The sequence below is a fragment of the Daphnia pulicaria genome, chromosome 3 (genome assembly GCF_021234035.1).
Source record: "Daphnia pulicaria isolate SC F1-1A chromosome 3, SC_F0-13Bv2, whole genome shotgun sequence".
In the NCBI taxonomy this organism is placed as follows: domain Eukaryota; kingdom Metazoa; phylum Arthropoda; class Branchiopoda; order Diplostraca; family Daphniidae; genus Daphnia; species Daphnia pulicaria.
In genome coordinates this window covers 10,076,069-10,574,801 of record NC_060915.1, presented here as the reverse complement: position 1 = coordinate 10,574,801, position 498,733 = coordinate 10,076,069, and the positions used below count along the sequence as shown (strand labels likewise).

At 41.6% G+C, this 498,733-nt stretch overlaps 67 protein-coding genes and 11 long non-coding RNA genes across 127 annotated transcripts; 43 read left to right on the top strand and 35 right to left on the bottom strand.

Annotated features, from left to right (window-relative positions):
* Nucleotides 1–13,359: 13,359 nt before the first annotated feature.
* Nucleotides 13,360–18,184, bottom strand: LOC124329504 (proclotting enzyme-like). 2 transcript variants are annotated; one of them, XM_046788580.1, is made up of 11 exons: nt 17,773–18,181; nt 16,552–16,869; nt 15,735–15,890; nt 15,445–15,563; nt 15,231–15,367; nt 14,873–15,057; nt 14,640–14,808; nt 14,325–14,566; nt 14,099–14,259; nt 13,968–14,040; nt 13,360–13,896 (listed from the first exon to the last, which is right to left on the bottom strand). In XM_046788580.1, exons 1-11 carry the CDS (start codon nt 17,912–17,914, stop codon nt 13,808–13,810), a joined length of 1,791 nt encoding a protein of 596 aa, XP_046644536.1. In that variant the 5' UTR covers nt 17,915–18,181; the 3' UTR covers nt 13,360–13,807. The 2 variants fall into 2 exon arrangements, with proteins under 2 accessions (XP_046644536.1, XP_046644535.1); XM_046788579.1 differs by lacking the exon at nt 15,735–15,890 and having other exon boundaries at nt 16,375–16,869; nt 17,773–18,184.
* Nucleotides 18,185–20,247: 2,063 nt separating this feature from the next.
* LOC124329505 (alpha-amylase-like) lies at nt 20,248–22,934 on the top strand. Its single transcript, XM_046788581.1, has 5 exons — nt 20,248–20,406; nt 20,526–20,876; nt 20,935–21,127; nt 21,193–22,529; nt 22,624–22,934. Exons 2-5 carry the CDS (start codon nt 20,527–20,529, stop codon nt 22,799–22,801), a joined length of 2,058 nt encoding a protein of 685 aa, XP_046644537.1. The 5' UTR covers nt 20,248–20,406; nt 20,526; the 3' UTR covers nt 22,802–22,934.
* LOC124329507 (plasma kallikrein-like) lies at nt 22,854–33,677 on the bottom strand. Of its 2 annotated transcripts, none has more exons than XM_046788583.1 (8): nt 33,430–33,677; nt 32,657–33,286; nt 32,407–32,560; nt 32,193–32,307; nt 31,978–32,122; nt 31,721–31,893; nt 31,576–31,651; nt 22,854–23,172 (listed from the first exon to the last, which is right to left on the bottom strand). In XM_046788583.1, exons 1-8 carry the CDS (start codon nt 33,545–33,547, stop codon nt 23,075–23,077), a joined length of 1,509 nt encoding a protein of 502 aa, XP_046644539.1. In that variant the 5' UTR covers nt 33,548–33,677; the 3' UTR covers nt 22,854–23,074. The 2 variants fall into 2 exon arrangements, with proteins under 2 accessions (XP_046644539.1, XP_046644540.1); XM_046788584.1 differs by lacking the exon at nt 22,854–23,172 and adding an exon at nt 31,204–31,502 and having other exon boundaries at nt 31,579–31,651; nt 33,430–33,674.
* LOC124329506 (alpha-amylase-like) lies at nt 26,537–29,220 on the top strand. Its single transcript, XM_046788582.1, has 5 exons — nt 26,537–26,671; nt 26,826–27,176; nt 27,245–27,437; nt 27,503–28,839; nt 28,942–29,220. The coding sequence occupies exons 2-5, from the start codon at nt 26,827–26,829 to the stop codon at nt 29,117–29,119; spliced, it is 2,058 nt and encodes a 685-aa protein (XP_046644538.1). The 5' UTR covers nt 26,537–26,671; nt 26,826; the 3' UTR covers nt 29,120–29,220.
* A 222-nt stretch (nt 33,678–33,899) lies between the features above and the next one.
* Nucleotides 33,900–34,509, top strand: LOC124329520. Its single transcript, XR_006916803.1, has 2 exons — nt 33,900–34,134; nt 34,193–34,509. It is a non-coding gene; the product is annotated as an uncharacterized LOC124329520 (long non-coding RNA).
* A 1,010-nt stretch (nt 34,510–35,519) lies between these two features.
* On the top strand, nt 35,520–37,723 carry LOC124329516 (trypsin-1-like). Its single transcript, XM_046788597.1, has 8 exons — nt 35,520–36,176; nt 36,294–36,463; nt 36,533–36,603; nt 36,666–36,813; nt 36,899–37,021; nt 37,104–37,230; nt 37,348–37,467; nt 37,555–37,723. The coding sequence occupies exons 1-8, from the start codon at nt 36,131–36,133 to the stop codon at nt 37,608–37,610; spliced, it is 861 nt and encodes a 286-aa protein (XP_046644553.1). The 5' UTR covers nt 35,520–36,130; the 3' UTR covers nt 37,611–37,723.
* Nucleotides 37,724–38,496: 773 nt separating this feature from the next.
* On the top strand, nt 38,497–41,853 carry LOC124329438 (transmembrane protease serine 9-like). The gene is made up of 14 exons (XM_046788499.1): nt 38,497–38,555; nt 38,688–38,922; nt 39,013–39,160; nt 39,241–39,363; nt 39,457–39,601; nt 39,671–39,790; nt 39,869–39,917; nt 40,324–40,406; nt 40,459–40,696; nt 40,790–40,940; nt 41,066–41,188; nt 41,253–41,394; nt 41,465–41,584; nt 41,742–41,853. Exons 1-14 carry the CDS (start codon nt 38,513–38,515, stop codon nt 41,795–41,797), a joined length of 1,776 nt encoding a protein of 591 aa, XP_046644455.1. The 5' UTR covers nt 38,497–38,512; the 3' UTR covers nt 41,798–41,853.
* A 1,109-nt stretch (nt 41,854–42,962) lies between these two features.
* Nucleotides 42,963–44,716, top strand: LOC124329509 (trypsin-1-like). Of its 2 annotated transcripts, XM_046788586.1 has the most exons (8): nt 42,963–43,104; nt 43,229–43,460; nt 43,548–43,695; nt 43,810–43,932; nt 44,005–44,086; nt 44,159–44,218; nt 44,316–44,435; nt 44,523–44,716. In XM_046788586.1, exons 1-8 carry the CDS (start codon nt 43,062–43,064, stop codon nt 44,576–44,578), a joined length of 864 nt encoding a protein of 287 aa, XP_046644542.1. In that variant the 5' UTR covers nt 42,963–43,061; the 3' UTR covers nt 44,579–44,716. The 2 variants fall into 2 exon arrangements, with proteins under 2 accessions (XP_046644542.1, XP_046644541.1); XM_046788585.1 differs by having other exon boundaries at nt 44,005–44,218.
* Nucleotides 44,717–45,639: 923 nt separating this feature from the next.
* LOC124329513 (trypsin-1-like) lies at nt 45,640–56,611 on the top strand. Of its 6 annotated transcripts, XM_046788591.1 has the most exons (10): nt 46,486–46,490; nt 52,523–52,524; nt 55,020–55,077; nt 55,166–55,397; nt 55,477–55,590; nt 55,684–55,717; nt 55,815–55,937; nt 56,036–56,177; nt 56,290–56,409; nt 56,480–56,611. In XM_046788591.1, the coding sequence occupies exons 3-10, from the start codon at nt 55,035–55,037 to the stop codon at nt 56,533–56,535; spliced, it is 864 nt and encodes a 287-aa protein (XP_046644547.1). In that variant the 5' UTR covers nt 46,486–46,490; nt 52,523–52,524; nt 55,020–55,034; the 3' UTR covers nt 56,536–56,611. The 6 variants fall into 6 exon arrangements, with proteins under 6 accessions (XP_046644546.1, XP_046644550.1, XP_046644551.1 ...); XM_046788590.1 differs by lacking the exons at nt 46,486–46,490; nt 52,523–52,524; nt 55,020–55,077; ... (5 more) ...; nt 56,290–56,409; nt 56,480–56,611 and adding exons at nt 45,640–45,749; nt 45,882–46,113; nt 46,211–46,324; ... (4 more) ...; nt 47,022–47,141; nt 47,237–47,447; XM_046788594.1 differs by lacking the exons at nt 46,486–46,490; nt 52,523–52,524; nt 55,020–55,077; ... (1 more) ...; nt 55,477–55,590; nt 55,684–55,717 and adding exons at nt 45,652–45,749; nt 48,312–48,543; nt 48,649–48,762; nt 48,845–48,878.
* LOC124329517 (trypsin-1-like) lies at nt 53,154–54,367 on the bottom strand. Its single transcript, XM_046788598.1, has 6 exons — nt 54,153–54,367; nt 53,961–54,080; nt 53,837–53,867; nt 53,636–53,761; nt 53,433–53,571; nt 53,154–53,339 (listed from the first exon to the last, which is right to left on the bottom strand). The coding sequence occupies exons 1-6, from the start codon at nt 54,365–54,367 to the stop codon at nt 53,167–53,169; spliced, it is 804 nt and encodes a 267-aa protein (XP_046644554.1). The 3' UTR covers nt 53,154–53,166.
* A 718-nt stretch (nt 56,612–57,329) lies between the features above and the next one.
* LOC124329511 (trypsin eta-like) lies at nt 57,330–58,822 on the top strand. The gene is made up of 7 exons (XM_046788588.1): nt 57,330–57,437; nt 57,551–57,785; nt 57,860–58,007; nt 58,072–58,194; nt 58,293–58,434; nt 58,519–58,650; nt 58,724–58,822. Exons 1-7 carry the CDS (start codon nt 57,395–57,397, stop codon nt 58,777–58,779), a joined length of 879 nt encoding a protein of 292 aa, XP_046644544.1. The 5' UTR covers nt 57,330–57,394; the 3' UTR covers nt 58,780–58,822.
* A 726-nt stretch (nt 58,823–59,548) lies between these two features.
* LOC124329510 (trypsin-1-like) lies at nt 59,549–61,160 on the top strand. The gene is made up of 7 exons (XM_046788587.1): nt 59,549–59,644; nt 59,721–59,949; nt 60,061–60,208; nt 60,285–60,410; nt 60,505–60,643; nt 60,715–60,846; nt 60,930–61,160. Exons 1-7 carry the CDS (start codon nt 59,602–59,604, stop codon nt 60,992–60,994), a joined length of 882 nt encoding a protein of 293 aa, XP_046644543.1. The 5' UTR covers nt 59,549–59,601; the 3' UTR covers nt 60,995–61,160.
* A 544-nt stretch (nt 61,161–61,704) lies between these two features.
* On the top strand, nt 61,705–63,229 carry LOC124329512 (trypsin-1-like). Its single transcript, XM_046788589.1, has 7 exons — nt 61,705–61,778; nt 61,862–62,093; nt 62,184–62,334; nt 62,415–62,537; nt 62,635–62,779; nt 62,853–62,972; nt 63,102–63,229. Exons 1-7 carry the CDS (start codon nt 61,730–61,732, stop codon nt 63,155–63,157), a joined length of 876 nt encoding a protein of 291 aa, XP_046644545.1. The 5' UTR covers nt 61,705–61,729; the 3' UTR covers nt 63,158–63,229.
* A 581-nt stretch (nt 63,230–63,810) lies between these two features.
* LOC124329515 (trypsin-1-like) lies at nt 63,811–65,393 on the top strand. Its single transcript, XM_046788596.1, has 7 exons — nt 63,811–63,912; nt 64,065–64,293; nt 64,366–64,485; nt 64,579–64,609; nt 64,685–64,807; nt 64,872–65,010; nt 65,104–65,393. Exons 1-7 carry the CDS (start codon nt 63,867–63,869, stop codon nt 65,277–65,279), a joined length of 864 nt encoding a protein of 287 aa, XP_046644552.1. The 5' UTR covers nt 63,811–63,866; the 3' UTR covers nt 65,280–65,393.
* A 1,831-nt stretch (nt 65,394–67,224) lies between these two features.
* Nucleotides 67,225–69,281, top strand: LOC124329437 (trypsin-1-like). The gene is made up of 8 exons (XM_046788498.1): nt 67,225–67,304; nt 67,476–67,696; nt 67,779–67,849; nt 68,050–68,197; nt 68,319–68,438; nt 68,544–68,679; nt 68,820–68,939; nt 69,104–69,281. Exons 1-8 carry the CDS (start codon nt 67,262–67,264, stop codon nt 69,157–69,159), a joined length of 915 nt encoding a protein of 304 aa, XP_046644454.1. The 5' UTR covers nt 67,225–67,261; the 3' UTR covers nt 69,160–69,281.
* A 405-nt stretch (nt 69,282–69,686) lies between these two features.
* On the top strand, nt 69,687–73,368 carry LOC124329503 (BTB/POZ domain-containing protein KCTD3-like). 2 transcript variants are annotated; one of them, XM_046788578.1, is made up of 13 exons: nt 69,687–69,853; nt 69,927–70,243; nt 70,303–70,471; nt 70,533–70,648; nt 70,717–70,810; nt 70,875–71,086; nt 71,166–71,375; nt 71,487–71,603; nt 71,663–71,811; nt 71,880–72,072; nt 72,137–72,233; nt 72,297–72,756; nt 72,979–73,368. In XM_046788578.1, exons 1-12 carry the CDS (start codon nt 69,801–69,803, stop codon nt 72,727–72,729), a joined length of 2,160 nt encoding a protein of 719 aa, XP_046644534.1. In that variant the 5' UTR covers nt 69,687–69,800; the 3' UTR covers nt 72,730–72,756; nt 72,979–73,368. The 2 variants fall into 2 exon arrangements, with proteins under 2 accessions (XP_046644534.1, XP_046644533.1); XM_046788577.1 differs by having other exon boundaries at nt 72,297–73,368.
* Nucleotides 73,369–74,410: 1,042 nt separating this feature from the next.
* Nucleotides 74,411–75,620, bottom strand: LOC124329518 (parapinopsin-like). Its single transcript, XM_046788599.1, has 4 exons — nt 75,474–75,620; nt 75,273–75,405; nt 74,932–75,207; nt 74,411–74,860 (listed from the first exon to the last, which is right to left on the bottom strand). Exons 1-4 carry the CDS (start codon nt 75,545–75,547, stop codon nt 74,657–74,659), a joined length of 687 nt encoding a protein of 228 aa, XP_046644555.1. The 5' UTR covers nt 75,548–75,620; the 3' UTR covers nt 74,411–74,656.
* Nucleotides 75,621–77,651: 2,031 nt separating this feature from the next.
* Nucleotides 77,652–82,191, top strand: LOC124328971 (symplekin-like). The gene is made up of 15 exons (XM_046787816.1): nt 77,652–77,831; nt 77,916–78,112; nt 78,186–78,419; nt 78,481–78,949; nt 79,031–79,249; nt 79,323–79,490; nt 79,554–79,875; nt 79,939–80,152; nt 80,255–80,692; nt 80,765–80,943; nt 81,003–81,190; nt 81,268–81,561; nt 81,617–81,793; nt 81,890–81,994; nt 82,058–82,191. Exons 1-15 carry the CDS (start codon nt 77,787–77,789, stop codon nt 82,124–82,126), a joined length of 3,318 nt encoding a protein of 1,105 aa, XP_046643772.1. The 5' UTR covers nt 77,652–77,786; the 3' UTR covers nt 82,127–82,191.
* On the bottom strand, nt 81,867–82,929 carry LOC124328974. The gene is made up of 2 exons (XR_006916566.1): nt 82,500–82,929; nt 81,867–82,425 (listed from the first exon to the last, which is right to left on the bottom strand). It is a non-coding gene; the product is annotated as an uncharacterized LOC124328974 (long non-coding RNA).
* On the top strand, nt 82,848–85,081 carry LOC124328972 (phytanoyl-CoA dioxygenase, peroxisomal-like). Of its 2 annotated transcripts, XM_046787818.1 has the most exons (8): nt 82,848–83,128; nt 83,197–83,385; nt 83,479–83,623; nt 83,735–83,754; nt 83,845–83,890; nt 83,970–84,055; nt 84,123–84,207; nt 85,003–85,081. In XM_046787818.1, exons 1-8 carry the CDS (start codon nt 82,946–82,948, stop codon nt 85,017–85,019), a joined length of 771 nt encoding a protein of 256 aa, XP_046643774.1. In that variant the 5' UTR covers nt 82,848–82,945; the 3' UTR covers nt 85,020–85,081. The 2 variants fall into 2 exon arrangements, with proteins under 2 accessions (XP_046643774.1, XP_046643773.1); XM_046787817.1 differs by lacking the exon at nt 85,003–85,081 and having other exon boundaries at nt 82,856–83,128; nt 84,123–84,270.
* On the bottom strand, nt 84,123–93,090 carry LOC124328970 (thyroid adenoma-associated protein homolog). Of its 2 annotated transcripts, XM_046787815.1 has the most exons (18): nt 92,924–93,090; nt 92,750–92,859; nt 91,934–92,688; nt 91,641–91,876; nt 91,408–91,583; nt 90,988–91,338; nt 90,781–90,930; nt 90,382–90,723; nt 90,168–90,322; nt 87,872–88,045; nt 87,690–87,814; nt 87,541–87,614; nt 87,286–87,473; nt 87,093–87,225; nt 86,666–86,893; nt 86,132–86,596; nt 85,003–86,020; nt 84,123–84,207 (listed from the first exon to the last, which is right to left on the bottom strand). In XM_046787815.1, exons 1-18 carry the CDS (start codon nt 93,009–93,011, stop codon nt 84,203–84,205), a joined length of 4,773 nt encoding a protein of 1,590 aa, XP_046643771.1. In that variant the 5' UTR covers nt 93,012–93,090; the 3' UTR covers nt 84,123–84,202. The 2 variants fall into 2 exon arrangements, with proteins under 2 accessions (XP_046643771.1, XP_046643770.1); XM_046787814.1 differs by lacking the exon at nt 84,123–84,207 and having other exon boundaries at nt 84,326–86,020; nt 92,924–93,089.
* Nucleotides 93,091–99,065: 5,975 nt separating this feature from the next.
* LOC124329379 (mRNA decay activator protein ZFP36L2-A-like) lies at nt 99,066–101,864 on the bottom strand. 2 transcript variants are annotated; one of them, XM_046788446.1, is made up of 2 exons: nt 101,627–101,864; nt 99,066–100,486 (listed from the first exon to the last, which is right to left on the bottom strand). In XM_046788446.1, exons 1-2 carry the CDS (start codon nt 101,660–101,662, stop codon nt 99,350–99,352), a joined length of 1,173 nt encoding a protein of 390 aa, XP_046644402.1. In that variant the 5' UTR covers nt 101,663–101,864; the 3' UTR covers nt 99,066–99,349. The 2 variants fall into 2 exon arrangements, with proteins under 2 accessions (XP_046644402.1, XP_046644401.1); XM_046788445.1 differs by lacking the exon at nt 101,627–101,864 and adding an exon at nt 100,676–101,599.
* A 413-nt stretch (nt 101,865–102,277) lies between these two features.
* On the top strand, nt 102,278–104,480 carry LOC124329380. Of its 2 annotated transcripts, none has more exons than XR_006916764.1 (3): nt 102,278–102,589; nt 102,654–103,881; nt 103,951–104,480. It is a non-coding gene; the product is annotated as an uncharacterized LOC124329380 (long non-coding RNA). The 2 variants fall into 2 exon arrangements; XR_006916765.1 differs by having other exon boundaries at nt 102,536–102,585; nt 102,652–103,881.
* A 617-nt stretch (nt 104,481–105,097) lies between these two features.
* On the bottom strand, nt 105,098–109,211 carry LOC124328267. 2 transcript variants are annotated; one of them, XM_046786979.1, is made up of 7 exons: nt 109,062–109,211; nt 107,972–108,085; nt 107,602–107,893; nt 106,731–107,541; nt 106,230–106,665; nt 105,950–106,108; nt 105,098–105,868 (listed from the first exon to the last, which is right to left on the bottom strand). In XM_046786979.1, exons 2-7 carry the CDS (start codon nt 108,018–108,020, stop codon nt 105,489–105,491), a joined length of 2,127 nt encoding a protein of 708 aa, XP_046642935.1. In that variant the 5' UTR covers nt 108,021–108,085; nt 109,062–109,211; the 3' UTR covers nt 105,098–105,488. The 2 variants fall into 2 exon arrangements, with proteins under 2 accessions (XP_046642935.1, XP_046642934.1); XM_046786978.1 differs by lacking the exon at nt 109,062–109,211 and adding an exon at nt 108,241–109,045.
* Nucleotides 109,212–109,904: 693 nt separating this feature from the next.
* On the bottom strand, nt 109,905–113,008 carry LOC124328302. Of its 2 annotated transcripts, none has more exons than XM_046787027.1 (8): nt 112,484–113,008; nt 112,239–112,423; nt 112,056–112,168; nt 111,261–111,984; nt 110,826–111,186; nt 110,681–110,761; nt 110,455–110,607; nt 109,905–110,364 (listed from the first exon to the last, which is right to left on the bottom strand). In XM_046787027.1, exons 1-8 carry the CDS (start codon nt 112,518–112,520, stop codon nt 110,015–110,017), a joined length of 2,004 nt encoding a protein of 667 aa, XP_046642983.1. In that variant the 5' UTR covers nt 112,521–113,008; the 3' UTR covers nt 109,905–110,014. The 2 variants fall into 2 exon arrangements, with proteins under 2 accessions (XP_046642983.1, XP_046642984.1); XM_046787028.1 differs by having other exon boundaries at nt 109,905–110,374; nt 110,465–110,607.
* Nucleotides 113,009–114,441: 1,433 nt separating this feature from the next.
* On the top strand, nt 114,442–116,002 carry LOC124328338 (60S ribosomal protein L15-like). Its single transcript, XM_046787082.1, has 5 exons — nt 114,442–114,548; nt 114,864–115,054; nt 115,263–115,399; nt 115,458–115,568; nt 115,734–116,002. Exons 2-5 carry the CDS (start codon nt 114,883–114,885, stop codon nt 115,926–115,928), a joined length of 615 nt encoding a protein of 204 aa, XP_046643038.1. The 5' UTR covers nt 114,442–114,548; nt 114,864–114,882; the 3' UTR covers nt 115,929–116,002.
* A 352-nt stretch (nt 116,003–116,354) lies between these two features.
* On the bottom strand, nt 116,355–118,029 carry LOC124328339 (PHD finger protein 23-like). Its single transcript, XM_046787084.1, has 5 exons — nt 117,830–118,029; nt 117,657–117,697; nt 117,436–117,543; nt 117,246–117,363; nt 116,355–117,182 (listed from the first exon to the last, which is right to left on the bottom strand). Exons 1-5 carry the CDS (start codon nt 117,849–117,851, stop codon nt 116,977–116,979), a joined length of 495 nt encoding a protein of 164 aa, XP_046643040.1. The 5' UTR covers nt 117,852–118,029; the 3' UTR covers nt 116,355–116,976.
* Nucleotides 118,030–118,227: 198 nt separating this feature from the next.
* LOC124328334 (GRIP1-associated protein 1-like) lies at nt 118,228–120,799 on the top strand. The gene is made up of 9 exons (XM_046787078.1): nt 118,228–118,473; nt 118,544–118,740; nt 118,808–119,074; nt 119,137–119,314; nt 119,375–119,742; nt 119,802–120,048; nt 120,107–120,273; nt 120,334–120,475; nt 120,572–120,799. The coding sequence occupies exons 1-8, from the start codon at nt 118,365–118,367 to the stop codon at nt 120,442–120,444; spliced, it is 1,644 nt and encodes a 547-aa protein (XP_046643034.1). The 5' UTR covers nt 118,228–118,364; the 3' UTR covers nt 120,445–120,475; nt 120,572–120,799.
* Nucleotides 120,510–130,379, bottom strand: LOC124328332 (FYVE, RhoGEF and PH domain-containing protein 1-like). Of its 10 annotated transcripts, none has more exons than XM_046787069.1 (16): nt 129,752–130,379; nt 129,389–129,470; nt 129,260–129,316; nt 128,669–128,894; nt 128,524–128,595; nt 126,873–126,963; nt 125,970–126,664; nt 123,192–123,753; nt 122,809–123,126; nt 122,600–122,738; nt 122,320–122,525; nt 121,767–122,225; nt 121,521–121,709; nt 121,305–121,451; nt 121,005–121,234; nt 120,510–120,945 (listed from the first exon to the last, which is right to left on the bottom strand). In XM_046787069.1, exons 6-16 carry the CDS (start codon nt 126,945–126,947, stop codon nt 120,891–120,893), a joined length of 3,075 nt encoding a protein of 1,024 aa, XP_046643025.1. In that variant the 5' UTR covers nt 126,948–126,963; nt 128,524–128,595; nt 128,669–128,894; nt 129,260–129,316; nt 129,389–129,470; nt 129,752–130,379; the 3' UTR covers nt 120,510–120,890. The 10 variants fall into 10 exon arrangements, with proteins under 10 accessions (XP_046643025.1, XP_046643024.1, XP_046643028.1 ...); XM_046787068.1 differs by having other exon boundaries at nt 128,669–128,820; XM_046787072.1 differs by lacking the exon at nt 126,873–126,963 and having other exon boundaries at nt 128,669–128,820; nt 129,752–130,370.
* A 367-nt stretch (nt 130,380–130,746) lies between these two features.
* Nucleotides 130,747–133,586, top strand: LOC124328335 (P2R1A-PPP2R2A-interacting phosphatase regulator 1-like). Of its 2 annotated transcripts, none has more exons than XM_046787080.1 (9): nt 130,747–131,271; nt 131,343–131,430; nt 131,495–131,641; nt 131,706–131,839; nt 131,916–132,023; nt 132,081–132,263; nt 132,331–132,460; nt 132,524–132,875; nt 132,935–133,586. In XM_046787080.1, exons 1-9 carry the CDS (start codon nt 131,123–131,125, stop codon nt 133,045–133,047), a joined length of 1,404 nt encoding a protein of 467 aa, XP_046643036.1. In that variant the 5' UTR covers nt 130,747–131,122; the 3' UTR covers nt 133,048–133,586. The 2 variants fall into 2 exon arrangements, with proteins under 2 accessions (XP_046643036.1, XP_046643035.1); XM_046787079.1 differs by having other exon boundaries at nt 131,340–131,430.
* LOC124328333 (run domain Beclin-1-interacting and cysteine-rich domain-containing protein-like) lies at nt 133,498–136,657 on the bottom strand. 2 transcript variants are annotated; one of them, XM_046787077.1, is made up of 12 exons: nt 136,571–136,657; nt 136,071–136,502; nt 135,923–136,010; nt 135,723–135,849; nt 135,522–135,663; nt 135,315–135,461; nt 134,860–135,254; nt 134,638–134,798; nt 134,384–134,566; nt 134,148–134,330; nt 133,935–134,088; nt 133,498–133,863 (listed from the first exon to the last, which is right to left on the bottom strand). In XM_046787077.1, the coding sequence occupies exons 2-12, from the start codon at nt 136,450–136,452 to the stop codon at nt 133,666–133,668; spliced, it is 2,160 nt and encodes a 719-aa protein (XP_046643033.1). In that variant the 5' UTR covers nt 136,453–136,502; nt 136,571–136,657; the 3' UTR covers nt 133,498–133,665. The 2 variants fall into 2 exon arrangements, with proteins under 2 accessions (XP_046643033.1, XP_046643032.1); XM_046787076.1 differs by having other exon boundaries at nt 136,071–136,654.
* Nucleotides 136,658–136,767: 110 nt separating this feature from the next.
* On the bottom strand, nt 136,768–138,556 carry LOC124328337. Its single transcript, XM_046787081.1, has 7 exons — nt 138,426–138,556; nt 138,253–138,357; nt 137,924–138,196; nt 137,677–137,859; nt 137,445–137,612; nt 137,262–137,381; nt 136,768–137,192 (listed from the first exon to the last, which is right to left on the bottom strand). Exons 2-7 carry the CDS (start codon nt 138,355–138,357, stop codon nt 136,917–136,919), a joined length of 1,125 nt encoding a protein of 374 aa, XP_046643037.1. The 5' UTR covers nt 138,426–138,556; the 3' UTR covers nt 136,768–136,916.
* Nucleotides 138,557–139,573: 1,017 nt separating this feature from the next.
* LOC124329331 (cactin-like) lies at nt 139,574–142,400 on the top strand. The gene is made up of 7 exons (XM_046788372.1): nt 139,574–139,707; nt 139,787–139,939; nt 140,004–140,172; nt 140,334–140,523; nt 140,580–140,824; nt 140,891–141,034; nt 141,096–142,400. The coding sequence occupies exons 1-7, from the start codon at nt 139,688–139,690 to the stop codon at nt 142,326–142,328; spliced, it is 2,154 nt and encodes a 717-aa protein (XP_046644328.1). The 5' UTR covers nt 139,574–139,687; the 3' UTR covers nt 142,329–142,400.
* LOC124329332 (inositol-3-phosphate synthase 1-A-like) lies at nt 142,389–146,711 on the bottom strand. 2 transcript variants are annotated; one of them, XM_046788373.1, is made up of 10 exons: nt 146,570–146,711; nt 145,952–146,162; nt 144,714–144,865; nt 144,260–144,625; nt 144,019–144,179; nt 143,784–143,955; nt 143,426–143,668; nt 143,259–143,367; nt 142,970–143,196; nt 142,389–142,906 (listed from the first exon to the last, which is right to left on the bottom strand). In XM_046788373.1, exons 3-10 carry the CDS (start codon nt 144,825–144,827, stop codon nt 142,649–142,651), a joined length of 1,650 nt encoding a protein of 549 aa, XP_046644329.1. In that variant the 5' UTR covers nt 144,828–144,865; nt 145,952–146,162; nt 146,570–146,711; the 3' UTR covers nt 142,389–142,648. The 2 variants fall into 2 exon arrangements, with proteins under 2 accessions (XP_046644329.1, XP_046644330.1); XM_046788374.1 differs by lacking the exons at nt 145,952–146,162; nt 146,570–146,711 and adding an exon at nt 145,121–145,312.
* Nucleotides 146,712–147,559: 848 nt separating this feature from the next.
* Nucleotides 147,560–162,022, bottom strand: LOC124328368 (tachykinin-like peptides receptor 86C). Of its 3 annotated transcripts, XR_006916268.1 has the most exons (12): nt 161,485–162,022; nt 156,301–156,858; nt 155,792–155,829; nt 155,649–155,722; nt 155,201–155,302; nt 152,964–153,098; nt 152,804–152,884; nt 152,567–152,717; nt 152,264–152,460; nt 151,948–152,096; nt 148,093–149,848; nt 147,560–148,013 (listed from the first exon to the last, which is right to left on the bottom strand). XR_006916268.1 is itself a non-coding variant. In XM_046787127.1 (11 exons), exons 2-11 carry the CDS (start codon nt 156,827–156,829, stop codon nt 149,364–149,366), a joined length of 1,941 nt encoding a protein of 646 aa, XP_046643083.1. In that variant the 5' UTR covers nt 156,830–156,858; nt 161,485–162,022; the 3' UTR covers nt 147,560–149,363. The 3 variants fall into 3 exon arrangements, 2 of the variants coding, with proteins under 2 accessions (XP_046643083.1, XP_046643084.1); XM_046787127.1 differs by having other exon boundaries at nt 147,560–149,848; XM_046787128.1 differs by having other exon boundaries at nt 147,560–149,848; nt 161,555–162,022.
* A 4,617-nt stretch (nt 162,023–166,639) lies between these two features.
* LOC124328322 (tachykinin-like peptides receptor 86C) lies at nt 166,640–184,037 on the bottom strand. Of its 2 annotated transcripts, none has more exons than XM_046787053.1 (11): nt 183,545–184,037; nt 177,930–178,477; nt 177,479–177,516; nt 177,324–177,397; nt 177,141–177,242; nt 174,468–174,602; nt 173,429–173,509; nt 173,196–173,346; nt 172,813–173,009; nt 172,451–172,593; nt 166,640–167,766 (listed from the first exon to the last, which is right to left on the bottom strand). In XM_046787053.1, the coding sequence occupies exons 2-11, from the start codon at nt 178,423–178,425 to the stop codon at nt 167,336–167,338; spliced, it is 1,848 nt and encodes a 615-aa protein (XP_046643009.1). In that variant the 5' UTR covers nt 178,426–178,477; nt 183,545–184,037; the 3' UTR covers nt 166,640–167,335. The 2 variants fall into 2 exon arrangements, with proteins under 2 accessions (XP_046643009.1, XP_046643008.1); XM_046787052.1 differs by lacking the exon at nt 166,640–167,766 and adding an exon at nt 168,561–169,506.
* A 5,344-nt stretch (nt 184,038–189,381) lies between these two features.
* LOC124328324 (zinc metalloproteinase nas-13-like) lies at nt 189,382–197,253 on the top strand. Of its 2 annotated transcripts, none has more exons than XM_046787054.1 (16): nt 189,382–189,757; nt 190,678–190,738; nt 190,996–191,135; nt 191,285–191,366; nt 191,739–191,856; nt 192,808–192,856; nt 193,005–193,067; nt 193,250–193,313; nt 193,770–193,838; nt 194,152–194,261; nt 194,389–194,491; nt 194,954–195,030; nt 195,117–195,150; nt 195,536–195,575; nt 195,756–195,835; nt 196,671–197,253. In XM_046787054.1, the coding sequence occupies exons 1-16, from the start codon at nt 189,599–189,601 to the stop codon at nt 196,793–196,795; spliced, it is 1,374 nt and encodes a 457-aa protein (XP_046643010.1). In that variant the 5' UTR covers nt 189,382–189,598; the 3' UTR covers nt 196,796–197,253. The 2 variants fall into 2 exon arrangements, with proteins under 2 accessions (XP_046643010.1, XP_046643011.1); XM_046787055.1 differs by having other exon boundaries at nt 189,383–189,757; nt 196,674–197,253.
* A 520-nt stretch (nt 197,254–197,773) lies between these two features.
* Nucleotides 197,774–199,064, top strand: LOC124328366 (J domain-containing protein-like). The gene is made up of 4 exons (XM_046787125.1): nt 197,774–197,997; nt 198,074–198,172; nt 198,243–198,362; nt 198,467–199,064. Exons 1-4 carry the CDS (start codon nt 197,920–197,922, stop codon nt 198,623–198,625), a joined length of 456 nt encoding a protein of 151 aa, XP_046643081.1. The 5' UTR covers nt 197,774–197,919; the 3' UTR covers nt 198,626–199,064.
* LOC124328364 (voltage-dependent anion-selective channel protein 2-like) lies at nt 198,759–200,725 on the bottom strand. 2 transcript variants are annotated; one of them, XM_046787123.1, is made up of 6 exons: nt 200,576–200,725; nt 200,002–200,216; nt 199,822–199,942; nt 199,528–199,752; nt 199,251–199,459; nt 198,759–199,181 (listed from the first exon to the last, which is right to left on the bottom strand). In XM_046787123.1, exons 2-6 carry the CDS (start codon nt 200,198–200,200, stop codon nt 199,090–199,092), a joined length of 846 nt encoding a protein of 281 aa, XP_046643079.1. In that variant the 5' UTR covers nt 200,201–200,216; nt 200,576–200,725; the 3' UTR covers nt 198,759–199,089. The 2 variants fall into 2 exon arrangements, with proteins under 2 accessions (XP_046643079.1, XP_046643078.1); XM_046787122.1 differs by having other exon boundaries at nt 200,544–200,652.
* Nucleotides 200,726–201,039: 314 nt separating this feature from the next.
* On the bottom strand, nt 201,040–208,606 carry LOC124328362 (clathrin heavy chain 1). The gene is made up of 16 exons (XM_046787119.1): nt 208,433–208,606; nt 207,753–207,960; nt 207,254–207,684; nt 207,081–207,194; nt 206,782–206,955; nt 206,528–206,704; nt 205,829–206,464; nt 205,418–205,753; nt 205,179–205,352; nt 204,143–205,099; nt 203,622–204,078; nt 203,205–203,560; nt 202,983–203,137; nt 202,696–202,912; nt 202,268–202,636; nt 201,040–202,198 (listed from the first exon to the last, which is right to left on the bottom strand). Exons 1-16 carry the CDS (start codon nt 208,472–208,474, stop codon nt 202,010–202,012), a joined length of 4,992 nt encoding a protein of 1,663 aa, XP_046643075.1. The 5' UTR covers nt 208,475–208,606; the 3' UTR covers nt 201,040–202,009.
* A 373-nt stretch (nt 208,607–208,979) lies between these two features.
* Nucleotides 208,980–213,949, bottom strand: LOC124328363 (TWiK family of potassium channels protein 9-like). The gene is made up of 8 exons (XM_046787121.1): nt 213,286–213,949; nt 211,226–211,265; nt 211,083–211,152; nt 210,879–211,003; nt 210,645–210,791; nt 210,225–210,564; nt 210,013–210,139; nt 208,980–209,710 (listed from the first exon to the last, which is right to left on the bottom strand). The coding sequence occupies exons 1-8, from the start codon at nt 213,713–213,715 to the stop codon at nt 209,226–209,228; spliced, it is 1,764 nt and encodes a 587-aa protein (XP_046643077.1). The 5' UTR covers nt 213,716–213,949; the 3' UTR covers nt 208,980–209,225.
* LOC124328365 (superoxide dismutase [Cu-Zn]-like) lies at nt 211,540–212,824 on the top strand. Its single transcript, XM_046787124.1, has 4 exons — nt 211,540–211,773; nt 211,846–211,957; nt 212,035–212,253; nt 212,342–212,824. The coding sequence occupies exons 1-4, from the start codon at nt 211,760–211,762 to the stop codon at nt 212,627–212,629; spliced, it is 633 nt and encodes a 210-aa protein (XP_046643080.1). The 5' UTR covers nt 211,540–211,759; the 3' UTR covers nt 212,630–212,824.
* Nucleotides 213,950–219,492: 5,543 nt separating the features above from the next.
* Nucleotides 219,493–232,668, top strand: LOC124328820. Its single transcript, XM_046787635.1, has 16 exons — nt 219,493–220,614; nt 224,006–224,255; nt 224,320–224,393; nt 224,955–225,404; nt 225,485–225,611; nt 225,698–225,804; nt 226,202–226,322; nt 226,419–226,577; nt 226,650–227,214; nt 227,798–227,935; nt 228,167–228,303; nt 228,376–228,543; nt 228,635–228,905; nt 229,419–229,540; nt 229,625–229,885; nt 230,543–232,668. Exons 1-16 carry the CDS (start codon nt 220,454–220,456, stop codon nt 231,395–231,397), a joined length of 3,966 nt encoding a protein of 1,321 aa, XP_046643591.1. The 5' UTR covers nt 219,493–220,453; the 3' UTR covers nt 231,398–232,668.
* Nucleotides 232,669–233,917: 1,249 nt separating this feature from the next.
* LOC124329436 (histone-binding protein N1/N2-like) lies at nt 233,918–234,283 on the top strand. Its single transcript, XM_046788497.1, has one exon. The coding sequence runs from the start codon at nt 233,918–233,920 to the stop codon at nt 234,281–234,283; it is 366 nt and encodes a 121-aa protein (XP_046644453.1).
* A 4,112-nt stretch (nt 234,284–238,395) lies between these two features.
* Nucleotides 238,396–239,591, bottom strand: LOC124328826. 2 transcript variants are annotated; one of them, XR_006916503.1, is made up of 2 exons: nt 239,476–239,591; nt 238,396–238,501 (listed from the first exon to the last, which is right to left on the bottom strand). It is a non-coding gene; the product is annotated as an uncharacterized LOC124328826 (long non-coding RNA). The 2 variants fall into 2 exon arrangements; XR_006916502.1 differs by lacking the exon at nt 239,476–239,591 and adding an exon at nt 238,567–239,361.
* LOC124328827 lies at nt 239,226–240,139 on the top strand. The gene is made up of 2 exons (XR_006916504.1): nt 239,226–239,311; nt 240,083–240,139. It is a non-coding gene; the product is annotated as an uncharacterized LOC124328827 (long non-coding RNA).
* A 158-nt stretch (nt 240,140–240,297) lies between these two features.
* On the bottom strand, nt 240,298–241,048 carry LOC124328823. Of its 3 annotated transcripts, none has more exons than XR_006916498.1 (4): nt 240,913–241,048; nt 240,705–240,788; nt 240,422–240,514; nt 240,298–240,356 (listed from the first exon to the last, which is right to left on the bottom strand). It is a non-coding gene; the product is annotated as an uncharacterized LOC124328823 (long non-coding RNA). The 3 variants fall into 3 exon arrangements; XR_006916499.1 differs by having other exon boundaries at nt 240,705–240,748; XR_006916497.1 differs by lacking the exons at nt 240,705–240,788; nt 240,913–241,048 and adding an exon at nt 240,579–240,656.
* A 5,222-nt stretch (nt 241,049–246,270) lies between these two features.
* LOC124328824 lies at nt 246,271–248,414 on the top strand. The gene is made up of 5 exons (XR_006916500.1): nt 246,271–246,653; nt 246,716–247,836; nt 247,904–248,078; nt 248,140–248,285; nt 248,342–248,414. It is a non-coding gene; the product is annotated as an uncharacterized LOC124328824 (long non-coding RNA).
* Nucleotides 248,415–248,431: 17 nt separating this feature from the next.
* On the top strand, nt 248,432–249,574 carry LOC124328825. Its single transcript, XR_006916501.1, has 4 exons — nt 248,432–248,825; nt 248,893–249,067; nt 249,129–249,274; nt 249,331–249,574. It is a non-coding gene; the product is annotated as an uncharacterized LOC124328825 (long non-coding RNA).
* A 42-nt stretch (nt 249,575–249,616) lies between these two features.
* Nucleotides 249,617–254,698, top strand: LOC124328822. 2 transcript variants are annotated; one of them, XM_046787639.1, is made up of 4 exons: nt 249,617–249,628; nt 254,105–254,287; nt 254,350–254,468; nt 254,533–254,698. In XM_046787639.1, the coding sequence occupies exons 2-4, from the start codon at nt 254,146–254,148 to the stop codon at nt 254,638–254,640; spliced, it is 369 nt and encodes a 122-aa protein (XP_046643595.1). In that variant the 5' UTR covers nt 249,617–249,628; nt 254,105–254,145; the 3' UTR covers nt 254,641–254,698. The 2 variants fall into 2 exon arrangements, with proteins under 2 accessions (XP_046643595.1, XP_046643594.1); XM_046787638.1 differs by lacking the exon at nt 249,617–249,628 and having other exon boundaries at nt 254,046–254,287.
* On the top strand, nt 251,209–253,422 carry LOC124328821 (histone-binding protein N1/N2-like). Its single transcript, XM_046787636.1, has 6 exons — nt 251,209–251,463; nt 251,534–251,760; nt 251,821–252,367; nt 252,433–252,588; nt 252,650–252,772; nt 252,837–253,422. The coding sequence occupies exons 1-6, from the start codon at nt 251,378–251,380 to the stop codon at nt 253,228–253,230; spliced, it is 1,533 nt and encodes a 510-aa protein (XP_046643592.1). The 5' UTR covers nt 251,209–251,377; the 3' UTR covers nt 253,231–253,422.
* LOC124328829 lies at nt 253,274–253,987 on the bottom strand. The gene is made up of 2 exons (XR_006916505.1): nt 253,843–253,987; nt 253,274–253,647 (listed from the first exon to the last, which is right to left on the bottom strand). It is a non-coding gene; the product is annotated as an uncharacterized LOC124328829 (long non-coding RNA).
* Nucleotides 254,699–255,503: 805 nt separating the features above from the next.
* Nucleotides 255,504–257,576, top strand: LOC124329501 (dehydrogenase/reductase SDR family member 12-like). Its single transcript, XM_046788574.1, has 10 exons — nt 255,504–255,605; nt 255,670–255,785; nt 255,895–256,117; nt 256,192–256,287; nt 256,377–256,501; nt 256,579–256,714; nt 256,775–256,849; nt 256,968–257,063; nt 257,162–257,210; nt 257,323–257,576. Exons 1-10 carry the CDS (start codon nt 255,519–255,521, stop codon nt 257,436–257,438), a joined length of 1,119 nt encoding a protein of 372 aa, XP_046644530.1. The 5' UTR covers nt 255,504–255,518; the 3' UTR covers nt 257,439–257,576.
* Nucleotides 257,475–261,389, bottom strand: LOC124329500 (putative pre-mRNA-splicing factor ATP-dependent RNA helicase PRP1). Its single transcript, XM_046788573.1, has 15 exons — nt 261,218–261,389; nt 260,995–261,036; nt 260,774–260,881; nt 260,570–260,710; nt 260,432–260,506; nt 260,268–260,372; nt 259,826–260,204; nt 259,491–259,745; nt 259,168–259,426; nt 258,917–259,108; nt 258,422–258,561; nt 258,187–258,360; nt 257,963–258,125; nt 257,778–257,904; nt 257,475–257,719 (listed from the first exon to the last, which is right to left on the bottom strand). Exons 1-14 carry the CDS (start codon nt 261,262–261,264, stop codon nt 257,783–257,785), a joined length of 2,202 nt encoding a protein of 733 aa, XP_046644529.1. The 5' UTR covers nt 261,265–261,389; the 3' UTR covers nt 257,475–257,719; nt 257,778–257,782.
* Nucleotides 261,390–262,075: 686 nt separating this feature from the next.
* On the top strand, nt 262,076–264,989 carry LOC124328316 (quinone oxidoreductase-like). 3 transcript variants are annotated; one of them, XM_046787044.1, is made up of 9 exons: nt 262,076–262,230; nt 262,833–262,931; nt 262,991–263,143; nt 263,263–263,423; nt 263,514–263,602; nt 263,803–263,887; nt 264,062–264,191; nt 264,270–264,365; nt 264,475–264,989. In XM_046787044.1, the coding sequence occupies exons 2-9, from the start codon at nt 262,842–262,844 to the stop codon at nt 264,640–264,642; spliced, it is 972 nt and encodes a 323-aa protein (XP_046643000.1). In that variant the 5' UTR covers nt 262,076–262,230; nt 262,833–262,841; the 3' UTR covers nt 264,643–264,989. The 3 variants fall into 3 exon arrangements, with proteins under 3 accessions (XP_046643000.1, XP_046643001.1, XP_046642999.1); XM_046787045.1 differs by lacking the exon at nt 262,076–262,230 and adding an exon at nt 262,551–262,655; XM_046787043.1 differs by lacking the exon at nt 262,076–262,230 and adding an exon at nt 262,595–262,750.
* A 577-nt stretch (nt 264,990–265,566) lies between these two features.
* LOC124329327 (laminin subunit gamma-1-like) lies at nt 265,567–281,585 on the top strand. 2 transcript variants are annotated; one of them, XM_046788365.1, is made up of 14 exons: nt 265,567–265,925; nt 268,600–268,876; nt 271,575–271,692; nt 271,762–271,945; nt 272,017–272,147; nt 272,304–272,485; nt 276,275–276,460; nt 276,611–278,748; nt 278,828–279,638; nt 279,704–279,903; nt 279,963–280,121; nt 280,191–280,308; nt 280,371–280,483; nt 280,547–281,585. In XM_046788365.1, the coding sequence occupies exons 1-14, from the start codon at nt 265,782–265,784 to the stop codon at nt 280,667–280,669; spliced, it is 4,884 nt and encodes a 1,627-aa protein (XP_046644321.1). In that variant the 5' UTR covers nt 265,567–265,781; the 3' UTR covers nt 280,670–281,585. The 2 variants fall into 2 exon arrangements, with proteins under 2 accessions (XP_046644321.1, XP_046644322.1); XM_046788366.1 differs by lacking the exons at nt 265,567–265,925; nt 268,600–268,876; nt 271,575–271,692; ... (1 more) ...; nt 272,017–272,147; nt 272,304–272,485 and adding an exon at nt 274,841–275,145.
* LOC124329435 (patched domain-containing protein 3-like) lies at nt 281,226–283,063 on the bottom strand. The gene is made up of 3 exons (XM_046788495.1): nt 282,989–283,063; nt 282,352–282,916; nt 281,226–281,230 (listed from the first exon to the last, which is right to left on the bottom strand). Exons 1-3 carry the CDS (start codon nt 283,004–283,006, stop codon nt 281,226–281,228), a joined length of 588 nt encoding a protein of 195 aa, XP_046644451.1. The 5' UTR covers nt 283,007–283,063.
* A 962-nt stretch (nt 283,064–284,025) lies between these two features.
* Nucleotides 284,026–302,332, top strand: LOC124328812 (uridine phosphorylase 1-like). Of its 3 annotated transcripts, none has more exons than XM_046787627.1 (12): nt 284,026–284,124; nt 292,666–292,758; nt 292,842–293,166; nt 293,220–293,443; nt 293,530–293,823; nt 298,626–298,716; nt 298,792–298,824; nt 298,976–299,137; nt 299,210–299,395; nt 299,463–299,601; nt 299,691–299,884; nt 299,967–302,332. In XM_046787627.1, exons 2-12 carry the CDS (start codon nt 292,670–292,672, stop codon nt 300,150–300,152), a joined length of 1,923 nt encoding a protein of 640 aa, XP_046643583.1. In that variant the 5' UTR covers nt 284,026–284,124; nt 292,666–292,669; the 3' UTR covers nt 300,153–302,332. The 3 variants fall into 3 exon arrangements, with proteins under 3 accessions (XP_046643583.1, XP_046643582.1, XP_046643584.1); XM_046787626.1 differs by lacking the exon at nt 284,026–284,124 and adding an exon at nt 292,522–292,582; XM_046787628.1 differs by lacking the exons at nt 284,026–284,124; nt 292,666–292,758; nt 292,842–293,166; nt 293,220–293,443; nt 293,530–293,823 and adding an exon at nt 297,621–298,539.
* On the bottom strand, nt 285,962–286,273 carry LOC124329434 (histone H4-like). Its single transcript, XM_046788494.1, has one exon. It carries the CDS (start codon nt 286,271–286,273, stop codon nt 285,962–285,964), a length of 312 nt encoding a protein of 103 aa, XP_046644450.1.
* On the top strand, nt 286,480–287,238 carry LOC124329433 (histone H3-like). Its single transcript, XM_046788493.1, has one exon. The coding sequence runs from the start codon at nt 286,579–286,581 to the stop codon at nt 287,236–287,238; it is 660 nt and encodes a 219-aa protein (XP_046644449.1). The 5' UTR covers nt 286,480–286,578.
* On the bottom strand, nt 287,316–288,890 carry LOC124328815. Its single transcript, XR_006916496.1, has 3 exons — nt 288,833–288,890; nt 288,669–288,766; nt 287,316–287,636 (listed from the first exon to the last, which is right to left on the bottom strand). It is a non-coding gene; the product is annotated as an uncharacterized LOC124328815 (long non-coding RNA).
* Nucleotides 289,233–314,418, top strand: LOC124329431 (5'-3' exoribonuclease 2-like). The gene is made up of 9 exons (XM_046788492.1): nt 289,233–289,432; nt 290,051–290,354; nt 290,420–290,532; nt 290,590–290,668; nt 290,732–290,852; nt 291,173–291,351; nt 291,436–291,483; nt 303,413–303,416; nt 314,408–314,418. The coding sequence occupies exons 1-6, from the start codon at nt 289,233–289,235 to the stop codon at nt 291,346–291,348; spliced, it is 993 nt and encodes a 330-aa protein (XP_046644448.1). The 3' UTR covers nt 291,349–291,351; nt 291,436–291,483; nt 303,413–303,416; nt 314,408–314,418.
* Nucleotides 293,936–294,944, bottom strand: LOC124328813. Its single transcript, XM_046787630.1, has 5 exons — nt 294,712–294,944; nt 294,365–294,627; nt 294,256–294,269; nt 294,095–294,175; nt 293,936–294,025 (listed from the first exon to the last, which is right to left on the bottom strand). Exons 1-5 carry the CDS (start codon nt 294,752–294,754, stop codon nt 293,947–293,949), a joined length of 480 nt encoding a protein of 159 aa, XP_046643586.1. The 5' UTR covers nt 294,755–294,944; the 3' UTR covers nt 293,936–293,946.
* Nucleotides 301,701–304,825, bottom strand: LOC124328814 (U-scoloptoxin(01)-Er1a-like). Its single transcript, XM_046787631.1, has 5 exons — nt 304,602–304,825; nt 303,177–303,253; nt 302,976–303,013; nt 302,625–302,848; nt 301,701–302,535 (listed from the first exon to the last, which is right to left on the bottom strand). Exons 2-5 carry the CDS (start codon nt 303,214–303,216, stop codon nt 302,478–302,480), a joined length of 360 nt encoding a protein of 119 aa, XP_046643587.1. The 5' UTR covers nt 303,217–303,253; nt 304,602–304,825; the 3' UTR covers nt 301,701–302,477.
* A 10,956-nt stretch (nt 314,419–325,374) lies between the features above and the next one.
* On the bottom strand, nt 325,375–333,120 carry LOC124329296 (eukaryotic translation initiation factor 4 gamma-like). Of its 6 annotated transcripts, none has more exons than XM_046788312.1 (9): nt 332,705–333,120; nt 332,564–332,629; nt 329,918–330,159; nt 328,167–328,468; nt 327,946–328,079; nt 327,577–327,871; nt 326,347–327,117; nt 325,960–326,283; nt 325,375–325,880 (listed from the first exon to the last, which is right to left on the bottom strand). In XM_046788312.1, the coding sequence occupies exons 3-9, from the start codon at nt 329,955–329,957 to the stop codon at nt 325,671–325,673; spliced, it is 2,076 nt and encodes a 691-aa protein (XP_046644268.1). In that variant the 5' UTR covers nt 329,958–330,159; nt 332,564–332,629; nt 332,705–333,120; the 3' UTR covers nt 325,375–325,670. The 6 variants fall into 6 exon arrangements, with proteins under 6 accessions (XP_046644268.1, XP_046644270.1, XP_046644269.1 ...); XM_046788314.1 differs by having other exon boundaries at nt 329,918–330,156; XM_046788313.1 differs by having other exon boundaries at nt 332,569–332,629.
* Nucleotides 333,121–333,223: 103 nt separating this feature from the next.
* Nucleotides 333,224–336,179, bottom strand: LOC124329295 (mucin-2-like). The gene is made up of 2 exons (XM_046788311.1): nt 335,872–336,179; nt 333,224–335,725 (listed from the first exon to the last, which is right to left on the bottom strand). The coding sequence occupies exons 1-2, from the start codon at nt 335,896–335,898 to the stop codon at nt 334,412–334,414; spliced, it is 1,341 nt and encodes a 446-aa protein (XP_046644267.1). The 5' UTR covers nt 335,899–336,179; the 3' UTR covers nt 333,224–334,411.
* Nucleotides 336,180–339,594: 3,415 nt separating this feature from the next.
* On the top strand, nt 339,595–345,822 carry LOC124328386 (putative fatty acyl-CoA reductase CG5065). Of its 2 annotated transcripts, XR_006916279.1 has the most exons (11): nt 339,595–339,945; nt 340,352–340,669; nt 341,514–341,833; nt 342,979–343,227; nt 343,294–343,439; nt 343,884–344,053; nt 344,131–344,263; nt 344,333–344,576; nt 344,645–344,895; nt 344,971–345,368; nt 345,439–345,822. XR_006916279.1 is itself a non-coding variant. In XM_046787151.1 (10 exons), the coding sequence occupies exons 3-10, from the start codon at nt 341,633–341,635 to the stop codon at nt 345,077–345,079; spliced, it is 1,503 nt and encodes a 500-aa protein (XP_046643107.1). In that variant the 5' UTR covers nt 339,595–339,945; nt 340,352–340,669; nt 341,514–341,632; the 3' UTR covers nt 345,080–345,822. The 2 variants fall into 2 exon arrangements, 1 of the variants encoding a protein (XP_046643107.1); XM_046787151.1 differs by having other exon boundaries at nt 344,971–345,822.
* A 2,234-nt stretch (nt 345,823–348,056) lies between these two features.
* On the top strand, nt 348,057–351,892 carry LOC124328387 (serine/threonine-protein kinase Nek7-like). Its single transcript, XM_046787152.1, has 9 exons — nt 348,057–348,375; nt 348,455–348,577; nt 349,212–349,330; nt 349,590–349,696; nt 349,951–350,032; nt 350,191–350,238; nt 350,344–350,416; nt 350,742–350,855; nt 350,924–351,892. The coding sequence occupies exons 1-9, from the start codon at nt 348,223–348,225 to the stop codon at nt 351,083–351,085; spliced, it is 981 nt and encodes a 326-aa protein (XP_046643108.1). The 5' UTR covers nt 348,057–348,222; the 3' UTR covers nt 351,086–351,892.
* Nucleotides 351,893–352,654: 762 nt separating this feature from the next.
* LOC124328385 (putative fatty acyl-CoA reductase CG5065) lies at nt 352,655–357,624 on the top strand. The gene is made up of 8 exons (XM_046787150.1): nt 352,655–353,279; nt 353,402–353,650; nt 353,747–353,892; nt 354,038–354,207; nt 355,875–356,007; nt 356,114–356,384; nt 356,551–356,804; nt 356,899–357,624. The coding sequence occupies exons 1-8, from the start codon at nt 353,085–353,087 to the stop codon at nt 357,116–357,118; spliced, it is 1,638 nt and encodes a 545-aa protein (XP_046643106.1). The 5' UTR covers nt 352,655–353,084; the 3' UTR covers nt 357,119–357,624.
* A 2,491-nt stretch (nt 357,625–360,115) lies between these two features.
* Nucleotides 360,116–368,402, bottom strand: LOC124328384 (general transcription factor 3C polypeptide 1-like). 3 transcript variants are annotated; one of them, XM_046787147.1, is made up of 26 exons: nt 368,279–368,402; nt 368,023–368,216; nt 367,808–367,950; nt 367,500–367,746; nt 367,303–367,425; nt 367,127–367,243; nt 367,013–367,052; nt 366,574–366,949; nt 366,348–366,510; nt 366,064–366,255; nt 365,880–366,001; nt 365,541–365,822; nt 365,257–365,485; nt 364,867–365,184; nt 364,632–364,783; nt 364,347–364,566; nt 363,960–364,284; nt 363,723–363,886; nt 363,360–363,649; nt 362,915–363,283; nt 362,688–362,854; nt 362,462–362,601; nt 361,114–362,371; nt 360,949–361,052; nt 360,792–360,882; nt 360,116–360,691 (listed from the first exon to the last, which is right to left on the bottom strand). In XM_046787147.1, exons 1-26 carry the CDS (start codon nt 368,355–368,357, stop codon nt 360,543–360,545), a joined length of 6,054 nt encoding a protein of 2,017 aa, XP_046643103.1. In that variant the 5' UTR covers nt 368,358–368,402; the 3' UTR covers nt 360,116–360,542. The 3 variants fall into 3 exon arrangements, with proteins under 3 accessions (XP_046643103.1, XP_046643104.1, XP_046643105.1); XM_046787148.1 differs by having other exon boundaries at nt 362,462–362,598; XM_046787149.1 differs by having other exon boundaries at nt 363,966–364,284.
* A 445-nt stretch (nt 368,403–368,847) lies between these two features.
* Nucleotides 368,848–372,832, bottom strand: LOC124329352 (putative fatty acyl-CoA reductase CG5065). Its single transcript, XM_046788402.1, has 9 exons — nt 372,707–372,832; nt 370,927–371,221; nt 370,470–370,718; nt 370,185–370,330; nt 369,815–370,120; nt 369,606–369,732; nt 369,386–369,502; nt 369,074–369,327; nt 368,848–369,010 (listed from the first exon to the last, which is right to left on the bottom strand). The coding sequence occupies exons 2-9, from the start codon at nt 371,119–371,121 to the stop codon at nt 368,884–368,886; spliced, it is 1,521 nt and encodes a 506-aa protein (XP_046644358.1). The 5' UTR covers nt 371,122–371,221; nt 372,707–372,832; the 3' UTR covers nt 368,848–368,883.
* Nucleotides 372,833–374,956: 2,124 nt separating this feature from the next.
* On the top strand, nt 374,957–379,486 carry LOC124329555 (serine/threonine-protein kinase/endoribonuclease IRE2-like). Its single transcript, XM_046788637.1, has 9 exons — nt 374,957–376,027; nt 376,123–376,394; nt 376,479–376,807; nt 376,864–377,081; nt 377,156–377,309; nt 377,381–377,621; nt 377,711–378,108; nt 378,189–378,374; nt 378,444–379,486. Exons 1-9 carry the CDS (start codon nt 375,087–375,089, stop codon nt 379,014–379,016), a joined length of 3,312 nt encoding a protein of 1,103 aa, XP_046644593.1. The 5' UTR covers nt 374,957–375,086; the 3' UTR covers nt 379,017–379,486.
* Nucleotides 379,487–381,344: 1,858 nt separating this feature from the next.
* LOC124328301 (putative fatty acyl-CoA reductase CG5065) lies at nt 381,345–383,973 on the top strand. Its single transcript, XM_046787026.1, has 8 exons — nt 381,345–381,852; nt 381,914–382,162; nt 382,231–382,376; nt 382,453–382,622; nt 382,691–382,823; nt 382,891–383,134; nt 383,204–383,457; nt 383,553–383,973. The coding sequence occupies exons 1-8, from the start codon at nt 381,658–381,660 to the stop codon at nt 383,653–383,655; spliced, it is 1,494 nt and encodes a 497-aa protein (XP_046642982.1). The 5' UTR covers nt 381,345–381,657; the 3' UTR covers nt 383,656–383,973.
* A 1,940-nt stretch (nt 383,974–385,913) lies between these two features.
* Nucleotides 385,914–387,182, bottom strand: LOC124328321. Its single transcript, XR_006916263.1, has 3 exons — nt 386,641–387,182; nt 386,411–386,585; nt 385,914–386,318 (listed from the first exon to the last, which is right to left on the bottom strand). It is a non-coding gene; the product is annotated as an uncharacterized LOC124328321 (long non-coding RNA).
* A 46-nt stretch (nt 387,183–387,228) lies between these two features.
* On the top strand, nt 387,229–389,824 carry LOC124328320 (putative fatty acyl-CoA reductase CG5065). Its single transcript, XM_046787051.1, has 9 exons — nt 387,229–387,557; nt 387,644–387,892; nt 387,974–388,119; nt 388,207–388,246; nt 388,318–388,453; nt 388,523–388,661; nt 388,734–388,980; nt 389,065–389,318; nt 389,502–389,824. Exons 1-9 carry the CDS (start codon nt 387,360–387,362, stop codon nt 389,578–389,580), a joined length of 1,488 nt encoding a protein of 495 aa, XP_046643007.1. The 5' UTR covers nt 387,229–387,359; the 3' UTR covers nt 389,581–389,824.
* Nucleotides 389,825–390,473: 649 nt separating this feature from the next.
* Nucleotides 390,474–391,427, bottom strand: LOC124328292. Its single transcript, XM_046787009.1, has 2 exons — nt 391,230–391,427; nt 390,474–391,112 (listed from the first exon to the last, which is right to left on the bottom strand). Exons 1-2 carry the CDS (start codon nt 391,315–391,317, stop codon nt 390,688–390,690), a joined length of 513 nt encoding a protein of 170 aa, XP_046642965.1. The 5' UTR covers nt 391,318–391,427; the 3' UTR covers nt 390,474–390,687.
* Nucleotides 391,428–406,700: 15,273 nt separating this feature from the next.
* LOC124329303 lies at nt 406,701–441,098 on the top strand. Its single transcript, XM_046788326.1, has 14 exons — nt 406,701–407,477; nt 413,209–413,284; nt 421,148–421,240; nt 430,560–430,621; nt 431,177–431,248; nt 431,755–431,895; nt 432,179–432,244; nt 432,353–432,544; nt 432,615–432,915; nt 433,058–433,240; nt 433,647–433,755; nt 434,144–434,462; nt 434,593–435,236; nt 439,340–441,098. Exons 1-14 carry the CDS (start codon nt 407,433–407,435, stop codon nt 440,955–440,957), a joined length of 3,921 nt encoding a protein of 1,306 aa, XP_046644282.1. The 5' UTR covers nt 406,701–407,432; the 3' UTR covers nt 440,958–441,098.
* A 699-nt stretch (nt 441,099–441,797) lies between these two features.
* LOC124329304 (acetylcholine receptor subunit alpha-type acr-16-like) lies at nt 441,798–475,953 on the bottom strand. Its single transcript, XM_046788327.1, has 10 exons — nt 475,679–475,953; nt 460,489–460,628; nt 459,974–460,018; nt 459,543–459,652; nt 457,402–457,582; nt 456,995–457,265; nt 454,173–454,259; nt 452,328–452,437; nt 451,677–452,237; nt 441,798–445,689 (listed from the first exon to the last, which is right to left on the bottom strand). The coding sequence occupies exons 1-10, from the start codon at nt 475,728–475,730 to the stop codon at nt 445,483–445,485; spliced, it is 1,764 nt and encodes a 587-aa protein (XP_046644283.1). The 5' UTR covers nt 475,731–475,953; the 3' UTR covers nt 441,798–445,482.
* Nucleotides 475,954–498,733: the final 22,780 nt, after the last annotated feature.

Sequence of the window (498,733 nt, the reverse complement as noted above, 5' to 3'; positions counted from 1 at the left end):
GTTGGTTGGGTTAAAAACGAAAAGAAGACGATGAAAAAGTGGAAAATACCGTGTTACCTTCTACACAACATTCTCTCTCTCTCCGGACTACAGAGTTGAGTAACTTTTGATTCTTCCTTTAACGGGTTTTTTTCGGTTGAACGGAGAGAGATAGAGGTAAGAGCGAGAGAGAAAGAGAGAGAGGGAGAGGGAGGAAGGGGGGAAGAGAAAAATCCCGGGATAAAAATGTTTGGGCATCCGTCAGTTTTGTCCCACTGCTTTCGGCTTTTAACCAACAACATCAACAACAACACGCAGCCACGGCAAGATTGTAACCAGGTATATATACGTCTAGATATAATAATATGTGCATTATACAATCCTTAAAAACCTTAACCTCCCCTTCTAAATATTTTCTTAAAGATAAAGGGAGAAAAGAACCCCGTAAATTCATTTTCTTATATAATCCGACTAGCTACAAGATTTTGAGTGCCATTGGTGGATTGGGTTTCGGCGTCTAGAAAAATCAAATAACATTTCGAATCTTTCGAACGGCGTGTTTGGAATTGAATAAGTCCCGACTGTGTGTTTGTCTAAGTCCCTTCCATCACATCATCTGGGCTCAGAATAATGCGCGCGCCGTGCTCATTTCCCGTTTTGATTTCGGGCCTCTGCCAGGCAATCAAGCGCTTATGTATTAACCAGTTGGTGATTTCGTCTTTCCCCCCCCCCTGACCATTTTTCAATTTTCTCTTTTCAAAGTGGAGGAGAGCGCCAAGAATATAATAAAAGAATAGCCATGTGTGTATTTCTTGTTGGTTTTCTTTTGGCGGGAAAGAAAGAAAATTACAAATCAGTTCCATGTGTGAGTTTTTTTTTCCCATCCGGTATATATAGCTGTATACTATCTTTTTGTTATTCCGCCCGGCACTTGAAGAAGTGAAAGAGCAGAATACAAGAGTACTACAGGGCCGGCAGCAGTGAGAAGGGGAGGGGTAGAGAGAGAACATCTAATTGGAATGGATGCGGTTAATTCTAAATTCTATTCTCTCATCCATTTCGTTCCGAGCTATGGAGCAGCAGCAACTGCATCCAGATGCGCATCCAGCGCGCGTTGATTCTAATAAAAAGGGGGAAAAACGAGCGGCGCACCAACAAGTGGCCGGCTGTGCTGGCCCGTCCTGCTTGATATGAATAGATATGGCGGAGGGAAAGAATGAAATGAAATGAAATGCCGTAGCGCCTGCAACACCAACAAAGTTGACAGGACACAGCGGAGAGAGCGATGGCTATGGGGCTATATAATGCAAGCCAGTTTCTATACTACAACAGTACAACGGTCTATATCTGTAGACGTGTGTTACTGTATATGCGCCAGCAGTTGTCCGGCACTTGTGCACTAGTATAACTCCCACCCTTCGTTTTTATGACAGACTTTTGCTGATCGTATCAAATTTCCCAGCAGCCAACGGAGAACAAGAAAGTCAAAGTCCGGTCAAGTGTTTTCATTTGAGAATTTCTCTCTCTTGTGAGGGGAAGATGCCGGAATGGAAAGTGAGGGGGTCCTCCTCCTTCATTCCCGCGACTGCTGGTCCACTTGAAATGAGCTGTGTGAGTCGGGTGACAAAATCCGTGGGCAGTATAATGCCTTATACAGCCGCCTGTGTGTGCGGATATTTATATCTCTACACGCTTTACATTTCTTTTATGGTAGCGACCAGCAGAGTTTTTTGGGAACAATTTCACCAGAAAAGAAAAGAAAAAAAAAAGTCAAAACAGGAAAAATTCAAATTTTGACAAAAAAAAATAAATAACTTGTGTAGAAATATGGACATGAGTTTTGATGACTCGACACTACGTGTCTGTTTTGTTTCGCCTTATTCTTTCTCTTGTTTGCGTTTTCAAGCGAAGGTTGAATAGGAATAAATAGTAGAAAATTCAATCCAGGTGCCTAGATGAGACCAAGAAGAGAAACAATCGAAAAGAAAATGAAAAAACAAGCTTTATTTCTTTTTATATCCAACAGTTGAGGAATGAATAGTTGTTTTAATCCTCGGGTCCGACTTGGAACCCCCCTTCCCCTTGGGTACTCCCGCCCCCCACAAAGTGGTGTGTGTGGTAAGGTTCAACAATAACAAGGCGAAAGATTCCACAAGTTACACAAGGGATATGTTTTTAAAAGAGCATCAGCACCCTTGTTTTGTTCTTGTGGCTGGTTCCATTCAATGGGAGAGATATATGCTGCTGGACGGAACTATTATTTGTAGGCTCAGTCGGCCATGTCAACCAACCCCTGCTGCTCTCCTCTGTACAGTTCTATGGTTGTAGGAGAAAAACGGCGTGGTGGTCCATTATCTTTCTTCTGTCCGGTTCCTCCTCCTCCTCGGCCAGCAGAGCACAAAAATTCGGAAGAAAAGAAGAAGAAGAAGAAGAGAGAAACTATAGAAAAATAAGACAGGGTTTTTGTCAAACAAATTTTAACTCAAAAAGAAGGAAACGAAAAAAAGAACTTTACGACTTTGAAGAAAACCCCTCAGATTCGTCTTCTTCTTCTTCTTCTCTATTGGAATTGACGCGTCTCCGGTGTCGGAGGGAGAAGAAGAAGAAGAAGAAGAAGAATAAGTCAAGTTCTGGTAAAGACTCACGTTTGTGTCTGTTTGACGAGAGGCCCGCAACATCAACTTGTGTTACTCGGAAACACGGAGAAAGAAGAAGAAGAAGAAGAAGAAGAAGAGAAGTTCTTCAGCCTTTTGGATCGTAAATTACACAAGGACTCCGGTCTCAACGAGCAACACTTATTGCAGCGCCTGGCAGACAGACAGACAGCAGCAACCAAGAAAAAGGCCATTGAAATGTTCAATGCGCACACAAAAGAGGCGAGCGCGGACACGCATCTTTTCTTCTTCTTCTTCTTCTTCTTCTTCCTGTTGTACAGAAAAGAAGAAGAAGAAAAACCAACCCTCCCGCGAGCCGTAGAAAAACTTTTTATTTGATTCCTCCGTCCTTCTCAATATTATTGTTGGCGGGTCGTGAAAAAGAAAAAGAAAAAAAAGAAAAAAAAAGTAAAAATCTCCGGACCGACACGGAAATATTTCCAACCCCCTTTTGGGCGGGTGAAAAAAAGGAAAGAAAAGACCCGGCCAACGTGAATTGACGGGAACGTATAAATATTGATACTTGTTTTTTTCTCCTTTGCCTAGGAAGGGGGGATCTTTTTTACGTGAGTTAAGGTGCGTGTATTTATAAATACAAACACCACCGTACAGAACAAAAAAGAAGAAGAAAAAAAAAGCTTGTTTTGGGTCGTGAGCTGGACGGCCTGACTGTATACCCAGGAAACGAGCAGTCGATTCTCTATAGCCATTTATCCATGGGGCCGCTCTCTCCATCTTGTTCGTTTTTCTTTGCCTCCACGGTCTTTTCCGCGGCTTTCCCGGCCGTGGTCTATCGGGTTAGAGGGGAAGAAGGAGCTTATGGCTCGGCATCGACTGGAACAAACAAACGACGTCTGGGCGCATAGATATTTTACACCACGTAACGCAACGACTTGTTTATTTCATGACTCTTCCCGTCTTCCCGTCTTCCCCTCTGGCCGTCTCGTGAAAGAAAAGAAAAAGGGGAAGAAAGAAAGAAAAGGGCCATCACAATCGATGGGGGCGCTAACACGTCTATATCCACACAGAGCAGACTATGCAGACTACGTATAAAGAGTCAAATAAAGAGAGAGAACGGGAGGGATTGTGGGCATATAAATCGAACCAAAGACAAGCTACCACCAGCAGCTAAAGACGCCACGGGCAGAAAGAAGAGACGTGTGTGCAAACGCCCCGTTTCTGGCTCTTTAATAAGACGTTATAAGTTACAAGCCGCAGAGGGAATGGGCTATGTATAATACATCAGACTATGGCCAAACAATACATAAAAGACTCAACTGGAGGACATTCGCAGATGGCACACAAAACATCTCACAAGGACGAAATATTCGCCATGATAACCGAAAAAAAAGAGACTTTCTCTTATTCACATTCTCCGTTCCATATTGATCGACGTAATGGGCACCGGGGGACATGTCAGGATTGGCATTCCAGGCCAAAACAATAAAACAAACAAACAAACAAACAAACAAACGTTAATCTTTCTTTTTGTTTTTTTTTGGCAATTTCGCCAATTTATACAAGTGGCATTCCACTGGTGGCCTCTCTCTCTCTCGCTCTCCAAAGTGGAATATTCAAAAAAAATCGACACTAAATTAAAAAAACAAAAAACAAAGATTACTAGAAAGTATTAGTCATTGCGGTTAACACGAACGTGACTGAGTTGGCCCGAGAGAAGACAAATCCACTCAGAGTTATGAATTATATTTGACCCTCTATCATCTATATACACTATTCCAGATGGGATGAGTTGTAATATAGCTAATGGCAGAGTCGGCACATCACAAAACGTAACATATATAATACGTCTGGCTGTATTATATCCATTTGAATATACTCCCAGCGTTTTGTCTGACTTGGTATCATTCGGTCGGCCTATTTGTAGCCCCGGCAAAGAGAATAATAATATTTGATCGAGCTGAATTGGGATAGGTTACCATATGATGTGTGTGTCTAGTCTCTTTCTTTCTCTCTCCCCTCAGAGCCCGAATGATGGATCGACACGTATACGTACATACACCGGCGACTGGGAAAATCAAAATAAATGTAAAATCAAAATAAAAAAAGGAACAACAGCAGCAACCCAACAAAAAAGGGACAAGAAAAAGAGAGAGCGTATGAAAGATTGACGAAGAAAGGTGACTGAAAGCATATTATATATGGTGGCATCATTTGGCATCTGATGGATCGATTTGTACTTCAACTTACTTCTAAAAGAGTCGTGTCGTCTACAATCTGGGAACTGCAGCCGATGGTGAACAACAACAACGCATAGCCTGCGAGGATCCCGTTTCTTTTCGGCTTCTCCTTCCCGTGTGTGTGAGTGTCCATCACTTTCGGTATTATTCTACATCAACTGAAATCGAAAAAGTTCCCCCCCCCCCCCCATCCAGCGATTCCCATTCTTATACGTATATTCGTCCGTTTCTGATTTCCCATCAGCTAGATAACAAAGCGCAGTCTCTCTCTCTCAGAGCTGCTCGTGGCACGGCCAAGATGATAATATGGAAGGGCGAAAACTTATAGCGGGATAGAGCCGGTGATGGGACGGATGGATGGATGGATGGACTGTTTTGTCGTCGGAGAAAGCGGGAGAGAAGTGGACAAAACCGACAGCGGTTGCCTCACTATCGGACAGGTCCAGGAGAAGAAGAAGTATACAACAACAAGGAGAGCAGCAGCCAAAAAAGAAGAAGAAGAAGAAGAAGAAGAAAACGAAAAAAAACAGCTAAAGATAAATTGTGGGGCCGGACAGCAGAGAGACGGACGACAAAGGCTCTTTAGATACAGAGCCTTCGACTATTCTGGCTATAGGAGTAGTAGTATAGTAGTGGTGGAGAAGTGGAGAGAGAGAGTCAGCACTGTGTGACACAAGATCGTGTCAATATTTGTCACTCACTCAGTATACTATATCCTAAAAGTAGAAGTAGAAGAAGAAGACGAAGACGAAAGGAGAAGCCAATATCTCTTAAGAGCGTTGTGGAGTCGCAGTCTCTCCGATATTTTGACTTGTGTGCTGTTGTCGTGGCCCTGCTGGCTGGCTGGACAATGTATATAAGAGCGAAACGTCTCCGCGCCGAGACGTCTGCCAGCCAGGCCAGGCGCCTTCTTGACCGTTTTTGAATCCCCCTTTAGTCCTTCCTTCCTTCCTTCTCTCTTATTTTCTCTCGCTCATTTTTCTCTGCCGATGCATTCATCGACTCTGCTGGCCTCCATCATGAGAACCAAATCGCAGGGAGGTTCGACCCCTCTCTCTCTCTCTCTCTCTCTTGTGTGGCTGAGCTCTTATCTCTCCCGCGTCGCCCTTTTTCACCTGAACCAGCCAGTTTTCTTATTTTTCTTCCCCCCTTGTAGTATTTGGACTAGATTTTCCAGGCAGAAGAGGAAAATATAAACATGAATATGCTGGATTGCTGTATGCATATATATACTATACAACACACAACAAAAGAAAGGAGAAGAAGTTAAAGTAGCTGCTGGAGAAGAATAGTGTTGGGACGAGATGTTGATAGACATCTGCTGCCCTTTAATAAATGAAGCCACATGAGTCTCCTCCGTCGCTTGGAAATCATAAAAGACTCTTTTTTTATTTTTATTTTTCTCTCTTGTAATATTAATGTTCTTTTTCTCGCCAGTTATTTCCTCCGGTGCTGTATAGTGTTGTTGTTGTTTCCTTCCACGCCAAGTTGTATTTAAGTAATTGAATCCGTTTCTATACTCTACTCCGTCAAGTCATCTTTTTTTTTTCTTTATCTCCCCTACATATTTTTTCCCCCCTCCGTCCAAAAGAAAAGGCCTTAACGGTATACAGACGTGTTATCTGAATTATGATTTGTCTACACATTTTCAGTCTGGCGCTGTGTGGCGCTCGCCCGCTTCTTCGACGAATTTCATAAATCATTTATTCATTTATTATAACGGAGGGTGTTTGTATGTACACATACAATGACACTCATTCAATGAATTGCTGTAAAGTGGGACACATATGGAAGTGACGATATTCCTTTATTTATTGTGTGTGTGCAGAGCGACGAAAAGAGCAGCGGATGAATAAATTAGCCAGGCCAAACCTGACAAAAAGCTCAAAGGGAATATAACAACTTTTGTCTGCGACTTTGTCCGTTTTCGATTGGAAGGGGCTCGTCACTACATTGTGAATTCTTGGCAACTTTATGCTGGGTTTGGCAACTACTATCGTATGCCAGCCAAACAAATGGGCTTGGCAATTCCCAGCGTTTAAGTGTAGTATAAGATTCCTCTACGGCAAGGTCGCCCTTTGGCAGCTACGCTTCTCGTAATCATTCGGACTGATCAAAAAAGGGGGAAAAAATGAAAACAAATCACAGAGTCGACCAGAGGAATAATCATTTTCAAAAAATCCAATCGAATGCAAATGAACCGCCCGATCAGAGGATGGAAAAAAAAATAAGAAGAAATAAGCACAAACATCATCAAGGTGTGCGTGTGCACGTATAATCTTGACGAAATGCACGTCTGGATGGGTTCATCATCATCCGGAATTTCAGATGTGATTGGTCTACAAACAGGGGCAACCAATACGATCGCGCGCGCGCGGTGATGTCCGCCACAGATTGGTATAATGCGACCGTTACCGACTGCGTTCGGTTCCGACGGCCAGCCGCTCTCTGTGGCCGGCCGCCGATGAGATAAGAAGCTAAAGTGAACAGGGAAAAATGGGCGTTCACAAAATGAATATGCAAATTTTAATCATTGGAAAATTAGCCATCCGCGCTGACTGGAGGAATAAGAGACGACCTTGTTTCGTTTCTCCTCGATGAGCCGCCACCGTAACGTTATTCTCTTCCGCTGGGTTTTTCTTTTTGAGTAACAACGAAATTTGTTCCAAGTATTTACGCAAATTTGACCGTAAGGGATATTTTTCTTATTTAAAAAAAAAATGCAGTTTTGATTTCGCGGTTGATGTTTGTTGCTGGCCAGTGAGTATGGGTTGAGCACGGGAGATAAATATCAACCGGCCGCTAATGAGAAATCGCTCTGCCTCCAGGCTTTTTATACTCCGGCGCAACCTGTCGATCGCACCAGGTTGCAATAAACTTTTTTACGATCTCCAACTGCACGTCCATTTTTTGTTTTTGTTTTTGCCTTCTCTTATTCCGTTTTCTTTTCATGTTATCTTGTGTACTTGTTTTTTTAAATTTCCTTTTTTTCTCCCCTCGAAAAAAAAGAGTCGATTCAATGCAAACACCCTACGCCCCAACCCGGGAAAAGAGAAATGGAAGGGAGAAAAAATCGAAGGGGAACGAAAAAGAAAAGAACTTCACTTTGTTTAGCAGAACATTGACATTTCCTCCCATTTCTTGGCCGTCAAGATATTCTCAAGAGCTGTATAGTGTATACCATAGGCTCGTCGTTCTTTACCCCATTCTCCATGTACCCCGCTGGGAGAAACTTGCCTGCCGATAGCACACCTCCGCAAGAAGAAGAAGAAGAAGAAGAAGAAGAAGAAAAGGGAGGAGTTGCCAAGGTGGGGTGGACTATTGGAGAGATGGTTGTGACTTGACATGACAACTTATAAAGAAAAGATGGAACAAATGTATAAGTAAGGTCTATATAGCTGAAAGAGGATAACTCTTAACATATTTCCCCTTTTCTTCTTTCTTTCTTTTTTCTTGTGGTTCCTGCATATGATTTTATCCCCCCCAAAGCTGAACTGCGACGTAGGAGAAACAAGAAAAAAGTGGAAGAAGAAAACACATGGGACTTAATGAACAATTCCACGGATTTGATTCGATATTGGTGCTGGAGGGAATGCACTTCCAGACACGAGACGACGAGATATATAAATTCGGAAAAGTGACGGTGAATAATTTTATCAAGTCTGCCAATCAGGTGGATGAAGGTCAGCGCTCAAAGTGCAGAAACGCACACGGACAAGGATTTTGGCAGATTTTTCAATCTGTCCTGACCAATTCAAACAAGGAAGGGGTCCATCATTAATTGTTCATTTCATCCTCTTTGAATTATTCAAATGAGCTTGGACTTTTAAAAGTTCCCATCGATCTCGTCGTCGATTTCCAGTTTATTGGGAAATCCCGAGCGCCACAACGCGTTCTCGATTGATCTTCCACTTTCAATCTGTTGCTGAAATCAAATGCATCGTCGACCGGAGAGGTGACACTCATCTGGGAAATGATTTGAACATGTGCCAAAGAATCGCCGATTTCCCTCATCAATTGCGTAACGCGGTTGCTAAGGGGGGCGTATGACCACAGCACACTCGAGTCGGAATTATTTTTCAAGGGAAAAACCCATGGCGTGGATAGTGTTTGCACAGTTATTGTTGTCGTTGACTATATACTAAACTCCCAGCAGTCGAGGGATTTTTGGGCGCTGACGAATGTAGCCAACCAAACACGATAGAGAATTCGGGCGGGGACCGGACGCATCGGGGAATTGAGTCATTGTGTTGGAAAGAAAGGAGCAAGAAAGGGAGGTTTGTCTGATGTTATTATTATGGCAAAAGACGAGTGATAAGAATCGGTCAAATGACGACTAGACGAGATGACCATCTCGACTGGCTTTTTGTTTCCCTTTTTCTTTTACCACCAACAAATAGTGACAGATCACTCACTTTTTCTTCCTTTAAAATCTTATTGTCTTTTTCTTGACATAACAATAACAGCAAAAATCATACGCAAGGAGACGTCAAAGTTTTATCGACTTTTTGGGATTTTTCATCCGAAACGTTGGAGGCGTCCGTCACCCGCCCAGATGAATGAGCCGGTTATGTTGCACGATTTTTTCTGTCTAGTATTTATAACCTAATACACCTGAGCGGGTCCATCAGCGTGTATTTTCGGTCAAGAAGACGGGTTATGATAATTTTTTCCTTTTTGTTTTTTTTTTCCCTTAAAAGGTCCAGCCAGGTCCGTGTTGTCTGATAATCGAAAGAAAAACAGCTCAACAGTCGCCTCTTGTACATTTTCGAGTTGCCAGGAGGAGAGTGTGCAGCAGCAGCACAGAGCCTTGGTCCGCGTCCTTATTTCCCTCTACCGAATACACACATTCAAGCTGGAAAGGACTAACTCTTCCAAGTGTTAATTAGACATTAATCACTGGCGCTCGGGCCGCGGCGCCGCCAGTTAACAGTCGAGTTGAGTGAGTAAGTGTTATTCCCCCTCCTACCTCTTTAGAGCCTTTATGTATTGGCCGCTTTGGCTGTCGGGACCGCTCCGTTATCCGCCTCCGCCTATCTCGGCGTTGTACGTACGCACGGGACGACTACTACTACTCCTTCTTCTTCTTCTTCTTTTCCCGACTACTTTATAACATCTTCCGCACCTTTGATGGGAAATTTGATTCCCTGACTACTCCTCCTCCCTATATATCTTCCCGGATTGATACGTACATGCGCCGGAAGGATGGTTGTGTATAATCGAACGAACTCTACCGCCGCCGGTTGCCATGCTGGAGCGTTTTGGCGCGTCGTGATTATTGCTGTTGGACGGGCGTCAACCTCCAACTGGTTGATGGATTGACACCATCAACGCCAACGCGGAGAGCTCTTCACGATTTCGCGCCGCCACCGCAGACTCCCAGTCTCCGTCCCCCCATTTAGTGTTATGACGTATTATCCGAACCAACGGCTACTATCATCTGCCACTCACGAGATGTTGAGACGAAAGCTGCGATCCCAGTCATGGAGCTGTACAAGTTGATAGATAGCAGTTTGATATGGTAGAAACTTTTGGGTTATTCTTCTCGCCATTTTAGTTGAGTCGTCGAGCAGAAAACAGTCAGGCGAACGCCAAAGAGAAAAAGCCACCGACCAGGGGAACCGGATCGGCGGATTTGATTGTCAGTCAGTCGATTGACGCGCTCTTCATCTTCTCTCATGAAATTGTCACTTCGTATATTTCACGATCGGTTAGTCCTTTTGAATCCGTAAAGCCGTCAGCAGAGACTATTTTGGAGATGACGTTCTTACTAATAATCTCTCTCCTAAAAGTTGAAAAGCTTTTAAGTTCACGTTCACGACGTGGCGATCATAAAAGGCGTCAATAGAGTTCAAACGATAATTCTGTCGCACTGTTACGCTCCACTTTATCGTACGTGGGTATAACTGAAACTCTTGTTTGTACAATTGAATCGCAAGTCACTCGACTGGCCAATTGTGTGTCCAAATGCATTTGCCAATCTACCGAGAAAGATAGGGAAAATAAATGTCGCCTCTGTTTGAAATTGAAATGCGCGTTGGCCGAATAATAATCGCGCTCCTTTAGAGATAAAGTTGCCACCACCACGCCAAGGATTTGCATGGGGGCGATGATAGATAGTATCGCCAAGCAGCAGCCAGCAGGTGAACCTGATTAGCAGTATTGTTTGTCCAGGACCCATGATCCACTGAACAATGAAGAAACATCTGACACGTCCGATCAAATCGCGATAAGAGATCATTAAGGTGAGATCGCCTCGGTGATTAAAGCTTTGGCGAGGGCCATCATAAAAATTCAAACTAGAAAACGGGATGATGATAAAGAAAACGGTCAAGACGTGACTTGTAAAAAACACACACACACACAAGGCAAGGCAGCAGCCAGGGGAGGAGGAGAGTAATAGTCGACAATTTAATGAGCAAGAGGTAGTCGAGAAGAGACTGTTATACAACATGCAAAGGGGGGCCATAATAAGGAGAGATTCGAATCGCAAAATAGACACGAGGATAACAACAATTTTCGCCTTCTTTTTTTCCCCCTTTCGAGATGTGGCCGTTTTTTTCATTGCGACTCATAATTTTTAACGACTCTCGGCTGCCGCTGATATTGCTGACGAGATGGACGCAGCTTGCTAAGACCCAACAATAGGGTGATCCCGGTGTTTAACTGCCCAACGGTTGGCCTAGTTGGAGCATACTGAAATGCTGGGCAGCGGATAACAGTCTCGGAGAGCAGCTTAGATTCCTTGTTTCCAATTCAGTCGAGCTGCGTAAAAGCAATAAACGTTGAAATCGCCCACTCTACGAGGAGTGATTGTTGTTCTTCTCGTTGCATTTGTTGGATGGACGTTATTTCGTTTTGACCGCTCTTGCTCATTGCACCTTGGCCATCTGCTGTGCTTACCTTGTACTAGCAATCGATCTCCCGTTTGAAAAAATAATAATAATAATAAATCAAATAAATGATTCGGTACTTTGAATCAAAGCAAATAAAATAATTTAACAAAGTTTGTTTCTCTGTACGTCGATTTTGAGTCGAGATATATGGCTTAATTGAAGCCCAGCGCCAGACGGACATGAAAAGTTTTTGTGCGGCGGAGATATCGAACTAAACGATGGCGAGTCTATAAGCGCGAGTTGAGCGGCTGATTGGGGGGAGGGGGGAGGAGGAGGTTATGCGCGGCGAGCGAAGAGGAGGAGAAGGGCGTATTTTGGTTTTTTATCAAAAATTCCTCGGCGAGGACACGTTAACTGCATCACAATCAAAAGACCTCGTTTTCCAAGAAATAAGATCTGGCGATGGCGACTCGGGCCGAAGGGCCATGATGAGGCTGCTGGACGGCTAGGCAGTAGAGCGGCTGGACTAGTCGTCGTCGAGGAACCTATACAGTACCGAGAAAGAGAATCATGGCTTTTGCCCCACAGCGGCCGGCCCATAGCCGACTGGCCCCCATCGAGTAGCTCTCTTCTTCTTCTTCTTCTTCTTTTTCTCAGATCGATTAAGATTAGGCGAAAGTTTCTTTTCTTTTTGTTTTTTTACTATGCTCACAGCAAAGTTGCTGTTCTGTAGGATAACATGGGTGATTCCTTGTATGGCAAACAGCCCAGCAATGTCTCCGCCGCGTTGTCGTCTCCTAAAACATTCAATAAACAAGGCGGACTCGGGACATGCAACCGAGCTATTTAGCAGCCGTTCCCCTTGCTTGCTTACGCAACATGGCCAAGGATAAAAAACTACGCAACATTTGCATATACGGCGTATCGGCTAGCGTATCGTCACCTCGTCTTTCGCAAGCGCGCACTTTCCGCCCTCGACAAAACTGTACACCGTGACGTCTCTCCCAGCTACTGTGGGTGTACAATGCATAATGGTGGCTAACTAATTTCCTCATCTCCGTTCAACTTCAATAAAGATAACTGAAATCCGACTAGTACGACAAGGCTAATTTTCAATGGTTCATTTAATCTACGCCGAGCAGGAAGTGATGGATTGAAAGGTTTGCACTTTTATTTTATGATTTTCTTTCTTTGTGGGAGTTGGGAGGGTCGGTTGCATAACAAGGCCAGCCCTTCTCTAGAATCAGGTTACGTGAAAACGTAATCAACTGCATTGGCATCCAGCTGTTTTAAATTCAAAAGTCCCGTTCGGTCGTTTTATTGGCCGTAGAAAGTCGTTCCACCAGCAAGCGGCCGTTGCGAGAAGACCCGAGTTTCCTATATTTATTACAAGCATTGATTAGCGATAAGCGAATCCAGCTGGATCGGCAAACGAATTGAATTAAACGTCCATAAAAGGCCGAACGTGTCCTTCGTGATAGATCGTATCATATAATCGGAATCAAACGTAATACCCACAATTCAATTCCCCATTGATTCTCCATTTGAATTGACCCGGATGGAATAGGAAATTCAACTTCCCGTCACGCAATCATCCGTGAATGGGTCCATTCAGCTTCATATCTTTCACAACAAAATACGCTGCCGATCTCTTTGGCGTCATCTGTTATCAAATTCAATCAAATGGCAAAGTATATCGTAGTTGTTTGGCAACAACAAAACGTGTAATTTCACGAGTAATGCAACCCTTTCTCATATAAACTGGTTTGACACAATGCAATAAATTTACGGATTTTTCGAACGGATTTCATTGAATATATATATAGAGGGTGGAAAAAAAAAGAAAGGTGTTGGCAGAAGAGTGTGGAAAGGCGTAGCCGGCTGACGTTTTCCTTCGCGGGTGACCAAAAAGTTTAAATGCAACGGAAGAAGAAGTCAACGACTGCGCTATGGAAAGAAGGACAGATGAAAGAAAAGAGTGAAGTTCCCGTGATTGGCGACTTGAAATGAAGTAGAAGCCAGAATAATAATAATAATAATAATTAAAAAAACCGTCGATGGTTGGCGCTAAATGCGTAGTCCGGTTTGAAGCAGCAAGCGGAAGAGTTTAGTAATGTATTGTGACTGCCGGAATTCTTCTTTAAGACAAAACTTTGGCCTTTATCCAGTCTGAATAGGAAGTCACTCGAGTGTACACGCCCGGCTTGTCTTTCTCTGCGCAGCGGATGCCTGTCCGAGCGAAGAATAGCGTGTGAAAAAAAGCTCATTCAAAATAACAAACAAATGAAGATGTTCCTTACCCCAAGAGACTACGCCCACTACCGCCCATCGGCCAGTAGACATTTGATACATCAACGGACCGCCAGAGTCACCCTGCAGATGTCAAATATTAGCGGCAATCAATACGGATGCCAACACTCTTTTTTCTTACCTGACAAGAGTCCTTGCCACCTGCTTTGTATCCGGCACATAGCTGTTGCTCACTGATTGGCTGAGTGTAAGCCTTTTGGCAATCAGCCAGGGCCCAAATGGGTAGGATTACTTCCAACAGGACTTCGCTAGCTTGTCCACTGTATGACGTCGTTCCCCATCCTAAAGAAATCAGAGTTCATACGATGATTAACAACAACTGATTTAGCGTTAGACAAAAGCCAAACCTGTGACAAATGCGCTCTGTCCCTCGAGAACAACATTTGACGGAGGCAAACAGATGGGCCAAATGTCGCTGTTGAACGTGGCCTTAGTCTTGAGTTTGATGAGAGCAATATCGTTCTTGTAGGTTCGCCGGTCGTACGATTCGTGCATGTAGATGGCTTCCGCACCGAAATCCCGGCGAGCCTCGCTCACCTGACTGAAATCGTATTCGCCCAGTCGAACAGTCAACTCCTCCGGCTTGAAACTAGATGGCGGATTTGAAAATTCTTGTTAAGCATTTCCACCTTCTACTTGATGGATATTGAGGGAAGTTTTACTTGTCAACGCAGTGGGAGGCAGTTAGAATGTGTTGGTCTGTGATGAGGACTCCACCGCAATACTGATCTGTCTTGTCACGGAGGAGAGCAGCCATCCAAGGCCATTCACCCTTATCGGCCGGAACTCCGCCCACGATCCTTGTCGTCTGTTTCATGAGCTCGCCGCAACCTAGAGTGTCAATGAGGTCCATAAAGTCGATATGAGAAACCATCAAATGTAAGACAATGTCTACCTTTCTTGGGTGTGGCAGCAGTCGGCACTGCTGCGACTGTGGTTGCAATAGGGGCTTTCGTAGTTGGAGCTGCGGTCGTAATGGGCGCTAGGGTAGTAGGAGCGGGTGTAGGGGGAGGTGGAGGTGGAGGCCGAGTTACTGGAACGGTTGGCTGGGTATTGTCTGGACAGCACACTCCCATATAACTGTCGTCAAAACAAAAAGAGAGTTAAACCATACGTCACTTTCTTCTTTCAAAAGGCAATTCTGTCCCGATCCTTGATGTCAAGTGACATGAGAGATTGGGGAAAAATTGACCTGGAATTCTTCAACGTAAAAAAATAAAAAATAAACATGACACGTAATGACAAACACTCACTCGCTGCCGATGGGACAAGCGTAACTGACGAAGGCATTCAACGTAGCTATAATTTCTTGTCGGGCACAGTGCTGGACGAAGCGGCACCGACCAGACTGACTCAGAGGAGTCGAACATGTTTGATAGGCGAAATCCGGCTGTATATGAATATAAATAATAGGTAATGAATTAAGTATAATAATCATCAAATAGGATGGATATTAGATATAGTTACGTTGCCAAATCCAAGATAATATGCCCGGCCGGGAATGAATCCTGGGACGTTGGTGCCCGATGGCAGCCACAGCGTCGATGTGCTGTCGATGTACTGGGCCCAGGTGAGACCTTTGAGTTCTGCAAGGAAACAAAAAACGATTAGAGTAATTCTATCACTAAAGGCGAACCATTTAAAATCAAAGGGTAACTACAGAACATGAGCTAGCTACGTCTACGTGCAAATTCAATCAAAAATTCAATCATAATTCTTGGAAGAGCATTTTCTTTTTTCGCTGTTGAATTAAATACCATTGGGCAAGTTGGCAATAGGAGAGTGAGTTGAAAAAATTTCGCCGTGTCCATGCCCATGATCAATTTCGGGACTCGGCCGACATCTCCGACTATTCGGTCGTTGACGGCAAAATTCCGGACTGCCAGGGAAGAAATTGTTGTTTGGTCTGTTTCCTTTATATCCAAATCGATCGTTGAAGGAAAAAGGCACAAAAATACATGACGCATTAAAACAAATAGACACTTTGATTCATCAGTTGCGTCCGTCTAGCAGTTAATCCATCACCTTGTCGTAATGCTCTTCCTGCCGAAGCCAAATATGCCAACACCGTTCAGTTCCACAATCGCACAACAAAAAGAATCAATGACATTGCTCAGATGTTACCAGTAAAGTGTCAAAAATGAAACCTGTAGACCTGACTCCAAGAAAATTAATGGAACGTGCTCTACAAGTGCTAGGCATTTTTTTTTTAGGAATGGTTCTTTTTTAGTTTAAGAGTTAGTTGCCAAAGCAAAATAGTGGAAAACTTTTTAGTAGATAAAAAAGGAATGTGTCAATTGTGTCATAAGCATATGTGCTAAATCTTGGATCGTGTTTCAGCTAAACTAACTACATGAAATCAGATGAATAGGCCAACAACCGGAAACCTTCACCAACCTGGCACATCAGCGAGATTAACTATGGTTATTTCTGTTGGCGGATTTTTAGTGATTGTTGTAAGTTTGCTGTTCGTAGCTTTAGCAGTCGTTGTCGCTATAGCTTTAGAAGTCGTTGTCGCTTTAGTTTTAGAATTCTTTGTAGCTTTAGTAGTTGTTGTCGTTGTGGTAACTTTACCAGGAAAACTGACGTCTCCACCTCCCCCTCCTGGCTGCTGCTGAAACGGAACGCCTTGTGGATTAGCACCGAAGTTGGCCCAGGCCTGCGGATTTCCGAAGATACCCAAACCTGAATTTACTCCGCCACCGTTGTTTGCAGGACGGGCCAAATTGCTCAACGCTTGGTTGAAGATTCCGCCAATTAGACCTCCGAATGCGTTGTTATTCAAATCTAATTGCTTCCCAGTAGCAGCACCATTCGAAGCCTGAGTGGCGGGAGTCCCGCCAGCCGGTCGGCTCAATGACGAAAGCAGACTGAACGCGTCATTTTGATCAACTGTGTGTAAAAAATATATATATATAAATTCAAAGAAATAAAGGTGAATTTCATTAGTGAAGATCAAAGATTAGTTCATTTTGCCCTTCGATACACTCGATTTAATCCATGAAAAAATTCCTACGCCACTAATTACTTGTTGCGAGCAGAGTAAACAAATCATTTAAAACTCATTAATAACAAGTTAGAGGTTATTCCAGAGAAACAAAAATATTTCATTAAGAGGAACTAAAGGAATTGTGGGTAAATTTTTATCTAATGTTTGAAATAAATGGAAAAAATCGAATTAATGGATATATTAATCTACAAAATCGAAAGACGACACGCAAGGATATCTACTTTTCCCATTTGCGTTCTTAAAATAAACGAGATATTTCAAATGCTCCGGCAGTTGGCATCCGAGACGAGCAAGGTCGTTCGACTAAAATCGTTTCGTGCGACTAACTTCCAGGTTTTCATTTCCTTCCTCATTCAATCCCATATTTGGAAATATTACCATGGACAAATGAAACAAATAACCGACATATGTGAATAGAACTAAACAATTTTAAGAAATTGGGCAACAGTGACTGATGATTCACGAATCGAGTAGAAAAAGCCGAAAGAATTGAAAAGAAGCGGCTGAATGAAAATCAACAAAGAGGAAATGGATAGAAAAAAGAAAAAAAAAATTGTCCGCCGGCTATTTTGTACGTTGCGCCATACACTCTTTATCCCCAAGGTTCAGACTGTGAGCCGACTCGTCTTCGCCTTGCCTTAATATTCTCTCGCGGCTTCGTTCGCCATCCCATAAAGAATATTTGCACGAACTGAACAATTCCGTTATTCGCTTACCGATGTAACATTTTACAATATTTCACGATTTCAATAGACTAGCACTAGTAAAAAAGAATGACATTCTACCTTGACGTTTCCTTCGCTCTTTAGGCCCGAACGATGATGGATAGTCGATGTGGCCACGGCCGCTGACCGTCACTAATTCAGCCATTACGATGAGGCCGACGGTCAAATATACCCAACGTGATGTGGCTGAATTCCCCATCATTTTAACACTGAAATCATCCGGGGTCGAAATCACGTCACGATGCGACCAACACGCACTCTCACAAAATACAAATGAAGAGGGGAATAGAAATGTGAGAATGGTATAAGTTGACCAATTGTTAAGGTGATTACGATGCGTTGGGGCCAGAGAGCAGAGACGGTGAAATCCACCTGTGACACCGTGCGCAGCTGACGGGAGACTGAGGCTGCGAGTATGTAATGGCCGCTTCAACCACGAACCTTGGTTCTCTCCTGTTCTCTTCAATGTTTCTTTTTTTTTTCCCATACACCCACACATTTACGGCTTACCTGGGCCATTTTTCTTCTTCTTTTCTATTTTTCCAAGGCCTCTACAGTCGGCTTAGATTGAAAAATGCGCAATCGAAGACAAAGGACAATAATAAAAAGAAGGAAGAGAGGGAAAAAAAGAGCACCGAGTACAACGAAAGTGAATACCGTACCATACGTTAGGAGAGGATAGGTTTAAACTGTAAACAGATAAAATCATTCTGTCGTGTTTAATGGAGCCGAGATTACGACTAGAAGATTTTAGTTTTTCTTGTTTTTTGTGCTCACCTTTCCTTGCATTTACCTGCTTTTTTTTATTATTTTTATTTCTCAAGACGAAACATGTAGCACTCAATGCCAATGTCGTCTTTTTTAAATTTGGGTTTCCCCCATGTTGGTAGATGCTCTACCTGTGCCGGATCTGAGTGAGACGAACATCATGACCATAGTGAAAGTTCTCCTCGCTACACACACGTCTTCACAGTCTTGGCATCGTGTAATAAATGTCGGGCTTTTCCCCATTCTCACAAAAGAAAAGTATACCAGGAACCCGAATGGGAAAGGCCAAACAGAATTGCCTTGGTGACGTCATTTTCTCTATGAACTGCATGTTTCCGGTTACGCATTTTAATATCCCTGTAAAAAAAAAACAAGAACATGTAAGGACACATTGTTGACGTCGGATATTTTGCGTGAATCCAACTGGAACAGTAGCGCACTGAAGAGACAACATGGGGGCCATTTTAATCAGTGGTGACTTGAACGAAGGAGCGGTAAGCTATATGTTTACACGACAGGGCACTAATTTGGCGATCGCCTTGGACTGAGATTGACGATTGGTTTTTTAGCTAGCTTCATTAATATATATTTGGCTTTACATTAGTAAATTGATTTGGTCAATGTCGGTCAAAAGCCGATAACCAAACGTATATTGCAAGGTAGCATGCATTATTTAACCGCTAAGAGTAAATTTGTTTACTTTCAGATGAGATCGCCACACGACGGTAACGTAGAACAATCACATACTTTGCAAATTATTTCTCAGGAAGGCTTAAGCAATGATAAAAAAATTGGGTGAATGTCGAATTCTCGCAGACGTTCTGGCGTAATATTCACGCTATTCGCCGGGATTTACTGGGATTTACTTGACGGAGAATGCCTAAACTACGCGTGAAATTACATGAACACCATAATAAAGATTCAGGGTCATTTATTTATGCAAGACACAAGAATATGAGATGTGATTTACAGTGTGTCGCTTTCATATATGGATTTTTTGTCTTATTCCATCCGATTCCTTCTTGACAATAAAAGCAAGGTGTCCAATGTACTAATGCGTTTCGACGGTTCTTTCACGGCCGCAGCTATACATACATGTATGATTTCAGAAAACCTTGTCCAATGAGTATTATTATTATTATTTTTTTTTAAGCGACAATGTGAATATTGCACTGCTCGAATGTTTTTTAAAACAAAAAGTTTGTTTCTTTTGAACATGGGATGCAACCGTCTTGTTTTGCGTCTTCATTTGGCTTCATACCACGAAACGATTCCATCAAAAGGAAGCAATTTCCTTCCGGTATTTGGACAGCTACAATTTTACCACACCCAACAGCCAACAAATAGCACCACACGCAACTTGACATCGATTCAAATCGCGCATAACAACTAAGGGCCAAAACGTTACAGGAGCGTGACTCCATCTTACGATAAAAAGCAATATCACTTTCAATGTTGTCATGTTTAATTTTGTTCGTTTTAGATTTGAAAAAAAAAATCTAGAACTTTTGAAGTAAAACGACACGGCAACTCTAAATTCAAACAGGATGTGAATTTAAACGTGTATCAAGATAATGTATGATACGAGAAAAAGAGACTTTGAAACAGGTCACCCCTTGAAATTGTTAGTGATTTCGTAATGGTTAGCACCTGATTGGCATTGGCGCTTGTACGTCAGAGCAAACAAATATTGATTCCTTTGAGCCAAGCAGAAAAAACAAAAAAATAACCTTTGGCATACAGTCAACAAACTGCAATGAAAAACAACATTTGATGCATGCAGAGCAATTATCAGATGCGGCGTTAAATGTCATTAGAAACTATAAAATTAACAAGACCACATCACCTAGCCAATCAGTTAACGGTGATTCTGCATGAAAAGCACAACTAGATTCTAGCCAAGCGTGTTCAACTTGAATTTTTAAGGTAAATTTTTAATGCAAGAAAATCAGAATCTATTCAATATCAATTAATTAAAATAAGAGCGTTCTAAGAATTGAAGATTGGATTAACTAACTACAAGCTGATTAACTTTTTGGTAATAGAATGAAGTTGTTCTTGCTGGTGATTGGGTTGCTGTTTTTGGGTGTTGGACAAAGTAAAGTGTTGCTACAAGGCTTTTGGTGGGAGTTTAAGAACGATAACTACCCGAATGCATGGGCCGACTATTTGGCCGAACTGTCACCCAGACTGGCCGAAATAGGCGTCGATTCCGTCTGGGTACCACCGACTATAAAAAATCAAGGCTATGGGGTAGGTTATGCGCCATTCGACCACTACGATCTTGGAGACAAGTATCAAAAGGGTTTCACTGGAACGCGCGTCGGGACTAAAGATGAGCTACTCCGTATGGTGGCCATTATGCATGCCAATGGAATTGATGTCGTTCAAGATGGGTATAAACGCTTATCTGCTATTTAAATGTTACCCTCCTGAACTTGTTATCACATTCAGAGTACTTAACCATTTAATTGGAGCCGGTTCGAGCGACGGTTCCGGAGGGATTGATCCGGCTGCCTGGAACGATAAATACACGAACTTCCGTTATGTCAGTTTCGCCACTCCTGCCACGACAGAAAACGAAGCCGATTATCTTTCCCGAGCTGGAAGATTTCCAAAGAACTGGGAAAATTTCCACAACAATCCAGTATTATTTTATACCGTTAATTTCAGAATGTTGACATGTGCAATACATATTTTCTTACTTATTAGGGGCACGATTGTAAGTCAGGAGATATTTGCGCTGGATATTGGGGACCTGACGTCTGTTACTATCCAGGTGCTTACGGACAGAGCTCGAATGCCATATACAATCCTCCGCAGTCGTCCGATTACATGCGAAACGAAGTGCGCAAATGGATCATCTGGTACAAAAAGCAAATGGGAATCGACGGATGGAGATTTGACGCTGTCAAACACTTTTTGCCGTCCGCCATGGAGGACTTCCTTTACAATCTGCAATTTAACGCCGGATGGGCTAGCGGTGGAGATGAAATGTTCGCCGTGGGAGAGTACGTCGGAGGAGGCGCAGAGCTTGACAACTGGTGTAACAGCGTTCAAAATCGAGCGGGAACTTTTGACTTTGGTCTTCGAGGATCCATTTATGGACTCGTCACTGGTAATGGCAACTTTGACATGGGATCCATCCCAGGGGCACAGCAAGGAAACCGATTGCGAACCGTGCCATTCGTTAACAATCACGACACATTCCGGCCCATCTTGACCGCCGAAGGCAATTACAATGGCTGGGACACTTCAAACGAACTGGCGACCCATATAGATCCTTACGATGGACGCCTATCAGCTGCTTATGCTGTCGCATTCGCCGTCGATGGAACTCCCGCTGTTTTCATCGAGGACCTTTTTGATTTGGGAAAACTTGGAAATCGGTTCACTCACGATCCTAAAGACGCTGCCCAGTTGCCTATGCGGTCGAACATTGCCAACATTATCTGGTGCCACCAACATCTTCGTTTCAAAGAGGGCGCTTACAAAGTACCTCACAGATCCGGCGATCTGTTGGTCATTGAACGAAGCGCCAAGGCTATTATAGGCGTCACAGACAGCTGGACCGTATGGCAAACCGTCACTATAGGAACCGATTTCCCGGCCGGCACAGTCCTGAAGGATTACTCTGGGGCCACTGTCGAAACTGCAACTGTTGGAGGAGACAAGAAGGTCACTATTAAAGTTCCACCTTGCAATGGCGAAGCCCTCAATGGAAGAAGGTGTTACGCCATCTGGGGTCCGCTTACTCCGCCTGGTTACACTGCTAACGTGCGCGAAACAACCCAAGAGTGGGAAATGGCCGATGATTTGGGCGACAGTCATCCGCTTTCGTTGCAGCAAGGCGGCCAGCTGCCAGCTTATTCCGTCGAGACCCGAACAGTTGGAAAGATTTTCGTCGCGGCTTCTTCGCCCGTTACCTTCTATCTTTTCTTAGCCGATTCTTTGAATGGAGTAACCGTCGAGCTCTACAACGACCAAACGCTCGTCCACAGTGAATCACCCAGCGCCACAGGAAGCTACACTCCTAATTTCACTGGATGGTAAGAACATAATTGGCTTACGCCCTACAGGCATAACTTGTTGAATGACTCTTTGATATTACTCATTGATTCGATTTTATTTTGTCGGTTCAAGGCTTACCATCAAAATTAGAAATACGGAGGCCACATCACCTGGGCAAATAGTTTGGGTGGTCATGACATACAAACCGCCTGCCCAAGTCACCACGGATCTTTTCGACTCGAAATTGAACGCCACCGGTGACTGGGATCTTTATCATCGAATGGTCAATTGGCCGCGATCTAAACTCTGAAATTGAATAGGGTTTTTTAATACTTTACCTTTTTTGTTTTGTTTTGTTTTGCTTGTTTGTTTTTTTTGCTTTAGTAAACCGTGCTTCATTATAAATATTCACGGGACACAGAATAAACTTGAATTAGCCTAAATATTCTGTCCAGGTAGTAGTACATTCTACTGAATTCTAACGTGAACAATTTTACACAAGGCAGAATATATATATCACAACTATAGCTTGATTTTTCAAGGTTTTTTAAAAATTGGATTTATAAGGGGTATCTCACTTGTCTCAACGATCAAATCGATGATATTTTGTCAATCCAATCGGAGATTGTCGATACTCTTGTATAAATACTGGTTGTCCAGCTACTGCACATTTGCCGTCAAATGAGTCAATGCCTGTGAAAATTTTTGTGACACATTAATTACGTTCACGTACTTATAATGTCTGAATATCTTTTTATTGATGAATACTTGAATAGCGTACCCCATGAAACGATTCCAACCACAGCCCATCGACCGGATTCCATTTTGTACACGAGTGGTCCACCCGAGTCGCCCTAGACGTACAATCAATTTTTAGTTTTGTAAAAACCCCGCCTTCGACTTGATGAAGGTTGGAATAACGGAAGTTATACTTGTCGACGCAGTGGGAGGCAGTTAGAATGTGTTGGTCTGTGATGAGGACTCCACCGCAATACTGATCTGTCTTGTCACGGAGGAGAGCAGCCATCCAAGGCCATTCGCCCGTATCGGCCGGAACTCCGCCCACGATCCTTGTCATCTGTTTCCTGAGCTCGCCGCAACCTAGAGTGTCAATGAGGTCCATAAAGTCGATCTGAGAAACCATCAAATGTAAGACAATGTCTACCTTTCTTGGGGGTGGCAGCAGTCGGCACTGCTGCGACTGTGGTTGCAATAGGGGCTTTAGTAGATTGAGCTGCGGTCGTAATGGGCGCTAGGGTAGTAGGAGCGGGTGTAGGGGGAGGTGGAGGCCGAGGCCGAGTTGCTGGAACAGTTTGCTGGGTATTGTCTGGACAGCACACTCCTATATAACTGTCGTCAAAACAAAAAGAGAGTTAAACCATACGTCACTTTCTTCTTTCAAAAGGCAATTCTGTCCCGATTCTTGATGTCAAGTGTATGACAGTTACATGAGAGATTGGGGAAAAATTGACCTGGAATTCTTCAACGTAAAAAAAATACACGAAATGACAAACACATACTCGCTATTGATGGGACAAGCGTAAATGACGAAGGTATTCAAAGTGGCTATAATTTCTGGTCGGACGAAGCGGCACCGGCAACATTGACTCAGAGGAGTCAAACAAGATTGATGGGCGAAATCCGGCTGTAAATGAATAAAAATGTTGGTTGATAAATTACGTATAAAAAATAATTATCATCTTGTAGGGTGGATTATAGATATGGTTACGTTGGCAAATCCAAAATAATATGCCAGGCCGGAAATTAATCCTGGGACGTTGGAACGATGGCAGCCACAGCAATCGATGTACTGTCAATGCACTGGGCCCAGGTGAGACCTTTGAGTTCTGCAAAGAAACAAAAAACGACGCACTCGCATTTGAATATCCCTGTAAGAATTAACATGTAAGGACATATTGTTGACGTCAGATATTTTGCGTGAATCTAACTGGAACAGTAGCGCACTGAAGAGACAACGTGGGGGGCCATCGTCGGGAAAATTGAAATAAAATGAGGAATCGTTCTTTTCTTTCTTCTTCTTCTCAAAAGAAAAAAAAAATTCTATCGAATAATCAAAAGAAAAATAGCGAAAAATAGTCGGGAGACAAGAGAGATACAAGATAACACGACTGGTATAGTAGGTACAGTAGGTACAGCACTGATAGAGTAGGTAGTACTGGTAGAGTAGGTACAGTAACACGGCTGGTATAGTTATGTGGAATCTTTTGAGCCGATCTCTTATTGGCGCTTGGTGGCATCAACCTGCGAGCAGAGGTTCACCAGCAGAGACACACCGGTATATTATATAGCGTGTGTGGGGGGTCTGAACGTGCGCGAGCCGCCCGCTCGCCCGCCTCTTATTCTCTTGTGCTGTGCGGTTGTTTATACAAGCCGTGAAGGTATGGGCCGCAGCGGTGTATCTCTATCTTATTGTACACGAACGGAAAATTTCATTCATTCGCCCAGTAGAAAGAACCCTCAATCATCGTGAAGCCACAGTCGAGAAGGATGCTGCGTGAAAATACAATAGCTTTTCGAGCTTTTCTTTTTCTGCTGACGTAATGTTAAAATTGTTTTTGTATGAACTGGGGTTGTTGACAGTATGAAAAAATAAATTTCCATTTTTTTCTTCTTAGATTTCCTTTTTCTTTTTAAATCCTGAGAGTCTCTAATGATTCGGCTACATTCAAATGACCTCTGATTGTTGTGGGTGGGTTGCATTTTTTTTTTTTTGGTCTCGGTAGAGGACCAGCACTTCTCACACACGGTAATTAGACACCACAGGCCACTTGGGCGGCCACTTGCCGGCCACACGACGTAGTTCGGTACAGTATAAAAATCACATACTTTGCAAATTATTTCTAAGAAAGCTTCAAAGGCAATGATAGGAAATTGGGTGAATGTCGAATTCTCGCAGACGTTCTGACGTAATATTCACGCTATTCGCCGGGATTTACCAGACTGCGCATTTCTAAACAATACGCGTGAAATGACATGAACACCATCAAGATTCAGGGTCATTTGTTGATGTAAAACAAGAATAGGAGATGTGATTTACAGTGTGTCGCTTTCATATGTGGATTTTGTTTGTCCTATTCCCTTTTGACACCAAGAGCAGAGTGTCCAATGTGTTATGCGTTTCAACGGTCCTTTCACGGCCGCCGCTATACATTATTTCTACATGCGTGCACAGTATGATTTCAGAAAACCTTGGCCTATGAGTATTTATTAAAACTGCTATTTTCAAAGTAGCATTTGTGATTTTTGCACTGCTTGAATTATTGATACAAATTTGTTTCTTTTGAACACGAGATGCAACCTTTTTATTTGATGTCCTCATTTGGCTTCATACCATGAAACGATCCATCGAAAGGAAGCGATTTTCTTCCGGTCTTTACTCTTCAGGCTACTCAAATTTTACCACACCCAACCGCTTACAATTAGAACCACACGCAACTCGACGTCGATTCAAATTGCGCATAACAACCATGGACCGAAACGTTACAGGAACGTGACTCCATCTTACGATAAAAAGCAATATCATGTTCGATGTTGTTATGTTCAAATTTGTTTGTTTTCGATTGGAACGATCTAGAACTTTTTAGAGGTAAAACGACACGTCAATTCTAAACAGGATGTGAATTTAAACGTGCATCAAGATAATGTATGATACGAGAAAAAGAGACTTTGAAATAGGTCACTCCTTGAAATGGTTCTGATTTCGTAATGGTCAGCACCTGATGGGCATTGGCGCAGGATTTAACCACCGTGATAGATTTTCCTGTCGCTTTTTAGACGAGCGTACCAGGGGCGGGCATTGAGTGGATTTGTACTGGTGATCAGTAGACATACTACTTTATCAGGTTTGCGAGGATAAGGGACATGAAGCAACAGAAAAACAAGGAGGCGCGGTACGCTTGTACGTCAGAGCAAAGTAATAAACAAATATTGATTCTTTTAGGTTAAGCAGAACAACAAGAAATAACCTTTGGCATATAGTCAACAAACCGCATGAAAAACAACATTTGATGCAAGCAGAGCAAATTATCAGATGCGGCGTTATGTCATTATTAACCATTACATTAACAAAACCACATAACCTAGCCAATCAGTTAACGGTGATTCTGCATGAAAAGCACAACTAGATTCTAGCCAAGCGTGTTCAACTTGAATTTTCAAGGTAAATTCTTGTTACAAGAAAATCAGATTCTATTCAATTTTAAATCATGACAGGAACTATAAAGTGTATTAGCAAAGGAATTGAGCTATGAGCTTTATAAAATCTAGAGATTGGATTAACTAATAACTATAAGCTGTTAACTTTTTGGTAATAGAATGAAGTTGTTCTTGCTGGTGATTGGGTTGCTGTTTTTGGGTGTTGGACAAAGTAAAGTGTTGCTACAAGGCTTTTGGTGGGATTTTTGGAACGATAACTACCCGAATGCATGGGCCGACTATTTGGCCGAGCTGTCACCCAGGCTGGCCGAAATAGGCGTCGATTCCGTCTGGATACCACCGACAATAAAAAATCCTGGCTATTGGGTAGGTTATGCACCATTCGACCACTACGATCTAGGAGACAAGTATCAAAAGGGTTTCACTGGAACGCGCATCGGGACTAAAGATGAGCTACTCCGTATGGTGGCCATTATGCATGCAAATGGAATCGATGTCGTACAAGATGGGTAAACGCTTGTCTGCTATTTAGATGTTACTTCGGCAGAGTCTCCTAGACTTTTTGTGACACATTTAGAGTACTCAACCATGTAACGGGAGCCGGAGCGAGTGACGGTTCCGGAGGGTCTGATCCGGCTGCCTGGAACGATAAATACACAAACTTCCGTTATGTCAGTTTTTCCACTCCCGTCACGACAGATAACGAAGCTGATTACCTTTCCCGAGCTGGAAGATTTCCAAAGAACTGGGAAAATTTCCACAACAATCCAGTATTATTTTATACCGTTAATTTCAGAATGTTGACATGTGCAATACATATTTTCTTACTTATTAGGGGCACGATTGTAAGTCAGGAGATATTTGCGCTGGATATTGGGGACCTGACGTCTGTTACTATCCAGGTGCTTACGGACAGAGCTCGAATGCCATATACAATCCTCCCCAGTCGTCCGATTACATGCGAAACGAAATGCGCAGCTGGCTTATCTGGTACAAAAAGCAAATGGGAATCGACGGATGGAGATTTGACGCTGTCAAACACTTTTTGCCGTCCGCTATGGAGGACTTCCTTTACAATCTGCAATTTAGCGCCGGATGGGCTAGCGGTGGAGATGAAATGTTTGCCGTGGGAGAGTACGTCGGAGGAGGCGCAGAGCTTGACAACTGGTGTAACAGCGTTCAAAATCGAGCGGGAACTTTTGACTTTGGTCTTCGAGGATCCATTTATGGAATCATCACTGGTAATGGCAACTTTGACATGGGATCCATTCCAGGGGCACAGCAAGGAAACCGAATGCGAACCGTGCCATTCGTTAACAATCACGACACATTCCGGCCCATCTTGACCGCCGAAGGCAATTACAATGGCTGGGACACTTCACAAGAACTGGCGGCCCATATAGATCCTTACGATGGACGCCTATCAGCTGCTTATGCTGTGGCATTCGCCGTCGATGGAACTCCCGCTGTTTTCATCGAGGACCTTTTCGATTTGGGAAAACTTGGAAATCGGTTCACTCACGATCCTAAAGTCGCTGCCCAGTTGCCTATGCGGTCGGATATTGCCAATATTATCTGGTGCCACCAACATCTTCGTTTTAAGGAGGGCGCATACAAAGTAACTCACGGATCCGGCGATCTTTTGGTCATCGAACGAAGCGCCAAGGCTATTATAGGCGTCACAGACAGTTGGACCGTATGGCAAACCGTCACTATAGGAACCGATTTCCCGGCTGGCACAGTCCTGAAGGATCACTCTGGGGCCACTGTCGAAACTGCAACTGTTGGAGGAGACAAGAAGGTCACAATTAAAGTTCCACCTTGCAACGGCGAAGCCCTCAATGGAAGAAGGTGTTACGCCATCTGGGGTCCGCTTACTCCGCCTGGTTACACTGCTAACGTGCGCGAAACAACCCAAGAGTGGGAAATGGCCGATGATTTGGGCGACAGTCATCCGCTTTCGTTGCAGCAAGGCGGCCAGCTGCCAGCTTATTCCGTCGAGACCCGAACAGTTGGAAAGATTTTCGTCGCGGCTTCTTCGCCCGTTACCTTTTATCTTTTCTTAGCCGATTCTTTGAATGGAGTAACCGTCGAGCTCTACAACGACCAAACGCTCGTCCACAGTGAATCACCCAGCGTCACTGGAAGCTTTACTCCTAATTTCACTGGATGGTAATTAGATAATGGGCTTACGCCCTACAGGCATAACTTGTCGAATGACTCTTTGATGATATTACGTAATGATTCGTTTTTGTTATTTTTTTTTCTTTTAAGGCTAACCATCAAGGTTAGAAATACGGAGGCCACATCACCTGGGCAAATAGTTTGGGTGGTCATGACATACAAACCGCCTGCCCAAGTCACCACGGATCTTTTTGACTCGAAATTGAACGCTACCGGTGATTGGGACCTCTATCATCGAATGATCAATTGGCCGCGATCTAAACTCTGAAATTGAATAAGGTTTCAATGCTTCGCTTTTTTTTTACTTTAGCAAACCGTGCTTCATTACAAATATTCACGGGACACAGAATAAACTTGAATTAAATATTATTTGTCCAATCTTAAAAGTAAAATAAACTTTACCCAGGATTGATCAATAATTAGAATTGATATAATAATGCAAGTAGACGATTAAATTTGTTTGGCTCCTCAATCCTCATGGGAAATTGGAGAAACAAATTAATTGGCAAAGCGATCAACACCAAACAATGTACAGTACTATAGCGGCTTTTATAGTCAATAGTTCCCCAAGGTAGGTTATGGGTGTGGGATAAAAAGGAAGGTAACCTTTTTTCTTTCCTTTATGAAGAATGAAGTATACTTGGGACAACAAGATGAAAAACAAATAATAATTTAAAAAAACCAAACACATTTTTAGCAATAGTGTTTCTTTATCGACATTTAAAAACACACTGCATGCTTGTAAATAACACTTCATTACTAAGCTATAGCTGGAATGAAATACTGTATATAACTACAAATTTCCACCACGTCGATTTCAAAACGCAGAAAATAATAGACCTTTCACTCGCTGAAAGATTTAGGGGCTTGCCAGCTTGCCTGTTACGCCAACAGGCTACACTTCAGTAAATTGTGGTTCGACCGAAGAGTTGCCATAAATGCTAGAAACAATTTGGAGGACATCCATCGACTTTCTATCCGACGATGTAGAAAATTACCGACAAATGCAAGTAGGGGATTCAAGCGGTTAGGAAAACCTTTGTTAAGGGTTTTCGCCAACCATTTTGAATTGTTCAGATAAATTCAGTTACGCATAATGTCTTGTTGTACCCGCGCGGCACTCAGGTATAGTGCGCTTGGTAATATATATGTGTGCACTCTAGATTTCACCGGATGGTAATAATAAATGGGGCTGACCTCTTTTATTAGGCATGTGCTTGTCCAAGGATTGTTTGGTATTATGTAATAGTTTGTGTTTATTTAGGCTGACCACCAAGGTTATAGAAATACGGAGGCCACTTCAGCTTGGACAAACGGCTGCTGTCTGGATTGTCATGACCTATAAAAAAATAGCATTACATTGGGTTCCAATAATATCCAGAATTTTATGTTACACTTTGGTTGGAGAACTTTACCGAAATTTAAAATAATATGTATATATGAATCTCCTTATTTCCAAAACAGGAATAATATTGCTTCCCACTCTATTTTTTTTTACTACCAGTAACAAATGTTTTTATGTTCAGGTCCAGAAAACTGTTCTGTAATGCATGTTGAACTGTTGATTTTCCTTTGACCTTGCAGAGTACTCGTGTATGCTTGGTAATAATACGTTTCCAAACCGGTCTGAATCCCTCACTCTAACAAAAGATATTTTACGATAGCATTGTCAGGCATGAAGGACGAATTCATAGGTAAACAAAATGAAACCACGTGCTAAAACTGATGTTGGACCGTATAAGTCAATAACGGATTTCCATATACAAACTCGGAGCCTAGAGCAACGGTGAAGTAGCGCTTACATATAAATGGTCAATGACGTCGAGAAAATTTTGGAGGCTGCTGAGCCAACAAGTTGATTCGTTTCCAAGGGCGTCAACTACAAATAATATTAAAATGCATTCTTCCTTCTTCCCGTAAATAAAATGTAGGTCAGTTTCTAGTAGACAAGCGTGGACTAAGTATTCTTGTAACGGCTATAAAAAAAATCAATTCATTCGATCCTTTGCTGCTCGAAAGTTATGCAATAAAGCAATTTTATTCATTATTGCTTGAATACCCGTTGCATAATAATAACTTCCAAATTTTCAATCAACTTTCCAATATTCTCCGATTGCGCAATATCAAGTAAATATACGTCGTGACCGTCAAAGGAAGCAGGAAGGTCATGATCAAGGTGATGCGCACCAACATCGGATTAGTTTCTAAGAGATCAACAACTTGGACCACCTCGAGTTTCAAAATAATCAGTCCGCGTAGCTCATTCTGCTGAATCCTATCGCAAACAATTTTGCACAAGGCAGAAAAGTGAAAGCTAAACTTCTGCTACACAAAAAAAAAAATTTACTAAAGTTTGACTTTTCATGGGGATTTTTATTGGATTTATTGGGGTACACCAAGTACAACATGTTTTAAAAGAGATACGTATTTATATTGCTGATGATGAGTTTGTATTCTATAAATAACATAACAGAGAGCTCATGGCCGTGGCAGATTCTAACACTTAAATAACGCAGCTTCCTCACGAGGATGACGTTGTTTTTGCCTCGACGATCAAGTCGATGATATTTTGTGATAAATCCAATCGGAGAACGCCGATACTCTTGTATAAACACCTGGTTGTCCTGCTACTGCACATTTGCCGTCAATACCTGTAGAGATTTGGCAGCCATTAATTATGCTCACGTACTTAATGTCTGAATCTCTTTTTATTGTTGAATAGCGTACCCCATGAAACGATTCCAACCACAGCCCATCGACCGGATTCCATTTTGTACATGAGCGGTCCTCCAGAGTCGCCCTAGACGTACAGCCAAATTTTAGTTTTATTGTAAAAGAAAAGAAAATTCTTTTTTGTGTTTTGACTTACATCGCACGCATCTTCTTCGCCGTCTTTTGGTCCGGCGCAGAACTGGTATCGATAGTCGATAGGATCACTTCTGATGTGAAACACTTGTTCGCATTCGTTGCGTCGCCAGATAGGTAGATTGGCGTCGAGTAAAACTTCACTGGGGAAACCGCCATGTGACGTCTTACCCCATCCTTAAGTAATGGTAGGACACAATACAAATGGCTCAACAATGAAAAAGTAACCATTGACTTATCGGTTTGCATCCAGTGACATACCAGCAACAAAGGCGTTCTTGCTCTCTAGTTGAACTCCCGGTGGTGGCAAGCAGATGGGCCAGATGTTTCCGCTATTTCCAGCTTTATCCCGCATGTCGGCTTTCTCCGAAAGTTTAATGATGGCGATATCGTAATCAAAAGTTTTCTAATTAAAAAAAAAGTGATGTCATTCGGAGGTATTTTTACCGCCACGGGAACTTCGGATAGACGTGTACCGGATTGAATTTTTCGTGGATATCGATCCTTTCTACCTCGTGATCGCGTCGCGAGAGGCTTGGCCATCGAAAGTGGAATTCTCCGAGCCTGACTGTCACCTCTTCGGTCCGTTTGCTGTCGCGTATACACAACGACAAATAGGAATATAGAGAAAACAAGGCAAAAGCGCACGTCATCAAGGTAACAATATGATAAATATTGCGGAAATCTCACTCGTTCAAACAATGGGCGGCTGTCAGAACAAACCATTCGTTGATAAGTACTCCGCCGCAAAAGAGACGGTTGTTTTGATGCGATGCCAACAAGGCGACCATCCATGGCCAGTCATTTTGACCTCGCTTGCCTTCATCGCGATTCTCGCCGCATCCTGCAAATCATTTTTCAAAGCGGAAATCGGTCCGTTGGGAGGAATATATTTGCAATTCAAGGATGAAAGAATATAGTGACTAGCTTCAGCACCAACCTTTGAATGGCAATTTCAGACCATTGGCTTGACTCAGCTTCACAGAAAAATCGACTGCCAGTCTTTGTTGATCGATGAGGTTTCCGCCAGCTTCTCTGGCGCCCACGGTCGACGAAAGCATTTTGAACACATCACCGCCGCTGGATAGAACAAAGAAGAGGGCTGTCAGTTCACGCAAACAATCATCTTCTTCTTCGGCCGTCAGCTGGGCCTCCGAAGGCTTCGTATCCGGCAGCCGGACGAAGCCAGAATTTTGGCTGAAGAGAACGAAGCAGGCGGCCATGAAATCAAGGAGACGGTCGTCATCACTGTTCCCTTTCAATCTTCTCCCGGCTTGCGGCGGTTTGAAGCCGTTGTCTTTGAGTAAATAGTAAGTGGCGACCAGGTGGGTGGCCAGGCGGATGTCTTGAGCTTTCCACGTAGGATCCCGATCACCAGCCGAATCACTGAATCCTCCGTCCTTGCGGAGCATGCCGATGAGCGTCACCAAGTGGGAGCGGAGAGTGTTGGATCGCTCCACCGACGCTTCCACCGCATCCGTGCGATCCTTCAACGCCGCTGAAGATGTTTTCGTCACGATCCTCTTCACCCTCCAAAGGGGTTGTGTCGGCGACAAAGATGGATCTTCATCTGTAGAAAACACAAGCGAAATTTCATTGTCAAATCAATTCAGTGAGGGGGTAGTAACAACACTCAAAAGCAAAAGATAATGCAAGAAGAATGCAAGATAACTTGTTTTTATTCTAAAAGGTGAATAATCGTGAAAACAGGACCTGCTGGCTGCTCGGATGTTGATTCTGGCTGTAGCCAGTGTGTCATCCTGTTGCCCGTGGTGGCCACGATGAACAACAGCACCAAACACACGCAAGACCTGGAGCCTTCCAGTAACATTGATTGTTTTGTTTTTTTCGGCTAACAAAAAGTCTCGAAACGGTACACAAATCCACTCGACACGACGGAAAAATGACAAGCGCAACGGTGCTGGCGACTCGGCCGGAGCAAAGGCTCACGAGCGACTGACTGGAGGTGGTGGACCGAGAATACCCGAATGGAAAGTGAACTGGTGGGCCAGTTGATTTTATCAAGGACTTGCTTGTTGTGGATTTATAGCGTGTAGATGAACACTGGTGTAGTGCAGCAAGGTGGATGTCCTTGACTGCTTATGCTTGTTGCCGTCCCATCCAACTGACGCCGCCGGCTCACCGACGGTTCAGCAACTAGCGAAAAAAAAAACCACACCAGCAGAGAAACTATTGACTCATTCCACTGAGTATAACTAACTACGTAATGCAATTTAGTTCTATTATTTCTAGTGTTTCCCATGAGTAAGTAAACAACTGCCGCTGGTTCGTTACTTCTGAATGGCGAAACGTCGTCCCTTTTGTGGTTATTGTCATCACATATTCAACTATTTGTATCGACACAAACGCAAGTAGAATATTGCAAACCGCATTATCGCTATATCTACAAAAGTTAAGGTAGGGTTTGCGTATGCTCCATCATTGAGCAAAACCTCATCAGAACTCGATTTGGCAGGTATATCCTGAATATGCGCCTTCATCCGTCTTTCCCTTTTTTTCCGTCGTAGCGCTTCCAGCGGATTGGGCTGTGCGGACTACAAGGTGAATTTTCATCACGAAACATTTTCTTGTTATACTTGCAGATGTTCACTTGATATTCCGGCGACGCTGTTATAGCCATCCATCTCCAACCGAGACTTGATGCACAGATTCGGTGCGCTCCCTCACGAAAATGACTTTCTGTTTTGATGTACTGACTGCAAGTTGTTTGTGTTATTATGTATATAGTGGTTTTCTGTGGGTTATGGCAAATGTATGGGCATAACATATAAATTGCAGAGTGCTCATTTCGAGAAGAAGAAGAAGAAGAGTCTGTAAAAGAAAAAATTGCCAAAAAATTGGATGCTGACAGTGGATTCCTTTTTTGGCGCACCTGCATCCCTTTTAGTTTTTGACGTTTTCCGGGGAAAGAGAGAGGGGGGGGGGGCTCTAGCTCCAGCACTATATACCTACAGCACGACGAACAATTCTCTCACTAATTATAGCGATGCGCACAGATTGTTTTGCTGGAAATTACGCATCAGTATAATTGGGCGACGGTGTCGGACGCGCAAATTCCAGTCATTAGGTGCCGAATTTGCGGACGAGGAGTCACGCTGGAGCGATTCACTTTTACTCTTCACTTCGATGTAATTTGCTTTAATTGACTCGAGAGTTGAGATGATGTCAAAACCAGCCGGAAGGTATTTTGGCCATTCACTATTTTCCCAAGCAAGAAGTGAGATTTTTACCCGGTGACTCTGCAGATCGTCATCACACTGGAAGAGAGTTGAATGGACGGTTAGTACCTTGGCCTTTATTTTTGCATAAACTGCGTTTTCTGTAGCGATGCTGTGGACCAGTTGCACTATAGCTACCATGAAATTGGCAAACTGCATAGCGTGAAACTAGAATATAACAATGCTGGTAGTTTCTCGCTGGCGTCCCATTGGAAAACGCATTCAAAGCACAACAGATGGAACGTAAAAATGCAGCAAAAAAAAAAATAAAGAAAAAGAAAAAGGAAGGTTTTGTTTTCGGAAAGCGAAAGGGCGAAAAACCGGTTTTTCAATCTTTTCAGTTGCTCAGCACTGTTGTGTGTGTAAATTTTTTGAGTCGCGACAGACGTTCCCTTTCGAGCGAAACATGTTTTTTTTTTTCTTCTTGACACTCATCGCATGTGATGCGTTGATGCGTAGTACACGGTATATCTTTTTTCTGTTGCTTTCGTTAAAAAGACATTGACTTCCAAGCTTCTTTTTACAATTTCTTCGAGTTTCATCCGCGAAATTTACATTCATAGTCGTGTTGAGGGAGAGAGGACATGCTGACGTGGATACAGTGATGTGGCATTTATGTGACAGAGTTGTTGTGTTCCGTCAACAATTCGTGACGAAATAACAGCCCACTAACTAGAAAGTACGAGAAAGTATACGTACAACAGAGGCGCAAAAGGCCTAACCATCTTTTATCAAAATTGTTTGCCCAACGGTTGTGGAATCCGATAAGAAAACCAAAACTTAACGAATTGAAGTAAAATTTTTTTAAAAAGATTATTACAAGATGTTTTGAGCAGAAAAAATGCTAAAGCTGCAGGGCGATCGTAGAGTATAACACAGCCAATCGGTATCGTCTAAAATTAGAAAATAAACAAACGTGTCGCCATGGAAAGGAGTTCGTGTGTATAGCCGTGTTACAATTAGTCATAAATCAACAAACGCACACGGACCTGGATTTGTGAGTCTTCACAGATTTCCAAACAATATGCCTACATGTCGTGTGGCGCAACAGGAAACTCCAAATGCTGAAAAACAAATCGATAAGCTTCGAGAATTAAGATTATGAAAATTCCAGTCGTTATAAAAGACGGTGGTTATTCCCTTCGACCACAGAGCAGACCAAATTGTTCACCAAAATGAAATTCGTCATCCTAGCAGCAACTATTTTGGCTTGCGCCATCGGTAAGCCAAATCCCAAAACCCAATAATGCAATAATAGTACGTTTCTGCAATGACGTGTTGAATTTGACTGTTTGTTATAATTTAATTCTTACCTTTTATGGCTCAAAAAAATAACAGCAAATCCAAGCACCCGATCGGTGTTGCCCCGCCTGCCACTCAAGGTGTTGCTGAGTGGGAAATTCCAGATGATTCCGGAAGACAAGATTGTAGGCGGAACTGAAGTTGCACCGAATTCTCTTCCCTTCCAAGTTTCTCTACAGAGACGCGGTCTTTTGGCCAACAGCGCCGTAATGATACTAGCTACTTAAATTGCTGTCTTAAATTGTATTCAACATTTTTTTTTACCAATTCAAAAGTATTCGCACATCTGCGGTGGATCCCTCCTGGATGCAACCACTATTCTTGATGCTGCTCATTGCGTCGACGGGTAATTAAAATTAAATTTTCATTTTAGAATTTACTGTACGATTAAATTTCAACTTTCAACAGTGCCAACGTAGCCAGACTTCGCATTGTTGTTGGTGAGCATAGCCTGTCACAAGCAAGCGGCCTCGAACAGATCTCTGCCGTTTCAAGCTTCACCATGCATGAAACTTACAGCTCATCGACCTACGAGAACGACATCTCCTTGATTTTTGTAATTATATTTTTATTAATGTAGTAACTTAACGACGAAGTTTTAAGACGAAGGCAAAAAATAAGAAAAATTTCGCATCTATCAGGTGGCCACACCATTTGACCTGAGTGTTGCCTCTGCCCAGCCCGTTAACTTGCCAGCTCCTACTTCCGAGTTCGATCCTCCTGCTGGAACCATCATCACCGTTTCCGGATGGGGAACCACTAGCGTAAGGATTGAGAAAACACAATTTGTGTTGATAATGATTGATAATTATTTAACTAAATGCGTTGATATTGTTCAATATACAGGAAGGGGGAAGCATCTCTGACACACTCCTCAGTGTCGACATCCCAGTCATCTCTGATGCCGATTGCAATACTGCCTACGGAGGAAATGCCGTTGTTTCTTCCATGATGTGCGCTGGAGGACCCAACGGTAAGTTCCTTAATGCCCAAACCGTGTCGTGATCATCGTTCGTGTTTAACAGGGTTTCTTTGTCAGCCTTCATTATATACCTTATAATTATTGTCATCAATTTGTTTCATTTTACAGGAGGCATCGATTCTTGCCAAGGAGATTCTGGTGGCCCCCTCTTCACTGGAACTGGTGCCAGCGCCGTCCAACACGGAATCGTGTCCTGGGGCCAGGGATGCGCTCAGGCCGCTTATCCGGGTATACATAATACATTCAAATAAATTATATATCCTTTACAAATATTAACTCCCAATTTTTCATCATCATCTGTTATTATATCAACAGGTGTCTACACTCAGGTATCTTATTTCCTCGACTGGATCGCTGCCAACAAAATTTAAAAAGTACAATCCCTGATATGTTCGTATGCAATACATAATAAAATTATATTGCCGCAATATAGTTCTTGTTGGAAAAATGAATATAAAATATGGATGCATAGAATTATAGAAAATTCCTGTTTTATTATTGGTTGAAATGAAAGATGAATACTTTTCAGTAAAATCATTTGAATTTCGTGTCGATACAAAATTGATAAGTACAAATATAAACTGTCTAGATACAACTGACGCACAGTGAATTTTTTAACGATATCGAATGGGTCACTCGTGAACACCACACTTCACTGATAAATATCAGATTGTATTGTTTATTTGTAAAAATCAATAAAAAAAATGTGGTGTTTTGGTATTAATTTGGTGATTGACGTTCAGCTTTGCTGGTCACTTCTATCCTCAGCACAAAGGTTTTTCTAAAACAGCTCAAGGACTGATATAAGCCTGATAACCTTTTATCATTTGTTTTTTTTTAACGATGGTACGCTAAAGTCAAAGTCTCTGGCAAAACCTGAAAAAATATACTATAACCAAACCCCAAAATCAAAACGAAAAACTGTTGCGATTATCCATACTGTATCACCAAATTTAAATGATTTTGATTTGACATTAGAATTAACTATGTAGGATGCCACAATTTGACATTTGTCTTGATCAAGCAATATTGAAAGCAGTGCTCATTTTTACGCGGACAATAACGGATTTTTTTACTCTGAAAAATAACAGGATTGTTTGCTTTAATACGTAACTGTTTGAACAAAAAAGTACATGAGAACTAAGGACTAAGGAGGATCTATCTATTAGGCCCTGATAAGAGCATATGGAAATTCAGGTCGGATATACAATAAAATAATGAAAGTACGTTGCGACTAACAAACTTTCGTCAGTTATTGCTGAATTCAGACAAGATGAAGTTCGTCGTTCTTGCCACTTTGCTTACCTATTCCTGGGGTAGGACCCACATGTATTACTAAATCGATAAATAAACATTTTAAATCAATTAATCGACAAATCATAGCAGTTCAGCAACTGCCCTATAAATAAAATTTTATGTACACGTTCTTTTTTAATATAATTATACAGCTGCCCAAGCTGCCCCCCATCCACCGATTTTGCCTCGTCTGCCAATAAAAGACATCGTGAGCGGTCATCAACTGAAGTTGTCCGAAAAGATCATCGGGGGAGTGGAGGTTGTTCCTAATTCGCTACCTTTTCAGGTCTCGATACAGAGAGGAAGCGCCGGCGTTTATACGCAATCATGCGGTGGGTCCATTCTAAACGAAACCACAGTTCTCACCGCCGCTCACTGCGTGGATGGGTAAATTAAAAAATACAAAACATATGCACAGGTGTGAAAAACTAGATAGTCTTATCGCTGGCAAACATATTTGTCGAACATAATATTCAGAGCCATCGTAAGAGCCCTACGAGTTGTGGCCGGCGAGCACAGTTTGAACAATGTAAGCGGCCTGGAACAAAACAGGGATGTTGCCTTCTATTCGATGCATCCTCGCTACACGCCTAGTACATGGGAAGACGATATCGCTCTCATTGTGGTACGTCTTAGAAGCTTAACTGAATTCTGTCTGTATTTCTCTAAATGGAATCTGTGATTTGGTTTCTTTTTACTCAAAAGTTGACAGAACCATTTGACCTGAGCGTACCTTCTGCCAAGACAATTAACCTACCACCGCCTACTTCCGAATACGATGCTCCTGCGGGAACCGTCTTCACTGTTTCCGGATGGGGAACCACAAGAGTAATTTTTCGTTCCCTATTTAGGAATTTGTTTTCAAATTTGAAAAAAGTTTTAAAAGTTTTTGAATATGCTTTTATTTGACCATACATGCAGTACAGTGGCATTTTGGTCTCTGACGTTCTCCTGAGTGTAGATGTCCCGGTAGTTGCTGATGTGGACTGCGACATTTATTATGGAGGAACTAACGAAAAGCCAAAAGTTTATTCGTCCATGCTTTGCGCTGGAAACACCACCGACGGTATGATATACTTTATTTATTTTTTCACGAACAAAATTTCGAATAACATTTATTATTCGGTTCCTTTAGGTGGCATCGATGCATGCCAAGGTGACTCTGGAGGTCCGTTGTTCTCGGGCAGTGGTGAAACAGCTGTCCAGCACGGCATCGTTTCATGGGGAAAGAGTTGCGCTGAACCACAGTGGCCGGGTATGACATCATTATAAAAAAAAATAATAATAATCAGTTTACAATTTTGTTAAATTGTGTTTCGTATTCCGTTTGCAGGCGTGTACACCCAGGTCTCGTACTTTGTCGAATGGATCGCCCTTGCCATGCAATAATTTCTTCTCTAATAGTTATTTTCTAGCAGACTGGACTCTGTATTAAGACAAAGTTTAGCTACGCAAGCATTATAACGGTCCATAAGATGATTCATGTAGCGTACTTACATAACAATAAAAAACTATGCAACTATATAGCAACGTATTTGGCTTGAAATCCTATCAGCACACCAATATGACAAAACATTTTGTAGCCTAGCTATCGTTATTATTTGATTTTGAGGGTAAAATTTAATCAAAATGTTAGGTAATGAATTTCTTTTTTCAAAAAAGTGCCGAGGATGAGCCAATCATGCAAAGTCGTCTATACATCGCTCTCTGACCGATAACAACGCCGAGAGGATTTAGAAGCTTTGACGTTTGCTTGAATAAACAACTCTCGTTAGTTGCTGTCACTAGCCAAGATGAAGTGCTTACTTTTAGCCACTCTGTTAGTCTATGCTTGGGGTATGTTAAATTACTACCGTCGTTACTAGAAAAATGTAATAAGTTTAATCATTTACAAATGTTTATTGATCCCATCAAATATTACAGCCGCCCCTCAGCAGCGCGCGGTTTTGCCCCGCTTGCCCTTAAACATCATTTTAAATAAGCGGTTCCAAAATGCAATCTCGTCCGATAGGATTCTCAGCGGAAGTGAGGTTGTCCCGAACTCGTTGCCCTTCCAGGTCTCGCTGCAACGACGAGGACTGAATGGTGCCTATGTGCAAGTAGGTGGTGGATCCATCCTCGACGATTCTACTATTCTGCATGCTGCTCACGGTGTTGTCGGGTAATAAGAAATTCAATAAAAACACAAATAACAAATCAGATCAAACTTCGAATTGATTGTTGTGTCTTGTCTCTGTACTGCTGTGTTGTGCAGAATAATGAGCTTGGTTGAATACCGCATTGTCGCTGGCGAGCATAGTCTGTCCGTTGATAGCGGTCTCGAACAAATCCGTGCGGTTTCATCCATTGTCACACATCCAAATTTCGATGACATCACCTATGAGGATGACATTTCTCTTATTTTCGTGAGTACCTCCCTTGTCTCCTTCGACATTCGTGCCTTTTGTTACGCGCCACATATCTCTTCTAGTCGGTGAGCAAAAAAAACAGCCTCGAACTGATCAAATCGTTTTGTTATTCCGTTTTTTAGCTAACAGAGCCGCTGGACCTGAGCGTTCCCTCTGCCAAACCGATCGCTTTGCCAGGCCCAACGGCCGAGTTTGACCCTCCTGCTGGATTTCGAGTCAACGTTTCTGGATGGGGAACCACAACCGTACGAGGTTTTCTTAAGACACACGTTCTGATTAGTTATTCATTTAAACTCGCCGCGTATACAGTCGGACGGAGATATTTCAGACGTCCTCCGCAGCGTGGAAGTTCCTGTTATCCCCGATTTTGATTGTGATGCCGCATATGGAGGTGACGGTATATACATAGCCGTTTTTCCGTCCATGGTGTGCGCCGGAGATACCGTCACGAGTAATTCTTGCCAGTTTAAAGACTTGATAATCATAAGGGAATCGATCAATTCTATTTTTTCTTCAACCAGGTCGCATTCCGTATTGCCAAGGAGATTCTGGAGGGCCACTCTTCACCGGAACCGGTGAGACGGCTGTCCAACACGGAATCGTTTCATGGGGACAGTCTTGTACTTACTCACAATTCCCTGGTAAATAACCATTTCTTAAATGCTTCACTGAATTTCCGTTTGATATTTTACGTTCAGTCCTACTAAAACATGCAGTGCAGCTTTCAGATGACTTTTAGTATCCCTTTGCCCCTCTAAAAATCTCATTTAATGATACTAATCTTAACAATATGTTTAGGTGTGTACACCCAAGTGTCATACTACCTGGACTGGATCGCCGCTAACAGACGCTAAAGAATAGAGAGCTTTTCAATTTAAAATCTCTTCTGAATACAATGTCTTATGAATAAGAAAATGATGGCATAGAGATTTTTTTTTTTTCGCAGCACTGTACAGTTCACAAGAGGAAGTTACTCTCTGCAAATAATGCCAGCTAAAAACATTATGTACGTGGCATGATTGTAGATAGAAATCGAAATTTGGATACATAAACTCATAGTGCTAGTAAACCAGTATTTGGGTTTTTCACTAGCAAACGAACTTCATGATAAGCCTGTGAACTGAACAACCTAACAACATAGGGATTGAAACATAAAGTTTACCAACGCATTTCGGTCATTACATTTGATAGTCGCTATTTGAACCAAACGACCACATGTCACTCGATGCTGTCAGTCTTAGGTACTCAGTGACGGCCGCTAATACGTCACATCTGATTTTCCAGCTTCGATTGTTTACAAAAGGACTAAACGACTTATGGCGGATCCAATGCTCTGCGCAAAGGTTTTTTCAAGTCCTGTCTAAGTCAGATCACTAACTGATAGCTTATCACTTTTCTATCTGCTCCGTCTCTGAAATGGGAGCACTCACGCAAACGGATGTAAAATAAAAAACATATAACGCTAAAAACCTGAACGTCAATAACAAAACGACGAAAGACCATAGCTTAATTGAATCAATGCCTGCGTTTGACGTATTTTACTTGATCAACAACACCACACATTTTATTTTGGTGCTGTCTACCGGTAGTAGTAACGATGACAAGATGAAAAGTTGGTAAATATGGACTCTTTGTGATTAATTGCTGATTACCGAGGGAGATTAACGCGTGTAAATGCTTCTATTAAGTATTTTTACGCTATCTGAAATATAAGTTTTGAAAATTGATAGTCCCCAGAGAAACCAAACAAAAAATTCTGTGTTTCCGAAGTAAAAAAATAAAATAAAACTGAAAACAGGATTGAAATCCAGCCAGGATGCAGATAGCTTCACGGATATGACGAGTCATATTACACACGCTTCAATAATCAATATAATCCAGTTAAAAATAGCGATGAAATATTAAGTGTGCTAAGAAAGAATAACTGCCCACTGCAAATATAGCCCCTATTTGTAAACAAATGAACGTACAGAAGAACCAATCACAAGGCGAAGACGTGGTCAAATAATAACAATCCGGATTGTCCTGATAACGACCAACCAAATCCCCTTTCGGAAGGTATAAATATTGATTTCTTATTTCAGCAGCAACACTTGTCAGTAGCACTTTCTGGTCAAGATGAAATTCCTCGTTCTAGCCGCTTTGTTCGCTTGTGCCTGCGGTAAGTCTTTTTGGGCTCATTTTTGTTAGTTAATTTGTAAACTTATTGGTTTACTCCAAAACTGCAATGTACAGCATCGCACTACGATTCTATATTAATAAATGAATAAACGCCGACTTTGCAGCTCTTCCTCAGCGCATGGTTTTGCCCCGCCTTCCGGCTTCGGTCATTTCCAAGGGAAAATTCCAGTTGATCCCGTCCAACAAGATTGTCGGTGGAACTGAAGTTGAGCCCAACTCGTTGCCCTTCCAGGTTTCCCTCCAGCGCAAAGGCCTCACTGGTCTCTACTCGCAATCGTGCGGTGGATCCATCCTCGATGAAAACACCATCCTTGATGCTGCCCACTGCGTTGACGGGTACGACAACACCTTTCGTTTTGATTCTAGTGTTCTTGTATACCCGCTGACAGAATAGATGGTAATTGAATTGCTTCAACATTACAGAGCAAATATCCCAAATTTGCGCATCGTCGCTGGTGAGCACAGCCTTTCCGTTGAGAGCGGCCTCGAACAGAACCGTCTGGTCACCCGTGTTGCCACTCACCCCAGATACAACAGCGCCACCTACGAGGATGACATCTCCTTGATTTTCGTGAGTATTTAGTTTCGTTTACAATTTTTTTTCATAAAAGTGAGAAGAACACAGTTTATGCTGTTCGAAAACTATTTCTGTATTCAGCTAAGTTTTATGGTGTCGTTTTTTTAGTTGGACGCTCCATTGGACCTCAGCGTTCCCTCTGCCAAGGCTATTTCTCTGCCACCCCCTACTTCTGAATTGGATCCTCCCGCTGGAACCGTTGTCACCTGCTCCGGATGGGGAACCACCAGCGTGAGTGATTGTATTCAATGAAAAATCCGAGCTTCGCTAGTCTTCAATGTTTTCTCTTTTTGAATGTTCCAGTCAGGCGGAAGCATTTCTGACGTCCTTCGCAGTGTTGACATCCCAGTTGTTTCCGATGCTGATTGCGATTCTGCTTACGGAGGTTTGCGAACCAATAAAAACGAAATTAAAAGAAACTGTTTGTTAAGATTTAAGTTTTTGTTTTTGTCTTCAGGTACCGCCTCATCCCCATCCGTTTTTCCTTCCATGATGTGCGCTGGTGACACCGCCAACGGTAATATTACTTTATTAATTAAAATTAATCTTTTAAAAAGAAAATACTTGCAAGGCAAGAAATTTTAAAAGAAATTTTCAAATTGTGTTGCTTATAGGTGGCATCGACTCTTGCCAAGGAGATTCTGGTGGTCCCCTCTTCACCGGCACTGGTGAAACAGCCGTCCAACACGGAATCGTCTCCTGGGGTCAGGGCTGCGCTCTTGCCCGATTCCCCGGTAAATTATTGAATTCACCTAGTTCTCTATTTTGGAGTTTAATTACTTATTCCTAATTTCATGTATATATATTGTTTGATTTGCCAGGTGTCTACACCCAGGTGTCGTACTTCCTTGACTGGATCGCCGCTGCCAGGGGTTAAAGAAAAAAGCTCTGTCATTTTTAAAGCTGTAACAAAATCACGGGCTTTAATATCCAGTTCGTATTGACGCATTTTCTTGCAAAAAAAGTATTTGATGGAAATTTTGGTTACAAAAACGAAATAAATCTGCAAAAGTTATGTTTTGGTTTTTTTTTTCAATTCCAATAAAAAGCTTTACGAAACTCTTAAAAAAATGCAATGTATCATTAAAAAAAAACATGTGTTTGTTATACGCTTCATTTTTTTATACAAGAAAAGTCATTGACTTCCGTTGCTTTGCGTTGGGCCTAAAATAGTGGTTTAAGTAGGAGAAACGGAAATAATTTTGATTGTGACTTATTGGGTCGCGTATAAATTTGATGAAAAATCCTGTTTTTTTTCATGCACACAACTACATATTTATCAATAATCTACATTTGCCCTTTATCTTCTTAACTGTGTCGAAATATTAAATGCATATAATACAGGTCACGTGTTGATGGCCTTTTGTAAATAGATTTTGAAATTGTTTACCTGTCGAACATTCGGGATGGCAAACTATATGAACTATCGTATGATGAAAAATTCAGAAAGAACAAACAGTCAGTCAGAAACAGATGATTGGCAGCCAATATCAAATAATACGGGATGAACTGATAAAAAACATATCTTATGTGTAATAATAAACTATTATGGGCTGGAAATTTATCAGCTTACAGCCTTACAGTAGGACTTTTAATGTTACAAATAAAAAAACAAATTAGAGTGGGAAAAACACTCAAGAAATCAAACTAGCGGTCTTTATAAAAATTTATGCAAAACGATATGTTGAAATGTTAATAAGCAACCCAAAATTTACAATTTTTTGTATCGCGTCAAGCAATATTAAAATTTAATTTTATAAAATCAACTGTAACCATCTTTCTGTAACCGGATTCTACATGTTTGTCCGAAAAATGGACATACGGACTATGAAATCTGAATAAGTTAGGTAAGAAAACAACATCAGTAACCAATGATAAAATCATATACGATTTTTTCCCACGTCACCAGATTTGATTGATAAGAACAGGATACCCTAAGGGTATAAAAGAGAACAGAGCCGACAATTAAGTTTCATCAGTCCTAATACAGCTGTTTCAAGCCAAAATGAAGATTGTCATTCTTGCCGCCCTTTTCGCCTGCGCTATGGGTAACCAATTGATTCTCAAAACATTTTTTCTAAATCAAAAACTTCTACTGTAATTCAGCAGTTATTTGCTTTATATATTGAGTCTAAATATACCGGTAATGAACTGTTCCTATCATTGGTAAATCCTTTTAGCTATGCCCAAGCGCATGGTTTTGCCCCGCCTTCCGGCTTCGGTCATCATGAAGGGCAAATACCAGCTCATCCCCGAGAACAAAATCGTTGGAGGAGCTGTTGTGGAGCCTAACTCACTCCCCTTCCAGGTTTCTCTGCAACGTCGCAGTGGCGTTGGCTCCTATTCCCAGTCGTGCGGTGGTTCCATCCTCGATGAAAACGTTATCATCGATGCTGCCCATTGCGTCCGCGGGTATAATAGTTGTCACTTGACTTTTAAATTTCAAAATCATTTTTCAAAATGCGCAGAGCTAAACTAAAAGCCTCGGTTGGTAACGTTCCATTCACAGAGTCACTGATTTGACCATTTTCCGTGTCGTCGCCGGTGAGCACAGCCTGAGGACCGACAGCGGTCTCGAACAGAACCGTGCTGTTACTCGCTTCGTCATGCACGAGGACTACAAGTAACGCCCTATTCGAAATTTCAATGAAACAATTCTGTTGCAAATGACTAAATACTTAAAGTGTTGTCGTTATTTCATTTCGTTTATAAAATAGGCCATTGACTTTTGAGAATGACATCGCTCTGCTCTTCGTAAGTAACAACAATTTCTTCTTTCTCTTCCCATCGTTTCCTATATCTTACTCATTTCCTTGTTGATTTTGCGTAGTTGGATGCTCCATTGGACTTGAGCGTAGCCGAGGCCAAGGCCGTCCTTCTGCCACCCCCCACTTCCGAATTGGACCCTCCCGCAGGAACCATCGTCACCGTTTCCGGATGGGGAACCACCAGCGTAAGATGTCTTTCCTTGCATATGTTAAACTTGGTTCTCGCATTTACATTTTCGTTGGTGTGATTTAGTCTGGTGGTGTCATCTCCGACCAACTGCGCAGCGTCGATGTCCCAGGTAAGCCAATTAATAAAATTTTCTTTCATTGAACGCAAATACAAATTGTGTTTTTAAAAACAGTCGTCGATGATGATACTTGCAACCGCGCCTATGGTGGTACCGCTGCCAGCCCCGAGGTTTACCCATCCATGTTGTGCGCCGGAGATATCTCCAACGGTAAACGAAAGAAATTTTTGAAGAAAAATTTTTTTTTTTTGCGATAACTGGGCCACATTTTTGAACTGTTCTGACTGGTACTCGTTTCCTTTAGGTGGAATCGACTCTTGCCAAGGAGATTCTGGTGGTCCCCTCTTCACCGGCACTGGTGCCAGCGCCGTCCAACACGGAATCGTCTCCTGGGGTCAGGGATGCGCTCTTGCTAACTACCCTGGTACGTAGTAGAAATAGCGTAGTTGCCTGTTTAATCTGCCTATTACTCATATTTTATTTCTGATATAATCATACTTTCCGTTTACCTTTACACAGGTGTCTACACTCAGGTGTCTTTCTTCTTGGACTGGATCGCTACTAACCGAGTTTAAACTTAGTTGATCAACCAATATGTCCGAATTTACCTTCCCTTTTAAAGCATTCCCACTGCGTTGGTTCCAATTTATATTCTAATAACACCTTTGCTCTGAATGTACACTGTTACCAACCATGTACCAAAAGACAAATAAATTTATGGACACACGCAGAATCTGTTTTTTTTTTATCATGCTGAATCTGATCTGATCTGAAAATTAGCCAAAAAAAAAGTTCTTTATAATAAAATTTTCATTCTTATGCCCTTTTAACCCATACCGTATTTTACTGATATTACTCATACACTAGTGAAGCCATAAAATTTTAAACAAAATTGAAAGTGGGTGGTATTTTGAAGAGCGGTGTCTGCTGAACGGGGCACACGTTCGCTTATAATTGCGCTGCATTCTTGGCCTTTATATTGAATTGAATACCCTATAAAGGAGATTCACGAAGAGGGAGCAGAAATGCAAAAGCAAATTGGGATGAATAAAATTACAATTTATACACAGTTGGAGGAGCAAAGAACCGAACACTGGTCTTTTTATGGATAAGCTGAATTGCTAATGGCTTGATGCCTTGATCCGATGACAATGTAAATGAAATTTCGATCTGAATTCAGTCAAACCAGGATGTTTTTATTAGTACTATTGTTTAATAATTCTTTTATCTTTTTCAGAATTATTTATAAACGTTATGTATGCACCTACAGAAAGAAAACACGTCAATCAAACCTGAACGTACTTGAAGTTTTTAACTACCCAAATAAAGAACAGTGATAAATCATGACAGCAATACGTACTTTAATTCAGTTGATAAGATCGCGACAACGCAAGTATAAATGCGAACGGTGTCGTAGGTCCCATTTTCATCAGTTCCTCATCGTCATTTTTACGAAAGCATGAAGATCATCGTTCTTGCGGCTCTCTTCGCCTGCGCTCTGGGTAAGAAACTCATTTTTACTAGAAACAAAACACTCCCATGACAATTGTGTGTGTGACTCTAAATAATTTATTGATGCGCCCTGCGTAAAAAGCTATGCCAAAGCGCATGGTGCTGCCTCGCCTTCCGGCTTCGGTCATCCTGAGCGGCAAGTACCAGCTCATCCCCGAAGACAAAATCGTTGGAGGAACAGTTGTGGCACCCAACTCACTCCCTTTTCAGGTTTCTCTGCAACGTCGCAGTGGCACCGGCTCCTATTCCCAGTCGTGCGGTGGCTCCATCCTCGATGCCAACGTCATCATTGACGCTGCCCATTGCGTTAGAAAGTAAACGCTTATTATTAGTAAAAGATGCGCTAAGGCAATATAAACATTCGCTAATTTTTTGCTTTTATTTTATTTTATTTTATTTTCTATTCTTCTTTTCAAAAGTGCGAATGTTGACGTTTTGCGCGTCGTTGCTGGTGAACACAGTTTGTCCCAAGACAGTGGCCTGGAACAGAACAGAAACGTCGTTAGCTACACCATCCATGAGAATTATGATGCGTAATTTTTTATCAATTTTAATATCTTTTACCTAAGACATTAGACTTTGCTAATAGAAACACATTTCCTATCTCTTATCAAGCCAAACATTTGAGAACGACATAGCCCTGATTTTTGTAAGTCATTCAAGACACATTTTTCCGTTGTAAAAAGCGGATGGCTTTTGAGATTAATTTTTGCACGTGATCTGTATCGTCTTGGCGCAGATGGACGCTCCATTGGACTTGAGCGTACCCGAGGCCAAGCCCGTCCTTCTGCCGCCTCCCACTTCCGAATTGGACCCTCCCGCAGGAACCATCGTCACCGTTTCCGGATGGGGAACCACTAGCGTAAGAAATAACATTGTCGGTTCATTCGATAAATTTACTGATGCTTATGTGTTTTGGTTTGTTCTCGTTTGCTGTGCGACACAGTCCGGCGGCAGCATTTCTGACCTGCTCCGTAGTGTAGACGTTCCAGTCGTGTCCGACGCTGATTGTGATGCTGCTTATGGTGGCACCGCCCAAAGGCCAGCAGTTTTGCCTTCGATGCTCTGTGCTGGTGACATTTCTGACGGTAATCTGATTGATATTTTCACTTATGGGCCTAAGATATTTCAACGACTTAACTTGTGTCATTCTATCAATATTTTTAGGTGGAATCGACTCTTGCCAAGGAGATTCTGGCGGCCCGCTCTTCACCGGCTCTGGCTCAACTGCCGTCCAACACGGAATCGTGTCTTGGGGCCAGGGATGCGCTCTTGCTGGCTACCCTGGTATGTTTGTTTTCATCTAGCAAAAACTAGTTTATGTCTTTATTTGCAACATGAGACACAAGCCATGCATGTCAGGTCAATTGGATTGTATAGTACTTCAGCATGTTAAAAAAATGTTTTTGTGTTTTTCTCCCTACGTGCAGGTGTCTACACTCAGGTGTCTTTCTTCTTGGACTGGATTTCCGCAAACAGAGTTTAAACCTAATGAAGTCAATACGAAAATTTCCAAAAAAAAACCTTCCTCTTAAAGCATTGAAATTTTTTCGCGCCCACATCAGCATCTTGTAACTTGTAACTAACAACGGGAAATAAAACGCATTTGGGCTAAAAAAAAACAGTTTGCATTGTTGATTTAACGATCCCTGGGTGTCTTAGTGTTTTGTTTTGTTTGTTTGTTTTTGGTTTGTTTCATGAATTTACACAATAATATGGGTTTTATTAAATAACGACAAGCGTCTGTATAGTCTAAAGGGTGAGGCGAACAAGAATACATAATTTTTTTTTTTACTTTATTACAAACGAATATTATTTAGACTGATTTCTTATGTTGCCCTATTGAAAATCCCAACGCAGAAATAAATCAAATCATGTATACTGCTGTGATGTCTTAACTTATGTCTAATTGCATGGTCATGTATAGCTGCATTGACGCACTTATTGTTTTCAGTATAAGTTAGGAAATAGCAAAGAGTTCCTAAACGCTTTTTTGTACTAAATAACAGTGACAGGTTTATCAAAGCAAGTACGAGTTAAGTACAGCAATTGGTGCTGGAAACTAAAGACCTTTCGATCAAAACAAACAGATAGTCTTTGCCACGATAAGCAGTATCTATTATGGCTCGTCAATCATTGTACTGATCTTCCCTACTAAGACATGGACGTCCATGGTATATCCATGGGATGTAAATTTTGGGATCTGGTACATCCCATTTTACATACAATGGATGTACGGGGAATATCCTAATTACCTTCCCCTCGACGTACTGTGGGGTATATCCGAAGTACGTCCAAAATTGTTTGCAGTTGGGATGATCATTCCAATTGCAATAAATAAATTAGGGATATTCCAGCTGTTATTCTTTCCATACTTTTCTCTCCGATTTACCATTCTGAACTCATTTTTCTAGGAAAGAAGCTTTGACTATATCGGGATTCGAACCCGGATCGTTGGAGTGGAAGGCTAGTGCTGTACAGCTACGCCACAATAGTTATATGAAATCTAGCATAGTTTTATTAAGGTATTTTGTTACTTAATCGACTGTTTAGAAAGGGCATAGCATAACACACATTAGTAAGGTTTTATCTTAACGTACATATAAAAGTTCTTCTTCTACTTTTATGGGGTGATTTACGCCTTTACAGTTGGATTTTTATATAAGATATTAGGGGACCATTTTAAAATATATATTTATTTAAACTAATAACTGTCATACACATTAACAGTTGTAGCACATTTTTTTTTATTTACGTACAGAAGTCCGTAGCGTGTTTACTAATAAATAAACTTAGGAATAAGTAAATTATAATAATAAAAATAAGTTTATTTTTTCATTTATCATGTTTATTTAGAAAGTTAAGTTCTTAACGGATAAATAATGCTGCTTGTAAAAGAAGAAAAGTAAAAAAATTTATATTTAATCGAAGATACGTTAAGGTGCGTCTACACTAGCAGTTTTTACAGACATACAAACACCGAATTACGACCGTAACTTGTCTGTATAAACGGCTAGTGTAGACGCAGCATTAGATAGATATTAATACACAAGCTTTCATCTTTTTTGGATGAGAACTGTACGTACACCAAACATACTTCCGGTACATTCAGTGAATGTACTTGATGGTATGTCCATTGTATATGTTTTTCATATACTGTTGGGATCAAAGAATTTCTTAATTTTTTATCCATTTATATACATACTGGTAGCGTACCCTGAACATCCACATGGGATGAGGGACGCCAACATCCCGTTGTACATACCTGGGATATCGCTTGGATGGCGCGTCTTAGTAGGGTTACGTCTGGCACGCACACCCAAAAATCGATGAAGGAGCTATATCATTCTCAAGGCCGTGACGAAATTCTACCTCAAATGCTCCACATTCATTTTAAGACTTGTAAATATTTCTCGACCTGAGAATCACAAAACAATTACTCTTTTTATTAAATCAGTTTGACTAAATCCCAATATGAATTAAGTTAATACGAAATAAGGAGTACCATTGGTTATTCTTTATTCAGTAAATGACATTATCCGTTCTTGACAAAACTGACCTTCATTAGATTGTTAATTTATCTCAATAAAAAACTTTGGTTTCTTTATTAGTACAATTCAACCCTAGAAACAAACTCATAGAAAAGCGATGAGCACTAATAGAAATTGTGTCTGTTGACGAGTCAATCATAAATCACTCAATCGATCTCAATGATCTTAAACTGATGGAATTAAAAAGTAGGACAACGATGACACAGATTTAAATTAAACAATTTTGTTGCGAATGACTAAATACTTTTAAAAGTGCTGCCTTATTTTATTTCGTTTTTTAAATAGGCCATTGACTTTGGAAAACGACATCTCCCTTACTTTCGGAAGTTTTTTTTTAACTTTACGTAGCCTAATGCTATAATTGAGGTCGCAGATGTCGACCCTTTTGCCATGATTTAAAAGAAAAGTGTTTACTAATTTCGTGTTATTTTGTGCAGTTGGACGCTCCATTGGACTTGAGCGTTCCCGAAGACAAACCCGTCGTCTAGTCTCCTTCTAAGTTCCAACACCTGCAGGTAATTTCCACAGGAGCCATCGTTACCGTTTCCGGATGGGGAACCACTAGCGTAAGATTCTGTTGCCTTTAACTGAAAGTCTAATTACATCCTCGGATTAATTTTTCGAACGCTTATTTAAATTATACTGTTATGTATTTCTAATGTGCTTACGACTGTGTCTATCCCCATCTATACCCACCCGGCAATAGTTACGTCGAGTCCGGCTGGTGATCCAATTCCGAAAGTGGTGGTGGGAGAACGATAAGTGCCACTTTGGATGTGTAGACCAAAGGAGTGGACAGCTGCATTCATGTATCCATTACGTTATGTAATAAAGAAATTGCAATTAATTATTTTGATTACCTAGACTATACCTTATACAACAACAATAAAAAAATAAACTACTTAGCGACGCAACCAGCTGAGTTCAAGATGGTCGATTCATCGAGGATAGAATCAGTACAAAGATGCATAAATATGACGTAAACTAAAATGGGAATTGCGCAATTACATTTCAACGCCCTAACTGAGATTCTGTACATTTCCGTGTTATTACCGTGTTACCAGTTTTGGTCTGGATTGTTACCACGAACGGCAAAGAATAAGGATTTAAGGAACAACTTCACCACCCACCATTGACGATTTTGTTGTCGCCACTATTCACAATGAAAAAATTGATGGAAAAATTGTTTTTTGTCCGTATTAGTTTATACATTGAGCTACACACAATTTTCAAAACCACTAGAGAATTTAAGTATAAGAATTTCGATATTCTTGAAACGAATTTATTTTCTTCTAATCGTGATGTAATATAATAATGGCAGAAAAGAACATAACACCAAAAATTGCGCGGGATTATAATATTGGTCAAAAATCAGTGGTCTTTTTACTACTTGTTGGCAGCGATCCAGTCAAGGAAGTATGACACCTGGGTGTAGACACCGGGGTAATCAGCCAAAGCGCAGCCGCGTCCCCATGAAACAACTCCGTGCTGGACAGCATCAGCTCCAGTACCAGTGAAAAGTGGGCCACCAGAGTCACCTTGGCAAGAATCGACACCACCTGTGGAACACAACAAAAAATGTCCGTGTTATACTGATTTGTTGTTTGTAAACAGTCAAAAAGTCTTAATGATGTGCGTTTGTGTTAACTGACCTGGAGGACCACCAGCGCACAACATGGAGGGGAAGATTGGGTTAGGGTCAAAAACTCCGGCATATGCGGCATTGCAGTCGGAATCGGAAACGATGGGGACATCAACGCTCAAGAGCACGTTGGAAATGCTGCCTCCAGACTGTGCATATAATATTTAATATTAATTTCGGTCTATGCGGTATATAATGGGAGTGAATTATTACGGAATAAGTAGTTCCCCATCCGGAAACAGTGGTAATGGTGCCAGCGGGTGGGTCGAATTCTGAGGTCGGTGGTGGCATGTTGACAGCCTTTGCCGATGGAACGCTCAAGTCCAAAGGTGAAGCCAACTAAATTGACAATCAGAACGAATCATGATGAGTACGTGATTGGACCCATGTAATCAATTCAATAATGGTTATTACGTAGATAAGGGCGATGTCGTTGGACGAGGTGCTGTTTCAACCATGAAGTGATTCCAAATCAAAGAATAGATGTATCAAATAAGGTTTAAATAAATCTCATGGCTAACGAAAAATCCAATTATACCTTGTATCGTAGTCGGGGTGCATCAAGTATCCACTAACGTCACGATTCTGTTCCAAACCACTGACGACGGACAAGCTGTGTTCGCCGGCAACTACCCGGAAAACGGTCAGATCAGTGACTCTGTAAAGGCGGGAAGGAAATTTTTGAATCTGTCGCGGTTACCAAAAGAAAATTGAATCAAAGGCAATTTACCCGTCAACGCAATGGGCAGCGTCGAGGATGGTGTTTTCGTTGAGAATGGAGCCACCGCATGATTGCGAGAAGCCACCGAAGCTGCGGCGTTGCAGCCAAATCTGGAAAGGCAAAGAGTTGGGAGCGACTTCGCTACCTCCGACGATTTTATCCTCGGGGATGAGCTGGTATTTGCCGTTCAGGATGACCTTAGCGGGCAGACGGGGAAGCACCATCAAGACATTTCACTCGTTAATAATTAAAGTGTAATATAAACATACATACACCTAGCTGAAATGCAGTAGAACTAGCTATATAGTTTGAACAAGAATGGTGTGTGAAATGAGAGGGTTAAGCAGAAAGAGGTTCTTACCATAAGCGCAGGCAAAGAGAGCGGCTAGAAGGATGATCTTATTCATCTCAGTTGTGAATTTCTCCGAGAAACTGGACGCAAGTGATTCCTTCATCGAAACGACTTTCATTTATACCTCATCAATATCCGTCTTTTATCAATTAAATTAACATTGTTGCTTATTATATGCTTACAAATAAAAAAAAGAAACAGCAAACTTTATTGCAACTAGTTGACACCAGTTGGACTTTTTTCATACACTTTTCAATAAACAAAAATTTAACTGAGCACAACTCGGATTTAGTTGAAAGCAATTAACTACTGTAACCGGATTCTAATATATTTGTCAGAAATGTGGACACATGGACTATGAAATCTGAATAAGTTAGGTAAGAAAAAGACAACACTAACCAATGATAAAAAATTATAAATGATTTTTTTCCAACGTCACCAGATTTGATCGATAAGAACAGGATACTCTATGGGTATAAAATAGAACAGAGCCGCCAATTAAGATTTATCAGTCCTAATACTAGCTGTTTCAAGCCAAAATGAAGATTGTCATTCTTGCCGCCCTTTTCGCCTGCGCTATGGGTAAGAAACTTATTTTCATTAGAAATAGAACTTCCCAATGAAAACTGTATTTGACTATAATTCATTGTTGCGCCCTGCGTTCAAAAAGCAATGCCAAAGCGCATGGTATTGCCACGTCTTCCGGCTTCGGTCATCCTGAGCGGCAAATACCAGCTCATCCCCGAAGACAAAATCGTCGGAGGAACAGTTGTGGCTCCTAACTCACTCCCCTTTCAGGTTTCCCTGCAACGTCGCAGTGGCACCGGCTCCTATTCCCAGTCGTGCGGTGGCTCCATCCTCGATGCCAACGTCATCATCAATGCTGCCCATTGCGTTATGTAGTGAGTTTTCATCAAAAGATCCGCTCATGCGACATAGTATTCAATAACATTATTTTTTTTCTATTTTTCTTTTCAAAAGTGCGAATGTTGATGTTTTGCGCGTCGTTGCTGGTGAACACAGTTTGTCCCAGAGCAGTGGCCTCGAACAGAACAGAAACGTCGTTAGCTATACGATGCATGAGAATTATATTGAGTAAGTATATATAAAAAAAAAACTGTGCTCCATTAACTACGACTTTACACTTCACTAATGGAAACAACTTTTGTCCTATCGTCTCTTATCAAGACAAACATTTGAGAACGACATAGCCCTGATTTTCGTAAGTCATTCACGACAAATGTTTTCGTTAAGAATTATTTAACTAATTTGGCTTTTGTTATTTATTTGTGCACATTTTTTGTTTTGTCTTGGCGCAGATGGACGCTCCTTTGGACCTGAGTGTTGCCTCTGCCCAGCCTGTCACCCTGCCGCCTCCCACTTCCGAATTAGACCCTCCCGCAGGAACCATTGTCACCGTTTCCGGATGGGGAACCACTAGCGTAAGAAATAATATTGTCGGTTCATTCGATAAATTTAGTAAATTTAATTTACTGATACTTATATGTTTTTGTTTGTTCTCGTTTGCTGTGCGACACAGGCCGGCGGCAGCATATCTGACCTGCTCCGTAGTGTCGACGTTCCAGTCGTGTCCGACGCTGATTGTGATGCTGCTTATGGTGGCACCACCCAAAGGCCGGCAGTTGTCCCTTCAATGATCTGTGCTGGTGACATTTCCAACGGTAATTACATTTTCTTCCAACTTTCAATATATATTTTTCAGATCACTTTTTTTTTTTTAACACTCACATAATGCCAATGACCTAACTTACTCCATTCTGTTAATATTTTTAGGTGGAATCGACTCCTGCCAAGGTGACTCTGGTGGCCCGCTCTTCACTGGCTCTGGCTCAACTGCCGTCCAACACGGAATTGTTTCCTGGGGCCAGGGCTGCGCTCTAGCTGGTTACCCTGGTAACTTCACTTGCAGCGTTTACCTTAATGAAGAATTATGTATGCTCATCTCATTTCCGTGTTCTCACAGGTGTCTACACCCAGGTTTCTTATTTCTTGGACTGGATCGCAACCAACAGAGTTTAATAATCAGAACGAATTAGACATTAAAGTTTAACAAGCCTGACATTTTCTTTCTAACAATACAACTAAATTGCCTGGGGATGATTTTTCTAGATCTTTCTTGCAATATCTTAGATATATAGTACCAGAGGCAGTTATAAAATACAAAAAAAAAACGTTAAGAATTATTTTATTTTCTCTTATTGATTATTTACGCTTATCTGCTGTACGTAAATAGAGGCCGGAGACAACAAGGATCCAATTTTTGTGTGCAGGATGTATACACAGACAGATCCTCGGACATATCGTTTTTTTCTGTTTTCCTGTCGTTTTATTTGAGCTTGTTATCAAGCGCTCAAGTTTCATTTATAACAGCAAACTAGATTTTCGATCAAAACAAATGGAGAAACCAAAATCTAGATAAGCTAACGGCGCTTAGCGGTGTGTCCAATATTGAATCAAGTAAATCAATAAAATGACTTGGGGTCTACGTTTACTAAGGTATAATCTCAACTTAAACTAACCGATACAAACAGTGTTGCTCAGTGCCTTAGTAGTTAGTAGTATAAAAAGTAGTCCATAAAAAACAGCTTTGGGTTTTTACACGCACATTTAATAATATGCGATAACGTGAAAATTTCGTCTGAATCTTTCAAATTACGTTCTCAAAATATTATTTCACGTTTTATGACACACAACTGGCATTTATTTGTTGTTCATTATTGCTGCAATTTTAAATAATCATTAAATGTAACTCCCAAGTGCTCTAAGTTGACAAAAAGCAACCGACCAATGGTGGAAACACAGCTTTAAACTTGATAAGAACGAGTGCGAATCAAACGTTGGGTGCGATATTTGTCAGTCCCAAGTGTTTGAAGCCAAGATGAAGATTATAGTTCTTGCCGCCTTTTTCGCCTTCGCTTTGGGTAAATAAAAACAGAAAGTCGAATTGAATGATAAATTTGCGCTGTTTTCAATTTTTCAGTTTGCTTCTTTTGTTATTATCTTAACTGATTTCAATACTGTAATACTGTAATAGCCATGCCGAAGCGCATGGTATTGCCACGTCTTCCGGCTTCGGTCATCCTGAGCGGCAAATACCAGCTCATCCCTGAAGACAAAATCGTCGGTGGAGCAGTTGTGGCACCCAACTATCTTCCCTTCCAGGTTTCCCTGCAACGTTTGAGCGGAACTACTGGCCAGTATTCGCAGTCTTGCGGTGGTTCCATCCTCGACGACAGCACCATCCTCAATGCTGCCCACTGTGTCCGAGGGTAATTTGCTTTTTGTATTGTGAATTGTTTGCTATTCATTGGGAAAAGTATGTTGACGTTCATTTTATATCTAGAGTTGACCCTGCTTCAATGCTCATTGTTGCCGGCGAGCACAGCTTATCCCAGGAAAGTGGCCTCGAACAGAACCGCTTTGTGATCAATACAACAGTTCACGAAAGATACGATTTCTTAACTTACGAGAACGACATCTCCCTTATCTTCGTAAGACAACTCCGCATAAATTTATTAATTTTTTCAATCAAATCCGCAAATATTTGTGTTATAGTTGGAGTCCCCTTTAGATCTGAGCGTCCCTTCTGCTCGGCCAATTTTGTTACCTCCGCCCACGGAAGAATTTGACCCTCCGTCTGGACTCTTGCTCACCGTTTCAGGATGGGGTACCACTAGCGTGAGATTCTTACACTTACTAATGTATTTTGCAGTATTCTAGTTACCGTATATAGTTACTCCCGGTTATACCTCTATTTTTACAATTGTGATGCACAGCTTGGCGGAGTCATTTCCGACCAACTGCGCAGTGTCGATGTACCAGTTGTAGACGATGCCACTTGCAATTATGCCTATGGCGGCTCTACCCAAAATCCAGACGTCTTTCCTTCCATGATCTGCGCTGGCGACATGTCGCCGGGTGATTATTTTCACATCAACAATATTATTGCCTGTAAATTAAAAAAATCATCCAACAACTCCTTTGATCGTTCAAACATTTCAGGCGGGATTGATTCTTGTCAAGGTGATTCTGGCGGACCTCTCTTCCTACTCCCTCTGGATGGCAATGTTACTGAAGCACGACAGATTGGTGTCGTCTCGTGGGGAAGAGGCTGCGCTATCTCTGCCTTTCCTGGTAAGTTTTCACATCTATGTGTCTTATGTCAAACGTTACATGTAATTTTACCCAATTCTATGTTTACATATAGGTGTGTACACTCAGGTGTCCTACTTTTTGGACTGGATAGCCGACAACAGAGTTTGAACTCTGCTTGCCGACCAATACAAGACGACCAATCATCTTTATTTAATTAAAAAAAAATATATTAATAAAACCTATATTATGCGTAATATCGTCTTATTTGTAATTTTTAGTAATTGAATTAAAAGACAAAATACACAAATACAATCAAAAATAGGCTTGCAAAACTTTTGATTGATTGATGCGTTACCAGCTATGTCTAGCTGACATTTAGGCTACTATTGGTGATAATAATACTATATAGAAGAGTTTTATCCAGATCACATTAGACACACGAAAACTTATAATGTTATTATCCGGGCTACCCGGCTCCATATGACCATATAAGGTATCGTGAAAATCAACCAAACGAAAATATAAACAAACGACGAGATCTATATTTGTGCAAGATAGCGCTCAATGATAGTCTCGCGCTACACGAAAACAAATGAGGACAGCAACAATCAAAACATAACTGCTATTAAATAAAACTGGGAGAAATAAAGAAGACATAAAGTTTTTTTTTTTAATTATTATTTTTTGACCGCTGCGGCTTTGCTAGATCTGGACATCCTAGATCGCAACAGTAATAAATAATGCATTATTTTGAGCAGCGTAGGCATTCTATTAAAGCATACAATTTAATCGGACTGTAGGGTCGCGTTATGGCTGAACAACCAATCAAATTCGAGTGTTTTTCAAGTTTCGCTCAAGCCTCTCAAGGGTCTGGCCAGGTTCTGGCCGATAACAATAGTTGATTAATGATAGGTGATAAACGAAACTGGCCTTATAGATGATAGGACTTTATTGTGATCGCTTCGTCCTCTCGAGAAACACAGTGTCGAAATGAAGTTGATTATTCTGGCCACCTTCGTCGCTTGCGCCTTTGGTAAGATGAATTTTTCTGATTCTGCATCCAATGATTTGACGCTTCATATCATACGCAAAACATCTTCAAATAAAAGGCGCTCCTCACCGGATGGTTTTACCCCGTTTGCCGGTTTCGGTGATCCTCACGGGCAAATTCCAGTTTGTCCCGGAGGACAAAATCGTCGGCGGTGTGGAAGTCGTTCCCAACTCACTTCCGTTTGTGGTCTCGTTGCAGCGCAAGTTTTTGACTTTGTCTACGCATGTGTGCGCTGGCACAATTCTCGACGAAAAAACTATTCTCACCGCTGCTCATTGCCTTGACTAGTAGGTCGTCTTTTTTGTTTGACTACTAGGTCACAATGTCGGTGAAAAATTCTCTGCTATTCGTTTACGAGACAATGAATAAATATATTCTGCCATTTGATTCTATTTTAGCGAAAATGCAACTATATTTCAAGTGGTGGCTGGAGCACATAACTTGTCAAATGTGAGTGAATTGGAACAAATTTCAAGTGTGGATACGTATTTAATGCATCCCGATTACTCCCCGATAACACTTGAAAATGACATCGCTCTCATTTACGTAAGTACCATTTGAAAATGTCACTTATTGTCTTGATCTTCATCGTCGTTTTTTTTTCTTTGTTTAATTTTTTTAGTTGAGCGGACCACGCGACGTATTAACCTTCAACGAAACAGTTCAACCGATTAACCTGGCACTCACTGGAACTGATGATCCTGAACCTGGATTGAGTGTGACCGTTGCTGGATGGGGAACAACCAGTGTAATGATTACGACGATTTACCATGTGTCCATGTTTCGTTGCTTTATCGTTATTGCTTATTTTTTGAACTCCGTTTTTGATTGGATGATAAAAGGCTAGCGGTGATGGTTCTGACGTTCTGTTGAGCGTTAACATTCCCGTCGTCTCCGACGAAGAATGCAATGCCGCATATGCCGGCGAATACAACACCGATCCCGTTAAACCATCCATGATGTGCGCCGGTGGGGCTCCAGGTAACTATAGACTCCTCCACACGTATGTAATAAGCAAATGAGACCCAATCGACAATTTTTGTTTTAAACAGGTGGACTAGACGCGTGCCAGGGAGATTCTGGTGGTCCTCTTTTCGTTCTCCCTGTCGACGGTAATGTTACTAACGCCCAGCAACTTGGGATTGTTTCATGGGGGCGCGGCTGTGGTCTAGCTGATTATCCTGGTATTAAATTGTTATTATCACCGCACTTAAATGTTTTATGAAAACTTTTCATTTTACGTGCAATCATTCTATTCGTCATCTAGGTGTCTACACTCAATTGTCTTACTACATTGAGTGGATCAACCAAAATATGGTACCGCCAGCATAGGAATCCAGGAGAGTGAAACCAGAAATTTAAGCATGTTAGCCTACGTCAAATCCGCTTTTAATTTTTGAATCCAAAAGTTTAATGCTGTTTCTTTTCAGTTTTGAAATGTCATATTCTGGTGCTCCGTATCCTCTCTGACAATATAAAACCGATCTAGGCTACTAAGTGGTTGTTGTCATTGTTTATGTATCCAGTAGATGAAATCGTTGATGTAATCAGGAGGATTTTGGAAATTGGTTATATCTACACGAATTGAAAAATATAGAAATCGTACTGTACAAAACGAGAGATAGATTTACGCTTTTAATGTTTTCTGTCAGATTTCCCAAGCAAGCTACAATGAATAAGTAGCATGTATCTATTAAGGGAAGTCACACTCACATTCAGGCATATTTACAACACGTTTAGCCTGTTTAAGAGCAATTGTGTCTTGCACGCATGAAACCTATAATTATTTTGTTTGTCCTAAAAAGGGGGCTTTGTGCTGGTTTAATAATTCATCTCGTGCATATTAATTTTATAACTATATATGTACTCGTCATCGCTTAGCTACGTACTGGCTACGTAGCCTATATTGCGTTGCATAACTGTGTTCTAATTTTGTAATGAGGTTGTCTCTTATTGACAAGAACATGTGAAATTTGGATGAAGTACGTAGCCTATAAAAGAAAGTGAATTTGGCAAGGAAAAACACTTCGTCTCGTCTCGTCAAGACGTTCGCACCTAAATTCCAAAATGAACAAAATTGTCATTCTAGCCTTATTATATTTCGCTTGCATCAACGGTAAGAACACCAATTAATCCAAAAGTTTTTTGTTTAATGCATCGTGTTCTAAAATAATAAGAATATGTTTAAAATTTTAACAGCCGCTCCTCAGCGTATGGTGCTGCCCCGTCTGCCCGCTTCGGTCATCCTGAGTGGCAAATATCAGCTGATCCCGGAGGATAAGATTGTCGGTGGTAAGGAAGTCGTCCCCAACTCGCTACCCTTTCAGATTTCGTTGCAGCGTAAAAGTTCCAGCGGCATTTTTTCTCAATCATGTGGCGGTTCTATTCTCAACGAGAACACCATCCTTGACGCTGCTCATTGTGTTGACGGGTAGATTGATCTTTTGACACTTTTTGCCTTTTTGCAACATTCAACTATATACCTAATATATTAGCTAACAATATTTGTGTGGTTTTCTAGAGTCGCTGATGTGTCCATATTTCGCGTAGTTGCCGGAGAACATGATTTGTTCCAAGTTAGCAGTCTGGAACAAAATATGGACGTGAATAATATCCTGATGCACCCAGATTACAACAAAAAGACTTCGGAAAACGACATTGCTCTTATCTACGTAAAGATGACGAATCTAATCAATTTCTAATTTGCTGGCGTCTACAAATAATTGATTTTCGATTATTTCTCAATGTAAAGTTGGCTGCGCCTTTGGATCTCAGCGTTCCGTCGGCCAAGCCTATCAATATGCCACCAGCCACTTGGGAGTTTGATCCTCCTGCTGGAATAGTTGCTACTGTTTCGGGATGGGGAACAACAAGCGTGAGATTTCATTTGTTTAACTGCAATTTTCCATTACGATAAATCAAGTGACATTCATCCAATACTACTATAAAATTGTTTCTTTTTTTCCAAAAAGTCTGGGGGTAGTACTTCCAATGTGCTCTTGAGTGTTGACATTCCCATTATTTCCGACGATGCATGCAATGCTATCTACACCGATGAGTCAGAGCCAAAACCCAAAGCCATCTACGAATCAATGCTATGCGCCGGCGGTCCAAATGGTCTGATTTTATTCAATATTTATGTGTTCTCCATATAACACCAAATATTCATCTTACTCGTGATCCACAAAAGGAAACGTAGATTCCTGCCAGGGGGATTCCGGAGGACCTTTTTTCATCGGAACGAGCACTAACGCGATTCAGCTCGGTGTTGTGTCATGGGGCCGCGGCTGTGCGACAGGACACTATCCGGGTATGTACATGATTATCTCTATCGAGATATCATTCGTGTTTTACAGCTCGTCCACTTGAGACGTACAGGCTGGTGTAGCGGTTATTTAATCTAAATTGAAATGTACTGACTACCCGTGTTGATCTGTAGGTGTCTACACCCAAATATCTTACTTCCTAGACTGGATCAATGAAAACCTGCATTAAACGACGCGCATATTATACGAGTGTTTTATCATTTCAAATCACATTATTACACTTATTGACAATAAACGTAGCTGTTAGTATTTTAAACAGTCGTCTTGTTTTTCGTTCCTTTATATTCATTTTAAGGTGTCAACTTATTACAGTAGCCTATAAATACTATTATTCGCTTTGTATTTGCTTAACCATTAATTAAATCTATTCATGCCTGTGTAGTGATTTTGCTAAACTGTATAAACTAATAGGGGGGGGGGGCTATAAATGCACTGCTATAAGTACAAGCGAAGAAAAAAATTTGGATCCCTTATCCGCTTGATAATTGGTGGTTAAAGTAATACATGATTATAGATATGATAATAGCCTGTTGCCAACGAACACTGTACATTTCAAATATGCAAGCAGGACAGGTGTCTCTAACACCTTGACATGTATCCGTGTCGAGATGAGAGCCCTTTCATCTGTGTCAGCCGGTAAAAACCAGAGATACCAATTTGACCTTTAACACATCCCCCTTGTGCCATTAGCTGCTGATTAAAAGGGATAATGTTGATTGGATGGGTGATGTTGTAAGACAGTAACTTGACGTCACAGGAGAATAAGCAACAATGCTCATTTAATCGATAAGAAACGGATATTGATGAGGTATAAATGAAAGTCGTTTCGATGAAGGAAGACACTTGCGTCCAGTCTCTCAGAGAAATTCACAACCGAGATGAATAAGATCATCCTTCTAGCCGCTCTCTTCGCCTGCGCTTATGGTAAGAATCTCTTTCTGCTTAACTCTCTCATTTCACGCGCCATTCTCGTCCAAACTATGTATAATAGTTCTACTGCATTTAAGTTATAGGTGTATGTATTGTATACATATTACACTTTAATTATAACGAGTGAAATGTCTTGATTTTAACAGCCGCTCCCCAGCGCATGGTGCTTCCCCGTCTGCCCGCTAAGGTCATCTTGAACGGCAAATACCAGCTCATCCCCGAGGATAAAATCGTCGGAGGTAGCGAAGTCGTTCCCAACTCTTTGCCTTTCCAGATTTCGTTGCAACGTCGCAGCTTCGGTGGCTTCTCGCAATCATGCGGTGGCTCCATTCTCAACGAAAACACCATCCTCGATGCTGCCCATTGCGTCGACGGGTAAGTTGTCTTTTATTCGGTTTTCTTTTGGTAACCGCGACATATTCAAAAATTTCTTTCCCGCCTTTATAGAATCACTGATCTGACCGTTTTCCGGGTAGTTGCCGGCGAACACAGCTTGTCCGTCGTCAGTGGTTTGGAACAGAATCGTGACGTTAGTGGATACTTGATGCACCCCGACTACGATACAAGGTATAATTGGATTTTTCGTTAGCCAAGAGATTTATTTAAACCTTATTTGATACATGTATTCTTTGATTTGGAATCATTTTATGATTGAAACAGCACCTCGTCCAACGACATCGCCCTTATCTACGTAATAACCATTATTGAAATTGATTACATGGGTCCGATCCGTACTCATCATGATTCGTTCTGATTGTCAATTTAGTTGGCTTCACCTTTGGACTTGAGCGTTCCATCGGCAAAGGCAGTCAACATGCCACCACCCACCTCGGAATTCGACCCACCCGCTGGCACCATTACCACTGTTTCCGGATGGGGAACTACTTCCGTAATAATTCACTCCCATAATATGCTGCATACTGAAATTAATTTTTTTAATATTATATGCACAGTCTGGAGGCAGCATTTCCAACGTGCTCTTGAGCGTTGATGTCCCCATCGTTTCCGATTCCGACTGCAATGCTGCCTATGCCGGAGCTTTCGACCCTAACCCAATCTTCCCTTCCATGATGTGCGCTGGCGGTCCTCCAGGTCAGTTAACACAAACGCACATCATTAAGATTTTTTGACTGTTTACAAACAACAAATCAGTATAACACGGATATTTTTCGTTGTGTTCTACAGGTGGTGTCGATTCTTGCCAAGGAGACTCTGGTGGCCCACTTTTCACTGGTACTGGAGCTGATGCTGTCCAACACGGAGTTGTTTCATGGGGACGCGGCTGCGCTTTGGCTGATTACCCCGGTGTCTACACCCAGGTGTCATACTTCCTTGACTGGATCGCTGCCAACAAGCAGTAAAAAGACTATTGATTTTAGGCCAATATTATAATCCCGCATAATTATTGGTGATATTTTCTTATCTCCCATTATATTGCGTGACGGTTATACTCAAATAAATTTGTTTCAAGAATATCGAAATTCTTATAGTTCATTTCTCTAGTGGTTTTGAAAACTGTATGCAGCTCAATTTATTAATTAATATGGACAAGAAACCATTTTTCGATCAAATTTCGTTTATTTTGAATCGACAGAAACATACAGACAAAATCGAGGACAAAATCATAAATCGAATTTTCTCAGCTTTCGAGAACAGGTGAGCGTCGCCAAAAGTTTGGTGGTTCCATCGCGGATGTCTTAGGCTTACGGTATAACTGGAGTATCAACATCACCAGTGACATGGACCTCGTCGTTATCTAACTTTTCATTTTCTTGCTCATCGAAAATTTCTGACTCTTCGGTGGGTTCTGGCTCCTCAGAATATTCCGGGTTCTCGCCCGTCTCTGATTCCTCAACATTTGGTTGCTGTACTTGATCATCATCCTCTTCAAATACCAGATTTTCGTCCTCCGCCATTATCGGGAACTCGTCACTCTCAACACCGCCCGGCTGATTTTCTGGCTCTAGTTCATTACCGCCTTCATCATCAATCGTAATCTCCTCATCGAGTTTATCACGAATCTTTCTCTCTGGCATCCGGTCGATCACTGGGTGTTGTTCCGCGGTTGCGTCATTAACATCATATCGTGACTCCAATATCAACGGTGTGTTCTTGATGGCAATTATTTTAACTGGCTGACGGTCCTTTGACAATACCGGCCGGAAGGGTTTGAAGGTACTGGCAGGTAAAAGTTTTGCCCGGAAATGTTCCGGTTTGAAATCGTCTGCGGTATTTTGTTTAGCGCTCATTTCTTTCTTGGCCAATTCTTGGAGGACTTTCTTGCTTCTCCTGTCTATGACTGATGTGCGATCCTTGGACAAAACAGGACGAAAAGGCTCATAGGTACTGCCAGGTAGAGGTTTAGCTCGGAAAGGTTGTCTCTTTTCCCAACTCATTTTGGTACCGGGAAGCTCCACTGTCACAGTTGGTTTCATCGTGAATTTGGTGGCTTGAATCTTGGATTCATTCTTTGAATCATGCCGAGTGGTTTGAGCTTTCGGGTTATTCACGGGCTTGACGGAGGAGGAGCGAAATCCCTGAAACCTGAAGCACACTTCCGAAGGGGATCGACCCGCGGAGCAACAGCATCCTGTAGCGCATTTGGTCGAACACTTGGTATTCATTTCTGATTTGTATTTTCCAATTTTCAAGAATGACTTCAGATTAGACTGTGAGAAGTCTGTCTCTCTTAAATAGCACCTGAATTCGGAAATGTCATTAGCACTCCCAAACTCCTACCTTTATTTCAAATTTAGTACAACATTCTCTCAAAAATGTTTTAAAAAATGGTCAATTACATGCTTAGAAATATTTAACAAACATTGTTCAAGCACATTGGAAATAGATTTCAATAGATGTTTTCCCCCATAATTCTTTTATATTATTGATGCGTCCGGTTTCTTATCATATTCGCTAAAGCAGCCGCAGTGTGAGTTAATGCAAACTATAAAGCAACTCGTTCACACCAGTTGGACTTATTTTCACACACTTTTCAATGAACACAAACTCAGCTGAGCGCGGTGAAAAGTGTAGTTTCCGCCAACTTGATTTGGATGCGCTATCTGCTTACTAGATCTAAGCGTAGCAGCAGGTCCATAACATGATAAGAGTAACTCATATTACCGTATGTCATTCTCTACAGTCGACTGATGAAATTTAAACAAACCAATAAGAATGCGACGTCATCAATTCAAAAAGGCTATGCAGTACAGATCTTTAGTTTCGGATCGAATGATAAGAAATCTCGGTTAGTTGTCACTTATATGTTCATCAGTTGAAGTGGCTATATAAACACTTGATCGGGCCCACGAGTAAAGTTTCGTCGACACCAAGATTCAGCACAATGAAGTTCATTCTTTTGGCCGCGTTTTTGGCATGTGTTTCCGGTAAGTCGGGTCTTTACTTGTTAGTGATGAGGTTTACCTCTTCTTAATTCATTTTTGTGATTCTTTTTTTTTTTCATTTGTTGTTACGCCAATATTACATAACATTTTGTACGAACACTCCTGCCCATGCTCCTGCCTTTATATGTCAACTGTATAATTTGCATATTGCAGCCGCCCCTAGACGAGCGGTGTTTCCTCGTCTGCCGCTGTCGGTCATCACAAGCGGCAATTTCGACACGATCCCGGAGAACAAGATCGTCGGTGGTTCGGAGGTCGTTCCTAACTCGCTGCCTTTCCAGATCTCTCTCCAACGCAAAAGTGGCAACATTTTTTCGCACATGTGCGGCGGTTCGATCCTCGATGAAACAACCATTCTGAACGCTGCTCATTGCGTCGATGGGTACTAAAATGGGACAGAAATGTACAGAATCTTAGTTAGGACGTTGAAATTTAATTGCGCAATTCTCTTTTCAGTTTACGCATCTTTGTGCTGGTTCTATCCTCGATGAATCGACCATCTTGACCTCTGCTGGTTGCGTCGCTAAGTAGGTTATTTTTTGTTTAATTATTGTATGCTATGGTGTAATCAAAATAATTGATTGTTGGCGGATTGTTGGTTAAGGTTGCGCAATTCAAGTTTATTTTCAAAACTAAGTTTTTGGGGATAATGTGAAAACAAAAATGTTTGATGGTTTCTGATGTAATTCATTGTGCGTCTTGTTTTTTTATTGAAACTCTCGTGTAGTCAAGCCACAAGAAACTTGCAAGTCGTCGCTTCCGAACACAGCCTCGGTACCATTAGCGGTGAGGAAGAGATTCGCTTGGTTGCCTCAATTCTTCCCAACGCTGCTTACGACGCAAACACTAACGAGAGAGACATCGCAATTGTCAAGGTATGGTCTATTTTTATAATTGATTTCTTAATTAACAAGCCCGAACAACCCTACCTTTCATCATATTCATTAATTAATTGCAATTTCTTTATTTCATAACGCAATGGATATGTGAATGCAGCTATCCACTCCTTTGGTCTACACATCCAAAGTGGCGCCTGTCGTTCTCCCACCACCACTTTCGGAATTGGATCCACCAGCCGGACTCGACGTAACTATTGCCGGTTGGGGAGACACAGTCGTAAGCACATTATAAATACATAACAGTATAATACATGACAACCTATACTTCCGTGAACGTGAACGCTGCATCGGCACTAAATATTTTCTATTGTGTTGTATGCAGGAAGTAAATGGAACCGGTTCGGATGTACTTATCAGCGCAACCGTACCAATCGTCGCTGATGACGTTTGCAACCTTGCTTATGGAGGCAACGAGAACAGCACTATTGTATTCCCAGACATGATGTGTACTGGAAATAGTACGTATAGGATTTCGTTTTATATCTCTTATAAATAGTAAATAGTCCAATGAGTTCTGGTTTGCTTTGAGAACTTTTGAAAACAGAATTTTACTACATTGTCTACATCTTGTCAATATATTTTAACTTTTCTTAATCAGGTAACGCTGACGCATGCAACCGTGACTTAGGTGGTCCACTCTTCACTGGAACTGGAGCTGAGGCTGTGATTCACGGGATCATTTCTTTCGGTATTGGATGTGGAGCGTCCAGCTATCCGGGTAAATACTATAAGCTATAATACTATAGCTCTTTTTTAAAATAATAAACAATTTTTAAATGCCATGGTCGTGAACAATTTCATCTGCATTTTTGTTTGCTTAATTAACTAATCAATCTACGTTTAATATTCAATCTTGCTTACATTTATTTGTCATTTTCACAGACGTTTACACTCAAGTATCCTATTTTCTGGATTGGATCGCTGCCAACCGGGGTTAAGCTGAAAAAGATAACTGTTTGAGCATATCCCTAATTTTCAGTGCTTTTTTGTCCTTTGACTACTGTTTGAAATTGCCCTGTGTATTGATAACCTACTTCAGGTTAATAAAGCATCAAACCCTTCACACTTTATTGTTATTTTTTGTAATACTCAATGGGACTTTTAAAAAGTAATGCAGTAATCTGTAAAATTTTTAGCTTTCAAAACAATTTGATACAAATTTTTAACAGTGGATTTAGATAAAATACTTCGATAGTTTCATAGGGTACTAGGAAATCATCAATGAATGCCGGTGAATGCTCGGTATTGCTCGTGAGATATGAAGCTGCAAGTGCAACTATAACTTTAAGCTTTAAGGAGTTAACATTAACTAACACAGTAAAATGCTCAGACAGGCATAAAATTTTACTTTCGTGGCACAAGATTTACATGGAGAAATCAGAAATCGCTGATGATTCGCTGATGATTAGACTTGTAGATTTTCAAAACATTAGTTTCATCACGGCCACTAGATGGCTTCATACTCTAAAATAAAATAAAAAAACAAGTTTTGACAGTTGGTGTTTTGCTTTTTTTATTTGATTACCATTTTCTAAAAGTATATACGTTTCTACGTTCAAAATCCACTTGCATTCGCAGAATGAATGATAATCAGTTTGGCGAGATCATCAATCTAAACGTTGGTGGAAAGCGGTAGGTCTGGTTGTACATATACCGCTTAATCCAACGTTGTATTTGAAAATCGTGCCGAATTATTTGGTTTCAGATTTAGTACTTCCCGACAAACGTTAACATGGATTCCAGACACTTTCTTTACCTCACTTTTGAGTGGCAGGATAAGCACCCTTGTGGATGACAGGGGATCCATTTTCATTGATAGAGACCCCACTCTGTTCACTCATGTCCTGAATTACCTTCGTACAAAAGAAATTCATCTTCCTGAAACAGTTGGAATGAGGGGTCTTGTACATGAAGCTGAGTTCTATGGAATCACTCCCCTCACTCAACAGTTGAAATTAGTCCAAGAGTTAGAGCATTCCTCTTGTGGCAATGTACTTTATTATGGATGCTTAAATCCACCAAGTAAGTTTTTTTTTTTAAATCCATGTTAGTTTAAATAAATGTACCATATTTTCTTATAGGTGTTCCATTTCCAGACGTAAGAAGTAGTAAAGATGTAGAAGCAAGTGTTGCAGGTGAAGGATTGCAACACAACTGTAATACACCAAGACAGTCTGCTGTAGATCTCAGAACGTTAGTGCCACCAAGAGGCAGCAGTAGTTCAAGAAATGGCCATGTTGTGATGAACAGGTTTAATTAGCTTAACATTTTCACAAACATTTTCTCTCATATTTTTTTTTCGCATTTCTAGGACGCATTCCCGTTCATCGTCTCTTGATTTGCGATGGAACTCACTACGGAGACAAGAGGGAGGATTAGGAGTCGGTTCCCACAATCATTTGGCGGCGTGGTTTGGAGGCTTACATGGTAAGTTTTAAAAAAAATTATTCTTTTTTGTATTGCCTTGTAAATTTATAGTAATCTCTGAAATTTAGTTCGATCTTCCATCGATCCACTACGAGTAAATCTGATTAAAGCCCACCATAACTGGATCTTGATTGCCTACGCCCATATGATCACCTGTCACAAGTAACATAAGAAATTCGAGTTTTGTTTTGTGTTCTCAGAGGTTATCACTCGTTGAATAATTCAGATTTAAAGACGCTGGTGGTTGGCACCTTGTCTTCACCAGTCCTTGGATGGATAATCATATTGACCGGGTGGCTTTAAATGCGAGGATGACAAGTAGTGGGGGTCAAAATCAGAATCCTAATTCTTCGTCGGAAACAAAAATGGTTGCTTTGGCTTCGGGGACCACAATTCGACTATGGGCAATCACCGATGATGGCCAGCGCAATGATATAGGTAGCCATATAATATAAAAAATTAACTTTAATTTGAGTGCATTTTGAATTTGAATGCATGATTCATGTTTCAATTTCAGGAACCTTCAACATGCATGTCTCGGTAGAATCTCTGTTTTTCATTGGTAGCCAATTGGTGGCTCTTTCTCGTCCACCCGTCGGCAAAATTGGAGTCTGGCACTCTATGACTCAGCATTGGCAAATCCAAGACGTCACACCAGTTTCTTCATTCGATACAGCTGGATCTTTACTTCTTCTAGGATGCAGCAACGGGTCCATCTGTTACATAGGTAAAACAGCTCCGTTATCATCGGAACAATCATCGTTATCAAAAGTTATTACGATTATGAAGTCAGCGATATTTAGCAGTCTAATACTTTTCAAACCGATCTACTTTATAGACATGCAGAAATTCCCGCTGAGAATGAAGGATAATGATCTGCTTGTAACTGAATTGTATCGCAATCCAACGCCAGAGGCCATCACTTCCATTTCAGTTTATCTGACTCCTAAAACGAGTAACATACTTACGACTTGTTTTGTCGAACGAGCTATAACACGTTGCAATGACTTACAGATCACACGGGCATGTGCGGCAATTGGATTGAAATTGCCTACGGGACTAGTTCAGGAGCCGTGAGAGTAATAGTACAGCATCCCGAAACGGTGGGTCATGGACCCCAACTGTTTCAGACATTCACCGTACATCGTTCGCCTGTCAATAAAGTAAAATTCCTCTATTACTTGACTGCATAATTAAAAGCTTTTACAGTTACGTAAATTTGTACAATCAGGTCAGGCTTTCTGAAAAATATTTAGTCTCCGTCTGTAGTGAGTATAATCACGTCCGGACATGGAGCGTCACACGCTTCAGAGGGATGATTTCTACTCAACCCGGATCCACGCCGGTTTCTTCTTTTAAAGTTCTCTCGCTGGACGAGTACGACGGTTACTCAAGTGGGCTCAATCCGTCACGGAGCGACTGCGGTTGGAATAGATTTTGAAAGTAATCCAAAGCTATTTAATTGTGTTTAAATTTGACACTTACTAGGGCCGTATGGAGAGCAAGACGACGAGCAGTTATTCGTTCAACAGATTGTACCGGACAGCGACGAACTCTACGTTCGTTTAGCATCAACTGGGAAACGGTAACTATATAATGTATTTTTAAAAACTTTTTAGGCCTAAAATTCTTATTGTGATTTCAATAGGGTTTGTGTCATAAAATCCGTTGACGGGACGATTATCACATCCTTTTGTGTTCACGAGTGCGAAGGATCTAGCCGAATGGGATCACGTCCCCGCCGAGTTCTTTTTACCGGCCACTCGAACGGTGTCGTCCAGATTTGGGATCTAAGTACGGCGCTCGATCTGTCGAATCGTGGAGAGCCACCGCAAGTGGGCGGTCCGACTCCGATTGAATTGGTTCGTGCTTTGGAACAATGTGAAGTGGTGGCGTCTCGTGGATCTACTCCAGCTCCCACTCCCGGCCTATCTTCAGCTTTCTTCCACGGCCACTCCAGAGTAAAGGCAGCCAACGTCCCTCTTCTTCTGCAGTTACAACGTCCCAATAACGATGCTCACAATGAAGTGAATGAATCAGAGGGTCACCCGGTCCCCACTGGGTGTGATGGCGACAATTAATGCTAAATTTTCAACACCTTCCACTCGGTAATTGATTTACGACTTAGAATCTCTAACTTGAATTCACTCATTAATTTGGCACGTAGCTCCAACAGTCACTTCTGTCAGAATTTAGGTTAGAAAATAGTATGCAAATTTCGGATCAATTTTCTTCCCTCCTTGTTGCAGTACTCAGAAAAGTCCTTTGGTCCCGAGCTTTCTGACTGATATTGTCCTTTTGCTTCCATCTCCATCTTTCGATTAATTTAGCCTCCACAGACGCCATCAGAACGCGCATGGTGGTTAAATATGGAAAACTTATTACGTGAAGGGCTGTCTGTCTATCCCACCGCATTCTTGATGTGTGTCTCAACGTTCCAGGGTTGAACAATTCATTTCATTAAAGCGATCCTACTGTAAGAAAGGAGCATATAGGGTTTCTAAGTCCCCCACTGTCGAATGCACTTTTTGTCTTCCAAGTGAAAGTTACGATTGTTTCTCTTAAGCCTGTCTTTCATGATATTGTTATGAGACAGTTTAATGAACGCTCTTAGTCGTTATTTTTGTAATCCTTCATCTGCTTTTATTTTAGTCATTTGTATTTGAAATGACTGTTTGAAATTTGCCTCAAAAATGAAAATCATTAAAGATTAGATACCGATACCGGATATAACATCTAAAAAAAGTTACCGTTTAGTACTTGGCTGATAGCCTTTGGCAAATGGTTGCTAGAATTTCAAAAGTAGTTAAGCTCGTCATTAAAATATTGTGTCTCGAGCCATGAAGAGTATATTCCAGTTATACAAAGGCGTACTGTAAGCTGTTGTAACTTACTAAGTACTAACCCACCAAGTTACGGTATCTCACTGCCCACGTATTTTAGAATTAGTCCTAGTCCTTATTCCGCCTTATTCGAAATCCCTGCAGTAATTCCTTCTACATAATTTATTCGTATAGATAGTTAATAATTCACGAAAGAAAGTAAGGGAGAGGAAGGGTAACTTTTTTGTAAATTAAGCTTCTGTATTCAAACCAGGCTACTGAACATAAGAGCTGAAGCAGCACATTTTATACTGTAATAATGTTGTCGCGTGGAAAGCAACGCAGAAACAGAAAAAATTGCATACTTTTTCCTTTGGTATTGCTTGAAATGTTTGGGCAACAACCTTTCTATTTTGTTTGTCTTCGCTCCCCCTGGATTTTTCGTAACGTCCGGAATTTTGGGCAATATATTGCTCGGTAAGCAATGTATTTCGCCTTGTAAGCATGAAGATATGTCAATCTGATTCTATTTTTTTTTCTCCGTCTGGTTTCGAAGAAAGATAGACCGCATCCCTTATCGATTCTAACATAGCTGCTACAGCGTGCAGTCTGTAATTGCAGTGGGTTTCTGGCGACGAGTATTGACGCAAGGCATTTGGCGATCGCAATCGGCAACGTTCATTTATCTATTTATTAGCTATTCATAGTACAATAACAAGGAAATGTAAATTGCATTGGATGCCTTTAGACATGCTGCTGCTGCATACAAGATGCAATGCACAAGTTTTATATTTTTTATAAACGCTACGCCAATGGATCGTCGTTGTACATACAGGAATAATCTAAAAGGAAAACTGAGCAGTTCTTTTTTTCTAAGGAGGTTTTACAGCAGCGCACTCTGTGTCGGTGGTTGAAGTTCAAGTAATTTAAGCCTATCTGCTAGAATATTTGTGTTTCCAACGCTGAAACTCGATTATTTTAATATTCAAATCCTCTTTGATACGATGATGATCAATATAAGACACATTATGTTACGTAACTCAGAAAACAAAATGAATTATTTTACATTATGTATGCATCGTGACTTTCAAACGGCCAATATTTGTGCTCCGTAAAATAACGAAATTCTTGACCAAGATTATGAATCATGAATATTAGTGAAATTTGGGCGGTTGAAAATTTAGCATTAGTGTTGCACTGTCGGAGATTTTATTTTTTTTTCTGTCGAAACAGCATCCATCTGCAAGGTTACCGATTGACTGCCAGGGTTGCTTAGTAAGTCAATATTCGTCTGTTGGACGGTGACTTGGTGATTCTTTCCAGCACCCGTCTTATTAGGCTCGCCGACGTTTACCTGGTTAGATGAGTAATTGGCTCCTTTTCGACAGATCTGATATTGACCCTCTCATTAGTTGGCTTCTATTAATCTTCATTTAGGAAATATAATTGCGATTATCTTACTTGAGTGTTAAACAGGACATAGATGACTGGATTGTAGGTTATGGACGATTTTGCCAGCAAAGCAGGGAGGTAGCCATATACATTATTCAAATTCAACAACATATCCGAGTTTCCCAGCAGTGCTTCCCACACTTTGGCCATCGAAACGACGGTGTATGGTAACCATGCAAACAGGTAACAAATCACCATGAGCGTTAGCATGCAAGCTACTCGGCTCTCGGCTTTGCCGGCTACTGTAAATCGCCGTCGGTCGCGTCGGTCTTCTATTGACGTGATCTGCTGTGTCAAACAAGTAAGAATTAGCGTGGTAATCAAAGGTGCCGTTGAGCAAAATGACAGACCTGGTGAATAGCGAAGTAGATGCACATGTATGAGATCAACATGACGGAAATTTGGACGAAGAAACCCGTAATAAACAGGAAAAGGATATACGACAACGAGTTCCAGGATGTTGACTGCCAGTTAACAGAGCAACTGTTGATGAGTGTAAAACTTTCAATAGTAAGGCGTCTTGCAAACCACTAAACGGTACTTATTTTTACCTAATGCCCGGACCCTCTTGAACGAATTCGCCCCAGCCAAACATAGGTGGACTTGAAACGACGAAAGAGTACATCCAAAGAATGAAAATAAGGAATCCGGTTCCTGGAATTTTCAAACTCCATGTTGACTGACATATCTTCAGTGCTCTGTCTAGCGCTAAAAAGGCTAGAGTTGTTTCGGAAACGATTCCTGATACAGAAAGCGCTAGCATCATTTACTATTTATGTAAGCCTTTGTCTTAAGCCAATTTAACCAGGAATGAGATCGTAAATTTTTAATAAGGTTATTAATACATTATAAATTAGCATCGCATACCTACGAGAGTCGTTATAAAAGCGTAGATAATGCAAGCCAAGTCACCGAAGATCCATTTCCGCTGGACTGACGAAACCAAAGGCATAAAAATTCCAAATGTGGCCAGGATAAAATCAGCGCAAGCTACATTCACAACTAATATGCACTGCCTGTTCCATAACTGTACAAGAACAACCCTACTTAGAGCTTATTGCATGGAAAACACTTAAAATTTAATTGCTTTAACTTCGGCATTGAAATGACAACGTTACCTTTCTGTTTCTGGCTATAACAAAGATGACTGCTATGTTCGCAATACTACCAACTACCGCAATTGCTGTCAAGGCAGCAGTAATTATGTCATACCAGTGTTCTTCCATCGCGAAGCTTTCGACAGAAGAGCCTTGCTCATTCTGTAAGAAAACTCGCCTTTTTACAGTCTATATTCTTCGTGTTTCTCATGCGCACGTGCAGTACAAGCAACAAGCTGCGCACATACACTTAGATGCAAATATCCGAGCAATATCGGTAATAGCGGCAATATGCAAAGACATATCAAACTAATCAGAATCTGATTGGGCTGTCCGTGTGTTCCGTAAACCATAGAAACAAATAAGTCTTGGTATTTTCTTGTTAATGAGGAAAAATTAAAAATCTCATAATTAGATGATATTACTGTATGGGCCACGTTGATTTACCCCACAAAAATCAGTTTCCACTAAAAATGAACTATTTTGACGTGATTTATTACTTGTCGTTAAGTAATAAGTCAGCAGCGTAGCTTTATTGCGACAGCTATGTATATACACTTCCTTTATTTCTGCCGTTCGAAACTCCGATACCCTTTCCTCTGGTCCGTCATTCCCCAACCTACGGAAAACTTTGGACGTATGGAATTATTTTGATAAGTAACTCTAGTAGATACCAAATCAGTTATGAGTCTGTGATTTATTGCAAAGTTCCAAGAAACAAAACAATATATCCTGATGATGTTCAGTAGTAATATTCGGATATTTTGTTGATTTAGCCCTTTATAGTAGGGACGCTATATTATATTTGCTGGCGACATTTTGTTGTTTAAACTGTTGTTCTTTCCAGATTAAAGTTGAAGGGAAAATATTATCTTTGATGTGGTCCAATCAGCCATCCGAAAATTATTCCAATTATGCGTCGGAGGGGAATGCTTGCGTGACCTCTCATTAAAGGAAATTTTAAGGTTATTATCAAGGTTATTATCATAATCTATTGAAAGAACTGGTTTTGACCGAAATTTGTCGGTCGACCAATATTGCAGCCAGCAATGGTCATCATACAATTCTCAGTTTGCCAATAACTTGTACTCGAAGAGCGTTGACTTGAACAAAGACGACCGACCCGATGGCGCAGTCTACCTCTTAGTCGTAGTCCCCGGTATTGTGCAATAACTACTATTGCCGGCTTCCCGTGCCGTCCCAGCCGTTTTCTAGAAATTACTTTGCACGAATAAAGTAAGCCTACATAATAACATAATGTGTCAGCATTCAGCAAGGCAGTCAGTGTTAAGCAGCGAGCCAGCGACTCAGCCAGACTCGCACCATTTAAGTAATTGTTTCTTCTTAGATGATGGTGTAGCCTAGCTATGTGGATTGGGGAGCCGGAGCCGGAACCCTCCCATTGCCTCTTAAAGTGTTCCCGCCTCTTAGCGGGAGCTGGGCTACAACACCATTATCCCTCCTCAAACTCATCAGCCGTCACAGCATGACAGCAGAGTAATAGATAGTTATCTAATAGATAACATTATTTATTACTGGTTAGTGCCTTATGGTGACAGCGTCTACACTACACTCTACAGTTTATTCTTATCTTTTTGCTGTTTGATGAGAGGCAGCGTGGCATGGTTGGTTTGGCAGCCTTGCAGAGCAGACGACGAACGCTTTATTTCATTCAGTTTCTGTTGTGTCGTGTCTTTGGTGTTTTTTCATTTCATTTTTAATTACAAATGAAAACATTTCGCCTCGTGATAAACTAGAAACTATAAAATGGATAAAATTAAAATTGAAAAAGGAACCAGTACTGAAGAACAGGTTAATTGACATTTATTTACATTTGTCTTATTTTTTGTTAATTTGTTTATTTTGAATCAAATATTGTTTTCCTAAATAATCTAGATCGTAGAGCTTTTGAACTCGGCAGCTACAGAAAGCGACGATCAATCAAAAGTCGACTGTTTGATCAAAATTCAAGAGTTGATTATTCACAAGGAACCAGGCCTGCTGGATAATTTTGTTGATGAAATAACAGCTTTTCAACATGATCGCTCTGCTGATGTCAGAAAAACAGTTGTTGGTTTCATTGAGGAAGCCTGGTAAAAAAACTGTGCAAAATATTAAAAGATCATAGTTGTACTAATTCCACTTATTCCAACCAAATTTTTACAGCAAAGTAGACCAAGAACTCTTAGGAAAAGTCATGCACAGTCTACAGCTTCTTTTAAATGACACTTCTATAGCTGTATTAAAACGAGTGATCCAAGCTTTGACTCAACTACACAAAGTTACCCTTCAATGGCTTGCAAAAGCAAAATCTGTTACTGGGTTAATGGAGAGCACATGGAACATGTTGAATCAGATGAAGTCCCAAATTGCCAAGATGATAGACCATGACAATGATGGGTATACCAATTGAAATACTTTCCTCTGCTTGTTCATTTATTCTACTTTTGTTTCTCAATAGAGTGCGAACTATAGCTGTAAAATTCTATGAAATGATCATCATATCTCAAACTTACCCCGAACCGGATAGTGTGCGGAAAGAAAATGAGTTTAGTTTAGAGGAAGTTCCATTAACTCTGAAAATAGCCAGACCTAGAAAACTGGAAGAAGAAGCCCAACTCATGATTGAAGACTTGATGAAATATCATGGATCTGCACATATCAGCAGTGCAAACTTAATGGCTTGTATGGGTTCACTCACTCACATAGCAAAGAGTCGACCTCAATTTTTGGATCGGATTGTAACTGCCATGGAAATGCTTCATGCTAATTTACCTCCGACTTTGTCAAAATCTCAAGTTAATTCAGTTCGCAAACACTTAAAATTGCAATTGCTAACCATACTCAAACATCCCGCATCTCACGAGCGCAGCGGAAACATAAAAACGCTTCTTGCTGATTTGGGTGCCACACCTCAAGAAATCAACAAGGTCATTTTCTAACATATACATACGTAGTATCATAGTACATATTATTTATCATGCCTTTTATCATGTTTTTCATACTTCTAGGCACTGCCAAGTCCTGAAGAAATTGCAAAGTATCCTAGGCGATCAGAACGTGCTGAAGATTCTAAAAGCGGCCCAGCTGCTAAGCGCAGGAAAATAGAGGTTGATGCCGTCCCTCTAGACCGAGAAAATACTAAAGAAAAAGCTCTAAGCATTACCGAGGAATTTATCGTCCAGCATCTTTCCACGAAAAAAGCCACCGATCTTGTGATTGACGCGCTAGTAAAAATATTTTCTTCATTTTCTCTCTAAAGGGATTTCGGTTAAAAGTTTTTGTTTTCATTATTGATAATAGCCTCGCATTACCAATAATATGCCTCCACATTTTTCTTCCACTTACACTCCCGTCTCTGAGGCTGGAACGCCAAAACAAATTCGTCACGTGGCTCGGCTTTTGGCTTCTCAAATGACGAATGTCGGAATAGGACCTGGAGTTGATCAAGTCGGATATGCTCCAAAAATGGTGGGTTTGGAATTAAAATCTCAATATTGTTTTGTCTTTGTAATATCAATTTCGAGTGTACAGGGAAATGACTTTGAAGACGATGACGAAGAAATGGATGACGGTGTAGCTGCAGTGTCGCCAAGATTTCGTGATGGTGATGATCCAGCTAAACCAGGAATAGCGCAAATTCAACCTCAAGTGCAAATCCGTGCTAGGCAAAGAGCGTTGAAATTGGCGGAAATCGTCAAGCCCCTGACACCGCAAATGAACGAGTCGATGGCTCGATCAGCTCTTCAACGCGTCTTGAAAGCCGAGCGAACTGCCATGCTTGGAGGTGTTGCCGCCAATAGGCAAAAGATTTTAGCCTCTCTTGCTACTCTCTTTTCTGGAGATTTTAAAGATCGTAAGTTACCAGTCCTTTTTGTTACGCCAAAATTTAATATTACTTTTGGGTTTTGAATCTTAGTCGTGGTAGAGTACATTATGTCGGACCCGCGCTCGAGAATCGAACTGGCTTTCTCGTGGCTCTATGAGGAATATTCGATGATCATGGGCTTTTGTCATCAGTCGACAATTGTCAAAGACGAGTACCGCCAGTCAGCTTTCGACAGTTACTCCAGCGTATTTTGTTCGTTGGTAAATGAATTAAAAAAACAAACTGATCTGAAAGAGCGAGAGATGTGAGTTTTTTTTTTTTTTTTTTAGTTTTTTAGTATAACTTTTTATTCCGATCATGCCTATGTATTTATTATCACTCGAATTGCTTAATTTTGATGATTCAGGTTGCTGAGCCGATTATTTCACGAATCGCCTCACATACCGGAGGAGGGTGTTTCGATTTTGCGATCAATGTTGTGTGAGGACGCTAAACTGGTGGATATTTCCATTCAGATTGTTCGCCAACTAGTTCACCGTCCCACTAAGCAACTAGTTTACTTAAATGTGTTGTTGGAAATCAGTAGCCACGAAGTCGAAGAAGTCCGTTCAGCTGTCCTTTCCTGTCTGACTGATTTATATGACCGTGGAGCTCATCGTCGCGTCATTGAGGATTACGCTTTAATGTATCTAAAATTTTTGCTGTTGGAAGAACCACCTGCTCTTCTCTGTGGACCCGAAAAAGGCAGAAGCGAAATTATAACAACATGGACCGAAGAGATTACTAAAGCGTGCCTTTATCTATTCCTTGCGATTCTTCACTCAAATGAGAAATTGATCCACGAGTGAGTAAAGTTAATCGAAACAAAAGAAGTGGTCCGTGAATTATACATATTTTTGTTTATGTTTTGGGGCAGATTGGCACTTGTTTACGTCCAAGCGAATGCAGACATCAAGAGAAGAATTTTGCGAATGGTTGAGGGTCCTGTTGAAGGCATGGGAATGGAATCCCCCGAATTACTAAAATTAGTCGAAACATGTCCTAAAGGAGCTGAGACATTGCTTATCAGAATCATACATATTCTCACCGATAAATGCAAGTTGATATTGATTTCGAAAAAATTGTTTAATTATTTACTTAATCATATTCTTTAGATCCGCCAACCCCTGCGTTAGTCGATCGTGTGCGCAATATCTACCAACAGCGTGTTCCTGATGTCCGCTTTCTCATTCCGGTCCTTTCCGGTCTTGGTAAAAAAGAAGTTCTCTCCGTGCTCCCAAAATTGATCAAGCTAAACCCCGACGTCGTGAAAAAAGTATTTGGTCGTCTATTGGGAACTGTGGTAAGATTTACCACGCATGACATAGATGGAAATAAGAGATTTTATTTTATTTCATCTTTAAATTATATTTTATGTAGGGAGATTCATCTGCCACTTATCCCAGTCCGTTGTCTCCTACTGAACTATTGATTGCGCTGCATAATATTGATAGTGCACAATGTGACATGAAAACAATCATGAAGGCAACATCAATTTGCTTCATGGAACGAGGGGTCTACACACAGGAGGTGCTAGCAGTTGTCATGCAACAGTTAATGGATCAAAATCCACTACCAACACTACTGATGCGGACCGTTCTGCAATCATTATCTCTTTACCCAAGATTATCAGGATTTGTAATGAATATATTACAAAGACTCATAGTCAAACAGGTACACTTTTCACTCGTTGTTCAAATGTAATAGTAATTCATTTTTTAATTAATAGGTTTGGAAGCAGAAAAAGGTTTGGGAAGGATTCATCAAATGCTGCCAAAGAACAAAACCACAAAGTTTTGCTGTTATTCTCCAGCTACCTCCGCAGTTCCTACAGGAATTACTGAATACATCTCCTGATCTGAAGACACCTCTTTTGGAACATGTTATGGCTTTCACAGATAATCAAGTATTTAATTTTTTTGTTTGTTTGTTTCTTTTTTTTTTACAACATATAGTTTGTTTTTACCTTTTTCTAAATAATGATGCAAATTTATATTCATAGCGAATGCACATTCCTAAGCTTACGATGGATGTCCTCAACGGAATTGCTCAATTTCAAGCCGAAGCCGAAGACCTAAATAACGAGGATTCAAAAGATAAAGAAATGGTTAGTGATCTCTTAAAAAAATTGGAAATTTAACATCAGGATTCAGATTGAATTAATTTGTAGGGATCTCCTGAGCCCATGGAATCAGCGTTTCATGGCGACATCGAACCACCCGCACCGGGGGAAACCTAATATTTCTTTAATTTTGTTATGATTTTGGTTTAATAAGGAAACATGATTAAACTATTGATTCACAAGCTATTTTCAAATTTTTGTTTTTATCAACATTTGTATCAAACATCATACAAACATCCGCGCAAGCCTGCTGTTAACTTTCCCACATTTTAAGAGACATTTTGTTCTTGTCGCTTATTTTCGAATTAGTAGCTTACCCTGTTTACAAAAATTTTTAATTCTACAAGTTGACAGCGCACAGTTGCGCAGAGCTCGATAATCGACTAGTAGCAGGCAGCTAGCATGACAATCGAGACCTAAAAAAACACATACACCATCAAAACGAAAACTGAATCGAATGAACGTGAGCGGACAAACTTATTATTTTTACTCGAAGCTTTGACAGAGAAACTTAAAAAACAGTTCACTTTGTAAACCATTAATTATATTTTGGAAGTAAATGATGAGAAGAAGTAGTGCTTTGGCAGAGTAATAGATAATTATCTATTACTCCATGATGGCTTTGGCCAATCACTTTGAGTTTGATATTTGCATTGCTAAAAAAAGCTGCCAATTAGTGAAATAAGAATGAGTTTTCCATGCAATGCATACCATTCCACAACAGCTAGAAACCGCTATATACCAACCGTCGAACAAAACCTACACTAAAAAAAAAAAAAGACATTCACCGCATTCACTTTGCACATTCACATTCTCCCACATTTTAGGTGAAATTTTTTTCTTCCCATTGAAATTTCCACAATTAAGCAGCCAATCATTTCGATGTTTACAAATATCTGTAATTCTTGACAGTCGAGACAGTTCCAGTTCAAAATAATGTTGTCAGAATCTCAACTAAAATTTTATTCTGAAAACGGATACTTAGTGCTAGACGAAGTATATTCCTCAGGAGAAATTTATGAATGTTCATCCGAATATGATAAGGTTTTTGAATTGAAACAAAATTCGGATCTTGAGGCTACATGGAAAGGAAACTGGACTACTGCAGATGCTGCATCCGTATACTTTGTTTCTTCATTTCTTTAAATGCAACAATTATCATACCTAACTTATCGTAAAATTTTTAGTCACCGTCAACTCAGGTTTTATCCATTCATAGTTTACAAAATCACGCTGCAATTTTTACGAAAATGCTTCTGAAAGACACTCTACTTGAGATAGTTGCTGATCTTATTGGAACTAAAGATATTTTATTACATCATACAAAAGCTCATTTAAAACCACCTGGCAAAGGTTCACCTTTCCCAATGCACCAGGTTAAAATTTAAATGGGAAATTTTTCCTTGATTTCCCCTTATAAAATTATTAGTGCAACAATAATATACATATATTTTATTACATTTGAACAGGATTACCAATACTTTCCTTACAAGAATGATTCTTTAGTAGCTGTGTTTATACATTTGGATGATACTAACATGGAAAATGGTGGATTAGCTGTTTATCCTGGGTCACATAAACTTGGCCCGTTAGAAGATAAGGGGGATATTTCGGGTAGGTTTCACGTGTAAATTTACTAAATTTTTTTTGCAGCAAGTACAACAGCAAAACCTTTAATTAACCCATATTCATATACAAAACTATGGTGCAAAAACAACATCTTAGGCTGGCACTATGTCGACCAAGTAAGTAAAATGTGTTTTCCTTATTGCCGATTTATTAAAACTTAACATTTTATGCAACAATATTTTGTTCTCTTCCCTACTTCCGTTTAGGATAAGTTTCCAATTGATAAAGCAACGCCCGTGAACGCTAGACGAGGTAAATAAACTTTTTCGTTAAAGTTATAAATAAATTATGATATTTTGGTATTATCAAAATAAATTTTTAAAAACCAAAGGGCAAGTCGTAATATTTTCATACCTGCTCGTGCACGGAAGCTTCCCTAATACTTCAGATCGCGTGCGACGGATGCTGCTCTTTCAGGTAAATAAGACGTTTAAATAATGGAATTTGAAAATAATTCAATATTTGAAATCCTAAATATTTGAAGATGATGTCTGCGCACGACGAGAAACTCCGAGAAACCCATCGTTCTCCTTGCCAAGGAATGGTCCTAAGCGGTCGAAATCCTCACGCAGAAGCCAGCATTAAAAAACGGCATGAAACAAGTTAAATACATTTCGCATTGAATGCATTAATTCACTCGAAGATTTAAAATATACATAGATATTATTATGTTTTTTTTTTTGGAAGGGGGGGAGGTTGGGTATTAATATTCTTTTAATTGCGAATTCTCCTGCATTCGACAAGAAAACAAAGTTATCTTTTAACGAATACAACAAGAAAAAGTTAGTAAAAATAACTTGTGTGAGCGAGTATGGTGTATGTGACTTGAAAAAATGGAAGTCTGAATGGAGATTTAAGATCACAGTGTGTATATGAAACAATGGTAGAAGTCTGGGGGATGAGAAGGATTGCTGGGGTGGGCCAGGAGAGGGAGTATCTCAAAAACTTATGTAAGAGACAACGCGTCACCGCACATGCGGGAGGCAATCTTTAGGCCTACACTGAAACTTGACAAACAAGTTGCTGAATAGAATAAGTAGACCAATGTGAGTTTAACTGTTCAAGGCAATGATGGATGCCTCGATGAAGGACGGCGATGTTTGCATGGACTGATTGTAACGATTTTGTCAACAGGAAAAGTTTCACTACACTGATTATGTAAAAACTGACGGACCGTCGTTTAGAAATGAGTGAATCTACGGATAAAGTATTGCATTTTCCCAAAATTTTCCATCGATTTTCTAGTTGTTCAGCCAATATTGTCGAGTCTGAGGAAGAAAGGGCGTTCTGTCTGACGCAACGCTCAATGTAACGACAAAAGAGCTCGGAAAGAATTAATGGCTCCCGAAATGCATCACTGTCACCTGTTTCAAAGGACTGACTGTCTCCCTCCGGTTGCTCATCCTCTTCCAGAACTATGTCGGTTAGTAACATAATCACCTCCATTGAATAATGGAAGCCAACGTATTCCACTAAATATTCCAAAGCTTTTTCAATGGCCACGGCTGGTTGTGCTTGCTTCCAATATCCAATGTAGACATCGCAGACGACCGCAGCTGCAGCCGAACGTATCGATTCTTCGTCGTCGATGATGCAATTGACGAGACACGCCCACATATTGGATAAAATGACACCTTGTTCTTTGGAGGCGGTTAAACTTTTGTTAAATTGCAACACTCTAGGGCATTTAGCGATGGTTTCGACGACCATGTGGCGGAAGAGAGACGTTGATTGCACACATTCTACCAAATAAGCACTCCACTCTAGTAGAAGCAGAATATTGCTGGAATCGTTGGAGCTGATTACGCCTCCAGCAACTGCCAACGCTTCACAACGGAAGGTGTCATCCGTTTCATCTCGATAGAGTTTGAGTAACCATTTCAGAAGATTATCGTCGGATTTGAAACGACTAATAAGACTCAAAGCTTTGGTTCGGCATTCAAAAGATTCGTTTTCATCGGAAATGATCGTTTTCAGCGTTGGCAGCATACTTAAATCGATGAAGTCTAATTTTTGAAGAACCTCCAGCCGCACTTCGCCTAACGGATGATTTAGTAGCTCAAATGCGTCGGTTGAATTTCTGCCAGACACTGCCAGAGCTGTTAGCTTTTGACAGGAAAGTGGATAAAAAGGTTCACTGTGAAATATCGGATTGCGACACTGAAGTTCACTTAGACACGTCTGCAATATAATGTCCTTGATAGAGGAATCCCGAAATATACCAGAATTCAGAAGAAGTTTGAGGATTTCAGAACTTTCGTAACGGATGAGATGGCAACAGCTGCTTAGCAAAACAACAATCTTTCCAGTGCCGTCAATTAAAGATTGAAACACACGATGTGCTTCAACCCACTGCTGCACGTCTTTCACAAAATAATGAATCTGCATCAATAAACAAAAAAGAGAAAAGAAAAATAAATAAAAGGAATGCAATGTACAACGTACCCAGGATCCTTCTACACAAATAGGGCGGTTTTACCGCATGACATTTACCTGAAGCAGAGTCCCGTGCAGTGCATTATGATAAGTGCATTTTGGAATCGAATCCAAGAGTTTTGGCAAAAAAGAAGCTAAGGTGGTGGGCGTCAACAAAGGCGTAAGAGCTTGTGCAGCTAGCTGCCTTGTTTTTAGAACGGGCGAAGATCCACAGGCGTGAACTAGAGAAATGAATGGCTCCAACTGAAATGCTGAATCGGAAAATTCGCAAGTTGAGGGATGGAGTCTTCCCAGTAACACCAGCATTGGAAACAATGAAGGATGAAGATGAATTCCATCATTTTCTATATCAGTGACACACGAGCGAAGTCGCTCGAGCAAGAATGGATATAGTGATGGATACAGCTGAAAGAAAACACGACCTGTCAAACTGTTTTTCTTTTGAAAGTCATTTTTGGATTTTGGGACCCCAAATATGCGCGTCATCAGGGCGCTGAACAGCAGTGTAGACGAATTACGTTCCTTCAATGGAAGAATAACTTGTTTGATTTCGAAGAAAACTAAACAAGAAAAACGCATTAAAAATCTTACCGGCCAATCTGGAGCCTCGAAACCAGTTATAGATAAAATTAATCCTCGCGCAACATAAGGTCCAATCACTTGATTGAGGCGAGATTCTCGGTAGAGATTGCGTAGAATATTTAGTGCATGAATCCGACATTCACTTGCTTTCTCACTGGCTGCTATCTCCAGCAGAGATTCCATTGTCGTTGCGAACAATTTCCCATTTCCTATTTCTACCTCTGGCGAAAGAATGGCCTATATAGAATTCGAGAATTAAATAGATTAACAGGAAACAACCCATGAACTCATGTGCTACACACGTACTATCCTGAGTGTTTCGTTTGAAATCGCAACTTTTGCATTGAGCTACAATAATTTAAATTCTTTGAATAGGGCCTAACTTTCCCACAACATCACAAAATAAAACTAGCTAGTTCACGGAATGAGCATTTACCTGAAAAACAAACGGAAGGCCGGCCGAACGTCGGGTAGCACACAACTTGGCAGCAGACTCGTTATCTTTTAAATCACGAACAATATTCAGTAGCCAGACTGCAGGAAGTTTATGAAACTCCAGCCGGGAACTCCTACACAAAACATACATTCAAAATTGAAACAATTCTAATATTTATGTCTACAATCATTACTTCGCAAGGGCGTAAGAGAGTTGTGAAAAACCGCAATAAACTTGTTCGAAAGCGCCTCGATGTTTGGTTTCCAGCAATAGCATTTTTAGATGCAATCCCATTTTGAGAATCACGTCGCCATTATCTTTCATGCCTCGAAAATCCGTTCCAAGCATCAAAGAAGAAATTTGGCCAAACAAAAGAGCCACCTATTTGAAGAAGTAAAAAATATTTCGTCGATTTATTCATTGATTTGATTACATTTAAATGTATTACCTCCTTCACGGAACGCCAACTAGATACTAGTAGTGTTTGTGCATTCAATTGTTGTGAAGGAAAATCGGAAGCATCTGTAAAAAAAAAACTATGTGTCAATTCGATCAGGATAGTAAAACAAGATTAAATAAAATAATAATGAACACAACCAGGAAGAAATCCTTCGGGGGAGTCACAAGTGACGACTGGCGATGCAATAGCGCTGGCTTCGAAACAAACGTCTATCACGTCCAAAAGAATGGATTCCCATACCTCATCTTTCAGACCATCATCCCTGAAATTCACCACTTTATTAATTGCAAGCAGAATTTTTAAATTTCTAATGGCCTACCGAAGCTGTTGATCATTTAACAAGAGTCGGACCGACGAGAGCAATCCATATATAGGGGCGTCAATGGCCAAACGGCCCAGACTTCCCCGTGCAGCGTCCAGTTGACCTTTCAACATCCGCATTAGTTGGTTCATCAAAACAAAAGTGTTCCTCGTCTGAAACGACCAGATATTTCTGAAATCGATAAAAGCTAAAAATATTAGACGAACTCCAAATATTTTGGCTGTCAAATTTTTAGACAACAACAAGAAATTATCTGACGTTTTCCGGTTTCAAAATCGCCTCCATTACATTTCTTTTATAATGAGAAACCAAAAATCTTGTTTGACGACAGATAAGTTTCAAAAAGAAAACGTTTTCATTTTCTTGTATTCAGGAGGGGAAACCCCTCCAAGTTTCATCCTTCAAAAGCTAAAATATTTCGTTATTCTGAGCAAAAGTTTATGGCATTTCGTTCAACGCTTAAAATATAAAATAAGAGCAGTTTCTTGGTAACCAACATAAAAACCAAAATAGATCCAAACAACTGTGAAATTTGTTTTCTTAAACTTTTAGGGCTATCTCAATTTAGAGCCTCCCTCAGGTATTCTTATCCGCGAATCCGTCAGAAGGCTACCTGGTGCGCGATAAAAATAAAATCAGTCTGGAAAATGTCAATGAATACTAACCGAAAGTGAACACGAAAAACTGCTTCTGTTTAATCAACAAGCGTTTGCTCTGCTCGAAGCTCAACATAAAAATCCCCGGCAGACACTCCAATGACCCTTCGTCGCTACATACGAGCGGCCACTGATGTGCAACCCAAATCATTTGACAGACCAACAAAAAACCAACAGTAAATCACTAAGTCTCGTCCTGTTCAGACGTTGTTAGTGTGGATTGGTATAAAAGTATTTTTTTTTTCATTTAAAAACTATAACCAATTGTTCATCAAGTTCAATTAGGTTTAGCTTCAATGACTGTCCCACACTAAATCGTTTGTAGGTACATAAAACTCGGTATTTTAGAGTGTTGCGACTTCCGGGCTCAGTTAAACTTTCGGAAAACCTGGTACAGACTCAAGACAGGCAAATAGGCACTAGCTTACTTGACAAAATCCAAATTAATTTGGAAATTAGTTAGATAGAAAGATAAATAGCGCTAACACAACCATAAAGCGATGAGCGCGGCAGAGATTGGGTTCATTCTCGGTTCAAGCCTATAAATTTTTCGGGGAAAAAGTCTAGAGGAACGGGGAAATCAGAAGCCAATTTATAATTTAAAAAGAAAAAGAAAGAAAAGTGGAAAAAGGTGAATTCGCCTTGGATATTATACGTCGCGTAGGAGTGACAAATTGAAAGTGATCCTGCGCAATATACACGTGGAGCGAAAAAAGGGAGTTGGGCGGATACTTGGTACGAACCCACGAAAAGTAGTGGAAACAAGTGAATCAAGTCTTGAAGTCGTCCTATAAAAGTAGCAGCGAGTAGCAGATGTATCGTCATTCAGATACCAACCGGCTTCCACATACCCGAAGTATCAACATTTCTCTCGATGGACCAATTTTTCCCCAAGAAACGACTTTTGGCGTTCATCTTGCTGGGGATCGCTATGGCCACCCACGACGGTCTGTCAGCCACTACATTCGAATCCGCATCGTCACCAACGGGACAACATCCAGCTATCAACCCATTATCGTCCGGAGGGATCCACCTAAATCCTAAGAACCATTCCAGTCTGTGGGCCACGCAGCGAACCAACAAGCGTTCGCTGAGATCGGTTGAAGTCGACGGATCTCGTCGATCCTGCAACACTCTAGCCTACCACGTGGAGAGCCAAATAGGACACCAAGCCTCCTGCCCGTTTGAATGGTTGGAGAACTACGAAGCCCGGCGGATACCTAGACGCATCGTCGAACAGGTGTGCCGCAGTTGCAGATCGTGCGGCTACAGTCGCCAATGCGTCCAGCTCAAAGTACGCACCGAAGTCTTCTTTGGCGACACGGGCGAATACGGACACCAATTTGTACGCGCTGGATGCGCCTGCATGCCATTCGAAATCGGATCTACGGCCAACCCATTCGACATCGAAGTTTGAAAAGCGAAACGCCGACGGCCGACGCAAGATGATGGTAAACATTAAATCTCGTCAACCCAGTGATTCATTACGATTCGAAAAATATTATTTAAACGCATACTGCTTTACTTGTCAAACACTACGCCGTAATACTTTTATATGTGATACACGCAAATCGTTCAATACATTTCCGTTTTACGTGTGCAACTTATTCAAAAAGATATTTTAAAATTAGACTTACCTAGGCTGCAATTGCACGTCAATTTTCGTCATCTTGAGATGAATTAGCCAACGGAAAAAGAAGCCGGCAGCTACGGTATCAGCTGATCGTAGACTTTGACTTAACGCTAGACTCGACTCCCAGTAGAAATCAATCAGCTCTTCACCTTTAGGATCCTAAATAGAGGGAAACCATTTAATATCTAATAACAGACTTACTTTTTTTAATGGTATACTTGACTGATGAGAGTTACGATACGCGGTGACTGCAAAAGATCCAGAGCAAGTTCCTTGTTGACATCATAGGAGTCGAAAAAGCAATCGACAAGCGAGGAAACAGCAGACAGGCCTAGAGTAGGTGTCACATTTAAGCCACTGGGGTTCATTTCCAATCCAATCGTTTCATGAACCAATTTGAGGAATTGCAGTGAAAGGAAACGACGAGAAAAACTAGAAGCAGGCCCTAAATCAGTCAGACATTTACTAATGATCCAGGTCACGAATTCCCGATAATTGGCCACTATCGTTTCATTCCGGTTACTAAGCGGTACACTGCCATTTTTTAATTTCAAAAGAAACTATGAAAAAAAATTGTTACATAACGTTTTGCATTCGAACTACTGATATTGAAAAACCTTTTTCATATAAGCACAGAGTTGTTGGCGAAATGCAGCATTAGAATTAATCATATTTCGTGAGATGAACTGGCGAATCCACTCAATCTCCAAACGTGAATACAAAGTTTTCGGTCCTTCGATGATGATACCAAGAGCGTTTAAACGCAGCTGAATAAAACATGGTTAAAATATCAATTCGAGAAAAACAAAAAAAATTTATTGTACTTTTCCGTCGTAATGGTCCAACGCCTGTTCCAAGACGTCCACTTTAAGTGCATTGTTCCACACTTTTTCTTGTGGAGCGTCGATGTCGGTGGCAAATAAGCCGAGTTTTCTACAGGCCAGCAAAGCCGTTATGTATACAGCGAGACGAGATGGGCGGTCTACTTGGCACCATGTTTCCACGTTGTAAATAATCTCCGGATGCATTTTTAATAATTCTACCAACGAACTTTCAAAACTCTGCCCGTTGGGATGTTTCTCCATGGCGTTGAGAAGAGGGTATAACCAATGCGTCATCCATTCATCAGTGTGTTCCATTTTTTGAAACATCAACAGGTTGAATACCTCTTTGGCCTACAATTGGACACATAACCTTTATAATTTAAAAAATATACAAGCGATTAAATTGAAATTGTATAATACCTGACTAGAGAGATCAACATCTTTGGCCACGTTAAGAAGTTCCTCGGCCAGATTGTGTTCAGCGCGCAAGAGAACTGGAACGAGTTCAGTTTTGGCAAGGCAAGCAAGTGCCATGTATTTGGATTTTTTGAATCGTGGCATATCCAAAATGGTTTTCACAATTCGGTCGACATCACCTATCAAAAGGTAGAAATGATTGCAATTGAAGAAGTGGCGCGAGAGATTTGACATACTTTTGAGAAGAACATAGGTTTTCAGGTTATAGAGAAACGCTTCTTTAGATGTGTGACGAACAACATCTATTTGGTGTTCGAGGCCATTTAGCATGATTTCCAGCAGTCGATCACTTGCTGCATTCCATTCTCCTGCCAGGAAAGGTGAATGATGGGCAACAAAACACTCGTAACATTTGCGTTGCCACTGTTCTACAAAGCGAGCCGTTAACAAAGCCAATTCCGTTTCATTTAATCTGAAATAAAAAATAATTTTAAAAATGTCGTGTTATTTTTAATCTTAAAATAGTTACCCATCACTAAAATTCAGCAGAATTGGAAGAATCACCCCACCAATCAAAGTGCCATAGGGTTGATGAATTTGCAATAATTCGTTCACTTCCAGGCTCGTAAGAAGAGCAATTGAGAGATTAAGTCGAATCGAAACGGTATTTTCAAGCTGTACCAACGTACTGAAGCTGTGTTCTTTTTCCATTTTTATCTTCTCAATTACACATTTCATTCCATTATTCTGTTGCTTTACCAAGAGAAAAAGAATTTTTGAGCAGTTCCCTTGAACCTCCAATGGAATTCCTTTCAGATTTAAGACCAAAGTAATTGAATTTAAAAGTTCTTGACTTTGTTCTGTAACACTGTTGATTTTAATCAGCTTAAAAACAGATAGCAGAGTTCTAGACAATGAATGAATGTTGGAGTGCAGTTTGGCTATTTCAGTTGTTGGTTTCAGGAGTTGAACTTCCATAGATAGTTGATTAAGAAATGATGTGAAAAAGTTTACAACACAATCAATATGGTTGATAATCACTTTACTTCCAAAATCTGACTGAATTAAGGCTGCCACCAGTTCAACCCCATTCATCTCGGCCATTTTTTCTTGAACAATCGATGACACAAGACCAATGTTGCTATCTGGTAAATGTCTAACAAGTCCATTTATGGAAGACTTGACTATGTGATTTGAATGACAATAATAGAGTCCATTAATCACAATTTCCAGAAGTAAAGGCCATAAATTGGATGAGGTATAAGTCACAAGATTTCGTGTTATCTGTCCCAAAGAACACAGAATTAGTAACCGACTTGAAATTTTAAAAACATGTTATTGTCACCTTTTTTAACACATCCAAATGTTTTTTAGAAAGCGGGTCCAGTAATATATTAAGGCAATTTGTTAAATCTCTGTCTTCCAACTTATTATCATCATTTGTAGTAGTTCTTCCTATGATGAAAACGGAAACACATGAGGAGAATTCGTTGATATGTATTTAATGAAATAGACATACTTAATTTTTCGGAGATTTCATGCGTTAAAGGTCCAGGTAACCAAATAATTGATTCCTTTTTTAGGGGTGAAATATTTCCAATTTCCATGGCTATTGATGACAGTCACGACTCACGTGGTAGACCTTGTGTTGTCACTTGTTGATTCGTCTGCTAAAAAACAGTTGGTTAAAATATTTCTGCCTAGATGTCGTGTTGATCGCTCCGCGCTAAAATCAAAGAAAGTAGGTAAAGCCGAAATCCGAAACGTCTGATAAGGGAATAATATAGCCTGTCGTTTCACGAAGAAAAACCCAGCATTTCCAAAAAGAGAAAGTATATTTTCGTCAAAAGGAAGACGAATCGACGGGCTGAAACTTGGCGATAAAATCGCACTCATTTAGGTCGTAAAAAGAATGGATACAGTCAAGAACATTAGAATGTAACTGTAGGATGGAGTGATTGTATTTTGTGATAACCTTAGACTTATAAATGATGGCCCTGGAGACAAGCCGGTTATAGTTCACCTCGACAAACAATTGGCAAGGGGAATTTTTATCCGCAACAAAGTTTTTTCCTTAATAGAATAAGACAGGTTTATTAGTGTGCTGCTGTCTGGCCTCCTCACGGCCGTCCTTCATATTTTTGTTGTTGCGAATATTGTAATCTTTCCCTTCTATTTTTTGCGGAAATGGCACATTATACCCGGAAACAAGTCTACCGTATTATCCATAGCATAGCTTGGCGTACGGTCGGGGAGTTACAATCAAATCCAATGAGACGCTGGTCCAAGGAATACGGATATGAATGTTGTGTGTGTGTGTGTCGTTCCACTTGACTGGCCATTTCAGGCCGGGAAATGGGAAGAGGAAACGAGGTGATGAGGTTACACATGTATACATAAAGAAAGAAAGAATACAGACATCTCTCTCTTGTGCCATAGAGAACTCTCCCCTCGACAGATGACCCCAATCTAATTGCGACTGCCGTTCCCTTTTAAAGGTGTATATATCGTATCTGCTGCTGCTACTAGCTCACGCTTCTGGTGTTGTATTATATAAGGTGACTGGTATCATCATCCTCGTGAAGGGACCATCACCACCTTTTGAATGCTGATGAGTCTCCCTTCACTTTGGCATGTAGCTTGCTTGTATTTTCTCCGACTTTCTAGCGATATACTATACACATACAATAATAATGTCGAATAAAATACGACGAGAGAGAAGAGAGAGAGAGAAAAACGAATCCAAAGAGATATTCTTAGTGGGTCAATCTTTTGGGGGCATACATTCACACACATTTACACGAGGGAGTGAATGAACAAGATTGTACTGGCCCGACGTCCAATCACGTGGGGTTTTTATTTTGTTTTATTTTGTTTTTTTTCGAAAAAAAAAAAATGTGATGGAGCATTAAGACATTTCGGGAAAAAAAGCTTCTTCCAACAACTTTTGGTTTTTTCTTCGAAGCGTTTCCTGGAAATCCTCCAACAAAGTTGGAGAATGGCCGCCAGATGGCGACGTCATCGAATGGCGCAACGGGGTTGTTGTTGTTATCGGGAAAAAAAAGTGGTGGGGGGGGGACTTGTGTAAAATGTGCAGACGCACACACAACATAATAATACACAGAGAATGCGTTGCGTGAATAAAAATGAAAATAAAACGGAAAAATAAAAGAAAAATCGGCGGGTGCCGGTTTGGGAGGATGCAGTGGGCGTTGCGTGCGGGACGTGAAGGTCACGCACAGACTCTCCGACAGCTGCCGGGACTCCCGTGTAGTAACACAACGTGGAAAGAGGATGGGAGGAGTTGTGAACGCTTTTGGACGACGAAAAAACAACAACAAAATCTCCTTCTTCTTCTTCTTCTTCTTCGCTTTTGCTGTTGCTGCTGCTGCTGCTGTGTGACTTGATTTTCAAGGAGAAATCTTCCTGTTTCAACCGAGAAAACGCCCAACAATCCCCCCCTCCCCGATAAAAAGTCTGACATCCGGTTTTTCTTTCTTTTCGTTCGGGAATTATACATATAAATTTGTAAATTCATTTAATGAGCTGCTGCTGCTGCTGCTGGACAATGGCGATAGCGACGACACATATTGCTGCATATTCATTGAACACATTAGCGGAGAATATCTCGAACGAACGCGGAAAGACCTTGAGCAAAGGCTTTTTGAGAGAGAGAGAGAGTGTCTCTGGCTCATTTTGGAGCGTGCCTTGGTCGTGCGGGAGTCCCGATAGATTGTGTAATACCCCACTGCGTGCGATGATGGGAGGGACACTTCATGGTCATCACTTTTTGTTTGATTCTCTCTCGCTAATGCATTCAGTTCCGCGTTTACCCATCTACTACAAGCGAGAGAGAACTTTTAACTGCACACAGGCAGTGAAAGGTGGTACTACGTGCTGCCCCTGTGACGTCACTTGGCAGCGTGATTGTGGCTCGTGAAACAATTTGGTCAATACGCCAAAGAAACCGAAATAGTCAAATCTTTTCTCCCTTTTTAAATTTAGAACAAAGAGAAAAAGAGAGAAAAATCAATTTGATTTCAACTTGTTCCAGTTACAGCAGCTCTTTTTCCCCCCTTTAGAGACCAGCAGCAGAGTCACCCCCCCTCGGAGTTTTCGGTATCGCATTACAAACTGGGCTCGATGGTGGTGGATGGCCCCCTCGAAGTTTGTACCAAGAAAAAGAAAACACTTCTTCTTCTTCTTCTGTTGATGTGTTTTAGAAATAGGGTCAAACTCTGCGTGGGAAGTTCTCCCCCACCCCCACCCTTGGAACAAAATGTCTGTTTTAAATAGATTGCTCTATAGCTGTGTGACTCGAATGTCCTAAACCCCGTATGTTCAACTGGTGATTATCTTATCGGGGTGTTAATACAGAATTAACGAGGATTAACATTAGGTTTCACGTATTTTTATTTCTGTTGGGCTAAACTATAAACAAGATGTCGAAATTGTTAAGGCAGTAGAGTGTCGGATAGCCGTGCAGCGTCAGTTATTTCTTTGCGGGGGGATGGCAGCAGCAGCGGCAGCAGCGGCCTTGGGATTGCGTCTCTAGAAATGCTCGGGAGCGAGAAGATGGCGTTCAAGTCCCGAGGCCATCCGATATTCCCGCTCTCTTGACATACAGACACACACGCCCAGTTTTTCTCTGTATTCTCTCTGCTGTTGCTGCTGCTGCCGCCATTTTTCTTTTCAAGGATCTCCAGTTTGGACAACAATCGCCGACGATTCAAACAAAGTTTCGTCGGCTCGCACATATTATTATTTATTTTCTATGGGGTTTTTTTAAGAACTTCCTGGTGGCAAAAAAAAAAAAGAGTCTGGTCACATTTGATGATTTTATGGAAAACGGGAAAGGACACAAGCCGTGTGTCCCGCCAAGGTTCTTCCGCCCGTGAGAGCCACAGCCCTTCCGCATCATCTTTTTTTATTTTTTGTTTGAATTCATTTCCCGCCCTCACTTGATCAATCAAGGCCAATTGTCGTCCAACTTTTTTCTCTCTTCTCAAACGGCAGCACAATTGATCCACTTTGTCTCTTCTTTTCTCTGCTGCAGATCCAATATCCGGTCTCGTGTGCTGTGCTGTGCATGGGCCCGTATATTCACATCAAAACGACCTTGATTAACTGATTTAGAGCTTTTTGAATGCGGCGCCAACAATCAAAAAATCCACGGTCCGGGCGATTTTATATAAAACGAAAGATAAAAAGACATTACAACATTTCGGCAGATGAAATGGATATGTAACATGTCTGTGTATCATGGCCTAGTTTAAAGTCGTTGCACTCTGCGTCACTCGATTAAAATACTTTTCGACGATAAATAATTATTCCGTCTGCGACTATTACGTGCGCATGGTCTATTTAATGGGATTATAAAAACACAAAACAACGTTTCACCTGCCATTTATTCAGAAAAAAGAGAAATAATTTCTTGTTTGTCAAAAAATCAAAAAATATGTTTTTTATCTATTATTTGGTAAAAGATAACGTGTCCCTCCCTTATTTTTTGAAAAAAAAAAGAAAAAGAAAGAGGAGGGTGCGGAGATAACAAGTGTGTCCGGACTTTTTTGAAATGTACGTGACGCTGGCTTCAACACGTGGTCTCCACCCTCTTTTTTCTCTCTCCCCCCCCCCCCTATCAACAGACACCCTAAAAACTGTTTACCCTCGGCCAATATATACACACACGCACAATCTACATATACAGACAGAGTATATACACAGTTAATATGATTTAAGTTGAAAGCCATATTTTTTTAGCAAATAGAGTAGTCCATTATTAATTCGCCGAGTAGTTTCATAATAATCTAAAAGAAATCGGTCATCCGAAACGGGGCGTCGATATGAAACGTGATCGAGCCGGGAGTCTGGTGTCTCGACGTCGACCTGTAGCAATTTGAATCCCGTGAAAAAGATTCCAATGCAAGTTGTAATATATATATAATATAGTATGGTCCCCCCCCCCCCCAATTGAATGGTGGACGTTCTAATATATGCTGCGCTGGGCCAAACTCGCACAACAAGCGTCTCCAGTGACGTTTAATAGACATATAATGCGATCTCCCTCCTGCAATTCTCGTTAACATCTCGAAAAGAAAAAACGGAACAAAAATCTTTTTCTTTTTTCTGAGAGGCTGAATATCCGTAAAATTGTATCACAAAATGGACGATCGTGTAGTCACATAACAATCGGATCTCATCAAATGCGTACCAACGCGTCCTTCAACGGGTCTGCGTTCCAGATGGCCACGAACACACAGCACACACACGAAATCGAACGAGAGAGAAGAGAGAAAAAAGAGGTTATCTTATTATTGACGTATGTATATCAGATGTAAACGTTTTTAGCTAGTGGTTTTTTTTTTCTCGTTTCTACGTATTTATTTAACGGAGAAAATGGCAGACACGCATCTGTCAATGATCTCAGCTTTTATACATATTTTTTCCGAGTGATAAATTTATTTTGGTTGGCCTTCGCCGGCGACTTCCATGGCCGTTTCAATCTTGACCCTTGACCGAGACGAGAGATAACAACAACCCAACAACTCTGAGCTCTGCTGGGGCGATATAGCTAGACTCTTCTCTCTCAAAAACGAAAATATGATAAGAAAAATGTGTGCGCACTTGAAACCGACTTTTCTATCCACACACAAACAACATTTCAAAAGGCCTTTTTTATTTCGACAAACAATGGCGGGGGCAAACCGGTGCAGACTTGACCGGCCAAACGTACACCTGATGAAAAATAGAAACTTTTTAAAACTTTAAGGGCCATCAAACGGCTTGAGGCAGTGAAAGTCTTATATACACACACACGACGACCCGATTTTTCAGATCCTTTTTCGAAATAGTTTCGGGTCAAAGTTCGGAGAAATAAAAACAAATTTCTTTTTAAAATATTATAAACCCTTGTATTTTTTTTTTAATTATTTTTGTTGTTGCTGCTGTTTTGAAGAGAAAAATAAATTCATCGAGCCGTATCGTTAAACGCGAGACATGCAAAAAAAATGATTGAATTAAAAAAATTAGATGGAAAAAAAAACATTTTCGAGTGGTCCGTTTCCATGGAAACAATCGTACACACATACATGCACACACACACATTAGGCATTTTTTCTCCGATTAATCATTTCATATATTAAAGAGGAGATGATAAAAATGAAGGGAGAGAAAACCGAAAAAATATTGTCGACGATGAAAAACACGTCAGTCCAAAATAAAATGGGGTTGTCAAAACCTTATTATTTTTCAATATATAAAAAAGGAGACAAGAGCAGATCGATGGAAGAAAAACCAATGGGGTGTGAATATTTTGGAAAAAAAGAGAAAATAATTGAAATTAAAAAAAAGAAAAAAAAAAGTCCCGTTAATTATTAACTTACGCTCCCTGACTAAATGAATAAGAATTAAAGAGAAATAATGAAAGTGTAGAAAAAAAAAAGAAAATACCTCATATTATAAATAAACTGCATAAATAACATAACACCTACTACGACGACGGTTTTGGAGGGGGATTACACATTCGCTTTTTGGTCCGGGGTTGGTGTGGGGGGCGGTTTGGAGAAGGACAACATGTTTCTTCTTGGTCAAAAACATTTATAACTTACGACACAGGCCCTTGAATGAAAAAGAAAAAAAAATACATTGGGGTGGGGGAGGGGAAGTCAAAAATCTTTTGCATGTTTTGGTCTGATTTTTTTTTCTCAAAAAAAGAAACAAAAAAATATTTGAATCATTTTCTATCACAGTGGCATCGAAATATATAAAGCCACAAACACCCTTCTCTCTTACGCGCACACCCACACACTTCCGGATTGTTTTTTTTTTTTTCTTTTTCTTTTTTTTTTAGTGTAAATACCTCAAAGTTGATTAGTAAATAGCATGTGGTATGTTGTTGTTGTTGTTGTAGAAATAATCCCCCCTTTTTGCAATTTAGATTTTCTTAATCTTCGTTCAAAGTCTCGGAGATGCGGCTGAAAATGGGGAGCCGGAGAGCGCGTGAAGTATCCATCGGGCTGGAGATGGATGGTGGAGGGCTAGTGCCGCCATTGCTGCTGCTGCTGCAGCTCGTGCTGCCCAGACTCAGCGAATCCAAGTCGGAAGCCAAAGAGCCCACCGGTGAAGGCGAGTCCAATTCCGGAATAAAATTCTTGCCAGTCGAAGTCACCGAACGCTTCAAATTGTTGTTGTTGGTGCTGCTGTTGTTGTTATTGTTGAAGGCCGACGAGTAACTGTTGGCCTTTCCAGAGGAAAAGAGCGGCAAACCGAAATCGGTCGATCCAAACAGGAAGGCGGACGCGTTGCCCAATCCAGACGAAGATGAAGATGATGAGGGTCCCATTGGTGAAAACGGGTTGCCCGGATACATGTCATCCGAGAAGAAAGTGCTCATTGAGGTCGGAGACTCGCTCAATGACGACGGAGGAGACGGAGAATCAGCCGTCGATCCATTGCCACCCATTCCAACCACTCCGGCCGGAAGAGTGAATTTACCACGATGAGCGTGTTGATTGTTGTTGCTATTGTTGTTCTTGGTGGCCGGTGGTGGTGGCGAATTGTTGCGAGCCTCTTCGGCATTGTGGACGAAATGGCAACGTGGGCCGTAGGGGCAAAAGCCGATGGTGTGGAAAGTGCGGCACAATTCCGTCTTGTATTTGGGGTGACGGATGAGACTGCGAAGCTCGTGAAATCCGTGAGCAAATTGGCATTTGTCGCCATATTTGCAGGTTCCATTCTCTTCGTAAGGTCGGCACAGCTCCGTCTTGTAGCGGCTGGAATTGGATTGCTGCTGCTGATTGATTTGCTGTTGCTGCTGGGCCAATTGGGCAGATCGATCGACCACCGGCTCGCTGTGGCTCCTGTCCAGTTTGCGGTGACCGCTTCGATGCAATTGCATCATCAAAGTTGAATGATTATTGTGTTGCTGCAATTGATTCGTCAGCAGAGATGATAACGACGATAGCGAATCAGCTCCAAAGAGGCTGCCCTCGTCCGAATCTGGGCTGCCCGGAGGATTAGAACGGCGACGACTCAACGGCCTGTGAGCACCCACCGCTTTCGGGTCAATCTGATGATTCATCTAATAATAGAATAAATAAATAAATAAAAAATAAGATTTAATCAAAAAATAAATAAAAATCCTTGAATGCGCACAAGGTCTTTCCCAATAATGTTGTTGCAGCCCAAAAAGCTGGCCAATTCGATATCGAGGTCATGTAATGTCGAATTCCGGGTGTGTCCGGGCAAAAAAAAAAAAATAAAAACTTACGGTCGACGCCGCAACATCCTTCGAACGTGTCGGCTGTGTCGGAACAAAGCTCACTGGCACCGAATAACTACGGGACAAAGTTGAAGGCATTTCGTGTTGGTTGTTGGTAGAGATTTGGAGTTATCCAATGAGAGAAAAAAGATGCACGACACGTCCAGCACGGAAGCTGGAAGGCGACTGAAGAATGGAAAGAGCTCTAACGTCCGTCCAATTCTATTTTTCCCAGTTAGAAAGTATCGAGGTGAAAATTGCGCGACTCCTTCCCCCCCCCCTCTGCCATCTCCAAGAGAAAGAGGGCGGAGTGGACGAGAGAGCAACAAGTAGGTCAGTAGGCCTCCCTTCCTCATTTTCCCTTTGTCCAACATTTTCTCTTTTTCTCTCCCTACAGCTAGTAGAAAGTTGACTTAATTGAATCAACGTTCCCAAACGAAACAAGAAGAAGAAGAAAAGATGATCGGCACGCGAAAGTGTCGCAATGGCTTCCCTTTGCACACACACACACGTGCACCTCGTGCCCGGAAGTTTTCCCTCAATCACGTGGACAAGACAGGACACGAAAAATATCCATCGACTGGCCGTTCACAGTTTTTCTTATCGGCCAATGTGGCGCAAGTCTCTCGACAGATAAAAATAATAAGATACTTTTTGGGAAGGAAAGAAAATAGACAAGAGCCGGTTCAAGAGTGGGTCTCGGGTGCAGGTAGGTCACCAGGTTAGTGGTTGAAAAACTGGTGAAAGAATTCCCTCTCTCAACTTTCTCCTAGTCATCTCTTGGCAGCAGCACCACTACGACATTAACTATTCAACACACAGGACTTTTTTAGATAATCATCATCGGGGAGGGAGGAGGGGACAAAAAATCTATCATGGCCGCTGGTCACGAACGACCTTGATTCGTGTTATAAATTACATAAAAAAACACACAGTGACAAATTTTGGTATTTAATTTACCTGATATTCGTTTAATGATCTCGCCAATGCCGACATTTTCTTTTTTTTTCCTTCTGATGAAAATCCACAAACTAGATGATGTCGAAATAATGAAACGGGGCACCGATTGGGAATTATAAAGATAAATCCGATGGAGGACTTGTAGTCGAGATAAGTGTGCACCGCTGCAAAGTGTGTGTGACAAGTGAGAGTGAAGAAGACTGGCGTACGAATGGTCTGCAACGAACCCACTGGCCCACTCTTTATGCCCAATATTCCGCAGCACAGCTGATAGAGAGTGGGGGGTGGGGTGGGGGGGGGAGACTACAGTGCTGCTGCCGCTTCTCTGTGGTTTTTTCTCCCCTGCCTTGGTCGCCCTCCAAAGTCCTTGAAAAACTGGAAAAATTAAAACAAGGAAACGCGACCAATGGGAGAAGGCCCAGGAGGCGGGGCGGATCTGACGTCACGTCATTTCGACTGTGACGAAAGCGAAAGTTAACAGACGGCCACCAGGGCGGCGCTGCCCAACACTTCCCCGTTTCTCCCGCCGCCCCGTAGGGTACCCAAAGGCACGGCACGGTGCTACACGAAACACGAGGAGCCCTCGAAATGCGTACACTGGAAAACCAAGCGACCGAAAACGTGATTCATGAATCACACACGAAACGAGAAAGAAAGAAGCGAATAGAAAATTGAATTTGCCATGAGGAAGTTTCTTCTGCTTCTTCTCTCGGGGCGACTGGCAATCGAATCGACGACTGGAAGAGATTGGCGACGTGTGTCACGTGGACTTTTTTTTTTTTTTATCCGACCAATATCTAGCCGTTTCCGGTGCAGACGAGATATTTTTAATCAACTACTTACTACGTTATTATCTACGTCTTAACAAAATTCCCATTTTTTTTAATTGGAAAAAAGGTTCGTCCATTGGTTGAAACCAACGTCGATTCGCGTCGAGTTTGACCTTGTCCGGTCAAATTGTTGGTACATTTTAATAAAAGATAAAAAAAATGTTTCATATTTTTCCTTGGTGATTGGATTCAGAGAGTTGTCATCGGAGAAGATGTAACGCATTTCACTGCTGGCGCCCGACGGTCAGCGCACTTTGATCTTTTCCCAACTCAACGGCAATTAAATAAAAAGAAGAAAATCAAAAACCATCGGGAGAGAGAAAATGGGTGAGAGTCGTCATGGAGAGAGTTGTGTGGTGGTGGTGCTTCTTTCTCCTCTCTCTGTCGTCGAGAAAGTTTTTTGGGACAATCAATTTCCCCCCCCCCCCCCCCAAATAAATAAAGTAAGAAGAAGATTATGGATGGGCTTTCTCGACTTTTTTGTGGCTTAGTTCATGAAGAAGAATTAAAAAGAAAAAAGTTCTCTCTAATCGACTACTAGGAGCCCATGAATCAGATGACGTCATCCACCTGTTGCTGGCCGCCATAATTCCCTCGGGTGACGTCATACTACAATGTTGTTTACAATCGTTTTTGAATGATTCATGATTCAAATACTAGGCACAACAAAATTCCCCCACGATTTCGCCATTTGAATCACGTCCGGAAACCGAGAGTCGGACACATTCCAAGTCTATCGGCAAGGATACAAATTGCATTCATTAATTAAATGCTGCTTTTTTTATCCCCCAAAAAAGCGCTAAATCAAATCACAAGATAACGCTTTCCCTTTTTTGTTTCGTTCGTTCGGGAAAAAACATGCACAATTTTTCTTGTCGTGTTGTTTTTTCCCGCCCTAAATTCTTCCTGTACTTTCTCCAAGGCTTTTCCCATGAGGAAAAAGATTTCGTGAAACCAGAAAGAAAGAAAAAAGAGCTTTTACTTGTTAATAACGAAGAAGGAGACCCGCATTTATTTATTTTTAATATTATATTTTTTTTTAAATAAGAAAGAGTGTTGGCTGGCGGGGAGAATCGATCCCGGAAGTCTTTTCGATTTTTTTTCATTCGACGCTAAAGTTATTATGACGGCCAGCACAGACGGAAGTTTTTTTTCGCTCACCAGATGGCCTTGAATTTTCACGCAAGTATAGCGATCGTTTGCTGCTGCTGCTACAACCTCGTCTCGTTTTGTTGATTCCTGGGATATGAATCCCCCCCTCTCTTTTATTTTATTTTTTAAATAAACAAAACAACCTTGGCGAACTTTAAAAAAAAAAATCCAAAGTGATTCCTATTTACGAATGTATCAAAAAGTTGCAGCGATTTCCTGTCCGACGAAACGAACGTCCATCAAAAGCTTTCTCCTCCTCTCGAAAAAATCTAGGTTAAAGGGAGAGAGAAGAACTCTATTCGTGTATAATAATATAGACTGACAAGTTGTTTCTTTTTCTAGTGTGGCGCGCACTCGCCCTTTTTCCATTTCCCCGACGAAAGGATACCGTAGGATGAGAGCAGACGACGCAGCGGCTGCTTTTCAAAACTACGCGCCAAGCCCAATTTCTGCACTTTCTCCGACCTCATTTTTTCCGCCTCTAGGCTCTGCGAGCGACCAGCTAGAACTTAACAACCGAAAGAAGAAAGAAAGAAAACAAATCTTTTGAATTGATCTTTTAAAGAAAAATTTGAAAAAATAAAAAAATATATAGAAAAACGGGGGAAAGTTTTATGATCATTGAGTGTGTTGTATAATATCGCCATCAGGCAAAGTCAGAACTATTATATTATATCCTTTCTGGCGTGTATATAGAAAAATAATGAAACATCCGGTTCGTTATTTCATTCACCCTCTCTTGGTAATTTGACGCAATCAAGGAATTACTAACAAGAAACCCAAGAGGAGAGTGATGAACGCACCGCGTGAGTCACGCGGGAGAAAAGAAAGAGAAACAAAAATTTGTGTCGGCCTGCTGCTGGGGAAAATCTTAAAAACAAAAAATTCCGCCTGGAGAGTGAAAATGAAGAAACGGAATTTGCGGTTGGAGGAGACAGTGGTTGTTGTTGTTTCATTTTCTTTCTCTTTTTATTTGCCGAACAACAAAAAACGGGGAAAGTCGAGAAAGTGCTGCTGCCAGGAGAGAGCTGAGCTCTGAGCGCTTTTTCTTCTCTGTTTCTGTTGACCGAATTATATACACTGCGACAAGATTCAATCTGGTTGTGTGTTTATTGTTGGAACTGGTTCCTCCTCCTGTAAATATTCAAATAAGAGCTGATTGTAGGATGGATGGTGATTTTTGATGGGCTAGTTTCTCTCCTTTTGGATTGATGACGGGATTTTTGTAGGTAGCCTCTTCTTTTTCTTCTTGTGTTTCTTACATGGAAAAATAGAAAGTTTTTTTCATGTTTTAATTCGAGACTTATTCCGTCGTTTTTATACATTTCGTTAATGACAACCAACATCCGGTGCTGCTTTTGCAACTGCCGAGAGAGGAATCTATATGCGACGCATATAAATGTGGGCGACGACGCCAAAAGAGAAGCAATTTACCAAACATATTTTCAGTCGCAAAATAGACACAACAATTCTTATTTTTTTCTTTTTCTTTTGGCACTCGTTTATTGTTGATATTGCTTCTTACGTCAGCACCAGTGAAAACAAGTCGACCTTTTTTCCCCACTCTTGCCACCAAATATTCATTTTCAAAGCCATCTAGTGGTAGACTATTCAAATATTTTTAGCATCTAGGATACAACTTGATAACTACAATGGCATAATTTGACATTTTGAAAACAGCTTAGGCCTACATTTTTAAAATAAATGTATTAATTATTAATAATTATTATAACTATAGATAGTTATAAAAATGTATTTATATATATCTGTATACTATCTATCTCTCGAACAGCCAATGATTTTAGGAGATTAGAATAGACTACATTTCCCTCCCTTAATTTTGCCAGTATAATTGAAAAAAATAATCGGAAAAATTAGCATTATTTTTTTTCAAACCTAATAAAATTCATCAAAGTAGAACGCCACTCGATGGTCTGCTTATTACAAGGACGAAAATATATAAGTTTGTTGGTTCCCTTATGGAAATATTTTTTGAATGTTCGATCAATTTTGTTGTGCTTCTTTACATCTTCTTCTGTAACCTGCTCTAAATCCTTTAAATAAATGATTACGCCTATGTTTTTCATAGTTTGAAATTTTTTCTTGTCATCTTCAGTTGCCGGGAAAAATTTTTTTTCTTCACTAATTGATTTCTGAACCATTTTAAGTAAATCTTCTAAATGGCGATTCGATTTTTCACCGTCCTCTTTAAAGAATGTCTCTCGCAGTTGCTTGCAAAGATTTTCTATCAACGTGCTACCTGTTTATAAAATCAGAAATTAGAACTAAAAAAAAAAAAACAAAAAAAAAACTTTTGACATTAAAGAGTTTAAATATTTACCTGTTTCTTCGTAACGATAACTTACGAATCCAGGGACTGTGGCCCTTATATCAAGAATATCCGACACAGCAGGTCGTGGAATATCTTGTGGAATATCTGGGGGTTGTGAAACAATTGGTTGGCATTGAAACGGTGGCTGAATACCATGGCTGACGCTATCTAAATAGATAAACCAATCAAATATGTATTTAGGCATCAGCCCGACAAAATTTACTTTGCACAGCACTGCACTTCACTTTACACAGCAATAATTTCATCACAAGAAATAATAAATTAATACCTGCATTAGGCGAATTCTCCTGATTGGTGGGGTCAGGTGTAGTTATCTTTTGTTCAAGCGGTTTAAGTGGCGGTGTTATTTCTTTCAAATCTTCTTGTTCTAGATTCCCCTGGCAGGCTTGAATGATCCAAATCTTGGGCTTGCCACTTAGGGTGGGGCAATTGAAATTGTTGAATTGTTTCTTGGCATCCTCAATCGATACCTCCGGATTGAGTTTATCTGTGCCACAAACTGTTCCTTCATCACCGTGTGAAAGAATGCAAACAACAAGACAAGCATACTCCTGAAACTCGTCTCTTTCCGCCAATTTGTTGATTTCGTCGCAAAGTTGTTGCGCCTTTAAGTTGTCGTGGGTTTTCACGTCAAAACCGAATTTTTTAAAAACGTCTGTTAAAGCATTTTTGTCTTCTTCGGTGCCGTATCGGTTGTCTGCCTTCTGCAATATGACAAATTTTTTTAAAATATAATTCGATTTAAACCAACTTATAACAACATTTTTACCTTTTCGAAAATTTCTTGATTGAAGATCACGCAGAGTCCCGGTTTTATTTCCGGTAAATCGTACAGTTTGTAGTAATCATCAGGTAAAAAGTAAGCCCGATCAAGAATCGTTTCGAGAGCTGGTCTGTCTTCTGGCTTGAATTTAATCATGTCCTTTATAAGACTGACAGCTTGCTGCAATTCTTTAGCAGTTTCTGTTTGGTCACCAGTTTTAATTTCTGGTGCTGTCCATTCGGGTTTATAGACTTCATAATCCTTATTATTGATGTTTGTTTTTCGGTCAGTATCGTCGAATCGGTCGAATGGATGTATGCCATCGGTCAAAACGTAGTGGAAAAAGCAGCCGAGAATAAACACATCTTCGGAAGGGTGTGTTTTAATTCTATCCGTAACGTTATTGATTTCAGATGTGGTAGGATGCTGTGTGTCGTTATTAGCATCATGCTTGGAAGGATAGGGAGAAGTCCATCCTTCCGATCCTCTTTGCCCAGAATGACCAGTGTCCGTTACTAAATCTTTACTCATTCGAAAGTCCGACACTTTGACCAAGTATTTGAATCTTATCTTATCTTTTGTTTTCTCTAGCTGAATCTGAGCGATCAAAAAATTACTGGGCTTTAAGTTTCGGTGGACAAACCCCATCGCATGTAAAAATGCAACTCCTTTAGTGGCTTGTCGTAATATTTCTTTTTTTTTCAGCGATGCCTTTATTAAATCCGTGGCAATCTCATTTCCTTCCCAATCGTATCCCTTCCTATCACGAACGTAAAGATCCTCCACGGAGCAAATGCACCATTCAATTGCGACGTAGCTATTTCAAATTTTGCACATTATTACTAAAGTAAATGTAGAATCGATAAAAATTCCTTACTAAAAGTTGTCATCCTGTTCACAGCAGAAATAACGAGTGAAGTTTTCGTGCATGTGCGACGTTCTGTCTGGTTGACGAAGGAGTTCCATGTCTCGTATGTACTCTTTATCTTTCTCTTCACCACTTTTTGGTAATCTATCCTTATCAAACCGTCGGATGAAGACTTTTGTTTCATTTTCAAACTTACCACGGAAAATTTGACAATTTGTCTTTGGTGTTTTAGAGAACTTTCCATTTGATTTATAGCATGTTAATTTTCCAATATTAACTTCGATGATTTTTCCGTCCAATTCTTTAAATGAATTCACAAAATTAATAATGATTAATTTAGGATAGCTATAATATGCCGTTTCCTAGAGAAAAAAATTACCATGTTGGTTCTTTAATTTCTTTCCTTTTGGTTCCTCATCATCAGCCATATTTAATTGATGTATATATTTTGAGGTTTATATAGTAATTTAAGAGAGGCGATCACAGGGAAATCCTATATACAGATTTAGTTATATCACCGAAAATTCATCATGAACGAACAAATGTAATGTTCAAACTTCAACTGCATGTGTCACTTAGATACTTAATTAGTACTTATCTATGTCTGATACAATATTCTATAATATTCAAAAGAAAATTTGAATTTACCTAAATTTGTATTCGAGTTCTCAGTTCGAATTCTCGGGACAATTTTCTTGAGTTGTGTTTAATAGGAAAAAGTTCTGGGAAATTTAGAATTGAGGGTCTGCACTTTGTAGCTAGGTTATATAGACTGAATAGGTTGCAACATATGGCAAGCCGTTCGTGCCACTTGTTTTTGTAAATGTGACGACAACGTATATGTTTTGTAGCTAAACTGAATATGAATACGTTGCAACAATCTCAAGTGGACTTTATAGAAGATCCTCTCTCTATGAAGCGTCAATGGGTTGAAACCAAAGCGGCTGTCTCCAATTTTATCAGAATCACACCATTAGATGTTTGTGTCGTGTTACGTTGTCCTTGATGCAACGAAGGAGCGCTTGATTCCTAGTCTCAGACGAATCCTAATATGGCAAACCGATTTTCCAGCTGGAGGCATTTTTTCGCATTAGCATAAATTAATCCGTTTGCGAAGTATACTGTCACCAGTGTCACAGTCATTTTTATGACGCTACATTCTTCAGTCTCCACAACATACTAAACTGTATGAGATAAGGGGAACACAAAGCGAAAGTTCTATGATACTAAGTTAGAATAACTAAAAGCGATGCTTATAAAAGAAATACAGATGACAGTTGGAAAACTTTTTTCGTCAAATAACCACGAAAAGATACTGATATCAGCGCCAATAAGATTCACCGATCAGATTTCTCGTCACCAAATTCAAATTCATAATAAATACGACATCTATTTTCAGTTACGGAGGAAATATTGATCTTATTAGGGATACTTAACATATGATACAAATATTTAAATTTTGAGCATACTTTGACTCCTTTTTTATGCCCTCCGGACGTTAATCTGTGTGCTGCTGACACTGCAGTTGAGCGAAAACTACTTATTAAAAGCAGCTCCCAAATTACAGGAAAAAGATGGCAGTTATCTAAGACCACAATGCCGGTAGTAGACTGAGAAAGTAAATAATTTTTAAAAAATGTTGCGGCTACAGTACTGAATCCATTTCACAATTCAAAGGAAGCATTAGATTAGATGGAATTTTGAACGTAAACCACCGTCTTATCTTATCTGTACACGCAGACTATATGCGAATATACATGTTAAAAAATTTTCCCTTACCAAAAGGCGCTACATAATTTACGCATGTCATGTTACTGAAATAAATAAGAATTAAGAAATAATAGTATTTTATGAATTTTTTTTACCAAATCCAATTCGCATTATCGCCTTCTGGTTATTTTGTTTAAATATTATTATTATTATTATTATTATTTTTTTTTTTTTTATTTTTTTTTTTTGACGTTGTTGACCAAATTTTATCTATTCACACCCATTCCCATTTATCAGATTTGAATATTAATAAGAATTTTCAAGTGCAATTTCCTCACACCCCATCTATCATTAGCAGTTAGAACTATGGCAAAGCTTATTTTCAAAAATTATACCCGATTTTAGTGCTAGTAAGGCATGTAGACAAGAGGAAAAAGAAAATATATAGGCTAATCGCAAAAAATGTCTGTTAACTTCTACTTGACGTTAAACGAAAAAAAAAGGTTTTACACTCTTGAGCAAGAAAGACGTATAGTATATACCTTTGACGATGACCACTTATGCTACCACAAATAACACGAGTTTATAAAGACCAAAAACACCAAAGTAGCAAAAAAATATATATATTTCAATACTTTTTTCAGTATGTCTAAAAACCACATTAACTTTTTAAATGTTCTGGGTGGTACCGCCACCTGTGAATTGGTCAATTTCACTTTGAAAAAAAGTTATTTTTTAGAAATGATTTAATGGGTGTCAATATATTATCCCACGGTTGTGGGGGTTCTGGTGTTGAAATTGAAATATTGGTCACTGTTCCGGGAATATCGGCTTTTTTAAATGTAATCTTGTCACTCAAAGACGCTCTCCATTCGATAGTCTGCTTCACTTCAACCCCTTCTGTATCATTGGGATTTAACAGAAAAAACGTTTCAGCAGTAATGTGGTTTTGCACGATTTTGAGGATATCTTCAAGTGATTTTGGTTCCTGGTTTGAATTACTATTCAGACTCAAATATTCGTTGGTCATTTCTTTGCACAGGTAATAAATCAGGTAAGTTCCTGTAAAATTATATAAAAAGAAACAATCACAGCAGACCTTATAACGTAAAAATTGAAAAAACAATAAAATTGTGCTCTAAAATTATATACCACGGTCTGCTGTGTTGCGAAAAGATTGATAACCAGAAATAGAAGCTCTTATATCGAGAAAATCCATCAAAGGTGGTCGTTTATCCTTGTTCTCTTCTGACGTAGTAGGCTTACTCTTCTCTTTCAAATCAGGTTTTTTTTCTTCCGGTATTACTAATTTAGACAATTCGTTGTTTAAATGATCAGTATTATTATTTTACATTTATTTGGAGCATATTTAGTAAACCTTTTGGCTTCTTGATCGGAACAGGCATTTCACAAAACTCCTGTTGCGGAATGATATGATCTGACTTGGAGGATGCGTAGCCTAGGACAAAAAGTTCTGCATTACTATTTGTTTAATAAGAATTGCTGTATAACTTTTTCTATACCTTTGGCACCCTTTGTTTGTATGGGGTATTGTATGCCTTTACCCTGGCAGGCTTGTATGATCCAAATTTTGGGCTTGCCGTTTAGAGTGGGGCAGTCATTGCTGTTGAATTTATACTTTAGTTTATTGATCTTAATGCTTTCACCATCGACTCCTTCAACGACACCCTCATCTCCATGCGACAGGATACAAACAACGAGACTGGCGTAAGAAGAGAAATCTTGCCTTGCCAAATCTTCGACGCAGTAGCAAAGATTCTTAGCTTTCAAATCCTTGAAAATTCTCACGTCAAATCCCAATTGCATGAATACACATTTCAAAGAATCTTCGTCGAAATTAGTTCCAGTGCGATTATTGCCTTCCTGAAAAAAGTTGACTCCAATAAATGAATGGGCGTTTAAATAAATATTATCTATCAATATAAGAAATTGATTACAGTTTCGAAAATCTCCTGGTTGATTATGACGCACAGCCCCGGTTTGACATCCGGCAGAGGCAGATTGTAGAGCTGGTAAAAATTAACCGGTGAAAAATAACGTGATCTGAAGATCTCGTCTAGAGTGCAGATATCTTTCAGCTGAAATTTAATCATATCCTTTAGAAGAGCGATGGCTTCTTTTCCAATGTTTGGATCTTTTGGATTCCAGTTATCACGATAAACAAAATATTTAGAATTATTGATGTTATTCCTTCGAGTGTCGCTGTTATCGTCGAATGGATGTTTGCCATTGGTTAAAACGTAATGGAAAAAGCAACCCAGAATAAATACATCGCCGCGTTGATAGGTCGAAGAATCTACTTCGGTATTCGGTAGATTCGGGTAGGTCCATCCTTTCGACCCTGTGGTACCGGAAACACTGGGACATTCAACCGGATTTTTGCTCATACGAAAATCCGACAGTTTGATTAGGTATCGAAATCGGTCGCATCGAAACTGTTGAAGCTGGGCGATCATAAAGTTACTGGGCTTGAGGTTGCGGTGGACAAACCCCAGCGCATGTAAAAATGCAACTCCTTCGGTGGCTTGTCGTAATATTTCTTTTTCTCCCAGTGATTCCTTTATTAATTTCCTGTAAATCTTCTCGTTCGCCCAGTTGGTTGCTTTCTCACCTTCGTAGAGGTCTTCCACGGAACAGATGCACCACTCCGTGGCGACATAGCTGGTGGGAAAATTGTTTTTGCATTATATAACCTTTTTATGAAATTTTAAATGAGAAAATGAGGCCGTTACGTAAATTCACCATCTTCTTCGCTGCAAAAATAACGAATAAAATTTTCGTGAAGATGTTTTGGTTCACGAAGGACGTTGATGTCTCTTTCGATTGGATTAATAATCGTTTGACCCTTGTGAAATGGTCGAATAAAAACATAAATCTTTGGATAAAGTGTGCCATCAATACAATGAAAGTCTTACTTCTTCTGAGCCTGGTTCTTTTGTTAACGAATGATTCGAACTGGCTGTTTCATACCGTCGTACACAGACCATCGTTTTGTTTTCAAAAATCCCCTGGAAAATTTGAGTTTTAAATGTAGCGAGATTTTCTCCGGTTTTGTATGGACGACTTAGTGATTTATCAATGCTTAGTTTCCCTATGCGCTCTAAATTAATTGAAATCAACTAAATGTAATGTGTAATACAACAGAAATTTTGTCATTTACCTAAATTTTGATTCGAGTTCCCAGGTTCTTGAGACATTTTTCTAGAGTTCTGTGTAGGAACGCTGAGAAATGTATAATTCGTGGTTTTTACTTTGTGGCTAGACTGCTGAAGATGTTGCAACAATCTCAAGTGGAATAGGAGATTTTCATTCCTTTATAGGACTAGTGGGTTGAAACCATATAGCTCCGCCTTGGACCACACCATTAAATGTTCGTGTCGTGTCGTTGTCCTTGACGTAACGAAGGACTGCACGATTCCTAGTGCAGTAATACCTTCTGATTTTGCCGTTTTAGCATAGACCTTAAATGTACTGTCACAGTGATCTATAAACACCAGTCTCCTTCAAAATAAAACTCCTTAATCCACATAAAGATTCTTGATTTTATACATTTTGTACAGTCTTCACTCTTCAGTCAATTAACCGAATTGTATGGATAAGGGAATCACACAATTTAAAGTTCTTGCAATTGACTTAAAGCGCTGCAAGCAACTGCTTATAAGAACTAGAGAGACCAAGAGTTTGTTGTAAAGTTGATTAGACGTCCGGTCCGCATAGATAAGAGACGTTAAAAAGCGAAGAAGTAACTGTGTAGTATTACATTAGCTTATCTACAACCACTACAACCGTCCGTCATTTCAATACGGTTTCAAATTAAAATTCAGTTGTACGCTAGTTTTATAATGCTGAACCACGAATAATTTATTTGTAAAACAAACTCTAATAACTCCAAGGCTAGATAAGAAATAAAAAATATTTCGCTTATTTTTCAATTTTCTTGAATCGCGATGGTTGTAATTTTCCTAGTTGGCAATGCTGTATTCGTTAAATGTCAACAATAACAAAATAATACATTTAAAATATATCCTTTTTATAAACAAATGTGATTATTACACGGAAATATGGGTGAACACGTTACAATTTTGAAAGAAAATGTAAAAAGGTACTGTATAGAAAAGGAGCTTTCCGGATAATTACACTGATCCTAAATTTTTTGACGAGATCAAACGTAACGTGCATTTCAAGCCGACTTTATTGTTGAAAATTGAAATCGACTCGAATATCCTCACAAATCAGCGTCTCAGTTATATTTTGACCTACTTTCCTCCAAGCTCCAACTCAAGGAAGCTCCAGCTCTCGGAAGGCAATGCAATCTGTAAATTAACTTATGGATTTTTTTCTTTCATAATTGTTACTGCCTATGATGGTCTCTTTCCGCTTTCAACAACATTCTACCAGCCCTGAAATTTTTTTTTATTTTGATAGCTGTGGACTATGGCTGCACACCTGAGCTAAAAATATTGACAGATACTATTAGTACAGATTCCATCTATGCAAAGAGTGTAGTTCCCATTTTGGAGCAGATTGCCTGTCATCAATATGGCATCTGCTTATGTCTCCCTCATCAACACAACCATCGGTGGAGCACCACTACAACTTAATTAAATTTACAGTTATGACTGCTGGGGCATTTTTTTGTATAATTTCTATTTCCATGGTTTCAGTCAGTATGACTGTCCATATTCTGTGTGAGTCTAATTTTACCAGTGTTTTGTTTGGGCTCAACAATATAAAAACGGCCTGAGGGATAAGTCAATGATTTTCAACAGATGAAGCTCTTCATTCAAAAATACCTGTATGTGTTCAATAAATAAATAATACAATGGTTTATCTAATTCATTTTAAATTTTTCAGTTTTTCAAAATTTATACGGTTTTATAAAAATTGCGTCGTTTCGATCATGTTTCATGTTTTACAGGTTTACTTACACGAACCGTAATAAATAAAAGCAGGTAATCGAAGATGAAAATATTATTGTGCATAAAAAAATAAGGGCAAATTTTATTAACTGGAATGAATCAAGTCTTTTAATGATTTGATTTGTATAAAGTAAAGACAAAAATAAAAAATTCCAAAATAAAAAATTCAGTCTGAATTAAATAAATCTGACACACGACATCATTTCCCCGAAGGAAAAGTGGCAACGTTGTGACTAGCAAGAGTTCTTTTCTTCCATTGGAACTCTTCTTTTCTAAGCTTAAGGACAATTGTGGAGCTGCGCCACGGTAAGCAACATTTTATATCAGAAGTCATCCGTGTTCTTCTTTTGATTCTATTTCCATTTACATTATCTTAAAATTTTGTCTGTTCATTTCGTAATTCCAAAGTGGTTTTGTTGGAAATACTTTATGTTAGTCGTTTGTAGTAAAAACTTGAAGATCAATGAGCCAACCGGCCACGATTCTGATGTCAAAACGACTTGTCTTACTTGTTTTATCAATTAAAGGTTGAAATTGCCTTAGTGTCGATTAGTTTCAGTGGTTTTCAACACAAAGTGTTTCATCTAAAAGTAATTTAATGTTTTTATTTTACATTTTCAGGTTGTTTAGCTAGACCAAGATGGGTGCATACAAGTATATGCAAGAGTTGTACCGTAAGAAGCAGAGCGATGTTATGCGATTTTTGCTCCGTATGAGGTGTTGGCAATACCGTCAGCTCCACCGTGTTCACAGAGCTCCCAGACCCACCAGGCCAGACAAGGCTCGTCGCATGGGATACCGTGCTACCCAAGGTAAGCATCTACCTGTCTTAAATTGGTTTCTTCAAGCTTACGAGCAGCTTGAAAGAATGCCATCTAAACTGAATGATGAAACAACCATGCACCACGCTTAGGAAAAGTGCTGAAAAAACGGAATAACCGAATCAAAACCTGACATTTGACTTCACAAATATTAATTTTCTTTGCTAGAATCAGTTATGAAATCATTCTGCATTTGTAGGGTTCGTCATCTACCGTGTCCGAGTTCGTCGTGGTGGTCGCAAGCGCCCAGTTCCCAAGGGTTGCACCTATGGTAAACCCAAGGGCCATGGTGTCAACCACTTGAAGCCCACTCGCAACCTCCAGGCCATTGCTGAAGTAAGCAGTTTACTTATCTGTAAAGAGGAGCTGGTTTTGACGAATAGTTTTCTTACAGGAGCGTGTTGGTCGTCGTTGTGGTGGACTCCGTGTGCTCAACTCATATTGGGTTGGACAGGATTCCACTTTCAAATTCTACGAAGTGATCCTCGTCGATACTGCCCACAAGGTAAGATCATTTCCCAAATTGCTGGATAATTATTACGTGATGATATACCCTTTGAATGGTGAATAAGATGATAAGTATTCTTCCTTGGATGTCTGAAATGTTACAAAATTGAATGTTCTGGTTTTCTGGTTGTGAAATATGCTGACAAGTTTTCTCTTCTTTAAGGCTATCCGTCGCAACCCCAAGACCCAATGGATCGTCAACCCTGTACACAAGCACCGCGAGCTCCGTGGTTTGACTTCAGCATCCAAGAAGTCTCGAGGTCTAGGAAAGGGTCATGGATTTTGCCAGACAAATGGCGGATCTCGCCGTGCCACCTGGAAGAGACGCAACACTCTATCTCTTCTCCGCAAACGTTAAACCGATCCCAATTTTTGGTTGTATCTTGCTCGAGTTGTACGCTTGTTCAATACATCTACTTGGTCAACTCGGAATTTATAATTTGAAAAAGTTTCTTTTTTGTACAATTAGTGGTACCTTTAAAATTGTCTTCTTCAGTTGAGACATACCTAGATCTTAGTCCAAAATTAGTAAATACTTTAAACGTTTGCCTAAAGTAATAACCTCATGGTTTGCCACCAACGAAATAATAAAGAATTAATTAATTACAAAAGATTTTTTCAACTTTTCTTATTTGATAACAAAAATACACGTCGTATTTTCTTATACCGCCACTGGACGAAAACCAACTATAAAAATTATTACGCTTGGTTTTTCATCCCTTACAAGTTATCCCGATAGGGTTTGAAAGTCCAAAAAGCTCTGCAAAAAACTTGGATCACAAAATAAACGAAAAAAGGCTAGTTTCTTTTCCACCAAAATTTGTTGAAAAAAAAAATCTTTTAAAAAACAAAAGGTTATATACCACATCAGTGGAAAACGTACATGAGATGACGGGGCGGAACTTTGTACAATATGGACAGCGCCATTTAGTCAACTTTAGTTATGCGGCTGGGGTCAGATGGGCAACCAAAACAAGAGAATTGAAGATAAGAACCCAAAGCAATTCGCTAGAACAGTTTTGGAAGTTAAGAAAAACTGGAACCATGATAAACGGCATTTGTTTTGTTTCTTTGAAGGAACTGGGCAGTGGGTTCTTTTCTTGTGCGGGCACTTTTCGATGAATTTCACGCTCATTCGATTTTTGTTTCTTTTTTTAATAAAGGGGAAATTCAAACGATCAATCATCAAAATGTTTTACAAGTATGGGAAACAGTGAATATATCCGTTCTTTCTATATGAATAGCTAAATGAATGTGAAATTCACCAAATGTCGCAGGTAGAGAATCGCACATACAATTCACAAAGTTTGGGACTTTTCTTCAAAAGGGGATGAGGGCAAATGTCTGGGAACAACCAACTTCCCATGTAAGACTGAAAGATACACTATCAAATATGAAAGAAAGGGTTAGGACTGGTTAGTCAATTGGGTGACTCCTTTCTCTCGGCACTTGGCGCAGATGAATTCATCAGGGATATTGGTCCTTCGGATCCTGGCACAAGATAGGTGAATCCACGTCAAGCAGTGACTGCACTCAATCATAGGCCGGCCAGCAAAGGGTTTACCACAATAACACGTCACAGTGTTGTAACCATCATCTATGTCACCATCATCTATGTCGACAACATTTAATGAGTAACTGACTTTAAACAAAGGGCACAATGGCATGAACTAACCTGAATCACTGTCTGAAGACACTTTCCTCTCTTCACCACTGTTGGATGATGGAGTTTCTGACTTGGCGCTTTCAGAACCAGTGCTTCCAATTGGGCTATTTGCTTTAGATCTCAGTTCCTTGATGACATCAAGAAGATTTCAGTTAGGAGGGAAACTAAAACATTTTCAAGAGATGATGTCACACAGTACCTCATGTTTCTGCATTTCATAGTTTTCATGCTCCAGTATAAATTTGCAGAAAAGAAGGAAATCTTCTGATGTTCTAGGTCTTTTTCCAGAATGTGATGATGGAGGAGGCTGTGGAAACAATAATAACATTGGTCAAGTAACTGTTTCTTTTGTTGCTAGGACTGAAACCTCATTCTTGGCTTGCCAACAACCCAGCACAACTAAAGTCTGCCCATTGTTACCTCATAGTCATCTTGTCGTGGAGATTTCCTCGTTCTAGGAGCTACGAGATAAATGGAAAGAAGATTAGAATTAGAAACTAGAACGTAAAAGACGATGGCTTCTAGGGCGACATGTTTAGTGTCAACTGTGGAAAACGGCCATATCAGTTCAAAGCGGGGGTCCGGAAGCTTACCTTTAAATAACGTATCAGCCATATTTATCAATTGTAAATCTTCTAATTTAACTATAGAACAGACCACTCAGGATCAGAATCGAAACAAATCAACTAGAATTTGGTTGAAATAATGGCCAAAGCGACTGCTTTAGAGGCATAATAAGCGAATAGTCGAATCTCTTTCTATTTCTTTCTACTGAGAGGAAAGAAAAGCGTTGCCAATTTGGTGTTATGTTGATTCGTGCTTGAATGGAACATCGATAAATTCGTTTCCTTCGGTTTTTCTTAAAAATATGCCAAATAATTTAACCAAAAAGTCATCTCAATTTAATGAATCAATTACAGATTTACACTATTTAATTTTGTTATTAACAATTAATATAAACCATTAGAAAATCTAAGCTGACAACCCCCTAGAGGCCCAAATACTTACAAGGTTTTCTCCTAATGTTGTTTGTATTCCATAGCTCATTCGCAATCGTTTCTCTTTTTTTGTTCTTCTGTTTACTTGTTTCTTTGTTAACTACAAACTAGCCACATACATTTTTCAAAAATGTCATCCTCTATTTCCCACGAAGAATTTCATCGTCTTCAAACACAACTTCTGGATCTCCGAACAGCAAATTATACTTTGATGGAGGAATCGAATCGATACAAAAATGGTTTGCTGCGTTTCTTTGTGACCCCTTTCAACCATAATTGACGTTATTTCCTTAAAAATGTATTTTGCAGAAGCAAAAAATACTATTTTGAAACTTGATAGTTTGGAGAAAGAGTATCAAAAAGCCCAAAGGGCATTGGACAAGAGTAGGAAGGCAAAGGATGTTGAAATGTTATTTGCAGAGAATGATGCTTTACAAAACAAACTAATTTCTCAAGAAGAACAGTTCAGAGAACAAAACCAAGCACTTCTTCAAGAACTTGCTAATGTATGTTAATTAAACTTATTTGCTTCTACTTTTAATCAACTCTTAATGATCTGGTTCTCAATCACAGCTGGTTGCAGCAAATGAAAAACTTGAGGCTGCTGTCAAGTATCAGCAAGGTGATCATGAAGTGTCTGATGCAAACAGTCAGTGTGATTTGTCGACAGAATTTTACGAAAAACTTTTATTCGAAGAAAAGCAGCGTTTTGACCTGCTCAATGAGGAACTGTGTTTAAAGACCAGCCAAATAACTGAATTGACCACTACATTAAACGAAACGAAATCCAACCTTGACGCCGAAGTAAATGGTTTAAAAAGAAATATTTCAATTTTACAGGTACTATCGTACATTTTAAAATATCTGATTGAAAATATCTAAGCACTTGTTTTGATTTACAGATGGAAGCTGATAAAGTAGAACCTTTAACACAACAGCTGGAAAGTAATGTAGAGGAGAAAAATGCTATAAATGATGAATTCAATCAATTAAAAGAAAAAATTGAAGAAATGAAACATTCCTTTCAACAAGAGATATCTCAATTACAAGAAGGTCATAAAATGGAAATAGAAAGACAAAGTAAGATCTCCTTTGAATATTTCATATCAAGACATTTATCCTTACATAATTGTATTGCAGGAGCCATTCACTCCGAAGAAATGAAGCAATATGAAATTCAGATTGAATTGGCAGCCGCCCAACGAGCAGAGTTTGAAGACGAAGCCATACGAGCTCGCCAGGAAGCTCAAGATGCCCAAGAAGACGTTCGTATTTCTGAAAGACGTATTTTGTCCGTCACTGCCGATTTAAGGCGCCAGTTGCGTGGCGAACGCCGAAGAGCTGACAAACTTCAAGAGCGTCTACGTGACGTTGCAAGCGATAATTCCAATACGCTCCCGAAAGCCGACGCTTCCCTTGATCATGACAACTGTTCCGTCTCCTCTTGGAGTTTAATGAGTGGGCAGAATGACGCATCGGCTACTCCTTCCTCTCCTTTTCCACCAACGGTAAAATCAACAAATTCTATCAATTCGTCATCAACTTTTATCGATGACGATCTTTCCAGGATTCGCCTAGTAGTGGATCGGAGAAGAATGGTTCCCGGTCAGAAGGGGAACAACCTCCAGATTTGACAAATGAAAATGCGCGACTAGTTAATCGATTGGCAACAATGCAGCAAGAGAAATGGAGACTTGAGGAACGAGTTTTACATTTAGAAGAAACTAATGCAGCAATGGCTGATGAAATGGTCAAACGAGGCAAATTGATTCAGCATTATTGCATGGAAGGTCGATCTAGTCCAGCAAAACCTGGTATGAATTCCATTTCATTAAATATGATTGTTGTAAAACGATTTTTGTACATTTTCAGAGAGTTCGTCCATTTCGCTCAGTCCTGGTAGCGAAAAACTGAGCGTTCGTCGAATGGTGAGTCTCATCCGTCAGATTGGAGGTGATGCAGAAGGAGATACGGATAGCCAGCAACGTCGGCTCAGACGTATGCTCGAAGAAACTTTGACTAAAAATATGCATCTTCAGGTATTGGTATAAATTAAAATTTTTCCTTTTTTGGAAACTAAAATCCCTTTGGTTTTTTAGGAGGACATTGAGCGACTTTCACAGGAAGTTGTTCGTCTCAGTCAGATCGTCGGGGCCCATCATTTGCCGTCCTGTCACGTTGAAACTGCTGCTGTTATGAATTCAGCTTAGCTGTCACATTAACCATGACTTGCAAACGCTGGTAGATCTGACCCCATAATTTTTAACATATAATATCTTTTACAAAACTTTGTATTATTGCGAAAAATGCGGTTTAACAACGATGTTCGACATCAAGCGGCGAAGGAACTCGCGATTCGTTATATAAATTCAAAATGGAGATATGACAAAAAAGAAACAAGCGGCCCGTACCTTCCTCGTCTAGAATATCGATTATTACACATTTCAACATTTCGGAAGCGTATAGTGAGGGCGTGTGTTGTGTGCAATCCAGACAAGAATTATGTACAGCAAATGTTGCATGTTGAAACATAAAGAAGCTACAATAAACAAAACATACATACAAGGCTTTACAAACGATTCTTGATCAATATTTCTCTGTTTAAGTCGACGGATATGTGCACAATCTTTGGTATTTTCTGTCATTTTTTACAGCGTCATGATGGCGATGGCAAGTCAGCTTTAGCAGCCATTTGTAGAAACTGGACCCACCTGGGAAAATGTCCATCATTAAATACAATCTAGTGAATTAGAAAATAGATTTGAATTACTTCTCAGCTTCTTGTCGAGTCGGCGACTGGAACTGGTAGCTCTTATGGACATGGGCCATTTTAAATGAACGATCCCGTTCGGAAATCATTCCCACTCCGTCGCCGTTAGAAGTGCTGAGTTTACTGGCCTGGTCGACAACGGATTGCAGGTGACTAGGACTGGCACCGTCAGCCAGCAAACTACTTGAACCGCTAACCAGGGTGACAGCGAATCCCGGAACAGGTGTGGCCTATGATAAGACAGGTAAGGTTATTTAAGGTTGAATAATATCAATTTTATCTGGAATGATGCTCAATTACCGTCATGGCCCGGCTTTCGCCTTGATGGCTTCGATAAGAGTAAAGCACAAAATCAGAACGCAGGGCGAACCAGCGCCGCTGCCACGTTTTGCCACGGGTCTTGAGACTAAGGTATCCGCTCAGCACGGAAGGCGTCTCGACATCCACCTGAAATGAAGATTCCGGAACGTTAAACTAGATAAAATAATGCTAAATAAGATATAATTAAAAACAAACCTCCAAAAGACTTGATCGCAGACTGGGCGGTGAAGGAGCCGAGTCAGGCGTATGAACGGGCGAAATATTTGCCATTTCTCTACGTCCAGACGAAACGAGGACTTCGTGACAAGGGTCACAGACTCTCCACGACTTGGTGCTATCGTAAGGTAAGGGAAGTTTATGATTGGAGCACCGATTGCAAGCCACCTATCAAATGAATTTCAATAAATTTTCTCCTTCCAACTTAAATGTTGTCGTATTTACTCGTCCACAGGAGTAGCAGTGATGTTTGCGCTTCATGACGGAAAACTGTCCTTGGCAGTGGAAACATCTTGTAACGGAATCCATTCGAACGAGCGTAGGGGCCGCCTTACCCAGCGATGAGTCACTATTATCGGCATCTAAACTGGGTGGTCTGGCTTGTTGTTGCGACTGCATCGGTGAGATCCTGAGCGAAGATTTACGACGTGTCAATTCGGTCATGGCAGCATAAAGGCCGTCGATCCAAGCTTCCTTCTCCTCCTGAGTGCCCGTATACAGTTCAACCGTTTTGGCTCCTTCACGCAAGTAGAACGTATTGGCCGTTTCCAGGTTGTCACCTTCCAACACTTCCACATTAGAGACGGTGAAACGAGCACGAACGCGGTACGGTGGTAAACCGGCCCCGCCAATGACCCGATTAGGGATAAGTCGTGGTGAGCAGAGCAACAGCAAATCGGTGAACTAAACGCATTGGACGAAGCGAAACATTAAAAAAAAACTTTTATGGTTGGAACATAAAACTGAATGTGAGAAATAATATTTAAAAAAAACGTACCAGAAAGAGATAACGTTCTTGGTGGTCGCCGCTCCTGGCCGATATTTTGACGATTTTGCCCTCCTTCACCAGTTCGCGTGTGGGCGAGACGAGATCAACGGCGCCACCTAAACTCTCCTGAATTTCCAGCAGCTGTTTGAACTGGTCAATCTTCTTCATGGCTTCGTTGGCGTGATTAGCCGCTGTCGAAACCAAATGTAGCGCTTCTATACGTAAATAAAACAGACAGAAATTCGTGTCACGTCGTTATCGCCGCGCTGACATTGGGGGGAATTATTACTTTCGGTTTCCGCCCGGTCGGCCGAATCTTCTGGCAGCCTCCTCAGATAATCACGTAATAACATTTCGTAGCGAGGAACTCGTTGGATCGGCGTCAGCATGTGATGTTGAAGACTCAAATGGCCGCACTGGGGCAATTGCTGCGTGTTCAAAAATACATTTCCCATTAGCTTCTCTGACACTGGGGAGACTGTTTTAGGCTTTTATTACCTGAATTTCGTCGACGATGGCCACAAAACGAGGCGATTTCAGACTCATCGTGCTGATCAGATTCGTTGCGTGATCGAAATTGCGGACATATTCGGCGTACATTTTGAGAAACGGAGCGAAACTCGTCATAATATCACCAATTCTTCGTTCTTGTTGCTCTTGCTCTTCCCACTCTCTGAGACGCTCTTCCAATCTCGGTAGAAAAAAATCGTGGTGCAATTTAAAAAGCGATTTGATGTTGGAAAACATTTGCGGAATCAAATCCTGTGCAAACATTCCGTGCGCTCGGTTTTCCTGGTCGATCCGAAACTGGAACACCTTCAACCGCAATCATCAAATGACATTATTCATTTGTAGCGGCCAAAAAAAAATTAATAATTTACCTGATCGAGCAAGTGTAAAATGTCAACATAAGTCCGTTCAGTGTGTAAAAGTTCAAGAGCGACACGATGCGCTCGATCACGACGTGGATCTCCTTCCACGACCAGGATGCTAGCCCTAGGATCATTAAACGATCCTTCGTCAGAGGGTAGCCTGGAAGACTCTTCCGGATCGTTGGTGGAATCATCCGCTGGCTGCTCCTCGGCAGTGGTATCGTGCACGACGCTGTTGCGAGCGCTGATGCTGTCAATGTACAAGATACTCTGCGATGGACTCAGCGTCGATTCGCCAAACGCCGTAGCCGAAACACGAGGACTGATTCCGTCGATTCCACTGTCGGCATCTGAAGTAGTGGACGATGTGGTGGTCGCTTGGGAGGAAGACAATCCGGATGAGGAAGAAAGTCGAGCGGCTGAAACTCGATGACCGCCGTGAGGTCTCCTGTTGGCTGGTGGTTCTTCCTTACTGGTTTCTTCATCTTCTTCTTCGCTTTCTGTTTCCGACACGGCCTCATAGATTCCGTCGGATGGATAATTGGCCTCGGTCGTCTCCTCCGTCCGGATCCTGTGTGAACAACATTTCCGGAATTTAAATTTTGCACATGAAAACACATTTTTTGTTTCTCTCTTTTTTGATAACTGACAAATCTTCCGGTTGAAAAACATGTTTTCTTTCTTCCTGGGCCGGAATTCCGCCGCTGCTTCCATATATTACAACGAGACAAAAAAGAAATAGGGGGAAAAACGGAGGGGAGATAACACCTTCTTGAGCTTTTCTTCTCTCGTCTGTCTCTCTCTTTCACACCCCTTAAAGACTAAGAGTGTGGGCGCCGGAGTAGCTAGAGTATTTCTGGAACACCCGTTGCTCTCTTTTTTTACTGTGACCAAAAGAATGGGAAGAGAAAAGTGTCAACCTAACGACATCCAGGCCTGTTCCAAACTATGTGTTTCTTTTTCCAGATTAGAGAGAAAAGACGATGCGCTCGATTCATTATAGGACGAACCCCCGTACAAAAATTCCAAAGGTGCTTTCCACTTGTTTTCTTTGTTTCTCGGCAACGCCAGCCAGCGGATTAACCAGAAACATGGGAGGTATAGTACTGTCCATTTGGGTTTGTCCGTCGTATTATTACAGGGGAAAAAACAAAAAATTAGGGGACACACCAGCTGTTGTTCCCCGAGTCACGCACCTCTGATTCTTTCCGACACATCGATCGATGATTGATGGTGTGGGGGTGAGTCTCTTAATTGACTTACCATTACCCTGGCATATTGCCTTTTTCCCCCTGTAACAACAGACACAAAGATATGCCGGTCAATATCGGTGGGGTGCTGTGCACAGCGGGCAACGTAACCACTCTCAGGTTCAGTGGGGGGGACGAAATGAACGAAAAGAATTTCCAAATTTACTAAAAATTCCTGTCTGGACCATCCGACCGACCACATTACACCCGGAGCCTTAAACATTTTCCACTCAGGGTTTTTTTTTTACGCCCGTGTAGTGTAGGGCAGGCAGGCAGGCTGGCAGTAATACAAGAGGAGGAGGAGGAGGAGGAGGATGAGAAAAATCGATTTTGAAACTCACATGCGACGAATAAAGATGCGCTGAGAATGAGTAGATAGGCAGGTTAGCCATGGCCACCAACCGGTATTAGTCCATTTGACAGAGCCCGTCATCATATTCGAACAAATTGGCACATTTCTCAACAACTTAAAACAAATAGCACATCCTTTTTTCTTGTGAAATAGCAACCAAGATTTCTATAGATCCGATGGAAGACTTTGTGGACGATGTGGAATAGCTACCGCTCGCTTGGGAGGCTGGAACAGCAACTGGCCGAGGGGTTTTAGTAGTGAAGGGATCGACGGCGTCGGTGTAGGGGGATAGAATGAGAGAAGAAGAGAAGAGCCCGATGAAAAGAAGGGCAAAGAGGAACGTATAATATATAGTAGTATAGAGAGAAGGAGGGTTAGGGTACAAGGGGGGAGATTTGGTAGAGAAACGGAAATAGCCGAAGAGAGAGAGAGGGAGGTCTTTTGTACAAGAAAATACATAAAGAAGAAGAGGGGAAAGGTCCCATTGACAGATTCCTTCTTGCATTTTCTCGAGGAGGATCCAGCCTATGCATTCTCTCTCCCCCCTCTAGACATCCAATAGAAACATCACGTGACCTTACCACCCAAATCCCCCCCCCCCCAATAAATGGATATAAAATCGAATAAAAGATTGGGTATAAGGGGAGAAAGACTATAGTATACACAATTTACCTTTGGCTAGAGTTTTATAGCTTTCTTTCTAATAGCGGCGCACTTTCGATTTCCTTTTGTTTTTATTGGAGTACACGGAGCTGATTCGGCAAAAAAAAAACGGCGAACATCTGGGGTCCCATTAACCACTAAGGCTGTCGATATTACTTTACAATTGAAAAAAAAGGACACAAAAGAACAAAACACCTTTTCGTGTTAAATGCACCGCTACTTCTTGGCCGTTTTGCGGAAGCGGTTCAGTCGGTCAAAGACCTGGCTATCGATCCCCCCATTCCTAAAAAAAGACGCACAGTAGTAGGTGGTATATATAGATCGAGTCTATACTAAAGGTGATGTGTTTTCCCTTCTTAAAAATGCTCCAGTTTTTTTTTTCTCTCCGCATTCCGGTGAAATGCGTTTTCCTTCATAAAGCGGATGATGGATTTTTTCTTCTCTCTCTTTGGTGGGAAGCGAAGGAACAACAACAAACGCCTGTGAAACCTTGCCAGTTGAAATGGAAAAATAGATTTTTACCTGTATTGATTGACGGAAGCGGATTGGACGACGACGCTCCTGGATGATCGATAATGGACGCGAGCAGCGCCGTCCAATGGGAAACGAAGAAAAAGTGAGTGCGATTTAAGACGTTCCAGCTCTTCGTTAAAAACTTGGCTGGTCGACTCGTTGGGAGCCGGAAGGAGCGGCGTCCAAGCCGGTCGCTCCGCCGTCCAGTACAATTCCGTCCGAGGTCTGTGTCGAATAGCTGGCGGTCGAAACATGGCCGGCGGCTCAAGTATCGTCTCAGTAACACAGCCGCCGGAAACGACCACCGTCGTCAGCAGACTGGTATCCTCTCCACCACTGGATGTTATTTTGCAGCTGTCCGCCAGATGATCTTGAAAATCCTTAGGTGGAGTGATTACAGACTCCTCGGCGCCAGCACCACTGATTGCAATTGGATCACCGTCCAGACTGCAGCATTTCAGCTGCTGCTGGTGGTGACGAAGTTTTTGACGTTCCATTTTAACGTCTCGGGACGTCTTGGATGCAATCACATGGCTCACTTGTCGACCGGTTGAATAGACGGGGACGGACTGATGACGCAAAATGGCGCAACTACGACGGTCACTACGTTTCCCCTTCAACGAAAGAAGCCAGTCCTTTTTGTCGTAATTCAGTCCCCGCCAATCGACTCCATCGCCGTGAATGTCCGGCAGACAAGACGACGCCTACACCACCACGCGAAAGAAAAATAAAATAAATACAAGAGAAATCAAATTACGACACTGGTGCCATCCTGCGTGGAAGTTTCTATATATCTGCACACGCAATCAAGCAGACAAGAGACATCCAGACAAATATTAAATCAATAAAAAGTTATATCAAGGCTTCTGGTTATGACATTCCCGGTGCGGATCACAACAACACGATTCTAACCGTCTCGCATGATGAGGAATCATCGAATTTGACGAAGCGAAGTAGACGAACAGGTTGATGATTTACATCTTCCATGTGACAACTCAACAACCTTTTGAAATAAACAAAAGCGGATAGAAAGAAGAAGAAAAAAGGGGGGGAGGAAATCGTTAGAAGAGCTGCGCGAGTGTTTTCACATGAGCAGGTGAGGCTGCACTCCCTCGACATCTTCCCTCCAGCACGGCAGATCAATAAAAACCCAGGGCACACTATAGGTTATCTTTTTTTATCTGGTAACATGTTCACGTTTGAGCTACGTAGAATCATGGCTTTTGCGAAACGCTTTCCTTGGTAATTTAGTCCTAGACGAGATAAATGTGTTACACATCTAAGAAACAGCTGGCGTAGGGTCCGTCGTTGAATGAAACACGAGCGGATTTGACGTCGGAACGTTCCTACAACTGTTTAATAAATGAACCGACTCTCTCGTCTTGAATGAGCTTATAAAAAATTGCAACTTTTTTATTTTTTGTCTCTGATGGGAAACAACAAGGCGTTCCTAAGTTAATAATCCCGGCTACCGGTGTTGGCTTTTCAAAGCGTTGCTATGGCAATGCCATCAAAAGGAATTTGAAAAATGAGTGTACCCCTTTTTGGCTGGTGCTCCGTGTTCTCCGAAATATCAGACGATAAGAAGGTGACGGCTGTTCATTGTCAATCTGACATGACGGCTAATTCTGGAACACGCGTTTATTTCCATCGATAAATCGCTCACAATGGGAGACGGAGAGACTGGGGGGAAATCAAATGGAAACGACGCAATCCGCCCAGTGAAAAGGAAAAAAAAAGACGAGAAAATTGAGCTCACAGGACTTACTTATTGGCACACCAGGACTTTTCTGACTCTATCCCCAGTCTAAAACGTTGTCGCAATCCACACGTTATCTGAACGACGACTGAGGGCAAGGGGAGGTTGGGTCCGGAAATCGATAAGAAGGAGCAGTCACGGCGGCGTTGCGGCGGCCCAGTGTTACACTAAAGGGCGTTGTTTGTTCAACCCTGAATGAAACACACACGCACACTGGAGGTGTATTACGTGAATCTCTCGGAAGGAAACTGTTTCCCAGTCAACCGCGTTTCGACATCCACCATTTTCTGGGAAATTCAAACGACCCGGATGAGCTGGCCTGTCTCGCAACTTGGAAAACCAAGTAACCCCCGCGTCACTAGGCGTCCCTTTCGCTATTTTTGAAGCAAGCCAGCAATAATAACCGGCCACGGCGGACGGCGGAACCGGACTCTCCACAACGGGAGCGACGACTATGACGAGACGTGGGGAGTAGGAAAACCGAGGGTTGGGAGGGTAGAAACCGAACGCGCAGGAACCGGCGGGACTAACAGAGTAAAAGAAAAAAAAAAAATGGAAAAAGAAAAGGCGGAGATTTGGTTCCCGATGCCGCCTGACTGTCAAAGTTACCCAAACCGAGCCCACCCACTTTGCCGGGACAAGATGAGCCTTTTTTGTTTCTTTTCCCTTCTTGTTTTATCAACAACTTGGCACGACTTCATTGGCCTTTTTCTATCTCTTCAAAAGTCTACTTTGATCTTAAACAGGGCTCAGGGGATTAGAATTTACAAAAAACCACAGCCATTGTGCAATTTGACATTTTACCTGTACTCGACGTTGTCGAGTGAAGCCAATGACGAGGAAGGATTTCTAAGTTAATTTGGGAGATTTCTTTTCCTAGGAGAATACAAATTAAATATTTTACAGTTTAACCTATATTTAAAAAGAAACAAAACAAATATTGACGTACCTTTTCTGTCTCTGGGTATGATTGAAGGAAGTGAGATTTTTAGAACGGATCTTACAAGAAAGCGTTGATGGAGTGTAAACAAAGCAAACTGTAAATAGGATGTTTTGCCAAGAATGGATATTTTTCTTTACTTCTTCGCTGTCGTCAACTTCCTAGAGGTGGGCGAACATAATTATTTACATTCAATGGAGTCCATTACAGTCTGTCGTCACCGAAATAATGATTGCTATAAAAACAAGTACAGGATTTTAAATATTTCTGAAGCCAAAGAAACGAATGGAATAGGAACGTTCGTTAAATGAGTTAAGTTGGAAAACGAAAATTTAGATTATTAACCAAGTTCGAGCCATGGATGTTATTCCATAGCTCTGACTAACTAGACTGACTTTCCGCATTTTGGAGCCACATACTTGGCATTGCCGTAAAAGCAGACGACTTTTTTTTTTTAAAGTTGGCGGGCTAAAAAAAACTAGTTTAACAATCTCGGCTGACTTCTTGCTTTCTATCGTCAAAATAAAAGTATGCTTGTTACTAGGCTGGAATTCGATTTTCCCTCAAATTAATTAATAGTATTTAAGTACTAGAACTTACTCAAAAGTCATGTTATTGGAAAAACAGAAACAGCTCAGCAGATTTGCAGCAAGCACACTATATTTGAATTTTAAAAGTTAATAAAAACAGCATTAAAATGTCAATTTCTTTTAAACACAATACACTTACTCAATAATAGGTCAACAGTGTCTAAGGAGTGCCTACTGTATTTTGAAGTCCTTACTCCATCTGGTTCGCCCATTCAATAATCCTTTGAAATCCATAGAATGATCAGTCTAAGCTATACATTATTGGTACTCATAGAAAAACTTGATGTTCTTGTTGTATAGTAGTATCATTGCTGTAGCATATTTAACATTGCTTCCTAACAACAATATAAACACCAGAAAATAAAGCTACTAACCAAAGGAAAAGAAATCCAAACTGTCTAATTTAATTTCTAGGTTTACTAAAGTTAAATAAATATTGTAATTACATTTTTACAGTAGAAGGATAACAAAGCATTCCTGCTTGAAAAAGAAAATACAATACCAGATATTCAGATAAATTTTTACTGGAGCGAAAAGACGTAAACCCAATTTACATTTCCTTTCGACTGCTAAGTAAAAACTGGCTGAATTAAAAAACAAGTGTCCCATCACATTGTTGCCACATTGATCAACCAGTCCAGCCACAGAGATCAATCAAACGCATGTATGTAATTAACTAGTTAGTTCTAAAGGTAGTAAATTGTAATTAGATTAAATTTATCGTCGTAAGGTGTCCAATTTCTTTGGTTAATGAAATGATGACAAAAGATTCATTGACAAGGAAAGGAAAACAAATAGGAAACTAGCGTAATTTGAATACAAGACCACTCCTCTTAAAAAAAATAAACAAAACATTCCAAACGTAGAAACCAACTTGTTCAGATTGAGGTTGTTGTTTTTTACTGCTTCTGTAATTGGATACTACCCGAGTACGACCGGTACGACATGAAAAGGTTAGCGATTCATAACACGATTTGTTCGAGCAATTCTTTTGTTTGTCTATGCTTTAAAAAAAAAAAAACCTTACGTATCCTGAGGAAACTTGAGTAATTCAGTCAACTACAGCAGGAATCCAATGGCATATTTTGCGAATCCAGTAGTCGGAATTTTTTCAAAAGGAATAGGCTAAACTTAACGGGGGAAAACTACAAAATAGCATCCGTTGAAAATTGAATTGGTATCAATCACGATGCGCTTTTTTTTAATAATAAAAAATATGTAATAGCCTAGTATATAAACTCTTGCGACGCAAATTGTTTTCTTTTTTTTTATTGCGAATTGGCGCCAGCAGCGTCTGGGTTCCGCCGAGCCGACGGAAGGTCCCACACTCCCACGCAGGGCCCATCAAGACAAACAAAAAGAGATAAAATAAACACAATTGTCAAAATTGTTCATTTAAGTTTATATGTGCACTAACTATATGATTCTCACAAGTCACAAACTAAATATAAACTAACCTTGAATCTTGCAAGGACGCCGTGAGAGAAGAGACTCCAAGCGTTAGATTGGGAAGCCAGAGAAAAGCAGAAGACGAAATTCAGAAGAGGTGGCGTTTCGTTTCGCTTGGCTCTTTATTTCGGTTTATATAGTTTACGTCGTTCTATAGTTGCCATTTTGTTGAGATTTATATGGTTTCCCTCAATTGTACATTTCTTGAGATAACTACGATCAGCAAGTGTTTACATTTCATTCCGTCAGTTAGTGCGAGCGTTATTTAAGGGATACAAATTATGCCAAATCTGGAATGATTAGCAGATGTCATGCTCCGTAATCCGGATGCTTTTGACCTCTACTGTATGACGCCAGAAAAGGTTTTCTAGCTTCTTTTGTTTCAATATTGTATTGCTCAGCTATATATTCTGTTGGCTATTCAATGGATGTGGACCCACCTTCTCTTCCACATCCTGTTTTAAAAAGATGCTCTAGTGCCCCAATGATTAATGACTGTGAGACAGAAGCTGGTGCCGTAGCAACATCCCCTGCTACGGCCTCATCAGCCAGCACAGCCCCTTCACTTTCCAGGTTTGATTCATGTTTAATTTTACTACGATTTCCAGTAAAATGAAATCACAATTTTTTTATCTTTTCAGTAGAACATCACCCACATTTATTTTGTGTTCCACATTTGAACCAAGGACCAGAAGATTTAGTGCAAGTTTTAGCCCATTGCATTCCCCTGGGGTGAGTGAAATTTGAATACAGTAAAGTTTGTCAATATTTTACTCATTTTTACTCTGTGTGGTAGACACCCGCAAGCCCAAGAGTCCCTCCCTCCAGAGTTAGCCAACTAAAGAAAGAAGAAGCTTGTGATGCTGTTGGCAGAGAAGTTGCCAGTGAAAAAGAGTTTCAGTCCACTTTACAAATCTCAGCCTCCTGGGAGGATCTGTCTCTGGTGAAAACAATTCCGACAAGATTTTTCTAGACAAGTCATTTGTAACTGTTTCTTATATTTTTAGAGTGATACTGATTCAAAAGAGACTAAAACTGAGCCTCAAAAAAGGCCTTCCTCCGCTTGCACGGAGCCCATTCATGTAACTTTACCTAACGGACTGTCACCCTTTGTTTCGTCTCCTTATCCCTCACCAACAAGGTAAGAAGTCCTTTGACTTGGTGAGCTTGAAAGCAGGAATGTTATGTAAAATGTTATTGTATTATACCTACCGTAGGGTCAGTGGTCGTCAATGTTTTTCGCCATCCATGCAAATTCCTGTTAGGAACTCGTCATTCTCGCCAACTCCCAGCCCCAGTCCTACAAGAAAAACGTTTTATACAAGGTAAACAAAATTTGTTTCATTTTTTTGAAACCCTCTAATAATAATTTCATTGTGTAGTCGAAGAAGTCTCTCTCCGATAGCCATTCGCGCCAGTTCTCTTGGACCGGTTAAGAGAAAATGTGATTTAGAAGAGCGAGGCGATTCTCCTTGGGGTCCTCATAAAAAGTACCAACATTTTTCACCGGCCAGCAGTATTTCTGGTGTGAGTGGTCCACTTTTGGTCACCCAAATTTCATCTAGGTAACTTTTGATTCCATTCATTCGTTTGATTTTTAAGTTAATTTTGTTATTGTTTAAAAAATTACAGTGGAGAAAGCGGTGAAAGCTCTGGCGGAGTTTCCATCGTTAGCCGTAATAATGTGATCCCTACACCCGATTCTCATTCGGCATCGGCCAGCCCGTCGGATTCTGGTTCTAATAATCCTTCACCACTTCAGGTATCATATGTTGTCTGTATTTCCCTTTACTTGTACTCTATAAATTTATATTCGTTTTTTAAGGTATGCAAACTGGTCGATAGTCCATCTAACAGCCCTAGTGGGCGCCGTAGTAGCATTGGAGTTGGAGGTGAAAGCAGTGGTAGTCGTTCTCGTGATCGCACTTCATGCGTCGTCCCATCTCCATTAGCCGCTACCAACACGATTGAAGATATAGAAGGAGAATACAAAAACAATTCAAGCAGTAAAGAGCGAAAAGATTTCTCTAGGCTCTTTGTTCCAATTCAATCGCCTTCACCTGGAGCCATGGACTGCTGTACGGGGGATAGCGAAGAGTCTCTAGCCAATAATCATCTCGATTTCTCAACCAACAAAATTCGTGAACCAGTTTCTAAAGATTATTCCGTTGCTATGGGTAAATCAAACTGAAATTTACTGATAAGTGTTTCGAGAATTAAGTCTTTCTTTTCTCAGGCGCGGATTATGGCACCATGGATGAAAACATGGATGAACCGCTCATGGTTTCATCACAGGAACATACGATGAGCGTCGACTCTAGTCTCTCTCCTATGGATCCTTCCGTTTAATCCGTATTTTTGACAGAAAAATCCATTGTCTTGTCTTTTTTCTCTTTCAAGACAAATGCCCCCTTGCCCTGATTCGCCTTTTCCTTACGCTTTTTTTAGTCAACAAACACGGGATATTTTGTAGGAGCAGAAACCCGACGCAGTTTAGACGTCCGTTGATAAAAACCTGTCGAAGTGAGAAACAATTTGCGCCCACGTTGTCGCACAGCCTTGTTTCTTTACACGAGTTCCAAGTTACTTGTTGCCAACCCCTGCCTATTATTATACATTTTTGTCACTTTGCTTACATATGCGGTCAAACATATGCAGTGATTGGATGTCCCATTTTTATTTTGCCCTCAATTAGTAGTCTGTTCGTTCAAAAATTATTTACCCTTCGAGTGGTTTTCCGCTCGTTGCCATGACACATTAGAAAACTGCGGGGATTCGAAATTGAAAACATTATACTAATGGAATTTGAAGAGTTTCATCTTTAGAATTGGCATGTTGTTACACCAACACTGTCCACCCCCGACCGAAAATATAAATCTCAATGTTAATATTTGTTTGTCTTATACTACAATGACTATGCACAAGAAGAATAATTAATGCCTATTAAGGGAGGTGGGCATTCGCTTTTCAAGTGATTGGGGATTTGTTCACTTGCAATCGCCGAGCAATCCTTTGGCAGCGAGGACATGACGCCGGGTTGCTCCAACATGGACGATGAAAGCAGCTACCGCACTGACTGCAGCGTATTACCGTGTCGACTTGAAATGGAAAGATCACTTCAGAAGAACTGCACTTCTCGCAAAGGAAGCCGCGAGCTTTACACAACTAAGAGTTACATGGAAAATAAAAAGGTTACCGCTGATTAGAAATGAAAATGGCAAACAAGTACGACATACCTCGCAATGGATAATGTGATTCATGCCACTTGAAACGATTTGGCGTAAAAGCTGGAATAGTTCACCCGAATTAACTCTAGTCAAATCATAGAGCGAATAAATCTCGGGATCCTCAAGCCAATCGGCTGATTGTTTTCGGAAATCTTCCCAAATACTAAACAAAAAAGTTAAAATATTAGAAGACCCCAAAATAAATAAATAACAGCGACATACTCTGTGCCGAATCGGCAAATACGTAGGAATTCTGCGACGTTTATAAGCTGCAACCGTAGTTCAAGCACTTTGTTCAATTGTCGGCAACGACGGTACAAAAGGGGATTGATGTAACCCAAACGGAAAAGTGAATCAAACCACATGCGTTCCAGCAGGTCATAGGAAAAGTTTGATACAGGATACCTAAAAAAATCAATTAGATCTTAATTTTTAACCAGAGCGGAAAACGTTTATACTTTCTAAAATCCCATTTCTTGAAAATCCGACTAGGAACGACGAAAGTTTTGTTAGAGTGACAGGCTGTGCAGAAATAACGTCCTAAGTAGTGACAATAACGGAAGTTGTGACTGTGTTCGGGTTCAACTCTCATGCCACACCCTGCACAACGGTAGTTCTGTTTGGCCATAACGACCTTGAGGCTATTGGTAAAATGCACGATAAAATTATCACAAATGCTATCACGTATTGATGATCAGTCGTGGTTTCTTACTTGGGTGATGTGTAGACAGCGAAGACGATTTGAGGGCGTGGCGGTGCCCACTCGTTATTTCCGCGGAGGCTTGTCATCTGTCCTTCGTCAATTTCGTTTTCTTTTAATTGCATGAAGGGATCGTCAGGATTGACGGGCCAACTTTGAGGCATAGGTAACAGCTACATAGAATAAAATTAATTATCAGTGAATATGTGTTGCTGGGATTAGACGGGCTGTTACGTGTTGTGGAGCATCTTTCTCTGAGACGAGCCACTCCATTTCAGATTCGTTTGGTAGCCGGAGTTGACTAAAATGACCTAAAAGACTAAGAGCAATATTTTCGGCAGAGACGGTAGATTCATTTAAAGGAGTTGAAGGCGTAGAAGTGGACACTGGTGAAGGAGGTGATGGACTAAACAGGGCCCGTCGGCTAGTCGATTCACTGCTGATTCGATGTTGGTTGACGGCAATAGGAGCGCTAGGCATTGCCGCGGCAGAATCTGAAGCATTTTCAGTGAGAAAACCCGAACTCATTCGAGACACTAATCGCGAATGGACGCGTTTCAAACGAGCAAGTTTTCGGGATCTACGTCTTTCTTTCTCAATTGCAGAGCAAAAAGAAGTAAATGATATACCTGCATCCAGAAACGATTAATCTTATCAGAAGCTCTCAATTGTAATTTAGATAAAAGTACCAGAATCAATATGTTCCATTGCGCCATTCTTTTTAAAATCCGCAAACAGAATTGCTGAAGCCAACGAACTCGAGGGAGAAAAAGGAGGGGTCATTGTGGAAACACTAGATTCGGGTGAAATGCTACAGTCTGTAGCCGCATTGGAAACTAAAAAAAGAAAGAAAAAATGTAAGCAAAGCAATCGATGAGATTAATGACTGAACTAACCAAAATGTTTATCACTAAATGCTGATTGTAATTCGAATTTCATTTGACGTATTTCTTCGTCACTCTCATCGTTGAGATCACTTTTTATTAACTGGTCGTCTTCTTCTTCTTCTTTACTGTCTGTCCATTTGTAGAATTTTGTCTAAAATGAAATAACAAATGAATGCAATTGTCATTTAAATGCTATTTTACTCATCCTACTTCTTCAATGGCAGCAATCATGGCTTCAGAAACACTGAAATGTGCATTTTCTCTATCAAGCTCTGGACCAATTTTCCTTGATTGATTGGACATCAAATAATCCACTAGTGATTGACCTCTTTGTCTTCTATTGATTAAGAGTAAAAATTATCAGTTTTTGCTGATAGTGGTTTTGTAGGCTGATTTCTGACATTACTTACTTTGGATACTCATGCCCTCCTGCAGCCACAACAATAGAACTTCCACCATCATCCAAGAAACGAGGCCTACCAGGCTTCTGTGAACTGTCTGTAAAACAACAAAAATGGATTATCTATAAATCTTTAGAGATAAAATCTTAAAATATACCTTGTACATTTCCAGAGACATTCCCAACTTGAATGAATGGGGAAATTTTATGTCTATCAGAGGAAGCGGAGCTCAGGCCAGTGCAGTCTGAAAAAGATCTAACATGTTTTGATCTGTGCTGGTGAGTGGGTTGTGCTTTCACTACTTCATTTGCAGGTTTAGAATTTAGGTCATCAGAATTTCCCGTAGCCATCTCTTGTTTGATTTCAATTTGATCTGTTGTACATAGCTTTTCATTTACATTTAATTCAGTAGCTGTATTTCCTAAACAAGATTCTGATGCAGAGATTTCTCTGGTTTTAACTGGAGCTAGGGCAACTTTTGGGATGCATCCGGTGTTCACAGCTGAGATGTTTTCGTTTTCTCTCTCGATCATAGTCATGTTACTCAACCTAAGGGAGATTCCTTAGAGCATTCGTTGAACTGACCAATCTAAAACGTTTTACGATAAAATAACTTATGCTAGAGTAACTTCTAACTTCCAATCTTAAATTATGTACATTTTCTAGTGACTCAAGTGGGAGTATTCCTTTTCACCTTTCTGTATATTATGGCGTCTGCAGACTGAATTGTTGACGGGAGTGCACAGCGCCATTGGGGTGTGGCGAGCAAAAATGAAAATAGGAAACCCGCTTACTCATCGCGGCCGTGATTAAGCAATTTCCTACGGGAAATTTGTATTTTATTTAAAATCCAATGCAAGAAAAAAAAATATTTATTTAAATAAACCAACAATAAACCATACTTTACGAATTAAATATTGAACTGTATCTTTAAAGAAAACATGACCCTTTTTAAACGCACACCACTCAAACAACTGGTAAGTTATCAATAAACATTAAACAATTAAAAAATATCATCAGAAGACTTATTCATGTCAAAACCATAAACCATATTAAATATGCTCTCGATGCTTTCTTCTTTTTCCGATGCACCATATTCTCTCGATTGCTTTGCACGGCCGGAAGACGCACCTGAAAGTAGCGATAGGAATTTTTCACGCATATCTTTCTTCATGCAGGCCTCTATTTTTTTTCCTTTAAAGCATTTAAAAAAAGTGTACGGCTTAACGATGTCCCTCAAAATTGGGATGTCCCCGAATGTCTTGACGGGCATACAGCTCTGTTGAGAATAATCATTAATGTTTTTATATTGCGTTGCTATCGTCATGCTGTACGCTATATTTCTTACCGAAAACTGTTGGCACGTTTCAATACCCTCAATGAGATCGGTTTTAAGTTGGGCAGTGACTGGAAGATCGTCAATGCGCTTCCGAATGTTGTCGTAAAGTGGCTGCATGTCCTCTCCGATCTATAATACAGCTCACACAATTAACGGAACTTATCTTATAGGTGACAAATTATTTGTACTCACAAATCCAATTTCTTTCATGACGCAGGTCATATTGCCTAGGATGGCCTGTTGTTTCGCAAACAAGCTGCTGACATTAGGAAGATTCAAAGCCGGTGCTGGTGGATTCTCTTGCTCAGCCGGTAGATTCTCTTGTTCGTCTTCTGGCATCGTTCGGTGCTCTGCACGTTTCTGTAAAAATATTTCAAGTTACATAAATATGATCAAATACATTAGATATAGTTATTTCAAATACCCAACGGTAGTCTTCTGGGTTGCTTAGCATACTGTAATAGTAACTCTCTTCGTCATAAGGAAATCTTTGTTGAAATTGAGATTTACCGGGCGGGTAGTAGCCTGGTAACCAGTAACGGCGATTACCGTATTGCTCATATCGAGGATAGGGATCATAGAAATTCTGGGGCAGCATATGCGGAGGCTGAACGATATTTAAGTAAAATTTAAAAAAAAAAATAATTTTGTTACTGGGAATTGTTCCTTACCACCTGAGGCGCTACAGGTTTTTGGAAGACGACAAGAGGCACTTCTTTCACTGGACTGTTAGAAGTTGGAGGAGGAGGAGGAGGAGAAGTGGTAGTAGAAATAATTTCCGTCACCATTTCAGGCTCTATTTCTGGTATTTGTTCCGCATTAAAAGTTCCAAGTTGCTCCAAAATGGGCAAGAATGATGGTTTCCCGCGACAACGCGCAAATGCTAGTGCAACTTCACTTAGCATATTGTTTATCGCTGGTTTACCATAACAATCTTCCAAAATCTACAACAGATTATCAGGAACTTCTTCCAACAATATTTTACTCATTTATTTTGTACCTTCATTGTTGCATATTTCTTGAAGATAATGTCAGACACCTCTTCGAACAATGGCTTGACATCAGTCACAAAAACTACGAGGATAAGCGCAAATACGAACTTCATCTGCACAGTATACATTTGAAGTGTTTAGTTATAAGTTTAAGTTATTTATGCTTAATAATGTTCCTCACCTTGACGTGTGAAGATGGTCTCAAGCCACCGACTAGAGACCCAACTTTAGTTTCACTTGTATTTATAGTTGTCTTGACAGGGGTATATAAAAGATTGCCAGCAGCACAACACAAAGGGTTGGAAGGCGGAGTGCAGAACTTTTAAAGATAGTGGTCATTCGAGAATAACCATCATGTATTCTTCGGTTATTTTCCTCGGGCAGTTTTCTTTCTTTCACGCTTTATTATATTTATTCATCTTCATCGTTGAAAGAACCTACCTTGCACGATACGTGTATACGTTCGTTCAACCGCAAGGATGATTGAACTTTGTACTTGCATAGATGGATATTTCTTATTTACAAAGTCGTGGCCTAAAGGAAGAATAAGAAATACTGTACTTGAAGGACTCGAGATGTTGATACATTTTTGGGTTCCTTTTTTAAGTTATTTTCTAATTATTTTTATTACACGGATTAAAATTATAACCAAGATTCAACTAACTCAGTATAGTCGTCTCTTACGTGTTACCTTACGGGAAGTACAAACGGGAAAGATTATAAAAACTGTAAATTATTCTGACCTTCGCTATCCAGTGAAGGACATGAAGAGTAAGATCTTAAAGAATTCTTTAAATAATAAAGGGATTTTCCTCGTTTATGAGGTGCACGTTGGGGTCGGCATGGCGCAATCTGGTTTGTGTCCTTACCGTACACGATGCAATGCCCCCCGACTCTGCTAAAGTATTTCTTTTTTTATTTATCCAGTCATGATTGCAAGAATTCGTGCCTTTAGATGGTTGATCAAATGACTAAACAGATTTTAAAGAGTATCTTTCCTTTTAAATGAACTTCGCCTTTTTATTCAAATATGAATATTTTATTCATTCAATAAATTGACATTCTCTCTTTATACTCATATTGTCATAAAGCAGTTTTACCCTGAAAACGTATTTGAATTCACCCATCGAATAGTTCAACGGCTGCTAAGAAAAGACGCTTTGAATATTCTAAAATCTTATCTATTTTTCCTATTGATTATTTAGAATGATTTCAAGTTTCAAGCGTTTTACGCTAGCAGGCTTCTGTTTTTATTTTTTTTTATTTGGCGCCACGCTCAACGCCACCTATGATTTGAATTTGTGACTTTGTGTGCATTCGAACTTGCAGACGCTTTTTGCGTTAGATCAGATCAGTAGCGTTGCGTACTTGCGTTGAACAGCGCAGCAACAAATTGATTTGACTGTTCAAAATAACAGACGCTGTCTATTTTAAATTTTAAACATGGGAAGACACAATAAAAGGTTAGTCAAATAATTAGTTTAAATCCAAATTCTCAGTTTAAAATAACTATAATAATTACATCGTGTCAACACTCAACAGTAGGTCGCGTTCGAGAGATAAGGACTCTAGAAGTCATCGTGATTCTTCGTTGAGACACAGAGAAGAATCTGCAAGGAAGCCCTCATCCAGTCTAAAAGAAAAAGAGTATGAGGACCAAAGAAGAGACAGCAAATACCAACAAAGGAGGTCAAGGTAGTGACAATTAAAATTTTTTAAATATCAGTTCCCTATTTAGTTTTTTGGTTTGCATATCTAGGTCTCCAAAGAATACAAAAGAAAAACCTAGTAGAAGTAGAAAACAATCCCAAAGTCCTTCTGATTCCAGTGATAGTGATGGAAAACTTGTTATGAACAAGGACCTATTGGAAAAATTAGAAAAGGAACGTCAGAGAGTTTTGGCAGACAAAAAGAAATGGAAGGAACAGGTATTTTAATAACAACAATTTAATTTAAACTGTATGTGATATTTTCTTTTGAGACCAGCTGCCACATTAATTTGATATTATAGTTTCCTTAAGGTTATATGGATGATGTAGCTTGTTTTACTACTTCTCATTGTAATAATTTCCTTTTTTCCCTCCCTTAGATGAAAGCTCTTGAAACTCCAGAAGAGAAACGAAAGAGGAGGCTATTGAAGAAGGAAAGCAAAGAAATGAAACGAAAAGAGCAGATGGGGTGGGACAATGAACTTCTTCAATACACAAATTCAGATAATCCTTTTGGAGATTCTAATTTGCTTGATAAATTTGTATGGAAAAAGAAATTTGAGAAAGAAGGTAAGAAACTTTAAAATAGGTTAAATTAGAAAATGTTAACAACCCTTGTTTTTTAGGGAGAGGTGACATGAGCCAAGAAGAGATTGAGCGGGAGCTTAGAATGAAACAATTGGCCAACAGAGATGAACTTGAAAAGGTTAAAGCCAGAAGGTTAGAAAGAGAAAAAGAAAAAGAAGCCAGAGAAGATGAGACAGCAGATCTGCAACGTACCAAAGAAGCTGAACAATTCAAAGAATGGCAGCAAAGTGAAGATCAATTTCATTTGGAGCAAGCAAAGTTACGTTCAGCTATTCGCATTCAGGTACATACAAGAACATTTTGCCATTAAAATTCGTGACAAGTATTCATAATTTTGTTTTTGATGCAGGATGGAAGAGCAAAGCCTGTTGATGTCTTGGCAAAATATATAAATTCCGAAAATGATCCTGAAGCTGTGGAGATGAACGAACCTTATTTTTATCTCATGGGATTGACATTGACTGATTTAGAAGACTTAGTAGCCGACATTAAGGTAAAGAAAAACTATAATTATTTTTATCTTTATAATTAATCACTAACATTGTTTGAATCAGGTGTACATGGAACTGGAAAAAGAATCTAGTAATTTGGATTACTGGAATGATTTAATGGTTATTGTCGAAGATGAAGTCCGAGCTATGAGAAAAATAGAACGATCCAAGAAGAGTGATTATGAAGCTGCTATGGGTCGACAAGAGGGTATCCACACAGCCGTAGCCCAGGACGTAGCTAGCATATTTAAAAACAAGACAGCTCCTGCACTGTTGGCTCTAAAAAGCAACATCGAAAAGAAGATTGCTGCACGTCAGGAAGGTGTTGACATTTCGTATTGGGAAAGTCTTCTAAGCCAGCTGAAAGCCCATATTGCACGGGCACGACTACGCGATCGCCATGGAGCTAATTTAAAACGAAAACTGGAACTTCTCAAAGCACAGCAAGGTCTCATTGACACCGCTGCTGCAGAGGCATCACGTTCGGGGGTTAAATTGGAGCCCGAAGATGAAGACGCAAGTGCGGAAGCTGTTGCAGAACAACCTAGCACTGCTGAGCAGGACGAAGAAGAGGAAGAAGAACCAGGTGATGCAGATGATGAGCTAGAGATCCGAGGCCAAGCAGAGAGGGACCTCCTAGAACCTTGTTTAGTTGCTTACGAAACGGGTCGATACAGTCCAGTGTACCTGGAACCCAGCCAGATGGAACCAACACAACTCATCTACACTGAAGAAGATGACTTGGAGCGATTAGAGTTTGCCCGTGCCCGTGTACAAGGCCGTGGAGTGGCCAGCGGCGCCACCGAATCGGAAGTATCATTAGAAGAACGAGCAATGCGTGGTGAAGCGTTAAAAGGCATGTCGGCCGATGAAGCAATATTTTCCGTTGAATCGGCTATTGACAAACCAGTTTACCTGTGGTCGGATAAATACCGACCTCGCAAACCTCGGTACTTTAATCGCGTCCATACTGGTTTTGAGTGGAACAAGTACAATCAGACCCATTACGACATGGACAATCCGCCTCCAAAGATTGTTCAGGGTTACAAATTCAACATCTTCTTCCCTGATTTGATCAACAAAAACTCTACACCTCAGTACACCATCACGCCCTGTGCCGACAATAAAGACTTTGGCATCTTGCGATTCCGCGCTGGTCCACCTTATGAAGATATTGCCTTTAAAATCGTCAATCGCGAATGGGAATATTCTTACAAGAAAGGATTTCGTTGTCAGTTTCATAACAACATTATGCAACTTTGGTTCCATTTCAAACGCTACCGATACCGTCGTTAGGCGATTTTACTTTTATCTTTTTTTTTTATATTACTTGAATCCGAATAATACAAAACTTGCTTTTTCAGTTAACTCTGTATTTGATTGTACGCGAGACAACTGGTCGAGGGGTGTAATTTAGTGAAAAATGGTACTCTTCAATTTGGATACTCTCTAGTCTTTTTGTTATGGTTGTTGGCAAATGAATAATTGGCAAATAATGGGTAGTTAATTCGCTAAAGTGATCAAGACTCGATTTGAGACGGGCATAACGCGAACAGCCGCGCTGTGTGATGTGAGTGGTGGTCCATAAACAGTCAAGTCAACTGCTCTGCTGAAATTTAGAGACCGTTAACTCCCTCGGTGATTTGAGAAATGCCATTGACATAAGGCTTGGTTTTGGTTGGGCTGTCGAGCTTCATTTCCCCTTTGGCAGCTCCCGTCGGGCTTGCAACGTGAAGGGGCTTTGCGAAACGATGTTCAAGCATCATGTGATTGACCGGAGGTAAAGCAAGGCAAGCACGGAAAATATTTTCGATGCTAGATCGCTGGCGGTTGAGTGAGTTGATAACGGGTGCTCCTTCTGGAACGAGAGGCGCCTGAAGGAAATATAAAACAATTATTATTTTGTACACAGGTGAAAGAAATATATGTTACTTTACCTTGCACAGATAACTGAGGATTGAGAGAACTGAATGGAAAGGCTGGTAAGTCGTTTGGTTGGGTCCGCGGAATGTAATCCGTTGGCAGATTTCAGTTAAGATGACCAGATCGAGAATAATGGGGCTGGCCAACAAAGAATCTTCACAGGTGTTGTGGATAACCAATGTGTTGTGACCGCCCATCATTATTTCAGAGGTATATTCATCCATTGCTCTTTTGCTGTCACCTAATTAATCGATCGACACTAGTTAACAAATGTTTATTTTAGAATACTAAAAATGAACTTACCAACATAAGGAACGTATTTGATCACAACAGTGTGATCGGGTTTTTCTCCTGGCTTGTAAAGGACTGGATTAGATTCCACCATGTCATCGACAACGTTACTTTTAGAAATCTGAGGAGCAAAATTCAATGAATTACTTGGTAAGAATAAAAAATTAAAAGTAATGAACCTCTTTGGAGCGGAATTGTTGTGGGGCGGAAAGATTCTTGCCATCATTGTTTCCCAAATGATTGTAACTGACAATTGAAACAGGTTTAAGACCGGCACTAACGAGGAAGTCGACCAGCACAGACTTGAGTTTAGTTTGACCCGACTTGAAATCGTCACCACCAATAAATACATTGGCCTTTTCGGCCATTTCAATACAACCGGGGACAAAAGTGTTTTGAGGCGATCCATTGATAAATGCACACTAGAAAACAAGATAGAGATATTGTCAAACATAGTGTCAAAATAAATTAAAAAAACAAGGAATGTCAAACAAAGTCTCAAGTTCATCATTCAACAAAGTCAAAGGATCAACATACCCCTTCCAGGATGCTTGCTACAGCAAATAATGTTGATGGTGCGATTTCGCTGGCATCCTCCTTGATGGAACGCATCAAATGCTCGGCTGTGTCGTTCAGTCCTGGAACAATATCAGCAAAACGCTCTGTATTGGCAGTCCAGAGCAGGATAACTTTGTCTAAAGCATGCTCACTATAAAAGTAATCAAAAATTAATTGGACAACAGTTTCGGATGTTGAATCGAATTGAACTTACGCCCTGAATTCACGAATGTCCTTGCGGATCTGTTCAATTTGCTCTCGCTTCGTGCCACCCATAACGTTATCGGCCCTCTCTGATTGATTAGCTGCAATAAAGTCTGGCGAGTAGATTGACGGCCTGGGTTTCATCTTTTGCATATAGGGACGCAATTGTTCCTTTAAGAAAACAATTCCATTACAGTTAATAAGTAGATCAGCTACAATTTTAAAGAATAAAGCTTCCGAAGATCTCCAACCTGCAGCGAAGGTTCAAGAACCCGAGCTCTATCCATGGCGGAAGCTAAATCCAGCGATGAAATGTCCCATCCATCAAGAACAATATCGTCCGGATGGACCATGGGCAACAGGTCATGGAAAGGGATATAGACGTCCCGGCCATCAGACCCCATGCCCAATGAGACAGTCGATGACATCATCAAGGAGCCGTAGTAGTTGGCCTCCTGGTGTCCGTTGCGCGTTGGCCACGACAAGGCTAGCTTGTTGGCAAGAACGGCGGCTGTCACAGTCGTCCCATTATTCCCGCCCCAGCCAACCAACATAACGCCAAGTTTCGGGACTTGACGTTCCGTCCGGATTCGTAGACGGGAGGTATTTGGAGTAACCTGTTAAAAAATAAAAATACCAAAAATGTAGCACGCATGCTCAGAATGAAGTTCGGCTGGTTAAAATGGCGATCAACTTGCACGTTACCTTGTACCTTCCGTCGGACGCCGGCTCCACGCGCGATGTACAGTAATCATAATCCGCTTCAATGTAACGATCGCCGTACGTTACGTTTGGGCTGTCAACTTGGAATTTGGCCATTTCTCTTTTTGTCGTTGTTATTTTTATAATAATTTAACCTGTAATGTACACGAAGGGGAGAGAGAGGGGCATGAGATGAGTTAGGAAAGCGAAGCAGTCGACTAAAATAAGACGACTGGCAGGAAGACGAGAATCGAACGATCTACTGGATTCTGCGCGTGAAAATCAAGGCCAAGACCAAGACTGCCCCTGGCGTTCACCGACCATTGCATTAACTCGGGGGAATCGCGCCACCCCCACGTGACATGCAAGATAATTTTTTCCTGGCTACCATATTTGCTGCTCACCCATACCGAGTTCAACGCGCTCTGCAATGTTAAAATTGAGCAGCCAGAAGCAAACGTGATTCCGTAGTCTGTGATGATGCCGGGCTGGGTCGAGAGGCCAAGGATGACAGAACAAAATTCACTTATTCACAAGAATCATGCGACCATGTCAAACACCCAGGCTCACTGCTTATTAAGTGAAATGCTTTTGGCAGACGACGAAACGACGTGTATCTTTCTCAGCCCCCATATAAATATCCCGCGCATGCGCTGGATAGCGTTCAGAAATATTAAATTTTCATTGTCCTTTCTTGTTTTATTAATATAAATAGAATATGTTTACTAAACTATAGGTTCAAACTTGAAAAATCAACTGTGAATCATTGATTATAATTTTGAATTTCAAACTAAATATCTTTTTTCAACGTTGCCACAAATATTACTCGCAATTCCCGGTTGGTAAGGGGACCATTTGTTGTACTGTAGCCGGTATTATAACAAACCCGGAAATTAGGAAACGATAAACAGCACTTTATTACTTGTTGGTTGGTTACTATCTGTCTATCTCTGACCATATGGCTGGGGCTAAGAAGTTATGATAAAAAAACGAAACGGAAATTGCGTCAAACGAAACGTGACGTCAGTTACTAGACGGTTCAGGATCGATCAAGAAACCTGTGAAATACAGTCGCCTCTAGTTCCAATTTCACAGAGTCAAAAACTAACACTGACACAGCTGACGTGTTATCTAAAAATGTTAATTTCTTACAGTTAAAGTTGACCAAGACTGACACATCGCCCAATGATTTAAATAACGAAAATCGGGCAAACACAGAATGTATAGGAAAACCATCTTACCTCAGAGTTTGAACTTTGAACAAGGAGTGAGTAGCAGTTTGAAGTTGCAAGCTTCAACAGCTTCAGAGTTTGTCAGCAAAATGAAGAGGAGAGGTTGTGGGTCCCAAGGTTATATATGACTAAGTGTTATTCCTATGGCCAGAGATTTCTTTTCAGATTTGGCCTTCCTGGTGCTGCAGGGGTAAGGTTGTTTTTGCAGCCAGTGCACAAGCTGTGAGGGTCAAGGTTGTAGTGTTATTACTTTCACTCACTTTGTACAGACTTACAGTTACTAAGGAATCATTATTTGTTTAATGTGTTATAATCTCCTCTACCCTACATGGAAATACAAACTAATAACTTTCAAATTGTAGCTTATTTTCAACAAAACTTTTTAAGGAGTAGTGAAAAAATTCAAGATTTTTTCAAAAGGAAGAGAGAGGTCAGTAGCCCTAACGGTGATTCGGAATTCCGAATTGTTGACCGCTTGGCTTTTCATGTTTCAGCCTCCCATATATGCTGATGAGAGGAATAGCATTCTTATGGTGATCGCAGTTTCGCAATTTGACCTTTTCTGACAACAGTAACAAACTCAACAATAAACAACAACATATTCTTAAATATAACTTCATGACTTACCCCACAACTGCTAGCCTTTTCTGAGAAATCAGACTGAACTTTTGACAACTGACAGACGAAATTAATTTCGTCGTTTCTCGTTTGTCAGATCAGAAAAAAACGTTGCCTTTTTTTTAAATAGAACTTAAAAATTTTAAAAGCGGAATCGTTCGCGCGAAATGCAGAGAATAAAATACATGGAAATATGGAATAGTTTTTTTTTTTTTGTAAAACTACTGCCCGTCATTTTAAATCTTACTAGTTACAAATGGTGGTTTCATAAAGTTGACTTTAATATCTAGGGACAGATGGGGAAAGAAGTGGTCTTTATCTGTGATCTAGGGATTTCTTCGTTGACGGATTTAGTCTTAATGCAACATGGAAGATTGGAAGCCCACTTGACCAAAGGAATTTATCTCCCCGGGAGTGGGTTTATGTAGGTGTACAGGATTTTAAAAAAAGATTTACTCTCAGTGGGGCTAAATAGGCTTAAAAGTAAGAAGGGTACCTAACTACGAAATCTGCCAACAGAAGTTAACGAATACGACGTTGATAACCTGATTGATTTAATACGTTGCAATTGTGAAGTAATGATAGTTGAACCAAGCATTTCGTTTTAAAATGAGTGAGTTTCAGTGCAATGTAAGTTAATTAGTTAGTCACTTCTCACGTTGTGCTGTCTGCGTTCAAAATCCGCACGGCTCACGGTGTGATAACTGTTAACGCCCGGCAACGTCCTCAAAAAGAAACACTTTCAAACGGTTTCTGTTGGTTGCTATGCTAAGTTTTATTTTACATGAATAATTCAGCTTTACTTACTTTGCCTGTTGGTGCTCACGTGCAAACTACGCCAACATGAAGATATACTACATAGCAACGTAAATTCAGTCGTTTTTGTTGATATTTGTACGAAGCTGTATATGCACAGTATCTTTATTCATTGCTCAGTGTTCACACGTAATAATAAGTCTATAGGCTTTTCATGTATATTATACAGTTCTTTTTTCATTCTCATTCGTAACTCAAGAACAACAGCACGAAAACACAACTCAACTTACAGTACATGTATCGTTTATTTATATTTTACTGGTGTAAGTTTAAGTATTTTGCGCGTAACGTACGTTTGATGGGGAAAACTATTTTCAATACATTTTATGTTCAGGACCTAATGGAATGATACTCAATTTTGACATACATCCGATTTGCTGACATCAAACAACCGCTTAATTCGATTTCGCATGAAACGGACAACTATTTTAAGTTCAAAGCCAGCAGATTGAGGAATGGAAATTGGGGAACAGCAAATTGAAGAGGAGGAAACAATCTAGCCATGGCTCATTCCCGACATTGTTGGCATTGTTACAACATACAACAACCCCGCAACAAAGATAATAGGTTTCTTCATCTTCGTTAACGTATATGTAGATTTGCGGGGTTATGGTCGTGCCTTTTCGGGGTACTCAAACTAATTAACAATTACGTTACAAAACATTAGCCTGATTGGTGGCGTCCAAAGTTCATTGATGCACAGAAAATCTTCTTACCAACTGACGAGAAGTTCTTATTGAAGTCGGTCATTATTTGGCTTGTGCATTAATGTGTCAATTGTCAAATGAGAACGCAAAGCTCAAAACTAATCTGGATGGTTAACATATCTTCCTTTTGTCTTCAAGTTTACAAGAAATGAATTAAAGAAAATTCGTGTTTGATTTTCGACCCAGTCTCACAACACAACGCAACACAACGAGAGGCAATCAAGCAAACGACTTTCATCTGCAGTCCGCAGAGTCCGCCCACACGAGTTACCCGGAACTTTTTCGTGAAGTGAATACCTAATGGGAGCCAAGACGATTGTTGAAATCGAGGCTTCAGAGTTTCGATACAAACCTGCCCGGCCAACAGTCTGAAAATAATGGAGCGTGGGCTATACAAAAACCTTGGAACAAATCATTATTCCGTAGCTTTGGCCTTATATAACAACCGGCGTGCTTCCCATTCCATTTTCGTTCCCATCGCGCACTCTTTTCTAACCGCGTCTTTATATATACTCCCTCCCAGTAATTGCTCAAAGACGACATCTTTGCCGATCCGACGTGTCAGGTTTCTTAATTTGCCGACAAACGAAAAAAGTGACTACTACCGATAGCAGTAGCTGTTGCTTTGCCGGGTGTGGTACAATAACTTTCTAGATTGGACACATCTCTACTTTCTCCCGGGCTCCTCCATTCAAGCGACGACACGATCTAAAGCTGTGAGGAAGATGAGCCACAAAGGAACAAAGATATTTTCGTGATGTTAGTATGGTGTGAATGTGTACGTACTGCGCACGCTAGATGAGATTTAGTATATAAAGACTACACAGCAACGCTGATGATTTGTATGGTGGCTGTGTCGCACATACACTTTATATACACTGTGGGCCTAAATAGCCCACAGATCAAAGCAAATTTCATCTTCAGCGGCATTTCATCTCTCTTCTATGAGGCAACGTAACTCAAAAGAAAGGCGATCAAAGCAGGTGTTGTCTGAATACGTATTTGAACGTCAGAGTGTCTTCCCGATTTTGGCCGAGTTCGTTGAGTTCAGCGAGAAATAGCGCCGACCGAAACGGCAATTAAACGGTGAACGGCACGTAAATTGAGCAGCCTTTTTTGGTTAATGCTTGCCTAACAGCGTGATGCAGAGCTGATTAGTTCCGTGTAGAGTTCAGTGATAATAATTTAGAGTGCACACGTTTTACCATCACGTTGTCCGTGGGTCGTCGCAGGCACAAATTTTAACCAACCAGTTGGGTCCGTCACCGACGCCCATCTAATTAGGTCTTGGTTTCTGCAACATTTGGGTTGATTTTGGCTTCACCGCATCCGTCAACTGTCGGATTTCGTCTAATGTGCATCCGAGCGTTGAAAAGATTCATCGAGTTCTGTTGCGTCTGGTGGTTATCTTGATCCCGACCGGTCGATAACGGAGCAGACCCCGAAGGTGTCCAAACTGTGACTAGATGTCCCTGGCTGGAGATCCAGGCTGCTGTGCCGTTGCTTATCGATGCGTCACTAGACACCAAAACCCGCTGCTGATGAGAATCCACGAGCAGTTCCGATTTCTCTTCACTGACAACTCTGCTGGGCTTGATGTGGGCAACTTCCAGGTTATTCTGCTGCTGCTGCTGCTGCTGCATCGTCGTCGGCGCCAAGTAGGTTGCATCTTGCGAAGGAAGAATAACGTCAATTCCATTCTGTTGAGTGATGACGGCAGGGCCTCGCGGCCGTTGATTGAGTCCTTGTCGCGGCTGTCGCGGACCTATTGGCGATCAAACACGGAACAATGCACGTCGTCGTACAATATAAGAAAAATGCAGGCACAATCGGACAGTATTATTTAAGAATCCGGCTGTCGCTAATTTGATCAGCCCTCAGAAAAAAAAGGGACAGAGTCTATATAGGGTCGAACGTAATCGAATTGGGCTACGCCAAATACCGGATAATATTGAGAGGCTCTGCTGCCTATACTAGTTATCTTGCACGTACTGAATAAAAGACTATATAGCGTTCGGTCTTACTAGTCAAGAAATTGCGTTCGAGGAAATCCAAAGGGACTATTGAATAGTGAATACATATACTAGACCGCAAGACATCGGCATCGCGGGAGGTATATAGCAAGAGGACGTGACGCGCCGTCAGCTATGAGACAAGATTATTTCCGGTGTGTTAAGTTTGGCCCCCTCATCGCTGCAATAAATATTAAGGCTAGAGTTTTCCCTGCAGCCAACACAACATTTTTTTTCTTTTGGTTCCGCTTCGTCGGGAATATCCGGTCGGTTTTTAGAGTTCACACTCCCAATAGCGATCAAGGGTTGTTCAGCAGCAGTCATCGAATTGAACAGCCATGAACCACTTGCAATGAGCTTGAATTACGTTCTAAATGCTATCGAATTTTTAAATAGATTGATTTTTAAAAATATTATATGAAAATCAATTTTTTAGTCAATAATAAACGCCAACAGCGAACGTGTGCGTAAGGGTCGGGGTGGGGGGGAATAAGCCAATAAGGCGAAGCTTTGTATAGAGAGCAGAATATTATAGAGATCCCCGTTATTTCCTTTGACATCAAAGGCCATATTTTGATTAGTGCACCATACAAATAGTCTCTCTATAGGTTCTAGATTTTTAAAAAATCCAGCCGTCCAAATATGATGCAGGTATTGTATACTTTCTGAAGCCGAGTCGAAATGCGATTCAGTTGTGACTTGTAGCAGGATCACCCAAATCGGATTATATGCAATCTAAATTCACTTTCTGCACGCTCACACACAATGTGCAGCACTGCACCTAGAAGGAGATGACGGTTCGATCCATACACGCATTGTCCTTTCCTCCATCATAGTTTCATACGAATACCAAGAATATGGGAGAAGTTTATAAACTCGACTCGACTTGAAAAAAATAAAGTCTTAACGGACGGGTATATACGAGGGACAGCATTTCCCCTTTTGAAACGGTACAGCAAAGCGCAAAGAAATTGCGTCCTGAATTGCAATTCAATTTGCTTGAAAATGTTCAATAATTGGAATATTTGCCCCGGCGCTTCTTTTCAGCACAGGCACGTACTGCCATGCATGTGTTCAGTATATTTTCTGTTTGATTTGGCGGAAAGACGGCAAATGACTTTAAGCTTCAAGCCTGAGATCCTTAAGCAGGTTAAAAAGAAGATAGAGAACGTCACGCGGGGCATTCAAATTAGCCGACCCGGATCTTAATTGAAGCATCACGTACGGAGATGTAGAGTATATCTCCACATATACAGCACTGCTCTGTATAACTTCGTCTGGGTTTCGTGCGCGTGTATGCTATAACTGTGATAATAGTTGCAAACTTTATTCGATTGCACTTGACCGCACAATATCATATTGGCCATTCTATAATAATACTTTTGTTATTGTACTACGGGACTTGCTGCCTTTACTGGCTGTATAAAAGGATAAATGCTCGTCCATCGGTCGGATTCGAAGGGAGAGCGGATATAGGAGCAATCACAGAAATGGGATTCGGGGACCAATTTTGGATGTGACGTTTGCCCCGGTTTGCCCTCGCTGGGAAAAAGCTTCCAATAGCTAAAACAGCACTCAGAGTCTGTCGTTGGCTGCTGCTGGCTTGTTTGCTTTCGTCCAGGTTATGTCCAAACAAGAAAAGCAACAACGAATAAAAGAGTTTTCCGGAAAAAAAAAAAAAAAAATGTTTTTTCTTGAAATGAACCGCGAGTAATGGGAACTATATATAATGTAGCCAGCCACTGTTATCCCGAAAGCATCACACAATTTTTTCGTTTTTTATTCCTTCCCAACCAAGGTTTTCAGTCACGTTTCAAACAGCAATTTGAAAATGATTGGCTTATTACTGTACCTGTTACGAAGTCGGCTCGATCGTTACGGAGAATCGGAGTCGATCGTTGGCCCGCCCTTGTGATTATAATAGCCGATCCGGCTGTAGACGCTAAGGTCAACGGGGATCTTTTCCTGCAGCACAAAGTTGATCTAAAGTGCTCCCGAAATCTGCACAAACACACACACAAAAAAAATATAATAATAAAATCCCGATCGAATAATAGATTCAGTCTGGAAGAAATGGAAAGCCTTATGGAAGCAGCAAAATGTATTAAAGGATTCTTGGAACTTGTGCGTTTTATAATAGGTTTAATTAGGCACGTCTCGAAATCTACCTGGTGTTCATGTAATAGTAGACGAGTGGGTTGATCATGGTGTTGCTCATGGCCAGCCAGTAGAAGGAGAGGAAAATGTGCTGCGTGTATTTGTAGGAGATGACTTGATCGTCGATAAACTGGTAGACGAAGTAGCCGTGATAGGGCAGCCAACAGACGACGAATAGCGTCACGATCACCATGAACATCCTCACCACCTTTTTTAGATCCCATACCCAGCCATAAATCATTGTGAAGATCTTACACGGTTGATTGGCGGAGGCGAACTCCAGTCTCATCAATTTCAAATGGGTCGGTATATACCTTGTGTTTGGATTGGATGGACTCTGCTTGACGTTGGTTCTGCTCACCGATGCTTTTACCCCGCCACAAAACGTAGCCCATTCGCGAGTAGCAAGCGCCCATCACAATCACCGGAATCAGGTAGGTCGACACCGTGAAAACAATATTGTATCTGGGCAATTGGAAAGGGATCTCAATTATTTTCGGCCACTCCGAATGACGACGCACGACCTAAATAAATAAGAGTCTATGGCTTACATGAAATCCTGGTGGGAAACGGAAGGGACGCCGTCCGGCCAGACGATGATGCACACGACTCGTACTTCGCCGCCCCGGTAACTGTCCAATAAATAATTTTCGTTAGACTACTTACGTACACATAATACATATTTGAAACTATGAGTCCTATGTATACTACCTGTGCGAAAGCGTCTGAGAGTAGAGAAGGCAAGGGACGGCCAGGATGCAGCTGGCCAACCAAATGAGACTGATGGCGATTCGGGCTGTGCTTTTACTCATCCTCGGCCGCAGTGGATAGACAATGGCGATGTAACTATTGAAATAATGAAACAAAGACGAATTATACTGTATGTACCATGCATGTAACATCGTCTAACGTGCACTGCGGCCTTGTTCCAATTATCATTCTCAAGAAGAAATCTCCTGTAATCTCTAAACTTATAGGCAAGGGAAGCTAATAATAGCTAGGCCTAGATGACGGCAATCAAGTTCGCAGCAAGGAAGGACTCAGCATCTTCTAGAATTTATTTGGCTTCATGCGGAGAATAAGGGAAACAGCGTACTGTATGTCCAGTGTAACGAAATCCGAATAAGATCTGGAAATTAGACGATGACGCACACCACTTTCTCGAGTGTCACTATGTGGATGACGTACCAAACCACTCAACCGGAAATGCCATTATCCGAAAATCCGTTCAGCTACGAATAACATGACGTGTTCTGTTATATAGTAGCTGAGTTACCATAGCGCATTTAAGCTGGACGCTGGAAATAAAGGCTTTCAAAACGTATTGTCCAACGCTATAATTTCATCGTTTATTGATGGAATCACTCTCTGACGCTGTAAAAAAAAAACGATAGCTATTGTCGTTACTGAGCGTGTCATTTTATAATTCCACACTGTGGAATATTATGCTTTTCTTTTTAGAATTAGAAATTCTGGAAGGGCAGTAGGCTGTAAGCTAGTGTATCGATTAACCTGAAGTAAAAGTCCTGGCAAAAATTTATTAGTCTAGCTCCGCTCTCGACCGCTAATAAAGTCGAGCGTTTACAAATGATTTTTAAAATTCTACTTTGTGTACCGTAGTATGTATAGTTAAACTTACAAATGAATTTGATATAATGTATTGGGTTAGGGAAAAAAGCTACTCGATATTGGATTTTGATCTTCGTTCGCCTATCCAATCTAATCAAATTAAGCATGTCAGCAGCTCGAATTTAGCACAATCCCATCAAATAATGCACTAATTGAACTCCCAGGGAAAAAAAAGACAAAATCAATACCATAGAAAAACACACTGTTATATGCACAAGATGAATGAATGATGAATTCTCAAATTGCCATAGTTGGGCTTTTATAAGCCCAGACATAAAGCTGATTGAAGAATTTTCTACGGCTGTCGGATTCTTTTGTTCGCTGAAATACGGAGGAATCCTATATACGGATTTGTTTTACAAACTGTCGTTCCTTATTATAGATACGACAAGTCAGGATAAACTTCCACAGATCATTCATCATAGGCATATGGCGTATTATGTTGTTGGTTATACTCCCCTGTCAATTTTTGCTACTGCAATATAAATTATTACGTCTTTTTATTTCCTGCACTAATTAATTTTTCTACGCTACAGAATGTCTCCAGCAAATAAACCGCTGCGTTATCATCGTGTTATTGGTGAAGTAATGAAACCAAAAACATCAGAGTGATATGTGACGTAGGCTACTAGACAAGCGAAGTTGTAGAATCGAAGTTTCCAAATTCTCCGATTTTTTTCCACTTTAATGGATCGCGTAATGGTTAGTCGCCAAGCAAAAAAAAAAAAATTACACATTTCTTCTAAACAATAAAAGTTGTCATTGTATTTTACCCCGTGATTTTTTTTTGGTCGGTCTTTGAGGGAACTGCAACTGAACTGCATCAATAAAAGGTTTTCCTGTACAGAATTTCTGATGATTGTGTAAAAGTGTGAATTTCTCACGGCGGAGTGACGCCGTTATTCTATGAAATCTAAACTTCTTTCTATTGGACACTCGACGTTCCGTGAGAAAGGGGAAAGAGAAGCCAAATGTGTACCCCTCGGCCGTCGAGTCTTCCGCTGTTAAATCAGAGTAAAATAGAGTCTATTTCATATGTCCGGAACTGGTGGGTGCTGTCTTTGGATCGATAGCTTATAGTTAGGTTACATTACATAGAGACCAATATTCTGTATAGGCCTAGCTTTATACCACGTACGTCTATGGAGTTCCGACAAAGATTACTTCGCAGTATCCTATCCCACTGTTATTAACTACAACATGGGTACGGTATCATAAATATGGGCTACTTTCTACTTTGCCGCTAAACTTTTTCTTTCATCCAAACTTTTTTTTGTCTTCTTTTGATTCTTTACACCAATCGATATGTTTGTTCTTACCGATCGAACGAGATGGCCACCAACGTGAAGACACTGGCTGCCACTGAAACGTTTGCCACGAAGTTGTTGACCGTGCAGTAGAAACCACCGAATGGCCAGTGACTGGAAGTAACAGGTATATACATACACTATGTGATAGCACACGTACGATCGCAGGAGCATTTGTACAATTTGTGTTTCTGGAGAACTTTTCAACGCACAGCATCTCTTTGTCTTATTATGACAGACCGAAAAAAAAACTATAACAAAAGTCGAAATTCAACTGTGATTGACTGAAAATTGTCCAATTTTTAGTATCGTAGGTGATATTTGTGTAAAGTTTCCCAGACAACAGTTTAACGATGCAATACGTAAGCTTAGATGCCAGACGACAGAAGTTATTGCCCCAATAAGCCTCCTTTCGTACTGATCAATAACTATTGCTGGAACATATGGGGAAATGTATTACTTGTTGAGCATGAAGGTGAAATTAAAGACGCAATTGAAGACTGACATTGTCAAATCGGCCAGACTCAGGTTCACCTGTTGCAATTCGTGAAAGTCAATCAGAGTAATAAATCAAGACAAGACATAATGGATAAGGGTCAGTACCAGAAAGTAGTTCGTTACGGTTTTCATCCGCTTATGGGCTGCAGGTTTGTGAAACGAAAAGAAAATTTGATTTTAGAACAATCATCCAATTGCCTGCGTCCACGACAAACAGCTCGGGAAAAGTGAAAGAATCCTCATCAAAGTGACTGACGTTGAGTTATGTGCAACACATTTAATATGTTTAATTTAATCAACGTCTCTGTTGGCTACGAGAACCTCTCACGTCTCCAAGCGAGATTGCTGATAGAGATCCAGCGTATCCTTTTATCCCGCAGATAGGTGGGTGGGTGGCACTTTTTTTAATCAAAGTCCATAAATTTCAATCAACAGCGGAAAAGTTGAAAATAATCAGATCAAGTGAGTATTTTTACAAACAGCTAACACGTGCGGGTGTGTGGGCGGATGAAAAATGACGATTGCGGCAGTCGCCGCAGCAATGACGTCGCCTGTATCCTTTATAATAAATGCATGCAATAGCAATATAGTAGAAGTGATTTGAAACAACTGACCGAAGACGATCCAGGCGACGAGGGAGTTGCCCACGGCGGCGACGATCACCAAAACGGCGAATACGACGATCCATGAAGTTCGCTGCGGCCATGGCATCAAGTACGGTGATGAAAAGCTGTCATCGCGAAACGACGTCAAGTTTCCGGGATCAATGGCGCTCGAATTGCCGGCCATGGCGCTGCCGAAACTCTCGTTGAATCCAGCAGCCGTCACGAAGAATAAATCTTCTTCCGGATTGGAATCTCCTCCTGCTAGCCATCCGCCGGAAGACGGTCGCATCACGCTGCTGACTGATGTGGAAAATCCCGGAGCTTCGTCTGCGTAATGCTCGTAGCCGCCTGCTGCTGCTGCTGCATCACTGTGCTGTTGCTGCTGCTGCTCGTTATTGGCGTGATACTGGTTGAGCACGTAACTAGCGATTTCAGTTGCGTTACCGTAATATAAGGAATGGAACTGCCTCGAAATCATGACCGTTGTTTTCCATTGTTCCGTCGAGTCGTGCGATCCTTCTCGCGTGGTGGCAATCATTTTCCCGTCCAACCCCAACCAGCAGCAGCCTGTCGCACGCCATGCAGAAACGTCGCTATTAATACACAGTGCAATAGGGAGGAGACGAAAATCCGGCTTCCGTCTTTAGTTTCGTTAGAGATATAGAACTTATTGTCGCTTCCTTTTTACAAACGGGGAGCGTGTACAGTACACTGCTGTTGCTGCTGTAATATCCTGCGCATCTTTCTAGGAATAATAACAATAGCTAAGACTTTATTCAGACTAGCTATTCATCACTTTCAGACTCTTGTTCGATACATAAGCTCGGTACAATAGTCGCGCTGGTGACAGAATTTGAAGCTATATTCAGATTTATTTTTCTCTTTTTTGCCGTCCGTCCAGACTTCGTGTGACAAGGCGTTCATTTTCTAGTCTGCCATGTATCTGCCAAACTAGTCATTCAGCTGACCGAACAAAAAAGGAGAATTCCTATGGAGACAGTCACGCTCTCTGCGTGAAGGGTCCAAATGAACTTATTCACGTCCTGTTCAAGTTGAAGGCTGCACGGAAGATTGACATTCGGAGCCGGCGAACCTCCAGCCAAGACATTTTTTTTTAAGTGGACACACAACATCAGTATCCGCAGGCGGATTTATTCATGCGCATCAGCAATAATCCGCACATAGCTTTCGCCATTGTTTCCTTTTGCTGCTCGTTCGATCCAACGAGATTATCTATATTGAAACTTATAAGAAGGTTCACGCATTGATATTGACAACGACGACCGGCAGCACTAGCTAACTGTAACGACAACTGCTGACCATCACTTTGTCTGATTGATCTCGACCGAGGGACAAATCAAATTCAGCACCAAGGTCAAGGTTCTTAAATAAATAATCTCTACTTATTAGACTTTATTCGGAACGCAATTCGTCCCTATTTATATACTGCAGCGCGAGACAGACAGAAATCTCTATTATCCTCATAAATGCGGTATAATCAATGATAAACTAAGTCTTTCTTATGTTATTCCGTTCTCTGCTACATACTGCACACCATCCAAAAAAAATCCGACGAGATCCAATCAGGTTGGGAAAATGTCCAGAATGGACATGACCGATGTGCGCACTGCAGCCATTGTACACAAGACCTGAAGAATGCGCTGACAAAAGCCCGTCCGTTCATATACGTATCGAAACTATTGAGCTTGTTTTTTTTTTCCCCTTTGGTCCGCAAAGAATAGAAATGGAGGAAAAAGAAGAAAAAAAGGATGTATAGGCGGCCAAGAGTATTGAACCGTAACATCTGATTAGAGAGAGAGCGTTGGCTCTTGGCTGCCGCGATTGCACAGGGCCAAATAAAAATTGAATCTAATCAAAAGCGCTGATAATGAAAAGTCTGCGTCGCCTGGCTCATCAGCCGAAAAACTTTATCGCATTATCGCCCGTCGTTTGAAGGCTGAGCTCCGTCAAGACTTTATTCGCTATTCAGCGCAACCGGCCCCGCTACGCCTGATGTATAATAAGACTTGAAGTCGTTGAATTGATCACTATAAAGATGGAATCAGCAACCGCCCTTCCCCGCCGGTCCTTAATATTATTCGATCATCTATGCGTATTTCCTCGGAAAAGACTAAGTGCGTCAGAGATTCAACTTTCGTCTCTTTTTTTTTTTTTTTTTTTTTTCCCCATTTGGAAAGTCTTTTGTTGACAATCGAATCGTCCGAAGTACTTTTCGAATCGAACTTTAGGCCCTCGCCAGTCAGGCATTAGGGACCTGTGAACTAATTATCAAAGCTTGTTATTCGCACATCCATCAAACTTGATGTGAATCAATTCGCTTTCGAAATGTACGTTGATAATTAGACAGAGAAGTTCATCAGGGCGGCATCCGTTCTGTCTTGGAAGTATAGGTATCACGGAATCCGTGGGTAAGTTCGTTGAAGCAACGAATCCAAATACTTCTGCTGCTTCTTCTCCGCATCAGATAGCATCAGAGTCCCTGAAGAATGATCAAGCTCAACGCATCTGTTCAGACTGCAGCTTTTGCTCTTGTGCAACGTAAGCCGACGGCATCCGGCATTGTTTGGGCGGGGCAGAAATGTACACAGACGAGCAGATCATTAGTCAGGCCGCTATAAAAGATATCTGTAACGACTTCGGCCATCAACACAATTCCCCCCTTTCATGTACATTTGTATTACGCAACCTAAAAAGTAGGACAGCCTGCCTGCCACATAAACCTCGATTCGATATGTCGAGACTCGAGATGGGAACTTTTGTATATGGCATGCCGTAATCAACAACTATCAAAACATGGACCCTCCCCAGCTATTGTTTCTTTCCCCTAAAAAGTGGTTGTAACGAACATGGAGCAATGTATTCAGTGTTGAATGTTGACGTCTGTCGGAGGCATCGCAGGATCGGTGCATAGGCAATACTTCGAAGGATAGAATAGCAGAGCAGTGTGGGTGCAATTGGTTAATTATACGACGTATGTGGGTGACTGTTGGGCTGAGTGCCTGAGTCTTTCTTATCATGAACTACATACATAAAGTATTGTCTGTATAAGCCTAGCTAAATTAGATTAATATCGGCCAAGACTTCATCAGCTGCACTCACACTTCCCACAACAGTATATAAAACAGTAGCCTCTACTGGAAGGCGGGCAAGACTTGACTTTCCGTCATCATTGTTCATTCACGGAATCTTGAGGTGCTCATACATAGATTAGAAATGTGTACTCGCATCCAGCTTGGTGGTATGGGAATGGAGAGCAGGCTTCGCAATAATTCAAGTGAAATTTATCATTTCATGGTATACACCCGGTGGGAATTCGCTGTAGCACTGCAACACCCAAATGTATACACTGCCGAGTGTGGGCTGCAACCGGCTGCATATGTCAAAGTATATGACGTCAACTTGAAAAAATAATGAGTTGCCATTTGAACTGGTTTGATTGTGATGTAGTAGCCTAACTGAATCAAAGTGGCGCAATCTTCTCCCTGGCACGTACAACTATGATGAAATACTCCACAGACTTTATTAGTTTGTTCTCTACATCCTTGTGCAAACAGAATTCTTCGTTGAATTCGACAAAGAGACGAATTTAATTACGAATGCCTAATACAGAGACATCCATCCCGGAAAAAGGCAAACATCCAGCCTGTGGGTTTTAAAGAATGGTTGCGTTCTATTCATCTTATTCGTGAATACTTCTTTAATAAAGAAATAAGAATGCCAGTTCTCGACAGCTTTCGTCTTCCACTGACGTGCCAGACCAAGATAATACTGCTCGCCCACGAACATATCCTACACTATATAGACTATATATATACGGGTTTCCTATAATGCGATGCCACCAGCAGCAACAGAGAGCTACATCAGCTGCTCAAAAAGACCAATTCCAGTCCTTCTGTTCTCGAAATCTCGCACCAGAGCATCCCAGAAATCTTTTAACGTTTATTTCCCTTTTTACTTTGCCCGACAGTGACTTTTTCTTCCTCCTCTCTTTGGCGTCTGTTTGCCGGCCGACATTTACAACATCACAATCCGCAATGCATTTGAAGCTGCTGCGGTCTCTATAGGGTGGTCCCTTTATTGCATGGTTTGTCTAGTGGCTCAATGTTTGGCTTTCGACTTTCACTGTACTGTTCACCGACGAGGATTATCCCGTCTAAAGATCAAAAGCCGCTACAAGAAGAGGCGACCCTATCAAAGATAAGTTCGACGCTCTGCATATCAGGCCACCTAACAGTGAGAGTATATCTTTGATGAAGGTTTTTGAACACTATAGACGAAGCAGTTTGCAGCCAACGAAAGCCGAAGCGTCGACACACACTTGCAATTTGACGAACTTGTGTGCAACTTAACGCCGCTATAAAACGGAAAATACATTTGCATGCTTCATTTATCCGTGTGTTTGAATAATGAAATATAATACTAGCTACTTGCATTACGGACATCGGACTCGAAGTGCGCTCACAACTCTGAATGTGCTGCTTTGTATTATACAAGAAAATACTGTTTGCAGCTAAATGAATTTGGCATAGTTCCAAGAAATATCGACGCCATCAATCAATGGGATTCTATTCACCTAGTCAAAAGAGCAGAGTTATATATGGAGTATATACACAGAAATTGCTCAGCCTTCTATTCGGTTCTCTTAGTTGGAAGTAAATAATCAACCACCACAGACCTCCAGACCTCCAGACCTATAAACCATTTACCGCAATCCGACGCTTTTCGTTCCCTTCATGCGAGAGCGGCAAATAAGCAATCAACCGAAATATCGTGCTATAGCACTATGGCGTCTATCATATATATATTGACGTCACACCCACGCACACTGTTCGCTTTATATTAAGTATTTCAAGCTGTTAAATAAGTACGGCCGGTGTGTTGGCCTCTGTTTGGCTCTTGGGAGGTTATAGAAAATTTAAAGTCGTTGGTGACTTAAAACGCAACCAGCACTCCTAAGCTCTGATATAGCTCAGAGCAAATGCTCCTGTGGAATTCAAGGTATAAAGAATGTTGGGGTTTTTTTTCTTTTTTAAATTTGATTGTAGATCGTAGATCGCTCCGCTCTCAAAAGGAATTTTCAATTTGTTTGTCAATTTTGCGGGACACACAGATTTCTTTTTCCGACAAAATCTCGATATATCTTTGGTTGGGAATTACAACAACGCGACTCACCTTTTCGCTCAGCTCCACTATATATAGAACACAGTAGGGAAAAAGTATTTCACCATAATTGATCACTCACTATATATTTATAGGGCTGGCCGCGAGACGATATTCAATTTTCCGCGTCAAGCCGAGTCGTCAGTGATTTTGACGATAGCGATCGAAGTAGGAGAAACTGGTGGTCCTATCATTCCCAATCACTGTAGAGTGCATAGGAAATGGAAAGCTAAAGCCATTTGTCCCTGCTATAGCAACGGAAGACGAACCGGTCGGGAGACGACGAGAAGTAAATGCACCAGAAGAAAAAAAAAATAAGTAAGGAAAAATGTCACTTCAACATTCACTTCACGCCTTGTAAAAAGTTTTGCGGTCGTCGTGATGTTCACTGGATGCTGAGTGCCGGAGCGCTCTCCCTGGGCGAAAACTGAGAGCTTTGTCGGGTAGAGAGACGGAAAGACAAGACAAGGAACGAAGAAGAAAACTACGGCATGGACGGTGTACTACATACGGTGTCCACCAGTGCTGCGCAAAGCGGATAGAAGCCGTCTCATTGCTCTGCAGTCAACTATATAGTGCGGAGCATCAGCCGGCTATGTGAGGAGGAGCAGCCAGAATGCCTTCGAGATCGGGAGCAGGCGCCGTCGGTTCATCGAGTTGATGCATGAATGAAGCATGAAACTCACTCGGATGAAATAAAAAAAAAAGTGCTGCTCCTGCTGCTGCTGAGTTTGTTGTGCCGCATCAAGGGTGATTTTTCTTATTGCCAAACCATGTACTACACACATAGTGAGAGAAATAAATAAATGCTCGTTGTCATGTTGTGTATACTACCAACCTTCGTGAGAAACGTAATAACGCGACGTTTCTTTTGTCTGTTTCGCCGGCGTTGTAAAATTTCCCACTATCCGCACAGTCACTCAACAGCTGCTGCATTTCAAAATGGGAAAAAGACTACGTATTCTATTACAAGATGTAGAGCCTATAGGCCTAAACTACACGACGACGACGACGAGTTCTTTAATATCTATGATTACAACAGACTTTACTTTATTATCCGACAGCACGGACCGGCCATATTATAGGGCAATGACTAAATACGTAGGTCTCATATTGGAGCTGGACTCTGGCCATATAGACAGCGGACTCCAACTACCACATGTATTCGATCGATATAGACGAGAGACCTGCATTATTAAACTGCGCTGGCCACTCTAATGTATTCATTGGAGCTTTTATTCAAACTCTCTTATACTTCTCAATATACTTTGTTCCCTGTTTGATGCTGCCGTCCTCGCCCACTCTCCTCTCAATCTTTTCTGTTTATTGCGTCGCCGATCTTCCGTAAAAGCCGCAGACTAAATCATGTACACTTTTAACGGCAACAGTTGCGGCATTTGATTTGATTCGAAATTATTTTCCCCTGCTGCACGATAAGAGAGCGGCTCAAATTTGTTCCTTTTGGAATAAGAGGAATAAGCCCTTTCAAACAACTCGCCGAATGGTTAAAAAACTTCGCTCAAAAAGGCGGTACCTACAGTTCAAGCCCGTCAACTTTCAAGACGCAACTTGGCGTGAACCAAGTTGCTGTGCCCCGGGTATAATGCGTAGCACGGATTGATGACTGGCGAATCTGGCACTGCGAATTTAAATAATTCGATTTGCTGTGTGAATCGGTTGATATAGCTCGTCCGTCCATCTGATTATTTACAGGGAGACTCATAAGAGGGTCGTTGTTTGCGTAGACATGACGAGAACGGTGTAATGACGACACACTACGTAAAATAATGTGAAGCATTGACTACGTGTACAGACGTCAGCATTCTGTCACATGGTGTACGTCCATTTGTTTACATAATTAACAAACGGGCGTATACAGTAGGATGTAATAAAACCTTGGTACCAAGTAATGCGACACCTTGAATATTTCAAACTTGCTCATACACCGAAGCTGCTCAATGTATAACAAAACTTTATATATCCTATATCACCGGTCGATGCCAGCTAAGCATCGATACAGCGAGCCAGCAAACGCCCAGCTTATTCAAAGCGAATAGATGGGCTATAAAAGGTCGAGCCGACATTTGATCCAAGTTCCCGCACAAACATTTCGAAAGATACCCTCGCCCACACCCCCCGGGTGCTGTAAAAGAAGAAAAATGACACGTATTATTCGCTCAAAAATGTATTGTGAACTTTCCTTTTTGAAATATTAAGAATAGGTGACGATAAGGATCGGAGAAGTGCGGGCTTATTGTTGGTCGGGACGTCAAAATATAAGCTTAAATACACATTTGCCAGTCAAGTATTGAGGATCGTCGAGGGGCGACGGGAGTTGTTGAGTGTAGGTTATATACAAGTAGAAATGGAAAAGCAGAGATGGGATCTAGTGAAATGCCGTCGCCGTCGTCGTCGTGGAAGAAGCGCATTCCCTGTAGGCGTCACGAACTATTATAGTGAACAACATTGAAACGCTTGGTTGGATAGAGTACTTATATTCTTAGAGAGGAAACACGTAGCCAAGTAGCCCGAGAGCTTCTTTCCCACTGTCAATAGAACGGTAACGACTCCCTTTATTTCCTTTCAGGACACCAGAAAATCTATAAAAGAAAACCTTGTTTACGGGTGACTTGCCATTCTTTTATTCCTCTCAACATTTTTCTCATTGTGTTTCTTGCTCTCTCAGTTTCTTTTTCTTTTTTTTTTTTTCGTCATTGTTACTTGAGCGCAGAAAGGGGCACCAGTAGTCTAGAAAATGAAACCTCCATTTTGACTTTGACTCTCTCGCCTTTCATCTCCGGCCGGGCTCAAATGTTATTGTACCAGCAGCCGGAGTCGAAATGCGCCGCAGTTGCCTTTGTCAAAATTCCGCGCACGAATTATTTTTTAAAAAAAGTTATTGTGCCCTTAATATATCCATTAGAATCAGACTGTTATAAAAAATTCAAATAATTATTGGCACAGTGTTGCGGTCTGGAGACACACTCGGTCACGGGGGTTCAATTAACAAAGTGAACGAAATGGGAAAGCTGTTGCAGTTGTTCCCTTGGTGCTTTACCGGATTTTGACTACCAGACACAGCTAGAGATTATCAAAAGTTTTCAATCGATGTTGGCGGTATGGCTGGCGCCGTTGACTATATACTAGCTAGTTTGTATTTCCAGTACACCCACGTTTCGTGGCAAAAGTGGAGAAAATTGAAAACATTAATGAAATATGTCCCACAAATTTATGCTCAGTTGGATTTTCAAGAAAATCCCACTCGTCTCTAACCTTATGGAAATACTTTTCTTAACAACAACACAAAATATACCTAACGCGAAGCTGTTGATTCTTCCAGTCCAATATTTCCCCCCCCCCCTCCGTTCGTCTCCCAGAACTTCATCGAAATAGCAGGCCCTAAAAAGATAGGGATAATGCTTCTGCACGAAGATGAAATCCGGCGAGGTGGAATTGGGAAGGGCGGAAAGGAAATAAAAATATCGGGCGTCAAATCGATAAAATAAACCGCCGGTGAGATCCATTCTCGAAGCTCGCGAGGTTGTACAAACGTGACGATATTATTCCAGACAGCGGAAGAACGCTCTTCTCCTACCAACGGATTTGCATAAACACCTTCGTGAATGCAAACGAATTGGTGGCGGGACATGGAAGTCCTTTCATCTCACTTCGTAGACAGATGCGGCGTGCCCAATATGTGTGCTTACGTATGCGCTTTTATAAGGCTCTAAAAAGAGAATCCCCGCTATTAAGGTGGCCAAGTTAAACCATCTCATGAAATCTGAAATTTTAATTTCCATCGGCTTTTTGGCATATGGTTCTTAACAATTTGGGACACATTTTTGTCGCTTAGAAAGATGAATATTGAATACATGGAAGCTAGCTTTGCACATCGCAATCTGAAAACGTGTTGGTTATTGAAACAACTCTGTAGTACGATGATTCGCAGTACGATTTACGTTTAGTTACGAAGATCATGATTTTCTTTAGCTATGTACGAGAATATAAGAATTCTGAGTACGTTCATAGGAAAACCTCTAAGGCTCTAATTAAGCAAATGGGTCACCTGGTTCAAAGTGTGCTCAGTTCGAAGAGTTTAATACAATTTTTTTGTGTCGACTGCTGATTAATGACTGGGAGGATAATACAATAAAAGGTGAACGTTATACGATACATTTAGTATTTTTTTGTAGTATAATTGTGTATACAAGTATGTGCTAACATTTTATCCTACACATCTGAACGGTTCTGGGATTTTTGTTTTTGAAACATTTTGACGACATATGCCAGTCGTTTGCGCCGTCTAGCGAATTTTATTAGAATCTTTCTGTGGACTCCGGCGTTGAACGTCGACATGCAATGCGGACTACTTCATTGCAGGCGATTCCTTAAAAAAAAAATTGCCGGTATTTATTTCCTCTTAAATTTGTGCCATCGCACGGACTTGTACAAGTCGGAAATGACGCAAGCAATCTATAGCGAGAATTCCATTTCCCGACGGGTTGCCAGGCTATTGCGTCTATTGATACTCCACTGGCATTTAGAAAAGACGATTGTGCTGTGAGCTGGTGATTTAATATAACTCAATATTAGATAGCACCCTTGTGTGTGATGCCGTTATACTGGAAACTCTCTGATTGCGCAACATATCCACGAGGTTTTCTTTGGTTATTCTCTCGAAAGTTTTTTTTTACCCAAAACTCGGAGACCGGGAAGAGAAGAAAAGAAAACGACCGAAATAGATGAGGAAATGATGATAAAAGGGAGGAAGAAATGGTTCGCGGTCTTCGTATTTTTTTTTTTTTTTTTATGGAATAAACCTTTAGGAGATGAGAAATAATCCCCGTTATATGGGAAAATGCTGGTCCTATATATGTCGCTGGGATAATCATTGATTAAACGCGGCTCTTCACTCCAGTTTCCATGGGCGACATTTTTTGCCAACTAAACTTTGATATTGAAAGGCGTTTACTTGCCGTTTTCTAGGTAAGCAGCAATAAGCGCTCAGCGGACGGACGACATGACAGACGGAGAAATTGAATATTGTCGGCCGGCCGGTAGGCCAAAATTGGACCTGCAGATGTTTCCATTTCTTCTTGCCACGTGTCTATTACGAATTTCAAAAGTTTTCCAATTGATGCGACACTTTATATGGCGTACAGGAGTGATGCGGAAATGTATTGCAAAAACACTGATATGATAAATACAGCACACAGGGTACAGCAGGACACTTAAAGATGACACCATATTGACAACATAATTCCATTAATGTACTGTATGTTTAGCAAAAAAAGCCAGCAAACACCGACGTTGAACGACGCAAGGAAATCAATTGATGATGACACTTAGACAGCGGCCGTATGGTGGCGGGTAAACACAAGAATTGCGGGCGAAATATCCCGCGCGAACCTCTCGAGATAAAATCAGTCAGTAAAACAACCCCAAAAAGTGCCTGATAAGCACTCTAAAAGATGCGACATGGACATCAATAAACATCTCTGAGCATTACCGTGATGCAGACAATCAGGTTAACCTGACTGGCCAGGCGGAGACTCTCCATCAGCCCTCCATCGCCTCGGTGATGACACGATTCCTTGCAAGACACACACCTATGGTATATGGAAGTACTATTTCCTTGAATTCGTATGATACATCTCATCTCAAATCCTTTTTTGCTCATCTCGTTATTGGGCTGAAGCATTTGTGCACGAACCACTAGAGCCTGAAACCAGATTATAGGTCTCCTAGCGCGGCAGTTGAGTGATGGTTCCCGGTTAGATATAGGCCTATATAAGTCGTCGGTTCCAACTGAATGCGATCAATTTCAAATGAAAAGAGCGAAGCAGATGCGTCGTCTCCCCTCTCACAAATAGCTGATCATGACAGAAGTATTTTTAGTTTGAGAGGTTTCGGAAACGTCTTGATCCAGGCACAGCATCGTCACTGCTGCGCCGTTGCCAACATTTTGCGACTCGGCGGAGTTTGGCGTGTCGGACAAAGTTTTGCGGTGATGGGCTGCTGGCAGGACGGCCGACGCGGGAGCGTGCTGATTGTTGGCAGTCGCCAACAAGTTATCGCGGTGGACCAGCGGGATCTCCGCCGAAGACTGCTGTTGATTGCGGAGATTCTGGTTGGTGATGCGCTGGTGGAAGATGATCAAACGGCGAGTATTGAAGCGAATGATTTGATGGCGATGGTTATTGCGGTGACGCAGGATCGGTGTAGAGGCTGCCGACGACGTCCTACTGCTGTGGGCTGACCTTCCAGGGTGGGCACTCAATGGGTAACTCCTCCCTGTCGATGCGACATATCGATCGACATGGAAGTGAGAGAAAAAGAAAAGAAGAAAAAAGGGCATCAAGAATCTCGTGAGCAGAGGAGACACTGGATAGCGACAAAACTATTTGAATGGGCTATATATGTACCGAGCGAAGGTTTCACGAAGACGGGAATGATTTGTTGCAGGCGGGGTCATCATCTGTTGATGTCTTTTGATTATGAAATTAGGGCCAGCAAAAGGACGACAAGCAGTTGCCACGTTCACAGACCAACATTATTTTGTATTCAAAAACTGTCGGGGGAGGAATGAAAAACAAAATGCAATCACGGCAAGCAAAACGAAAAAAAAAAACATCCAATGAAGACATTAAAGGGGGGAAATAATGAAACCAAATATCAAAGAAAAAAAAATTTTAGTTTGATTGTTAATCTCTCTCCCTCTCTCTATTCGTGAAAAAAATTGAACAAAAAATTCTCGAATGGCCAGCACAAAACTGCCGAAAAAAAAATATCACGACGCTAATAGATTCACGCTGTAAAGGAATATTTTTGGTTATTATCAATTTATTGAGTCACAGTATTGTAGTTAACAATATATGCCAGCGTAGCTCCGTGTCTGTGGTGAGACACGGAGACGGCCAGTGCTGCCAATACTGAACATATTTAACGGTTAAAAATCACAGCATTGACAGAGCGATCTCATGACAATAAGAGATATAAAATACGGAATGTATAACAATAAATAATAATAATTACGTAATTTAAGTTGAGGCTGTACAAACACAAATAACAATTGCTTGTTTTTTTTGGTCCTGAATGCACATAAAGAGTAGGATTGTAGTAGTATAGATGGATTCGCTATTTTGGTCGCCGGAATGAAATGTAGTAGTAGTAGTAGTAGTAGCGACTGTCCATTGAAATTCGCTTTGCCCTTTTATTTCACCGAGGCATTACGCAATATGCGGACACTTTTGAAAAAGACTATAATAATTTAAAAAAAAGCTTGGACTTTGTACAATAGAGATATTATTAGGATGGTGATTTTTAGGTGAATTGTGACTGAGCAAACATATATGAGCGAAAGTTTATTACCACGGAAATTTTTATTTGTTTTTTAGAGAGATCTATTTAATTGGCGATGCACTCTCAGGCCTGCGCCAATGAGTTTGAAACGTCACAGTACGATTTGAATCCCGAAAGCTGTTTGGATTCCGTTCACTCTCATCAGCACTCTCAGTTTTTGTAAACTGGGATTTCCAGAATGGCGGTTCTGTTATATTTTGGTGTCTGCCAGTAAGGTGTTGCTGTTGTTCTTGATGTAGCCGTTGTCGTTGGCGCGTCGGCAATTTTGGCAACGCGAGTCATAAATTTCGAGCGAGGGCGGTGCTGACAGTGTCGTCAACGGGAGCCAAACGGAATTAAAATTTTTGCGGGCGGTAATCCAGCGGATTGCGCCGCCGTTGTGGCCGCCCATCTCCGACGAACAATAGTAGGACGTCTGCTGATGCTGGTGGTGATAGTGGCAGCAGTGCGGCGGCTGATTGTGATGCGACTCGGGTAACTTGCCAAAGACCAAACACCGTTGATGACCCTCGTGCTGGATCGAGTGACGTGAATTGCTATGCGACGAGGATGAGTGTTCCGGCTGGTGTCGGATGAGCGAGGCCACGGCCGTTATTCCGTTGGGCTGCCCAGATTGTCCATTACTGTGGCACTGTCTCGACCGCAGACCGTGATGATGAGACACAATCGGACCTGGATTTAGAACAAGGGGTCGCACACACACTTTTTCATCATTTAGCCACCAAGCAGCACGTCAATGACAAAATCATTTCATCAAGAAAAATGGAAGCGAAAATTCTAAACACGCTAGAAAAGAAAAAGGAAAAAAACTCGCACAGCAGCGGCGCATTGATTCCGTCTCCTGTCTCTCAGTCTCACAGCTCCTTCACCGCAGACGCTTTTCAATTGTGAGGAGACCTTTTTACGGTACGTTTGTCGTACACTTGATTGTGAGTGACTCTATACAAAAGAACGGTGAGTATATGTTCGAAACGACAAGGTCCTAAACCCTATACACATAAGCCTTGTTGTTGAGTATTTGCTTATTGTCTTATTGACGTGCCCTTCTTCATTGACAGCCTACGTGCGTGTCATGAGATACACGACCTGTAATCTTCCTGGATGAAGGGAATTATACTTCAGTTTTACAACCGTTTCATAAATCAATAGCGAAATTTCTCGATCGGCGATAAGATCATCAGTTTTCATTCTTAATGCTTTCGAATGCGTACATTGCGTACATTCGGCTGCGCACCTTAAAATATTTGAGTGTCGACTATCTATGCCAATGCACTAAAGAATTTGAATTGCAAAAATTCACAACGAATTCCTTTATATATTCAGTCAAAATCTGTTTTGCTTCCAGGGCGGATTTCGATTCATTTCCATAAAGGGATATTATTAATATATTTTAATATATAGAGACTAGAGAGTCAAGGGTAGAAAGAAGAAAATGTATAGAAGTTGAACTGTCAAAAATCCACAACTCATCCTTTGAAATGTAAATATATCGACAAATACTGGAGCAAATTCGACAGACTTAATTTATACGGGAGAAAGAACAAAAGAGGTTCGACAAAATCACGATAGAGAGTCAACAGGAACTCCAACACCTTGCGACTGGATTAAAGGATTCTCAAACGTTATCAGTTATAATATAAAGCAACGATACTTCAGTTCCCATCGCCATGGTCCTTTTCTTTCTTGTCATTGTCATTGTCGTCAAACCGTTTCGACTATCACTAAAATGTTAATTTGATGCATTTTACACGAATCGAAAAAGTTACGGCCAATCGTATGCGAAGATTACGTCATCACCGCGCACACACGTGGATAAAATACATTTATTTTGGATAGTGGACGACCCTTTTTATTGTTATAGCGATGGGGGATAGAAAGTTTAGCCACATAAAAAAAAAGTGAAAGGAAAGTTGAGCCCGTTTCACTCTCGTTGGGTCATCGTCGCAAAGGGGCCGTGAGTAGTTTTGTGCGTCCGAGTGTGATGCGGGAATGAGCGTGACTTTTTCTTCGTTTTCCAACGTCCAACTTTTCGTTATGTGTTCAACAGTTAACGGCCATGACATTATAGAAAAACGCTGAAAAAACTACAAAAGCAAGGAAAACCTTCCGCATTTCTCCCGGCAAACGGCCCGCTGGAGGTCGATATTCCCTAAAGATCTTTACACGGCGCGTACAGTTTAAGTCGGAAGATGCTCTAAAATCGAATGTCTGATTTTAGACAGCAGCACAGACTCCCACAATAGATACACTAGGTTCCGTATGGTAGTCAGTTCTATAGACTTATTTTATTAAACGTCGTATACAATGGCGCTCTAACAATAGTCACCTTTTAACCGAGTGAAATCCATTGTCCAGAAATATCCAGAAATAGACGAATGAGCGGAACTAGGCTACATTTCACGCCAGCACGCGATGTTCTTTTAGACACAAAAAAGTAGACTGAGCAGTTGATTTCGTTATGAAAGACTTAATTGGCTCTCGCATTTCAACGGAGTTGCCCAAACCTCTGCTATTTAACTTGTCCGCCATCTTTACGACGTGCACCCGGTTCTTCTCATAACGACATGACGAGCAAAGACGCGGCCTCCATACTAATATATGTGAAACTTGAATTCAAAATTCGCCAAAAATCTGATAAACTTTTTTTTTTTTAAATAATCGATCTGCATTGAATTAGAGATGCTAAGTGAAGCGCAAGATTCGTCGAAAGAACTTAAGCTTTCAATAAACTCGACGTTTTGAATGCGCCAGCGTTCCTTTCAAGTGCCGAGCGACACTTTGGAGATGGGAACTGCCAAGTGCTGCTCATACATTAAAGTATAACAGACAAATCAGCAGCCAATCAGCAGCAACGGAGCGCCCTCCGTTGTTCAGGTTATTTATATCACGAAAATGGAAGATGCTCAGTTGCGAGCCCTGCACAAATCTGATACACAATACACTGCAGGCTATCTAACAGCTTATCTGTTTTACAATTTCTTAAACAAATCAAATACGCAGAGATGATCTCCCATACACGCTTCAAAGCTAGTATAACAATAAGACTCACGTTGTTTTGTTTTTTTAATTCATTAAAGTGAACAGAGAGGTGTTTCAAATCAAGCGACATCAAGCGATCAAAAGAACACTCATTCACGTCTAGACTAGTCTATGCTTGTAATCAACCAACAAACCCAAACCAAACAAAAACATAAAATAGAAGAAAAATCAGCACAAGAAAAACTGAATGCACAATTTTTTTGTTAAGCCTCCTACAGGATGAAAATAAAAATGGAAGAACCGCTGATATGTTTGTTATTAGACTAGTAAGGATAGGTGATCAGTCAAGTGACAAATGATGGAAATCAAGCCTCTTTGCTATACCGAAAACCATTGATCACATGAAAGAGGCACTACTCCGCCAAGATTGAGAGCGAGTATCGAATGTATAGACTCCTGTCTCTTTCAGTATATATCCAGACTAGCAAGAAAACAGTTCTGTATGCAGCATGACCCAGACAGCAACAGCAAGCAAACAAATCTAATGTATAATATATACACCACAGGGCTGGCTACCAGAAGGCACACCGATGGACACGGTAATAACAAACATATGACTGGGCTGTAGCTCTCTAACCTGGAGGAAGCGATCGATCGGGACTGGAACGACGGCCGGGGTGTCCCAAATGAACAGCAGCTCCGGCCAGCTCTGTCATGGTTGACAATCGCCGTCCGCGGCACAGAAAGTGGCACAGCACCGTCTTGAAGTACTGACGAAACCTTTTTGTTCCGTTAATGGTTTCCGGCGACCGACGTAATAAGTGTGTTTGCGTCAGCGTCAGCAGTAGAGAAGAGAAAATCGTTAGATTTCTGCCAACATGATTTATACTAGGCCGACGACGAGTTCAATATTTGTCGCCCACGCCCTTCTCTCTTTTTATTTATTAATTTTTTTTTAGAAATAATTAATGACGATGGAAATAAGTTAAGTTAAAAAACCTGGCATTCATGTAGTAATAGACGAGCGGATTGATCATGGCGTTGCTCATGGCCAGCCAGTAGAACGCAAGGAAGATGTGCTGGACGTACTTATACGAGATGACTTGGTCGTCAATGAACTGGTAAACGAAGTAGCCGTGATAGGGCAGCCAGCAGACGGCGAAGAGCATCACTATCACCATGAACATACGCACCACCTGAGTACATATACGTGTCGCGTCAGCAAACAGTTATTAAGTCAACGACAACTTGTGTCAAAGTTAGTCGGGTTGCCGAGCCAGACAAGGTTGGCACATCATTAAAAGCAGTCACATCAAGCTTATTTAAAGGCAATCGAAACTCAATTAATTTCCCGATAATTAATGATGTTTCTAGGCACTGACTTTTCGCTTGGATTGAATGGATTCAGCTTGGCGTTGGTTGAGTTCTCCGATCGTCTGACTCCGCCAAAGGATGTAGCTCATCCGAGAGTAACACACACCCATCACGCTCACAGGTATCAGGTAGGTAAGCACGGTGAAAACTATGTTATATCTGCACATAATCGTCGTTGATGAACCAATGTTATTACGCTACGTCTTGAACCAAGGATGACCAAATTAATAAAAGAACTTACATGAAATCTTGTTGCGACACTGAGGGAAGCCCATCCGGCCAGACGACGATACAAACAATTCGAATTTCACCGTTTGAATATCTGGGAGAAAACACGGTTGAATGATTTTTATGTTAATTCATGTGAAAAGCTGTTTTTTGTTTTTTTTCCTCATGTCTAAGTCGGTCTAAGTATACATTTATATATATATATATACATATGTGTATGCGGTACATTGGTTGTTTGCCTATACAGCCATGAAATCAGCAATAATCACTCGTTGCGGGTTCCCCCCTCCCCCCCAATCATTCGGCTTTGATCAACGAAGCAACGAAGAACACATACGTACGGCACTCGTCATTAGCGAACGGCAATACAAATTTACTGCGATTATTCAGAAATAAGAGCGCCTTTGACGCCCAAATTCAAACCGGTCGTCGGTTGGCGTGCAATTAATCGCTTCAACAATCCCGCGGCCCAAAACCTTAAAATAAAACAACAAATGGGGCATCATATCTCTAAATCGGAGGGAGCACGAACCTTGATTTGGGAGAGGACGTGTCAACATTATTTTGGAAATCTAAAATTGCGCGCGGTTCCTTTTTGAGTTTTGAGAAGGCAGGGGGCGGTCAAACCGCACTCACGCAATATACAAACAACCCAGCAAAGCCAGACAGACAGTGAGAGAAACATCAAAGTCAAAAGAAAAACAGATTTCGAAGAATATTTACACAATCTCTGATGCACAATCTCCCCGGCTTTCAAGGAAATGACGTTTGCTAGTGGCAAACATTTATTCATGCGTTGGAAGACAACGGCAAATGATATGCGGATTCGTTTCTTCATAGACATCAAGGAATGTATGTAGAACATACATACATCCACCCACTTTATTTGTCTTTCTGTCTAGGCAACAATCTCTCGATGTGCCTATGCAGCAGCAGACTAATAAGCAAGCCAATAATTCTAATGCAAACACAGACAGTAGTGCTCGGCATTCACCATCAGAGATATTGAACGTACGTAGGGCCAAGAGATATTTTGAAATGATTGCGTTTACTTGTGCGAGATGATTTGCGAGTAGAGAAGGCAAGGGACGGCCAGGATGCAGCTGGCCAACCAGATGAGAGTGATGGCGATCCGGGCGATGCATTTGCTCATCCTCGGTCGCAGCGGATGAACAATGGCAATGTACCTGTGGGACAGCGCGTAAATCATATGATTAAGTCATGGCTATTAAGTAATGAATTGCAGTTCACGTTCTGATGCAACCTCACATACATATATATATAATCCGAGATTTCCCCGGATCCCGCAGGCTTTCTAGTTTGTCGATTTAAAAAACAATGTATAGTAAATGTCATGCCCCTTGGCGCATTCTTTTGTTTGCCCTCATTTCTCTTAGTTTGTTTTGTCAAACTTAACATTTCGACAAACTCGGTCGCTCGTGAGTGAAGAGTCTATATTATATAGCTCGGCCGTTATTGCAACATATGCAAGCGCATTGATATAGTATACACAAATGCCACGTGAGTCAAGGTTTATTTTTCCTCCCATGTTTCTGAGCTAAACGCATCTATATATATATATTACGTCAATGTCCCGAGTTCCACGTCGAGTAGCAAACACAAAACTTAGTCAAACAAAAGGTCGACTCACCTTCTTCCTATAGTTTACAGTATACATAATTCCACACGCCCACGCTTTCTCGCTATACTAACGTGTACCGTCTTGCCGTAATCAAAAGTATTTTAAGTGTATAGAAAAAAGTGAAATCGAAAGTTTGTATACGGTGGGAAAAAAAAAACTTTTCTTGCCCGTTGATACCGAGAAACTTCCGCTGACGAACAAAACAAACTTGAATTAGGCACATCTGACGCACTTTAATCATTTAAGAGTTAGTCAGAATTCCCCTTCTTGTACCCAACAGAATAAAATTTGGACTAATAAAGGAAGAAGAAGAAGAAAGCCGTATCTTATTGATGTTTGCCATTGGCTTTTGGTATACTGCGCACGTGACGCTTCCTTCTTGTCAGCCCAGTAAATAAAAAATAAAAATAAATAAGAAAAAGGCTCCCACATGACAATAAATCATTTCTTTATCAATCAGACAAAGGCGGGATATAGAGCTAGGAATCGTCCTTTTCTTCAAGATGATTTTCTCCTTTTTGTCGGTTACGCACACTACAGCTTCTGAGGGGGGGGGGGAGAGAGAGAAAGCCACAGTAAGTATACAATCTTATTTGCTAGATGTGGGAGGCTGCAGTAAATGAAACAATAATAGAAAAGACGCGGAGAAAGCATTTGCGGGGGCTATAGGCAGTCGTGGTGAGAAAAAACGGGAAGAGTCGAAGAGTCATAAAAGCGAAAGCGTTCGTTTATTGTGTAGTACGGTGTAGTATAAGAACGAGGGTAAAGCCCTTTTAGCATTTGTGTGCTAAAAACACGCGCAACCGTATATCTATCGCGGCATCAGCTGTGCATCATCCATCAGCACAAGAAGAAAATACGGGAGTCGGCCGTTGCATTTTAGGGGGCGATTTATGCGCAGAAAATGGCCGGCCGCAAGTATACAGCTGCACATACGTTTCCTCTCTTTTGTTATTCTTTCGGAAATAAAACGTATAAATATACCGACGACGACTGCACAGTAATTTGCAAACACACACACACACACACACACACACACACGTATATAGTAGGCTACACAGCACAAGACCCCATCTCCAACAGGGGGTCTTAATACGTTGCTATGTATAAGTGACACTGGGTGGCGTTTCTCCTTTGAGGCGTCCAGCCAGCACTTCTTTTCCGAAAGGCCGAAAAGTGCCGGGCCGGAGCAGGAAAGAAGATCCTGTAAACGAATCCTATTTCGGCTCCTCCATTTATTGTTGGCGTTTCGCATTTTTCTCTTGGGCGACAACACAGACTCATCTATAAATATACACACGCACGCGACACAATGATGTCCATTTGATATAGCATTATGATTTAGAATTTCGTTTGGTCGAGGAAAGTAAAAGCGGGACATCGAGTTTTTTTCCCGATTCACACGAATCGGACCCACAATTGGTTGAACAACATCACTTCACCGAATTGGGAAAAAAATGCATACGTGCGTTGGCTAAAAAAAAAAATAAAAAAAAGAAACCGAAGTCGACGCGCTGCGTGGGTATAAGAGGGAAAACGAGGAAAACTTACACATACAGCATGGTCTTATTATGAGTATCACTTTCCTCTGTTTCCACTCTTATTGTCGCCAGTTGGCCAGGCGCTTTTGTTTCTCGCTGCACATTTTTTGTTGTTGTGTGTTTCTCATACATATAATATCAGACTTGCTGCTCTCGTCGGGAAAAGCTCTTACAGCAGGCTACTACCCCGAAATGTATATGTTTACTTGACGACCCCCAAAAACAACTCGAGGGGGGAAAGGGAAGACAACAAAAGTCATTGTGATTGCGCAAATGGATCGATTCGCGTTTCAGTTTCCACAGTAGCAACGATACCTTCGTCACAAATCCGCAAGGATCACAGGGAAAAGGTATCGCTTTGAATTGCATTTGTTGCCGTGTTGGGCTTAATCTTGCCAGCCCGAAAAAAAATTTCCCGAGTCGATGCCTTTTCATTGTCTAGCTTGTTTGTCGTTTAGCTTTTACTTAGCGACTGCGACTCAGGACCTTTCCTGTTTGATGTCGCTGCCAAAACGGAAATGGAAAGAATTGTTGTTGCTTACCTGTCGAAGGAAATGGCCACCAGCGTGAATACACTGGCTGCCACAGTGACGTTGGCGATGAAATTGTTGACTGTGCAGTAGAAGCCACCGAACGGCCAGTGACTGAATAGGAAAATGACAAACACAAAAGTATATTTTTTCAATAACAACGTTGGTCACATTTATGACCAGCCCATCCATCACCTGTTGAGCATGAAGGTGAAATTGAAGATGCAATTGAAGAGCGACATGGTCAGGTCGGCCAGACTCAGGTTGACCTATTCATTATTACACGTAACGAACAAAGTACGTTATTTTAACTCTCAATTAAAATTCGTAAAAACATTTTCAGTTGTTACCAAGAAGTAATTGGTGACTGTTTTCATCCTTCGATGGGCTGATTGTTGGGGTTCAGACATGAATATATTACAAGAATAATCTTTTAATGTAATCCATCGCTGGGCAAACAAAAACACCTTGAAAAACACGATGCCTTTAACTCTGGAAACTAAGATAACGAGTTAATAACCACGTATAACGAGTTCATCTTACGTATAATCATTTTTAATGATCCCATAAATACATAGTCATGCCCTGCGATGTGAGGATTTTCGTCATTCTATCCGGTAACATAATAAGCTAAACGGACTCGATACGTGACCAGCTGACGATTGCAATTCGATCCATCGTAATCCTTCCAACAGCTGAATAATCAATATGTTGAATGAGACAAGTAGGCTAACGTGCATGCGGAGTAAATTTGGTTAACTAAATAGGGTACTAAGCTACACGATGTAATGAGGGACTGACCGAGAACAATCCAGGCGACCAGAGTGTTGCCCACGATGGCAACGAAGAGCATCAGCGTGAAAATAGCGATCCACGAAGTCCTTTGCGGCCACGGCATCAGGTAAGGCGACGAGTAGTTGTCCGACAAGTTATTATCACCACTTGCACCGTCATAATCGCTGCCGTTGTACATCACATCACTGGAACTCGACGTGTCGTTGTCGCCCTCACCACCGCCAACAATCACCAATAGAGTAGACAAGGTAGTGTTGAAAATCCGGATTGGTATGGAGGTGGTAACAAGCCCTTCGTCGGCCAGAAGCAACTCATCACTTGGCAATAGACCCGGTAAACTCGAGTGCCGGGTGACGTTGGCGTAATTGTCAAGTTGCCGGTGCTGCTGATTGTGGTCGATGCCGGCCGGTGAATCCCGGAGAAGGTAGAAGAGGAAAATCGGAGGGCGCAGCCAATTGTCGTCCACATCTTCCCGCTGGGATTCGTCGACGTTGGCGATCATGATCCGGTACGCTGATTCAGCTCAGATCGGCCCAACATTCAATTGCCAGTACCTTGTTATAAGAGAACAAGAATTAGCGTACATTGATCAAAGAATTCCATAGACGAACCTTTATTAATGAAACAACGCGCTATTCTTGGTTGGTGGTACGGTCATATACGGTCGTACAACTATACAATAGCATCGTCCACACATTGGAATAATCTTTGACCCTCCACACTGCGATTTCTTTGAAGGAAGCCCCAGAAAGCTTGAGGCATCAATGTCAGCCTATGCAATAATGAGCTCTAATGAGCTTTTCTTCTCATTCTGCAACATTTATGGCAACCTATATACTCTTCCCAGAAAACATATTTCGCAGGAAGTGCAAACGTGAAAGCCAATTGCGCGAATGATTTGCAGTAAAGCAATAAATGCAGTGCCTCCTATAGTAATTGTCTGCTAATACACGAGGCTTTTTGATACATTGTCGTATATATATCTGCCCACACGCCTATGTTTTTGTGCAGCTAGAATAAAGGGGGAAGAAAAAAATAAAAGGTGACACTATAATGCGCCATGTATCGATCGACTTTTTACCTTTGCGTCTTTCATTGACGACGACATTAGCAGCAACTGAAACCCGGCGGGAAACTAAAATTGATGTGCGTACTACTACGACAACACCGATCGTAATGGTTACTGAGGACATGTTCACAATCATGATAGCCTGGATCGACGGCAATTGCTGACTGAAGTGACACCTAAAAAGTATAGCTACGAGCATTTCTGGCTGATGGGTGGCGCATCATCAACGGCCAGCCAAACACTACTAAATTTATTGGCTTTGGGCCCCTTTGTTTCATCTAGAACTCTGCCGTGCCTTTAAACGTGATCCCCAATTCGTATATTGCTGGCCGGAATACTATATTCAGGTTGACATTGTCCAAGACTTATTTGCTTATACAAACGAAGTCCCTTAGATTTCCAACTTGACATAAATCTCCATAGTAACTTTGTGGAGTTTTCCTAGTATGTATATATATACGTAGCTATGAATCATAGTGGCTCAAATGCCAACGATAATAAAGCTACAGATTCTAGATAATTCGTTTTATAATAAGACATTTTCAGCGTCATACATAATCATGTATCAGGTCTTCCCTCGGTTGGTTCAGGTTGGCAATTACTATCTCAGTTACGTTATTACTAGATGGATAGAAAATGTGAAGGTTAAGGCGCAGGTACTGTATTGCAGCTAAGAATGCACCGTGGCCAACGACGTCAAAAATTTACGGTCCCTTCAGTGAATATTGAATCTCTTCCGGTATCAATATCACATGCCTTTCGTTCCGTAAATGATATGTGCTGAAATCGCGATGAGGGCCGCGCAGAGATGCCTTGGCGTTGAAACGAGAACTCAACCACGCATCCCAGCAGTTCGGTGATTGATCGGTCAGACATGCCAGCAGGCGCAGGCAGCATCAAAAGTAGAATTAGCGTTCCGCAATCAGGGCGATGGAGAGTCGCTATATTGAAGTAGCTAGATACTACTAGTATTAGAGAGAGTTCTACTATTTATACTTTGGCGGTGACAACTCGCGGAGCAGCAGTCGAGTTGAATCACAGACTTGATCAGAGATGCAGATACGTCGCCGAGGGAGTTGGCTGTATTATTGAATCGTTTTCGACGGCAAGAAAAAAAAAAAAAAACAGCCGGGGGGAGAGATTCACTTATTGGGACTGCAATGCTCATTGCAGGCGAGCGCCATACGAACTAGAGTTGGCCAAAGCAGCTAGAGCTGATCCACTACAAGGCTATACATTATTCGAAAATTGATATTTTTTTCTTTCATTCGCCGGCCCGCAGGGGGAACTCACGTGCCGCTATTTTCTTATTATTGCCGTTCCATAAGACAACGCAGCCCACGTATACTCCAGTGGATATTCTCCGACTGCTTCTCGAGTTGGAATTCACTTGTCTTTCGTGCACACATTTTTCTCTGCGATGTTGTGTGTGTATACAGTCTGCTTCTATTATTATTCCCGCTGCTGTGTGAGAGGGCGACGACGACAGAGGCGAGCTATACTGCAGCCTGCTGGGCAAACATATTCATACATAAGGAACGCACCATGTCAGCAGTGTGCTGCTATATAGTCCCCTATGCTGTTTTATTAAGTTATCCTAGCACACTTTGCGCGTCGTCATCATTCCATTTATATGTCTAAATAACGGGTCCCTGTATTTATTCACCCGCGCCTTCTTTTTTTAATCTAGGGCTGGCTCCGCTGATTACGCAGTGCAACTGCTGGCCCTCGCGCTCGATAGGATAAACGCCCTCGCAAAATTCCGTCGACACCGGCGATCCCCCGATCCACTTAATCAATGCTCAAATATTCTTTTAGCTATAGTACACAAATTTATTAGACTTTAGGTCCCATCGCAATCGACAGGAATTGCGGTTGGCTCAGACTCAATAATTTCTCAATGTCTAACAACGCGGATGAGGAGATATCGGACGCCAAACTTAGGTTTTTATTATTAGCTCTGATTCACTTCCTTTTTCGAATGTTAACGGGTATTATTAATTCTCAAGGCAAATGCAAGCAACTTGCCAAATAGCTCACTGCTGCTGCTGATACGCTTGTTCCCACTAAATACAAGTTCGGGTCATCCACTCACACACAACCATACACACTGATGGATAGTTTCCGCTCGCCTTCGGACGAATTAGTGTTTCGAGGTGATGTCGCGGGGTGCACATCTAACTCGTCGATACCATCCCGAGCGTCTAGAAAATAGAAAGAGCGATGATATAGATTTCTAAGCTATGTGATGATGATCTCGATCCTTGATTGATGTCACGAAATTCCCGCTCGTCTTTGTGTCTGGCATGTAGCGCTGGGATGTAGGGGGACGACATGTATCGAAACTTTGACCTATTACACATCTTCATGACTTTGGTGGGTTTCAAAAAAAAAAAAAAAAAAGGCAAACTCGTACGCCAGCATTGGTTGTGCTTGGTAACGTCGTCCTTTTTTTGCTCGTATAAGTGGGGGAAAAAGAGACACACGCCGACAACTTGAATGATGGCTGATACTTCAAAAGCATCCCGTGTATATTTTTGTATGCATCTGAACAAGTTTTGAATGCGAGAGCTGAAGTTTGCTGACGATCGCTGACTTTCTTTCTTTCTTTTCTTCCTTTTTTTATATTTTTTAACGCATCGATTTCTTCGATCATTTTAAAATCCGACCGTACATACCTAGATTGTATGCACAAGGCAACCAAATAGAGGCAATAGAGATATTCTCCTTTAGCCTGACGGAGATGCTGCTGCATTGCCGGTCGCATATACGGCGGATGTCGACTGCCGGATCGTTATTACACGCCCCGTCAATTTTCATTGTGGTTTGTTCGCTTCTCCTTCTATACGGTTGTCGTCGTCGTAAACACCGCCCTCCAACTCCTCTCTACATCAGCAGTCAGAGTATTAATTACAAGCTCTTGATATTAGCCGCTGCTCCTTATGCAATACCGGACATGCTTTGTTGATGTCTACACAAATCATCATCCGTGACACTCATTACTCATTAGCATGACATTTGCGAGTCGGAATCAAATTCTGACGTTTCAATTTTTGGGCTGTCAGTCCCCCGTTGCTATTGAGAACGGAAAGCGGCTGGCATAAGTTGAGTGGTTCATTCATCAATGCGAGTGATCTGATTTGCATAGACGTTGCGCTCATTCAAAAAAGAATAAAGGGAAATTCGAAGAAATCGATCCGCTCTGCATATTTTCTACGACTTCCCGATAAAATAAAACCCCCCCTCCCCCAATATCATTTCGCTCTACGTGAAATCGGCATATTATAAATAGCTTAAAGAAATTTTTCATGATCGACTTGATCGACACAATAACGGGTGTGTAGTAGCCTATACAGAATGATTGGGAATATATGGACTATATATATACTGCTGGCCAGGCCTGGCTAGCTGGCTGTGTAGCTAGTAATCCTATTAGGACTTAAGACTTTGACTTATATTTTGAGCCTTTCGACTGCGTTTCTCAGTCTGGCGCCCGGCTTCCGCCAGGCTAATTAAGCTCTGTAATTAAGAGGCCAATCGAAACAGTCAATTTTTTTTCGTTCGCTTCATCACTTTCTCAGCCGTTCTCATTATCTTGAGGGACTTTTCTTTGTTTTTGGCATCACTATTCCACCCCAGAAAAAAAATGGTTGAAAAATCGAATCCTTTTTTCTTTTTTGCGTGTGTCTGTGTTTGGAGTATTTCAGATCCTTTGGCTAAGCTTGCAAAGAGCGAATCATCGCGGCCCACGGATTGGGCATAACAAACACAAAAGACAATGACCTCTGATGATGGTTCATGCTCTTATAATTGCCAATTTCCTGCGCCCCATAGTCTTCTCTGTTTGAGAACCAAGAGATCAACATTCAAAGGATTTTCAACTTGCAAAAAATGAAAAAAAAAAAAATCCAATTTTAAATTGGCAAAAGTTATTTGCTGCTAATCAAGGGAGATTGCTGGCGGTTGGCTGTTTTGTTATAGGTATATTGTTTTGATCTTCCTTCGGAATAAATTTGGGGTCGTTGATGATGAATAGACAATTCCATTTGAAAGCTAATTAGTACTGGAATTAACATGACATTTGCCGCGCGTTATTTCGCAAGAATATAGTGAAATTCATGAAAATTCAGCAAATTTTCAGCAGTTCTAGCTAGCTCCTAATACGATCTGAATCCAAAGAAGAGCCTGGGCGCCCATGTCGTCTCTAATCATAAGCGAGTTAGGCTAGCATGACGACGGCGCACCTAAAAATGACATTATTGCTTAGTCGTCCTTGCTCAATAACTGGAGAGAACTATATCGCGGATTATTGTCATCGCAGTTCAATTGGTTCAGTAGTTCACCATGGAAACTGAAAAATTCCTCTAATGCACCAATACAAAAGTAGCGAGAAAGAAAAGCTAATGTTATGAGGTCCCGCTATGATTACATTTACGTGATGGATAAGTTGTCGCCATGGCCACCAAGACGTCAAAGGATAACTCGATTTATTTTAATTCTATAGCGCTCAGAAAGAGCCACACGTCAAGAATAATAATAAAAAAGAACTTGCCGGTTGTCTTTGCTGCCTGACTTGTCCAGTGACGACGTTGTGCTCCTCCTCCTCCGCTCCTCCAACTGGCTTCGATGGCCGTGACGGGGTCCAAAAAGAAATCGACTCGACTGAAGTTAACGATGACAGAAAACGAGCACATCCGATGCCATCTCATCTCCAGACAGCTACACACACATCTACAAGTTGGCACTGACGAGTCACTCCGCTATCAGGAACAAGTCAAAACTCGTTGGACATGACGTAATAATCAAGCGCCATCAAAATTCCAACAGTATTGTGCGACAGATTTCCATAGCGCGCGTATACGGAAGTAATGAACAATATTCTGCACGGCGGCACAGCACTTGTTTAGAAATTATAAAAACCAAAAGTAAAACTATTTCGGAATTTAGGAAAATAAAGTAGAGACCGATGGGGCTCTCTGTTATAGTCTACGTGAAGATGTCGACATCGACACGCAGGACAGCGCAGCACAGGACCCGTGTGCAGCACTTCTGGCCAGCGACTGAGCGCTCCAACTGGGCCAGCCGCTGCTTTTTCTTGTCTGTATCTATATGTGCTCCTGCTTTAGGGTAGCATTACATGTAGCTCTGTGCGTGATGGGCTATACAGCAGGAGTAGTATATCTTTCCTTCTCCCGGGTTAAGCTGGAACGTTCTGCGTATACTTATACCGGGCTAATATGTACCAATTTAGTAGCTACTATAGGCGAGTGAACACGGCGTGGGTTGCCGACATAAGAGGGAAAATAAAGTTATACACATAATACAATTTAAAGTATTCTTTTCTAAAGTGTCTATAGTGGAGGGGCGGGGGTGATGGTAGACTGCACGGGAGAATAAAAAAATCACGATGAATGCTGCAACACGGACGCACTCTGCGTGAATGTAAGATGATTAGTGGAATATTCAAATCTGTGGATCCTCGCCGTCTACAGTATTTTCTCTTCTATTGATTTCGTCGACACAAAACCACGGGGGCAAACGGGGGCAAACTCACGTATTGAACTTTCCAGCGAACTTGGAATTCTCTACTATCATTAGAAGAAATTAAGTTCCTCTTCTGAAGATTTAATGCTATGGAAAATGCATTACCTATGAGTCTATGACCTACTCTTGTGCTCGGTCACATCCTGATGTTATTTTTAAAATGTCATCACTGATCGACGGATAAATAAGAAAAGGAGTCGCCCACATACTATATTCCCTGGGGGTTGAGGCTGGGTACCGTGTACTTAAGCACCGAAATTCAGCATTAATCGAATTCATAAATGTTATGCAATCTCTACTTATTCTTGACTCTGTTGGCGTTCCGTAAGGACAGCAATCTGGCAAATCTTTTCCTTCGTTCTATACTGCACTCCAAGTTGCAAGTTCTCATCCGACCCTGGAGCAATCTAAGCGCATCAGCAACAGCGTACACGTCGGTATCTACAAAAAGACTATTATGTGTGCGAAAAAAAAAATGAATCATAGAAGTTAAAAAAAAGTGCATAATTGATTTGTTTGCCCTTTGACTCAAGTCCAGCATGCCAACTAACGCGAAGAACTTTTGATGCATTTTAAAATCTTCTACTGATGTAGTTTATACTTGACTGTATCGATACATAACATTTACTGCGTCGGAAATTCCCCTACAGAGTATAGATAATTGAAAAAAAGTTATCTTTTCTCTTCACGAATAATGCCTTCGTATAATAAAACATTCCATTTCCCTCGTTGATGGTACGCATTTATCCGCCTTATTCGTCAGTTCCGATCTTCTGAATAATTTTCACTCACGTTGGGGCGTTTCGGTCGTCGAAAAGGAAATAAATTTTCAATGAGGAGCGTAAAAAAAAACTTTAATGTCGTTCCAGGCTTTGAAAGTTACTCTATGCAAACTGATACAACATGCACTAGTCACCTGTTCTTCTTTTCAATCAAGACTAAAAAAAAAATTTAAAAAATCTGTGCGGAGTGTAGCAACAATTTATTATTCAACGTCCCCAACGCTATTGGTCCATTTCTATCGAACCCTAACTATTTTTTAAAATTTTTGACGATCGATTTTCTTTTATTCTACATCCGAGTCCCCAACTCAAACACATAAGTGTATCCTATGGATGTTATTTAGATGTTTATCTTTGACGTTTCACGGTGTCCCAATAAAGAAAATGCTTGATGGAAAATGGCAGAATAGCTGTATATAGACATATATAGCACACCGCTGTCTATGCGTACTCTTATTCTCTTGCTTTCCCAAAATTGAAAGAATGAGAAATTGAAAGGTGAATCATAAAAATTGCAATCGCTGAATTTTATCAGGATTGCTTTGAATGGTATACAATTCATAGTGAACATTAATATAGCATCACGAATTCACGAATCATTCTCTTCGCCCTGCAAGAGTAGCGCAATGATGCATTTGATATTATTAGCTGCTATAAGTGGATTGTGTGTGAGGTTGACCGTGATTTGATTTGGTCGGACAAACGGATACCGTGCCTACCCGAACAGTAATCGCATCAATTGAAGACATGTATCATTCAGAGTTAAGCACTGATTATTCCATAACTCAAAGGAATGCCCTATTCCGCAGAAAGACTCAAAATAGAGCCAGTAACCTCAAAAATTTATTGAGACTGACCTGAATATGTTTGATCGATAGTTTTGAACGGGCCCGGATGCTGACGTAATCAAGTGCGAAATAAAGATTCTGATTCTGATAATATGCTGAAGAATAATTTCGCATGACATCTGTTCAACCCCTGTGACTTTCCATTCCAGTGTGAAAAGTTGCTGAGTGAAAAAAGTTTTTCAAGAATAGTATCCGCCGTGAACGCGAGAAAACAATCTTTTTGACCTGGAAAGTTCATCAGGTATACACAACCGTGTTGTAAAGTTTATATCGGTGAGTGCCTGATACGCCCCGACGAGGTTCTATGTATATTTACATTTTATGCCCATCAGGCTGCCTGCCGGGCGCTGATGTATAAACCATAGGCTGTATTTACTTCAGGATTACTTAAGTGCCGCTGGGGTTGCTGGAAGGAAAAAAAGTTAACTTATTATTATTTGTTAACCTGCAGGCTGCAGCCCGGAGTTGAATGTGTAAGTATACTAGGCCCTATAAGTCTTTTCGCATTGACATCACGGTTCAATTCGATTGTAGGGTACACACAAAATCTTCGTAAAAAAATGTCCTTTTGCGTGCATGTATGAAGATTGATGGACGTTGATAGACTTTGATACGATATGTCAAATTCCTGTCATTTCCATATTCGATTTTGTTTTCTCTTTTTTTCACGGTCGCGATATTTTATGCACGCCTTATTCCCCGTTACGAGAGACATACGTCGTTTCCCACCGAAACAAATTGAAACGCTCTGGTCAACTTATCAGGAGGCATTTTACAAGCAACACGACAGCATGCAAATTCCCTCCATCCCTTTAAAGACTTGGAGCGTGATGCGCGAAATAGCCTACATTATTGACGACGGGAACCGTTATCGTTTTTGAAATCGGATTCCTCAGCTAAAGGGAACTTGACAATATTTCCCAAAAAAATCAGCTCATCGCCAATAGAATTTTTTAAATTCCAATTCACAAGATTAACTTTAAAGATCAAATTTTTTAAACTTTCCTGTTGAAGAATTTGACGTGCTCAGAAAGATTAGAATACGACAAGAAAAAAAATGACGGCAATCCCATGAAAAAACTAGAGGGAACAATAAAAAATCGAACAGAGCAGGGCGTCTATAGTCTATTTTCAATAATAGGAACAAATCCAAATAGACGCGTTACGATGATGAACTTCAATAAAACATTACAGAATTTTTTAGTCAATATTACCTACGCTGCCATTATTGTCTGATGTCTGTCTATGCAAATCGTTGAAAAAAAATTCTGGCGGAACGAAGTTATAGAATTGGAATTTGTTTCTTTCCTTTTTTTCCCCCGTCAATTCACGATCAGCTGCTGTGTTGTGCCATCGAGGCTCGAAGATGAAACGACGCTACTGAAGAAGTCGAGCTCCTGTCATTAATTAACGAGCTGTAGGTCCACGCCTGATGTTCCGCCGAATGGTGATGTTCCAGGTGGCGTTCAATTCAGTCGAACAAAAGAAAATCAATATGAAAGCCGAGAAAAATGTCAGGAGCTGAAGTGCGAGGGTGTAATCATTTTTGTGAGAGTAAAATAGTGTACACAGGCATCGATTTTCACGGCGTCAGCAGCAACGCTGTCAGCGCAGGAATCCTGGCGGGAGTATGGGACGCGCTTTTGAAACGTGAATCTATAATAGAGATGGATGTTTTTGCGCTTCATCTTTGTCATACTAGCCGAAATATTATTATTGTTGTTGCGCAGTCTGGTGACACGTTCTGCCGATGCAGTTTTAATGATCCTCTCTATATGCGCAACGATAAAAAATAATAAAAAAAAGCGCGCCTATTTTTAAATATACGGGAGTTGAACAGTGAACAACCTTTTTGTCACCTTTTGTATTGACAAAAAAGGGTTTCCATTTTCCAAGAACTGCGTGGGTGTCGACTGTTGAACACACATCCCGGCAAGCGTCGGCATGCATTATAAAATAAATACTGATTTCGAATATGCTTGAACGGCGTCGACGAGCGTGAAAGGAAGTTGACTATTTTGTGTCTAACATGAAACAAGAAGAAATCGATACCTACCGGTATATTTACTGCGAAAAATGAAAATGTTTTATATCCCATTGATTACTGATCCTGTTCCGCGAATAACAGTAGTACGGAGCGTAGGCCTAATTATCACCCACGTCGTGCGACTGTTTTGAGTGTTCTCAAAAATCTCGCATGTTCGCGTATATAATGGCGTCGTTGGCGGTTCATCAAAAGTTCACCCGTCGAGTGGAAATGGGGAAAAAAATCGCTTTAATGTGTAACATAATAGCGACGACAATGGGAAACTCTAATGAAGGGAACTTGTCACTTATGCATAGTTACACTCGTCAGCGTCAGCTCTCAATATGATGATGAGGATCAGCGCTTCGGGGATTCGCATGTGTCGTCAATAATGATTCCATTCGGATCGGATGAAACTCCCGGGGGAAAAAATGTATCACACTTGATCTTGCACGCAGTATAGATATAGGCTAAGTGCTGCAGTAGGTATACGTTCACATCCGGGTTCTATAAATCAAATGTCGAGTATTATTTCGTCATTTGTTAAAAGGAATTCGAAGTAAACGGGCGCCGGTTCGACACAGTTCAACGACACGCGGTTCAATAGCGTCAGCATACACTGAACTTTTGTTTCACTTTCTTCAAACATTTCAATTTTGATCATCACGAAAGAAAATGATGAGTGGCAGGAGTGTTGTTAAATCTATCAAAATTCGAATCATTCATTTTGCGATTAATTGTTATACCTACTTATCGGTCTAGTGTATTTTATTATACGTAGGCCTGATAATGGAGCTGACTTGTGACTTCTTTCCAGAGTATATTGACACGGCTGATGCGGAACCCCCATCATTTTTCTTTTGAAATGAATAAGTGATTATTATACTGTATATGCTGGAGATAAATGACGGAAGGAATATACCTACCTTTTCTGTGTTATTGTTCTTATCTCCCCTCGCATTTCCTATATATTTTGAATAAACACTTGGTTCCGTGTGATGCATAACACCCCCGACCAACCGGGAATGTTTAACGGGAGCTATGGCCTATCCTTTTTTATTCATGTTTAGAAGAGAAAAACCCAGAATGATTTCGTCACCACGCCAGGAAAAAAGGGGCACCTGCCATTGATCAGCGGGCCCAGCACCCATCGTCGATACGAGTCGGTATATAAAGGGGCATCATGAGAGTTTGGAAAAGAGTCTTGCACAAGTTTCGATTGAGTGTAGCTCGTCCTGGGGCAACAGCGATCGCCAGTGTTTAGATCCCTCCCCCCCGTGTTTATTATTAGTTTATTACCCGTCCATTTGATTACCAGCAGGGTGCTTTTTGTTACACCTTTCAGCTTCAATTAGCTATTTAGCGACGTAATTAATTGAGTAGGCCTACGTGACCTTCTACACATAATGATGAAGATCACCGCCATCCTATTCTGCACCTTGTCCGTTCTGGTGGCGAAAAGCGCCGCCGACTCTGATCCGACAACGTTCCGCGAACCAGACGCTCCCATGAGTGACGACGCCGCGGTTGATCTCAGTGGCATCGCCCTCGGTAATGCCGATCCGGTACGTATGATTACTGATAATAAAACGGTTGCGTCAAAATTTTTCGTTCCCGAGAAATTCGATTATTCCTAAGACGATTCTGTCTTCCCTTGTTTCGTTTTAATTGGCGCAATAGTAGAAAAAAAAAATAAAGAGAACGAACTCGAATGAACTGCCGTTTTGGGTTTTTGTTCGTGGTCATGGCCCTCATTCATTTCAAATCAAGGTCGGAGAAAATAGGAAAGCTAGGGAACGTGCACAGGAATACAGTACGGTTATTCAGTTTGACTATCAACTTAAAAGGCCTGGTTAAAACAATGAACCGACTCAGTTCATTGGATTATGCTGTCTCCGGTTAGTATTACCTGGAATTGATGTGCGTCAAAGTTTCTGTTTCAGGTAACATGAATGTTGCAAAGTCTAGCAAACTTTTTTCCCTGGCCAGCTTAAGAGCGAAAAACTAAAAGATATATTTAGTCTACGGGTTTTGTTGGTAAATGATTGAATATTTCTTGCTGGTGGGTTACATGATATTGTGTGCTTACGCACGTCGTGCAGCGTCACGTCACATTTTATAGAGACACTGGAGGATAGAAACCGTGTCCCCTATGTATACAGGGATTGTATACCTTGCAGGTTGTAGCCCACGCAGAAAGCGCTTTCTACTGAAAAGCAAATGACAATGGGGTAGTGAGTACTGCAGCACAGGCCACAATGGCCGCCGAGACTGCCTATGCAGACTGTGAGAGGCGTATACTTACAGTTGAAGTTGTCTTTTTTTATCACGGGAAAGGTCACAGTTATATTGCAGTTGTTGGCTTGTTGCACACTTCAGACGTAATGCAGGAGATGTGTAAGTGTAGAACAGTTTTCAGTTCATAGAATTTTGCAAAGAAATGTTGAATGGGAAAAAAATGTAACTTATATTTGGTTTTTGGCAGGATAACGAAATACCCGGCGAACCTTTGACTCCAGCCGACTTCAATAACGCCAAAAAAGTCTGTAAGTTATTAACGCAATTTGGGTGACCAAAATCCTTATTCCCTTCAAATCGATCTTAAGGCTTATGCAACTATCAAAAGTCGCAGTCGAATCAGTCTTTATTACGTACATACACAAATAACATAGTACGTAGTAAAGAATAAAGATTAGCGGAATCGAGTGTGGGGGGCATACTTAATGTTTGCCCACAACCTTTGTCGATTTTTCCACTTGTCTTGCTCAGTTCTGTTGACATTAATGTCGGTTTCTATCCACAGCCATGGATCCACCTCCCCGTGACAAGTTGGGGGGCGATCCCATCGAGATTGCTGGGCTTTTCGAAGGTGATATTGCTGGCGTCTCGAGTGCGGACATGGCCATTGGCAAGTCTTTTAAGCTGGGAAAATCCGGGGCTAAAGTAAGCATTGTGTATTCTTATACGCACAAAAATAGCATATTTTAACCTACTGCTGAACCTGTCATATTCATATGCAACTCCATTACATCAACATCTTATTTGAATTGATTCAACTTGACCTTTACCGTTTTTGTTTTTTTTTTTTCCAGCCAATGGGCAAAAATGCCATTATTGACATGAATCTCCGCTGGCCATCTAGTATCATTCCCTACGTTATTTCGGCCTCCTTCGGTGAGTTAATCTCTTGACTCTTATCAGACCCAAAGTATAATACTCGAAGTAAGGAATTTAATTTACGAAATGCTGGCATCAATGGCACGCCACTTGTCGCTATAGTTTCGGTCACACATGAATAACGCCATAAAGGTTAATGTGCATTCATCACGCCATTTTGACATTCGCTTTGAAGCTTCGACACAGTATTGCCAGCTAATACAAGATGCTGTGATTATGGAGAAACCTGCCGGAGTTTCTATTTTCCGAACGGAAGCTCTTTTCGATTGAATGACTCATTTTAGTTGCGTGTCTGGCCGCTGTTAATATACGTGCGGCACGTCTATGTCCGTCTAATATTCTTCTTCTTTGCATTATTCAAATGTCAAGCAATGAACGACCGGAGCGTGATCGCCAGAGCCATGCTCGAGTACCATAATAAAACCTGCATCCGATTCGTTCCACGGACCAACCAGCGTGACTACGTCCACATTATGCCCGGATCAGGGTAAATATAATATCAACACTGTTGAATACACACATGCCATATTATGTATGGCTGATCACAGGGGAGTGACGTAATGTGCAGCGTCGAATTTGAGTGACGATACTTCAATACGGTCTATAACTTAAATGCTAATCTGATTATTCCCCATACTAAAGAACCGTAGGCGTGACTCTCGATCAACTGAATGATATTTTATGGGGGGAATGACATTTTACATTCTTCCGCAAAAAAGGAATGTATAAGAAGGAAATCCTTTTCTTTTCTTTCTTTCTCTTCTTCCGGTAGCAGCCTAATGTTGTAAAAAAATGTATAACTGTTCCAGTCGTGTTGCTATAGCGTCTCTTTGACATTTAGGCTGTTACTCGATTAGGAGCGTGGGAGAGAAATATGTTGTCGGGGATTTTGAATCATCTTCGCATTTGTACAGGGCGCTCGTATATATACAGCAGGAAGGATCGGTCCATCATTCAATCAGATTAACCAACCCGTTGCGCCGTGACACAACTTTGTTCATAGGGCACACTCACTATAAGTGACTTCTCGTTGGAGTTGAAGAGATAATCAAATTGTGTGTTTGCCGGATATGGATGGGTTGTGCTCGTCCAGGGTATCCATTTTCTTTGGGTGCTGCCCTCGTCCAGTTGATTTGTATATACAGCCATATTGATCATACGCAATGGTCCTGTTGTATACCTTGTATATCCGCAGTCTCCCTATCTCTAATACAGTACGAGCGTGTCATTTTGACCTTTTCCCACCATTTGCTCTCACTTGTAACTCAATAATAGATACGCTAGACGCTTTCCATAACTAATCGCCTGCTGGTGTATAATCAAATTATTCGCCACCACTTAGTGAGCGGCCGCGGTTCGTTTTTGCGCTTCATTGTAATGGCAAAGTATGTATCGCACTTACATATGTGATCCGTTTCGGTTTGTTGAAAATGAACAGGTGCAGCAGCAATGTCGGACGCACCGGTGGCGCTCAGCCCGTCTCCTTGGTAAGTGCTTCAGTTAGCTAAATTAGGCAGTACTCACGCGTGAGTTTTATCGCGTTTTCTGCTCGTGTGAAATCTCCTTTTGTTGCCATTTGCGCCATTTTGTCATCAATCGCTGCCATCATTCGCTGTTTTGTTGTACCATCAACAGGGGAGCGGTTGCGTCTACGTGGGCATCGTCATTCACGAACTGATGCACGCCGCCGGGTTCTGGGTAAGTAAATACGGCCTCTCTCTCTCTGCAGTGATCAATATCTGCTGAGGGGCGAGTTATAGATATGCGATCTGAAGAAATATTGACCAGTTCCTTTTTTATTGTATACAACGTGACGATCAATTGGATGAATGTCTGTGTTATTTCCTCCGTGACCTTTGGACTCGCGTGACGATGAGCAGCACGAGCAGAGCAGAGGGGATCGTGACGAATTCATCACCATCAATTGGGACAATATTATCGACGGTATGTTACGTCGATTGTTTTATCGATCTTGACTAAGAACTATTAGGGCTTAGCATGAACGGAGGACTCTATGAACTGCAACAGGAGGGAATTGAATAATATGCGTTGCCATAGTTTTCACTAAAAATAGAAGAACAAGAACAGTTAGGTATTTTCCGGGATGAAACCAAATTGATTTTCAGCATTCATTCTTCAATTCAGCGCAGAGCAATACCTTAGTAAAAGATGGTTACTAGCTTTTGGGGTTATAGATGCTCCATTCTCTTATACATCCTCTTAAATTGTTCTGTCGAATTGAACGGAAACAACGTCTCCTTCTTCCTCTTTTGGGGGATTTGTGCCAAGCAACGTTCATTATTTTTTGCTGAAGGGGGGAACAATCATTATACTGTGTATACATATTAAATCTTTTTATATCTGAACGTCAACTCCTCTTTCTACTTCATCTGATGACAGGAATGGCGTACAACTTTCAAAAGTATAACCTGGACCGGATCCAATACCTCGGTGCACCGTACGACACAGGTTTTTACATAACAGCTTTTCTCTTCTCCATAGAGTATATAGATATAAAAAGATTCGTTTCAATTCAATCTCCTTTCTGCCCAAACAGTGTTTTTTTTTTTTTTTTTTTTTTTTTTTTCCTTCCATTTCCATTCTATCTTCTCCTACATAATCAGTTTCTATTATCTTCTTTCTTTTCTGTCATCTTATTGTCATGATCGATGGCGGAAGAAGGCAGAAAAGTTTCCGTCGTCTTTTTCCCTATGAGGATTTCAATCGATAAGGCTAAACAACGCAGCGTTCCTTTTCTGTTCTCGTTTTCCGCACGAAACAGGTTCCGTTATGCACTACGACGCTTTCGCCTTCGCCAAGAACCGCGAACGTCCCACCATCATTACCAAGAAGCAAGGCACCGAGCTGGGACAGAGAAGAGGATTCAGTGACGTATGAAACTAATCAAATTATTATTAATATCCAATACGGTCATATGATATATATTGGTTAAAACCTTTTTTCATCTTGCCCAGCATCTTAAAGAACACCGGGACTCATTTTATAACTTTAATCAAAGGTTGACGTCATGAAGCTGAACAAACTTTACGAGTGCGGCAAAAACGGCGGAGTGTCGACGGTATCCACCACAATGGCCCCACTTGTGTCAACCGAATTGCCAGGTATGTGTAGACAATCCTGACGACGATAAGAGTAAAACGTTATATGCTCAAGATGTCGTGAAAGCGGTTTAAATAGATGGTCGATTAACGGCCGACTGCAAATGAAAGCTTTCATAGAAAGCGCTTCTTTTCTTATATTTCATTATGGAAACTTCACCGCCAAATGGTAGCCTTCACTCAAGAGCGATGATCTGCTGGCGTTAATGGGACGCTATAATGAGAATATTCGACAGGCAGTCGTTGATTTTTTTTTATTCCTGCTTTTGAATTGATTTCTCACTTCGCACCTTCCGTTTAGAGCGAGAAAATATCGCAAAAGGAAAATGAGTTGTTAGTTTCCATCTGCCTCTGATCCAAGTGTCGGATGCAGACTAAATAGAAAGCCCACAATTTTACCTTTAAAAAAATATATATTTCACCTTAGTTAACTTACAATTCTTCAAAATCACCTCCCTTATTTAGGCAAATGTGAAGACAGCCATAAGCATTGCAAAATCTGGTCGGCGACTGGCGAGTGTGACAAGAACAAAGCCTGGATGGTCAGTCACATAATAATTATTATTGCATCATTATTATTGCACCTTAATACATAAGCCGTTTTCTTTTTCTTTTCCAACCCTTTCAGAGCGTGAGCTGCCGAAAATCGTGTAAACTGTGCGGTAAGTTAGCCATCCATTTAATATGACAACGTATATGTCCCCATTTTTGACCTACTTCTTCAACTTTGAGCTGCTGAAGTGCTGTCGACTGTCGTCGTGATATAGAGTTTCTAATATAATCTGGCGAGGTCTCACTGTTATTCAAAGGTTCTCGACGAGACGTCCCATTCAGATTTCAATTGCAGATTCTTTTGGATTCCTATACCATTGTAGTCGATTGTAGTACCAAAATATGAATAGCCCAGCAGTCTGAGTCAATCATATACGATATAGCGATACGGATCGCGTTACGGGTTACAAAGAGTCGCGGTGTTTGTTTGGCCGATACATTTTATGTTAAGCAGACGTGATAAGTAAACACGGTTCGTTTTGTTTGTGTTGACAGGAGTGGATTGCGACAACTTCAACGTCTACTGCGATCAATGGTAAACATCCCAAGTTCATTCCACCACCAGACGGCAAGGTTGCACGAAAAGAACGAGTTAGCTTCAGTCGAGACATGGGAAAACTCATTCGTGTTATTGGCTGTTACACTTCTCGCGTGCAATCGCTGCAGAACACATATACGACTTTCTGCTTTAATATTTACACTTGTTTCGATGCAGGGCCAAAACGGGCGAGTGTGACAAGAATGCTGACTACATGAAGCTTTACTGCAGTAAAAGCTGCAAATTCTGCGGATCAGGTATTGGTCGTCTTTTATTTTTTATTTGTCGTTAAAGTGGAACTGCTTTAAAAAAAAAATCCTTTTAAAAATTCACTTAAATAATGGGTACCAAAGTGAAGTGGAGCTGTAGACACTGTAGAAATAAGGGTTTTTTTTATAACTTGTATAATCAAGGAAAACTTTAAACTCCCAGAGTTCCATCAACACCAAAGTTTTCTATCGTCAATGTAGCCGTACATTTATATCAAGGACTTTCTCTGCGATAGCCTATCCATGGGGATTTTTTCTCAACTGCTAGGACGGAGGAAAAAGTATATGAATGGTAAAGGGGAAGTAAGAAAACTTTAAGAGTTACACTAGTTATAGCTTATATAACTCCTATCAGCTTCGAAGAATCTCAAACTCGGTACTCTAACTTCGAATCTCGCTCAACACGTCAAATCGCCATTGACAATTTTATATAAATTGTGACCCAACCTCCTTTCTTTACTTTGCCTTTATACTAAGGGCGACGTACTTATTATTGTTTAACAAGGAATGCAAATGTCATACTATGTTACCCTAGAAAAAGGCAAACTCTACTAGAAAACTCACTTGAAAGTTTCTTCATTTCCTTTACTGCTACTACCTGCGAAATGACAGTTCATGTTATGTAATTTTCATCTGAACTGGATTAATGATCTGCTTAGACGACTGCTCAATTTCGCTGCCAGCTATCCCCCCATAAAACTAAGTGTTTACGACGCAACGTTTTGCGCACTAATGTAACGGTAACACGTCATGTGACTCTCTCTTTTTTGTTTTGTTTCGTTTGTTTGTTTATTTATCGGCTGTAACTTCCACGTCAATCCAGCAGCTTCCAGCGCGGCATGCGTCGACCATAATCGATACTGCGGAGCTTGGTCGGAGCGCGGCCAGTGCAAGGCCAATGCCGATTACATGAAGTTGAACTGCAAGAAATCTTGTGGACTGTGTTAACTTTTTCCTCCTTGTTTGTATGGCACATACAACTGCTATTATTATATGCGCATAATCGGGTTGGTGTAGGGTACCGGGGCAAATTTTTTGACGGAATTCGTCGGTTTGTTGGATCTGTCTCACACTCCCCCGCTCATGATATCTGGTCTACTGGTGCATTCAAAAGATCGTGATCGATTCATACGTAAAATATCAAAATTCCCTGAAATTCTTAATGGTATATTCATGTCTTCTAGTTCTTGACGTATATGTAGACTGACGATGATACACCGAAATCTATTAAAGATCAACAAACTTGGACGACAGACCTACAAATACTATAAGAAAGATTCGCTGGTCTGATGCTGAGACATATTTGAAACTTTTGATATTTTCGACTGTAGATTCGTTCCATGAATTGGGAATGTGCGGTGATGGGGTTTGATAGATTATATAATACACATACACGAACACATAGATCAAGATCATGAAGTTTCACTGAACTCGAATTAACATATTGAAATTGAATTAAATAATGGAACGAAAATTCAAATAAAGTTACGTATAAAATAAAACATAAAACCGGATAAAAAAATCCTTCAGAATTTGGAATGCATTTGTCTAAACTGTCAGTTATCAAAACTAGTGACCGATCTACCCTTTCAGTTTTTTTTACGGAGTATAACGTTCAATCCCAAGCTTCGGACTAGGAGGCCTTTGCAAGTCTCATTCTTTATTCATATAGGAAAGAGACCCACCAAGCGACTGGAAAATTGTCATAATAAGAACCGTTCAATCCTGAAATTTTCATCCGAGATAACTTTCATTTAAGGAAACCTTTAAGCAGATAAAAAGAAGAGAGCAGATTCAAAATAAAAAAAGTGGAGATTCATTCGAAATTTTTTTTTTTTTAACTTTAAATCGATATTTCTTTTCCTAAAAAGTAAAAATGTCGAACGATTCCAGCAGATGGCGTTTTATTACCATATAAACAATCACACAGTAGGCTACGACAGTCGACAGATACCATGACAAAAAATACCTTTCCACAACTTCACAACTTCGGAGTTTAAATTCAGCAAAGAAAATTTGGTTGATTATTAAATTTCACTAATCGTCTTTATCTACTTATATACAGAAAACACATGAATTCGTTTACGTTTTCAGAGCGCCGTTTAGAAGATGATTATTATTGCGTATTGGGTTGCAATGATTCTTCAAGTGTAAGAAATCAAACTATATTTATCTTCATATGTATTATTTGATTCTAAAATCATAAGCTTAATTTTTGCAACTTAGGCAGAACAAATCTTGATTGAGTACAAGCATAGAATATTACTTTGTCATCCAGATAAAAGTCAAGATGATACATCGACTGCCCAGTTTCAAAAACTTCAGGTGAATCTGATTCCATGAAACTTAATAATGAAGTATAAGTAATGCCATTAGCACTCTTATGTCTTAACAGGAAGCCAAAAAAGTACTGTGTGACCCAGATAAACGAAAAGATTATGACAGATGGAAAGCAAGTGGTATTGCAGTTACATACAAGCAGTGGGTAACAATGCAAAAAGGATTTGGTACTCCAGTAAGTCAATGAAATATATAATAGAGTACTATTATAATACATTTTTGTAAAAAAGAAGAAGAGAATAACTAAAAATATATAGCTTTACCAAAATTATGCTGTAGGTTTTCCATTGGGCCACACCCAAGACTGATGGGAAAATGCTTGAATTCAACAGTGGTTGGCTTCCAACAAATCCTAGATCAAATGAAATATTTCAACCAAGTGGTACAGCATACTCCAACAATTCTATTCTGAAAAAATTCAGAAACTATGAAATATGAATTAACACACGCCTAAAATTGATGTTAGCATTTCTTATAAATATAAATGTACGTGTTGTCCACGAACACGCATTGGCCAATTGGAAAGTTTTTGTTTCTCATACAATGTCAAATACTTGGAATTCAATCTATGATCTATGTGACTATCGTGTATTCTCTTCAGGTAACGACATTTAAAAGATGCTCTTTGCTTCTAAATATGGTGTTTAGTCAAACCCAACAAGGAAACACAGGTGAATTAGGTAGTCAGTTTAATTGCTTCAACAACTTGGCCAGCTTTTAACACCAAGTAAGTAAAAATGGGCAGATGGGCGCAACCGTAAAGAGCTGACACAGTCGAACAGGCAAATTAATCACCTACTGAATACTACTGGAACGGATCTTTATTTTTCTAGGGTTTGCCAATGATTAAAGTTACATGAGAAAAGCTTGCACAATACGCAAAGCTAAACACGATTTCTGAATTAAGCTTCCAGTTCCAACGCCATGCCGATTTTATGTCCTCCCTGGTTGAAATTTTTCAAGTCAACCAACGACGATAGGGTAAGGGTAACACCTGAAAGGGAAAAAAATGCAAAGCGTGAGTAACGTAACTAAGAGCTCCATGATCAGGTTTTTGACATACCTTGGCGAAGTTTCTGTTGGTAACCCAGACCAAGCTGAGAAACATTGTTGATCTTAGCGCGGACTGCACTGTCATTATCTAACTGGTACTTGCAGCCTAAGCCAAATCGGGTGGCATTCGAACCGGCGGTCCAAGAAAGTTGGACACCAGTTTCAAGATTTGGATTGACCTTTTGGTACAAGGCTCCTCCAAATTCTTGTCCATCGTTACTAAAGCAAGCGAGAAATCGTGAAATTATTCCTTATAAATAAGTTCCTCATCCAATAATTTTACTTACACATTGGTGTGGAGTGCAAAATCTTTTGCGGCATAAGCAATGGAGAAATTGTTACGCGTCAATTGAGACTTTGACATGTCGAAGGACATTTGGTAACCAGCTAACCAGCCCAAATATCCGCAAACTGCTGCACCATTGATGGTTGGTCCACCGTTGAGGTCAACATCAGCGTTCAAAGTGGCTGTGTCGTGTTTGTATTCGGCTTTGACGATTCCAGTTTTCTTGCTATTTGGTTGAAAGAAGTAAACATTTTAATTTACTTCCTCATAATAATGTATATATGTTACAAAATACCCAGTTTGGGGAGCAAAGGTAGAGTCAAAAGTAAGCTTCAGACCCTGGGCGATCTTGTCTTGGATGGCAATCTCAGTTCCAAGGGTATTGTCAGTGTTCCACTTCTCAGTGAAGGTCAAGCCTAATAAGCAATTATCCTATATTATAACTAGAACATTATAAATTTTGCTTAACTCATACCATATTCTCCAATCTTGTATTTGGTCTCCAAGTTTCCGACCACTTTGCCACTATCAATGTTTGATGAACCACCCGTGGTGAATTCAACCCCATTTGAGGTCTTAGTTTTGCATTCAAGCTTCAGCAGGCTGAAATGATAGCCTTTGCCAAATACGTCGCGGGATGATTTACCAAGGTCAGCATATACGGGAGGAGCCATGACTGAGTGGAGGTATCTAATGGAATGGATGATAAATTAGACATATCATTAAACACAGAAGCACATCTAACATAGATACTAAACCATAATTACTGTCCACCAACTTATTCCCTTAGCAACAGTATTGTAGGTTTAATATAGTATAGATACATAATACATCAATGTACTAAGTCAGCCATTTTTTCCACGTTCCTCTTAACGAACCGGTTAAATCGAGTACGAGTACAATACGACAGAACCCCACAAACCCAACAAGCGAATTTTCCCAAATTTGCCTTAAAACTACAAGTACATTTTACTGGTAATCTACAACATTAGAATAAAATATTTACACAATCCATACCTAGATACTGAAGAGACAAAAACCGAGCTAACCTGCTTGAGAACTGGGAGACTGGAAGTAAGTTGCGATTTGGGAAAAGTCTGGATCGATTCCTTAAAGCAATACAGACGATAACTAAATCGATATAATCGGGAGTCGATTTATAATCACGAGGGAGCGTGAGTTAACGCCCTTTGAATCGATTGCGCAAGCCGACGAAAAAATCAAAAAATGTACAGCGTGTACATCTCGAAAGTTCTTATCCGCCATATATTGTGCTCGACCCATTACTAGTTTTCACTCGTATTTTATTAAATCGAGCAGATTTGAAGCTCAAATTTAGAAAATTGCAGTCTTATTAACTACTTCGAAAACAAATTCGTATTTCATTTTTCATTCCCTTGTTTTTTAGTAGAATTTCTTACCGTCACGCGGTTCCCACACAAAACGACTGACTATAGCTCATGGATGTAATTTTTTTCCAGTTGATAAAATAAAAGATTTGGACCGATCAAAATAGTTTGGAGTCGTGGTGACAACTGTATTTATTCATAATCATTTAGATGGGCTACAGACAAAGTAGAACATACCACAAGGAATGGGGGAGTGTTTAAGAAACAACCAACTAATAGATAAGAGTAAACAGACAACGTTTTTTTGAATAATAAAACCACCAACGAAGGAGAAGAGTGAATATAAGAGACAGCGAAGAATGTCTTGTGTATGGGCGTGTATACAAGAAGAGGGGCAAACACAAGTGAGGATGAAAAAGGGATGGCCATACGTTCGCAACATCCAGAAAACGACCGCTTAATTCATTCCAGGAGGAAAAATTGTGAAGCCATGAATTTTATCGTCCCGCTCGATAAATAACCCAAACGATTTTCTCTTCCGATGATTCAACTTAAGCCCAAACAAGTGGAATGAAAATGTACAAGTTACTAGAACTCGATCAAACCAGGTATGTGAAAAGTACCAAAAAGGTATGAAATTGCTGGTGGTAGAAAGTGACGTAAGCGGGCAGCGGAGAAGGGTGAAAAATCATCCACAAAACTGGTGGGCATCGCACTACTATGGTTTGGTTTTTTTTTCTCAGGACATGTGGATTCAGGGATTTTATAAGCATCAGAATTACATTCACGAACAAAGAGAATCACCAATCAATCAGCTGAAACAGAAAAAAGAACGAAAAAAAAAAAAAAACACATTTAGCCCTAAATTAAATGTTGGCTCTGATGGTTTCCGCCGACACTGACAGACAGATGAAAGCAGTTGGCTACTGCTACTTCGCTTAACCTGTGACCAACCAGTTGTTCTAAAACTAACGTCGTAAATTTGTTGTCCGCACACTCCACGAAACTCTAACATAGTTTGCTGTTATATATCTTTCCTTGCTTCTAAAAAACACTTCGAAACGAACGTCAAAGAAAAGAACACAAACGCCGCGGACAAATACCGTGAAAAAATGACGCCAGTACTTCTCATCTCTACATGCCGTAACCGTATCCTGGTGTAAAACCGGGGGCGTACGCTGGTGCGAAGCCAGGTGCAGTCAACATGAGCTGTTGTGACGCAATCATCATCGATGGGGGTTGACTCTGAGAGTCGTTTTCTTCAATGCGTTCAGATTCGGCAGCCTCCAGCTTATCGACCTTGGAGACGTATTCACGCATGACCTAGATAAAACAACGGAATGAAACATTGAGAGACCAATCTAACGAAATTAAATATAGAAGCAAAATTACCTGGATGAGGTAAGGCATGGCAAAGTCGATGATTTTGTGACGCCAGGCAAGCTCGAGAATGACATCGGGATGAAGAAGATCATAACACTGGTAGAGGCAGCCAGCAAAACAATCGAAGTTGCGCTGTTCAAGGAACCAAGCTAATAATTCTTCAGCGATCTCGGCGTTCTTCGATTCAGAAGCGTATTCCATCGCATCCTTGAACAATCGATCTTTCTTGCACAACTCAACGGACTGCTTCCAGCGGTTGTTTCCCTTGTAAAGATAGGCGGCGATCCTGCGGAACTCTATCAACTCGTGCTTCTCCAATCGTTGGGCCAATACAATTGTGTCGAAGTTGTCGAACGCATCGATTGACGTGCGCAATCCCTACAAAACAAAAGACATTAGGAAAACTAACTAAAAAAAAAATCGAAAGCCTTTCTTACTTGGTAATCCTCTTCGTCGATAAGCAGACTGTTTAGAGCTTCGTTGATTGCCTTGTTGTTCAAATTTTGAACTGAACGTAGGTAAGGCTTAACCATTTCCAAGTGATTGTACTTAGAAAAGAAGTTGACAGAGCGCGTGTGATCCATACGAGGTGAAAGCACCAGAAGTAGGTCATTCAACATCATTGGTTTATAGTCCAAATAAAACTGGATGCCCCTTTAAGTTAAAGTCAGTGTTAGCAATGTAATTAAAGAAAAAAAAAACAAGAGGAAAAGCTAAAAATTACTTGTAGTAGAGTTCAATATTGGCCACTTTGGTAATAACGTCTTTAAAATGTCCTTCCCTCCACGCTTCAGTTGGGTGTTGCATCATTGTCAAGACAGCATTATCGTATTCTTCGTATTTGTCGTAGAGGAAGACTAATTCAGCCCACAAATGTGCCTTTTTCGCAGAACAACATTGACATTTGATTAAGCTAATTTGACAGAAAAAACTCGTGGTATCTCACCTGTTCAGCAGCGCGTAGAACTTTAGGAATGTTGACACGTGACCAGAAGAGTTCGAGATGCTCGCGCATTTTCTCCGGTTTGTACTTCGAGTAGAGGATACCCAATTCAGTGAACATACCCATGTGAGCGCGTTCCAATCCAAGAGCTGCTTCAAGCAAATTGATCAACTCCTCAAAATATCCACGATCCTGATAGTAGTTAATCAAATCTTCTAATTCATCGGCGTGAACAACAATGTGAAGACCGCACATCTGTGCCAAACGAAATTCTTTGTTATCAACGCATGCAAAGCAGACTTCCTTCCATGTACGTGTGCTGTTGGCTTTACGGGCCGAATCAACAGCTCCCTGGAACTCTGTGAATAAAATATGTCAGAAGATTGCAAATAAACAGCCATCAAAAGATCTGCCAAATACCTTTCAAGTGTACCAAAGTAATGGCCAATCGAGCAAAATTCGAAACATTATTGTACAGTAGTTTAGCTGGCTCATACATTCCGTCATCATAGCAACGGTCACCAATTCGTTGAATGTCGGCATGGTTCGGGCCGGCGATAAACTCTTCCAAGTCAGCAAGCCGGTTGGTGCGGGCATAGGCGTAAATCAATTCAGATTCAATGAACGATTCACGCGCCTTCTTGCGAGCCATCTGCAGGTAGCGAACTAAATCCTCCCAGCTGCCGGTACGATGCGAAGTCGAGACCACGTCCAAATAGGCCGAAGGATCATCGGCTTTAATAAACGAATCAATAGCCTCCTTGACCAAACCTTGCTGAAGTTGCGCTTTGGCCAACTGTGACCATACGGCTGGTTCGTTACAGCGTTCGGCAAACTCGTAAGCACGATCCAAATTGTTGACGTTTTCTATCAATACCTATTTGACCAAAAAAAGGAATGTTTAAAAATAGTAAAAAACATTTATCTTCATCACTACGTACTTGGATAGCGGAAGCATTGACATCAAATTTCTTGAAGATGGCAAAGGCCTCTTCGTAGAGCTGGTTGGAGATGGCAATATTTGCGATGTCTGGCGCGTCGTAGTTGTCCAAACGGTTAATGTATTCCATAACCCGAGTACGATCGGCTTTGATAGCTGTCAAGATGAGGAGATTCTGCAAGTTACGATGATCGCTGAACACAGAGCTGTCCAAAACAATTTTCTCCAATAACTCAATCAACTCGTTGGGCAAATCAGCCGTCATGAAGGCCTTGACCGTGACGGAAATGTCTTCTGGATCCTGTGTTTCTGACAAGGCTGTCTGAACCACTTGGTCAATGAGCTGACGTCTGAATTGGTTGCTTTCGTTTAACACTTCCACCCAAAGATCGGGATCGCGACGTCTAACCAAGTAACGAGCCTCCGACTTGAAGAGCGAATTCTCATTGCAAACTTTAATAAGCTCACGATCACATTGGCCACGTTCGTAGGCAACGCAAGCCAAGTGTGGATCACGCTTCTCACAGTATTTTCCAACGACGCGACTGTCGTAGTATCCATTTTCCTTAAGGAAGCGCTCAGGATTATTATTGCTGTCGATATAAATTTTAGCCAAGGCGTTGTGAGTGGCAGGCTCGACCGATCCTTCATGGATTCGTGACTCCAACCAGGGCAAGAGCAATTTAAGACGATTCCTCTTCTCTACCTCTTCTACAAGCTCATCGGTTGAGAACTGGCCACGCACGACCAAGATTAGGGACTTGATGACATCTTCCGAGCAGTCAACGTCTAGCAGACCGCCGATAACTACGGGCAAACGAGAAGGATTCACCTTCTGCACATAGATTTCAATGTACTTTTGAAGGCTATTTCGGTATAGATAGAGCACCAAATCATGGACGAAATCAAAACGATCGCACACGATAATTAACGGCAACTGATCAGTTAGTTTTGCCTCCTAAAATGAACAAAGAAATGAAGCCCGTTAGGATATCGATCTAATCACTTATCAAGCTATTGTACACAATTACACCCACCTTAAGGAAGTTCTTGACTCTTTCAGCATTATAGCAATTTGACTCCCTACAAATACGCTCCACTTCTTTGATCTGTCCAGTCTTGCAGGCAGCCTGAATGTACTTGAAATGTACTTCTGGATCTTGGCTGAAGTTCACAATAGATCCCAAGAAGTAGAAAAGTCCCTCAAAGCTCTAACATCAGGTAATCAAATTAAGAACCCGCTTTAATTTAAAAAATTATATATTTAATCACGAACCTTGAAGGATTCGAACAACTCGATCAGCGAATTCGTTGAAAGTTGTTCGTGGTACTTGGTGGCGATCTGAACGCCAATCTGGAGGTTCTGACGAATGTTAGCCTGCAGCATAGCACGAAGACACTCCAAAGAATCCTCGACGGACAATGAACCGAAGTAGTTCACCAACCATTCCGGGTTTAGAAGGTGAGTGTGGACCACAGCACGCTTGATATCGTACAAATCGGTGTAATGCTCTAAAGCTCTTTGAAGAAGACCGGCCTTTTCGCATAGCTGCGCAACGTGAGCTCTGTCATAGTGGGTAAACATTTGATTACCCAAAATAGCATCGGCCACCTAAGAAGAAAAATTGAAATGTTTTTAGTAAATTTGAATTTTTAAAAATTATTTTTATCTTTCGTTTTTACTGACCTGAGGAGCAGAAAGGAGATTCATCTCGAGCAATCTGGTCTGTAATGGCCCTTCGGCTGGACGGTTGTTCTTCAATGCATCCAAAAGGAACGCCGTGCACGGTTGGACCATGTTTTGCTCAAGGAAAATGTCAACAATTTGGGCAATGTCGGCTAACGGTTCATCGTCTTGCACCAGCATCTGAGCGAACATTGCTCCTTGATCGGGACTGATGCGCATGACACTACGTAGCAGGAACACATAATCGGGCGTGTAACCCACTTTCTTTGCGTACAGAACAATTTTGGAGAACTGTCCAGTTTCAGCAAAGCACTGAATAACTTTGTTGGGCACGTTCGCTCGCAAGTAAACCGATAGGGCCAAAGTAGGATCGGCCTGTTTCACCAAGTCACCAAGCTCTTCAGAGCATTCAAGTTTATCCTCTTTCAACCACTTTTCTAGCAGCTGCTTGCGACCTTGCTGCAGAACGGGACGACATAGTTCCAAGGACTCAAATTTGTTTAACTGTCCCTGATCCAACAAGATTCCAAAATACTGCAATAGCGGGGAAGTTTGGCCTGGCTGAGCGGCCACTGCTTGGAAGCGCTGGATTGTGGCTGGTGTTCTCAGAATGGCCTTCGGTGCATTGGCGGCAACCTATGCACAAATAAATCTAACATTAAAACCAAACAAAGCATACGTCAAGCAAGATAGATGTACTTTAGCGGCCTCGGCATACTGCCCACCCTGGAAGAGTGTGTTGAATTTTCGGACAAAAAGTTCCTCAGCCCCAGCAAGATTGTTGCGCGTAGCAATCCGCAACGCAAGATCCGGATTTTGCATGGCCGTCGTGATGTATTGGATGATGGTCTCCTCGTCAACGCTGACAGATAGAACCTGATTTTAAAAAGTTAGCATTACATTTCAACACTTTCAAAACACTGGAAAATACGAAAAAGAAAACCAAAACATACTTGGCCTTTGCGATTGACCCCAATGATACCCGAAGAGGGCTCGTGTGGGGCGGTGACGAATACAGTTTCTGCCGAAATTCGGTTCATGTAGATACAGGTACCAGTCTCCATGTCATACAAATGAATGTAGCCGTACTTTGTAATCAAATACAGTACGTCGTGTTTCGGGCTGACCTAAAAACAACAACATTTAACAATAAACACACAATGTCAAAGTACATTCGATCGTTTTTCACAAACGTTTCGATTGCGGCGCACAAAATTATTCATTTTTAAAATGAAAGGAAATAAGAGTTTACCTGCATAGCTACGGGAAAGTCGTTCTGGGCTTCGGGTGGGAAGAAAACATCGACATTTTTCTTCGCAAAAGGCTGATTTCCGGTTGGCGGCGTTCCCACTTCAATGATATGCAACTGCGAGGAAATTTAAAGATTGAAACTAATCGAAATGACGGCAATGGTTAAATGTTTACCTTTCCGCCCTGAGCACTTCTGACTGCGAAGCAAAACAGGGTAGAGAATTCAGGATTTCCCTCCATTTTGAACTGTGAGAAGGCAGCAGCGTGACCTTCGATGGGTTGGCTGACTTTTCTTTCGACAGAGTAAAGTTGCATTGCTCCAACGACGCGATTTTGCTGGGCGGATATGCCAATAAGAAGTAGCCACGTTTGCTTGGCGTCCGTTCTATAGTTGATTATTTGACAGCCTGTCAAACTGGAGTGGCGGTCAAACATTTTCTGCGGAAGCGAATCACCCTCCATGGGCCAATGGTAGACGGCACCCTCGGTGACTAGGGCAATGGTATTTACAGAAATCCATTTCCAAAACACCACGTCTTCCGTCATGGTGTGAGCCTTCATCTTTGACTTCATTTCAATGTTGAAAATCTGGAGGGTTCTTCCAGCTAATAAAAGTCAACATATAAAGACGATCACACACCCATCATGCTATTACATGATCAAGAACACTTACCCTTTAGAGCAATCACTTTGCTGGCTGGATTCATGATGGCTGAATCTGCAGAGATTGGCCTTCTGATGGGGTTTGTTGGATCGTGCAAGTCAATGATGACCACCTGTGCTGTTTCTCCCACCTTCTCTCGGACACAGATGAATTTGTCCGACTCCATGGTGAGAGTGCTGAATCCGATGTTGGCAGCATTGATCCCAATACTTGTGAGCTGTGTAAATTGTGAAAAAAGAAGCACTGATAAATGTGGGATCGGGAAACAAAACACTTCCTTGCAAATAACAAGTATTGATTATGGAAACCTTACATATGCAGACAACCTTAATTACAGCTTTAAAATGCAAGTGGTCAGTTTTCAAGCCACACAAAATAAATTGGAAAAATTTTTGTGAAATCATGTTCTCGTTTATCATGACTGAAAACTATTGATTGCGAAAGGTGTGACTTGGCAAGTATATGTCACTTGATACCCATTGCAACAGTTTTAAACGATATACTTGTTCATACTTGAAACGAAACCAAAAAAGCAGGTGCGTCATTTAAGCCATCTTACAGGACCGGAAAAGCCGTACAATCCGTTAAAAAAATGAATTGCCGGTGTGAGTCATTGGCCGGCCACATTCAGGCTGTCAAACCCATAAAGGTTTTTACTTAAACAATGATCAAAATTAAGGTAAAAATACCTGGAGATGCTCTTGAAACCTGATGGGTAACATCTGCGCCATTATGACGGTCTGATGGTACAATCTAAGGTACAAACTCTTCTAGATCGGGACTTTTTTCCAAATAGCCTCCTGAGAAACCGAACGGATAGAGTGCTGTCACACAAGTTACAGAAATCGGCCCTATCAAACACGGCTTTGCCAACGCAAGTCAGAATTTTATGTATCCATCCGCTAGTCCGCTGCCACCGCCGCCATCTTTTCCAAAAATAATTTTCAAAAGGTGCATTTAAGTACAATTAGATGCTTATAAATATGCGTTAAATGACTAGTTAATTCACGAAATTGTTTCTAATTATGATATTTTCAATAAATTTTTCACGCATTGCGACTTTTATTCTGGATCTATCTTGCGCGTGAATTTGATATTGGAACCGCCCCCTTTCGTGAAGTTACTATATGGCGGGACGTGGACATAAGGAAATTTAAATGTTTTAAAATCATTACGCCCCCCTTTAAAAAAAAAGCCGAATATAATTCTGAGAAAATTAAATGGACAATCGAAATGATAGAACAGATTTTAATATGAGCATGATGATCTATTTCACCGTTACGCAGCAACGAACAGATTATTAATCACTCACCAAAACGAGATAGCAAAAAGAGAAAAGTAAAAATGTAACCAACAAAAGAAATATAGAGAAAAATGAGTGAAACTGATCATATTTAAGAAGTTTGTGTGTGTGTGTGTGGACTGTATTTTTTTTTTTTTTTTTTTTTTTTTTCTTAATATTGTGGTCAGCTTGGCTTTTTCTTATCGGTCATCCTCATCATCGTCATCTTTGATAATTCCCAATCGTTTGGCAACGGATTTAACCGAATTGATAACTTCTTCCTGGACCAGATTAAAGGACATGGCCAGCAGAGCGATACCGAAGAGCAGGTAAAGTGAGCAGAGGGCAATGCTGATCTCGACGTTTTCTTTGACGTTTTGCGCTGGAACAAAGTCGCCAAAACCGATTGTGGTCAGAGTGATGAAACAGAAATAAGCCGAGTCCAGGAAGGACCACTGCTCCCATCCACTGAAGAGGAAGGCCCCGCCAAAGATGTAACCGACCACCAGTAAAATGCTCAACCAGATGGGCACCGGTTTGTTGTGATGGACATCTTCTTCTTCTTCCGAGTCGATGTAGTCGTCCTCGTAGACGTAATCGTCATCGTAGTCGACTTCTTCCTGCTCCGTCAGTCGGCTGAGACGATTACTGCCGCCGCTGCCGCTGCCAGCTCCAGACGTTCCAGCTATACCCCCCGTGTGCGTGCGTCATTGTTACGTCACCAAAATGGGAGGATCGATAAAAACGGATCGAGTCACAGCCCACCCACCCACCGAAGAAAGAAAGAAAGAAAGAAAGAAAGAAAGAAAGAAAGAAAGGAAAAAAAGGAAAAACTAGATTAGATGAAAAACCGTCTTAATTCTTTTCTGGCAGTTCTCGACACTCTAACTAAGATAGAGCCGGCGTCTTGTTTTTTGTTCGCTTCCAAATATCTACTGACTCATCCGACCCATGATAAAAGAAGGTGTATTTACCCAGCCAACTTACGTGATCGGTTGGAATAACGATGAGCCATTGGTCGCATTATTTCCTTGCCTTCAACTCCGTCCAGATCAGATTCCAATTCCAAACGGTCGTGCCGCTTGTCGCTCCCGCCGCGATTTCTATCGACTCCCTTTCAAATTCGTAGACAATGCGGAGAAGGATTTCACAATTTTTGTCGCGTTGGTGATCAATATTGAATTGACTTGAATAAATACCGATTTATTGACGGCATCGGTCGGATGATCGGTTTTGTTCCGGCCGTTGTTGTCCGCTTGATCATCGGCATATTTGTTGTTGAAGAATCCGCTCTCCATGGCGTTGGGATCGTTTGTTTTTGGCGTACTGGGGCTGGTGGGTGTCGACGGCGGGTAATCGATCGCTCCGCCCCCGGGGCCCATTTCCGTTTCCGCGTTATTTCCACGGCCGGGACGAGTGGACCCGGGAGCTGTAGTTATTGGTCGATTGTTCCGGCCGTGATGCTGAGACCGTCGACCTCTCTGGGGTCCGTTCATTTGTTGCATCATGTCGAATTCACGTTCCGCATCGTCGTAAAACCTGCGCCAAAAGTTTCTCTTACTCATGGGTGTAAACATGAGTGGGTCTTTTTAATCAAAACCGGATGGGGGGATATTTACTTTGATTCTTGATCCGTTTCGGAATAAGAAGAACGTGAAACGGCGCTGTCCGACATGGCGGAATCTGCGGAGCGCTGCGAGTAGCGCTGCGAGCGCCGCAATGAATTCACTTTACTGCCAGCAGGTCCAGCCGCCGAAGATTGATACCTGCAGTCAATAAACAAGTTTATTTATTGCAAAGCAGCCTGTTTTTGGCCGGAAACCAATCGCAGATGTTGGTCCGCCTGCTATCACCTGGCCGACTGTCGTCCGCTGTTGGATCGCCTGGTCCGCTGCCGCCTCAGTCGTGACTTTTTCGGCTTTTTCGTGCAGACGTAGCAGCAAACTTTCCAATAGAGGAACCGGAACGAATGGGCCATCTACGTATGACGTGATCACAAACTGACGACTTTCATATCCCTTTTGATTGATTGGGGTTTGAGGTTTAGTTTAGTTTACCGCATCGCCGATATTGGCCAGGCAGAGCAGCATAAGGGGAATACCCAGAATGGCGTAAAAGATGGTCACCCTGTATAGCCAAATAAAAACAAACCATTGAGTCCATTACAAGTACTACACCAGCAAACGATCAATAAACTTACATTTTACCCCATGGCGTTTTGGGAGCGATGTGTCCATATCCTGCAATGACATCAACAGTTTCGGAATATCGTAAAACAATTTAGAAACAAATGCAAATCAGGAAAATTCAAGGATAGCATTTGCTTTCAAAATTAGAAATAGATTTTTAAAAGGTTTTTCCTTGAAAACTCCTTAAAGTAATGTTGATTCAAGAGCTATTGCGTCAATATTGGGAAAGTGGCGAGCCCGTGCCAACAATTTCACTTTCCAATTCATTTTTGGATAGTTTATAGAAAACGGGATGAGGAATAAGGATGGACGGATGAACGAATTCTCATCAGCCCATCCCAGCAGCACAAGAGAAAATATGATCTTCCTGGTATAGAGCGAGACCGCAAGTGAGATCAAGAGTGCCTTGTTTACAATTCAAATTGAGCGCGTTGACAAGAGCACCACACCACACCCGAGTCGACTCGGCATATAAAAAAAGCAACTCGGCGAAAGTGAAAAGCATTCAGTTTTCAACCTCCGAGTCGTCGTCATCTCAATTCAACATGGCTCCAATAAGGTAAATTAAGTTTTATGTTTGAGTTCATTTCTTCCGTAATTAGACTCTTTTTAAATTAATCGATGGATATAGAAGCGGATGTGAATCGTTGGTCAACTGTTATTGCCTTTTAATGATCATGGCCATTTTCACCATCTCTCGAGCCCAGTACGACGGGTTCTTTGGCGGCGGTTACTTTGGTTTCGTAAGACTTTATTATATTAAGCGATTCCATTTGGGGAATATGATTACAACATTTTCCCTGTTCGATTACGTCAACAGCAACGACCAGTTTCGGCCGTGGTGGATATCAAGGGCACTACAAACTTTCCCGGAGTGAGCGGCCAAATTCACTTCACTCAGACGACGACAGGTGGACCCGTCATCGTTCGCGGGACTATCCAAGGCCTGACTCCCGGCCTTCACGGCCTGCACATTCATCAATTTGGCAACTTGTCCGACAATTGCAATGCGGCTGGCCCTCATTTCAATCCCTACAACGTAAAAACAAAAATTCAACTTCCTTTGCCAATCGGCAGTAGAGTTTATTTGGCAATTCCAACGACAATTCCCTTTGTTGTTTCCACAGAAGGATCACGGAGGTCTCGACGATCACGTTCGTCACGTTGGCGATTTGGGCAACGTCGACGCCATGGGTGACTCGTTCGCCGATCTCTTCCTCTTCGACCACCTCATCTCCCTGTCGCCCAAATCGGACCGTAGCGTGCTGCATCGGGCGCTAGTCGTTCACGAGAAGGCCGACGATTTGGGACTGGGCAGTCACGCCGACAGCAAGAAAACGGGCAATTCCGGGAGCCGGGTGGCTTGCGGGATCATCACGTTGACTCCGTCCCGCATCCCGTCTTACTTTAAGTAGCTAGTTGCTGACGTTATTATTGTTTTGAACGATTGAAACTGCAATGCTGGAAGCAAAAAATGACGACGAAAACGGCGCGTGCAATAGCCGAGTGCTGAGTTCAGTGTCAAATAACATTGCAGGTGTATGCGTGTACATAAACAAAACTCTTTCCCGTCTAATGTTTTCTTTAATACACTGTAAATGGATATACGAGCCGTTGCTGTGTGGGTTGTGCAACTTCTGCGACGGGGGAGGGGGGATTTCACCGTTTTTCTTCTTTTCTGTTTGTTGTTGTTTGCCAGGCAATGATGGTGTCTCTTGTATCTGGGATTTATATACACAGGCACCGCCGCCGCCGCCGCACTGTTCCGTGGCTAAAAGTTAACCCAGCGTGAGTCGTCGTCGTATTCGTCGTCGTCCTGGGCGAGGCCAGAAATAGCTCAGCATGCAGTTTGGAGCGTGAAAAAGACTAGACATCTCTTCTATCTTTTATCACCTCCTCTTATTTCTCCCTAAAGGCTTTTTTAAAATCTATAGCCGGTGCTTACAAATAGAAATGCAATCTCTTCATCTCTTAGTGAATATAGCCTACACTCTATGGGCAGGCATACATTACAGTATTATAGAATAGATACGGAATGAATCATTATTAATTATTGATATGGGCATCGTACCGATGGTGGTGATCAAAATGATGGAGTAGAAGAGTGCGCCGGCCAGTGTCCACTGGACTTTATCCGTTTCTTCACTTCCGTCCCATCCTTTCTTCTTCATGGATTCGATGAGGTGCATCTCGAATTTCTTGAGCCGATCGGTGACATTGACGGTCCAGTCGTCCTGGACGAGGACGTCCATCTTGTAGGTGAACCTCCACAAGTCGTCGGTGACGCCTTCCCTGACTTTGATCATTTCCCGCTTGACCTGCAGCTCGTGCTTGGCTTCGAGGGCTTCAAACGTGAAGGCGCCCATGATGCAATAGCCGACGACGAGCGAAACCAGGCCGATGTGCGACACCAGGAACGTCGCGATGTTGCGCAAGTAAAACAAACACTTGCCCTTGGGCTTCTCACCGCCCCCCTCGCCGCCACCGGATGACGACGGCATCGGCGGATTTTTCTCAATTTCTCACTTTGGGGTTTTTCAATCCAATCGAAATATTAATGGAGTATACCGAATGTATACCGCCGCGTCTTCTTAGCCGTTCATCCAGCGGCCGACTGAAATGTTGCTGCCCATACAGCCCGTCGACGTTCGACTACTATCCCAACTTGCAGACGGAAATAAATCGGAATGTCTTGCGTCTCTCTTTGTATTCGACAGCACTGCACACGGCGACGGCAGCTCAGCATTCCCTACCAAAAAGCGCGCGCTGGCAACACTAAAATAAATTCATTTGAAAAAAAAAAAAGGAAAAAACCAAAATATTTCTAAAATGTCTTGGGTATATCAGCAGGTAGCGCCTCCTGGTGTCATTCACGCGAATGCGCAGCAGCACCGCAGCACCGGCCTCTTCGGCGCGTGTACAAAAGAAAAAGCGCCGGCTACATAGACAGTTGACTATATGTACACGTATATAATAAAATAAGTAGATTACAGTTAAATAGCAGCCGGCATTATTCTCGTGATGAACGTGTTTCTTTCGTCCAACATTATTTGCTCACCCAGTGTCTGCTGGCGGGAGGCTTTCTCTCATTTGCTCACATGTAGAGATCGTCACTCCCTGTATGAGACGTGATTTCTATACACACGAAAACAAAAACAAAACAAAAAAGCCAGACAAAACAGAATTTAGAAACCTCTTTAGACGAATAAACAATGAATGAGACCCCCATTGTTTTCCCGTGCCCTCTCGCACGCTTGCCCTCCTGTCGAACACATCATCTCCATATCTTAATCGATTGTGTCAGACGCTGTGGCTGAATTAGCTAGGCGAATCCAAATCCTTAGCCTCGTCCTTAGCTCAAAGTGGCAACCGGTTTCTGGTTGCTGTATATCCCTCTCTATTTTTTCGCCCGATGAGCGCATATGTCTGCACGTATTATAACTATCTGCCAGCCAGCCATCACCGCCGCAAGAAGAAGTCTCGGTGAAACTTTTTTTTTCTCTTCGTTCGTTCGTTTGGCCTTTTAGTTTTTCCAGCCACTTTCTCCGGGTGTAAAAAAAAATAAAAATAAAAAATTGCAGCCGGTGCTCCGCACGTAGATAGGTATTAGCAGCTGACGAGCGCTACTTACTGCACAAACCAGAAGAAGAAATCTCTTCCGCTCAAACTGCTGCTGCTGACGACCGATGATCTACTTGTTTACATCGACCATTAGGTCTACACACCCTCCTCATCGTGATGATTACGTACTGACACTAATATTCTTTCTGTATACTATAGTATACAGAATACCGAGCTATTTCTCAATTCGCTTTCGTGGCCTATTTTCGGTCTCCATATGGAACATGCAATGCCGGAACCAGGATCCATCAAAATGGATATGACCCATGAACCTGGAATAAAGAAAGAAAAGAGAGTTGCTGCCAGCACAGCCAGGTCTCCAGCCATATCGTCATATGACTCAACACAATATATAATGCATATTGCGCCGCGTTATTCCCTATCTATAACTTGCAGCGATAGGATCTGCTGCCAGCTGTAAATACGCACGTGCGTTTATACCTGTTGTCTCCCGATATAGGAAATTTCTGTCGATGTGCGTCAATGATGTGCTGCCCCGTTTGTATACCCCAAGAGAAAGTCAGCGTGTAACGTATGGCGGTGTGGTACGGCAGCAGCAGCAGCAGCAGCAGCAAAACAGCATATAACGCATCCCGGATCTTTTTTCTTTCTTCTTTCATTCTATATTTTTCAACAAAATTCTTCTTCTTCTTTTTTTTTTCGCCGAAAATCCCGAACCGCGACGCCTCATATGACCACCACCAACCACCACCTACCTCTATACAAGGCAGGAGCCTAGGCAAAGAGCCCAGCGCTCATATGCGCGAATTGAGGGCGGAGGCGGAAAAGAAAGTCTCCAGCACACCTGTCGTCGTGAGCCTGTTTTTTTTTCTCTTCTTCTTGTGTATGCTACACTAGTTTTTTTTCTTCTTCTGCTTTTTAGACGCGTGTAAAATATAGCCCATTTAAGTGTGTTTGTGTATGCACAAAGAGAATATTCATTTGTATATATCAGCGCTTTCTATCGGAATTATTATAATGCCAGTCGACATATTTCGGGGTGTTAAATTAATGACGGTCTAACGATAAATACACTTCTCTTGTTTTCCTCTGTATTGTTTGGAGGAGATTATTATACGTTTCCACCCTAAACAGGTTTTGTTATCCATAAACTAGTTTCTGAATGGATCAGAATAATATTTAAAAAAAAAAAAAAAGAGAAATCAATTCAAATGTTTCAACCGAGGGAAGAGCTGTAAATAGCTATAGGCCTAGGCGAAAATGAAGTCCAAAATAAGTGAAAGGTTCGAATAAGTTGGGGGAGAAAAAAAAGTTGAAAGGTGAAGGTGAAAGACCCTGACCTTAAACAAGTGATGGACAGTTGTCAGAGGTCGGGGAATAGTCAAATAGGCCTTGATGGTATGTATCCACCTGTGCGTTATAGGTGGAAGGGCGGAGGAAAGCAAACCAATAAGGCAAATAACAAAAGACGAAGAAAAATGTAGGGCAGCATGGAACAATCCATTTCGACTTGAGTCTTTAAGGATAGGGCACATTCAAATCTTCGTTCCTTTCAACGGGCGACGTCCATCAGACGACAGCACAGCCGAGTTCACTTGTATAGGGCTGGACATAGATATAGGCTATACACAGGCTCGCTTCATTGAATTTGAAAGGAAAAGTGAAACTTGCCATTTATATAGAGGCCCATAACCGTTAGAGTAATCTCCTAGGAAAGAAAAAAAAAGTATAGTCGGCCATTTGGAACTGTTTTTTTTATAAGCCTAGGCTGATGGCGTCCCTATAAAAGAAAGGAAAAGCTTTTGATGGATGGAGTAGCTCTCATCTCTCTTTTTGATTGACGGTTGTAAAATAAGACCTTCAACTTTTGGCCATACTTTCTTCTTCCTATTCTCTTCTCATTGTTCCTGAATAACAAATGACCGCTACTACTACAGTTAACAATCTCGCACTTTCCTTTTCGAAATAATTACTGGAATTAGGCTGCTCTCGAGATTTTTTCATTTTCCGCCAGCGTCAAATTTTTTCTTGTAATTGAAGTTTCAATGTTTCAATTCCTTGAACTGCTGGTCCGATAGTATAGGGAAATAATAGTTAAAGCTTGCCCGGAAAATTATATAATCCGCGATGAAAAAAAAAATCAATTTCATTTCGTTTTCGTTAACTCCGGTCGAAAGAAAGTTCAAGGAAAATGAAAACGAAATAGAACCAATCCCGTAATTGCGTATACCCGCCAATTTGTTAATTATTAGCACAGATTGGCGGATTAATACGGACAAGAAAATTCATTCTTTTCACGTAATCACGCCATATGTTGGCGAACCATATGTTCATCAGCAAGTAGCACTTATTCATTTATACATTCAACATTCGTGTTTTGGACGTGCGTGAGCTGTAACTCGACAGCTGCACAGTTAGATACACACAGAGAGCAAGTCGTCGTCGTCGTGTATTATTATTTGTGTATAGAAAGTGTCGTCACTATATATTATGATACACCCGCGCGTCATTTTTGTAAAAATCGTGACCCACAAACGTTGTCCAAAACGCCGACAACTTGTTACCGCACTCAGTATTTCGGGGACGGTTTTCACGCAGACCCCCCCTACACATCCCGCCCCAAAATGGGACTCGCCCATCGTCTTATTTGTTCTTTTTTTTTCACCTTTCCTTGTTGATTCAAGAGGAGGCGGAAAACCCCCAGCGTAGAACTTTTGGCCATTACCAGAATTACACCACGTCACGCGTTTAATGTGATATTTTGCTATTATCCAATAATATAATAAGCGCCCGCTTTTACTCACTCTTTTTTTTTTCCTCATGCCCATATTGGATGGATCTATGTTTAGTAGACTGTGTTGCATATATCTATCTATCTATACCCCGGAGAGAGGATTACGCTGGAAAACTCCAAAACGTGTTTGGAAAACATCATCATCATCATCATCATCATCATCATCATCCGCGCGCCTTTGCGGAGAAATCGATTGCTCTAATTTTCTCTTTCTGGCTAGTGATTCTTTCCAGATTTTTTTCTTCTTCTTCTTTCTTTGATTCCCTTTTCTTTTTTTGTTTTTTGTTGTTGTTGTACATTACGTACCAAATTTAACTGGTTTCGCATGGGTGGGGATCGTGTAAATAATTGGCTGGGAACACAATTAAAAAAGCCAGCTAGTAGTAGTAGTAGTAGTAGATTGATATAAAAATCTGAATTCGAAAAAGGCCGTTGCCACCTTGTCAAAGATCAGCAGAAAAATATAGGTCTCGAGGGGGGAAAGGTGAATCGAGAGTGTATGCATAACTATAAGGAAGTAGTCTCTGGTGTGTGTGTGTGTGTGTGTGTTGTGTGTAGGGTCTCTCTTTCTCTCCTTTCCGTGTCGGAGGAGAAACGGATTCCAGTTGAAATAGAAAGCCGTAAGACGAGTCCAGGGGAAAAAAATAAAACAAAAACGCTGACGTACACACAGCACTTCTTATTATACATTACGTGTCATGGATTTTTTGTTTTTGGTTCTTTTCTACCAAAAACAAACGTTTTAACCCATTTGATTGAATCAGCATCGAATAAAAAAGGAGAAAAACGGTTGCATCTAATTAAAATAATTTCGCGGGATTTTTCAGGGTCCGTGATCGTTTATTTAAAAAATAAAAGAATTGTCGATATTTCGCTCGTTTTCTTTCATATTCCAATCGCCGAGAAAAGAAAGAAAAAAAAGACGATAGGAGGAGCTTAATAATAAAAAAAAAAGGCAAGAGCCAAGAAAAGAAGAAGAATAAGAAAAAAAAAGGATGACCCACATTTTTGTTTCTCTCTTTCTCCCAAAAGTCTCAGCTGTGAATAAGAAAAGAAAAGAAGGAACCCTCATCTTCCTCCTTCTCCCATTCCGAGAGGTCAGTCTGCTTCTCTTTTCTCCTCTTCTTCTTCTTCTTCTTCGGCAACTCATTCCTGATGTTGCTATAGGAGCGCAGCTATGTGTTATTCTTTCTCTCGTCGTCCCGTTTTTTTTCTTTCTGTGATAACAAACCCGGAACAGCAAGTGAGTCCAGGCTGTTGCGCCTCAAGTTCCTTCGCTCACCCGTCAACTTCTTGTTACGTGCATCCCCCTCAACAAAAATTACCATATGGCTCCTTTTTTCTCTTCTTCTTCTTCTTCTTCTTCTTCTTTCTCGTCTTCCTTGCCCCGTAAGTAATTCAAGGTCGACCGATCTGTGTCACACCGCACATTCCAGCCGAATCCGATGAATGTAGACCTACAAACATTACACCAAATATATAGGCTATATAATACATGTAAGCTAATGGATTATATAGACGTCAATAACGGGGGTTAGTGGCCTACCTGTACATACATGTATACTACTGGAACTTCCCGTACTGTTATCGCTAATCATGTCGGTTGAAAAATGGAAATAAAAATAATAACAAGGAGCAGCTAGACTTTCTTTTGGCTTGTTCATTGAGCAAATAGCCAATGCTCGCATGTGTATAGAGAGAGAGAGACTGCAAAAAGAATAGAGGACTCAAAGGGAAATGAACGATTAGAAAAGAGCCGAGTTTATGCTCGTTCCTCGGCGCAGGGCACTGTTACATACGGGTTATAGTAGCCTAGTAGAGTATAGCGTAGTAGTATAGTAACTATTATATGCTCTCTCTCTTTTTACCCCTGCAGGGGTTCTTTTCGGTCTGCAGGCAAAATAGGAGGAGGATGGATCGAATGAAAGGAGGAGACCACAAGGAGGAGGGTCCGTTGCGAAGAAAACCCACTTGTACATGTTGTACTAATACTACTACCACCCATGCAAGGAGGAATTGTATTTTATCCTTCTTCACCCAAAAAAAAATAAAAGAAAAAGAAAAAAAAAAAAAAGTGTTGGAAAAATAGACATTCGTCCTCCTCCTTCTATTCCGTGGCGGCTGATCATCTCCCGCGCGGACGTGGAACTCGGCGGACCCAGTCGCCGACGACTACTCACACTGGTCGGTTGTTGTTTGATCGGGTGGGCTCGTTATACTTCGTCGTACAAGTGCTTGTGCCCTTGGTGTGTTTTGACAGTTCATTCAGTATAGCATCGTGTGCTCTCCGGTTAGAAACACACACCCCCTACCCACCCATCAGTTGGCTATTTTCTGTTGTCTTTCTAACTGTAATATTCCGCCTATATCATCCATCACCTCCCCTCCTCCCTCAAGGCCTTTTTCACAGGCAAACAATTTTCCGCAATTTGAACTTTTTTGATTCGGATCCAGTGGAATTTTTGACACGCAGAAACACATTTTTTTTTTGTTGTTGTTTCGTATCGCGTCGTGCCAGCGAGAAAACGTGCCAATATTCGTCCGCGCGGATTTGATTTCATTTATTATCGGCGACGATCCACAACGAGCATTCAAATATATGCCTCACGTTATTGTGCAAGCCAAAGAAGACCATGACGACCGGAACTAGTTGACAAACCAGCGGCTCCATTCTCCCTTTTTTTTTTTTTTTATTTATTTATTATTTTTTTTCATCAAGGAGGGCATTTAATTTGTATTAAATTATCCCGTCCGTTTGATTAAAAAAAAAGAAGCAAACAAATTGGGCAATTTGATTTTGCTGGGATTGACGAGTAGAAAGATAATCAAGAGAGTCAACATCATCAGTCATCCATCAATCATCATGTGTTCTTCCGCCAGTGACAGCAGCAAATCGTCGCCTCCGCCTCCGTTGTCGTCGTCGTCGTCGTCCGTTTCGTCGATGGCCTCGTCCGTGCGGAGGTTGCGATGCCTCGAGCCGGCCACTCACCTCGTCAACGGCGGCATGGAAACCTTGTTCTTCAGGTAAATCAGCCAAAGTGAAATAATCACTTTCACTCCTCTATCATATTATTCATAAATTTGAATTAACATGTCATAAATATGGGCGGGAAATTCGAAAGGGAAAGTAGAGCAGATTTCTGTCGTGCAACATCACAAATCGCTGGACATTATTAGCGCCGGTCAGGGGTGTGTGTGCGGCTTGAAAAGACGTGGCCGTCACCAACTTGATGAGAAACGGGTCGTCTGAAGGGAAAGAAAGATCGAAGGAAAAGTGTGGTCCGGAGAAATGAGGAGAAAATGCGACGACGACGACGGACATTTTTTTTTTTTTTTAATTTTCCAACCAGACGGAGGGACGAAAGAAGATGGTGCCCGTTGGGCTGGAGAAGCGAACGAATTTTTTTTTTGTTTTTCTGTTTTGGTTGTATTTTTCTCTCTCTCTCTTTATAACTTGTATATATTTACTATACGTAATATATACTAGCCCGGCTTATTTGTGTGTGTGTGTGTGTCAAAGAGACTCTCCTGCTGCTGTGGTTTGTGTCTGGCTTTTTTATCCGGGCTGGGCGGTTTGGTTCGTTCCATGCAGGCGCTCACATAAGAAGACGACGAGGGGGGGGGGGGGGAAACGGACGGTGAGTCGTAGCATTTGGCTTTTAGGGGAATCTGGGTTAGTAGTTGATGGCTCGCAGGTATTCCATCTTTTCTTTTTCCTCTTCTTCTTCTTTCTCTTTCTCTCTCCACCTCATAGCGCCACACCGTATCAGCTGGTCATTTTCTTATTCGGGCTCTCTCGTTCTATGGGAAATTGCCTTTTCCCATTAGTTTTTTTTTTTTATTTATTTATTTTTACAAACGAGACTGTTTTAACCAATGAATCGTTAAACGAAAAAAATGATGATGGCACAGACTTGCTGGTCAATTGGCCATTCCGTTAGATGCCGGCACCGTTTTTTTCCGTTAGCGCGCGCAAGAGACGAGAGAGAAAAACAAACACGTCGAAAGAAATATAACCGTATACACATACAAATGTAATTGACTGCCGAGAGAGATAGACCTTGCTCTACTCTGACCGTATATACGCGCGGGCGCCAGAAAAATAAAATAAAAAATATTTTAAAAAAATATTTCGTTCAATAACGGGAATTCCTGGTGTGCTGGCGACCTTGTTCTTCTCCTCCTTCTTAACCCATTCTGTTTTTTTTTTCTTTCTTTCTTTTTCGGTTGTGTTGTGCAGCTCGTATAGTAGTTTGTCAAAATATACGCATCACGCCATGTGGCAAGAATTTCATAATCCCCTTATAGCTCCCAATAGCGACTCTGCTCCTAATGTCGGCCAACCTCTTTTTGTGTACCACACAGCAGTCGAATCTAATGTTAAAAGAAAAGAAGAGAAACTATATATATGTGTGTCTGTGTGTGTGTGTGTGGATAAATATATAAAAGAAACTAAAACCAAATGTTTTTGAGAACGAAATTTCGGGGTCATGTTTTAGCCCGCGGGAAACGAACACACACACACACACATCTACACACAACCAGCAGAGAGAACGAAGGAAATCCGTGTTGATTTGATTCCAAATTTTGACCCAACAAGGAATTTCATTTCATTTTATTTCATTTTATTTTCGGTTTTTATACCTATAGTGTAGCGACAACACCGGCCCAACGTTTATCCCATTCAGAATGAGGTGTGACGACGTGAGCGCGCGCGCGCTTTCATCCGCGCAACGGTTGAATTTCCAGCAAAGTTCATTTCCCCCCTATAGTCCCGCGGAAGGATGAGCAGTGTGCCCCTAATGCGCACCTTTTGCGGAAGAAGAGAAATGAACGGCCGAAAAAGTCTGCTGGATCCTTGTGTTGGTCGAGCGGCGGGAGCGCGTTCGAGAGAAAAGAGTAGAGAGCTGGCCCTGAAAGCAGCAGAAAGCTGGGACTGGGAAAGAGAGAGAGAGAGCCTGCCTGCCTGCCTGCCTGCTGTGTGTAGAGCCAGGTCAACAACCTTAAGACTATCGTGACCTCAATTACCCAAAAGTACTGCGGCAAGAATCCAGGAAGGAAAAGAAGAAATACAAAAAAAAAGACAAAAAAAAAAAATTAATTACAAATTACAAATTCATAGTCGTCATTATTTTGTAGGCCTCCGCGTCGATTGGCCTGTAGCTACTTTGATTTTTTTTTTGGGTTTGTTTCACTGAGATGAATGGAAAATCCGTTTGGACGACGACAGGAGCATCGGTCTGCTGCTTTGCGGTGCGGGAGCGAGCAGTCGGCCATCAAAAAAAGGAGGGAGAAGAAAAGGGAAAAGGTTCTATTAGCCTAGAAACACACAAACAAATCGAAACAAGCACAACACAAGAACTTCTTTTTTTTTTTTGTCTTTTTCTTTTTTTGGATTCCGCGCGCTTTCATCGCCCGACTATTTTATTTTATTTCTTTTTTTTTTCCAACTCGAACGATCTCCTCCTCTCCAATAATTCTTCCTGTACGTCAGACGGCGAAAGCGAAAGTGAAATGCCCAGTTGTAAAATCCCGTTTCCTGTTTTATTGTACACTCGACACAATCGGCTCAATTTCGATTGGCGCTCAAACAAGGGCAGCCGTTATTACGACACTCGATCGTCATAATACGAAAGGAGACGCTTCCAATGGCGTCACCAAGGCGCAATGATCCGAAAGATTTCTGAGAGTGAAAGTCTATCTCGTATAAATACGTGCAAGTTGAACTGTTTTATCTGATGCGTGCTGGGCGGCAGACACGCCATATTGCAGCACGGGCCCATCACACGAATGGTTGAGGCCGTCTATCATTTCTCTGCGAAATTTTCAGACAAGTGCCACTTGATGATGATGATGTTCGGGGAGGAGAAAGCGCCGCGTCGCTGTTATTTCATCACCGCGCGCTGTTTGATTTTCGTTTTGTGTTTGTTCAATTCTCTCTCCCTTTCTGTCGAGAGCAGTTTTTGACTTCCTCTCGATCTTTTTTTTCTTTTTTCCCTTTTACCTTTCTTTTTCGATTTCGTGATCGTATAAGAGATGGGCGTCGTCGGAGAGAAGCCAAAAAAGAAAGAACAAACTGACAATGTCGACGCAATCCGTGCGATTTCGCGGAATAAATTGGCCACGTTCTTTGTTGTCTGGCGTAATCACGATGTTGCATGTCAATTACAAAGACGCTTTGAAAGAAAAAAAGAAAAAAAAAACAGGGCGATGGAATGAAAGGAAAGAACTTGAACTGGAGCCATTTTGTGCTCTCTCTTATTTAGCTAGCCTGAATGTCACAATTCACGACCGCGGATAATAACTGGATAGGCTGTCGTAAATCGATAACTTTTACTTTCAATACTTTATGATCGATGCTGAGAGCATCTAGAGGGCAATGGCGTAATCTAAAATTTGGTTCGACAATTGACAGACTGGGCTACGTGGTTGGCCGGCATCCTTGGTTCACCATCGGCCTCTGCCTACTGCTCATCGTGACCCTGGGCGGTGGCCTATTCTTCTGGGTGGAGGAACACGACAGCGTCGCCTTATGGTCCACCTACGACTCGGTGGCCCGGCGCAATTCCGAATGGGTCAATCGACACTTTAGCGACGACGTCCGTTACGAGTCCGTCATCGTCGCTGCCCAAAACAATATCCTCAGACCTGACGTCCTCATCTTGGTAACAATTGAACTCAAATCATTTCGTTCTCAGTTTAATATTAATCATTTTCCGTCGTTTATAGCTGGCCGAAATGGATCTTGCCGTCAGAAATCTCAGCACGGCCGACGGCCACCAATGGAATAACTTGTGCTTCAGGTAAAAATAAACACCTTTTAGCCGATTTCTGAACTTGAACGGAAAATAAAGAAACCGTTCCGGATTTTTTTTTATTCTTCTTCTTTCGTGTGGTTTTTTTTTGGCACCTTTCACTTTCACTTGATGTGAGTAGTTTATTACGTATCAGGGAATTAAACTATTGCGTCAAAAGTGTTCAGCAGCAGCAACAGCAATTGCGTGTAATAAACATGTTTTGCCTGGGTGCGATCTCTCTCTCTCTCTATTCCGAATAGAAACACAGGCCGGAAACACGTGCACTTTGCTGCTGTTACGCTTTTCATTTTTGTGTTTTTTATGTTGTTTGACGAGTTCATTTGTTTGCAACAGCAACAACATTTCTCCATTGTTTTCCGGCACCCCGCGCATCGACGTCATGCGTCGAAAGAGAGTTAGAAAAAAAGGAAACTTGAAAGTTGTAAAGATTGCGAAACATTTGCAAAACAAAAAAAAAACAAAACAAAAGAAAAACCTGTTATGCTAAAGAGACTTTTTCATTTCGGTACATAATAATCAACGGAATTTGAATTATTTGGGTGGCAGGTTTGGAAAGACGCTGAAGAGACACGAACACAACCAGAGCCACAACAGGAGAAGACGCCGGCGACACATTTCCAATAACGATACTTCCGTGGCCGCAAGTTTCAACCACCATCCGCATTATTCGCATTATTCCCAGCACAGCGTCGTTGTCAATCGAACGGATGAGGCGGAAGAAGAAGAAGAAGAGGAAGCCGAATGGGATGTTGGGGATTTGTCAAAATTGGATTTCAGTCAAGTGTTTGCCGATGACGAAGGCGATTACGATTCATCGTCAGTGTCCGGCGGAGGATTTCTGGGGAGACGGGCACAACATTTAGTGAATTTGTTGGCCCAGCCGGACGATTGTTTGGTGCGCAACATCCTCCAGATTTGGGACTCTGATTTGGACCGGATCAAGTCACTGGATCAACGCCAAATTCTGGCCGACGTCAATGCCGCTCTCATTCAAGGGTTAGTGAGAAAAATTTCACCTTTTTCTTCATCGGTTTTTCTTACTTTTTACAATCAATTTCATCATCACCCGCTTGTAGAAACGACCAAGGTGATCCAGTCAACTCGTTGGAATTTCTCGTATCGGATGTCCGGCGAGACGGCAACGGCAGTATCTACCACGTCGGCGCCACAATGATGACCTGGTTACTAGACAACAACCCAAAGGTAAAAAATAAAATGATTGACATCCGTGATTGTCTGGAAATCGATAATCATTTTTTAAAAATGTTTGATGTCATGGATGTCATCAGAATGCCAGCATTTACACGCTGTGGGAAAAGGATTTCATCCATCAAACGCTGCACAGCAACCTGACCATCCCCGAAGACGTCCATTTGTATTCGTTGGCATCGAGCAGGTATATATCTATATACGTCACGTCTATTTAGGCTATGAAAGAGAATGGGTGGGGCCAAGAGAAAAGAGAAAAGAGAGAAAGGGAGGAAGGCCACAGGGGAAAACGGACATGACACAGTCAAGAATCACGTGGGGTGTTTTTTTCTAGGACTCGCTGTCGCGTCCTTGCGGGCGCAAGGAAACCAACCGACGGACTTATATGGGATGAACCAAAAAACCTGCTGGTTCAAATCATGTCGTCATTGGTTGATTCTTTTGTCCGCAGTCAGCATACTACACGATGTTGTAACAGCAAACTGATATCGCATGACCTCCAATTTATACCCACATGCAACAATGTAGCCATTGCGTGGGCAACCCAATTGATTCAACGGATTTTTTCTTATTTCTGAAAATAGTTACGTCGAAGGAATTGCGGAGGCTGTGACGAGCAACTTTACCGTTTTGATGATGGGATTTTCGCTCATCATCTTTTACTTCAGTTTCGCCATGGGCCGTTTCAACTGGATCGAGCAAAGAGTAAACAATCGCAATCTCTTTGATGTTTTATCATCTCTGCAGCTATTGATTTCGATAAGGACTTCCGACATTTGACACATTCACATTTTTGATTAGGTTGTCCTGTCAATCGTCGGCGTTTCGGTCGTTGCCCAGGCCATTCTGGCCTCTTACGGACTATGTTTCTACCTGGGCGTTCAATACGGACCCATCCATCCGATTATTCCGTTTTTGCTCCTCGGAATTGGAGTTGACGACATGTTCGTCATCATCCAGGTGGGTCCATTTATTCAATGTCCAATCTAATGATATCAAGTCAACGTATTGTTTCTATTTTAAAATCGCCAGGCGCTAGATAATTTATCGGTGGAAGAGAAGCAATTGCCGATTCCGGAACGGATGGCTCGAGCCATGAAACACGCCGGAGTGTCAATCACGGTCACGTCCGTCACTGATATCGCCGCATTTGCCATTGGAGCTACGACCAGCATGCCGGCCCTGCGATCCTTTTGTATCAACGCCATGTCGGGCATTTTGATGCTCTTCGTCCTGGAAGTGACTTTCTTCGTCGCGCTGACTGTGCTGGACGAGCGCCGCAAAGAGCGCTACCGGATCGGCTGCTGCTTCCAGCCCAAAACGGAAAACTGGCAGCCGGCCCCGTGCTCCCAGCGCGATTTGCTCAAACTCTTTTTCGAGCGCTTCTACGGCCCGTTTCTGCTGCGGACGCCCGTCAAGGTCTTCGTCATGATCATGACAGCGGTCCTGGTCTCCGTCAACATTTGGGGCATCTTCCAGCTGGAGCAAAACTTTGACCCCAATTGGTACCTGAACGAACACTCTTACCCGTCGGAATACTTCAACGCCATGAGGCTCTACTTTCCCGAAAGCGGCGAACGGGCCTCCGTCTACACCGGTAATCATATTTTGTGTTTTTATTTGGTTATTTTCTCTTTTTAGCTGCATCAACTCCCCTTTATTTCCCCCCATTGTGTTGATCTACATTCTTTAAACTGGAAAACAACAAACAAAATTCGCGAGTTTCTTTATTCCAGTAGCTCGCCATTCTGGTATCGGCATGTAGAACACGGACGGCATTTGTAACACAAGTAGCCATCACACACACGACTACCTGTCGTTTTTCTGCTAGGCATATTCGCTATTACAAGACGAGTATGTGGCAGCTGTTATCGGGGAAATTCTTCTTCTTTTGGCTTTCCTATTTGATTGACAAGTTGACGAAAAATTTTAGAACATTCCAGTTTTTTTTTCCTGGAAATCTTCTAGCGTCTTTTAGACTGTCAAGGCATCAACTGGACTTTCGACTCGATAACGTCGCAGCCGCAAAACTATTAAATCAAACGAAAAATAAAATACCACTAAATTTGTTCTTTTTTTTTGCAAACCGTTCTCTTTGGCAGCATCAATGAGATTTAAAGAATAACAATTATTAAATGTGTTTTTTTTTTTCTGTCTTGGCGCAAACCAAACAATTTTAGGGAAGATTGACTACATAGGTCAGCGCGACCAGCTAAACCGGATGACTGAGCTCTTGAGAACCAACCCGTTCATCCACCCGAACTCGGTCAACTTTTGGTACGACGACTTTCAAAACTGGCTCAACCGAACCAGACAAGGTAATGCACAGCGGCAGCAGCAGCTTCTAACTTTCTTCCAACTCGTCGTCGTTTGTTTGTTTGTCGTTAATATTACGTCCTTATTCGCTTTCTCCACCGTTAGTCGTTACACACGAGCGCTGAAAACCCCAAATTTCAAAGAAATCAGAAAACAAAAAAGTATCACAACATGTTAACAAATAATTAGAATGCCGTTTTTTCTTTCTTCTTGCATCGATGCCGCCCATTTAGTCGAGTTTCCCGATGATGAGCCGACTTTCAAGGAGCTCGTTCAAGAGTACCTCTTCAGCCCCGAGGGCCGCCACCACCTGCAGGACCTCAAAGTGGAGGGCAGCATTCTCGATCTCGAAGGCAACTTCAACATCACCGTAGAGCTTGTTTTTCTTATTTCCAATAGCATTTCGACCCGTCTGACTCTCTTTGATATCATTTGTCGCCAGGGTTCAAGAGCTCGTTTCCACCACCTGTCGCTGAAAAATGCCTCGGCCAAGAACAAGGCCCTGGAGTCGATCGCTGCTCTGTCCAACGACGTTGTCTTTGGTGACGATGTTGACCTGTCTAGTCCCATCATCTTCACTCACAGTTACATCGAATGGGAAGCCAACCGAGTACGTTTCATTTTAGCGATAAAAAAAGAATTTGATTTCATTAAATCCGAGCCAACAAAAATGAAATTGTGAATTTTGGTCGTGTGTGCAGGTGATTAGTAGCGAGCTGATCCGCAATTTGTGCCTGACGATGGCGGCCGTTGTCAGCGTGACGTTGATCCTCATCTCGGACTTGGTGACCGTCTTTTGGGTCTTCACGTGCATCGCTTTCACGCTGATCGACCTGCTGGGTCTCATGTACTATTGGGGCCTGACGGTGGAGATCTCCTCGTCCATCATCGTCATTCAGGCCACCGGATTGGCTATCGACTACTCGGCCCACATCGGGCACACTTTCACCACCATCCGCGGATCCAAATCTAGTACGAAATCCGCTTTCTTCCTCCTTCCAGACGATTCGTGTACTGTTTTGTGGTTTGACTCTCGTTCTCGTCCTCGATTTCCACTCGGTTTCCTATCATACCCACCGCCCGAATGTGGAACGCGCACTCTGTATACGGCATAATTATTACAGAGCCGAGACGAGAGAGATAGAAAAGAGAGAGAAACAAGTTTTTTTTTTTGCCGTTTGTTTTCCGGGCGAAAAGGAAAAAAAAAAATAAATAATAATAATAATTACAAAAAGAAGAAGAAAAGAAAAGAAAAGAAAAAAACTTTCGTTGATATCTGAAATTGACGATCTGTTTAACTTATCCCGTAGTGTGACATAATAGCGGCGCATTCTTTCAGAGCTTAGACACATTCACGGACATAAGGACGCGGACGTGACTGAAAGATTTACGACAATGTTGACTTGTGTTGCCGCCTTATCTCGCGATACTTACGCTGTTTATGCCCCAAAAGTTTATTGACGGTTTGAATCGTATAAATTACAGCTCGTGCCAAAGCGACGTTGACCCGAATGGGACCAGCCGTCTGGAACGGAGGCTTTTCCACTTTCCTGGCCTTTGTCCTACTGGTCAACACCGAATCACACATCTTCACGACTTTCTTCAAGGTGCGGATATACTATACAATAATAACCGAGAGTTTTATGGATGTGTTGCTTATTTAATATTTTCCTGTACGATTTTTCCACCAGCTCTTTTTTGGCGTCGTCGTCTTCGGGTTGTTTCACGGACTCGCCTACCTGCCGGTGGTGTTGAGCTGCTTAGGACCCGACGAGGCTGGCGGTTCGGGTAGCGGAGCGGCCAGCGGTTCCAGCGATTCCATTTCGACAGAGTTCTCCTCTTCTCCATCGTCCAATTCATCCGATTCCTCCGCTTCGACGCCCATACAGAAAAAGCAGTCGTCCATCTCGGCGCTGGCTCTCGACAATCCAATATTCATATCCGACATTCAGGTAAATATTGCAAACTCGATAACCTTTCAACCCATTAAAAACATCGTTAGGATATCATAAAAATGTGCGTTTTATTCCAGAACGTTTAAGCGCATAAAATAACGCTAATAAGGCAAGTAATTAAAAATGCCGCATAGCTACAGAAACTAGTTATAAGTAGTAAAATGAATGCTGAGGTATGAGCCAAGCCCAAGGCTCCTGTTTATCTCGACTAGGATCTTTATCGTTTTGTTGGCCTCGGCCTAAAGCTAACAACAAGATGATCCGTGTTGACTGCTGCGTCACGTTCGTGCGCTCTCATTTATTTGAGCTCGTTATGAGAAAACAAAAATTTCGGACGCTGTCTGCTGTGTAATCTCGCTAGCGGTACCGTTTAGCATTAACAAACGTAGGGTCTCGTAAAGAAATGACGACGTGAGCTGAGCCAGGCGCATTTATCTCATCACTTCCGAATCGTTCGGTCCGTGAGTAAGTTACTCGCGTCACTTTTGTATCACGCAACTAGTTCACTATCCGTTATCGTCAGTTGTAGGCGATTTCCTGAGTCAGGAGATTATTTTGTTGTTGTTCAAGGTTTTCTATAAAACCGAATTGTTGTAATGTGTAAATGTTTAGTCATTCATATCGTGCCGACAGTTAACGTGTTCCTTTCTTCAGATTGTTTGCTACCCGAATTTGCATCCGCTGGACATCATGAACGGGCAGAAAAGTAGCAACGCCTGGAAAACGAACCGCTCGTCGTCGGGGGTATTGGTCGAGCCGCAACAACTGCAGGGACAACAGCCGAATAAAGTACCATACATTCCGCAGCCGGATTACACTCCGTTACCAACCCGTCGGGTGGATGGTCTGCTTACAGCTGTCCAGCAGAAGGGCAAACCTGTCGCCCGAAGCAGCAGCAGTATCGTACGAGCGTCGAGTGGCGTCGGCGGGCCGACAATCGAGCCCTGCAGCCATACGATGCCGCGAACAGCAGAAGAGAAACGATCCAAGACCGCACCGATCACCGTCAGACCGATTTCCATCGAATCCATCGAACCCACTTCAAATGAGGAATCTTCACCGCCCAGCGTGAAGCAGCGAGTGTGGCATCATCCGCAGTGGCAGTCGAGTCAATTTCTGGCCAACGATTGGAGCGCTGCCCTGATGAAGCGGCTTTCGGTCGAAGCCCAAAGCCACCGCGAACAAAAGATCCTTCGAGAGGCTAACAAGGAACTGGAGCGTTTCGAGACTGAGATCGAATCCTACTTGGAAGATGTGGAGGAAGAAGAAGATGTAGAAGAAGACCAAAAGTTACCGAGTGAATTGGTGAACACGAATCACGAATCAGTAGGTGGAGACTCGAGTTTTATTCATACGCCGAGTTCAACAGTAAGCCCGGCAATGCCGATTAGTTCCTTGCCTCAACGAGTCCATCAGCAGCCCAGAAGCACGGCCTCTTCTTCGTCATCACAGTCGGATTCCGGTTCCGAGAGGAAGAAAGAACAGAGAAACCAGACGCTCAGTACGTGATCGCGATCAGATTTTTAAGCCTGAAATCCGGTTACACACAACATTAAAAAACACGCATACGTTTACAATAGATGTCCTGTTTTTTAATCCAGGCGACGCTCAACGCCACAATACGGCGACTTCTTCTGAAATTGTTATACAGTTTTTTTTTCTTAAGGAAATTGATAGCACTGCATATCCATCCATATTATTTGCGCCTTTATTATAATTATTATTAACCACACCTCCCACACACACACAAACGTGTCGCTCGTTTTGAAATTGTTTGATAATATTATATTATACATACAGTACCATTTCTTTTAAAATAATCCGTACAATATTAATAATTTTATGAATAGTTTTTTTTTTCATTTATATCGATCTGTGTTCCATTTGTAATTTTGGCGTGAATGTGTCAAGAGATCTAACCGCAAGTCGGGACGGTCGTTGTCGTTGTTAAACAATTTGAATTGTAGATTAATTCAAAGTAAAATTTTAGAGGTGAAACGAAACATGTACTTGCATTGAAAGTGAACCTTGCCGAGGGTCTATTACTGACTGTACATTTATTTTGGCAGTGTAGTGATTCACCCGATTTTGTTTACTTTTGATGATTCTTGTTATCTAACTACATTCTGAACATTCCCGATGCACCTGTCTGCCAGCCACACAACGACACCGATCATTCCAAAATATTTGATAGGCATAAATGTTGTTGTTGATTGTGCTTCGAATTTCTTTCCCCAATTTTTGTTTCTTTCAATCGTACATTTCCCATGTGTGCCGTAGTCGTGATGTGTTTTGTATATGATTCCCTGAGAGAGAGATAAAATTGCGTGTGTATTTAAGACAAGCAAATAAGCGTTCCACACCATTCCACCACGCTGATGACCCCCTTTTTTTTCTTTCACAATGTGGAACTCGGCTCTTGTTTTCTGATGGATTTTTTGTTTCCACCTTCATTTCTACAAGCGCTGCTGTCATTCCATTTTCTTTATCTGCGTGAGACTTTATCGTCATGCTTTGTTCTCTACACCTGTTCATTTCCCTTGTTTTCGTAATCGAAATACCTGTTTCACTTCATCATCCATTTTCTCTAGCAACTTCCTTCACTTTCTTCGTCTCCAGCTAATGCAGCTCGTCTTATTTTGATTGTGGTCAAATGTGTAGCATTTTATTGGGATCGGCTCTGCTGGCCAGCAAAGTGCTTCTGCTCCAATGATTCGTTCTGTTTGTCTTTTTTTTCAAGCATTTGAGCATTACAAAGTGTTTGCTCCCATAACAATCAAACTCAACGAATTTCATTATTTTTTTTAAATTCACGGAACAAACAATTTGTTTGAATCAGTGGGTTGGTAAGAAATTAGTCGATTGGATTATTATTTAAAATTTTTAGCTGTTATAAAATCACGATTTAAAAATGTTTTTAAAGAATTACATATCACAGTTAAATTTACCCCCAAATTTCAAAATTTTACAATTGCAACGTTGTCAATTGCAACTAGTCAGAAAGATAAAACAGTTCAATCCAAATGGAATTATTGATTACGATTTAGAACACGGAACAAAGGTGTAGAATAGCAAGCATAAAATCCTCACAAGATTTTAACTAATCTCTCTCATTTCAACTTCAATCAAATGTATTTACTTAGTTCAAGACACTAGCGAAAAACATAACTTTTCTTCCCTTGTCCTAAAATTTTGATCTTTTGTATAAAATTAGTTAAGATATCAATTTTTCTAACTCTAAAAGTAGTTTTTAAAAATATTTAATAGCTCTTTAGTTGTTTAATGAGAAAGTTCGCAGAAAAAAATTATTTGCCACTATGGTTCATAAAAAAGCCGCCGCATAAAGGCGGCGTTTCGTTTCGTTTCACGTTTCGTAAAAACGCCATCTGTATGCGGCGGCATTTTTATGAACCAGAGCGGGAAAAAAAAATGTTTCTGCCACCTTTAACAATAAATAACTTAAGAGCTATTAAATATTTTTCGAAATGACTTTTAAATTTAGGAAAATTGATATCTTAACTAATTTTGTAGAAAAGATCAAAATTTTAGGACAACTACATGACTAGATATAATGAGTTTACGGAGGGACTATCTGCCATAAGGTCCCTTGTAAACACCTTTTGGTGATTTTATAAAATTTGAGGCATAGTCCTTCACTGTAAATTTAATTACAAAAAAATCGTTAAAGCTAGAACATTCAAAATTGGAACCCTGATCAATAAAAAGACGGGGAACATTTATTAGCTGTAAAAAAAAATTATTTCTATTTCTTATCACAATTATAATACATTTTCTAATTTTTACATTTTGTTTTATATTTTTTTTTTGGTAAAAATAATTATTTCTGAGAAGGGTTTTTACAAGAAATATAAAATTATAGTAAAAATAAAGTTCATGAAAAAATTCCGTGTTGCAATTTGTTCCCGGTCAAAAATTATCTTGACTCCACTATACTATATTAGCTAACACGTGACGAGAGCTTTTTATGAATTTTTTCCAATTTTATGCAGGCAAGTTACTGAAGAAGCTATGAATCTCTTAGAGCAAGGTCGCCGATACCTTCATGTTTCAGACCTTCCATCTGCTATTGGTGTTTTGAGTGAATCAGTTAAGTTGCTCGTCAAACAGTATGGAGAGAATGCTGATGAGTGTGCAGAGTCTTTCTACTATCTTGGCATGGGCTTTCATGAAAAACATCGAGCTGACTCTTGTGAGCTGGATGAGCCTTTTACTTTTACCATCAGACCATTGTCATTACCATCAGGTGACAAATCTGAAGAGGAAGATGGAGAGTCTGAGGATGAAGAAAATGGTGATGAAGAAGAAAGTGAAGAAGAGGATGTTGGTGAAAAGTCCACCAATGGTGATGTTGAGACGAGTAAGAAAGCTGATTAACCAGATGATTCTGAAGTTAAAGAGAAAACCAAAGTTGGCAATGATGAAAAATCTACCACCAAAATTGCTGAACCTAAACCTAAAACTGTCGAACCTGCTGCTTCTGAAGCAGTTACTGTGGGAAAAGCAGAAGATGTTGAAACGAAGAAAAGTGAACCTTCATCTGAATACACAAATAGAAACAATTCAGAGTCAAAAGCTGAGGTAAAAACTGATGCTGCTCAAAATGAAAAAAAAAATCTGTCGAAGCAAATGACAAATCTTCGAAGGCTGCTTGCAGTTCTTCAGGAGACAAAGTTGATTCTGTGGGCGATGATGATGATGATGTATGTATGTATGTATGTATATTAAAATTTATATACCACACTTTCTCATATAATAACAATACGTTCAAATGACGGTTTAAAAGCGAGCTGTGCTTTAGTGAGGGGCAGTTAAAAAGGGGTATGACAAGGTAAAAAAGGAGTTTCTTGAAATCTTGGCGACTAGAAGTTGACCGGATAGCTGGTGGAAGTTCGTTCCAGTAGTGCGGTGCATAAGAAATAAACGACCGCTTTTGGTAGGCTGGCTTTGGTGGAGCGTTCCTCTTCCTCCGAGTTCTAGTTGAGGCCACAACACGAAGACTCCTCGCCCCCGCGCGTAAACCTGCATGTCCGGGTACGTGGAGAGCAACGCACTCTTGTAGGTAGACTGGTGCAGTTCCTTGCAGACAGTCGAAGACAAGAAGTAGGACCTGAAAGAGAATCCCGTAGTGGAAAGGGAGCCAGTGCAGTCGAAACCTTGACTCTTCAGTGGAAAAAACGCCTCTGTTAATTAGGCGGGCGGGGGCGGAGTCCTGCACCGATTGTCTTAATTTCTCCTTTGGAAGTCCAGCCAGTAAGGAGTTGGCATAGTCAAGATGTGATATGACAATAAGCGAGTGCACAAGAATCTTCGTGGCTTCCGTTGTCAGATGACTTCTTATTTTGCCGAGCCGATATAAATTAAAATTTTCGGCTCTCGATATGGCCAAAATTTGACGGTCCATCGTCAGATCAGAGCTTAGTTGAACACCGAGAACTTTAGATGATGTAGTTAGTGTGACAAGGTTGTCACCAACACGAAATGGCAGTGGAGCTAATTTTACAGCCAGCTCGGAGGGGGCAAAGTAAAGAACCTCACTTTTTGAGGGGTTCAACTTGACCCAGTTGAATGAGAACCAGTCGATTAAGTCACCGGCGCACTCGGACAAGATCCTAAGGGCGTCGAATTGGTCGAGACAGTCACGTGAGAAACCGAACTCGAGGTAGATGGCTGTATCGTCGGAGTACTGCTTGATGCTGATGCCGTACCGCTCAGCCACCAGCCAGAAACAGTTCACATAAATGGTATAGACAGAGCAATAGATCCCTGGTCGGTTCACGGCTGTGTTGGCTTCCCTATCCCGGTTTCAGGGTAAACGTGATCCGATTTGGAAGCCAGCCAATCAGGAAGGGTCTATCAAAAACTCCTTGGCCAATCACAGCTTACTTTTCTACAAGAAGTGAACAATAATAAAAAAGGTAGAAGTATCCAACTGTCAAACCTCTAAGTCTTATCTAAGTGTCCTATCTTTCTAAGTGTCCTCACATTCTTACATTTTATTGTTTGGTTGTGTAAAAAAAATGTAATGACATGTTACGTTTTATTCTTAGTTACTTTGAATTTTATTCTGGTGTAGTTAAAAATGGGTATGTATTTACACGAATCATTTTCTTGCATACAATGTTTCATAAATACAGAGGTACCTACGCAAGTTTTGTCAATTTTTTGTTTTTTTTACATTTGCTGAAGCTTCAGCTAACAAAAGATTTTTTAGTCTTTTTGATTCAAAATAATATCTAACTCCAACATATTCTCTTATGAGGTAAGGTAACTTTTCATCTCGATGAATGTCACAAAAATGGGAACCAAATTACAATTGACATTATCTCCATGCACTCTTGAAATGACTCCTCTACATACATTTGGCTAATTGGCTCAAAATGACCCTCAATTACATTTTCTATCACTCTGAATGTTTGGAACATATTTACAGTGACAAAGATCAAAAACCCCTTATTGCTTATTCGAGTATCTGCAGTGAAGTCTTCTGGCAACTCCAGTTCCTCGCAGCGAAGGGATTTGTAACAGTCAGGACATTTTGACATACTCTTCCTTGTGTGAATCATATATCAAAATATCTTTGACGAAATTAGAATTCGCTGGTTCGTTAATTTTATCAACAAACCGAATTGCTATTTCCTTCAGTAGTTTATCTTCTAATACTGACCTCAGGTCGGAAGCTCGAATGTCACTTTCCTTGGCTTGACGTTGAAGGCATTTTGACATTGTTACTAGGACGTTCATCTGCTCAACATTGTCAACGTTTGCTCCTTGTATAATCGTGGATAATCTTGCTCCAAGAGACACATAGCCAATGATTTGTTGAACAGAAGACACCGTGGGATGAGCATCAACACCACGTATAATGCCGAACAGTCTCTGTATGAATTAGAAAAAAAGTTATTGAGTGATTGCAATTGATATGATAATCACGATTAAAATCGTTTCACCTCAACTGGATCTTGATTCATTTTACTAGTGAGGACTACTGTATAGCCTGCGTTAAACATTTCTTCAGTTAACGCAATAACGCTTCTTATAGTCATTCTCCATCCATGTACGGTTGTCAAGGAACAAAACATTTTTCGGTTTTTGTCCTTTTCATGAATCCTCTCAGTTACTTCTAGAACTGCTAACATGGCTTCAAGTATTTGTTTCCTGCCTTTCAGTTTTTCATCATGTGCATTTATCCACCAGTTATTGGGAGTGATTCCTTCTTTAATATGTCTACCGTTGAGTACATCAAAATTGTCATTCACGGTCTTTGTAAGCCGCTCAATGTTCAGTACCTTACAATATGAAATAGTCAATAGCATTTTTAATTGATTGATTAATTATGGAAAATACCTTCAAAAAACTTTTTCAGCTGTTTTTCATTTGCAGTAAAGGCTGGCATTTCACGGTAGATGTTAAAAGCAAGAGCATTTCGCTCTGAAAATAATTGAGCAGCTAGTCTGACGTTCATTTTTTGAAAATTGTTTGGTTTTACGTGCGCTTCAGTTAATCGGCAGCATAACATCAATTGCAAACCTTTCTGGGCTTCCAGTAGATGTTCATACGAATAAAAATTTATGTTGTGTCCCTGGAACTACAAATAATATTTAGAATTACAAATTAAGTAAAAAAAAAATCAAGAAAAAGTTACCTGAACTACTTTATGTTCAAGCATATGGTTTCTTGTGCATTTCAACAAATGAGGAACATCGTGGAGGCAATTAATTTTCACTGAAGGATCCATAGGGTGTAACATGGAATTAACTCCATCTTCCGTTCCAGAAACACCAAAATGGGAATACAGCGTTTTGTTTGTGGAAAACCCATCACATACGCTTGCTTTCGTTATAGGTCCAGCTTGAAACAGACGCGCAATGCTTTTCATAACTAGTTCTACCAAAACTGTACCAGATGCTCCACCCTTTGTTCCAAACCACGAAAACGGTTGAATCCAGCCTTTATAAAATGGTCTGAAAACAAACACTAGGACATGGTCTGCCAAACCATTTGGGACCATAATGGAAACTTCACCTGCAAAGTCTACTATGCCTTTCCACTTCAGACCTTTACAGTCCCATCTCATGTCCTTGGTTATTGATATTTCGTCCCACATTATAACTCCCCAGCGCTGCCATGCCAGTAATCCTTTGAACGCATCGGATATCTGCTCGAGCGCAAGCGAATTAAATCCAAACTGACACTCGGAAGAACTTAACATCCTTCTCATCGTTGACTGGCTAGGAAGCGGTAGAAGTCCAATTTTCCGTATGTGCACATATGTTGAATAACTTTTCATTCTTAGGATGACGCACTGAATTAGAAAGGAATGGTCATATCTCATAGTCTTTCGGTGTCTGTTACATTCTGGATCAATTTTGGACTTGGCAAAAAACATCTTTACAACCACTTTTTCCCATAAAAAAATATGACAATTCATTGAGAAAAGAATAGTATTTCTGAGTTTCGGTGTAGCATGGGGTTTATATTATAACTTACCGTTTCTGAAAGATGTTTTAGCTGATAATCTAGTCCATTTGTTTTTTCTTTTTGAACCATGATTTGGCATTCTTTGCGTAGATCTTTAATCAGCTTACAGGCAACCTTGAAAGACATAAAATTTTAAATTATCAAACTAATGCGATGGTATTGTTTGAAATCATAAATACCATTTGTTTTCCTTTCAGAACTTTAACTTGTTTCAGACTGTTATCTAGTTTCTTTTGTTTCTCAGCTAACTTAGATTTCTTGTTTTTCTCCTTTGAAATTGGTATTTTTACTTCAATTTTACTTGACCTTTTAGACAGGTATTTCTTCAAAAAAGACATTTAACGCACAGTCTGTTCTTTTCTGAAATGGTTTTGCAATATTTCGATCTTAACACGCCAGCTTTGTCCAATGTAGCAGAAAGACGAGATGAAAAATTAACATTTCTGAACCTTTCTTGAGGAATGCCAGAACAAATTTTTCGATCGTGGAAATCCTTTATCAATTGCGAAATATCTTCAATTGTTGTGAAATGGTTTGACAAAGCAGTAGTGCTTGATGGAATGATCGTTCCGTTGACATAATACATTACTTCCTGTTTGTTTTGAAAATGTACACTTTTCACATTATAATTTCCATTTGGTAGTTGATCCATCGAAAGTCGAAAAATCATTTGTTTGATTTGATCAAAAGACCATATCCAATTCTTTGGTACCATTGATAAAGTCACTAGTGACTGAAATGTCACAAAATTAGACTTGAAATTAGTAGAGCTTGCTTCCATAGAAGGTGATGTAACTGTCGAATCTTCAATGACAACAGCAACGTTTTCGTTCATTACATCAGGAAGTGGATCAAAAATTGCTTCTTCAGCAGCCTGGTGAATGTCCATTGATTCTTGAATAGTAGAGGTAGCTTCCATAGAAGGTGCAACTGTCGAACCTTCGACAGCGACAACAACGTTTTCGTTCATTACATCAGGATTTGGCATTCTTTGCGTAGATCTTTAATCAGCTTACAGGCAACCTTGAAAGACATAAAATTTTAAATTATCAAACTAATGCGATGGCATTGTTTGAAATCATAAATACCATTTGTTTTCCTTTCAGAACTTTAACTTGTTTCAGACTGTTATCTAGTTTCTTTTGTTTCTCAGCTAACTTAGATTTCTTGTTTTTCTCCTTTGAAATTGGTATTTTTACTTCAATTTTACTTGACCTTTTAGACAGGTATTTCTTCAAAAAAGACATTTAACGCACAGTCTGTTCTTTTCTGAAATGGTTTTGCAATATTTCGATCTTAACACGCCAGCTTTGTCCAATGTAGCAGAAAGACGAGATGAAAAATTAACATTTCTGAACCTTTCTTGAGGAATGCCAGAACAAATTTTTCGATCGTTGAAATCCTTTATTAATTGCGAAATATCTTCAATTGTTGTGAAATTGTTTGACAAAGCAGTAGTGCTTGATGGAATGATCGTTCCGTTGACATAATACATTACTTCTTGTTTGTTTTGAAAATGTACACTTTTCACATTATAATTTCCATTTGGTAGTTGATCCATCGAAAGTCGAAAAATCATTTGTTTGATTTGATCAAAAGACCATATCCAATTCTTTGGTACCATTGATAAAGTCACTAGTGACTGAAATGTCACAAAATTAGACTTGAAATTAGTAGAGCTTGCTTCCATAGAAGGTGATGTAACTGTCGAATCTTCAATGACAACAGCAACGTTTTCGTTCATTACATCAGGAAGTGGATCAAAAATTGCTTCTTCAGCAGCCTGGTGAATGTCCATTGATTCTTGAATAGTAGAGGTAGTTTCCATAGAAGGCGATGCAACTGTGGTATCTTCCATGACAACAGCAAGATTTTCTTTGATTGAATCAGGAAGTGGATCAAAAATTGCTTCTTGCCTGGGGAATGTTGATTGATTCTTCAATAGTAGAGGTAACTTCCATGGAGGGTGCTATAAGATTAAATTTAAAGCAATTGCTCTTCAAAATGAAATATAAAGAGAACTATTATCAATACCTGTACTGTCCAATTTTTTTCTCTTTGACGTAGTAGGTATTTTGTCTACTTTTGGTCGTTTCCTTGCTGATGCATTGCTAGCATTTGCTTCCACTGCATTACATATTTAAGAATTGCGTTATTTAATATTAAACAAAATAAAAATATGTTAAAATACCATTAAGGTTATTTCTCCATTTGAAAGCATCAACATTTTGCATTGCTTGTCGAATAGATGTATCTAAAATGAAAACGGTTCAGTTTCTGTGCATTACAGATTATACAGGAAATATAATATCAATACCATTTATCAGAAAATGTTTGGGAATTGCTCCAGCATTAAGAATCCTACGTTTGAAAGGATGGAACACGTTCAAAATTTCAATCCCTGATTTAAAGTCACTTTCGTTAAAATGACGGGAGCAAATACGTGAGGTGCTCGTCAAATTACTACATGGAATTAGTTCTTGCCATTTTGATAATGAAGTTTTAGGAACTGCAAACAAAGTAACATCATTTTCTTTTTGATTTCCTTTGTAATATGTTGTTTTACAACCAGGAACAGCACACCTGCCAACCATTTTTACAGAAATTATGGTTAGGCTTCATTCACGTAAAACACGATGATGGCCGCCGTATTCACATAATACACGAAAATGGCCGCCGAAAGTATTATTTGAAAGTCTTATCACGTCTTATCACTAGATGGCGCTGTTTCCAGTTTCCACTTAACAACTTCTGACAAGCTCCGCCCTAAAATGTCTGAAAATCGGGGATACGTTTACCCTGAAACCGGGATAGGGAAGCCAACACAGCCGTGAACTGACCAAGGATCTATTGCTCTGGTATATAGTTTAGGACCAAGGACAGATCCTTGGGGGACTCCATACTTGACTTGAACCGGGTCCGATTCAGCACCATCCACGATCACCGATTGAGTCCGGTTTCTTAGATATGAAACGATCCAGGCAAGAGGCTTTCCATCAATGCCACAGTGGGAAGAGATTCGATCAAGAAGAATTTCATGATCGATCGTGTCTAAAGCGGCGGTCAGATCGAGAAGGAGAACGACACAGCCATGTCCCTGACTAGCAGCTTGAAGTAAGTCATTCTGAAGTGCCAGTAGCGCAGTCTCGGTTGAGTGATTAGGGCGATAGGCAGACTGAGTCGGTGAAAGGATCTCATGGCTGGCCGGATAGCATCAAGCTGGTGGGCTGCTAGTCGCTCAAGAACTTTAGACAAGAACGAGAGATTAGTTACTGGTCGATAATTGGAGAAAACTTCTTTATCGAGTGTTGGCTTCTTAAGAAGAGGCGTAATGAGACCGTGCTTGAAGTTTTGAGGGAACACGCCGGTCTGGAAAGATAGGTTAACTATGGAAGTGATCGCTGGAACGAGCAGTGGCGCCACCTTCCTAAGGATACCAGTGGGAATAGGATTCAATCCGCAGGATTTTGTGGGGGAGGCAACGATCCCAAGAGGGACTTCCTCGATACTGACGATGGGGAACTCAGTGAGCAGATCAGAGTTTGTTCGAGTGTCCAAAAAGTGGACCGAGCCAATGACACTGGTTGGATCAATCTTAGCTCTCGAACCGATAAGTTCAGCCTTAATTGCGTCTACCTTGTCGCTGTAAAAGTAAGAAAAGGCGTTGGCCAAATTAGCTGGAGACTGATGAGTCGGGAGTGATCGCTCTTTAGAACGACCAAGCCATGAGTCAACAATCTTGTATAGTTTCTTCCGGTCGCCAGAGCAGTTGGCAATAGTAGAACAGAGATAGTCGGCCTTCACCTTAAATAAAAGTCTTCGATACTCAGAGCGAAGGCACTTGTATGATTCAAAATGGCCTTGAAGGTATCCGCCAGATTCTCTCAGCTCTTCGAAGTTTGTGCCGAAAAACAAGAATGTCGAAGTTTATCCACGGGGCAGGGTCACGAAGCACCACCACACTAGTCTTCAGCGGGGCGTGCGACTCCACGACGCCACGAATCTCCTGAAACAGGTCGACAAGCGAATCCAGAGTCGCTACTTGGTCTTGATGAACGAACGCCGGAGCAGTAATTAATGGTAGTTGGGATAGGTCAGCTCGCAGAGAATCCAAGTCGATAGAATTGTAGGTACGGAAAGAAAATGACTTTATCTCTGTCACCGGACGGCGAAGCCCGACGGAACAGATCACGAGGTGGTGGTCGCTGACGAGGCCAGCTACCTGGACGTCGGAGACGAATTTGCTTCCACTGCGAGTGAGAATGAGATCGAGTGTATGAGCAGCACTATGAGTACGTCCCAAGAAAAGCTGATTCCAGCCCAACTCTTTGACTAGCTGTTTAAAGGAACGAGCCTTGTTGCACTTAGAGTCGCCAACATGAATGTTGAAATCGCCCAAGATAACTGGCTCCTCGTTGTTGTTGACCGCAAACTCAAGTAGAGTACGAAACTCTGATAGAAAAGTCGATAATGTTGGAAAACCAGGGCGCTCTGGCGGACGGTAGATGACGAAGGTTAAAAAAGCTAAATCACAGAAAACAGGGAGCTACTGCAATGTGCAGCCTTCTCATGGCGCGACTAGCAGACGAGCGATGATGATGAAAAGCCTATCCTTCTTTTGGCTTGGGAAATGTTTGAACAAGCAAAAACAATTTATGAAAGGTAATTTTTTATTTTCATTACTAAAAATTTTTTACTCATAATTGTTTTATTTTCAAGGAAAGTTGAAAAAGATCCTGCTGTTGAGCCCAAACTTGCCGACGCTCTCTTTCGGTTGGATGAGGTAGAACTTGAATCAGAAGACTTTACCAAAGCGACAGAAGATTTGCAAAAGTATCTCATAATTCAAAAAGCTTCCTTACTACCAGATAGCAGGAATTTAATGGAAAAAAACCCATTTTTTCCACACTTTTCCTTGTAATATTTATTGTTATTCGTTTAGGTCAACACACTATAAACTTGGTGTCGCTTTCTCTTCTACTTCCAAGTTTAAAGATGCAGTTCGTAGCTTTGAATCAGCAGCTTACATTATTCAACATAGAATCGATATTCTCAAGTGAGATAGTTAAATTTGATTTTTTGGAACTGCGTTTTTATTATGAAATGTGACTCCTCAGGAATCCTACTAAAGAGAAACCTTCGATGGAGGAGCCTAAGAGTAAGTTCTACACGGTTAAGGGTGAAATCGAGGATTTGGAAAGTCTGTTACCTGATCTTCATAGAAAAATCGCCGTAAACATCAACTTGGAAAACCAGGAAATGAAAAACGCGACCCGAAAGAAGAGGAATCCAAAAATCCGTGATCTTTTCCTCTTCACAGCCCTAAGGCAGTGTTTTAGTTATGCAACGCTCTCTGCACGAAAAAATGTGTGCTGTCAATAAGCTAGAGTTCAATACATTTCTTTTCGTTTGTAGCTCTGATGGTTGCAAACAGCTATAATCGAATAAGCTGCGTGGAAATGGTTAAAAAAAACTATCAGAATTGCAATTCGTGACTGATTGATGAGGAATTGGTATGCTTGTATCAAAGTGGATCTGCGAATAAATTTAAAGCTTTTTTCAAGTGGTTTGAATGAATTTTCGTTATTTGATTTAGGCTCTTAGGCTCCTGTTACCTAATCTTCGTAAAAAAATCGCCGTAAACACCAACTTGCAAAACGAGGCAATTCACACCGTATGGAAGATGTGGTCATGTATTCTGAAGATTCTCCCAATTCAGAAAATCCAGCCACGGACACCAGCCGAGAAAGACTGTTAAAAATAACCCTTGAAAAGCTTGAGTATGGTTATTTTCCAATCATGGCTAGGATTCAAATAGATTGGTATCTTAAAAAGTAAGAGACCATGACTAATTATGATCGTTACTACGCCCGCCAAGCCAACAGAAGAGTTAATAACTACTCCTTTCTCTTTATCTCTATCTACTGGTGAGGCAACTAAATCTTTCTAATATACTAGTATATTTTTCTCTATTGCCGACGCTGTATACGGAAAAAACGCGACCCGAAAGAAGAGGAATCCAGATAATAACTCCGGAACTGGGCCGGTCTTTAAGTTGCCTAAGAAACTTTAATTTCCCGTAGGGATACATTCATACAAAGATAAACAAATTGACAACTGTAAATTTGAAATTTTTTTGACTGATTAGGAGCAAGCCAAAAATATGGATAACACCTCGGTTGGTGCCAAATCCAGATTGCCATATAAAACCCTAAACCGCGGAGGATTAGAAGAAGGAGGAACATCGCTCCATAAGCCTCTACAGGAAAAAGTGACTACCCCAGTGCCCTTTCTGAAAAGTTGCCAGATTTCGGGAACTGGACCTGAGACCCCACATTGCCAGTTCTAGGAAACGACGTTTTGGTGAAAGTCCCGTAAATTTATGTTTCCATGACGACAGTCGTCAGACAGAGCAATACCCAGCCCTTGATTCCAACTTTGACCACCAGGGACCCAAATCAAAACAACACAATTTGCTGCTGCTTTTTCTTAGAACTGGCAACGTGGGGTCTCAGGTCCAGTTCCCGAAATCTGGCAACTTTTTAGAAAGGGACACTGGGGTTAGGGCTGTGGCCCGGGACGTTTTTAGCGGTTTTTTTTTCAATGGGTTTTTTAGATGGGTTTTTCTTCTTCCGCGGGTCGGAGCGGGTTGGGCCAACTGAGTGAACGGGTTTGGCCCGGGCCAACCCATGGGTCAAAAAATTTTTACCGGTCGGGTAACGGCCCGGGTAAAAAATCGGGTCAAACACACTTTTTTTTTTACAAACTTAAAAAAATTCCCTAAATTTCTTAATTATCTTCTTCTTCCAACAGTGAAACGTCAATTCTGTCTTCTGAACACCCCTGAACGCCCTTTTCTACCACTTATCCTACTTTTCATGCTACGAAATTATCGTAGAGCATTTGGCGGCAATATTTTGAGGCCGCAGGCATAGAGAATAACGAGCTTCTCTATGTGACTACTAGATGGCGCGACCGCTCGGGTTGGCCCGCGGACCCGGGAGTTCAACCCGTCGCCCGCCCCGTTAAAAAAAATGCCTCGGTGGGTCGAGTCGGGTTGGGTTTTTTTTCGTTCAGCCCGGGCGGTGGCCCGGGTTTTCATCGCCCGGGCCACAGCCCTAACTGGGGTAGTCACTTTTGTACTAGTCGATGTTCCTCCTTCATCTCTTCCTCCGTGCCTAAACAAAATCTTGAAGAATACCCATCTCCTTGAACTATCAAAACTTAATGTAGAGAAACTTTCAGCATTGTAATAAATTCATTAAATTGTTACTTCCCAGAGAAATTAATTTATATTTATTTTGAATCCCTTGTCAGAGGCTGCCTACACATAGGCACAGACTGACGTAGGATGTTTATTCTAAAAAAAAATTTAGATTCACAGAAATTGAATTCACTTATAGCTTATTATTTTTATTCGAATCTAGGACATCCAGTCGCAATTTCTTGATAGGAATTACTATGTATTACACCGAGAAGCTGTCGATCCAACCCACCATCCGATAATCTGTCTTATTAGATTGATATAAGAACTTCGGAAATCGAAGGGTCTTTAACTCTTCATTGTTAATTTATACGTTCCAATAACTTTATTATATTAAATAGGATAATTTATATGACGTTAAAGAGGAGATGATCATGATGGCGTATGGCAAAACCCTCTTATTACGGCTATTAACGAGTTATTGAACGGTTGTGCTATTGTGCTATTGTGCTATTTTTATTTTAAAACACGAAAAAAAATTAGGAACAGCCCTATCGCCGTATCGCGTAGCTAGTAAATAAGGCAGGTGGTAGCTCCGTATAGCTGACAATTTAAGCGCGTTCGTTGCGTCTTCAAGTGAATTCTTTCAAGATTCTACCGATAGATGGTAGTCCGCTTGTTTGTTGATATTTTACGTAATCGCATCGAAGACTGTTACGACGCCGTGTTATTTTTAGCATGGTTTCGAGTATGTACTTTTGACTCTTTACTTACACAATTTTCACAATCTAGACTCATTTTTTAGCAATTAGCTTCAACGGATCTTTACATTTTCCGATTAGCAACGAAAAAGAAACGAGCAGTAATGTCGTCCTACAGAAATGTCGTTTGGTTTGCTAGAGGAATGAAGGATTATTCCAAGTAAGTCTGTGCTTACCTAAATGTGTATAATGAGGCTTTATTAGAGCCATGAACGAAGACAAACTGATTTCCGCTTTTTCACAATTACTTCCAAAGTTAGTTTTTATAGGCAAAGAAGAAAATAGCTATGAAATAAGCCAAGTAAGTTGTAACAAAAATTCTGGTTTCAATGTTTGTGCATTAATTAATGGATTTTGTGTCAGGTGGCCTCAAGCAAAATTCAAAAAATGACTCTTCAGCAGCAAAAATGGATTTGCCTGCCTGTGTGGTGATGTGTACTGTAACTCCGGCTTCATCAAATCATAATCCAACAGCTGCAATCACCTTCTGTTGTTCACTTTTCACTCAAGTTCTGAACAAGTTTCAAGACATTTTCCATCTGAGCTCTGGAAATGCTTACCAACGAAATGGAAATTGCAGATAAGGAGAAGGAGTCTGTCTCTGGGAGTAATGAAGAAGCTGATGAAGATGATCTGAGCGACGTGGAGGAGGGAGAAACTAAGTGCGCTAAACTGAGAAATTTATAGGAAAATTTGATCTGGATTATCTGATCAAGAATTTTCAGAGGAAGAGATATTTTTAGAAAGTAACTCTATCAGGATTCTGAAGAAGAAGTTTTATCCTGGTTTTCATTCAGCTGAAGCTAAAAATTGAACTGCTCATAGAAATCCTATCAGAAGCCGTATCTCTGTTTTCCCGATTTTTAAACTCTTAACTGATTGGTTACAAGCCAATGTTCAGGTTGTTCAAGTATCAAGTAGGCCTATCAAGATCCATTCGAAAAATGTGGGCAACACTAGCTACCATCCTCAACGTGTTTAAACGCTGCCAGAAAGAAGATGTTGATCAGTACCAAAAAGTTCCTTTAGAAGAAGAGTGGAAGCTGTATGGACTGGATTCTATGAGCTTATTCCATGCTCCAATCGATTTTGAGTCTGTTCCTGCACCATCCAACGTTTCAATTTTAAATTCTATTCGGATCGAAAGTATTCTCCAATATGGTAATTGGTTGGCAAGTCATGGCAACGAAAAAAGTTTCCGACTGGAAAACGGAATTTACACGTGTCCATCCGAAGCAACTAAAGATGAATCCCAGGAACTGGGAATGAAAGCAGACCTCATATGATTGGCACACTTGTGATTGAAGTCAGAAGTAGCTACAATAGCTTGAACGGAGACTCTCACCTCAATTTAAAAGAAAAAAAGACAAACGGACGTCTCTGCTCTTTCAGACTTCACTCACCTCATAAAGAAAGTGATCAAAAGCCAAAAGCTGATTGTAGTAGTACCTGATATTGTCATCTCGGAAATTGATCCACTTAAAGTATTTTCATTTATTTGATGGTTCATTTCAAAGCATTTTATGATTTTTTTTTTCTCTCGTGATACAGAGAGAAAGCGCTTCTGTTCGGGAATGCATTCGATGGCTAGAAACCTGTTTCCGTACTGGCAATCGCTTTATTAGAGCACAGCGTCAAAACGAACACCAAGTCATCCCATTATATTGACTTATCCTAAACGAAAAGATAAAGCCAACTCTTGAGCACCTGAGCCATCTCTCTTAAAGTACTGTGGATATTGATTAACCTTCTGATTATTTTTTTAAGAACATTATTCCAAATACTAGAGTGCTGCTGACCTGCTGTTACCTGGATACAAACCAGCAGAGAAACGTTTACAAAACTAGCCAGAATTCGCCCTTTGTACTGTTTTTGTCTGGCAACTCAGCTGAAGACACGGATGAACAAACTAGAGTGATTTGTAATTCGATTGGTAAGCTACACATTTCAAGAATTATGTTGGCCGGAAATTAAACATCTTTATTTTAGGTGTTGAACTTAAAACTGCAAATTCGTTGGTGAAGAAAAGTAAGACGAAAAAGCGCTAATACCGTCATGTATAACCAATCCATTCGATTTTGAGTCTGTTCCTGCACCATCCAACGTTTCAATTTTAAATTCTATTCGGATCGAAAGTATTCTCCAATATGGTAATTGGTTGGCAAGTCATGGCAACGAAAAAAGTTTCCGACTGGAAAACGGAATTTACACGTGTCCATCCGAAGCAACTAAAGATGAATCCCAGGAACTGGGAATGAAAGCAGACCTCATATGATTGGCACACTTGTGATTGAAGTCAGAAGTAGCTACAATAGCTTGAACGGAGACTCTCACCTCAATTTAAAAGAAAAAAAGACAAACGGACGTCTCTGCTCTTTCAGACTTCACTCACCTCATAAAGAAAGTGATCAAAAGCCAAAAGCTGATTGTAGTAGTACCTGATATTGTCATCTCGGAAATTGATCCACTTAAAGTATTTTCATTTATTTGATGGTTCATTTCAAAGCATTTTATGATTTTTTTTTTCTCTCGTGATACAGAGAGAAAGCGCTTCTGTTCGGGAATGCATTCGATGGCTAGAAACCTGTTTCCGTACTGGCAATCGCTTTATTAGAGCACAGCGTCAAAACGAACACCAAGTCATCCCATTATATTGACTTATCCTAAACGAAAAGATAAAGCCAACTCTTGAGCACCTGAGCCATCTCTCTTAAAGTACTGTGGATATTGATTAACCTTCTGATTATTTTTTTAAGAACATTATTCCAAATACTAGAGTGCTGCTGACCTGCTGTTACCTGGATACAAACCAGCAGAGAAACGTTTACAAAACTAGCCAGAATTCGCCCTTTGTACTGTTTTTGTCTGGCAACTCAGCTGAAGACACGGATGAACAAACTAGAGTGATTTGTAATTCGATTGGTAAGCTACACATTTCAAGAATTATGTTGGCCGGAAATTAAACATCTTTATTTTAGGTGTTGAACTTAAAACTGCAAATTCGTTGGTGAAGAAAAGTAAGACGAAAAAGCGCTAATACCGTCATGTATAACATTGAATTACGCAGCCGTATGTGTTTTGATTATTTGCTTATTGTATTGTAAGAAAAATATTTTGTTTCTCACTCTTTCCGAGTTTTAAGCATGGATAATACAGAAACATCAAGAAGTAAACCGTAACTAAAATAATGAAGAAACCGCGAGGAAGTAACTTGTGTTAAAACCAACTCAAACAGTGCTGCCTTTCAAATGAAGTAAATACTTTGAAGTTTTTTTAGTATGAGCGTCACGGATTTGACTTTTCGAATAACGGTACGGCAACGACAAAGATGTGTGCATCCACCGTTAAATTTCTTGCGAACAGAAGTTTTCCAAGAAACAACGCTTTATTTTCTTTTTCCAGCAGTAAACTTTGAATCAGCTTGGTTATTACTATTTTCATTGGGGTTTGTAGTTCTGTCCTGGGGATGAATGAGGGAAGGAACAGGATAGGTTGTGACTATTTTGTCGGATGATTGGACTAAACAAATAGTTTCTTCTTTGCAAGATTCGTGTTGTTCTGAGACGATTCATTCTGTGTTCACGACAGTGTGTTCTTCCTTATTAGGGGGCGAAACTTACATGTATCTTAAGAAGTTCATTGACGACCCATTTGTAAATGATGAAGGACTATGCGGACGACGCTAGAAAATCTTGTTGGTTGGTAATTGCAGTGGCTAGATGTCTTGATGGTTGGTAATCAACTAATCACAGTCGCTACATGAAGTGGTCGCTATAATGCCGTTTAGCAGAACTTGGAAAATTCAAAAATCTTTTATATGAATCTATTCTCAATTCTTACTCCAATACGCGGAAATTTTCACCGCTTATTAATCGGTACGTGAATTATAGCTGTGACTAAAAATACTATGTTGTGTAATTTTAGAGGAGAAACGAAACACGTACTTGAATTGAAAGTGAACCTTGCCGAGGATCTATTACTGACTGCACATTTATTTTGGCAGTGCAGTGATTCGCCCGATTTTGTTTACTTTTGATGATTCTTGTTATCTAACTACATTCTGAACATTCCCGATGCACCTGTCTGCCAGCCACACAACGACAAAGATCATTCCAAAATATTTGATCGGCATAAATGTTGTTGTTGATTGTGCTTCGAATTTCTTTCCCCAATTTTTGTTTCGTTCAATCGTACATTTCCCATATGTGTGCCGTAGTCGTGATGTGTTTTGTATATGATTCCCTGAGAGAGAAATAAAAGTGCGGGTGTATTTAAGACAAGCAAATAAGCGTTCCACACCATTCCACCACGCTGTTGATGACCCCCATTTTTTCTTTCACAATGTGGAACTCGGCTCTTGTTTTCTGATGGATTTTTTGTTTCCACCTTCATTTCTACAAGCGCTGCTGTCATTCATTTTCTTTATCTGCGTGAGACTTTATCGTCATGCCTTGTTCTCTACACCTGTTCATTTCCCTTGTTTTCGTAATCGAAATACTTTTTAATTATTATTAAAGAATTTTAAAGAATTACATAGCACAGCTAAATTTACCCCCAAAATAGCACAGCTAAATTTACCCCCAAATTTAAAAGTTTTACAATTGCAACGTTGTCTAGTCAGAAAGATAAAACAGTTCAATCCATATGGAATTATTGATTACGATTTAGAACACGGAACAAAGGTGTAGAATAGCAAGCATAAAATCCTCACAAGATTTTAACTAATCTCTCTCATTTCAACTTCAATCAAATGTATTTACTTAGTTCATGACACTTGCGAAAAACACAATTTTTCTTCCCTAGAGGGTGTTATCGTCCGTTTCCCGCCAATGTGTTGTGCACTGTCGCCCCCTTTAGTCTGATGGAAAATCGAAACTTCTGCTGAATCCACTTCTCATAGACTCATACACCCACAGATTAGTTGTCAGTTCAGTTGTCACGCACCGGCGTGTTCCATTCAACGGTTTTTTCCCCATTTACTCTTTTGTAGCGTTTCATTTCTAAATTCTAATACGTAAAAATAAGATGGCAGAAATTCCAACCACCACGAATGGGACATCTTCTGAAACTGCCAGTGCTAGCAGCCCTGTGGAATCTTCTTCTAAAAAAGAGTATGTAACTACGTCTTTATGTTTGCTAACACGTGACAAGGGAAGATTCATCTTTGCCGATTTTATGCAGGCAAGTTACCGAGATTGCCATGAATCTCTTAGTGCAAGGTCGCCGACATCTTCTCGTGTCAGACATTCCATCTGCCATTGCTGCTTTGGCTGAATCAGTTCAGTTGCTTGCCGAACAGTATGGGGAGTTTGCTGATGAGTGTTCCGAGTCCTACTACTATTATGGCATGGCCCTTCTTGAGATGGCTCGCACTGACTGTGATGTGCTTGGAGATGCTGTTGAAGGAGGTGATTTATTGTATTTCATTTAAATATTTCTTGTACCTATACTAAGTACCCTGTTCATAGGTGACAAAACTGAAGGGGAAGAAGGAGAGTCGGAGGATGAAGAAAATGGTGATGATGAAGAAGAAAGCGAGGAAGAAGAGGATTCTGGTGAGAAGTCCACAAATGGTGATGTTGAGACAAATGGCAAAACCGATAAACCAGATGATTCTGAAGTTAAAGAGAAGACTAAAGTTGCTGATGAAAAATCTACCACTAAAACTGCTGAATCTAAACCTGAAACTGCCAAACCTGCTGCTTCTGAAGCAGCAAATGTGGCTAAAGCACCAGATGTTGAAATGAAGGAAAGCGAACCTTCATCAGAACACACAAATGGACAAAACTCAGAGTCCAAAGCTGAGGAAAAAACTGATGCTGCTCAAAATGGAGAAAAATCTGTCGCCAAACCTAAGAATGAAGCAAAGGGCAAATCTTTGAAAGCTGCTGGCAGTTCTTCAGGAGACAAAGTTGATTCTGTTGCGGATGATGATGTTGATGTCAACACAGATGAAGTACCTAACCTTCAGCTGGCTTGGGAAGTTTTTGAAATAGCAAAAAATATATATCAAAGGTAATTTTTTTTTTTTTTTTTAACTAAAAGCTTTTCACTTATTATCTTATTTTTTATTTATCCAGGAAAGCCGAAACCGATCCTGCGGCCAAACCAAAACTTGCCGACGCTCTTATTCGATTGGCTGAAGTAGCAATTGAATCAGAAAACTATACTTCAGCTATAGAAGATTTACAAAAATGTCTCGAGATTCAAAAAGCTTCGTTCCCAGCAGATAGCAGGTTTTAAATTTTTAAACAATTTGGCAAACTCTCCCTTTACATATTTTTTTTTTTCCTTTAGATCTCTGGCTGAAACGCACTATCAACTTGGTGTTGCGTTCACTTTTACTACCGAATTCAAAGAAGCGGTTCGTAGCTTTGAATCAGCTGCCAGTGTCATTCAGCTGAGAATTGAAAACCTCAAGTAAGTTAGTCTAATTTGATTTTTCATGTAATTGCCTTTTTTAATATAAAGTTTTATATCTCAGGAATCCTGCTGAAAACAAACCTTCTATGGAGGAGCCTAAGAATTTGTTTCACACCATTGAGGGGGAGATTGAGGAGCTGGAAACTCTGCTACCTGATATTCGTGATAAAATTGCCGACACCGTCGATTTAGAAAAGGAGGCAATCCGGAAGTTGGCTGAAAACGGCATCAATGGAGCAGGCACTTCTAGCAGTGCTGATGGGGCGAATGGTTGCATGGAAACTGATGTGGCTATGTTGTCTGGAGAATCTCCCAATTCTGGAAAACCAGCCACGGATATTACACACTTGATCCGAAAGAAGAGGAAGCCAGATGATAACGCAGGAACTGAGGCGTCAGCAGCCAAGAAAATTTGCCCTGATGGTGCAGTCGTTGCCGATGCTACTTCTGTTTGATGGGAGAAAAGACGATTGCGTACATTTTCCCCTGTGCTCTTGTCTCAACTCGGTTTTTTAAACTTTCGCTAATATTCATCGTATTTGATAATACAACTTACATGTTTTCTGTAGTATTTATCACACACAAGGTCCAATGTAAGTCTATGTAAGCTGTAACCATGCGTTCTACAAAGAAATGTATCAAAATTATTCTAATTTCTTACAATTATTTCTTTGCTTGGATACTGATATTTTTCAATCATTTCAATTAGTAATTAGTTTACTATGTGATAAAAAAGCGAGTTTAAATTATTTTGGCTCATTTGGAGAGCCAGGAGAGCCATAGCATTGGCCTAGGCCACGGAGACCAAGTTGGGACCGGATCGGGTGAAATAGGGGCTCCTTATCTCTTGCCAAAATATTTACACTTGGAACCTTAAGAGATAAAATGCCAGAAAACCACAGAAAGAATTTGCGTTATAACGAAACAACAAATAAAAGTAAGAGTTTCTTAACAAATCGCATATTAGTTAAAAATAAGGCTTTATACCACTAACGCAGACTAAAACGTAAACATAAAGTCACTAAGTCAGAATAGTGAACTACGTAAACAACTGACAAATAACGAACCGCGAAGTGAAGAAAATTTCTACCGTAGTATTCAACTCGAATTGCGGCTTACGTCGTGATTTCATTTAGGAGCTCTGCCTCCATGGGCATGGAGAGATAAATGGTATGGCCTAATGGGTTACATAATAAATTAAAAATTTCACGGAAAGAAAATTTGTGGGTGGGAAGGCAACGTTGCAACTCAAAATCTCAAATCAAAATAAATCGTCTGCTAGAAGCCTAGACTGTCCAAATGAAAATCGATTGATCGAAGGTTCGATAGGATCTTGTTCCTTTCTAAAATAATTTAAAAAGTCCCCAGAAATGCCGGCGATGACCCCCCGTTTCACCGTTGGAATCGGCAGGGCGTTTGGTCGAAAGCCTTGCAAAGAACCGGTTCCATTTCAAGAAATTTTACCACTTAAATTGAAAGATTCAGTGTCTGGAAAGGGTGAAAAGACATCAGGTAATCAGACTTAGTTTTAAAAAAAAATTTATAAGTATTTTATTCTTTGAAAAAAACTACAGATGTTGCTTGCCTTCAAGATATGGCTGTGATGTTAGCTTGCTTCAAGAAACACGATTTTAATCAGGCTTTGTGTTCAAAGGAAATTTCTTCCTTTCAGTCGTGCTATTCAAAATTTGAGGTAATTCTCAGTATATTCATACAAAGATAAACAAATTAACAACTATAAATTTGAAATTTTTAAGAATGATCGGGAGCAAGCCAAAAATATGGATAACACCTTGGTTGGTGCCAAATCCAGATTGCCATATAAAACCCTAAACAAAATCTTGAAGAAATACCCATCTTCTTGAACCATTAAAACTTAATGTAGAAGACTTTCAGCATTGTAATAAATTCATTAAATTGTTACTTCTAGCTATATATCTTTAAAATAAGATAATTATATTTTCAGGTGAATTAAGGAAAATTAATTTATCTTTATTTAGATTCTCTTGTTAGAGGCTGCCTGCACTTAGGCACAGACTGATGGATGTTAATTCTAAACAAAAATTTAGATTCACAGAATTGAATTCACTTATAGCTTATTATTTTTGGTAGAATCAGTCGCAATTTCTTGATAGGAATTACTATATATTACATAGCCGAGAAGCTGTCCATATCCAACCCACCATCCTATAAGATGGTGCTGTCTTACCAGAGTGATAGAAGAACTTAGGAAATCGAAGGGTCTTTAACTCTTCATTGTTAATTTATACATTCCAATAATTTTTTTATATTAAAAAGGATAATTTATATCACGGTTAATAGGATGGAGTGTGGCAAAACCGTACTCACACTCAAATGCAATTAATTAAACCATTTAGGAATATACCCCTGGTTTTGCTTTGATTTCGCACTGTGGTCTTTAACTTTATTTGGGCTGCAATAGGAAGTAAGAAAAATCTTGAGGTATTTATTCAACGGTAATTAACAAAATACAGGAAAATGCTTTTGGTTTGCATTATTGGTATTGTGATTAGTCTCGTCGGATTATTCGTTATTATTGTCTTATTATGGCTATTAACTAATTATTGAACTTCACGTGCTATTTTGATTTTTTAAAACGAAACAAAAATTAGGAACAGAATAGCATGCAGCTAGCTCCGTAGCTGACAATTTAAGCGCGTTCGTTCATTCGTTGTGTCTTCTTTGCGTCTTCAAGTGAATTCTTCCAAGATTCTACCGATAGATGGTAGTCCGCTTGTTTGTTGATATTTTACGTAATGGCATCGAAGGCTGTTACGATGACGACGTGTTATCTTTAGCATGTTTTCGAGTATGTACTTTTGACACTTTACTTACACAATGCTCACAATCTAGATTCTAGACTCATTCTTTAGCAATTAGCTTCAACGGATCTTTACATTTTCCGATTAGCAACGAAAAAGAAACGAGCAGCAATGTCGTTCTACAGAAATGTCGTTTGGTTTGCTAGAGGAATGAAGGATTATACCAAGTAAGTCTGTGCTTAACTGCTTACTAAATGTGTATCGTAAATTTAACTAACTTTAGTCTTCGTATAATATCAAACTGAACATATGCTGTGAATCCTTCTTAAATTACAGGGGAGGATATGAGTCTGCTAGTAAACATTTTAACCCAGCTGACCTTGACTTGAATGTTGACTGTTCAGAAAAGTCATACATGATAACAGGCGGCAATAGTGGAATTGGAAAATGTATTGCATTGGACATTGCTAAAAGAGGAGGAACAGTTCACCTTGTATGTCGTAACAAAAAATCAGCCCAAGAAGCTCAAACAGAAATTAAAAAAGCTTCAGGAAACAATGTAAAAATTGACAGTTTCTGATCATAGAAGACCTAATCCTCCTTTATAATATTTTTTTTTTTTTTTTTTTTCAGAATGTCCATGTTCATTCATTGGATCTTTCTGATTCTAAAGGTGTTGTAGAATTTAGTAGAAAGTTTGTTGAAAGTGGAACTCAGCTGAATGTATTGGTAAGTTCAAATCTTTTCCAAAACATTGTGATCTTTCATGAAATGGATTTAAATAATTTTATTTCTGAAAAATTTATCTTAATAAATAGGTCAACAATGCAGGCTGTATGATAAACAACAGGGAAGTTGATGCCAATGGAAATGAAAAAAACTTTGCTACAAATACCTTGGGGACCCATTTGCTTACTACAACTCTTATCCCTGTTTTGTCTAAGTATATAGAATTTCAAAATATTAACAATTCAATTATGAGTACTTTAAGAATATGATTTTTAAATATCTCTAAATTAGGTCAAGTCAACCCAGAGTTATTATAGTTTCCAGTGGGGGCATGTTAGTTCAAAAGCTAAATGTAGATGATTGGCAATTGGAAAAGGAAAAGAAGTTTGATGGAACCATGGCGTATGCACAAAACAAGAGACAGCAGGTTTGATTAATGAGTGCTGATGATGGAATAACATCCATAATAATTATGTCAAATCAATAGGTAGTAATGACGGAGCAGTATGCAAAAAAATATCCAAATATCCATTTTTCGGTTATGCACCCTGGATGGGCCGACGTATGTATTTTCTAAATTATTTTAGACAGACAATAACCCACTCCCATACTAGAAAACTTTATTATTTTAAAGAAAAAATTTAACTTAATTATTTCAAATTAAATTTGTGAACCTGTAGACTCCGGCTGTTCGCTCTTCCATGCCGGAATTTTACGAGAAAATGAAAGACCGCCTTCGCACTGCCGAGCAGGGAGCTGATACAGCTAGTTGGCTGGTAAGCAACAGTTGCTATTTATTTGTTTTAATTTACATATAAACTAAACATTTAAATAACACTTAACATAAATACATAATAAATATATATTTTGCTAGGCTATTTCAGATGCAGCCTTAAAACAATCGTCTGGTTTGTTTTTTGAGGGTACGTCCATTGAGCCCACCAACTAGTTTGTGTTTAAAACTTATAAAACCTTTTATTAGAAACCGTCGGGATTTCTTCAATAGACTACACCTAAACCTTGTCTTTATTTTAGATCGCCGTTCAGTTTCAACCCACTTACCGTTAGCATGGACTCATTCGACTAAAGAGGAAGAAGCCAAATTCATGGCCAAGTTAGAAGCCTTAGCTGACGAATTCATGAAGAACTAATTTTCGATCATTACAAGTGTGCATTGAAATTTCAGCTATCGATGATACTCCATGTATTGTACCATCTCGAAATTTTCAATGTTGGACATTGATGCAACGTGTGCACATTTTGTTAAAGATTACAATTGTAATATTCGACTGCTTGATTTCCGATTAAATGTAATATTTGAATAAGCTTTGATGTTTGCGAAAGAAGTCGGAATGTCTTCGCCTCGAATCAATTCATGGAAACTGATGATCGGTCGACTTTACAAAGTAAGTGTAAGAGGTGTTTTTAAGCCCTAAAAAAACAGTTTGACTCCTGATATCGAATAGAAACAAAGGATAACGTCAACTTACCGTTTTCAATTCCGATATTCTCGACTCTCTAGACGGTTGATTATCTGTTCAAGTTGTCTCTTTGCCGGTCCTTCTGGGAAATTGCTCATATCATAATAAGAAGGAGCAACTTTGATAAGCCATTCCGCTGCAAAACAGAAGTGTGTTAATTTGGGGGATCAGAAAATAAGATTTTCATATTCTACGTTTAACATCGGTGCAAGTTCTGATGTAGTTTTTAGTGGTCAAAACAAATTCGTTGTAAATAACCCATTCCGGTTTGTGATCCAAGCAAGTCGAAGGGTGAAGTTGTACCACTTGGTTATCTTTAATAGTTTGATAGTGACCCGTTCGTTCTAAATGGGCAACCTGGAAGAACAACGCGAAAATGTACTTAAATACAAAGAGAAGAAATTATTTGTCTCTATACCTGCATAAAGAAACCGCTAATGAGTGCTTTACGAATATTAACATAGTAGTCCTTTGAGGTGAATTCGGTGGATGTGCGTTTTAAATTGAAGCGATCCATAATACGGGAAAGCTGTTGTCGCACATTGTCGGCCGATTTCATTGACCGGTAGTTGACAAAATTGTCATAACACCACTGTTAAAAAGAAAAATGTGAGATTACCATCAACGAGCTCGTAGAAAAAGACGGAGCATACCTGAGGATCTTCCATATTTTGTTTAAATGCGTGATAGACGTTCAGCATAGTCAAGTGATCACCGTCAATATGAGCAAAGCGCATCTTGGCCTCGTCAGCAGCCTTTTTGGCTTCCAGTGGACGCATAAAAACTTGTGGGACTGCATTCAGACGTTGCGGAAAAAATGGGAGGAGACAAAAAGAGAAAGAGACGGAAGTGGGGCCCCACATTTTTCAAGGAGACCAAAAAAATGGGAAGCCCGCGCGTCCCGCCTTCATGTTTAGTTCTGTTCACCTATTAACAGGATACAATAGAACAGCCTATCGTTCCTACTATGATCTGTGCTCTCAAAGAAAGCACACCTTTTAAACCAGTTGATTAGCCGTTTTGCAATAACAAGTAAGAACTTTTAGATTAAACTACAAAGGCAAAACGTGGCAAATCACCCTAGCTATTTTTCAGATCCCACACAAAGACAACCAAATCAACCGAAATAGAAGTTAGGTGAAGCTTACCGGAAAGCATAGCCGTAATCGAAAGGATCTCATTGGAGCAGTTGAATTCCGTAGAAGCAATCAACATTTTGGCCAATTGAGGATCAAGGGGAAATTCAGCCATAATTGCTCCCAACTCGGTCATGTTACCATCGTCGTCTAAAGCACCGAGATAATTCAGCAACTCTAGAGCTCTCATCAAAGTCTCGGGAGCTGTAAAATAAAAAAAAAAATCAGCATGCGGTTTATTTATTTAAATGTTGATATGGTACCTGGAGGGTCCATGAAATCAAAATGAACAAGGTCGTCGATGCCTAATTTTTTAAGATTAATGACGACTGATCCCAAGTTGGAGCGAAGAATTTCAGGATATGTGTTGTCTTGCATCTCTTGTTTGTAGGCTTTTTCTGTGTAAAGACGAAAACATTTTCCTGGTCGCGTACGCCCGGCACGCCCAGCACGTTGCTGAGCTGATGCTTTGCTGATAGGAGAAACGAGTAAAGACTCGACGCGAATGCGAGGATTGTAAACCTGAAAACGGCAATTCCACAAATTTGAACCATGTAACTCACATTTGAAAATTCTTAAAGCTTACCTTTTGTTTAGCAAAACCAGGGTCAATAACAAAAACAACACCATCAATAGTAAGCGAGGTCTCGGCGATGTTGGTACTAATAACCACTTTACGACCGATGGCTCCATTTGGTCTAACTGGGGGAGCAGCCTCAAAAATCCTCTGTTGCAAATTTGGTGGCAATGTGGAGTACAAAGGAATACACTTCATTTCTCCCACTTCAGGACCAAGGTTGTCGATTTCACGTTTCAACCTTTTGCAAGCTTCATCGATTTCCTATGTGTAAATGAATAAGATAAACATGTTCAGTGAAATCTGAGAAATTCAATCAAATTTTACAAATATATAAAGCTAACCTCTTGACCAGTGAGGAAGAGAAGAACATCACCGACAATATCTTCACACATGTGAATTTGCATGACTGTGCGTATGGCTGCTTCAAGATAGTCACGCTCGGGTTCTGGGGTGTAAAAGATCTCCACAGGATGCGTCCGACCGGGCACGTTCATCAATGGTGCGTTATCAAAATAAGATTGAAACTTTCCCGCGTCAAGTGTGGCAGACATGATAATTAACTTTAGATCACGCCTTTGCTTAATGACTTCCTTTAAAACACCCATAAGAATGTCAGTAGCAAGTGTACGCTCGTGAGCTTCGTCCAATAAAACTAGCTGATACGAGTCTAACAGTGGATCTGACATGGCTTCACGCAACAACATACCGTCTGTCATGTACCTTTAAAAAATTAAATAGGGAATAGTTTTGATCGAATAAAACGTTTTACTCAAAAGAACATACTTGAGTACGGTTTTGGGGGAAGAACAGTCTTCGAAACGGATACTGTAACCCACTTCTTGACCAAGAACGACGTCCATTTCATCAGCTACACGTTGAGCCACAGACCTTACAAAAAAAACGGTTTTATATTAAGAGAAAATTAACTATTTGACTTAAAATATTACATAGCAGCAACTCGACGTGGTTGAGTACAAGCGACTCCTTTTTTAACTCCTAGTTTTCGCGCAAACTCAGCCGACCTGTCACAATAATAGCAAATTATCAACAAACTGCTCTACGATAAACTAAATATATTTGCTAACCATTGAGGAATTTGAGTAGTTTTTCCCGATCCAGTTTCTCCAACTAAAACTATTGCCTGGTTGTTTTCTAGAAGCTCAAAAAATTTCTCCCTGTATTCCCAAACTGGAAGGCCAATGCGCTTTCGATAAATGTCATAGTATCTAAAACAATATAAATGATCATTATCAACGAGTGTTTAAAAAAAAATAATATTTATGATGTACTTTTGTGTATAGGGCAATCCTGTAAGGGGATTTAATGTCAACCCTGGCTTTGATGGTGTTACTGGAATTGATGCAGATGAACCACCAGGTTTAGAATCAGTTACATTTCTGTAAAGTAATAAGACAAAGCATTATTTTAATCTTAAGACACTAATATGGGAATTTGTAAATCAAAAAGTGAAAATGAATTTAGAAAAATATTTATAACAATAGAAGCTTACTTTTCTTTATCTGCTTCACTCCCTTTGTCACCAGTTGCCCGGCTGTAAAGTAAAACAAATTAATTTTATTGCATAATAATTTAAAAAAAGAATGATGGTTTTTTGAAAAATCATTAACGATCTTATCGACCACGACATGTTTCACTACAGCATGCTCATGTGCATTACAAATGACACAATCGCGGGTTTATTTGTCTAATTTGAATAATTGCATTTTACTTACGATTTCTTGCTGAGCTTGTCATCAACTTCTATGCGTCTTTTCGACATAATAAGAGGTGAAAATATCTATTTTACGATATTTAAAAACGAACAGGACGTGGATACACGTTTTCCAACAGCACAGACAGGAACTTCGGCCACCAATTTCCACACTTGCAGACGCTACTTGTGAAATTCAAAGGAAGCACGCGTTTCATTTCAAATCGCTAGATGGCACATAGCCAATAAGCGGCGAACTGCGGAACTACTGGTTTATTGCCACAATTTAAGTTGACAATAACTCGTCTACAGATGCCGTATTTTTATGCGCGGCGCTGATCTATAAATGTATATGGCTTTGCTTCTAATTCGTTTCAGACCCTAGCTATATGGTATTTGCTAATTGAATAGTATAGTAATTATTTTACTGCTCGATCACAATTTCATGGTTGCCTTGTTTTGGTGGTTAGAAAGTTACAAGTTAGCCTGAATGAAAAAGTTGTTGATTTCTCAATTCGGAATATTTCCTCCGTTCAGTACCGTTATGTTTATATATTCCACGAGAATTCAGCATTGACGACGTCCTTATTATAAAAAACTTTGAATTCATTTCAAATAAATTAGTTTGAATATCCAATACGCATTGAAGGACTCAATTTGTCTTATTTCTATTAATCATGTGTTTGGTCTAATGAAATTAGGCCTAGGAAAAAATAGAAAATAAAAATCTATATGGGGAGAAGCTATTGTTTAAATGCATTGATGCTTCCCGGAATAATTCAATTTAAATTGTTCTTTATTAGTAGGGAAGTTGTAGAGAGAAAGTAGAACGCAGAGAACGGGCATGAAATCGTGAACTGAGCGGAACACATAGCAGTAAAGAAAAAAAGAAAGGCTAGGAAATTTGATGTCCTATTTCTTCTTTCTCGGTGCTCCCGACATTCACATCGCTACCTGCCGCCGAGGAATTAACAGGTCTTCCGTCCTACGTCCGTCCAGTTTACGTTTCCCTGTTACAATTCCCTTTGAAAATCCGTAAGACAATTTTTTGTTACCGTTAATTTTATCGCTATAGCTAAAAATCTGTAATATTACTTAACAAAATAATTGGAAATTTCGTGTGTGCTGTTAAATAACTTGATTTCAATGGCCGAAAAAGTGCCCGTACTTCGGGAGAAAATATTTCCAAAGAAACCCGATTTCCGTTACGCGCTCTCAGTATCTAGAGCATCGCTTTTTGATTAAATATTTTCCTTCGAAATAGACCAAAGACTACTTTTTTTATTTGCATTTCTGTTTATGATTTGCAAAAATTGCGACCGGACATTTTTTTAATTCGGAGCCTTCGCCCTCTATGTCGTCTGAACTTGTTTATGTTATTAACAGATATCTTATTGAATAAAACTAGAGGTGCTGCTTGATTAGATAAGAGAAAGCCAGCAAGCAGTTATCCAGTGAAGGTAAACTGTAAAATGAAAGATGCAACGAACTTTCGACCGAGCCCTTAACTAAATATGTGTCAATGAACTCGAGAAACTTCTTTGTATTAACTAGGGTATATACAGAAAAATGGACAAAATCATGTAGAGATAATGAACATTAAAATAATGATTTTTTAATTGTTGTTTTATTTTCAGGGACTGGCAATGAAGGCTGTACGTGTGCACACATTTGGAGGACCAGAAGTCTTGAAAGTAGAGTCTGATGTTCCGATTCCTGTTCATTCTGAAACCCAGGTTTTTTATTTGTTCACTTGCTTCAATTGACACGACTGTTCTAAAGTTGCTATGTTTAGGTTTTGATTAGGGTTGGTTCAGCTGGTGTTAATCCAGTTGACACTTACATTAGAATGGGATTATTTGCTCAATTGCCAACTCTGCCTTACATCCCTGGACGTGATGGTTCTGGAACTATTGAAAAAGTTGGCTCCAAAGTTGACACACTCAAGGTTAGTCGTCCTTTTTAAAATAATCTTCCAAAGGAACAGGTTCAATGATTTGAAATCATCCAAATACTCAAGAAATAGTTTGAAGAGAAAGTGCTACAATTTCTTCTTTTCTATTGCAGGAAGGTGATCGTGTTTTCTTTTCCGGAGCCAGCGGCTCTTACGCCGAGTACGTTGCTTGTGAATCGCATTCAGTGTTCCATCTGGCTGATCGCCTCTCCTTCGCCCAAGGGGCCGCTCTAGGTGTTCCTTACTTCACGGCTTATCGCGCTATATTTATCAAGTATATAAAAGACACTCTGCTTTCACCTTTCCTTTATTTTCAATTCAATCTAATGGTTTTTGTTCTTCTTCCCCCCCTTGTGTTGTGCAGAGGAAAGGCCAAGGCCGGCGATCGTGTTTTGGTTCATGGAGCCAGTGGAGCTGTTGGTTTAGCCGCTTGTCAAATCGCTAAAGCGCACGGTAATTAGCTATAATAAACCATCTTCTGTCGTAATGCTAGACGAAAAGACCACCTACAGCAATATCACTTGTGAAAACGTACTTTAAACAAAATGGCGTCGTTTTACAGCGATAGCACATTCTTCATGTCTAGCGATTTAAAAGTTACAACTTTTTTGTTTCGTTTGGTAATTTCACCCTTTTTTTCTTTTGTCTGTCAGGAATGACCGTCGTTGGAACAGCAGGTTCTCCCCAGGGGATGGAACTTGTGAAAAACAATGGAGCTCATCTGGTATTCAATCACAGGTATATACATGGACAACACTTAAGCATTTCCCTCCCCTATTCTCGACACTTGAATCGACTCATCTCCTGTCGGAACGCGCACCGATACCACTCCCCAATTTCCGGAATGTGCTCTTCCCTGCCCTGTCCTGAGGACCCAGCTTCCAATTCATCATCTTTTGTTTATATTCACAGGGAGAAGGGATATTTGGAACTAGCTGCCGAAGCGGTGGGCGGTGACGGTTTTGATGTTATTATCGAAAACGCATCAGACATCAATCTCGGCTCGGATTTGACCGTCATTGGTCCGGGCGCTCGTGTTGTGGTATAGACGTCATCTGGGGCGGAATTTCTGTTCACACACTTTATCTTTTCTTTTTTCTCTTTCTCTTTTTTAATCTAGATTGTGGGCAATCGAGGCAACGTCGAAATCAGCCCTCGTTTCCTGATGACAGAGGAGGCCTCTATCGTCGGATGCGCCCTTTTCAGATCCACTCCGGTATGGATAAAGCTTCTCCCCCCCTCATATGAATGATGGGGCTCCTTTTCAATGGACATTTCTTAAATGATGAAATTCAACATTTCTTAAATGTCTGAATCGTGTGCAGGAGGAGTGGCGTCAAACGGCCGCGTCGGTGGTGGCCGGCGTCGAGATGGGCTTCCTGACGCCGTTCATCGACAGAGAATACCCGATGGAGACGGTTCAAGAGGCTCACGCCCATGTTCTCAGTCACGAAGGAGGATCACGTGGCAAACTGGTCCTGACAATGACGTAGATGTCGTCAGCGAATGAAGACGGAAGATACTTTTTTTCCCTCCTATTTTTTGGTTGCAAGCTCTTTCTTGAATGAACGCTGCATTTTATGGACAGTCTGTCTGAGATTGCCACTGTTCTTCTCTCTTATTCTAAGGTGTAATGGATCTTCCTTTTCTCTTTTTATTTTTTTCCAAAATGTATGATTCGGTCATGTGTGTGTGTATGAGCGCGTCTGAAGGCTTCGCCAAAGGAATGTCGCAGCGAAAGGAATTCACTACCGTGAATCGTGCAGCCCTTTCTTCCTCCCCCCTTACTACCCCACCTGCCTTATACGCGCACTCAAAATACATTAGACATTATAAGATATTCATTTTTTTTTTGTCATTTCCAACGAATAAGGAGATGACCAAATGTCTTAACATTGACGCACTTTCCATTGTCAAGCCAAGAGAGATTTTCGGACTGTCGAATCAGACAGTTGAATGAGACTTTGGCGGTTTCAGGCTCCGATGGAGATGATAATGTCACGTGACAACGGGAAAAGAATAAAGAAACATAAACAGCACTCACGACCGGGATTAAAACTTTTGCCAGGTGTTTCACACGGACATTTTTCTTCTTTTTTATTTTTACATTTGCGTGATGTTACGTCTCTTTTCTTCACGAGTGAAAAGACAAATGTTACGCAACATCAAAGAAGACTCGGGTTATAAAATGGCACGAAGTCATTTGTGTGTGTGTGTGTGTGGGAACAATTTTCAAATCCGATCGCGGGTGGGGGGGAGGAGCCCCCCCCCAAAAAAATCCAAGAGGTTGATGGCCCGCGGGTTTTGAAACCAACGTGAACTAAACCCAGCGGATTGTGACTCGCTGCATGGGGGAGGAGGTAACGAAGAATAGAGAAAAGGGACAGGGACCAAATCGTCCAAGTCTTTCACTGGGCCGGCTAGAGGGCGGTTCAGTTGCTCTCCGACTCTCCGCTCCGACAGGTCCTGCCTTTAAAAATATACGTAAAATAAGATTTGCGTTTGACAAGAAGTTTGTTGTGGTTTTTTTTATAATAACTCCGGTCTTCCAGCACCAGCAGTGCGATTTGTTTTTTTATCGCGGGAGGAAGTCGAATCTCTCCGCGGCGCACAGTGTTCTGTCGGCGTGAGGATGATGAGTGTCGTTTCTTTGCTGGCCTCGTTGCTCCTCGTGACCAGCCAGGCTGTGACCGCACAGTCTCAGCTGATTGGCAGCGATGACGGAACCAATCAACAATCTGGCAATCGTTGCATCGACGACGAACAGAATCCGCAGGTAAAAAAACAAATTTAATCTCTCTTCTGTTCATTTTCAACAATTTGTCGATGGCAAACTTTTGTCTCCATGTCTTCTTTGAAGGAGATAACACATTTTCTCTGAACTGTGCTGGTGGGGTAAGAGGGGGGACAAGGGTCTTCATTAGTCGAGTGGCACTTGCACTATCACAGGGTTGGTTTCCCTTTTTTTGGAAAAAAAAAAAGTCTTGTATTTCTTGTCTATCCCCTCTGGTTGTCGCCCTTTTTGGTGGAGGGCATCTCCGCTTTCCTGAAGAAGTCCGCCAAATGCGAAATTGCCTCCCAGCAGCAGCAGCAGTTCAATCCCTCTGTGGGAAACACATGGCACCATTTAAAAGGCTCTCGTATTTTTCTTCGGCGACGTCTCTATGCTCAGGGGGTGAGAAAGACTCTAAATATATCTTATAAGAAAAATTCCCTCCTCAAGTTCAAAGGTCGGAAGTTGTCCCTCTGTTACTACTCCAAATGATTTCCCTCTCCCCCGTCGTTATAGACACGCAAACACAAACCAACCCTCGACTCTCCTATATACTACTATGCCCAGCCAAGACCCTGTGCATCGTTGGGTGTATATCTGAAACTCTGTGATGAGTTATTTACACAGATGTCTTCAATTGCGCCGAGGGACCCTATTTTTATGTCTCTTCTTCTTCTTTTACCCTCGCCGTTTTTGTTGTTGTTATAAAAATCTTGTCGACAGTTTTTTTTTCTTTCTTGAGCTCATCTTCTGCGCCCAGTCCTCACCACCGGGGGTGTCGGTCGTCGTTGTCGTTGCCGGTAAAAATTCTAATCGATTTCCCACATAAATAACTCGGGAGGAAAGCCGCTCTTTTCGTCTATTTTCCACCATTAAAGAAGAAATAGGGGAGAAAGAGAGAAAGGTTGCACAGCACACACAAGAATCCCGAGTCAGAAAAAAAAGCCGCTATTTTATATCCATCGCCGACATGAACTGCGTGTGATCAGAGGAAACCATTTTTATATTTTTCTCTTATTTTTCCACATATAATCTACAAGGAGAAGGAAATATTTGGGGATATCTTTGAGAACTGACCTCTGAACTGGCTGGGTTCTTTTCGTGTTGATGCATCGGCAATCTCTAAAATAACAGCACGAAGACATTCAAGTGTCACTTTGGAGAGTTGAGCAGACGCAGAAAAAAAAAGAGGTTCATGTCTGGTTTTGATGAGAAGATCCAGTTACTCACAGAACGGCCTCACCAACGGAAGGGGGTAAATTATACCACACTAAAGATGAACTCAAGTAATACCCTCCTGTCGACTGCACCAGAAGAGACTGCTGCTTCTTGGGTGGTTCATCACCAACACTTTTTTTATTTCATTCTTTCCCACAGCTATTTTGTAGTTTCCAGGATTTTTCTTTGTGTGTGTGTGTGTAATTCTCATCTTTTTCTTCCCCCGCTGCTGGCAAAATGATAAACCGAAACCTGTCAGAGTTAACGAGACTCAATTTAACAAAAAAGAAAGAAAAAAGAGAGACGGGAGAAAAGAAAAACAAAAACCCACTCAAATAACTATCGAAATCAAGCTTTTATTTCGATTGGAACCCCTAAAAATATTTTACCGGTCTCTTCGGAGATTTCTCTCTATTGTAGCAGCTCCTTTCAATATTTTGTGCGTGAGCGATCACGAAAGTGGTTCCCGATAAATCAAAAGAAAATGAAGGGAGAAAATAAAAACTTGTTTTCGGATATCTGTATTTTTCACGCGCGCAAGAGCAAACAAATGTATAACGAAACACGCCATGTGTAATACATTCCGGGAGAATAGGAAAAAAAAAAGAGATTGTTCCCGAAAAAATTATTCCCCCCCCCCCTTCTTACTTGTTTGTTATTTTTGTTATTTTTTTGATCGTGCAGGAGATTTTCCATGTCACGTTCACCAGCAACTTTTTTCAGTCACGCATTCAGGAAAAAAAAAAAAAAAATTGAAGTCTAGAATTCTTATCAAAAGTCTGGTATACACATGTATAATAAGTACCGTTAGTGTGCGTAATAGCGCTCCAGTGATGTCAAGTTTCATCCGACACGATTTGATTTATAATTCAAATTTGAAAGCGGACGCATTTGGCGAATTGGAAAATGAACGATTGTACAAGCCGTTAAAACCACACGATATTTCACGTCGTGTTGTTTTTTGTGTGTGTGTTATCTAACGAACCTAATAAAAAAAGGTGAAAAAAACAAATTGGCATTTGTGCTGCGGGTTTTTTGCTGGGTCGGGACGATCCATTCCGGAATTATAAAAGGGGACTCGACGAACAATAACCAGCACACTATATGCAAATGAAAGAGGGCCATCAAACCAAGGCGGCCCTTTCACTTTATTGCGGCGGCGCGAGCGCTGCTCACCATTCCGGGATTTTTTACAGAATTTCTTTTGGCCAAATTCAAATTTTTTTTTTTTTTTAATCGGACAATGTCCGCGCTCGACTGCAGTTAGCCATGTAGCTACGCCACAGGGTGATTGCATGTCCATCCTTAGACACACCAGCACTTCCCGGGCAGTTTAGACCCGTGATGATGATGTGATCCTTTCCAATATCCTTTTGTATGGAAAATTCTTTCATTTCTTTTTAATAATTTATGTCTTTTTTGGTTTTGTTTTGTTTTTCTGTCTTGGCGATTGTTGCAGCGATGCATTCCCGATTTCGTGAACGCGGCTTTCAACGGGCGAGTGGAAGCGACCAACACCTGCGGCCTGTACGGGCCGAGCGAGTTCTGCACGCAGACGGGAGCCAAAGGACCGGAGAAATCGTGCGACATTTGCGACGCCCGCGTTTCGCATTTGGCCCATCCGGCCGATTACCTGACCGACTTCAACAACAACGACAACATCACCTGGTGGCAGTCGGACACGATGCTGGAGGGCATCCAGTACCCGACTCAAGTCAACTTGACCCTCAATCTTCGTAAGTTATTATCTCCTATATGGTAATTGATTCGCCAAGACTACCCTCAGCTAATGCGTAATGAGTAACCGTCACTCGTTACGCCGCGGTGGTTCGTGCGTGCCTGTGTGTTTGGCTTTTTCTCGTCGGCTAATGAGTTTTTGGCGCCTCCTGGTAAGGAGCTAGAAAAAGACCGCCGACGTGCACACACACACACACACACGAGTAAAAAATATGAGAAAATCAACATGAGCGCTGCTGGCGACCTCCAAGAGTGAGCGGCTGACTGCTGCCCCGGCCGAATCAAATTTGCATCTACTATATGGAACGCAGAAACTCGGAGCTAACTCTATGGTTAGCTCTACAAACATATCAACGATGCTACACGCTCCATTTCTTTTCCCCCCAAAACTCCTCCCCGATTCCTTCCGGCTTTTGATATCTGGTCCCAGTCATCGGGTTTTGAAATGAGAACCGCACAAAATTCGATCTTTTTTTCTTCTTCTTCTTCTCCTCAGCTTTTTGGTTGCTTTCTACATTCTCAAGAGCCCTGTGAAAATGGAAAACATTCGAACATTTTTTAACGACCCTCTCTCTAGTGGCGATCCTCCGAGAGCGGCGGGGCTCCGTTGATAGTCAGCAGGTCAAAAGTAATACGATCCGAAACACATGTGGCTCCACTCAACAAGCTATGCCATAGACTTTTATCTTTCCAAACTCCCCTACATATTCATTTTAAATCAGAATATAAGAAAGAAACCCCTTTCAAGTTTGAAAAATATGAGGTTAATCAACGAAATTTCCGCTTCTTCACACACAGTAGCCTGGTGCGACTAAAACCTAAAACACTTCCGTATTTTTAATCAACTCGAGTTTTTTAGATCTCTCTCTCTCCTGCAGTGTTGGTTATATAGCCTTAGCACCCAGAAGAGTTCAAGAACTCGGCGAGAAAGTCTTTAAGGACACGGAGAAGGATGTCCAATAAAATATGCCAGTCCTCCCACTTTGTATGCACGGCGCTTCGTTCGTGCCGAGACAACGGCGGCGACTCCCGCGGTCGTCGTCTTGTCAACTGACACGGGAGGAATTTTTTTTTTCCCTTCCCCCCATTCTCCGCCTTCGTAGAGAGCCAGCGAGAGTCATAATTTCCAGCTGCCACCGCTTTTTTTATTTTTCTGAAAGAAAAGAAAATTATTCGTTTTCTTTTTCCTTTATTCTTTTCGGTGAACAACAGAAGTGACAAAGGATTAAAAGAAGCCAAAGGGGAGGGAAAAAGAACTGGAAAAGAATAGATGAAAGAAAAAAAAGAATGTTATTAATTATATACTCGTAACTCTTGTAGGGTCTGCTTGATTAGTGTCGAATCACGACCGTGCACGCTCAAGAATGCGCGGGCATTCGTTTACAGGGCTTTGCGTGTGTCCCCCCTTCTTTGTTTAGCCCCTATATTCAGTTTTACCTTTAACCCTTGTAGTCCTTCATCCTCATCTTGTTTCTCCCAACACAAAAAAAGGAGATAACCATTATGAGATGCCAGACAGCCCAGGTGTCTGTCCGTGTGTTCAACATACAACAAAAAAAAAAGCCGATCGTATAACACTGGAAATTCTTCTTCAACAAATCTCCCTTTTCTCTTTTTTTTTTTTATCTGAAAAAAAAACAAAAAAAAACAAAAGATATACGCCCCATAAAATCGCAAAAAGCAGGTCGTACCGTATAATAACTTCTCTGTTATTATTTTTTCCCCCTTTTTGGGTGGCCAGTTTGATGCCCGGTTCATCTTCTTGAGATTTCTGAGGGCCGTTCATTTTTTTTGTTTCTTTCCGCGTAACACTCGTTGACGAATTAAATGTTGCACGCATGAATTAAATGGCGGTCCCTTCAGCTTTCGAGACAGGAAATCTGCGACCCAGCGATGTGATTAGAACCAAAAGGAAACGATATTCTATATACCAACACATCAAGTGAAAAGGGACCCTGATATTTTTTTCTGTCGACGGATTTATTCAGCAGTATGTTTAGACACGAATAAATGTGTGTAATGCGAAAAAAAAAGAAGGAAAATAACAAGTTTTTGTAAAGAAATGCAGAGCCCTGCGGGAAAAACAGATGCTGTGGACGAGCCATAGCAGCAGCAGCAGAGCAAGAGCTGCTGCTCTCTATATGGGGGGGATTTGTTTATTAGTTTAGTCTACGGCCTTCGCCGTCTACTTCCATTAGAAAAATGTTTAGCTTTAAAACTCACTTCCTTGTCTTATCTACTCCGAAAGTCCGAATGTCTATCCGATGGTCAAACGTCTTCGGCTTGTTTTAAACGGAGCCGTAGAAATCGGTCGAGCGCGAGAAAAACTAGAAAACTTTTACAGTGGGCGATCTGTTGAACATTTCTGAAAGGAGGCCGGCCGAAAACCATAAAATGAACCCATTTTCGTTCGTTCTTTTTTATTTGTTTTTCTTTTCTAGAGTTGTTGGATGTAATCGACTGTTTGTCTCAGATAATGAGAGGCAGACAGAAAAGAAGGGAAATGACAACAAAAATTTATGGGCGGTGATAGCGATTAGTTGGCTCACAGTACTTCCCGTTAATCGCTCGCTGATAAAAGAGCGGGGCTTCCGGTGTCGCTTAATGTCTTATTTAGTCTTCAGTTGTTAACAAATTTTGATTCGATTTTCATGGGACGAAATTAATTTTCTGTGACTTTTCATTCTTTTTCAACAGGAAAGGCATTCGACATCACATACATTCGTGTCAAATTTCAATCTCCCCGCCCAGAGAGTTTCGCCCTCTACAAGCGAACGTCAGAAGATGGACCTTGGTTGCCCTATCAGTTTTACAGGTTTATCGCTAGATGGCTCGTCTGTTTCCAAACAAAAGTTTGAATGTGAACTGTTTTCTCTTTTCTCAGTGCTACATGTCGTGACACTTACGGACTGCCTGACAGCAACTTCGTTCGACGTGATGACGAAAAACGTGCCCTGTGCACGTCTGAATTTTCTGATATCTCACCGTTGACTGGAGGCAACGTGGCCTTCTCTACTTTGGAAGGACGACCATCTGCTTATAACTTTGACGAGAGCAAGGAACTCCAGGTATTTCACGAATTATATTTCCCACAAGTGAGTCGTTTAATGGTTTACATCAATATTTTTGTTTGTGACAGGATTTCGTAACTGCCACTGACATCAGGATCACTTTGGATCGTTTAAACACCTTTGGTGATGAAGTCTTTGGTGATCCCAAAGTGCTCAAGTCTTACTTTTACGCCATTTCTGATTTTGCTGTTGGTGGCAGGTAAGATATTATCACCACCTTCTTTCTTTTCGAATGACTGTGATTACTCTTCATTACCCAATGCATTTTTTGAATTCACAAAGAGAAGCCGTTTGTGATGGCAGTTTAATGGAAGGTTCTTCATCTCTGTAATGTGTTTTCTCATTCGTCCGACAGATGCAAGTGTAACGGCCACGCCTCCGAGTGCGTGTCGAGTTCGTCGGAAGATGGCAGCTACTCGAACTTGGTGTGCCGTTGCGAGCACAGCACGGCCGGTCGAGACTGCCAAGAATGCCTCCCGTTTTATAATGACCGTCCGTGGGCCCGCGCCACCGCCGACGATGCCAATGAATGCCTTCGTAAGTCAAATGTGTTCATTTATCTCCTCGGCATTATGCGTCCGTCGTCGAAACAGTCTGCCCGTTTAGCATACCGCTTCTTTTATACCCTCACAGTTCCTCAGAGTCCTTAGAAACGGAGCTGCTCATTATACATTCAAAAAGGTTACAGGGGAATGTGGGGGGGCCGTCCTTACAAAGGCTGTGATCACGAGACTGATGATACGTCTTCGTCACCCTTCGATGGAGCTGATTGTAACGGACGTAGCCCCGTGCTCGGAATTGAAAAGATGGGTCAACCATCTCGATAAGACGCATATTTTTTTTTCTCTCTCTCTCTCTCTTTCCTCGTAATTTATCCAGGGGAAAGAAACTTAAGTTTCACATCATTAATCCATAAGGCGTTGCCTTTTACAGGGCGTCTTCGCCACAGCCGGTGAAGAACACGAGAAAGAAGAGACAAAAAGAGACAAGAAGTTGAAAGATTACCGCCGCCGCCAACGCCCATTTCATACGATTCCATTTTTTTTTTCAACCCCCTCCAGATAGGAAATTATATTTATATAATTATTTTTTGTTTCGTTTCGTTACACGTTTCTTGCTTTATATACAGTTTTGTTGATATCTCCCCGACTGCGAGCAGCACTGCTGACTTTATCAGAAGCTCCCGAAAGATTTCCCAGGTAGCCAGTGCCGCTGGTTTTTATTTGAACCCTCGTCGAAACAAGTCGAGAGAAAAGGGTCAACATTTTTATGGAAACGATCGATTCTATTTTCCTATACGGTCAGATTCTTTGGAAATCCCAAAGGCAGGCCGACTCTATAAATCCTTCCTATAGGGGCCTCATTAAGTTTATATGATGGCAAACAGCAGCTGCGGTTTGTTTTGAGGGCCAATCTCCTGGACGTCGCTTGTGTGTATATATTTTCCATGCCGCCGCCGCCGCCGACGACGCAATGCGACGGCGAAGAAAAGAAATCCCGTTTTTTTTTTTTCTCCTTTTCACGGTGCTGTTTTTGTCGTCTAGGTGTTGGATATATATGTCCGTGATATTTCCAGCTATGACCAATTTTGGCGTCAATTGATTGGGTAGTGTTTCTTTTTCTTCGGACGTCGACAAAGTCAAACGACTGAGACTGACTGCGTACGCCTTTTTTCTTTCTTTCTTTCTTCCCATTTTTCGTGGCTTTAAAGAAGCCATCAGCAATTGACCAGCAAGAACTTTCGGGAATTCATACGAATTGGAAGAGTAACGCTGAGGTCATCCCATTGTTGACTGAGGAATGGGCGGTTGCGTTTGTTTTGTCGTGCGCCGTCCAATAATCAAGACGCCAACTCACAATCAGTCGAGTCATGGGCCAACCTGCTCTTTTCATTTTTAGATTTAAAAAATCGAGTTTCTGTAAAAAAGAGAGAGAAAACATTCCTGTTTTTTATAAAAAGAAAGGTAGCTGTCAAATGAATTGAAATTTTTGCCTTTGACGGAGCGAGAATCTTCCAGCATGTGATGCGGTGGGGGTCAAGCTGCTTTTCTTACCTGACGTTGAAGAAAAGCTATTACGTAGCAATTTCCCGGTGTGCTTTCACTTGGGCGGACCTTGTCCACACCCCACCCGCTCTATGGAAGTAGGAAAGGTGGAAGATGGGCAGGAGGGGGGTTGTGTTGTTGCTGGATGTTTTACGCGACTTTTTAATGGCCATCCCCCCCCCCCCATACGTCCAACCTCTTGGTACTTGTCAGTGTAAAAAAGAGAAACCTCAAGGAAGAAGAGATAAGGTAACATTTAAATGTCCTCGGCCAAGAAGCAGCAGATTCCTTTCCTTGTTTTGACTTGTGATTTTGATTGATTCGGACCAATTATCTCAACTAGATCGACGGTAGTTGTGAGTTTCTACCTTTCGGTTTTTGATTATCCATCTCTCTTTGGTCCTCATCAGAACGCTGATGGAATGCTTTCCAGATTTCAAAGTTTGAATGACTGGAGACCACCTGGGGAAAGTGATGAATGGTATCCGGCCCTCCTCCTTTTCCCCCCTAAAAAACGAACAAGAGGAAAGAACTTCTCGTCAACAACAACCCCCCTCTCAACCTTTTCTCTCTTTTCTTTCATTTCTTCTTTTTTTGAGCGAAACAAAACACGTTTAATGAACCGACTCGAATGACGCCATTGCAATCTGAACGCGCAACTCGTCGCGCAATTCTTTTCATTTCTCGTCCGTTCATCATTCGAGCCGACACTTGGGCTCTTTTTTTGTTTTGTTTGTTTGGAATAATACCCAGTGATCGGAGTGATCCGTGTGTACCCAAGATTCACCAGGTGGACTTGTACAACGGTTATAAGTGGAAGCGGCCGGCAAGGTAGCGGCTTCAGTCGGGGACGAGACACCGTACGGGACGGACTTGTGACCATTTTCTTCTTCGACATTTCATTTGTTTGTGCGTTTCCCCCATAAATCCTATCGAGAATTGCCAGTTTTTGATGGATTCGTGAGTCGTTCTTGTTTCTGCGGCTGAATTTTTTCACAAAGGCAAATCCCCCAAAAGGAATAAATTATTAATTGACCAACATGGGCAGGCGCTCTTGTTTGATGGTTGCTGTCTGCTTGTCCGTGAGTTTAGTATTGCAAAGCGCTTCGGCGACATCGTGGGATGGCAAAACGCCATGGTTCACCGGTTCCTGTAAGCTATTATCCCGCCGTTCATTTTTAAAAAAGCTATAGCTGTCTGTCGCTATTTTTTGTTGTTGTTGTTTTTGGTTTTGAGTGCAGTAAGGCGCGGGCTCGTCGGGACGATTTTTTCTTGGGAAAGAGGCTCGAAATAAGTTGGCTCCCAATGTTGAATGGAGTCGTTTGTTTTTTCTTTTTTGGAACAGCAGAAGGAGGCTTCCATTTTGCTGTAGATTTTTGAGGCGCATCTTTTTCAAATGTTTGTAGCAGAAAAACCAATCAGAGAACAGTAAAGGGCGACCGTAAAAGCTCGTGTTTTACAGCCTCTTTTACGCCGTGTATACTCTGCAGAAGGGAGGACAGGCCCAAGGGCAGCTTCAATAAACTTTGACTAACCAAAACGACAATCTTCTCTCTCTCCCAAAGAATTTCTAATGGAATTTACACACACACACACACACACAGCCTGGAACAAAAAAAAAAGGAAGAAGAAATGGGCAAAGACAAAGAGAGACCAACTGTTGTTTTCTATTTTCTCCCCTTTTTTCTGCAATTTATTCCGTAGCTAGGGAACAAACAAAGAGTCTCTAAGTAGTTTTTCTATTTAACTTTTTGTAGAAAAAAAGAAGAAGGATTTCCTCCGTTTTTCTTTTTTTCTTTGATTACACGCGCCGATGGAAAACAACAGGACATATTCTTCTTGTTCAGGAAATCGTGCAAGGCGGAGACCAACAACACCCTACTCTCATTACCGATTCCGAAATGGTGTATTGTCTCCATAGAGCTCACGTTTGGAGAAGGAGGATGTTTCTTCTTTGCGTACGCAACATTCGAATTTTTATACGGTCCTAGGGTGTACGTACATGTGCGCGTTGAAACGGGCGGGACCCGCCTTGGCACGTCATTTCTTTTGATGGGAATGGTGCGTGTGTTTCGGCTAATTACTGTACTCTATTTCATGCTCCGTAGCCCCTTTTTTGGGGGGGTTTAGTATACTCGTCGTGTTGTTGTAGAGTCGCTTCAATCAATGACATCATCCAGGTGTTGACCTCCGACTGTTTCGAACGAGGGGAAACTAAAATAAAACAAAATGATGTTTCAAATAGTCTACATGCATTGATTTCTCTGTTTGTTACATTCAGCTTGCAACTGTAACGGATTCTCCAGCCGGTGTTACTTCGATCAGGCCTTGTTCGACGCTACCGGTCACGGCGGCCATTGCCTCGATTGCACGGCCAACCGCGACGGACCCAACTGTGAACGCTGCCGCGAACAGTTTTACCAGCGCGAAGATAATTACTGTGTACCCTGCAATTGTGACGAGACAGGTGAATCAATCATTTTACACTTCATTAGCACACAGTCTTAATCCAATTATAAAACACATTCGGCTTGATCGTTACGAGGTAGCCAAATAAGGAAAAAAAAGGCGGTGTTTAACTTAATTGAGTTTTGGGATGCTTTCTCCTCGATTAAAGGTTCACGGAGCTTGCAGTGTAACCGCGAAGGCAAATGCTCGTGCAAGCCAGGCGTGACTGGTGACAAATGTGACCGATGCGAAGAGAATTTCTACGATTTCGGACCGCAAGGGTGCCGCCCTTGCGGCTGCAATGTGGCCGGCAGTCTGGGTGGGCAACCGCGCTGCGACTCGGAAACGGGCAGTTGCTCGTGCAAAGATCACGTCGAAGGCCAGCGCTGTGACCGCGCCAAGCCCGGCTACTTCAATTTGGACGCTGAAAATCTCTTCGGCGCCACTCCGTGTTTCTGCTACGGTCATTCTTCCGTCTGCAGGTCGGCCACCGGCTACGCCCGTGGATTAATCGAGAGCGTGTTCGCCCGTTCTGATGAGAAATGGTCGGCCCTGGAACAACCTGGAAATCGGCCAATCACGCTGGCCTATAATTCACTGTTGGGAAACATTGGAGTCAGTGCGCCCGGCCGTGACGCCGTCGTCTTCTCAGCCCCCGAACGTTACTTGAACGACCAGCGAACGAGTTACAACCAGCAGTTACATTTCACGCTGCGAACCAACGAAGCTGGAGCCCGCGCTTCCATCGATGACGTCGTATTGGAAGGATCCGGACTGACCATCTCGCAGCCCATCTTCGGCCAAGGCAACCAACTGCCATCGGCATCGAACCAAGTCTATTCGTTCAGACTGCACGAACATCCCGATTACGGCTGGAATCCGCGTCTGTCTTCCCGCGATTTCATCAGCGTTTTGGCCAACTTGACTGCCATCCGAATCCGTGGCACCTACACGCCCCGCGGTGCGGGTTACCTGGATGATGTCAAACTGGAGACGGCCCGTCGAGGCGGCAGCGGTTCACCTGCCAACTGGATTGAACGCTGCAATTGCCCTGAAGGTTACGTCGGCCAATTTTGCGAATCCTGCGCTCCGGGATTCCGTCACGAACCCGCCAACGGCGGTCCGTTTGCCCGCTGCGTCCCTTGCAATTGCAACGGACACGCCGATATTTGCGACGCCGAAAGCGGCCGCTGCATTTGCCAGCACAACACGGCAGGCGACAACTGCGAGCGATGCGCCCGGGGATTTTACGGCAACGCTCTTCAAGGAACGCCCAACGATTGCAATCCTTGCCCGTGTCCCAACGGTGGCGCTTGTATCGAACTGGCCGACGAAACTGTCGTTTGCCTCGAATGTCCGGTCGGTTACGCCGGCCCGAGATGCGAATTGTGCAGCGATGGCTATTTCGGTGATCCCGAGGGCCGTTTCGGTACCCGACGACCTTGCCAGCCTTGCGATTGCAACGGAAACGTCGATCCCAACGCTGTGGGCAATTGCAACCGAACGACGGGCGAATGTCTCAAGTGTATCTACAACACTGCCGGATACCGTTGCGACTCCTGCCTGGCCGGATTCTTTGGTGACGCTCTGGCCCTTAATAAAGGCGATTGCCGGCCTTGTCAGTGCTTCCGCCGCGGAACTCTGCAGCTTCCTTCCGGTACCCTGCAATGTGATCAGGTCAGCGGACAGTGTGAATGCAAACCGAACGTGATGGGCAACAACTGTGACCGCTGCCTGGACGGATTCTTCGACTTGGAGAGCGGAAACGGATGTCAAACTTGCAACTGCGATCCTGTCGGCGCACTCAACAGGACCTGTAACGTTCGAAATGGGCAATGCTTCTGCCGGCCTGGCGTAGTCGGTCTACGATGCGATTCTTGTGCTCCCAACCAATTCGGATTCTCTTACGATGGATGCAAACCTTGCGAATGCGACACCATCGGATCCCTGTCGCTTCAGTGTGACGATCCTGATGGACAGTGTCGATGCCGAGACAACGTCGAAGGCCGTCGCTGCGACCGCTGTAAAGAAAACAAGCACGACCGTGAAGCTGGATGTAAGGATTGCCCGCCTTGTTACAATTTGGTACAGGAGGCCGTCGATCAGCACCGAGCCAAGATGGCCGATCTGGCAACGATTTTGCAACGCATCATCTCCAACCCGACCATCATCGCGGATCTTGATTTTGATAGGAAACTGGCCGAAGTCCAGGACCGTGTCGATCAACTCTGGGTAGACGCCAAGATGCAGAGTGGCGGTGACAAAAGCATAAGCATCCAGCTGGAAGAGTTGAAGAATAGATTAAAGGTTTGTTTGATTTTCTTTAAATAAAGTTGATTTAAAATTTTATTCCTTCGATGGACTAATTCTCAATAAATGGTTACAGCAAGTTCAACAAATGACTGGAGAAATTGAAATGCGGACGCAGAGTTCAAGACGCGCCACTGCAGCCGGAGTTGGCAATTTAACCGTGGCTGAAGCCGCAGTGGAACGGGCCAGAGAATCCCTTAAATCTGCCCAACGTTATTTGGAGACAGAAGGATCGGATGCTCTACAACGGGCGATCCAGCGCTCGGAGAAATTTGGCCAGCAGAGCGAGCGCATGTCGCAAATTGCTCGCGATGCCCGCCAAGCGGCCGACCAACTTGACGACTCTGCGGCGCTGATTGAATCCACAGCGCAGGAAGCCCTCAACACATCCAGCAGTGCTTACCAGTTGGCTCGAGAAGCTGTCGATCAGCAGAAGAACAGTACCGAAGAAATCGGTGGACTCCGCAAAGAGTTGACCATTACCGAACAGACCCTTGCCCGCACTCAGGCTATGGCCAAGGAGGCGCTCACTAATGCCCAATCGGCTTACACCGAAGCTCTTAGTCTTCTGGGTGACGCCTACAGTCTAGTGGTTCCCAATGTTGAGTGGCAATTTATGAAACGCCAAGCTGCCCAGCATTCGGAAGAATCACGTCAAATCAAGACAGAAGCCGATCAGCTGGCGGCGGAAAACGCCAACATGTTGGATGAAGTTAGTGACCAAATCATTGGCGCTGGTGATGTGCTGGCCAAAGGAGTGGCGCAGCAGCAAATCGCGGATGAATTGCTTGCTGACGCCGATGTCGCCTTGGGAAGGTCTCAAGAAGCCGTCTCACTGGGCGAAAAAACACTTGCCGAGGCCCAAAAGACGCTTGAAACACTCGAAGGTATTTTTTTAATGAAACGGCAATGACATTTCGTACATAGGAATTTAAATATGATTGGATCTTAGGTTTCGACTCGCTGGTGCAGGAAAGTAAAGAAAAAGCTCGCGATGCTCTTGGTCAAGCCGTCGAAATCACAAATTTGATTGAGCAAGCTGAAGAAAGAACGCGAGAAGCGCAAAATGCCCTGGCCGGTGCCGAGTCCGATGCCCGAGTGGCTCGTGATTCTGCGAAACAGGCTCAAGAACACGCGGAACAAGCCTCAAAGGTATTAAAATAAACATTCGTTCAAAAAGGATTAGGCAAATCAAACATTTTCATTATAAGGACGCTGTAATGATTCGCCAAGGCGCTTCAGAGACGAGAGATAAAGCCGGTCAATTGAAAGATACGGCCGAAAGTCTCACTGCTAGTGTAGCCGATACGGCTAACCGAATGAGAACTTTGGAAGCTGAAGCTGCTGAAGATCAAGGACTCGCTAAAGAGGTCATTTGAAATTTAAAATGTGTTACTTTTCAGCAATCAAAATGTTTTGTTTTATCAATTCGAAATCAGGCTTTGGAGAAGGCTAATCAAGCCAAGAGCATTTCAGCGGATTCGACTGTTAAAGTCCGTGAAGCCATCAGCTCAGTGAATGAGATTCTCATATCTCTCAATAACATGGGAAATATTGGTATTTATCAAGACATTTCTTCAGCCCATTAACGGTTAACTAAATTCTGTGGTGCTTAACAGATACTGCCGCTTTGGATGAACTGGAGCGAAAATTAATCATTGCCGAACGGGACTTTATCGAGTCTGATATCGAACGGCGCATTGAAGAGATGAGGACGGCTCGAGTCACTCAGGTATGACTGAGAAGGTTATTTTATTATCTGAATGTCGCAATTCAATTTTGTTTGTATATTTAGAACCAATGGGTAAGAGATTACGAAGAAGAATTGGCCCGTCTTCGACTAGAGGTCGATAACGTCGAGGCTATCAAGGAGGCTCTACCTGAGGGTTGTTGGAAGAGGCTGAAGTTGGAACCTTAATAACGGATGATTCCATATGTTTTGGGAGTTCCTTGGAACGCTCTTCCCCGTTAAATGAAAAAAAAAAAATTTCAAAACCGTAAAAGTTTGACAGAAATCAATTTTCGTAAAGAAAAAAGATTTTAATAGGGGGGGGGGGGACAAAACTATCGCCTAGCTCGTTACGTATCTAAATCGACTGGGCACTTAGTCATAAAACATCATACAAACTATGTTGATTGAAGTTAAGAAGTTAGAGAGCTTAACACAAAAGTTCAGTTTGCACTACTCTAGTTTTTCTTAGTTGTTCCGACTCCATCACTTTCTTTACATCGACTCCCCTTTTGGTTGGGGTGTGTTATTCCGTTTATTTGTTTAATTCTTTTTTTTTTTCAATCTTTTCACATCACTGTGCCTTCCTCTCCAGAGTGCCGTTGATGTCGCAAGTGCCTGTTTGATACAATTATTTCGTCATGTGCCAAAATGATTCCTCCCTAACCTTTTTTTTCACCTTCCTTCACTGACAAATCAAATTGTGTTTAGACTTTTTTGTGCCCAGGATTTTAAATCGGAATTCTTAATCTGAGATTTTTTCAAAATGAATTAGTTAAAAATTACATTAAGGGATTCTCTCTGATGAATGCCAAAGACGGACGTGCGTGTGTTTCCCACTCGTCATTTTCTTATAAACGTGACCGTTTTTTGTCGAACGCTGAAACTTCTTGTGGACCGAAAAGAATTCTGAATGGATCGATTATTCTAAATGTTTTTGGAGATAAGAAAAAACTACGTCTTAATTCCCATCTTTTTTTTAAAGCCCTCTCCCGTTCATGCGTTTCCTCTGAAACAAACTTCCTTTTTGTATAATACCTTTTTTGAAAATCCATGTTTGCACTCACTGCCGCTGTTTTGACTCAATACATGACCATTTAAGTGATGTGATCTTCTGAGTCCATTTCTGTACTTCAGCAACAGAAGGCATCGGACAGCATGGTTAATTCGAGCCGCCACGATGTTTCCCGAAGATGATACACATGGGAGAGCACCCAAAGCATATAGAACAATGGAAATGCCATCCATAACGTGAATAAGTTTAAACCCCTAAAAACTGAAAAGCGTTTAGGCTATCAACTATCAAGTCAACAGATATAAATGGTCGAAAATGGCCGAAAATATTTTTGATTTGATTTACCACAATCGAAATTATTACGCTGATAAATCAGAATTATCAGGAGAAACAGCAGTTGGATAAAAGTCTTCAGATTTGAAAGACGCATCGTTAGAAAATTGGACAGTTGAACGAAGGTAGGTAGCTTTAGGGAGGGGGGGGGGGGTTGCCATTCTATTTGCGTGTTTCGTACAAATTCTTACTCGTATCTGGTCCGTCCAGGGTGGGCGTGATGAAACTTGTTGAGAAAAACATTATGATATGGAAACAATCCCGATCTGTCCAGCGGATCTTGAGCACTAGCGATCAAACCGTTTTTATCGCTTATGCGGTTTGGTTTTATAGGGAAGGGGTTCGCCGTCTTATATTTAGCGAATACGTCTAGAAGAAAAACAACGAGAAAAACGACAGGTAGTCGTGTGTGTGATGGCTACTTGTTCAAAGAATGTAGATCAACACAATGGGGGGAAATAAAGGGGAGCTGATGCAGCTAAGAAGAGAAAATAACCAAATAAAAACAAAAAAATATGATTACCGGTGTAGACGGAGGCCCGTTCACCGCTTTCGGGAAAGTAGAGCCTCATGGCATTGAAGTATTCCGACGGGTAAGAGTGTTCGTTCAGGTACCAATTGGGGTCAAAGTTTTGCTCCAGCTGGAAGATGCCCCAAATGTTGACGGAGACCAGGACCGCTGTCATGATCATCACGAAGACCTTGACGGGCGTCCGCAGCAGAAACGGACCGTAGAAGCGCTCGAAAAAGAGTTTGAGCAAATCGCGCTGGGAGCACGGGGCCGGCTGCCAGTTTTCCGTTTTGGGCTGGAAGCAGCAGCCGATCCGGTAGCGCTCTTTGCGGCGCTCGTCCAGCACAGTCAGCGCGACGAAGAAAGTCACTTCCAGGACGAAGAGCATCAAAATGCCCGACATGGCGTTGATGCAAAAGGATCGCAGGGCCGGCATGCTGGTCGTAGCTCCAATGGCGAATGCGGCGATGTCAGTGACGGACGTGACCGTGATTGACACTCCGGCGTGTTTCATGGCTCGAGCCATCCGTTCCGGAATCGGCAATTGCTTCTCTTCCACCGATAAATTATCTAGCGCCTGGCGATTTTAAAATAGAAACAATACGTTAACTTGATATCATTAGATTGGACATTGAATAAATGGACCCACCTGGATGATGACGAACATGTCGTCAACTCCAATTCCGAGGAGCAAAAACGGAATAATCGGATGAATGGGTCCGTATTGAACGCCCTAGGGGTATAGACAATTTTCTCTTTATTGCCACGAAAGATGTCGTGGCAATAGACAGTTTCGACTTTCGCGCCACGACATCATTTCGTGGCAATAGATCTAACCGCTAGAAAATAACACGAGTCGAAAAAACTGATTATCAAGAGAGCAGACGAAAAAAATATCTGCATTGCAGTCGAAACTGTCTGCTGACAGTTTTGACAGATTTTTTGGGAAATAAATTCTGACATGGCGGAATATTCAAACAGTTTGTTAATTTTTTTATTTGTTTTGTGCATCATTGGTACGTCCTAGCGACAAAGTAAGTCCTTAGATCAAGTGAAAAGTCAGTTCCAATAACAAAGGAAGCAATCCTTTTTCCTAGCTAAGCGCAATATGATTTTAAAAAATACCAGTTATTGATTTGAGTATTGAACTTTGTGCGAAAATTAACTTTTTAGTAAAGCAGTAAATTACAATAGAACACTGAAACAATTCATGTTCATTTTAGCAATGGTTGCTTGAATAGAAAAAAAAATGAGAACACGCATCAAAAACATAACCTGATGTGGAGGAGCCAAATACTATTCTGTACTACGCTCTGGTCTAGCTCTTTCTTGTTGGGACAACACCTGATCTTAGTAAACCTGAGGTTCAACTATATTCAGTTACATTGTTCAATCAAGCGGCTTGACTTAATGTCTGACGATACAAACTTCGTCCGAAGACGAGTCGTCAATTCAACCTATGCCTGACTTCTCTGGCGGTACGCTTCGAATTCGGGAACGGAACGCGGATTGGACATTTACGTCGAATTATCGGAATCACAACGAACTCGTAACACATTGGATTCGAAGTCGCGAGTTATCAGACTTCAACCACTTAGACCATCCACATCAACTTACTTTGGTTCGCCACATGGCGGATTTCAGGAATAATATTATTTATCATACGGGGAATCGAACTCGGGTCTCAAGATGGCATGCACATCAAGCGACGACTCATCCAACTCACCTACCCATTCCCTATCACAATAGTTTTAATTGGTCTAAATAACTACCAACATTATGAAGGTAAATATTTATGATATTCCAAAAATATTTATTTTGAGACTAATATCTCATGTTTGAAAGGCCTGCTAAAATCTGATGGATTCCGTCTAAATGGGAAACCCGTTTTCGCCTTACACGGTTGGATAGTAATGCCGGCACATTTGATCATTTGACTCCAATAATGGTTCCAGACAATTTGAGAGTAGTTGCTGTTGATATCCCGGGTCATGGACCTAGTGATCATTTTCCAAGAGATATTATGTATCTCTACATGGATTGCCTTTTAGCTATTGAGAGAATATCACAACAATTGAAATGGGACACATTTTCATTCATTGGACATAGTTTGCGAGGCTGCATGGCTATGTTAAACGCCGGCGTCTTTCCTGAGAAGGTAGTTAAACTTGTCAATGTTGCTAATTGTGAGAGTTACAACTATACTAGGGCGGGAACAATGAATTTGAGATTAAGAATAACCGTCGGTAAGCTTTTGAAATACGAAATTATGCAATCATGCAAGGCCCTGAAAAACCTATTACGTACGATACAGCAATAGAAAAGAGCATCAATGGTTCATTTGGATCCCTTATCGGGAAAGTTTGTCGACTGGCGGCCGGGCGGTTCAAGCGTGACGCGATCCCGAAGTCGGCGGGAAAGGTAAAAAAATGCACTTTGTTTAGCAAGCCCAAATTATATCTAAAAAAATAGAGGGATATCAACTTTATTTAATTTCCGACAGACAGACGTCATAATCTGGGGCCTTGGGGCCATCAGACGTCGGTGTGTAAGAAATTTTACGAAATTTCAGTAAATTGTGAAAATGGCAACGCTGCATCCTAAGCGCCTAATTTTAAATAGAGAGAGTTGGGGAGGATCTGTGAGTTTTTAACTAAGTAAACTGGAACAGAAAATGCATTTTTCGGTTTTTTAAATAAGATTATGCATTTATTTGGTTGAACCGATCATTTTTTTTATTATTTGGTTAGTGTTATTGGCAGCTAAATTTTTGGCGGTTCAAATTTCTTCCCTATGACCTATGTAACCCGCTTTTGCTCTGCTCCTCTTTTGAGAAAGTATACCGAACGTCACGGGAAACCCTTGACTAACAGACGTTATGGTTTTTCCCCTGTATTAGCATGGGTTGTTCCCCGCTTATGTGTATGCGCTTTGATGATATCGGAAACAAACGCCAATCGGAGCTATCGACCAATACTCGTTCTTCTTCTTCATTCTTTTTGACGATATCTTTTAAGTATATTACTTATTTATACTATAGGCTACATATAGGCCTACTTGTGTATAGTTTCCCCGTGCTGTTGAAGAGAGACGGGACTCTCTCTGGTTGTCCCGCGGCCAACCACTTGCCCATCCGCATCGAATAAATCGGGCGCTTCACGCTATTGCAGCTGGAGTTGGCGTCGACCAATTTGATCCGATCGACGACGACGGCCAACGATGTCAACCGTTTGGTTTCTTATTCTCGCTATATTGACGCAACAGAGAGAAACAAATAAAAAAATTAACAAACTGTTTGAATATTCCGCCATGTCAGAATTTATTTCCCCAAAAATCTGTTTTTTTTGTTTGAGTTATTTGGCGTAACACAGTTTCAGATCACAAAATCTTTTAGGACGCATTGCTCCAACACCTGCTATGTCAATTAAATCTTTCACAGATGAAATAAAAGAATGATGGTAATCAATTCAAAATTCAAGGGTTTTGTTCTTGTAGCAGCATAAAGTCGACAAGAATATGGTCTAAAAAGTGGATAAGAAATCTTTTTCTTTAAGTAAATGGTGGGCCTGAAAAGGGCCGATTGGATTGAGCCAGGAGTTAAAATAATAAATCAGAAACAGATTTAACCGCCGAAACCGTGCAGAGTGCGGCCCTGGCGTTTCAATGCGTAGACGACATCCATGGCCGTGACCGTCTTCCTCTTGGCGTGTTCAGTGTAGGTGACGGCGTCACGAATCACGTTCTCAAGGAACACCTTCAACACACCGCGGGTCTCCTCGTAGATGAGACCAGAGATTCGCTTGACACCACCACGACGGGCAAGACGACGAATGGCCGGCTTGGTGATTCCCTGGATGTTGTCACGCAACACTTTGCGATGACGTTTGGCGCCTCCCTTACCGAGTCCTTTTCCTCCTTTGCCGCGACCAGTCATTTTCAAATGAGTTTCAGAGATTTAAAAAATATCGAATGATGTTAAACTCACTATGGTCCCCATATATACCCTACCGGTTCCTCAAGCTGAACTCCTATTGTAGGAACTCAGCTCCAGCCATCACTTGTCAACAAAGAGGATTTCCGTTATAACTTATAAATTTGTCTTTTCCCTCCCATTTTTGAACTAACCAATCCCTAGCCAGTGAACTCGCTTAGCTCCGCAACGTCCGTAGGTTCCCTACATATACCAAGAACTTTTCACTAGTTAGGACATCTGGACATGCGAAATTTCAGTCGCTCGAAATGGCTCGTACTAAGCAGACCGCTCGCAAATCCACCGGTGGCAAGGCGCCCCGCAAACAGTTGGCCACCAAAGCCGCTCGCAAGAGTGCGCCGGCCACTGGAGGAGTCAAGAAACCCCATCGTTATCGTCCCGGCACCGTCGCCCTTCGTGAAATCCGTCGCTACCAAAAGTCGACCGAGCTTCTGATCCGCAAGTTGCCATTCCAGCGCTTGGTCAGAGAAATCGCCCAGGATTTCAAGACCGACTTGCGTTTCCAGAGCTCGGCCGTCATGGCCCTGCAGGAGGCCAGCGAGGCTTACTTGGTGGGTCTTTTCGAAGACACCAACTTGTGCGCCATCCACGCCAAGCGAGTCACCATCGTGACGGCTCTAGAGACTGAAGTGGTCCAAATCAAAGAACAGATCGAGCCCCTCCTCACACTCCCCGCCTCAGTAGAGAAATCTAATCAAGAGATGAAAAAAGGATTCTCTGAAACCCAGGACCAACTAGCACAGCTATCAGCCCTCATACAAAGATCCTTGAGCCCAGCCAACCAGTCCAGGCAAACCGCCCACCTCCCAAGCCAATTTCAAATACCACAACCAACACTAGCGCCTCTACATCAAAGAAATGACCCCCCCACTAAAGATAATCCAATGGAACGCAAGAAGTCTTTATAAATCTAAGTTACAAGAATTTAAGTACAATCTTTTGTTAACCAACCCCCACATTGTCCTCTTATGTGAAACCCATTGGAAAGACCATTATACCGCACAATTTTCTGCCTACCAAACATTCGCACTAAATCGCCCCACACAAGGTGGTGGAGTAGCCATCCTTGTTAAAAAAAATATTCAAACTTCACCACTGCCACTCCCCCAATCTAGTGACATAGAAGCAATAGGAGTCACAATAAAAACTAGAAACAATACGCACCTAGACATTATTTCCCTTTACTGCCCAAACGGGAACTCGTGCAGAAGAGGAAACATAGAAGCCATCCTTAACGCCCCACGTAATACCACTATCATAGGCGGAGACTTGAATGCCCACTCAGGGATGTGGGAAGACGGGAAACCTGAAAATAACAATGGAAAGATAATTAGCAACTATCTATTAAACCAATCTAACCTAATACTCGCCACCCCGAAGAACCTAGGTACAAGGCCGAGTCACAACAACACCCAAAATTCAACAATAGACCTCACCTTTACTTCACCAGCACTAGGACCAACCACAACAATCCATCTCGGCCCTTACTGGAGCAGTGACCGTTTGCCAATAATCATCAATATCAACACTGACCTACCCCCTACGCAACTGATCAACCCTAACTGGAGATTCAATGAAGAGAAATGGGAGGAATGGAACGAAGAAATCTCAAAAACCTTAACCACCAACAAATTGAGCAACGCAACATCCCCCGAGTCAGCCTACTCCATACTATACTTCTCAATTATCGAGGCAAGCCAGATACACTTTACACCCAACCGAAACGCGTTGGCAAGGGAAAAACCGAAACCTTGGTGGACCCCCCAATGTAAAAAGGCAACCAGCATGGTACGAAGAGCTTACAACAAGTGGCGATCTTCCCTCCTACAATCAGACAAAACAGAATTAAATAGACTAGAAGCCATAAAAAAGAAGACTATTATCAAAGCTAAGAACGACGCCTGGGAAAAATTCATTGGTTCACTGGACCAACCGGGAAACACCACCACCTTCTGGAACTTCGCCAAATTCATGCTCAAAGAAAAGAGAACCAAACAATCCTGGCCCACCCTTGTGGACCAAACGAACAGGCAACTCACCGACAACCTAGACAAAGAGAATGCTATGCTAGACCAACTCTGCCCAAACAACAACCACCCAGAAGATGACAGGTCAACCCTATACCTTCAGAAGATCCAAGACGCAATAAACAATGAAATTCCCCACCCGATCAACTCTCAATTTAACATTACAGAACTCAAAATGTGCATTAAAACCCTCCCTAACAAAGCCATGGGCGCTGACAGGCTTCACAACAAGATGCTCTCAAAACTATCCGACCAAAACCTCCACTCATTGCTATTTGTACTCAACTATATGTTCCGTACTGGATACATACCTGAAGCATGGAAGCACGCAGTAGTCACACCGATACTAAAACCAGGGAAACCCCCAGAACGCACAGACTCGTACAGGCCCATATCATTAACCTCTTGTCTAGCAAAAATCCAAGAAAAAATGATTAATAACAGACTGAAATGGTACCTGGATAAAAATGCTCACCTTCCAAAACACCAAACGGGATTTAGGCGAGGATGTACAACAACAGACAACCTAATCCAACTCGAAGAAGCCATCTCAAACGGATTCAACACTAGCCATTCCACCACAGCTGTCTTCCTAGACCTGGCTAAAGCCTACGATGATACCTGGTTAACCGGCCTTCTATACAAAGTCACAAAATTCAATATTAGAGGTGTCATGTTAAACTGGTTAAGCAACTTCCTTACTAATAGAACAGTCAACGTAAAAATCGAAGATTCTCTCTCAACAACACGAACCATAAACAAAGGAGTCCCACAAGGATGCGTTCTCAGCCCCATACTGTTCAACATTATGATGGCAGACTTCCCTCTTCCTGACCCTCGCACCAACTTGGCTTTATTTGCTGACGACATACTCGATGGGAGGGTCGCGCAACACCACATCAACTGCCTACCAGTCCGCGTGGAGTAATTGTGGTGATTGGTGTGTTCGAGAGGAGACCAATCCCATGTCACCTCCTATAGCGAAGGTACTAGATTTTCTTTCGTCGCTGGTTAGTGCCGAAAAAAGCGTACAGAACGATAAACGTCCATCGCTCTATGCTCTCGTCAACTTTAGGCAAGTTGGACGGCTTCGATTTGGGCAAGCACCCACTGGTAGTGAAATTGATGCGAGGGGTGTACAACAGGAAACCCCCCGCCCCTAGATATTCACGTTTCTGGGAGGTGGATTCAGTAATAGAATTCTTGATTTCCCTAGGTCAATTGAATACAAGGTCAACACCGTATAGATCCAGGTCTCACCACTTGTAAAACAATCCTGATTGCTCATCGATCGCTAGTTAGTGACCTCGAGCAATCGTTAAATTATAATTGAACGAAAATTTCTAACTTTATTTTTATAACAGTTTCGAACCGAGCCCTATGAAAAGATCCGAAAGAACAATCAAACATAGGAAAGGTCCATCTACTGTTGTGTATTTGTGTGGTAGCCGTAATGCGAGTGGAGACCGTGCGCCGAAGTTAGCGCGATGAAGGCCGCTAGGGAAGCGGCGAGCAGAGAGGCTGTGGGAGGATTCGGGCTCAAGTTCTCAGACACTGAAGATTAACTTTGTTCATGTCCGTTTCATCTTTGTATTTCCTCATGTTCACTACAGTGCTAATCAGTTAAATACAGTGGCGATCTTCTAATCGCATCCAGACACAACATCTACCAGGGAGGAAAATTTTAATTTAGAACCCTCAAAAAACGACCTCCTGATTCCTCTTTTAGTACTGAACCGACTACTAGAAAAAAACCTCGATTGGATAGTCGCACAGTTACTTTAACGGTTGAACCTCAGGCGGACCCGTCTAACCGCGAGATCTTCGACTATGAACTAGATGAAAGACAAGCTGATTCATCTTCTAGTAACAGATTTGTCTTCAAAAAGCGTTACTACGAGAGTAAGTTTGGGCAGCCACTAACCGATGAGGTACTATCCCACATCATTCAGGAGTACGCCAAAGGACTAGGCTGGATTTTGTCCTATTACTTTCAGGTTGACTGTAGTTAATTTTCGTAGTTATATTTAAAAACTAGCCATGAATGTCGATGTTTTCTTAGGGTGTCCCATCTTGGAATTGGTTTTATCCATATGACTATGCCCCGTTCGCTATCAACTTAACTGAGGTTTCTGCATTTGCTACTCATTTTGATTCTGGGACTCAGCCGGTAATTTAAAAGTTAAAGCGCTTATTAAATTGTTTTCCTCCATATCTAATTTAAAAATGCATTCCGCAATTGATGAGTTTGTTACCTCCGTGGAGTTCAACGCTTGTTCCTTTGTCGTGGGGAAATTTGATGTCTGATTCGGTTTGTAAATTATTCTGTTTTCCATAGTGCATGTATCTTATACCTTGATTATTTAAATCTTAGAATTCAACTATTGCCAAGTTCTATCCATCAGTGTGCAAGGGATCCGCCTTGCCGTTTCTCGACGAGGATTTGATGAAGGATGCCGTTAAGGCTGTTTATGACCAGTTGACCGATGAAGAGAGTAAGTTACTTTAATTCTATTGAAGAATTTTCAAATTTACTTAAGTAGATCTTGTAGGCTCGTTGGTATGACGTCATTGTTAGGTTGTAATCCGGGTAGTTAATTAAGCAAATTAACGGAGTATATTCAGTGAAGCGAAACGAGCTCCTCTCTACAACTCAGCCGAAACCAGACTGCCCTCTTCCTGCTCGCTGCTTCCAAGCTTCAGCGCTTGAGCGCCGCATGACATCTAGCGGTCGCAGGAAGAAGGGCACAATAACACAACAGTCATAATTTCAAATTTGGTATTCAAACATTGATTTTAATCATTTTATTTTCGGAAGAGAGAAATCCAGTCGGAAGTGACAAATTACTTGTTGGGCAATACCATAAGGGCTGCACCTTTTTGCGTCGTTTACTAGATGGGGATCAGACTCTTGCATTGCAGCCCAAACATTTTTCTGGCATATATGCTATATGGAGAAGTATCTGCTTCAAAGAAGTGTGTTCGACCTGATACGTAAGTATATTCTTTTTATTCAATATAAGTTATTTGCATCAAAGTCAGTTCGGTCAGTTCTTTTTTATATTCTTTTTTTTATAGAATGTTTGCATCACCTTTGCAAGAGTGGGAAAACTGCAATGTTCTATGGTATTTCGATCTGTAATAGAGTTGGCTAACGTCCGAAGTTGGCAGTCCGCTGAAATAGTGAAAAAAATTTTGGACGTGAACTAGTGCTAGTAACAGTTCTTGCACAGATAAAGACCACCGGGCCTATATCTCCGGCTTCCCTCAAAAAAACGTAAACAACCCGTTTCATTAATTTATTTAAAAAAAACGTGAATTCAAAAAAAAAAAAAAAAAACATCACAATATTCCCTATTTATTTACCAATTTAATCACTGCTATAGATAACTTATAAGATAAACTTGGAAGAAACTACACTCTATCTTCGTAGAGACCCTCACAAAACCCATAAGAGCTCCTCAAAAACTTTACACAACATGGCCGCCGCGAGGTTGCCATGGCTGGGGTACGCGTTATTGGTTTGCTCTATTGTCCTTGAAAACAAAATGCCTTTTACTTAAAAATTCATATGGCACACCTCACTGAGCCAAGCAGACGATGTTGTGTGAAATGTGTGTGTCCGTTCCGTGCTGGACCTGGGTCGTATCAAGTAGCTAAGATCTCAGCTTGGATCACTGATCTACAGGGAATTTTTACTGCCAAGCAGACGTCGTCGTATAACGTAGTCTTTTATATTGACTTCGTCTGCTTGGCAGTATGAAATATGAAATGCTGCAAAATTGTTTTCAAATAAATACATGGAATGCGACTATAAATATAAATATAAAAGTATAAATAAAGAAGATTACAATTTATTTTTAAAACAATTTATTACGGATAACGGAACGCAAAATATAAATGCGTAATTCAGCTATCGATTAATCGATAGGACTTTTGATTCTTGTAAGATAATGTTTCCTATTAGGAAAAAATAAATACAAGCAAAAAAGAATAAAAGGACATTATTTTTGCCAAACGGAAGGGTTTGGAACGTTTAGGCCCACAAAGAGACTAATAAAGCAAGACGATATATGTATCGATTTAAATCAGTGAGCAGACGAGAGAAAATTTATCAAGTAGTGATCCAAGCTAAGTTGAGCTGAGATCTTAGCTACTTGATACGACCCTGGACTGTACCCTGGTTTATTGTGATTTGTGGTATATCATGAAGGAGGAATAAGCAGTAATGTATAATGTTTTGAGGAGCCGGTCTTTTTGGCTTTTCCAAGCTTTGATCTAGTTTACTATCTAAGTATTTATTCAAAGGAAAATGGCAAATGCATCACTCTGTGTTGGACTAGTATGTATTGATATTGTTGCCGAAAGTGAAAGATTTCCTGTAGAAGACACTGATCATAGGTAACTTAACGAGGTCATTTCAATTCAAATAATCTATTTACACAGTTTTCACATTTAAATATTGTAACTCGAATACCAAATAGGATTCCAAACCTTTCGTACAGAAGAGGAGGAAATGCGTCCAACTCATGCTCTGTTTTGTCTCAACTGGGAATGAAAACAGAGTTTTTAGGAACTCTTTCAAACTCAATACAACTGGATTTCATTCAAAGAGATTTTGCAGAACACTCAGTTTCAATTGAACACTGCCCTATTTTCCCTGATTGTGAGTTTCCAACATCCATTGTGATACTTAATGCCTGCAATAGTACCAGAACCATTATGCATCATCCAACGAATTTACAAGAGCTGGGTGTCCAACATTTCACCAATCTTAATCTAAACAATTATTCATGGATTCATTTTGAAGTAATATGCAAATTATTTAAGTAATGTACTAGATTCATTCTTTTTTTTACTAGGGAAGGAGTGCTAATGTCGATAACATAAAACAAATGATTAAATTTGTGCGGGAAAATTCGAAATCTATAAAAATATCGGTTGAAATCGAAAAGACACGCACAGTTCTCGGTGAACTCCTCCCACTAGGAGATGTTGTTTTTATTTCGAAAGAATTTTCTCAGTTTTCTGGCTTCCCTACCATGAAAGAAGCAGTAAAAGGATTTATCGGTTTGTCAAGACCAGGGTACGTTTGTTTGTTTTTTTACTAAAAAAAAATATTTTTATTTAAGCCTTAAATCAACAAATTGCACTGATTTTTTGTGTTCAAAGGTGCATTGTCGTGTGTGCCTGGGGGTCAGAAGGAGCGGCTGCAGGACAAAATGTTGATGGGACAGATGTGGTGAAGTGTCAAAGTGCTTCTGCGCCTTGTCGTATCATCGATACCCTTGGAGCTGGGGATACATTCAACGCCGCATTCATCTATAGCCAAATTAACCTGTGGGACTGGAAAAAAGGGCTTGAATTCGCTTGCCAAATTGCCGGTTGCAAAATTGGTTTAAAAGGATTTCTAGGACTCGAACAATTCAAGCAGACCTTTTTATTTGAGGCCTCAGACAATGACAGGTAACGCGTGTTGTTACACTGAATTTTTTTTTTTTTTTGTTAAATATGAAGCAGGATCTCACTAACTCAACGTGCTTATTCTCAAAGTATTTATTATGTCCGAATTCCTTCTTCTAGTCCGTGTTAACCGCGAGTACGAAAGGGACGATATCGCTCGTTGACACTGTAGTCTTGAAGAGCTCGCCGGCAGTCGTAGTTGCGTCTATTTTAAAACATCCCGAATTCCCGACCTTTAACAGATTATTTTTTAAAAGTCAACAGTGAATATTACCTATGATCACAGGTTAAATATAGTTGATTAAAAATAGTGTGTTCTCCGCAACGGTAATAGAACTGACGTCCACGAGGTGTGCTATTGATTGTTTTAAAAAAGAAAAAAAAAAGAGTTACAAAAAATGTATACCTTTAAGTGTAGAATAAGAATAAACCCACCAAGTATAGTAGTTCTGAAAAGAAAAGAAAAATGTTGGTTATTTTTAAAACTGTTTCGTTAATAGATTTTTAATTGCTTATTAGCGACCACGATTTGGCCTTAAAGTACCTTGCAGTTTGTGGTGATATCAGCGTAGTATCCAGGTATTCGACCGATGCAAGAAAATGGGGCAAACGACGGTTCCGTCAGTCTAGTGGCAGATAGAACACCTCCAACTATTCCGCCAGCAAGGTTGAGAGCCGACACGATGGGAATTCCAAGGACTTGAATCGTAGGCTGAGATTGAGTAGTTATAAATGGTTGAGGCGGACGACGTGACCCATGATCATCTCGTTGAGGATCGCCTTTAGCAGTACACATTATGGACATCGCTGAACGTTTAGTTAAAGATAGGAAAGAACAAGAAATATAGAAATCAGTGGAAATTTTGATTTTTTATCGTGATTCGAAAATACCAATTAGAAACAAGAAGAAAGCGAATACATTCCGGCCATCCATCTTCTAGCCTTCTGGAATTCGATATGCTTTACAATTTATAGCCGAGTCCATCTATCAGCTATTTATATGATAGTGGTTTCCTGTGCGTAGCTTCTTCACTTTCGCCTTTTATTAGTCAAGGCCATAAATTACAATAAGCAGTTATTGTTGAAATGTTTCCGTAATGCCACAGAGGATATGTTCTGTTTTGTTGCGATTCACAATGTAAGCGTCATTCCCTTTTTTAGAAAAATTTAGAATGTAGAACAGACTGAAAGGCGGGGTTTCTTTTTTGCAGAAAGATGTCATGTCTGACGATTTCTCTTTATTTCGAGTAAAAAAGTAGACAGTCAAAGTAGTCAATTGGAACAAACGGTCAGTTTTCTCACGTGCTGTACAAAACAAAACGCTGATAAAAAACCTTATTGTATCGTCTTTCACGTTAGATTAAACATTTACTTTCTGTCGTCTGAAACTTGATCCCGGCCAACCTAATATTTATAAGCAATATCGTAATAGCTGTTTAGCAGAAACGGTGTTCGACGATTGAACATGATCAGATTTTAATTGTCGTTGGATTTTGAAATTACGAACTCATCTATTCGAGAAGCGTGTGTACACTTCAAACATAGAGTAGGTCCGATTGCCTATCTTATCTAAACCGTCCTTTCTAGGTGTTTTTCCAGAAGATCACGTTTACGCTTGCGCTGCCCGGCATCAGCCTTATTGTGCCAGCACTATCTAGAAAGTCCCAGGCGATCGAGTCTAGTTTGGAAAGTAGCCGCCGTCAGCCGCACGTTAACAATTTCCAGAGCGCACTCGTTTTTCTCAAGTGAATCATCATTTTTTCATCATGTCTTACCACGACGAATCAGATGAGTACGTTTATTTCAATTAATTATTAAGAAAAATATCATTGCGCGCAATCGTCCTTTGCCGTCCTGCTCATTCTTAAAATGGATTTTTTCTTGAAAATGTTTGGTTCAAACCAATATTCGATTTTTGGAACTGAGCCAGAAGAGGAGTGTTTTTATTTTTTCATTGAGTTGAGTTGATATTTGCATGTTTCAATTTCTGTCGGGTTTCAAGCTACAAGCTCACGTGCTGAGGGCTATGAACCGCGATGTTATATTGATTTCCAATAGGAATCCAGCGTTGCCGTACATTGTACATGTGGTATACGTCACCCGTTTTTTTTTTCTATCTCTGCCGTCTTTCCCTTCGCTTCATTTTGACGAGTTCCATAAGGCAATAACGAATCTAAAAAAAAAAAAACGCCATCCGATTCACCCGAGTTGCATTTCTTTCTATTTTCTTATGCTAGGATATTTTTTTATCCCGTGAGGACGACTCCATCTTAAGTTTTTTTTTTACAGACTTATTCAGCCGTGCTGTAAGGCTCTTTGAGAAAAGCCTTTATTTAGGTGGAATGAGTTATTGTCTGCGTCTGTGCGTCATCTAACTGTCGAACCGTATTGCGGGAAAGTAGATGTGGTCTGACGATGACGGCTAATCTGCCCACTCGTCATGTCCTGAGCGTTTTCTTTTAAAATTATTTTTTATTATTCTCAACTCACGATCAATAGGACGTTTTCGGTTAACAGTTCTCTCCGGGAGATGGCATTAGAACGACACGGTGCAATGACGGGAAACCGGATAATGGTTGGGGAAAAAGTATATACGTGTATGTATAAAATACATAAATCCAGAAAGCCGTTTTGAGATCGACGGGCATCCGTTCTCTTTTACTTTTCAGCGAATGCGTCATGTAGAGTAGGCTACTCTCTTGTCACTCCTAATAGGACACTGAGCACTAAAGTTTCTGTCCTAAACTTTTGATATAGAATACCGAGTCCTTTTAATGCTCTTTTTTTTAACTACTCTAACAGGGAAGACAGACGTAGTTCGTTCCCCTTCGCAACTCCGCCGGGAAAACACTATTGTCTTAATATCCTAAACAAGGGATCGATTTTTTAAATCTTTTCCAATCCTTTTGAGTATTCCATTTGAAGCTAGCATGCAAAATGAGTATTACTGCGTGTAACTTATTTAGATTCTACGAACCCGACAACACGATAAGGGCTCACCATCACGAACGAGCAAAGAGTCAGAATCAGAAGACGGATCTGCGATTGGCTATCCTGATACGGGCTTTAAAAAGTACATATTCTCAATAACGGATACCAACGGCGATCGATATTCCGCTGAGCGAGAAAGGAAGATATTCCGCTTTACTAATCAAGGCACTTGCAATCTATTATTAAGTAGGTCCTTGTACTTTGGATTGGGGTCATCTAGCAGCGATGAATATTTCGCTGGAAAATTTCCGGAGTTTAGACACAATGTCGAAACGATCCGACCAAGATTTTGAGACGCATCCGCGAACTTAATCTCGAATTCCAATCGGCTTGTTTCACTTACTGTACAAAGCTGGTTCAGCAAGAGAGTGGCCAGGTTTTTGGTTCAAAATTTAGGTTGGTTGCAAATTGTTCCACCGGTGCGTTCACAATCCCTTGTAGTACGTACAGTTTGGCAATATATAGGAGTTGCATCAACACTCAGCAAAGAGACTAGGAAAATTTTATTTTCTGCTCCGGTAAAACGATAAGAAAGTTGTAAACGGCTGAAAAAACCATTGCGTAATAAATAGACAATATCGTATTACCCCCACATTGCACCGCATCCAGCCCGCTAGATAAAACCGTCGAAATAAGTTGCGTTGGCACTAAAAAGCGGTGGTGCAACAAGACTTGGAAGAATGGGAAAAACCTGATATTACTTTTTTTTTTGTATCAAGTCGCAACAAGTCCTTGTTCACAAGTAATCAAAAATGTAATTACGGTTTTTTTCGAATTATTATTAAAGAATTTATTTTTGTATGCCAGGTGACCCATTTTATATAGATATATTTAAGAAACCTTCGACAAAGCTTATGTTTACATTTTTCCTTTGGTCACGAGTTGCGGTATTCAATAGAACTGGGATCAAAAACGAAACACGTGGCAGTGTCCTAAGGGAAAAGGCGTTGTACTCGTCTTACAACTTATATCTATGATAAGAATTGGATACTGTGAATAATTAATAAGCTGGAGCCGGGTGAAACCCAGTTGCGGTTTTGTTTAGCGTGCTCTGAACTGGTGGGCCAGTTTCGCTAAAATAATGGATGATGACAGATTGACCAACGATTGCGGTGTCAGAACTCAGAAATGGCCAAGCTCTTTTCTTTATTGTTAAGTTCCAAGTAAAGGAAACTGCGTAGTAAACCGAGCCCCCTTTTTTGGGCCAATCACAATGAGCCCCACCTTTTTTGACGTCATTCACGGATCATAGCAATATCAGAACCAGTTCAAAACCGCAAAAAACGCAGAATAAAAGCGGTAGCGGTAAATGATTATCATAGGACCTTGGCTCCCCATAAATTTTTCCTCGTTTCGCCCTGAGAACCGAGTCGTTGTCTGCAAGTTGGTAACATATCGAGGCGTCACTTTACGCTGCGCTCCTGCACCGGACGGACAGATCGTTTTGCATTCCTCGATCGAGTTCTAAAATTCTACCTCGCCAGTAGCTCTTCAGTCAGCGAACCTTTTTAGTAGAAGAACATCGCGTACATCTCGGTTTAGTCTGTCCAAGCGAGTGGTGTCGATCGATCTTCAATCAAAGTATCATTAGACTTGCTGATTGAAAATGCCTTGCAATTCGGAAGATTTTCCCGTCCCCTGCGATCGCTGTATGGATAAATTGCCGGAAGGCGAAACACCGGAAGGCGAAAAGACCAATGCCGAAGTGAAAAGTTGTTGCTATGTCAGGTTGTCATTTTTGTTTGAATTGTGTAAAGTAAAAGTAAATTGGCAAAATCCGTATTCTAACTAAGTGGCATTTATTTTTTGCACAGGTATCCCGATGGGGCTGTTCGCCTTCGTAATCCCAATATTGAGCTGATGGACCAGGACATTCTTTATCATTTGGCATTGGGGAGCGGAAGCGTAAGTTTCTTATTTGGAGGAGAACAAAAGTCTAGACATTCCAATAAGCTTAATTTCGATTATTGTTCTTTGCAGCATGACCTCCAGCAAATGTTTGGCGACGTTAAGGTAAGTCCTCTATTTTCTTGTCTTCCTATACTATCTTTAAGTTTAATCTCGTGCGTCAGTACAGTGATACCTTATAAGCTCCATGAATTCCGGAGAGGAATCCATACCGAAACTTAAATCCTGCCCTTTTGTTTGTGTTGTTGTCTTTCAGTTTGTGTGCATGGGGGGTACTCCGAAGCGCATGGAGCAGTTTGCTAACTTTATTATGGATGAGATCGGTTACAAATTGCCAGCCGGAACAACTCTGCTGGACATTTCCCAATATTCCTACCGATATTCGATGTACAAAGTCGGACCGGTTCTCTCCATCAGCGTAAGACGATCTAGTGAATTCTGATAGCCGCCCTGTATTTTTTATTAACCGTTTTCTGCTCTTTCAATCCAGCATGGAATGGGCATTCCGTCAGTTGGAATTCTACTTCACGAAGTCATTAAACTAATGTACCACGCTCGAGTTAAAGATCCCGTCTTCTTCCGTCTGGGAACATGTGGCGGTATTGGCTTGGATGGCGGACAACTGGTAATCACGGACGAAGCCGTGGATGGCATGATGAGACCATTCCTCGAATTGGTAAATGAGGGAGTCACTTAAGTAATTCAGTTGTAAATTACGCTAATTTTCCTATTACTTTTTCTAGCCAGTTTTAGGGCAATTGGTCCAACGACCATCCAAGCTCGACACAGAACTGGCCAAAGAATTGCAGTCTCTTTCTACTCAAGACGATCCCTTTGAGACGCACGTTGGTCGAACTATGTGCACTTATGATTTCTATGAAGGTATACTAATAGTTTAGTTTTCGACTGCCCATTCAAAAGTGTCCCCTTATCATCTTTACACTGGGTGATTGACAATTGTTTGTTTGCAGGACAGGGACGTCTAGATGGAGCATTCTGTGACTACACTGAAAAGGAAAAGCTGGAATTCTTGCACAAGGTTCATGACAATAACATTCTCAACATGGAAATGGAATCCTTGGCCTTTGCAGCGCTGACCCACCATGCAGGAATCCGTGCGGCAGTCATCTGTGTCACACTGCTCAACCGCCTTAATGGTGACCAGGTAGGATTACAATTATTTTATAAGCCTTGTCCTGCACATACTTTCAGTTTCTAAGGAATCCTTTTGAAACTTGTTGAACCAGGTGGCTTCGAGCAAGGAAGTCTTGAACGAGTGGCAAAACAGACCTCAGGCCATCGTCGCTCGATACATCAAAAAGCACATGGGCATGACAGGCCCAGCTCCGCGTCCTCCTCCACCCGGGCCCAAAACGGTTGTCAACTCAAAGAAACTCAAATTCGTCCGCGAGGAATCTCAAAGCTACGAATAGCATTAGGATTCACAGGGTTCCAAAGAGGAAATTCGACTCCGCAGTGTCCTGGTAAAGAAAAAATTGAAATTTACGTCAAGATTCCACCCGAATATTTTTATCTGACAGCTGCTGTGTGACAGTCGATAGCGTTTGTTTGTTTTTTTTTTTCCTTAAGAGGTAAATACTTGTGTTACGTAGTGAATTCGATCGTCGTTAGAGAGCGTGTTATTTAGTATCACTGGTATTCAACAACAAAAGTTTTCAAACGTGTTTCTTTGTACACAACGAAAGCTCTCTCCCTACTCTGAATGTTGTAGTACTGTAAATTCTCTTTTTCACTGTTTCATTGGGATCCTTTATTTTATTTATTTTTCATTAATTGCGCACTCGTCATTACCGAGTTTAGTTGTTGTTAAAAAGGCAAAATTATTTGAGCAATATTTGTTCCATACATCCATACAGTAACATTCCAACTTGCGGAACGATCCTTCAGACTCTCCCTTCACGACGACGGAAGTCGTTCCGTTAATGTTTCACTGTTTGATTCCAATTGGTCTTTGGCTATATTAAAGTTCTGGGGCATTTGGCGATTTCTTGTAGTTACATATTTACAGAATCTCCTTGTAATTCGTGGCGTTTACTTTCAATTACAAAAGAAAGAAAAAACAAAAACAAATCCTGTAGAGACAGCCTTCGATGCATATGATACGGCCGACCATTTAGTCGTGCATTACCGTCAAGACGGAACGAGAGGTTTTTTCATCATCGTCTGGATGTTCAGTGTGTTACGTATGTGTGTGTGGGTGGGTGTGGGTTTTGGAGATTTCGTCTTTTCTTCTCCCTTTCTCGGCATTGTTAACGTCTCCAGCTACATCAGTTGTTGACTTTGATAAGTGAAAATTTTTTTTTTCTTTTCTTTTTCTTTTTCCCAACAAGAAATTATTTTAAAATAGCTAAAAATTCAACCGGAGGAAGCAAGGAACACAACTAACAAATAACAACAACATACTGGTGGGAATGCGAACGTTTTCTTATCTTTATATAAATATTCTTTGCGTGCTTGACGTTGCACAGTGTGTTTCTCAATGGATGTCGGTAATAATACAATAAAATAGACATTCAAATCTATATCGTGACCCACTTTTATTTTTCCAAAAAAATTTATTTTCTTCTCTTCATTCCCCGAGGTGAGATGATGATATCTCCCTGCGTCGAGAGTTTCTCTCTCTCTTGAATTCCGTACATCATTCACGCTGTATTTTGTGTCGTCCCATCGGCTCGACTCGCCTATACACCCACTCTCTTCCCTTTACTTTTCCCAAAGCCACACGTATACGTTGCACGCTGCCAGGACGTACACAATAATATACTGCGTGTATATAAATGCTTATATTACTTTGACTGGTCGTGACAGGACACCATCGATCAAACAAGCAGCCGGGCAGAAGATCATGAAGAAGGAATGCGCACACCGCGCATTGTGGGTTTTCCCTTTTTTCTTTTCTTTTTCTTTAAATGTTACTTTTCATTGTTATCGCGAGAAGAAGCAAAACAGAGACGAACTAGTTTTCAATCATAAATGTTTGAATGTATTTCGAAAAATTGGGTAATGAGGTGGCTACACTTAATTGTCATGTTTTTATTGGCTGCCTCGTATTTTCTTAATGGTTTTATTATTTTTCTTTTTGTTGTTGTTTTGTGTTGTCGTTTAAGACTTGCTAGAGGTTAGTTGCGCCTGCGCAAGGCAACAATTTAAACGAATTTGATATGAAGGAAATCGAGGAGGAGTATAAGAAAAATGGAGAATTGGAGAGGTGTGAGATAATAGTAGTTGCAGGACGTTGCGGAATGCGGGTGGGAGGAAATTTCGGAAAATATCCGTCGACCGCTCCGTCGAACGTCCAGATTGTTTTTTTTTTTTTTCTTCAATGAAAGGAATAAATGCTCCGCAATCTTCTATCGGAGACGTGGGATGTCACAGACATGTCGATGGTCCTTTGTTTTCTCCGGCCCACCGATCGAACAACCACTCCCAAATGGATAAGTGGGACAAAAGAGAGGACAGATGTGCCATTATTACAAGTTGCCATCAGCAGATCGCAACTCCCTCCCTCTATGTAACGGATATGTACAAAAGCGCGTTTTTTTTTAAATGATGAATAATGAGGGGAGGGACTGGCTCTCACGCACGCTAGAAAGGAAAAGAAAAATAAGACATGAAAAGAAAATATGCTGAAGAAAATAACAGATGAAGAAGAAGAAAAGTGCGAAGAAAAGGGCGGAAGACGAAAAAGGAAAAATCAAAAGATTAGCCCCGTTTTTCTCCAGTCGGCGAAATTTCCCTTAAGCTTTGATTGGCTTGGGAGGATCCGTGACGTAAGTCAACTCGTTCAAGTAAAACCTGCGCAACAAATAATTAAAAATCAATATTTTCACAAGTAATCGATAAGAGAGCAGCGTGAGTCAGCGTGATTGATTTTCCGTTCGTACCACTTGTTAGCTTCCTTGCAGTCGAAGTTGTGGATCCAGTCGCAGATGCGGTACTGCTGGTTGAAGGCGGTTCCAGAGCCGCACATGTAAGGGATACGGCGGCCGTCTTCGTCGCACATGTGGAACAACATGCACTCGAATTCCTGGTCGGCGTAGAATCCAAGTGGTCGGTCGGTGCAGTCGAAAGTGAGTGTCACGTTAGGAAACTCCTCCCAGCGTTTAGCCTGTAAAACAAATTCGAAATTAGTATGTCACTTCACGGTCCGACGTATAATTGTCTGTTCACGGTTGGTGAACACAGACTGTGTGAATGCGCAAAAAAAAATAAAATAAAATGAAAATAAAACTTACGCGGTGAAGGGCCGGCAGGGAGTAGACCAACGAAACGGCTGTGTATGGCGGCGATTGGCAGATAAGTGGACGCACAAGGTGCGAATAAACATAAAAAGAAGAAAAGTCAGAAACGTGTTCAAACTGTATCGCTCTCTTTGATCGATTTCAGATCTGCCGTGTTTTGTTTTTGTTTTTTTTTGTGGCTCATGAATAACTTACCGAATGCCACGCAAAGGAGAACTGCAACTTGACGCATCATTTTTCGATGAATGTTGACTTTGGGTATTCCGCTCTGACTGTTTGAATAATTGGAAAAGGCGTTAGAGGACGTTATCATTGTGATTGTTTACTAGGAAATGAAATCTTTACAAAATTTAAATAGAACTTTGTAAATTAAGATCAGAGATTTTGGAGCTAACGAACAAATGTTTTATTCCCAAATACAACGAAACAAGCTCAGTGGTAAAAGGAGGATGTATGAAGCTGATTCTCTCATCTCTCTCTCTCTTTTTTTTTCTTTCGTGCGCTACTTCAATTTCGGTAGAGAGCGCCGCCTTTTATGTGCCTTAATGCGGACCCCGGAGCTTTGATGAAAGTGGGTTGCATCGTCGCCAAAATGTTACGAAATCACCAACCCAAAAAAGTGTTGTTGTTGTTGTTCCGATTCATTCACATCCCAACCCAATCAGCGGATAAAAACGTTAATGTTCCCGACGACCCGCAACATGAACCCGGCTTGTTCACGCAAAAGTCACGTAAGTGGTTGACATGGGAACGCTAAAGAATGGGATTCGCTAAGCGTAACACATTTGGAAGCCAGCACTGCAGCAACAAGAACCCCCCCTCCTCAAAATAAATACACAAATAGATAAAAGGAGGAAGTATATGAATAGGTGAATCTCGTTTCTCTTTCTCCCGTGTATGTAACTACGCGCTCTCTCACTTTCGGTGCTCCTTGCCAAACGGGTCAACCGCTCTCACCCGGAGCGAGACGGGCCACGCTCACTCTCTCCTCTCTCTCTCTTTTCTTCGCAAACCCCCCCCCCCCCCCCTCTCACTGATAGTACAGAATTGTTGTTTTTTCTCCAGCAAATCTCTTCTATCGTCAATTTCTTTTTTTTTTTCTTCTTCTTCTTTCTTTCTCTCCTTTTCTTCCACAGTGGCGCGGTAGTCGTTCAAATTCTGGAAGACTTGCAAACACACAGACAGACAGGACAGACAGAGCCGCTAGCATGTCTTACGAGCGCTGGTATCGTCTTACCTAACCATCTTTATTCTCTCCTTTGTCGCGCTACTAATTTATTCGTAAAATTTGCAAAGTGGGTCTTTTTTTTTTTTGGTTTGTTTAAGGAGTGGTCAATGTTTTTGGGTGTTTGTTGGCGCTTGTTTGGATTTCCTGTGGGCCCAAGGCAAAACAACAACAGAAATGGCGATAGCGCGGAAGCTGTCTGGAGAAATCTAGTCCAATAATTATTTGCTCGTTTTTTTTTTTAAGTTCCCGATATCAATTGGCCGCGTTGATATCAAAAGATAATTGAATCACGACCATCGGCCGCTCTCAATCAAAACGGATTGCGAGATCAAACGTGTCTAATCGAACGATAAATGAAACTGTAATTGAGTGTCAATTGAAGTCCGACTTACTTGAATAACAGACGTCGAAAACGAACGTGACAAGGATGAGCGAGTGGACGATTTGAACGAGCGGACGGACGGGATTTGGTCGGCGGAGTCGGGTATCCAACGGAGCTAGGACTTCGAGTCGATGCTGTTTGAAGTCTGGACGATGACGAGCTAAGGAGCTGGTACTCAGTTTCGGACGAGTGTTGTCGGCGTGAAAGATGCGATGTGAAAGTTCAAGTTGAACGCCGAAGTCAGCGGCTTTTATAGGATCCCTCCACACACACGGGGCAGCAGGAGACTAAGCCAATGGAATAGCGCCGGAGCGGGAGAGAGAGAGAGAGAGAGAGAGAGAGGGCGAGAGAGAGAGAGTAAAGAAAGAGAGGGTGCTGCTGCAAAAGAGGAAGAAGGAGGTGGAGTTTGAAAGGAGAAGAAGGAAAGAGGTGAGATTGCGGCCGCCCGAGCGCGCCTCACGCTCGCCGGGTCTTTTTTTTCTTCTTCTTCTTCTTCTTTCATATGCCCAGGTAATAGTTGAGTCAGTATAGAGGGAGGCACAATAGCTCATCTGGGTTGGAGCTGTTTGCTTGTTGTTTTGTCCCGTGCTCTTTGCTCGTGTCCCTAACCCCCCTCTCTCTTTTTCCACCTCATCCACCTTCTTTTTCTTTGATTTTCGGGAGGCAGGGTGATTTTCTCCCGGCCGCCACCTCCACCCGGAGAATGAAAATAAGCCAGCAACCTCAACTCCTTCATTCTTTTTTTTTTCAATTTTAATTTTAATTTTTCACCCATTGGGTCTCCCTGGCTACCACATATATTTGATGCCGTGCCGGGGGTCACGTGATCGAATTATCCAAAACGGCCCGATCTCCTAAATCTAAATTGCGACACACACACACACACGGCTCATCGAGAAATAGTTTGTAATAAAACAAGGAGCCAATATGCCAAACATTTTCTCCTGATTCGTTTTTTTTTAATGCCGACATTGTTGTGATTTGGAGAATTTGGGAATTTCCCATTATTATAGATGCGGAAATGCAGCTCCTGCGCACCTGCGTCGGTCAGTGTTTCTCTGAATGTGCTATCTGTCTTCTGCGGTTCTTAAAACTGTTTTTCTTCTTTCTCCTTTTTTTTTTCTTATCGCTTGTATTAAAAAAAGAGGAGAAACAAAAAACTTGGACTGTAGAGTCGAACGGGCGGGTCGATCCGTCTCTTTCTGCTGGCTGGATCGCCAGCCCGGTGTCGTCGATACGAATCTTATTGCTGGTCATTCACAGGTGTTTTTGGCTGTGGTGGTAGTGTTATATACAGCAGTCTTCTGAGCCAACAAGAGACCAGCCAGCAGCAGACACATCCGAATTCCTCGCATCCATCACGAATTTCCAATTCCGAATTCCTCTAAATTCCTCACCCCCCACTTGTCTTTTTTGCCTTTTTTTTTTTTCTTTTTTTCACTGTGACTGTCCCACTTTTAGCGGGCGCATATTGTCACTCATTGGATTTCCAAAATAGGATCTCGGTATTATATTTTCCTTTGGCATTTCCTATCCCTCTTTTCTTTTCGCCCGGCTTTTTCGGTGACCTATTGCGTTGAATTCACTCCGTCAATGTTTCACTTTTTCAGTCTTCTTCTTCTTCTTTTTTGAAAATGGCCGCCATAAAAAGCCGATCGCCCATTCGTCAGATGCGTGAATGCATAAAGGACGGACAGACGAACCAAAAGGTGACTATGGTTGTCAATTCGGTTGTCAATTCCGCGAAAGCGGCGGGACTGCTCGACTCGAATCTGGCGTCGCACGATTCACACATATATATATTATTGCATATAGTGTATATAACGTTTCTTTTTTCTTCTTCTTCTTCTTCTTCTTCTTCTTCTTCTTCTTCTTCTTCTTCTTCTTCTTCTTCTTCTTCTTCTTCTTCTTCTTTCTTAAAATCAAATAATCAGGAAAAAAAAAGAGTTGCCAAGTTTCTTTTCAAAAGATTATTCTCTAATAAAAGATTTCGACTTTTGCCAAGTGACATTCGACGTGTTTTCTCCGACTTTTGCCCACGAGTTTTGCCAGGGAAAAGAGGCGAAAAAAGGACGAGCGAGCGAAAGAAAGGGAGGAAGAAAGAAAGAAAGAATAAATAACGACGAGAAAGTTTAAGGCTATTTAACGCTTCGCATAGAGCGCTGAGGCTGATGGGGGCTATAGCTGCGGCTCTGCCACGGTATATATACTGTACAACAACAAGTTGAGCTATACTCTGTAGACTACGGCACTGATGTGCAGCACTATAGTGCCACCACCGGAGTCTGGGGCGGATGCATTTGATTCGATGCCGTCGAAGGACGAAAGGAGTTTATGTTTCGCTTCACTTATATGCGTCTGACGGTGCTAGCAGCGCTAGCTATAGCTGGGGCCGGGCAGACCCGCTATCAATGGCTGAACCTACTTTGGATGTTTTTGGCTCTCACTCGAGTTGCCTAGGAAAAACGACTATGTACAGGAATTCCTTGTAAATGCAAACTGGTCAACCCAGTCGTTTCATAACAGTCACATAGATTCGCTCGCGCTCGAAATTCAAGAGAAATTCCCCCCCCATTTGATTTATTTTTGTTTGGTTCTTACATATGTGTACCAGAACTGATTTTCGATTCAAACGCCGAGATCAGAATTTTCGTTTTCTATTGTATTTACTTTCGCCATATTCCTGGCGAGCTGGGAACGAGGCAGGTACATACAGGAGAAAGAAAACGAGAGAGAGAGAGAAAACCTGTATTGTCATTGCCACCGGTTTTCCGTGTTCGTGTTGACGAACATTGGGCAACCAGTGCTGGGCTGTGTCGTTAAACATGATATGGGCGGAAAATCTCCGAACAGATTCCCCTCCAAAATTTTTTTACTCTCCTCTTTCTCTTATTCGACTTCCATTTAAATGAGTTCAATATGGTGGATTAAAGTATCCGATTTCGCTAAGTTCATCTACGTACACGCCAGCACATTGTGGCCTAAACTGTGTACAGCCGTACAGCGTAAGTGCTGTGTGTACGGCAGTGAAACGTGTTGAGTTGGAAGAAGAAGAAGAAGAAGATGAAGGAGGAACAAGATTAGAAAGCTCATAATCTCGTTTTCAGTCAGCCGAAAATGGACGAGTTAAATGGTTTCTCTCTCGTCACAGCGCCGTGTGGATCATCTTTTATTTTCTTCTTCAATTTCATTTCCGCTCTTCTGGGCAATTTCGAGTCGCGTGAGACAATGAGAACATTTGTGACAGACGGCAGCGCAGATCGGCAGTCCTTATATGTCTAACTGTTTCGGTTTGAACTCGTTGCAGGTAGAGAGCAGAGAGAGAGAGAGAGAGAGAAAAGTATGTACACATCCTTCACTTGTATACATATTATATAGGTACCTACATAGCTGCTCATTATTCGTTTGGTTCACTCTCTAATAACGCTCCGGACTATTTCTGCGTCGTTGGTCGTCGCTCCTTTTCAAAATCGTGCCAGCGTATATTTGAAAAAAAGAGAAGAAGAAGAGAAGCAACGAGCGCGCCCCCGCCCGTTTTCCCCCCGCGTGTTCTGCTAGGTCGTTACGCCTAATCAAAAGGATATAATCGCCGTTCATTAGAGATGTTCGCTCAACATGTAGTAGATCCACGTAATTTCCGCATCCCCCGCAGAGTTATAGTCTTCGCCTATAACATAACTGCGCCCAACAGTCGTACATGTTGATAACAAGAGATGGAAGAAAAATAAAAAAGGGGGCTGCTTGCTGGCTATATATACTACAAGATTCAACATCCAATCGCAACACACACACACACAGGGGTTTATTATCATTTTATTTTTTTCTTCTGTTCCGTTTAAAACACAAGAACTTGGAATAATTGACAAGAGAAAGGAAAAGCACAGACAGTCGTACAAATAACATTCCAACCTTGCCTTCGGGAATATAGGCGTTCGTCGTGAATCAAACAAAAACAAAAAACTAAATTGAAACCAAGTGGGTAAAAGGAAAGAAAAGAAAAAGAAAAAAAAAAACGGAATCAACCCGAAAAAAGGGCCAAAGGGGAGAAAAGGCGGGAGGAGGAGGACCGTGGCCGAGTTGTTTCCCGCAGCGGCAACAGCAATCGTCGACGTGTGCTGGTTGTATCCACTCAGCGAGTCGCTCGCCGTCCCTGCTGCTGTACACAGAACCAGATGAATGAAAGCAAAAGGGGAAATCTTGTTGATTTCACCGGGTCGTAAAGAAATCATAAATGTAAATAATCATCAAAGACAGCAGCAGAGGAGTTAAGAAAAAAAGGAGCTCGACGAGATGACTAGACGTAGGATTACAAGCCCCTCGAGGAATTGAAAAAGAATTAAAAATCTATTCTTTTTGATTGGGCAGGAAATGGTGGATGGTTCTTCTTATAGACACGTATAAGAAACCAAAAAACAAGGAACGAACGAGAGACCTGCACGCCGGTGTCTATATATTTTGTAGAGCCAACGGAGAGAGAACTCGGAGAGAGAATAAAAAGTCAGGGAGGGGTCAAAACCTTTCGAAAATGAAGTTGCTCACAAAAACGAATACAAGTCGCAGCCAAGAAAAAGAAAAAAGAAAAAAAGAAAAAAAAAATAGAGAAGAAAAGACGTGGAGGGAAATATATATATATATATACCAGCAGGTTCTGGTATGATGCAGCTTTCTCCTGGGTTTCTGGCCGTGCAGCAGCAGCAGCAGCAATAGCAACATACACACACACATCGTCAGTGTGTCAGGGGTGTATTGCGTGTCTTTGTAGGCACTACGCACGCGCTTCTCTCTCTCTCTCTCTCTCCCGCTCTCTTCGTCTATAATATGCCGTGTGTGGATTGAAGCCAATAATAAGAAAAACCCGCAAGACCGAGAAAAATGTTTTGCCTCGTTCCTGATTTTTCCAGACTGGCATGATTAGTGTGATGATGCATCGCTAATGATTCTTATCGGGTTACATACTATATTACTATATCTGCCGATTTCAGTTATATATACACAACCGGGTCGTGTAAAATTCTAATTATAGCGCATACAACAAACATGGCATCAACCAAAGCAGCCGCGTTCAACTTATATCCACAGCAGACGAATTGATAGTTTCTGTGTGTGCTGGAAACGTTCATTGCCTTGATGAGGAGGATGGCAAAGACACGCAGACAGACAAAACACCTTGCGGGAATATTGTGAGCAGGAATGTTGTTGGCATCGGAATCGGTCGCGTCCCGTGGTCCCAATTCGAATGATTACACAATAATATACCCAGGAGAAGAAGAAGAAAAAAAATAAAAATAATAATAAAAAAAAGAAGAAAAGAATTTCGGATGGTGTAGTAGTGGGTGTGGGATAGATAAGAAAAAGAAAGAAAAAAAGAAAGAAAGAATCAACGTGTTTTTTTTTCTTCTTCTTTTCTTCGACTGCCTGGGCCTTGTGCTGAGCAGCTTCAGATCCAGCTGCTGCTGATGATGACGCTGCTGCGGCTGCTGGTCGTTGGTTCGCTGGTTGGCTGTGTATGCATCATGACGAGGCTTTCTCCTCTCCGCCGAGCGCTTCCCACTTCTTCATTTGAATAATCTGATATTTATCGGACGGCAGCGGGATACGTATACATATATATGTGTATAGGAGGGGTCTCCCTCTTCTTCTTCTTCTCCTACCTTCTTGTGCTTGTTACTCGGCGCATCCGCAATCGTATTCAAATGGATCTCTGCCGTCGTCTATACTCGCGGCTGCTGCACTTGGACAATGCGTGTACCTGCGTTCGTTTCTCGGCCACGTCTATTACGTACCTGATAACCGGGGGTGCGCGCCCAGCATGAAAGACGACGACGAGAATACCCCCGGAAGAAAACTCCCAAATAAGAAACGGGAAAAATTAAAAAAGAACCAATGGAATTATAATAGAAAATAGAGATACATGAAATTCAAAAGAAAAAGAAAAAAGGCGAGGAAAAATTTCTCGTTTGGGTGGTGATGGTGGTGGAGGTTCTGTGGCGTGGCGGACGTGTGTACACGTTTTTCAGCATCAACGGCATCGACAGCCAAACTTGGACGATGAACCAAAGTTTCACTATTGCCGCACGCCCGAATCGAAAAAAAGCAAAAACAAAACAAAACAAACAACTAAGTGTCTACTGTCTATCTATCTGCTATATTTACATGCACGCATATGTAATAATGGACCGCGTCAGGTGTTGTGTGTGCTGCGAGTCTGTTGGCTGCTGGGCGCGCGATCCAGCCGCTAAAACCAGGAGCTGACCAAACAGGAAGGGGGGGGAAGAAGAGGACAGGACAAGTCGTCACTGTCTCGAAATATGTTAATAAGCGACGACGACGACGAATCAGATCGTCTGCTGTGTGCAACGGGACGGAATAATGAGATGCAGAGCAGCGGAGAGGCAGCAGCGGGAGCTACCGAGACGTGCTGGGCACCAGGTGATTCGTGAACTGTCATCTCGATTTCGCCGTACCTATAATCCTGCACGAAGGCATCCGTGAAATGTTGTTGTTCGGTTTCTTGTCGCAAAAAAAGAAGAAAGAAACGAAACGAAACGGGACGACACACGACCGCCAGTTTTGTTTCTTCTGGCAGGACGACAATAACAAAATGGGCAAACCTCCGAAAGAGTAATAACTATAGCGCTGGCTGGCTGGCCACGAGCGGAATATAGAATAATGGACCCGGCAAAGGGCAGCAGAAAGCAACGAGGGAGAGAGAGAGAGAGAGAAGCCAACAGGACACTTTTGGGCGCACGTATAAGGAGAGATGGTGACATGAAAGAGAGACAGAGAGAGAGAGAGAAGTTTGGGGTTGAAAATTTGGTCGGGAAAAATCAAAAATGAAGAAGAGGACAGCATCACAGAGAGGGGCTGGGACGCTGTGCTTTGGGAATCTTCTAATACGCAGGGCGCGGGAATACATCAAGATGATGAATAAAAGGAAAGGCTCTCGTAGACATCGCAGCAGTGCAAGAGGAAGACGAGAGAGGTGGAGGTGGCGCTGGAGGCGAACGCAGCAGCCATCCAGCAGGGAACCTATAACCAACCGAACTTTCTCCAACGTATAGAAAACCGATGCTAACACACGGGGACGACTTATTGGAGGGAAGAAAAAGAAGAAAAAAAACCAACGAACGAACAGATAAGAGTTGAAGCAGCAGCAGCAGCAGAGAGAGAGAGAGGTCGGCAGTGGCGGGTCGTCGAGGTCGGCAGCATTCCTCTCCATTAGCGAGACTCATATCCTTCTCATCGGAAAGAAAAAGTCTCTTCTTCTTCTTCTTCTTCTTCTTCTTCCTCCTTTCATAAAATATTCGTCCCTTTTCTTTTTTTTTCTTTTCCTTCCCCCCGTTGGCTTATATATGTTGTTGATGTTCAACGCAAAACAGTTTTTGGGAAGCGATGCCAAAAAACGAAGAAGAACCGCTGCCTATTGTTTGGTCGATTCATCTTTATCGGACCAACATGTCGACTTGACAACCGCGACACGCCCCTAAACGCTCCAGCCTCAATTTTCCTTCGGCGGGAGGAGATGCGCTTTTGCGATTCGGGTCTTAATATTATATAACGAGCGCACAGCTTTTTTCCTTCCCTGACTCTTTTTGGTTTGGGCTGTTTTGTGTTATGTGTGTGTCTTTTAATTTTGCGCTTTCTTGGCGCATCATGCAAGAGCGAGCTGCTGTGATTCAGCCGGCGACCGTGAACGAGCAGACTCGGATTTCTATTTGACAGGTCAACAAGAGATCACGAAGCTGACGTCTTTTGTTTTCTCCGGATGATTCGCGTTCGATTCCTGCTGGCAGCGCGGCACCGCCACCACCGCCGCTGTGGCTTGGCCTATTAGATACTTTACGGTGTATTAGTCTGCTGTTGCAGGATATTGACTGTATAGCCAGAGAGAGACGAGAGAAAGAGACACATATACTGTATACTCTATAGAGTGGAAGTGGTTAGATTATGTATTTATTGTGATTGTTTCCCCGTTTTCCTTCTTAGATTCTCCGGCTGGGGATGTGAAAGTTTTCTTCTCCGAGGCGCATTTTGTTTTTTTGTCTTCTCCTTCGACTCCATTCGCCCATGCCATCCGCATCTCCACACACACACAACGCAGACACAAAGGCTGGGATTTTCCGCTTTTGTAGATGCGCGCGCGCTGGGCTGAGCGTGAATCTCTTGTCTTGGCTGTCCTCACTCTGCGCGCGATAATCGATTGGCCTATCTTATAGCGACGGCTATTATAATCCTTTTTTTTTTCTTTTTTTATCGTTCGTCTGATTCTTTTCTGCTGCTGTGGATAGCTAAAGAAGAAGGGAAGAAGGAATGTTGGGTCTGAATGCCGACGTGTTGTTGTATAGAAGTTCCCAGGCGTCAAAGGAGCATTGGTTTTGTTTAGTGTTTTTTTTTTTTATTTTTGGTTTTGTTTTCTTCTTCTTCTTCCACGATATCGATCAAAATAACATTTCGCCGGCTTCAAAATCGAAAGAGAGGGCCGTTAAAATTGGGCCGATTTCCATCCAGCGTCGGCGCTATCGCCGCCGCCACGATTCTATACAGCGGCTTCGGCACAAAAACTCTTGTATACACAACTATAATACTGTGGAAAAAAAAAAAGAAGTTGTGTGTGTGTGTGTGCGAGTGAAAGTGTTTTCTATATTATAGCTGGTTGCTGCGTTCGGTCGCTAGCAGATTCAACTCGTAGATATTTACGTTTGAGATACAACAACTTCTATCGCGCGCGGCTACTTTGCTTGGAAAAAAAGAAAAAACTTGATTGCCAGCCAGGCGGAATTCAGGAAAAGTTTTTCTTTTTTTCAAAAAGACTCTCTCGTCCTCCTCATAACTGTGTGTATATGTTAAATATATATCTGGTTTGGTTATTATTTTCTATCAGAGCCAAAAGATTTTTCTTTGGCTTTTGATATCGCAGCAGCCATATCTAATGCTGCGATATATCCAGCGCGGGTCCGTTTTCTTTGTGGCGTGGCGTGCTGCAAGCCACTTTAAAGGATGACAATGAAGGATTGCCGGATAATAAGGCTGCTTATATTCTTACCACATAGATTCTGTGTACACAATGTATCATAAACCTGTGCGTATAATGTCAAGCGGGCAACCAGGTCGGCGAGAGATTCGAGATCGAGTGTGTGTGCACTCACTAGCCCAGCGCAGCCCAGCGCCCGCGTGAATATTACTGTGCGGGTGAATAATACGACACTGATGGCGCGTCATGTGCATCAGCATGTATACATTTTTGCATTGCAGAGGTTATACTGCTGGTTGCCCATTTAGACTTTGGTGAAGAAGGTAAAAAAAAAAAAAAAAAATGAAATTCTGTTGTACGTGTAGTATATATACATGCATATTAGAAATATAGCCTCTAGCTCGTAGACATCTTTGGCCAGCCACTCGGAGCCTTTAGGTTTGTGTGTCAGTGGGGCTGCTGTGCTGCCCAATAGACCGGCATCGGAGGCTGTGCTGACTTGCCGTGAAAGAAGAAAATACCAAAACAATTTTTTTTGGGGGGGGGGGACTTTAATTCGCCGTAGCGGATCGATGCCGTGTCAAAACTGAAGTCTACAAACACAAAATAGAAAAAAAAAAAAATAAAGAAAGGAAACGAATCGAATCAAAATATTTCGAAAACCGGACCGTTTGAATAACCAGAAAGGGAGTGGCCCAGCGGCGATTCCACATCATTTCGCTATAGATTTTGAAACTTAAAATATTTATATTCTGGGCCGAATCATCAAGCCCGAAACGACGGTCGCTATTATATTCCATTCGGCTGGTGAATTGTTTTGCAGGAGGAGGAAATAAATTGCAAAGAATTTCAGAAAAATAACGGACACGGATCTGAAGAAGTCTACAAAGCAAGAGAGAAGAAGAGAATAAGATAGATGAAAGCTGCCACAATGAGCCAGCAAAAGTTGGACACAGCAGCGCAGCAAGGCGCAAAAGTTCTTGCCTTTGATAAATCAAGAGAAGCTAACAGAGCTAACAGGAGCTGACACTGATAGTTGCAGGCATCGATTCGCGCACACAGGTATACGAGCGGGCGAGAGAGTGTTGTTGTTGTTGTTGTCGTCGTCGTCGTGGCTATTGTTTGTGGGATCACGCTGGGCGATGGCTCGGCCGAGACATTAATAATAGCAAAGTCAGCGCACACATCCGCTTGTCCTGGTTGCCGTACCACCGTCCGCCCGTGTGTGTGTACAATCAGGCGCCCGCTATATCCACGCGTGTGCACTGGAGAAGCCTCTCGAAGGTTCGTGCTGGGAAAAAAAAAATTTCGTGAATATATCGTGAGCAGGCTGACGCAGGGACGGCCTTGGACAAGGACTTGTCCTATTTTCTCTTTCTCTCTCTCTCTCTCTTTCCATCTTTTCGTTCTCTCCCGTTTACACTTCCTCCTCCTTTTCTCCAACTTTTCCATCAGAGCGGCCAACACGAGAGCTGAAAACGTGAACACAGGCCAACCATCCGAAAGCAGCCCCTTCCAAAGAGCCTTGCCAACCGAGAAGAAGAAGAAGAAGAAGAAGAAGAAGAAGAAGAAGAAGAAGAAGAAGAAGAAGAAAAATCAAATGTAGAACGCCATTTTTTGAAAGTCTCACTTTCGTTTATCATCATAAGCAGCAGCCTAAGCGATACACAAATACGAAGAACACATATAATGTGCACACGCAAGTCTACGTTTTTTTAATGTTGTTCAACAGCAGCAGAAGCAGCTCGAGCGGTCACCGTTTGATACTTAAACAATATCATAAGTCGACCGATTGAGGAGGTTCTGCTCTCAATAGCGCCTTTCTTCTTCTAGCCCATTAGCTCATTACGTGGTGTCCTTATTGGGGGCTTCCTCTTGCTTTGATTAAGGCCAGCGGCCCATCACTGTCGAAAAATCAGCCTAGATATCTACTGAACTACACGTGTAACAAGACGCTTATTTATACCGTAGATGCTACGAATTATATTAACTTGGATTGCTCGTGACGTTTGGAGTGGAAATGACGTGAAATGGGTCCCGACATTTCCTTTTTTGTTTCTTTTTGTACGCGCACAAAACAAGCAGTGAAACAATGATGAGATTTGACGCGTGATATAACACTCCGATAAGGAATAACGTTGTGTGTTGGGTTGAAAGAAGAAAGAAGAAAAACCAGAGGGTGCGGTGTTTTGTTTTGTTTTTTTTTCTGGTTGTGTTCTGTCTGCCGGGATAAGCGCACGCTGCTGTGCGTGAATAATGCTCGTGATATGTTTGTTCATTTCCTTGGAAATCAAAGGGCACTCAGTTATGTGGGCTACCGACGTACCCGCGCGCAAATATATTAGATGAATAGGCAGCTGCTAGTCGAAAGTTTTTTTCACGATTTTTTTTCTTTTAACAGACAACAGAAGGAAAAAGAAAAACGTAAAATGAGTTTGACAGACGACAAAAGGAAACGAAAAAAAGCAAAAAATAAAATACACACGACGGGAATCAATCTAGCGCGATTTTTGACGTCGATGGACGACTAGAAAACGCTCCTTGCGCAATAACGGGCTTTCAACTTGCACGACATTGTTCCGAGAAAAGATTCCCACCATCAACCCTCTTCGTCCTCCACCCGAGAAGACTATTTACATACACATTCTTCGTCGAATTTTTTCTTTGATAAACCCCCGAGCTGTTTTTTTTTTTTTACACAATCGGATATGTTCATCCGCCGGGATTTTTTGACTTGGCGTTTGTATATTGGCCATTATAAATTGTTATAGGCCTGCATAATAAAAAATAAACGCTAAAAGCTTCTTCCCAAACCTTATCTAACAAATGTGCTGGTGTAGCTCGACCCCTTTTGATTGCATTCCATCACATCCAGCAGCTATCGGAGAGCTATAAGATTAATTTGAATAATATTTTTTGATGGCTGTAGAGTAGATCTTGTTGCTATCAAGTTCGACGTTTTCCAATGGTCCCGGCACCCAAGGAAATGTAGAAAAATAAAAACGAAATAAATTCGAAAAAAAAAAAATAATAAATAAATAACCTGCCAGGAATTTCACTTTCACTTCAATCACATGAGGCCACATCAACTCTCGACGCGGTCAGTCGGTCACCGTCAACCTCTCTCCTCAGTTTCTCCTTCATTTCACCTTCTTCCTTGTTTTTGTTTTTCAAAGAAAAAGAAGAAGAAAACAAAAAATCTCTGTCATATTCTCGCGTTCCTTTTGGCCTGTTATTTTTCTTCCTAGTTCTTTTACTTTCGTATTGTTCTTCCTGTTTTATAACCGGCCACAACTGGACCAACTGGTATGACATCAGGATAAGAACGAGAGGGGGCCCTTATATGTCGATCGTATATTGACGCGCGTCACAATCGTTCCAACAACCGGAGAACGCACGGGAAAGTTGCACCCAAAAACGCCAAAAGACTCTTTTTTGTTCTTTGTTTTATTCTATTATTATTATTATTATTTTTATTTTGGTTATTTGGTGATTGTGTTGTTTCTCTTTCGAAATAAATTGCCTCCGTTTAATAACGGTTGACATTTGGACAAGACCGGCTGCAGTGAGACCGCCGTTAAATGGACGCAAATAAACAAAAGCAGTTGCCATACATCTTTCAAACGATTTCAAACGTCTCGAGGCGTTTAGAGTTTGGTGCCACGGCGGCACCGTTTGCGCTATCCTTATATATAATTCCCATATTAAATATATATGTATACGCGTACCGGTAACACACTCTCGGCTGCCCACCCAGAACAACGGGCCAGCAGCAGCAGCAGCATCACAGCGCTGCTGCTATCGCTGAAAATGCAGGCGGTATATATCTAATGCCGCACGCTGGGCACCTGACGTCCACGACTGACATTCATCGCGTTCTAATATAACGAAAATCTCCCCCCCCAAAAAAAGAATTAACCAAGACCAGCTGATGCCGATGCCGCCAAATGCGCCCAATTCCGCTGCCCGGCCGCGCGCTATTGATGATGACTCTATATCGTCGTGATGGGCCATCGTGATTCCTGTCCGATCGTTTGCGTTATACGTGTACGTAATAATAAAAAGAAAACGGAAAGAAGAAAAAAAAAGAGGAAAATGGCACTTTCTTCTCTTCTATCTATTCGACACAATCTGTGTGTCTCTCTCTCTCTCCTTGGGTGGGGTGTATGCATAAATTTATGTCGGCGATTAAGTGCACGTATACATTTGCCAGTTTTGACTGGGTGATGATGTCACGTCGGTGTCGCTTTACCACAAAGGAGCCCCAAACGCAAGCAAACTGAATAAAAAGACATCAAACAGAAAGAGAATCATAATAATAAAGAGAGAGAACCCAGCAACACAAAACGAATAAAAACATTCGACGATTTTTTCGACGTCTATATTTTATCAACTTGTTGGCTATTAGCCGTCCTTTAAAGCGTATAAATACCGATATTACTGAGCGCAGAATATACTGTAATAATATTCAAAAAAAAGAAGGATAATCACCACGGCGTCTCGGTCGTGCGTGCAAAACACTTGGCCAATAGTTTAGAGAGAGAGAGAGAGAGCTGTGACGAGCCGAGAGAGTCTATACGCTAACTATACGACAGACCACCACTTTCATCGAATCAACAGGTTGGCTGTAAAGCGGCATACCAGAATTTTTATTATGCAAAAAGCCTTGGCCACCACCAGGGACCAGGGCAGCGGGCCAACTATAATGCTTACGGTTGACAATAATGCGATAAGACGACGAGAGAGCAGCCGCTTAAAGCTAGAAAGAGAGAAAAGAGACTAACTTTTGTCGTTTTGTTTTATTTTGCCATTTACCGTGTTTCTCATCGGACTCTCTGACCGCTCTTTCTTTTATTGTGTAATACGTTTTTATTATTCAGCTTTTTTTGTTTTTGTTTTGTTTTTAATTTTCAATTATGCAGTTCGTTTATTCCTTTCTAATGGCTCATCCAACCAGCGAGCGCTCATTGTTTTCTCTTATACTGAAGTCAATTGCTGATTGGAGGAGACTGAACTAATTTCCTGTTTGAACGTAGAAGAAGAGGTCGAGATGCTGTAGGCGCCTTCCGGACGGATATACATTATTCAACTCCGAGACCGGCATCACTAGAAGTCTAATTCACACACAGGCTCGATCCATCGACTTCCAACGGGAGTCAAGGTCGGATAGCGGCCGAGAACCGAAAAACCGCTCGTTATGTTCCTCTGATTCGTTTCTCACGAGAAACGGTATACACACGACGGATGACGTGGCTATAATATACAGCTATAGTTTTTTTTACCGCGTTGGTATTATATATACAACCGAAAGAGAAAAGAGCTGATTTGTTGGACGTGTCTAATGGTCTCATCAGGATCAAGACATTGCTGGGAGCCATAAACGGCGGTGGCGACGGCTCGGTTGCGAAGCAGCTAGGCAAAAAGGATGTAACTCCCGATGATGAAACCTTCGCCTTATTTGACTTTTGGAAATGAAGCGGAAAAGAAAAGAAAAAAAAAGTGCGTTGCTGTTCTTCTTCTTTTTCTTCTCCCTTTTTTTTTTCTCGTTCGTCTGTTTTTATTTTTTATGATTTTATTATCACCTGACCGTTGATGGCATTTCGTGAGTTTTCACTCTCTCCCCGTCTTTTCATTTGGCGTCCGTCATTTCGAATTGTCATCGTCCATAAAGAGCGCGCACGCGCATCTTGTGGCGACAGACAGACAGGACCTTGAGGGGAGTCACCACAAACAGAGAGACAGCCGTGTTGTGCACACACACACACAACGCGGTGCTGAATAGCTCTCAACACACAAACGTCCATACGCGTATGTGTGTATATATAGATGATATAAGTTAAGTCGAAACAGGCGTATTGCGTGGGACGGAAGGATTGAAACAAAAGCAAAAGCCCTCGTCAAAGTGCGTGTCGTACTTGGTCGACTCTGTAAGGGTCGTGTTATTACATTATTCGTCTCTAATTGCCGTGCAGGGCGTTTATGACATTGGCTTTTTATACGCTGGGGTTTTTTTTTTTTTCTTAGTTTAGGCTATTTGACGTCGGGCGTCGTCGGCAGCGCAGCCGTGAGAGACGGGCGCCAATGTCTCTTCCTTTTTGATGCAATAAAAATATAAAGAAGACGAAAGAAGAAGAAGAAGAAGAAGAGGGGAGAAACAACCCAAAAATAAGGGAAGAAAAACGACGGCCGTGAAGTGAAAGTTTCCAACATCCCGGGCGTGTGATGGGGTCATCGTTGTTGTTAACTTGCGCGCGGGAGAAGTCTATAGCGTTTCCTCATCATCAGATATAGCAGGTGGCAACACAACACACAAGCATCACTAACTCTTTCTCTCATCTCTCATCTCTCTCTCTCTCTCTCTCTTTGGCTTTCTTGCATGATGCACTCTTGCATCTTTACGCGTAACAATATTCGAGAGAAAAAATGAAGAACTTATTCTCTCCTTTTTCTTCTTATCTTTCTCTCTCCAGTCCTTCTACTTCTCCTTCTTCTTTGCAGTAGGGCAGTAGAGCCACTTTTTGACGCCAAAATCCATAAGACCTTTTTTTATTCCATCCCCTTATTGACTGGCTTTTGTGTCGCAACTTTACAGAGAACGAAGATCAAGCCAACTATAACTGTAAATTTCACGAGAAGAAGAAAAAGAAGAGGAAGAAGAAGCTTGCGCCATTTCGTGCGGAACGACTAAAGAGAGCGCGCGGTTTCTATACATATTGGCGCATAGATCGCGCCGACATGCGCAACATCGCACAACAATAAATTATAATAAAATTTTCTTCTTGTGTAGGTTATTTTTTTTTCTTCTTCTTCTTCAAAAGAAAATAAAAATAAATATTTTTTTTTCTTCTTTTTCATTCCCATCCAACGGCACGCACTATGCTATATACAACAAACGACGACAACTCACCACCTCCGGCCTCGTTTGTGACTGGTTCGGGGCTTTCAGTTTCATAGTCTTCTCTATTTTCTTTGGTGTGTCCACCCAAAGGAATAGAGAGAGAGAGAGAGAGACACGAAAAAGCAGAGAAGAAGAAGAAAAAAAAAAGACACAAACACACAACAGGAAAAGAGAAAAAGAAATCTTTCCAACTTCTTCTTCTTGGCCGGTTCAAAAGGACCAACTTTTACTTTCGCTCTCTACCTTCTTTGATATATAGCTTGAAACTTATTGATGTTGTATTAAAAGGCAAGAAGAAAGAAGAAGAAGAAGAAGATGAAGAGGAGGGATGAAGAAAAAGAAGAAGAAAAAAAAATCTTGACTCGACGTCATCTAGCGATGGATTTCCCCTCGACACTCGTATGATCTCAGCTGATGCGCCTTAACAAAATGTGATGCAAAAGGAAAGCAACAGCAACCAATAGAGTCCGCAGTCGGCCAGTCAAGTTGTAACTAGAGGACTCTCATCGGGAGTATGGCCTGGGAGAGTCACCAGTCAAAGCGACACACACGAGATTATCGTTCTCTCTCTCTCTGCCTGGGATGTCTCTTTATGTAACCTTTCACAGTTGTCAAAAGAAATAAATTCAAGCGGAAAAAAAGAAAGAAACAAAACAAAGCAAGCCAAAATGTTTCCAACAAAAACAAACACAAAAGCGACTTTTCTTTTGGAAAAGGCATCATGAATGTGTTTGTGTGTGTGTGTAGTACTACACGTGCATGTGTAATGTATTTTTCTCTCTCTTTCAAAAAAGGGAGGAGCGCTCTTTGTGGTCATGTTTGGAAAAAGTTAAATATTTGCGTAAAGAGCTCAAGTTGCAGCTGCTAAAATAAAAACGAGTTTCTCTCCCCGGAAAAAATTCTTCAAATATTTCAATAACGTGCAAAACAGCAACCGCAACCGCATATTTATGTATATTTCAGGGGGGGAGGGAGGGGGGGTATCAAGACGCACATATATAAAATACTAATAAGGGACAGAGAACTTCCAGTTTTTCTAACGCGGCGCTTCGCGTTAGCTTATTCTCCAGCTCTTTTTCTTTTCCTTTTATTTCTTTCTTTTTTTGTTTGAAATAAGTCCACGTACGCGGGATTTTCTCTCTCTTCGAAGAGAAAAAGCGCCTTTATTATTTATCGGTCACTAGACAAGTAATTGCGGCTAACGTGTGTCGGCCGTTGTGTGAACTGTTCTCTCAATTTCTGGCCGCGAAATTATATGTTATAGACGTGGCTAATGTTGATTCTTTTTAATTTACTGACACTGTTATTATTTTCTTCGGATGGCTCGCGGCTCGTCATGAATATAGAGTCGGGGAGTCCGTTTTTTTTCGGCACCCATGTCCAGGAGCGAAGTGTGCGTGTCTCGATTATGAGAAGGAAGACAGAAAGAAAACAAAAATAAAAAAAAAAGAAGCTGGAATATCTAGTTGGAAAAGAGAGTGAGAGCAGAGGGGCGAAATAGAATTCTCTCGCTCGCTCGTCTATGCTGTAGTGTGCGCTAATATGCATCTGCTGGACGAGCGTTGCGAGCGCATTCGCTGCTGCCATTGTTTTGTTGCCGCCACCAGCTAGCGCGACGCCGGTTTGGCTACGCACGAGCGAGAGATAGCCAGAGAAAGTGACAGTTTCATCAGTTAATCTCTGAGATGATTGGAATCTTTTCTTCTCCTTCTTCGAAATCATTATTATTATTATTTGAATTTATTTGTTTTTTGTTTGCCTTTCTTGCGTAACATGCCGTTTCTGCGCTGGTTGTTTAGAAAAACAAAAAAACTGTTTTTGCATTTACACCTCTCGCGATTATATGAGGCATTGCCCCATAGGCCTATATGCCCAAATATGAGCTGTTCAATATTCTTGCCATTGCTCTAATAGCCGCGGGACTCCACACATCATTCGTTTTTTTTTTTTTTTTTGCCTTTCTTTTACAACCGATAACAAGAAATGACTGAGCTCTCCAGTCAGGTGTCGGTGATCATTTTAAAATCTTGTTCTACTTCGTCTCCTACGACGTGATACGATGCCACTCCCAAGATTCTTTGGAAAAAGTTATTCCTACTTGTTCCTCCGTCAGATCGGACCGAGTTTTACAGTCTACTAAAAATAACCCAGAGAGCTCAGAGAAAGAGAGAGAGAAAACAGATAACAAAATAAAAAAAAAAATCGAAATGATAATCGTCTGGGTTTGAATAAAAAGAGATGTCGATGACACAAATAGGAAGAATAAAATTCCACAAGCGAGAGGTATCAATAATTTATTTCTATTCTTTGATCCCGGAAACTGGAATCAAAGGAGGCGTGAATGATGAATCGACGCTCAACACAAACACGCAAGTGGTTTCCCTTGCTGGTAAGATTATGTCATCGCCCGTGTTCATTTGGAAGACCAAAAAACAGACAACACAAAGCAACGAACAAAAGTGTTGCATTCACGCTTGATTTAGTGTTTGAATAATTAATTTCCGCGTATCGAATAACAAAAGACGTGTGTGCATAGATGCGCCGTAGCGATCGGTTCGCCATTTATTTCAAGCGAAGACAAAAAAACGACACACTTTCTCTGATGATGATGGGTCGACTGCTGTGAGTGCGGACGTCTCACTGCTTTGACTTTAATAAACGGTTCCGTCTTGTTTTCTAACTTCTTCATCTTCATTTTTTCGCCATTCCCAATAGATTTCATTTTTTTTTTTTTAGAAACTTCTAACTTATATCTGTAGTATGATGTAGCGTTAAAATTAATATGGAAACTTTGTTTGCGGCTTTTGCAGAGGGACATATTCTGACGTGTTGAAATAGTATTTCCATTTGTTAGTCCGTTCTGTCAGTTAACAATTGAATAGAAACGTTAAGGTGCGTATAAATCAGCGGACGGAAGAAGAAACAAACGGCGTGCAAATGTGGCCATCAAGCGCGTGAGGCAAGAGAGAAGAAACAAAGAAGAAGAGAAAGAGTCGCGCGCTCACGACGGCCAAAAAAACCAACAAAGATCACGAACAGACTCGTAAAAAATAAAAATAAAAAAAAAAAAAAGAGCCGAAAGAAAGAAAAGAAACACAAGATATAATGATGAAATTATATAAGAGAAGATCGTGAGGATCAATTCGGTATAACTATATGTGTGGAGAAGAGACTGATATAACAACGGCCGGATCAATCCAGTATGGCGCCTCGTCGTCGTCCAGCAGAGGGCAAGGGCGGACGCGCAACCGGCGGTGGAACAACTTTCTCGACTATATAGCGCCATCGTGTCGCCCTCCGTTTTCACTTTTACTTCTGACGTTACGGCCAAGTCGAAAACGAGAAGGAAGAAGGAAATTAAAATGAAAAGACGCTGAGACTGCCAACAAAGAGAATAAATTACTATTGCCGTGTAGAAACAAAAACAGCAAACACGCGTTTTGATCTTGATTGCTCTTATATATTGTCTCGGTCGCCCGTCCCATTTTTCATAGAAACCCAAAACACTGGCAATTGTGACACAAAGACAAATCGCCATTAAAATGTAGTATAGACTAAAATCGCCCTGTTTTTTGTTTGGCATAGTAGAGTGATGTACGATTGTGATCATCCGATTTGTTTCTTTAAAAAAATTCCTTGATTACTATTTTCTCTTGATTTTTTATTCGGTTGGTACATTACAAACGACGAAGCAACTGGCAGTTTGTTTTTATCTAGTCTTTTTTCGCCCGATTGTTATTGTGCGTTTCAAACTGCTGTGTAATCGGGGAAAAAAACAGCAAATGAACGTGACGTGCCGATTCCGCTCCATGTTCAATTTTTCCCATGTATCGATTGTTGCAATTAGTGGCAAGACAATCGTCATTATTTCTGGGCGAATCGCAAAGGCACAGCACACATCCCAATAATGATGGGAATTATTGCCTTGACTGGCTGTTCTCCAATCAACCGAGGAAGGAGAAACGAAGGCAAAAAGCAATGGAGGGTGAAAGTTTGTTGGTTGGGAATGTGTGTGTGTGTATGTGTGGGACTTTTCTGGCGGAGAGACTCACTGATGGAAAGCAGGTCCTCCTGGAAAAAAACAAAAAAAAACAGGGAGGAGCCATATAGTAGGTACTAAAGTGGTATGGGGAAGTTGCAGAGTTGGGTTTTTCTGCGCTGAAGAAACTTCCAGCCATGTCGGGAGATGGTGTTGAATGCACCTTTGGGTGGTGGGTCATATATTCCCGGTCGGACTCAGCGAAAATAGACGAAGAAGCTAAACGGGAAGAATGTCGCATCATCGTGAATTTGGCTACTTACGCGCACACCTGAACGCTTTCCAAAAGAGTTTTCTTGAGATCGAATGAAATGATCTAACTCACGCTGACTCGTCAACAGCAGTTTGGCGCCCATTTCAATATATTGAATCCAGGAAGTCGATCTCTATTGTTGTACAAGAGGACTTGTGGTATACGTGCGGAATACCCGGAATTGTAATATTATTGGGCTAAATTCATCGTAACGAGCAGTCGGGAGCAGAGAAAGATGCTACGCCGCAATTCGTGGAATTCCCCCCCCCCCCCCACCTTTTTGCGGGGATCATTAATCAATTCATGTAGAAAGTGTTTCATCCGCGATCTGAAACTTTTGTTTGATTCCTATAGTTTATTTTTTCACTTCAGACACTTGAACGAAAAATATACGAAGATGAAAAAGGTAAAGACAGCGAATCAATAGCTATAAAAGTGGTGATTGTAAATATCGAATGCGTGAATCAAATCACGAAAATTTTACCAAAAGAATTTCTTGGCTTGGAAAATGAGAACGACACATTGATACAGTCAAGTCCACGGATGACCCCGCGTTAATCGTAACGCTCTTAGGACACGCTCGTAGGACATGCAGCAGGGGAAAATATAAAATAACGAATCATTTATAATTATATTTAAGTGTATTGTTGCATTATTTAAACATTTGCGCTTTCGTGTTCGTGTTCATGCGTGTGTTTTCAATGTGGCGTTCACGTGAGGGAGATGAGGCACGTGATTCCCCGATTTTTGAACAAAATTTTTAATTTTTCGTTTTTTTTTTTTTCAGTTTTTTTTTTCTTTCAATCCCCAAAAGGATCTCACACTTGTTCAATTGTTTGTTGGTTTTACTTTACGTTACTTTTATCGTTCGTGGCGAATCATGGGTTCAATTTGGGGAGGGGCACATTCAAAATCAAATCACGCGCGCTGTGGGAACACACGCGAAAATAAATGAATTAGGGACCACTGGCTCTCGCCATGATCTTCATCGAAATTCGTTGACTCTTCCAGCATGATTCGGGAAGTTTCAGGCACTTGAGCCAACTCTCTTCCTTGCCGGCTGTTTTCTTCCGGTACAATGGCATCCGTTTGGGCGTCTAGTTCAACTTCGGAAACTGGTTGAGGGCCCTTTCAGTATGAAAAAAAAAAGTTTATTAAATCGATGATTGCCAAAGAAGAACAAACAAATCTATAATGTAATGTTTACTCGTCTTTGAGAGCCTCTCCTGACAACTGGTGCGGCCGTAGAGACACTTTCCTCTTCCGCAGCCGGGGTGGTTTGCGGCCTGGAACGCAATCGTGATCGAACAGCCGGTCGGGCAGTTGGAGCTTCCTCCGACACAGGGGCGGCAGGTTCGACCGCGTCAACGGATGGAGCTGGAGTCACTGGAACTTCTTCTTCGACGGCAGGGGCTTCCGTGGTGGATCGGGTTCGAGACGAAATTGCGGGCCTTGGAGGTCTCGCTTTGGTGGTACGTCTGGTTGGAGCTGGTGTTGTTGTTGTTGTGGTCGTTGCTTTCGCTGTTGTAGTCTAGTTCAAATTGCATTTATAATTTTATAATCGTCAATTGTATAAATCTTAAGAGGCACTTACCTCAACAACGGCTGGAGCTTGATCGACAGCAAGGTCCTCTTCTACCAATTCATCGTATTCGTTAAAAATTTCCTGCGGTGGCGCAGTGGTCGTGGATCCTCCTCGCCTCTTCAGGATGTTGACGACGGCCGTCCTGCGATTGAAAAGGGAAGGACTGGGTCTGGAAGGCAATTCAATGGGTTCTTCCTCAGCAACAGGCACCACTGTGGAGGTCGTCGTTGAAGTGGTGCTTGTGGTGGTGCTGGATCGTGCGGGTCTTGTGCCAGTGGCTCTTAGGGCTGCGTTTGGTCTTCTGGGACGAGGTGCGGCTGTCGTCACCGGTTCAACAACTTCCTCCTCAAACACGGCGTCGTCGAAAAACTCTTCCTCCACGAGTGGGGTAGATGTCGTCGTCGTCGATGTAGTCGACATTTTGGGTCGTCGGAAACGTCTCCTGGGTGGTGGTGGTGGGGTTGTTGTGGTGGTTGTTGTGGTGGCAACAACTTCCTCGCCCAATGGTACTTCGCCATCGACATAGTCGACGTACTCGAATTCCTCCTCGGCCGGCAGAGCGGTTGTTGTCGTCGGGGTTGTAGTTTTCACGGGTTGTTTTTTGTTGCCTTCGCTATTGGGGACGGGAGGACGGATTCTGGGTGGAGGTCGGTTGTTGTTGAAAATGTTGAGCTTGTTTCCTTGTCCGGAACCCGGTTTATTCTGTTGTTGCTGTTGTTGTTGTTGTCTACCGCCACCGCCACCCACTTTGACCGGTCTGGCAGGCGGAGCTGCTCCCTCCTAGAGAATAACGAGACAAAGAGTTATATATGTAGAAGGCCCCGTAATGGTCATTGAAATGTTATCGTCATTATATGGTTGACTCTTCTGAAGATGGGTATTTTTTTTTTCTCTCTCTCGCTCTCATTGTCCTACATGACTCCAAGTAAAATTTCAAACCGGAATGATGAGTTTCTAATTGATGTCGAGTTTCTAATCGAGATTAAAAGACACAATTGCGCATTAAAACATATTTTAGAAAAGAAAACTATTCGGCTATCTGGCCGTTTCAATTCCTAGAAAACCGTGTTAATAAATGGTGTTACGGCGACCGAATTCCGGCCTCCTACTTACCAACTATCAACACCAGTTATTCAACTGCCAACTATTTAGGTGACTCTAGAAATTTTGATTTGATTTCACGCGAAGAATTTTTCTCTTTTCCCCGCTCAATCTCATCCTTGAGACTCGATTCCTCACCTCTTGTTGGGGTTTGGCCGGTTTATTGGCGGTGGTAGTTCCGTTTCCTGCCGACGCCGGATCTTCTTCTTCGTTGGCCGGAGCGTCGTAGTATTCTTGGTAATCGTAATCGTAATAGTCGTCATAGTAGACGGGACGGCGTTTGCCTTGCGGACGGCGGAATCGCCCACCTTGCGAGCGAGGTGGTGCTACCTCGCGCCCTGACTCATCCACGAAACGGGTTCGTACCACAACGACCTGAGGCGCCGGCGTCGGTGCCGGTGTTGTGGATGCCTCTTTGTATAAAGCCTCGTTCCTGTGGCATTAGCAATCAGAGAAATAAATTTGGTTATCAATAGGGTATTTTCTAAATATTATTATTATTAATACCTGTCGTAGAACAAGGGGGAATTATCACAATCGACTTCGTTGGCGAACTGGCAATTGAAAATCTTTTGATCGAAAGCCGTGAAATTTGCGCACATAAAATCGTAGCGTGTGCCAAACAAACATTGATGATAAACCTGGCAATTTGAATGGGCCGAGACCAAAGGATTTGTTACTGATTTCTTTATTTGATTTCACGAATAAATTATCTGATATGAAATTACCTGGCATTTGTGAAGGACGCTGGCGTAAAAGCCGTCGAGACGGTTCTCGCATTCGAAATTCATTTCATCACGGCCGGGCATTTTATAGTAGAAAGGATAGGAGCTCAGATTGTAGCCATTAAGTGCGGGCGGGAGATTAGGGTCCCAGATGTAATCAATTTGCGGGATGCCCGTCAACGGCGGCCGAGTGGATCCCTCGACTCCGTTGACCAAGTTTGAAGCTTCCTCGACTCCATCAGGTTTCACCTCTTCGGCGCCGAGTTTCACCTCTTGGCACGAGACCATCAACGCCAGTCCTAAAACTGTGTAGTTGTTTTTTTTTTTTAAACAAAAATGAGGTTACACGTTTCTGTTTTGTTCTGCAAGAGAGAGAACAGAGATTGCCCACAATTTTGGATTCATTTCGCCTTTTCGAAAGTGTTCCACTAAAAGTCGATGTAATCAGGGACATCAGGCTGCTGCTATGTAATAATACGTGATGTGTCTGATGGAAAGTTGATTTTATTTTCATTTCTGTTTTCTATCTGTGACGTCATGTTATTCTACTTATTCGACGATTTTATGAAATATCTTTTTGCAACAAGTCCCGAAACATGGAAAATACATATATAGGTCAGTGTGATGGGCATTTCTAATCCGCGTTTGTGGCCTTTTTCCACATTTTTCCCATCATTCCCCCTCTTTTTATTCTTTTTATCACGAGCTAGCTTTTTGGGATTTATATGTTGCTGTTGTTGTTGAGTTTAGTGGTAACCTGTCGGGATTCACGAACGAGAACAAAGAGTATTTACGACTGTTCGAGTTGTAGTAGCCGGTCAGTAACTCGCGGCCGATCGAGTCATTTATTTTCTCTTTCTCGACCCGTTTGCCTAAGTTAGCTGCTGACTCATCTGCAGCGAGACCCAATGAACGGCAAAGAACTGGAATATTGACATAAGACGCGCGTGCTATATAAGCTATGTAGCTGGGGCCGACAGACTATAGTCAACACGCAACAACGGTCGGAGAAGATAAGGAAAAGCGGATGGCTCCGTTCCCGGATAACCAATTTTATCGCGGGTCATGGGGAGGGAAACGATACTTTTAGACCCCGGACATTATCGTCTCCAATGAAAAGGCTGATAAAATATTGGCGATTGTGCCACGACCTGTATGGGTCGACAAGCTAATCGAGGTCAGAGTCTCGGGCGCAGGTTCGCTGCTGGGATTTCCAATTCTCACAACAACGAAGCCCGCTTAATTCTGTTGACTAGTACGTGCGTTTGGGTCGGTGACTTTCACTAGCGAACTGGGATGGAAAACGAGTCTTTTCGGGTCTGTCGGTCGATTTCACGTTTCTGGGCTTCGCTCGCCGTCCTTACAGAGCAAAGAGAGAAGGGAGAGATTTTTTTTTGTCTTCAAAGATGGAGTTTCAAAGAAGAGAGAGGGAAGCTTTTTACGGATGCAGCTCGGGTATTTTGAAAGGGTAAATAAAACCCCATGTGTTTGTCGCGCATCGAATGAATTCGTAATAATAATCCGGAAAACGGAATCCCTAGCTGCTTTCGAGAGAGAAAGTCTCTTTGAATTCTCTACATTTCGGCAGGATTTGCGCTTCATCGATGAAGAAGGACGTTGTACACATATTTAGACGTATACTCGTGGTCAACTGTTCGTTTTGTGCCGTTCGGTTGTCGAGGGAAAGCCCAAATTAAAAAAAAAAAAAGCGAAAGAAAGTGCTGTACGCTGCAAATAAATTTAATTGCACTCACCCATGATAACGGCCGGCGTGAAAGAGAAGGTGAACGCCATTTTTCCTTATTTTTTTTTCCTAGACTTCACTGCACACACACGCACACAGCTGCTGTGTTTGTTTTTTTCTTACAGGATACAGCAAAGAGTAGAATTTGTTTTTCTTCAATGAATAGAATTGGCCGAAACCAACTGGATCGGGTTGATCGCGCCTCGGCGGCTGCAGCAAACCAAGAAACACGGCACCACCAATGCGGACCTGCTGTTTGAGGCAGACGGTAAACATAGAAAGAGAGAGAGAGGGAAAAGAAAGAGATATAACACTCGTATAATAAACACAAACACACAATGGGGAAAGTGGTGCCGGGTAAGGTACGTCCCACTCTAAAGAACATACTAGAACTGTGAAAAACCAACACGAACGAATAACCACCGAATGGAACTCGACTAGGAGCAAACTAGAACCGAAAAGCGAAAGAACTACAACGGCGAATGCCTTTGCATTAGTAACAGAGAGAGAAAGAGAGATAGATGGATTGAAAGTTAAAAAAAATGACAACGACTTTAGTGCCAACCATCGCACCTTTCTATTGATTTGATTGTGAGTGTCTCACGAGTTGGGTATGACCCACTTTTCACGACGATGGCGACGATACGATCGACAGCCGTGTAATTGGAATGGTCGTCGATCTTTTGGCGATCGCCCAAAGGAAACCACAACCCGGATGGAAGAGCCCGACGAACGGTTGTCTAATCTCAGATAATGGCATGGAACGCAACCAGCTGAATGAAGCAGAACGTGAGAGTACTAGAACTAGAGGAACAAGTAGTCAAACTACACAAACCGAATGGGGAAACAAAAATTTAAAGGGCACCACGAAGTGACGATAGGAGCGGACTCGTTGCCGAGGATGGACTTACTGGACTAGTCGGGCGCCCTCCTCTCATAAATTGTCTGAGAGAAAGTGAAACGGGTTCTCTCTCGTCGCTCGTTGGTTTTGTCTGTGCTGAGTGTGTTTCTCTCTTTTTTATCTTTACCTTTATCTTCTTCTTCTCACAGATTCAGGCCTCGAAACTAGAGCCACTTGAGGGGGGGAGCACAATAGACTACACCTCCGCTATAGGCGAAACTAGCGACAAGGTTACCCATTTTTTTTTTTCCTTTTTTTAGTGATTGTTCTTTCTCTCTTTCACAATTTCTTTTTTTTTCTTTTTTTTGATCGATCGTTGCCTTTGAATTCTTTTTGTTTCCCAAATAAATGTTATTTCTTATATTCTTTTTTTTTTAAATAACCCGACAAATTGATCTTTTTTTATCATGTTTTTCCTTTGAAAAGATTGAAAAATGAAGTTTTCTGTGGATGTGTACAACATGTGCGCTCCCCGCTGCGCTGGCCTACAGCTAGCAGGAATGAAATTCATCGACACACTTTTTATGATTGTTGTGTGCTTTTCCCCAAGTCTCTCTTTCTTTGTAAAAAGATGGCCGTTAAAAGGTCGGATTGGTAAACACAAAAGAAGTCGACGGGAAAACTAGGTTCCGCTGTCTGACACATTGCCCTTATACGCAAAGTTGCCCCGCCGACAACCCCATCTCATCATCAACGAAACGATCGATTATTTTATTCATTCATTCATCCTATATGTGCGTGTGATTGTATTTTAGTTGTTGTTTTTTGTTTTGTTTTTTCTATTTTTTGTTGTTGAGTTACAACCGAAGAAAGCGGTACGCCCGAAATGCTCACTGCCGGTTGGCCTCACCGTACCCGTATGTATATGCGCCCGTTTGTGTGTGCGCCGGTGCGTGAGTGCGTGCGTGCAGCGAGCAGGGCCGGTAATAGCTCTAAGACTCCACAAGTGAGTGTACAACAACAAGAACGGTGAAATGGAAGAGAAATCCTACCCAATCTTCCTGTCGGTATATAACTTGTGTCTCAACCGTGTTACTCCGTCCCCACCCATATTATAGTCGGCATGAACAACACACTCTCTCTCTAAAAGTCTCCCCGGAAAAAAAGAGAAAAACTGCGCTGTTCATCTCTTATCTCGCATTTCCCCTTGGCGATAATACCGAGAACGACTCACAAAAGAAGCAGGAAATGCCTTGAGTCTCTTTCAAAAGATCTGATTAGGATATGTTTATAGCTATACTCTAAAGGGAAGTCAGGAAAAGACACGACACAAACTTGATGGCCACAAGGACGATTTGATTCTAATAAGGCCCGGCGGAATTGCTCAAATTCCAAAAGTTTGTTAGTCCTCGAGTGTCATGTATGCGAGCAGGTTATTGGGTGGGGTCGAAAGGAGTGCGAGACGACCTCGAAAGTTTTCCCGCTGAATGAATGATTTTTTACTTGGAATGAAACGCGCGTCAAAAGTAAATAGAAAGGCTGTGGACTTGTGGAGCCAGTGCGCTATCTGGACATTGATGGAAGAAAAATGCGCTTTCGCGAATGAGTCACAAGGCCATGCAGTAATATAAGAATGCGACAGGAGAAGAATGATTAGCCTGTACGTACACCCAATTAAACTCGTTGGTTCCTTTCCTATGTAATCAAGTAATCAACTACCAATTTGCTACGCCAAACACGCCAAGAATGAAAACAATTCAAAACACGATTGCATTTTATGAAAGAGGAAAAAACCCAAAATATTTATGGACTTACCTTACACTAATGAAGGGTATGCAGCAGTAGTGCGGGGGCAAATCCAACAGAGTCGAGTGTATAGGTCTGATCAGAAAATCAATCAAAACAGATGAACCAAATAAGTGGATAGATGGACTACTATAGAACGAAGAGACCAACCGATGGAAAAGGTGTAGCCTGGGTGGTATAAAGATTTGTCCTGCCGGGTCGGGACGGCTGACCGATGACTTGTGAGAGCCCCTTTTGGTCAGTACCGCGGGATCGAGTGGCAAGTTGGTGACTGGGGCAACAGGTGAGTGAGATCTACAAAAGAACCCCAAAACTGCTCTGCGATTCCTTTCTCTCTGACTTGCAGCTATTCCCGTCGTACTGTCTTCGTCTAGAACTCACAAGAGTAGCCAGCAGCCAGGTCAGCGATAATGCAATAGAACAAGTCGACTATAGTCACCGCCACACCACCGACAAGTGGCAACAACAAAACAAAATAGAAGGGAGTCCCAGGTTTCCTAAGAAGGGAGAGGTGAACGTAGAACGGCCCTAGTACGGCCGGTTGATGGTGGCGTTTGAAGCCACTGGGTTTTTTCTCTTCAGTATTAAGAAGAAGAAAAACGAAGAAGAAGAAATAGAAAAAGGAAAAAAATAAAAAGGTGGTGGTGGTGGTGGTGGTGGTGGTGGTGGTGGTGGTGGTGGCGGTGGATGGATGGATGGATGGAGAGGGGGAGCGAAGTCGAACGCAGCGGAGATCCCAGCCAATAACCGAACGGTGCCAAAGTGAAAGGCACAACTTCGACATGGCCACCTCCAACGAACAAGGGGGGAAACTCGAAAAAAAAGGACGGCGAAGCAGAAGAAGAAGGAGAAAGAAGAAGAGAAGAAAACGAAATGGAAAAAGAAAAGGAAAACCTAGTGAAGAAAGAAGTAGGAGACGGAGGAGAAGACGGAATCTCTCTCCGAATCGAGTTATATACGTGACTTGCTCACGCACGTATTTACTCATTATAGACACTGGTGGAAAAAAAAAGCAGAAGATGTGTATAGAACGACAAGGGGGAAAAGAAAAGAAGAGCCACAAAAAGCAGGAATGAGAGAGAAAAGTCTAATTTAATTGGTGAAAGAAGAGCTTCCACTATACACAGCGGGAGATGATTTGTACTACTGAAAGAAGAAAGAAAAAAGAGAGACGGCTATTATAAAAACAACCACCTAGAATGACTGGCTTCAAGGGAAAACGGGTCACACACATAGACGCCGGATTTAAGTGGAAAAGCTACACAAAAATGGCAACCCCACCCAGTTTTGAAGAATCTGTGACTCTACACCAGCAGGTGCCAGCTTGAAAGCGATATGCATTTTTATCGTTTTGAGTCATGAACCAGACAGACCGCACGTTAATATTTCGTGAAAATCAACGGTTGACCGGCTTATTGAGTCTTTTTGAGGTTGCGTTACGTCTCAATTAGCCTTCACAGAACCCCTCAGAGATATAAGTCATTCGATTGTTGTTCGCCAGTATTTCAATTTCGTTGATTGATCAATGGATATGGGTAATAAGGCATATCTCTCTTGCTCTATATATTTTTTTTAAGATCAATATCTGTATTTACAGCAACTTAAATACTTTCTTGTTGTAATAAGCCGAATTGGACAAGGAAATTGAAGGCGAATTATAGCTCGAAGGTTATAATAGTACGTCATAATAAAAAAGACTTGAATTTTTTTTCGAAATGAAAGGCCAGCCATTTATTTCTAGTATTTTGTCACGGTCACGAAGAGAGAGAGAGAAAGAGAAAAGTAAATAAATCAGATGTTAAGATATTATAGATAAAAAGATTCGGTTTTATGCACGACGGTGAGATGGTATTGGAATTAGACCGGCGATGCGGTAATAGCTACTGGCGGAGACAGCAGTTGTGGCAAAGATGAAATCGGGAACATTTTAGTGGGAGTTCCATTACCCCCCAGGAAGAAGACGGGTCTCCCGTTGCTGCCAAACAATGGATTGCTGATTAGAGTCATCACGGCGGGTGCTGCTGTCTTTTGAACTCCTGGTTTCGCAGTGCTGGTCGATACTGCTGGCGATACCCTCGCTGGAAACTGAGGACGGTTCTGTAGCATCTGTTGGAATTGTTGTTGCTGGAACACCGGATTCCGCATCATCATTTGCTGCATCACGGCAGGATTTTGCATCATCATTTGCTGCTGCGTGGCGGATTGGGCCGCATTGAGCATCGTCGGCATCATCGGTGGCTGCATCCTAGCCGGATTCTGCATCACCGGCTGCTGCTGCTGTTGAGTGGAGATTGGGACTGCCATTGGAGCGAAATTTGGTTGCTGCTGTTGTTGACGTGGTGCTGTTGCTGCGCTGCTGGCGGCTGTCTGCACCAGATTGGTCGGTTGTTGCTGGATTGAAGCCGCACCGCTGACCGCCATCTGCTGCTGTTGCGGCTGATTAAGTACAGCAACCGGCTGACGCTGAACGGCCGGCACGGCTTGCTGTTTGATTGGGCCTGAAACGCCGGGCTGTGTGGTTGGAATGGCGGGCGATTGTTGCGTCAGAGTTACTGGATCGGGAATCAATTGCTTTTGAGAAACATTTGAAATGGGCGGCATGGCGGTCGTTTGGGTCGCAAATGTCGGCTTTGTTAAAGGCTCGATTTCATTAAACGGGGCCGGTTTGTTTGTCTTTTGTAATTTCTCAACAAAAGGCAGCGGCGTAGCAACAATTGGAGCCAATGTTTCCAGTTTCGGAACCAAGGCTTCAGCAACAGGAGGAGTGGCCGTGGTGGGTTTTCCGGTTGTCATCACAATTGTTGGCGCAACGCTAGGAAAGAACTTGGCAGTGGCCACTTCAAAGGCCTTGGTAACACCAGAAGTAGAACTTGGGCTTTTGGCAGTTGTAGTCTGAGCGATAGTTGTCTTGATCGTCGTCGATGGCGAGAGAGTCGACGGCGTAGTGACTACAGATTTCTTGGTAGATGTCGCCACGGTTGGCGTTGTAGTGCTCAGACGGAGAAAATCGGTCACCGTATCGTGATAGTCGCTGTCGGCAAAGTCGTTCAATTGGCCCAGATCGTTCATTTTTTTCAAAATAGGATTGAGCGCGCCATCGTTCGTATTGTTGTCCTTTTCGGGCACCGGATGGCACCAGAGTCCAACTACGCACACGGCCAAAATTACCATCTGTGGAAAGAGCGAAAAAGAAACAGACGTTTACATAACAGCGCTTTGCACGCACATTTACGAGCACATCAATAATATGGCGTGGTAAAAAAAAATCAACAGATGAGAGACGGTAGAAAAATTTAGAAAACAAAAAAGAAACTTACCAAACGGGAACTGACGAGTGGCGACATGTTGATATGACCAATGAGAGATGGTTAAATGAAATGTTCTATTCACTTGATCAGATATTACCTCTTAAATAATAAAACTCCGGAACGTTCTCGACCTCGTCAAATATGGACTGCCAATAGGAAATGTTTTGGCGAGAAGACCATCCAGTTCTGGGCGGATTGAAGCAGTTGTGTACAAGGTCACATGGTGGTTCATAACCTTTACAGTGATTACATACCCACTTTTAATCCCGCAATTAAGGTAAATTCGTAGTCTCTGTATATTCGCAACAGTAGATCTTCTCTTTATCCTTTAAATTCGTGGTACAAGATCGTCTCAGTTTTGTAATCGGATTAAGGAGGAGTAATAACCAACCAAGGGTAAAGTAGTTGATGTGCGTACCCATAGCGATCACAAGAAACGTTTTTCGGTTTTTCCCCATTCATTAGCGAGCAATGAATGACCATCAACCAGTCTACTAAAACGGGGAAAGCCTTAACTATTTACAACATCAGAAATAAAATCCAATTCTGAAAACACATAAAGGAAATTTCATGTGAATAATGAGAATTTAATTTTCCGTAAACGGAAATCTTTTTTGCACACGTCCCCCATTTGGCTGCGAGAGGTTACTTAACAGTCGCGCAACATCCCGTTTGAGTTCCACCAAATCCAAACTGCTATCGCTTGCTCAATTTCCAAAAGTAGTAGTTTCATCTGCATTTAAATCACTTCCACAACTATCACCAAGATAGTCATGACGAAGGATGCGCTCGCACATTCTCTATATCACTATAGGCTGCTGTTGTTCTCTTTCCTCTGTAGTTATTTCCAAAGCCATCTGGCTGGTACAAACAGTTGTTTCTTTTATATCTTGTCCAATGGTTAGTACTAAGAGGGCTCACGGCTCAAGGCTCAAATGAGCACACAAGTGAAATAACCAAGTTAAGATCCGACCAAATATTTTAGAAACAACTATTTTAATTTGGTTGGCAACCGCGGATGTGGTCAAACCACCCATCGCATTCTATTTACTCTTATTAATAATTTTAACGGGCATTTCGTAGGGGTTCTGGTTGGTTAAAAACCGTACACCATTCGAGCGAATCAAATATATAGTTTATATGTACTTGTGCGGCAGACTACCCACCACCACTGATGTGCGTGTCTGACCTAGTCGACCTAGTAGATAGCGATGTTTCACGGCCGGCTGATGCACGTGTAAAATAGATGAGCGATAATCTCTTTCTTCGTTTCTTCCCTTGTCAATTAGGTTGCCCCGGTTGCCCATAAGTAATAGTTACGTTGTTTGAATTAAATGTTCAATTATTCATTTTTGGGGGTCTATATTGCTATTGTATATGGTTACATTCTTTAGCATTTTTATTTGCACTGCCTTTAGATATCTTACGAATTGTAGACTAGTGTGCAATGCACCAAAGGCGAAACAACTCTGAAAGACTTTAAAGTATTTATATTGGCTCTTTTGTTCTTAGCAGGTGTTATCTGGGCTGACGCAACACTGAAAGGCCTTTGGGGGACAATATTCACGAACCGATTCACCTTGGTCGTCAGACAGTTCTCTGATCAGATAAGAAAAGGAAAAGGAGGAGAAAGAAGTAGAGGAGACAGCGGAGGAGACGCAGTAAGGTGTTAAATGTCTGGCTCCTCCAGCAGCCAGTCCTCGCATTCATCGCGCCTTGATTTCGTGTGCAGTTATATCTATTACATTTTCTATTTACTGTGGAAACAAATAATGTCCCAAGCTTGTAATTGAGATATTTCTCACGTAAATAAACGTAATGGTATTTTTAGTATTTGAACACGGAGAGAGATATTCCGTCCATTTGTTTAGTCAGGTGAGCACGGTTTTCTCGCTCCCACTTGGAGATTCAGAAATTCAGAGAAACACTGCACCCTATAAGATCTCGTTAGAAAATTAGTAGATATTTTCCTTCTTTCTTTATCGTCGACTTGTGGTCCGTTGTTTTGGAAAGAGGGCATGAAAAAGAAAGAAAGTGGAAGGAGAAATGTTGGCGGGGGCACCAACATCGATACGGTGCCACGACAAAAAGCTATCGGCAGGCAATAATTTTCCACAAATGTGATTTATCTTGTCGTGTCATCGTTGTCGATCCTTTTCACGTTGAGATTCTCTTGGCTTTTCTTTTCTCTTATTTTTACCTTCCTTGCGGTTTTAGCGCGTGTGTTATATGTGCCAACCAAATGCGGAAGAAGAAGAAATGAACGACGAAATAGAAAATGGTAAAATTGAAAACATTGTCGTTGGGGGGGAAAAAAAAAGGAAGAAGAATTCGGACGAAGGTAGGAGAGAGAAAGGTGAGAAGCCTCAGGGCTATCTGCCTACTCTAGAGGCGAAGGTAAAAATAATTTTAAAGAGAAGAGAGAAGAGAGAAAAAAAAAGAGAAAACGAACCAATCTCCAACCTGGACTTAAAGAGAAAATATGTTTTGATGAAGAAAAATAAAAAAGAAGAGAAAGGCCGAAAGGAAAGAAGAAGACGCTAAGAAGATAAAAACGAAGGTAAAGAAAGAATTCATATGCCCCCCTTTTCTCTCTCTCTCTCTCTCGCTCTTCCTCTGTCTGTTTCGGGCACAGGTATTTGATTTTCTCTCTTCTTTTTTTCTTATTCTTTCGACGTATAGCGCACAAATTCGGCGCCACTGCACCAGGCACTTTATTATAGGAGATGTACGGTACATTGGGCGTGTGAGGTGATGGGAGCGCGCTAGGCTTCCTCCCTGTGCAGATATATCCGAGAGCGCAATAAGCGCTCGTATAGGATAGGATTTTTTTCTTGAGTTGTTTGGTTCTTTTTTTCCGCTTTTGGTATCTTGAACGATACGTGTGTGTGCCAAACTTTCCTTCTTTCACTTGCTGTCTGACTGTCTATGTATACAATATATCTTTCTTTGCCTTTTTTTTCTTTTTCTTGCCAAGTCCTCTTCGGCTAAAATTGGCTATTCAACGTTCTCCTTTTTAGCTTTTATTCCCCTTTGCTTTGGCATCACGTTTTCTCATTCTTCTCTTTGGTTCCATGTCTTGTTTTTTTTTAATAGCTTTTGTCGATTCTCGGTTGGCGTGAGCCGCTCGGCCACAGCAGTCGAGATCCAGCCCGGACCGTCGACGGTCACGGTTCATTGCCAATTGTTGTTGTGTTGTTGCATAAAAATCAGTAGAAAAAAGAACAAAAATTAACAACAATAAGAAATTCTGTTTTTAGCCAAATCAACAGGTTTTAATCGGTGCTACTGAAGTCAAGTGAAATTTTGCGTCGCTCATCAATCACGATTTTGATCATTCCTGTATGTTAGCAGGCGATTACGTAACAAGGTCGTCCGCTAATTGCAGATTGAGACACGACTGGATTTTCTGGATTTTTTAGTTTTGAGCGTTTGCCCATTCGGCAGTCCCCCGAAGGGAAGTGAAAACCAGACCACAGAACAAAACTAAAAGTAAATAAATACACGGATAGTGGCTTGACGGGACATCGTCTGACCAACGAGCGAGCGAGCCATTCGCCACCCATCTCGTGATGCGGCCCGAGTGTCAGCAAAAGATTCAGGCCCAAGAATCCAGCTGATCGATTCCCCCCATTCGACCCACCAACTTCTCTTTCTCAACCGTAAGAAGAAGAAGAAGAAAAAAACAAAATTATAAAACCTAAAAAAACTTTTCACCCATCCCCTTAAAACCTGGTCCTGCCCCTCCCTGCTTTCTTCCTCCTCCCTTCCCCACTCCTCCTCCTCCCCCCTGGAAAAAGAGGAACTGGGACACGAACCGTGCGCCGCGCATTCAGACGACCGAGCGCTGCTGACCGAATAGCGCGCACACACAGCGTACCCCCATCACGCCCGTTGCTACCGTCACACTACTACTACTACGCCACCTTCATTCAACGTTCGTTCACTTCACCGGATCCATGGCCATTGGATCTCTCGGCGGCATAGGATAGCTTGATTAGATTTTCTCGTGCAGTTGGAAAAGTAGAGACGGCGCACTAGGAAGCGAGTGAAAACAAGCGGCCATCAAACCACCAAGTAAAGGTAGAGACACACAAAAAGTTTTCAAACGAAGAGGAGAAGGAAGAAAACGTAGAAGAAAGAGAGCAATTCCAGGTTCGCTCCGGTTCGGATCGCACCTCCTCCCCCCTATATACCTACCTACCTACCAATTTCCAAGTTATTTTTTTTTCTCTTATATACTCCCATTCCTTATAGTTTCTCCTTCTTTCTCCCCTTTTCTACCTTCTTTTTCTTCTTCTCGAAATTGAAGAAAAACTTACCTTCCGAATAACCTGCCCAGGTGCCTACACACTGCCCACTACTTGGATACTATACCCCCGGACCCTCTTGTCTCATTTCTCTTTCTCTCATTCTCTCTGGTTCTTTCTTCGACTTCACAGATGGTATTAATGGTCTTTCAAAAGCTTCAGTTTATTTCTGTCTGCAGAAAAGAGACTCACGGTGCAGACGCGGCTCTAGTGGTAGACTAGACGCACTCACAGACTCGGCGTACCATCTTGCGACATTCCAGTCCACAGATTTATGACGACAACCAGTCGGGACCAGTAAAAGAAAGAAAGAAGAAGGTTGAAGCTGCTGCTTACATCCGTTTTTGTGTCGTCCAGCCGGCGTAGGACGTGTAGTACGTCTCATTTCTTTCTAAATCCGTGTCCGTCCCGTGTGTATGTGTTCTCGAGTGCTTGGTGTCAGTTTCGTGAGTGCTTCAACTAGCAGTGTTCCTTCGTGTGAGTCACTCCTAATAGTAGTAATTATCATTTCGTTTTCACACCATCATTCCATCAGCCAGTTGATAGTCTCAGATTCGATTCAATGAAGTAAAGAATTGCTTAAAAATAAAACCCAATATCATGAACATTGATATACTTTTACTCTTTTAGTAGTTTTCATTGGCTACACCTGATGAAACGTGCGAGGTTGCCTGTTGCAGACGGCATTGAGACTCGAATACGAACAGAAAACGCCCATCATAGGACATTTTCTTTTGCTCTGAATTCTCCTATTTCGTGTCTTTGTTGTTAATTCAGCTAAAGCAGAAAGGCACAGGCGATAAAATTTAAATTTCGAAAATCGACGAGAAAATAGTTTACTCCCACCGAAAGAGAAAGAATAATTGAAACCCTCTATTTTTAGTTTGTCCTAGTTTGCATCTGGTTTATTCACTCCTTTCTGCCATGTGAAGGCAAATTATTCGCTTTGGTATTCAGCATCTATTCTATTTAAGAACCCTATTTTGTTCGCTGCCATCTTCCTCTATGCTCTTCATCCCCAACTTGTTTCCTACGTGCCTAAATTTTTCAATATTTAGAGATAGAATTTATATAGTTGTAATATCCCGTTAGAAATGACATGACACGGCTACAGAATAAGGTATAACGTAATCGTGATTTTTAATTTCTGACCTGCGTCGACATGTTTCGCTTTCACTGCGGGAACCCCCATGGTTCAGTGAATAGGCTAGATCTATTACTTATTCCACGTATATAATTCCTTCCAATTTGTTTAGCATGGCTTTTGTTTGTTCGATGGTTCATATCACAGAACTTTGCAATTAATTTTCTTTGTTTTTGTTTGCGTCTGATCGTGCATAGGATTCCAAACAAGTGGTGGGCGGTGTCGGCTTTTTGTAAAAGGCGGACATTGTGCGGACAGTGCGTCATCATTACCCATTGCAATATCCAGCCGGCCAGCCAGCCAGCCAGTCGCCGCCATGGACAGCGAGTTATCCAATTTGGTGGAGTTTTACAGAGGCAGGAGCGTGTTCGTTACGGGCGGCACGGGATTCTTGGGCAAAGTGCTAGTGGAGAAATTGCTGCGTTCCTGTCCGGATATCAAGGCCGTTTATTTGCTCATCCGGCCGAAAAAGGGCCAGGAAGTCCGCAGCCGGATTGAGGAATTCAACCAACACATCGTAAGGATTTTATGCTAAATAAGAAATAGTGAAAGGCTTCATTGTGAAACCGAAATTATTTCGGTGGCATAGTGTGTGTGTACTGTACTGTACAGTGTGCACCGGGAATGTAGGACTAGACTGTACATTGCAGACAGACGGATCTGATCACGCAATATCCGCTTGGCATGGGTGCAGAGCAATATTAGGCCAACCGATTTCGGTAAAGGTGGGAACGACTACATGGGAAGCTCAAAGAGAAAGTTTGTTGAAGGGTACAGCACTGGAAAAGAAAGGGAAACACACAAATGTGATGCAACAAATCCACACAACATTTTTACTGGTCGTCTGGGTTTTTGTGGCTCGAACCTGCTTATCCGCTCTGTGTGGTGTGTTGTTACTATTGAGAAAATCAGTCGAGTTATTTGGCTCATCCATTTGCGCGTTCTTTCCCATTCTGTGCGGTGAAACAATGCTGTTGCTATATGCACGTATTTTCACGCTCATGCTTTGTAGTGCACACGAACCCGCGCTGTCGGAAATGAGACGAGATGCCCGATGGCGAAAGGGAAGGTATGGACGGGACCTGTGGAGAGGGGGACACACACGCGTGTACAAGACACGAGCTGGGGGGAGAAGTTTGCCTCAAGTTTCAACTCGACTCAACCGTGGAGCGGAGCCCCCATTCCGAGAGAATGGCGTCATACGTGTCGGGTTGTGCCGCGAACGGCTTCGGTCATGGCCGCATGCAAAGACCGAATTATGGTTTGGTGTTGCTCAGCACCAGGCTCGGTCGATCCCGGTGGCTATATGAACGCGGCCTGCCTGCCGCAATGGTAGGTAGAGAGAGAGAGAGAATTGGCCTAGTGCACGGCACGAGGAGATGGGAGGGGAAGGTGTGTGTATGTGTGTGTAGACGATGGGAAAGGCCAGCCAACCAGATAGAATTCAAAAACTCACGGTGACTCAGCAAAAAAAAAAAAAAATATTTTACGCACTAAATCATGTGGGCGCTAAAATTCACGGTGGAAAATATTTTTCATTCAGAAATCTCCGCATGCTGTAACTTAACTTGATTTACCTGAACTACCGGTTTACTGTTGTTTTTTTGTTTTAGCAAAACAACAACTAATCTACACCCAAACTCTCAATGAATGTACAAACAGGTTTTCGAGAATTTACGGCGTGATCGACCCCAGGCCATGGATAAAGTGATCCCTGTGGCCGGAGATGTGACTCTGGAAGGCTTTGGAATTTCGCCAGAGGATTTGAAACTTCTCTGTGATGAAGTTTCTATCGTCTTTAATTCAGCGGCCACCGTCCGCTTTGACGAGGATTTGCGGACAGCCGTTGACCTCAACGTCAAAGGACCACAAAGGCTCATGAACGTCTGTCATCAAATGAAGCGTCTGGAGGTAGCCACAAGTTTAATGCGTTTTTCTTTCACATTGTCTCAAATCATGTCTCGTTTGTTTTTCCAGGCTCTCGTCCACGTTTCAACGGCTTACAACAATCTGGACAAGGAGAGCATTGAGGAAGTCATTTACCCGACGCCTATTACGCCTCGCAAGCTGCTTGAAATCGTCGACTGTCTGGACGCCGACATGCTGACGAGCATTACTAGCCAGTAAATAAAAACCAAAAACGTCAAAATACTTTACCGACTGAAAGATCCCAAGTTGCGCAATGTAGACGCAAAAATGACCAGAGGCTTTCCTCGCGGTTTTGATCGTCCTTCCTGCTGCTCATCACATGTTTATCTATTTAGCAACTGACGCAAAGCAGCTGTTGTTGCTTTCGCCATGTTACAGTGTATAGCAAAAAGAGCATTGTCATATCATTCACTAGTCGTAGTAGTAGCGACCTAATTGTTGCTACACTGCAGCGAAGGAAAAATGGGTCTTGGCTCTTTTTTTTCCCGTCCTGACGTGTAACTAGCACCAGATGGTGAAATGAGCTTTTTATTTATGTAACTTGACTATTTGCGCACATGGCAAGCTGTTTCATTGGTACCAAGTGGCCGATACTTTTAAGCTAACAGTTATCATTTTGGTTGTTTTTATTTTTAAAGGCTTGTTGGCAAATGTCCTAATACGTACGCTTATACCAAAGCCATCGCCGAACAGTTGCTGCGTGAAGAACACGGTGACATTCCGCTAGCCATTGTCAGACCGTCAACCGTAACGGCCGCTCTGTTTGAGCCCATGCCCGGTTGGATAGATAACATCAATGGCCCAACTGGTTCGTCAACATTTTTCAATTTCTCTCTTTGCATTCATCGCATTTTGATTCATTCGGTCGCGCATTGACATCACCAGGCATCATCGCTGGAGTAGGCAAGGGTTTCCTGCGAGTCGTTCGATCCCAACCGGAACTAGTTGGCGATTTGATCCCCGTGGAATTCCCTATTCACTTGATGCTAGCCGTGGCTTGGTACACAGCCACCCACAAGTATGCCCGACATCTTATAGCTAATTGTTTTACCCAAGTTCTAATTCTTTGCTCAATTCCATCGTGTAGGTCGAAGGAAGTAAAAGTCTACAATTGCTCAACGGGTGACCATAACCCACTGACCTGGGGAGATTTCCGAACAATTGCATTCGAAGCATGGATGAAAGACCCAGGCGGTGATATCATGTGGTATCCTAGTATCAGCTTCATCAGTAACCAGTGGAATTACCTCATCGCAGCCTACATCTTCCACTACATTCCGGCATACATAATCGACTTTCTCGGTCGACTGCTCGGCAAACAGCCGAAACTTGTACGCAATGTTCAACTTGGAGTTCATCGGAGAAAATGATTTTTGAATCTCATTTTCTTTTTGATTAGGTTCGCTTTTACAGCAAAGCCGACAAGGCGATGGCTTGCCTCAATTTTTACACGATCCGACAGTGGCGATTCATCAGCGATAATGCCATCCGCCTGCTGGAGAAGATGTCACCAGCGGATCGTGAGACTTTCTACTTTGACGTGCGTGATATCAACTGGAAACAGTACATCACCAACTACGTTGCAGGCACCAAAAAGTACATTCTAAAGGATTACACACCTACAGACAAGGCGAAAGACATCATCAAAAGGTTGAATCGAAATTGTTTTATTTTCAATCGATAGTTTTAGTGCTTTAAATACCAAGATTTTATTTTGTCACAAAGGTTCTATTGGCTGCAGAAGGCGACTCATGGAATCCTTTTGCTCATCGTGGTCTTTATTGGCTTGCGTTTGTTCAGTTGGATATTTGGCGGCGCACTGCTGGCCACGTAGCCGCTCATCGCAATCATTCAGCGCTTTCCGCAGCTACCATGATCAACTCCGACTATCATTTATATAAATATTTTTTTTTTGTCTTGTCATTTAATCTTTTTGATCTTGTAGAAAGTAGAACCTCTTCACCAATTGATGAAGAAAGTGAAAAAAAAATGAAAAAGAAAAATGAGAAAATTAACAAAAAAATTATTGTAACAATTTAAAAAAAAACAGTAGTGGCAAAGAAGGAAATTTATAGTTCAATGGCGAAAGCAAATTACAGAGCAATGGAAACCAATATGTGCAAGTATATATGTGATGACATTGTATGTGTGTATTTTGTTTCTCGAATGCTTGTTTTCTTTTTATTCTCTCAGTTTTGGCTCGTGTGGATGGAGAAAAATCAAGACAAACAACAAAATATTGTAATGCCGAACGAATTCTATATTTGTTATTCAATTTATTTTATTTTTTTTTTTTTTTTTTAAATATTTGAATTTGAATTTCGGCCGTTTCTGCTAAGTGTCAGGAATCCGTCTAATTGCTTAGCGGTATTCTCCCATGTTCCATATGCACAACAATCTTGTACGATTACATCTTCTACCTTTATTCCTCTTGCAGCTCGTGTCTTAAGAAGGCGGCTGCCATTGCAAAACAAAAACTAACCGCAATAAAATATTCATATTATTCATTAATTGATATGCACCTCCGTCTGCTCATCCACAATAAATAAACGACAAATATTCTTGTCTAGTACTGCAGTACTAATACTCACTCTCATTTTTGTTGTCTCATTTTTGGAACATTTCGTGGTGAGTGCTTCGTGAATGTTTGATTTTTCTTCAGATGCGGTGAACATCCGGAGATGAGCGTGGTTTCTATTCATGTAACTGCTCGGCAAGTCGGCAGATGGCGACGAACGCTTCTAACGTGTGGTAAGTTATGTAACACACGGCAAAACGCAAAATCTTACTGCTCGAAATTTGTTTTGAAGGAGATGAAATAATAAGACGATATATGTATGTTAGTACCAACTTTGAAAATTGATTTATGACTTTCTTTTATTTCTAACTCAATGGCCTTGGTGGTACCATTAATTAAGGTTCGTGTGTTCAGGGTTGTCCATTATACATCAGCCTTAGATGTATTCGCATTTTAAAAATCATATAAGGCACGATGAGATGGCAGAAAAATCGAAAAACACCTTGGATTAACAGCCTTTATGAACGTATAAAAATGCTTGCTAACCGTGGTCATGATTACCAAGGTCTTTAGAAGCAGGACCATCGTTAGTCGACACTATTAACAAAAGCGCAATAGCAGATGACCAAGAAAAAATGTTGCGTTTTCATGGAAAAGACCGCGGATGTGCAGAAATGTCACTGCTATTTAAAATTATTCGAACCACTATCAGATGGCTGGGAATTCAAATCCTGCAACATTATACAATTTCGGTGATTCCCCTAGGTTTTTCCCCGCCGTCCGGTAAAGATCATTAGTCCTTGTCTGCAAGATCGCGTGAGTTTTTTCTCCCGAATCCCAATAAGAAAAAAGTCAGCAAGCCGTTCACCAAGAATATCAGATATTGCTGTAAATATTCTATTTCGGATTGCGCACAGTATAAACGCGTGCCATAACAACTGCATGCAGAGGATTGATCACATGTCGTCACGTGTGAGTCAGACTTGGTTTTTCCTTTAATCCACATTAACAATTCGAATGTGCTGATGGCCAAACCCAACGAGGCGAGGCAACCCGCAATGATATGCAAGCGAAATGGATAGTGAAATTATGTTCGAATAGATCAACAAGAATAGCGTGGCCCAAGAGAGTTTCACGAATAACAACAATAGCATAGTAGCTATAGTTGTGCACGCATTGTACCGCTAGGCAACGCGGTGGTGGCTGTGGTGACGTACCGTAGCGCGTTCGCATGGGTTAGTTCGTACATTTTTAAGCGGCCTTTTCTCCTGGCCGAAAGTGGATGAAAACAGAAGACGAAACTTAAAAAATGTAATTACGTATGAGAACGCCCCGATATTATTCCCAGTGTATATGGGAAAGCCCGAGGGATATTGTAAAGAGTTTCCATTCTCTCTTTTTTGTAATTTTCGTCTTTTCCTTTTTGTTTTGTTTTTTAATAGTTTGACTTTCGTTTTGTTCGGTTCACTTCTTCTTTCGTTGGCCTTGCTGCGCGCTGCCTCCGCATGCGTTCCACCAATCGCCGCAGTTGCAATCGGCAGCATACAGTATAGAGACGGATACGTAACTCGTTTATGGGAGCTAAGCCTCAATTGGACTTGAACGTGAAACAGACTAATAGGCCCATTCTTCTCTCTTTCTTTCTTTTTCAGACTCCGGCTCGTTGCCGTTGCATCAACAAAGGAAAGTGAATTGGAAGAAAAAAAGCGACTCTGAGGAATTGAGGTCATGGCGCACCAAATCCGCGTTTACTATTGCGACACGATGCGGAATCTCCTACGGCGACGTATACAACCACACGCAATGAGATACGCTCTTTTCCGTCATTAATTTTACATCCATAAAAAGAGTTAAGATAAGACAAAGGAAACACTTCTTCTAGTCCGATGAATTCACATGAAGGGCTCAGCCAAATCTGCTGTACTTATTTTTCCATTAGCGAAGAAACGAACAAAAAAGTGATTGATGCGTTAATAATAACAGGTTGGCGAAATTACGGGCGATTTGCGGAAATCCCCGCAGCATAACCTTGATGAAAACGCAATAAAATGAGAGAATTATTATTTCGTTTCATTGAGTTTATCACGATAGTAATTTAAAATTTTTATTGAGATTGTTTTTGGAAAAAAAAACAGCAACAGCTCATTATTTCAAGCAAGCGGCTGAAGGAAGTTCTGCGCCTGTATGTGACGTCACAATAAAATTTTTCCTTGGAGACGTGGGCTTACCTTTAGGGCATATTTGGGCACCTGACGAGTGTCGAGTTGTCAATTTTGTGACGTCACAACCGCAAAAGGTGTCATCAGGGGTAACGAACGAGACGCGTGGGCCAGAAAATTCCAATCGAGGTTGACATCGGTCACCATTTTGACTTTTGTGCCACGTCATTATTCGTTGGCGTTGATTTCTTTGCCAGCCATAAGGAAGTGTTTGTGTTTCTAGAATTTTCGTGTGCAATCATGGAGAAGACATCACATTTGAGCGGCCTGTCTTGTGACGTCACTGAAGCCATTCAAGTCAACGAGATTCACGACGACGCCTTTCTGGGAGACACGCTGTCATTGTCTCAGTTCAATGTGGGTCGCGAAATAGGCAAAGGACAATTTTCTCAGGTATACATCACGACATTCCCTCGTTGCCCCTTGCTCATTCATGTATTCGCCATCTTTGTTTGTTGTTGGAAATAATAAGGTTTACTCGGCTACGTTTCTGCCATGCCCGTCCCGTAGAGTCGCCATAAAACGTGTCGAACTGCTAGAAATGGTGGACTCAAAAGCCCGGGCCGACTGCGTCAAGGAGATCCAGCTGCTCAAGGTGTGCTGCGTTATTAAACACATTTGAACGTCTCTCCATATATATCCGTATGTGTCGACGCCCTGAGTCAGCCTCACTAAGACGTGTTATTTGGCCTAACGGGATATTGACACACACTCGCTACGCATTATAGTCGCAAGCTTAGACGATTGTGCCAGGCCGAGCAAGGGTTTTCAGACGGCGTTACGCAAAGTCTGGCTGGTTTTTTGTTTGTTTTTGTGACCTTCACATTGTTATTGTTATTCATTCTCCATTCCTGTTTTCAAATTTATATTCGAGATCCGGGTGTGTTTCGAAAATCCCACAGGATCAGTTTTTAAAATAGCCGCTGGAAACTTGTCAGGCCAAAAATGATACCTGTTCCGCATATGAATTTGAAACACCTATGGTCAATTTTTTACTTATCTTGTGTAACTATAATGAATCATTTTAAGTATGGATATGAATAATCGTATGATGAGTTAGTTTTCGATTTCATGGGAGGGGGAAAGTGGCTTTGCATTTCACGCACTGATTCGGGTGACAACTCGATTCACTTTTTTGAGTTTCTTCATCATTTTTCCTTTTCATTTTCATTTTTCCCTTGCCTTTCTCTATTTTAAAATTCCCAAAACAACTTTCGGTGGTGTAATAGCAATTGAAACATCCCAATGTGGTGCGCTATCTGGGCTCCTTCGAAGAAAACCAATCCGGCCAACTGTTGATCGTTTTGGAGCTAGCAGGTGCTGGAGATTTAGCGAAATTTCTCTTCAGGTTTGTCTGAGATATTTTTTCCCTTTTTTCACTCCTTCATTACCATGGAAAACCTATGTATCGGGCTATTATTAAATGATGTTATATCTTTTTATGGGATCCGATTTGTGTGTGAAATCAATTTTAAATTGGAACGAGGGCATCGATGGGCCTCCGCGTTATAAGGCACCTTTTTTTTGGTATTTGTCTTTTGTGCTTAGTAATCATTCTTTTTACTTTTTGACGCTGTTTCCCCCTGGCCGCAATTTTCAATCAGCAGCTGTCAACGTAACGCGAGACTTATGACAGAGCAAGCGATTTGGCGGATCTTCGTTCAAATTGCATCGGCACTGGAACACATCCACTCGAGGCGAATTGTACACCGCGGTAAAATTAAAATTAATTGCCGTACTATGGTAGACTATAATCATTCTAAAAATAACGTTGACCAAAACATCTGCAACAATAGAAGACGTACCGTTTGCTAATTTCTAGATAATTTTTTCTCAACTAATTGTACGAGAATATTTTCAAATAGTGCTGCTGCAGCACATGCATATGTATGCGTTATGTAACTTGTTTTACCTTAGGGGGTTTTTTTTGGCCAGCTAAATTACACGTGTGTTTTCCTTGCCTTCCAGACATTAAGCCAGCCAACGTCTTCTTGACATCAGACTTGACCGTGAAACTGGGAGACCTGGGCCTTGGACGTTTCTTCAGCAGGTATGTTATGCAATTATATCCCGCCTCGGTTTTCCCATTTTCCCCTCCTGAGCCGGAATATAGAAGTCCTTCATATCCATACCAATTTTTTTTTTAAGTTTCGGGTTTTTCCTAGCCACGATATTTATCTAAATTCACCACGTTTCATGTTTCAACAGTAAAACATTCGCGGCGCATTCACTCGTTGGAACTCCATACTATATGAGGCAAATAACATTTTTCCGTCCAATATTTTTTAAGAAAAATCATAAAATGTTCTACCCTTGTTGTTGTTTTTGTACGCGCAACACCTGCGAATGAATCAACAACAGCCCTGAGCGACTCAATCAATGCGGTTACGATTTTTCCTCGGATATTTGGTCGCTGGGGTGTCTCCTTTATGAGGTTGTATATAGTTTTATTAAATAATTGCAGTGCACTGTTTACACCTGGGTCAATGATGATCAAGTGTTACCTTTTCATTGAAATGTGCTAAAAAAATGACATTGAGAAATTTTAATGGGAGATTGCTCTTCATGTAGTGGTTGTAAACGGATTATATTGGTTCAGTTTCGCCTTTCTTTTATTTATTGCCAATAATAACTTTCAGCTGAAAATAACATCTAAGGTTACATGTGACGGCGCTCTTGCTTTCGTAGAAAAGTAGACATGAGTTGACTTGGAAAATAAAAAGGTTCCAATGTCGTTGATGACAATGCTATTTCTTTAGATGGCGGCGCTCCAACCTCCTTTCAATTGCTTCAAGTCAAACTGGAACGCGCTCCGCCAAAATATTGAACGCTGCGAATATCCACCACTGCCGTCTGATCGCTACAGCGTTGATGTAAGTCAATAATGAATCGCTGTCGCTTCTTTCCTTTTCGTACTAAAATCAATTTGTGAATTATTAAGATGCGGCACTTGGTGGGATCTTGTTTACAACGCGCTCCGACCCAACGCCCGAATGCCCAGCAAGTTTTCTGCATAGCCAAAACATTGCACGTTCGATCGATGGTGGCCAAATTTCCAGCGACCGATCCTTCGTTATCCCGTCGTCACACATTCACGGATTGAGCGAGAGCGATCCTTCTTTATTATTGGAGATTATATTTTTACCATGAATGTTGTGTCCGTGTATATACTAGGGGCTCTGCGGGGGGAGAAGAAGCTATAGGATTTATGATGTAGAATTTTAAAAGTAGATCATCACATTCAGAACTATAGATCCCTTTTGTGTGAAACAACAACAACAACAGCCGGCGTTATACCGACGCTTTCTTGATGCGGTGACTGGAAATTAGGTGAAAGCTCGGACGATTTGGTCACTGTGAGTAAGTTTCGGTCTGTGTGTCTCTGTATATCTGAATATCTCTCTCGTCGGTGAATGGGTTCCGAACCGCACGATTACTGGATTTACGATCCTTGTCGGTTTTTTTTTTTTCTTTCCTACATAATTTATTTTATTTTTGTGTCTTCCGATGTCATTTTTGTTTTTCTTATTCCTTGTCGTAACGAACTTTTTTGTGTCATTTTACGTGAAGGAAAAATGTAATAATCTTTTGGATGTACAATATAGCAGAGTTTTTGTCTGTAATATTAAATTATATGATCTTCGTGTGTTGGTGATCACGTGGCCATCCAACCAAATGAGAACCGAGCGACTGTTCTACTATGTCGGGTATTTAATGACAACACACATTTCCGGCCGGGGATTGCATCTGCACTTCAAAAGGGGAATTTTGTTGTATTTTTGGTGATGGGACTCACGCACCTGGTCGTGATCCCTCCTCTTTTTCTTGCTCACCCGCAAACGCACGCATGCGCACGAAACTTACATGCGCCGGTATGATGACGGTTGGTCGTGATGATGAAAATTATGGTCAAGAAAAATTAGAAGACTGAAAGCATTTCTCCGGGTGTGGATTACATGTCAATCCAATGCTTCCATAGCTCCTTCTCGATATATTTAGTATAAGCCGTAAATAGTATTTTATATTATTTGGCTGGATTTATTTTTCCTTCTCGATAGAACTTTGCTCCCTGTTTTGGAACAAGAGATACGAGTCAACAAGAAAAAGCCATACGGGAAAAATATAATACTTTCCTCCCTGGGGCCCTGTTAGCCGTTGCGGTGAAATTCCAGAAGAACATGAAGAAGAAGAATAAGAAGAAGAAGAAGAAGAAGAAGAAGAAGAAGAAGAAGAAGAAGAAGAAGAAGAAGAAGAAGAAGAAGAAGAAGAAGAAGAAGAAGAAGAAGAAGAAGAAGAGGAAGAAGAGATGGAAGGTTCCAAGGGGCGGCTCCGGTGGTTAGGGACCTCTCTCTCTTAGTCTCTCTTATTTCGATTTTCTCATATAGGTAGATATATATTGAGTGTGTATATCTATGTGTATGCATGTATACCTTATGTTATCTTTCCTTTCGAATTTCGAGTGACCCTCAGGTTTTCCATTTTTCACTCCCCCCCCCCCCACCCCCCGCGCTGCCTTATAGCCATTTCTCTCTCTCTCCTTACGGTTTTGTGGTACTCACTGGAGGATCAGCCAGCCCTACTGGGTTAGGGCGTGTGTGTGTCGTGTGTGTTGAATGAGAGAGAGAGAGAGAGAGAGACGATGTACCACGGCAACGTTATAAGTAGGTGGGGACGAACTGGTTACTATCCCAGACAAGTCGGGAACTCTCCGCCGATCGCACGCACGCTCCTTAAGCTCTCCCGAAGGAAGAGAATATCCACACACACAACTGTCTGCTCATCGGTATCCATACGCAGTCCTGCATCCACAACGTCTATTTTTGTCAGACGGTGATTGCACACGCAACAGTGAGTTGACCAGTGAGTTACACAAGGCTCGTGATGTGAAGTGTTTCATGTTGATTCTTCTTGTAGAACCAACCATCATTTTTACATTTTAAAAAGGACTTGATTTCAACCGACTGTGCGTTCAAGTGTTGACCGTTAAACAAAGTTAACCCCTTTCCCCATATTTCCCCCCCTGCGCACGTCTTACGTCATCATTTTGTAACGCAGTCAGCTGTCTGCGAGTTAAAAAAAGAACAAACAAAAAATAAAATAAAATGGAAGAGTCGAGTATCGTTGAGTTTTATAACGGTAAAACGGTGTTCATCACCGGTGCGACGGGATTCATGGGCAAAGTGCTCGTCGAGAAGCTGTTGCGCTCGTGTCCCGGTGTTGACCAACTCTACTTGCTCATGAGGCCGTCCAAGGGCAAGGACGTCAGTTCCCGCCTCAAAGAATTCATTGAAAACCAGGTACTGATAGTAGAAAAGAAAACACCCAAAATTCACGCTTTCTCTTTGGTCACTCCCATTGAGCAGAGAGTTCGTGCAGAAAAATGCCTTCATACTGTCTACAATCCCTACTATTTGTACAGGTTTTTGAAAGTCTACGGAACGAACATCCGGAACAGATGAACAAGATCGTTGCCGTGGCCGGTGATGTCACATTTCCTGGTTTCGGTCTTTCACCCGAAGATTTGCAGCTCATTCACGACAACGTATCGGTCGTCTTCAATTCAGCCGCCACCGTCAAATTTGACGAAGAACTTAAAACGGCCGTTCAGCTCAACGTCAAAGGTCCACGTGAATTGCTGGCTATTTGTCGCAAAATGAAAAAGCTACAGGTAAAACAATTTTGAAATCAATTATGGATCTTCTTTTTAAAAACAAAAAAATAACCAACTGAATAATAAATTTATTTGTTTGATATGAATTAACAGGCGGTCGTTCATGTCTCAACGGCGTTCAACAATCTCGACCGCGAGGAACTGGACGAAGTGATTTATCCCGCCCCGATCGACCCGATCAAATTGATTGAACTGATTGACTGTTTGGATGATGGACTCGTCCGAGCGATCACAAAAGAGTAAGAAAATCTCAAGTATGATTTAATTGATTTAGAGGATCTAGTAATCGAAGTCAATTCAGCGTATAAAACTGTTACCACACCATTGAAGAAGGTGATGTAAATGCATAAATAAAAACAACCGGTTGGTTTCGTGTGCGTTTAGGTTGGTCGGCCAGTGTCCCAACACTTATACTTACACTAAAGCACTTGCCGAACAGCTTCTAGAGAGGGAATGCGGTGACATTCCGCTGGCAATCGTCCGTCCATCGATCGTCACAGCAGCCGAGCATGAGCCTCTTCCGGGCTGGGTCGACAATCTGAACGGACCAACAGGTAAGGTTCGTTTCTCTTTGCCAGTAGTGTCAGAGAGTTCACTGTCCCTTAACCCCTAGCACTATACAGTTACAGTTCAACGTGCAGTGCTCAATGGTATCTTCTTTATCCCTCTTGTGCTTCTTCGACTTCTTCTAGAGCCTTCCGTTTCTTTTTCTCTTTGTCTCCATTCCATTCTTTCCCACACCACCGTTTCACCACACATTCAAGAGAGTAGGGGGAACGCGTCATGGTGGTGGGGGGGTTTATCGGTGAAGACCATCTCCCAGTTAAAAAAAAAAGAAAAGCCCCAGGTCCGGGATGCCAATCAAGACCGGAGAGGTTATTGTAACCAACGGAGCCCCTTTTTACTCATCCCCCCTTCAAAAAAACAACAACGGACCAACGGACCTACGGATTGATTCCGTTGTTTGACGGTCCGGCATTCGAAATTGTTGTAAAAAGAAATAGAAAAAAAAAAGTTCACCGTGAGCTGTGCGCTCCATCACAACCCGCAAACTTCACGGAAGCGCGGACCGCCGGAGAACCTGAAATGGGAACGGTGTAAAAGGCCGCCCATCTCGCTTTTTCCACCCGTCAGGCAAAGAGGCCGCATTTGCCCTGAAGGAATTTTCTTGTATTTTTGTTATTTTTCTCCTTCTTCTTCCTTTATTTCTTTCCTTCTTTCTCTTTTTTTCCCATTTGGTGTTGTTTTTAATTCCAACTAGAACTTATTCGGATTCCAAAGTTCGTCTCCCGTGTGAGCATATGCACGTATTGTTTTTTGGGCTGGTTGGAAACTTTCTAGTCTGGAGCTAGTCTAAAATTAAGCAATTCCTGACGTATTCGGTGCGCGACTCACGATTGTTGGTCCCGACCCGCGTGCAACCGCCAATGAATATCGGAGTGATTTGTTTGTATTTTCATATCCCCCCCCCCCCTAACAAAAACAAAAAAACTCTGGGTAGATTATTACAAGTGTACGTACTTAAACTTCTAGAAGAGAAATTTCCATTGGTGGTAGTATCCATTATTGTCGGGATTTCAAGTGTGAAACCGAGTAGTACAAGCCGAAAGGGATTTTGCACTATGGGAAGATTAACGGCGGTCACTACATAAGTGGTAACATCAATCCTCTCTAGGCTATAGCGGAACGACAAACATTACTACGCTGATGATAACCATAATTCTGTCTGTACTTAGAGACAAACAGTTGGGAATAATTTCCGAAACCGACAGTTGAGAAAAGCGAAACTAAAACATTGTATGTATGTATTGTATGCTCAAGTGTTTTTCGAGCTGCTTGACTTTCACTCGTTCCCGTCAATTGATATACGCTCCGGCGCTCCTCTTCGGGAATGCCCGTAGAAATTACGCATAACTAACAAAACAGCTGATTATGGGCTCACTCCAGCAGTAATGTTACAGATAGGAAATGTGTTTCAGACTTTTCCTGCCATAATATTAGAGGCAGTTATTGGCAAGAGAAAAATTGGATCCCAACACGGCACGCCTCTTTCTCGTCCCAGCTATTACGTATTTCAACTTTCTCCTTCTCTATACTATCTTTTCTTATTTTTGTTGTGCCTCCCATCTTTTTTACACTTTCGCTTGTGGTCGTTATGGCCATTTCATCGATCCAAAGCGTTCCGTATGATAATGATTCGGACCTTTCTATTTTTCCATAGGCTTCGTCTCTGGAGTTGGCAAAGGTTTCATCCGCACTTTCAAAATCAACTCACAACTCGTTGGCGACATCGTTCCCGTCGACTACCCCATTAATCTTATGATTGCCGTCGGTTGGCATACGGCCATTCAAAAGTGAGATCCGTCAGTCAGAACGCATATGCACGGAATTCTTTCCGATGAATCGAAATTCTGTATACCAAACTCTCTGTTTCTTTTCGCTTTCGTTTTGTTCCCATAGTCGGCGTATGACTAAGGTCGAAGGGATCCCCAAGAAGATCGAAGTCTACAATTGCTCAACTGGACAGAAAAACCCGCTGACTTGGGAGAGGTTTCGATCCATCGGCTTCAACTATTGGCTGCAGAACCCGACAGTTGAAATGATGTGGTATCCCAACTGCAGTTTCACCAAAAACAAAGCGGTGCACAAGATCGATCAGGCGATATCCCACTATCTGCCCGCCTACGCTTTAGATCTTGTGGCTCGTCTAACCGGCAAGCGCGTCAAATGGGTACGTGACCTTATTTTATTGGATTCCCCTTGGCTATATAGTGTGTGTGTGTGTGTGAGTAGTGGTTTGGTTGGTTTTAAGGGGGCTTTGAACGGCTTGGAATTTGACGACTTTTGACTTGTTTATTTATTTGTGATTTGCGTTCGTTATTTTATTTTCCAATTAGGTGCGGCTGTATGATCGTGCTCATCACGCTATTTCCTGTCTGGATTTCTTCATGACTCACCAGTGGCGATTCGTGAGCGAGAACCCGATCCGTCTCCTCGACTACCTTTCGGAGGCTGACCGAAACATCTTCTATTTCGACGTTCGCCAGATCAATTGGAATACCTACATAGGGACCTATGTTGCCGGGGCTCGGCGTTACATTTTAAAAGACGATCCTAGCACATTGCCAGCCGCCAGGAGAAACCTGAAAAAGTACGTATATAACGCTTGTTTCGATGACCCGTTAGAATAACCAACCAGTTTTACCGCATTTTTTCATTCCATATTTGTATTACCTACTCGACAGGTTGTACATGGCGAAGATGCTGCTCCGTCTGATAATGCTGAGCATCTTCTTTTTAGTCATGTCGTACCTGTGGCAGCAAGTGTCTTCTTGGGGAACCAGCAACCCCAGCGAGTATTTCACCAGCGATAACATCACCTTTCTGCATCTGCAGAGCGAAGTGGAGAAGGAAACGGGCAATCAAGCCATCAATCCTTATCTTACCAGTGGAATGAAGTCCTAGTTATCTATACCCTATTTGATTTATATTTTTTTTGTTTGGGAACATTTTTCTTTTTGAGGCTTGATTTCGTACTACTTTGGCGTCTTTCCATCGAAAGAAATCTCGACAAAAGAGCACATCATTGTTACATACTTTATATCCGAGAGAGTGTCACAGCGGCAGGTTCTTCCCTCTAGCGAATTGAATACGGAAACGGGAAACTTGACGTCAAAAGCGCTGTTTTTATTTTTATTTTTCAAGGACCGTCGACATAGCCAGAGCCAGCTCTAGTATCCCTGTGCAGACCACGTGACTCACCGTGCAAGAATACCAAAATTCATAGAGTCGTAACTCGTAAAAGGGAACAAGAAATACTTTTTGAAAAATAACACTTAACCACGGCTAAAGCTGATATGAACACCCGCTGTATTATTATTATTATTAATCTTTACTATTCATGTAGACTCGCTGATTGTTTCTTTTTTTTCTGTAAGAAGACATCCTACAATACAATAATTTTTTTATTACTTCACAGTTTATTGAATTCGATCTCTATTAATAATAATATAATAAAATTTATAATATCACAAATAATAAAATAATATTAGTAATAATCGTAATAATCTCCCATGTGTCAAATCGTAACTTAAGATTTATCGATCAAGCCTGTATTCTGTGTACAGTGAGGTAGCTGGTAGCTAGTTGGTAGATGAATAAAATTGTTTTGAATAATAGATTCGCTGCAGCGTCGCGTCCGTGTGTGCCCTCACCGTGAAATAACTCAACGTCTGAGCGCCCGCCTTCGTCCTCGTCTGGCCCCCGCCCGTCTCTCAATTCGAGCTGACTTTTCCTTTAAACGCGCAGGTGGTAAATAGAAACAAACGTAATTTAAATGCGGCGAGTAGGAGCTTAAGTTTTGCAATTACTTTCTCCCAGCCGTAGCCCAAACTGGTATGGTGCTTTCGGCGAGAATCGTGAAGCGAATTTCTAATGAGAGTTGGCCCAACGAATCAAGAGAAAGAGAGAGCCCTTTCGCATTGGTACTTTGCCAGACTCTGAATTATTATTCAGTTGGCAGGTGGGTTAACTATAAAAACCCAAATAGAAAATAGAAGAAGCTTATTGGTGAAGCGTGGCTCAGGCTCATCACACCTTTGCCATATCGAGTATGTTTGTCCGGACGTCTCGGATACCACGACCCACTGACCTCCGTTTCTCAGAAGAGAAAAGTTCCTCATACGAATCCCGTTACGTTCCTAGAATAACGACACCAACGGCTGCCACTCAACTTTGAATGGTGGCAAAACTCTTAACATTACAGAGTGACGGAGATATAACCAGAAATGATTCCGGTTCGCCCTAAAAATTGTAGACCCATCAGTCTGGTTAGCCAGAAAATGATAGCATTAGAGATTTTATGATTTCTTTCAATGTGGAGCCATTGAAGAAAATGCCAAGCGAGGAACAATTTTCTTCAAATGATTTATAAATGCGGTGATGAAAAATTCAATTGATAACTAGAAAAATAAAAAAGCAGCTCGTTTAAGCTACATTCTACTGCACGCAAGAGGCACGGAACCTTTGTCTACCGCCCTAAATGGCCAAGAAATAATCAATTATGGATCACTTGTCTGCCTCTGGACGGAGATGGCCAGACAAAATGTCGGAAAAAAGAAGGTGATTAAACGGCCGTGCACGAAACAGTTGAATGCGGCCAAACGTTGACGACACGACTCGCACGAAAGCATATAGATAAGTCGAAATTCTCCTCCCAGTTCAATCCAACCCAAAGTCTCCTTCCTTCCTTTTCAGATTGGGCTTGAGGGTCCGATGTCCAAAGACAGCGACGAATATGTCGGCAGGCACTACGTAAATGGGCTAGACAAGTCTTAAAATCCAAAGAAACGTCACAGATTTGTAAAGCGCTTGAAATTGGGAATGAAAAGCGAAGTCAAATTGTACATTTTTAACGAGCAATTTCGATGTGGCCAAGGATTAGAAATTCATACGACTCAGTCTAAAATTAAAAGCGGTATCTAAGAATTTTCTGCCCATTAATTGACAATGAGAAACAGATAGGAAAAGTAAAGCTTGAAATTTGACTACTTTTCGATAAAAATTTCGTCATTCGGTTCGGACAAGACAATGTGTCGAAAGCGGACATGTCCATAATCATCCATCGAATCCCAGAGGAATGCAACACACGCTCGCATAATATGGGCCGATGGCGCTCCGCTTGCTGCACGGCGCATAAACGCAGCACAATAAATTAGTCGGAATAGGTCAAAGTGAAAGTTGAAGGACACACTTTCTCCTGTTGGTTTTTAACGGCGCAGAAAGGGCTTCACGATAGCGGCCGTTTTCGCTTGCTTTTCCGCGATTCGGGTTAATGGAATTGGCCTACATTTTTTTTCATGTGCGAAGAAGCTGCCTGTGGTTTCTGGCGCCACTTTTTAAACTTTCCATCCGGTTCTACCTCCTACAAAGTTCCTAGTTTTTCCTCTATTTCAGTAAAAGCTACAGTTAGTTGCCAATTTCGTCTTCTAAAATTTTATGACAGTCGAACGCCAGTACAATGCTATCTTTAGCTCATCCCTCAAGACGGTACAAATATTTCAATACAAGAATCCAAAAAAACAAAAGCGGGGATTTACGGGGATTTACATGGACTGCAGGGAATTCTTATTGATAAATAATACGGAATTATACAAATGGATACCCAGTTTGTAGCCAAGTGAAATCGAAGAAGATTTGGTCACATGACTATAGCATGAAATGATGTCTACGAAAATCACGGCCAAAGATTCGCTTTCGCTTTAAACTCATGAGCCATGCATCAAGAAACCGAGAAAGTTTCACGGGCTATTTCATCTTTCCGGTATGTCGGGATCAAGGGCAACTTTACTCAGATGACGCACGTATACAAATCTGCCTGAATACTCTTTACATGCTATTATAAATGCGTTTTTACTATTCAACTATCAAATTATTTTTGATCGCTCAAGCAAATGAAAGTAATGAAATTTCAACGTACTATTTTTGCATCATTTCATACAAGGCTGTACAGGCACAACGGTGGGTCTAGTGACGAAGCATAAACCAAGATAGATAAAAATAAATCCTTCGATGCAAAAAGTGATCACGCAGAAAACATGTAACTCAAGTACTATGTAACTAAGCAAGGTCGAATTACATTAAATTATCTACAAAGATTCCCTTGAATCTACCGAAATTGAGGTCAATTGTGACTCGGGATTAGAAAGCATTTACATAAGGTGATGAGGAACAATGACTTGGCATTTTTAGTTCCGTAAACTAAATTTGTTGTAACAAATCGATGGTTTAACGCGAATAGGTTGAATTTAAGTTGAAATATTTTAATTTCATTTCATGAGTATTTGTAATTTTCAGTGAAACGCATTAATTCGAAAAACAATATCACCTTCTAACTGTCCGCGTTGCTGTGACAACTGCATTTTGGGATGTAATCTTTTTCGTACTTTTTGTCGCCGATGAACTCACCCAGTCGTAGGATGGCTTCCGTTTTAGGGTCGACATAAATGTCTTGATCACGGGCAAATCTATCAAGAGCAACTTCAAAAACAATCAAAAAAGTTATTAACATATTCCCTTGTTGAATTTTTAATAACGGAAACTAACAATCTAAACTTCGATTCAGTCGATTAAAACCTACCAATTTCAAGTGTGGTCCGCGCTGCAAAGGGGCCAGCTTTGCCCGTTTTCTTGATGCCATAAAATTCTACGCATCCAATTTTCTCTAATATCTGAATCATAATTCAAAGTCGAAATGTCACATAAAAATACATGGACGGAATGCTAATTTAATTTACCTCCACCAACTCTCTAGTTTGAAACGGCTGAAGGGCTGGATGAAAACGTTCGGCCAACTGTCCAATATTAGATCCCGGTTTTAAAAGCACATGAGAAAGTAATCCTAAAAGTAAAGATACTTAAATCAGGAAAGTTCTTTGTAAAAATAGAAAAAATATTAAAACCTCCGAGCAAACGATCCAGGACACGACGGTTGAGACCTCCGTCAATTTTGACCCAAGGTTTGACCATTACTAAAAGATCGATCCGATCCTTTGTTCCCAAGTTATCGACGGTATGGGATTTTTTTGAAGGCGGAAAGTAAGTAGAGACCTTTCTTTTACGACGGCCTGAAACTGCCTCGTTTGCAGATTCTGCAACAGTGCCATCAGCAGTACCCGGAGGTGTTTCTTCAATCTGAATGTCTTCCGACTGGTCAACTTCTGTTTCCTCAGTTTGACTCTGTGGTTGTGATTCATCAGGATTTTGTTTGGTTTTAGGAGTTGTCTCTACCATCTGGATTTCTTCTGGTTGAGATTTTTCATCGTTTCTTCTACTTACTATATGATCATCATTAAAGGGCTCTAGTTTTTCCTTTCCACTTCTCAATAATCGGAACGATTTGATGACCCAAGGATCGATATGATAAACTGAAACGAAACGTTGAGCGACCACACCAACCTTTTGCACAATTTGACTCTCCGTCAGCAACGACATGTGTTGTTCCAATGTGAAGGATGGATCATCCAAGTCACCCACTATGTGTGGCAGTTCTGATGCAATGATCCCCATTTCTTTCTTACTAGTGATCAACTGCAATATTGTAGCTGCATCATCTTTAGCACTTTCACTGCATTCCATTCGTTCGTACAGTTGTTCGTAAGCTTGATCCGGAAGAGTGTGAGAAAAGGGTACAGTGGTAGGAATGGTATCAATGATTTCTTGTTTCTTCTTAGGACTGATGAACAGCCAGCCTTCAGACGACGATTTCGGCAAACTCAGGTCGACATACACTTTGCATGAATTGATAACGAAATGCTCCTGCTGAATGTGAGGTGTCGATTGGTTCTTGAGCGATTGGGTATCTTGCGTCATATCTTCTCGCAACATGTGAAGACCGATTCGCGAGGCTGTGCGCATTATTAGTTGATTTTGAGTTCTGTCGTTGCTCGCCCCAGTTATCGTTTCAAAGGCACTGATTGACGTTTCGCGAAGTGTGGGTTGAATGAATTCTTCATGACTTACTGAGGCAGCGACGTCAGTCGTGCTCATCAATTTCGGAATTGCAGTGATTGCACTAGTCGCAGCGGCTGTCGTCATTCCTAGTCGACGTCGCTGTATTTGCGTTCTGTCTTCTTTGTTAACATTTTGGGCTGCCGTATCAACATCTTTGACCCAGTTGTTGTAACGTTTAATCAAGTTGTCAAACTCTTCTGGATGCTCCTACACAATCGATAACCATTTTATTTTTTATTAATTTATTTTGTGTGTGTGTGTGCTTAATATGGTGGTTATTCGGAGAATTTAAGTTACCTTCAATTTTGGATCAAAAATAATAATTTGATCTGGAATGACAAAGCGAAGTCGAGCCATACCGATAGCAAATAGTGAGACTACCATAGCAGCATTACCTCCCTCATGAATTCGGCTAACCTCAACTCCGGGCCAGTCTTCTAAATAAAGAAAAAAAATCAATAACAATAATAATGCATGAATAGAATATCATATCTTCACATTTCAAAGATATAAGAATGCCTACCTTTGCTTGCAGGAGGAATTTTTTGTTTTTCGTCTAAGATTGCTCGTAGACGTTGGTAGGAGCAATGGAAAACTGGATACTGATATCGGGAAAGGAAAAGGTGAATGTACGTAATGGACAATTTGTATGGCACCGCACTTAGTGGCATCTCGGAAAATTTTTTATTCCTGGAACAGACGAATTTGATTAAACTGCAGTTCATTCAACACCAAGAGTTATGTTTTTACCTGATAAGAGAAATTGCGCGTTTTCTCTGCGCGATCATCATGTCGTTTTTCATTCTGGCGAGAGTTGAGCGGACTAAATTATCAGGATACTGTTGGTAAATGTTGAATAGATGGAATCCCCAGGACGCTTTGTCTTCCGTCGTGCACATTGAGCTGTGAATAACATTGTAGACAACGGAAACGTTTACGTCGACTACATTATTGACCTCCGAAATGGGTCGGCGATGTCGCAAGTTTGCCAACGAGTAGGTCAGTTCATACTGCTGGTTGAATTCTTCAATAGTGTTGGGCAGTTTGAGACCGGGAATAGCGCTAGAATTTCCTCCTTGTGAATATCGGGGTTTCAGGTACTCTAACAGCTTCCGAAACCTATACTCCGAATTTGACATACACCATAAGAAACACACTTCAAAGTGAAACTCAATTCAAAGGCCAAAATTTTTACCGAGCAATGATCAGTTCTTCTGTTTTTTCAACTCCGTGATTTTTACGATCTTCTTTAGTGATTGGCCCTCCTCCAGAAACTACCTCAATTTCGGGATCCTGCTCAAGTTCCTGATATGCGTTTACGACTTGATACTCTGTCGTAGGATTTCGCATCATGTAAGCAACTCGTCGTTGGCAAGCCCTTGAGGTCTTATTGCGAGATTCAGGATACGTCTCATGAAGGCAATCTCTCACAATGATGAACGGTACACTATGTCGAAGACTTCCGTGAATGTAAGTACCAGCAACCTGAAATGGTTCAGCAAATTTATATTTACTTGAACTGTTCCGAAAGGAAGGTTAATGATTTTTATCAACATACTTTACACATAAGTAGGAAGCTGTCTTCCATAGCTGACCAGGTTACGCGCAAACGTCGCATCAAAAGCAGAGCTTGTCTGTCCTTATCATCGTAGTATGGACGACGTGGGCCTCGTTTCTTTCGAGGCTTAACCACTCGGACCTTTGATGCAGGTTTTGTTGAAACTGTAAAGGGCATCAACATAAAGGAATGAAGATTAAATTGAAAAATCACACACTGTACAAGACTTGATATGACCTTTGCTTCTTTTGGGACCAACTTTAGACCAACGGACAGTTGGAGTTGAATTCTTGCTATCATTACGCTTCCTCTTTAGATTTCGGGGATTGGTTTCGTTTTCGACAACAGTCACAGGAATGGTTAAATTTGTTCCGTCTTGTGTAGTACATTGAGTAAAACGAACAGCATTGTCTCGCAAACTAGCAAGCCGACCCGGAGCAGTGGATGGATTGGACGTTTTCGTTTGCGGTGACTTGGCTGTTTTACTTCCATTACCCGTTTTCTTAACTTGCATCTCCAATCGGTTGATCATCGTTGTTGACTTGTTGTAAGTCCAATTCCTCTGCAAAAAAAAAATGATCAGGCTAAAACGCAACTGTGAACATTAAACACATTTTTTCATACCTTCAAATGGGCGAAGAAAGCCGAATCAAATCCTGCAGCACCAAGATGATCTCCAGGCACTTCACCTGTATCTAGTAATGGAGCTTCGTGGGGTTCACGCATTCTCATCGCTTCAATCATGGCTGGTTTTTTTCTTAACATTTCAAGTGTTATACTTTGACCGGCCACAGTACTGAGACTGCCCAAGAGAGTGTTGTAACAAATAGTCTGGACTTCGTACCTTTCGAACAAAAGAATAAAAAAATTATACTTGCTATGTCAAGTAACATTTAAAAACTGAATTACCAATATTTTTCAACGTGTTTCATCGAGTCAAAAACAAAAGTCTTCTTTTCGTATTCCATATCACGTGTGATGTGATGATATCCAGGATTGGAGGTAGTCGTATCCATTATAGTTGTTTTCCGGTTCAAGTAAATGAAAACTTGGTCCTTTTCCTATTACCAATCGTTGCAGATGTAAAGCGGTGAAAATCATCAACATCAACGTAAAAAACATAGTTTCAGATTAAAGACGTTACCTTAAGGCTGTGCGGTCCAAATTGAGCAAGTCCGAGATAAACTAAATTTGTGATGACTTCGTGAACGCTGAAAATATACTTCCGAGCGAAAATGAGTCCTTGTCGCAAATCCATTGGGAGATGTTTAAGGAGCACGTATTGTTTGATAGGATGTTTGATATAAGCTTCAAGCCCATCAATCTGATAAGTGATATTGACCACCTTCAGAAAAATTGAAACAGGCAAACGGAGCAGAATGTCGCAAAGAAAAGACCACCCACAAGGCCATCCTCTGTGCTCTGGCAGGGGTTCAATGAATGTCTGCCATCCTAATTCAGTCTATCAAGAAACAAATGTGGGATAGTCTGTTTTAAAAAATCAATCGACAAAGAGCTGTTTTATAGAAATTACCTTATAAATATCGGGGAGATCGTCAAACATTTCATCATCAAGGCCGTTTAGGACAGGATTTTGCGTTCTCAGCATTTCTCTTGCCTGAGTTTGATCACTTATGAGCTCACCGTCGTATCCATAAACAAGATAATATAAAAGGGTGTGGATTTGTTTCGCGCGGACGCACTTAGGCTCAGTTCCGTATACTTTCCCGCTGTTAGTACCGTGAACAAATTTGAAAGGGAAACTAAAAAAAACCTTTTATTAGAAAGAAATACTTCACTTGTAACTACATGTCTTACCTTTTTGATCCCTGGACTTGTCCTTTAGGCAATTGTTCTTTGACCTGTTTGACGCTGTCACATAGAGATGTATCCAATGGAACTGAATTATCGTTAAATTCTAGCTTGTCAGATTTTGATTGCGTTTTTTCAGCCTTTGCCGCTGTATTACGGTTGTATTTGTGTTTAGACATGCAAAAGAGCTTCATTTTTGCCTGATCGATTGCCGAGCGAATCACACTGTTGTTTTGATCAATACCAGGCTGACAGATGAAATTAAGGGCGCGTTCCCGATCACCACACCTTCAATGCGTTAATAATTAATAATATAGATTTTAAATAAATTGGCAATAAACATACCGAAGGACGATTCGCATATTCTTCAACTGCCCTTCATTCGATAAACGAGCTAGTAAACGTTTAAGTGAGCGACGATCCATTCGGGCATCTACACCTTCCTTAGCCTCTTCAGCTGTAATTAGCTGAAAGTAATCAAAACGTTACAACGAAATCGAACAGAATTCACCAAACAAGAATATCTTACTCTGAGTAAAACGCCAATTTCTTCAATCACCAAATGTTGGCGAATGGCTTCGAGAATAATGTTGACTCGTCTCAGGCTACGATGAGTTAAATCAGAGATCGTTTCTCCCTCAGCTAAAATTCCTCGTGGAACATTAGGACGAAATAGACCATCGTCCTCTTCTACCTCTTCGTGTCGTAGAGTAACATCTTTCTATTTTTTTTTTTAACAAAAAGGAATAAACATAATAATTACGGTATCACGCATAGAATTTTCTCATTTCTCATTTCAATTAATCCACTTACCTCTAACTGTACATTTGGAGAGGGAAAGAAAGGCAAGGAGGATGATGAACTTGCGTCACTACCAACCTCATTGGAGGCTTGCATCAGTCCTTTGATCTTTTGTTGCTCTTGTTCAAACTGCGCTCGGATAGCGTTGGAACCAAAATGATTTTTAGCAACATACCTGTAAAATACAAAAATGTGTACTATTCTCGCACCAACCAGGAATAAATATTATGTAACTTACAGAAAGAATCGAGTTTTCTTTACTTCTTTCACAATACAGTCAACCATCAGAAGACGAGTAAGGGAGCGTATAGTAGAACGAGCATCAAGCTGACTAAGACCAAGTTGTTCTGCTAAAGCTCCTTGTGTTAAGCCCTCGGATCCGCTCGCTTCAACAAATGCATAGGCTTGTTGGGCAATAGAATGATGATGTCTCTGAACGACAGCGTTTGATAAGATTCCAGAAGAGGAACCTTCTTCTTCACCTTCACTGTAAAGAGATCCATCATCCGGGGGAGCTTCGTCACCTTGAAAGAGCGCTTCGGGATCGATGTTTGGGTCGATTAACCGGACAATTTTCACTTGTTTCTCGTTGTCACAATTACGCATTTTCCAATCTTTAATAAATTGTTACTTAAATTTATTATACAGTCATACCATAATAATTAATAATCAAATACCTTTAATCGTCGCATCTGGATAATAACTTCGATACGGTACCTAAGGAAAACAAACCAAGCAGGGTAAGGGGGTGAAAAATAATTAATCATCAAAAATTGGAAAAGAGAACTGACCGACTCAACTACTGCATACTGCCGCATTTCGCTAGCAGCGAGGATTTTTTTAAGTTGACAAGAAGTGTTCAGCTTCGTCCTTATCTTTTGGTAATCAAGCATGTAATGAGGAGCTTCCTGTATAAAAGTAATTTGTTGAATATTCTACCGTATGTTCCAAAGAATTTTGAAGTTACTTTAAGAATTTGAATAAGTCGTTTAATTAAATCAAGCAACTTGGGTAGTCTCAAGGTGTAGAATCGTGTTATATGAAGAAGTGTTCCTAGAACATTTCGATTGCCGATTCTCATGGAAATAGGCTAAAAATCAAGTTGTAATAAAGCAAAAAATTACTACGAAAAATGTGAATAACAAAAACTAAATTAAAAGTTACCTGTTTTACAATTAGACCGTCTGCTAGTAATCTCTTTCTGAAGTAGAAAGCAGACTTCGGCTGAATGTTTAATCGACTGAGCCCATGTCTCCCCTGTGTTACATCACCGTGCTCTCGCGATCTGCCAATTCTTTCTAGCATGATGTAAGAATTGATTGCAAGAGTTTCTAAAACACCTGTTTGGACTCCAGCCAAGGCAACATTTCTAGATGCTTGACAAGCAACTAAAACAAGTTGTTCACCATGTCTATATAAGTTGAGATACAAAGAAATATTATGGATTCAGCTTGAATCACAAACTGTTTTACTTTGAAATTGCTTCCTCCAAAGTAAGTGCTCTTGCCGCTGCAGTTATATTTTGCCTTGTATGGTAAGTTGCACATGATCCTCGTATTCCATTTGCTTTATCCTCAACTGCAGAAACTGGATAAATGTCTTCAGGAAGAGCTTCCTGTTTATACATACATCAACACAATTTTGAGGGAAATGTGATGATTGATTCATTACAATTGCAATTACTTACAGGTTCACAAATAATTTCAAGTTCAGGATCCACATTGTCATATCGATTGTAGTCTATCAATGGTGGTCTAGGAACTTCCAAACAAAACATTTCAATTGAATCATTTTTGCATATGATTTTCCAAATGAATCGTTTTGAGTGTTCATCTAAAGCGAGGGAGAAGCTCTTTCGCTTTGTTAGTCGAATCCAGAGGGCTGTAAATGTTAAAAAGAAAATAGTCCCATGTTAACATATTTGATTAAAATATATTACACACTTGAAATAGTGACTCCTTCGAGCCCTTCTAGAGCAATTTCATCCAAAATGTTTCCAGGAATGTTTTCTGGAAACTCCATTTTCAAAATTCAGAACCTTTCTGTCGTAGTCGTACTTCCAAAGTACTTCTGTCGTCTGCTTGACAAAACGTGACAACGCTGCCATTTTCTGAATCTATGCTTTGCATTGGGCTTTGCATCCCCTTTGCATGTTAAAAAAAAAATACAGAGCGCAAACCGCTAAATGCGCGAGAGTCCCACCGTGAACTGAGTAACTGACCGTGAATTATTCGTGAATTATTGTTGATTGACTTGATTCTCTTTTGAATTATTCTAATACTCTGGCTCTGGCCAAAGCCATGGCCAGAGCTATGAAGCATGAATCGACCAAAAGAAAAACTAAAATACCAAGTAAAATATCGTCGGTCATCCTCAACAGTCAACACTCATTTGGCTCATATTTAGAGATATATCTAAATTAATTGAAGGCCAGATTGCATTTGTTTTTCAACTTTAATATATTGTCAATGGAGGTGCTACAACTATATTTACATTGTGCACATATGATTAGTTAGCGTCTTAGCCGTTTATTTTCTACAAATACAACCTACAAATCATAACTTGCAGTATTTTGTCTGCGGAAAAAGAATTTCATCAAATTTAAAACTGATGAAAAACCGATAACGGAAATTGCAAAAAGGAAAATATGCAGGCAGTTTCGCAGTAAATACAGCCTAAATAAACATTGATATGATTAAGACACGAAAAGTTTGAGCAAAAGTTGTTGATTTCTATACTTTGCAACATTTTTCTTTGCTTCTGGTAGAGTGCTGATATCATCTTTAAGAATAAATCGTCGAGTACCCAAAATGTAGGTCTCGAAGTAAGCACGCCAGTTAATATCTCGGACATTGAAATAAAAGATTTGACGATCTTTAGCTGACATCTTTGACCAAATTCCATCTGAGTTCTTGCTAACGAATTTCCATTGTTTACTAAAGAAAAAATCGAACGCAGATAATGCACGAAAAGCTTTTCTGTACAAACGGACCTGTTTAAAAAAAGTATTTTAGACACACGAATTAGTAAAACGAATTCTGAATTCTCACCTTATTTGCACGTTGACCCACGCATCGAGCATAACAATCAGCTATAACGGCAGGCATAATGTGACACAACATAACATTGAGCTGATAATACCAATTCTTGTTGGTGCACTCCGATGTCTAGGTTACATTTTGATTCATACATAAAACAAACAAAAGTCATACAGTTTGGCAGATGATTAAAAAAGGAAAATAAAAATAATTAAATAAAAAAATCCCATACCGGATACCACAGCATGTCTTTGGTTGGATATTTCCTCCAGGCAAGAGTGGTAAAACTTTCAAATTGTCCGAATGTGATAGGATTATCACAACTTGTTGAGCTAAAGTAGACTTCAGGGTTCACTGGTCTATATAGAGCAAAGAAATTGTGAATCTAATTTTGAAGAAGGTGACGTAAAAATGTTTCTAGGAAATGAAATTTTCACGCACTTATACATTGCAGTTCGCCACGCTACTGCAATCATCAAATTAATAGACAAGTCCACAGGAATCAGGTCAGTTACAAATTCTGCGTTTTCCACTTTGAATACTCGGATGAAGCCTTTCCCTCCTCCTGCAATCAATCCAGTTGGACCATTTAAATTGTCGATCCAGCCGGGAAAAGGTTCTCTAAGAGCCGCTGTAACGATGGAGGGCCGAACAATTGCCAACGGAACAGCACCACACTCCTGTTCCAAAATCTGTTCAGCCAATTGCTTCGTGTAGGTATACGTGTTGGGATACGAACCAACGAGTCTAACTTGTAAAATTTGCATTAAAGATTCAACGGAAACTCGTTATATTGTGTTGATGGACTTACTCTGTTGTGATGTTGCTAATAAGCGCAGGATCAGCACCGTCGATGAATTCGGATAGTTTGACTGGATCCATATTTGATGGATAGATGGCTTCATCAATTTCTTGTCGGTCAACAAAACTAAAAGCCGTTGAAACGTGAACAAAAGCCTAGTGGACAAGAACGAAACAAAACCCAAGTTGCGTGATCACATTAACATTGACTATCGGTACAATGACCTTTTAATGCGAAAACAATATTGTTCCGCAATATTAATTTAATGTATACGACTCGATAGAAACTACTTACATCTAGATTTTTCATCCTGCGGCATATTTCCAGAAGGTACATTGGCCCTTTGACGTTCATTTGAAGGGCAGACTTCAGTTCTTCATCAAATCTGACTGTTGCGGCCAAGTTGAAAACAATCGAAACATTTTCAATAATCAAATTCAAATCAGAGGGCGACAACCCAAAATTTTCCCGCGTCACGTCTCCTGACAAGGCAACGATTTTTTCTAGCATATTGGATTGCTCTCTTCTAAGTGAATCAAATACCTATCAACATATTTTTTTGAAAATTAAGTGTGTGAAAGAAAACCTTCTATTTCACACAGTTGGTTAGAATGAAACCAAAATAGCTGCGTTCATATGAAAAAAATTATTTGTGGACGCAATATTTTGATCGATCATCGGCGATGAAACCTCATATCGACGTTATTATTTCCACGGAAGTATCCGCGGTTTTGGTAACTGTTATTTATACCTCATTGCTGATAAGTTCCTGAAGGCGGACGGCAACTTCTTTCCCCTTTGAGGGCCTCATCAGTACATAGAGGCGGTTGATGCCCGGACAGGATCTGAGCAATTTTTCCACAAGAACTTTCCCCATAAAACCCGTTGCACCGGTAATAAATATTGAGCGATCTTCATAAAATTGGACAATATTGGAATCGGCCATTTCAGTGTTTGTTTGTTTTTTCGGTATTCTTCTTGGAGTTTTTCGTAAGTGTTCGTCACCTTCAAAGAACAGAATATCACTGCAGATAGGATCCAGAAAACTAAGGAAAAAAAATAAGGAAAAAGAGGCAAAATGCTTAGAAATTTAAATGCGATAAGCACACACTTCACTGCTCAATTACGTATTCGAATGGAAAATGAATTCTATCTACAAAGGCACGTTTTATTCACGAGTTTGTGAACGTGCATGGAATCACCAGCTCGAATTTCGGGAAACTGTTATTTTTTTGAGTTTATAAGGTAACGTTGGAAGGTCTGGGTAATGGGAATACACTCTCCACTGAATTAATTCTCTTTACGCTTGACATCCCACTATTCTTTGGCACTTTCAATGAAAATTGTTGAAAATAACCATTAAACCGAACCCGGAAAGGAGCCAAACTTTGTCTTTAAATTTGACTTGACGGAGAAAGTATCTGTTATTTTGTGTATTTATTTTCTAAGCACTTTTCGAGTGGCATCAAAACGTAGTCTAGCATATAAGGGGAGGATAGTATCCTTTAAAACCTTTGGAATGGAACGAAATCCCTATTTTCCCTCATAAATTCTTGTTGGGTAACACCGTAAAAAAAAAACTCCCGTGTGTAGGGGGATTTTTACTTTTTAATTATTTTTACTCGCCGGAACTTACATATAAACATAAATAATAACTTACGTTTAAACATAATACCTACTGTACGTGGTCAAGCCAAAAAAGTAGTGCTTTACTAAAGCGCATCAGTACCGCAAAGAAGGTTTGAAGGTTTGAATCTGGGAAAGGGAATTACCCTTTCTGAGTATTTTTACAAAAATAATCCGTTAAGAAACATCTAACACAGATGACAGATGTTACTCTTTAGAAGATCTCTACACTCGCGCGCGCGAAACAAATTTTTGTTTAGGGACTAGGTTATACCAGCACAAGGTGAAACTACTATGAGTCATTTACACCTTTTCGGTGCGGTGTTCTACTGTTTCGTCGACGCCTATCAGTATTGCAATGCGTGATTTAATAATACACGCAATACTTTTTCAAGGTTTTTGTGATTAAAAAGACCGGAAAAACCCAGGTAAACTATTTTCAGAGGAAGTCTTTTCTAGACCACACAATACCCAAGAACACCGTGTGGAAGACTGGATTTAGACTTTTGACAGATTTGTTTGTTTGGTTGTTTGTCTTCAATCAGATTATTCACTATTTTGAGGAGAACAGTTTAAAAAAATAACCCAACAATCGTAAAATAAGCACAAAACTAGCTGAAACGTTTGATCTTGAGAATTAATCCACATACAGACAAAATAATTCTTCAATTTCAACTGAAAATCAGTAGCCGGAAGTTCCATTGAATCGAGTTTGTATGTGAAAAATCCCTTGACGTTTTTCAACAGAAAGAGCGCGCAAGTATTACATTTTATAAAAGTTTTACCGCTAAGCAACCAAATTCAATTTATGCTCTAAACACACGAAAGAAATTGAAGCTTTTAGGTATTTTAAGACTATGAAGTCATTTAATGGACGGCAAAATAATTAGATTAAATGAGCTTACGTGTTAAAATAATCCTTTCGTTCAACACCAATATGTACAAAAGTTGATCACGCACACGATAACTTAAGAAACGTAATAGGTTATACTCAGACCACTGAATGAATTGCACTGAACTAAACAACTTGAGCACAGCGTAGGTACTGAAGAGGGGGAGGAGGGTATCGAGGGGGAGGTGGCAAGAAAGTAGCCACCGGCATTCGAGGAAATGGTATTCTATTTTCCTATTTTGATACTAGTAGCCAATCAAGATCCAAGACGTCTTCTAGACGATTGAATTTTGAAGGGCATCAAGTGTTACTAGAATGATTGCGAATGGCGTAATAAGTTTCCAATTACTGCTTCCCAGCAGTCAGATGCTATATGCTATCAAAGACGATAAAAAAACTCATTTTTCTTTTCTTACGTCCATGGTCCATGTTCCTAGCAGTTGTAATTTGATGCCCATAATGGTTTTGTGTGTGAGGGAAGAGTGACCAAAATAGAAAGTTATTATGAAATCATTGTGGGTTCTAAATAAATGGATGGGAGAACCATTCAAACAGCAGCAAGAAACTAGGCGTTGTAAATTGTTACTTTTGACTACTTTTTCCTGGAAGTTGATCTTTTGTTTTTAACGAGCTCTGTAGAATACAATTCATGAACGTTATTTGCCAATTGACCGTTTAATTACCTTGTGTTTGGTACGAGTATGAGTGGTAGTGTTTGTGTGTGTGTTTTGTATGATGCAATCACAGTTGACGCCAATTTGGATAAACTTTAAGGCTAGATGGCTTGACTAATTTATTTTTGCATAACAGCTAAAAAGGATATGCAAAATTGACTGTCGCATTTTCTTCCTATCATTTAAAGATGAGGCGTAAACCTTATCGGAAAATGCTAGCCAGCCTAAGGCTCATCGTATGTCCAAGGGGTCGAACTACCGTTTATTGACCTTCGAGGAACTTTTTGTTTTTACCTGCTTCACCTTTCGGAAGGAACAGTTTCAAGGACCACGCAGTAGTCGGCAAACCGCCAGGTATTTTCTAACTTGTGTGAATCCCAGGTCCCTAGAGAACACAACACATTTCTTTCCAAACATCGTCTAGAAGTCTTTCAATCACTCTCCCCATCACTCCCTTGTTTGCCTTGGGTTCTGCTGTGGGTCACACACACACTACTAACTAGCTAGGAGATTGCACGTTTGCAGATTTAACTATGGCTGGATTTGCTTTTATCAGTAAAACTGAACTCTTACAGAAAATGAACCTGTTTTTCGAATTGACAATTTTGATTCTTTTGCATTTGGGCTTGTGCCGAGTTAGATATTCTAGTATTCTTAAAATCCGCTTTAACAAGCGATTCCCACGACTTAAGTAGACCGAAAGCGGCTTTCCACTTTCCAGGTCTAAATCCGAAAAAGGCCTTAGAAATAATAACAAAATATAGTCATGTTCGTCTGCACGCCAGATTTACCTGCGTTTGCAAAAAGACGAAATTCCTTCCCGTTTAGGAGTTATTTAGTTGTAAAGTTTGGGTTTTTTGAATTTTGTCAGAAAGTGGGGGATTTCTATAGGTCTAAAACTAAGGCCAACAGATAAGACCTTCTGCTGGCTTCCGCAAGGAGCGCGGCGGAGAGTTAAAAAAAATGGCTGCTAGCCAGGGAGGGAAACGGGCTGAATAAGTCGTTCACTAAAATGGCCATATCGCAACCAATAAAATCCGGAAATAAAATTCCTTTCGGACTTTGGTGGTTGGGATAGAAATGAACCTTTTTGTAAAATTACTTTTTTATATAGCTTCCCCGTTTTTCCGAAAAGCGATGCAAAAGTTCCCCCATTTTCTGACAAAATTCAAAAAACCCAAACTTTACAGCTAAAAAACTCCAAAACGGAAGAAAATTTCGTCTTTCTGAGAACGCAACGTAAATCTGGCGTGCAGAGACGAACATGACTGTATTTTATTTTTATTTTTAAGGCCTTTTTCGGATTTAGACCTGGAAAGCCGCTCCGGGATTACGGTCTGCTTGAGTCGTGGAGATCGCTTGTTTTAAAATTGATTTAAAAAACCTGAAAATAAATGACTATTTCATGACTGAAGTCAGGTCGTTGTAAAAAAATATGGCTTCGACGTTGACTTATTTTTTTTTTAAATCACAATTTAATTTGTTGCATTTCAAATTTCCTGTTCAAATTAGATGCCATCTATTGGGCAAGAGAAACGATGTCAGAAAGTAATGTTTATACTCGGTAGGTGGTGCTGAACAAAAACAAATTACAATGACGACGTGACTAACTTGTTAAAGTTATCGCACTGTTGATTGTGTTGTTAGTTGTATTGATTCTCGTAATCAAAATATATACCTTAAAAGGTTTAATGGTGTCTATTAGTGCCCCATGTTCAAATGCACAACAAAGACATGGCCTACTGGAAACTGTTTTTGTTAACAGTCTTCTTTGTTTACAATCTCCAACAAGTTGACAGTGACAATCAAAGTGGACGTCCTTTTGAGGAAGATCCCATTGACACCCCCAATGAAGTTTTAGGTTCAAAATTCATAAGGGATGATTTGTTGGTACTCGTATCGACATTGGAAGGGAACCTTATTGCAATAAACAAGAGAACTGGGAAAGTGAAGTGGAAGTTAGAGGATGAACCTGTCATCAAACTGTCTAAAGAATTATCAAAAACATTCAATTTATTACCTGATCCCAAAGATGGTTCTCTTTATATGTTGGGCAACAGTGGTGCTGAAGCCTTAACCAAATTACCCTTTACCATTCCAGAACTAGTTTCAGCGAGTCCCTCTCAGAGTAGTGATGGGATGCTTTACATGGGGAAAAAATTAGATATGTGGTTTGTAATTGATCCCCTTACTGGAGAAAAGCAGGAAGTCTTGAGTTTTCAAGGGTTAGAAACTGCCTGCCCTCGTAACAAACCTTTGGGACCATCCATTTTTATTGGGAGGACAGAATATTCCTTGATTCTTTTGGACAGTAGGACTAGAGAGAGACACTGGAATGTTACATACTTTGATTATACATCCTCAACGCTTGGGCAGCAAGATCCTCAAGAATATGATCTGGCTCACTTTACTACCAGTTCAACAGGAAAAATTTTAACTTTAGATAGGCATTCTGGGGACTTGCTTTGGCAAAATGATTTTAATAGTCCGGTTGTGGGAATGTATGGTTTGATTCATGACATTTCAAATCCTTATGATAGTATTGGTCTTATGCCAATACCCTTTACCAGTCTCTCAACCGACACCTTACAAAATCTTGCATCGAAACTCACCGAGCCCTCAGAACAAGAACGAAGAATTACGGGTGATACGAAACTATTGTAAGTCAAAAAGCACATCAATTATTAAATCTCACGTTCATTTATTTTCGATAGTTGTACAGCATTTATAATAGCGTATACGTATTTTAATTCAGCCAGGCCTTGTATATTGGGCAATACAAACATGGTCTCTATGCGTTTCCGTCACTGGTTGACGACCGGACCACGTTTGTTGCATCACAAACGGGACGGCTGCTGATAGAGGGTCCAGATCGATCAACTGAAACGAGTGACTCTTCAGCAGACAGCTCATCCACCACCAAAAGTCCGATAAGCGTCAACCTTCGGCTGCCATCAGATATGAAAATTGGATGGACAGATCACAGCAACACCTTCAATAGCGCCAAACCTCCTATCACACTTTTCGGTAGGCTAATTGATTTTTCAGTACTACTCATCAATAAGTATAGCTAGAAAACTTAGTGAGTTATTATTGCTGTTTATTTTACAGGAAATCACAAAGTTCCTGAATCTGGACGATTCAATCCTGCATTTCAGATTTCTGATGAAGCTCGTGAGAAAACCGAATCTCAAATGATTGATGAAGATGTGATTAATGTAGAAGAAAAGACTTCCCCCGGCTTCTTGGGAGTTAATGTTTCGTACACCCTCGCAGTAACCGCGGTTATTCTACTTCTATTCACGATTTATCAAAGAGGATTTAAAGGAGGTGTATGGCAGTCACTCGATAAAGAAAGCCAGCAAGACGAGTCACTTAGGTCAAATAGAGAACACATTCAATATTCGACTGCAGTTGAACTCAAAAATGGCTTTGTTCAAGTACTTTCTCTTCGACATTCTCTGGTGAAGTTATATTATTCAAATTTTATTTTTAGGTCGGGAAAATGTTATTCAACCCTTCAGAAATCTTGGGGAAAGGTTGTGATGGCACATTTGTTTATAAGGGGCTCTACGACAGACGTGACGTGGCAGTCAAACGATTATTGCCCGACTGTTTTATGGTGGCAGATCGCGAGGTTGCACTACTTCGCGAATCAGACGCACATCCCAACGTTATTCGCTATTTTTGCACAGAGCAGGACCGCCAGTTCAAGTATATACTAGTCTTTCCATAAGTGATTTCTTTTTCATCACTCTCATCGACAATTTATTGCGAATGCTTTTTAGGTACATTGCACTGGAGCTGTGTGCAGCTACGTTGCAGGATTACGTGGAAGGGCGCTATGCTTCCATACCAATTGATGGGGTTACCATCCTTCGGCACGCCACTGCCGGGCTGGCCCACTTACACTCTCTAGATATTGTGCACCGAGATGTGAAGGTGTTATTTTTTTTTTTACAAAACGTTTTTTTCCTCGTGGCAATATTCTGACCCATGTTATCGTTTTCTAGCCCCCAAACGTGCTGATTTCTACACCAAATGCCAAAGGAGAAATTCGAGCCATGATTTCTGATTTTGGATTGTGCAAAAAACTAAAAATTGGTCGAATGTCTTTTTCCCGACGTTCTGGCGTTGCTGGCACTGAAGGATGGATTGCGCCAGAAATGATGACGGAAGAGGGTGCTAAACGAACTACCTGTGCCGTTGATATTTTCTCTTTGGGTCTAGTCTATTTCTACGTTTTGTCCAAAGGTTCGTGGGTTTTTTTCTATCATTTTTTTTTTCAACCTGAAATTTGTGTCTTATTTTTAAATGTATTGGGATTATCAATAATTTTGCAGGTCTGCACCCGTTTGGTGATGTGCTGCGACGTCAAGCAAATATCCTCAGCGGCGATTATGATCTGACTGTTCTTCTCTTCAACGTTTCGGCGCATACGCTTATTGAAAAGATGCTCAGCGTTGACCCGTTGGAACGGCCGCCAGCTCGTGCAATTCTCAAACACCCAATTTTCTGGGCAAAAGAGAAAGTTTTGGCTTTTTTCCAGGATGTGTCCGATCGTGTGGAGAAGGACTCGACGGAGAGTGCCGTTTTGCAGAGCTTAGAACGGGCAGCCCATGACGTAGTTCGAGGAAGTTGGAGAACCCATTTAGAGGATGTCGTAATGGAAGATCTTAGGAGACATCGCACTTATCAAGGGAGATCAGTGCGAGATCTTTTGCGAGCTTTGCGTAATAAGGTAATCGGCATACATTGTAAATGCGATTAACATTTTGTATCCTTTTTCAATCAATCACTAAACTTTCTATTTACTTGTAGAAAAACCACTATCGTGAAGTATCTGAAGAAGTCAGAAAAGTTATGGGCCGGAATCCAGAAGAATATTGCGATTATTGGACGAGTCGATTTCCTAAACTTCTTATGCATTCTTGGTACTCGATGCACTGCGTGAAAAATGAACACATTTTCTCTCGCTATTACGACAAACAATACGATTTCATTCAGGTAATTTCATTTGTTCTGAATATCGAAAAAAAAAGTCCCCAAGTGAACCGAGATTTTTTGGTTATCTAGAAATACATCGTATGGCCAACTCCGAAGCCGAAAACGGATTTCCACCGGGCCCTGGAAACCGCTTTCCCCGTATACGATCCATTGTTTCCTAAACTGAAGCTGCTAGAACCTCAAAAAGTTACTGCCGTCAAGTCCGAAGAAGAAGAAAACGTGCCTGAAAGTTGGGATATGTTAGCAGAGGAGTCCAATCCAACTGAAGTAGAAACACCGTGCAAAGAGAAAAACGACAGTGAAGAAGGTTTAGAAGAAGCTCAAAATTTAACTGTCAGTGCTGACCCACTGTCGCCCAATCCAGCAGTGTCAACGGGCTTGGTAGAGGCTGCTGAATTGCCTTTACAAGAAAACAGCAACGATGATCATATCGTGTTGGGGCCGGGTGGACAATGGGGTTTACAAAATGATCGCTCAACTAATTCTGTGCGTGTAAGAGAGAACGAAGCCTTTGGACCCAGAGTCGCCGCTTGGAGCTTACCGACCTTAAGTCAACAATGGGAGTTTAGCGAAATTACTCACCATGGCAGGAAAAAGCAAAAGTCACTTCATCGAAGGAAGAATAAGAAAGCAAGCGACTAAAAAACTGTTTGACCAACACATTTTTACTACTCTTGCCAGTCATGACGGGCGACGCTTCTGCGATCGAATGTGCCGCATACTTCTCTCTTTTTTTTTAAATTTTCTCTGGGGAAATTGATTTTCTTGGAATTCTAGGGTAAATATTTGGGTTGTATACTGCATTCATCACCGCCTCTAAAATCTTTTAAATGAAGAATTCTCAAAAAGTGTTGAATGTCGGTATCAAGAAATCCTGTTTAAAATACATAATTATGTTCTCATAAACGAAACCTTAGAGCTTGTAAAATTTTTGATCATTTTATGAAATATAAGAAAGCGGGCAAACATCTTACGTTATCCCATTTGTTAGCTTCCGTATTTGTAATGTTAATGCCCTTCTGAAATGTTCCAGACACAGATTAGAAATTTATTTTATTTTGGGGGCAAATTATGTGGTTAAAAATAAACGCGTAACTTTTCGTGCATCACAATTGTTCCGTCCACTAGTTTTCTGTTCCCGATCATTTTCTGTCATGCCTGTCCCGGTAAGCATTTAAGAATATTCCATTCAACTAAAATATTCGATTCTTATTCCTTGCTAGCTCCTATTTCGAGCAAGTTCTGGTCTTGACTCTTAGAAGACTCGTACACCCCAACAAGTGTTTGTCTAAGATATTGAAACACGGAATAAGCTGCGTGCTTCAGGGCATGAGTAAAAGAAAACATTGTTATCATGAAACTGGGTGTGTGGGTAAATACATTTTGTGATTCGGTTATCGAAATCGATAATATCCCAACGTTCAGTCACCTGGTCGCTCTTTAGCCAGGGGTTCTACACTTTAAATCAAAAAAAAAAAAAAAAAGAAAAGAAAATGACGTCGACCTAAATTCAAAGCTATCTAAACTTTCGGAGATGGGTTAGAACTTATACAAATGCGTCATCACTGGTTCGGCTCAGGGAAAATCCCTTGTCCTTGTGCTAATAATATTCCAAACCCATTCCAAAAACTTGGATGTGTATAGTAACGTTGGCTTTCTCAGTTGATATTTTTTAAATACTGTATTTCCCCGTGATGTCATTGATATGGGAGATCTACGAGAGGCGTCATTTCCATGGAACCCCACAGAACATTTTACATTTTACGTTTATTGCGGAAACTTGTACAAATTCGCCACTGGTTCAGCGTAGGGAAAATCCCTTGTCCTTATTGCGCTATTAATATTCTAAACCCGTACCAAGAGCCTGGATGTGTATAGTAACGTTGGCTTTCCCAGTTGATATTTTTATTAAATACTGTATTTTCCCGTGATGATGTCATTTCGGAGATCTACGAGAGGCGTCATTTCCATGGCTATAATACCACAGAAAATTTTACACTTGTACGTTTAGTGCGGAAACTTGCTGACGAATAGTTTCTTTATTTTAGAAATCTTCTTCCCGAGATGCCAGCAACTTTCTCTTTTTTCAAATATGCGACGACAAATAAATCTAACTAAAGGTTTTGTTGCGAATAATGAAGCTGGGGAAGACATACACTGTAGTGACTCGTTGCGCAAAGCTCGAAGCAGCTTACGAATCGTTGTTCGAATTGTAATAGCACCAGCGTAACACAGATTTGCTGTGTCATCGTGTCGCAAGTAGAAAAGAGAGTTTCTTTCCCGCAGGCAAAAGTTTACAAGTTTTATATACGTGTATGTTCACATTCGTTCACCAAATCCCTAAAATTAGCGAATCCTCTAATTTTCTATTTCTCTTATATTTATACTTTTCTGGAAAGGTTTCTTTAAAAAAAAAGAAATCCGACAAATGTATATTTTCTTTTGTCTTTATTCGCTACCATTTACGACGTTGAAAAGACTGATGTTGCGTCATATCGCACAGGGAAGTTCAATGCTTTCCTTGAACGCAAATAGATCAAAGGCGCGTTTTTGGACAGGAATCAAAATGCTTACTTCAGTTATTAATTTGAACACAATAGAACTTAAAAGTAAATAAAGTACATTTGGTTTTCTTTTGAGAATGACTAGGAGGCTCAGCTATGTGGAGAAACGAATTACCTTGACACCACCACCTTGGCCGTGCCTACATACTTCAGGACTAGAAAAAAAAGGTTACTTTCACTTCTGCTGCTGCTGATGTCTCACACTCCGCCTCGATTTCCAGCCTTACCCCTCGAGCTGTTTTATTTGACTTTTCTAGAAAAAAAAGGACTAGGAAACACCAATAGATATACCATGGTCATAAAGCCAAATGCCAGACATACGTGCCCCACTCTTGAAGGGAAAAAAAAAAACTCAACGGCAGAGAGTTGAGTCGAATGAAGACTGCCTCCATGCAGTCGGGGCATGAGCATTGGGCAACAGGTTAGAAAACAAGAAGAAATATAAGGCGAAAGGCGAAAGCTCTCGACGTCAATTCACTAGAACTTACTTCGGGGAGCGGTTCTCGTTAGTGCCCTCTGTCCTCCCCAACTACCCGTCGACCTCAATCAAGCGGATAAGCCAGTTTACTTACCTTTCGTGTAACGACAGTTTCTCGCCACACGCCCATTGAATCAGTTGGAGAAAAAACACAACGATCCCGAATGTCAGTTTGAGGGGGAAAATCGTGGAGTTCAAGTTCACATTTATTTCACAGAAATCACGCAAAAAATAAATAAACATGGAGTCAACGAGCATTGTCGAGTTCTACAAGGGGCGTTCTATTTTCATCACTGGAGCGACGGGTTTCATGGGAAAAGTGCTAGTGGAGAAGCTACTGAGATGTTGTCCTGGAATTGAACGTCTCTATCTGCTGATGAGACCCTCGAAGGGACAAAGCGTTGAATATCGCCTTCAAGAGTTGATCAACAATCAGGTATAACTAGTCTTATTAGTTAAATAATAGGGCCCAACAAGTGAACGTGTTTTTATCACAGATTTTCGACGAAGTCAAGAAACAGCAGCCAAACGTCATGAGCAAAGTCACACCTGTTACGGGTGATGTGACTTTCCCGGGGTATGGATTGTCGCAATCCGATTTGCGACTCTTAATCGAAAACGTTTCTGTTGTTTTCAATTCGGCCGCCACGATCAAATTCGACGAAGAGCTCAAAGATGCTCTCGAGATGAACGTTAAAGGTCCCATGCAGTTACTTGAAATTTGCCGTCAAATGAAACAACTCGAGGTTTTTAATCCAGTTGTCAATTAAATTTCCGCAGCCCAGTACTAAATAAAAGCTTTTTGTATTCACAGGCTTTCGTGCACGTGTCAACGGCTTTTAACAACCTTGATCGCGAAGAAATGAAGGAGGAAGTTTATCATTCAAAAGTTGACCCAGTGAAATTAATCGAGCTGCTGGACTGCCTTGAAGACAGCGTCGTGAAAAATATCGCGACAGAGTAAGTTATATTTCATCTTTCATTCACCATTGGAATCACTCGTACTATTGTGATTGCATTCTTTTATATTCATTAGATTACTTGGCAATTGCCCAAACACCTACACCTACACTAAAGCGCTTGCGGAGCAATTGTTGGAGCAACGATGCGGAAGCGTTCCGTTGACGATTGTCAGACCCTCAATCGTGACTGCAGCATTGAAAGAACCCGTTCCCGGCTGGGTTGACAACATGAATGGAGCCACAGGTAGATAGCTTTATTAGTAGCCGTGCATGCAAATATGACTAATACTAATCGTTGGGTATTATGTTTAGGAACAATCGCAGCTGTCGGGAAAGGATTCTTTCGTGTCATGAAGATCAACGCAGATCTGATCAGCGACATCATTCCTGTTGACTACCCAATTAATCTTATGATTGCTGCCGCTTGGCATACTGCTACTCGGCGGTACGTTAGTTTGAAAAGAAAATTCATTTAAAAACACTGATTGACACATTTGATTTCATTGCACCAGGCCGAATAATGTCACCGTCTACAGTTGCACGACGGGCCATCAAAATCCGCTCACTTGGGGCCTTTTGCAGCGTTGGTCTTTGGACTCTTGGATGAAGTTCCCTACCAAAGATATGATGTGGTATCCTAGTGCCTATTTTACGATCAACGACATTTGGCTCAAAGCGAACGAGGCCGTATTCCATACCTTGCCGGCCCATCTATTCGATTTATTCAACTCCTTGACAGGCAAGCGCGCTCGATGGGTACGTCTGGAAAATGTTATTTCTTTAAAAAAAAAAGGACATAGTAAAATTCCGTAACGTCTCTCATAGGTCCGGTTATACGCCAAAGCTAATCGTGCTTTTTCCTGTTTGGAATTCTTCACGACGCATCAATGGCGATTCATCAGCAACAACCCCATTCGCTTGCTGGACGAGATGTCGGCACAAGATAGGAAAACTTTCTACATTGATGTCCGCGAGATAGAATGGAAAAGCTACTTTGAAACTTTCATACTTGGAGCTCGTCGTTTCGTTCTTAAAGATGATCCCAGCACTTTACCGCTTGCTAGAAGCAACCTACAAAGGTATTTTGTGATACGCCTACCTGTGCGAATGAAGTGAAACAAAACTATAACGCCTCTTTATCTTTTTTTCTTTTTTGTTTTTTCGTTACGTTTAGATTGTACATGATTCGACTACTGCTACGTCTGATTTTATTCTCTTGTTCCTTACTCGCCGTCAGGGGCATCAGAAATATCGGCCGCTCCTTTGTTAAGTCCTAAAGCATTTAACTTGAAGAGATAAAAATTGCGCACTTTATTATACCGATTCACAGTTATACAAAGATAAAATCAAATGTTTCGTGCCTTTATTGAAGTTTGTGTTGGAGCCTCTGCTGCTTCGTGAACTTAGACAGCTATAATATACCTAGGAGATAAAACCTGAACAACTGCGCCGTTTGTCGAATACTCAGCACCATTTCCTACCAGTTTATAAAACAAGCTCGTAGATCGCTCTATTGTTACGCTTACACTTTCGTTTGCCTCCTGTGTATGTGTTGTGCCGGGAAATAGAGAGAGAGAAAAAAGGGAAAGGTTGAATTTTGACGCACATTTTTATTACTTCATTAATTTATAAGTCCCTACAATTTCTCTAGGCGATTATAAACAAATGTGTCCTCATAGAACGGAGTTCTTTTTTTTCCTTAAATGGCTACATGAGTGCGCGGTTGGAAAAAAAGGAGAGCAGCATTAGAAACTTGTGCACTAAACTTTCTACACCGGTCTGGTAAGAGAAAGCGTCGTATTATTTCTAGCACGGTCCTCAGTTTGTCGGAATCGATTAATAGAACTGTATAGATTTGTCTATTCCAGACTTTAAAGTTGTCTTGGAATCAGATCGATCAAAATATTCAGGCAGAAGGTCTCCCTATTTGTCTTTTTGTGCCATCTTATATCGCTCAGAATCATCGGTCCGTCTGCTATACACCGATTCGCAAGATAAACTAACAAAAAGCAAACTAGAAACGAATTCACAAAGAATAGTTTGTTGGAAAAATACTGATTGCGTTTTACGGGTCAAAGCAATTCCAACAAACAAGAGGGGTATCGCTTATTGTTTTATCAGCCGTCTTCAGGTCGTAGTTGACTGCCATTCCATAAATGGGTCGAGCACATAAAAATCTCCCATGTAAGATTTTTATTTTTGTGTGTCGGTGTGTATAAATTACCTTTTTTTTCCGGGGAAAGGGATTTTCTTTTAAGATACTGTAAATCTGATTATTTTTCACTATATCTGGAAACAAGAAAGAATACTTATTGCTGTCTAGAAGCTTCTAAACGGGACGAGACTCCTCCTAAAGGTCATAATTTGTTTCAATAAAAAGATAGCTCGAATTTTTTGAGCTTTTCCTTTCGTCTGAGTAGGACGGTTGTTCGTCGAGACAGCAGCAAAACTAGGTTCGAACAACATTTAAAAAAAATGAATAACTTTCCTTCAACCCTATAGAGCCAACCTTCACGTGAGTTGAGTATGGAAACCGGTTTGTATATCCCGTAGCTTGTTGGTTGTTATTTCAAAAGCAGTGGGCCAATAAAGGGTTCGTGGTGAAAGTAGTGAAAGTGTGTCAAGGCATATTTTCAAGGCCGGGGATGTCCCTAAAACTTGTAAAAATAGGATATCAAATCATAAGAGTAAAGTATAAAGCTGGTACGTATGTCTATATACATTGCGCCTATCCGAAATTCTATTAATTATGAACCTTTATTTATTTATTTTTAATAAGTTGCATATTCAAGGATAATAAAAGAAACTCTGAGAGTTAATTTCCATAGTTCACGCTTTGAATCCGGTTCTTTAATACACAGAATTGTACTCCTTTCTGACAATCCCGAAGTCACGAAATGAGAACAGGGACTGGGCGTGAAACAAATTTGAATATTTCAATTCGAAACGGATACTGAAGACACAGACTTTTCTTTCTTTTTTTTTTCTTTCATATTCATTCTTATGACATATTCAATTTTTTTTAAATATCTACCGTGGTTCACTGTTTAGTTGTAATCGGTTAGAAACGTAATTTATTGATTATTTTACCGCAATAACTTACTGTTGATGACGGGATCTAGTGAAAATAAGGAAAGAAGAAGATCAAAATATGGTGTTCTAAGGATATGACTATCATAATTTTTTATCAATTTCATCTACTGGAATGCAAGTCAATCACAATAAGGATTTTTTCAAGTTTTTGTCGATTAACGCTGGCAGTTGACTGCGTCACGCAGCATCGGATTACACGGCGAATTTTTCTCACACAAAATATGGGACATTGACCATATAGAAGAATAGTAAGGACATTCAATCCTGCTGATGCAGCAGAAAACAAACACACGCCGTGCTCATTTAAAGGACGAAATGCTTTTGTACTATTTACTATTGAAGCACAAGAAATTTATAAACTTAAGCCGCAAATTATAGCTTTGAAATTTATAAATGAACTGGGTTACTGGGACAAAAAATTTAATAATTTAGGGATGAATGACGCCGCTGATGTGCCTTTTGTTCAGCTCATTTTCTTTTCTTTTTTTTATTTGTGTTAACTACCAAAAAATTCAGTCATAACACACAAATAAACTTTAAATGATTAAATAAGCTCTTTAAAATTTATTGCGGTGAAAGTAAACAAAAATTTTGAGAAGAGGTTTTAATTAACATAAAATAAATATATTTCTTACATTCCATTATATTCCATTTCATTCAGAATAAAAGTGTGTTGTACGAACATTTCGGTCGACTATTTACCATAACTTTACACAGATCAATACGGTACCGGTAGTTACGTAAGACTGAATCGTATAAATTATTATTATAGGTCAACCGTCTATACGATCTCGACCGTCTGCCTTTTTGGACTACATTTTAACATCATGTGTGAATGCCCCAACAGCTGAACGAAATCGAAAAAATAGAGCGGTAAGGTAGAACTCAATTTCTAAAATAACAAGAAGAGGAAACAGCTGTGCTTCTGAGTTTACTCACCGTGAAGTAGAACGCTATAAGTACTAAATCGATTTTTTTTCTCAAACCACGTTCTGGGATGGCAATTATCCCATCACACGCTTCTACTTTTGTCCAGATGCTTCATCATCGATGACGACCTATCTGTCTCACTAAGCATGTTCACTTCTTTGATGAAATTGGTGACTGTATTTCTCTCTCTCCAACATTAAAATAAAAAAAGAAAAATGATAAGAAAGAAATCATCTTACGGAAAAAATTGCTCCAATCTTCATTGGACTGTTGCAATTGACCCGCTTCCATTCACGATGCTAGTGCGCACATGTCCATTTGTTGACTGAACCAAGAACCGTGAGGGAGAAAGTGTGTGTATATGTTTAAGTTTTTGCTGCGACGGAAATGTCTGAGTAAAAGCGCTAATAGGCTGAACCGCTACACGTGTTTCCATCAGCACGCTTTACCGTTGTTAAAGCGTCTTGGCGTTGGCCTTTCTCCGACCTATATTTCCTTGGTTCTTTCAACTGGACAAAGGAAGATGATGTTTCATATCTGCCTTTATTAGAGAAGAAAGTCTATACACCAAAAAAGCAGAAGGATGAGACTATAGAGAGAGAAAGAAAAAGGATATCGAAGGTGAAAATATGAACACGATGACGAAATGGGTTACAATAAATGCAAAAAAAATAATAAGAATAAGAATAATAAGAATTGCCGTAAGAAAAAAATGACAAATGTTCACTTACCTATATTTACTAGGTACGTAACGTTTTTCTTACCCCACTGGCCTACTTGGTACCGGGTTTTCCTCTAAAAGCGGAAGGGATAAAAGCTACGATCGTCACTCCGCAAAGAGATGCCAACCCGCAATTGTAACGCAAAAGAAGACTGCCGCTGGCTGGACTAGAAATATTCTACTGTTCCATTCTCTCACATTTTTCATCAGTTCGTCGACATACGAAGTTAAAGAAAAATGAAGAATCCCAGCAGCATCGCAGAGTTTTACCAAGATAAAAGCATTTTTATCACGGGATCCACTGGATTTATGGGAAAAGTGTTAGTGGAAAAACTGCTACGATCCTGTCCTGGAATAGATCGCGTTTATCTACTGTTGAGACCCTCAAAGGGGAAGGATATCGCTTGCCGTCTTGAAGAACTCATCAACAACGAAGTATGAATTTAATCCACTTCCAACGCCCCTGGATAGTATGCATTTTTGAAGCTGACAGTGATTGACACAAGGATATGTATTTTTAGGTGTTTCAGTCTCTGCAACAAGATCAGCCCGATGTCTTTAAAAAGTTAGTTCCCGTGTCCGGCGATATTTCGTTGACTGCGCTTGGCCTATCACCTGCTGATCAGGAGATTTTAAATTCATCGGTTTCCATCGTCTTTCACACGGCTGCGCGTATCAACTTCGACGACAACCTTCGTCAAGCGATCGATGCAAACATCAAAGGTCCGCAGAAAGTGATTACATTTTGCAGCCAACTGAAAAAATTACAGGTTTGTGTTCATTAAAAGTCGATATTTGTAGATAAAAAAACAAACATATGAAGTACTATGTTTGTTTCATTTGTGTTGCAGGCTTTTGTTCATGTGTCAACCGTGTTTAATAACTTGGACAAGGGGGAAATAGACGAGGTAGTCTATCCAGCGTCTATGGATCCTCAGAAGTTAATGGAATTTGTTGATTGCATGGACAACGAACTTCTGGCCAGCATAACTAAACAGTATAACAACTTGCACTAAAAAAGAATACGTATCATTTTTACCCGTGCAGTCTATAAATAATTGACACAATATTGTAACACATACAGGCTAGTTGGAAAGTGTCCAAACGTTTACGCTTTCACGAAGGCAATGTCCCGAAACAAAAATTCATTCTTTCTAGAAAATAGCCTTATTTCTATAGAATTTCTCGTTTCTAGGCTTTGGGCGAACAGGTGCTTCAAAAATTCTGCAGTGAAAACAAAATTCCCTTGGCTATTGTTAGACCATCGATTGTCACGTGCTCGCTTCAGGAACCCATTCCTGGATGGATTGACAATCTGAACGGACCTAGTGGTAATAAGAACGTGCCAATAAAACCAGTCTATAAATAGCATTTACAGCTCGATTACGGATGTGATTCAGGTTTCGTTGTCGGTGTGGGGAAGGGATTATTACGAACCGCGATTACTAACTGTCAATTAGTAGGTGATATGATACCCGTTGACATATCAATAAATTTAATGATTGCTGCCGCTTGGAAGAGTGCCATTGGCGGAATGCAGTAAGCATTAATCATTTCCACTACGGCCAATAAATCTATTGCCGAAATTTTTTTTTTGATTCCATTATTCAGACAGGGTAGTGAAGCGAAAGTATACAACTGCGTAACAGGATCTCACAATCCTGTAACTTGGGGTAAATTCAATCAGTATGGTATTGCTGCTTGGAAACGATTTCCTACCAAAGACATGGCCTGGTACCCCAGCATTAATTACCATACTCACGAAATCCCATTCAAAATTGAAAAGGCACTGTTCCACTATTTCCCGGCTTACTTTTTCGACTTTGTCGCTCGAATTATTGGAAAGAAACCGATTATGGTTGGTATTTCATCATTTTCGTTTACTTATTAATGCAACGAGGTTAATTAATTCAATATGACTTACTTATAAAAACCTTCAAAGGTATCCTTATACAACAAAATCCACCGAGCGTCATCGTGCCTGAATTTTTATGTAGTTCGCGAATGGAAATTTGTGAGCAATAATCCCATCCAACTCCTAGAAGAAATGTCTGTTGAAGATCGTCGTGTGTTCAACTTCGACGTCCGAGAGATCAACTGGGAAAATTACGTCACCAACTATATTCTCGGCTGCCGGAGGTTCCTGCTTAAGGACAATATACAAACATTGCAAATTGCCAGAAGGAATTTGAACAGGTATTATTAATTTATTGTTTTAATTTTAGCGATAGTTTTTAAAAATTGTGGTCTTCGTGAAAAAAGATGAAGTGAAATACTTCCGCACTTATTGCGTGTAAATGTAGAAGTATCCGCTGCTTAGAATAGTAAATATGCGTTTTTTTCCCGATGTTGACTAATATAGATTTTTTCTTTGCATAGGTTGTATTTGTTGAGGACGCTGTTGCGCTCGATTTTAGTGATTGTTTTGGCGTTTATTTTTTATAAAATATTTTTCTAAACTTTATTGAATCTTTTGAAAAAAAAAAATACCAATCGATGTATCACGCATCATGGCCGAATTGCTCTTCATATTCTTATTATATCAGCACGAAGAAATCGCCATTTCACCAGCACTGTTAGGTGGGGAAAATTTGGTTCATCCTTTTTTTTATGACCTAAACCTAATAATACATGGAAACTTAAAAAAAAATTAAACATGTCAATGCTTGATCATTTGTTCGAATAAATTTTGTCAAATTCTACTTCACAATTGTCTTGTGGAAAATGTGTCATGAACAGGTAATGAATGGGGTTTACAAGAGCTAACATCAGTCATTTAGAGGAGAACGAACTTAAATAATATGGAAATAGTAGTGTAAAAATCATCGAAAAAAAGGAATTAGGTATTTACTATTTTTTATCGAAAACCGGAAAAGCTAGTTTGACCACACAGTGGTAACGTGGTCGTAAAAGAAACCCAATATGGATTATGTAACTGGAAAGTCGTGGTGGACATCCTTATGCGCACATGAATGGAACTTACACAGGAGTCCGAGACAAAATAGAAATTTTTTCTAGAAACATGGAATCGTCCGAATACGAGTTTCGTGCCAAGACGTACTGTATAGTCACGTAAAAAAAAAATTATTAATGTGAAAATCTCCCTTAAATGGTGTTGGTTGTTGAAGGTCGTTTGTTATTAAATAGTGACCTAGTGACCCTGTCTGTAATCTGCGATAATTTTACAACGCAAGAAAAGAAACTCGCTTTCACATTCATGCAATGGACGACCAGTATACTCTCAGCCGCAATTATTCTTTATCTTACCAGAGAAAGCTTGCTCTACTGGCGTCATCATCACAAGGTCACATAATTACTCGAATGAAGAGTTTTTGTTTGAAATTTCTGGTTTGTTTATTACTCGATAGCGTTATTAAGATACAACGTACATTTCAATAAATTACACTTTTTAATAAATCAGAGCACAGAAGAAACCTGATTTGAGGTCAATCTAATGCGTGATGAATGGCGTCCGAATACAAAACAAGTTTTTTGAATTAATTCTTGGAACCCGCCCATCATAGGCTGGTTGATAAAGAATTTTTATTCTCGATGTGGTTTTTGGTTATAAAGTGGGACGGTTTATGGGAGAATATGTTTCAGCCTGTTTGTGTTTCTGAATAAATTGCAGACATTCTCGACTGAAGGGCTTATTTTTCGTCTGTGCTTGGACGGCATCGAATAAGAGACACGTCAGATGCATTAGGGAATGCTGAACACCTTCCATTTGAATATTTAGATATTCCATGTGATCATTTAAGTCTTGAAACTGTTGTTCACTAGTGACTTGCTTCTTATCAGCTTGTGTTTCCCTTGTCTCAGCAAAGATCCAGATTGTAAATATAGCACTTGTAATGCTAAGTGAGTTCTTAAGAAATGTAGCGACTGGGCTGCCGCTCGATAAGCGTCCTCTGCGTTCACTGAAGGTCCATTTCGAATCAGAAACCAATAAGTCTTCTCCTTTCTTGTAATAAATTTCTTTTGAAAAATCTACAATCACAAGAAATAATATTAGTTTAGTCATCTTAAGAACAATATGGGCAATTTTTTACGGCATTTATTCAAATTGACAACTGTTGAATGGAAATTATTTGGAAATTATTCTACCTTTATCGATGGCACTGTGAACAAATGTATTTTCTAAATAAATCGAAATTGTGATCAAGAAAACAAATTTGCGAAAATTTATACACATTATGGAAACGATGCGCGTTTTTCGATCCTTCAAATTCAAATCAAACACTCATTTATTATTTAAAAAAGCAAGCTTTTCCAGTCGATTTGTTGCACTGGTTGGATTGATGGTCCATGGAACACTAAACCTTGTGATTCCTGTACATCTAACTCCCTTATATTGCTTGCTACAGTATATGTACTGTGTTACTATGTAAGTGTGTACGAAGAAGACATTTTTAGGTTGCAACGCACATATCACATTACGACGCCATCATCGTTTTCTTAGCACTTAACCCCAAAAACGTCTAGCACGGAAGTAAATCGCACACAGGATTGTCACAGTGAAGACCCCTGTCGTGGCGGTCCAACCTCTCCACGACACAGTCTCACTCTGCCGTGACGTATTACAATTTTTTTATTTAAATTTTTTTATTCGATAAACCGCTTGTTGACTAAACGACAATTTTTCAGTGTCCTGTGAACATAATTAATATTAACATTAACACATCACAAAACTTGAGGCGGTAGTCAGGCGGTATAGTGTGCGGCATGGAGTTGACGGTTGGTAGTGTGCGGCTGAGATAAGAGACATTGCAAAGTGGATCAACCATCCGTATGTCAACAAGTCTCGAGTTAACAATGGGAAGTGACCGGTGTACTGCGTGCATTCTTATTCAATCGCATGAATTTCTATTACTTCATCACTTCATTTTATAACAAAGTAGAAAGACAATTTGCCTGTCTAGCAAAGTGACCCATTGAGTTTTTCTGTATAAAACGTTCATTGCCTAGAGTTCCACACTGGTCAATACCGTTAGTCTTTACATTGTTCTACTGGTTTGAGTGGGCACCTACCTGGCACCTACTTATTGGGCTTTTCCAAGTGTTTACACAATAAGGTTCAACAAATGTGTCGAGTCAGTGAACAAGCAAAGACATTACTTGACTAGTGGGTATGCGTAACCTTTACACTTCACTCACATCCACCCACGAAGACTAGGCTAATAATAATAGTATTTGTTAGATAGATGGGCACAGATATGCAAGAAATAATGAGAATAGTATATATAAACTCCGATAAACTCATGGTATAGACGCCAGTCGTCCACTGATGGTGGACGATGATACTTCAGTCACACCAGACGCCTCATGCAGATCTATTAGGAATTAGTTAACTTGAAGACATTATGCAAGTATCTCGAGCTAAATCCTAATGGGGGTTCAGGCGATATTTTACAAGAGTTTGTGATGACCATTTTCACTTTGTTTCATCAGCTTCAAAGACCAGATCATCTGAAGAAACTTGCCATTCTTGAAACCTGTTTGAAGCTCTTTGATAGAGAAGTGGATGCCTATTGAATCGAAATGATCTTATTTATCTTATATGTATATACAGTACCCACCAAACTATTAGGTACACCCCCCTATTTTCAATGCATTCTTATGGCACTACGTGTCCTAGAAAAATGCAATAACTCTTGAACCGCTTGGGCTAGATTTTTTTCCTTTTGGCCCTGAGTAGATCTAATGATGATCTACATTTTTTCTACACATGAAGTTGTCGTAGGATTAACCCCCACGGCGCTACGGTATCGTTCAGTTTATTAGGTACACCCGTTTTCCCCCCATATGCGCCGTGTTAAATACGGCGTTTTCCAAAATTTACAAAAAATACTAAAAATCAAGCTAAAATCTTTTTCTTTGTGCCAAAAGATGCAGAATTCTTCACTCTATGCGAATATAAAGAATAATTTACAATCAAACCAACTCAGAGAACCCTTCCCTATACCTCAAAGTTTTCCACTTCAAAATTGGGCGAAATTGGGCGCCCTCTGCTGGCGAAAGTGCAAGTTTGTTGAAAAAAGTACAAATTTTGAAGTGGAAAACTTTGAGGCATAGGGAAGGGTTCTCTGAGTTGATTTGATTGTAAATTATTCTTTACATTCGTATAGAGTGAAGAATTCTGCATCTTTTGGCACAAAGAAAAAGATTTTAGCTTGATTTTTAGTATTTTTTGTAAATTTTGGAAAACGCCGTATTTAACACGGCGCATATGGGGGGAAAACGGGTGTACCTAATAAACTGAACGATACCGTAGCGCCGTGGGGGTTAATCCTACGACAACTTCATGTGTAGAAAAAATGTAGATCATCATTAGATCTACTCAGGGCCAAAAGGAAAAAAATCTGGCCCAAGCGGTTCAAGAGTTATAGCATTTTTTCTAGGACACGTAGTGCCATAAGAATGCATTGAAAATAGGGGGGTGTACCTAATAGTTTGGTGGGTACTGTATATATATATTTTTTTTTTTTGGTGGGGGGGGGGATTTTTTATTTGGGTGTGTTGCGGATTGGAATGGAATTTAGATGCTGCGAATACCCCGGTTTTTTTTACAGCGTTACGTTGTTGATTTACTAGGAATAGTAATAGAAATATTTGGGATTTGATCAAATTGACAATGACTCAGGTTATAAATTATATTTGCTTGTATATGTACTCTGCAGGAATGTTCTTCGTTATTGTTTATTTCATCTGAAGCTGTGTCATTCAGACGATGACAATGATCGTGGACCGTTACTGTTCACTCAGTAGGCCTAACGCAAAGCGGGCTAATTAAGGCCCAGTATGCAGCGCATTGAAATACGACCGTGCACTCAATGCACCACTCCAATTAATATCTTCCCTTTTATTGACAAATTTTTCGGCTTCGTCATTCTGTTTATATGAACGATTTAAATGAAATAAATCTGGAGTTCTTATGTTCCGCTCGCAAAGACAAGACTTTTAACACACGACTCAGTTAGACCATTTAACAGACTAACACTAACGTTAATCTAATGTGTATTGCTTCAAAATTTCCGGAACACTTATTCTATTTCTTCTTCAAATAGTTGAACCGAGTTGTTAGGAAACACGCCCAAATAAGTCACTGTCTAACTTTTTGAAATTATTCTATTCGATTGACGGTCGCTGAGTCGAGATTAAAAGCTGAGGAGTATGTTGCAAAATGATTAAACAACTGTAACAAAAAATAACATTAAAATAACTTAACTGTATATTAACGAAATAGGAACTCAACTGGAGCACACAAAGCGTATTTAACATGTTAACATTTGTGTATAATCGTATAATCTAACCTGTAGGCCTGTATATTTTATTAGTCGCAGTAACAGCTTTAAAAAGATTGTTGAAACATTTCATCCGTTCACACGATGATCTTCATATGAAGACAAAAAATTTGTTTTCTGGACGTGATTAATTTTATAATGAGGAAGTTCTGCTTCCAGTGGTATGGCCTTATTATGAGTTGGTTGGTTCAGTGGTCGAATAAATTTCAGACACTCTTGACTGATGCTTTTACTTTTGGCGTGAACGGCGTCAAAACGGCAGGTCAATTGTTTAAAAGAACGTTTCATATGTTCCATTTCCTCTGTGATTCCTGAATGTATCCCTTCCAATTTTCGATTTAATTCCTCTAACACTTCCGTTTGATCATATTCACTCGTTTCCTCTTCTTCTTTCAGTTTTTTCATTTTTTTCTTTTCTATCGCGTCCTCCCGAGTCTCTATAAATCCCCACACTGTCATAATGTTGGATACAATCGACAATACGTTAATGAAGATTGTAGTAGGAGTATCGCCTAAGAAACGCAATGATTTGTTGTGTTTGTTTATGGCCTGTTTCGGTGCCGGATCAGCGTTGCTGTCTAGCGGATGGATTTTTTCCAAAAATTCTGAAACGATACATATAGTAATGAAATTTCATTCTCGCATAGTGGAAGCTATCGCTCTTTTACGAATTAAAGTATGATTGCCTTACCTTCTTCAGAATTAGCGTAGACACTCTTTCCCTCAAAATAGATGGATAACACTATCAACAAAACTGACAAACACATATTTGCACACACGATATTAATTCTGACCATCTTATGGCAGCTTTGATGAACTGTTACTCTAATCAAAATAAGCAGAGTCAATCGTTGATGCTGTTTATCTACAGAGGTGTTCTGTTAAAGTAAGATAATAATTAAGGCGTCATCGGTTGCCTAGCCAAATTATCACTGAACCACGAATTAAATTTCCCGCATATTTATGTAGTAGACGCCCTATAAGCTTCCGTTTCTGCGTTGGCTAAAAACGAACGTGACATAATAGAGTGAATGAAGAGGAGTTCACGGAACGCCTTCATAAAAAAAAGGCGCACAATGTCAATTGACTCGGGAACAGGAATCCCTTTCTCATAAAGCGTCAATAAAATAAGAATGAAGCGACAAGTTTTTTGGGTGGTATTTGAACGCAAGCCCTTGAACTTGTATTGAGACATTTAACAAAAGAATTCACCCGGGGGTCTCTAACATAATTCTCTACTTCTTGGGTACTTGTGGGTAGTTTCCACTAAAGGATGCGTCTTATTCATAGAGTTATTCAAAAACACGGTTGTATTTGAATTGACAGTGTCAGAACAAATAAATAGGCAAGGAGGCAAGGAGGTCTAGACCAATAAGAAAAATCATGGGCCTGTATGGGTTTACTCGCAGTATCTCTGACGTCAAAGTTCTTAGCAAGAACTGTAAGACACTTACATCACAAAATATAGCTAGACTTTACATTTGCTAGGGACACGTTTTTTTTTGTATTTTTATTCTTTTCTTTTTCTGGACTCTTTGCTCTTGCATGCTTTATTATGCAAATCTACTGGTACGTACAGTACGCAATCAACTACCGGTACTTCAAATTATTATTTTTGTTTATTTCGTCGGATTCAGACCCTTGAAAATTCCGCTGGTAAATAAGTTTTTTTAGCTCCACGTGCTGTTGAACAGGTCGCATCATCACAGCTGCTCTGTTCGTTCATTAATTTGGTATGATATCAAATTAATGAAGTTTAGGACTTGAAAATTCATAACGTTTAAGCTTTACTGCAGGCTACTTGGTAAATGGAATGATAAATCATACAGATAGGGTCAACTAGAGTGAAAAAAAAATCATAAAGTAAACGGATTATATGCATAAGAATAACCAGAAGATGGAAGGAACATCGTTGTTGGCCCTTATTCAAATGCCTGGGATAAGGTTCAAAAATATTACTTTAGCATTATATTAATTGTACTTCGAAGAAAATAAATGTAGGCGAATGACGTCAATCTGTATCTCAGTTATTTCAAACACTGCTTAAAAAAGCTACCAGGAAATCGGAATTTCGACAAGTCATTTTTAACTCATTGTACGAAGGGCTTTTCAAACAGACGCCAGCCTCTTATTAATCGCGACATGACACGCATGGTGCCTGTTTATTTTGAATAAGAGTCTAGAGCCCAGACAACCTGTCAATGGGAAAACTTGTTCGTGATTTCTTCGCTTTCACGTCGTTAGTCACGCAACTACGCGACAAGAGAAGAAACTCTTTTGTATTTTGTTTAGTTCAGTCCGCTATCGCGGCACTAGATGTCGTCCACTTTTTAACATGTGAAATCATAATTTGAAAAAGTCCGCTTATCAGAGTCAGCTGCATTGTCACGAAAAGTTTTCCTCCTTCTCCAAAGAACAAACAATTCTGGCACAAGAAAAAAAAAATAATCACGAGTCATTGCTTAAATGTAACCTTTGTGTTGCACACAGTCTTCAATGCTCATCGGACATACGTACAGTTCCAATCTTCCGGCAATTTTTGATTCGTCATCTCGGATTGTTATTAGATGTTTCATATATACTCGTGAATGGGTAACGACTTTTTTCCAATTTTGATAAAGTCTATTGTTCATTGATTCGCTTTTGTTTTGCGCCACGCTCCGTCAATATGCACGTCGATTTGTTTCAATAAACTAAACGCACATTCACGCTCCAGCGGCAATTGAAACTTTCTTCCCTACACATTACAGTTTACACATTAGCGCTGAAATTTCGTTTAGCGTCTCATTTCTTTCACGTATTCACCATAAAAGATTGCTATTAGCGAAAACGTATGTAAGAACGCAATAAGAAAAAGGGAAAGTAATTGTCTGCCGTAAAGAACGTGTGATTTAATCATTTGTTTTCCCGTCGCGAGTGTTTTGTCTAGCCGAACGGTGTCCGCCTACTCATTAGCTCCGCCATTTGGTAACCCACTCAGCAACGGTGTCAAATGCGATCATCCATCGGCCGTTTCTAGGGCAACACGGCTGGTTTGTGTCCGTTAATATACATATAAATAATCACCATCACATATACACTCCTGGTCCTGATTGAAGCGGGCCTTTTGTGTGCAGGTAATCAGAATGATCCCCCTCTTCTTCAGGGATGGTAGATGCAGCTAGGGAGATGTAAGGGCGAGAGAGTTAGGCACCGCATATCACTGGAAAGGGACCATCTTATATTCTTGGATAGAAATCCAAAATCCTAATGAGATCGTCATAATAGACAGCGTCCTCTCGCGTCTCCGCGTGCATGCCGCAGTATTATATAATGAAACCGGCACGACTGTTCGTGTACGACTCTTTAGTCCGTGGCAAATGCGGATCGAATTTTCATGACGTTCTCGTGTAAAAGTCTCGACTCGAAAAAATTACTGCCCGTTACAAATATGATGACCTTGTCTAAGTTTTTTGGAATTCTCTCTTTTTTCTTGTCCTAAATGTCAAAATAAAACGCCATGTCTTAGTTTGACTAGGGTCTGTAAAGTCCGTAACCTGTACGTCATGTCATAACAATCCAATTTCGGATGATGTGGCGGAATGTTTTTGCCGCCGAGTTTTTGCAGCGTCAGATGAATGAGCCGGTTGGTGGTCCGTCCCGCTTCCGTGCGAGCTGCTGCGTACACTAATGCGTACATTAATTAAAAGCTATCGACTATTTCTCTCTTTTTCTGTCTGTCATTTGATTATTCTCTGGGCTTTGGCTGCAGGTTGCGCTAACGCTGCGCTAACGGCACATTGGATGCGACACATCTCAAAGTGTTGGAATTGTTGTTTTGTCTTTGTACCTTTGAACCCTGGAGAGCGAGAAATAGACGACATTACCCGTTACGAGCTGCTGTTTTGCTATACCACAACTGCACAGGTGCGAAACTCCACGCCCTGCTCGTACCTGTACCCCCTGCCGGTCAACCGTGTCACTTTGTCGTGTTACGGCAGAGTTCGTTGTGGTGCCACCACCAATTGAATCGCGTGAAACTCACGCAGAGTTGCTGAAAAGGCTTGTGGTGAATTAAAAGAATATCAAAAAGCTATAGCAGCGTGACGATTCTTCTTCTTTCGGGCATGGGAGTCTCGGGGTCCCTGCTGCACAGCCGATATAGAATGTTTTCTTTCTTTTTGAAGGGATGATTATTCTTCGCCGCGAGTTCATTTACACTGAAAACAGGTAAAAGTGGAACAGCGCAACGCGATTTTTTTTTTATTTTTTTTTAAATTACTTAACGTTTTCGGTTTGTGTTTTGCCCCTCTTGCCTATACACGGTGACTGCCGGTGCGGTAAGCAAAGTGACGCAGAGAAAGAGACTCGCTATATCTTCTGCCTTATTGTAGCGCCATGGGCCGACGATGTGGCGTGCGATCGGCCGTGTAACGACCGCATTGTTTTCTCAATTTGAAAAGCTCGGCGCGTCATTCCCATGCCATGCCGTCGTTATTGCCATATTCCAGACGATATACAGATGTTATTCCCAGTTGGCGTTTCTAAGGCACTTTTGAAAACGAAGGCCTTATTTATGACATATTATTACGTATTAGTACTCTGCTCGAATGGTCTTCTCTCTCTCTATCTGGCGGCGGTATACACTTGCCAACCGTTGAAATATGTAACAATAATGGGATCTAATAAGCTCTCCGCAAACGTCTTTTTTCTCTCTCTTTTGTTTCGTTTTCTTTTTTTGCCTTTTCTCTGCTGATGAGCGCGTTGTCTATGTCTTGATTTAGAGTTCATCTTTGTCAGCGAACCAGAAAGAGAGAGTGATCGTGTTTACTGGAGCTCGGCTTTTCCCTTTTTCTGCCTTCGTTCATTTGCTGTCGGGCCGGAAATTCCCCCGCAAGAAAAGCGAGATACAATAAAGAATGATAGACCGCATCATAGCTCACGTCGTATTTTTTTGAAAAAAGGCTTGGTCATATAACGAAGGGCGAAAGTCGGTCGTAGATCTATACACGCCTGGTTTTGTCGGTTTTACAAAGTAAACAAACCGTTTTTTTTTTCTTTCTCGGACAGTCTTCCTGAAGGAACCAGAAACGTCTGGGTAGAGTCGGGGCAGAACTGGATTATATAATTCTCATTAGAAATTTTTTTTAAATGACAAATTCCTCCTTAGGGAGGGAACAACTGTCCCCAGATTGCTGTAAGAAATTTTCTACTCGATGACAGATTGACTCGAATTTTCAACCGATTATTTGACAGGTTACGAAATTGAAACGGGAAATATTTTTCAAGAAAATGTCTGTTTGTTGTTGCTGCTGGACGTAAGTGAACATGTTTTTTTTAAATCGCGCAGTAATTAAATAAAAGCGCAGTTAAATGGAGCTCACGTTCTTGGAGATCTTGTCGGCAGCGCATGATAAGAACAAGATCAAGAATTATAACAGACTGTCGAGGAAGATAGTGAGAGTGAACCAGCGAACGAGAGAGAGAGCAGTCGAAGAGCATGACGCACAAAAAAGATTTGAAATTTACTAACCACCCAACCTGCACGCCATTTCTATGCGATCAAGAAGAAGAACTTGATTGGAACAAAGCAGCAGCTGTTAGAGCGGAGTATAGTAGGCTAAATAGACCTGTAGGTTGATTATACCTGCCGTGATCTATCAATCAAAAAGTGAACGAGGTTTTATACAACACCCGTCTATAAAATACACACGGGACTGCTAGCGAATTAGCATCATCGTGCTCGGCATAAATTATAAACGCAAATCTTCACAAATTTGTTTTCCATCTTTTTTTTTTTACAAATTTTTCCATCTGATGTTTTTAGGGGGCAAAAAGAGAGAGAGAGAAAGAAGGAGATAATAGGCGAGTGTGGCGTGCGCCCGTTGACGGATGTTGGCGGTGAAACTGGGTGGGGTCGAAGACACATACGAAACGACGAATAATTAGGGCGTAGTGCGGGTACGCCGGCAAAAGTTCAAAAGGGTCGGCGACGATAACGAAAGAACGATGGAGGTCTCTTGGCTTTTCTCTGCTGGTTCCACTCTCTCTCTTTTCTTATTGCATGTGCATTTGTCGGTAATAGCCTACTGGCAGATTACGTAAATACTTGGAGCTCAAAGTAGTACGACCCACCAATTCTTGTCTTACTCTCCCTGGATGCCGATTTTAATTCTTTTTTTTCGGCCCATCTCTCATATTTTTCTTCCCTGATTTACGGTTATCTATTACACTGAGGTTTCGTATATTGTTGCCAGTGTAACTACATACACTATATTCCGTAATACCTAATGACGTAATAACCTGGCAATACCAATCACGGCGGGAGGCGTCCCTCAATCGATGCGGTTGCGGCTGCTTCTCTACCTCTTCAAACGTTCTACATTTTTTCCACATGCTGAATGTTGAACTGATGGTGCCGTAATTTCCCTTTTTTTCTTCTTCTTCTTCTTCTTCTTCTTCTCTTGTTGCTTTGATGAAAGTGAAAGGGTTTATTATAAGCGAGTCACGGCCTTTCGGAATTCAAACGTCAACGCCACCACCGCATTTAGGCACAGGCCGTTCTCATGTTATTGCTACAGCAGAGTTATTCTCGTCAACACACAAAAGACAACAACAGCCGGAGCAAATTCCTCTCAAAAAGAGAAGAAATGAAAGAAGGCGAAGAAGAACACACACGCGAGCTCCCCGCCTTTCTCGAAAGAGAGAGAGAGTGAAATCAATAAACGGCGTCTCCGGTTGAAATGTTTTGCCGCTTTTGGCCCCTCTGCTCACTTCTGTTGTTTCCATTCAGTCAGACAATCGAAAATTTCCATACGCACAGCAGCAGTGATGATTGAGCGCACGAAATTTGCATGAGAATTTATATGTGTACGTGTGTGTGTGTCTCCTCCCTCGGGGGCCCAAAAAGAACTCTATACGCACAGCGAAAATCCCGGCCTTCTTGGCGACGCATAAATATCTTTGCTGCGCTTATTGCCTGTGTGTATATAATAGTTGCACTGGCGTGCGTGCGTGCGCTTCGGTAATATCATGTATGAGCCGTATAAAGCTGATATGCGACTGGATGGATGAAGATGGACCACCGAATTCTCACAAGAAAAGAATTTTCGAATTGATGCGCTCAAGTTTTTTTTTTTTTTAATTTAAAATCCGTTTTTTTGTTTTTCAAAAATCCCGCTGATCGACCTTGTCTGTATTTAACTTGGCCCTCGGACATCATCGAAATTCAACAATTTTTTTGTGCCTGGAAAATTAGCGGTATATCTGCATATATGCATTGCGCAGGTAATATTATATGTATGAATAAATACATTGTTCAAAGTAGCAAGGGGCAAACAGCAGCAGCTGCTGCAGTCATCATCAGCAAGTCCTTGAAGAGCGGATGGGCCCCGGGCGAGGGAGAGAGAGCAATATCTATTCGAGTGTATTACACTACCTCCGCCGAGGAGGGACGACGGAGGTGGAGGAGTTTAATTGGTCCTTCTTCTTCTGCTGCTTGTGTTTAACAAAAGAACCGTCGACTCTTGGGTGGAGGTCTGCTTGTTGGCTGCTGGCTGCTGCACCCGACGTAATCCACATGTTCACATTTCCTTTTTCTATCATTTCTGTTTCTTCATATTTTTCTTTTATTTTCTTTTATATTTTTCCTTTCTTTTGAATAAGGATCTTCTCAAGTGTCTCTGCCGGCAAGGTTATTTGAATCACGACGGAACGGAGCTCGATCGGTTTCCCCCGCGATCATCATCACCTGCGTGCGTGCATGCGTGTGTCCGTCCGTGCAGAATGGCACTACAGAGTTAGCGGGAGCAGAGCGCAGGTAAGAGAAAAAAAGGTAAGAGGTAAAAATGACGACAGCGGCGGGGCTTATCAAAAAATTTTGGCGGAAATTCGAAAAGCACTTGACATGGGCGATGCTCGCGAAATTCCCTTCGAAGAAAAACAAAATTACATTACACAATAAAACCCAAAAACAAAGCCGTCGGGTAATAATACGTACTGTACGCCACGTAGATAAGACCAGCGAAAAAATCCTTGAGAATGCCCGATCCGGCAAACGCCAACAGAAACACTATTTACCTGGCTCTCCACATGTTCTCAGGTTTAAGGAGACACGTCCCAAATTCCTAAATTGCTGGCGGAGACCAGATTAGAGTGGGATTTCTGAAGGACCCTCTCTCTCTCTCTCTCTTACTTATGCCAGTGAGAAAAAAAGGGGCCATTATTTGATTGTCGGTAGGAAGTTTAAAAAAAAAATGTATTTATCGAGGGCAATCTAGATAATCCAATGAAAATTAAGTTCTCTTTTATAGATTTAAAACCCTCAGATTTCTTTTTCTTGACGCGCATTTGTGATGACGGAAAACACGTCGGATAGCATGCGGGAAGGATGGCACCGTCAAGGAAGTTGAGATCTTTCCTGGAAACTGAAAGACGAGCCAGGATAAAAAAAAAAAAAAAAAAAAGAAAGAAGAAGAAACAAATTGAAATCTGTAAATGTGTTACGCTATCTATGGGATGAGAGAGTGAGGCGGGTCTTAATGATTCTTCAAACCTTTTTTTTTTTTTCTCTTTCTCTCTTTCTCTTCGTCACTCTATATGTACACACGTCCGCTTTCTATTTCTTTTTTCCTAATATTTAACCGCCGTCGTTGAAAGCGCTTGATCCCGAACGAACCGGAGGTTGGAGGAAGACCACGAAAAACGAATCGAGCGTCATCATTTCTTCGTCTTCTTCTTCATCTGCGGCTTGATATTTCCACCTTTGTGTGCATACTAGACGTCAATAGGGACAACCTTATACGTGTGACGCAAGAGTAGGGAAAGAGAGGAAACGAAAGGGAAAAGCGTTTCTAATTTTTTCGACGCCCTGCATGAATCGCGTAAGGAGGGCACACGGCAGCAGGCAAACAAATAGAAAAAAAAAATTCTTTCCTATAGGTGTCTAAAAGAACCGCTTTGGTTCTCGTATTTTCATTCAAATCCGCACACATATATGATGACGGATGGGGGGAAAAGAAGCCCGACGAGGAGGAAGAAATGAAATAGAAAGTCAAAGAAGCTCATCTCTTTTGCTGCCGAATGATGATGGAGAAGACGATTTCATCAACGCATATCAGACAGATGAGAATATTGCTGCCGCTATAAATGGACCTCCAAGTGGAATCACTTTGAGTTTATCGTCAAAGATTCAAAGGTGCGTCGATCTTTCATACCTAAGTATAGGGGATGTCTAAAGAATCACGAAACATCATGTTTTTTGGTCACTTCTTCTTTTAATTCTTCTCGTTGGATTTGATTCCGACTTACAACATTCAATGGAATGGAATATACGCATTGTTCAACACATACCTGGGATCGTAATTATAATGGGGAAAAAGCGGAGACAAAAAAATGAAGTTGTTTAGATGCGACATTTGACTAGGGCCCTGAGATGGATGGAAGTGAATGTTTCGTCAACGACATTCTTGAAAATGGGGGAACATTTTTTTTTTTTTTTTGTTACTTATTTCGGTAACCCGGACCCACTTTTTGCTCCAAATAACTACAGACGCAACTATAGAAAACCAAGCCACCAATTCTGCTTCGTGCACCAACTATTTGACAAATGATTAGTTGACGAATTTCCCCGTTTTATTTTCACTTTTCTTTTAATTGCTGTACTCGTAGTTTATAAGGGGCCACTTTTTGAAGGCGTCAAAGCTGTGAAGAGAGAAAGTCCAAAATAATAAGTTCACATCAGTGATGGCCTAAGAAAGGATTTCAGCACCAATCACCCCCGAAACGAAATTACAAAATGACTTGAAAGAGAACAATAAAATTGGTTGCAGGCAATGTGTGAACTTAATTAACAGGTAAAATATTCGAAATGTCTGAAATGTTTTGTGTGTCAAAGGAAGGGAGCGGTGCATAGATATGTTGTGAAACAACAGCACGAATCAAAATTTCACCAACCTATTCTCTCACGTTACCAATACATCATAAATAGGAAGGGAAAGAAATAATCAAACAATCGCTGCTGATTTTACGTATATACCATATAGACCTAATTATTGGGGCACTGCTAAGAAACCGATGAAGAATACCAACATTCACATGATCCTCCCACTCTCCCCCTTTTTTTTCAATTCCGTAATAAACGGATGCACATTAGCATTTATGCTGCGCGGCGGATAGAACAATGCGTAACAGAATGATATAATAACAATCCCCTTTCAGCCATGCTGCAGTACCACTGCTGCTGCTACTACTAGTCTAAACTATATGTCGAAAACAAAAAATCTGCGCTGTTGTGCATGATTATAGACATTGGACCATCATCCTTCTGGCTGTGTTGGTAATCACTAATCTGGCGGTGGATGGAGGTGCGCGGGCGTGCTAGCTGTGTAACACGCGGCGCATATCATCCGAACGAAAGTGGGCCGAGGTAAAGGTGGCGCTATGGTGTATGGGATATCCTTCCGTTTTCTTTCATTTCGCATCCCTGCGCGCAAGGTAACAAAAAAATTTGAAAGAAAAAAAAACTAAAAAAAAACTAAAATCTCCGGTTTCACCGATGGGAATGCGTTGCTGTTGTGGTGAAACCGTGAATGCTTATAGAGACCAATCAAAAGTGAAAATGGGCATCTGTTACAGGCTTCGCCGTTTTTGTCGGTTGTTTTGTTTTTTTCCCCTATTCAGAGTTGCTGTTGGTGTCCTCATTTCCCGCTTCAACGGTTTCTTTTTATCCATCTGATGAGGCCCTATTATTGGCTATTATAGAGTGGTCATGGCCAACGAGGAAGATGTTATTATATACGCGGAGGGACACACCACAGACAACACGAACGCATATACGTCGGCCATATTTACGAGTTCGGTGAGTTGGAACTGAGAGATTTTCTTATTTTCTGTTTAATAACCCAAGAGATTGAATTTTTAGCATTTCTCGGCAACGTGCTGCAGAACGCGCAGGCTGTCCGTTTCTAGTTTTCTTTTGTTTGTTGTTTGCTTTTTTTCCTCCATTCTTTTTCGACTGCAATAAGTAATGATAAGGAGGGGGAATGTCGTGATCAAACGAACCAGATTTCCTCTCCCCTCCGTTTTTCTCTCTTTCAAATATAAAAAAAGAAATATGCAATAAAAAAACGAAATTTTCCTTTTCGAGATTGAGACTTTTCTTATTGTCTCCAATGAGGCGTGCATTAAAAGATTTTTAAACGCAGCACCGACACGACATTTCTGTTGTTTTTTGCCTTCAAAGATTTGTACCTATTTTTTTTATTCGAGTCGATCCCATTGCGGCTGTGTGTGCTGGTCCACGCGGCGTGTGTTTTTCACCGCCGTACAAATCGCCTATTGTGACGACGCATGCCGCCAGTCTCGAAGAAACAAGAAGGAAAAAAACCTAATCTTTTTCCAACAATGTCACCAAATAAAAGTTGAGAAAAGGAAAGAAACCAACAGTTTTATTCAGGTCCTTATAGAGTTGTTGTTAGATTGTGAATCGCCGCGCTACGCGATCGTCTGGCCGCCAGACACACCAAATCCCTTTCGGTATGCACTTTTTTATTCTCCCGTTTTGGATTGCTTGTCATTTCTAAGGCTCAGGTGCTGCACAATACCTGTTATGTCATATCTTAAGACTGGGCGACGTCACCTACCGTATAGAAATCAGAAGGAATGCGCGCAGCATTCAAACGCTCTTTCTCAAAAGTAAATGGCGACGACAGCGGTGAATTGCGTTCCACTCAACGCGCTTCGGGATTATAAATGTGTGAACACCATAGACTCGGATGAGGCTGCAAAAGAGAGCAAGGAGAGAGAGTCTCGTGTGGTGGTGCGCTATTAGATTCGTTCCTCTCTCTCTCTCTACAAATAATGAGAATTTTTCAATGACATTTCGGGTTTTTATTGAAGGTTCGAGCGGCAATGAGCAGTTAACTCATAAAATTATGACCCATTTCTCCGAAGGAAAGAGCAACAACAAACATAAAAATCTCTATTTCTGATTTTTTCGATTCACGCTCGTTTCCAATGAACTGTTTTTTATTTTGTTTTCTTTCTATGCAGTTTAACCGCGTTCTTGTGTAATTCAGTGTCCCTTTCGCGCCGTGGAGAACTGCACGAAGATGCGGGGTGAGACGTCGTGAGGGGGGGATACAAATATGTATCTACAGGGTGGGGACTGAGGTGGGGTGAGGAGGGGCGTCGAGACTTTGCCAGAGATAGAGAGAGCTATTGGGACTTCCTTGAAGCCTTGGCTCTGCACTCAGCCGACTGACTGTATACGTACACACACACACACACACACACACACACACACGCGGCACTGCGCTCGGGACCGGTTTTTCTGCTGGCCGTAAAAAGAGGAGGCGCAAGTGACGGGTTCTCTTCAGTTACCAACCAGCCGGGTAGCCGTCACCATCAGTTCTCGCTCTCGCTCTCTCTGTCTTTTCTTTATCTTATATTCTATCCGTCTCCATCTATCTCTCTGTCTCTTGATATCTATTCCATCTTATCCGCCGCTACACACCCTGCGACCGGTTTATATTATCCCGCCGCTTCGTGAATTTCCTCCAGCTCTCGTTCACTCTTCGTTCGTTAATTGACTTTTGGGTTGGCTCATTTAATCGACCGAAAGAGTCGCTTGGTGACCGGCAAAGAAAAGCAATTATCCGCTTGTATACATTGCGTCGACGGGGGGCGAAAAAAGGGAAAGAAAGGAAAAGAGTCAAAAGATTTTGACATTGACATTTCCAGTGATGTGTGTGTGTTGCTGGAGTTGACGCTCGGCTGATCAATTTCCTCCAGCAGTTTCGGCTCAGATTTATTTTGGATTCATCCGGACACCTGCTTTTAAATATCTGTTGGGGATTTCGCGAGTTTTCTGTTTCATTACAAACCGCCGACGTGTGTCGAGTGTGTGTGTGTGTGTGTATCGCTGAAGACGACGGTCGCCTCCGTTGGCTGCTAACTCTTTTTCACCGCACCGCCGTCGCCCCTTCAGAATACGCCCCGTCAATCAAGTCACCTGGAAAACCCAAAAATGGAGCCGGAAGAGATGGCCAAGAACGTCGACGCGTGTTACAAGGTAAGAAAACACAATTCGACAAGGCGAGTCAAAGACACGTGAAACCAACAACAAAAGAAAAAAAGAAAAAGAAAAAGAAGGTTGAGGGCAGTGAGGTGTATCATTGAGTCGCATCGAGATACACGCCTGATGTGTATCTGCCTCTCCGCATTTCGCATGGATCTGGTGGAAATGGGCCTGCCCTGATGGCAGCAGCAGTTGCTGTCATTATACAATTAGTGAGTGCGACGTTGCGTGAGCGTGCACACAACGCCTTGGCTCTCTTTGGTAGACACGGCTAAACCCGCATCCATGTTACAAAAGCCGCGTGTAACACAAAATAGCTGCAAAAGCAGCAGCAGCAGCAGCAGCAGGTGTATACGAATTAGCCCCTCCAAACATTCCGCTCGCCAAATTTCACCGCCAACAGATCCTATTCGTCAACTGGCATCTCTCATTGGCTGCTGGTGGGTATGCGCCACAAGACTTATTGTTGGTGGCTGCGTGAAGGAAGAAGAAGAAGAAAAAAAAAATCAAAAGAAACGAGTGTATGCTTATTCTTTACTCACAGCCCCAATTCGAGATGATGGAGTGCGACATGGGGATGACTGAACTGTTGGCGCCTCTATTTGCTGCCGCTGCTGTCCTTCCCTCTTTTAATTCCCAGCGATTAATTATTGTCGTCATCGGCGAGATGACGTTGCGCTAGATAACGTACGGGATTCCGGGAACCCACGCCGTTTTCTGCTATGAATCAAAAAAAGAGATTTGAAAAAGATTGCAGCGCAACTCCTCCCTGCAGCAGGAGAAAAAGAACCGAATATCACAAATTAGGCAAGAGAGAGAGAAAGAGAGAAAGAAAGAATAAGGTTGGATTTGGGAAATGACCGCAAAACACCTGGCAAAAGGTGGTAAAGTTCACACACACACAAAAAAAAGAAAAAAAAAAGCTATATTATTGCTAATGATCCTCGCAGAGGATGGTTCTATTCTTTCGATCTCTATCGGTGCTGCTGGCGTGCTCGCCCTACGTGTGCTTATTTTTTCATGTCTTCTTATTCTCCCGCGCTAGATAATATACTTAATTAATCGCCTTGATTTTTACAGCTTTATCTATAGTAGGGGCTGCCGGCTGCTCTGCTCTATACATGTATTATTCATATAACTTCTTCTTTTGTTCTTACGTCGTTTGATTGGTAACGAGCTCAAATGAGTTGGAGAGAAGAAAAAAAAAACGATGAGCGCTGAGAGGATACACAAAAAAAAAGGAAAGTTGACCTGCTCTCTTCATCGCGTCTCATCTCGTTTCTCTCTCTCTCTCTCTCTTCAATTCTCAATGAAGAGAACTAAACAACTAGAAGACGAAGAAGAAGCAAAAAAAATTTCAACTGTTTTTTTGTTTCTTTTCACTCTCTCTTTATACCTTTTACCTCTCTCTTTCACACACAAACAGACCGAGAGCACTCTGCCGTGGAACTGTGCAAGATATGTACAGTGTATATACTTTCGCTCTCATCTGTGCAGCGCTTCTTCTTTTCCTAATGGAAAAATGGCAGGCACTGATGGAAGAGAAAGAGCTGGAAAAAAAAGGCTGCTGCATGAATAGGAAAGGAAAAAGCATCCGAGGGCCTTTGTTCAAAAGTGATGAAACGAGCCCAGCTATATAGTGGCGCATCAACTGCAGACGTACACAGCTTTTTAATCTGATGACGACGACCTGTTCACCTGCTGCTGACGTTTCATCTCTCGGCCGCCGATTTCTCCGCGAGATTGAAGCCATTGCAACAAATGTCGAATAAGAAGAAGATTAGAAAACGGCTGGATTAAATATACGCTGCAGCGTAGGGAAATAGAAAAATGTCTTATGCTCATTCGCCAGCAGTATTTTTATTTTCTTTCTTTTTTAAAAAGGAAAAGTAGTCCGCGTACTGTATCGTTTTTCCCCCCAACGCGAGAGACTTTGTCCGGGAAGACGGACAAGTGTCATGCAACTGCACTTGAGGAAAGGAAAGATCACCACACAATATAGTAGTTGGAAATATAATGAGCTTCACTCGTGCTGTGCTGACAAATAGAGTCGGGGAGAAACAGACAGAGAATAGAGAGAGAGAGGCTTAACTTTTTTTTTTTTGGTGAAGCCAGCTGACTTCAACAAACAAACAGGACGCAGCCGGGCCGGGCTATATGCTCTATCCGCCATCGTCGTGTAAAAATAACAAACAGAAAAACAAAAAAGAGGTACGATGCGGAGCATTAAATTTCGGGACTTTGGGGAGTTTAAGAGCCAAAAAGGAAAACACTATCTATAAAGACAACAAATGATTTGTTACTTTTCACGGTGCCGATCCCCTCTAGTCTATAACAGCAGCGTCTTCATCCAGTACACATATAAAGGCTACACGCAACGGTGGACAGGCGCAGAGCTGGGCTCCTCGTGGGATGACAGATGATGTAGTGATATTAATGAACAGTCGCAAATTTGATGGAACTGCAATAGCTGCTGTGGTGCGTCTCAGCGCAGTACCTAATATTTAGTCGCTGTCCCAGGCTGGGAAACTAATAAAAAACGGGGGGAAAAAAACGAGAGAGAAAACAAAGTGCCGACCAACGGTCGAACGCCGACCGCGGAATGTGTAAACAGAAGGTAAATTATATAACATTCAGTCTTCGGTCGTCGACGATGATGACAGTGCTGGCGAAACACAAAGTAAATACACACACACACAACTATAGATGTGTGTACATACAGAATATTTATTCGACTGGAATAATATGATACCGTGGTGGGAGATAAGCGGAGACGCACGCCTCAATTGTTTCGTGATGCGGAAAGAGTTGAGAAATGAGGAAATGCAACGAACCACCAATAAATTCTCGGCGCCCAACGACAAAACACTCGCGTATATGATGTCGGCTCGCTCATCATCACTTTTCTCCTCGTTTTTCTTACGATAATATTCTCTCTCTCTTTCTCTCTCACGTCCTCGATATGTTTTTTTTGTTTGCGTCATTAGGAAAAGGTGAAAGAAAAAGAAAAAAAAAAATGGGTCTCGTGTTCCGGTTAACGTTCCTTGTCCTTCATTGTCTGTATATTATACATGTACGGCCAATCAGTTGAATGGCTTCCGAAATTCCCTCCAGCCAGTAGAGAGAACATTTCGTCATTTCGATTGCGCCGACAACATCAAATGAGTTACACGAATCGGATGGGGAACGATGGGAATGCAGGAGTCGAAAAGGTTGTGAATTGAGTGACGAACAATCCCGAAAAAAGATTTCACCAACTTCATTGTTACATTCGTGTATAGCAGCTGGAAAGAAAGAAAACAAAAAACAGAGGAAGCACTCGCCTCATTTTCAATAGCACAAGTCTTTCACTAACTGCTGATGTGTTGCCATAAGAGAAAGCGATTGACACAGGACTAGGCCGCAAAAAAAAGGAAAAAAGAGAAAGAAACGAAACAAGAAAAAAGTGAACAAAAAAATTGACGTGGTGATGATGTAGACTGCATGACCCGACAGCCGACGACCTCAAGATTTATTTGATACCGTGTTATTCTGACGCCCTCTGCTGATGTGCTCCACTGCTCCAGTGAGAAGAAGAAGAAGAACTCTGCTGTGAGCTGGAAGCGATGAACGAAACAAATTCCTACAGGGGGGGAATCATCACGAGATGACGGGACGAGCAGCTCTCTTCAGCGTGTGAAAGAGAAAGTCCACAAAGTCTATAGTTAAAAATAACATAATGAAACAACACGTCTGTCTTTATCTTCTTCTTCTTTCTACTAATTCCGCCTTCATTCATTTTTATAAACCGCCGTGTTTTTCTGGGTAGTTAGAACGGAGATTGTGTGCGAAATGATTTTTTTTCCTTTTGCTGCGTGTCGGCGGAATAACAATTCGCTCTTATTTCGAGCTCGCATTGAAACAGATAAGAAGAAAAACAAGGTCCCGGTCGTTTTGTCGCCGTCCTCGTTCGTATGTACACGCATCGGCCAACTTAATTTGCCGCTAATAGCCATTAGCCAGACTCTTTTTATAAGTCAATGACGATGACCTCTATTCATCTGATGAAAATTAAAGGAGAGAACGGAGGAGGGGAAATTAAAGGCAACGATGGAGAGTCGAAGGACGAATCAGAAAACAGGGAAATGAGTGGGAAAAAAAAGGAAATCAGACCGTCGGTCGTCGTTCCGCTGATCTTCTGTTAATCTCGTCTGACGCATTCCATCTGGAATAATAAAAATTAAAAGAGGACATGACAGGCAAGGGCTGATTTCCTTGTAACGAATCTTATCACCGCCGATCGAGAGAGAGACACACACAAGGAAGAAGTTTAAAAGGCCAAAATAAAACACACACACACACACACACAAAAAAAAGAACTCGTTTGGTCTTAATGAGCGGCCATGTGTCTCTCAAGGGGGGGGGGGGAATGACGTCGACAACAACCAAAAAACACAGAAATTGAAGCGAACCAAACTTTTCGTCTTATCTCCGTCTCTCTTTAAGGACGAGAGAGAAACATTCGTTGTGTGGTCGCGCGCTGGTCGTCTAAATTTAGCGCGGGTCCCGCCAGAAATACATATTTCCATCCGTATGTTTTCTATATGCTACCATATTCTGGGGGACACTGCTGCTGCAGGCAGAGGCCGCTTGCGGCAAAGTGCGAGGCGAATCCGATTTGTGGCTGTCAACGTCATCCCCCATTGGAGTCCGCTCTCAGCTTATTATTATTGCACTGGCCGTGTGTTATTTTGTCGAAAAATTACTGCTACGGTTTGTTAGCTGCTGCCAGCAGTACAAGTACGTATGCATCTACAGTTAGACTTTAGTTCTGTATTACGGGACGTTGTTTTGGTAGACACACTGTCCAAAACCAAAACATGACGAGAACTTTCTCTCTATAGGCATCGACTTATTCACCCGGCCGATAACAAAAGGCACCCGCGGCCCGTCTCTTTCTTCTTTTTCAATTCAACATCTAGATCGACTATTATTCCGCGTCCTTTCATTATTTTTGTTGTTCTTAATGTTCAAAGGAGCAAAGCGGCGCGGTTTGCATTGATCGACTTCGTTACCTATCCATTGTGTGGCGTAGATATACCAGACTATATAGCAGATGCACGATAGATACTATGTCTCGTCGGGTTTTTATGGAGCTCGGGATTATTAACAAGCATCTATCAGGGCAGGGACTCTTGCAAATGGTTGGATTCTAATGATATATATTCGCGCTCAGGCTTTTTTAAAAATGCCGCCAGCGATTATTTGAATACAAACAAACCAAATAACCGAATAAATAACTGGCTCTCTTATGGAAGTTAGACAAGCAATACCTCTTTCTACTCGCGGGTTATTTATTATAGCCCAGGAGAGAGAGAGAGAGACCCTCGACGAGCTCGTAAATTCGACGCTCTTGTTTTGCCTGGTCTTGGCTGCTCCCAAAAAAGGTTGATCATCATCAGCGTATCATATGAAGAGCGACTTGGATGTAATAGCCTATTCGCCAGTCTATATAGATTATGAGCAGAAAAGGTCGATTTAATATTCGTTTTCTTTCTTTTTCCCTCGGCTGCTCCATTATTCTCGGCATTATGAAAATGTTTTTACGACTGAACACAAAATGACTTTTTTTTTTTTTTTTCGTTTTATCTTGTTCATTAATATTTTTTTGTTGTTTCTTTTTTTTTTTCATTCCATTTCTCTCCGCCCGACCCGCTCCGACGCTGATGACGACACACACGTGCAGAACATTTTGGATAAGTTTAACCCGGGAGCCAGGCAACTGATCAACGCTGGGAAATCTTATCTCAAGTCCTTGCACGGTAAGTTTATTAGCGCTACATACATTCTTGTGTTGTTATTACTATAGCTACTACTTTAATTCTCCCCAAGGGGAACGATGGATGGCACATTTATTATTTAGAAGGGGAAAAACACACAAGAAGCAAGAGCGAGCGTATATATAATATGTATAGTATTCTTATTATGTTTCCTTCGAGTTTCACTTAAGTTGTTGTTCCGCAACGAGAGGTATATAGTCGCCCGAAGGCAGTATGACGATTTACGCAGGTATTTTCCCTTGCGTGTAATTGCGCCGACACTGAATTCACTTCTCAAAAGGCACCAAGGCTGTGCGCCCCGGCCACGTAAATACAGTTGAACAGTTTATTGCTTTGTAATTAAAATCAAGAGAGAGAAAGAGAGAGAGAGAACAAAACAAGAAATAACTTAACTTTTTTCGAGACAGCAAAACGATAGTGCCACAACAATGGCAAAGATCGATTATAGTATTACATACAGCTAGAATGTTGGTGGTATAACCTTAGCTAATCAGCGCTGCTTGGCTTATATATAGATACGTACATGTGCAGAGTCAATTTTTTTCGTCCTTCACTAGTCTCAAGATTTTGTTTACACACAGCCTGCTGGCCTTCTCTAAAAATGTGTTTCCCTATCCAATCAGTGAGATCCCGTCTCGTTAACACATCACGCTCCATCACTTAGCACACGTAAAAAGAACCCAGGTGTATTTGTACTAGGAAAAGGCAAACGGAAAAGAAAAGGAGACATTGGAATTGCTGGAACTGTAGAAAACTGTACAGGGACACACATACCCACCACCGTATAAATAGAAGAATGTGTGTGAGCACAACAAACAAACAAAACAAAAAAAGAGTTGGCTGCAGCGAAGCCAAATTGGCTTTAGTCTTCGGTCGTGAGTCAAGTAGCCTTGAGAAAAAAAAACGGCAATGAAAATGCGCAGCAGCTGAAAAACGATACCGGGGACGAGAGATTATTATATTTTTGCTTTGTGCTTGCGAGGCTTTTTTTTTTATTATTATTATTTATTATTAATGCTGGCTTCAATAACCGGAGCAAAAACACATGATCCAGCATCAGCCAGAGCCTTTATACAGAGCTACGCAAAATACATCCGTATATATTATTATGATAGTTCTAACCTTCTTTATTGTGGTAGCCATTATCTTCACGCTGGTAATTGTAGGAAAAAGCAAGGTTCTTTTTATTATTATTTCAAGGAATGCGACGTTAAACTCACTGCAGGTGGGTTTATAGACGATGTAAAACTTGTCAATCGGCTTCGCTTTCGTTCCCGATGAGCGAATCTGGCGGCCGACTTCCGTCTCGATTTTTACGACCATCTGCGCAAAAATGACCGTGGATGCCTTGTGTGTTTCTTTTTTGGCTGGGAAAATCTTGCAGACGTTGAATGGCAAACACACGGCCAATGTTAGATCATTTTGCTCCGAAATGATGAAGGACTTTTGAAAAATAACGTGGCAAAGAAATTTGGCCGGATTTTTCTAGACATTTCTCAGTGGAAAATGCGTGCGCACCATTTCCGCTCTTACCTCGTATACATGGCGACCGAGAGGGCCCGAGTTACCTTCGTTCTTTATCGTTGAGCTGGATGAGCGGTCGTCGTAAAAATAGACGGTTCCCTTGTGTGTAACAAGCTTTTCCATGGTCGTCCCCTACCAGTTCACGGAGATCAAAAGAAGCACCTGAAGCGTCGTCCACGGAGGGGGGTAAAAGAAAAACAAAAAAAAATCAGCCTTTTTTCTAGTTCGTGTAATGCAGACACGCTGGACACGATCGTTCGTGCTCGAGCTCGGATCGATACATCATACATATATCAAACATTTGAGAAAAATAGGGGATCATTTGGCTGCAATATAACATAGTTGTCTGCCCTCTTTTGTTCTTTATTTTTTTTCATATTCTTTGGCTGGCTGATATTCGTTCGTTCAAAATAGGGGAAAAAAACGCGCAACATTCAAAAATTCAGTTTGATCGGGGCCCACACGCATGCAAACATTGAAAAAAAAAATAAAAAAATAAAAGATAAGGAAAAAAATGCATTTATATCCCTTCAATCAATAAAAGATTGGAACAAGCAATCATCCCGTCCGAGTATTAATTATGACTGGAAATCATCAGCCACGTATTAAAGAGAAAAGAATTACCACCGACCTCAAATTTTTCGAATTTTTTTTTGTGATCGTGATTGATGCCGGTGTAATTTCAAGGGGAGAAAAAAAAGGTAAAAAAAAAAGAACGAGAATTTCGTGAATAAAAAATTAATTCGCAACAAAGAAGAAAAAATGTAATTCAAATTATTCCCGTACGAAAATTTCTCATGATGAGATTGCATACGAAATCATATGAGACTCATATGAGTCTCGTTTGAGTTTGCACTGAGAATGATATGAGACTCATGCGGGACTCATATGAGAAATGTATGAGATTTTGGGACGCCGTAAATCATAGAGAAATCATCCCTAGTATTTGTGTGAGTTATGTGTGAGAATCGTATGCAAAATACTTAAGATTCGCATATGCGAAAAATCATGAAAACTCATGTGAAGTAATGAGAAACTCATAATATGCGAAAAATCATGAAAACTCATGTGAAGTAATGAGAAACTCATAATATGCGAAAAATCATGAAAACTCATGTGAAGTAATGAGAAACTCATAATATGCGAAAAATTGTGAAAACTCATGTGAAATAATGAGAAACTCATATGCAAAAAATTGTGAAAACTCATATGAAATAATGCGAAACTCATATGCGAAAAATTGTATAATTTCATACGAAATTGTGCGAAACTCATATGAGAAAAATTATTTAAACTCATATGAAATTGTGAGAAACTCATATGCAAAAAATTATTAAATCTCGTGAAATTGTGTGAATACCATGTGAGAAATTATGCTATATTCATGCGAAAATTAATTCCAAAACCATGCTTCTCACATGCGAATTATTTGAGAATAAGAATCGTACGAAACTAGTGTTACGTCAAAACTGGAGTAATCCAACTCAGAATCTGTCGTCAGAGAATGCAAACAATTGTATATCCGAGTATAGCTTAAGCGTATCACATCGGATTCCAGAGCGGATACTACATGTAAGTCTGAACTCTGATGGTTCGGTTCTCCAATCCCACATGATTGAAAACCAAATTCTTAAAATAAAAAGCGTGAATTTGAGAAGTAATGTAACAATATCTTTATTTGATCAAAATTACCATACAAAAAAATACAAGTGTCGAAATTTACATTAGAGCATTCAAAATGAAATGAAATTTCACAAAATATTGCCAAGACACACAAAACGACCGAAGGCACTAGAGAGAGAGAGAAGACACTAAATGTTTGAAAACACCATGTAAAAAATAAATGGGTACTGTCATCACAAAACAAAATTACTTTAGCAGCAATACGAAATTTAACTTAAAGACTTTAAAAAATTAACCACATACCCTTGCAAAACAACGATGCAGGCTACAACGTAAAGAAAACTAACGGACTAAAAAAAAACGAAAAGAACTTGGATCGAGATTACACAGCGAACTGCAATAAACACCTTAACCAAAAGAGAACGTCTTGACACAATTAGACCCTGTTTATATGCCATCTGACATAAGCATAGTTGCCAAGAAAGAAGATTTGCTTTTAAAAATATAGAAACATAAATAACGCCCCCTCTTAATTTTTAAAATATAAAGTTTTAAAACATTCAAATACAGGAATTACATTAAAAGTACAAGAAAACCAACACACTAAACAATGAAATAACAAATTTTAAAATAAACCTGGATCGAGATCACTCCGCTTACTGCAAACACCTGAACGACAAGTGAACCTCCTGAACAAAAATCTACCCTTTTTATATGACATCTGACATAAGCATGGTTGCCAAGAAAGAAGATTCACTTTTAAAAATTTAGAAAAAATACCACCCCCCTCATAAATTTTTTTGTAAAAATAAAATTTTAAACATTAAAATATGTGACCTTATTAATAATTGAACTTAAGTTGTGGCGTGCATGTAGAGCGTTGCATTTGTATGCGGAAGGATAAGGTTCAATTCCCAATTCCTGCAGTTTCTTAATCGGACTTCAGTTTATTGTCGTGAAAAATAGTACTCTTTTGAAATCTATTGCTCTTATCCCAATATGTTTGGCATATCTTTAAAGCATTCACTGAGCATCCTGGAAATTCGGATTCAAATGAATAATCGGGTTCAAATGACATTTGATACACATTGGGTTAGAAAAAAATATTTCTCTGAAAATTTAAGCAAAAAGAAAAAAAGAAACGTTCCTCGGTGGGCACGAAACCACGTTCTTTAGAGTGGTATCTCAGTGCTCTACCAACTTCACCATGTGCTCTTACTGTTTAACAGTATTTGGTTCAAACTGTCTAAATTAATATTAGCAGTTAAAATGATGAAAATTTAAAGTACTTGTCGTCCTCATCTATCACGTGGAAAGATAATTTGGACATCTCACAGACGTCATAAATGGCTTTCTTGTTATAGGCTCTTGGGAAAAGTTGCTTTTTGGCAAAATGAAATTGTTTTATCTGGATTTGAACCCATGCGGCCGTCGTGCCATACCAAGGCGATACAGATATGTTATGAATTGTTGTAAGGATGATTATTAGGATATCAAGAAAATTAAAATTGCCTTTTAAGGAATTCAGAGAACTAACGACTCTTTTGTCGCTCTTCAAGTTCAATTGTCTCCTACTCACAATTTTAATAACCTCATCATTGTATAATGGTTAACGATTTAGACAATCATGTTAATGTTGAGGGTATTAAGGTTCGATACTGATGCAGCTTCAATTCAATCATGAAAGTTTCGGTGCAGCCATGCATCGACTATTGCATCAGTTAAATTTTCCATATATATTGTGCCGTACCATTGGTACGGCATGCTGAAAATAATAAACTTATCCCGGATTTGAACCTTCGTCTTTCACAACCAGAATTGGTGACTTAACCCACACGACTAACTCAGTCATATATTAGGATCATCATATGTAAAAATAGTGCGAATAATTTAATTTATTAAACGGTTAAAAATGCTACAACAAATTAGAGAACAAATAATCCCATGGCATGATTTTTGGATGTACCGACAACTCACTGATTTCTCTATTTTACTGAAAACCCACTAATTTCTCACATTTACTGAGAACTCACTTATTTCTCCCATTTACTGTGAACTCACTGATTTCTCCTGTTTACTGAGAACTCAGCACTAGTTTTTCACGTTTACTAAAAACTCACTGAATTTCAAATGGAATGATAACTCACTAAATCCTCGTGTAAGCTGAAAAAACGTTGATTTCTCAGGATTACTGAAAACTCGCTGATATCTCATGTGTACTGATGACTCACTAATTTGTCATACACGCAAATAAAATATTATGCTTTCTCATGGGAGAGCGAGGATGTCAAAATCTCTTATCCTCATATGATTTCTCATAACCATAACTCATGTGAGGAGGATGAATGAATAAATTCGCATATCCTCATATGATTTCTCATGTAATGAGAACCCACAAGCACTCCCATGAGATAAGGAAGTTTCAAAGTTCTCTTACTCTCACATGATTTCTCATCAACTAAAACTCATGTGAGGAGGATGAATGAATAAATTCGCATATCCTCATATGATTTCTCATGATATGAAAACTCACATGCGTTTCATGAAATAGGGAAAACTCGTATCCTCATATGATTTCTCATCAAACATAACTCATATGAGGAGGATGAATGAATAAATTCGCATATCCTCATATGATTTCTCATGATATGAAAACTCACATGCTTTTCATGAAATAGGGAAAACTCCTATTCTCATATGATATCTCATCAAACATAACTCATGTGAGGTTGCTGAATGAATAAATTCGCATATTCTCATATGATTTCTCATGATATGAAAACTCACATGCATTTCATGAAATAAGGAAAACTCCTATCCTCATATGATATCTCATCAAACATAACTCATGTGAGGAGGATGAATGAATAAATTTGCATATCCTCATATGATTTCTCATCTAATGATAACTCACTGAGTGACTCATCTCATATGAGAAATCAGCCATGTTTTGGGACTCATACGGTTCTCATATAGGAGACTCATATGAGAAGGCCTGAGACATTTTCGTACGGGTTACGCCAGACCCTCTTTTATCGTTTATCTAGAAAGCGCGATGATTTCATAATATATGCGCGCCTAAACATTCCAGACATGTCTAATATCCAGCAGCTATTCTGCTGCTCCGGATGACCCAATCCCTCCCGAAATGTAATGGATTGTCCCATTAAAAATATGAATAGTAAATTCGCTGGAAGGCAGCGTGGACTAGAGGGCGTCACGGCGCAAACTCCTAACCCTTGCACCGCGCGTCATCAGCATAGAAAAAAAGAAAAAAAAAATGTGGATGTCGATTCTGTCAATGGCATTTGACGCCGAAACAAATTTTCGCGTAATATTTCTTTCCTTCCCCCCTTGGTCTGGCTGGATGACGATGATTATGGGCGCATGTTATGTGATATAACCGCGCCTAACGTGCGGGCGGGCGGGCGGTCGGCCCCGCTGAAATGGCACACACGTGAATATTTATCCCTTTCGCGTTGACGAGCGCGTCCACACGTTTTTCAAGACACGGCACACCTGTATGGAAGTTCGGGGAGGGGAAAAAAAAAAAGAAAAAGAAAGCGTGACCGCGTATTGTTGATATCACGTCACTGCCAGAAGAGAGTCCCGACAGCCAAAACATCAACAACAGCGACAAGCCCACGGCTCTCTTATTTATTTTCTTATTTCTTTTTTTACTTTTTCACGATGATGAAAATGTATTGCTGGCGACTGTACGGCGATCGTCTATAGAAAATTATTCAGTCTTGCCATTTCTTTAGACACATATATAAGAGGTTGCAATTATTTACGCGCACGCTCACACATATGGCATACAACACTAGTCAAACTCCCACCTTTTTTCCTCTCGATGGCCATTCGTCGTTATAATTTGCTTTTTGATGGAGTTCCTGCGCTGCGGGTTTTTTTTATTTCTCACGCCAATGGCCACTTGAAATCCGTGAAGCATTCACTTTCGTCTGCCAATGCGTTTTGGGACCTTTACGGCAGTGTATAGGCGTCGTTATTGGGACCTCGGACATATTTCTTTGAGGAATATTGTTAGTATTATACTGTCCTATATTTGGGCGTTAAGCGACTTTCTTCTCTCCGAGACTCCCATCCGAGACTTTCGCCGACGGCCCTTTTTTTCCAGCCTAGTATGGTAGGAAAGTACCTCCAGCAAATATAACATAACGCTCGTCGTCTTCTTAGTCATTGAGTCAAAATGGATTTTGATGGCACTATTTGGCTACGAGTCTCGGCTATAATAATGGTAATAATAAGACTATATAGTATATTCTATATTGTAGCGAGGTTCCAGTGGGAGCGACGACGACGCTCGGTGTGGTAAAAGGGACCAAATATAAAAAAAAAAAACGAAATAAAATTAACGACAGGAATAGCTTCTTCTTTCTTTCTTTCTTTCTTTCTTTGTGCTGGATAAAAAAAGATCGACGTCGACTACAACAATAACCCTGGCATTGATTGTTTCCTTTTTGCTTTCACTTTCCCTTTTTTTTTTTTAATTTATTTTCTTTTCCTCCTCCCGCACACATATTTCTTGTGCATCCATTCAATTTGTAAGACGGCCGGGAGAGAGTTTTATTTTTGTGAATAATTATTCCATTCTTTTCCGTCTTTCTTTTTTTTTTCCTTCTGATTTTTCATGTAATTCCGTTGGGTGTGTGCGCGCATCGCTTCGCGGCGTTTCAGGAGCGGCAGCGGCGGCCAAAATCTATTTGGAATCTCTTTCGCGGGTGGCCAAGCAAGCTCAACAGGGAACCTGCGGCGGAACGGCCGACATTGGTAAGACAAAAAACCCAAATTACATTTAAATCTTTCTTCTCTTTGACTCTCGTTTTCTCGCATTTTATTACGACGGTGAATGAGTGAAAAACGGATTTTTGCGCCCGTTATTTATGACATGTCAAGTCGAGCCTAAACTAATCCGTAAGCCGTTTAGTGAAGGAGAGAAACTAAAAACTAAAAAAAAACGAAAGAGAGAGAGAGAAATGATATCCAATATTACTAAACGCAAGTTGTAACGTGAAATGCCCAGGAAGGTCTGCGGGTCACACGTCCGGATGTGCGTGCACGTTTGGAGATGATGAAGGGAAAAGCTTATAGGGAGAGACAACGGCCGTAGAGACGAGAGTTGATGGGCCTAAACCATCGCTCTGTTTGGCACCTCGTCGTCAAAGCGACGACGACGACGCCGCCAACGCTTAATCCAATAAAAGACGTCGTCGACGGTGACGAAGCAGTACACAATCAGCGGCAAAAGTACCGCTCTGTTCGTATGTGTACGCCGCTACAAGATAGATGGATGGTAGAGCGCTACATACCCTCCTACTATACAGAGCTAACGATGTTGCATTGAAGATTTATGGTAATGTGAACTTGAAAGCGTAGAAAAGAGGGAAAGAGAAGCCGGAAATAAAGTGTCATCACCAGCCGAAGTGCAAACACGAAAACCAAAACACAAAAGAAAACGTAAAATTTGTTTCAACAACCCCCCACCACCTCCCGTCAAAGGCGGTTATAGGGAAGGGGGGGGGGGAGGATGAAGAATAAGAGAAACTTTGGCTTTTGCTGATTTAACATCGAACACAAAATAGAAGTCAGTCAGTGAGTATATGTGGAGCGCTGCGCCACACCCACCCAGCAGCCGCAGTTGCGGAAGAGCGGCAAAGTTTGGATGGAAAGGAAACAGCGGAGGGAGAAAAGTAAAGCCACCACCATCACCAGCCCGTGAATCACTAAGAAGATTCTCTCTCACACACACTCGCTGTGTGCATGTGTGTGCGTAACTTTGTTATCATCAATAAGCGGCTGGCGAACCGCGAGTGCTGCTGCCGGTGTGTTTCTATAGTCTGAAGAGATCGGACGCGCCCGGCCACCCCTCTCACACCAGCACTAACGCCGGCAGAGATGAAGAATACAGAATACACACATATATATCTAATAGTGTACAGCGGCTAGTACAAACTGTATACTTTGTGAGCTTGGGTGAATCGGAATAGAAACGCTGGGACCGTTGCTGGGACCATTGCTGGGACGGGCCTGACACGTCTAAACGCCAGCTCAAAACGTAACTGCAGTGACGGTGGCGAAGCGTGAGCGTCAGAGCCGAGCAAAAGTCCGACAGCGCGCACACACACACAGAGTATAAAGCGTCTCTCTCTCTGTGTAATCAATCCAGCGCAAAGTGGGATTTTGTCTCGTGGGCATTTTGACGTGACGAGACCACACGAGCGAGTCAGAGTATAAGAGGGGTGGTGGTGGGGGGACGGGGGAGAAAGTGAGGCAATGAAGAAGAATCGTGCTAGGTCAACAGAACACACGCACTATATAGTAGTAGTTTGCTCTGGCTGGCTATATAATATATATTTCTATTCCTTCTTTCATCCCCTTCAAAATCATCGTCTCACTTTCTTTATCCTCACTCTCCCGAGTCTTTTTTTTTCCTACTTTCACGAGAAAAAAAAAAGTTCAATAAAAGATGAAGCCGACCGACGAAATCAGATGTTTTCTATATAGCCTCTCTGGTCCCTATATTGCACTTCATCCCCTTTCGTGCTGTCTATCGATGATGTACTTACAAAACTTTTTTTTCCCCTTCGACTCTTTTTTTTATTTTTCTCCTGTCGACTTTGCTCCGTTCACCATTTCTCTCTGCCACTGGGCGCTCTCCTTTTTTTGTCGATATGTAATCATCGTCCACGTCGTATTTTTTTTCTCCTTCTTCCCTATTTCCCGTCATCGTTTCTGGCGGTGACACGACGGCACATCGGGGGGTGTTGTTTATTCTTTATTCTCCCCCTCTCTCGGCTCATCGAGCGATAGAACGTCGATCCATTTTTCGTTTGTTTCTAAAACGATCCGCCAGTAGTTGACACGAACTTAAATGGGACGCTATAAATACAAGCTGTGCATATATACCACCTTGATCTTTTCAACGTCTTATCCAAGGGGAGAGAAGAAATAGAACAAAACTAGTTGAAAAAAGGAGAAAGAAAAATAAATGGAAAAAGATGGAGAGTGAAAAATGTTGAACTATGAAAACGTTTGCGCTCTGTCACACTTTTTGATTTGATTTTACCCGCCGGCACAGTATGCGCCGGGGTAGGGCTCACTGCGAGTGCGAGAACGCCGGAATTCTATTGCCAGAGTCGGCGACGTTTTATCTGAGCCTCTGCCGAGTTTGAGAATCCATTGGCACACGGCGGCACACCGACCAGGCACTGGACCCTGGACCCCGGCTCAAAAAAAAAGTCTGGGCTGAAGTTTTGTAGAGTTTGGAATGCAAATCATCTTGACACGCGCAGCGCATATTACAATAAAAAGAAAAGTGAATGTTGTTCAAGAAGGAGATAGAAGAACTGAAGAAGAAGTGCCAGTGGATAAAGAGTTCAAGAGATTTACACTCGTCGCCCTTTCTTCCGGTGTACACCAGACCCCCAAGTCCCGGAAAGCAATAGAGAACTATTGCATAAATACGTTCGAGTCAAATCTAGAATAACTTGAGGGTCCAATGTCAGGGCGAACAAGTTTTTGATATCAAAGGATAAGTAAAGGGCACACACGAGTCATTCGGGAAGATTCAAACGAAATGATGGGAAACTTGCGTTGCCTTGGCAACGCGTCTAAGTGTATCATCAGGGATATAGGCCGAGAACAATTGCCCCGACAACCGCTCCCGCCGAGCGCACCAATAGGGATGAAGAGAGCAAATATCGCAGAGGCAACGAGATGGATCAATCTACCAGGGAATACCAGACCGTGAAAAAAAAAAATCGGAACTCTAAATTCTATGTATTCTGGCGGGCGGGGTTTTTGTGTATGCGCCGTTGAGTTTCGTGATTTAGAAATCGTCGTGTATTCATATTTCGGTTTCACTCGGCGTATCTCGCCCGATTCCACTCCGCGCACAACGGCGAAAGCTCTTGTCACATAGATTATTATACGTCTGCGATGTATCACTACTCTAAGTCAGCAGCCATTATTTACATATATCTCATTTCCCCTGGCTGCTGCTTGCCTGCTTCCGCAATGATTCGTCAATTTCTCATCATATGTCGGGTCCCGCGCCGCGGCGGAGAGAGATTTGATTGTGGGAGACTTTAGTTTGAATTGATCATATATATAGGCTGAAATGCTGCTGCCTTCTTCGTATATATACTAGACTAGATATACCTTATAAGAAATTCTAGTCTGATGGGCTTGTGTGTCTCTTTGGCATCATCTTTGAAAAAGACGAGACTGGGCGCGTCCCAGCGGACGGCGTGATGTTCCCGATCCTTTTTTTCCCCCGATCGGTAGGGGGAGGAAGAAGAAGAAGAAGCGACGCGGGACTTTTCCCTCTCCTGCCCGTCGTCGTGTGTATACACAACATCTAAATTGGAACTTGACGACTGGGTCTCTCTCTCTACTCAATACGATCTGAGGGTAAAAGAAGAAGAAGAAGGAAGTCTCGCGGCCCGCTTCTTTTTAACTTCTCCCTTCCCCATCCAAGTGGAATGCGTTATCCGGAGTATACACACACTAGAGAGAAAGCCCGACTGCTGCTGCTGCTGGGAGGGGGGAAATAAGAAGTCGAAGAAGAAGAAGAAACGCAGTCAAGGCAAATATACACAAGGGACATTGCCACACCGATGCGGGAACGTAGATAATGTAAAATGGGCAAGTTGATTATTAAATGTAAGCCGCTCGACTTCTCAGATATTATATCCGCACACAAGATATAATATCATGTCTATCAAAAGTAGGCATTAGTAAATGTTCACCAAGAGTCGCCCTCCTCCATCGACCCCCCCCCCCCCCCCCCCCCACTATTACGTCTTTTTCGATGTGTAACGGGCAGGAGGGGAAGCACCGAAGCCGCTAGCTACGATGTCAAGGCGAAAAGTGTTATTACGGCGGACACGCCCTTCGATTATCTCAAACAAATAAGGGACTCGACATCGCACAGCAGAGCTTATGAATTTCCCATCGGGGGGAGAGACTGTGGCTCTGATTGTTAGACAACACGTCCCCCCAAATCTTCAATTTCGTGTGCAAGCCAAATATGCTACGTTACATTACGACCAGCGTCGAAATAATACACGTGCAATACAGGACGTTCGAATATGTTGAGACAGGTCCGTCCCATATCTACACACGGACGGACAATGTTCAATTTCTGCTCCGAAGGTTGTCCGTCGAGAAAATCTCAGTAATAACGGGCCTGGCGTTTCATTCTGAGAAATCTCTCCGACACTCACACGCAACAGCCTCCAAACAACAATCTCCAGTCAAGCCCCGGTATTACATATCTGGTCTGGCATGGCCTTCTTTATATATATATATATATATTTTCCCCTCTTACTGTACAAGTGATATATTAGATTGTCGGGGAAAAGAAATCACGGACGACGGAGCGAGCGTCTTATTATTATAGTCGGCTCACGCCCCTCTCTCTCCGACGAGCCCCCAAGCAAATATACTAGCTAGAGAATCTATAAGCTTTTATCTACTATCCACCGCGCTCTATAGGCGTATATATAGGCGAAATACTATGTACATCTATAGATGGATAGATAGTGCAGTCAGCGGCAGCAGGAGTAGCAGCGGCCGGATCTGAGCTGCATGAGGTCTGCGCAGCGCACGGCATTCCAGTCGAAGCAATAATAATAATAATAATAATAGAGCAAGGCATCAGTGCATGTGATCTGATGGATGGCCGCTCCAAGAGCTTTGAAAGGAGCCCCAGGAGCGCGTGCTGTTCGCGACAGATCAGTTGCGAAGGCAACGCGGGAGGCAAAGAACACAGCATTGCTGTGCTGCCTACACAATATAACATAGAACCGTACCGGAAGAGAGAAATGAGCGAGATGCTTTCCAGCTGACAGCGACAGTGTCTGCTGTCTATATAACACGCTGGCCACAAGCGTTCTGTATATTCCCTCGCTCACGTTCTTTTGATTTCTTTTTTATCTTTTATCTTTTGGTTCCTCTCAAAACGAGCCCAAAAAGGAAAGAAAAAGGCAGAGATCATCTCGTGTTGTTGGAAGGAATCTCCTTTTCTTTCTTTCATCTATTCGTCTCATTTCCTTTTGTTATCTGCAACCCACCGAAAAAAAGGGGCCACTTGTATATTGCGTAACGTACGGGGGTCTCTCTCCCACCGACGTGTTCTGACTGATGTTATATAACGTCTACATGCCCTTGTTACACGGATGGCTGATGGCGGAGAAGGAAAAACTGTGCGCGGACGCCAAAGGGAAATGAATATAGAGAGGGTGCAAACGGAAATGTAGGGGAGAGATGTATTATCTTTCCAATAAAAGTCGACGAATAATTCTGCAGTTGTATATGCACCATTTTCTTAGCTCATAGTTGAGTATGGCTGTGGCGCCACCGCCGGTTGGGAGAGCGGAAGAGAACCAACTATTGTGTGCAGTCCCGCGGTACGCGTAGAGGGAGAGAGAATGTTGGGCAAGAATAACAAGAGAAAATAGGGGTGAAAAAATGGGGCGACCTGCACCCTGTTGTATGCTGTGGCTAGGAGATAATCAATATTTATTTTTAACCCCACTTTCCTTTTTTTTCCGCCATTTCTTCCTATATCTTTCCTCTCCGTCATTTCGGCGTTTTATCTCCAGACAGTTAAGCTCGAAAAACAGTTGCGTGTATTAGGGATGGCGCTGGGGTATTCCTATAGCTCGACTAAGAGTTTTCTCCCCTTATTTTTATTTCTTACTTTATATGTACCAGAAAAAAAAATCCCCACTCTCTCTCCGGCCATCGCCCTGCACTTTATACTCCCCAGCAGCCAGCAGTGCGTATATACAGCATGCTATAACTATTTGTTATAAAAAGTGGACGGCCATTTTCAACAGAGAGGTACAAACACTTTGCGCGAGGAAATAAGAGATCCGCACCAGACCCAGACCAGCAGATTCAGTGACGTGTGAGTCAGCAAACGCATCGCACAATGCCAGAGTACGGGCAGATCTACTATATATATATTTAGTCATCTACATAATGCAGAAGAGAAAATGTATCGAAAGCGCTTAGACTTGTATAATAGTCGTCAGTAAAAGAAAGTGCGCATAAGTATATGGCCTGTTGTATACATTATACTATGTTGCCGTCTTTTCTATCCATTTTTTATTTCTGGGCACTTGGAATGATCCGCATCTTTTACTCGATACTTCATCGGGCAACAGTACAAACTACAGCTCTAGCGATAATATTTATTAAGTGCCCGGAGAAAGGGCGTTGCGAATGCCGGGCGTAGATCGAGCATTTGCTCGATGGCATATAGGCTGCGCTATAAATCGAGTAGGCTTTTATTTTTTTATAGAACGTGCAGTATGCAATAACAATAACAATGCAATCGAAATACTTTTACGGCCGGTGTATGTATGTATAAACGCTCGAGTCCACTCTCCTGCAGCGACAAGCACATATTCAACACGGTGAATAAATGGAAGAGCCTCGATCCAAAGGGCTGGTATATTTTGTAGTCGTTGATGGGGAAGAACTGCATTACATACGCAAATGTATGGGCAAGCTATTACACATTAGAGCTACCCTGCGGGGAAATAAATGATGTCATGAATAAGGCAAGAAATTGACGGACTGGATAATAACTCTACTATAGCTGTACCGGCTTCGCAGCAGTAGCAACTCCAAATATTATGTAGATTGAACACTTTTTGGAATGCGCAATATGGGCAAGGTCGCAATTTTGTGGCGTCACTGTCAAATATTTTAAAGGGAACAAAAAAAAATCGACCACGGAATGTGCGTTTTGAAAAAATACAAACACCTTAATCTAATGTATATATGTATGGAATATGGAAAACCGGTTATTCGAAAAATAGAACGGACGGTTCCTAACAAATAAAAAAAAAAAAAAAAAAAAAAACGGCGAAAGTTTCAAAAGTCGGAAATAATAAAACAAAGTGCCGAGCGTGAAAAAGAAGCCAAAGCAAAGCAAAGCATATAATTGCATATGTGCGCGCTTGCGCCGGAGTCTTTTTTTTAAATTTTTTTTATGCGATTGCCAACTCACGCTGTGAATGCCGTATAGGTTTTTGACGGCTCAATGTCAAAAAGGAAACAGCGGGGCATTAATTGGAGAGGAGTCCCCTCCCCTTCGCTTCTCCAGCTGGAAAAAAAAGAGAACAGGGAGATTATTCTCGTCGACTTTCGGGAGCATTATCGTTCAACTTGTCGGAGTCATTACCAACACAATAAGGGAGCAGAGGGAGAGAGAGAGTGAAGCCAAAAAAGAAATAGGGAACCGCATAGCAGCAGGAGGGTGGAGGATATCATATACATCCAAGTTTATTCGTCGTTATTGTTGGATGATTGAAATGCGTAACTCGTGAAACCGCCATCATGGTTTCCTTGCCAACATCGATATAGAATGTTATATATTCGGACCACGGTATTAAAAGAACCGTCGTCCATATACAATCAGATCCGCCCCTTGATGGCTGATCACGAAAGATATGTTTCCGTGCCCAGGACCTACCATAAAAAAAAGGAACGAGGTCTAAACTCTAATGGAGAAAGGGCCGGGTATAAACTTTGAGATATTTTGACTGATTGATTGAAGCTCCTAATCAAGTCAGTCGTCCCGGACGGCATCAGCTGTTGTTGTTGCTCTGGCCCAGGCAGTGTAGACGGCCGTCATCCTCCTTGGAGAAGATGTTTATAAATATGCACTTCCTTCTCTGTTCCTCTTTCATTTTGTGACAAAATTGTCACCATCCATTACTATACTCGAACTCACGAACTGTCGTTGGAAGGGGGGAGAAGGCAAACACTGTGGGCGCGGGACACTCCAGGAGCACTGGCTCTGCCGCCTCACTTAGCGTCGGCACACACGGACGATGAAATTAAATCGAAATTCTCCAGGGATGACTGTACACACACACACACATTCACAAGGACTAGAAAAAATAAGGAAGACGTCTAGCCATTCTTCCTTCGTCCCTCTCAGCTCTCTCTCTCCTTTTCGGATTGTATTTACATATATCGCCTGGCCAGCAGTTTCTTCCTCATGATCTTCACCCTACAACCCCCCTCCCTCTTTCTACTGTGCTCCAGTTGGTTTGGCACAAGGAAGAAAAGGACTCAGCTGTCGCTGGAATGAACTTCGAGTAAAGAAATAAAAAGCGCTGGTGACTATTGAGCGTTGCATTTGCGGGGTTTAGTGGAGCATTTCTCAAACTTGACAGAAATTAAACGCAACTGTCTGAATGGGAAACTTTTCTCCACGAATAAATTGCATTTGTACAAAAAGAAGAACACAATGTGTATAGCTCTCCCAGCTCCATATTCCAGAGCGGGTTGCCGAGATTGCCCATAAACTATATACAAAGGAGAGAGAGAGAGAGAGAGAGAGAAGAGCCAGCAGCTATATAGAGTGTGTGTTTGTATTTATGTATAATACTTTAGTGGCGCTAGATGGGGATGTCAAAGTCAATCTTTTTCCCCTAGCTCTTTAGCTCTTTCGCCCCCCTTTAAATCTTCTTCCCATTCCGCCTCACCATTCCTCACTGATGTGTCTACTCTTCAGTTGCTCCATTAATCTAACGCCAGGATTTTTTTTTTTTCTTTTTTCCTTTTTTACTTTTTATTTACTTTATTCTTCTTCTTCTTCTTGGGAGAGGGGTGCCCAGCGTTCTCTACATTCCGCCCGAGTTTATATTTACACAAAGGGATGTGCGCGTATCTATCTCTGTCCGAGAGAAAGAGATGGAAAGAGAGCCCAAGTATTGAGAGGACTAGTTGAAGCCGCTCCATCAGACGGCCAAACTCAGCTGCGATGGTTTACGAGACTTTTCAATTTTGAGGAACGCGCTTCCTTGATGGAAATCGGCCCAAAACCAATATTACATCAAGATAGGAGATCCTATATAGGAGCCCCATTCCGAATGAGAAGCGAAAATCGGATGTTGTTTACCCAATTACCATCATTCGGAGAATGTTCACTAGATTGGCTAAATTGGTTCGTTTGATTTAGCATAGAAATGTCTTTTGCCCTCAGCAGCCTCAGACATTCACATGTAAATCAAAGATAAAAGCAGCTGATTCTGATTCTATTTTTTCTTTTTTTCTTTAACAGGCATTGCCATGCAGCAGATGGTCGACGTCCAGCGGGAAATTCAAAGCCAACAGCTCAACACGGTACGCGTTCTTTGGATGATATCGATTTTAATGAGAGCAACTTAATTGAAAGGGGACTTTAATTGAATGATGTATGGACTGACTTGGATTGGCTCCTTAGTAGTTCTCCTATTTGGTTCCCTAGTAGTAAATGAATCAAACAAAAGGGGGGAGAAGGAAATGTAGATTGTATTTGCGGACGTGGAAAGAGACCAACTGGCCGAATCAGTATTGATTGGACGGTGGATGGCACCTAGGTCTTCGTTTGGGTGAGGCGGTGCGAGGGGGAGGGGGGGTATTTTTGTGTTAAGTAGCACTCTAATGGGATTATAAGGGTGTAATATCATTTCCTGCTGCTGGACTCGTTCCTTCCCCCCCCCCCTTTCGGGTTTTTTTCCCGAATACCGAGGTCGTGGGTTCGAGACATCCAACAGAACACGATTAAATTGTGTTGCCTGTTCAGTTAGAAAACTGATATTGCCAAGGCATTCTCGTTCATACATACATTTGTTTGTGTCCTTTTATGTGTGATCATTTTCTTTTAATATTTTTACCGTTGTTTTTTTTTGTTCACAGCTGAAGGCCTTTTATGTTGACCTGATCGTGCCACTGGAATCCAATATTGAGAAGGACACCAAAGTTGTGCAGGTAGGATATTCTCCGTTTATCTTTTTAGTCAACATTGTCGTCTATATCTCTTGAGTTCATTCGCATTCGAAAAAGGGGAAAGTATAGCAGCAGCAGCACCCGGGGTTGTCAATCTAAGCAGCCGGAAAATGGCTAAGTCCACAGCGACATAAACGCAAAGTTCGACTAGGGTTTTCCACCTCTGCGAATCCTGGATGCCGCTGCTATACTGAAGCCAACACAACAATGAACGGAGATTTAGCGTTTGATGTATACGAGGACGAGCTTTGGTTTCATCCTGTGTGTACACACATGTGTTGGACAGAATCAATATTAAGTAAATAAGTCCTCCCCCTCCTCTCCCCCCCCCCCTAGAATGGTTGAGATTGCTGATGTAGTCTCCGACCCTTGCAAATTGACTGGACGACTCTATTTGATATTTAGAGTAACCCATTTTATGTATTGAACCGTTTTCTATGATTAATGTATTTCTTCTTTTATCGACTGATGTTTTTTTTAAATAAAAGGCGGACCATAAGAAATTCAATCAACAGTACCGCTGCCAATATGACGTCTACAGTAAGGCGATGTCTCTGGTTAAGAAACACAGCAAAAAGAGCTCGTCAAAAATGAATCGATCGTCGGCCTCGTACGACAAAGAGATTAAGGTAAACCAAATAACTGCAACGTGTCTCGATGAAAATTGTTCGGTCGAAAAACCAATTATAGCCACCACCACCCATTGAATTCTCGTGCGGGAGTAACGAGTCCCGCGTTCAAACTTTTTGCGGGTTTGCTGCGGCTCGCAGGTGACTATCGCCACCTACCGGACGACGGATGTACCGAACATAAGAAACCAATAAAAATTTTGATTTCCTTTCCCCCCATCCTCATTCATTGAAAATGTAATAATTCGATTTTCATATTCGCGTTTTATTTTAATTGTCTTAGCATATGCAGTCGATGGACGAAGAAAAAGCTAAACTGGATGCCTTTTGTGAACAAAGTTTAAAAGAGGTACGACAAGTTCAATTGAAATTGGTTAACACAGCTATACCGCTGTGACTTATTTATCAAGTTCGTACGCGAAATAATTAGCGATTCATTCGAATTTGTTTGTGACAGGCCATCGCTCAGGAGAGGAAGCGCTACGGTTTCGTGTTGGAGCGCCAGACTTCCTTGTCGAAACACTTTTTAGCTCATTACGGTAAAGGGGCCGCATTACTGGAGAAACACCTGGACGGATGGCAGGAAACGTCCAAAGCCAGAGAGGAATTGCCGCCCTGTGTTGAATTCCTCCTGGGTCAACAGAGCGGGGTGAGTTTTAATTTTCAAAATACATCGCAGTCTGACTGATTTAATAATTCATTTTTGATGATTCGTGCAGGCCAACAGCGAAAATCTTTACGCCCTGCCGCGGACGCCCGTTTTAACGCTCGAAGACGAGGTGGATTTCTGTTCGGCCTCTCAGATGCGTAAATCTCACTCGATCGACACTTCGTATCTCTACGAGGAAGCTCAGTCGACGTTCACGGAAGCGGTCAATCCGAAAATAAGCGCCAACCAAGGGCTAGGCGCCGGTATTGGCGGAGATAGCCGCCATATGGGAGGAGTTGGCGGTGGAGGCACCAATCTTTGTAAATCGAAGTCTGAATTCAATTTGGCTTTTGCTTCGCCGACCCGATCAGGTGAGTTGATTTTATTTTTTTTTATTTTTCCTTTTAATGTCAATCATTCTATCATCGATTGAATTTCCAGAGTTGCCACAGTATGTTCAACTGTAAATCAATCGATTGGTGTGTTATTTTTTTCTTGTTTTTTTTTTTGCAGTCAGGAGCGGCTTTGGAACGACAGCTCGACCCAAATCTCTAGCGCTACCTGGCAGCACTAAAGGGACCGTCCGTGCTCTGTACGCCTATCTCTCCAGCGGCGAGCATCAAATCAATTTCCTCGAAGGCGATTTGATTCTATTGCTCGGTGATGAACCCGTATCTTTTCACTCCAACGCTAACGGTACCATTCACTGCTGTAACTCATAAGGCTTGCCTTGCTAGAACCCATTCGATTTCATTCTATTGTGAAAAATAAGCAGCTTTCAACTAGATGGTCGAGAAGAAATACCGGTACCTAAATTCGGATGTTCAGTCATATCGGAAATCATTCGCTACGAATGCTCCGAAGAAGACATTTTTATGATATCCATATGACCTTTCTTCTGAATGTGTAATACTTTCTGATTAGTGATTATTTTCGACCGAGAGAACTCGCTGACTTTGGTAGCACTGTAGCGACATGTAGCGTACGTGTATGTCTTAGGAATAGTGATGAAAGTCGACTACAGAAGACGCTGCATGCCAACCTGATTTTCTGAAGAATTCTTTCCGTGTTATTCATTTCTTAACTTTGCCATTTATATTAGGAGATCGCAATAAAGGATGGTATTACGGCGAAAATGTGCGGACGGGTAAACGCGGATGGTTCCCGTTGGCTTACACCGAACAGGTGAAGGACGCCGACGTCGATTCCGGGTATACAACATTTTGATTATATCCTTTGTAGATATTAAAAGAGAAAAAAAAAAGTCTGATAACATGGATATGTACTTAAATACATAAGCCGAGTATTCATTTATGTTATTAGCAATCAGCCAAAGTATAACCCAAAAAGAAACTATGATCTTTGTTTCTTTGTTGGCGGAACACGCTGATCTGTTTCCCTTTTTGGTCGAGGGGTTATTTCCCCCACTGCGCCGTTAGGCAACCAACCCTATTAGGCTATACACTACTAAGACATTATTTGTTATTATCAATCCTATAAGTACTTATGTAGCTTAGATAGTCACCCCCTTAGCTGGTTTCTGACTCTTTCTTTTTTTTTTTTGTTTCTGCGTGTTGTGCGTATTTTTTGTGTTTTTAGTCTCGGCTTGCGCTCGCAGTTTGACTCGAGTCTTGTGAGCGCTGGGCCTGTTGTATTAGCGGCTAATAACGTAGACGCCGAATCGACCACGTCCGGCAATTCCTCGGCTTCCAATTCCAGCGCTAGCGGCGGTGGTCACATCACGCAAATAACGTCTTCGCCTGCGTCCGCAGCGTTGAAATCCTCCTGCGCTCGTAATGCTCAAGTCGTCGGCAAGCAGCAGACTCTGCTGAATAATAACGCGACCAACAGTAGACCTAATAGCCTACTCTTAGGTGGTGATCGGCCCTTGTTCAATAAGGTGCCAGGCTTCAGCAAGGTACCTATTACACATCCGCCTTTAGCTTGAGATCATCCTCTTTGGTTTTTCTCTCTGATTGGCTTCAATTTCTAACGCAATTGCCGCCGTTGAATTAACTGTCAAATTCTTCGATTGACGACCTCGACAGCTTCGTAAGTCGCGTTCAGCGTTCGCCGAGCGCCTTCTCTTCCCTGCAACAACGCCCTCAGCACCCTGTTGTCCAGCAACGACACCGTCCGCCGCACCACTTCCCTCCGCCGAGCACGACGGCCGCCCCTCCGCCGGCGCCACCCCTGCCTCACCGTCTCCTATGAGTCACCACTCGACGATGACGATGTTGCCGCTATCGCATTCCTCCTCGACGCCCAGAATGTTTAGCTCCTGCTGCACTCCAATGAACAACAGCGGCAATTCCTCCACGTCCGCCGCCCTAGCCAATAACTTGTCATTATCATCGCCGTCTCATTCTAATCACGTCACCAGCGCCGCCGTCTTCTCCCCGACCAAGAAAGCCCCCGCTCCGCCGCCACGCCTCCAGACGACCCTTGCCCCTCAACCGGCCCAGCACCAGCCCCATCACTCGCTTCTCTTAGGTATGACCAAAGCAGCCGACCTTAGCCTGCGGAGTAGCAGCGACAGTGGTTTCGCCACCGAACCAGCCTCAGCTGCCGTACATGAACAACCAGAGCAACAACACCAACCCCCGTCGACTCTGCTGGAACGGCAGCCGCCGCCGCCGCCGCCGCCGCCGCCAGCGCCCGAAGTCGACTACTCGGACGAGGAGAGTCTCAAGTGAGTTTCTAGTAGATCGGCTGGCCGACAATCGTGTTATTTATTATATAGAGGTTGTGTCATAACTAGGCCTATATTTCTTGCCATATTTTCAGACATAAGGTCGTGTGTGTGTGTGTATATATATAATTATAGTGTGGCGTCTCATTATTGAATGTACAGACGATCCTTACATTATTTCATAACTGGGGGGTGAAAGGGGGGGGGGACGTCTGAAGATGTTATTATTTCTTGATTAACTTCACTTTGTTTTTATTTCGAGTCCACTTATTTTTCTTTTCGTCAAAAACTTTTGGACTTGCTTTTTTCATGCCAATTATGCAAGTTTTGTCTTCCAGTCAGTTTTCAAACGATGGGCACATAGAGGGATCTATTCTGTCCTATTTGATGGCATGATGGCGGGCGGCACATTGTGAACTAGTCAAATGGACAATTCGTCTGCCAGACGAATTTATACAGGTGGAAGAGAAAAGTAGACTTTCAGAAAATATATAATAGGAGAGGCTGTCGGCGTTTGGTCCCGTCTGGGAGCTGGCGCAATTCTTCCGCTTGATCCTTTATTTTTTTTCTTCTTCACTCTTTTTTTTTGAGGGAATTTTTACGTAAATTTTTCATTTTGGGCATCGCGTTTTGTCAGTGCCGTACGTACGCACGGTTGAACGAGACGAAGAGCAAATATAGCTGGGCATCGATCGTACGCCATCACCGCTCTATACAAGGCGCAGCACATGTCTAGGCTACACATACTACACCGGCGTCACTATGCCGCCGCTTTTTTTGATTAGATTTATCGGATTTTATCGGCTATACGTGGTTTCCTATTATAAGAATCTAGATATACGCCGAGGTGGCGGCTATGCACTGTCTGTATGCCGTGCCGGGACTACGTCAATTTCCTTCTCGGTGGCGGCGGCGTATGCTGTATGCTGGTAAATTAAAGCCACGCCTCCTATATATATACTATACACACACACGCACGCACACACACATAGGCTAAGTCATATTTATCGATTCTTCTTCATCTCTTTCTCCTTTCTTTTTTTTCTGTGTAGAAGTATATATATACTGTGTAGCCTATATCTTCATCCTCTTTTCCCTTCTTTCCGGTCCTTCCGTCATCCGTTCAATATCTCTCCTGTCTTTCTCTCTATCTCTCTCTTTGATTCTCTTTTCTCAATTGCCCGAAATTCGCTTTCCCATCTCCTCTCCGCCCTATACACCATGGCTCATGTTCGTCCCATCAAAATGCCTCAGTGACTCAGTCTCAGCAATCATGTCAATACGGGGGGCGATAGGATCGACGGGTATAAGATAGAGAGGGACAGGCGGTGTAAGCGCACTATTGCACAACAAGCAGAATTCCTATCGTTTGTTACAGATACTGTATTGCATATCCATTACACAGATGGGCAATAAAAAAAGGAAAAGAAAAGAAATCTCAGATCGTTGCAGTGATTCTTTATTCAGATTTCTTTATTTTTTTTCCTCGATTTTTTTTGTTTTTGGCCCGTTGCGATGAATCTCTTTGAACTCTTCCGGATGTTACGGAATCGCAAAAAAAAAAAAATCCGAGTGAGGAAATCGACTCGTTGCCTATCGAATAAATAAAACAGAATGTTCTATAAATCTATTGGTGCGCGAAACGGGCCGGAACGGGGAGCGCTTGACCCCGACCGCTGCCGGGTATATAACGACCCCTTGGATAGTCGGGAGGATTCGTTGTCCATGTGTCCTATAAAAACCCCTTTTTCCGGAGTCGATTGCTCAAAGATGTTGAATGTGGTTCTCCCAAAAGTCGTATGGTGAGTGGGTTGGGGGGGGGGGGGAGCGACGGATATGTGTTGAGAAAAGAAGAAAAGAGTCAGCGCTCCTTGATCAACCTCGCTCCTTGGAACTAGATAGAAATCAAGATAGATGGGGTGATACAGTGATAGCAGTAGCCTAGTGCTGCTGCTGGTATATAGTGTATGTAGTGTATATAGTAGCCTATAGCTGGGCAGTGAATTGGAAAAACGACGAATGATGATGGATGGACTGAATAAGCGGATCTTTCGGACACGTCACGTCACGTTGGCGGGTTCTGCGCGGCTTTATTGATTTCCCTCCTCCTCCTCCTCCTCCCCGTTCTCTCCTCCTTTCTCCATTTCCCAGCTTCCTCCCCCATTCTCTTTTCTCTCTCTCTCTCTTTTCTACTTCAAAGAGAAAGAGAGAGTCGTTTTCTTCCTATATTTTCCTTCGATACGTATATATCCTCCTCCTTGACGCGTTCCGCCCTTCTTTTTTTTCTCAACCGACTCGTTTCCGTCCCTCTTTTCTTTCTCTTCTTCTTCTTATTCTTCTTCGTATATTTTTAAAAAAGGAAACAAAACAAAAAAAACAAACAAAAAAATCTGTTGGTTTCCGCTTTGGTGGTGCTTGACTTGGCTTTACACACACTGAATCAACCTGTGGTTGTCCTTCTCTTTGCTTTCTTTTTCTCTCTCGACGTGCAGTATACCCAGAATGGCAACGCTTCTACGGTGATGGGGCTCTGACGACTGGATTGGGCTATATAGGCCTTAATATTCTCAAGGAGCGGAAACAGAAACAAAAACGGCTCATTTTTTAATGTGGTGCCCTCCCATCTTCTGTAAAAACAAAAATAACGAATCAAATTTTATTTCGATCTGCTATTTAAAAAAAAAAATTGCCGCTCCTGCGTTCTGGTTCCTGTTTTTTCCACCTGCCAAAACGTCTTCCTCTCCGCCAAGTTTCATTTCACCCACTTGGAGTCGCTGACTGTGTGTGAAAGATCGATGTTCACGGTCACGGTCCAATGGCCGATCCTGACTCCGTGAATGAAGAAACTGTGGTGGTGGGGGTGGGGAGGGCAAAGAGAAGAAAAAACAAACAAACCGTATACTCTCTGAAGGCCATCACACATATGCTGTCATTATATACCTCACAATATGTACTGTATTTCTATAGCATCCCTATTGAGCCTCTCTCTCTCACTTTCTCTCTTGCTGCTGTTGTCGTACTATATAGATGATCTCGCGCTATTATCTCTCCTTGCATTGATTCTTCAATCCCATCGTTTCCCAACCCCCCTTAACATGCCATCGTCGTGTCTTCGCTGCCTTTGACCTGTGATTACATACACAATCTTCGGTTGCCTATTACTTGGCGGCTGGTTGCTGGGATCTCTTTACATCCGCCCTTCTTTTCTTTTCTATACCGCTGCTGCTGCTGTTTCCGACAGCGCTCTTTGTAATAATAATAGTAGTAGTAACAACAATCATAAAGCTTATGGCCTATACGCGTGTACATATATATATACTATATAATATGGCGAAGGTATATCTATCTCCAAGAAAAAAGCAAAAAGGAGTAAAGACGAGATCTTTTTCTTCTTCTTCTTCTTCTTCTTCTACTGATTCCTTTTCGCATTACTAACTGAGGATATGATGGGGGGGGGGGGGGGAGAGAGAGAGAGACCCCGGATTGAGCCCGACTGTGCGCGCTGGCTGGGTGATGGTATCTAAAAAGTCTACTCTGAATCTCTTCATCACGTTTTCATTTGTTCTCCTGTTCGGTCTATCTATACACGGCACTGGCCTACCTTTTAGCTATATTGTACGTTACCGAAATCTTTTTCTTTTTTCTCCATTCTTTTTGTTTCCTTTTCGAGTAGCTTCTGTAGACTTTCTTTCTCCTTTATGAGTTTCTCCCTAGTTCGTCTTTATTCTCCGGCCATCCTCTTTCATCCCGATGAAAGCTGAGCGTTGGCCTCCTCTTTCCTTCTTGTAATGCTCTCGTTCTTCAGCCACTTTGAGTTCTCCTCGAGCTTTTCTCTCTCCCGCTGCAAAGACTTACTTGTTGTACACTTGTACACAGCCAAAGACACAAGTTGGAAAATGTCTAGACACATTTTCTGTAACTACGACTACGAGGTTTTATTATACATACGATGTCTATACGAACAATGTCGAAACATTTCTCGTTTCCCCCTCTGTCTAACTTTCTTTTCTGTTTTTAAATTCAACTCCCGGGCCACGTAACAAAATAATAATAAAAATAAATAAATCAATAAATAATAATAGTAAAATAAAAAAAATCAACAGATTTCCGCCCAACCTGTCGCGCCATTGGCTCTTGTACAGCTCAGCGCTGGACGTGAGCCAAAGCAGCATGTGTAGCGCATCATCGGCGGTCGAGTGGACGAGGCAGCCTCAAAGCTGCTCGGGCAACAGCGCCGGCAGCGATGGCCAGCTGGAGAAAGCAACTGGCGTTGGTCGCTCAAACTATCACAACCAAGGACTCTCCATGACGCTCGATCGACCAACCAAAACACGCCCCATGCCCATGTCGGCCGTCGCGGCGACCGTGGCTGCTGCAGCCCGAGGGGGCCAGCATCAGCGTCCAGCAGCGGCGAGCGCTAGTAGCCGCACCAGTAGCGTTAGTAGTATCTCCACTTCCACTTGTACGTCGTCCCCGTCCGTGATCCGGACCGGCAATAATAATAAACTTTCCAGCTACCCGCCCGTCTTGGGTTATTTGGCCACGCTGACTCGCTCAAAGGCGTCCAAGCAGCTGCGTCGGCATCGCAACATGGGCGATCAGCAGTCGGCGACCAACGGCGGTGGCAAATCGTCTGAGAAAGAAAATCAGCAGGTAGCCAACGATCAGCAGCCAATGCCGGATCGTTCGGCTGCCGTTCGCCGACTGTCGGGACTCTTCACCAAGAACACTTCGCCGTCGTCGTCGTCTTCCAACGGATCGGCAGGGCAACGGGATCCTGTGACGACGGCGACGGCGGGCCCCCTGGGTGGCGGCGGCAGCAGCATGGCGACTGCCGCCAAAATCAAAAACAAATTGTCGGCAGCGCCGGGCATTTTGAAAACGGCTCTCTTCCGCACCCGTTCAAAGGATTCTTTCCTGGATACTTCGTTATTCTTCCAGGACGCTCATCAACAGCCGTCGCCACCGTCGTCCGCTGCTGAGGCAACGCCATGGCAGCACAAGTCGTCCGTGCCTTGCTACGTCGGTTGGCGACCGCCGATGCCGTTGCCTAAAAGTTGCCAGGCGACCGACGTCGATTACCGCCCCCCATCGGCGATGAACAGCAACAGCGTCCGACGTCGGGTCACCCGCAGCGAGAGCCGCCGCTCTAATTTGGGTTGGCGCAAATACGGCAGCGAGTCGGATCTCCTCGATCCGACGGGATCCAGCGAATCCGGATACATGGCCATCGACCCGTTCCTTCCACCGATGCTGCCCTCCTGGCCACCGACGCTGGCCCTTTTGCACCCGTTTTTCCCGGGCCGTCTCGGCGGCGGCTGCCACGACGAGCCTTACTCGCGAGCCACGAACTACGCTGGATCGTCGGGCTCCATCATGCCGCACACTTTACCTCGCAAATTCCAACCGGATTCCTGGCTGCACTCGTCGTCGCCGTCGCTGCGCGTCCAGTTCAACCTGGACCAATTAGACGAGGCGCCAATTTCGCTGGAAGAGTCGTCCAGGAAGTCGAGCGCGGGAGAGGAGCAGCGACAAATCAAAGCCGAATTCGAAGAATACAGTTTGCGCTTGAAACAGCGGCTGCAATTGGCCAAATCTGGCAGCTCCCACAGTCTGGATCATCTGTCGGATGCGGCCAGCGATGGACAGGCCTGCGAACCCTGGTACGACCTCTGGGCTCCTGAAATTTCCGTCCGGCTCTGTGAAATTGCTCAATTGTAAGTGGTCGGTTGGTCCGTTTTTTTTTTTTTTTTTTTTTTTAAATTGCGGCCTTGGCGGAGAGCCAGGAAACGCTTACAGGTGGAGAAGCTAATTCCCAGAATGTTTTACTTTTTGTAAAAAAAAAAAATAATCTATTGCCTTTATTTTGTGGTGAGTTTCTTCTTTGAATTGTTGGATATATAAAACATACTTAGCTGTTTATGCAGAAAACCGGAATTAGGCTATTGGACCGCAAAAATGCAGATAATATTTAAGGGGGCGGGGCTGATGCAATGTAAATAACTAAGGGACTGGCTATGTAGAAGAGTAATACCTTAAGGATTTTCCCCCTTTTTGTTTCCTTTCCCAGCATCGTCAACTTTGCTATATATACATAGATAATCATTCTTTTTGCTTTCATTATTTGTCTGTTGAGAACTCTTTTGTTGTCTTCACTAAATACTTGATTACCTAATGGACTGAGCCCGGTTCCCTATTGGCTAAGCTAATTAAACTTTGTTAACACGCCCCGATCCGGGATGAACATGACTTTTCCGCTGCATACCTTATATAATACATCTTATTACATAATACATTAGGTCGTATTTGCTGCGGTTGTATGTGCTGGTTCGGTACGAAAGGGGGAAAAGTAATTACAATAAATACTGCTGTGTCATATACCGTACTGTAGCTATAGAGCGATGAGAAATGGTTGCTGTGTCTGGGTTGTTACGAATTAAAGTTCCATGTCATATATACACAGTACTAATTATATGATACACACTGTATAACATGTTACTAACCCAATTTTACCTACAAAGAAAAAAGATGTGGAATTTTTCCTTCTATTAGTTTGATTTCTTAAAAAACTCCCCCGCCTGTACTGACATGCGTGAAACATCCGGAGCAAGAGCGCAAGTTGTAGTCCTTGGTTCCTACACATAAACTATAATTCCCTTTTCTTCATAACCCATCATGTAATCTGGAAAAAAAAAGAAAAATTTCGATGATTTTAGCCATTAAAAGAAAAAAAATAATAATTTCGAAAAATGTGTGTTGACTTCTTTTCTCTCGTGAGACAATTTATTTTTTGAGACTCGGGAATTTGTTGGGCAACAACCGAAATGAACAACACGATTTCCAGTTTCCCGTCCATTTTGCCATCGCCGAATATTTTTGCGTAATAATATATGATTGTAATAATAAGGATAAATACCGGATATAAAATGGAAGGAACAAGGGAGGGGGGACGGGGATACCGAGAGAGAGAGAGAGAGAGAGAGAGAAAGAGGTACACAATCAACTAATTGACTATAGCAAACACACACACACCCACACACACGCCCACACCAAAAAACGGAGGGGGTTAGAGAGAGAGACACAACAAAATTGTATTTCAACAGTAACAGATATAAATTGACATGCATCATCATCAGAGCGCATGAATTTAAGTAATCGGCGGTCCCGGGCGGTCCATCATTTCTTTCCTCTCATCGTGTAACGCGCCCAGCAACGAAACTGAATATACTTTTCAACATGTCATCAACAAAAATTATCTTCGTTAGAATGACCTCCCGCCTTCGCAATTTGTTTTGTTCTTTTTTTTTTTTTTTTTTTTTTTTAATTCATATTTTTGGGCTTGAATTTTTGCCTTTTAAAAATTAAATTAGAAAAATGATTCAGATTGATTATACACGTAGATATAATGTATATGGCAGATTCGTCTGGTGACGGTGGTTTTGGCTGATTGGTTTAAAAAACATTGCTGATTGTCGTTTTCGTATATAATTATCGGATTTCAGTGTATATATGTGTGTGCGATCGAAATCAGTGATTATATAACGATTAAATTTGAGTCTATCAAAAGACATGGCGAAAAATCCGTGATGGATTATCCGGGCCCTACGTTGGGTGTTTTTTTTTTACTACAATGAGTATAGAAGAAGGAAGTGGAAGGGAAGAGAGGGAGACTTCTTTGATGTTCTGCTGCGTGTCTACGGTCTGATATTGATCATATTGTGACTATAATACTTTGACAGGTGGGTGGGATTGTGTGGGCGGGCGTGTGGTGTATGTGGAGGCGACACGCGTATAATGCGATACAATCTCGTGTCGGGTTATTAAAAAAGAAATCTTAGGAAAGAAGAAGAAGAAGAAGTAAAGAAAGAAAAAAAGAAAACACTATAAGAAATCAGAGAAGAGAGAGAAAGATACCGGGTGGGTGGCAAAGGTTTAGATTGGATGGACATGTTCTATATTATATATATATAAAAGGAAGTTTTTGGGATGCCTTTGATGGGAATTGGAAAACGATTGATCGTTTTGGCCTTCGATATGACCACGCTCGGGTCGGCCGTTCTCCCCCCCCCCCCCCCATGTCTGCTGCGTATACAGCCGCTCACACAGTGTCTATCAAATAGATTCTCTCCGGTCCAGCACCCAGCAGTCCACAGCGAACCCAACAGTTTTGTCTGGTCTACTATATAAAGGAGGTAATACATGTGAGAGATATTGTCAGGGGGATCAGTCTATGACACGAGGACGAGAGACGGAGTGTGGGAGGGAGGCCAGGGGTTGGATCCTATACAAAAGTAAATATGGAATCGTATGAAATCGCAGGAAGAAGACGTTGAGGAAGACGACGGGACAAAGCAGCAAATAGCAATAAGAGATTTAAGAGAGTGAGCGAGCGAGAAAATGACAGGAAAGAAGACAGAGAGACAGAGAGAGAGAGAGAAAAGAGCGACAAGGAGCCGGGCAGGAATGCAATAGTCATATATATTTATTTATCAAGGAGGAACAAGAAGAGTGGAGGACGAGTTGAGGGGAAAAAAGGGGAAATATTGATTGAGCACTTGGACGACGAACACACGGGAACAATATGAGAGGGGAATTTTTTTTTTGTCTTAAGTTATAATTTACAGTGTACACATATACACACGCACACACAACACGACTCACGAATATAGTGAGTGAGCTCGAAAAGGTTGAGGGGGGGACAAGAAAAAAAAATAATAACCGAAATGAAATTTAGTGTCGTTTGATTTTTTGTTTAAAGAAGCCACAAAACTCAGAGAGAGAGAGCTAGAGAAAAGGAGAGAAAGAATTGAATTTCATGTTGCCCGCCAATTCGACGTCGGGTCTTCTGTGGGCGAATCAAAGTGTTTGTATTCGCGAGGATGTGGGGGAACGAACGGAGAGAGGCCGAAGAGGAAAAAAAGAAGAAAGAGATCCTTCGACACGTGACTTGCGTATAACTTAGACAAATGTCAGCCGCATGGGGGTGGAGGAGGTGGGTAAGAGCGGAGCGGGCAGCCGGTATGGTTACGGTCCGTAAAAAAGGTATATAGAGACGGCATCATCAAGTCAAGTGTCTAATCTACGGGATCCATCGGATCTTAGTGGAGTCAGTCTCCCTTTTGTTTCCATTCGATGGAGATGAAAAGAAAACCCGAAAAGCACATGACGATAAAAGTACGTAAACAGTGCACATCCTCAAACGAGCTGATTTTCGTTGTTGTTGTTGTTGATTGTGATGGCTCGTCTCTCTCTCTCATCTCTTCTTTCTCCTAGCAATCTGTCCATCTCGTCCGTCTCTAACGATCATTTTTTTTTCTCTTGTTGTTTTTTCTTCGTTTCTTTCTTCCCTTTTTTTAAAGATGGGATGGGATCTCTTCAACCCAAAAGTCCAAGGGGCAGGTCCACATAGCTTCAGCGCAGTTATAGTTCTGCTGTATAGTCATTCGAGTTTGCTCCTTTTTTATTGTGTCTGTGTCTGTGTGTGTGTGTGTGTGATATCGTTTCTCTTTTCCCCCGACATCCAATTCTCTCATCATCCCCATTCTCCCATTTTTCTTGCAGTTCCTCCCGGCCACTTGAGTTGATTTCTCTTCTCTGCCTCGCCCTTTGATCCGATCCAAAAACAAACTAGACTCTATACGCCTATGCACTACGCGGACACTGTAATGTACAAGAGCAACAAACCGTATCCGTCCGTCGCATTCCATAAATACACATTTCTCAAAAAACAAACAAAAACAAAGAAACAGGTCCGCGTGATGTCACGAAACATGCTCTTTATTTTGTCTTGTTGCTTTTTTCATCTGACGCAATTTTTCTCTCTTGGCAGTTCCGAGGGAGTTGAAGTCTAAGAAGCTCTTTGACTCGACTATTCTTCTCCCTCTGCTGGTCCTTATTTTGTTTTTATTTTCCATCTTTTTCTTTTTTTGTCCATCAAGCGGCAGGAGCGCACATTACAAGACTCAGCCGGAGCAACGTATGAAGATCAATACACGCAGCTCCTGTATATATCTCTATATATATTTATATATACTCCTTTTCTTTCTGCACAAGCTTGCGCTTGGGTGTGTCGATGATGGAAGCTAAGAGATGGAAGGGCTTCGCCAAAAAAAAAAGGTTAAGGATCCCTCCCTCCCACACACACACAGGACATCAAGTTTCTTGGGCGTTTCGAAGTGGGCCGGGGTCGATCGTTTTTCTTCTTCTTCTTCTTCCTCCTCCTCCTCTTTTTGGTATTATTTCTTTTTTACTGCACGATGATGTGCGGTGCCGAGAAGAGGACGGCCAGCGTGGCGATGATGGTGAACATGGTGAAAATGAAGAGGCAGATGCGATCGACGACCATAGCGGCAAACTTCCATTCGGCGATGAGATCGTTTTCGTCGTCCTTCTTCTTCAACTTGGACGTGATGAAGCGGAGCTCCCGTATGATCGCCTGCAGGTCCCGTTGAGCCTGTTGAGTCGCAATAACAAAAACACATTCTTTAAGAGCCTCTTAACATTTATTTTATTTTATTATTTTTTTTTCCGCTTTGCCGATAACGAACGGCGGGGGAACCCGATGGAGCGTTTCTTCTTCTTTTCACCTGCCCAATGGATTACAGACAGATTCATCGATCTGCCCACCGGTGGAATCGCCACAGCAGGAGCAACATATATTCATGCTCCTGCTCAGTTGCTTTACACACAGTATAAGGAGGCGGGCGAAGTGGACTACTGTGTAGCGGAGAGAGAGGGGAGCTTACAAGTACAACGAAGAGCATCGAAAAAGCGGAATCTGAAGTACCACATGAAAGGAGGTCGGGTTGCCTGGATGAAATCAGTCGATCGATAGTCACACACACACGACGTCCCGCACAGTGTACACACACACATCTACCGACGGATGCATGTATGTATAAGCCTATCTATAGTTAAGCTCATAGTTTTGGCAATCCTTAACTTGTCTGTTAACTGACAATCCCCTTCCTCCTTTTCCCCCATTTTTTTAAACTTTATTATTTTATTACATTTATTTAAAAAAAAATAGATTTTATTCCAGTTGAGGCAACAAGTAATTTTTTAACACGTGAAAACACTTGCAGCCGCACACCAGGAGACATGGATCCGAGCCGACGGTCCTATCAGCAGTTTGCGCTTCGTTCAAAAATTAAATAAATAATAATAACAAAAATGCTTGAGAGCTGTAGGGAGGAAATAAAAAGAGAAGAAGGGGCTGTTGAACTGATATACCGGAAACGCTCGCTGTTTTCTCCTTCGGACACAGTTGCCGTTTAGTCCATAAATGTGCACGAGGCATTAATGTCAGACGTACTCAGACAGGATTGCCCCCCGAAATGATGGCGATAATAGACGTGAATTATTCGGTGACCCCCCTCCACTCCTAATCCGATTTCACGCCCCCCCCCCCCCCTTTCTTACCCGTCTTCTTACCCCGAATGTCACCAGCGTTACTTATGGATGGATGAAATGGAGCAACTGAATAAATCTTGTCTCGTCTCCGCCCCATTGTCGTCGTTATGTAAACGCAAACAAGCAGGACAAAATCAGACTTGTAATTCATAAACGTCTCGTCCGCATTTAGATTTATTTAATAACGAAATTACAAAAAAGATCAAACTAAAAAAAAAAACAAGAGGTCACTAATGACCAAAAAAAAAACGAGCAAAAGACGTTCTAGTTATCCTGACGAGGGCATTTCTCTTAGCAGTAGTTGGGCGCCGTATTTAAGTGTTTGTTATTTAATATACAGTAGTTACGGACTTATTCACGCATCCCTAATGGCTTGAATGGGGCCCTGCCCTATGGTATGCTTATATACAAATGAGAGCCGGGGCAAGTGTATACTTGGAAGCTTTGCCTCCTAAACTTTTTGAATAAGCGCCAAGCGCAGCTAGCCAAACAGAAACGGCTAAACGGAAAAATGAGAGATGGGCAGCAGCGTTATGTGGCACTCTAGAGGAGTCTGAACTATATAACTGCGCCGTATATACACACAAACGTGACGCCCGAGTTCATCGGCGACACACAACTCTCTCCCTCTCTCTCTCTTTTATATAAATGCATGTATGAATTGTGAATGCAACAGCAAAGAAAAAGAAACCAGAAAGAACTTTGGCGAGTGCCTGAGAGAGAGGATGAGGAGAAGGCCAGGCCATAGCAGTTGATTCACCGAGGCACTGCCGCCACGGTAGTGCGGTACTGTATACTTCTAGCCAGACGAAAACTTTGGTGTTGTCCAACTTTGTGATTCCCTTCATCCCTCTCTCTCTCCCACTCTCTCTATCTTTCCTAAATGCATATAGAGAGTCTCCATCGTAAGAGAACGAAAGAGAGAGAGAGATAGACAGATTTTCCACGAAAAAGTCTGCAACACTCAGCGGGCGCTGCATGGAAACGTAGTCACCTATTACGTCCGTCGACAAATCAACAGAGTGAGAGAGTCGGAGTTGTTGATTTATTTACTGGATTTTTTTATTTCGAAAGATTATGGGACTAACCGGCAGAGAGTTCGCCTCCCCCTGTGCGAGAAATGCGATTAGCATATGATTTTACACAAGCCGAGAACGTCGCCCGTCATTGCCGCTGCGCTAATGGCCAACCGAGGCAGATATGCCACCGCCAATATCAATGTCGCCAAAGACAAGCCAACCTCCTTTTTTGAAACCCGCAGACGCCGAGAGATGCCACACATCTAATCCGCTAGACGTCCTACCAAATAAGCCTCGCCCTCTACTCTGGAACATCGTCATATTCAAGGCACTTCAAAGCCAAACCGAAGAGAAAGATAGAAGAGAAAAGGCCCTTGTTAGTCGCCCTCAGCCATCATACAAACTGGGCGTATAGCAGTCTAGCGCTAGCTGTGTGAAGACGGGGGCGCGTCATGTCAATAGAACTCAAAAGTCAACTAACTAGTGGGATAGTTGGCAGGGAGAGGCAGCAGCAATGAGACGACGGAGCGACGAGTCGTTCGTCGCTTCTCCGCTCCACTCTTCCCCGGTCTTCGGCAGCCCCGGGGTAATGAAACCTGTTCAAGCGTGAATTTCATACGAAGCAGAAAAAGGCGGCGGCGCACCATATCCCGGCGATAGTCTCACAGGGAAGCGGCGGCGGCGGCCACCTATTTTGTTAAGGATGCAAAAGGCGGAGACGCTGCTCTTGTTCTGACCTGAGCAGTAGCTTTCTATTATTGTTAATTGCAGCTTTTTCGAGTGCGCGTTTTTCTTATTTTGGGAGTAGAGAGAGAGAGAGACAACTGAGAGAGCTGAGAGCGCTGGAGCCAAAGTCAAAATCGATAAGGTGCGACTGCCGAATTGAGCCTGGCGGCATTGTTGCACCGGAGCGATACGAACTGTAGGGCCGACAGCAGCAGCCACATCGCACGCACGATACTCATATTACGATACATCAATCTACTGCCAGAAAATCTTGCAGACAAATTGAAACGTCTGGTGACATAACACAGGGACATCTTCCGTGAGAAAAACTCATTTCAAAAGATTCACGTCTCTCCGAAATAATAATTTAAAATTAAAATAAAATCTTTTCCTTGCGCCATGTAGAAACAAAAAAAAAATAAATCGGGCCTTTGACATATTTGCAAGTTAAAAGTGTTTTTCTTCTTTCTTTTTGTTTTTAAGGAGATTTTTTGTTTGTGTGTGACAGCAGCCGGCATTGTATCGATCGATATATAGATGAGGAAGTGATTGGAATGGAGTGTCGAGTAAACAAAAGGGATGGACTAGTGAACTATCGAATAATTTGGAGCTTCTTCCTGAAACAAGATTCGGATTTTTCTGAATAGTCTTTCTGGGGTTTTGCCAGTGGTGGTGGTGAAGTGGCATCAAGCAAGACGTCAACACCAGCCGTAGAGTTCTTCTTCGTTGTGTGGCGTCACAAGAGCAGTTTTGAGGGAACTGCAAACAAGAGACAACGAGGAAAGAAATGATGCCTCCCCTCTTCATTCTCTCTGTCGCTTCTATTATGGATTCAATTCCCAATGCGAGAACTATTCAAAACTCATCTAAAAGGAAACGTCATCAGATGGGACAATATAACCAGGCCTCTATATCTCAAATACTGTCTCGGCTCCGTGTGTGTTATAGGATTTCTCATCTGACACTCCCACGCAGGCTCTCAACGTTCAAACACGGGCGAGATAAAAAAAAATATACAATATAGAATAGAAAAGAAAAAGAAGAGAACAAAAGGGCCACACGAACGTGAATAGTTTGGAAAAAAAAAAGAAAGCCCCGGGAAGTCTTTGGTTATTACACGAATATAATAATAATACACTGACAGGTTTGGGGTCTGGCCTGGATGCGGGTTTGGTAGGCTCTTAACTCGTCTTATATTGAAAGCGGAATCTATGGAAACTATCCTCGGGCTCTAATAGGACGCACATGCACGCCAACAGCCTAAATATCCGGTGTTTTTCAGAAATAATAAATGGCTGAATGTATATACTCTGGCTACACACGGGTGCTGCTGCTTCGCTGCTTCCTTGCGGGATTTCATTATGTTTTCGGTGGATATGTGTGTATATAAGCCCCCACTTGTGGGGGCGGTCGATCTTTAAAGCCAACATTTATAGGTGACACGACAGCGGAGAAAGTTATCAGTGTAGAGATTCTAGATAATATACCGGCATCATTAAAATCATCTTACTAGGATCAAAATATCCAGCTCATTTATTTATTTATTTATTTTTTTTTTTGGGGGGGGGGACTTTAAAAATGATTTAAATCAAGTTTGATGGTGAACAATTCGAGTGATGGATGGTAATGAAAACGGACGTCACAGACTCGAACGAATTCATTTATTGAGGAAATAGTTTGGAAATAGTAATAAATTCAATGTGCAATGAGAAGAGAGTGAGACTAAAGGGAGCCAGAGAGTGCCAGAAATATATGATCCTAATAAATTTAAGGACGGAAGAGAGAAGGGAAGGAGGGGAAAAGGATGTAATGTAATCGATTTCCCCTTTAGCGAGTTATGCGCGACAGAATTGTATTTGTATGCTGGGCTGAAATGTCCAAAGAAGTGCATCTGTGCTTTTGCCATTTCCCCTGGATGTGCGATGACGGATTTAAGAAGAAAAAGAAGTAAAAAGAAGATTTACAAAAAAAAAAAAGTCATACAGGATAGTGTAGGCTTAACCCTTTATAACAAATTTTTGTGAAAAAAAAAATGATTTACAAAATAATGCCTCCCCCCACTCTTAGGTCTTTTTTGTCGTTCTATTGGACTTCTTACACACGGTATACTAGTAGTGCGCGCTTATTCAATAACTGTCACATTTCAATAGAATTTGACAATGAATGCAAAACGACTGCCTCAAGAAACACACTGACGCAATCAGAAAGCGTAAATCCGGTTCTTCATTTTTTTTTCCCTATTCGGGGCATTGAATAATATTCGTTCGAGAATATTATAGGGGGGGGGGCAAGTTCGGATTATAGAAGAGCACTGAAGAAGATTTTCCACCCACATGTGAAATGAAATATTTACAGGAGCTATTCAGTCCGTTCTTGATTACATTTCAACGGATAAGGATATCGTCGAAAGGACGCCATTTTATTAGCTTAAATATTTGATTGCAAAGACGCAGCTCCATACATGTTACAGATCTAGAATAAAAGCGCAGTGTTCGCAAGAGTGTTCGATTCAGATTATTGGGGCTTAGGAAGGGAAATACAAAAATGGGAGCAGATTCTCCGTTGCCCGTAGTACACTATAATAACTGCTGTGTGATTTACGGACCGAAAATGTTGTTGCAAAGAACACAGCCAACGGTGGGTATGCTGTACACATCATTCTTCGACACTAAAAACTGCATTTCATCTGAAACCATTTTAGAACTGCATCATGTAGACCGTACAAGCTGCAGCTGTATTCGTGCACGCATCAAGGAACGCCGAATTTATAACGACGTTATACATTCTCCCTATATAACATAACGCCATCACGGAGCCTGTCTGAGTGTTGTAAGCTGCAAAGCACATCCAGTCCACCGTATAGTATCAATATCGATTTTCCTCCCCGGTGCGATGTGTTTTCGCTCTCGAGGAAGAATCAACAGAAAGAGATGCTGTCTGTCTCTGCTGTCTTCTACGAATGGGTTTCCTTCATTCTACACACATAGAGTCTCTCCTGTATGTATGGGTCTTATATGATATTAAACGAGGACGCGGATACTATACTGCCGGGACGAGCCGGAACGGAGCGATCGATTGACGGTTCGCTCCTTTCTTTGTTTTTTTTTTGTTGTTGTTGTTTTCTTCGGGGGGTTTATTTGTTGGCCACCAACAATCAACAGTCGAGGAGAGTTTATTAGAAATTGCCGTTGACATTTTGAATTTTGACGGCGAGTGCGCGCCTCACGTCCTCAAAGTTAATCTATGGACGAGTTGAGAATCCACTTAGGTTTGAGATATTCACCTGAATGCAGTAAGGAGCCGACGGGCTGTCCTCGTCCATGGCGAAACCTCCTGCCCGGCTTCCGAAAGTGGAAGATTGGGCGTTGGCGGAGATCATGTTGCCGTGAACGAGCGACGACTCGGCGAGATGAACCGATGGCTGCTGCTGGCCAACGGATGCCTGCTGCTGCTGGTGATAGGAGGCAGAAGTCGGGAAATGGGGTAATGTTGAGCTATTTCCTGGACCGACTCCCCCACCAGCGCCAGAGCCGATGACGACGCCTCTTCCGCCATTTCCTCCTCCGACTAATCCCGATCCCCCGCCAACGCCGCCACCGCCGCCACCGCTGCTGTAGCGGTTCGTTAGATTGCTGGTGTACGTGGGCGCGTAAGAGATGCCCGACGCGCTGCGGAAATCGTCATCCATATCCAGGACGTTCGCCAGCAGGCTGCGCGAAGATCGTTCCTTCAATTCCATTTCTTTGATTCGGCTGTTCATCAGGATCGTTTTGCGCGTCACTTTCTTGCCGGGCCGGCTCATTCGTAAAATCCATGGAAGCCACAGCAGAAACAACGTTCGAACCTGTGCACCAGCAGCAAATTGATTCCAATCTCAACAATACGGAATAAATCTGCAGATACTATATTATTATGCAAGAGGATAAGGACTTACCCATCCCGGCATGTCGTGCATTTCTGCCCGTCTGTGGTGGTAGTTGAGAACGACGACGGTCAGAACGACAGAAGATGCCACCATGAACATGATGCAATTGAAATATGTGCCTAATAAATCATTTGGAGAAGACACATTTCAGTTAGACGGGACGAGGAATATTACATCATCGATAATTGGATATCGCATGCGTTCAAGATTCACGTTCCGAGTGACACCAGCTCAGCAGTGAAAATGTTAGGGGCCGTATACGACTAAGCAGCAACCCATCACGAGATCGTCTAATTACGTTTCAAACATTTATTTCACGTAACGGGAAAAAAATAAAAATAAAAAATCCGTTGACTTTCGTTCACAAACTACAGATATAAATGAGTTTCTCAAGTCTGCTGCGCCTCTGTCTCCTCATTTTCTTGCCTTTTCCAGGAATTGGTGAAGAATCGAGGCTGAATATTTTTCCCTTTGTTCGTTTGGAATTGTACGAACTAACTGAGTTTGCCGTCGGACGAAAGGCTATATCTTTTCTCAAGATGTCTTCCTCTTTCGTAATGATCAGGAGCATCCACTTTGGTATATATACGGGGACATCTTCCGCCTTTTCCATCCTGCATTTTTTTTCTTCTTTTGAGTTTAAGTGTCGAACCCGAGGCCATATGACCCACTAATACGAGTACAACATCCATTCCATTCGCCCGTCGTTTTTAGTTTGAAAAGAAAACTCACGCACAACCCGCCACTTGTAGAGTATACGACAGACATCAGCCTTTTGTCATTTGAGGCTCTCCGGCGACAACACGATGCTGAAGGCTACCAATTATATTCGGAGCTGGAGAGCTCAGTCGTCTGTGTACAAATGTGCGTTGACATATGTTTTAATTTTGCTACGAAAAAGACACTACACGTACGCACTATATTCTCATTAGAATCATTGGGGATAATATCTAGTCTTTTGCTCAAGGCTACTGTTTGTGTTATTCACGTGTTATTACAACACGGCAGCACGGAAAACACAAGACGTCGGAAAATATTACAGGGAAGAGGGAAATTTACGTCGACATTTGTGTTTTGCCCTTTTCCCCGGTATAAAAGCGTCGCATTTCCAACGAGAAAAATGGGAGCCTGCTGAGAAGAACCATTTGGACGCGAATGCACACCGTCGCACAGGCACTGAGCTATGATTTATAGTTAAAGTATTTCGGTGCGTTCCCTCTTGTATCTATATAATAGCGGTAATGTAAGCGACGAATTCTCTTGTGTGTGGACCTATTATTGAGGCTGCGGGTAAGTTTTGAAATAGTTCCAAGTCGAAGAGAAGGCGCAACCCCTACGGGCTGTACGCGATGTTCAACTATTTTCATTAGGGACGTGTGTATAACCACAGTACAACAATAGTATCCGGCTCTGAAGGGAAGGCGCTAGAAGAAGACGCCCGCCTGTTTGAATCCTAGTTCATACACTTTCGCATCGACCGACTCGACAGCGAAAGCTGCCGGTGTGAAAGTCAGAATGAGAGAGAGTGCGCTTCTGTAGAGTGTAGCGAAAGCACCGGTGAAACCCGACACACATCCGACACCGTATACGCAATTAGGGAAGTAAAGCGGCGCACGGGAGGAAACAGGATAGGCGCATACAGGACGACACAATGGCCTTATTATGGAGCGCATTCAAGCCCGAAAACGGTAAAAGATGACGCAACAGTTTAAAAATAGCGCCGTAGAGCGCGGAAAACTGAAATGTTGCGGACTGCGAGATGGGAAGTGGGAACGAATAATAATATAAAAATGATTCATAAAAGAGAAATAGATTTCACGCTGGAAACGCTATAGAATATGAAAACGTTATTACCTAAGAGTGGAATGGCGTCGGAGACCTGAGGCAAAGTTTCGGCGACCAAATTCAGAAACACCGTCAGCGACAGCAAAATGGTAACTCCTGAAAAACAGTTGGTGTAAAAACAAAATAAAAAAGAAGAAAGAAAGAAACTCCGTCAATAATAGAAGAGACAGAAGTATGTGAACCAGAAAACAATATGATGTGTGTGTGAGTGTGTGTGTACGGTGCGTTGGACTATGTACTGTACGATGTTTAAAGTATGCAACAGGATCAAACATCAGCTGCTGCTCCTTGGAATCATCCGCGTCGTAAAGGGCAAAAGGAAAGAGAGAGAAGGGCGAGAGGAAAACAATGGGATACAGCGCATATAGATCCCGGGAGGTTGTGTATTTACGAAAACAATTGGACGTCTAGCCAGCCAGCCGGGCTCATGGCAATGTCTGACGCAGCAGCAGCAGCAAGCAACGTTTCCGCTAAATTACTCGACGATCTCGTGAATATAATAGGCTCAGAGATGGTCAAAGGGGCAAAAAAAAACAACCAACAAACAACGGCCGAGTGTAAACTTGGAACGGCGTACAAAATGTGCGCACGTCATAATGGCGAATTCTAGCCCGGCTGATGGACAGCAATAAAAAATGATATTAACGGCGCGGGAAATATAACCGACCAACTGTCGAGCAAAATAGCCGCCGCCTGTGCAGCATTTGGACCGCGAATATGCAGTTTCCCTCCCCCTCCTTGCGGAAAAGCTTGAGCGTAGTTACGTATGCGCGGAATGGAAGTTGGTGCATTTTTGGCGAGAGAGAGAGAGAGAACTGTTCCATCGTCTGCAGTTAACTCGGGAGGTTTGGCGAGTCTAGAGTTGCTGTCGGTTGTCGCTTGATGCTTGAATAATAGATTGCTTCCTGGGCGCAGCAATGTATTGTTGCTGTTGTTGGTGGCCCGGCCTTTCAGAGTTAAGGCGCTGTGCTCACTCAGACGTCGGGCATGAAAAACGCAGCTGAAGGAAAGGCGCTATATAGAATAGTCGGATGGCCAGAACAGGCCATTGTTAGTCGGAAATCACGTGTTCCTATTCCCACTCCACCAGTATAGAGAGACCATAGACCATGTGCTATCCGTTGATTCGTATAAGTTGCGCAGCCCGCCCATCCGCTGGGGAATATAAGCCCGCCGAGCGCAAAAAAATAAAAATAAACTAAACTAAAATAAAAATAAATAAAGAAAAAGGTGGCAGCCCCTTTTGATTGACGGATCTTTCCCGTAGCACTTTCCCTATTTTCTGTCATTTTCTCCTTTTTTTACTTCTCCATTTTTCTTCAGATCTATTACTCTTTTATGTTTACGTATAAAAAAGGTTTCGAAACTTGAGACTCCAACAAAAACCTTGCCGGTCACGGATGTTTTGCTGAGCTCTCGGGGCTCTAGCTCTTCGCAATAGTTTTGCTTTCGTTGCTTTCGTTGTTATTCCTTTTGTTATTATTCGTTTTGACAAGATCCATCAGCAACAACAGATTACAAGCCTGCAACAATCACCATTAACGCAAGGCGCACAGCGCATCCACACAATATCTGAATGATTGACATTATGTTCGGCCAAGATCCATCTGCTGCGTCGTTGCTTTTGTGTTGTGGGAGTCGCTTATAGTTGTCTGCTTTATATTATTGTTTACCGGGCAAGGACGAGTAGAGAGCCACGACGGCAATCTATTGCGCCGTGGAACTTATTAGTTGATTATATATACGTCCAAGATTTAATTACAACTGGCCAAGACTAAACGGCATTGGGATTACATTTGAATTATATGCCGGTGATAATTGGTACATGTCCTGGCGGCGGAGTAGTACGAAGGGGAAACTGGGGGGCTGCCGAATGCCAATTGTCATTGGGCTCATGGGCTGCAGCAGTGCTGGCCCACACGCAGGAATGAAGCGTTGGAAAGAGGCGGCATTATTCACGGTCGATATCGTTCGCAAAGAACACGGTAAGCAGATGAGCATCTCATGACGCCGGAACCAAATCCCGATTGGCAACGGAAACCCTTAATCCACTATATACTCTACCCCAATCCCCATTTCTACCTCCCGCTATATGGAAAGTTGGAGGAGGAGGAGGAGGAGGAGGAGGAGGAAGAAGAAGAAGGTGATCGATCCTCAATTTCCTCAGCAGTTCAAAGTAAATAACGACAATCAAGAGACGACTGGAGCAAGGATAGAGGCGACGGAGCGTAAGGAGGGAAAACGAGTCGACTACACGCGCGACGCTGTCCGCCTGTCTGCCGCTGCTGCCGTTTCCCATTTGATGTCTTTCTCCTGCTCTCTCTATTCCTCACACAGCACATTCTTTACATTTAATGTGATGTAATAGATTTTTTCTCCCCCCCCCCCTTTTTTTTAAAGAGAGAGTGCAGCTGCACACTCTGCGTGTGTCTGTCTAACGTTCGGCTGGAAAAAAAAATCGATATAGACGCGCCAACGCAACGTACCCGCCGTTCTTGACGTCGCTGTACGCTTGAATGCGAATTCTGGGCGTACAAGGAAACATTGAGGCCCGTTTATGGAGAATAAAGAGAAACCTGGTTGTCTCTTTTATTCATCGAAATCCTACATCAGAAACGCAATTGTCTGTGTCACGGTCTTACTATGTGTACACACGGAAAATAACGGTGCACAGTTTGACCTGCTCCGAAACAAAACAATGTCTCTGCTGCTGCCATATACTATCTAAACGACAGCCATTGCTATATACGTCTGCATTTCCCTGCTGTTTTGAATGTAACGAGAGTACGTTGTGTATAGTATATTGTATACAGCTATAGTGTATACTATACCTAGAGTGAGCTTCTCTCCCGAGTCCGGCGGCAGGGTGAAGCCGAGAAGAGCCATGGAAGAAATGAGCACGGAGGGAACGATGAGATTGAAAAAGTAGTAGAGAGTTCGCCGCCTGATGTGTATGACGAAAGTGATGTCTACGTAAGGCTCCGGGCAGCAAGTGTAGTATTCAACGGTACGGTTGCTAGGTACGCCGATCAAGTCCCATTCACCGTTGGTAATGAAGCCACTAATATCGCCGCCCTCCGTCGTTTTCTCGACGAGGTCCAACTGCACTCACGAGCGGCCATTGTGCAGAGAAAGAAGGAAAATAATTTCGATGTTATAGACGACGAAGACGAAAAAGAGTAAAATAAAATAAAAGAAGAAAAGGAAGAATAGGACAATCCGCTTTTATTGTACTGACCATGAAACCGTCGTAAGTCCAGCTGCCAAATTTCATTTTACACTGTTGATCGTCGAACGGGAACCAGGTGATATCGATTTTACAAGTGCTCTTGAAGATGCCCGGTGGGATGTAGTTGCAGCTGCCGTTGTGTCGCACGACGACGTTGGTCTGGAATGTGTTGTCGAATCCTTCATCGGCGCTATTTTTTTCACGACAACAAACGAAACAAATTGAAGAAGAATCGAAAGTTTAGCAAAAGACAACAAATTAGATATGGTCCCTCCCCCAAACCCCCCCAAAAGTGAATTTAATCTAGCAGCAGGCAACGACAAATGGTGACACAGGATATTATTATTTTTTTTAGAGAAACGCGCGCCATGGTTATAACAAGAAACTCGAGAAGTTTCAATATTATTACGCGAGGCCACTCAGAGGCGAAATGAAATCATCGCCACTCCTTTCCACGCGAATGATTGCTTGAAAATAAATTGGGTTCCCTCGAAAGAAACGGTTCCAATCCAGTGCCATTTCGCTCGCCAAAGGCAAAATCGTGGGCTTTATGAGAAAGACGAATTTATTTATTTATTTATTTTTTTGAACTCGAAACTTTTTCAGACGTTTTGCTTCTGAATTTGGAATCGGAGTTGTGGAGTGGATATTTCCCGGTAATAGAACGAAGAAAAGTGCAGCAAAAAAGGAGGGTAGGAAGGAGGAGGGAAACAGAAAATGGATGGCCCTCTCGCTCTCGAGTCGCTCGTTGTTTTCTCATTTCGGAAGGAGGTAGGCAACCAAAGTAATTGGAGCGAGTCAGCAGTTGGACCGGTGGAAATAAATGAGTGCGCATGAAGCGACACAGCAGCCCAGGCGGGATCACTCCCGCCAGTCTGCCTGCTGCAGTTCACCGTCGCTGCTGTTTTTCCTCCATCAGGAGCCGATCGATAGAGATCCTGGGGTTTATTATCCACTTCTCTCTGATGCAAGAGAGTGGCGAAGAAGTGACTCCTTCCGCGGCGGCGGAGGCGGCGGCGGCCGAGCGTCTGCCTTCATTTTCCCTCGTGTACAATGATTTATTCTCGGTCGAAAAAGGACCTGTCAACTGCAGGAGCAATTGCTTGAACATAAGTTCTTCGTCAGTAGGAACCATTACAGCTAATGGAGACATGGGAGGGGGTGTTGCGCAACTCGCTTGACGTGGCTGTGCCTCATTTGCGTGTTTGCCTCCATCGGCATCCACTTGTTGCTCGAGGCAGTTTAGATTTGACGTATTAAGTTACGACATTCTTAACTCGAGTTCAAACTTTTCTTGATGGATGGCCACAGCAGGACTCTTGAACTCCTGTTTGCTTTTCGACTTGTTTGCTCGACTGCTCTCATAACACCGGGCTGCTCTAGAGCGTTAGACCTCATCTGCTCGAGAGCGCAGATGCTGACGTCATACGATATTCTCTGGAGTTAAGTCACATCAAATTCCAATCGTCAAATAAATTGCTAGGTGCAGCGGAACATCAAAGAATATACAACCACGTCATTTGCATACGTTAAATACACCCACGGGAGCTGTGCGTCGAAGATCCACGCTTCTTTATTTGCCGTACATTTTCTAACTCATCTACGAACGAATCATCGTTTCTGAATTGCAGAGAGAGGTGCGCGTGAAAATGGAAAATGCAAAGATGTTCTTGGATGTATTGAAATTCAGAAATCTATTGTAACCTGACTCCGGGCTTGATGGCTGAACGACGCATTCGCTCTCTCCCAATATATACATATATATCTCTGAACACTCGGGGGGTTTGTCACTGTACGCAACGAAAAAATGTTCATCTCTTCCATCGATCCTAGATAGGGAACTTCTATGCAAAACTTCACCTATAGATCAACTCAAACGTAACAGTTATACAGTTCACGAAAACCAATAAGACGCTCCATTTGAGAGAAAAGTAAAGAGGTTCTATTCTTTTTTAATAAGACACAACAAGTTTGTCGTCGTCGTAAACTTTGCCTTGCTTTCGTGGCGTCTTTCAAATCTATCTGGAACGTTATTTCCATCACGACCTTAGCATGGAGTTTCATTATTCCAGACGACAGATGTTCGGAACGACTCGTCTCTAAAGGAAACATTTCCCTGACAAAGTATTCATGGCAATTAATCGGATAACCTGTTGTAAAGAAGAATGTCGGGCTTCCAGATGCGGTTGGGTGGGATCCGGACATCCTTTACTCCGCTGTAGTTCGCCGGGTTCCATATAAGATTTTGATCCCTCCAATCCTATAGTGGTCACAGCAACACATACATGTAAGACAAAGGAGAATTAGAATAGGAAAAGGCTTATGAGAGAAGAGACTAATGAATTTCCTATGCACAGTATATTACGTAAAAAAATACGAGTAGTATGTAAAGACGTAAAGTTCTCAGGTTTCTATGAAGTGTCGGAGTATATACGCTGTGGTGCACTGCACTATACCGAATTCAGTACATATTTACAACACGGCACTTATTGACTTTATAGAACATAAAAAGTTTAGGATATAAAACGTGCGTCTAGCGCAAAAAAAGAGGATCACGAAAAAATGGAGGAAATAAACTTACCAAATTAAGCCAGGCGTTCGTCGTTAGAATTTGATTTTTTTCATCCTAACGCAGAAAGTGAGACAAGAAGATCATTAGTACTGCGCTTGACTTACACAACGCGGATTGAAGTGAGGGAAAAACTTCCCATTTTTACGAGTTTTCCTGACAAAATTGCCTCCAAAACATTTTAATTTTGATCGGGTTTTCTTTTGTTATTTTACTTCGCCTATAAAAAGAATTATTGGCTTCCTGCTTGCATGCTACAGGTGACTCTTCACGAGAGACTTTTATGTAAGACTTGCTGCGGGAAATATTGATTTTAGATTAAATTTTGGAATCGGCCATTATTCATTCTTTTTTTTGAAATCGTATTTTATCCAAGTGAGATTTTGTAATTCTGAATTAGAATTGATACACATTCTCCTACGATGAATATACCATGATTCAATAATCTATATTTTTGTTTTAGAAATGAAGAAATCAATTGTTTATAATACGCGTATCACTGGATAATTCGGTTCACATATTCATACCACGTCAATAATCTGCATAAGAGTTAATCCAAAACTAACGACGACTGGTTCCGACTCGTTAAAAACAGGTCGCTCCAGGGTGTTGTACTTGTCTAGCAGGTTACTGAGCAATCTCTTCTCGTTGGGGCCACCGCAACAGCCTAAAGGAAAAACAAAAGAAAAAAAGTTAAGATTAATGTCACTACAAATTATATCTCTGAAAGCTTGAGTACTAGATAACGAAAAGAAATGTTGCATACAAAATGTTGTATTCATATACATCCGCTTCTATCAAAAGTTGGCAACGAGTTTTAGCGCTGACCCTCCTTTCCTTCCTTGCATTATGTTTATATTCATAGCAATCCAGCGCGTTGGCCTATATCACATTTGATGTTAAGGCGAACTTGGTCTAAACGCCCAGAAATCAATATATTCCAAAAAGTTAACTTTGTTGAGCGAAATAATTGAAAGCCCGCGTCCAGCACTAACAAAACTAATAGCACGTAGTATATAGGCTAACTCGCAGTAACGAAGTTACTCCTGTCAGGAAGAACATTCACTCAACAAGTTAGACAAATATACATAGAGAACCACGCTGGCGGAAGCAAGTCTCTTTCAGTTCACACACAGCACGGACCCTTCTCCTCGAGAGAGAATGACGTTAGACTGACGTGACGGAGATTATTTCTTGGATTAGATTTTCCTTATACGATTAATCCCTACTACTATTCGTACCTGACCACGAATTGCCTAGTTACGTTTATGGTATGAAATAATGTATTATTCAATCATTTGGAATGAATTGACAAGGAATTCCTGGTTATATACGTGGTGACAGGTTGTCGCATATCGTCTCCCGTTACTGAACATTTCAGTCAACTAGTTTATCGCTCGTATTTGGGATGTCAGGTTACACTTTTTTCCTCAAATCTTGCGGAAGTAGAACGTTGAAATAAAAGTAACTGCGTCGATTTTTTGTTCCTGCCAAATTTCGTTCGTAAAAGAAAAAAAACAAACAGTATAACTAAAGGATTGAGTGGGCGTTATGTCATAAAAAATCTGATGTCCAAAGCAACAGTGTCGCCTGTGTCGGTGTGGCCGCGGCTAAAAAATGTACACGACTGTACTGTATGTTCGTTAGTCATTGGGAGTTGTTCGGAAGAAAGTTGAATGAAGAGGATTACAAAAAATAGAGCATTATAGGAGATGTCAGGTGGTGAATCACAGCGGTATTGTATAATAACGTACTGCGAGTTGTACAAAAGCATAATGGCTGAGCACTTTCAATTTTCCCTTTTATCGGTCTCCTTGACTTTTTTGTGTCGAAAGGGTCACATTGTGCGGTGTGTACACTTTGTAGCCCGTATATATGTAGAGAATGGTGTTTGACGGAAATTGATTTAGGACCGGATTCGGGCGCAATAGGCTGTATATAAGTGTGTGTAGAGTATCGATCAATTGGGTTTGCCTTCCATTGACACACGGTTAAGTTGTCAGTTGTTGAAAAAAATCTATATATCTAGTCACCCGACCGGAATCCATCCAGCTCTCTACGATAACAATGTCAATGACGATGACACCTAACAACCAAGGGACATTCAAATACAAAAAATATGGAATTCTTCCCCGAGAAAAAATGCTGCGAAAGTGTAATTATGAAAAGAATTGAGGGCGTCCGCCATAGCTCGGAGATAAGAAAGAATTTCCCTAATAGTGTCATTTAACACAGGGTCGACACAGATGAGTTCGCCGGTACATCAGTTTGATGATGACATCCAGTATATTATCTACACTACTCCCGCCATTCCATCTCCACCAGAACTAATTTCCGGTCGATACAATCAAAGTAGTTTCAACTTGATTTTTTATCAAAATAAGTATAAATAATAGACCAAGTAATTTAGAATGGTAGTTATACTTCATGTTCGGCCTTAACTGATAGCCTAGCCTAGCTCTATATCGTGAATGAAAATACTTAACTGATTAGAACAGCGTATACGGTAATAAATCATTTTTAATCGAGATTTCATACTCATTAACCTCATCACCAACTCCACTAAATCTAGAAGGACACAGCTTTCGTACCATAATTTGTTAAAAATAACCGTCCGTTGAGTCGAATATAACTTCTGCTGGGTTAATTACCAGATCGTCCAGCATGTAATTTTAAGTTATCGCATACGGCATACCATAATTAGTAATTACATCCGTCCGCTTCCACATTGAATCAAAATAGTCAATGATTTTGACGACGGGTTTATTATTGGATCCACACAAATTGTTACCCAACTCCTTTTAAAAATATGCTCATATTCCTGTTCTCTCAGATCTTCTTAAATAACCTTCTCGCAAGGTTCCTTATACGTTCTCTTGTTTTAGAGTTTCTTCCCATCCTCGTCTGTAATTGTAAAGGGCAAAATAAGTGCTGGAGTAAGGCTATAGTGAAGTATCGAGATATAGCTGCATATAGTCTATAATGCCATTGAAAATACACACTGGGTTGCAACTGCACCTGGGTGCCAACCAAGGAGGAAACTATCACGCATGCCCCTCATCCATCGATTTCAAAACGCCAGTTGATACTGTGTGGCACATTTGGTTCTGGAAATATATAGCCCAATACGTAGTTCAAATATCAGATATTCTATTTACAGAGTAACTATTCAGCTACTTTTTTCCGAGGGTATATCTTTCATCATAAGACCATATTGATTCATACTGTAATTGCAGCATTCTGTATCTATGGTGTCCTCGTTGTTGGCTATTAGTTATTGTTGGTCAATCGGCAAAATGAGACGACGTGACCTATTAAGAGCCGAGTCAGTAACATCTCGGGATGACTCAAGTGAAACAAAAAGTTGATTAGCTAAAGGAACGTGCTGGATTGTAGGTGCATTATGAGAACCCGGAGCCCCATATGCTGAGATTGCAGCACATTGTACGTGTAATATAATGCTACTTCGGTCCGAAATCGCAGTTTTCGGTTTGATTCATCTCCATGAAGCGACATCTTTTATACTACAATAATCCTGTCATCAAGCGTTCACTCGATGTTTCGTTCATATGTGCCTTTCACGCAACGTTGATTTTGATTTAAAACTGATGCCCGGATCCCAGTAATGTTATCTCTTGTATAGCGAGAAAAATATTATACAAATTTATTCTCTAAGCGTATATGCACAACCAGTCTCAATTTTAATTAGAGAATCTGAAAAACAAAATAAAACAAAAACAGCGTCTTCACACTCTCACACTGGCTACATAAAACTTTTGTTATATTAATTTTATCATGCACTCACGACTATCGCTACAAAAATATTTTAATTAAAACTAGATATAGGCACGTTCCGCTCACTGCCAAAGTGGAAAAATTATTTATTAAATGAAATTTTTGTTAATGAAATTTCGAAACACATTTTTGTTATTCAAATGTGCAGATAAAAGATTCGTTTGAAGCCATTGTTTTTTTAAATTGCGACTTGTGCAGGAAAGCAATTAAAAAACCTCTTGAAGAGACCTTTATTACAGAATTTGCTATACTCTGTCTATATATGCGCGTAGTATACGCATAGTTACGCAATTAATGAAGGAAGTTTCTTCCGCGTTTGGAGTTACATTTTTCACAGCAGTAGTGATGCAGAAAAACCGATGGCATCCTCCAAAGATAGTTTTACTGCATGGAAACGGTGGATTCAGAAGTATACAAGTCATTACACTTATTAGTAAGCCCAGTATGTCTGAACTTATTTCCCCTTGCTGGGACTAAAATGTTGGTTGATGAAATTCTCATTGTGGCTTGTGTATTATCAGAGAAATTTCACTAACAACTCTTGTAACTCACTCAATTGTTCCCCACGATTAGAACTGCTGGCAACCTTTATTTCGCCGCACTGCTATACACATCTAGAATCTTGAGTATCGAACAATAAAAGTTACACTTTAGCTCTGGAATAGTGGACCTCTTGATCCTGCTCTTACGAAGTTTCACTTGCATTTCAAGTTGGTGGGGGGAAAAAAATTACCGAGCTGCAGCACTTGTATATCTGTTTTGAATATTATCAGCTAGGATAGATCTGTTACGTGCATCGCCAATGCTTTTTATCGCGTTCTTTCTTTGCACTGCTTATTGAACCACGAATCTCGCCGGTTTTGGTTACGTTCGCTCGGTGCGACGTCACGTCTGGGCTTTTGAGATGGGAAAACGAGCCACTGGGGGATTTTCTTTTCTTTAACGGTCATGTTGGGAAGCGGGAGCGCAGCGAAGGGGGGAAAACCGCTGCGCTGTGCTAAGATATACAGCTGAAGTGAAGCAATGGATTTTAAGCACACTTTAGTTAAGCATCTTTTGTTTTATGTAAAGACCAGGAAACAGCTGCAAAAAATGGATGAGGGAATTTTCCTGGAGAGGGACGTGATTTGAATTGTATTCCGCACTTTGAAAAAAAGGGCGATGAAACGGAAAGTTTCGCGCGCGGTTGAACAGAATTGAAGTTTCGAGTGTGGTGCTTGGATGCTTACTTTATGTGTCACGATGTTTTTCCAGTCTCTCCGAGGAGCGGCAAACTTGGAGGCGAGAGAGTGTGTGTGCTTTTTTACACGCCTACTCAAGGATCGGGTCGAAGACCTCAAGACCTCCGTCCCATGCGGGAATTAAGATCAACACGCGGGGTTGGACGCGCTCGCATTGCAGGCCCTTTGCGCCGAGGAGGCGAAAATAAACAAACTATGCCAAGATGAAGGAACAAACATTCGATAACGTCAAGGCGATGTGATACCGCCCCGTGGCAAAAAATCGACAAAATATTCAAGCGGGTCAAAATACAAATTGACGAACGGAAAACAACCAAGGCGGACTGACAGATCGTTTCTTCTTCGTCCGCCTTTTTCATATTGCTTCGAGAAAAGTAATAACAGAATGCCTGTAGCTGTTCGGCTCTACTTCGGATATTAATCGAATCAGTGGACATAGTGAAGATTCTCCCATATTGGATTCATGCTGGAGCGCAGCATGTGTCACTGCCATAGACCCATAGTGTCGTTTCTCTTTGACTGGACTAGCTTCCTGCCTATGTAGTATATTGAACGGACTTGGTAGAGAGACGAATAGAAGAAATAATAATAACATAAAAAAAAATCCCTTCTCGTAATACTGATCTATAGATGTGGCAAGACTCTGTACTCTCCGCTACCTGGCAGCAGCGATGTGCTGCCACTTTACTTATAATATTCTACCCCCTTGTGCCATATCTTTTTCCATAGCGTCAAAAAGTCAAAGAGTCAAGAACACGACACCCAAGACAAACAAGACTTTGGCTCGTGCTTGGGTAAGTTCGGCATCAAGTTCGTGTTCTGATGGTTTGACAAATAAATTCAGAACGCACCAATGGTATAGTCGTGACAACTATCATTAAAAGTGCGGTTTTTTCACTCAGTTGCACCACGTCAGAGCTTTTGTCTGATGGTGGGTCCCGTCTGGTTGTTATTTACATCCAGGAACTTCCCAACCTTTAAAAGTTAGCTCCTGTGGCCGTGATAACTGCTGGTTTTTGATGACCACCGGTTTGCCGTCGCCGGGAAAAGCGGATCAGGGTATATAGGGTAAAGGCTAAACAGACGAGTACTGCGCATGGCGGCGCATGGGACGATGGCTGCAATGGAAGAGGTGCCAGGGGAGATCAAAGAGTTACGTGTTAAATAATAGAAAGTGAACAGCTTTCCCCCTTCTATTATACCGTCAACTTGCTCCAAATACTGTACACAGCTGTCAAATCATGTCCCCTCCCAACAAAATGCTGGGCTCAGACTCAAACAGTCCAAGTGCAGCGCTCAGGTACTACATGCGGCACTATACTGCTGTTTATCTGCGCCGGCACCTGTGCTTCATAGCCAACATAACATTGTAAGAATAAACAACTAATTCACTTGGATAAGTGTCATATCCTTGAGAAAAAAGCTTCGTGTCGTGTTGTTGTTTCCTTTGTACGCGCGAACATTATTCAAATTAACAATATTGACTTGTTTTTCCAGGGCAGCATCATCAAAGACTACGCCCGAAAAGGAACATGAGTTTTGCAAAAGGTTTATTTTTTTAATGGTATTCCACACAGCACGCTAATCCCCTTCAGACAAAATTTGGATGTTCGAGAAAAGATATGTTGAGGCTGTGAAAGTTACAGTTGCACTTAAAACTTCTCTCAGCCTTCGTCTTCCCAGTCGAAAGTTCAACGAATGAATCTTAGAAGCAGAGAAGAGCAAAGGATCCGTATATCAGGCGCTGTGAAATGACGCCCACTGAAATAAGGATATCAATTAGAAATAAGAGTGAACGGAATAATTAGCCAATAGTCAAACAAACTGTTTATATAGTCCTGGTAACAAATTCCCTTTTTTTTAGGCAGGCTTTAGCCAGCTGGCTTTGATTATGTCACATAACTTGTAATTTGTCTTTGCTGAGTGTTTGACGTACAGATTATTTTTGTTTGACGTCTTGGATAAAAAGAATGTCTAACTTTTGATGTCTCTCCTTTTGAAGCTCTCGGCTTTGACTTTCAAACAGTGTAAAACGCGAAGCGAATGCTGTATTTGATCTGTTTCATGCCTGAAGGACCAACTTGATATGCTTGCCAATGAACTAGGTTATACCATCAGGGTTATTACCACATTCATACAACTAAACATTGTCTGTGACGCCGGCAGCGGGGTTTAGTGATGTGTGGGCATTTTGCGTGGACCATGGATTGACAGTCGAGGAGGGAATCGGAAACTTACGCTCCTCTCGCACGAGTGAAAGGCCCTCAGAAAGTCAATCCCAAATTACGTCCACCTCCCCAACCAGCAGTTGATTGAGTTAGATTAGGTTATATAACCTGTCTTTTCGTATTCAGTTATCTAACCTACCTTTTCCTAGCCTAGAAATTATCTCTCTAAATTGTTCGGAGACTGAAGAAGTGCTCAAGATCCAAGGAGTAATAAGATATAGATGTTCTCCAGCCTCCAGTGGTGTCTAATAGCCCGTGCGCATGTTATAGCTTTAGAGTAATAGCATGCAATTGAAAAGAGCTCTTTTAAATCTTTGATAATGGGAAGGTATGCGCTCGCGAGTTTCTTCTTTTTCACTCGATGGCAGATTCTTTCAAGTCTACACATTTTTCTTTCGTGCGCAAGGAAAGGAACCATTGTAGCTATATGCAGTCTTTTTATGATCACGAAGCAAATACAGTTGATGGCACGACTGGATTCAACTATAATAGAAGCACATCTCTCTATATACTTGAGATCTCTGCGCGTTGGTGCAGGCAACGTGAATGCAAAAACAGACCTATTTGAAAAAAAGAAAAAAAAACTATCTTCTTTTCCCACATACAATGTGTACGGAGCTATAGGATTTGCTCATTTTTCCCCCTTGGATCTAGCTCGAATCCTCAAACTTTTGATACTTGCCGATGCTCGTGGAGCATGACAATTGAAGCGTTTGGGTCCCGGAAAAAGAACTCGAGCGCTATGAGACGTCTGGAAAATGCGCCGCGTGAAAGGGAAATCGTACCGTTCCATTTCGAAGCCATTGTGAAACGTGATTCATTGGAAGAAAAAAGAAAAAAAAAATAGGAACGTGGGTTTATACACTCTCACATATTCTTTAGCGGCACGCCTAAAATATACATGCACAGTTTATATGCTGCCTATTTTTTATTTCTTTATAGAACCCCGTTTATTTTTCAAATGTTTGCTTTATTCAACACGTTGAAAGATTTGCCTCTAAGAACACAAGCAAAATGAAAGTGAGACGATGGTAACAAGAGGAGAGCTAGCGCGGCGGGGATGCGCGTTGTGCTGTCGAGAAAAGTGCGGCGAAGCCCCCCGAGGCACCGGAAGCATTATGTTGTCACGCGCACGAAATGAGACGGACTGAATAATTCATGCAATCTAATATAAGGGGAAAAGACCTGAAATGCGCCGAATGTAGCATAGCGTCGCCGTATAGTGTGCGCTCGACGTTCGTTTTCTTATGTTGAATCAAGTGAAAATGCAGGCGGGTGAGCAGCTCTATAGCCTGTGGCTGCCTCATCGTACCCGGAATCCTCGCCCGTATTTAGTAGGGCTCCTGCTGTCCTAAACGAGCTACATTGTTGATGGGCTGAAATGTCGTATGGATTCCGCCGAGTGTTGAGCCAGAGAAAACGTCATAGTCCGTCATATCAGATCGCTTATCACTGTATACACAGTAGGCCGCCGCTTCTCTCAAATGTTGGCCAAAGTTTTCTTGACGCCTCTAAGTGGTTTCTAACAAAGCGACGCTGTCGCCCTCAAACCCCTTAATACGAAAAGAGAATTTCAAGAAGCGCCCGCTGTACGATGCCCCGTGCATATAAGGGGACGTTTATCACCGAACATCTTCTATAGAATTCCTCTTTTGTCAACGTCGCATAGGCCAACACCCCCGACAATGGGAAAAGACGATGGCCAACTGCAGTTTCCGCTCGTACAATTGTCGGTCAGTCGGTCGGTCGCTATTGAAAAACCAACCGAAAAACGTGGCCAGTGAACTGCTGTATATTGAGCGCTGCTGACCTGCATCACAGATGTATATGTATGAAGTATAGGTAATGGGGGTGCCAAGTTACCCAGCAACGGTTGGCCACGGAAATAATTCTGTTTTGCTATAACTGCAAACGCCCACTTCCAAGTTATTTTCCTATTTACTCGGAACCGGTGGCGAGGTCAATGGGCTCGGCCTTGTTGTTGTATACAACGAAGGAAAATCGAATCACAAGGAAACGAAAATGTGCTGCGTGAAAGTAGAACAAAAGCCGTTTGTTTTCGTTTCGACAGTGTTTAAATTGGTTTTTCTTTTTGATCAGTTTTCCTCCCTTTTTGTGCATTCGCGGAGTGGAGTGGAGCCTATCGTAATTATCCGCTCACAAAACAGGCTAGATCTAAATCGGGAAATAACGCGGATAGATTGATGCCATTGATCAAGAAAAGGATTAAGACCCGAGCCATTTCCTTGACAGAGTGGTTTTTCATGTTAAAATAAGTCGCCTGCAGCCTGTTAGCATCAACGTAGCAGCTGGCAACTGCCGCATAAAAGTTCTCGAGTATTGACTATGATCGTCCACTTAACTCATCTGCTGAACAAAAGAAGGGAAAAGACAAAAGTGGGCGAAATATTTCGTGAAAACCCCCACCCCCTCTCATTCATGTGCGGAAGTGTCAAGAGGCAAGCGAGTTTATAAAGACGCTAAGTGACAAAGAATAAGATCAAGATTCCAGATTTTCTCACAGTTGAAAGGTTCTTCAACACTGCGAAATGAAATTACAAATGTTCTTATTGGGGGGGGGGGGGGAAATGAATTTTAATATTTTTCTTGCGATGAAAAGGAAGCCAAATATTTTCCCCCTTTCTATCTCTCACCCACTTTTTCTGCATTTGCTTTTAAGGTGACAAAGACTTCTTTGATGTACACGACTGCAGTCTGGAGAAAAAAGATATACAGTCTAGTATCTCATTATTACTTTTTCTTGAGTGTGAAGTCACTCAAGTCAGCTTACTCTCATCTTTCGAGAATATGAGTCGAAAATCAGGATCTGATGTTCCTGCTGGAGTGCACGCTCCTGTCGGAACTGTGAAGGGATCACGCGTGCTTCATTCAGGCACTCGTCCACGGCAAAGGTGAGGGGTGGAATTCACGTTGGCCACTCTTTCATTTGTCGCTTTTCTTTTTATCATTTCCTTTGTTTGTTTACTGGGCCACTTCACACGGCCCTTAGCCGTCTGTGAATTGAACGACCTACAGTGTCCGCATGTATAATAATTCGTTTAGGAAATAGTGTAATAATCACGTCGGGTATCGTAGGAGTACATAGCTAGCCTATACAGATACAGCTAAGATTACAACCAATCTGCACAATGACGTAAGCAAATGCATACAACCGAATGGAATAGTAATGTCGTATTCGGTTGTATTTATCAGCGATTATGCGATTGTTCCCAGGGCAAAACGAGTTAAAGATCAAGAAAGCAGCCGCTTTTTTTTTTCTTTTCTGGCGCGTGCGACTGTTTTGTGTTTGCCACAGTGAGCAGGAAAGATTAGAAAAATAACGAAGATGGAGAGCCTCCTGTTTTTGGACCTTCCTTGTCCTACGGTACGTTATATCGGAAATAACAGTCCCAGCGCAGAATGTTTCTGTGTGTGTGTGCTGCCGCGCTGCACTTGCAGTGATACAACAATAACCAAGGGGGAGTGAAGAAGACTAATGATAGCTCTAACCAAAGCCTTCTATATACATATAGAGTGTGTCGGTGTGTGTGGCATTCGACCCAGGCTTTTGATCCTTTTCGCTTGCATACATTGACGGCGCGTCGCTTTCAAGGCTTTCTTATAGACCCAGAATCGATCCTCTTTCGCTAACTGCTCCCAGCACTCGTAAGGAGCCTCCTCTTCATTAGAAATTGCGACCTAGTTATAGACTTATATACACTGCTGTATTTCTCATTTCTTTTTAGCACTGCGGAATATTTGATGAAAATCATCATCCCAAAAGAAATTGAAAATCGATTTTTTTTTAGCTTTCACCGTGAAGAGGGATTCAATTGGATCTCTTAGTTGGATCAGAGTTTCCAACTATTTATAAACTGGCGAGATGATGATGAGCGAACAAAGTCATCAACGTTTTAGTCGGGTATCAATCGTGAATTCTTCCAGCGTGTCACGACTTTATCATGCGAATTCAATATTTACGATCCACTTGACGTGAACGACCTCTCCATTTTCATTTCTCCGATTGGCGTGAACATATAGACGAGGATCTCGAATACACATATACTAATTCAGCTGTCGTGGTTTCTCTCTTTCGGAATAAATTTGACTTTTTTTTTTTTTTTTTTTGCGTGTTGGCAAAGTTTTCAGCCTCCTGAGTTGCTAGTGGGGGGCTGACAAGATCGCCAAACGAGGAGCGCACGCTAGGTGAAATATCGGCTCGGATCTCTACACCACTTGTGATTGGAGTGAGTGGGTGGAGCCAAGCACTTCAATATCCAAAGTTCCATCTCGAGTCTATCTTATAACCCAGGAAAATCCTCTCCTTGTCTATTTGACTAATGAAGGTATCAGCAGTGTCTGAAGAGGAAGTCAATTAGAGAACTCTAATGAGAACGCTCTCGGCATGCAGTGGCGTTTTCTGACGGTGCCCTCTGGACGTTTCACTACTGCATATTCTCATTCATTCGATCCTCTCAGAGAGCGCGTCAACTCGTCTTCGGTATCATCATCATCATCATCATCATCAAATCCTCGTATTTCTTATAAATTTCATTGGCTTTTCCTCTTACCCGTCCCATTCTGTCCCATCCCATCCCATCCTCTTCTTTGATTTGTCAGGGAAATCTCTGATGATGTCATGATAAAAAAGAAATGCGCTATATATAGCTATTTATATCGACTATGATGGGATAGCGACTTTTCTCTTTTAATCCCCACGGATTCGTGTTTTCCTCTTTATTTCACGACATCCACAATGTTACTTTGATGTCATTTCCCCCTTTTTAATGCCATGCATAAAGCTGGCACGCTCATGCACTATTCACTGTTTGTTGCTTTGCTGAAGAATCTAAAACATCTCTTTAGATTGTTACTTCAATGACGTTATATACTTCAACCAATGGGAACTCGAAATGATGAGAACATGAGTTGGCTTAAATTAGACTACGGAACTTGAATATCCGAAGGGAAAGCTAGGGAAAGTAGCCGGGAAGCTGTTCTTTAAGCTTGCGTGTTGTTTCAAGGTATGAATGGCAAGGAAGTCGACGAATGACATCAAAGTTCGTATATTTCGCATCGATGTCATTATATTAAGAGAACGTATTGCGTGAGCCTAGACAATACCACATTTTTCACTCGATGGACAGGGAGACCCGGCTGCTGATCCTAGATTATTGGTTGGCCACAGCAGTAAAGTTCCCCTAGGTCTATGGGGGATTTATAGTAGTATTACATGGCAAGGTAATATTATTGCTATTGTCTTTTATCCCTCCTGCCTTGCATAACCTTTACCGTGTAATGTCCGGAAGTGAAAAGACCCGCTCCTTTTTCCATTTGCCGATTGAAAGTAATTTTTTTTTAAAGGGCCAGCATAATAATACTGATTATAGTCAAACGAATAACGCCAATTTCATTACTCAACAGGACACAAAAGGATTAAGAGATGCAAATTAATCACGCTGTGTTTGTTTAATTTTTGGCTGGTGTTTTTTCATCCGAACACAAAGAGAGAGAAATGGGGCGAGAAGAGAGGGTGGCAAACCCCCCCCCCCCCCTCCCCCATCAGATTTCAGACAAGATGCTGGTCATTAATCAAGTGGCTTAATCATTACGCCGTAAATCCTTGCGATAAAGCTCCCCGGCAGTGTTCTTGACTTGCAGCACTATAACTCATCGTTTCGCCGTGGCTGAAACCGATAGCCCAAGTGGATGGCTCGGATTACGGTATATATATATAATTTATATATATATTTATATATCAGATGCAGCGAGTCTACAAAAGAGTTAGACAGCAAGAGGAGATTCACTGCAATCAATTCTCATGGAACCTTTTAAGGGCAACCAACAAGCGGCGATGGGAGGGGGTCCCCGGATTTTCGCAAAATTGTAAGAAAAGATTATACTCTAACATATTATTCTTAGAAATGAATAGCCCCGCTTAAGTTGCACAGTATACGTATATGCCTACTCTCCTGCGCTTCTTTCCAACAAAAGAAGAAGAAAAAAAACTGGGAAAAGTGGTGAGCCGTTTGTCCGCTTGACCCATTTTTCGCGCTTCGTCACTCCGAGGCGAATTCAAATGTTGTGGTGTGGGTGGCTGGGTCCACGTTGAGAAAAGCGTAAGCGGCTCTTTTTGAATGTGTAAAAGCGAAAGAGAAAGAACGGAGGGGTAAAAAAATAAAAATAAAAAATAAAAACACCATCCGGCAGCCAAGCAGCCTGACTAGACAGCCAGCGATTGCAGTCATGCGATATTCCCTTTGGCCTTTCCTGCCACACCCTTATCTTTCTCCCTTTTTCCTCGCTCCGTCCTCATTCCATTTTTGTTATGCTTCCGTGGAGTTTCTTTGCATATTCTCGCGGGCTAGTACCTTTTTCACCCGCTCGAGTTGTGCGTCTATTTTGTTTTTCTCTCTCACGCGCCTTTTCTTTTTTAAATTATTATTCTATCTCTGCCCGGCAGAAGAAGATCTATTTCCGGCCTCTCTCCGAGGTACATTTTTTTTTATCCTGTTGGCCACTCCATGACAACTTCTTCCTCTTTGAGAAGAACATATATATATTTGATTCTATGGCCAGATAAAAAAAAAATGACGGGTACGCCAGCAAGTGAATGGTGCCACACCGCACGGGCGTGACCACGCGAGATGTCATTGGGGCCGCAAGTCACAACTCCGAAATCATCGATCATTTCTAATTGGTTGATTTATACGCGCTGATTTGCATAAGCTCTTGGGTGGCACCTCGGAACGTCCCCTGAAACTCGGAGCTGCATCTACATGAAAATGTGTTCATAAAGTCTTAGAGGGTTAAATAACTAACAAGATTCGATCGATACCGCAGCACGCGCTCCTTTGTGCCAATTGCCACGGATCGGAGGTAGCGGCGGATGCTGAGGCTGCTATATTTATCGAGGCTTTCGTGAACGAATCACCTGTCAGATTTTTTTATTGGCCTCTTCTTGCCTATTTCCCCCGTGCATACATTTTGTTGGATGGAGCAGTTTGAGTATCATCGTATAACTGATTTACACGACTTACTCTGGGGAGGGGGTGCAGGGGGCTGGGCTTTTTTTTCTTCCCCAATGTGCATCCGCAAATGTTGACACGGGGGGCCATTCTGAACGTGTGCTTATGGGAAAAGAGAGAGAAAAAAAGTGTATAATAATAAGTGGATATAGAACTCGATCATCATGACATGTCGCGTATAAAAATAAGCCATAAATGCTGCTGGGTGGTGCAAACCATCAACGTGGCGTGAAGTCGATAAAAATGCACTTTCATCCGTGTATATACTGCAAGCACAGTCGCGGGCTTGAGTATAACTAAGTGTGTACATTACGTGCGTATATATACGAGGCAATTCGGCAGCCACCCGTTTCTACGAAAAGCTACTGATTGGAGCGCTGCATCCATTAGAATCACAAAGTGAAGGAATCGACTAAAGGCAAACTTATTTCAATTTCAAAACAACCGCATTTAACTGTTTGCTTTGAATTTCGGGGAATAATAACGGTGCGATCAAGGGTAGCGTCAGATTGTGAAAGAAACAAAGGAAATATATTACTCTTTCAATTGAACCTATAACCTTAAAATTTGAATTGACGCAATTCAAACTTTCCGCTCCCGGGAAAACCAAAAAACAAGCAAACAATATAAAACAATAAAACATTTGAAAATCAGTTCCTGACACGGGGGCGTCTTGTGGTTGTGCTAGAAAAATCAATTCGATTCCAGTATTCTTAGAATGGCGTCTCTTCTCCTCTCAGTAGCTATACTCTACAGGATTCGATCGAGCTTGACTAGCCGATCTTATTCAGCTTTCAATTTGCAACACTTGCCTCAGCATAAATGCATCACGAGGCTGGGCGGCTGTGCCACGAATTTTGCCTTGTGAAAGCCATTTACAAGAGTGTGTCTCTTGAACAAACAATCGACACGCACACGTCCACACAAACAGAGAGAGAGGAAACCGACCGACCGACAAATAAAAGAAGAAATCCCCACCGAAAAAAAAAAGCCAAAAACAAAACAAAATGGAAAACCAAAAAAAAAAAAGGCAAGAAGTGTCGCGAGATATAAACAGTGAGAGGGCAGAAGTGGGGCGACGAGTGGGGCTGAAAATAAGAGTCCCAGTGGAGCCCAAACCGCTTAAAAGACACTGTTGAAACACTGATGCTGCCGCTCGGGCTAGAGACAACATCAGAGTTGCGTTGATCTAGGCGACGTTGGCCAGATTAGAATAGGAGTATCAAGGCTAGTGCTTAGTACTCTAAGAGTCAGCTGATTCGGTTCGCTAGGGTATACATTTTAATGATCTGGGCGAGAGCTCGATGCTGCGCTACACGGGGCTTCAACCAGGAAGGACTATAGGCGACTGTTTGCTGAACTTTAGAGCGACAGCTTGGAGAAACGAGGATTGAATGAATAGGACTAGAGAAGTAAAGGACTCACCGTGAATGGCGCCCAGCAGGAGGATTACGACGATCGAGTTGGAAGCCTCCATCGTCACAAAACGGAAAGCACAAAGAAAACAGCGGCCAAAAACATGCCCAGTCAACGTTCAAGTTTGAAGGTGGACACCGTCAACTTCGTCTCAGCGGCCATCTGCTGCCGTCGACAACCAGCAGCAGCAATGCGACTCAACATGTTGTTCCGATCCCTTCAAATATACACAACCTTTTTCCCCCTTTTTTTCCCTTGCGGGCCGCCTCCAACTTTGTTATTTTGTTGTTCAACCACGAAATAAATAAAAAAAGACCACCACACACCGCTAAGAGCCCAACAACAGCAAAAAAGAAAAACCCAAAAATAACCAAAAAGAAAATATTAGGTGGAAGAAACTTGTTCCTTTCAAGTCTTAAAAAGAGTCACGACCACCAGCTGAGCGTTGCGGAAGATGTCGAAGAACTTGGAAGTCTTTTTTGCTTTGTCTCTGTCACGAGCCGATACCCGGTAATAATTCAATTTGAATACAAAAGAGGCAAAGGAGGAAGATGAGGGGGACGACCCAGGACGAAGCCCAAGCCAACGTCGTTTTCGATTTGAACCAATTGACGAGTTGAATTCACCAAAGAGAAAGACGACGCGATGGGGAGGAGAGGGCGAGGGATCCTTCAGCGGCAGAGGCAGGAGCAGCAGTGGCGGGTGAGCGTCTGACTACTCCGCACATACCAGGGCCCCGTCTGGGCATTGACTGGAGCCCCAAAGTGTCGACACTCGCCAGCACACCGCTCGATTCAGGGACCTGACAGTAGCAGCAGCAGCAGAGGCGGCAACAGCCAGCCTCCTCCTGCGCGCCCCTCTTCTTCTCTTCAAATCGATGCATCTCACCTCAGCCGGAAGGAAGCAGCAGAAAAGCAGCAATGGAATAAAATAAAATGGAAATGAGGAGGAGGCTGCGCATGCGCAAGCTCCATCCGCAAATTTTTCAATAATACACAATCGGTGGAATTTTCAATATATTCAAACCGCATTTTCTAATCGGCAGATCATTTTCGCTATGTGTACCTATGGTAAAAGGCAAATGGAAAATTTGCCGATACTTCACCAGATCCTGTTATGAAGGCGAATTTTAAAACCACCCCCAAAAGAAATCTAGGCCAGCTCAATAGCTTGGTATTTTAATCATTTATATCCGCCTTTTAATATTAAAATGAATGTGCGCTGGTGCAAGCCCAAAAATGATTCTGATTATTGAGCAATAATAAATGCACCCAGCGCGTGTATATATGTAATATATACATAGCGTTCTATGTGAAAGGCATATATACTACATATAGCGTCCGGGGTAAGTCTGATATTCAGAATATACATCGGCCTTTATATGTTTGAAAACAAAAGAGAGGGCACCGACAGCCAATAGGAGCAGCAGCAGCAGCAGCCTCACTATAGCTGCTGCTGGAGAATGAGCTCTAACGCATTACAGACGACTGCCGGAAGAGTATATATATACAAGAGCTGACTAGAGTTCGGTGGGTCTTGCATGCAGAATACACAGCCAGCCCACTGTGTGCTGCATAATGATGTTGTCTCAAGAATGGCTTCATCCCATGCGTTTGTCCACTGGTGCGTAGAGCTGAATATTTTTATCACAGTGACAGAAGGATGAAGGAACTGTAATGTGGAGCCATAAGGGCGAGACGGGCGACACAAGAGTTTCAACTTTCGATTAGAATACGACCAAATATCGGAGGGGGAAAGAAATAAAAAAATAAAATAATAATTTTATGCTGTATTACTGTAGTTGATAAATTATAAGTGTGACTGTTAGACACTGCCATACAATGTGGAGCGCCGGAGGGTGCCGGAGCCATCAATGCAAGTGTATCATAGACGCCGCTTTAATTGCGCTAATTGAGATTTGAGCTTTTAGAAAGCGATACAGAACAAAGAGCGGAAAAGCGTGAGCTGGAAGCGCGTAGATCAGCCAATCAGCCGGGGTTAATTGAATACACTTGCACCACAGCACCTCCGCATGTGTCCGCGATAGTGTGTATCGCTGCATTGCTCCGCTGTACTCTGCGACCGTTGGATCCAATCAACGGCGAAATCCAAATGGCAAAATGGTACTACCTCGACTCATTTACTGATGCATTATCATCTTTCAACGCCTCTCGTTCAGATTATACACAGTAACACTCCTGGGAATAAGCTTCCGGATCATTCACGCCGAACGAATGACTGGATGGTTTACTCACACGTCTTTGAATAGTACAATGTATTGGCATTAGCATTCATTAATAAGCGCACACTGTACATCGTATTAGGCAACCCACACGAACATTTCGACGCCGACACGTTTAGACCCTTTAGGCGACAATGTCGAATCACTCGACGCCCAATAGGGTTAAGCCATCAAGCTGTTGCCATCACCTTCGCAGCAGTGTAGAGTTGGTCGGCGCGGGGGTTAGACAGTAGACACTCTCATTCACAAAACTCTTGAATGTCAACTTACGCCCATCGTTACCTAGCGTTGCGTTATTGGCCGCTCAGTAACGCGCCCACGATCCTGCTGCGTCATTCATGTAATAAATTTGGAAACCTGACAGTCGACACGACTTCGCAACCTCTCTTCCGGTTTATCTTCAAACTTTCGCATAGGAGCATTTATAACAAGACGTATATATCTTCTGTATATTTCCTTGCTATCTTTTTTCTTTTTCCTTTTTTTTTTTTTTACTTATAGTGACGCGTAGTGTCTTATATATTTGATGGCTCGGCGTAAATCCCAGCGGGATTTGAAAAACGATGCCTGTATGTATTGGACCGGGAAATCGACAATAATGTTTTCGGGACTCACCCGCGGTGCGCAACTCTTTTTTTGGTTTTTTTTTCTGCATCCGCGTCCAATTTACCATGTCGACTTTCGGGGTCCGAGAGACTTTTTCCTGTGTACTTTCTTTATTATTATGATCCAGACAAATGATGTGGCGTATCCAGCCACCGGATTGAGGCCATTCTTCTTTGGCATCCGAATCAAAGCTATAAAACACAAGTTGACCTAGCTTATATGTACATTTATATATAAATAAATACACGGCACCGTACATCTATGGGCATTTTTGTATGTAAAAGAAAATCTAAAGCATAACTTGGTATTACTTTGGCACTCAGACGCTTATATTATGGCTATAATCGTCATCAGTAATATAGAGCGACATTATTTGTCTTTCGTCACCTTCGCCATTTCGCAATGCATTTGTACTTCCCCCAACAAAGGAAACGGAAATCTATGAGCTTGCATCGATAAAGATGATTCACGATGTCTATCGTATTAGATATAAGGTCATTTTTATTATTATTATTATTATTTGACTCGGCGTTGTTATTATTCTTTGAATGCTGGCGATCGTATTGTGTCTACAGAGCTTCGCCCGACGACCAGACTGTCCACTTATTCTATCCGTGGGATCAGTTCGATCCAGTTGGACCGGATAATAATGCTTTTAAAAAGGTCTAGACTGATTTCCCATTTCTGCATTTCCGTTTCGATGCACAATCGATAGGCATCGCGCATTTCTAGGACGGTAATGATGAAAGACTCTTGATGCCAAGGGAGGATAGTATCAAGTATCAAGTTATATCTTGCCACATGCCCGACTGCCGGAGAAGGGAATTACATGGTCCGATCATTTCTTCCGCTCTTCTGTCCCAATGTCTCCATAATATAGAGAGAGAGAGAGAACTAAAGAGCAGCAGCACCGAGAAACACGGGCAGGAGTTGGAACGAAATCGACCAGCACCCGATGGTTTGTATTGTTATTACATGAAGCACTGAAGCGCGCTAGTATAAACACTGTAGTATATATATATAGGCTATAGCCTAGAAAAGCTATAACTCTTGCCGGTTTCATCCGCAAACGATGATGATCGATTCGGCAAACCGCCGAACGAGAGGCATCACATATATAGCAGACGAGACGAGAGAGAGTCCTGCGGAGCCCCAACAGCCGGAATAATAAAGATCCTGCCTTTGTTCTTTTTCCTATGAGATTTTTGTTCCCCCTTTTTCTTTTAGTATTTTTAGATCCTGGAACAAAGGGGTTATATATTGGAGAAAAAAAAATAGAGAGGAAATATAAAAAAAAGCCAAACTTTTGTTTTGTTGCTGTTGTGGCCTTTGTAATCCGCTGTGTAGTATTGAACAACCCAAAAGACATTGGCTCTTATATAGACTTTCGTAGTGAATCTTTTTTTTTTTACGAAGTTTTTGCTCGACAAATTTTCAGGAGCCATCACGTTCAAGACTAACTTGTCGACTGCTATCTCTCTCGAATGCTACAAATCAAATGATGTGCATCCGCCACTAAAGTTTAGTTTGCCAGCACTTTCCGTACACAGCAGCTAGGGTTGGGTGAAATAAGTCCTCGCCCTCTCTATGTGTACACAGCCCATTCCGCACACAGTGTACCCAAAACATCAAAATAAAAAAATAAAAAAATCTCGGAGGCATATCTCAAGAAAAAAAGAGACTCAACCAAACCTTTTCTTCCTTCCGGGAACCCATAAAACGGAAAAGGCATTTAAAAAGGAGAGAAAAAGGGGGAGAAAAAAAATGTTTTTGTCTATCCTGTTCCGTTCCATCTATAAAGTCTAAACGTACACGCTACACCGGCGTCTACAGTAGGCAGCTAAAAAATAATAAATCCTCATCTGAGAGCAGTGCGCGCTAGAGAATTGACCTTATAGTAGGCAGGTGAATATAAGTCTGATCCCTCCTGAGGCCTAGCGCTCTGCGACTAGATTGCGAATATTGTAGTGTGTGTAGTTTGAATACATATGCACGCCGGATCAGCTTTCGTATGCGAGGAGCAAAGGAACGACGGTAGAATATATGTGCAGAAGGCCGGGATACGATTGGGAGGAAAAAATGAACCTATCTGAAACAAAAACCAAAAAAAGAAGATTTTTTTTTTTCTCTGAGAACTTCAAAAGAAAAAAGCGGGTGTACAGGTAAAACTCAAAGCGGATGGTTGCGGTGTCTGAGAAGGGCCGAGTCCAGGCAGGCCGAGTCCAGCAGCAGGCGGTGGCGGTCGGTAAACCGTGCACACACAGTGACGCTTTCTTTGTAGTAAATTTTCCCTCCTTCTTGACCGTGTGTGTGTGCGCTCCGCAATATCTGCTGTCAAAAACATCTGGCGGATGCTGAGCGGGCAACAAAAGACTATCAGCGCGTTTATACGAGATCAAAAGCTTCCATCTTCTCTTTTCTTTTTTTCTTTTTCTTCTTTCGTGCGCCTCTCCTCTCTCTCTGCGTTTCGCGCATCTTCTCTCTCCTAGATAACGTAACACGTAGGCCGTCCGCGTATATTATCCAGCCCCTTGGCGTTTCACGGTTCCCGCCCGTTTACTTCCTCCTCCACATGTCCACCGCGGCGTGTGCGCCGTTTAATTCCCTCGGCCTCTTTCACATTATCAAAGCGACGAAGGGACCATAACGGCACACACCAACCGCCGCCACTTTCACTACTCTCCCGCCCACCGCCAGACCGGACCAGCCTGTGCCCAGCACAGCCCTTTTTTTCTTTTTTCTCGTTTGCCTTTGATCCTATACATTACGGTACTATGAGCCGAAAAGGGAGGGGGGATAAAAATGAAGCGCCCAACAGTCCCCGGCCACAGATGAGAGAGGAGGTTGCAGCATCAGGGCAACGGAAGAAAAGGAGAAGTAAAAGAGAAAAAAGATGAGGAGAAAAGGAGAAAAAGGAAATATAAAAGAGGATGATGAGAGTATACATATATTCGAAAAGGAGAGAGAGAGGGAGAGAGAAAATAATGTATGGATAAAATGCAGGAAAATAAATGAGAAGGCGGAGAGGAGAACCGCGAGAGCTGTTTCGCTGGATTACACACAGCAGCGGCAGCAGCAGCAGCGACCGGCTCCCCGACTCCCCGGCCCGTTACTGTCATATAAGGGATGCGATCATGCATCTCTCATCCAAGCATCCCAACTTCCGGGAACGACTAGATGAGTTCATTTGTTGCAATATCCTTTCGAGTTCCGCTCGACGAGACAAACTCAGGAGCAGAGACGGACGGAAAGGGCCTACTATTATAAGATACCACCACCAGCGACTGGTGGGTTTCTCCTACACTTTTGAATCGTTTGCACCCGCTCGTGTGTGCACAAGGATGAGCAACACAGCATAGACGAGAGAGGGAGAGACCTGCATCATTATGTGATGGCGAATTATAAGATCGTCTCTAATCATGCCCGTGGATGTCTTGCCGTTCCGCCTTCGCATATTCGACGATTAATTAATTATTTGCGCCTTGACTATTGATTCACATAGCCTAATAAAGGAATCATCCAAGTATCACGGCTTGATTGGACGTGACGGTTCACATTATATGCGCCTGCAGGCTGGCGCTGCTGCTGTCAAACTGCAATCAAGCTGGGGGGGGGGGGGGGAAGAGATGATTTCGGGAACGAGACTGTTTTTGAGAAAGACACGTACACGCCATTGTTTTTGGAGAAGCCGATGATAAATGTTTGCCCGTGGAATTGAGCTTCCTTCTCAGCCAGTTCCAGTCACATCTCAAATGTTAAATGTTTGCCTATTATATGGCTGCTGGTGCTGCTGTTCTGGCCTTCGCTGGAGACTGGACGGTTGGAATAGCTCACAAATAGGAGCCCAATGTTCCTTTAGCGAATAGGAGCTTCCGCTGATGGGATCGAAGGTCATAATCACGGTATCATTACTTCCATATGACTGACATCAAAACCCGTTGTAGCCCACCAAACTGCCCCCCGCCCCCCGTTTAACCGGACCAGACCCGTTGTAGGACCTTATATTGCCGTACAGTAGCAGTCTAATGCTGCGTTCTAGCGCTCAGACTCTTTTGGTCCTCTATGTATATTATATATATATATAATATCCGTTGCAGCCGGGAGCGCGGAAGAAGAGAGGGGGGTGTCTTGTGACTGCTGCGGCCTCATATATTCGCTCGAACGTTATATTGCTGGTCAAGCGGTCTGAAGGAAACGACATGGCCGAGACATGATTCGTTTCTCTATACTTATAGAGGTCTGTCTACAAACCCGCCAGGATTCACTAGACTTCTATTGTAATATTAGAAAAAGTTATCCGACAGAGCCAGTTTTGATGGCAATAAAAGAAATTCCGCCCGCCCGCCCACGCCATTTCTGTACAAATGAAAATTGTATTGGCAAAGCCAAAGAAATTGGCTGAAACCTTTTTCCCCAACTCCGATGTAAGAAGGCGGTTCCCAGTAACAAAACCAATGATTTTTCATCAAATCCCCCCGTTGTGTGTTATCTATACTGAGTTAGACGGTAGAAAACCCACTTTTTTCTTTTTTAATACCGTACAAAACTTTACAATTGCTACTTGGCTGAAAGCGCCAAAGGTGTAGTTACTGCTACGTAGTAGTTTTGTTTCCGGGGCAAGATTGATCCGCTACCTAGCGGGAATCCTAGAAACCAGTTATGTCGATCCCGAACTTCCGGAGCTCATCGGAAGTAGACGAACGAGATCGGTTTCCAGTTGTCTCTCAGCATTCTTTCAACATTTCTAATTACAAAGATAAATCACTGTTTTTCACAGCCGAATTTCGGTTTGCTTAGTCTAATTTTCCATTTTGTTATGAATCTCTGAATTCTTTGGATTTGTTGGAATGACATTTATAAGAGTGTTGTCAATTTTATTTGAATTTTTTCTGTCTATCTTTATTCCCTTACTTCTATTTAATTTTTCTTCTCATATCTGATAACCGAGATTCAATAGCAATGTCGAAATGATCGACGAGCACATTGTATTGAGTAACGGGTGGGTGAGTCGGATAAGGCGTTGTTCAGTATTGGTATCCAAATCCATGAGATTGGATTGGAATCATAGGGCCCGAGTTCGATTCCCCTGGTGGTGAGTACTGCAGTTCCCACACCCGAATAGAGAGAAAAGCACACCATAATGAAAGTCAAGCATCTAGGTCAAGTCTAAATATTATACATATGGCACATACGCGAAAGTCAAATAAAATACAGCGTACATCGTATATTTGTGTAATTTGATTCGATCATTATTCGAAGCTGGTGGCCTAGTTGATGGGATTTCAGAGTTATGAGTGAGTTGATTGATACGCGTCAATTTCTCTCGCTGATTATTGTAAGTTTGCATGGTTCGTCCATAAACATTGGAAGCGGAAAGCGGCACTTTACCTTTAAACCAGCGATTGGAAAAGATGCACGCAAGTAATGACTCAGTGTATTGTGGATGATGAGAATATGCCATATCAAATATGACATACCGTGCCGATGTCAATTATCGTGTGAGATAGCGATGGCGTTGAAAATCATTTCCCTTTTTAAAATTTGGACTGGTTTTCAGGCGGGCCAAGAGAAGATGATTAAAAATTCCTCAACAATGATTGATTCGATGCATTTTTTTTTCTAGGGTAATAGAATGTAGCCACGTAGTAGTTTTGTTTCCGGGGAAGGATTTATCCGCTACCTAGCGGAAATCCTAGCAACCAGTTTTGTCGATCCCGATCTTCCGGCTCATCGGAAGTAGACGAACGGGATCGGTAGGACATCTACGTAACACGCAACGAAGCCTGAACTCGATACTGAATAGTGTTATTATTTCTTTAAACAGTTTGAAGACATTTATCACCGAGGATTTACTTCTAATTCGAATTGAATTTCAAACCATTTTATTCAACTTTTAAACGAATAAAACGATATTGAATCATCCCTGGCATATTCAACTGAACTGGGTGGGTGGACTATATGTAAAACTAACGACCAACCTGTAACCTGTCGTCGGAAACTCGCAGCTGCAAAGTGAATCCAAATCTGACAAATAGAGAGCAGCTCTGTTGGCGAAATCCTGATTCCGTCTGGGCCTGTCGTGAAAATGGCAGGGCGGTCTGATCCGCCAGTCGGGCTAGTTCGCTGTATCATTCCATACATGCATAACACGAACTCGTCTCTGCAGACTCTGCTTCTTCTTCTTTTCGTCGGTGAAAAAAAAACCCATGCGGGTGGCTGTTGTATAGGTGATGCTGCTGCTGCAGCACAGAGCCAAACGCTTACAACTGGCGCCGACGACAAGTGGGTAGAGTGGGACCAGGCGATCAATACGGTACACGCCGGCCTGTGATGCCCGGCTCACTCACGATCCTGTTGGAGATGTTTTATACAAAGGGCAATCGCCTAGCTGCAACGTGAGATAAAAGTCGTCAGAGGTTATAATTCGCTCCCTCTGTCTACGTAGGAACCGCATTCTGGTGATAATATTGAAGTTGATTGGTTGGCCAATATTGTCAGAGTTATGTAACCGGGCATTTAGATAGCCAGCAGTGGCGAAAAAAACTATGATAAGATCTACACCACATAACATACTTTGGCTTGAGCTTTCTGTCGTCGGTTAAATATTTGATCGCCGATGAGTGGCCAACAAGGGAACTGCGTCTAATCAGCTACTTTATGCTTAATCCCATTTATCTCATTTGATTGGATTGTCGAATTGCTGAAACATATTAGGACAGTAAGTAGACTCTCGGTTCATCTGAGTCATCGTGGCTAAACTAAAAGTGCTGTTGGAAGACCGGGCCTACTTGTCTGATCAACGACCATTAAACGGATGGTCGCCGAAAAGATGTACTATTTTCCCAGCGTCGGCGTTCATAGCCCTATAAGGGAACGAACGTGGATGGGAAAAGGCCGAGATGATAAGTGTATAGTTACATATCCAGGAGGCAGTGTAGCTATAGATGTGTCTAGTATAGGAAAGGCAAGTTAGTCCACTACATAACATTTATTATTGATATTGGACCGTAAAAACAAATGTTCACAATATATACGGCGGCCAATATAGGCTCGGCGCGTTGTAAAGGCCCCAATAAAGAAACGCCGAAAGGCCCAGAATGGCGTTTTGCTCCGACTGGCTCAGCCGGCCATTTCCATATAGTAGTGGCTGCACATATCGTGATGATGATGTGCCTTTCTTCCTCTCCATTTCTTTTCCTTCATAGAGATTTTGCCGTCCCAAAGTTTTCCGACTCCAAAATGAAACCGACTCGCGCGTCTGGAATTGGTTGGCTGTATACGGCTGTATATTATATATGATGGGATCCAACTCGTCTCGTCAAGTCTCGGCTGATCAGTGCCAGGGCTTTCCAGAAGCTTATTATTCCCCCATAAGTACACACAATAAAAAGAAAGAAACGAAAGTGAGAGTCCAGTAGGTAGTTATATTGAAGACATGGATGGAATCTCTTGGCCCAGAAAGGTTTTTCTATTTTCCTTTTTCCATCCACTCGCGTGACAATGAAATTTAGGAGCCAGCCAGCCAGTCACCTCGGAAGAAAAGATAAGGCTTTCATCTTCTTCTTCTTCGTTTTTCTTTTCTTGACATCGGTCCCGCAGCTGAAAGTTAAAGCTTTGAAAAGATCTGATAAAATTGTCGAAACAAATTACGACCGAGGAAAATAACATGAAGCCGGCCAAGAGCCCGGACGACAATATACTGTACAAGCTGGCCGATTACGACCGGATGGAACGAATCGCTCGTTGCTTCATCATCCGCTGGACGCCGTTGGCCAACGCCACAGCAGTGCCGGCATCTTATAGTCTCGACGCTGTGCTGATGCAGAGCGACGGCGAAAAGACCCGCCGCCCAATAGATGTTGGATGCAGTATATAAAACACATCGTCAGCACAGTGTCGAACCATCCGTGAATGCCTCGGCCAGCTTCTCTCTATTTGGCCGGCCCACATGTATATACAACATAAACTCGGCTTGGGCCGAGGCTGGGTCCTTCAGTCCGGCATTATGTCCGTGTACAGCCTCTTACTTACACTCCGTCTGTGTGTGTGTGTGTGGTAATCTTCTGCCTTTTCATTTCGTTTCCGTCGCCACAACAGCACAGCAGTGAGGGTCCAACAAAACTTTGCCGAATTGGCTTTCTGTGAACGCACTGCAGCAGCAGCAGTAGTAGATGGCAACGAGGCGACCTTATCACCGATCGTAAAAATTTCTCAGACTACTAGCTGCGACTCCCGCTGAGCAAATCGGATTTAAACTCTCAAGTTAAACCGAAACTGCTCCGCTCGTCCGCTCGTCGCCCTATACTATTCGAGTGAGAAAAATCGCTGATGCGGAATAATGTGCTGATTGTCGTATTAGTTGGTCGCGATAATCTATGCTAATATGCCGGCTCATTTTGATGTATGGCGTAACTTATTACCCAGGAGCCCCACCGTGAAAATACATCCGCATTGTATTATAATTAGGAGAGGCGCCCGAAAATATAGCGGCACTTGTCTACTCTAACTAGTCGCGGATAAAATAGCCTATATTAGCCTACATAACGCGTTTTAGCCATCACGTCACGTTGAGAAAGAAACTGCGTTCATTGCGCAATGCATAATACGAGCATAATATTAGTACCTAAGATACCGTATAGCGGAGCTGCTATTTAAAGGTTGGTCTTGTGAAAATCCCTCAATCGTTTTGACTCCTGACTAGATGAACATGTATAAACGTCACAGCAGGCCATCATCAGAACTCAGAAGGAGAGAATTTCGTTAGTTTAACTTATTGCCAAGATATTGCCATACGGGCGCTACTGCTGCTGGCCTGCCTTATAGATAATCTATTTATCGTTTGCTGCCATCAGTGACACGATTCGACGATTGCACATCTTCCCTCGTTTCTCTAGATGCCTGTCTCTATGACCTATTTGCTTATACGTTAGACTTTGCACCTAAAGGCCGCCGATGCGTGAATGTTTCCGTTGCATATTTGATAGGCCGCGAAACTCGCCCGCCAGCAGAGAGAGTGAGAGAGAGATTGGCATTGGCAATGATGTCGCATGACGGAATAATGTCCATTCAGACTGCCCATCTCTCTCTCTCTCTATGCATGGATGTGTCTGTGCTGGTATACAAAAGACTCGTCTCGCTATTCCCTTTCGAAAATCGGGGAGGACACGGAGAACGAGAGGGGGGAAAGAAGTAGCGAAAAGTCGGTTACCAGCAACACAACAACAGGAGCCAGCTCATCTCCGATCCTCATTGTTGTTACATAGAGAATGGGGAACTTTCGAACAAAACCAGAGCAGCCAACATCCAACGCGGTGGGAGATCTGCTCTGCGTCAAAGCTTTATTGCGCTGCTGCTATAGCTGTTTCCCTTTTGACTCGTCGCTCCTTTTTCTTATTTCAACACTTTGCCAAATGACCAATTAAATAGAAAGCCATATCCACAAAGTTACGAAAACCCCGTCGTAGCCGTTTGTCTGTGCAACTTGCATTGTGGGGGATATGTATTCGTAGTAGAGAGCTAGACATGACGAAGAAGAGAAACAGCAACTCTCCTCGGCCGGTTGCCTGACTTTTGGTTGTGCACAGACTCGGTCTCGCCCGTATCCCAGTGCCAGGATCGATGGATAGATGTCTGTATCGACACCATCAAAGATGATAAGACACTGAACATCTGATTATTCGCCCTGCACTGTATTGTTCGGCGACTATAGATGCCAGCGAGTACTCTACGTAATAGCTATCGGTGCCAAAGGTTTTGTATTTCACCGCTGACGTCATGGGCTGCTGGCTGCATGGGGGTAGAAGAAATGCAGATCCCAGATCGGCTCATATTAGAAGACACGCACAGACATGGGGGAGAAGTTGGGTGCGGCATTGGAGAGGAACAAGCCGGAGCAGGATTGACGAACGTGTCGAAATATAACATCTGAGCGGGAAGATTGATTATCAGAAGTGGACGGCCTGCGCGTCTTGAGTTGTTGACGCTTTTAGCCGAGTTACGGGTCGGACGGTGTAGATATTATTGCGCTCTATAGCTTGCTTGGCGCCTATACCCCCCGCCCCACGGGATATATTGGAAGTCTCGAAGAAAATTAAATGACGCGAGTCTCTTTATATTGTATAGAGGATCGGCAGAGAGAACAGGAACGATATATCAAGTCTCTGTGTATAGATACTGTACACACCGTCAGCCGCAAACAATAAAAATAATATTAAATGCATGTACGAGACACATATCTCTACCCAGACAAAAAATAAAAAAAGTTTTTTTTTCCTATCTCCCCTCCGTGTTGGAATCGAAATATAAAATAATAAAAAAAAAAAAATTCGTTCGTTCCCGACGGCACAGCAAACACAAGACTCTCTTCTCCCGGACTCCAGCTCTACTCTCGTCCCAATCCTCTCGTGTATGAGTGTGTGTGTGTGTGTGTGCTGTTGCTATTCGGTACACTCTTATATAAAGTGCCGACAACATTACAAAACCTGGAAGCGTCTATTGGTACACATCACGGGAGAACGCGATGGCATATTTTTCTCCGGGCAAGAGAGAAGAAGCTTCAATCCATTTCCCCTCCAGTTGCCAGGAAAAGTGGAATTTTTCAATTCTCCTTTTCTTATATATTGCGCGTTTAGGTTAAATGGCGTTATCGAACGTTTCATGAGAATAATTCAATTTGATTCAAGACTTTCGAATGACAGAATTCTTTTTTTTTCTTCGTCTCTTTTTAATCTGACGACGAAAAAGTTCATTTGAAATTGTGGTTCCCACGAGGAAATCCGAGAAAAATGTCATTCGATTAATTCCCCCCAGCGAGACTTCCCTCTGACAATTGTTGAACGATGTTAATATTCAAAAGAGAACCTCAAAATACCAAATTGGATTTTTTCAAATCAAATGATTTAGATCTACTATTTTTAAAAAAAGGGGAAGAAATAAGGAAAACGGCATATAGCAGGAACGTTTCTCGGAAAATCTCGCATTATTAATGGCATAGCAGACATGGTTAAATCCTCTATAAATTGATCGATTACAAATCCGGCGTTCGCTTATTATACTTGTGCATATATACTTGCTATCACCACGAATGTGTATTATGCGGTGATGTTGAGTTAATCATCATACATTAAGTAAATCACCATCGTACATCACATCATGGTGAGTGTAATATCTGGCAGCATCATCGTCGACTGCTGGGTCCGTCATAGATATTGCGTTCTAGTAGTACGTCTATAGGACGGCCATAATGCATTAGTAGCTGGGTGGGCGCGGGAGTATGTGGCGGGCAAGTTTGAAGGAAACCGGCACGCGCGTGTCATCCGTTTGAGTCTGCGGCACATCAGTCTCTCTCCGCTGCTTGATTCGGCTCTGCTTTTGGCTGGGGGTATTAAATATTTAATAGACAGACTGTACAGCTGCTGCTGTCTAACTGTGTCTCCCTTGTTTATCCAATTGAGTTAATACTTTACAACATCCAACCCTCTTCCGCTCAAAAGTTGGGCAAAAGACGTTTCGCTATAGCTACCGCGGTTTTGTCTACAACCCTTGCTACAAAACCAGCAGTTTCGAATGCAGCCCAGACTGAACGGCAGTCTCGCCCAGCATCTTGGGGTCCTAGGAAGCGGATCAGTGACGTCCAGTTCTTAACATCCAAACGTGAAAAAAAGTTAAGGCCGGACCCCCGGAGCCGGGGAATAAAAAAATAAAAAATAAAAAAAGCGTAGCCGCGTGACACGGTTTGATCGAATTGCAGGTACTATGCTAGTCGAGTCTTCCTCTCTGACCGGATGTAACTTTCAGCGGACGCCAAAAGAAAACAAAAGAACTTTTGGGGAGAAAATGCAGTTGGTGCAGGAAGAAAAAGGTCTAGAAGGGACGTGACGTTGTTGTCGTGAGTCTATAGCGCAGAATGGAAAATTAAAGGGCGCCGCAGCGTGACTCTCTTATATGCCCAGCAGCAGCAGGGGGGGGGGGCAAAGACGCTGCGGAATGAAATGAAATAAGAAGGACGTCGCGACGACACCCGGGCACGCTCGCTTCTCTCTTTGCTGCTGCTGTGTTGTGTTTGAGCCTCTTTTTTACCGTGCTCGGCTTATGGCTGCCGCATCCCGGCGGCCCGCCTGCCCAGCCAGGCTGTGCGATGCGACATTAAAAGTGGAACTAGCGTCCCGTGTGTATTGCGTCGGGCGGGGTTTTTTGACGTGACCGCGTTCGACAATCAGCCTCTCTCCACTGTGTCTGTCTGTCGCCGTCACTGTTTAACCCATCGAATTTCCTCGTAAAGAATCCAAGAAAACCTCTTCTCTCCTCTTCTCTCTGTCGACGACCAAAATGTAATCATAAAATTGTGAAACAAGAGAGAGAGAGAGCCGGCAGAGAGAAAGACTGGGAAAAAGAGCAAAGGACTATTACGTCGTGTCAGGGATAGAAAAAGAAAGGAAGAAGAAGGGGAAAAAAAATGGTGCGGGGAATTTTTGGACGTGAGTGTACGAGATATATTCTTGCGCTTCGACGGATTTCTTCGGGGTATAGCCAACCAGCAAGTCATCTTCTTTTTCGTGTATTATTTCTTATTTATTTTTTATTTTTTTTGGGGAGTGTGTTGGGGGGGGGGGGCCTTCCTCCTTTTGGCTATATACAGACACGCTGCTGTGTGTACTTTCATCTGTCTGCTTGTCTGCATGTTATGTTACCATTGCTCTGTCTGCTCACTTCTTTTTATTCTTCTTTGACTTGATTCGTTTTGGCTTTGGCTCCACAGAAAGGCGGGACGAGTCGACACGTCCGCATGTACAGACGAGAGAGAGACAGAGCATCTCGGCAGGCAGATCTAGCAGCCGAGGCCTCTTTGCACACATACATATATATGGAATACCGTATTTATAATATATAACATGGCGACATAACAGTGAGAATTTCGTTTCTTTTCGTTTTTCTCTCTCCTATGCCTTTCTTTCCATATAGGAGCGCAGGAGGGCGGATATAGTTGAAACAAAACTTGCAGATAAGAAGAAAGGGGGCAAAAAAAAAAAGATGGCAGGAAGCGATTTTTCTTTCTTCTTCTGTCGCCTCCCATATAACAAAAAAGCCCCTCTTTCATGTATCAGCACACACACCCGGGCGAAAAGATATATATTCACACATAGACAGAGTAGCGGCAAGCAGCTATATATCTAAATAAATGCGCTCAGTCAACCTCGGACACACACAAAGAGAACGAAACGCGAAAGCCATTTACCAGACCCTCCGCTCTGCTCCGTTGTTTTTGTTTTGTATTGTTTTTTTCAAGAGGAGGAAAACAACAAGAAGTTTTTTGTTTCTTCTCCCTCTCCTGCTGGAGAGAGAGAGATAGAAAATAAGGCAAGGAAAGATGAAAGCTTAGCTGCTGCTGCTGCAGTAATTCACTGGCAAACAACAAACACCGAGCGTCTAACAGATCTCTCTCTCTCTCCAAAAAGCGCAAGTATCCAATATAACAATATGCACATGTATGCGCTATACCGTATCCCGCTGCCAAACAACAACCGAGAGACGCGACTCGTTTTCCTTTCATTTTCCGTCTTATGTATGTACATGTTTTTTTTTCTTCTTCTTCTTCTTCTTCTTCCCTCCCTCCCCTATATCCCGAAAGATAATATATCACAAGCATCATAAATATATAAATATAGCGTGTGTAGAGTCTCTCTTTGCGCTGTGTAACATACACACATGCACAGAGAGATAGGATGCAATAAGAAGCCAGAGGAAGAACTCTTTCGGATATATGTTAACACTGCCGAGATTTTTATGCGTAATACAGTATAGTATATTATAGAGAAAAACTGAATAAGAAATGAATGTCTTGGATGACATGACGGCATTTCTACGGCCTTCGTTTCCTCCTATACCGAATAATAATATAACGTCAAGTGTATAAAGGAGACATTAAAAAAGAAAAAAAAAACGGGATTGGGGGGCGGTCAAGAAAAGCGGATATGATGTTGTAACACAATCCAGCACACACATAATATCCAAGGGCTGTAGTATGTAGTCTGTATATAGTTTTCCAATAAAAGAAGAAGAAGATTTGGACGGTCGCTGATTTGATTGATGTTTGCGACAGTATTACACGAGAATTGATATTAAACCTCTGGCATGATCAAACCGTTTCAGACGTCTAGGGTTTTTCGATGTAGCGTGACCCAAATAGGGAAACATGGACAATTAATCAGAATATGTTATTACATACGTAGCACTACGTACAGCAGGCAGGGTGGAAGAAAGAAATGCGATTATATACATTTATGTACGGAATTAATATCTAGATGACATATGGAATTGCAATATCGTGCTATAGTCCTTTTATTTATTCCCGGCGCGTCCTCTTCCATCATCCGCTCTGCCCTTCCCAGGGGAAAAAAAGTGGGGAATTTCTCTGTATTGTAATATTTATTATTATTATTATTATTTTTAAATCCAAGTTTTCATGACAACCCGATAGAATAGCCTATATACTGCGCTATAGCTGTTGTCCCATATGTGGACGACATGGAAACAGGAAGGGCGATGGCAGCCGACGGGCCACAACGTCACTTTTTTTCTCTCTTTCTTTCTAGTTTTTTCTCAGTACCAAGAAGAAGAAGAAGAAGAAGAAGAAGAAGAAGAAGAAGAAAAGAAACCTGCGAAATAATATTGAAGTTATTCATCCCAGCGAGACAGGAAATGGAATTCGATTCAGTTGAATACAAAGAATTATGTTTGATTTCGTATCTTTTTTTCCTGGAGATTCGTGCTGGCATTTCGGAGGCACCAGCACATATTAGATGTGTAAGTGTATCTCTCTTTTATTCTGTTGGTGTTTGCCTGTGGTTGCTGCGATGGCGCGTGGCGAATATTGAACAGCGACGCGCGCGTCGGCCGCCGCTCTTGATCTTCCTATATTTGATGTCTCTACAATATAAGAAAATAGCCTTAGAATAAAAAAAAAGTTGGTTCCATTTTATAGACGCGTCGGAATATGCAGCGGCGGAGAGCGACGCGTCGCTATTGGAGCGCAAGACGAATCGCGAGAACGCCGCCCGCCAAAAATCCAATCAAAATTCAAATCTCTTGGACAGACAGCGCCCAACCCCCCATCACCCCATCGCCCACCCTCCCACTCTTCTATTTATAAAGATAGACCTAAGGCTAAAGTCAGCCTATCTAAGATAGATCCAATATTGATTATGTATTTGATTTCTTATTTATCTCGCTTCTGTTCCCTGTGATGGTGGTGGTATTTATCATCCACATTATATCGAATCAATTTAGAATCTACATCTTTTCATACCCTGACGACCCCCGCCCTCGCTCCGCTTCGCGTGTTTGATGTTATTGTTTAGCTCCGCTATACTTATTTGAAGAAGGAGAGAGAAAAGAAACCGCTTATTGATTGCGGGGAATTCCAATTGGATGGAGATCTGCAAGAGTCAACACAAACACAGACCGTGAATGAAAAGATGTAAAAGCGGCAAATAGAAAAGAGCAGGAAAGAAGAGTGCAGCAGCAGCTATACTAGAGGGTTACCGTGTTACAGCTATAGGCAAAAATAAAATAGCTGTTGGGTTTAGATAATCAAAGGGGAAATCTTGATAGTGCCGGGGATATCCCACGCAGCGCTGCCTTGCGCGCTCTGTGTGTGTATACATAGTGGTGAAAATATCTATATATGATCAATTTGGAACGGAGGAGGAAGAGGCGGCCCTGTAAATCTCTTTTGAATTTCACGTTATTGCTATGGCCTTGGCTCTTTATTGATTCGCTATATCTTTCAGATCTTTTTCTTCTTCTTCTTCTTCTTCTTCTTCTTCTACTCAGACGAGTTATTTCAAAAGAAGAAAAAAAAAACGATCCTGTATAGTGTATATATATACAGCCGCCTATTTTTTGATTTTCCATCGGGATCTATCGCCCGGATAGTTCATCGGCGTGTTGGTAAACTTGGGCAAGTCTCTATGGCAGATGATGGGCTCCTTATACCATTTCAAAGTCGTTGGCGGAGAGCAAACAAAACTCCTTCTCTTGTGCCTCCTTGAATTGACGAGCTCATGCCTCGTCATCAATCAGCTTAACTTCTTTGACTCGTAGTTTTCTCGCCCACCGACGGGCTGCTGCTCCTATCTGGCTTCTTTCGGAAAATTACGGAAAGTCAGCGGGAAACATTTGAATCATCTCTCACCCGAAAAAAAAAACCGAAATGTAATTCCCTTATATAACCAGAGGATCATATAGAACCGACCGTGAGTATGTATAATTGTATATACTAGTTTGAGGTACATATGAAGGCAGTCGTTCCCGTAGATCTGATGGAATAACTTGAGATGATGCAAGTCTAGTCTACTGCATCACTTGTTCATAGATAATCAACTCTACATACACAATGTGCTGCTGCTGCTGCTGCTGCTGTCTGCGTTCAGCAATAGTCGACCCGGAGCACAGAGAACTCTATAAGTTGACTAAGTTACTCAATATTGTGTGTCGGAGTCTCGGAGACGGTCCGAGTTAAGAGTGGGGCCACACACGTAGACTGTCACCGTCACGAACGGGCGGCCAGCAAAGCCCAAAAAGAAAAGAAAAGAATCAGATAAAAAGGAGCAACGAGAAAAGAAAACCAAGTCAGAATAAAAACAAGAAGCATGGCGAATGTAAGGGAAACAAAAACAACAAGGAATGTAAGGCATTAGAAAACGTTAGAGAGAAATGTGACCTAGGCGATATCTATGTACTGTACACATGTATACTACCCACCGGTATATACGTGGGCAGCTTCTAAATCTTATTATTGGGCTGCGCCTCTCGCGTATCCTCTCTGACTTTTGCCAACCGGTTCCCTGTGGGACCGGAAGAGCCGGAGCAGTTGGCGACGAGCGAAACATCAAAAGGTCCATCAGAAGCATGTGTTGCGAGCCCAGCAGCAGACAGAAGGAGAGAACCCGATAAGCAGCTAGAGAACCATTTCCAGCATTCCAGTCCGCCACCTTCCTATAATGAAAATTCTACACAGAAGATTCATGTGTACAGGTCTCCGATGCATATAGACATTTCGTTAAACGCCGTCTGATGGATCCTGATGCTGGCTTTATTGTGATAATTCAGCCCTCCATCCCCGCTCCTTTAAAGTCAACAACAGCCCCCGACTGTATGGGACAAATAGGAAGACCCAATAACCCCGGCAGCCCCCCGCCTCAGCTCCTTCAAGATTTCCAAGGGCTAGAATCGGACGTCGAGCTGCTGGCAAAGCTTCTGGCTCTTGTTGTTTACCCTACAGGAGCTCCAATAGAGAAATCAATAGGAGCGAATTAAACATTACCAGAAAAATGCTTCAGGCTTTCGCCGCACTGCGGTCTCTCTTCCTTTAAAATAAAATACAAAAATCCTCATCCCGGCTGTCGTATATTTATTTATTTTTTTTTTTTTTTTTCACCACCATTTTACGTTTAAAGAATCGATAAATAAAGAAAAAAAGGGGGAAAAAGTTTGCCATCAAAGCAGACGGAAGTCACCATAAGACACCCATTGCACCACTATAGTTCCGGCTCAATCGTCACCGGTCCTCTTATGATATAATTCCCTATTTTGACATCAACTGATCCTCTGCGAAGCGCCACGAAACGATCCTATATACCCCTTTCTACATGATAGACTTACACACACCAACTAATCAAGTCACTATATGGTCTTGACTAGTCAAAGCTTAGCTGGAAGCTTCTCGGAACGTCTCTCTCTCTCTTAATAACTATAGAGCGAAAGAGGCTGTTTGGACTAACGGATGTTCTTCTCCAACTCGAATGAACATTTCTTTATGTTTTTTTTTTCCTTTTCCTTTTTTTCTTGATTTTTTTTACCCCGACGTCTGGTTCGTATTGGTATTATATGGATCCGTGCCCTTGGATTCCCAGCCAGGCGTCGATACTTGAAACGTCTATAACAAGGCGCCAAATTGGATCACAGCAGCTGACAAGTGGGGAGTCGTTGGGGTAAAATCAACGTCAATTCAAGCGCATGGAATTACTAAATATTTTTTTTTGGTGGGAAAATTCAAACAAAAATCATCTACCAGCATTCCTGGTGGCCACCAAAATTAGAAACCGTCGTAATATGGCTGCGGGTAAAAATAAAAGGAAAAAGAACCGGCAAACAAATAAAATCAAATAAAAGCAATTTCTAATGCGCATATAGACGTCTAAACTAAATTCTGAACAAACACACACACACGAAGTTGTTGTTGAAGTTTAGCCAGAATAATTCGAGCTTGTGTCTGCCGCTTTACCGCGGCGTGTTTTGCTTCTAGACGCGTGCAACATACGTTGCCACTCTCTGGCTGACTGCTGGGCTGTCCGGGCGTCTGAGTGGGATGCGTAGGCGTCCTGCAAGATGTATTATCTCTCATTCTTCTCGCTCCGCTGTGTGAGAGAGCACTAGAGCGGTGAAGATGGTCCCGCCAGCAAGCTTGAAACAACAACCGCAGCAGAGAAATAATGGGCCAGACGCGCCCCCACCGTTAACAGGGAACCACCACCACCACCGCCAACCAGCACACAGTTGTTGTTACACACACATAAATATCTAAATTTACGGGGAATGCAGTGTGGGGATGATATGCCAGTATTTCGGGAAGAATTATATATGTATATTGCGTGTATTTTCCCTTATAGTTGCGGTTTGTTGACCATTTAGATGCTGGACAGGAGAAGAGAGGCGATTGCTGTTTGCTTCAACACACTCCTCGGAGGAACAAATGCGCCAAGTTCTTTCTAAACAGCACACTCTTTCTCTTAGTGTCGCCGGCGTCTTCTCAACTCTCTTTGTCGTCGCCTTGATATCCTCCGGGAGCCGACGACCTCCGGTTCTTCTTCTTCTTCAGGACAGGCGACAAGCGAAAGAAGCGTGAAAACAGAAAGAAAGAAATAATAAGATAGAAGAGGTGCCCGTCGGGCCTTTTTTGCGTCACAAGCGACCAGGGATCTGTATCGCTTTCGTATATTCACGGAGAAGGATTCTCTATTGTCCCTCCAGGTATATATAGGACACTGTAGTGTGTGTGTGTGTGTGTGTGTTGGAGAACCTCTTCATTCATTGACGAAGACGGTAAGTAGGCTTATGCATTCTCAAGCAGGAGAGCGAAGTAGTCGCCTCTCTCCGCTATAAATAATCAATCAGATAAAGGAACTCCACTCTATTACAGCAGTCAACAGAGAGAGGGCTTTGCATTTGACACGTGGCGCTCATTTGATAGCTTATTATCAACTGATGCTCTTATATACGTTCACCACTCATGTCGAACTATAACGTTTACCCGGAATAGTTTCCGTGCATACGTTGCCTTCTGTTTCCACCGCACACAATTTGGGGAGCAACAGGATTAATCAACCGGTGCTTTAGGTTAGGACTTTAGCGGATCTGTATAGGACCATGATTCACGCGACATCGATTCCGTCGTAAATGTTCTAGAAAAAAAAAAGTGGTTTCATTACCACGACCAGTTTTTCCGAGCGGGGAATAAGAGAAATGAAAACAAACGGCGAGCGACCATCAATTTGATAATGTGATTGAGTTGTTGGAAATAAGGACTGGAAATCGCCAGATAAGAGGAAGCAGTTGATTGACGATGCATCAAACAGGCCAATAGTAGTAATGCAGGCGCGGATAAAAGGATTTATTTCGTACGGGAAGGATGTGCGCGAAAAAAAAAAAAATCTGACAAGTCTCGTGAGAGTGATGAATGTGAACCGATGTGAACCGATAGCGCAGATGAGGTTTCCCATGCTCTATTAGCCTCGCTCCCCGAGATTTTCTGACACCTACTTGATGTGAAACATAAGTTGCCTCCGCTAAACGCATCAATAACAAACTTTTGATTTAAAAAAAATAATAATAAATAAATAAATTGCTGCGGCATTAGATTTCCGCGTGTTTTGTGTGTATAATAAAAATGTATCGACGTCATTCAAATGACGGAGAGGAAAATATCCGGGCGGGATTACACAGATCCTGTATAATGTGACGTATTTACCGTAGATTACCGGCGAAAAGAAAAGAGGGGGTAGGATTGGTTTAGGAGGAAATAGCAGTGGCGTGCCCAGCAGCACTTTTGTATTCCATTCGGGCGCGTCAAAATCTTTGGCCGACACCATAGATCATAAGATTTGACCATGGCCGCGTATCACGAGAGAATACTCGATGAACCGCAGCGCAAAAAATAA

What these genes read in the sequence shown, in the direction of transcription:
- LOC124329510 (XM_046788587.1), top strand. Translation starts at nt 59,602, where the DNA reads ATGAAGTTGATTATTCTGGCCACCTTCGTCGCTTGCGCCTTTG. An exon ending in CTTCGTCGCTTGCGCCTTTG is followed by an intron (nt 59,645 to 59,720) that starts GTAAGATGAATT and finishes TTCAAATAAAAG; the next exon opens with GCGCTCCTCACCGGATGGTT. An exon ending in TGGTCTAGCTGATTATCCTG is followed by an intron (nt 60,847 to 60,929) that starts GTATTAAATTGT and finishes TTCGTCATCTAG; the next exon opens with GTGTCTACACTCAATTGTCT.
- LOC124328362 (XM_046787119.1), bottom strand. Translation starts at nt 208,474, where the DNA reads ATGGCGCAGATGTTACCCATCAGGTTTCAAGAGCATCTCCAG. An exon ending in TTCTACGCGCTGCTGAACAG is followed by an intron (nt 203,138 to 203,204) that starts GTGAGATACCAC and finishes TCTGCGAAAAAG; the next exon opens with GCACATTTGTGGGCTGAATT. An exon ending in TCGACGAAGAGGATTACCAA is followed by an intron (nt 202,637 to 202,695) that starts GTAAGAAAGGCT and finishes TTTGTTTTGTAG; the next exon opens with GGATTGCGCACGTCAATCGA.
- LOC124328366 (XM_046787125.1), top strand. Translation starts at nt 197,920, where the DNA reads ATGAATTCGTTTACGTTTTCAGAGCGCCGTTTAGAAGATGATTATTAT. An exon ending in CCCAGTTTCAAAAACTTCAG is followed by an intron (nt 198,173 to 198,242) that starts GTGAATCTGATT and finishes ATGTCTTAACAG; the next exon opens with GAAGCCAAAAAAGTACTGTG. An exon ending in AAAAAGGATTTGGTACTCCA is followed by an intron (nt 198,363 to 198,466) that starts GTAAGTCAATGA and finishes ATTATGCTGTAG; the next exon opens with GTTTTCCATTGGGCCACACC.
- LOC124329327 (XM_046788365.1), top strand. Translation starts at nt 265,782, where the DNA reads ATGATGAGTGTCGTTTCTTTGCTGGCCTCGTTGCTCCTCGTGACCAGC. An exon ending in AGTTGAAGAATAGATTAAAG is followed by an intron (nt 278,749 to 278,827) that starts GTTTGTTTGATT and finishes AAATGGTTACAG; the next exon opens with CAAGTTCAACAAATGACTGG. An exon ending in GGACGGCTCGAGTCACTCAG is followed by an intron (nt 280,484 to 280,546) that starts GTATGACTGAGA and finishes TTGTATATTTAG; the next exon opens with AACCAATGGGTAAGAGATTA.
- LOC124328324 (XM_046787054.1), top strand. Translation starts at nt 189,599, where the DNA reads ATGATGAAGATCACCGCCATCCTATTCTGCACCTTGTCCGTTCTGGTG. An exon ending in CGTTATTTCGGCCTCCTTCG is followed by an intron (nt 191,367 to 191,738) that starts GTGAGTTAATCT and finishes TCAAATGTCAAG; the next exon opens with CAATGAACGACCGGAGCGTG. An exon ending in GCGCTCAGCCCGTCTCCTTG is followed by an intron (nt 192,857 to 193,004) that starts GTAAGTGCTTCA and finishes TACCATCAACAG; the next exon opens with GGGAGCGGTTGCGTCTACGT.
- LOC124329511 (XM_046788588.1), top strand. Translation starts at nt 57,395, where the DNA reads ATGAAGATTATAGTTCTTGCCGCCTTTTTCGCCTTCGCTTTGG. An exon ending in GCTGCCCACTGTGTCCGAGG is followed by an intron (nt 57,786 to 57,859) that starts GTAATTTGCTTT and finishes TTTTATATCTAG; the next exon opens with AGTTGACCCTGCTTCAATGC. An exon ending in ACGACATCTCCCTTATCTTC is followed by an intron (nt 58,008 to 58,071) that starts GTAAGACAACTC and finishes TTTGTGTTATAG; the next exon opens with TTGGAGTCCCCTTTAGATCT.
- LOC124328387 (XM_046787152.1), top strand. Translation starts at nt 348,223, where the DNA reads ATGGAGAAGACATCACATTTGAGCGGCCTGTCTTGTGACGTCACTGAA. An exon ending in GAGGCGAATTGTACACCGCG is followed by an intron (nt 349,697 to 349,950) that starts GTAAAATTAAAA and finishes CTTGCCTTCCAG; the next exon opens with ACATTAAGCCAGCCAACGTC. An exon ending in TGGGGTGTCTCCTTTATGAG is followed by an intron (nt 350,417 to 350,741) that starts GTTGTATATAGT and finishes CTATTTCTTTAG; the next exon opens with ATGGCGGCGCTCCAACCTCC.
- LOC124328333 (XM_046787077.1), bottom strand. Translation starts at nt 136,452, where the DNA reads ATGACTATGATCGAGAGAGAAAACGAAAACATCTCAGCTGTGAACACC. An exon ending in TGATTGCTGCCATTGAAGAA is followed by an intron (nt 135,664 to 135,722) that starts GTAGGATGAGTA and finishes ATTTCATTTTAG; the next exon opens with ACAAAATTCTACAAATGGAC. An exon ending in AATGGAACATATTGATTCTG is followed by an intron (nt 135,255 to 135,314) that starts GTACTTTTATCT and finishes TTCTGGATGCAG; the next exon opens with GTATATCATTTACTTCTTTT.
- LOC124328267 (XM_046786979.1), bottom strand. Translation starts at nt 108,020, where the DNA reads ATGGCTGATGATGAGGAACCAAAAGGAAAGAAATTAAAGAACCAACAT. An exon ending in GAAATTAAAGAACCAACATG is followed by an intron (nt 107,894 to 107,971) that starts GTAATTTTTTTC and finishes ATTCATTTAAAG; the next exon opens with AATTGGACGGAAAAATCATC. An exon ending in GAACAGGATGACAACTTTTA is followed by an intron (nt 107,542 to 107,601) that starts GTAAGGAATTTT and finishes AATTTGAAATAG; the next exon opens with CTACGTCGCAATTGAATGGT.
- LOC124329501 (XM_046788574.1), top strand. Translation starts at nt 255,519, where the DNA reads ATGGTAGTCCGCTTGTTTGTTGATATTTTACGTAATGGCATCGAAGGC. An exon ending in GGAATGAAGGATTATACCAA is followed by an intron (nt 255,786 to 255,894) that starts GTAAGTCTGTGC and finishes CTTAAATTACAG; the next exon opens with GGGAGGATATGAGTCTGCTA. An exon ending in GAACTCAGCTGAATGTATTG is followed by an intron (nt 256,288 to 256,376) that starts GTAAGTTCAAAT and finishes CTTAATAAATAG; the next exon opens with GTCAACAATGCAGGCTGTAT.
- LOC124329438 (XM_046788499.1), top strand. Translation starts at nt 38,513, where the DNA reads ATGAAGTTCGTCGTTCTTGCCACTTTGCTTACCTATTCCTGGG. An exon ending in TTTGCTTACCTATTCCTGGG is followed by an intron (nt 38,556 to 38,687) that starts GTAGGACCCACA and finishes ATAATTATACAG; the next exon opens with CTGCCCAAGCTGCCCCCCAT. An exon ending in TACTTACTCACAATTCCCTG is followed by an intron (nt 41,585 to 41,741) that starts GTAAATAACCAT and finishes CAATATGTTTAG; the next exon opens with GTGTGTACACCCAAGTGTCA.
- LOC124328335 (XM_046787079.1), top strand. Translation starts at nt 131,123, where the DNA reads ATGGATGTGGACCCACCTTCTCTTCCACATCCTGTTTTAAAAAGATGC. An exon ending in CCTGGGAGGATCTGTCTCTG is followed by an intron (nt 131,642 to 131,705) that starts GTGAAAACAATT and finishes TTATATTTTTAG; the next exon opens with AGTGATACTGATTCAAAAGA. An exon ending in CCTTATCCCTCACCAACAAG is followed by an intron (nt 131,840 to 131,915) that starts GTAAGAAGTCCT and finishes TACCTACCGTAG; the next exon opens with GGTCAGTGGTCGTCAATGTT.
- LOC124329331 (XM_046788372.1), top strand. Translation starts at nt 139,688, where the DNA reads ATGGGAAGACACAATAAAAG. An exon ending in ATGGGAAGACACAATAAAAG is followed by an intron (nt 139,708 to 139,786) that starts GTTAGTCAAATA and finishes AACACTCAACAG; the next exon opens with TAGGTCGCGTTCGAGAGATA. An exon ending in ACTTAGTAGCCGACATTAAG is followed by an intron (nt 141,035 to 141,095) that starts GTAAAGAAAAAC and finishes TGTTTGAATCAG; the next exon opens with GTGTACATGGAACTGGAAAA.
- LOC124328970 (XM_046787814.1), bottom strand. Translation starts at nt 93,011, where the DNA reads ATGGAAATTGGAAATATTTCACCCCTAAAAAAGGAATCAATTATTTGG. An exon ending in CTGCTGAATTTTAGTGATGG is followed by an intron (nt 91,877 to 91,933) that starts GTAACTATTTTA and finishes TTTTTATTTCAG; the next exon opens with ATTAAATGAAACGGAATTGG. An exon ending in TTAAATGATCAACAGCTTCG is followed by an intron (nt 87,815 to 87,871) that starts GTAGGCCATTAG and finishes GGTGAATTTCAG; the next exon opens with GGATGATGGTCTGAAAGATG.
- LOC124328386 (XM_046787151.1), top strand. Translation starts at nt 341,633, where the DNA reads ATGGACAGCGAGTTATCCAATTTGGTGGAGTTTTACAGAGGCAGGAGC. An exon ending in ATCAAATGAAGCGTCTGGAG is followed by an intron (nt 343,228 to 343,293) that starts GTAGCCACAAGT and finishes TTGTTTTTCCAG; the next exon opens with GCTCTCGTCCACGTTTCAAC. An exon ending in TCGGCAAACAGCCGAAACTT is followed by an intron (nt 344,577 to 344,644) that starts GTACGCAATGTT and finishes CTTTTTGATTAG; the next exon opens with GTTCGCTTTTACAGCAAAGC.
- LOC124328821 (XM_046787636.1), top strand. Translation starts at nt 251,378, where the DNA reads ATGGCAGAAATTCCAACCACCACGAATGGGACATCTTCTGAAACTGCC. An exon ending in TGGAGATGCTGTTGAAGGAG is followed by an intron (nt 251,761 to 251,820) that starts GTGATTTATTGT and finishes CCCTGTTCATAG; the next exon opens with GTGACAAAACTGAAGGGGAA. An exon ending in TCGTTCCCAGCAGATAGCAG is followed by an intron (nt 252,589 to 252,649) that starts GTTTTAAATTTT and finishes TTTTTCCTTTAG; the next exon opens with ATCTCTGGCTGAAACGCACT.
- LOC124329295 (XM_046788311.1), bottom strand. Translation starts at nt 335,898, where the DNA reads ATGTCGCCACTCGTCAGTTCCCGTTTG. An exon ending in CACTCGTCAGTTCCCGTTTG is followed by an intron (nt 335,726 to 335,871) that starts GTAAGTTTCTTT and finishes CTCTTTCCACAG; the next exon opens with ATGGTAATTTTGGCCGTGTG.
- LOC124328814 (XM_046787631.1), bottom strand. Translation starts at nt 303,216, where the DNA reads ATGATGCGTCAAGTTGCAGTTCTCCTTTGCGTGGCATTCG. An exon ending in TCTCCTTTGCGTGGCATTCG is followed by an intron (nt 303,014 to 303,176) that starts GTAAGTTATTCA and finishes CGCCATACACAG; the next exon opens with CCGTTTCGTTGGTCTACTCC. An exon ending in TGCAAGGAAGCTAACAAGTG is followed by an intron (nt 302,536 to 302,624) that starts GTACGAACGGAA and finishes TTTGTTGCGCAG; the next exon opens with GTTTTACTTGAACGAGTTGA.
- LOC124329513 (XM_046788590.1), top strand. Translation starts at nt 45,707, where the DNA reads ATGAAGATTGTCATTCTTGCCGCCCTTTTCGCCTGCGCTATGG. An exon ending in CCGGATGGGGAACCACCAGC is followed by an intron (nt 46,655 to 46,722) that starts GTAAGATGTCTT and finishes GGTGTGATTTAG; the next exon opens with TCTGGTGGTGTCATCTCCGA. An exon ending in CGCTCTTGCTAACTACCCTG is followed by an intron (nt 47,142 to 47,236) that starts GTACGTAGTAGA and finishes ACCTTTACACAG; the next exon opens with GTGTCTACACTCAGGTGTCT.
- LOC124329437 (XM_046788498.1), top strand. Translation starts at nt 67,262, where the DNA reads ATGAAGTTCATTCTTTTGGCCGCGTTTTTGGCATGTGTTTCCG. An exon ending in GTTTTTGGCATGTGTTTCCG is followed by an intron (nt 67,305 to 67,475) that starts GTAAGTCGGGTC and finishes TGCATATTGCAG; the next exon opens with CCGCCCCTAGACGAGCGGTG. An exon ending in GAGACATCGCAATTGTCAAG is followed by an intron (nt 68,198 to 68,318) that starts GTATGGTCTATT and finishes ATGTGAATGCAG; the next exon opens with CTATCCACTCCTTTGGTCTA.
- LOC124329518 (XM_046788599.1), bottom strand. Translation starts at nt 75,547, where the DNA reads ATGTACTCTTTCGTCGTTTCAAGTCCACCTATGTTTGGCTGGGGCGAA. An exon ending in CAAGAGGGTCCGGGCATTAG is followed by an intron (nt 75,406 to 75,473) that starts GTAAAAATAAGT and finishes ACTCATCAACAG; the next exon opens with TTGCTCTGTTAACTGGCAGT. An exon ending in TCTACTTCGCTATTCACCAG is followed by an intron (nt 75,208 to 75,272) that starts GTCTGTCATTTT and finishes TTGACACAGCAG; the next exon opens with ATCACGTCAATAGAAGACCG.
- LOC124329303 (XM_046788326.1), top strand. Translation starts at nt 407,433, where the DNA reads ATGGAGCCGGAAGAGATGGCCAAGAACGTCGACGCGTGTTACAAG. An exon ending in AGGACACCAAAGTTGTGCAG is followed by an intron (nt 431,249 to 431,754) that starts GTAGGATATTCT and finishes TTTAAATAAAAG; the next exon opens with GCGGACCATAAGAAATTCAA. An exon ending in TCGGACGAGGAGAGTCTCAA is followed by an intron (nt 435,237 to 439,339) that starts GTGAGTTTCTAG and finishes AAAAATCAACAG; the next exon opens with ATTTCCGCCCAACCTGTCGC.
- LOC124329379 (XM_046788445.1), bottom strand. Translation starts at nt 100,765, where the DNA reads ATGCCTTCAACTTTGTCCCGTAGTTATTCGGTGCCAGTGAGCTTTGTT. An exon ending in AGGATGTTGCGGCGTCGACC is followed by an intron (nt 100,487 to 100,675) that starts GTAAGTTTTTAT and finishes TTCTATTATTAG; the next exon opens with ATGAATCATCAGATTGACCC.
- LOC124328301 (XM_046787026.1), top strand. Translation starts at nt 381,658, where the DNA reads ATGGAGTCAACGAGCATTGTCGAGTTCTACAAGGGGCGTTCTATTTTC. An exon ending in AAGAGTTGATCAACAATCAG is followed by an intron (nt 381,853 to 381,913) that starts GTATAACTAGTC and finishes TTTTTATCACAG; the next exon opens with ATTTTCGACGAAGTCAAGAA. An exon ending in CAACATGAATGGAGCCACAG is followed by an intron (nt 382,623 to 382,690) that starts GTAGATAGCTTT and finishes TATTATGTTTAG; the next exon opens with GAACAATCGCAGCTGTCGGG.
- LOC124329555 (XM_046788637.1), top strand. Translation starts at nt 375,087, where the DNA reads ATGCACAACAAAGACATGGCCTACTGGAAACTGTTTTTGTTAACAGTC. An exon ending in GAGCAGGACCGCCAGTTCAA is followed by an intron (nt 377,082 to 377,155) that starts GTATATACTAGT and finishes AATGCTTTTTAG; the next exon opens with GTACATTGCACTGGAGCTGT. An exon ending in TTTCTACGTTTTGTCCAAAG is followed by an intron (nt 377,622 to 377,710) that starts GTTCGTGGGTTT and finishes ATAATTTTGCAG; the next exon opens with GTCTGCACCCGTTTGGTGAT.
- LOC124329506 (XM_046788582.1), top strand. Translation starts at nt 26,827, where the DNA reads ATGAAGTTGTTCTTGCTGGTGATTGGGTTGCTGTTTTTGGGTGTTGGA. An exon ending in AAAATTTCCACAACAATCCA is followed by an intron (nt 27,438 to 27,502) that starts GTATTATTTTAT and finishes CTTACTTATTAG; the next exon opens with GGGCACGATTGTAAGTCAGG. An exon ending in ACTCCTAATTTCACTGGATG is followed by an intron (nt 28,840 to 28,941) that starts GTAATTAGATAA and finishes TTTTCTTTTAAG; the next exon opens with GCTAACCATCAAGGTTAGAA.
- LOC124328322 (XM_046787052.1), bottom strand. Translation starts at nt 178,425, where the DNA reads ATGATCGCCAACGTCGACGAATCCCAGCGGGAAGATGTGGACGACAAT. An exon ending in GGTCGCCTGGATTGTTCTCG is followed by an intron (nt 177,517 to 177,929) that starts GTCAGTCCCTCA and finishes CCCAACAATCAG; the next exon opens with CCCATCGAAGGATGAAAACA. An exon ending in CAGTCACCAATTACTTCTTG is followed by an intron (nt 177,398 to 177,478) that starts GTAACAACTGAA and finishes AATAATGAATAG; the next exon opens with GTCAACCTGAGTCTGGCCGA.
- LOC124329505 (XM_046788581.1), top strand. Translation starts at nt 20,527, where the DNA reads ATGAAGTTGTTCTTGCTGGTGATTGGGTTGCTGTTTTTGGGTGTTGGA. An exon ending in ATTGATGTCGTTCAAGATGG is followed by an intron (nt 20,877 to 20,934) that starts GTATAAACGCTT and finishes TATCACATTCAG; the next exon opens with AGTACTTAACCATTTAATTG. An exon ending in AAAATTTCCACAACAATCCA is followed by an intron (nt 21,128 to 21,192) that starts GTATTATTTTAT and finishes CTTACTTATTAG; the next exon opens with GGGCACGATTGTAAGTCAGG.
- LOC124328972 (XM_046787817.1), top strand. Translation starts at nt 82,946, where the DNA reads ATGTTGTCAGAATCTCAACTAAAATTTTATTCTGAAAACGGATACTTA. An exon ending in CTACTGCAGATGCTGCATCC is followed by an intron (nt 83,129 to 83,196) that starts GTATACTTTGTT and finishes TAAAATTTTTAG; the next exon opens with TCACCGTCAACTCAGGTTTT. An exon ending in GACGGATGCTGCTCTTTCAG is followed by an intron (nt 84,056 to 84,122) that starts GTAAATAAGACG and finishes AAATATTTGAAG; the next exon opens with ATGATGTCTGCGCACGACGA.
- LOC124328339 (XM_046787084.1), bottom strand. Translation starts at nt 117,851, where the DNA reads ATGGCTGATACGTTATTTAAAG. An exon ending in GGCTGATACGTTATTTAAAG is followed by an intron (nt 117,698 to 117,829) that starts GTAAGCTTCCGG and finishes TTTATCTCGTAG; the next exon opens with CTCCTAGAACGAGGAAATCT. An exon ending in GTCTTCAGACAGTGATTCAG is followed by an intron (nt 117,183 to 117,245) that starts GTTAGTTCATGC and finishes TTGTCGACATAG; the next exon opens with ATGATGGTGACATAGATGAT.
- LOC124329509 (XM_046788585.1), top strand. Translation starts at nt 43,062, where the DNA reads ATGAAATTCCTCGTTCTAGCCGCTTTGTTCGCTTGTGCCTGCG. An exon ending in TTTGTTCGCTTGTGCCTGCG is followed by an intron (nt 43,105 to 43,228) that starts GTAAGTCTTTTT and finishes CCGACTTTGCAG; the next exon opens with CTCTTCCTCAGCGCATGGTT. An exon ending in CCGGATGGGGAACCACCAGC is followed by an intron (nt 43,933 to 44,004) that starts GTGAGTGATTGT and finishes TGAATGTTCCAG; the next exon opens with TCAGGCGGAAGCATTTCTGA.
- LOC124329512 (XM_046788589.1), top strand. Translation starts at nt 61,730, where the DNA reads ATGAACAAAATTGTCATTCTAGCCTTATTATATTTCGCTTGCATCAAC. An exon ending in GCTGCTCATTGTGTTGACGG is followed by an intron (nt 62,094 to 62,183) that starts GTAGATTGATCT and finishes GTGGTTTTCTAG; the next exon opens with AGTCGCTGATGTGTCCATAT. An exon ending in ACGACATTGCTCTTATCTAC is followed by an intron (nt 62,335 to 62,414) that starts GTAAAGATGACG and finishes CTCAATGTAAAG; the next exon opens with TTGGCTGCGCCTTTGGATCT.
- LOC124329436 (XM_046788497.1), top strand. Translation starts at nt 233,918, where the DNA reads ATGAATCTCTTAGAGCAAGGTCGCCGATACCTTCATGTTTCAGACCTT.
- LOC124328365 (XM_046787124.1), top strand. An exon ending in GCGGCGGTTACTTTGGTTTC is followed by an intron (nt 211,958 to 212,034) that starts GTAAGACTTTAT and finishes TTACGTCAACAG; the next exon opens with CAACGACCAGTTTCGGCCGT. An exon ending in CTCATTTCAATCCCTACAAC is followed by an intron (nt 212,254 to 212,341) that starts GTAAAAACAAAA and finishes TTGTTTCCACAG; the next exon opens with AAGGATCACGGAGGTCTCGA.
- LOC124328820 (XM_046787635.1), top strand. Translation starts at nt 220,454, where the DNA reads ATGTGTTCTTCCGCCAGTGACAGCAGCAAATCGTCGCCTCCGCCTCCG. An exon ending in TCAACTGGATCGAGCAAAGA is followed by an intron (nt 226,323 to 226,418) that starts GTAAACAATCGC and finishes ATTTTTGATTAG; the next exon opens with GTTGTCCTGTCAATCGTCGG. An exon ending in AAGGCAACTTCAACATCACC is followed by an intron (nt 228,304 to 228,375) that starts GTAGAGCTTGTT and finishes ATTTGTCGCCAG; the next exon opens with GGTTCAAGAGCTCGTTTCCA.
- LOC124329500 (XM_046788573.1), bottom strand. Translation starts at nt 261,264, where the DNA reads ATGTCGAAAAGACGCATAGAAGTTGATGACAAGCTCAGCAAGAAATC. An exon ending in AGTGAAGCAGATAAAGAAAA is followed by an intron (nt 260,882 to 260,994) that starts GTAAGCTTCTAT and finishes ATTACTTTACAG; the next exon opens with AAATGTAACTGATTCTAAAC. An exon ending in TCTTCCTCACTGGTCAAGAG is followed by an intron (nt 259,746 to 259,825) that starts GTTAGCTTTATA and finishes ATTTACACATAG; the next exon opens with GAAATCGATGAAGCTTGCAA.
- LOC124329304 (XM_046788327.1), bottom strand. Translation starts at nt 475,730, where the DNA reads ATGGAGGCTTCCAACTCGATCGTCGTAATCCTCCTGCTGGGCGCCATT. An exon ending in CGAACGCCTGGCTTAATTTG is followed by an intron (nt 459,653 to 459,973) that starts GTAAGTTTATTT and finishes TGACCACTATAG; the next exon opens with GATTGGAGGGATCAAAATCT. An exon ending in CGACGCCATTCCACTCTTAG is followed by an intron (nt 452,438 to 454,172) that starts GTAATAACGTTT and finishes ATGATTTATTAG; the next exon opens with GCACATATTTCAATTGCATC.
- LOC124328316 (XM_046787043.1), top strand. Translation starts at nt 262,718, where the DNA reads ATGAACTCGAGAAACTTCTTTGTATTAACTAGG. An exon ending in ACTTCTTTGTATTAACTAGG is followed by an intron (nt 262,751 to 262,832) that starts GTATATACAGAA and finishes TTTTATTTTCAG; the next exon opens with GGACTGGCAATGAAGGCTGT. An exon ending in CCAAAGTTGACACACTCAAG is followed by an intron (nt 263,144 to 263,262) that starts GTTAGTCGTCCT and finishes TTTCTATTGCAG; the next exon opens with GAAGGTGATCGTGTTTTCTT.
- LOC124329517 (XM_046788598.1), bottom strand. Translation starts at nt 54,367, where the DNA reads ATGGTGCTTCCCCGTCTGCCCGCTAAGGTCATCCTGAACGGCAAATAC. An exon ending in GCTGCCCATTGCGTTGACGG is followed by an intron (nt 54,081 to 54,152) that starts GTAAATTGCCTT and finishes CCGCCTTTACAG; the next exon opens with AGTCACTGATCTGACCGTTT. An exon ending in ACGACATCGCCCTTATCTAC is followed by an intron (nt 53,762 to 53,836) that starts GTAATAACCATT and finishes TTGTCAATTTAG; the next exon opens with TTGGCTTCACCTTTGGACTT.
- LOC124328292 (XM_046787009.1), bottom strand. Translation starts at nt 391,317, where the DNA reads ATGTGTATAAATTTTCGCAAATTTGTTTTCTTGATCACAATTTCGATT. An exon ending in TCACAGTGCCATCGATAAAG is followed by an intron (nt 391,113 to 391,229) that starts GTAGAATAATTT and finishes TTGTGATTGTAG; the next exon opens with ATTTTTCAAAAGAAATTTAT.
- LOC124328822 (XM_046787639.1), top strand. Translation starts at nt 254,146, where the DNA reads ATGCCGGCGATGACCCCCCGTTTCACCGTTGGAATCGGCAGGGCGTTT. An exon ending in AAAGGGTGAAAAGACATCAG is followed by an intron (nt 254,288 to 254,349) that starts GTAATCAGACTT and finishes AAAAAACTACAG; the next exon opens with ATGTTGCTTGCCTTCAAGAT. An exon ending in CGTGCTATTCAAAATTTGAG is followed by an intron (nt 254,469 to 254,532) that starts GTAATTCTCAGT and finishes GAAATTTTTAAG; the next exon opens with AATGATCGGGAGCAAGCCAA.
- LOC124329433 (XM_046788493.1), top strand. Translation starts at nt 286,579, where the DNA reads ATGGCTCGTACTAAGCAGACCGCTCGCAAATCCACCGGTGGCAAGGCG.
- LOC124328302 (XM_046787027.1), bottom strand. Translation starts at nt 112,520, where the DNA reads ATGTCTCAAGAACCTGGGAACTCGAATCAAAATTTAG. An exon ending in GAACTCGAATCAAAATTTAG is followed by an intron (nt 112,424 to 112,483) that starts GTAAATGACAAA and finishes CAATTAATTTAG; the next exon opens with AGCGCATAGGGAAACTAAGC. An exon ending in AAGAACCAGGCTCAGAAGAA is followed by an intron (nt 112,169 to 112,238) that starts GTAAGACTTTCA and finishes CCATTTCACAAG; the next exon opens with GGTCAAACGATTATTAATCC.
- LOC124328320 (XM_046787051.1), top strand. Translation starts at nt 387,360, where the DNA reads ATGAAGAATCCCAGCAGCATCGCAGAGTTTTACCAAGATAAAAGCATT. An exon ending in ACGTTTACGCTTTCACGAAG is followed by an intron (nt 388,247 to 388,317) that starts GCAATGTCCCGA and finishes TCTCGTTTCTAG; the next exon opens with GCTTTGGGCGAACAGGTGCT. An exon ending in AGTGCCATTGGCGGAATGCA is followed by an intron (nt 388,662 to 388,733) that starts GTAAGCATTAAT and finishes TCCATTATTCAG; the next exon opens with ACAGGGTAGTGAAGCGAAAG.
- LOC124329296 (XM_046788312.1), bottom strand. Translation starts at nt 329,957, where the DNA reads ATGGCGTTCACCTTCTCTTTCACGCCGGCCGTTATCATGG. An exon ending in CACGCCGGCCGTTATCATGG is followed by an intron (nt 328,469 to 329,917) that starts GTGAGTGCAATT and finishes ACAACTACACAG; the next exon opens with TTTTAGGACTGGCGTTGATG. An exon ending in GCGTCCTTCACAAATGCCAG is followed by an intron (nt 328,080 to 328,166) that starts GTAATTTCATAT and finishes TCAAATTGCCAG; the next exon opens with GTTTATCATCAATGTTTGTT.
- LOC124329431 (XM_046788492.1), top strand. Translation starts at nt 289,233, where the DNA reads ATGGGAGGGTCGCGCAACACCACATCAACTGCCTACCAGTCCGCGTGG. An exon ending in TCTGGGACTCAGCCGGTAAT is followed by an intron (nt 290,533 to 290,589) that starts TTAAAAGTTAAA and finishes TTAAAAATGCAT; the next exon opens with TCCGCAATTGATGAGTTTGT. An exon ending in CCAGTTGACCGATGAAGAGA is followed by an intron (nt 290,853 to 291,172) that starts GTAAGTTACTTT and finishes TTTTATTTTCGG; the next exon opens with AAGAGAGAAATCCAGTCGGA.
- LOC124328813 (XM_046787630.1), bottom strand. Translation starts at nt 294,754, where the DNA reads ATGGATGGCCGGAATGTATTCGCTTTCTTCTTGTTTCTAATTG. An exon ending in TTTCTTCTTGTTTCTAATTG is followed by an intron (nt 294,628 to 294,711) that starts GTATTTTCGAAT and finishes CTAAACGTTCAG; the next exon opens with CGATGTCCATAATGTGTACT. An exon ending in TATTTAACCTGTGATCATAG is followed by an intron (nt 294,026 to 294,094) that starts GTAATATTCACT and finishes GTTTTAAAATAG; the next exon opens with ACGCAACTACGACTGCCGGC.
- LOC124329503 (XM_046788578.1), top strand. Translation starts at nt 69,801, where the DNA reads ATGAATGATAATCAGTTTGGCGAGATCATCAATCTAAACGTTGGTGGA. An exon ending in TGGATGCTTAAATCCACCAA is followed by an intron (nt 70,244 to 70,302) that starts GTAAGTTTTTTT and finishes ATTTTCTTATAG; the next exon opens with GTGTTCCATTTCCAGACGTA. An exon ending in CGGGTCCATCTGTTACATAG is followed by an intron (nt 71,376 to 71,486) that starts GTAAAACAGCTC and finishes TCTACTTTATAG; the next exon opens with ACATGCAGAAATTCCCGCTG.
- LOC124328334 (XM_046787078.1), top strand. Translation starts at nt 118,365, where the DNA reads ATGTCATCCTCTATTTCCCACGAAGAATTTCATCGTCTTCAAACACAA. An exon ending in ATCGAATCGATACAAAAATG is followed by an intron (nt 118,474 to 118,543) that starts GTTTGCTGCGTT and finishes TGTATTTTGCAG; the next exon opens with AAGCAAAAAATACTATTTTG. An exon ending in TTCTTCAAGAACTTGCTAAT is followed by an intron (nt 118,741 to 118,807) that starts GTATGTTAATTA and finishes TCTCAATCACAG; the next exon opens with CTGGTTGCAGCAAATGAAAA.
- LOC124329504 (XM_046788579.1), bottom strand. Translation starts at nt 17,914, where the DNA reads ATGATGGGGAATTCAGCCACATCACGTTGGGTATATTTGACCGTCGGC. An exon ending in AGAGCGAAGGAAACGTCAAG is followed by an intron (nt 16,870 to 17,772) that starts GTAGAATGTCAT and finishes TTTTACACACAG; the next exon opens with TTGATCAAAATGACGCGTTC. An exon ending in TGCTGCCACACCCAAGAAAG is followed by an intron (nt 14,809 to 14,872) that starts GTAGACATTGTC and finishes TTGACACTCTAG; the next exon opens with GTTGCGGCGAGCTCATGAAA.
- LOC124329332 (XM_046788373.1), bottom strand. Translation starts at nt 144,827, where the DNA reads ATGGCCAAATTCCAAGTTGACAGCCCAAACGTAACGTACGGCGATCGT. An exon ending in GACATTCGTGAATTCAGGGC is followed by an intron (nt 143,956 to 144,018) that starts GTAAGTTCAATT and finishes TTACTTTTATAG; the next exon opens with TGAGCATGCTTTAGACAAAG. An exon ending in AACAATTCCGCTCCAAAGAG is followed by an intron (nt 143,368 to 143,425) that starts GTTCATTACTTT and finishes TTTGCTCCTCAG; the next exon opens with ATTTCTAAAAGTAACGTTGT.
- LOC124328363 (XM_046787121.1), bottom strand. Translation starts at nt 213,715, where the DNA reads ATGCCGTCGTCATCCGGTGGCGGCGAGGGGGGCGGTGAGAAGCCCAAG. An exon ending in AGCGGACGACAGTCGGCCAG is followed by an intron (nt 210,792 to 210,878) that starts GTGATAGCAGGC and finishes TATTGACTGCAG; the next exon opens with GTATCAATCTTCGGCGGCTG. An exon ending in GAAACGGATCAAGAATCAAA is followed by an intron (nt 210,565 to 210,644) that starts GTAAATATCCCC and finishes CTTTTGGCGCAG; the next exon opens with GTTTTACGACGATGCGGAAC.
- LOC124328332 (XM_046787065.1), bottom strand. Translation starts at nt 127,079, where the DNA reads ATGTCGAGGGAGTGCAGCCTCACCTGCTCATGTGAAAACACTCGCGCA. An exon ending in AAGAACGTTATCTCTTTCTG is followed by an intron (nt 122,226 to 122,319) that starts GTACGTTTTTTT and finishes CAATGCGTTTAG; the next exon opens with TTCACCGATTTGCTGTTGCT. An exon ending in ACTGCTACTCCTGTGGACGA is followed by an intron (nt 121,710 to 121,766) that starts GTAAATACGACA and finishes TTCATTTGATAG; the next exon opens with GTGGCTTGCAATCGGTGCTC.
- LOC124328368 (XM_046787127.1), bottom strand. Translation starts at nt 156,829, where the DNA reads ATGATTGCCACCACGCGAGAAGGATCGCACGACTCGACGGAACAATGG. An exon ending in GTTTCCCACCAGGATTTCAT is followed by an intron (nt 152,718 to 152,803) that starts GTAAGCCATAGA and finishes CCAATTGCCCAG; the next exon opens with ATACAATATTGTTTTCACGG. An exon ending in CCATCCAATCCAAACACAAG is followed by an intron (nt 152,461 to 152,566) that starts GTATATACCGAC and finishes GATCTAAAAAAG; the next exon opens with GTGGTGAGGATGTTCATGGT.
- LOC124328338 (XM_046787082.1), top strand. Translation starts at nt 114,883, where the DNA reads ATGGGTGCATACAAGTATATGCAAGAGTTGTACCGTAAGAAGCAGAGC. An exon ending in GGGATACCGTGCTACCCAAG is followed by an intron (nt 115,055 to 115,262) that starts GTAAGCATCTAC and finishes CTGCATTTGTAG; the next exon opens with GGTTCGTCATCTACCGTGTC. An exon ending in ACCTCCAGGCCATTGCTGAA is followed by an intron (nt 115,400 to 115,457) that starts GTAAGCAGTTTA and finishes GTTTTCTTACAG; the next exon opens with GAGCGTGTTGGTCGTCGTTG.
- LOC124328385 (XM_046787150.1), top strand. Translation starts at nt 353,085, where the DNA reads ATGGAAGAGTCGAGTATCGTTGAGTTTTATAACGGTAAAACGGTGTTC. An exon ending in AAGAATTCATTGAAAACCAG is followed by an intron (nt 353,280 to 353,401) that starts GTACTGATAGTA and finishes CTATTTGTACAG; the next exon opens with GTTTTTGAAAGTCTACGGAA. An exon ending in CCGGCAAGCGCGTCAAATGG is followed by an intron (nt 356,385 to 356,550) that starts GTACGTGACCTT and finishes TTTTCCAATTAG; the next exon opens with GTGCGGCTGTATGATCGTGC.
- LOC124328337 (XM_046787081.1), bottom strand. Translation starts at nt 138,357, where the DNA reads ATGAAGTTCGTATTTGCGCTTATCCTCGTAGTTTTTGTGACTGATGTC. An exon ending in AGAAATATGCAACAATGAAG is followed by an intron (nt 138,197 to 138,252) that starts GTACAAAATAAA and finishes AATCTGTTGTAG; the next exon opens with ATTTTGGAAGATTGTTATGG. An exon ending in AACCTGTAGCGCCTCAGGTG is followed by an intron (nt 137,860 to 137,923) that starts GTAAGGAACAAT and finishes AATATCGTTCAG; the next exon opens with CCTCCGCATATGCTGCCCCA.
- LOC124328812 (XM_046787627.1), top strand. Translation starts at nt 292,670, where the DNA reads ATGGCAAATGCATCACTCTGTGTTGGACTAGTATGTATTGATATTGTT. An exon ending in GAGGCCTCAGACAATGACAG is followed by an intron (nt 293,824 to 298,625) that starts GTAACGCGTGTT and finishes TTTTTTGCACAG; the next exon opens with GTATCCCGATGGGGCTGTTC. An exon ending in AAATGTTTGGCGACGTTAAG is followed by an intron (nt 298,825 to 298,975) that starts GTAAGTCCTCTA and finishes GTTGTCTTTCAG; the next exon opens with TTTGTGTGCATGGGGGGTAC.
- LOC124329507 (XM_046788583.1), bottom strand. Translation starts at nt 33,547, where the DNA reads ATGTTACTGGAAGGCTCCAGGTCTTGCGTGTGTTTGGTGCTGTTGTTC. An exon ending in TCTGAAATTGCCATTCAAAG is followed by an intron (nt 32,561 to 32,656) that starts GTTGGTGCTGAA and finishes AATGATTTGCAG; the next exon opens with GATGCGGCGAGAATCGCGAT. An exon ending in GCGAAGAAGATGCGTGCGAT is followed by an intron (nt 31,652 to 31,720) that starts GTAAGTCAAAAC and finishes CTGTACGTCTAG; the next exon opens with GGCGACTCTGGAGGACCGCT.
- LOC124328384 (XM_046787147.1), bottom strand. Translation starts at nt 368,357, where the DNA reads ATGGAGTTTCCAGAAAACATTCCTGGAAACATTTTGGATGAAATTGCT. An exon ending in GACTTATTCAAATTCTTAAA is followed by an intron (nt 367,244 to 367,302) that starts GTAACTTCAAAA and finishes ACTTTTATACAG; the next exon opens with GAAGCTCCTCATTACATGCT. An exon ending in TCCAGATGCGACGATTAAAG is followed by an intron (nt 366,950 to 367,012) that starts GTATTTGATTAT and finishes AATTTATTAAAG; the next exon opens with ATTGGAAAATGCGTAATTGT.
- LOC124329515 (XM_046788596.1), top strand. Translation starts at nt 63,867, where the DNA reads ATGAATAAGATCATCCTTCTAGCCGCTCTCTTCGCCTGCGCTTATG. An exon ending in TCTCTTCGCCTGCGCTTATG is followed by an intron (nt 63,913 to 64,064) that starts GTAAGAATCTCT and finishes TGATTTTAACAG; the next exon opens with CCGCTCCCCAGCGCATGGTG. An exon ending in CCGGATGGGGAACTACTTCC is followed by an intron (nt 64,808 to 64,871) that starts GTAATAATTCAC and finishes TTATATGCACAG; the next exon opens with TCTGGAGGCAGCATTTCCAA.
- LOC124329352 (XM_046788402.1), bottom strand. Translation starts at nt 371,121, where the DNA reads ATGGCCGATTCCAATATTGTCCAATTTTATGAAGATCGCTCAATATTT. An exon ending in TGGCGAACTGCAATGTATAA is followed by an intron (nt 369,733 to 369,814) that starts GTGCGTGAAAAT and finishes TGCTCTATATAG; the next exon opens with ACCAGTGAACCCTGAAGTCT. An exon ending in GCAAAGAAAAATGTTGCAAA is followed by an intron (nt 369,011 to 369,073) that starts GTATAGAAATCA and finishes ATGTTTATTTAG; the next exon opens with GCTGTATTTACTGCGAAACT.
- LOC124329516 (XM_046788597.1), top strand. Translation starts at nt 36,131, where the DNA reads ATGAAATTCGTCATCCTAGCAGCAACTATTTTGGCTTGCGCCATCG. An exon ending in GTCTTTTGGCCAACAGCGCC is followed by an intron (nt 36,464 to 36,532) that starts GTAATGATACTA and finishes CCAATTCAAAAG; the next exon opens with TATTCGCACATCTGCGGTGG. An exon ending in CGCTCAGGCCGCTTATCCGG is followed by an intron (nt 37,468 to 37,554) that starts GTATACATAATA and finishes TTATATCAACAG; the next exon opens with GTGTCTACACTCAGGTATCT.
- LOC124329434 (XM_046788494.1), bottom strand. Translation starts at nt 286,273, where the DNA reads ATGACTGGTCGCGGCAAAGGAGGAAAAGGACTCGGTAAGGGAGGCGCC.
- LOC124328971 (XM_046787816.1), top strand. Translation starts at nt 77,787, where the DNA reads ATGGATAAAATTAAAATTGAAAAAGGAACCAGTACTGAAGAACAG. An exon ending in GATCTGAAAGAGCGAGAGAT is followed by an intron (nt 80,153 to 80,254) that starts GTGAGTTTTTTT and finishes TTGATGATTCAG; the next exon opens with GTTGCTGAGCCGATTATTTC. An exon ending in ACATATTCTCACCGATAAAT is followed by an intron (nt 80,944 to 81,002) that starts GCAAGTTGATAT and finishes CATATTCTTTAG; the next exon opens with ATCCGCCAACCCCTGCGTTA.
- LOC124328364 (XM_046787123.1), bottom strand. Translation starts at nt 200,200, where the DNA reads ATGGCTCCTCCCGTATATGCTGACCTTGGTAAATCATCCCGCGACGTA. An exon ending in ATACAAGATTGGAGAATATG is followed by an intron (nt 199,943 to 200,001) that starts GTATGAGTTAAG and finishes ATTGCTTATTAG; the next exon opens with GCTTGACCTTCACTGAGAAG. An exon ending in TTTGCACTCCACACCAATGT is followed by an intron (nt 199,460 to 199,527) that starts GTAAGTAAAATT and finishes CGCTTGCTTTAG; the next exon opens with TAACGATGGACAAGAATTTG.